This window comes from Phacochoerus africanus, chromosome 6 (genome assembly GCF_016906955.1).
Source record: "Phacochoerus africanus isolate WHEZ1 chromosome 6, ROS_Pafr_v1, whole genome shotgun sequence".
NCBI classification, from domain to species: domain Eukaryota; kingdom Metazoa; phylum Chordata; class Mammalia; order Artiodactyla; family Suidae; genus Phacochoerus; species Phacochoerus africanus.
The window spans coordinates 123,778,107-124,260,086 of record NC_062549.1 but is presented as its reverse complement, the minus strand read 5'-3'; the positions used below and the strand labels follow the sequence as shown (position 1 = coordinate 124,260,086).

General features: G+C 45.4%; 3 protein-coding genes and 1 non-coding gene across 10 annotated transcripts; 3 read left to right on the top strand and 1 right to left on the bottom strand.

Annotated features, from left to right (window-relative positions):
- Positions 1-57,937: 57,937 nt before the first annotated feature.
- On the top strand, positions 57,938-79,044 carry DR1 (down-regulator of transcription 1). Its single transcript, XM_047785279.1, has 3 exons — positions 57,938-58,876; positions 67,464-67,627; positions 76,643-79,044. Exons 1-3 carry the CDS (start codon positions 58,657-58,659, stop codon positions 76,787-76,789), a joined length of 531 nt encoding a protein of 176 aa, XP_047641235.1. The 5' UTR covers positions 57,938-58,656; the 3' UTR covers positions 76,790-79,044.
- Positions 79,045-114,234: 35,190 nt separating this feature from the next.
- On the top strand, positions 114,235-220,643 carry FNBP1L (formin binding protein 1 like). Of its 2 annotated transcripts, XM_047785278.1 has the most exons (15): positions 114,235-114,481; positions 164,305-164,420; positions 179,755-179,808; positions 181,059-181,206; positions 181,976-182,038; positions 190,962-191,066; positions 195,337-195,465; positions 197,264-197,410; positions 199,894-200,097; positions 209,330-209,439; positions 212,527-212,659; positions 213,048-213,142; positions 215,485-215,633; positions 217,022-217,180; positions 218,413-220,643. In XM_047785278.1, the coding sequence occupies exons 1-15, from the start codon at positions 114,458-114,460 to the stop codon at positions 218,418-218,420; spliced, it is 1,644 nt and encodes a 547-aa protein (XP_047641234.1). In that variant the 5' UTR covers positions 114,235-114,457; the 3' UTR covers positions 218,421-220,643. The 2 variants fall into 2 exon arrangements, with proteins under 2 accessions (XP_047641234.1, XP_047641233.1); XM_047785277.1 differs by having other exon boundaries at positions 217,022-220,643.
- Positions 220,644-229,367: 8,724 nt separating this feature from the next.
- Positions 229,368-368,297, bottom strand: BCAR3 (BCAR3 adaptor protein, NSP family member). Of its 6 annotated transcripts, none has more exons than XM_047785270.1 (12): positions 368,051-368,297; positions 337,677-338,004; positions 309,446-309,485; positions 256,993-257,121; positions 253,116-253,558; positions 249,491-249,594; positions 247,813-248,468; positions 243,812-243,927; positions 239,926-240,097; positions 237,099-237,210; positions 231,273-231,485; positions 229,368-229,984 (listed from the first exon to the last, which is right to left on the bottom strand). In XM_047785270.1, the coding sequence occupies exons 2-12, from the start codon at positions 337,991-337,993 to the stop codon at positions 229,806-229,808; spliced, it is 2,481 nt and encodes an 826-aa protein (XP_047641226.1). In that variant the 5' UTR covers positions 337,994-338,004; positions 368,051-368,297; the 3' UTR covers positions 229,368-229,805. The 6 variants fall into 6 exon arrangements, with proteins under 6 accessions (XP_047641226.1, XP_047641227.1, XP_047641228.1 ...); XM_047785271.1 differs by lacking the exon at positions 368,051-368,297 and adding an exon at positions 356,521-356,667; XM_047785272.1 differs by lacking the exon at positions 368,051-368,297 and adding an exon at positions 346,006-346,204.
- A 109,216-nt stretch (positions 368,298-477,513) lies between these two features.
- Positions 477,514-477,598, top strand: TRNAR-UCU (transfer RNA arginine (anticodon UCU)). The gene is given in 2 exon segments: positions 477,514-477,550; positions 477,563-477,598. It is a non-coding gene; the product is annotated as a tRNA-Arg (tRNA).
- Positions 477,599-481,980: the final 4,382 nt, after the last annotated feature.

Sequence of the window (481,980 nt, the reverse complement as noted above, 5' to 3'; positions counted from 1 at the left end):
TCACAGCTGTGGCTTGGATTCAGTCTCTGGCTCAGGGAAATTCCATATGCCACAGGTACAGCTATTAAAAAAAACAAAACAAAACCTGGGAGAAGGAAGCATGATGGCGCACAATTGAGTGGGAATTAAAGGAGAGATAAATGGATTTGACTGTAGAAGATACCATAAGCCATACCAACCACTCATGGGCATTTCTTTCTTAATGCTGATCAGGGAATTAGCACAAAGGCATGGTACAATAGTGATGAATGCTTTCAACTCTCCAGACAGCTAGTGGACATCCTGTTCTGCTAATAACAGAGAAATTGATTAGAAAGCAGACTGAATACCAGGGTAATGACGTAAATAATGTAGAGAACTGCTACTTTGGGTCTTATTCTGATTGACAAGTAATGGATGTGAAAATGGTGGATGTGAGCATGTCAGCTTGGAATTAGTAAAATCTGGGCTTGTTGGGCATGGCCAGAAATGTGCCTTCAGTTTTAGGAAAAAAACACTTCAGAAATTAGAAGAAAAACCTGGCATAATCTCATGAATCCACAATACAGTATAATCTTTGAGGCATGGAAAGCTCTAAATATTATGAGGACATAATAACAGAGTACTGTGAGACAATGCCAACACTTAAAAAAACTTATATACTTGGTGTCAACCTTTCTAGGGCAATTAGATGTAGGATATGAACTAACAGAATTACTGGAGACCCAAAATGCCATCACTAGCCCCTCAGTTAAAGTGGCTCCTGAAGGCCAGGTGATAAATGGATTCCTGGCCCAAGTGCACGTATAGTGGATCCAGAGATCTACAAACCCACCTGGAAGTCGTTTCTCTGCCCCCATGTAAAACAATTGGAATGCATATACCTGGCAGTTGGCCAAGAGCCATCATGGTATGAAAGTTCAAATAGAAGCCTCTGTACCTGTCCCCTGTCCCAACCAATAGAGTAAATCAGAAGCTATACTGCAACCTAGGTGGAATTACAACAGAGATTGGTGCCAAACTGAACAACTTAAAGGATGCACCATGCGTTACTTCACTTGAGTGGTTCCATATGGATTGTAGCAGATGACTTTCAAATAAAAAACAAATGGCTGCTATGCCATATGTTGTATCTTTACTTGACGACTGACATAGCCGGCACTTTATATTCAGCTCTTGATGTACAAAATCATTCAGTTCTCATAAGAAAAAAGAATCAAGGAGTTCCCACTCTGGCTGAGCGGGAATGAACCCAACTAGTATCCTTGAGGATAAGGGTTTGATCCCTAGCCATGTTCAGTAGGTTAAGGATCCGGTGTTGCTAATGAGCTGTGGCGTAGGTTGCAGACACAGCTTGGATCCCCATTGTTGTGGCTGTGGCGTAGGCTGGCAACTGCAGCTGTGATTTGATCCCTAGCCTGGGAACTTCCATATGCTGTGGGTGTGGCCCGAAAGAGACAAATAAATAAATAAAAGGATCAAAAATATTGCTTTTAAATAGTAGGGTCCATTTAATCGTATGAATGTTTCCTTAGAGTAGTTTCCCAAGGAGATAGAAATAAAAACAAAAACAAATGGGATCTACTCAAACTTATAAGCTTTCGCATTGCAAAAGAAATCATAAAATGAGGGACTTCCCTTCGTGGCTCAGTGGTCAGCAAACCCGACTGGGATCCATGGATGTGCGTTCCATCCCTGGCCTCACTGAGCAGGTTAAGGATCCGGCATTGCTGTGAACTGTGTTGTAGGTCACAGATGCGGATCAGATCCTGTGTGGCTGTGGCTGTGGCATAGGCCAGCACCTGCAGCTCTAATTTGACCCCTATCCTGGGAATTTCCGTATGCTGCAGGTGCAGCCCTAAAAAGTTAGAAAATGAACAGCAAAATAAATATAAAAAAGAAGAAAGACGAAAATGATAATGGTATGAGCAGAAATTAGTGGAATAGAAAACAAGTATAAAATAGAATTAACAAAGCCAAATGTTGGTTTTTTTCAAAAGACTGGTACAATTGAGAAACATCTGGTGGAACTAGTCAAGTAAAAAAGAAGCCAATAATTCTGTAGTTGTAATAAAAGAGCACATGCTCTGGTGGCTTCTTTGGATATACATACCTGGGATGGCCTGAGCAGTTTTGTGAGTGTTCTTAAAATGAGCCCAAAGTCTCAAACCTCATTTGCATGATTTTATGGAGTTTTCTGGCTCAAGTAAATAGTGAACCATTTTCAGAGATCACCTTAGGTTGCTTAAAGGAAAAGCATGAAATGACAGTTTTTAAGACATTGGACACTAGGTAACAATGGGCAATGATTCCTGAGAGGGAGAAAAAGACACAGTGAACCCTACATTTGCACCAGTTCATTACCTAGAGAATTTCCAGCATGGCACAAGAAGGAAGAATGCGAGCAGAGTCTAGCAGTTTCTTTGAGTTGAAGAATCAGAACAGGAATCCAGGGAAGACTTAAAAGCTTTCTATCCCCCTATCTGAAATAACTAGAAGACCAGACAAAATTTATGCAACAAGTTTTTTGTTGTTGTTTTTCTTATTATTTTTATTTGCATTTATTTTATTTTTATTTTATTTTATTTTATTTTCCTACTGTACAGCAAGGGGATCAAGTTATCCTTACATGTATACATTACATTTTTCCCCCCACCCTTTGTTCTGTTGCAACATGAGTATCTAGACATAGTTGTCAATGCTACTCAGCAGGATCTCCTTGTAAATCTATTCTAAGTTGTGTCTGATAAGCCCAAGCTCCCAATCCCTCCCACTCCCTCCCTCTCCCATCAGGCAGCCACAAGTCTGTTTTCCAAGTCCATAATTTTCTTTTCTGTGGAGATGTTCATTTGTGCTGGATATTAGATTCCAGTTATGTGATATCATATGGTATTTGTCTTTGTCTTTCTGGCTCATTTCACTCAGTATGAAATTCTCTAGTTCCATCCATGTTGCTGCAAATGGCATTATGCCATTCTTTTTTATGGCTGAGTAGTATTCCATTGTGTATATATACCACATCTTCCACAACAAAGCAAAGGAAACCAAAAAGAAAACAAAAAGACAACTTTCAGAATAGGAGAAAATAGTTTCAAATGATACAACCAACAAGGGCTTAACCTCTAGAATATATAAGCAACTTATACAACCCAACAGCAAAAAAGCCAATCAACCAATGGAAAAATGGGCAAAAGACCTGAATAGACTGTTCTCCAAGGAAGATATACAGATGGCCAGCAAACACATGAGAAAATGCTCAACATCGCTGATCATAAGAGAAATGCAAATCAAAACTACCATGAGATACCACCTCACACCAGTCAGAATGGCCATCATTCATAAGTCCACAAGGGGTTGTGGAGAAAAGGGAACCCTCCTGCACTGTTGGTGGGAATGTAAACTGGTACAGCCACTATGGAGAACAGTTTGGAGATACCTTAGAAATCTATACATAGAACTTCCATATGACCCCACGATCCCACTCTTGGGCATATATCCGGACAAAACTCTACTTAAAAGAGACGCATGCACCCGCATGTTCATTGCAGCCCTATTCGCAATAGCCAGGACATGGAAACAACCCAAATGTCCGTCAACAGATGATTGGATTCGGAAGATGTGGTATACATACATAATGGAATACTACTCAGCCATAAAAAAATAATGACATAATGCATTTATTTTATGTTGCATTTGTTCCCAGGAATTCACAGGACAGAAGAGTACTGAGAGGAGGGAACTGTGCCAGAGACAGCTCTTGAAATCTGCAAAGGATCCCTATCCGGTTTTCAGGTAAATAATGATCAGTGAATATATGTGAGGAAACTACACAAATACAGGGAAAGAACCACCTGAACTAAATGGAGGTAGCTCAGATAGCTCTGAAAATAATTTCTATCCCAACAAGTGAGTGAAAAATCTCATTTTCATGGCATCAGGTAGAATTCTCAAGAATTTTGTCTCAGTAATGGGGAAATAGATCCTAGACTAAATTCTGCCCTGGTACTAATTAAGATATTAAAAATGAGACCTGAAAGGATAAAAGAAAATGTTTCTGAGTAACTCAACCATGTTCAAAAATGAATCTCAAGAATAAATAATATTTATAGGAATAAACAATATTCAGCATCTGATAAGATAAAAAAGAACTAAACAGAGCTGGAACTGAAAAGTACAATGACAGACTGAAAAATTCAATATAGAGTTTCAACAACAGGTTTGATTATACAAAGGAATGATCAGCAGACTCCAAGACTGCTTGTTTGAAATTATCTAGTTATAGGAACAAACAGAAAAAAGAATGAAAAAGAGTGAAGAAAGCCTGCATGAATTATGCGGCAATCTCAAGCAAATGAAAATAAACATCATTGGGATTCCAGAAGGAGAAGAGAGACAGAAAGAGGCAGAAAGCTTATTTAAAATCTAATAGCAGAAAACTTCCCAAATCCTGAGAAAGATATGAACACCCAGGTACCTGAAGCTCAAAGGGTCCAAAGCAAGATCAACTCAAAGAAGATTACCCTGAGACACATTATGATCAAGCTGCTAAAAGTCATAGACAGTAGAATTTTGAAAGCAGCATCATGAGAAAACCAATTCATCCCATACCAGGGAACCCCAAAAGGATATGGGCAGATTTCTCAGAAGAAACCTATCAAGCCAGAAGGGAGTGGGATGATATATTCAGAGTACTGAAAGAAAAAAAACAAAAGCCAAATCAATACTATACTCAGTAAAACTTTCCTTCAGAAATGAGGGAGACATAAAGGTTTTCCTAAACAAAAGCTCAAAGAGTACATCACAAGTTTAGCACAAGAAATGCTGAAGGAAGTTCTTCAAGTTGAAACAAAAGGCTACTAATTAGCAACCAGAAAACTTGTGAAAATATAAGGTAAATATGTAGCCAAATTCAGAATACTCTAATGGTGGTGCCCAAGTCCCTTTTAACTCTAGCATAAACGTTAAAAGACAATAGTATTTAAAATAATTACAGCCAAAATAACTTGCTAACTGATGTACTATATTAAAAAATCTAGTGTGACATTAATGGCATAAAATATGAGAGGACACTATATGAGACTGAAGGTAAGTTGTTACTGCCTCACAATAGACTCTTACAACTATAGGATGTTTTATGTAACCCTTATGGTAAACCACAAGGAAAAAATCTTCTAGTAGATACACAAAAAAGAAAAAGAAAAAAGTAAAAGCATACCACCACACACACACACACACACACCAAACAGTAAAGGAAGATTAAAGAGGAAAACATGAAACACAAAACAGTCAGAAAGCAATTAACAAAATGGTAATACATTTTTTGCCTTTTTTTTTTTTTTTTGGTCTTTTTGCCATTTCTTTGGGCCGCTCCCGTGGCATATGGAAGTTCCCAGGCTAGGGGTCTAATTGGAGCTGTAGCCACCAGCCTATACCTGAGCCACAGCAACGCGGGATCCGAGCCTCGTCTGCGACCTACACCGCAGCTCACGGCAACGCCGGATTGTTAACCCACTGAGCAAGGGCAGGGATCGAACCCGCAACCTCATGGTTCCCACTCAGATTCATTAACCACTGCGCCATGACGGGAACTCCCATTTTTTGCCTTTTATTTTGTTTTCAAATCCAAATAATATAATAATTGCCAAGACCAGTGTCACAAAGCATTTCCCTATCTTGTCTTCTAGGAATTTTGTGGTTTCAAAGTTTTTCTTTAATCCATTTTGAGTTGATATTTATGTATGGTATAAGATAAGTTTTATCCTTTTTCATGTGATATCTAGTTTTCCCAACATTATTTATCAAAGAGCCTCTCTTTTCCCAATTGTGTATTTTTAATGCCTTTATTGAAAATTAATTGACCATATATGCATGGCTTTATTTCTGGACTCATTATTCTGTTCCAAAATTATTTGTCTATTTTTATGCCAGTCCTGTACTGTTTTGATTATGATAGCTTTGTGATGTAGTTTGAAATTGGGAAGTGAGATGCCTCCAACTTTGCTCTTCTTGCTCAAGATTGCTTTGACTATTTGGTGTCTTTTGTAGGTACATATAAATTTGAAGATTGTTTTTCCTATTTCTGTGAAAAATGCAATTGGAATTTTGGTAGGGACTGCATTGAAACTGTAGATCACTTTGGATGGTATGAACATTTTTCACAATATTAATTCTTCCAATCCATGAGCACTGAACATCTTTCCTTTTATTTGTGTCTTCTTCAATTTCTTCCATCAGTGTTTTGTAGTTTTCAGCATACAGATCTTGCACTTCCTTGGTTAAAATTATCGTTAAGTATTTTATTCTTTTTGGTGTTATTATAAATGAGTTTTTAAAATTAACTTTTGAGGAGTTCCCATCGTGGCGCAGTGGTTAACGAATCCGACTAGGAACCATGAGGTTGCAGGTTCGGTCCCTGCCCTTGCTTAGTGGGTTAAGGATCTGGCATTGCCGTGAGCTGTGGTGTAGGTTGCAGACACCGCTCGGATCCCTCGTTGCTGTGGCTCTGGCGTAGGCTGATGGCTACGGCTCCGATTAGACCCCTAGCCTGGGAATCTCCATATGCCGCAGGAGCGGCCCAAGAAATAGCAAAAAAAAAAAAAAAAGATAAATTAACTTTTGAGAGAATTTGTTTTTATTGCCTGCCTCTTCAGCTCCCCTAATGTAGGCTAATTGGAAGCCTGACCTTCAGGCTGCAGCTGAGAAATTTAGGATGTTAGATATGCATGCAGTCTAGCCTCTCTTGGGGCAAAATCAGGATCTGGTTGGTTTTGGTCTAACCAATCTGTGCTGAGCCAGGGGAATATCCCCTAGAAGTGTTTGTGCACCCATACAGAACCACCTCTTTCTTCCCTGTGGTCCCAAAGAACTTACAAATGCTGAGTCTCAACAAGTCCCACAGCTAGGTGATTTAGGAGCCATTTCCTTGGGTGGCAGCCATAGAATATAGGCTGCTAGATTTTTGTCCAAACTCTTTTAAGGGGAAGCTGTAGACTTGGTTTCATCACTGGGCTTAATGGGTGCAGGGTGGGGGGTGGGGGTGCGGGGTGGGGGAGATGCAGGAAGTTCCCACACACCCATTCAGGCTCCCAGGTGACTCCTGAGTGCATGCCCCATCAGCTCCCAGGTGCAAGCTAATTAGAAGCCCGATCCTTGGGAAGCATCTGGGAAAGTGCACAGTCCCACCCCTTGGGAACCTTGAGTTTTTGCCTATTCCCTCTCTGCTCAGCCTAGGGGTATAGACATGCTTGTGTGTCTGTGTAAAACTGCCTATTAGTTTAATGTGATTCCATGGAACTTGTGAATGCTGAGTCCTTTTGGCTTTCAGAGTGAGATCATTTGGGGGCCAATCCTTCAGGTGGCTGCCATAAAAGAAACCTTTGTGTAGAATGTGGTTTTGTGTAAAATTTGTTTTAAAACACTGCTTTAATTGTATAATTTGAGTTTAGCCAATTCTTCAAAACTATTCTATTCACTATCATTTTAAAAAATAAAGCAAACATGTTATTTGGGTTTATTCAGTTTAACAGTATTGACTTTTTTATTACTCAGTGAATTTATTACATTTATAGTTGTATAATGATCATCACAATCCAATCTTATAGGATTTCCATCCCACAATCCCCGTGCATAACAGTATTGACTGTTAAATCATAGTTTAACAGTTTAAAACAAACAAACAAACAAAAAAAAACCCTCTCTTTCCAATATGTAAAATAATTCTCTGTCTCAGTAAATTTGGGGTAAAGGGAATAAAAATCTGTAAAACAAAACTTACCCAACTGAGATCTAAAACCTGAGTCAAATCTCTCTTGATGCCACAGTTTTGCTGCAATGTAGGCATTTCAGTAGTTTCCTGTACAACATGCTAATGTTCTCTTCTTTAAACAGACTAAACAAATATTTCAACAACAGGATCATTTTAACCTAATAACCAAATCAGGTAAATACTTAATGCTTTAAATATATTTCTTAATAACATTTATGTACTCTGGCCATAATTCCATTTACTTCAATAAGTTTGAATATCCTCATACATTGTGACTCATTTGAGAAGTTAATAGCTTCAGCATTTTACAATAGATACTCTGTCTAAAGTAGTTAGGAAGGCACAAAGCTTTTCATTCAAGTCATTTTCCCTTTAATAGAGAGCTCAATAAGCCATTTCCTCTGTTGAAATGAAAGCTGTTTAATGAGAATACAGATCAAATTCTGTTACTAGAAAAATGTCTGTGAGTATGTAAAATGGGCTCATGCAAACAGTATTTGATATATTTAAATTCTAGGACAATAAAAATTTTTTGATGCGCTTTTAGGTTTTAACTGTATTGCATTACCTTAAATCAGTATTGTTTGCCTGTTTTTGAATGGAACTTGTTTTAACCTTTGAATTCATTGCACAACAGCTGTTACCGAAAGATCACTTTTAATATGTCGTTTTATGTCCTTCTAGTCTTTTTCTGAACATATTTTAAAAAATTATTATTGAAATATATGTGTACAAGGAGTTCCCATCGTGGCTCAGTGGTTAGCAAATCCAAGAACCATGAGGTTGCGGGTTCAATCCCTGGCCTTGCTCAGTGGGTTGAGGATATGGCATTGCTGTGAGCTGTGGTGTAGGTTGCAGACATGGCTTGGATCCTGCATTGCTGTGGCTCTGGCATAGGCCGGCAGCTACAGCTCCGATTAGACCCCTAGCCTGGGAACCTCCATATGCCGCAGAAGCGGCCCTAGAAAAGGCAAAAAAAGACACACACACACAAAAAAAAGAAGAAGAAGAAGAAGAAAGAAATATATGTGTACGATATTGCTAGTTTGAGGTGTACTCCATAGTGATTTGACATGCCACTCTTAAGTCACTGCACTCTGCCTGGGATCAAGCGGGCACCTCCCCAGAGATAAGCTGGATCATTAACCTGCTGCACCACAGGGAGAACTCTGGCTTATTTATTTTATAACTAGATGTTTGTACCTCTTACTCCAGTTCACCAGTTTCCTGCCACCCACTACTCATTCTCTGTATCTATAAGTCTGTTTTCATTTTTGTTGTTGTTGTTTGCTTTGTTTTTTAGATTCTACCTATATGTGAGAACATAGATATTTGTTTTTCTCTGAATTATTTCACTTAGCCTAATACACTCTAGATCCATCCACGTTGTCTAAAATAGCAAGATCTCACTTTGCTTATTTGTGTACTCGTATTTCATTGTACGTAAGATATTATGTATACCACGTTTTATACATTCATCTCTCACTAAGCATGTAGGTTACTTCCATATCTTGGCTATTGTAAAAAGTGCTTCAATGAATATTTTTTTTGTTGGCTTTTTTTTACATTTTTTAAAAAGATTTTTATTTTTTCTATTATAGTTGATTTGCAATGTTCTGTCAGTTTCTGCTGTATGACAAAGTGATCCAGTCATACATATATTTTTTCTAATTTGTGTTTTTGTATTCTGTGGGAAAAATCCAGAAATGAAATTCCTGGGTCATAGGGCAATTCTATTTTTAATTTTTTGAGAAACATCCATACTGTTTTCTATATTGGTTGCACCAATTTATAATCCCACTAACAGTATACAGGATTCCCTTTTCCCACATCCTCACATCCTGATAGGTGACAGGTGGTATCACATCATGATTTTGATTTGCGTTTCTCTAATGATTAGTGATGTTGACATGTTTTTATGTCTATTGGCCACCTGTATGTCTTATTTAGAAAAATGTCTATTCAGGTCTTCTGCCTATTTTTAAATCAGGTTTGTTTTTGTTTTTTTAAGATTTTTTTCTCCAGAAAGTGCAGCTGCTTGATGTGGGATCTCAGTTCCCAGACCAGGGATTGAACCCCGGCCACTGTGGTGAAAGTGCTAAGTCCTAACCCCTAGATCACCACAGAACTCCCAGGCTGGTTTTTTTTTTTTTTTTTTAATGTTGATTCATATGAGTTCTTTGTATATTTTCAATATTAACCCCTTATCAGATACATCATTTGCAAGTATTTTTGTTTTGTTGGTAATTTCCTTCTCTGTGCAAAAGATTTATAGTTGTATTTAGTCCCAATTGTTTATTTTTGCTTGTTTCCCTTGCCTGAGGAGATATATCCCTCTGCCTTCCCCCCATACTAAGAATGAAGTCAAAGTGTGTACTGCCTGTATTTTCTTCTAGGAATTTTATGGTTTCCGGTCTTACATTTAAGACTTTAGTCCATTTTGAGTTTATTTTTATATGTGGTGAGGAAAAGTAGTCCACTTTGAGTCTGTTGCATATAGCCATCCAGTTTCCCCAGCACCATTTATTGAAGAGACTGTCTTTTCCTCATTGTACATTCTTGCCTCCTTTGTCGTAGATTAACTGACCTTATAAGTGTGGGTTTATTTCTGGGCTTTTTATTCTGTTTCATTGATTTATATGTCTGTTTTTGTGCCATAAGATACTGTTTTGATAGTTTTAACTTTGTAGGATAGTTTGAAATCAAGAGGCATGATATCTCTAGCTTTGTTCTTTCTCAAGACTGCTTTGGCTATTTGAGATCTTTTGTGCTTCCATACCAATTTAAAAATTATTTCTTCTATTTAAATGAAAATTGCCATTGGTGTTTTAGTAGGGATTGCACTGAATTTGTAGATTGCAATGGATTGTTTAGTCATTTTAACAGTATTGATTCTTTCAATCCATGAGCATAGTATGTCTTTCCTTTTGTTTGTGTTGTCTTCAGTTTCTTTTATCAATGTCTTATAGTTTTCCAAGTACAGATCTTTTATCTCCTTGGTTAGGTTTATCCCTAGAGTATTTTACTCTTCTTGATTCAACCATAAATGGGGCTGTTTTCTTAATTTCTCTTTCTGATTGTTTTTTTAGTGTATAGCAACACAGCAGGTGTCTGTATATTAATATTGCATCCTATAACTATTGAATTCATAATTCTAAATAGTTTTTTGGTGGCATCTTTAAATTTTTCTATAAATATAGTATTATGTCATCTGCAAACAGTGACAGTTTTACTTCTTCCTTTCCAATTTGGATTGCTTTTATTTCTTTTTCTTGTCTGATTGCTGTGGCTAGGACTTCCAGTACTGTGTAGAATAAAAGTGGTAGGAGTGGGCATCCTTGCCTTGTTCCTGATCTTAGAGGAATGCTATTGAGTATGATGTTGGCTATGGATTTGTCATATATGGCTTTTATTATGTTGAGAAATATTCCTTCTATACTCAATTTGTTGAGAGTTTTTGTTGTTGTTGTTGTTTTTAACAGAAATGGATGTTAAATATTGCCAGGACTTTTCTGCATTGGTTGAGATAATCATATGATTTTTAATCTCAGATTTTATAGGATGGTGTATCACATTAATTGATTTGTGGATATCAATTCTTGCATCTTTGGAATAAATCCCAGTTGGTCATGGTGTGTGGTATATGATCTTTTTCATGTATTGTTGAGTTTGCTTTGCTAATATCTTGCTAAGCGTTTTTGCATCTGTGTTTATCAGTGATACTAGCCTATAGTTTCCTTTTTTCTTTTTTTTTGGTGTGTGGTGTCATTGTCTGGCTTTGATATCAAGGTGATGCTGGCCTCATAGAATGAGTTCACAAAAGTTCCTTCTTCTTCAATTTTTTGGAATAATTTGAGGAGAATAGGTATTAATTCTTCTTTAAATGTTTGGTAGAATCCAGCTGTGAAGCTGTCTGGTCCCAACCTTTGTTTGTTGGGAGTTAGAGTTCTTTTTTTTCTTTTCTTTTCTTTTTTTTGTCACATCTGCAGCTGCGGAAGTTCCCAGGCCAGGGATCAAACTTGAGCCACAGCAGTGACAATGCCAAATCCTAAACTGCTAGGCTACCGGAGGACTCCTGTTGGGAATTTTTTTTCTTTCTAGGACCAAACCTGAGACATATGGAGTTTCCCAGGCTAGGGGTCAAATCAGAACCATAGTCACTGGCCTACACCACAGCCACAGCAATGCCAGATCCTAGATGCATCTGAGACCTATGCCACAGCCCATGGCAACACTGGATCCTTAACCCACTGAGCAAGGTCAGGGATTGAAACTGTGTCCTCATGGATACTAGTCAGATTTGTTTCCACTGCATTACAATGGGAACTCTGGGAATTTTTTTTAAAAACTTTTGCAGATTAAGTTTCATTCCTGATCATCTGTCTGTTTGAATTTTTATTTCTTCCTGATTTAGTCTTGGGGGATTGTACATTTCTAGAGATTTATCCATTTCTTTCAGGTTTTCACTTTTATTGGCATATAATTATTCATAATAATCTCTTATGATCCTTTGTATTTCTGTGGTGTCAGTTGTAACTTCTCTTTTATTTCTGATTTTTTTTTGAGCCTTCTCTTTTTCTTGATTAGGCTAAAATTTTATCAATTTTATTTATCTTTTCAAAGGAAATCAGCTCTTAGTTCCATTGATCTTTTCTATTTTTTTAATCTCTAATCTCTTATTCTGTTCTGATCTTTATTATTTCTTTCTATTAACTTTGGATTTTCTTTGTTCTTCTTTTTCTAGTTCCTTTAGGTGTAAAATTAGATTGTTGACTTGAGTTTTTCTTGTTTCCTGAGGTTGGCTTCTATTGTTATAAAATTCCCTCTCAGAACTGCTTTTACTGCATACAAGATTCTGGAATTTTATGTTTCCACTTTCATTTAAATTGTTTGAGGAATTGTTTGAGTTCCTCCTTGATTATTTCCATGACCCACTGGTTTTCGAGTAGCATATTGTTTAGCCTCCATATGTTTGTGTTTTTTGCAGTTTTTTTTCTTGTAGTTGATTTCTAGTCTCATACCACTGTGGTCAGAATAGATGCTTGGTATGATTTCCATCTTCTTAAATTTACTATGGCTGTTTTGTGGCCTGGTACATGATCTCACTTCAAGAATGTTCCATGTGGACTCTGCTGGTTTGGGATGGAATGTCATATAAATATATTAATTCCATCTGGTGTAATGTGCCATTTAAAGCTAGTGTTGCCTTATTGCTTTTCTGTCTGGATGGTCTGCACATTCATGTAAGTAGTAGGGTGTTAATGTCCCCTAATGTTATTGTGTTACTGCCAATATCTCCTTTTATGTTTGTTAATATTTGTTTTATGCATTTAGGTATTCCTATGCTAATTGCATATAAACTTAAAATTGTTATATCATCTTGTTGGATTGATCCCTTGATCATTATGTAATGTTCTTCTTTATCTCTTCTTGTAGTCTTTGTTTTAAGGTTTATTTTGTCTAAGTATCGCTGCCACAACTCTATTTTTGTTTCTATTTGCATGAAATACTTTTATTCATCCCTTAACTTTCAGTGTATGTGTGTGTCTTTGATTCTGAAGTGAGCCTTTTTTTTGGTCCTTTGTCCTTTTAGGGCCACACCCATGGCACATGAAGATTCCCAGGCTAGGGGTGCATTCGGAGCTGCTGCTGCCGCCCCATGCCAGAGCCACAGCAATGCTAGATCCGAGTCGCATCTGCAACCTACACACAGCTCACAGCAGTGCCGGATCCTCAACCCACTGATTGAGGCCAGGGATTGAACCTGCAACCTCATGGTTCCCAGCCAGATTCATTTCTGCTGCCCCACGATGGAAACTTCTGGAGTGACTCTCTCATAGGCAGCATACTGCCTGTATCATTTTTTTGAAATCCATTTAGCTGCTCCATATTCAACCGCTCTTTTGATTTGATTTAATAGTCCATTTACTTTGTGGGTTTTTTTTTTTTTTCTGTCCTTTGTCTTCTAAAGGCCGCACCCACAGCATATGGAGGTTCCCAGGCTAAGGGTCTAATCAGAGCTGTTGCTGCTGGCCTACGCCAGAGCCACAGCAAGGCCAGATCTGAGCCATGTCTGTGAGCTACACCACAGCTCATGGCAATGCCAGATCCTTAACGCACTGAGCAAGGGCAGGGACTGAACCCGCAACCTCATGGTTCCTAGTCGGATTCGTTAACCACTGCGCCACGACGGGAACTCCGATCTTCTACTTTTATTTGATGTTGGCCTTTACCAATGAGATTTTTCCTTTCATAATTTTCCTATTTCTAACACGGTCTTTTCTGCTTAGAATAATCCCTTTAATATTTCTTATAAAGCTGGTTTAGTAGAGCTGAACTCAGCTAATCTTTGTCTGTAAAACTGTGTCTCTCGGAGTTCCCGTCGTGGCGCAGCGGTTAACGAATCCGACTAGGAACCATGAGGTTGTGGGTTCGGTCCCTGCCCTTGCTCAGTGGGTTAACGATCCGGCGTTGCCGTGAGCTGTGGTGTAGGTTGCAGACGCGGCTTGGATCCCGCGTTGCTGTGGCTCTGGCGTAGGCCGGTGGCTACAGCTCCGATTCAACCCCTAGCCTGGGGACCTCCATATGCCGCGGGATCGGCCCAAGAAATGGCAACAACAACAATAACAACGACAAAAAAAAAAACAAAAAAACTGTGTCTCTCCCTCAAATCTGAATAACCTTTCTGGGTAAAGTATTCTTGGTTGTACATTTTTCCCTTTCATTACTTTGGCTATATCATGCTGCTCCCTTCCAGCCTGCAAAGTCTCTGCTGAAAACTCAGCACATTATCTTATGTGAGTTCCCTTGAACGTACTGTTCACTTTTCTCTTGCTGCGTTTAAGATTCTTTTTTTTTTTTTTTTTCAGGGCCGCATCTGTGGCATATGGAGGTTCCCAGGCTAGGGGTCTAATTGGAGCAACAGCCTGCCTACACCACAGCCAACACCACATCCGAGCCATGTCTGCGATCTATACCACAGCTCATGGCAACACCGGATCCTTAACCCACTGAGTGAGGCCACAGATTGAACCTGCAACCTCATGGTAGCCAGTCGGGTTCGTTTCTGCTGTGCCATGACGGGAACTCCTCTATTTTTAATTTTTGCCATTTTAATTATAACGTGTCATTGTGCGGACCTCCTCGGGTTTGTCTTGTTTAGTGTTCTCTGTGGTTCCTGGATCTGGATGTCTGTTTCCTTCCTCAGGTTAGGGGCATTTTCAACTATTATGTCTTCAAATAAGTTCTCTGCCCCATCTCTTTCTCTCCTTCTGGGATCCCTATAGTGCAAGTGAGAGTATTCTTGACATACCTTCATTTTTTGGCTGTACCTATGGCATGCAGAAGTTCCCAGGCCAGGTATCAAACCCATGCTACAGCAGCAACCTAAGCCACAGCAGTGACAATGCCAAATCCTTAACCTGCTAGGCCACCAAGGAACTCCAAACTATCCTCAATTTTTAAAATCCTTTTTTCCTTCTTCTCTTCAGCTTGGGCAGTTTTCACTACTGTCATCCAGATTGTTGATCCTTCCCCCTGTATCATCTAATCTGATGTTGATTCCTCTTGGTGTATTTTTAATTTTAGTTATTGTATTATTCAGCTCTGTCTGATTCTTTTTTCTATTGTCTGATTCTTTGTTGAAATTCTCACTGTGCTCATCCATTCTTCTCATGAGGTATTTGAGCATCTTTATGATAATTACCTTGAATTCTTTATCAGGTATATTTCTTATCTTCACTTTATTTAGTTCTTATTCTGAGGTTGGTCTTGGTCCTTCATTTGGGACGTATCCCTCTCTCGCCTCATTTTGCCTAATTCCCTGCTTAATTCCATGTATGTCGTAGATCAAGTACTTTTCCTGATTTTGTAACTGTGGTCTTATGTGGGAGACATGTTTTGAGACACACTCAGAGCACACTCCCCTCTGATCACTAGAGGTACCCCCTATGTAGGATGCTTGTGCCCTTCTGGTGCAACAGGGCTAACTACTATGTCTGTGTTAGTAGGTGGGGCTGGCTTCTGGCCCATTTGGGACTGGCTCCTGGCCCATTTGGCTAAAGGTTCTGCCTCATGTGGTGGCTGTGGACCTGGTGGGGTTCAGTGTAGATTTCCTGCCTGTCTGGATCGAGCCTCATGGAGCTTTTGGTAGCTCACTGGACGGTGGGACAGGGTGCCTAAGTGGATGTATGCATAGCTTGGGGTAAGGCATGGGGCTAATTCTGGCGTGCCGGTGGGTGGGACCAGATCCCTGAGCACTGTCTTTGCAATCTGAGAGGGCACAAATCTGCTGCCAGCCTGCGGATGTGTGGGTAAGCCCCCAGTGCTAACAGGTTACAGGTGGTAGTCCATGGTGGTGTTTGTGAGCACCATTGTCCTCATGTTAGAATGAGCTCCCATCACTGGCTGCTGCCAGTGTATCCGTCCCCAGGCAGAGTCCCAGTGCCTCCCGTCTCTCTGGGAGGCTGTCCAAGATCAGCAAGTGGGTCTGACCTCATCTCCTCTCAAACTACTGCCTGTGTGCTGGGACTCAGCGCATGTGGGATTTCGCAGGCACCCTAGGAGAATAGAATCTCTGTTTCCCGTAATCCTCAGGCTTTCCCAAAGGTAAGACCTTCAAAGTCAGAGATTCGGAGGGCACACCTTCTTGGTACTTTACCCCCAGGTTGGGGGCCGTGAAGTAGGGCTCAGACTCCTGTCTCCTTGAGGAGGACTTCTGCAATTGTGACAGCCCTTCACTTTGTGGGTTGCTGACCTGAGGGTGCGGGTCCTGACTATACTGTGTCTGTGCCCCTCCTGCCCATCTTATCGTGGTTCCTTCTTAATATCTTCAGTTGTGCTTATCTTTCCTGCTCATCTTCAGGTCGTTCTCATAGGTAGTTGCCCTGTCAGTAGTTGTAATTGTGGTGTGCCCATGAGAGGAGTTGAGTTCAGGGGCTTCCTGCTTTGCCATTTGGGCCACATTCCCCACAATGGCTGTTTGTTGTTGTTTTAATTTTAAAAAGTTTTATTTAAGTATAGTTGACTTATGATGCTGCACAATGGCTGGGTTTCGTCGCAGTCAGCTTTACTTCTCTGTCCCATTTGACCGTGTTCACAACCATGGCTTGATGGTCTATCCTCTCTGACTGATCAAATACCATTGTCTGAGGTCTTCTTGTTTCTTGGGTAATTCTTCTTATCTTGGGTTCCCTCATTGCTTTAGAAGTTGTGATTTCCTTGAACCTCTCCTTTTCTTTCTGATGGGCTTATCTGAATGCCTCATCCATTCTCATGGCTTCATTTAAGATGTGTAGAAACTTTCTCCCCATAGACGAATTGCTATTGTTTTGTCCACCGCCATTTCATTTTGTCAAAGTCTTAGCTTATTTTCAATAATTTGTTTTATAGACAAATATTATCTTCCCCAGTTTAAAAAATTTACCTTTGGGAGTTCCTGTCGTGGCGCGGTGGTTAACAAATCTGACTAGGAACCATGAAGTTGCAGGTTCGATCCCTGGCCTTGCTCAGTGGGATAAGGATCTGGCGTTGCCGTGAGCTGTGGTGTAGGTCGCAGACGCGGCTCGGATCCCCGTGTTGCTGTGGCTCTGGTGTAGGCCGGCAGCTACAGCTCTGGTTAGACCCCTAGCCTGGGAACCTCCATATGCTGCGGGAGCGGCCCTAGAAAAGGCAAAAAGACAAAAAGACAAAAAAAAAAATTTACCTTTGCTGCCAGAGCACCCTGAAAGATCTTCTATGTTAGGATATTAAAATGAAGGTTTTTTCTTTTTCCTAAAATGTTTTCCCTAAATACTTCCTAAAATGTTTAGTTATTTTTTTCCTAAGATTCTCTCTTCCTCTAACAGGCATTTTAGGGTCCATATGCAGGGAATCAAAATAACCACTAGAGGGCGCCAGCAACTTACACAATGACTAAATAACACATCCCCTTCTGAACTATTTCTAAGTTGGAAAAGTCTTCTTGGCAAAAGTCTCACGTGATGTGTTCATAGTCTCTGTTCTTTGTGATTTGTACTGATGTATAAACATGAAGAATGATATAGTTATAGCCACACGTATATTTTCCCCAGCATAAAAATTGCTTCTGTGTTCCTCACTATGGGGCAAAAGGCCCCCCCCCCCCCGTTCAGATTTACATTTATCAGCTTTTTTGTTGTTGTTGTCTTTTTTGGCCAAGGATCGACCTTGCACCACAGCAGTGACCCAAGCCATTGCAGGGACCATGCCAGATCCTTAATCTGCTGGGCCATCAGTGAACTCCATTTTTCTCAGCTTTTCTTTGCCTGCTGTTTTGCAGTGTTTTCTTCCCTCCTCAGCTGTGAGGTTCATCACCTTTTCTCAGCTGAATGACTCTCAGTGTATTAACCGACTTCACAGTGATCAGCTTTCTTTCCCCCCTTTCTCTGTTTCCGTTTTTCTCCCTCCCCTCATATATTCTGAAGCATACTTTTCTCTTATTTTATTTTTTCTAATATTTTACCCCTGAAAGCAATGTTACAAGAAATAGTGAGGTCATGTCATACACGACTCTAGGACTAAGAAAAGCCTAACATAGGCATGAAGTGCAGCCAGAAACTTCCTGCTTGGTAGATACAGCTTCCTTTGAGGCCGGTCTCCCACAGCAGGCGCAGGTGAATGTGGTACCTCATTGTCCCAACAGAAAAGAAATTTCTCCAGGTCTTTCCAGAGGAGAAGAATAAGCAGATGGGTGGCTCTACGGCATCTGGGCATGCGCTTGACAATAATGCGCAGCATTAGCTAAGACAAAGCCATCACCGTCACGGAGGAAAAGACCAAAGGGTCTGTAACTCAGGCAAATATAAGAACTGCCACATTGGTGAGACCAAAAATCCATTTGCATTAGTTTTGGTGTTCCCTCTGTGTCTCAGTGGATTTAGAATCTGACTGCAGTGTGTCATGTTGCGACAGAGGTTCCGGTTCGATCCCCAGCCAGGTGCATTGGTTTGAAAAAGATCTGGTGTTGCCACAGCTGCAGCAAAGATTGCGGGGGTGGCTCAGATTCAATCCCTGGCCTGGGAACCTCCATATGCCATGGGTGTGGCCATTAAAAAAAAGATTATTTTTCATTCTTGAAATAATGTCACAAAGAAAGTCTTGTGGGAATGTATAGTTGCATACTGTGACTCTTTCGAAATGTCCCCAAAGCATCCATTGATCTTTAAAATCCATGATAGTTTTTTTTTGTTTGTTTCGTGTTTTGGTTTTTTGGTTTAGGGCTGCACCCTTGGCACTGTGAAAGTTCCCAGGCTAGGGATTGAATCGGAGCTGCAGCTGCTGACCTACACCACCGACATAGCGGCGCTGAATCCTTAACCTACTGAGTGGGGTCAGGGATCGAACATGAGTCCTCATGGATTCTCGTCGGGTTTGTTACCACTGAGCCACAACAGGATCTCCAAAATCCACTACAGCTTTTCATCCCTGAAGTATTAAAATTCTTTTGGCAAGTCTTCCATTTCAATTTACAAATCCTCTAGGGATTAGAAGCTCCTTGTGTTCATAGTCATTCATTTATTTTTAAAAATATTATTGTGCCCTTAATTCGTGCCAGGAATGGTTTTATATACATTCTGAGAATACAAAGATGAAAAGATAGAATCCCCTAACCTTGAAAAGATTAGCATAGTAGGAAATAAAGTATAAAATAATAATATTGTCCTAAATTACCTTTTGCAAGGATGCTTTCTTCCTCTAATATTCTAGAACCTACAGAATAAGTAAGCAGACTCTACACCATTTGTAAACCAAAGTAAGTCATCTACAAATACCGCACTCTTATTTCTGAGATATGTCTTTAATGCAGATAACCTTTCTTCCTTTCTTTTCTGATTCTAAGCTTCAGTCGCTTTTCAACGTGTCTGCAATGTGCCAGGCACTGTGCTAGGATGCAGATATGAATAGGATGTTGCCTCTGACTCTCCAGGTTGTTTATTTTACATCTCTCCTCTCCTTAAACTTCCCTCACGTCCTCTTCCCTCCCCCTCAGCTGGCGATCCCACTTTACACTTTGTCGAAGGAACAGAAACCATCAGGCAGCAATTACTTCATCTTCTCTCCGCCAAGTCTACCGACCTACCTAACGGGGACTGCTTGTGCTCCCTCCTCCCACCGTGAAGAACATACCCTCCCCACTCTCGGGCGCTGGATGGCATGCCTGCCTGGTGGAAGAGTCCCTCTTTTCTGCGTCATGCCTTAGCGTTGGCCTCGCGGAACTTCCCCTCACGTCCACATCCTCGCCAGCCCCCACCCTGTATCTCAGCGTCCTTCAGAGTGAAACTCCCCCACCAGTGCTTATACTTGATCTGTCCACTTTCTCACCTCTCTTCCTCTGTGCACCCCAATCAGATGTTCACTGCACTTGTGGAAATGACCATCACATCTGCCACCAATGACTTCGCCTTGCCAAGTACAGTATCTGTTCGCAGCGCTCTCTAATTTGACCTCTTGGCCGGATTTGGCAGAGGTGACCGTTTCTTCCTGCTTAAAACACAGTCTACTGTTAGCTTCAGCCACATGCTCAGTTTTCCTCCTGGATCGCCGCAACGGCTCCTTTATGCCACCTCTAAATACTAACCTGCGCCCAGTGTCTAGTCTGGGTCTTCTTTCCTTTTTCACTTGGGCTCCTTCCATAAGCAGTTGTATCTAGTCTCCGTGCTCTGAATACAGTCTGTGTGCTGATGACAGACCCATGTGTCCCACTCTGGTCTCTCCTAGGTCGCCGCACTTGAGCATCTGGCTGCCTTCTCACATCTCCACTTGCGTCTCTTAGTGTATCTGAACGAGAGCAGGAACAAAGCAGAATTGTTGGTCCCCCTCCAGGATGTTTTTCCTGTCTCGTCTCCCCCGCTCACCCCGGGGTTCTTCTCACCACCTCCAGGCCATCTGTCAGCAGGTCTTGTTAGCCCCATCTGCTCGTCGGAGCCTGAATCCACTTCTCACCACCATGGCTGCTGCCATCTTGATCCAGGCCACCCTCGTCTCTGGCCTAGGTGACTGCCCTGGCCATCTGACCTTTCTCCAGGTCTACCTTCTTGACCACCACTAGAGAAGCCAGAGAGACACTACAAGAAAATTCCTTCACTGCCCTACTGAAAACCCTCTGACAACTTCCCATTGCCATTAGAATAAACTGAAACGCCTTTCAAAAGCCTCCGAGACTTGCAAAGCTTTCTGGACTCATCTGCTACCCCTCTTACCTTGGCCACTGCATTCTGACCACATGGGCCTGCTGGATAGCCCTCGTTTGATGCCAAATGCATTTCTGTCTTGAGCTTTAGCTCTGATTGTTTCCTATGCCTGAACACTCTTCCCCCAGATCTCTTCCCGTGGCTGACTCCTTGTCATTCACTCCCCAGAGCCCTCACTGCAAATGCCGCCTCCTCAGAGCCCCTCATCACTCCATCCAAAGTATTCTGCCCACCCACTTCCTACCCCCAAAGTTATTCTCTACCCCATCACCCTGTTTTATTTTTTCATAAGGCTTACCACCACCTGAAAGTATTTATTTTCCACGCTTTTTGATCTCTCTCCTCACTAGACTATAAGGCACAAAGAAGGGCTCTCTGGTCTTTCACTCACCCCTGCATCCCCAGTATATAGCATATAGAGATGCTTAACACACAATTATTAAATAAAAAGTTGAATGAATGAATGGGAAGGCATGAAAACATATAACTACCCCCAGTGATATGAACTGTGGCAGGCAGGACCACTCAAGGAAAGATCCATGAAGACAAATAACTATGTAATTGCTACATACTGTGTATACATCTTGAAAATGTAAGATTGCGTTTATTGTCCAGATCTTTTTAAAAACTTTCCATTGAACGATTCTTTAAGTTGCACAGTGCTTTACAATTTTCAAAACTTCACACACGTAATTTCATGTATCCCATAATAACCCCTTTTTAAGGGGGATGTAGCCCTCCCCCTTCCATCTCCCCATTAGTAAACATAGGATCTGTTCTCTACTTCTGTGAGTCTGCTTCTTTTTTGTTGTATCCACTAGTTTGCTGTATTTTTTAGCCTTCACATATAAGTGATATCATACAGTATTTGTCCTTCTCTATCTGACTTATTTCACTTGGTATAATGCCTTCCAAGCCCATCTATGTTGCTGCAGATGACAAAATGTTATTCTTCTTTATGGCTCAGTAGTATTCACTGTATTTATACCACATCTTCTTTATCCATTCACCTGTTGATGGACATTTAGGTTGCTCCCATACCTTGGCAATTGTAAATAACACTGCTATAAACATTGGGGTGCATGCATCTTTTTGAATTAGTGTTTCTGTTTTTTTCAGACATACACCAGAGTGTATTATGGGTCATATGGTAGTCCTGTTTTTAGTTTTTTGAGAAATCTCCACACTGCTTTCCACAGGAGCTGAACCAATTGACATTCCCGCCAATGGCGTACAAGGGTTTTCTTTACATCCTTGCCAACACTTGCTGTTTGTGTCCTTTTGATACTAGCCATTCTGACAGGTATGAGATGTCATCTTACCGTGGTTTTGGTTTGCATTTCCCTGATGATTGGCAATGTTGAGCATCTTTTCACACGCCTGTTGGTCATCTGTATGTCTCCTTTGGGTAAATGTCTGTTCGGTTCTTCTGCCCACTTTTTAATCGAGTTTTTTGGCTTTTTTTGATGTTGAGTTGTATGAGCTGTTTATATATTTTGGATATTAACCCTTTATCAGTCATATTAGTTGAAAATATCTTCCCCCATTCCATAGGTTATCTTTTTGTTTTGTCAATAGTTTTCTTTGCTATGCAAAAGCTTTTAAGTTTAATTAGGCCCCATTGTTTATTTCTGCTTTTGTTCCCTTTGCTTTAGGAGATGGAGCAAAAAAAAATTGCTCCATATGGCATGGGTGCAGCCCTAAAAAGACAGAAAGACAAAAAAATATATTGCTGCAATTCTTGTTAGAAATGTTCTGCCTATGTTTTCCTCTAGGAATTTTATAGTATCCCATCTTACATTTAGGTCTTTTGTTCATTTTGAGTTTATTTTTGTATACGATGATAGAGAGTGTTCTAATTTCTTTTACAAGTAGCTGTCCAGTTTTCCAAGTACCTTTTATTGAAGAGATTGTTTTTTCTCTATTGTATTTTCAGATCTTGACTGTTTAAAGATAGTTAAAGCAAACACTTTTCATACAGGAAAAAAACTCCTTTCTACGTTTCAGCTCCGTGTGGTTTTTCCAAATTGAGGCTCATATCTCACTTCTCACCTCTGTTTCTGTCTTATACAACATGTTCTTCACAAAAACAATAACAAATGAATAGTTGGAATGATCTGTATCTTTGAGATGCTATAGTTACATGATGTTTTGTACTTTGTTAACTGCAAGACAATTGTTTTCAAGACTTCTGTGGATACCCTGATAGTCACCTCAAAATTAGTAAATGTATTTTAAGAAAATTATCAGAGAATATCATATAGTTTAGGTCTTCTTTTATTTTACAGTCAGGTTTACGAGGGCGTAATTTACACGTAGTAAAATGCACCCCTTTTATGTATACAGGTCCATGAATTTTGATGATACAGCCATGTAACCTCCACCACAGTCAAGTTATGGACCATTTCCGACACCTCAGAGTTCTCTCCTGTGTCTTGGTAATCAGCCGCCTTCCACCATCCCCTGTCTACCACTGATTTATTTTCTGTTCCTTTAGGTTTTTTTCTTTTCCAGAATGGAATCATATCGTATATATACTTCTGATGTTTTTGATAATGCTTTTGATATTCATTCGCACTGCATGCCTCAGTAGCTTGTTCCTTTTTATTGCTGAGTAGTATTTCATTACGTGACTGCAGTATGCTTTGTTTGCTCCTTTATATCTTTCTGTTCTGACTATATTTTGAGATATTTTATCCAGAAATAGGGTTTTCTGAAAGACAGCTCGGGTTCACTAAATAAATATTTATTGAGCTTCTTCGATGTGCTTATGGATTTTAAGGTGAATGAGATTCGGCTTTCTTTTGAAGGGGAAATAACAGGGCAGGTAAAAGAACGGAGTGTGAACTTTCTGTTATTTTTAGAAAGGCTCTGAGGGCAAGTTTACTGAAAGCTCTTTGAAACATAATTACATAGGCTCTCACAAATCTATTTTTTGGTTCTCTTCACACACTTTATTGTGTGTTCAATTTCTCAGTTAAAATCGCAAGATGGAATAATACGGTAATTCAGGACACAAACTTTAGACCCAGAGTAGCATGGATGAATTACAGTGTTCGCTGCTTCTTAGATGCTGTGGACTTTGCTGTTAGTTCTTCCCATAACAGCAGCCCCTATTCTTGTGGGAAATGTGCCCTCACACTCTGATTCTTGTGGAAGCCACCATCGTCAGGCACTGACCCCGTGTGTTCTAAACCTGCTTGATTTCCTTGCTTAGCTCTCCCTTCTCCTCCCACCACATTTGCACTCGGACGCCCGACCACTCCGTGTGTGTTTTGTGACTCAGAAATAATAGAGCCAGTGTTTTGAGTGTTTGCTCTATGCCAGGAACTTTGCTAAAGCTTTTTAATACCTTACCTTATATGATCGTGAGAGCCACAGGCAATCGCAATGCAGTTATTGCCATTATCCCCATTTCTCACCCTAGAAGTCAAGCGTTTAGAGATGTTTGTGAAGGCACACGGCTGGTACTTCCACATGGTAGTAGAGCCAGCTCCCTCCAAAGCTCTTGCTGTCAGAAGCCAAAATCCCACTAACAACGTAGACGTGTCCGGTGGGGCCTCCGGTCCCCTGCTCCGTGGGTGGGGATGGAGGTGGTATTCAACGTCCTGTTTTACCTCCACTGTGTTTTTGCTTTCCTGGCATCGTGGATTCTGAGTCTCGTTAAATACCGGGTAGTTTTCACTCCTATTTTTAGTGCTTTCGGCAGTGCACAGAGCGCCACAACCTTGTCATCATAGCCTTGAGGGCTTTGATATGATATTTATCTCTTTCAAAATAGACATGACCCATCTAATCTCACTGTCTGTGGTTTGAATGTCTCTTTTAAAAAAAATTATTGAAGTATAGTTGATTTACAACGTTGTGTTAATTTCTGCCATACAGCAAAATGACTCAGTTTTACATACATATATTCTTTTTTGTATGCTTTTCCATTATGTTTTATCATAGAATATTGAATATCGTTCCCTGCGCTATACAGTAGGACCTTGTTCATCCATCCTGTATGTAATAGTTTGCCTTTGCTAATCCCCCAAACTGCCAGTTCTCCCCTCCTCCATCCCCGCTTCCCCTTAGCAGCCACAAGTTGTTCTCACCATCTACGAGTCTGTTTTTGTTTCATAGCCATGGTGATATGTATCAGATTTTAGATTCCACACATAAGACCCCTTGACCTTTCTGCCATGTCAGGTTGCAGTGAAAAGAGGACTATCCATAGAGAGGGCCCCCTCACAAGAGACTGAATCTGCCAGTGCCTTGATCTTGGACTTTGAGAATTTTAGAAACACATTTCTATTGTTTATAAGCCACCCAGTTCATGTTATTTTGTTACAGCAGCCCAGACAGACTAAGACATACACTTGGAGCAGTGTTGTTCAAACTCAAGGACGCAACTCATTAGTGAGTTGTGAAATCAATGTGTTATGTTGTGACCAGCATTTTAAAAACAGGAGGAAAAAAAAAGAATGGAAAATATCAGAATGTATCATCTATATTAAGGATTAATATAGTTTTGTGAAACTTTTGTTTCAATTGTGTATGTATGTGTTGCAATGTAAAATATTTTCTGACTGTAAGTAAGGGTCAAAAAAGTTTGAAAGACCCTCCTAAAGGAGCCTCCTCTTTGGAATGTCTTCAGTTTTATCTCAAGGGAAGATGTTTTTCATTCTTCCTTCTGTGGCTCAACTAAACCACAAATACTGGCATTTGCTAGATTTCACAGTTGACTAATTATCTACAGAATTGAAGAAGAGCCTGTAAGTGTCCTAGATCTATGGTAATTTATGATATCAAAAAGCATTTCATCTCAGATGGAAAATTATTGACCAGCTTCTGCAAAGTGCTTAGAACATTTCTTATCCCCAAAGAAAATGTACTCCATTAGGTTTTTCCACCACTAACTCCATATTCCAGGGAGAGGGACTCTGATGGCCCAGCTTAGAAGCAGTGTTAGCCTGGGTCCAGTCAGTAATGGCAGAGGTGGGTGAGAGTTAAGGGCTCACACAGTCTAGTGCCAACAAGCTGGGGCTATAGATGGGGAGGACAGTTAAAAATATGCCTTCTACGAGAATGTGGAGGAAAAGGAATCTTTTCTTCTTTCTTTCTTTCTTTCTTTCTTCTTGGCCATGCTGTGCAATGGCCTTGATGTGCTTAAGTCCCAGACCAGGGATTGAACTGGCTTCAGCAGTGAAAGCACCGAGTTCTAACCACTAGACCACCAGGGAACTCCCCTCATACACTGTTCGTGGGAATGTAAATTTGTGCAGCCACTGTGGAAAACAGTGTGGTGGTTTCCCAAAAAACTAAAAATACAACTATAATATAATCCAGCAATTCCACTCCTGGATGTATATTAAAAAACAAACAAACCCCAAAACACTAATTTGAAAAAACACATGCACCCCAAGATTCATAACAAGGTTTATAATTGTCAAGGTAAGGAAATAACCTAAGTGAAAGACAAATACTGCATGATATCACTTGTATGTGGAATCTAAAACATAGCAACTAGTGACTATAACAAAAAAGAAGCAGATGCAGAGAACAAAGTTGTAGTTACCAGTGGGGAATGGGAATGGGGGAGGGGCAAGATAAGGGTAAGGGGCTGAGAGATACAAAGTATTATATATAAAATAAGCTATAAGAATATATTGTACAACTTGGGAACTATGGCTAATATTTTATAATAACCGTAAATGGAGTATGAGTTAAAAATTGTGACTCACATATTATACATCTGTAACATATAATATTGTACATCAATGATATTTCAGTTTTCAAAAAATAGAAAAAAGCCTCAAAACCGTGCCTACTAGGACTTCCTATTGTGGCCCAGTGGAAACGAATCTGCCTAGAATCGATTAGGACTTGGGTTTGATCCCTGGCCTTGCTCAGTGGGTGGGGGATCTGACATTGCCATGAGCTGTGGTGTAGGTCACAGACAAGGCCCGGATCCAGCATTGCTGTGGCTGTGGTGTAGGCCAGCAGCGGTAGCTTAAATTCACCCCCTAGCCTGGGAACCTGCCTATGCCACAGGTACAGCCCTAAAAAGAAAAAACAAAAAAACAAAAAACTATGCCTACGAAATTTAGCATCTGTGTAACTTTTTTCTCCGTTTGTTGAAGATACTCTATGTCAACATTTGGTCACTGGCCCAGTTATTAGGATCATTCTAATGCAGAAACCTCTGAGGCTAAAAGAATCACCCTACACTTGATTTAACTTGTTGTCAAGAGCATGAGTGATGATCATTGTACGACCATAAATGTAATAAGTTCATTGAGTAATAAAAAAAAAAAAAGAGCATGAGTAATTAGGGGCTTTCACAAACTGTCTGGTCCCACCTAGTCCCACAGGGGAAAGGTCCAAGAATCTCTAAATAAAAGGACTAGAGGCTAAACAGCAGGACCCCAGGGAGCTAACTCTAGAGCTCTGAGGCCCCAAATCAGATAACACCTGGGCCCTAACCTCTGCCCATAAATTCCATAAACCAAGGCTTATCCAGCTTCCCACTGATTAGGTCTTAAATCCTTCTGAAAAGACAGTTCCGCCTTATCATTCCCATCTTAGCCGTTTGTCTCGTCTGTGCCTTTTAAGTGACTACCAGACATTGAGCTGCTTCCTTGAGGACACGCTGAAGGATGCATAGACTTAGCCCCTCTCCTGATGTGACTGTCCATCTTCACTGTTGCCTGAGACTCTTACATGCGTCTCCTGCTTTTGTTCTCTACCCCAGTCCTCACTCATGGGCCTCCTTCTTCCTGAAATCCTTGCTGACTTAGTCCTCAACCACTCTGAAGAGTCACCCAGCAAGGGTGAAAAGAAGAATTATGCTGTGTCTTTCCTAAAAGAAGAAGCATTTTTCTTGCCTATCAGAAATGCAAAGGAAGTTCCTATTGTGGCTCAGCAGAAACAAACCCAACTACTATGCATGAGGATGCAGGTTTGACCCCTGGCCTCACTCAGTGGGTTAAGGATCAAGTGTTGCTGTGAGCTGCGATGTAGGTCACTGACGGGGCTTGGATCCCGCGTTGCTGTGGCTGTGGTGTAGGCCAGCAGCTGTAGCCCTGATTCAACCCCTAACCCAGGAACTTCCATATGCCATGAGTGAGGCCCTTAAAAAAAAAGTAGCCCTAGGAACTATATCTAGTCCCTCATGATGGAGCATGATAATGTGAGAAAAAAGCATGTATATATGAATGTGCCTGGTCACCTTGCTGTACAGTATAAAACTGATAGAACACTGTAAACCAGCTATAATGGGAAAAAAATAAAATCATTTTAAAAAATGCAAAAAAAAAACCCACCAACAAAAAAATGAAAACATTCTTAGGAGTAGCTGAAATACATATCAAGCTTTTTATTTGCTATAGGAGAGCACCAGATTAGTTTAAGGAAACTTAATCTCAGAAACTTCTTCCTTAACCTATTAATTATTTCATTCAATCCTTAATCTTCTCACCCAGGTCCTAACAAGACAGAAATATCTTGGGTCCAACAACAGCAGCTAGGAGAGTGGTGTTACCAGCCAGGGAGGTATTGAGTATACAAATATTTCGGTGTATGGTAAGGCTGCTGACTTACGAGATGTCTCTAAAGTAACTTATTATGGTCAATAACTAAGCCACATATACTTGAGAGTGATGTTTTAAATAAATTAGAGTGGGTTCATGGTTTTTTTCTGTAATCAAACATTCAAAATAATATATTTTTGAACCCTTCTTAAATATATGCCAGGTATTACGGTAGGCACTGAGCACACAGCACTGAGCAGTCAGACCGTTGAAAAGGTTGTCCGTATTCACCGTATATAATTCCTCTCCTTCTTTTCTAAACCTACTGTAATAAAGCTTTTCAGACACAATCCCTCTGACACTGGTTTTGTCAAGATCACCGGAAACTGATGTCTCCATGTTAAATCCCAGCGTCAATCCTCCATTACTTGATATACCAGCAGCATTTCACACAGTTGCTCACTCCCTGCTCCTTGAAATGTTTTCTTCGCTTGACTTCAGAGACATTGCACCCTCTTGGTGTTCTTTCTTCTGTCTTCTCAGTTCCCCTGAGGTCACTAGGCCAGATCAAAAAGTACATGCAAACCACTTGACTGAAGTGCTGGACAGCTTTAAAAGGGAGTTATAGAATCATTCCTTTAATGCCTTCCATCCTTCAGTAAGGTATAATTTGTAAACAGGAAAATGTGCATGTCTGATATTTAATACATGTATATACCAGTGTAAATAACACTCAGATCAAGATATCACCCCAGAAAGTCCCATTGTGCCCCTTTCTAGCCACCCCAATCCGAAGAAAACCAATTTTCTACATTCTGTCATCAAAGAGGAGTTTGCTTATACTTGAAATGCCATATAAAGGGAGTAATGCAGTTTGTACCGTTTGTGTCATGTTTGGTGTTTGGCTCTATCCATGTGGTTGCATGTATCGGTAGTTTGTCCTGCTTCATTGCCAAGTAGTATTCCACTGGATGACTGTGATACGGTTATTTCCTTGCTCTTATTGGCCAGGTAGGTTGTTTTCTGATTTGGGCTTCTGTAAATAAAGCTCCTATAAACAGTTGCCTTTTTGCTGATAGACACTTTTCTCTTGAGTGTCTGAAAGTGGTATTGCTGGGTTATAAGGTAGGTGTGTGTTTACCTTTATTTTAAAAACTGCCAAGCATGGAGTTCCCATTGTGGCACAGCGGAATGAATCTGACTAGGAACCATGAGGTTGCAGGTTTGATCCCTGGCCTTGCTCAGTGGGTTAAGGATCTGGCGTTGCTGTGGGCTGTGGTGTAGGTCATAGACGTGGCTCGGATCTGGCACTGCTGTGGCTGTGGTGTAGGCCAGCAGTTGCAGCTCCGATTGGACCCCTAGCCTGGGAACCTCCATATGCCGCAGGTGCAGCCCTAAAAAGACAAAAGACATAAATAAATAGTAAATAAAAACCGCCACACACTTTCCTCAAGCAGTTTGAACCACTTGACATTCCCGCCAGCATCACAAGGTAGTTGCAACTGTTCCCCCTTCTTGCCACCGTGTATTAATGGAGCGGGCAGGGCCTCCTTTCTGTCCCACCAGCCGGTCCCCTCAATCTCCCTGTGAACGACTGAGCTGAAGGGTAGACCACTTTCCAAGGGAGTTATGGAGTCAGTCTTTAAATCTGAGTCCTCCTGGTGGGTGTAGAGTGGGATTTCACTGTGGTTTTAATTTGAATTTTTCTGATGACGAGTGATGTTTGGCATTTTCAGGGTTTAGGGCCATTTCAATATCTTCTTCATGAAATGGTGGTTTAAAATCTTGCCTATGTTTATAGTTTTGTTTTCACTTTTTGGTGTTGAGTTGTAGGACTCTGAATATGAGTTTTCAGGTATATGCACACTGAATATTTCCTCCTGGTTTGCAGTTTGCCTTTTTACTTTTTTTTTTTTTTCCGGCCACACCCACAGCATGCAGAAATCTCCCTGGCCAGGGATGGAACCTGTACCACAGCAGCCATTCGAGCCACAGCTGTGACAACACTTCATCCTTAACCCACTGAACCACCATGGAACTCCCCTTTTTTACTTTCTTTTTTTTTTTGTCTTTTGTCTTTTTTGTTGTTGTTGCTATTTCTTGGGCCGCTCCCGAGGCATATTGGAGGTTCCCAGGCTAGGGGTCGAATCAGAGCTGTAGCCACCGGCCTACGCCAGAGCCACAGCGACGCGGGATCCGAGCCTCGTCTGCAACCTACACCACAGCTCACGGCAACGCCGGATCCTTAACCCACTGAGCAAGGGCAGGGACCGAACCCGCAACCTCATGGTTCCTAGTCGGATTCATTAACCACTGCGCCACGACGGGAACTCCCTTTTTTACTTTCTTAATGATATATTTTAACAAGCTGAAGTTTTAAATTTTGATAAAGTCTAACATCCGATTCTTCATTTATGGTTAATACCTTATGTGCTCTGCCAAGAATGCTTTGTCTATGCCAAGGGACTGTGTAGTTTTTCGCATGTGTTTTAGCTTAGAAGACTTAGTGTGTGGGTTTTCATGTTTAGTTCTACAATGCTGATTCAGGGACTGTCAGTGCCTCGGGTCACAGCAGCTGCTGCCTAACCTGTCCCCGGGCTTCCATCCTCACTCTTCCTCTTGTCCCTTCTCAACCAGCAACCAGAGTTCCCCTTTATAAACAGGATTCAGCTCAGTCATTCCTCTGACTGAAAACTCTAGTGACTCTCCATTTCATTCATGGTAAAAGCCAATTTTTTTTTTTTTTTTTTTGGTCTTGTTGTCTTTTTAGGGCTGCACCCGCGGCATATGGAGGTTTCCAGGCTAGGGGTTGAATCGGAGCTGTAGCCACCGGCCTACACCAGAGCCACAGCAACGCGGGATCTGAGCCATGTCTGCAACCTACACCATAGCTCACAGCAACGCCGGATCCTTAACCCACTGAGCAAGGCCTGGAATTGAACCCGCAACCTCATGGTTCCTAGTTGGATTCGTCGTTAACCACTGCTCCAGAATGGGAACTCCGAGCCAAATCTTTCTATTTGTTTATTTTTTATGTGTTTGTTGCTTGTCCTCCTTCACTAGAACATAAGCTCTGTGGGGGCGGTAGCACTGTCTGTCTCATGCGCAGCTGATTTTCTAGTAGGTAGAACAATAGAGGCCACAAAATAGATACACAATAAATGTTCATTTAAATTGGCTAGTTCTTTATTCTGCAAGTAGGTTGAGAGACGGTGGGGAGGGGAGGGGAAATCCTCTTTTCCTCTGTGGTATAGAGCATAAAGTGTTTGGCCACTAGAAACACATGGGACAGGAATTTCAGAAGGGTAATGAATCATTCTAGAGTCTTCTCTCATTGTTCAAATGGTGTGCTACTTTATTCTCTTTCTCTCTCTCTCTCTCTCTTTTTTTTTTTTTTTTTTTTGCTACACGCACAACATGTAGGAGTTCCTGGGCCAGAGATTGAACCTGTGCCACAGCAGTGACAATGCTGGATCTTTAACCTGCTGAGCCATCAGGGAACTCCAGGTGTGCTTTTTTCTTAAAAAATCAACAGTTGAAAGCTTTATCGAGTTTACCCTAATTTTTCTTTGACCCACCTTTCCTACTTTCATTTGGATTGATAAAGGTTTACAAATTCTCACAAAAAAAAAAAAGAAAGCTTTATCGTTTTGATGCTGATGAATGTTTCCTAAAAAGTAACTTTATGGAAGAAAGAATTTGATTGTTTACCTTGATAGATAGAACTGGCTTTCAAAAACACCAGTCTCACATCTTTTACAATTCTGGCCTAGAATTGATTTCCCTTAATTCACTGCTTTTGTTTTTTGTTTTCCTCCCTCTCTTTAAAGGATCTGCTCTATCTGGCCCTGAGAAAAACAGGACCAAACTCAGAAAAGCGTTAAGTATGAATGCTTGCTTTCCTTGTGGCCTCTCGCTACAGTGGCAAGTGAGTCCTCACATGTGCCCATGCCACATGCCTATCTCTGTTTCTCTTCACTGAAGCCTAGATGTTTCACAAGAATTAAATTCACGTTTTGGGAGTTCCCATCATGGCTCAGTGGTTAATGACTCCAACTAGAAACCATGAGGTTGTGAGTTCGATCCCTGGCCTTGCTCAATGGGTTAAGAATCCAGCATTGCTGTGGTTGTGGTGTAGGTCAGCGCCTACAGCTCTAATTAGACCCCTAGCCTGGGAACCTCCATATGCCACAGGAGTGGCCCTAGAAAAGGCAAAAAGACAAAAAAAAATCATGTTTTGGTATCCATGCTTCTCTCTCTTTTTCCCATGAGCAGTCTATGTCTTTTGCGAGGCATATGTCATTTTCTACACTTGAACAAAAAGCTCTATTCAAAGTATAGCTGGATTTTAAAATTTATTTTTTTGCTCAACTTTTTAAAATGATGTTTTCTTAAAATGACTCATAAACATTTTTCATTAATTCATTTTTATTGGCTCACATATATACCACTCCTCCACGATGTTGCTATGAACTAAATGTGAATTTATGAAGGTGATAAAAGGAGTTATTAAACCAAGAACAACTTCTGACAGATGAAAGCACTGTTAATTATTTTTCCTTAGAGAAATGCACACATATGCATAACAACACAGCTTTTGGAAACCAGATGAACGTGCTGGACATGCTGAACCAGTTCTAGTCTATTCCAAAAGTAGAAAGCAACATGTGTGAGTCATTTCTGAGGCATTTCAGAAAGCCAAATATGTTTCTGTGGAATATCACATGTTAATAACTTCATGCAGGCTTTTGTTTAGCCTTTTTGCAAAGACCTAAATGCCATTTACAAGTGTGACTAAAGAACCAAAATGGGAGGAGTTCCCATAGTGATACAGCGGAAACGAATCAGACCAGAAACCATGAGGTTGTGGGTTCGATCCCTGGCCTCGCTCAGTGGGTTACGGATCTGGCGTTGCTGAGAGCTGTGGTGTAAGTCGCAGACACGGCTCAGATCTGGTGTGGCTGTGGCTGTCACTGTGGCTACAGCTCCGACTGGAGCCCTAGCCTAGGAACCTCCACATGCCTCGGGTGTGGCCCTAAAAAAACAAAAAACAAAACAAAAAGAACCAGAATGGACCTGGACATGCAACCATAACTGGTCAGCAGCCAGATAAACTCCTATGGGGCCCTTGCACCTTGTCCACAGACTTTTAAGAACAAGCCTCTACTCATATGTGTGTTGACAGAGCAAAGGGCTCGAAGAAATTAAATGTTGCTCCAGCCTCTTGTAGCCTGCACCTGATCTGGAAACTTGATTAGGGAGTTTGCTTTCAGAGTTGTCTACATTGGGTGAACCACGTATGCCAGAGGAAGGGACACAGTATCTCTCTGTGTGTCTGTGATTATTTTCTTTTTGAAAAGCTGTTGCGGGACTGGGAGTTTTCCTGATCTATTTTCTCACCTCCAAGCAGATCTGGATATAAACTATTCCTAGACTAAATACTGGCTTAATTAATTGTGAATTTCCGGAGAAGATTCCACAGTTTGCTTTAGGATGCAGCAATGCTTACTCCACCCCGCTAAATGTAACCTTCATTTTCTCAGGCCATAATTGGAGGCTTTTAATTATGCACATGACAAAATCAGTGGTATCTGGCTCTAAGGTCCTACTCTGGTTTCTTCATAAGGCATCCAACTTCCTAAGTTTTTCTCATTTTCATGGGCCCCAGGTGGTGTCACAGGTTCTGGGAGTGTTTTTCTTGTTGCTCAGAATTAGCCTCCTGCTGGTGCTCCAGCCAGGGCTCTGTAGTTCATTGCTACTCCAATTTTGGGGCTCAAAACTGATGAGGTGGGGGATTCCCAAGCCCTTCCTTCTGGTGAATAATGCAGATCTTTTAGCTGAAAACTGGCTCTTGGGCTAAAGGGCTAACGCAGTTTAAGCCTCCAAGAGTCATCTTTTAAAATTCAGCATCACTGAATTGTTAAGAATTTAAAACAAGAATTTAAATTTTTGTTAAGAATTTAAAACAGGTGTTCTCAAAGACTAGGCCAGAAAAACAGTAATATGTATCATAATAAGTGATTGCTTATAAGCAGACAGGCGTGTCTCTTGGTCTTCTGCTACCTTAAGATGGATTTCCTGTCCTCCCAGGCAGCCCCATCCTTTTCCCCTGACGATTGTTAGGAAAAGTCTCTTATTGTTTGGTTTAGGAAATGGAATCACGGTATGCTAAGCGAGTGACCATCCGTCTCAAATTCTTACATCATTTCCTCCAGGATGCTTTGAGGCTTTGAGACCCTTGCACAAATAAGATGCTTCTATCTGATATCTTAGACTTTCCCAGGTGAATTTGAAGACTATACATCTTTCTTTTCCCTGTTTGACCAAGGTGGGCCTTGTATCTACAGCATCTTTAACACTTTCCCAGGCTTGATGGAATTCCCGAGGATCTATATGTGTGCTTCTGCCTTATTCCGCACACCCCTTGGCATCAGCCTCTACTTTCCACTAGTCTCAGGTCACTCCCATCTTGCCACTCTCTGGCCAACTCCCACACATCCATGATGACGAAGCCACCCTGGCATGTCAGAAACAGCCACCACCATTCCCCTGCATGCACACACAGACACACACGCACACACAGACAAACACACACACACGTTTAGGGCCCTTGGGTTTAAATTATTTAGCAAAGATGGAAAAATATTTGCTTTGGAGCCAAAATAAGGAACACTTTCAAATAAGCAGAACTACCTTCTTATTGTCGATTAATTGCAAATAAAACAGGATTTTAGAGTTTCCCACCACCGCAATCCAGGCCCATCGTCTCTTGCATGGGCTCCTAGAATGATCTCCCTATTTCCAACACATTCTCCATACAATAGCCCATGTTCTTTTATTTTATTTTTTTTGTCTTTGCTAGGGCCACACCCACGGTATATGGAGGTTCCCAGGTTAGGGATCTAATTGGAGCTGTAGCCACCGGCCTACACCACAGCCACAGCAACCCAGATCCGAGCTGCATCTGTGACCTACACCATAGCTCATGGCAATGCTGGGTCCTTAACCCACTGAGCAAGGCCAGGGATCAAACCCGAAACCTCATGGTTCCTAGTCGGAGTTTTTAACCACTGAGCCACGACAGGATTCCCAGTGTTCTTTTAAAATCTTACCATGTCACTTCCTCGCTTGAGGCCTTTTGATGGCTGCCCATTGACAGAGAATAAAATCCGAACTCCATATGCTGACCTCCCAGGCCCTCATCTTCCTACTTCCCCAAACTCATCTCATGCACTCTCCTCCTGCCCACTCTCCTCAAACATGCAGTCCTCTGTCAGTTGCCACGACCTGACAAGCTCTTTCCTGAATTAGCACCTTTGTACTTGCTGTTCCACTGCCCAGAAGGCTGTTCTCCTGCCTCATTCTTCAGGTTTCAGATTAAATGTCACCTTCCCCGGTGGGCCTTCCCTGACCACAATAATGATAATTACTACATTGCTGCTACCTGTAGTAACAGCCGTAGTATAATTAATAGTAACAGGTAAGAAGACCAGCAGGTCACCCCTAAGATTCTCCATCATGGATTGTTGTCATTTCCTTCATCGCTTAGCTATATCCTATCTATCTATCTGTTTATTATCTGTCTCCTCAGCTTGAATGTTAGTTTCTCCACAGCATCAGCATGCGTGTCTTATGCACTGCTGGGTCTCTATCTCCTGGTACAGTGCCTGGCATATATAGTAGGCAATTAGTCATTACTTGTTGAAGGAGTAAGGTCTTAGGAATAGAAAGTAATTTAGAAGTCACCTAATCTGTCTAGACCCTTACCCCAATCCAGGGCTCTATTTTCAGCCCCCTGTAATGCAGAGGTGGCATTCACACTGGTAGAGAACAAAAAAGATCAATAGGAAAGAGCTATTTCCCTTTCCCTAATTGAGTTTCCTTATTTGTTCTGATGTCGGCTTTGCTTTTTGCACACAAATAGTCATATGAGTCGTTTATTCTTAGCTAAGCAGTGAATCTTGTGGCCGCTCCCTTGGAGTTGGCGATAGCTGAATGGGTTCTAGATTAATATTCATATACTTGTTCATGAAATCTTAATGCTTTTGTCTACTCACATTCTAATTATCCCTTCATGAATTATTTTCCAAACATGGGCTTTGACTCATTAGTGAGTAATGAAATCTATTTATTATATCACTACCTGCATTTGGAAAACAGATTAGAAAATATAATAGCGCGTTGCTTTTTTTTTTTTTTTTTTGGTTGCATCTGCAGCACATGGAAATTCCGGGCCAGGGATCTAATTCGAGCCACAGCTGCAACCTACACCACAGCTGCAGCAATGTCAGATCCTTAACCTATTGCGTTGGGCTGGGGATTGAACCCATGCTGCCCAGAGACAACACTGGATCCTTAACCCACTGCACCACACTGGGAACTCCAGGAGTGCATCGTATATCGTAAAGATAAGTACTGTCTGTGAAACTTTGGTTTCAGTCATGTGTGTGACTGTGTGCGTATGTGGACCAAGTCTTGACGTAAAACACATTTCTTACGGTAGGAAATGACAAGAAGTCCGAAAGCCACAGTAGAAAGGAGAGCATCTCGTAGTCTTAGGATGACACTGGGTTTACCTCGGGGGCCCTGTCAGCCAGAGTCTGAGGCTGTTCGGAATTGAGGTGGATGCGAACGACGATTCAGCACTATTCACCTGTGGCCTGTAAACCGCGTTAGAAAAATCTCCCGGAAGCCTGGGGACCACACCAGCTGTTTGAAATAAACTACAAATATAACAAATGTGCTGTTATTTTCATAATTGTTCTTCACTGTTTTTCTTCTCTGTTCCTGTATCAGAATAATTTTGGTCCAACAGATTCAGGCCAAAGTGACCAGGAGTCTGGTCAGAGTGAAGGTGAAGGGGAAATGAGCAAAGAGTTTCAGGAATTAGGTCCAAAAAGAACATTGTAGGCTCTCCTTTTTGTGCCGGTTTTCTTCCGATGGCTTCTCCTTTTGCAGTGAAATAGGAAGCAAGGTCATCTGCTGAGAATGAGGCTGGGGAGGAGGTGCTGGAAGTTTGAGCAGAGGGGGAGCGTGCAGGAGCAGGAGAGTGAGGGGATTAAGGAAACATAGCATGGCTGTGGGCAGCACGAAGGGATATGTATTTAAAGTGGGTTCAGGAGTACCCCTTGTGGCCCAGTGGTTAATGAACCTGACTAGCATCCATGAGGACATGAGTTCCATCCCTGGCCTCGCTCTGTGGGTTAAGGACCAGCATTGCCGAGAGCTGTGGTGTAGGTCGCAGATGCAGCTTGGATCCCACGTTGCTGTGGCTGTGGCGTAGGCCAGCGGCTACAGCTCCGATTGGACCCCTAGCCTGGGAACCTCCATATGCCGGGGGTGCAGCCCTAAAAAGACAAAAATGAATAAAGTGGGTCCAGTGAGCGTGGTATGTGTTCAGCTGGGGATGAAGCATGCGGTAGTCAGAGTCGACTTTAACCACAGATGAAAGGAAGCGGGAACAACATAAACAAAGTCTGAGTGCTTGGAATTACATGATGTGTAAATATACTAAAGAAATCTTTGAGGAATCAGAAGCAATTCATTTGGCTCCAATGTTCACCCGGAAAGCTGAGAAACAGCCAGGCCCTTGCCTCTTGCAAGTGAAACGTGTAACACACCACACTGAACTGAAGAGGCTTGTTGTCAGCTGCTCCCCAAGTCTTCTGACTCAGAGCTGTGGGAATCCCAACCTCGAGACTCATTTAGGTGTGTTTGATGCAGCCTCCTCTATTCATGCAGCGCAACACCAGGAAGGCCTTTTTGTAGCAACAATGACCAGAAAACAGGCTGAATCCCTACTGTGGAATGAAAATTAGAAACCATTCACTAGACCATTGCAGCACAGTTCCAGAATATATCAACAAATCATAATTACTGTCCAGTGGGGGCTTTATATTTCTCCTCAGTGAGGAGGCAGTAAAGCCAGCGTCTTAATTTCCAGCCTAGTCTAATATGATATCTTCTTTTTTTGCCTTAATCAAATCCAGGTTCAGTTAATCCTCTTCTGCGTAACCTCAAGTTGTTCCACTTTGCTGTGTGTACCTTGACGAATCTGAGTCTTTAATAACCATTTACCGAAAACGCTCGCTCTCTACTTTGGATTCACATGCAGTATCTTTCTTTCACGGCGTGTGTCTTTATCTAACACCTGTTATTTGACCAGCACCACGTCTGGCCCTAGAGATGCAAAGTAAATCAGATAAAAAACAGTCCCTGCCCTTACAGTTACTCTTCTCTTCAAGAAGCAGTTACAGTGGAATTCGGTCAGTGCTCAAACAAGGCCAGATGGAATATAGGTAGAGTTGTCAAGTAAAATAGAGGACGCTCAGTGAAATTTGAATTTCAGATAAATTATAATGTATGCGTTTATCCCACGTTACCTGTAACTCTATGGAAGCTGAGAGCAGGCGTTTTTGATCTACTCTAAAGAAATGAGAAAAGACTTCCTGAAAGAAGGGATGTTTAAACCGGAAGGTGAGCTTTGCTTTATGCACCAAGTCCATACCAATGACATTACTCAGTAGGATCCAATTCTCTCTGGAAAACGCCTTCTTTCATTCTTGGGATGTGGCCATTGTCTCTTTCTCCAAAGTGTTCTTCTCATAGAGGGAAGTGCTTTTAAACTGTTTTATGGAAGAGTAACTTTCAAATGAGAGTTTAAGTCAGAAACACTTTTTCCCCATTTGACAGAAAACGGCCGCCAGGTAACTTTCTCGGTAATTTGATTAGTGTCCTTCCGATACAGTCCCCTTCTGGGTTAGAGCAGCTCAAGGTTTTAAGGTTTCGCTACGCACGCCCATATCCAGTTAGGCCCCGCAATGTGTTTATTGGTGGTATAATTTTCAGGATGAATTATTTATGTATATCCTCTAAGTCGAGTGCTTTCTGGATTAAAAAAGGGGCTTTTAAAAGGCTAGCCCACCTCTCTCCTGCATCTCTTCTGCCCTTCTCTGACTTTCTTCCAAAGCTATTTCTCCAATGCTATTTCTGACTAACGTGTATTGTGAGGATGCCAGCTGTTTGTTTTAACAAAAAAAAGAACCCAACCTTTACTACTTCTCATTGAGTAGTAATAAAAATGCCAGAATATACTTCTATAATTCTAGTAGATAGATTATTCTAATCAGCCCATTTCTAAGCATTCGAACTTGTTACCATCCATTCAGTTGGGCAAGATGTTAAGGTGGCGAAATCAATTGTTTTGAACAGACTCAATCATTGTCACTTGCAGAGAGAGAGAAATTGCTTATTTCTCGAGGGAATGTTGTCACAGATTTTAAAAAAATGCCCGCATGCCTCTCACCTTTCCTTTGCCTGACCTTCAAGGTTGAGTGATGCATCAAGAAGGTATGTCTGCGTCTCTAGACAGTCGCATCCCTGTCTGCCCCTCGGCTCATCTGCCTTCCCCAAGGGAGGAAGGTCATTCCTGCCAGGGTCCACGAGGGCGATAGCACGGCCCTTGCATAGTGGATGCACTTTGGAATATCTTGGTGGCTCAAAACAAACCTTTAATTGGCTGTGTACATGACCCAGGCCCTGGCCACAGAGGCTGGACTGGGGGTGGGCCAGAGTTCTCTCCCAGAGAATTCTGAAGTGGGGAAGAGAGAAGAGAGTGAGTCTTTCTTTCCGTGTGGCTGGAACTGTAAAAGTAAATTGAGGGCTGTGGCTGCCATCTGCCAGCTGCCATGTGGCTCGAATAACTGAGAAAGCCCGATGCTGAGGAAAACAACGAAGCGAGAAACAGTGAGTCTCTGGGCTCTGCTGACCTGTCTGTTCGCAGGTCAGTGCTCCTGACGCCTGGTGGCTTACACGCCTGCCCTCAGCTCAGTGAGACACCCCTACCTTCTCAGAGCTTCCTCTCTTTCTACTTAAAATCTTAGTTCAAGTTAGTTTCTTCTCTCCGTAAACAGTAACAGCCTGATGAATCCTGAGCGCTGTGTGTTCTGCCCCCACACACCTGGTGAGATGGTTTTCCTCTAGTGGCCTTGTGATGTTCGAGCCGCCCTAGCGGCTCAGTCCTGCTGGGCAGGTCGAGGAGAACACAGGTATGACGCAGAGTGGGGAGAACCACACAGCACTGAATTCAAATCTAACCACACCATTTTTTCTTCTTGTTCGAAGTCTTAAAAACTTGTTCTAAGTTTTAAAAAATTGAAGTAGAGGAGTTCCCGTCGTGGCGCAGTGGTTCACAAATCTGACTAGGAACCATGAGGTTGCGGTTCGATCCCTGCGCTTGCTCAGTGGGTTAAGGATCCGGCGTTGCCGTGAGCTGTGGTGTGGGTTGCAGACGTGGCTCGGATCCTGCGTTGCTGTGGCTCTGGCATAGGCCGGTGGCTACAGCTCCGATTGGACCCCTAGCCTGGGAACCTCCATATGCCGCAGGAGCAGCCCTAGAAAAGGCAAAAAGACAAAAAAAGAAAGAAAACAAAATTGAAGTAGAGTTGATGTATAATGCTGTATTAATTTCTGCTGCACAGCAAAATGATTCCGTGGTACACATAAAGACACTCTTTTACAATATTTTCCATTATGGTTTATCATCGGCCATTGAATACAGCTCTCTGTACTGAACGGTAGAATCTTGTGGATTTTCCGCTTCATGTACAATAGCGTCAGTCCGCTAACCCCAACCTGCACTCTACCCTTCCCCCAGCTCTTCCCCCCAGCGGCCACAAGTCTGTTTCCTACGACTGTGGGTCTGTTTTCTGTTCCGCAGATAGGTTCATTTGTGTCATATTTTAGATTCCACATATAAGTGATTTCATATGGTATTTGCCTTTCTCTTTCTGACTTACTTCATAGTATGATAAACTCTTAAGTCCACTGATGTTGCTGCAAATGGCATTATTTCACTTTTATGGCTGAGCAATATTTCTGAGATGTACATATATGTATGTACATCTCAGAAATATTTTTGCCTTTTTTTAGGGCCACACCCATGGCATATGGAGGTTCCCAGGCTAGGGGTCCAATCGGAGCTGTAGCTGCTGGCCTACACCACAGTCACAGCAATGCCAGATCTGAGCTGCATCTGTGACCTGCACCACAGCTCACGGCAATTCTGGATCCTTAACCCACTGAGCGAGGCTAGGGATCAAACCTGCGCCCTGGTGAGTACGAGTCAGATTTGTTTCCGCTGAGCCACAGCAGGAACTCCGTATGTATCACATCTTTATCCATTCCTCTGTCAGTGGACATTAAGTTGTTTCCAAGTCTTGGCTATTGTAAATAGTTTGCTATGAACATAGGGGTGCATGCACTTTTCAAATTATTGTTTTTGTCTGGATATATGCCCGTGAGTGGGATCGCTGGATCATATGGTAACTCTATCCCTAGTTTTCTGAGGAACCTCCATACTGCTTTCCATAGTGGCTGCACCAATTTACATTCCCACCAACAGTGTAGAAACATTCCCTGAATGCACAAAATAAATGCAAATACTAGTCTGTCCTTACATAGGCATAAGGTGAATGCTATCTACTATAAAATTAATAATGTGTAAGTTTTCTTATTGTTTTATAACTTTGATTTTAAAGAATACATCACCATACAGTATGCCTCTCTCTCTCTCATAATTGGAGAAACTGCATATGAGCCTATAATTATAGGTAAGTGGTTTTTTAAAAAAAATATACCCATGTTTCCACACTATATTATGAATATGACTGTAATACCATATGCCATAAAAATTTTATGACTATTCCTTCATTGGGAGTTCCCGTCATGACTCAGCAGAAACGAATCTGACTAGCATCTGTGAGGATGCAGGTTTGAGCCCTGTCCTCGCTCAGTAGGTTAAGGATCTGGCGTTGCCATGAGCTGTGGTGTAGGTTGCAGACGCTGCTCAGATCTGGCATTGCTGTGGCGTAGGCTCTCAGCTACAGCTCCGATTGGACCCCTAGCCTGGGAACCTCCATATGCCAGGGGTGCAGCCCTAAAAAAAAAGAAAAGAAAAGATTCCTTCATTGGGTATAGGCTAGGCTGAAGCAGTCGTATCAGTTATACTAGGCTACCATAAAGCAATACTGTGTTCTTTGTTCTCAATGCTAGTATCTTTATACCTATGAATACATATGAATTTCTTTTTCACACTGTCTTTTCATTTTTGGTGTCTGCTGTTAGCAATACATATAACATCTACAGTGCTTTGTATCGTGTAAGGCATTATTGATGTAGGTACTGACAAACAGACAATTCATCTTGTAAACACACAACAAACTTACCCTATCAATAAATACAGTATTGGAGTTCCTGTTATGTCTCAGTGGTTAGTGAATCCAACTAGGAACCATGAGGATGCCAGTTTGGTCGCTGGTGTTGATTGGTGGGTTAAGGACTGGGTGTTGCCATGAGCTGTGCTGTAGGTTGCAGACACAGCTCATATCCTGCGTTACTGTAGCTGTGGGGTAGGCTGGCAGCTGTACCAGCTGTGATTCAACCCTTAGCCTGGGAACTTCCATATGCCACACATGCAGTCCTAAAAACAAACAAACAAACAAAACAAATAAAGAGAGTACAAACTGTAAATGTATTTTCTCCTACTTATGAATTTCTTAATACATGTTCTTTCCCTACCTCACTTTATTGTAAGAATATAGTACATACAGTACATATAACATAAAATATATGTTAATCGACCATGTTATTGGTAAGGCTTTAGGTCAACAGTAGGCTCTTAGAAGTTAAGTTTTGGGAGAGTCAGAAATTATTCGTGGATTTTTGACTCCGTGGGAGTTAGCATCCCAATCCCTTTGTATTATGTATTCTGTCATGGCCAGACCAAAAATCTCTGTGAAATTTTGAATCCTATTTTTCCTCCCTTAATGCCATATAATAAGGATTGTCTTGTATTAAATAAGCTTTCAGGAATCAAGACAGCCCTAGGAGCTGGGTCACATCATTGGCTCTTCTTCAGTTGCATTTCACTGATCCTTTGCACTATTCTCTTCCTTTCTCCTCCCACATCTGCTGCTACCACTGACTCCCTCCCCATTGCCTCTGAATATACGCTGCAAGTCTTCTGCCTTCTCATCACTTTGTCCCACTGACGGCCTTTAATGGTCTCTCAGAATCTTTTCATCTTCAGTTTCTACTCCTAAATTACCAACCAGCCCACAGTACCTCTTGTTGGAACACTTTAAAAGACCAACCTCTACCATGTCTCTCTCTGGGTGAAAATTTAGGGGCTAAATCTCTTTTCCTAGCTATGGCAGGGAAAAACAGATGAAAAGGAGGGCATGTTGGTTATTCTCTGCAGCACATGGCCACCCAGGACTGTTCATTCATCAGGGGCCATGGCCAGAGTTTTGCTAGAAGGAGCAATGGACGTGGCCAGCTCTGAGATTTGCTTAGCTGGTGGTTTATTTACAAATTTCTCTCTCCTTCTCAGTGTGAGTTTTGGACAGTAGGAGGCATGTTTTAGGTATCCTTTAATGCTTAACGCCTTGCACATTGATTGGCATATAGTAGGTTCTCAATATGTTTTATCGAACAAATGAATGACCTGACAAATGGCTCTCTTGGCGCCTCAGCTAGACTCTTGGTTCCCTTGATTGGCCCCAAAGTTTAATACAGATCCTTAAAATTAACAAATACAAGATTATCTCAGGGATCATTTTAAGAAATGATTTTTTTAAAAAAATAATTGAAGTACTAAGAGAAGTGTTTTGTAATTTCACTTTAATGATTTTAATTATATCCATATCAATTTTTAATCTGTTACATAATGGTTCTGGAATGACCTGGGATAAAAATTTGTCTTCTCATACATCTTAAATACTCCCCAATTAGAATTTTTAAAATACTAATTTAGATTGAATCTCCTTGTTTGAATAGCATTTCAGAGCACTTCTCTGGGTAATGAAAATATTTCGTGCAGACCGTAGGTGTGCACTCAAGCATTTGTTGACGCCCCCGTGAGCCAGTGAGTCACTGACCCTGAAGCTGAGCGAGGGGTTTGTGCCACCCCCATGGTAACGCAGAGACTTCTTGCCTACCTTCTTCCCACATTTTTGTTATATTTAAAGGAGGAAATTATTATTTACTTCAGATTTTATATCCCAATATGTTTTGCAGGGCACAGATTCCTAACCGCAGCCATTCTTGTTATACAACATTGCCATGGGAACAATAAAAACTAGTGATTACAAGTGGCACCTTAGGAAATGAAGAACCGTCTGCCAATTCTACAGCATTTTAAGACTCAGAATTTTTTTCCTCAACGTTACATCACAATTATCAAGATGTTGGAATGAAAACATTCTTAACTAAGTGGCTAACTGACGATTCCTATGTGTTTTGAAAAGGCAACCACTAAGTAATGTTATGTTTAATTTTGAAATATTTTGGTTTATCAAAAAAAATAACTTCTGTTCATTGTTCATTGTAGCAAAGTTTAAAAATAATGACAGGCAAAAAGAAAAACATTTAACAATCCAGTAGTCCTCCCCCACAGTTTATTATATTTTTCTGGTAATTGTGTATCTAGGTATTCTGGTGGTGGAGTGGGAGACACACAGACACATGCACACAGAGACACACACACACACATGGACACACAGACACGGACACACACTCAGACACACACAGAGACACACAGACACGGACACACACACAGACAGAGACACAGACACACACACAGACACACACAGAAGACTCTTTCCCAATATATTTTGCTCTATATGCCCTCCCCTTTTTTTACTTAATGGTTTATTGTGAACATTTTTCAAATATTATACTATGGTGTCACTTTTATTGGTCGAATAATATACATGTTTTATTGAACAGATTTACTGTATTTTATGTAACAATCCCTCTTTTTGTGGGACATTTTAATTTTTTCAAATTTTCACCAACACCAAACACAGACCAAAAGGGAAAAAGGAGATGGCGAGTGGGAAAGGGGTGGGCAGAGGGAGAGCCCGAGGAAGAAACCACAACCGATACCTTGTGACACACATCGTTAGTGAGTCCCTTGGAGTGTATTTCATCATTATAGTGTCGTGAAATTTCTACTTTAAAAGTATCTATTTTTCAGATGTTTTGTCAAAGAGCAACTGAGAACAGGCGTAGTACCCTCTCTAACACTGGATTTGTCTTTGAAAATAATCCTTATCAATTAGGCAAAGAGGGCATTTTGATATTGTTTTAATTTGCATTTGTATGACTGATGAAAGCGAAAAATCCATCTTTATTGGCACTTTTTGTTCCTTCTTTTCTGACTCACCTGCAGAAGGCCTTTGCCCATTTTTCTATTTGGCTGTTTTTCTTTTTGTCTTTCTAAGGCCGCACCTTTGGCATATGGAGGTTCCCAGGCTAGGGATCGAACTGGAGCTACAGCTGCCAGCCTATACCACAGCTCACAGCAATGCCAGATCCTTAACCCACTGAGGGATCAAACCTGTGTCCTCATGGATACTGGTCAGGTTCATTTCCGCTGCACCACAATGGGAACGCCTGTCTTTTTCTTATTGATTTGTAAGACTTCATAACTCTTTGTCCCTTTTGTTCCCTTCCAATTTAGCATCTGCCCTTTAATTTTTGATGATTTCGAAAACATTTTTTAGTTTTTTATGTATTTTAAAAATCAATCTTGGCTTTACATTTCATGTGATATAATTCCCATTTTGAAAATTATATAATTATTTTTCTATATTTCCTTTTAGTAAGTTTATGGTTTCATTTTTATATTAAAATCTTTAATCCACCAGGAATTTAATTTGGCACATGGCATATTTTTTTTCCCTCCAATCAACTGGCCAGTGGCTCCCTCACTTATTGTATAATTTATAATTTACTTGCTGATTAGGTATGCCACTGTTATTATCTAGCTCCTTGGGTCTGAATAACATTGAATTTTAATGTGAAACTATAAAACTACTTGACAGATGTAACCATTTTTCTTTTCAATCGGCAGCTCTATGGAAAATGAAGAGATGTCAGTTCAAATGCCAGAAAGATATTGAATGAATCATTACCTTAAAAAAAAAATCAGGAGTTCCTGTCGTGGCGCAGTGGTTAACGAATCCAACTAGGAACCATGAGGTTGTGGGTTCGGTCCCTGCCCTTGCTCAGTGGGTTAACGATCCGGCGTTGCTGTGAGCTGTGGTGTAGGTTGCAGACGCGGCTCGGATCCTGCGTTGCTGTGGCTCTGGCGTAGGTCGGTGGCTACAGCTCCGATTCAATCCCTAGCCTGGGAACCTCCATATGCCGTGGGAGCGGCCCAAGAAATAGCAAAAAGACAAAAAAAAAAATCAAGAATGTTATACACATTTTATAATACTGTTATTGCTAATATACACTTGTTAGGTATTCTAAATTTTTCATTTCTATGTGTCTGGGATGTAATGACATATTTTATGATCACATTTTTCTCAACAAGCCAATAATCTTAATGCATTATGTGTAATATATGCATAAATATATATTATCACTATTCAGAAGCTAAATATTATTTATGAATTTATGATATACTTAAAAAATTTCATATACATGAGTAACTTACTGTAACAAGTTCACAGATCTTCAAGTTAAATATATTGGTTCATGTTTTTCCAATATAATCAAAATATTTACAGCACAGAAATTAAAATCAATTTTGCAATTCTTTAAATCAAAGCTGCAAACACATAGAAAAACATTTGTGTACAAAAATGGATTTATCTTTGTGCTTTAGATGTCCTTTTCACCTAAATACAAAAATCACAAAGATATATATTTCTAATCTAAGCAATAACACTACTTTTAGTAAAGATTAAAGGTTTGATGGTGAACTCTGTAAACAGGAACTTCTTGGGAACAAGGACTTTCTCAACCACTTTGCCTATAATTTAGCCACAAATTAAGCCACCTACCATTAGGTGCTCCTAAAAACACCATAGTTGGTTAGTTAATCCATTTCCTGTCTCATTGTGATGAATGCTGGCCTTAACCCAGATATATTTAGGTCGCATTACATAACCACAACCATAAGGGTAAATCTGCAGAATTTTATGTTAGGTCACTCCAAGGGTTGAGATACATAATTCACTTTTCTTCCCCTGCATATTTTCTAAGACACTTTTAGAGCTATTTTGGTACATCTGATAAATGTAAAAAATACTTGCTATCAAAAAACCAAGATTGGGAAGTTCCCATTGTGGCTCAGCGGATTATGAACCTGACTAGTATACATGAGGATGTGGGTTCGATCCCTGGCCTCGATCAGTGGGTTGGGGAATCGGCCTTACTCTGAGCTGTGGGGTAAGTTGCAGATGCGCTTCAGATCCTGTGTTGCTGTGGCTGTAGCGTAGGCCTGCAACTGTAGCTCAAATTCTACCCCTAGGCTGGAACTTCCCTATGCCTCAGGTGCAGCTCTGAAAAGCACAAATCAAGACAAAACAAAACCAAAAAACCCCAAGATTAAATCCTGTGTGTGAGCTTGACTGAAAAAAGATCTACATAGTTATTACCAAGAAATTGGTCTATGAATTGCTTGTGCAGAATCTCTAAAGCCTCTTCTTTTCCCAGTGCTCATTTACAATGAAAAAACAAGCCAGGTGACAAGGGAATTTAGCCTGTGAAAAAGGCTTATTTTATCCCCCTTGAGAGACAAATTTGATTTTCTCTCTTGACTCATGTTACAAAGTATGGCTGTTCTCCAAATCAAAGGAGATAATTTTTTTTTTAAATGTTTCTCACTTCCTTCTCTCTCTCTTTTTTTTTCTTTCTGTGCTTTTTAGGGCCGCACCCACAGCACATGGAGGTTCCCAGGCTAGGGGTCTCCAGAGCCACAGCTGCCAGCCACAGCCACAGCAACGCCAGATCTGAGCCTCATCTGTGACCTACACCACAGCTCATGGCAACACCAGATCCTTAACCCACTGAGCGAGGCCAGGGACGGAACCCACAACCTCATAGTTCCTAGTCGGATGCGTTTCCACTGCTCCCTGACGGAAACTCACTTCCTTCTCTTTAATCCCGAGTTCTCCAGTGTATAGAGAACATTTACCACTCCATCTCCACAGGTCGCTCCTAAATCATTCCACCTACTTCCTGTTCCATAAGAAACTCTTACTCTATTCCTGCATTATTTTTTTTGGTAAAATCCAGACCTCCGAGCTAGAAAAACAGGCACCACTCTTTCTCTCAGGAGTTTTCCTGATTTCACGCCCCATCCTTGTCTCGTTCCCTTTACTCTCGATTGTTCTGAGCTTGTTTGCTTTCCCGATCTGTCCTCTTCAGCTCACAAGCATCATCATTATTATTATCCCATGTCAGTCCTGGTGCTTTTAATCCAAGGCAAGGGAGGCAGTTGTGTGGGCCACACATGGCTACTTTCATTTTAGGGCTTAGTGCAGATCCTTTTAACTGGGAGATCCACGAGCACAGGAATTAAGTCCCTCTTGTGCACCAGTGTACACACAGTACCTACCACAGATTGCTCAGTATATTTTTCCTGAATTAACAATAATAGCCATCATTTAATAGCTCTACTTATCAAATGATAGGTATTGTGCCACGCACAAAGGATATGTCCATTTTCTTCAAGAAAACACTGAAACTTAGAAAAATAACATGTTCCTGATCACAAGGCTAGTTAAAATTGAAGAGCCAAAACATGACCTAATCCCGGGTTTGGAAAGGCCAGCGCCCACACGCGGTCTCCGCACTAACAGTGCAGAGGCAGTATAACATAACTATGCGGATGTGTTGATCAGGAGCCAGGTGGCATGGGTTTAAATCTGACTCTCGTCGCTATGAGCTAATAAACTCTGTGCTTCAGTTTCATTCTTGTAAAATAGTGGTCACTTCTTGGAAAGCATTCACTGGTTCCCAGATCCACCTCAGAGTTTCTCCGATCTGCTACACTGCCTTTGTTTTGCCTGCTACCATTGGCCTGAAGATCACCAGAGGCTTAGACCTCTGCAAATGAAGGCTTATATGACCCTCGTGGGCAAGCTTCTCAGCCAGCTGAGATGGCAGCTGCAAGCAAGGATGCTTATGACGGGCCTGTCACGCATACCAGTTATGGCTGCCACAGGAGCAGGAACGAGTAGTCTGCATATACTGGCCAATTTCTGAGGGCTGAAAAGGACCCTATTTTTTTCCCTCGTGAAATAACTATCGCTGTTTGCTTCTCCCTATCTTTCTTTCGTAGCCACCGCTGACACCCCCGGCCCCAGCAGTTATTTATAGAATGCACCGATGGTGATTATCCTCACCATCTAGTCCTTGGACGGCAAGACCACGAGGAACCACACCTGGATGAGACTGCGCCAGAACTGGAAGAACGGCCACTTGACAGCCAGAGGGCGGGACTGAGAGAACAATAACCAGGGGGGTGTAACTCTGGGCTTGGAAGGGGCGCACGCAGGGGCCGCATCGGATGGGCTGGAAGCAGCTTGTCATGTACGTGTGGAGAAAGGGAACCAAATCATAAAACACAGAGGCCAGCTCTTAGGCCACACACAGTGCACAGGGACGTCTCCCTGCCCTGCAGAGGGTCGAACAGCAGCAACATCCACACGCGTCACCTGGAGTCTAGCCATGGCTGTGGGACACAGGGGTAGAAATCTGACCCAAACCTGCCAAACAGACTTGCTCTCTTGGGAAACTGGCGTTTTGAACTGAGATGCATAGAGATGGGGCGTTGCCTCCAGCCCAGGAGGAGGACTAGTTATAGATTCCTACTGCTGCGTTTCCCTGATTATCCAACAGCTCCCAAGATGCTGTGAGATACACCAGTATCCTTCTGGTAAAGTCAGCTTAAGTGGCTAGCGTTGTTCATTGCAACCAGGAGAACCTTAGTATGATGCTTCTCTGAGTATCTTTCTCTCATGCTGGTCTTTCATAGGCTCCTTTCCCTCAGCCTCCACCAAAGTATCACAGCTCACCAAGAATGCCATCGTTCTGTCTCACTGAGCCTTTGCTGTGCCCCTTCTTCCTGAAAACTTCTTCAAGGATTACCTCCTCTCTAACACTTTCAATCAACATCCCATATTTACCTGCTTTGATTTGGAAGGTCCTCCACTCTGCCCTTAGGGCCCGTCATGCCACAATCATGGCACACACCACACTGCACAGTAGTCCTGGTTTATTTGCCTCATCTCTCATTAGATGGCAAGCTCCTTGATAGAAGGGGCAACGTCTTTTTTGACTTTATTTCTCCAGTTTCTTGTTACAGTGTCTGGCACATAGGAGAGCCATTAAGTAAATGGCTGAATGAATAAACAGCTTCTGCATCATGAGAACATGCTCAGACTTACCTGCTGGAAGAATGTGAGAGACGATGGAAAAAAGCCAAGGCCTTTCTAGACCTGATGACAGCTGGTCCCCAAACATTTGGGAGTCCAGCCAAAGTTGGAAGACTCACAGCTGACTCAGAAAGTGAGTAAACCCAGCTAATTCCAGAAGAATTGCCCAACTAACATAGAGGCTTCTAAAGAATAATAAATGGTTAGTGTTTTAATCCATTGACCTTTGGAGTAGCTTGTTAGGCAGAATTTTTTGTGGGAAATCTAATTGGCACAGTATCTGTAGGTTAGATTTCACCTGGGGATCACCGGCTTGAGAGCTTTGCTAGTTAAACAAAAGATTTAAAATATAAGGACAGGAGTTCCCGTCGTGGCGCAGTGGTTAACAAATCCGACTAGGAACCATGAGGTTGCGGGTTCGATCCCTGGCCTTGCTCAGTGGGCTGACGATCTGGCGTTGTCGTGAGCTGCGGTGTAGGTTGCAGACGCGGCTTGGATCCTGTGTTGCTGTGGCTCTGGTGTAGGCCAGTGGCTACAGCTCCGATTAGACCCCTAGCCTGGGAACCTCCATATGTCTCGGGAGCGGCCCAAAGAAATAGCAAAAAGACAAAAAATAAAATAAAATATAAGGACGACTTTTTCAAGTCCCATTGTGAATATGAAGAATGGATACATTTATAAGTCAGAAGAAAAAAAATTTCTTGCTACTTGCTAAGATAAGACGTTAAAAACGACATTAATTTAAAATTTTTTAAAAATTTAAAGGAGAAATCAAAAGTAGTCACCCATAATTTTTCTGTTCCAACACAACAATGTTAACTTCTGAATGTTTATATCCAGCATTTATCCGCATAATATATATTTTCATATAGTTCTAGTAACAGTAATGTATGTTGCTTTAATATGAAAGGGAAAGTACCATGTTCATACATAGTTATTTAAATAGTTACGTAATAATTCTTTAATCTGATAGATACATTATTTCTCTATTATTTTAGTTAGATTGCTTTTACTTTTTCCTATAAAGGTGGCAAAGTACAGCTTTTTTCTTTCTTTGATGTTATTGTTCTAGGGATGAAGGCCAGGATGGGTGTCTTTCTTGTTTGCCGCCATATCCCAAGTACCTAGCAAAGTATACGGTAGACACCCAACAAACATTTTCTGATGAATGCAATGCATGAATGGATAATGGGATTTACACAGACTTCCTAGTTCTTCTTCAAATGCTTTTTAAACTAGCTTAATTGAATTAGATGTAAAGGTCATATCATTTGAAGGAAAAATTTGCATCATATTTTAAATTTATCACCTATAGACAAAGGAATTTGCTATTCACCTTAAAATTGTTGAGCTAGTTACAAAGTTGACCCCTAGAGTAGACAGAAGAAGGAATCCCAAGGTTTTTATTCATGAAGTGCTTATACAAATATCACTAGATGAATATCATTTATTCCCAGGCCTTATTCCCTTCTCAGGAACACTTAGCCCCTCTGGCTACTTCTTTCTTAAACTCCATCATGTATCAGTTTATGTGATAGTGAATTTATACAACTTTCTTGCTGTTTCTCTGACCCCTCTTTTGCACTCACCAGTGGCTGTTCACCAGATATCCTTTGTCCTCTGTTCACCAACTTTTGCGATCACTGCCTATAATCACTCACAATCTTGTCTTCAGCCTCTCTTCTCTTCGAAACATGCACAGATCTGTGTATCAAATCCTGATCACTCCACTGTACTCATCCACCTCCATTACCTTAAGACCCTCTTGTGCTTGTATTTTCAACCTCTGCCTCTTTTCCTTGAACTACATGTCTCCTGGCCTTTGCAGTTCTTCCTTGACCCTGCTTCTTCCCCAAGCTGTCAGGCCACTGCCCCTTTCCCTTCCCCACTGAGCTTCTTCAAAGTGTGCTCTGTGCTCCTTGGCTCCAGTGCTTCCCTGCATTCCTCTCCTTAGCTCTTTGCACGCTGACGTCTGCCTTCGGCTGCTGACCTTTTACTTCAGGGCTGTTCAACCCCCTTCCAGCGATGCTCCCTGTGGCGTCTCACACTCTTCCAGGTCTCCCCTCAGGGTTCGCTTTGCTTGAGTTCTACCCAGTCTCCTCTGACAAACTTTCTTCTTTTTGCTTTTTGTCTTTGGGCTTCTTTTTGACTCTACTCTCCTTAAAGGTGCTCATTCGCTTCCAGAGTTAACAAGTATTTGCATGTGCCCGGAGCTGTGCAGGCCTGGGGCTACAAAATGAACAAGCCAGACACTCAATGGCTCTGTAATACTTCTCCTTTTTCACTTGCAGATGCAGCGAGAATTCTACATAAATTCTGTTTCTAAATAAGTGATTTGTTCCATCTTATTATCACTGAACACTCTTTGTTCAGGTCTACACCATTAACTTGTTTTTGCAGCAGCCTCATAACTAGCATCCTTGTCTCTATTCCAGTCCCATCTCACATGCTATCCCAGACTAAGCTTTTAAACATTTATATCATCCCCTTTCAAAAACATTCACTGGCTCTTCCCACCGCCTACAGAAGAGAGGCTAGACTCCTTAAGGATGTTGGAGAGACCTGAGATTTTGGAGTCAGAAAACTTGGATTATAGTCCCAATCTATCACTTACTCACTTGGTGACCTTAAATAATCTCGCCGTTTTGATTTTCCCATCTATAGGATGGGATTACTGACTGGTAATAAAGACTAAATACACATGAAAGTGTGTGTGTGTGTGTGTGTGTGTGTGTGTGTGTGTTTCGGTCATGCCTGTGCTCACAGACTTTCTCAGGCCAGGGATCAAACTCTTGCCACAGCCGCAGCAGTGACCTAAGCCACAGCAGGGACAATGCTGGATCCTTAACCACAAGGCCACCAGGAAACTCCTGAAAGTGCTTTCTATTTTTAAAGTGCTGGAATTAATATAACTCTTTTTTTCTTTATTTAGAAATAGTTACCATACTGAAAACAGACTGAGCTTCAGAGTTAAACAACATCCTGTTTTCAAATTCAGCTCTATTACTTATTATCTGTAAGACTTTCTCTTTTTCTTTCTTTTCTTTACGGCCGCACCTGCAGCATATGGAAATTCCCAGCCTAGGGGTTGAATCAGAGCTGCAGCTGCCAGCCTACACCACAGCCACAGCAACACGGGATCCAAGCCTCACCTGAGACCTATGCCACAGCTTGTGGTAATGCCAGATCCATAACCCACCAAGCAAGGCCAGGGATCAAACCTGCATGAACCCAAATCCTGACAGGCACTGTGTTGGGTTCTTAACCCAGTGAGCCACAATGAGAACTTCAATCTAATGAGACTTTGGACAAATCAGTACACCTCTCTAAAGCTGTTTTCCCACCTATCAAAATACCCATTTTGTATGGCTATCTGAAAATTCAATGAAATAGTGGATATGAAAACATCTAGCATAGCATATAATTTATCATAGGCACTGACTGACTATCCTTTGGGCCGAATTTACTTTTTCTACATCATATCCCACCCTACCTCTTCACAAACCCCTAAACCACCTCAGGCCTCCTGATTTTCTCAGTTCCTATGATGCACTGCATACTCTTTCCTTATTAAAATTCTACTCAGTCTTCAAGGCTCAGCTGAGATGGTGAGTCTTCTCTAAAGCCCTCTGTATCTCACAATCGCTCCTTCCTCTGCACACTCTTAGCTTGCATGTTTATCACAGTATTGTTTTTCAGTCTAGCTTACATCCTGATTCTCCCAACAGATTGTAGGGGCTTTGAAATCAAGAAGGCTGAGTATTTATTCCTCTTTATTTCTCTCAGTTCATAATTAGGACAGGAGACACTTGGTTGCTGAGTGAATGTCGGTGCTGCCTTTCTTTTTCTGCTGCCTGCCTGCGGGACATCGCTTCTTAAGGGCCTGCTGCTGCCTCAAACCCAAACGTGTGCAAAAGCAAGAACATCTCTAAACTGCTCCCTTTCCATTTCGCTGTATTTGATACTAACCGAATCCCTAATCTCAGTTTCTGAGGCTAAAAATCTTACAATTGTATTTGACTAATTTGTTTTCTTGACCACCAAGGAGGCAAACTATCAGGTTCTTCCAATTCTTTCTGTGAAACAGTTACTGGATCCACCTTTCTTTTCACTCCCATTATTCTATTCCAAGAATTAATAACCATCAGTGTGATGATGGTTATTTTTAACAACTATCACCATTTATTGAGCATTTATGTTCTGGGCTAAATACTTTGTATACATCATGTCATTCAATCTTTAACATCCCAGGGAGGCAAGGACTCTTATTTTATGGATGAGAAAAATCAGGACACAGCTGACATACTTTGCCCAAGGTTAGAGGCAATTAAGTGTCAGAGTGGGGATCAAATCCAGATCTGAAGCTAAAGCCCAGAGCTGAACTCTTTCAAATTGTATAGAACAAAAGGAGGATTTAGGAAGTAAACAAGCACAGGAAACTGTTGCATGGAAGCCCTCTGTCTTTTGCAAAAGCAGAATACACTGACACTCTAGCGATCCAGGTATTTGGGGGGCTCTCTGGCATGAGCATTTGAGGCTCTAGAGCTTCTCTGCTTATTTCCAAGGACCTTGTTCCAACTGACTGGCTTCTTTCTCCTCACCCTCTAGGCCTCTGTTCGTGAGTTCCACTGCCTCACCCATTTGGCGATCTCACTTTTCTTGAGCTGTTGTACAACACAAATGCTTTATGTCAATTACGGCCATCCCCTGTTTCCAGAACAATTTCTGCCTCCACAACTTCATGTTGTTACCTTGAAGACAATTTATTTTCTCTCCACCTTAAAATATAGTCAAAAGCCTGTATTTTAAAGCTCCTTCATTACTTCTCAACAGCGCCAACGGATTTTTGAGGCATAAGCATGTGGTAAGTCTTCTTGCTGACCCATGATGAACCCATTAACATAAACCTTTTGAGATTTGGGGGTTATTTGCTCTTGCAATATAATCCAGCCTATCCCCACTGTTATACTGAGTTCAGGGAAGTAATTTAGCTTTATCGTTTCACTTTCCTTATCTGTAGAGATTAAATCAGCACCTTAATCTGTAGAGATTAAAATACGGTTGCTCTTGAGGATTAAATGAGATAATACAGGTGAAAGTACTTGGGTACGATCAGGTTAGTAATAACAAATGAGCATAATGAGAAGTACTTGTTTGCTTTTTCAAACATTTAAGCTCCAAATTACAAATGGTATAAGATTATTGTCAGCAATTTTAGCTGAAAGCTTGGGCATCTACAAATTAACACATCTTAAGATAACTGCTACAGAGTTAGCCTAACTCATCCTAAGAAACAGCTCTATTTTGTTTCTGTTCATATCATGAATTTTGGGATACCATGAAAAACATGTTTCATATACAAGCATTCTAAAACCCTTAAAGCTTATTAAAGAGATGCTATCCTTGTCTTTTCAAAAGTCTATTTATAATAGGGATCTACTGTTCTATAGATGTTTAAATGTGGGCTCCAGATTAACATATTTCTCTGCTATTTATATTTAAAATTTCCCTCAGCCATACTACGTATGGGTTATCAGTGGCTGAAGACTACCCAGACCTGGTAAAGATGACAGCCATACCCCATCATTTATATAATAATTCATAATGTTAAAGGTGCTTTTACATACAGTCTCATTCGACTTTGCGTCTTCTGAGTTATATAATATTTCCATTTCTGGTTGAGGAAAAAGGAGACTTGGAAGGTGGCCTGCCTAAAGTAACAAAAAACTGGGACTGGAACCTAGGTTTCTTTACTACACATTTCTTGCTTCTTTTACCACAGAACTCTGTAGTAATAAATTACTGGAGTAACAACATGTGTGCTCTACTGCTTTATGTATCATAACCCTACAAGCCTATGTAGCACAAATGTTATATGAAAAGGCAAAATTATCATTATTACATTTTTTTCAAGAATATTAAGTTTTGGGTCAGTGACAATGTGATCATTTCGGGGGCCTTTTTTGCTAGCTAGCTTTTTCAGGCTTGCAAACTTGGTAAGCCCAAGATAAATTTAGGCAGTAAAACCCTTTAATGCAACAGTACCTTGACCTACAAAAATACTTAATAGCCAACATCTGAGCCAAGAGTTTCACATTCCCACTTTGAAGAAAAACTTTAAAAGTTTTATCAAATAAATTTTGTTTCGCCTAAACTTAGTAACACTGAGAAAAAGGGTCTAAACTCTAGAAATTAAAAAACCTGCAAGTGTACTGGCGAAAATGCTAAATGAAAAATTAAAAAAAAAATGTAATTAAGGTCTCCTAAAGTGCTACACCTAGGATCATACACCAAAAGGTTTTAAGAAAACATTTCAAACAAGCCAGTTGCTGTCCAATCTAAGAACCATTTAGCTGATTAAAGTGCCCAAACTGATGTAAATGGCATCTGGTTTGCCTTTTAGAAATTACACCTCCCTATTTATAATATAGTCTGCTTCTTCAAAATGACAGTATGGCAAACTTAGCTTTTAAAAATAATGCAATTTTTCTTAAGAACTTGATACACGTTTGCAAAAAAAAAAAAAAATCAGAGCCCACTCTTTTCCGCTTCATCAAAATCCAAAATGTCTAAATCGGAACCTTCTAATCTGGCTCATTGTAGACTAGGCGTTTCCACTTCGATGGATCTTATTTCTAGTTTCCAGTTTAGCTATTAGTAGAGACCGCGAGGGAAAGTCACTTTTCTGAATGTTTCCCATAAAACGAGAAAATGGGTGGGGCGCCCGAGTTTCCATCCGAATAACGTCTATTAGGTACTATCCAAAGCGTCTTCCTGTGGACGATACAGACACACCGGGTTCTACTTCCCCCATATTGCACGGCCGAGCCCAGGCCTCCTTCCTCTTCCTTTCAATCTCAATTCGGGCGCTTGAGGATTAGCAACTAGAATTCTTTTAACGAAATCCAGCACCCCTTTGTCTGCAAACTTGGCTAGGAATGGGTTCCGAGCCTCAGCGGGTTGAGAGGGTAGAGGCGGCTTTCCATCTTCGCCAGTCCACGCAGCCACCCCGGCCCGCGTCCGCCGCCTGCTCGGGGCGCTCCGGTACCGCGGGGCGCGCGCCCGGCCGCTACGGCCCCGGGAAGGGGCGGGACCCCAAGGCGCGTGCCGGGACCACGGCAAGCGGAAGCAGCTGGCGGAGAGGACGGGCGGTTCCCGCCGGCGCGGGTGGGGGAAGGGCTGCAGCCACACCCGGAAGTCGGGCTGGAAGGGGGGGGGAAACGTGTGGGGGCGAGACTTCCGGTAGCGCAAAGGGTATCGGGAGAGACTTCCAGCAAACCTTCTTCTGTGGCCTCTGGAGGGACCACCGTTACCGCGTCTTCGGCTTCCACGGTCTGCGTTCGGGCTGAACGGCCACAGCGGCCGCCCCTGCCGCTCGCCTGTGCCGGCTCTGTGCGTCTTCGTTCCCCGGCGGCCGCCCGGGTTCCAGCAGCGGCCGCGGCCGACATGTTGTGAGGCGGCGGCGCCGGTGTCTGAAGGATGGTTTGGCCGAGGCAGCGGCAGCGGCTGCTGGCGGCGGCAGCGGGGGCTCCGGCTCTGTAGAGCCCAGCCCGCTGGGTGTCCGCCCGGTACCGCGGCCAGGCCAGTGCCCCTGGACCTTGCCTCTGCTCCGGCGCCGTTGGGGACCGGTTAGGCGACAGCGCACGCCCCTCTGAGGAGGCACGAAGGTGGTTCTCCAGGCTTAGATTTCCGCACCACCTTGCTTTCCCTCGCTGACCTGGGCGGTGCTGTCCCCAGGATCCTCAGCCCCCAACTTTGTTCCCAGCCTCGCCCTGAATCTCACGCACGCGGGGGTTTCTTGCCCTCTTGACCCCCCCCCCCCTTAATCTGCACCCTATTCTCAGAGCGCCCCCGGGCTCACTCTCCGAGGCGCCCTTTTGAAAGAAGCTTCGTGGAGTGTGGACCAGAGCTGGGGAGTTTTTTACAAGTCGGGGCACGAGAGGTAGGAAGGTACGATGGCCTCCTCATCTGGCAACGACGATGATCTCACTATACCCAGAGCTGCTATTAATAAGATGATCAAAGAGACTCTGCCCAATGTCCGGGTGGCCAACGATGCCCGGGAGCTGGTGGTGAACTGCTGCACTGAATTCATTCACCTTATATCTTCTGAAGCCAATGAGATTTGCAACAAATCGGAAAAGAAGACCATCTCGCCAGAGCACGTCATACAAGGTAAGTGGTCTCGGTGGGGTTTTGCTTCCGAAGAGGGGCCGGCCGGGACGGCGTGCTCGTGGCGTGACGCCGTCATGTCACAGCCCTCAGGCTGGTCCTGGTGGCTTAGTGCTGGCCGCTGACAAGGCCCCGCGGGCGTGGGGGCAGCCGGCGCCTTCACCTCCCCGTGGCGGGTTCTCGCCCTTTTCAAGCAGCGGATGGTGGAAAAGCTGCCCCGCGGCGGGGCCAGCTAGCGTGTCCCCGACTGAAGCGGGAGGGGTGCTCTCAGTTTACAGCCGGGCCAGCCGAAGCGACAGGAGTTTTGCCTGCCTGCGGTGGAACCCGGACGTGAGGAGCGAGAAGGAGCCTGCCGAAAGGGGACCGAGGGCGTGACAACGGAGGGGAACCCAGGAGTTGTCCCGCGGAGGCTTTGAATGCAGACGGGACCTTCATCCCCACCCGAGCCCTGCCCCAGTGTAGAGGAAAAGACGCGTGCTGAGAACGCGGGGAGAGTGGGATGAACGTGGATGTTGAGCGCTGCCCGGTGGATTAGGGTTGGATGGGGAGAGTGTATGTGTTCTCTGCTTTGAAAATGGTCCTGCCGGCCAGCAACAAGTTGCCAGAGCTCTCAAGTTCTATTCTGTAAGAAGAGGCACCCTTTCCTCTCCCCTCCTCTCCTTTCCTTCCTTCTTTCCCTTCCTCCTTCCTTTTTCTTCTGCAACTTGCTTTGCTTTGTGGCGGTAGCTTTTCAAAGCTTGGATGGAAAGATTGTGAGATTTTTTTTCACGGAACATTCCGCTGTCCTTTCCTGCGGTCATCCCCATTTGGATGTATACACGTAACCTTTTCTTGAGCAGCGCTTCTGAAAGTGTAACAGTTTCTTCTTTCTTCTCTTGGAAAGGATTTAGTTCAGTAATAGAGAGTTGGGGAACTGTATTCTGATGGTTCGTTTCAAAAGTGAAGAGACATTAACTAATTATGTTTTAGGAATTACTTTCTGTGACGTACATATATTCTTTTTTTTTGTACATATATTCTTATGAAAAGACTGCATTCAATTTGAAGTGAGACTTTACCTTTTATAATAGTCTAATTAAAATTTTTAACAATTTCTTGATTGCTTTTGAAGTAAAAAATCATGGTTAATTTTGGTAGGCAGGTGGTTGTCTACCATTTTATTTTTATAATTCAACTTTTTGAATTATATACAGTTTTATATAAAACTCAACTTTTATATAAAATTCAACTTTTTTATAATTCGATTTTTTAAAAGGTGACTTTCTTGTTATTCTGAAGTAGAGGACACATCTCATACTTAACCATATGCAGTATTTTACTGTCAATATTGACAAAAGGATTAAATGAGTCACTTTTGATCCTTAATGATGTGTGGAAGGTAGGTTTAAAACATACTCTGCCATTTCCATTTCAGTACTTCCTTATGGAGGAAGGAAAATCCCTAGGGAAAAGTTTATTTGATTTTAAAGCTAGAATATTCTTCTACTTGTTTGGTGTACTCTGGCAAGTAAAATGAAAGCAAAAGTTGTCTGTTTTTCCTCTTGTGTTTTATTTTTACATTGTACGTGCAATTGTTGGCACAAATCTTTCACAAGATTATTCAACACAGATAGCTATAATTTCCTTTTACAGCTTATAAAAGAGAAAAAGGATCTTTGATCAACATTGCCTTTCCAATGAAAATTGCAAAAGATTTCCGAAGGATCTGCCTAAACACTTGTTTACACCACAGACGTGGTGATCATTCCAAAAATCTAATAACACATCACAATCTGTCTTCTTGGGTAGAGTTTATTCTTTTCTAGGATATATTTAGATTTCTGATTGACATGATGGAAGAAAAGTGCAGCTGTAGTTAGCAGTATGCTAAATAGCGCAACTCTGGAATATGCTAAATTCAGTTTAATGTATGAGTCAGAGAAAGTTCCAGTGAAAGCATTTTCCTTATGCACTAAAGATGATTTATTTTTTCAAAATCATGTATTGACCTGTTACAGTCCTACAGATTTTTTTTTTCCCCTTGTAACATTGCTGTTAAGTGGATAAGAATCTACGTTTTAACCCAGAATTTTCACCAGTTAGGGGAATATATTTTATACATTTATAATCTCTTTATTAATTTCATATTGCTTAATCATTTAAAGAAATTTTTGTCCTGAGTGATTAAAAGAAATCCTTAAGGTGTGTAATTTTTAAAACTTTTATTGGAGTATAGTTGACATAACAATGTTGTGTTAATATCAAGTGTACAGCAGAGTGAATTAGTTATACATATATCCATTCCTTTTCGGATTCCTTTCCCACATAGGTCATTATTCATTATTGAGTAGATTTCTCTGTGATATACAATAGGTCCTTGTTACTTAACTGCTTTATATATAGTAGTGTGTATTTGTTAATCCCAGCCTCCTAATTTATTGTTCCCCCAACATTTCCCCTGGTAACCATAAGTTTGGTGGATAAATTCTTTTGTATCACTTTTTGTCAGAGTCCACATATTAGTGATCTCATGTGATATTTGTGTTTCTCTGACTTGCTTCGGTTAGTAAGGTGTATTTTTTTTAGGTGTTTATAGTGTGTTTTTATAGACTAACTGGAAAGGTGGGTATGACATTTTTTTATGCTGTTTTGTCAGTGTTGATTATTTAGGAATGTAAGATATATCCAAGTGGAAAGGTAACGTACATTTTGAAGTGGTTTGATTCTCACATGTTGAAGTTTGGATTATTTTAGTTTAATAAACTATTTAATGAACTTGCTTTAGGAAGTTTCATTTATTCACTTGGCACTTTGTTTTACCTTGTCTCAGAGCAAATTAAGCATTTGAGGCAGTTCTGTAAAATGCAAGCTAAAGTTTTAACAATTTTATTGCTGGTAAATGTGAAATTATGTAACCTGGTTAAAATTAAAAAATTTTTTCTAAATGTTTTGCTTATTTTGATTTTAAGAACTTGGTATCAAAGATTACATATACACAAATAGAGTGACTTCTAAGCTATAAAAGATGTTCCTTTTATTTTGTTGCTGGGTTTCTGTGCACACATGTTCTTAAAATGAGTTCTCACATGTTCTGTTACATTAGGGAAAGAATTGACATTGAAAGTTGAGAGCTGCAGGTTCTGTACTGAGAAGTCTTTGGCCTTAGGCAAATCTGTTAACTAAGGTTTCCCTTTTTATGTATAAATAATACTTAATGGTTTCAGGTGTAATTAGCAATTATTGAGAATCAGAATTGAGAAACCTACCTGAAATATGCTACAATAAGTAATAATTTAAAACTTTATAGTGATCCTGTTTAAAATACAAAGCTGAAAGTTTATTTTTATTGTATTTTTTTTTTTTTTTGTCTTGCCATTTCTTGGGCCGCTCCTGTGGCATATGGAGGTTCCCAGGCTAGGGGTCGAATCGGAGCTGTAGCCACCGGCCTACGCCAGAGCCACAGCAACAGCAACTCGGAATCTGAGCCGCATCTGCGACCTACACCACAGCTCACGGCAACGCCAGATCCTTAACCTGCTGAGCAAGGCCAAGGACTGAACCTGCAACCTTATGGTTCCTAGTTGGATTTGTTAACCTCTGCGCCAGGACGGAAACTCCTGAAAGTTTATTTTTTATTTTTTTATTTTTTTTAATTTTTTTTTGTCTTTTGTTGTTGTTGTTATTGTTGTTGTTGTTGCCTGAAAGTTTATTTTTAACTTTACATCTTGATGCCATTTGTAAAGCCAAAGCGAAAATAAGAATATTTTAAGTGATAGTGTTAACTGAAAGTAGTGAAAGTTTAAAAGTCTTTGAAAGTTCAGTTCCTAAGCAGTTGTATTGCTCCAGGCTATCTATGTTGAAGGACTTTGAAACAAAATTCTGATCCCTCTCAAAGTGGTAACTTTGGTAAAATACAGTAAAAATGGATCACTGGAGAAAAGTAAAAATGAAAAATTTTGATATTAGATTCAACAGACATAAAATTATTCTGTCATATTGCTATGAAGTTTCTCCCCAGCTTTTGAAATGTAATTGACATACAACATTGTGTAAGTTAGTTTGCAATGTAATGATTTGATATATGAATATATTATGAAATGATAATAAAATTAGTTAACCTAGCCATCACATCACATAGTTAGTGTATTGCTGTGAAGGTTCTTAAGAATTTCTGTACTTAACTCATTGTGGACCATGACAAGTAGTTCTGGCACAAGTTCATGGACCACATTTTGAGTATCCTTGCTCTAAAGCTTAAAAACCACAGTCTGTTTTGGAAAGTGGATGTGAAGTAGTTTTGAAATCAGAGGATCTGAGTGATTGCAGAAAAGTTGTAATAATAATGAGAATGATGTTGTATCACGTAAATAATCATCCATACTGATGTTTTTTTCTGAAGGGACACATGTAGTGTGCATTGCACGGTTTATCACACAGTCAGATGCTTTTCAAGTTGGATTTTATTATTTTCTTTAAAATTGATATATCTTGTTTTTCTCTTCCTTCTGCCACCCGACAGTTACTTTTGAATACTACTATCTTCTATGTTCTTGGCATTGTGCTAGATACTGCTAGGGATAAATGAATGATAATTTGATTCTTGCTCTGCCATGCTTCTCTCATTGTTCCAGATTCCCAGGAGTAGTGATACAATAGAGGACATGGTTTTTAAGGGTCTTTGCCAAGCCAGTAAGCCAAGAAGTCAGTTTGGCCTACATCCTCTTAATGAATTTTAAGTGATCTATATCACCACCCTCCCCCGACGTGTAAACAAAAGAAAATAGATAAATTTGGGAATGCTCTTTTGTGTATTTTAGATTTTTAAGTGAAAAGCATGCATGATACATTTGAAGTATAAAGTAATTCACAAATTTATGTTACAACAAAACTTTTGAGGAGCAAATTATTATTTTGCAAAATATAAGATACACCTGTATTAAAGTTGTTAGATGTACATACTTTTTTTTTTTTTAAAGTGGCTGTCTTGTTAATATCTTTCAAGTTGAAAAAAATGTGCTAAGTATTTTTTCCCCTAATATGCCATACCCTTTTCTGGGTGCAAATCTTCTCTTCTCTTCTCTACCACACCTGCTGCATGCAGAAGTTTCCTGGCCAGAGATCGAACCCTGTCACAGCAGTGACAACACTGAATCCTTAATCACTAGGCCACCAGGGAAGTGCTAAGTACAGGGTTTCTTGTTTGTTTGTCTTTGCTTGGAGGGCGGCCCACACTCTCGGTACATGGAAGTTCCCAGGCTAGGGATTGAATTGGAGCTGCAGCTGCCAATCTACGCCTCAGCCACAGCAATGCTGGATCCTTTACCCACTGAGTGAGGCCAGGGATCAAACCCACGTCCTCATGGATACTAGTTAGGTTCGTTTCCGCTGAGCCACAATGGGAACTCCAGTTACAGTTTTAAGATAGATGACACAGAGTAGTGTAGATAGACCTCTGAAAAAGTGATGGGTATTTTACCCACAAAGTGTTTTTTTTAATTATTTTTTATTTCTTCAGCCTTTACTCTGAGATCCTTTGAGCCAGGGCTATCAGGAGTCCATAAAATCTGTTTATACAAATTAGAAAAAGGCAATCCTTCCTTAAAAATCTTTACTACCATCTGCCAGGAAAAGTGCCTGTAAAATAAACACACAAATCTCATGTTTATGGTATGAATGGCTCTCCTTGGATATGGTACTGGGGTGCACTGAGCAACCTGCACACCTGTTAACCGATGGCCATGACCATGCTTAGAAGCTGTTTCCCTTATCCTTTAATGTTCTCATTGGCGTAAGATGGAATATTACTACTGCATGAAAATAAACGATATGAGATGTTTCCACTCAGAAAATATTGTATCCAGTTATTCATATCTGTCAGCCAAAATATGTTTAAAATGAGGATTAAAGTCATTGCAGTTTTGAAATTAAATTTATGGCTGCTCTTGTTGAACCATTTTATTGAGAGTACAATATTTGTATATAGCAGCTCTTTGAATAATATTAAATATTAACCTTGGATTTACTTCCAAATTTTTTTAAAGCAGTGTTCTCAACCTTAGATGTCTTTAAAGGTGATGTCTTTTTTGGTTTTGTTTTGTTTTTTAAATTTTTATTTCATGCCCTCTGTGGTTTAAGGTAGATTGATGTTTCTTAATATCTAGTCTGGTAACTCTTGACATTTGAAGAGTTGTCTCTCCATGTATTGATTTGTTAATTTTGTAAATTTAATATACTTGTTCAGCTTGAATTTGATGGTGTGATAATGTGTTTATTTAGGTCCTATATGCTTAATAGAGTACTCTTTCAAATGTAAGAGAAAAAAGATGAATAATACGAAGTCCAAGTTAGTTATGTGACTCTTTGGTGTTAGATGCTGTGTTAAATGCTTTAAACTGCTTGTTGATTCCTACAACTCTTAAAGTAAAAAAAAAAAAAAATGTATAATAATATTTGGTCCTTCTATGGGCTGGCCTCTGTTCTTAGCTCATTGTTTATATTAATTAATTTATTCTTCACAGCAGCCTGATCTGATGAGATATAGATACAGTTGTTCTTGTTTTAAAGGAACAGAACTGAAGGAACTTATCCTGAGTCACACAGCTAATAGGAGGCAGAGCTAGGAGTCAGTCCCTGGCAGCCTAGGGGCTACATGCTTAACCACTTTAGTGCTTCTGGTTGTAGAAATATATTATGAAATAGATGCTATTCTCATTTTAGAGATGGAGGACTGAAGCTTAGAGATATTAAGCAACATATCCAAAGTTATGCAAATACAGTGACAAACAGGCTTCAAATTCTGTCTGATTTCAAAAGGAAAACATTACTTCTGTCTAGGAGGGTCAGGCAGACTTAATTTGAAGATGGAATTTGATGATCTGGGCCTTGAATGAATTGCTGTCAGCATGATTGTGGGAAGCTGGTACCTGTTGAAACATTGAAGAGTCAGGTTTAGCAGAGTATGTGGGGATTTAATGGCAGAAATAAAGCTGGAAAGGTAAGTGGGACTAGATCCTAGAGGACCTTATTGTTGTACTAAGGAAATGAGACTTAGAATGTGGCAGGACACTGTATGTAAGTCATTACTTGGTTTCTTTTGGTATGGTCTCCAGCCAGTATTATCGAAAATATGCTATTATGCTTGTTCCTTTAAAAAAGAAAAGATAACACAAAAACTTTGGCTTCTAACATTGACACTTAAAAAATGTCTGTCATTTCAACTAAAAAATGCAGGCTGCCTAATTTTCACTTAATCTTCTCTTGTACCCCAACCTTCTTGAGGCTGGGAATTATATGGTGGTGAATTTGGTAAACAGAACTCAGAATAATGTCTTAGAGTTTGGGGGGATGACAGAGGAGGGGTTGGTAAGCTAGTTAAAATTCAAATAATAGCACTCTGCTTTTTGGCATCAGATTATTCCTAAAGATGATTGATGAAAATAGCTTGACATGTGAAATAATTAAAGTTGTAAATCGTTCAAAATGTCTTAAAAACCACAGCCTACATGGGAATGTGAATTTTAAAGATACTTGGTATTCCCCCCAAAGAGCAAATTCCTGAAGTTAGAATTTAGGGTGTCTTTACTTGGTTTATCGTACTTGTTGAAAGACTGCAAGAACTGATGAACTAACTTAAGTTCATTTAATGTGTTTTTCACCACCTGTATTTCATCATTGGCTCAGAAAACAAAATGACTTAAGGGTATTAGCCAGTATATAGAAAACTATAAAATATAACTTTAAATACCATGAGCCAAAAGGAAATTTTATGCTTTGTCTTTTTGGATTGCAGAAGGCATTTGGAGCGTGCATTATTTTCTTATAAATTTTTCGTTCTAAATGTGAAAAGAAATAAAGGGAGATAATTTTTTGTTAATGTTTCTCCTATCCTCTAGTCTTCCTTTATCCCAGTTTTTTTGCCACATCACTTGAAATATTTTTATAGTGTTTTCCTCTTAAGTTTTATTTTCAAGGGAAGCTTTGGCTGAATATAAATGCTGAATTTCATAAGTTATTTCCACCAATATTTCTTAAGCTTGGCAGTTTGAGTGTCTTTTGCTAAAAATAGTTTCCTGTTGGTACTTTAGACAAAGGAACTTACCTATTCTTCCATCCTGTCTTACTGAAAATTAAAGCGTGTGTTACCAGCCTACTTCTTCTAAGCCAAATGGCACAAAATGTGTTATTAATAAGTATGTTCCAAATATTTGCTTTTTTGGTATCTTTCGAGAAAGTGACTGATTTGATGAGTGATTTATTATGAGTGGTATAGGGAAAATGTTTTCTTACTAAAACCATGTGTTCTTACATTGGAAACCCCCCCACACACACAGGAAATTCTTTGGTTTTTAAAAAATTAGAAAGAAAAGGAAAAATGAAGCCCTGTGCCTCGAAATGTTCCTTAAGTTTTAACTAATTTGCAATCTAGTATTAAGAAGGTTGATAAAATATATTGTCTTAGCAATAGAAATAATTGTTATACAGCTGTAAAATAGGTAAAATTATTAGAAAACAATGTTCACCTCCAAAAAACCCCCAAATAACCCCCACAAAACAATGATCCATAGATGAGGGAAAAGTGTTTTATCACTTTTTCAAATTTTCATTTCCCTAGCACTAGAAAGTTTGGGCTTTGGCTCTTATATCAGCGAAGTAAAAGAAGTCTTACAAGAGTGCAAGACAGTGGCGTTAAAAAGAAGAAAGGCCAGTTCCCGTTTGGAAAACCTTGGTATTCCTGAAGAAGAGTTATTGAGACAGCAACAGGAACTATTTGCAAAAGTAAGTAATGTGTTTTAAATTATTTTCATCTAAATCCAACCCTTTTTGCTAACTGTACTAGTTCCCGAAATCATTACCTAAGTTAACATATATACCCAGAGGACTTTCTTTCTGTGGGTGATTGTTTAATCATGTAATGTGATGTTAGATCTAGCCAGATTGATTCTGTTTGACCAGTTATTTACTTTATATAAAAGTAAATATTTGCAGCAACCTGTTTTCTGAGGAGAACAACTCCAAATAACTACTGAGATTTTACTTTGATGGTTTTTCGGACAGAATGGTCACATAAAAGCATGAAAAGTATACCTAAACGTTCTTAAGATTTTAAATGATGGTCTGGTGAGAAAATACTGTATCATACTTTTAGAGGAATAGCATGTAAGAAAAATCTGAGGTAGAAACATCTACTTTGTGGTTAAATTAGGTCTTTAAATACACCTTTTAAACACTCTAATCTTAAAAAACTTTGAAGGGCCAGTGGAGCAGAGAAAGGAAGAAAACTTTTCTCCTTTCTTACTTGTTACAGTTCTCATGCCTAGTCTGTGAAGGATGAGTGGTGAGTGCTAATATCCCTCTGTTTTATCCCTCTATTTAAAAAAAAAACGAAGGGACCACAGGGTGGGACTGAGTGGAGTTTGTGTTTAGCCTCTCAGAATTTCCCTGATGTTACTGCTGCCATCTTCTGGGCCTGCCTTAGCCCATCCTCAGAGTCCCGGATACCTTCTTCATTCCCTTCCAGGTCCCCTCAGTGGCAAAATAGAACAAGCTCTGTAACCCGTTTTGGAACCATGCTCTGGTTTTCCAAAGATGAATGCTATAGTGTCTCTCACTCCTTGGGTTCGCCCCAGTTCACTATCCCTTGGTGTTATAGCAGAGGCAACAAAGACACAGCATTCATTTACTTAATAAAAACACCAAGGGATGAAGATAAGGGGACGCAATAACCCACATGGCACGGCTTCCGCATGGAGTGGATAGACAGCACAACCAATATGCACACATACTCTGTGTTGAAGACAAAGACCAACACAAAAGGGCTCTCCATCACTCCTTTCTACTCATGCATGGCATGCCTTGGGCACAGAATACCCACACACATGTAGGGCAAGAACATGAGGGAGAAACTGAGAAAGATTGGCCTTCCCTTCTTTGCTTGGTTCCTTGAAGCTGGGCAGTAGATAATTGCAAAGTACAGTGATTCTCTCTCTCTCTTTTTTTTTTTGGTCTTTTTAGGACCTTACCCATGGCATATGGAAGTTCCTCAACTGGGGTCGAATTGGAGCTATAGCCACTGGCCTACCCCACAGCCACTCCAGATCTGAGTCTGAGTCACATCTGCAACCTACACCACAGCTCATGGCAACGCCAGATCATTAACCCACTGAGCGAGGCCAGGGATCAAACCTGAGACCTCATGGATGCTAGTCGGGTCTGTTACTGCTGAGCCACAACAGAACTCCAGAGTACAGTGATTCTTGAATGTTACTGAGTATTTATTCCACATAAGACTGATAGCTTAATAACCCAATTATTAAGAAGGCAAATCACGGTTCAAGGCTAAATTTATTAGCATGGGCTGAGATATCTTAATGGTATTTTGTACTTTCTCTTCTCTGTATCTTCTCCCCACCTACCCTGCAAAGACAGGGGCAAGGGTTTATGAACTTGAAAAATTATGATGACAGCTTAAAAAATAATCCATTTGGAGAGTTTCTGTTGTGGCTCATCAGATGCAAACCTGACTAGTGTCCATAAGGATGTGGGTTCAATTCCTGGCCTCTCTTAGTGGGTTAAGGATCCTGTGTTGCCTTCAGCTGTGGTGTAGGCTGGCAGCTGTAGCTCCCATTCGACCCCTAGCCTGAGAGCTTCCATATGCCATGGGTATGGCCCTAAAAAGCAAAAAAAAAAGAAAGAAAGAAAAAAAAAATCTACTCCATGTATGAAAATAGTTTTTTGAAATAAACCATTTGACTCACTTTCCAGTGGGAAGATCCTGAAAATTAGACCTAAATCATTGTGTTAGGGAAAAAGGAAATGAAATATGAAGTGTTTTGGTTCCAGAGAGATACTTATTTTATCATGAGAGTAGAGCTGTGTGGTCATTTATAAAATGTCTGTAAGCTCCTTGAGGGCAGGACTCATTGTAAATTGTATCTCTAGCATCTGCCTAACATGGTAACTAGCCCAGGGGGAGTATTTAGTAAATACTTGTTGAATGAGTTGATGAGAAAAGGAAGCACACAACTCTAGATGTAGAAGAGACTTTTGAAATCATTTAATTCAACCTTGATCTTTCAAATTATGATTCTGAGGTTTGAGGAGATTAAAGAACCTACTCACCATTAAAAAAAAAAAAAAAGGGCGGGGCGGGCAGGGAGGTGAGGCTAATTTTTCCATATAAAGTTCTGGCTTCTGGCTTACAATTTGAAATTGTAAGGCAGGGTTGGTTTGAATAGAAGAGGTGAGATTTGCTATGAGTTGTAATTACCATTAAAGTTAAGAAATATCATTTTAGAGCATCTCTTCCAGGTTAGCACCACAATTGATCTATTGCAGTTATAACAACCAGTTTGGTTTATATTAAAAAGCATTTGAATTTTAAATGTTATCAAGCACTAGACACCAGATAACATTTAATAAGGAAGGTAAAAGCTGACTAACATTTATTGAGTTCCAGCCATGTGTTAATCACGTTGCACGTAATTTACCAGTATTATTTCATTTAAAATCTACACAACAGCCTATGAGATAGGTGCTAAAAAAGGAAAAGCCATAGGTGGTAGAGGCAGGGATGAGCACATGAAAACAATGTTATATCCATGTGAAAATGAGGGATTGAAGGAGGAATGATAATTTTTTAAAAAAGTAAACAGCTATTGGAATTTTTGTTGTGGTAACGAACCTGACTAGTATCCATGAGGATGTGGGTTCGATCCCTGGCCTTGCTCAGTGGGTTAAGTTTTTGGCATTGCCATGAGCTGTGGTGTAGGTTGCAGATGCATCTCAGATCCTGTGTTGCTCTGGCTGTGGTGTAGGCTGGCTGCTGCAGCTCCGATTTGGCCCCTAGTCTGGGAACTTCCATATGCTAGGGTGCGGCCCATTTTAGCAAGGGAAAAAAGAAGGTAAATGGCTATTATTTATTGAATCTCTACTAGTACAGATCACCTGGAGAGTGCCAAAGTAGATACTTGGTGAAAAGAAAAAGATGCTCTGCTAAATACTTGACGTACTTTGCAAAGTTCTTATGAATAATATAGATTTTACTCTACCTATTTACACATTAAGAAACAGACTCAAAGATGGAGAAGCTTGCGTGAAATCATTTGTTTTACAGACAGTCATTGAACTCTTCACTAGTGCCAGGCCTATAATAGTATAAAAAGAGACATGGTTCCTGTCTTTATGTAGCTTAGTTTACTGGGAAGGATTGACTTAAACAACAATAAGTTCATACAGTTAGAAAGTGTTAGAGTCTAAATCCAAGCTCATCTTCTGACTATAAAACCTGTGTTCCTTCTACAATACCATGCAGATACTCTAGTCATTATTTTGTTTGCGTAAATTTATTTTGGAACTTTCAAATGGTACGAACATGCTTTATCCTTTCCAGGGCAAAAAGGCAAATGAAAGAAATAATTGATTCCCTGTCAAATCTGTCTTCACCTCTCTACCGTTGTCATCTGTTTTTCCCCCCTTTCCATATCTCCCTTTTTTGCCCCAAACTATAGATGAAAATACCCTATTATTTCTTTGCTCTTGTAAAAACCAGCAGACCAGTTTCTGCCGTGGCACAGTGGGTTAAGAATTCAACTATAGTGGTGTGGGTCACTGTGGAGGTATGGGTTCAAACCCTGGCCCCGCACGGTGGGTTTGAAGGATCTGGCATTGTCGCAAGCTCCACTCTGGACACAACTGTGGCTTGGATTCATTCCCTGGCTGGGTAACTTCCATATGCTGTGGGTGCAACCATTAAAAAAAAGGAAGTAAAATTCTAGCAGCTGCTTAGTACTTCCCCTAGAGAACAAAGTCCTAAATATAGAAGGAATTGATTAGTTATTATGACATCTTTTCCATCACTTTCATTTCACTTAATCATTTAGACTTTATTTTAAATACTAACACAATAACAGCCTTGGAATTCCCTGGTGGCAAAGTGGGCAAAGGATCTGACATTGTCACTGCTGTGGCCCAAGCCACAGCTATGGTGCGGGTTTGATCCCTGACCTGGCAACTTCCACATGCAGTAGACATGGCCAGAAAAAATGGCAGCCTCATTTGAAGCTGTCTTTTCACTGCTAAGCAGCAAATATTTGAAAAGGAGAAATCGCTAATACTTTGAGATTAAAGTTAACTGTACATTTAAATGATTAATTTTAGTATGTGGGAGTGGGAATCTTATGGGAACATTATGTTTCATTTCCCACGTAACGAAAATCTCCAGAAGTAATTAGAAAGTATATGCCTACTTACATCTTTTTCTCCCTTCCATTTTAGAAGGAAAATACCTGGGATGGGTGGGGTGAGAGGTAAGAGGGAAAAAAAAGAAATTAGAATGGATGCCACTGAAAATTTTAATTGGTTGAAATGAGTACAATACTGTTAACCAGTCAACCTTGATTTTAAAGTCATTGGGATGCTTTTAAGTTTAGAGAAAAAAGTATGAATGTTGATATGAGACCACGGCACCTGAAAGTCAATTAAATTTTAAATGTAACCAGTACAAGTCTTTGCAGATTTTTAAATAACCTGAGATAAGTAACTTTGCAGTAAAAACCTGGGTAGAGACTTGAAATTATTTGAATTATTATTATTTTTTCCCCTGGGCCATGATTTTTTTGTCTTTTTAAGGCCACACCTGTGGCATATGGAAGTTCTCAAGCTAGGGGTCGAATTGCAGCAATACCAGATCTGAGCCTCGTCTGTGACCTACAGCACAGCTTAGGTTAATACTGGATCCTTAACCCATTGAGTGAGGCCAAGGATCAAACCCATATCCTCAAGAATACTCGTCAGGTTCATTACCACTGAGGCACAATGGGAACTCCCCAGGCCATGAAATTATACCTACCTATAGTTGATTAGGCCACAGAGTAGGTTCTTAAGTTGATTAAATTGATATATTTGGTTTGTCCTATAATTTTCAAGTATTTCCTGTGAAACAGTCTGTTTTGAACTCCAGTATTCCAAAAGTAAATATGCTTGTGTGCTATGGAAAGGTTTTCCATATTTCTATATAAAAATGGGTGGAGGTAGTTATTAGAATACCCGGTTTTTAATTTCTTGACAAAACTTTTTTTTTGTCTGTAAGAGAGGGGAGGTATAGTACAGTGACATTAACTGCAGTGTGAGGCTAACTACTCTCACGAGGAAGATAAAAAGAGATCCTTGAGTACAGAGACATCACATTAGATTTTAGTGGTGTAGCCGTGTGCCAGTTACTAAGCAGTTATCCCAGCATGAAACTTCACTGTATGCCCTGCTTAGAGGTGGGCCCAGGCCTCTGCAAACCATGTTTCTATTTTTCTAGCTGGCTTCCCTTAGACTCCGCTGCCAGTAAGGGGCTCTAGAGGGAGATTAGAAGGCTGGGTGGAAGAAGGCACTTGTTCCTTTCTTTTACTTCCACTTGGCTTCAGGTTCCTTTGAGCAACCCAGCAGTGTTTCACCCTGGCTGCATCAGTTTTTTCCTGTAGCAGGAACTGAATTTGGTTTGCAGTTTCTCCAGTACTTACAGAACCAGACTGAACATGCATCCTTTTCCTCAGGGATGTGGGTCTCAATCCTTGGTGCCCTCCTCTAAGCTCAGAGATGCTAGTACCAGCTGGTCTGCGCCCCTCCTTCAGAAGTCTGAGTTTTAGTTCAATGGGTTGCTCACTTAAAGCTTCTAAGTTTTAGGAGTTCCCGTCGTGGCGCAGTGGTTAACGAATCCGACTAGGAACCATGAGGTTGCGGGTTCGGTCCCTGCCCTTGCTCAGTGGGTTAAGGATCTGGCGTTGCCGTGAGCTGTGGTGTAGGTTGCAGACGCGGCTCGGATCCCGAGTTGCTGTGGCTCTGGCGTAGGCCGGTGGCTACAGCTCCGATTCAACCCCTAGCCTGGGAATCTCCATATGCCGCGGGAGCGGCCCAAGAAATAGCAACAACAACAACAACAACAGACAAAAGACAAAAAAAAAAAAAAAAAAAGCTGCTAAGTTTTAAAAATTTAAACCTCTTCCCCTGTCCCCCCAGTTTTAGGGTTGGTGGCTGCTTCCTGTAGTTGCCACCCACATATTTTAGCATTCATTTCTTGCCTTTTCAGTTACCTAGTTACCAACTTTATACTGGGTTAATAATCTCTTAGATTACATTCTTTCTATTTTTGTAACTAGCATGACTTCTGTCTCCTAATTAGACCAGAATGATACTGAAAGGAATTAGTAACAAACTTAATGGAGAAAACAGTGTTTCAGTTTTACTTGAAGGAAGAGTAGAATTTCAGTAGATAAAAATCAGGTGAATTCAAATAGAATGACTATCAGCATGAGTAAAGGTAGTAAAATGGGGGGGTATGATGTATGTTTGGGAAACATTTTATGTTCTAGGTTTTTGTTTTTGGAGTGAAGATAAATGTTATGAAAGAAGATTAGGTAAATAGATTGGGACAGACAGTAATTTGAACACTAGGCTGAGAAATTTGGACTTAATTGGTAACAGATAATTTTTTAATTAAAATTTCTAAAAATGGACAGTAAATTCATGGCCGATTATTAAGAAAAGGTAGGAATGTTTGTAGTAAAATCCTAATCTTAAAATTATACTGAGCATGGTAGTTTTCCCACAAAACATTCATTCACTCAGAAACTACTGGGGTGCTTATATGTTGGAAAGGCAACGGTGAAGCAGTTTCTGTTCTCAAATCTAGTGGGGGAGTTCCCGTCGTGGCGCAGTGGTTAACGAATCCGACTAGGAACCATGAGGTTGTGGGTTCGGTCCCTGCCCTTGCTCAGTGGGTTAAGGATCTGGCGTTGCCATGAGCTGTGGTGTAGGTTGCAGACGCGGCTCGGATCCCGCGTTGCTGTGGCTCTGGTGTAGGCTGGTGGCTGCAGCTCCGATTCGACCCCTAGCCTGGGAACCTCCATATGCCGCGGGAGCAGCCCAAGAAATAGCAAAAAAAAAAAAAAAAAATCTAGTGGGGAAAAAAGATATATACTCAGAGAACAAAATGGATAGATTTGGGAATGCATAGAGAATTATGGAATATGCAGGTAAGCAGAGAATGTGACCTAGAAAGATAAACTGATTTGTGTTTGAAGTGATGACTAGCAATCGGCCATTCATAAAGGAGGGTATGAGCTAGGCTTAAATAATTCTGAGAAAAGGCCGAAATGGAGAAACAGATTCATTTTTCTCTTCTTTGTGTGGTTTTTCTGGTAATAGGTGAAATTAGCTCATTCAATAGGGCATGTGATCCAGATGTATGCATCTTGGCTTCTCAAATCCTGTGGTAGTTTTTATAGAGGATGTTTCAAATGAATGGATTTTAACTACACCACTTAAATTCAGTACTGTATGAGTATTCACAAGTGTGTATGGGGTAAGGATATGTTCTCTGTGTGCGCGTGCGTGCGTGCACAGATATATTTATAGAGATGGGAGAGAGGGATAGAGGAAGAGAGAAGTATAGGATACAGAACTGTGATAGAAACTTAAATAATCACGGTAGCTATTGCCTTTACATGCAGTACTTTTCCCCTAACAGTTAGAGGTAGAGTACTAGAGAACTTTCAAACTACAGAAATAATTTTTAGATGGAAAATGTTTATTTTATTTATTTATTTGCTTTTTAAGGTCCCACCTGCGGCATATGGAGATTCCCAGGCTAGGGGTCAGTTGGAGTATAGCTGCCGGTCTGCACCACAGCCACAGCAATGCTAGATCCAAGCCACATCTGCGACCTACACCACAGCTCACAGCAACGCCAGATCCGAGCCACATCTGCGACCTACACCACAGCTCACAGCAACGCCAGATCCTTAACCCAGTGAGCGAGGCCAGGGATCAAACCCACAACCTCATGGTTCCTAGTCAGATTCATTTCTACTGCACCACGATGGGAACTCCTAGATGGAAAATATTTATGTCAAAATTGTAGTTGTTCCTGTTGCGGCTCAGTGGAAACAAATCTGGCTAGTACCCATGAGGACGTGGGTTTGATCCTTGGCCTCGCTCATTGGGTTAAGGATCTGGTGTTGCCATGAGCTATGGTGTAGGCCAGCAGCTACAGCTTGGATTCGACTCCTAGCCTGGGAACGTCCATATGCTGTGGATGTGGCCCTAAAAAGAAAAAAAAAAAAAAAAGAATTGTAAATTAAGACAGAAGAATCAAGAGAAACACGTGAAAAAGGAATCAAAGGGAGAATATTGTTTTTCTGTAAACTTTTTTAAGTTCTTCAGTTGAACCATTATGTAGCATAAAAAGGAGCTTTTATGGAAACTTGGAAACTCTCCTTAAGAGAATTGACAGAGGAGTTCCCATTGTGGCTCAGTGGTAGCAAATCCAACTAATGTCCATGAGGATGCGGGTTCAATCCCTGGCCCTGCTCAGTGGGTTAAGGATGAGGCTTCCAATTTGACCCCTGGCTTGGCAACTTACATATGCTGCACAAGTGTGGCCCTAAAAGAAAAAAAAAAGTTGACAGGGAGGGATTTCTCCTCTGGCGCAGTGGGTAAGGATCTGGTGTGGTCACTGCAGTGGCTTCATTCGCTGGTGCGGAGTGGGTTTAATCCCTGACCCAGGAACTTCCATATGCCGCAGATGCAGCCAGATACCCATCCCCCCAAAAAAAAGAGTTGTCAGAGAAGCAATCTCTAATTATATTTTCTTGGAGAATTTATGTTGTCCTAATGTACAGCTGTGTAGTGTTTGGGAGGTATACACATTTGATAATGACTAAGTGTATGATTGGCTTAATACACAAAGTGTGCATGTTGTAGGTTTTTTTTAACTTTTTTGTGTGTGATGTTTTTGGTGTTTAGGCTAGACAGCAACAAGCAGAATTGGCCCAACAGGAATGGCTTCAAATGCAGCAAGCTGCCCAGCAAGCACAGATTGCTGCTGCCTCAGCAAGTGCATCCAACCAGGCAGGATCTTCTCAGGATGAAGAAGATGATGACGATATCTGAAATTCACCAGCTGAGTTTCTATTTCCTCTATAAATGTTTTTCCTTGCACAAGAAAACAGTGAACGAAATGCTTATCTGTAATTTTGTATGCTTCTTGGTGGACTTGCCATTGGTATTCTAGGGATGTCTGCCGTTAAGTTTCATCTGTTGTGTGCTGTTGATGTAAAAACTGTCTCTTTGAACTATTGAAAATTTAAGATTCAGTATAATATCAATTTTGAATTTTTAATAGTGTTTATGAAATTTTAGATAGCGGTGAGTCCTTTATTTGGTCAATAAAACAGTGTTACAGAAAACTTCAAGTTTATAAAAATACAGTGAAATTTATACAGAAATTCTAAATCTGCGTTTGCATTTCCTCTGCCCTTTTAGCTACACTGAAAATCTGTAGTTGTTCATGACTGAGGGTGGAGGTGCTTTGTGGTGCAGTAGACATCGGGTCAGGTTGGTGACAAAAGAGTTCGGTTCTGTAGTATCGGGATTTTTGGTCTTTAAAAGGAGTATATATGCAGGCAATAAACACTTCTGCTCGGATAAATATACTTGTTTAAAAGAAATCTCAAAACAAGGCATTCAAAAGCTGGGAAGGAGTATGTTTAATAGTAGTTGTAAAATTTGGTAGGTTATGTTTTTGACTTTGATTTTGTTTTATGGAGAAGTAAAAACTACAGTTTTACTATGGAATAATTCATCCTGAGCTACACTATTACATTTCATAGACTGCCCTATTTTGAGGACTGTCATGATTCTTAGTATTTCACTTCAATAATTATTAATAGTATTACTTGCTTAGCCCATCCATGTTTATTGGAACTCGTGAAACAGTTGCTTAGGTTCCGTTGGTTTAACTGAAGTTCATAAATATTCAAACATTTGCTGGGGGAAAGAAACGAAAGTTAATGAGCATGCTTGCTATAAAAGAGGGATTTTTTTTTTGTAATTAAACTTGTAGTTATAGTTTACTCGTTTGTTTTTAACATTACTTTTACGATTTCTTGACTAGATGACCTAGTGTGTCCAATGCTTCCTTTTGAAATGGCATCATTGTCTCCATCATAATTGAGTGATCCTTTAAAAATGATTGGTTTTGTTTTGTGTAAGGAAGTGTGTCCTAATTGATCAGCCCTAATTTTGAACTGCTTGTTAAAAGGGAAAAGCTTTAATTTGTTTCCAATAAATAAAGTATGGTAGTGATTTTTATAGAAATCCGGGGTGTTGAAGAAATGGCCTATTATTTGCATTTTGGAAACAGAATGGAAAAACCACTTAAGATAGTATGAAGTAATCAAAATTTCTATGTAACATTTGCCAAACATTTAAATTTCTATATTCACCAAGCCTAAAGATAGATTGAAGCTTCCAGGATTTCAATTTTAATTGAAGAGCTAATAAAATAAATTGAAGAGTTTACATGTATTAGATTTCTTAATCATATTTTACAGTTTTAGAAAAAGTGAAATATTGTCATATATGTATTAAATACACTTCTTCCATGCCACAGATAGGTGAATCTTGCTGAATGTTTTGAGTTGAAGTTGATATTGTATCCATGAAGTGCTTTTGGACAAGATAGAAGGGATTTTTTTTTTTTTTTAAAGTTTAAGTACCAAAGGTAGTCTAGTCTAAGAAATAAGTTAATAAGTGTTGACTTTTCTAATTTGTACTGTAACATCCTTATACTTTCTGTTTTAAGTATATCTGTTTCTTAAATAACTTAGGCAGTTTTCCATACTTTTTTTTTCCTGATGCAGAGTTCAGGTTAATTAATATTTTACTGCATCTGATAATGTATTATATGTTTGAATTCTAGTGACTTTTCATTTTGACATCCTTGTGATTTCATATGCTGTATTCTTCAAGCAATAAAATCTGATGTGTTTTATAAATTGTTTTTATATTTAATGATCTATACAGATTAATGGCATGAAATTTCTTTTATTACCATTTTTACTAGTTTCAAGAATTTTAGGTCCAAGAGACATTTTGATCATTTGGTATGTAGTATTTGACCTTCTCCTTTGTTTACCGTTACTTCAGAAAATGTGGTTTTACTTGTATTTTTGTAATTTACAGTTCTAGGATGCAGGCATAACAAAGCTAATTAAGCAGTGTTTTACTTTTAGCTTAATTTTTAGCAGTTAAAAGTCGCTATTATATTCTTTATGTTGTTGAATTTTTAAACTCTTTTGGAGAGAGAAACAAAATCTTTAGCGTTCTTGAGAAATAAAGTTATTGTTTAGTAAGTATTTTCCCCACTTCCTTGAATTTATGTCTTTTTTTCCAGCAGACTATCAGATTAATAAGTGTTGAAAAGCCATCAATTTTTTAAAATTACCCCATACATTTAGAAGAGTACACAAATAAAGGTTTCAGAAATTAAACATACTTATTTTGCCTGCCCTCAAATTAAGAAACAGTGTTATGAATATCCCAGAAACCCTCCTTTTTGCCCTGTCTTAATGCTGTTTTCTTCCTCCCCAGAAATAATTACTGTTCTGACTTCTAAAATCAATTTTGCTATTCTTTTATTTTATGTAAATGCTATCATTCGTAATGTACTCTCTTTTTGTTCATCATTGTGTTTGTGATTATGTTGACTTCCTGATGCCACTGTTATAAAATACCACACATTTTAAAACAACACAAATGTATTTTCTTGCAGTCCCGAAGATCAGAAGTCCAAAATCAGTTTCATTAGCCCAAAGTCAAGGTTGGGTCCTGAATCTGGAAATTGTGAGTGAAGAGTCTGTGTTTCCCTGTCTTTTTTTCAGTTTCCAGCAGTTGCCTCTAATCCTTGGCTCGTGGATTCTTCATCCATGTTCAGACTTCTGCTTTCATGATCATATCCTTTTCTCTGCATCTAGGTTTAGGGCCTACCTGAATAAACTAGGATGATCCCACATCCCAAGATCCTTAATTTAACCACATCCACAAAATCTCTTTGGCCGTTTTAGGTAATGTTTACAGGTTCCAAGCGTCAATCTTGGGTGTCTTAGGAGGCTATTATTCATCCTACCAGAGTGAAATTCTTCCATATTGTTGCATGTTTGTAATTCATTCATTCTCATTGCTAGATAGTCTTTCATTAATTTAACTGTTTTCATTATATACAGAATTTATCCATTCTACCATTCATGGGCATTTGAGTAATTTCTACTTCTAGCCTATTATGAATAATGCTACAAAGAACATTCTTATACATCTTTTGATGAGTGTATGTATGCATTTCTGTTGAATATATACCTAGGAGTGGAATTGCTGGGTCATGGAGTGTGCATATATTTGATGTTTAGTATGTATTGTCAGTCTTCCAAAATGTTTGTAAGAATGTACCATTTTACTCTGTGCCATAGTAATGAATTACCCTAATGGGCTAGTAGTCTGAGAATGTTAATGATTTTCTTGAAACACCTAAATTATACCAAATAAGTTATACTTGCTATAGAAGATTTGTTGTTTAATATCATACAAGAGGAAAATAAAAACAAAAGTATTTGTTCTTGTTGCTGACACAGTAGTATTATACACTTATTAGATTATTGCTTCTCAGAAGAAATGCAAGTTTTAGGTAATCATACATGTTATGTTATTTTGAGTTTAAAAATAGTATGTTTAGGAGTTCCCATCGTGGCTCGTTGGTAACGAACCCAACTAGCATCCTCATCTGGTATCCATGAGGACGCCTCCCTGGCCTCACTCAGTGGGTTAAAGATCTGGCGTTGCCATGAGCTTTGGCGTAGGTCACAGATGCAGCTCTGATCCCTCATTGCTGTGGCTATGGTGTAGGCCAGCAGCGGCAGTTCTGATTTGACCCCTAGCCTGGGAACCCCTAGCAGCTGCAGCCCTAAGGAAAAGTAGTGTGTGTAGGGAGTTCCTGCTGTGGTGCAGTGGGTTAAGGATCCATTGTTGCTGCAGCTGTGCTGTAGGTTGCAGGTGCACCTCAGATTTGATCCCTGGCCCAGGAATTTACATATGCCTCAGGTATAGCTGCCCCCCACCCCAATAGTATCTTTAGTTGTAGTAAAGTCCATGATTTAAATTTTTAATTGAGTTTAAAAATTTTTGTTATAACTTTATTTGGATACATAGATATCTCCTCATGTCCAAATGGCCACTGGGAAGAAGTATCCAATCCAGATAGGATAATCACTGCCTTCCACTGGCTTCACTTGGATCCCCCCCCCCTTTTTCTCTGTCCCTAACAGCTTGTTCCCATCTGTTTTGCACCTTGCCACATGGCATGGATTATCCCGTGGAGGATCGGCCAGAGTGAAGAGCCTCTTGTCACCTACCCCCACTCGTCATAAAAGCATCCATCACCACTTGTCCTATTTCCTCAAATAAAAGATCTATCCATAGCATATGTGCTTAGATTTGCTTTTTCCTATAAAAGATGTAAATGAAAAGAGGGAATCAAAGGAGAAATTTTTAATTTATGATCAATTTCTACCAGAGAATAAAGCCACTTAGTAAAACCTTCAAATAGGATCTTAGAATAGGATTCTCAGCCCAGCATTATTGGTATTTGGGGCCAGTTAATTGCTTGTTGTGAAAGACTGTCCTGTGTCTTATGGGAAGTTTAGCCGCATCCTGGGCTGCACCTACTGGATGCCATTAGCAACCATTGCCCTCTGCCCCATTGATACAACTTAAACATGTCTCCAGACATTGCCTGAAGTCTCTTGACATGCAGAATCACTCCCTGTTGAGAACCACTGCCTTAGAACATCCAGGTTTTTATTTTTAGGATAGGGTACTGGGGGAAAGACTGAAAGACAAAAAGAAACAGGGTGGTTTGGAGAGGATAGGCCCGGGATTAAAATAGATTGCCAGGGGTATTAAATGTGGCTCCTGACTTCACATCTGCTGACCCCCTTCACCTTCTAGGATCCCAAGTCCAGTTCTTAGAAACCTTCCTCCTTGCTGTTTTGCACTCAGAGATCCTAGCCACACCCAGTTTAAAATAGGTCAGATATGTCATCTCATTACCATGTACATCTTTTAATGAGAATGATTTAAAACCTTTTTTTTCTTTTTATGACTGTACCTGCAACATATGGGAAGTTGGGCTAGGGGTTGAATTGGAGCTGCGGCTGCTGGCCTACAGCACAGCCGCAACAATACTGGATCTAAGCTGCATCTGTGACCTACACCACAGCTTGCGGTAGCACCAGATCCTTAACCCACTGAGCAAGACCAGGAGGGATCAAACCCACATCCTTACAGAGACAACCCACTGAGCCACAACAGGAACTCCTAAGCATGATATTTTAAAAAAATGTTTTTATTGTGGTTAAATATACATTATAAAACGTACCATTTTAAGAATTTTTAAGTGGTCAGTGGCATTAAGTACATTGTTATTGTTGTACAACCATTACCACTATTTCCAGAACTTTTTCGTTACCCCCATCTGAAACACTGCACCTACTGAACAGTAACTACCTGTACTTTTCTCCATCCAATCTCTGGTAAGTATTCTACTTTGTATTTCAATGAATTTGACTATTCTAGATACTTCTGTATGGAGCTACAGTGTTTGTTCTTTTGTGTCTGACTTATTTCGCTTAGCATAACACTACCAAAGTTCATCCATGTTGTAGCATATGTCAAGATTCCATTCCTTTTTAAGGCTGAATAATATTCCATGGTATGCCATGTTTTGTTTATCTTTTGGTCCGTTAATGAATGGGTTGCTTCCACCTTTTGGCTACTGTGAATAATGCTGCCCTGACCGTGGTTACAAGTGTCTGTTTGGTCCCTAACTTTAAGCATGCTTTTTGGAGTGTACAGATCTATGTATATATTGAGAACTGAAACAAGGAAAGCAGTGCAATACGAATGCATATATAAAGGCGATTTTTAATATGGTAAGGGTGACATGAGCAGAGGGGATCAGCACTTTGGTACTAGATCTTTATATATGTTATCATTTTCCCATCACCTCTGCGAGGTCCTTGGTGATAGTCCAGAGAGGCACACTGGGCTTACAGCCATACCGTTAAATATGGTAGATGTGCGAGATGCAGTGTTTTATTTATGAGACTTCATATCTTATGCATAATGTGGTGAGTGTGAGTATGGGAAATAATTTAGTCCATGGCTATTTTCTTTCAATTTCATCTTATCTAGTAGTTTTCTTGCTTTTGTATACTTTATATGAAAAGCACTTGTTTGTCACTGACAGGGAATTAGTAGTGGAGCTAGAAGGAGATTTGTCAGAAAAAATTTTTTAGTGTGATTGAGAGGTTTTTGTTGCTGATTGGGGGTGGAGCGAGAGAATCGGAAAGGATATATCTATGCAAGAAGAACTGCTTGGTGTACAGGCAGCTCATGCTCCTCTGACTCATGGGGGAGGTATGGCAAGCCCAAAATTGTCTGGTTATGCACGTGTCTTCTAATAAGTTTGTTGCCTTCATTGTGCCTATGAAAGTACCATTTACTTCATATTGATGTCATTAAGTAAACTTCTAGAATCTGAGTAGTAGGATATAGTAGTATGTAGTATAGTTAAGATAAAAGGAGACAACAGTGGTATTTTTCTAGCAAGTGGAGGCATCAGAATTCGAGCCCCAGTCTAAGTAGTTCTGAGGCTTATATTAACTTACACGAGATCATTCTCCTTTTCCCCTAAGAGTATCTTGGGATACTGAGATGAATCTTTATGCTTTTATCTGAAGGTCATTTTAAAAACTACACATCTGCCTGAGGATAGGAAAATTGTGTGCTATTGCAAGGTAATTGTAGAGCTCACTCTACAGAATGTCTGGTAATATTTTCAGCATCTTTTTTTCTGCACACTGTTGTCCAAATGATTTAGTGCTACACAGAATATGAAATATTGTTACAGAAGCTGTTTTGTCAAGTTCATTTATTGTATAGGCTTTACATAGAACTTCTCTTTTGGTCAAAATACATGATAGCTTGTAGAAAAATGTGACCTGACATCAGGTTTCTAGAATTCCATCTTATCCAAAAACCAGTGCAAATTAAAATTTTTAATGGCAAGTCTGCTATCTCTTCATATCCTGATAACAGGCTTACCATTATACAAATAGGAAACAAGATCTGGTATCCGTGGCCCATTATTTAGAATTGTGAAGTTAGGAATTGTGTTCTTAATATCGCTGATAGGTCAGCAGCTGTTAATATAGAAGGAAGTGCTTGGAAAATGTGCTGCCTCTACCTTTAGTATAGTAATTATTTTACAGTATTCCAGTCTTGGTGCCTCTGAGGTTGAACAACTATAATTCTTCACTTTATGCCTTATGGCATTCTCACTTGAATTTTGTAGCAGCCCCTAACTGGCCTTGCTGCCAGTCCCTCTTTGTTCTGAACTATTCTTCACATTGCTACCCGTGTTATTTTCTAAAATACAAATGTGAGTTGAGAGGCCGCTCTTCTTGGTGTTCATGAAGTCCAGACTGCTGGGCATTACATCAGATGTCTTTCACATCATGATTCAGCTTTTTCTACACTTTCTCAATTGTCCTGAAATCTGAGCTGAATAAGAGTTTTTTACACTTTACTACCTTTGCATGTGCTTCTTACCCCTCTGGAATGACATTTTCACTTCTTCCCTTGGCAAACTTCTAACCATATATGGAATTTCTAACCATAGCTACATGATGCAGCTTAAATTTTAGCTCCTAAAAGTGTTCCCAGAAGCCTCCATGTGTAGTCATCCTTTATCTGTGCCTATGATACACATTGCCTTTTTTTTTTTTTTTTTTGCCTTTTGTCTTTTTAGGGCCGCACCCATGGCATATGGAGGTTCCCAGGCTAGGGGTCTAATTGAGGTGACAGCTGCCAGCCTCTGCCACAGCCACAGCAACACCAGATCCGAGCTTCACCGAGCTGCACCACAGCTCACCCCAAGCCAGATCCTTAACCCACTGAGTGAGGCCAGGAATCGAACCCGCGTCCTCATGGTTCCTAGTCAAATTCGTTTCCACTGCACCATGATGGGAACTCCCACATTGCTCTTTTTGAGTCCCTAGTTCCACATTATAGTTTGTTTACAAACCTCTTGGAGTGGGAGCTCCTGGAGGTCAGAGACCATATGTATCATCATCTCAGTATCCCTAGCAACTAACATGGTACAGATTTTCCAGTCGAAATTATGAATATCTGCTTGGTCAGCCCTCATTTCACCTGATGTTCCATAATGCACTCCTAGAGCTAGAATACAGTCCTCAGTAAGTGTAATGAAAATGGAAAAGAAGAAACAATTACATTTCATGTGCTGTGCTAAGAAGAAATGTTCGTGTCATAATTATTAAAGAAAATCTTTCGGGAAAATAGTGTTTTAATCCTGGAAGGGTGGAAATGATCAGAAGCCATTCCCCCCACTCCCACCTCAGCTCCCAGGGCATAGCAGTTCTCTGGTTCTAGGAATTCAAGATAACAAAATGTCATGCCACTGTCTGTGATTAACCAGAAAAACACAAGCCCCTCAAGTTATTTCAAACAAAGAGTGATTTAATGCAAGGAATTAGGTCACATAATTATTGGAACTGAAAGAGCCAAAAAGGGGCAGTATTGCCCAATGATGAAGAACTGTGAGAACCCTGGAGCTTCTGGTCATCTGCTGACTTTCACTATTACTCATAAGAAATCAGCTTAAAACAGATTGTATTACTTATTACAGTTCTGTGAATTGTCTGAGTTTGGCTGAGTAGTTCTGCTTCGCTTGATGTCTGAGGCTATGGTCATTTGAAAATGTTTATGGTTAAAAATTTTTAAAAACTTATATTTGAATTAATACACGACAAAAATATACCAAGAGATTGCAACATTTGGAGTTCCTGGTTGTGGCACAGTGGGTTAAGAATCCAGCTGCAGTGGCTTGGGTTCCTGCAGAGGCTCAGGTTCAGTCCCCCAGCCTCGTGCAGTGGGTTAAAGGATCCAGTATTGCTGCAGCTTCAGCTTGGATTCAGTCCCTGGCCCTGGAATTTCCACCTGCCATGAGTGTGGCCACAAAGAATAAAGGTGAGGTGCTGATCTCCAATGTCGTTCTCTCTACAAGCTCCTTGTCTAGATCACTGTCACCCATTTTCATGTTTTCTCTGTTTAATTGTCTCAGAATCTCAAGGGTTGCTTTTCAAGAGGCTGCTTTCTATTCCATTCCCTGACTACCCCATACTCGTATCTCTAACAGCATTTGTCATGCTGTCCTGGAATTATTGGTGAATTTATCTTTTTGTTCAACTCATCCAAGAGCTCCTTGAGGATGTGGATTGTGTCTTAATGATCTTGAGGCTGCCACTTCTATCACAGTACCCAGCACATAGTAGATATTACAGATATTGGTTGAATGAAGTGATGTAAATTGGTAGAAAAAAGGGATGGTGAGTTTTTTGGTTTTTGGTTTTTTTCCAGTAAGTGGTCTTCAGAAAACACATTTAGGAATTACAGCAAATGTTAGTTGTTACTCAGTAGCCATTTCCTTTCTTTTTTTTTTTTTTTTTGTAATCAAAACTCAAGTTGTGGCAGTGTACCCCAGAGCATGTATTGTGATAGATACAAAGCAGTCATGGCACCCCTGTTTTCCTCCGCAGATAACACGCCTGGGTTGAACATGATGGGGCATAGAGGGAAGCTGTGGAGCTTACAGGGACAGATCTTCCATAAAAGGAGAAAGTCACTTTTTTTTCTTTTCTCCCTTCCTGCTATGTTTACTGTTCTGTAAGAGCTGTGAAGCCTGGATCCGGGGCAGCTGTCCTATGCTATTAGGTGGCAGCTTGAAAACAAAAAATAACATGCTGAGAATTATGGAGACAGAGATGGAAAGTCTAGGTCTTTGATGCGATCATTGAGCCACATCAATCCTAGATCACCTGTTACATACAGACCTCTTTTTGTGTAAGATAATTAAACTGGCTTCATTGGTAAGCCGCTATGTAGTTAAAAAGATGTATCTATGTCCAAACCCTCAGAACCTGTAAATGTGGCCTTCTTTGGAAAAAGTGTCTTTGCAGATCTAATTAGTTAAGGATCATCCTGGATTATCTGAGTGGGCCCTAAATCCAATGACAAGTGTCCTGTAAGAGACACAGAGGAGAAAATGGGCACAGAGGTGAAAACCGAGGCAGAGATGAGAATTATGCAGGGACAATCCAAGGAGCACCTGGAACCACCAGAAATTGGAAGAGGCGAAGAGGAATTTTTTCTGTAGAGCCTGCAGAGAGAGGCCCTGCTAACAACTTGCTTGGGGCTTTTGACTGCTGAAACTGAGAAAATAATTTCTGTTGTTTTAAGCCACCCAGTTGGTGGTCATTTGTTACAGCAGACTTGAGAAATAATGTAAACTTGTAAGTCAATTCTTTTGTTGGTTGCAGATAAAGATCCTCGATTAATATAGGGATTTTTTAAAAATTTCAAATTAAAATAATTGGTATTGGTAGTAATTTAGGAAAAGATCCTAGAATCCCTGAAAATTCTTCCCATAGGACTTGAAACCAAGATTGATACTAATGTTCAGAGATCCCAGAGGTAGGGGGATAAGAAGACACCTTTAAATGATACTGTGGGGCATACCTGTTCACACCAAATAGAGCACAGCAATTCCAAAGAAGTAACCAGGTGCATAAGGATAGATAGATGTAGATATAGGTGCTACATTTAACATCTGTATAGTAAAAAGTTGGTGACCGCATTAATTCTTTTTTCTTTTTTTTCGGCCACACCTGCACCATGCAGAACATCCTCGGCCAGGGATCGAACCCATGCCATCGCAGTGACCCTAACCTCAACAGTGACAATGTCAGATCCTTAACCAGTAGGCCACCAGGGAACCCCAAGACCATCCTTCCTCAGCAGTCTTGGCATTCTTGTAAAAAATGATTTGACCACATATGCAAGGGCTTATTTCTCGGCTCTCTATTCATTCCATTGTTCTAGACGTCTGTCTTTATGTTACTACCACACTGTTTTGATTACTATCACTTTGTAATAACAGCCTGAGCCTCTGCAGTGACTGAGCCACAAGAGAACTCCACTAATTAATTACTTTTAATAGATGTTCTCTTTTCTAATTAACTATTAGTAGAAGACTTGGTAATAGTCTGGACCACAAAATACTATGTGTCTTTCATTTGTTTTCCAGCTTTATTGAGATATTGACGTAACATATGTAAGTTCAAGGTGTACAACATGATGATTTGATACATGTGTGTGTTGCAAAATGATTGCCATAGGAAGGTTAGTTAACACCTCCCTTCTCTTGCATAGTTATCTTTTGTCTCTGTGTGGTGATAACTTTTAAGACCTAATTTTTAAACTTCCAAGTTATATGATACAGTACTGTTAATTATAATCACCATGCTGTACATTAGGTCTCTCCAACTTACGGATCTTATAGCTGGAAGTTTGTATGCTTTGACCAACATCTCCCTGTTGCTTCCATTCTCAGCCCCGGCAACTATCATTTTACTCTATTGGCTTGAGTTTAGCTTTTTTAGATTCCACATATATGTGAGAATACACAGTGTTTGTCTTTCTTGGTCTGATTTATTTCACTTAGTGTAACTCCCTCAAGAATCATCCATGTTGTTCCAAAAGGCAAGATTCCTTTTTTTTATATGCCTGAATAATATTCTGTTGTATGTATGTGTAGTGTGTGTATCACATTTTCTTTGTCCATTCATCCATCAGTGGACACCTATTAGCTTGTTGTCCACTAATGGATGGAGAACGTTTTAAAAGTGGAAAATCGGTGTGGAAGTTACCTGTAATTTATTTTCAGGAAGGGAAAAAAGCAAGATGCAGAACAAGAATATACACCGTGACCTTCTATGTGTAAAAACAAAACCTAGGAGTTCCTGGTGGCCTAGTGGTTAAGGATCCAGTGGTGTCAGCGCTGCAGCTCGGGTCACTGCTGTGGCACAGGTTGAATCCCTGGCCTCAGAACTTGCACATGCCGTGCATGTGGCCAAAAAAAACCCCCAAAACAAAAGACCCACTAAAATTTATATAGGCACAGGATGAAAGGTCAAGAAGGCCTGATAAGATTGTTAACACTTCTAGAAAGTCGGAGTGCCAAAGAATACATACACTTCCCTTTCTACACTTTTGTATTTGCATTTTGCTTCTTTTAAAAAATAATTTGCATTGCCTTTATGATTAAGGGAAACTATTGAGTATTGGTACTTATTACGGATAACCCAATCTCCACATTAGGAAGGACGGGAGAGGGATTTGGGGTGGGGGGAAGCTATAGAATTAAAGCCTAGAGAAAAGCAATTAGAATAAAAGAACAAGAGAAACAGCTTTATGATGAACTATCTAAAGGCTTTCAGCCAGGAGGGATGTGAACACCATCTCAAATTTATGAACATGATGACAGTAAATATCAAATTTACTAAAGCCCAAAATATCATAGAAATAAGAGGAATGCTTTTTGAAGGGAAAACATAATATGGGTTCTGTTTTTTCACTTTTCTGTATCTGTGGAATTTTTCTAGTAAATGTTAATGATGAAAATGATAATACATAGAGTTATCACGCTGAAGGCCATACAGACCTGTATGATAGTTTTCTGCGGGTAAACAACATTAATAGTTATATAAGGTGTCACTGGTTGTGGCAGCGGCCTACCATTTGAGCTATACACATGAAAATGCCCAGATATCACATCTTCAATAGAGTACAGCCCAATCTGTGTTTTTTGAGTTGGTACAATAATGGAAAGAATGTTAGGCCGGGGGTAAGGAGCACAAGGTTTTCTAATCCTGGGCCTGTTACTGTTTATCAATGAGACCTTGAAAAAAACTGCTTTTCTATATCCCAGATTCCTTATTATTAGATACGGCCTCTTTAACCACAAGAATATACACTTCCTTAAAACTCAGGAAAGTTTTCACTCGCATAAAATGTTACACTAAAAAGAAATCTGGGCTTAATGGGAAACTTGGAGTAACATAATACTTTATAGTTAATCATAGCTGACACTTATATAGTACTTCCCAGCTTATCAAATGCTTTCATACATCTTATCTCAGAATCTACCTGACAGCTCAAACACTGATAATAAATGTCTTGGTATTACATGTAATTTGTGTATTTACATATTTTCCAGAATAGGATCAAGATCTGTAACCAACTGGAGAAAAGGGGGGAATATATCATATATGATAGAACAGCCTGGATCTCACTCCAGTGTGTATAGGAAAGCTTGTGAGTTGATTGATTCGTTAACACGGTAGCAGCCTGCAAGTGGAAACTTAAGTGGAAATAAAAATGATAAACCTAAAAGCTTTGATTCAGGTAGAAGCTACAGGTCAAGTAGTAGCCTTTGATGAGGGCATTTGCTAAAAGGCAGCGCAAAGCAGTAGTTAAGCACTTGGATTCTGAAGCCAAGCTTAACTGTATCTAAATCCCAATCTGTCATTCGTTGGCCAAATGACTTTGAGAAACTTACTTGACTTCTATGTGACTCACTTTACTAATTTGAAAAATGGGGATAAAAATACTACCTACCTCTTGGAGTTACTATACAGATTAAAAATATTTAATAATTTTACAATGTCTAGAATAGTAATCACACAAAATATAACTTAAGTTTGTTAAATAAAAACTTTAAATGTAAATACCTCCTCATTCAGCATCATATTAACAGGATTATCCACCATGATCAAGTGGGATTTATTCCTGGAATGCAGGAATGGTAAAACATATGCAAATTGAGCAGTATGCTATGTATGCCACATTAATGAAATGAAGAAAACCACAATTACCTTGATGCAGAAAAGCATTTGACAAAAGTGAACACCCTTTCATGATAAAACTAGGAATAGAAGGAAATTACCTCAATATAATGACAAGTCCACAGAGAACACATTCAATGATGAAAAACTGAAAACTTTTCCTCTAAGATCGGGTACAAGGGAAACATACCCCATTTCACCACTTCTGCTCAACATAGTACCAGATATCCTAGCCAGAGAAGTGTGAGAAGAAGTAAAAAAGAATCCAGGTTGGAAAGGAAGAAGTAAAATTTCCTCTTTGTGAAGACGATATGCTGTATAGGTAGAAATCCATAAATTTTCTACAAAGAAATCCAGAACTAATAAATTCAGCAAAGCAGCAGGATACAAAATCCACACAAAAAAATCAGCTGCATATCTTACATCAGTCTAAACAGAAAATTAAAACAATTTCATTTACAGTGGCATCAATGGGAATAAAATATTTAGGAATTAGCAAGGAGTTGAAAGGCTTGTACAATGAAAATTAGAAATCATTGCTAAAGTTTAAAGAAGACACCCCACGTTGATAGATTGAAAGACAATATTGTTTAGCTGTCTGTACTATCCAAAGTAATCTACTAAAGATTCAGTGCCATCCCTACTAAAATCTCAATGGTATTTTTGCAGATATAGAAAACCTATCCTAAAATTCATATGGAATCACATGGGACCCCAAATAGCCAAAAGAATCTTTTAAAAGAAGAACAAAGATGTATGACTCACACTTTCTGATTTCCAAACTTATTACAAAGCTATAGTAATCCAAACAGTGTGATCATAACATAAAGACAGAATATAGACCAATGGAATAGAATAGAGGCAAGAAATAAGCTCTTGTATATGTGGTCAAAATGTTTTTTATAAGAGTGTCAAAACTGTTGAAGAAAGATAGTGCGGTGGCCTAGTGGTTAAGGATCTGGCATTGTTACTGCTGTGGCTTGGGTCACTTCTGTGACATAGGTTCAATACCTGGCCTGGAAAACTTCTGCGTGCTGTGGGTGTGGCCAAAAAAAAAAAAATGCAAACCCAAACTACAGTGAGATACCACTTCGTACCATTAGGAGGGCTATCATCACAAGACAGAAAATAGCAACTGTTGGAGAGGATGTGAAAGAATTGGCACACTTAATCACTGTTGGTGGCATGTAAAATGGTCCAGCTGCTGTGGAAAATAGTTATAGTAATTCCTCAAAGAATTAAACATAGGAATACCATAGGATCCAGCAATTCCATTTCTAGTTATATACCCCAAAGAGTTGAAAGCAGGGGAAAATTCCCTTTGTGGGTTAACGACCCTGACTAGGATCCATGAGGATGAGGGTTTGATCCTGGCCTCCCTCAGTGGGTTAAGGATCCAGTATTGCCGTGAGCTTTGGTGTAGGTGTAGGTCACAGACACAGCTCAGATCCCGTGTGGCTGTGGCTGTGGCGTAGGCCAGCAGCTGTAGCTCCAATACAACCCTCAGCCTGGTAACTTCAGGCGTGGCCCGAAAAAGAAAGTTGAAAGCAGGGATTTGATCAGCTGTTTGTATACCCATGCTCATAGCAGCATCATTCACAATAGCTAAAATGTGCAACCCAAGTGCCCATCTACAAATAAGTGGAGAGGTAAAATGTGATATATACACACAATGAAATAGTATTCAGCCTTGAAAAGGAAGTTCTGCCACATGCTGCAACATGGATGAACCTTTAGGACATTATACTAAGTGAAATAAACCCATCACAAAAAGACAAGTATAATTCCACCTATATAAAGTACTTGGAGTTGTCAAAGTTGTAGAGACAGCAGAATGGAATGGGAGTTGTTTAATGGGTGTAGAATTTCTGTTTTTCAGGGTGAAAAGAGTTACAGAAATGAATTGTAATAATGTTTTCATGTTGTCAATGTATTTAATATCACTTATCTGTACACTTAAATGGTGAAGATGGTAAATGTATGTTATGTTTATTTTACCACGTTAAAAAAGATTGTGGCGCAGTGGGTTAAGGAACTGGCATTGTCACTGCTGTGGCTGTCGTTACTGCTGTGGCCCATGTTCGATCCCTGGCCTGGGAACCTCCAAAATCTTCCACTGAGGAACTCCAAGCTAAGAGAACATTTTCACATGTTGACTCTGACCTGTACAAAATGAAAGGAGCTGCTGCTTTTCCCCCAGGATGGGTAAAAGATTGGATTGCTTAACGTGTGGGTCCAGGAAGACAAAACTTCAACTCAGGAACTGATATAAATGTTTTAATTATTATTCTTCCTGTTTGTCTTCTTTAAAGTTATCCTATTGATGTAGCAAAAAATGCCTACTTCAAAAGCCTTGGAGATAGGAATGTTTTGACTATGTGTTTGCTTTATACAATTTTCTCTGTTTTATGTGTTTTTAGTTACATAGTAAAGGTGAGTATTCTGATAGTTTCACGGTCAGTTTTCTTTTCTGATTTTATGTGTTTAGCTTCTCTTTGCTGTCTTAGGATTTTTCCTTCTATACAAGTCCCTCAACTATTATTTCAGTTTATCTGACCTTTGAGGAAGTTTTTTACATTTACTAAGTTTCTACCCAACCGGAATTGTGGGTTTGGATTAGAACAAACAAATAAAAAAGATGGAACTGACAGGGACTTCTGCTTCATGCCAGGATGTGGTAAAGAGATTAGAATCACACAGTCACCTTAAACAAATAAAAAGCTGGACAAAATATATGAACAAAAAGATGCATCCCCCTTCTATTGGTGCTATAGCAAATTACCACAGATGTAGTAGCTTAAAATAACACACATGTATTATTTTGTATTTATGATGGTCAGAGTCTGAAATGAGTCTCGGCAGGCTAAAACCAAGGTGTTTGCAGGAGGAATGAGGGGAGAATCTGTGTCCTTGCTTTTTCCAGCTTGAGGCTGCAAAATTGTCTTATGCGTTCCTTGGCTCATGGCTCTCTTCTGTCTGCAGACAGCTCTGCTGCTGTCATCACATTTCCTTCTCTGACTCTTAACTCTCCTAAACCTTATTTGACTTATAAGGACCTCTGTTATGACCTTGTTAGATTAATATGGGCTAATTGGAACATAGGTTGCCCAATGGTGAGCTGCGGTTCAACAAAAGGCTACCAGAGAAGTTGAAAAAGAGTTTCTTACTCATAGGTCCTGGAGGAAGTACACAGCATGCCTGGAGGGCCCACATGTGGAGGTCAAGGTAGAGTGCAGGCAGAGAGCGCCACCGGGCCTGGGCCGCATTCCTCTGTGTTAAGGTCTGTGGGCGGAAGGCCTTGGGCTTGCAGGAGTGGTCGATTCAAACCAAAAACAATGGGGGTTTTGTAAGTTCCACAGAGGTTTTATCTAAGGAGCACACAAGGAGGAGGCCCCGAGAGGTCGGGAGAGGTTGGGGAAGTCCTGTCAAGAACCCGCATTTGCCTGTGTCCCCGCGGGCTGTTATCTAGGGCAGGCACTCGCATGAGAGGGGCCAGGGTCAGTTGAAGACCCTACAGCCACTCAGGCAAACGAGATGATGCCAAGTTATCGATACCATGGAGTAGTTTAACGAAACTTTTTTTCCGTCTCCCCTTAACTAAACTCTTGACAGTCCCTTTGAATACGTCGGGCTCACTTGGATAACCCAGGATAATCCTCCCATCTCAAATTCCTTAATTCCATATGCAAAGTCCCTTTTGCCATGTAAAGTAATACAGTCACAGGCTCTGGAATTAGAATATAGACACTTTGGGGGAGACCATTATTCTGCCTCCCACCTGGGGTCTTCAGACCTCAGACAGTACATGGTATGGAGGGAAACAAATGGGGTAAGACCTGCAACGGCTTTCGTTAGTAACTGGAGAGTGTTTCCAGGCTGCAGCACGAGGAGAGGGAGTTCAAGCAGATCCTGACCCTCTGGCTGAGCAGGGGAAGCTGTTGAGAATTCAGGGAGGGCCCCGAGGCAGGGGGCTGGTGAAGCAAGCGCTTCATGGAAAAGAGTGCGGCATAGAGACACCTGCAGATACCTTGAGTTCCTCGCGGGTCTTTAGCTGCGTACTGATCAACATGTGTGCGAAGAAAGTCCTGAAGGCAAAAGAATCCACAGAATGGAGCTGATAGAAAATCCCTGGAGTTCACACAGGGTTGGGAAACTTTTTTATTTCTACCAGCCAGATTGAAAAAGTCTCATAACACATGAGGCATGAAGTAGGATACAGAGAAGGATGTTGACTCAGTAGTGGTGCAAAATTAGCTCTAACCTAAAGGCTGTTCTTATCCTCAAAAAAAAAATTAAAAAAAAAACAACCTCAAAAGCAACAAACTATTTCCAAGTTACTTAACTGAACTCAAGAATATAAAAAGGAATACAAAACTATCTAGCACCAAAGCATAAACTCACAATGTTTAGAATCCAATGAAAAATTAGCAGGCATACAAAGAAGCCAAAGAACTATGTAAGAAGCAGAAAGATTGATCAATAGAAGTGGAAGCTGGATTGGCATAGATCATCATTTGTTATCAATCCTATCGATTATCAGTCTATTATTGGTCCTCATCTGTAGCGTCATCTGAGCAGACAGCCTAAAAGTTATCATGACTATGTATATTCAAGAAAATAAAGGGGAGCATAAGCATGTTAAAGAGAAACCAGGAAATATAAAAAGACTTAAATTCATCTAGAGATGAAAAATACAATTCTGAGATTAAAAAAAATATTGGATGAGATTAACAGCAGATCATATACTACGGAAGAACATATTAGTGAATATAAAACTATAAAACATGGAGCTCCTGTTGCAGCTCAGTGGGTTAAGAATCTGACAAGTATCCATGAGGACGTGGGTTCAATCCCTGGCCTTGCTCAGTGGGTTAAAGGATCTGGCGTTGCTGCGAGCTGTGGTGTGGGTTACAGGTGCGGTTCAGATCTGGCGTTGCCATTGGCTGTGGCATAGGCTGGCAGCTGCAGCTCCAATTTGAACCCTAGCCTAGAAACTTCCGTATGCCACAGGTGCGGCCCTCAAAAGACTACATGTATATAGAAACTACCCAAAATGAAACACACAAACACTGAACTTTGAGACAAATTCAAGTGGTCTAATGTATATGTAACTGGAATCCCTGAAAAAAGAGGAGTGCTAGGACAGAAAAAATATTTAATGAAATAAAGGGTGAAATTTTTCCAAATATGCTAAACACTACAAACCCACAGAAACAAGATCAGTGAACCCCCAACACAAGAAACGAAATGAAAACTACACCAAGGCGCATGATAACAAAATTGTAATAAAGAAAAAACCATGAAAACAGCCAGAGAAAAAAGATATATTACATACAGAACAAAAATGTAAAAATCCAGGCGTCTTCTTTTGGAAATTATGCAAAGTATAAGGTGGTGGAGTACTACTTGTAAAACACTGAAAGAGAGAAAACGATCCTGCCAAACTAGACTTCTAAATTCATTGAAAATATCTCGCAAAAAGGAAGGCAAGATATTTTGTACAAAACAAAGAATTTAATGCCTGCAGAATTGTGGTACAAGAAATACTAAAATAAATCCTCCAAGCACAAGGAAATTAATACAGGATGACAACCTAAACTGCATAAAGGAATGAAGAACATTGGAAATGATAAAATGTGGGTAAAGATAAATTTCCTTTCTTTCTTTTTTTTTTTTTTAAGGGCCACTGTTGTGCCAGGCTAGGAGTCGAGTCAGAGCTGCAGCTGCTGGCTTACACCACAGCTACAGCAACTCCAGATCTGAGCTGTGTCTGCAACCTACACCACAGGTCACAGCAATGCCAGATCTTTAACCCACTGAGTGAGGCCAGGGGTCAAATCCACAGCCTCATGAATAGGAGTCAGGTTCGTTACTGCTGAGTCACGGAGGAAACTCCCTCATTTTTATGTAACTGCCTGGCCAGTCTCAAAAGTCTACCTATGATAAGAGTCTATTTACCTGAAATGGCCAGATGGGGCAAATCTATAGACAGAAAGTGAATTAGTGGTTGTCAAAGCCTGGGGCATTGGGAGGAAATGGGTATGAGGTTTCTTTTTAGGGTGATTAAAATGTTCTAAAATTGACAGTAATGGTTGCACACCTGAATGCATATACTAAAAACCATTGAATTGTGTACTTTAAATTGGGTGAATTATGTGATTTGTGAATATATCTCAATAAAATTATTCAAAAAATTAAAGTAAAAATAATAACAATGCATTGTGTTTATAATATTTGAAGAAGTAAAATGTATGACAGTAGCACAAAGGCAGAAGGAAAATAGTTGTATATTGTAAGTTTCTTATATGTATAGTAGTATAATATTACAATAAATTAAAGATGTGTAATTCATATAAATGAAATTCACATCAAAACCACGGTGAGACGCTGCTTCATACCCACTAGGATGGCTGTAATTAAAAAGACAATAATAAGTGTTGGTGAGGCCATGGAAAAATTACAACATTCTTATGTTGCTGGTGGGAATGCAAAACAATGCAGCATCTTTGGAATATGGTCTGGCAGTTCCTCAAATGGTTAAATTTAGAGTTAACATGTGACCCAGAAATTCCACTTCTTGATATATAGCCAAGAGAAATGAAAACAAATGCTCACACAAAAACTTTACATGAATATTCATAGATAACAGCATTATTCACAGTAGCCCCAAGTGGAAATAACTTATGATGATGAATAGATAAATAAAATGAAGTCTATCCGTAAAATTGAATATTATTTGGTAATAAAAAGACCTGAAGTACTGATATAGCTGCAACATGGATGAACCCTGAAAACGTTATGTTGATTTAAAAAAATGCAGTCACAAATAAATACATATTATATGATTTTATTATACAAAATGTCCAGAATAGGCAAATTTATAGAGACAGGAATTATATTAGTGTTTGCCTAGTATTAGGGGTAGGGGTGGGGAACTGCAAGGCTAAGGGGTATGGTATCTTTTGGGGGGAGGTAATGAAAATGTTTTAAAACCAGTTAACATTATGGGTGCAAAATTCTGTGACTATACTAAAAGCTATTAAGATGTACACTTTAAATGGATAAATGATGATATGTAAATTATATCTCAACAAAATTACTTACAAATAAAATTAAAAAGATATACAGATCCTAAAGCAACTACTAAAGTAAAAACAGAATTTTATCTAATAGACCAAAGACTGGAGGTAAAACAAAATCATAAAAAATACTCAATCCAAATAAGTTTTTAAAAAATAAAAAGAGGTAACATAAAACAAATAGGATAAATAGAAAGCAGAAAACACAACAGTAGATTTAAACCCTACCATGTCATTAATTACATTAAATGTAAATGCCTTAAAATACCCTAAGAGATTATAGAGTTGGATTAAAAAAAAGGCTGCCTGCAATAAATTTGTTTTAAAAACAAAGACGCAAATAGCTCAAACTTAAGTAAAAAAGTGGAAAAAAATATACCAAGCTAACACTAATCAAAAGAATGCTAAAATTACAAAATTAATTTTGGACTAAAAGATTTTGGAGCAAAGATATTTCTGGAGTTAAAGAAGGTCATTTGATAATAACAAAGAGATCAATTGATCAAGAGGACAGGAATTCAAAATTTTAATGCACCTAATAATAAACAAGCTTCAAAGATGTGAAACAAAACCGATAGAGCTTCGAAGAGAAATACACAAATCCACAATTATGTTCAACCTCATTCTGTCACTAATAGAGCAGGCAGACAGAAAAGTAGTAAGGATACAGAAGACTTGAACACTATGAGCCAACTTGACCTAAATGACATTTATCCAACACACACCCAATAGCAATAAAGTACATGCTCAAGTATTTACAAGTCTCGATAAACTGGAAAGGATTCAAATGATACAAAAGATGACCAGAAGGAAATAAAATGGAAATCAATAAGAGAAAGATAGCTCAAAAATTCTCAAATATTATATATTTATATATTAAACAACACACGTCTAAAAAATCCATATTCAAAGAAGCAATCAAATAGACATTAGAAATTATTTTGAATTGAGTAAGAAGAAACATATGTGAATGATCATGAAGCAGTGCATAGGAGGAATTCTGTTGCATTCAGAAAAGAATGATTTGTTTTTAAAAAAATAGAATTGTTTCAAATCAATTACATCTGTGAATGATCATGAAGCAGTGCACAGGAGGAATTCCATTGTATTCAGAAAAGAATTTATTTGATTTAAAAAAATAGAATTGTTTCAAATCAATTACCCAATATTTTACCTTAAGGAACTGTAAAAGGAAGGGCAAATTAAGTCCAAATAAGCTAAAGAAAGGAAATAATAAAGATAAAAGCTGAAATCAATGAACTAGAAACCAAAAAAAAAAAAAGGATGAAGAAAATCAATGAAACCAAAAGCAAGTTCTTTGAGGAAAAAAATCAATAAAATTGATAAACGTCTAGCCTGATTGAGGAAGTAACAAAAAAAAGATGCAAATCATCAATATGGAGGTGAGAGGGACATCCCTCTTGAGTCTGCAAACATTACAAAGATAAAGGGGTGGAGTCCTGTGGCACAGCCGGTTAAGGATCTGTTGTTGTCACTGTGGCATCTTGGGTCGATGCCATGGAGCAGATTGAATCCTTGGCCCTGGAACTTCTGCATGCTGGGGATGTGGGGGCGGGGGCGGGGGGAGACAGTTAAGGAGGTATAATGAACAATTTTATACCAATCATTCAGCAATCTGGATGAAATATATAAACCACCAAAGCTTACTCATGAAGAAATAGGTCATATGAAAAGCTTTCTATTAAAGGAATCAAATTTTTAGTTAACTTTTTTGTAAAGAAAATTCCGGGCCCAATTTACTTCTCTGTTGAAGTCTACCAAAACATAAAAGAGAAGTAATGCAAATTGTATGAAAATTCTTTCAGAAAAATTGAAGAGGGGGGACTATTTCTTAATTCATTGGATGAAGCTTTCATTAACCAAGTACAAAAAACGAACAAAAGCAATCAAAACTGTATGTCAATATTTCTCATGAGTATGAAGGCAAAACTTCACAAAATTTTAGCAAAATAAATCCAATAATGTATAATAATACATTATGACTAAGTAGTTGTCCCAGGGAGGCAAGACTGGTGTAACATTTGAAAATCAATCAATATCATACACCATAATCTCACACACACATACAAATTCATGTCAATAGATGCAGGGAAAACATTTGGCAAATCTTGCGTTGTCCAACTATAAACAAGGAGGAAAAAGCTCATATATGAAAATTTTACAGCTAAATTTGTAATCATAAGATATTGCCTTCTCTCTTGGATTCCAAACAAGGCAAAAATGTCTGTGTTCACCCCTTTTATTCAACAGTGTATTCAGACAGTAAGAAGAAATGAAAAAACAGATTGTAGAAGAAGAAAGAAAACTTTATTTGTGGACAGCATTAACATCTGTGTAGAAAATCTTAAGAAACTGTATTTTAAAAGCTACTGTAGAAGTTCCCTCGTGGCTCAGCAAGTTAAGGATCTGTGTGGTCACTGCTGTGGGCTTACAGCTGTGGTTCAGTTCCTGGCCTGGGAACTTCTGCATGTATGCTCTCCCCCCCCCCCAAAAAGTGCTTATTTTCACTTAGAACTCTCTTTCATTTTTAGCTGTAGATTACGTCATTTCTCCTTTTGGATCTTCATGGTGACTGGAATATATACTATGTTGCTGCCTGACTTTTGCTGAACTAAGTGGGCTGTAATCTATAAGGACGGTAAAGTGTGGCCAAGAGAAAGAAGAAAAATTGTGATAGGGTCATTAACTTCTTACACAAAGAAATGGCAAATTCTGTGCTATTTCAGATTTAACAATCCTAAATTAATGTCGTATTTACATTATGTCCTAATGTTTATATATCCTAATATTACATTTAAGATTTACATAAAATCCAAATATTTACCTAACATTTGCAGATGATAAATTTTACAGCAGAGCAGTTCTGCAAATTGTATCAAAGTCAAGTTTCTTTTGCTCACTGCAGGGGAAGGTTGTTTGCCTCTGTGTAGTGCAGCATTCTTGTCAGTAGGTGGCAGTCAAAACTAAGGTAATGATTTACCCCACCCCCCCCACCTTCTGTTTAGTAATTATTTGCATAGGTGCCGTTTGTGTTATTTAGAGGACACGTTTCTGAAAAGTTCTTGAAACTTGAAAGACATTGTACATGATCCAACTCTTTTTGAAACCAGAGGGGTTTTTTTGTCTTTTTTTTTTTTTTTTTTAGGGCCGCACCCCTGGCATATGGAAGTTTCCAGGTTAGAGGTCGAATCAGAGCTATAGCCTCCTGCCTACACCACAGCCTCAGCAACACCAGATCTGAGCCGCGTCTGCAACGCCTGATTCTTAACCCACGCAAGGAGGCCAGGGATGGCACCTGCGTCCTCATGGATGCTAGTCAGATTCGTTTCCACTGAGCCAAGATGGGAACTCCTGAAACCAGAGTTATTTTACAAGACAAATAAACCCTAAGAGATAAGTTCTTTTTAAAAAAATAAATGTTCTCAATAAAGTGTCATATGTATACAAAATGCACAAATCTAAGTACTGTTTGAAGTATCCCTGCAAAGTGAAAACAGCTGTATGAGCATTACCCATAGAAAATGAAAGAACATCCACCAGCATCTCAGAAGACCCTCTTGTGCTTCCTTCTGCCAGTTCAGCACCCTCTTCCTTCTCCCCAGAGAGGAACATTATATCTGGACATTTAACGTTCTAAGATTTCACTATTTTGAGAAATGATATAAATGTAATTGTGTATTACATATTCTTTGTGTCTGGCTTCTTTCATTCAATATTTTTGTTACTTGTAAGTATATTTCATTCTTTTTCTTTGTGGTAATGTATTTTATTATGTAAATGTACCTGTATTTATCCATTCTACTACTGAAGGAAATTTGGGTTGTTTCCAATATTTAGTATTGCAGATAATTGCTGCTATGTACATACTCGTTCATGACTTTTGGTGTACATAAAAACGTATTACTTTTTTTTTTTTTTTTATGGCCGCACTTGTGGCATATGAAAGTTCTGGGCGTGCCTCTGCAGCGACCTGAGTCACTGCAGTCGGATTTTTAACCCATTGTGCCACAGTGGGAATTCCCAAGAATGTATTACTTTTGAGTATATATCTAGAAGTAAGATTGCTGGGTCACATAGTATGTGATATTCTCAAACAGTTCTTCAAAGTTGTAGCAATTCACACTTCCACCAGCAATATGTGCAAATTCCACTGTTCCACATTTTCACCAACACTTGGTATTGTCAGTTTTTTAATTTTCGCCATCCTGATAGACATGTAGCAATATTTCACTGGGGGGGGGGTTAATGGGCATCTCTCTATGTCTAGTAAGGTTACATACCTTTAATGTATTTGTAAACTATTTGAACACTTTCTTATGTGAAGTGCTGATTCAGGTATTTTGGCAAATTTCTATCTTGAGGTCTATTTTATCTTTTTGTAGTTCTTTACATAGTCTAGTGAGGAATCTTTTGTCAAGTGTATGTATTGCTAATATATTGCCTCATTCTGGGTTTGCCTTTTATTGTCTAAAATAACTTTTTGATAAATTTTAATGTACCCTCAGTTTTTCCTTTATGGTTAGTGCTTTTTGTATCCTGCTTAAACGATTTCCACCGACACCAAGTCGTGAAGATAATCTCAAAAGGTATGTTCTAGAAGCTTCAGTGTATTCATTTTCGCAGATCTAAAGTCTACCTGGAGTTGAATTTTGTTTTTTATGTAAGATAGGGTCAGATTCATTTTTTTCCATATGGGTATTTAATGGATGCTACACCATTTGTGAAAGAGGCTATAACTTTTGTATTCTGCAGTGCCAATGTGGGTGTTTTATGTTTAGATTTTTTTTAAAGGATAAATGAACAATTTTCTTGACGTGAGACAGATTATATAGGCTTAGAGATGATTCTATTGACACTTCAAAATCAATTAATCAACTTCAAAGCTTATACTAAACTACCTTGTTACTGATCTGATCCAAACCTTTGAAGATGTTACCCTCAAGCTGGGGAAACATGAACATTTGAGCATTAAAAGACAAACACAATATTATAATATAAATAATGTAAAAGCAATAATAGAAATTCAAATGGGAGTTCCCGTTGGGGCGCAGTGGAAATGAATCCGACTATTATACATAAGGATTCGGGTTCGATCCCTGGCCTTGATCAGTGGGTCAGGAATTTGGCAGTTGCCGTGAACTGTGGTGTGGGTCACAGTTGCAGCTCGGGTCCTGTGTGGCTGTGGCTGTGGTGTAGTCTGGCAGCTGTAGCTCGGATTCCACCCCTAGCCTGTGAACTTTCATATGCCCACGGTGCATCCCTAAAAAGCAAAAAAATAAATAAAATTTTAAAAAAATAAATAAAAATAAAATAATTAAAAGTAAGTAAATAAAATGGTAACAAACTGATGTCATTTTACATACAATTTCAAAAAACTTTCAAGTTTGAGGGGATTTGTTGTTTTAAAAAATCTACAAAAATTTCTGTGAATTTTGATCAGCTCCTTCCAATACTTTTCCTTGCTAAAAAAAAGAGTGCAGTTAAGAACATTATTTCATAAATAATTTTCACATTCAGGTTTCCTTTAAATCATTTTAATTCTAGTTTATTGGTAATTTGAGAGCAAATAAAAATAAGAGGTATTTGCCTTAAAAGAATCTGAAAATCTGGAGATATGACTTACCTATATCTATAGTCAACTTTAAAGCTATGTAGACCATGAATTTATATTTATTACCTGAGAAACTTCGATATTCATTTCTTATGTTAATTGAGTACCTATTCTATGCCAAGAATACATCTGTCCTCAAAGGACAGAGACAAGTAAAAAGATGGATGGCGAGTTTGGGGTGAATAGATGCAAACTATTACATTTAGAATGGGTAACCAATAAGGCCCTACTGTACAGCACAGGGAACTATGTCCAGTCACCTAGGATAGACCAGGATGGAAAATAATATAAAAAAAGAATGTGGGAGTTCCTGTCGTGGCTCAGTGGTTAACGAATCCGACTAGGAACCATGAGGTTGCGGGTTCGATCCCTGGCCTTGCTCAGTGGGTTAATGATCCGGCGTTGCCGTGAGCTGTGGTGTAGGTTGCAGACGCGGCTCAGATCCCCAGTTGCTGTGGCTCTGGCATAGGCTGGCGGCTGCGGCTCCGATTGGACCCCTAGCCTGGGAACCTCCCTATGCCGTGGGAGCAGGCCTAGAAAAGGCAAAAAGACCAAAAAAAAAGAAAAAAAAAAGAATGTGTTTGTGTGTGTATCCACATACATGTGGTTGAGTCACTTTGCTATACAACAGAAATTGTCATAACATTGTAAATCAGTGATACTTTAATTTAAAAAAGACTATTTGAATTATCTGCTTAGAGGACCATAAGAATGTAAAAAGGAATATCAAGTTCAAAGTAGGAGAGGAAAGAAGAGGAAAAGGAAGATGCACGGAAGACTTCTGAGTCATAGCATGTGAGGTTTGCCCTTCAGTACTGGTGAGAGTTAACCAGATGGCGGGGGACCCCTGCACAGAGGTGCGTGGGAACCCAGGCACTCGTGGAATTCACTGGGTAGTTATGGCTGGAGTTTAGGAACAAGGGCAGGGAAAAGCAGGACATGGGTGGAGGGTAGTTAAGAGGCCATATGTAGTATGAAAGTTCATGGATGTTAACATCTGAGAGAAAATACAAAATCCACCGTTCCGTAAGGTTTCTTTTTCTTTCTTCCCCCTCCAAGGCATGTGGAAGTTCCCAGCCCAGGGATTGAACCTGCACCATAGCAGCAATCTCAGCTGCTGCAGTGACAATCCCAGACCCTTTAACCCACTGCGCCACAAGAGAACTCCCTAATGTTTCGTTTTCTTAAAAATGCCAACTTGAGGCTTTTAGGGTGACCATCCTATATTCTTTTAATCAACAAAATATTTAGGATTGTCAAGGGAAATTTTGGACCACTATCTTCCAAAGAATAAATGAACGATTACCCATAATGACCTCAGACATTTTGGAGGCTGAAGAAGGATTTCCAGGACCGTCCAGGACTACTGTCCCCAGAAGAATACCAGGCTCGATTTTCTAGGACACAGGCTTATAATAACCTCCAGAATTGTTTTTGTAAATGAAATCAAATGCAGTGCATAAATTGTGGTGCAGTCATGTAATTTGTGGCACTCCTTTCTCTGGACACAGTGGGCCAGAAATAGAACACTAAGAAAATGTACTAAAAATTATTATTTTTTTTTCTCAGACTTTGTGCCAATTTTGCTGAAACAGAGAGAAGCACAGGTAAAGAAGAGATACCATTTCCTCAGGCTGCATGACCTTTCATTTCAGGAGAATTTCAGGAGAATGACCCAAGGATTGCTCTAGCACACTCAGCTGGGGGCAGTTTTCTTTGCAGATCTAATCCTGAAAATTATAGTTATTCCTTGAACACCGAAGGACGTCTGCTGGAGAGGGTGTAGGATGAGGTGGTCAAGGGTTCAGAAATAGCCAAAGTGGAATTCCCGTCGTGGCACAGTGGGAAACGAATCCGACTAGAAACATGAGGTTGCGGGTTCGATCCCTGGCCTTGATCAGTGGGTTAAGGATCCAGTGTTGCCATGAGCTGTGGTGTAGGTCGCAGATGCGGCTTGGATCCCGAATTGCTGTGGCTCTGGCGTAGGCTGGCGGCTACAGCTCCAATCCAACCCCTAGCCTGGGAACCTCCATATGCCTCCGGTGCGGCCCTAAAAAAGACCCCCCCCCCAAAAAAAAGAAAGAAATAGCCAAAGCAAATCAGTGCAGCACCGAAGTGGTAATTAGTAAATATTTGCTGTGCACCCACCAAAAAGACAGCTCGCCAACTGGGAGTTCTCAGTCCAAAGCCTGGAACAAGTCTCAGGGGTATATCTTGTTATAAAGCAGCTTCTTTGTGAGCGAACAGGACCATTTAATTCTTCACAGTGTTCGCTTATAATGTTAGAATTTTCAGGGCTCATGTTATATCAACCTTGGGAAATAGTTCAAGTTTTGCTTCTGATTTCCAGAGGCCTAAGCAAGAAATGACCCAGTTCAGGTTAGTTTCCCAAAATAAACTACATTAAACTTTATTTCTATGTCTAAACTGGTTTTGTCTGCTCAGGGAATTTGCAAGGCTGGTCTCCTATTGTTTGTAACAAGGTAAATTGTGAACAGGTGAGGCCGTCTGTGGATCCAGGCTGAGGGAATTCCTATGATTCCAGAACATGAGGAAGTTTCCAGAAGAGGCAGAGTCTTGCTAATCCTGGCCCCATGCACTGAAGTGCAGAAAAGGCAGGTTACTTAACAGAGCAAATGGTAAGCAGCCACTCAGTTATTCCATGTGGACTTAGTGGCCAAAAACATTAATTCGGCGTCTGCTCTCTGGAACCTTTGATTTAAACACCCTGGAGTGTGGACTCTGCCCCCGTCAGTTCTGCATAGATACCCTCCAGCGCAGCTAAACGGAGTCATTCATTTTCCTGGTCTTTCCTGGGAACTACCGGGCATAGTTTGTGTGTGGGATGGAGTGTCCATATTTGCATTCATTGCTTTTTTGCCAAGTGCCATAGGACAGTTTGTGAGTTCCATGCATGATCAAAATACACTATGGAGTTAAAATTTAGAAAAAAGGAGTCCCCTTGTCCCTTGTGGTGTAGCTGTTAAGGATCTGGCTCAGGCTGCTGCTGTGGCTTGGGTTTGATCCCGGCCTGGGAACTTCCACATGCGGCGGGCCCAGCCAAAAACCAACCAAACAAACCATAGACACACAAACCCTTGGCCCAACCTCTGGAAATTTAGAAATTCTGACTGAATAGGCTGAGAGTGAGGCCTGGGCACCGTTGTTATTTTTCTAGTTTTAAATCAATAACACGCGGATGATACAATAAAATTAAATAGTACAAAAGAGTTATAAAGACAGTGAAAAGAAAGACTTCTTTTCACCCCAGTCTCTTAGTTCTCCTCTCTAGAGGGAACCAGTACTTTCAGCTTCTTCTGTGTCCTTCCAGAAGTATTCTGTGCCTAGAAATGTGTATTTAAAAGTTCCTCTCTTTAAACAAGGAGGATGGCAAACTCTACCTTCTTATCAGGGGCTTTTTTTTTTTTTTTTTTTTTTTTAGCGAACACTGCAAGACATTTTGAAGCAAACTTCTTATTAAAAGACTGATGAAAGCTATGCCCTGGAGTTCCCGTCGTGGCTCAGTGGTTGAGGAATCCGCCTAGGAACCATGAGATTGAGGGTTTGATCCCTGGCCTTGCTCAGTGGGTTAGGGATCTGGTGTGGCCGTGAGCTGTGGTGTAGGTTGCACATGCGGCTTGGATCCTGCATTGCTGTGGCTCTGGTGTAGGTCGGCAGCTGCAGCTCCGATTCGACCCCTCGCCTGGGAACCTGCATATGTCGAGGGAGCGGCCCAAGAAATGGCAAAAAGACAAAAAATAAAATAAATAAATAAAAGCTATGCCCTTCTTCCTCCAAAAAAAGCTGTAGAGACATTTATTAAAAATCTTTTATATCCAAAGTCAAGTGTTTGCCAGCGCCCTCAAACCCATGGTCTAAATTTGTCTGATTAAGAGTCCCTGACCTAGGGTGTTTAATCTACGATCAGCCTGAGTACTTAGTGTTGTCAGATAAAATACAGGATGCCCAGTTAAAATTAAATTTCAAGTAGACAACAAATAATTTTTTCCCTATAAGTATGTGCTTGTAATAGCTGCAATATCTGAAATTCAAAATTTAACTGGGAGTCCTGTATTTTTATTTGCTAAATATGGGCAACTCTACAGAAAATTTTGATTCATTGCAAGCTATTTCAACTAATTCTTTTTTTTTAATTAAAAATTTTTGTTAAGGTTTAATTTTTAAATTTTATTTGCTTTTTAGGGCCGCACCTTTTGCATATGGAAGTTCCCAGGCTAAGGGTCAAATCAGAGGTACAGCTGCCTGCCTACCCCACAGCCATGCAGGATCCAAGCCTATCTGCCACCTACACCTTGCTGGATCCTTAACCCACTGAGTGAGGCCAGCGATCAAACCTGTATCCTCATGGATACTGGTCAGATTCGTTTCTGCTGAGCCATGAGGGGAACTCCAATTCCAACTAATTATAGAAGCAGGCTCTTCAGGCAGAAGCCAAATACTCAGAGTTTAATGAGAAATTTGCTGTCTGTTGGCTCACTTCAAAATAAGTGGCTTTACGGAGGAAGTGGGATGGACTGGGAGTTGGGGTTGGTAGATGCAAACTATTACATTTAGAATGGATGAGCAAGGAGGTCGTACTGTGCAGCACAGGGTATTGGGATAGAACATGATGGAAGATAGCATGAGAAAAAGAATGTATATATATATATATATATATATATATATATATATATATATATATGGATAGTTAGGTCACATGCTGTACAGCAAAAATTGACACAACACTGTAAATCAACCAGATTCTAATAAAATTTTTAAAAAGTGGCTTTAGCTTGCCGTTTTATCTTATGGGATAAAACTGTATTGTACAATAAAGTGGTCGCTAAAATAAAAAATACATTGAGTTTATACATAGTAGATTATTTTACTTTTAAGGAACTTAAAATATCTAAATTCTGAGCTATGTTGGTCCTTAAACTGAGCATTAAAATCTTAGCTAGCTGGGTTTGGACAAGGATGAAGAGAACCAGCCTAGAGGTAAGATTTTTTTTTTTTAAAGTATAATTGACATACAACATCATATTAGTTTCAGGTGTACAACATAACAATTTGACACGTGTTATATATACATTGCAAAATGATCACCACTGTGAACCACTAAAGGTAAGTTTTCATTACTGATTATTTAAATCACCTTTGTTATCAGCTAAACAATTATTAAGCACTGATTTATAGGTAGTGTAAAATCCTTACATTGAGGATGCAAAATTGTGATTTGTGACTTTTAAAGTAAATCAATAACGTGTTATAATAAATATCAAATGACAAAGACTTATAAATGTTAGGATCCTAACATGAAGACGGTGGAAACCAAGATTACCACAATGGGTATGATTCTGCTGCACAGGAAATGAGGGGAAAAAATTATAATCTGGTGAGATCCTGAATATCCCCAATATATCCGAATGGACTCAGTAAAATTAACTTTTATTCCATTTTGGAATTGTCCTCACTTAGTCGCTAACGGTACATTTTCCTTTCCTTCATTGTTAATCTGCATAGCATTTAAACAGTGGTGTTCTGATGTTTAGTGATTTGTTCTCCAAGGGACAAAGCAACCCTGATTTGTAGCATGTGCCAATTTCCATGGTGTTAACACTCTCACTACGGCTGATACGAATCTAACATTTTTTTTTTTTGTCTTTTTGCCATTTCTTGGGCTGCTCCTGCGGCATATGGAGGTTCCCAGGCTAGAGGTCGAATCGGAGCTGCAGCTGCCAGCCTACGCCAGAGCCACAGCAACGCAGGATCCGAGCCGCGTCTGCGACCTACACCACAGCTCAGGGCAACGCCGGAACCCTGACCCACTGAGCAAGGGCAGGGATCGAACCTGCAACCTCATGGTTCCTAGTCGGATTCGTTAACCACTGTGCCACGACGGGAACTCCCGAATCTAACATTTTTAACAACCTGTTTCAACATTCCTAAAACTTAACAACTGGCTCTTAGGAGCCTGTAAAAGCTGGTTTTATTTCTGTAAGTGCGTGTGATACACCTGACTGGACTCCATGACCAAACAGAGAACTAGGTGGTCTTTTGGTTCATTGATATGCACATTTTGAAATTTTGTCAACAAGCCTAAATTAAAAAAAAAAAAAAAAAGCTAACAACAACAAAGGATTACTTTAAGAATTTTGAGTGTGTTTGGAAGGTTTAATTAACACCTGAAGAAATCTGTTCCCTTTGTTCTACCAGGTCTCCTGGCTATAAAGAGAATTTAAACTAAGTAAATACCTAAATGCTTTTAAAGTAGCACAGCTCTGTAATACCCAGTGGGAATGAACCAGTCATCATAGGAAAGTGGAAATGAGCTACCTCTTTAAGTAAATCTATTCCGTTTGATTTATGTAGAATTTTCTTTTACTTTATTTTTGCCAAGTTTCATTTGTTATATGAAATGCTTTAGCTGGATTTAATGATGGAGAGCAGAATCCCTCAAGATAGAATGGTAGGTGGTTTTCTTTCTTTTTTTCTCTTCACTGAGCCACCTTAAACTATGCTATTGATGTTTTGAATTTCTTCCAATTCTTGGTTAGGAAAGCTGTCAGTTCGGAAAGTAGTCATGACTATTAACTAGCCAGGACCATTCTTCACTGGGCTGGCGTGGATCAGTATTCCCGTGTGATCCCATTTCTGGTGTGGTGCTCCATTTGAAGCATTAAAACAGAGGTGCCAAGGATGCTGATACTCTTGATAGGCTTCCTTATGTAGTTCTACTTTGATTGATTGTTCTGGCCATCTTACTAGGTAGTAATTCTATTTGTGGCACGGCCGCTGTAGTCAATTTTAAGACATAGTCTTAAGATATTTGAATGACAGGAAAGGAATTGCTATTGTTTATGCTAGAGAGTGTTTCCTTTCAAGGGTGGAAATTTTGTATGCGTGGTCACCTTTATGGACAGGATGTTGATATGCACATGCATAGAGAAGTTTTCTATGCTTCAAATATTAAGTTGATCTAAAGCTTCATCTTTCCTTGACAAATACTTTTCAAAAAGTGTTTAAGACATTAACAACTTTAGACATGGAACGAACTTTTGCAAAAATGTAAAGACGAGACTGATTTATGGTTGGAGGCTGATGTATTCAGACTAGTAAATTATTCTACATTCCAGAATGTGGCAGTGAACAACTATGTTTCACAATCTGACTTTATAAGAAAATTCACGCTGGGAATTATTTTTATTGAGTTATAGCTGAGGTACAACATTATATGTTTCAGGTGTACAACTTAGTGATTTGTAATTTTAAAATGTTATACTGCATTTATAATTAATATAAAATATTAGCTATATTACCTGTGTTGTAATATAGATCCTTGTAGCTTATTTATTTTATATCTAGTAGTTTTTATCTCTTAAGCCCCTACCCCTGCTTTGTCTCTCTCTCTTCCCTCTCTCCACTGGTAACCTCTAGTTTGTTCTCTATATCTGTAAATTTTTCTTTTTTGTTCTATTCACTAGGTTGTTTTATTTTTTAATTTCCACATATAAGGGATATCTCATTGAATTTGTCTCTCTCTGTGTGCTTTATTTCACTTAATGTAATACCCTCCAAGTCCATTCTTGTTGTTGCACATGGCAAGATTTCATTCTTTTTTATGGCTGAGTAGTATTCCATATATATATGTATGTACACATACATGTACATACATATGTATGTGTATACACACACACACACACACACATCTTTATCCATTCATGTGTTGATGGACAGTTAGTTTGCTTCCATATCTTGGCAATGTTAAATAATGTTGTTATGAACATTAAGGTGCGTGTACCTTTAAATTAGTGGGCTTTTTTTTTTTTTTTTCAGATTTATATGCAGAGGTGGAATTGCTTGGTCATAAGGTAATTGTATTTTTGGTTTTTTGAGAAACCTCCATACCGTTTTCCACAGTGGTTGCACCAATTTACATTCCCACCAACAGTGTAAGAGGATTCCCTTTCCTCCGCATCCACCAACATTTGTTATTTGTGTTCTTAATGATGGCCATTCTGATAGGTGTGAGGTGATATCTCGCTGTAGTTTTAATTTGCATTTCTCTGATGATTAACGATGCTGAGCACCTTTTTCATGCACCTGTTGGCATCTGTATACCTTTCAGGCCAGGAAAATTTGAAACAAAAGAGCATTAATTACATGTTTATAACATAAAGAATTATAAAGAAACTTACAATTGGAGTTTCTGTTGTGGCTCACTGGTTAACGAATCCGACTAGGAACCATGAGATTGTGGGTTCGATCCCTGGCCTTGCTCAGTGGGTTAAGGATCTGGCGTTGCCGTGAGCTGTGGTGTAGGTTGCAGACGTGGCTTGGATCCCGAGTTGCCGTGGCTGTGGCGTAGGCCAGCAGCAGTAGCTCCGATTAGACCCCTAGCCTGGGAACCTCCATGTGCCAAAGGAGCAGCCCTAGGAAAGGCAAAAAGACAAAACAAACAAACAAACCTCACATTTGAATTAATACATGATAAAAATATGAAATATTGCAATGAAAATGCAACATTTTAGTGGCTTATCAGGGAGCATAGTTCAAACATATGCCTGAAGAGAAAATGCATTAAATGAACATTATTTTTCATAACTAATAAAGATGGTATAGTAATTTTTAAAATTGCTAATAAGCCTGTGCAATTTGAGCTCCTTCAAGTTTACTTAGTAGAGTGTGGCTCCATTGTAAAAATATATAGAGGAAGTTAGAATATTATTTCCTTGATTCCTTCATGGTGTTCATTACCTTATAAAATGTGTAATATGAAACAGAAACTATGTGGTGATGGATTGCCAAAATAGGTCAAGTAGCTAAAAGGTATAATTGTTTTGACAGAATTGTATCACTTACTGATCAAAATATGATTTCGCGGGTAGCATGTGGAATAAATTAATAATAGATTGCTCTTACACCAAAGAGATTTTGCTTTCAAGACGCTAAAAGTTATGTTTTACCTTTTTTAGAGATGAAAATGATGTGTTAAACTGTTCACAAAATGCCTTGTCATGAGTCCATAGAAAATAAATCTTACACATAAATGGATTCTGATTATGTTAAAAATCAACAGCCTTATAAACCGCCAGGCCGATAATATGTATTTGTGTATGTGACTATATATGTTTGTAAAACACCTCTGGATGGTTGTTAGCTAAGATGCCCCTGTGTATACTATTTTAGGGATTTTTTTTTTCTATAAAAAAGTAACACTCTGAAATCCGATTGATCTTTATTGTTTTCATAGCAAAGTATAGCACATTAATTCCTTTGTTGTGATAGTTTTCACTTTTTAATAATTCTTGCTTAAAGAGTTTGAAGTAAATTTTAATATCATGAAATAATTTTGTAAATTGATTATTTGAGGATTATCAGTTTAAGTTGATTATATCAATTTAAATTTTATGAAAACATAGGCTAATGTAATTTTTCTCTGAATCTGATGCCCTCAAATCTAACTTTTGGAAGAGAAATTAATTGTTCTGAGTGTGGAATTCTGTTCAGAAATTTCAAAAGAAGAAAACTGCTCATCTAAGAGATAAGACTTTATGTTCTGTTGGGGAATTGTGGGTAGTATGGTGGAGGAGAGGGTAATCTTTACGGTGAATGGTAGATTACTTTTAAAGGGAAAGCATGTAATTTTTTTTTTTTTTAAAGGAAGAGGCGATGTGGATCGCAGGGTTAGGTGATATAAATACCCTCGAAGGAAACAGGAAAATGCTGGAAAGAGAAAGTGTTCAGTCCATGCTTAACAGCCTTATCACTGCATGGCACACTTAAGCATTTAACTATGGGCCACAACCCTCTTGGAGGAGGGTAATTGTATGCTGGAGCTGGAGTCACAGAAGGGCAGCAAACAATTTAGCAAGAGTTTTGTCTGGACGGTCAGGAAGGATGAGGATATTTGGCCAACGCCAAGAGGGAGCACAGCCAGGCAGGGACAAGGATATAGGTGGGAGAGACTGGGGCATCTGAGCAGGCCCTATAGGGAGGTGTTTCAAAGGCTGACTAGCCCTGGGAGAACTTAAGACCCTCAGCTGTCAAAACACACCGAGGAGCACTCTACTAGTGATTGCATTGGACTGTGTGGGCGCGTGTGCGTGTGTGTTTTTAGGAGACAAGCAATTAATGCTAAAGCGTATGTTAGGGAGTTGCTAAGCATACTTGATACCTAAAACCAACGAGTCAAACTTGCTGACCGCAGTTAATGATTACTCAGAAAGGCTGGGAAGTAACTCCACGGAGAAAAAAGGAAATGGCTCCGATATTCTAAATGAGAAATATCTGAGGTCCGAATAGGCTCTTTGCTCTGCCGACTAGGAATCTGCCTTCCATGCAATTCCGCAGGCGCGAGGTCACCATTCCAGACGAGGGGCAAGCTCAGTTCTCCTTTCCTGCAGGTGACAGCCTGGCTCCCCTTTGTCCATGTGTTCCATCTCCTCTCATGGCAGCATCCCCAAATGAAAGCTGAAAGGTCTACCTTCTTTAATGAGTTCCCGACAGGACTCAAACAATTAAAATGTTCTATTAAAAAAAATCAGGGGCACGCTGCATTCACATTTGATGCTCTACACATTCAAGGGATTCCCGAGCTCACCCTTTCCATTAAGATTTTTTCTTATAAATAAAACATATCTCTCCACAGTCTAAACCCAAGGATTTGGATGAGTTTTCCTTGTCTGGGTTTCTCCCAAGTGGAGGCGGCAAAAGGCAGGAAGGAGCCGCCTCATTTAAGGGGGCTCAGGGCAGAGAAGGGCGGTGGGCTGGGCGTCTTTTCCGTCTCTCCCTTTCCTTCTAGGTGACAGCGATTCAAGTGGCCGCGGCGGTGGGACAGTCCCAGCCCAGAGAGACGAAAAGCGAGAGCCTGGGCGGGATGAGCAAGCACGGCGGCCGGGGGACCTGGGGCGAGGAGACCCAGCCGGCCTCGGCCGGGCGCGCGCGGTCCGCCCCGATCCCAGGGTGCATCGCGCCCCGCCCCCTCCCCTCTCCGCGTCCCGCCTCCCCCCAGCCCAGGCCCCCTCCCGCCCGGCTCCGGGAGGCGGGGACGCGGCGGCGGCGGCGGCGCGGCGGCTTCTCCAGTCGCGTCTTTCTCACTCACTGGGGAACTCGGCGGTGGCGGCACCTTCCGAGGCTGAGCAGCCGAGCCGCGAGCCCGCCAGTGGGAGGTCGGACAGACTGACGGCAGAGCCGACGGACATTCGGACAGCAGGGCGGCCAGACGGCTCGAGGGGCCTCGAGTTCCGCCATGAGCTGGGGCACGGAGCTGTGGGTGAGTCGAGGAGAGGGGCGCCCCGCGCGCGCCGGGGCCCGGAGGGGCTGCGGCTGGGCAGACGCCCGGACCGTCGGGGGCCCCAGCACGTCGGGCCGTCGCCGCCCCTGGCGCGGGCGGAGAGGGGGGGTGGTCCCGCTCGTCTTTGTGTGCAGACCCCTGCCCTCTCGGCCGGGCGTGAGAGGCTGCTGGCCCTCGCTCCCGCCCCGCCGCCGCGGTGCGGCTGAGGGCAGCGGCTTGGACGGCTGGGGAGCCGCCCCGGGCTGCCGCGTCCGCCGCCATCCTCTCCCGGCCCCTCTCCCTCCTCCGCCTTCACTTTCCGGACGCCTGGCTCCGGGCCGGGCCGCGCTTCCCAGCCTTTGTATCTCCCCTCCCCGGGGCGGGGGAGGGGGCCCATTGTCCCGAAGGGGCGCTGTTCGCGGGCGGGGAGGGGGCTCGCCGCGGCCCCGGGTCCGGCCAGGGTCCCCGGGGCGAGGGCGTCGCCGGGCTGGGGCGGCGCGGGGACCCGCGAGGCACCGCCCGCCGCCCTCGCCCCAGGTAGGGGGAGCCGGGCGGCTTTGTTCGGAGCCCGGCCTCCGGCCAGCCAGGCCCAGCCCACACGCCCATTTCCCTCTTCTTGTGTCCGTGCTCCGACCGCGGTAGCTTCGCGGACTCCGGGCTGGGCCACCCCTGGCTGCCGCCCAGGGCCGGGGGCTTGGCTTTGGGGACCTGAATTAAATGGAGTGATCGATAGGGAAGCCGATGGTGCCGAAGGAGCGTACGGCTTTCCAATTGCTCTTCTTGCCCTTCCGTCGTTCTTTCTCCCGCTTTTCTCTCCCATGCCTCCTTGTCTTTCATGGGCGCTGAAGGCTGCAGACAATGCCGGTGTCTGGCCAGGTGCGGCGGGGACTGGAACAGGTCGGAGAATCCGCCCGCGACGCCGCCGCGGAAGGGTGGCGGTGTGGAGGGCAGTGATTTCTCAGGTGCTGCGGGGGGACGGGAGCGTGGGGGCGCTGTCCCGGGAGCCGCCGGCCTTCAGCCACTCCCCGGTCCATCCCACCTGTGCCTGTTTTCCTGCCTTTTGTTACCTGGGCTCTCGTGAAATCGCTGCAGAGAAAGAGCAGAAAGAACTTTTTTGTCTCCAGACGTTCAGTTAGGAGGGGAATGAAGGCAGATCGGTTCATGGAAGGGTACAGTGTTTTCTGTTATTTTTCACATTTTACTCACAGACGGGGAATTTTAGAGTTGAAAGAGACTTTAGAGCTCATCGAGTCGAACACCTGCTTAGCCAGCCCAGGAATCTGCAACATTCTGGGCAAGTGTTTGCCCAGGGTGTAAACACACCACCCAAGAGAACATACCTCTGGAGCCTCTCCATTACGTTCCTAGATAGTAGATGCAATTGTTCTTGTATTGAGGAGGATTATATAGTCAATTAGGTAAACTTTCATCTTTTTCTTTGGTTAGATTCTCAGGCATTATAAGTCTCTTTCCTTGGACTTAGTACGTTCTGTAGTTAATTATAGTATGTTCTTAAAGGAGATGGATACAGTTTTATTTTCCATTTTTATAATTAGAAAATATTTTGATCTTTATGTACTTCAGCAGTCCACATTTCAGAGGAAGCAAAAATTAAGCGGAATACTTTTAAAAAGGACAAAGAGTAAAACAGTGGAGGAGTATGACTGAGATTTAACTCTTAATTTAGACTGAAAACAATTGCTTTATATCACACTATAGAAAAGCAGTTTTAAGGAAAAAAATATTTTAGTGAAGACTAAGAAGAGATTTTTAAAGTTTTAACAACTTTTAAGAATATAGTACTTTCAGAAGCAGTGTCGTCCCCCCCATGCCCCGGTCTCCTAGTTTGGTTATTTACTTTGAGCGTTTGAGTAGTTTCTCAGACATTTAGATAGGTAAACCATAGAAGAGATGGGAATTTTTGTTCTGACTAAAAATTTTTCTGTATCCTTTTGGAAATTGTGAAAAATTAAAAAAAATTTTCTCTTAATATTTTAATGTTATTTAATATCTCTTAATATTTTATTTTATTTAATATATCTCCATGTTTTAAGCTTTTCTTAGTAGTGAGAGGATTTGAGGGAAACATTTATTAGGAACTAAATAATGTGGAATCAACTGATATCAACTGGATGCTTAAATCATAGATGAGTAGAAGTTGGTGTAGAGCACTATTTTTGGGACCAGAAGAGATCTTAGAAAAATTTGCTTAGACTTCCTGTTTTTTGTGTTTTTTAAAAACTCTTCTCAGCTTTGAATAAGGATATTGTGCTTCCAGTAGATTGTAACAAACACCTGAACTGCTCTTGCCATTGAGGAATTTGAGGTTGCGAAAGTACTCCTGGAATTTTGAATTTAGAAACCAGTTCTCATTTTACTTACATGTTTAGAGCATATTACTCCAGAGTTAAACCTTATTGAGAACATGTCGCTACAGTGAAATGACGGTAGTGCTGTTACGCACTCAAACTTGTTTATTTCTTATAACATTGACTCGAGTTTTTTTTGCTATCTTAAGTCTTATGTTAAACTTGAGAATAAAGTAATAAAATTAAAACCACTCATACTCTGGGGGACAGAGCTAATAGTGATAGACTAAGGTGGTTGTGTCAGACTTCTGTTGTGTAGTTGTGAGGAGATAAAATTAACTGGTAATAAATTTGAACTATGCTTTAAGGGATTGCTCCTGCTCAGAATGAGCATTTAGGTAAGGTAGTGAATATATGCTAGAGACTCAGTTCTGGGTGACATCACACAGAGATGAGAGCATCTTCATTTCTTCAGGAGTCATTGTTTATTATGTTGATTTCGTTATTATAGGAAGAATGGTTGGATCAGAAAGTCTAAGTATGAATTAATGATTTTGCAAAGCACGCATTTTGTAATTATTAGCTTTTTTTAACAAATAAGGAAATCAGAGATTGGAGAAGTCCTGTGTTTAGGCAATATGTTTTATTTATTAGGAGATAGATTTTTGGTTTTTGAGGAGCCAGTTAAAGTTCAATGGGAAAAAAACTATGTGTGGGTTATGAGTGTGTATATAGATACACAAAAAATTTGGTTGAGCACATCACATTGATATTATGATTTATTTAAAAAAATTGTTCCCCCGGGAGAATGAGATGACTAGTGTGGAAATTAGGAAGTAGGTTCAAATATCTGATTTAATTTATAGGAACGTATAAAACTTTTTTATGTCTTAGTTTTCTCGTCTGTGATTTTCGGCCCTTAGTTTTAAGGGTGTGTAATTTAGAAGACATTGTTGTTTTCATCATATTAGCCAGGTGCATTTAACAAAGCACATGATATCTTTTTGGAAGAAATGGAAAAATGTGCATTGGATGATAGATTCAGTGAGTTCTTTATTTTGCACTCCTAGTCTTAACCTTTTAATTTAATGCTCCCTTTGTTCTATAGCATTTTTCTTTTAACCTTTATATTGTAAATGTATTAGATTTTTGAGTCCTTGAGGGTAGGGACTGGGTTAGTCTTTTTGTTTCCACTAATACAGTGCTTGTTTCTGATCATACTTATTTGGTCCAGCTCAGTAGCTCATTGCATTACCCAGAGTACTGATTTCTGATTAATAATTGCATCCTAAAGGAAGTTTTTATGGTTCTGAAGATCTTTGTAGGTGATGATAAATTAGGTGGTCCGGATAACAAATTCAAGAAGGTCTAAGCAATCTGAAGCCACATGATTAAGTTTTAGTGTTGGGTTGAATTTTTTTACAGATTGAGGAAGAATTGACCTCTGAAGGTGGTTCTGATGAATTTACCTTGAGAGCCTGATAATAGCTGATGAAATGGTAACTAGAATTGATGTGGCTATCATTATGAAGTGTATAGAAATACCCAGTCACTATGTTGTGTAACAGGAACTGCTAGTGTTATAAAAACCAACTCCCTCGTGTGAAGATCAGCTGTGTGGAGGAAAAGTGAGGCAGGGGAAGTGGATGAAGGCAGTCCAAAGGTGTAAACCTCTAGCTGCAGGATAGTAAGTGCCAGGGCTGTAACGTGCAATGTGATAGGTGTAGTGAACACTGCTGTGTGTTACATGTGAAAGTTGTTATGAGAGTAAATACTAAGACTTTGCATTCCAAAGAAGAAAATTTTTTTCTTTTTCTTTAATTTTGCATATATATGAGATGGAGAGTCACTAAACTCCTTGTGGTAATCATTTTGTAATGCACGTAAGCCAAGTCATTATGCCGTGCACCTTAAGCTCAGACGGTGCTGCGTGTTAGTTACATCTCAATAAAACTGGAAGGGGGCGGGGAACCCAAATCGCTGATGAACTCTTAGGCCATGTCTATAGACTTATCTAAAACAAAGGAACTTGTCCCATTGTAGTCTATACTGGCTGGACCAAATCGTTAACTTCAGATTTTTGGAAAGCGTTTATCTAGAGGAGGTGACAAAGGAAACTCCTTATAAATGTGATCTGTATTGTTTCTTCAAAGCCCATGAAACTACTGTGGGAATTTAGTTTAAAAGATGAAAAAATTATTGGGTGTCTGTTATAGGGAAGCACTGGTGATGTATGATAGACTTTATTAAGGCTTATAATAAACTTTCCCTGCCTTGCGAAAACTTAGTCATTTTGAGGTGATCCTACTTTCCCAGCTCTAGAGTAGTCCCCTGTATTGATTGATATCACTGGAGGGACTCTCTGTTGACCAGTTCCTCAACCCCTTCCCTCCAGAGTGCCTAGTCTGGATATCCTTATGTTTATTTCTGGTATATTCAAATCTTTGGAGAATAGTCATGGCCTAAATATTTATAGCTTACGTTCCTTTTTGTTGGCAGAAACTGTCTTTTTTTGTTGGTAGAAACTGTCGTTTTAAACATCATAGGTATGGTTGTAACTAGTTAAAGAGGGTGGCAGTTAATCAAGAAGCCCATTTATGCCACTGTTCTGTACTGACAGTAAGAAGGTGGAACCTGGAGAGCTGCCTCTAACCAGTATCTCCCCTGCATTGCTACTTCCTTAAACCACTCACGTCCACTCCCCTTCCCCGCCTTTATCTTAAAAACTCACACTCTCTTTTTCCCCAATCTATAAAATATGGGTTTGGCTGGAAACTTAAAAACCTCTTCTACCTACTTTTCCTTAATAACCCCTGTTTGCAGGCAGAAAATAGGACAAGGGAATGGTAATGGTTTGTAATTATGGAGCATTTTCTGTTGTACCTAGAGTCATATCTTAGTAATCTTCAGTCTTTAGACATTTTCATCTCAATATCAAAAAACAAATTCTGTTTTGGGGTACATAGTTGTATCTGCAGTGTATTTAAAATTGGTAGGAGTATATATTATACAAAGGTTTCGTTTTACAGGAAGCAAAAACTGTTCCATATATTTTTCCATAAGTTCTTGGACTAATCATCAGGCTTTTAACAATACCTTGTGAAATATGTGAAATGTTAATATGTATTTATTATATGTTGAAAAACATAAATGTATGTGAATCAGATTTTCCAATTTTTGGGACACTATTGTTTGGTTCTTTTTAGAGTGTGAAAGTTGTCAGTGTTGTTCCGTTTGTATCCTTGCTCTACATTCACCTAATTAGTAGAAAAGGAATAGGCATAAAATTAGCACTAAAATATTTGTCGAATGAGGGAACCAATGAATTGCTAAAACTGTCATCAAATTATGTTTTGAAAACTAAGGTTATTTAGTTTTTTATCCCCAACATGTATATTTCTCATATCTTTGTTTAATCTTAGGGATTTTTTTATAATATGAAATATAACTCCCTCCTTCCTCCCCCTCTCCCTTCCTTCCTTTCTTTCCACACTTGCAGCATCTGTAAGTTCCTAGGCTAGGGGGTCCAATCAGAGCTGCAGCTGGGGCCTTTGCCACAGCAGCACCGGATCCAAGCCGCATCTGCAGCCTGTGCTCCAGTTTGCTGCAGTGCCGGAGCCTTAATGCACTGAGTGAGGCCAGGGATCAAACCCGAATCCTCAGGGACGTTATGTCAGGTTCTTAACCCACTGAGCCACAGCAGGAGCTCCTTTTTTTTTTCTCCCCCAATGACTGCACCTGTGGCATATGAAAGTTCCCAGGCCAGGGATTGAATCCGGGTCACAGCTGTGACCTATGCCAGCAGCTGTGGCAACACCTGATCCTTTAACCCACTGCTGCTGATTGAACCCATGCCTCTCAGTGACCTGAACTGCTGTAGTCAAATTTTTAGCCCACTGCACCACAGTGGAACCTCTTCAGCCAAGATTTTTATCTTAAATATAATGATAGAAAAAGATGTTAACCTATATTCATTCTATAAATTTCTTGGTGTACTTGATGCTATAAAGCTCTTCTAGTTCTTAGTAGACCGTTAAGTATTCTTAATACAAAGATACAGTACAAAGTTATTATTTCTTCTTGGATATGGGAATAGAGGAAAAATGCTCTAAATATAAACATAAGTGAATTTAAAGGAAGAGATTGCTCATTGTAAAACTGAGAATCATAGCCTTCCTGAGCAATATAGGCAGATTGGGCAGAAAGAAATACTTTGGTCTAGTTTAAAAAATCCTTGTTTCTGTTTCAGACATCCAGCTGTACCCATATCCTGCATTAATGCATTTTATGCATAAAAGATTTTTATCCTAGAGAGCTGGAAGGTGTAATAAGACATTAACTTCTATTTTTAAATATTCTACCTTTTGTTTCTTTATTTTAATCCTTTCTAAGTACCATATAGACACAGGCTCTCTAATTGTGAGAAACTTTTTACAGTGTCTGGCTGGAACACACCCAAATTCACTTTAGTTCTAGAATAAGCAGACTACATGAATTAAGAATCATTTCATTTAGGGATAAGTAGGGAACTGATAGTTGGGGGATATAATCTGAGGTGAATGGCAGGATCTTTCCTTTCTCCTTTCTACCTTCTAAGCAACTCAGGTGAGGCTGAGCAAGGTTGATTTTTCTCACAGGGTTGGAAGCTCTGATGGTCTGGAGCAGGGCATCAGACTGTCTGAGGAGGGCTGGTTTGCTGGAGGGTGACCTGTGCTGTTAAGGCAGAACCTCGGTGGGGTGAAGAAAGCCTCCACATCAGGAGGGGGTGTGCTCAGTGTGAGAGATCAGAGCATCTCAGAGGAGGAGGAGGAGGACCGTGGAGGGTTGGGAGAGTGATGGCTATAACCCATTGCAGGAATTGGAACCCAGGTAGAAGGCACCCACACAGGAGGGCAGCCAGGCTCAGGGTAGTGGAGCCCAGGTGGAATGTGGGGGCGGGGGCGTCCATTCAGAAGAGTAAGCAGAGGGGCATCAGCCCAATGCAGTGTCAGCGAATGGGATGGTGTGGCCGCAGCCCAACAAGGATACGGAAGGCTGAGCACAGCCAGCGAGGTACCATGGCGGTGAGTAGTGGAAGTAACAAAGGGAGATGGGTTACATATTGAGGATCATTTGAATGAGTACATTAACATCTTAAGGCTAAAGAGACTCAGGTTTTTCCCCTTGAAGAAGGGGATTACAAATATTGAAAGGCTCTCGGTGGTTAGATTGGAATTGGAAATAGTGCTGTGAACTCAAGGTTTTCAATATGTTATACCGATGAAAAGATAAATGTCTGTCTGTGTGTGTGTTCATGTCCTCCAGGTTGTTCTTTGAGAGGGCCTTGGATAAGGATAAACCTGTAGCAATGAGAGTACCTTGTGTCCGGCTCTTGGCTTCTGAATATCTTTCTCCACTAAAAGAAACTAGAGTTCCTTGGAGAAATAGCTGATTCCAAGACTGGGGCTGGTAAAGTAAAAGATGAGCCTGAAGTAGTTTTTTTTTTTGGCCGTGCCCATGGCATACAGAAGTTCCCGGCATGTAGAAGTTCCTGGGCCAGGGATTGAACCTGAGCCACAGCAGTGAGTGACAGCGCTGAATCCTTAACCTCCTGCATCACCAGGAGAACTCTGAACCTGAAATATCTTGTTAGAGATTGAGGATGTGTTCAAAGAATGATGAGGATATGTCAGAAACAGTTTAAAGGGGTTCCCACTGGCCAGATGTGGGACAATTTGAGCATGAAAACAAATACTGATGATTGTGAATGATAATCTGTGGAATAAAATAGGAACCCATGAATCTATACTGATACAAATAAATTAATACATTGATAGTCGATGAGGAAAAATATTTCATAGTTTTAAAGTTAATTGTAAAGGGAAAATAACACTGGAAAGGCCTGGCATTTATCCCCTTAATCAAGTCATCCATTAGCATCACCAGTAATGGGGCTAATTGAAGTCATTTGCCACCTGATACAGTGGGATGCCATGAGAAAGATATTGCATCATTACCAGCCAAAGATGCATAATCTGAATAATGGGGAAATATCAGACAAAATCAAATCAGTGATCATTCAACAAAATAACTGGCTCAAAACCATCCAAAGTGTCACAGTCATGAAAGTTAAGGAAAGACTGAGGAACTGTTGTAGATAGAAGGAGGTGAAAGCAACATGACAACAGCTATAACATCATTCTTCATCTAGTCCTGTTGTTGTAAAGGACATGGTTGGATCAATTGAGAAAACTTGAATGGGGTCTGAGAATCAGGTGGTGGTATTGTATTAGTGTTAATTGTCTGATTTTGATGGTTACATTTTTGTTATGTTGGAGAATGTTTTTGTTTGTAGAAAGTACACACTAAAACATTTGGGGGTGAGGAAAAGTAAATGGGAATTGCGAGAAGTAGAAACAGCAAGTATTCAAAACCGCTATTTGGGAGATTTTGCTAAGAAAGGAAGCAGAGGAACGGAGCCAGATAAAGGTGTGGAATAAGGGATTTTCTTGGTTTTTGTCTTTTTTTTCCCCCCACGGATGATATCACAGGATGTATGTTTATGAGTTAGCTTGGTGTAGGTGGCAGACATGGCTCAGATCCTCTCTTGCTGTGGCTATGGTGCAGGCCAGCAGCTGCAGCTCTGATTCGACCCCTAGCCTGGGAACTTCTGTATGCTGTAGGTGTGGCCCTAAAAAGCAAAAAAAAAAAAAAAAAAAAAAAGGAAAGAAAAAGAGAAATCTTATTGGGTTAATTTAACAATTCATGAATCAGGAGTTCCCGTTGTGGCACAGTGGTTAACGAATCCGACTAGGAACCATGACGTTGCGGGTTCGATCCCTGCCCTTGCTCAGTGTGTTAAGGATCTGGCGTTGCCATGAGCTGTGGTGTAGGTCGCAGACACGGCTTGGATCCCATGTTGCTGTGGCTCTGGCATAGGCTGGCAGCTACAGCTCCGATTAGACCTCTAGCCTGGGAACCTCCGTATGCCGCAGGAGCAGCCCAAGAAATGGCAAAGAACAAACAAACAAAACAATTCATGAATCAGGCAGCATTTAATCTAGCAGTTAGAAAGGAGCTCCAAGGAGCTGTATGAAATGAGACTATTATAGGTAGATGGGAGTAGAAACAAGTTATACGAGGCAAAAAAGTGGATTGGTTATTGCAAAGTTACTTTCCTTTAGGAGATGTCAGGGTTCTCTCAGGCAGGTTGTCTAACTGCTGCTGATCAGGCAATTCCTGATTGACTGGTATAAGATTCATTTCTGGGACAGCTGAAAAGTTAAGTCTTAGTTTGGAGACTTGGGCCCTAGCATAAGCAACTCCATTTTGGGCTTGTTGTCTTGTTTTTTTTAATTTTTATTTTATTTTATTTTTTGTCTTTTGTCTTTTGTTGTTGTTGTTGTTGTTGCTATTTCTTGGGCCGCTCCTGCGGCATATGGAGGTTCCCAGGCTAGGGGTTGAATTGGAGCTGTAGCCACCGGCCTACACCAGGGCCACAGCAACACGGGATCCGAGCCGCGTCTGCAACCCACACCACAGCTCACGGCAACGCCGGATCGTTAACCCACTGAGCAAGGGCAGGGACCGAACCCGAAACCTCATGGTTCCTAGTCGGATTCGTTAACCACTGCGCCACGACGGGAACTCCTGTTGTCTTGTTTTTAACACTCCACCCCCGTAGCTTTTATTTTGAGGCAGAAACATTAAATAGTATCTCTTGAGTATGTTATGTTTTTAAAATTATGTAATTCTAAGATCCTGTTTTCTTGTACTAAAAACATTATGGATGTCAAGTGTCTCCCTCATTAATGCTTCTCAACATTCAGTGCTGAGGTTTTGGCTGCTGTCATCGCTTTTTTAGCATCTTACCTAGTATCTCATCACCTCCATTTTCATCCCCTTTTTTCTTTCTTTTTTTGGCTGCCCCATGGTATATGGAATTCTTAGGCCGGGATCAGATCCAGGCCTCAGTAGTGGCTGTGCTGAATCCTTAACCTGCTGTGCCAGGCCAGGGACTGAACCTGTGTCCTGACGTTGCAGAGACACTGCTGATCCTGTTGTGCTACAGTGGGAACTCCCTCATTTTCATCCTTTAATGAGTCTAACTTAAAGCTATTGGCTTCATCTTGATTATGTGTCTTGTAAGTCTGTGAGTACTCATAGAAGGCACACCTGGCTTCTCTTACCTTCTTTTCCCACCCAGGTCAGTTCTTCAAAGCATTACTGTTCTTTTAAGAAGTTTAAAAATTTTTTAGAGTTCCCGTTGTGACTCAGTGGGTTAAGGACCCGACCATATCTCTTTGAGGATGCAGATTTAATCCCTGACCTTGCTCAGTGGGTTAAGGAACTGATGTTGGTGCAAGCTGCAGTGTAGGTTTTAGATGCAGCATGGACCCAGTGTTGCCATGGCTGTGGCGTGGGGTGCATCTGCAGCTCTACTTTGACCCCTGGCCTGGGAACGTCCATATGCTGCAGGTATGGCCATAAAAAGGGAAATAAAGATTTCTGGGCTTCTAGTCTCTGGATTACCATTGTATCTTCTGGAGGAAGTGTAGACCAGGGTTTCTTAATCTTGGCCCTCTGGACATTCGGGGTTGGCTAATTCTTTGTTGAGGCGGAGGGGTTGTTGTGTATTGTAAGAGGTTTAGCAGTATCCTTGGCCACTATGCACTAGATACCAGTAGCAATCCCCCCCCCCATAGTTGTGATATCAAAAAATGTCTTCAGACATTGCCAAATGTCTCTTGGGTGGGGAGGGGTCAAAATTGGCCCCATTAAGAACCATGTTGTAGATCGATTGTTTTTTAACTGGTAAAAGCTATGTATCTATCTTCAAGTCTGGCATATGTCTATCTGTATATCAACAGATTTATCTTTAAATTGTCATGAAAGTTTGGATACATGCTTAATTTTTTGTAAATGTAAGCCATTTTAAGTGAACTGATGAATACACCTCTAATATGGTATTAGGCCCTTGATAGATTTTTTACTGACTTGAAATCAGTGAAAACAGCATATTCTCAAGGAAATCTGATAGTGAATTTCTTCTTGAAGCAATTAACTTGTCTGTTTAGTTTTGTAATTAAAAAATCTGCATTTCTTCAAAGAAAGAAATATGTAATGACTGAGCAATAGTCTTTCTTAACTACCCTGAATGCATCTTTTCTGTGCTCAGTATAAAGCCACAAGATTGGTCAGCATCTGCTAATAACATATTTGCCATTAGGAGATGAAGTTTCTCTGTGGTTTCTAAACTTATATCAGCATGAACAAAAGTAGATGTTAAAAAAAAGATCACTAAATGTTCTAATTTATGATCTGTATCTGTATTCTCAAGGAAGGATAATCATTCTTCCTTATAATTTATACCATGGAACAGCACAAAACTACTTTGAAGAGTTAAACATCAAAATGTTCTCAGACTAGTCAAGGCTTTGCATTTTAGCATATCCAGTAAAAACTTGTACAGATGTTTAAGGCCAAGGCAGCTTGCATTTCCTACCATTATTCTTAGCTGGTAGCATGTTTAATTTGACTTAGAATTGGGGTACATGCCACCTTAAAAAAATAATCTTTCAAAGTTTAAGATAAGATCAGGATTTTTAATCTCCAAAATTTATAAGCACATTCTGCAGCTCAATACCCAAAAAACGAAGAACCCCATAAAAAAATTGGCAGAAGATCTAAACAGATAATTCTCCAAAGAAGACATATAGATGGGCAAAAAACAAATGAAAAGATGTTCAACATCACTCGTTATTAGAGAAAGGCAAATCAAAAGCACTATGAGGTACCAACTTACACTGGCCAGAATGGCCATCATCAAAAAGTCTACAAACAAGTGCTGGAGAGAGTGTGGAGAAAAAAGAACCTTATTGCGCTATTGGTGGGAATGTAAATTGGTGCAACCACTGTGGAAAACAGTATGGAGATTCCTCAGAAAACCAAAAATAGAATTACCATTTGATCCAGCAATCCCACTCCTGGGCATCTATCCATAGAAAACTATGACTCAAAAAGACCCTTGTACTCCAATGTTCACTGCAGCACTGTATACAATAGCCAAGACATGGAAACAGGAGTGGATCAAGAAGATGTGGTACATATACACAATGGAATATGACTCAGCCATTAAAAGGAAAGAAATAATGGTATTTGTAGCAACATGGTTGGACCTCGAAATCATGCTAGGTGAAGTCAGGCAGACACTGAGACACCAACATCAAATGCTGTCACTTACATGTGGAATCTAAAAGAAGGACACAGTGAACCTCTTTGCAGAGCAGATACTGACTCACAGACTTTGAAAAACGGTTTCCAAATGAGACAGGTTGGAGGGTGGGGGGATGCACTGAGGGTTTGGAATGGAAATGCTATAAAATTTGGTTGTGATGATCGTTGTACAACTATAAATGTAATAAAATTCATTGAGTAATTAAAATATACATATATAAAACTGGGTCACTTTGCTGTATAGCAGAAATTGACAGAGCCTTGTAAGTCAACTTTAACAAATATTTTATAAAGGAAAACAGGAAAAAAGATAAGATCAGGATTTTTGATGTATTGAAAGTTTGACACTACTTCATTGTATCATTGTATATGTGATATGTTCATGGGAATTAAAAAAATACTCAGATAAAAAAGTCAAAAGGGGAGTTCCCGTCGTGGCGCAGTGGTTAACGAATCCGACTAGGAACCATGAGGTTGCGGGTTCGGTCCCTGCCCTTGCTCAGTGGGTTAACGATCCGGCGTTGCCGTGAGCTGTGGTGTGGGTTGCAGACGCGGCTCGGATCCCACGTTGCTGTGGCTCTGGCGTAGGCCGGTGGCTCCAGCTCCGATTCAACCCCTAGCCTGGGAACCTCCATATGCCGCGGGAGCAGCCCAAGAAATAGCAACAACAACAACAAAAAGACAAAAAGACAAAAAAAAAGTCAAAAGGTTCTGTAAAAGTAAAAACTGACTCTGCTCAACACATACTGAGTATTTACTATGCATAAACACTGTGTCAAACACTTGCTTAGCTAATCCTTATAGACCTTTAAAATCACAGGGCTTAAAATAAATCACATTCTCCAAACCTGGGACTCACTACAGTAGTAACTCTTTTTTTGTTTGTTTGTTTTTTTAGGGCTGCACCCACAACATATGGAGGCTCCCACGCTGGGGGTCCAATCAGAGCTGCAGCCGTCGGCCTACGCCACAGGGTCAGCAATGCAGCGGGATCCTAGCCGCGTCTGCGATCTACACCACAGCTCACAGCAACGCCGGATCCGTAACCCACTGAGCGAGGAGGCCAGGGATTGAACCTACAACCTCATGGTTCCTAGTCGGATTCGTTAACCACTGAGCCATGACGGGAACTCCTACAGCAGTAACTCTTAAGTATCAACACTCTGTATACCATAGTGGTTCCAATTAAAATTCTAGGTTTTTGCCTTAGTTTTGTAGCAATATCTTCATTGTGTTTAATATTTTAATCACCCTGGAGAACTATGGCCTTACTACCCTTTCCTGCCAACATTCCAGCTCCTGGCATATTTTTGTTTTTTAGTATGCCTCACTCATGAAAGTGAGATGCACTATTTTTCGTAAATCGGCCAAATAAATGGGATCTTAAACCTCGAGCACCACTCTACGTGATTTCACCAAAGGATTTCTATCTGGACCTTTTTTGTTTTTTGCCCAGATGGACTAGATTGTATATTCCTGTTACCAAGAATGCCTGAATCATACTTAAGTTTACATATACTCTGGACCATTGTCCCCAAACCCATCTATACCTCAAAATTCTTAGGCACCTAACCCCAGAGATTGATTCAGTAGGTCTGGGATGAGGCCTAGAATTCATTACTGTAAAGCACCCTATGTGCTTCTTATCTGAGCGTCTGTGTTTGGGAATCTTTGCTTTAGACTGTTGATTCTGAAATGCTCATCCCATAACAAATGCAAATATGGCAAAACAATGAAAAAAATACCATATGGTGATTAAAAAAATAAGCTATTAATTGTACTGATTTAACAATTGTCTTATTCTGAGATTATATCTTCTCTTGGGAGGTGTTAAATTGTTTCTTTTGTAACATGATGAAGAGTATAGGTAGTAATTTATGTGTTTTATTTGTTAAAGTAAAGATGTTAAGACAGACGCAAGGTTGACAATCTTTGTCAGCTTCCAAAGTCCAATTCAAACTTCTTCTGGTCCATGAAATTCAAAAGTACAGGAACTCCATGCCTTAGACTGCTCACTGTCTGGTCAGGAAACAAACTCAGGCAGCTTTCCCAAGGGTCCGTTTCCCCAGTTTCACTTAGCTGTTCACTCCACCTGCTTTCCATTCTAGGTAGCCTCAGAATTATGCTGTGTAATTTGTAAGCTGGACACTTGGTAAGTGTCTCTACTGCAGGACATTCAAAATCTTCCAACTGTGGGAACCTCATGTTAAAAAATTAATGTTATACAGGTCATTAATTTTTTATTGATCACAGTGGTGAACATTAGACTATAAGTTCAATGAATTTTTAGTAATTTTAAAAAGCAACAAGAATGCAGTCAACTATATGCATAGAAAAGTGAGAGACTCAATACTTTTCTTAGGTTTAACTATTTATTATTAAGAATTACATGGAGTTTTCCTGTGGCAGAGTGGGTTAGGGATCTGGCATTGTCACTGTAGCAGCTTGGGTGATTGCTGTGGCATGGGTGTGAGCCTTGGCTTGGGAACTTCCATGTGTCATGAATGTGGCCAAAAAAAAAAAAAAGAGAGAGAAAAGAATTACAATATTATGTTGAGGGCCCAAATGCATTGTAAGGTTTAGATATTGGCAAAAACATAAATCATCCAGTTAAAAAAAAGAAGAAGAAAGGGATAAGGAAGAAACAGAATCAACTGTAATACAGGGTTTAAAGTGGCAACTAATCCAGGGAGTTCCCATCATGGCTCAATGGAAACAAATCCGACTAGTATCCATGAAGATGTGGGTTTGATCCTTGGCCCTGCTCAGTGGGTTAAGGATCCTGTTTGCTGTGAGCTGTGGTGCAGGTCGCAGACATGGCTCGGATCCCATGTTGCTTTGGCTGTGGTGTAGGCTGGTAGTTGTAACTCCAACTTAACCCCTAGCATGGGCACTTCCATATGCTGTGAGTGCGGCCCTAAAAAGCAAAAAAAAAAAAGGCAGTAAATACGTGTTTAATTACCCTAACTGTCAACAGACTGAATACTGCAATCAAAAGACATAGAGAGGCTGACTGGATTTAAAAAAAAAGAAGAGCCTACAATATGCTGCCTACAAGAGACCATCTTGGGGCAAAGGACACATGAATCGAAAGCAAGGGGCTGGAAAAAGATATTTCATGTGAATGGAAATGACAGGAAAGTGGTAATCACAGAACTCATATCAGGCAAAATAGACTTTAAAACAAAGCCCATAAAGAAAAAGGACACTATTTAATGACAAAAGTATCAATTCAGGAAGAAGATATTTTACTTGTCAACATATATGCCCCTAATATGAGCACCCAAATACATATGGCAAATACTGACAGACATAAAAGGAGAAATCGATGGGAATAAAATAATAGTAGTAGACTTTAACACCCCACTCTCACATTAATGATAGAACTTTTAGACAGAAAATCAGTAAGGCAACAGAGATCCTAAATGACAGAATAGCTTGACTTAATATTTTCAGGACATTACATTAAAAAAAAAACCAATATACATTCTTTTCAAGTGAAAATGGAACAGTCTCTTAAGATTGACCACATAGTGGGCCACAAAACTAACCTCAACAAATTTGAGTATAGAAATTAATATCAGGCTTCTCTGACCACAGTGGTATGAAACTAGAAATCAACCACAGAAAAAGAAGTGAGAAAAAAGCCGACTACATGGAGGCGTTCCCATCGTGGTGCAGTGGTTGGCGAATCTGACTAGGAACCATGAGGTTGTGGGTTCAATTCCTGGCCTTGCTCAGTGGGTTAAGGATCTGGCATTGCTGTGAGCTGTGGTGTAGGTCACAGACGTGGCTTGGATCCTGCATTGCTGTGGCTCTGGTTTAGGCCAATGGCTACAGCTCCAATTGGACCCCTAGCCTGGGAACCTCCATATGCTGTGGGGGTGGCCCTAGAAAAGGCAAAAAGACAAAAAAAAAAAAGAAAAAAAAAGCCGACTACATGGAGACTAAATGTGCTACTGAAAAACCAATGGATCAACAAGGAAATCAAAAAATGCCTTGAGGAGTTCCCATTGTGGTCCAATAGGTTAAGAACTTGACATCTCTGAGGTTGTAGGTTTGATTCCTGGCTTGGCTCAGTGGGTTAAGGAACTGGCATTGCTGCAGCTGCAGTGTAGGTTGCAGATGTGGCTTGGATTGCACATTGCTGTGGCTGTGGCCCCAGCTGCAGCTCCAATTCAATCCTAGCCCAGGAACTTCCATGTGCCACAGCTAAAGCCGTAAAAATAAAAAATAAAAACCAAAAAACCTTGAGACAAGCAACAATAAAAGCACAACCATGTGAAATCAGTGGGATGCTGCAAAAGCAGTTCTTAGAGGGATGTTCATAGCAATACAGGCCTTCCTCAGAAAACAAGAAAATTCTCAAATAACCTAACCTACCACCTAAAAGAATGAGAAAAAGAAGAAACAAAACCTGAAGGCAGCAGAAGGAAGGAAATTATAAAGATCAGAGAGGAAATCAATAAAATAAGATTTAAACAATTGAAAAAAATTAATAAAACCAAGAGCTGGTTCTTTGAAAGGGTAAACAAAATTGACAAGACTCTGGCCAGACTCACCAAGAAGAAGAAAGAGAGAACCCAAATAAGCAAAAGAAATGAAAAATCTCAATGGATAGTTCGGAAATACAAAAAACCATAAGAGAAATGCTATGAATGATTATATGCCAACCAATTTGACAATGTAGAAGAAATGGACAACTGTCTAGAACACATAGCCCACCAAAACTGAAAAAAAAAGCTATATAGAACTACCATACAATCCAGCAATCCCACTCCTGGACATATATCTGGACAAAATTATAATTCAAAAAGATCCGTGCACCCCTATGTTCATTGCAGCATTGTTCATAATAGCTAAAGCATGGAAACAACCTAAGTGTCCATGGGCAGATGAATGGATTAAGAGGATATGGTACAGGAGTTCCCCCTGTGACACAACAGGATTGGCAGCATCTTGGGAGCGCTGGGACACAGGTTTGATTCCTGGCATGGCACAGTGGGTTAAGGAACTGACATTGCTGCTGCTGTGGCTTAGGTCACAACTGTTGGTTAGATTTGATTCCTGGCCTGGGAACCCCATATGCTGTGGGGTGGCCAAAAGAGGAGGAAAAAAAAAAGATGTGGTACATATGTACAATGGAATACTACTCCGACATAAAAAAGAATGAAATAATGCCATTTGCAGCAACAGGGATGCAACTAGAGATTCTCATGCTAAGTGAAGTACATCAGAAAGAAAATGACAACTACCATATGATATCACTTATATGTGGAATCTAAACTGTGGCACAAATGAACCCATCTATAAAACAGAGACACAGAGGACAGACTTGTGGTTGCCAAGGGGGAGGGGTAAGGAGTGGAGTGGTTTGGGCGTTTGGGGTGAGTAGTTGCAAACTATTTAGAATGGACAGACAGTGAGGTCCTACCCTATAGGAGAGGGAACTCTATCCAGTCTCTTTGGATAGACTGTGATGGAAGATAACAGAAAGAAAGTGTATACTACACACACACACACACACACACACACACACACACACACACACACACGACTGGTTTATTTTGCTGTACAGAAGAAATTGGCACAATATTGTAAACCAACTATACTTCAATAAAAATTTTTAAAAAACTTTCAGATATTGCATCTTTCAGCTTTTATTTTAGCAATTTTATGAAAGAGAATGCACTTTCCAAGCGAGGTAGACACAAATATTACACAAAATTTAGCCATTTAGGAGTTCCTGGGGAGTGCTGAGATTTATATAGCTATTTCCCCAAATCTCAGAAATATATTTCTTCCCAAACTCCAGAGAATTGGAAGTTTAATTTTAACTAGGGTTTTCTTTAATTCATATAGTCACAGTGACAGGAAAGAAGGATACATGGTGATTCAGACAAATTCTGAGGTTTGTTTTCCAAAAGGTAGCCATTGAATCATAACTCAAAATTTGTAACTTTTCTAAATCTTTTTATTTTCCCTCCAGTACACTGCAGTTCTGCATAGTTTATGATTTTACTGAACTCTGGACAGTTTACCTTGGAGAATTGAGTAAACCTCTGGTAGCCACTTGCTCCATGCATACACCAGACGGAGTCTAAATACCTTGGACAAATCAATACTGCTTTTGTTTTTTTCTAACAGTATCAAATGGAAACTCCCAACTCTATACCACTCATATATCATTTAACTTCTGAGAACTCATTTCTTTCTATATAAAATAAGGATAATACCACCAGTTTCATGGAATTGTGGGTAAAGATTGATTATATGAAGGATATGCATATAGTGTTCTTCACACTTTAGACTGGAGTGTGCTTCCCTTAGATGTCTTTGCTTTCTTACTGATGACCCTGGGAACACTACAAGTTGAGTCTCTCAGGGTCTTTTAATTCTAAAACCTCCTAATTTAAGGAAGCAGGTTATTAAATCTTTTCAACAAGTTCCCCATGTCATAAAGTTTCCAGACTGTATTTCAGATCTTCCAGTTAGGACAAGAGCAAATAATTCTTGTGGTAGAATTGTGGAAAAAAAAAAAAATCCATAATCCTCATCACTTCCTCTAATGCATGATATTAGTCTTACTTGTGTTACCATGGAAACCCTTTAGCTAATGCTGCAGTATAAGAGGTGCATAACCTGTAAGCAGCTGAAACTCCCCTCCTTTTATTGTAGATGTCCCTCCATATTTGAAACAGACTTGTTGTTGTTGTTGTTGCTATTTCTTGGGCCGCTCCCGCGGCATATGGAGGTTCCCAGGCTAGGGGTCGAATCGGAGCTGCAGCCACCAGCCTACGCCAGAGCCACAGCAACGCGGGATCCGAGCCGCGTCTGCAACCTACACCACAGCTCACGGCAACGCCGGACCGTTAACCCACTGAGCAAGAGCAGGGACCGAACCCGCAACCTCATGGTTCCTAGTCGGATTTGTTAACCACTGCGCCACGACGGGAACTCCTGAAACAGACTTCTTAATTTCTTTACAAGCAGTTAGGCCTCAGAGGTCTATGTATACTAACTCTTTTTTTTTTTCTTTTTCTTTTGGCTAAAAATCTCAGGGAGTCATTTGCTGGATACTACTCCCTGAATATTTTAAAAACATACTTCGGACTCAGTCTTTATTACCACTACCAGCCTGTCAATAGTGATTTGGTATTAACACCATTAGGAAGGAAAACTGTATTTATATTTGAAATGTTTAAGAATATTTAAGAGGAAAAATTAAGGAAGCTTGTAGCTCATTAATTGGAGGATAAAACGCCAGTGGTCAAAAATTTAAAGCAATTTATAAAGTCACACTTATAAGCATGTGATTAATTTAATTCCTGTGCTAAAGTGAAAGCATAGTAAAATTCAAGAGAAATTGAGATTCAGAGCAGATTTTACTTCTTTTTTTAACTTATTTTTTATTGCAGTAACACTGATTTCTAACATTATATGTTTCATGTGAGTAACATTATGCTTCTACTTTTGCATACCCTGCATTGTGCTCACTACCAAAAATTTATTGTCTATTGTCACCATTCAGTTGACATCCTTTACTCATTTCACCCTCCCCTTCCCCTCTGGTAACTACTATTATGTTCTCTCTATATATTTGGTTTTGTTTGGTTCAGTTATTTATTTTTTGCTTATTTTTTATATTTCACACATGAGTGAAATCATAGTATTTGTCTTTGACTTACTTCATTTAGCATAATACCTCAAGGTCCATCCATGTTGTCACAGATGGCAAGATTGCACCTTTTTATGGTTGAGTAGTCTTCCATTGCATGTATATACCACATCTTCTTTATCTGTTCATCCACTAATGGGCAGTTAGGTTGTTGCCATATCTTGGTTATTTTAAATAATGCTGCAGTAAACTTGGGGTGCAGATATCTTTTTGGAGTAGTGCTTTTATATTCTTTGGACAATGCCCAGAAATGGGATAGCTGGATCATATGGTAGCTCTATCCTTAATTTCTTGAGACATCTCCCTACTGTGTCTTCCATAGTACCTACACCAGTTTACTTCTCACCAGCTTTGTATGAAGCTTCCCTTTTCTCCATATCCTCACCAGCACTTGTTATTTCTTGTCTTTTTGATAATAGCCATTCTGATGTGGGTGAGGTGATATCTCATTGTAGTTTTGATTTGCATTTCCCTAATAATTAATGATGTTGAACATCTTTTTATATGCCTGTTGGTCATCTGTATGTCTTTGGAAAAGTGTCTGTTTAGCTCCTCTGCGCATTTTGTGGTGGTGGTGGTGTTGAGTGTATAAGTTCTTCACATATTTTGGATATTAACCCCTTATTGGATATATCATTTGCAAATATCATTTCTCATTTTGTAGGTTATCTTTTCCTACGAAATTTATTGATGGTTTTCCTTTGCTGTTCCGATCCTTTTTAGTTTGCCGTTTGTTTATTTTTGCTCCTCTCCTTGTCTGAGGAGACATAACCTAGAAAGATATTGTTAAGACCAATGCCAGAAAGCATACTGCTTATGTTTTCTTTAGAAATTTTATGGTTTCAGGTCTTACAGTCAAATCTTTAATCCATTTTGAGTTAATTTTTGTGTATGGGTGAGGCGGTGGCCTGGTTTCAGTTTTTTGCATGTGGCTATTCAGTCTTCCTAATACCATTTATTGAAGAGACTATCCTTTCTCCATTGTATATTCTTTGCTCCTTTGTTATAATAAATTTATATATCTTTGGGTTTATTTCTGGGCTTTCAGTTCTATTTCATTGATCTATGTATTTGTTTTTCTGTCAGTATCATACTGTTTTGATTATCATGACGAGGTAGTGTAGTTTGAAAGCAGAAAGTGTGATACCTCTGGCTTGGTTTTTGTTTCTTAGGTTTGTTTTGGCTATTTGGGGTCTTTTGTGGTTCCACATAAATTTAAGAATGTTTTGTCTTATTTCTGTGAAAAATTACCTTGGGATTTTAATAAGGATTGTAGATTGCTTTAAATAATAATGTTTGGACAAGGTCCATTCTTCCAACCCATGAGCACAGACTGTTTTTCCATTTATTTGTGTCTCCTTCAAATTCTTTCAACAATGTCTTACAGTTTTTTTAGTGGATAAGTCTTTTACCTCCTTGGTTAAACTTATTTCTAGGTATTTTATTCATTTATTTTTTTGTGGTGGATTATAAATGGAATTTCCTAATTTCTCTTTCTGCTAGTTCATTGTTAGCATATAGAAATACAACAGATTTTTTATATTGGTTATATATTCTGCAGTGTTACTGAATTAAATTTATTATCTCTAATAGTTTTTTCTGTGGAGTTTTTAAGGGTGTTCTCTATATAAAATCATGTTATCTGTACATAGTGACAGTTTTACTTCTTCCTTTCCAGTTTGGATGGCTTTTATTTCTTTTTTTATTTTTTTATTTTTTTGGTCTTTTTTTTTTGTTGTTGTTGTTGTTGCTATTTCTTGGGCCGCTCCCACGGCATATGGAGGTTCCCAGGCTAGGGGTCTAATCAGAGCTGCAGCCACCGGCCTATGCCAGAGCCACAGCAATGCGGGATCCGAGCCGCGTCTGCAGCCTACACCACAGCTCACGGCAACGCCGGATCGTTAACCCACTGAGCAAGGGCAGGGACCGAACCCGCAACCTCATGGTTCCTAGTCGGATTTGTTAACCACTGCGCCACGACGGGAACTCCCATGGATGGCTTTTATTTCTTTTTCTTGTCTAATTGCTCTGGCTAGAACTTCTGATATGCTTGTGTAGGAGTGGGAAGAGTGGGCATCCTTGTCTTGTTCTTTATTTTAGAGGGATCGCTTTTGATTTTTTACCATTGAATATGATGTTAGATGTAGGTTTGTCATATATGACCTTTATTATGTTGAGGCACGTCCCTTTTTTACATATTTTATTGAGAATTTTAATAATAAATAAGTGTTAAATCTAGTCAGATGATTCCTGTATCTCTTGAGGTGATCATGTGGCTTTTATATTTCATTTTCTTCATGTGTCAACAATTGATTTGTGAATGTGGGACCATCCTTAACATCCCTAGAATAAATCCCTCTTAGTCATGATGTTTGATCCTTTTAATGCATTGTTGAATTGTTTGCTAATATTTTGTTCAGGATTTTTACATTGATATACATAGGGATATTGGCCTGTAATTTTCTTTTTTTTGTTTTGTTTTGTTTTGTCTTTTGTTGTTGTTGTTGTTGTTGCTATTTCTTGGGCCGCTCCCGCGGCATATGGAGGTTCCCAGGCTAGGGGTCGAATCGGAGCTGTAGCCACCGGCCTACGCCAGAGCTACAGCAATGCGGGATCCGAGCCGCGTCTGCAACCTACACCGCAGCTCACGGCAACGCTGGATCGTTAACCCACTGAGCAGGGGCAGGGATCGAACCCGCAACCTCATGGTTCCTAGTCGGATTCGTTAACCACTGCGCCACGATGGGAACTCCTGTAATTTTCTTTTCCTCACTGGTTTTGGTATCATAATAATGCTGGGCTCATTAAATGAGTTTAGAAGTGTTTCCTTCTCTTTAATTTTTTGGAATAGTTTGAGAAGGATAGGTATTAGATCTTCTTAGAATGTTCGATAGAATTCACTTGTGAAGCTGACTGGAACTGGGCTTTTTTTGGGGGGAGGCTTTTTGACTACTCTTTCGATCTTTGTACTAGTGATTGATCTATTCAGATTTTCTAGTTCTTCCTGATTCAGTCTTGGAAAATTGTATGATTCTGAGGATTTGTCTGTTTCTTCTATGTTATTTGATTTGTTGGTGTCAGATTTTACTTTTGGGCTGGGAATACAACTAAAAGGTAACGGACTACTGTCTAGTTATAATACCTTTGTAGCACCTTCTTATATTTTCCGGCCTAATTCTATGTAAATATTGATCATTCTCCTCAGTCCTTTTTGGAAGTAGACAAGGAAATTAATTTAAGAAAGACATAAAAGGAAAGTGTTGGTTTATATGTAAGATTTCAGTTTATTCCATTTTAGTACAAATCTAGAAAAATGTTAACATGAAAATGTTAACATGAAAATGTTAACATGAAAATTTTAACATGAAAATTTAAATTTAGTACAAATCTAGAAAATTTAAATTTTAGTACAAATCTAGAAAAATGTTAACATGAAAATGTTAACATGAAAATTTTTGTACAAATCTAGAAAATTTAGTACAAATCTAGAAAATTTAAATTTTAGTACAAATCTAGAAAAATGTTAACATGAAAATGTTAACATGAAAATTTTTTGTCTAATGTCTTTTCATAGTTGCTAAACCTCCTCCATGTGTGTAGTTTTCTCCTAGTTTATCTGTTACTCCAAACATGTGATTTATTTCACATTAGCAAATAGAAGCCATTCTTTTTCTATTGACAATCATTTTGCTGTAGACATTAAAGGTCTAGTAAGAATTTTAAGTCTCTATTTAAAACTTATTTCATCGGTAATAATACTTTTAAATACATTTTTATGTAGTATAATTTATTCTAGTGCTGTTTTAGGAGTGAAAAAGAATCAATCCTAACATGAATTTCTTTTAAAGGCCTGAAATAATGTATTCATGCAAGGTACTATGTGCAGTAACGATATATGGAAATGAAAGCTAATAGTAGCTTCCCTACCCGCCCACAAGCTAGTTTTGAGGTTGCATAAGAATCACATAGAATTGCTATGAAAAGGACAAAGTGGCCATGTCAATTTAAAGTAGTAGTATTTTCCTTAGTAGTATAAGGCCTAGTTTATGTGACTGTGCAGGAGAATTCATTTACTTGACCATTTCCCTTTACTCGGGACAGCTAAGTTACTTATAAGTTTTCTGAATATTCTTGCTTTTGCATTTTAGAGACTCTTCTGATTAGATTAATGTACAGTATTTTCCTGTCATATAAAAGTCTACTTTAATACTAACATTAATTATAATTTCTTGATTCTAAATATTAAGATTTTCCAATTTTACTTATGAAAATAAACCATAAAAGTTCTTTGGGTCAGTTCTGCTTCTTCTGAAATATAATAGAACATATAGAGGTATAACTAAATTATGTCAGTATTTAGACCATAGTTATACTAAAAGCAGTATGAAGTAACTCTTTGGAGTTTCTCCTATGAATATACCAGCAGCTAAGTATCTCTTCAGATTAGATTAAAAGTCAGGAAGTCCATTTGCTGTCTAAATAATAAATATAGTCTGAGAGCATTTACTTAACTAAGTGAACTGATTTGAAGGAGCATAACAGGAAAAAGTAATTAAGACATTTGGATCCTTGATTCAGCTCTGTTACCTTGGGCAAATAGTTTAATCTCTAGGCTTCAGTTTCCTCATCTGTAAATAAAGATGCTGATCCTTTGAAGTCCCTTCTGGCTGTAAAGGCCTATGGTTAGATTTTATACTTACATTGCATTCCTGGAGTAGATAAAGAGTCTCAAACACAGGAAAGGGAAAGAGACTAGAGTCAAAAGGAAATCAAGCCTGGGGCAGGGGCAGAAAGCCAAGAAATCAAAAAGAGACTATGCAAAGGGATGCTTAGCACCATGCTCGACCTACCGTTTCGATGGTAAAGATACGGAAGCATGTACATAGAGACCTTCTCTGTTGGTGACTGTTTTGCTAATCATACTCTCTGGTCTCAGGACAAAGGATAAAATGTTGGCTTCGGGGGAATGATGCCACATGGTTGGTTTGAGGGCAGAGGAAAAGTAACAGGGAGTCATCTAGGATAGTAGGTAGCAAAGACAACGGTGAAAGGAGATGACTAGAGAATCTGAGCCAGGGCAAAAGAGTATGACATAAAGAAAACTAGTTTTGTTATCCCAAACTGTAGTCCCTGCTTTACCCTTAAGTATCCACTAAATTACCCTAGGCTCAAGTTTGGGATCTGAGAAGTAGTACTGAACAATAGAGAGGCTAATGTGAAACAGAAATGAAAATCTGTAGGATTCCAAAATTACAAAGAACTGTGAAATGGGACAGGTAGGGACAGGTAGGAGTTGACTCATCAATATGGATGCTGTTGTGTTTTCAGAAACAGTATAATTAAACAACAAAGGTGTTAGATAATATATAGGTATAAAGCTTACATCAGACCAGGCTTCCCCCAACAGGTAGTATGTAAATTTCTTTTGGATCAATAAAATCAGTTTAGCTGTCCTAGGAATGCATATTTTTTTAAAGGACTCCTCACAGAGAACAGTTACACTGTAATTTAATTTTTAAAATAAATATAGCATTCTTTATTAAGTCTGCTTGAAGATATAAAACCTGTATGTTGATCCAAGTTCAGATACATGAATCTGACCACAGTCGTTAACATCATTACTGCATTTATTTATTTATTTGTTTGTTTGTTTATTTTTGTCTTTTTGCCTTTTCTAGGGCCGCACCTGCGGCACATGGAGTTCCCAGGCTAGGGGTCCAATTGGAGCTGCAGCTGCCAGCCTACGCCAGAGCCACAGCAACTTGGGATCCGAGCCATGTCTTTGACCTACACCGCAGCTCACGGCAACGCCAGATCCTTAACCCACTGAGCAAGGCCAGGGATCGAACCTGAAACCTCATGGTTCCTAGTCAGATTTGTTAACCACTGAGCCACAACAGGAACTCATTACTGTATTTAATATTATTCAGGGAGTACTAGCCAATAAAAGCAAAGATAAATTGTGATTTTGTTTTTTTGGCTCTTTTTAGTATTGCACTCACGGCATATGAGAGTTCCCAGGCTAGGGGTCAAATCGGAGCTGTAGCTGCCTATGCCTCAGCCATAGCAACGTGGGATCCAAGCCGAGTCTGCTACCTACACCACATTTCATGGCAATGCCAGATCCCCTACCCACTGAGCAAGGCCAGGGATCGAACCCACGTCCTCATGGATGCTAGTTGGGTTCATAACCTGCTGAGCCACAACGGGAACTCCCAAGTTGTGATGATTTGATTAATAACTCTTCTTCCCAGTAAGTATATTTTTATTCACATTATTTCCCTAGTACCAAGCTCAACACTCATTCAGTTGTTGAATTAAATGAATGAATAATAATAGCCACCTACCAATTCTAAGCACTGTGTTGAATGTTTACATTTCATTTAATGTTCTCACTTTAGAGTCCTGTAATTACTCCAGTTTTGCAGCTGTGGCTCAGAGATTAAGAGCTAGTAAATGATACTGGGCTAGGTGGGAGATAACCAAGAATTATAAATAGATCCTGCACTTCGTGCATATAATCTACTAAAAGCTGAATAAATGCTCTGAGTGAACATAGAAAACATTGACATACTATTTGTGCATAGTTATTGCAGTATTGATGTTCGGTCTGATATATCATATGCTGTTTTAATGCACTGATGTAGCACTATTTTGGTATACTTCAGTTATTTGGAATTTAAAAAATCTGAGAAGTTCCTGGTGGCTCAGCGGGTTAAGGATCTGGCATTGTTACTACATGGCATGGGTTGGATCCTGGCCTAGGAACTTCTGCCTTGGGTCCTGCCAAAAAAATAAATAAATTAAAAAGCCAAATCATTCATATCTTGAGATGTGTCCAGCTAGTTACATACTCCACATTAATTTCGATTAAGCAAGGGTCACTTTTCTATAACTCCATGATTTTCAAGAGGAAGAAGAAGAAAATAATTGATAAAGTATAGCTCTGTGGCAAGAATAGTTGGAATTTAATTCAAAGACTTTCTGAATAAGGATATAAACATGAAAGTACTGAAAATGATATGGTAACTGTTCGCACCTCCATCTGTACATGATGAAACTAAAACAAAGATGCTTTTTTGATGTAAAAGCTATAGCTCTCTATCAGCATGAAAGATTTTGGTCCCTTAACAAAATAACCCGAAAGACTGTTCAAAAGATTTTTTCCAAAATTATGCAAGAGATGAGATTATTTGAAATATAAAGCATCAGAGGAAAATACATAGTGTTAGCTTGTAGCTCTCTCCTCACTGCTCTCTTCGGATAGAAAATGTTTTAAGCAGCTGGGAAACTTTGCATAAGAATATGCACAGTAAAAATGATTCTAATGGATCTTATTGTCATCATAAAAACGATGTTAAAGTTCAAATGAACTTTCATTTTCAGGTTTTATAAATTAGTGTATGAACTGTTCATTTTAGAATTTTTTTTTTTTTTTTTGTCTTTTTAGGGTTGCACTCGCGGCATGTGGAAGTTCCCAGGCTAGGAGTTTAATTGGATCTGTAGCCTCCAGCCTACACCACGGCCACAGCACTGCCAGATCCTTAACCCACTGAGTGAGGCCAGGGATTGAACCTGTGTCCTCATGGATGCTAGGTGGGTTTGTTTCTACTGAGCCATTAACCAGAACTCCCAAATGAGTTTCTCTACACTAACAATGAACACTTTGAAAGGAGATTAAGAAAATAATTCCGGAGTTCCCGTCGTGGCGCAGTGGTTAACGAATCCGACTGGGAACCATGAGGTTGTGGGTTCGGTCCCTGCCCTTGGCTCAGCGGGTTAACGATCCGGCGTTGCCGTGAGCTGTGGTATAGGTTGCAGACGCGGCTCGGATCCCGCGTTGCTGTGGCTCTGGCGTAGGCCGGTGGCTACAGCTCCGATTCGACCCCTAGCCTGGGAACCTACATATGCCATGGGAGCGGCCCAAAGAAATAGCAAAAAGACAAAAAAAAAAAAAAGAAAAGAATTCCACTTATATACCTAGGAATATATAACCAAGGAGGTGAAAGAGTTATTCACTGAAAACTACAAAACATTGCTGAAAGAAATTAAAGAAGATAGAAATAAATAGAAAGATATCCATATGCATGGACTAGAAGACTTAATATTGTTAAGATGTCAGTACTACCCAAAGCATTTTATAGATTCAAGGCAATCTTTATCAAAATCCCCATGAAATTTTTTACAGAAGAGAAAAATCCTAATAGTCCTATGAGGCTTTCCCTGGTGGCACAGTGGGTTAAGGATCCGGCATTGTCACTGCTGTGGCTCAGGCTGCAGCTGTGGTGAGGGTTTGATCCCTGGCCCAGGAACTTTAGCATGTGGACATAGCCAAAAAATTCATGTGAGTTCTCAAGGGACATCAAGTAGCCCAAATAATCTTGAAAAAGAACATAGTTGGAGAACTCACATATGCTGATTTCAGAACTTATTACAAGGCTGCAGTATGGTACTGGAATAGACAGACATAAAGACAGATGTAATAGGAAACTCAAAGTAAACCCTCACATGCATGTTTAAATGATTTTCAGCAAAGGCGCCAACCCCATTCAGTGGAGTCTTTTCTGCCAGGAAAATTTAATATCCATGTGCAAAAAAATGAAGGTGAACCCTTACCTTACAACATGTACAGAAATTAGCTCAGAATGAACCTGAATCAATATCTAAATGTAGAAGCTAGAATTATAAAAGTCTTAGATAAAACATAGAGGGAACGTTCCATGACATTGGATTTGTCAGTGATTTCTTGGATGTGGCACCAAAAGTACAGGTAACAAAAGAGAAAGTAGATAAAGTGAACTTCATAATTGCACTTCATAAAATTTAAAATTTTTGTGCATTAAAGAACACCATCTAGTGAAAAAGCAACCCACAGAGTGGGAGAAAATATTTGCTAATCATATATATGAATAGGGATTAATATCCAGGATATATAACTAACTCTTACAAATTAACAACCACACAACAAAAAACAACCCTCCAAACAACTCTAAGAGATGAGCAAAGGACTTGAATAGACATTTCTTCAAAGGAGATCCACAAATGGACAGTAAGCACATGGTAAGATATTCAAGATCACTAATCGTTAGGGAAGTAGAAATCAAAACCACAGTGAGACGTCACTTTACACCCATAAGGATGGCTGTATTAAAAAAAACAAACAGAAGACCACAAGTGTTGGCAAGGATGTAGAGAAATGGAAACCTTTGCGCATTCTGGATGGGAGTGTAAAATATTCCAGCCGCTAGGGAAAAAATAGTATGGCAGTTCCTCAAAAATTAACCATAGAATTACTGCATGATTCAGCAATTTCATTTGTTATAGAACTGAAAGAATTGAAAGCAGGGTCTAGAAGAGATATTTATACATCCATGTTCACAGCAGCATTATTCACAATAGCTGGAAGGTGGAAGCAGCACAAGTGTCCATTGACAGATGAGTAGATCAGCAAGAGGTACAAGAGAATATTATTTAGCCTTAAAAAGGACGGATGTTCTGATTTGTGCCACCATTTGGAAGAACCTTGAGGACATTATGCTAAGTGGGATAACCCAGTTACAAGAAGACAATTATCTGTATGGTTACACTCATATGGGGTACCCAGAGTAGTCAGAATCATAGAGACTCTCAGAAAGTATAGAATAGTGGTTGCCAGGGGAGGGGAGAATGGGGAATTACTGTTTAACGGGTACAGTTTTGGTTTTGCAAGTTGAGAAGAGTTCTGGAGATCCATAGCAGTGATGGTTGCACAACAATGCGAATGTACTTAATGCCGCTGAACTGTACACTTAAGAATAGCTAAGATGGCGAACTTAATATTATGCATATTTTTTTTACAGTCTAAAAATTTATATTGTAGTGAATCAGTGACACTTCTTCAGTGTAAACTTTTTTTGAAAAAAGAAAAATGTCTTGGGCATCTGTTGACCTAATCAACCTAACCAATCAACTAACTAATCAACCGCAGTAACTATTTACCACTCTGTATAGAAACATCTTTGTACCTTCATATTTGGAGTTGTGTCCATTTAGTAATTATTTCTACTTTATAGAAGAGCAGATAACTTTGAATAGCAAGTTTAATTTTTTTGATGTCAAGTTTTAGCTTATTTTTAGTGAATTAAAAGATAAATTTACACACATGTAAATAGAATTCTAGCCTTGACTTCAGATTCTTTTATAGCATGTTCAATAAAATTCTGCCGTAACGTGACAAGTGAGATCCAAAACTTTAATCACATAAAAGACAGTGTCAGTTTTGTGAAAAGGAACTGAACTTGTGAAAATTGTACTCAAATGACTTTTCACTCAGGTGAGAAGGTTCCAAATGATCTTGTGTTCATTTTGTACCTTACTCTCTGAAGCCCTTTAAGCTTGCTTCGTTTTGAGAACAAGAGCAGGGCAGAGGGCAGAAAATTACATTATGTTCAAATTTGTATAACCTCTCTCTAGAGGCTTTCCTTTTTTTTTTTTTTTTTTGTCTTTTTGCCTTTTCTAGGGCCATACCCGTGGCATATGGAGATTCCCAGGCTAGGGGTCTAATCGGAGCCACTGACCTACACCAGAGCCACAGCAATGTGGGATCCAAGCCGCATCTGCAACCTACACCACAGCTCACGGCAACGCCAGATCCTTAACCCACTGATCGAGGCCAGGGACTGAACCTGAAACCTCATGGTTCCTAGTCAGACTTGTTAACCACTGTGCCACGACGGGCTTTGCTTTTTATTCAGTGACTTTATGTTTGTTAGCCTTATTAGAAATATAAAAGTACCGTTTTGATTTTCCAAGACTAGCATTTTGTTCCCAAAGATTTAGTTTAAACTTGTTGCATTGAAAGAAATTTCAGCTATATTAATTTGGGTTCTCTGAGCAGCAACCATCCAAGTGGGATTAAACTTGCAGGAGTTGCCTGTGAGGGGAAATGCAGAGGAAGCCACTTGAGGCTGAGAGCGCCCTAAGACCACCATGCAAATCTGACTCTGAAGGAGGAAGAGAAGGAGGAGGAAGAAGAGAAGATGGCAGAGAAGCGTCCTAGGCTGCAGTGAAGTTCTGAGGAGAGTTTGACAAGGTTGTGAGGAGTTCTTGAGCCAAATTCATCTGTCAGAAGAATGCTTGGTCTCCCTCGACTAGATCTATCTTTGCATCCCGGCCTTTTTCAGTCATTGTGTGGGTGCAGCTGGCGAGAAGCCTGGCAGCTGGGCCCTGGTCACCTGTGCTCCCTGTGGTTAAAAATCGGAGAGGCCCATTCTCATAACCTCACCACTCTTTTTATGTTACCTTTTACCCTTCATGTAGAGTCTGGTGTGCCCTGCTAAATCATTGCCTTTGGAAGACATGGCTGTATTAATTAAGTGCTTCTGGGATTCATTTTATAAACCACACCTGGAGAAGTTGAAGATTTATAGTATTATTGTGTTGTTATATATATTTATGTATGATATAAATATATATGTTTGATGCCTATCGATTTAAATTATGAATGCAAAAGACGAGGTGCTCTTTTTCTCCCTTCAAATTTCTATAACACCCGCTATATCCTTATGTTCAACTAATGACCTCGCTTCCTATTTCACTGAAAAGAAGTGATCGCAAGAGAATTTTCCGCAAGCTCCTACCACCAAGCTGCCTAAACCTATGCCCGTTTACCCTGCCTTTTCTCCTGTTCTTAGAGCCGAACAGCTAATGCTTTTAGCAAAGTTTAGCCCTTCCACTTCCACTTGCAGCTCCTCTTTCCTACTCAGTGCTCATTGCTCTAGTTCTTTCCTTTCATCTATGTTATTAATGTTTCTTCTATATTATCAGTGTTTTCCTTTCTTTTGCATTGTTTCCATTAGCATATAATCGTGTTTCTTTCACCTAAAAACCACCCACACTTGACCCCACTTCTTTCTTTAGCTACCATCCCATCATCCTGTATCTCTTTTCTCCTTAAAAGTAGAATTCCTTGAAAGTGGTGTCTCTACTCAACTCTCTGATTTCTTTCTTCCTTATCTTTTTTGAACTCATTTTTTTTGTCAGGCTTTGCCCTCGTCTCTTCAGTAAGACTCCTTTTGTTAAAGTGGTCAGTGATGTGCGCGTTGCTAAATCCTCATGGTCAGTTTTCAGGCCTCATCTTATTGTGAGTAGATCACTTCCTCCTCCTTGAAATAACACAGTGCTCCTTTGGCTTGCAAGATAGTAAACTTTGCTGGTTTTACTCTTAGCCCAGTGGTCAGTCCTCCATGTTCTCTGCTGGTTCCTCCTCCGTTCCTTGACCTCCAACTGTTGGTGTGCAATAGAGCTTCATTGAGATTGCATCCAGGATCATGTTTTACCGTATATCTTTGGGGTTGTGGGGGGGGGGCGCTTCTTTTTTTTTAATTTTTATTTTTTTGTCTTTATAGGGTCGTATCCATGGCATATGGACGTTCCAAGCTAGGGGTCCAATCGGAGCTTCAGCTGCTGGCCTACGCCCCAGCCACAGCAACGCCAGATCTGAGCTATGTCTGGGACCTACATCACAGCTCACTGCAATACTGGATCCTTGACCCACTGAGTGAGGCCAGGGATTGAACCTGTGTCCTCATGGATGCTAGTCAGATATGTTTCCACTGAGCCACTCCAAGGGGTGGCCACTTTTGTTGAATTCCAGGCATGTATTTAACTGTCTGCTGAGTATATCCACTTGGTTGTCTAAGGATATCGCAAATGTAACTGTCTAAAACCAAAACTTTTGTTTTTCCCTTGAGCAGACTTGTTCACTTTTTTTCCTTCCTTTTTCAGTTACACCTGCGGCATATGGATGTTCCCGGGACAGAGACTGAATCTGAGCCGCAACTGTGACCTACACTGCCACAGCTGTGGCAGCGCTGGATCTTAACCCATTGCACTGAGCCAGGGTTTGAACTGGAGCTGTCACAGTGAAAGCTGGATCATTAACCCACTATACCACAGCCTGAACTCCCCAAACTTGTTCACTTAAATCGCCCCAGTATAGTTTGAAGCACTTTATCCTTTTAGTTCATAGTGCTTAAAACTGATGTCTCTCTTTATAAATCACATGCAAAACATCAGAAAATTTTGTTGACACTGCCTTCGAATATATCCAAAATCGTACCACTTTATACCACTCTGCAGCTTCTACCCTGTGCCAGGCCCGCTTGATCTCTGGTTTGGATTATTGCAGTATCCTTCCTCCAGAGTGTCCCTTGCCTTGAAGTAATTTTTATCAACATTGAAGCCAGAGTTATCTGGTTAAAAACCTGAGTCAGGTCAAGTCAGGCTTATATTTAAGACTGTGCAGTGTGCTTTCATCTCATGGTGGGCTGAGACACTAAAGCCAAGTCCTCAGGGTGAAAGATAAGACGTGTGTGACCTGCGTTCTGACTCCCCAGACTCCTTCACCTGTCTCTACTCTTCCTTTTGCTCATTCAGCAGAGCTTGCTTATTCAGCTTCTTGTTCTTCCTGGAATACATCACGCATTTGCAGGCCCAGGATTTTAAACCTTTTAATAACTAAACTTGAAACTGAACTACTTGTTTAGGTAAGCAGAAACACTAGGGATGTGGACTGTTAACCAAACTAATAGGCAGGAAGGCAGAATAAAAACACATAAGTATTGGAGTTCCCTGGTAGCCTAGAGGTTAAAAAATTCAGGGTTGTCACTGCTGTGGCTAAGGTTCCGTCACTGGCACTGGGAACGTCCACGTGCCATGGGCATGGCCAAAGAAACCTACATTGTTTGTGATAAAAATAGTAGTGGAGTATGAGGAAATATCTTTTGATTGCTTCTCTTTAGTGAGGTAGGAAGCAAGATTATTAGTTGAGAGTGAGATGGATAGGAGATGATATAAGTTTAAAGTGAAAGAACAAGGTTTAAGATAGTTATTTAGGATAATGGCATAGTGAATGGAATTAAGTAGCATTAAAGCCTATGGTTAATAAGCACAGATTTCAAAGTATGACCGGTCAGCATGGTTCTTTCTTTTTTTTTTTCCACCTTTTTTTAGTGGCATGGAGAAGGGTTGGTGAAGAGTTGAATATAAAATTAAGGTTGCAATTTGACAGAAATTTGCTGGGGCGGGCAAGGACAGGGAAGCTCTTTGTAAGGAGTCATTATAATCATGGCTCATAGAATCTAAGCCGTGTAAAGATGGAAATGAAGATAGGAGGCGGGTGAGGAATAGCAGTAATGTGTCAGGATCAATGGGCTGAGGTGCGGGGGGGGGGGGGGGGTTGTCAAAAATTATAGGTACTGGGGTACTGGAGATACTGAGTTGACGTACAGGGCGGCTAAATATCTGAAATGGAGATTCCTGAAATTGTCTGGGAGGAGAGGGGCATAGCTAATGGCAATGAGGCTGCCCACTGGTGTGAGTTCCTGAGGTGGCAGAGGTAAAAGTCCTGTGAAGAGAAGTAAAAAATATGCAGAAGGATGTTGGAAGGATTAACTGATTAGATTTTGAAGTAAGAGCTTACTTTAAAATTTTAAGTAAAAACTAAAAAGATACCATGTGAGTTTCCCAAATATACAAGTGTGCACCTATATTTTAAAAAACAAAGCAAAACCACAAGAAAATAAATCTAAACAATTAAGTTGATTTTTAAAAACTTATAATATTCCTCAGTTTGTTTTGGGGGTAAATGTTGTTGACTCTAAATTGTAAATTGGTTTCTCAGGTCTATGACACTTAAAAAAAAGAAGTTTCTCAGTCTCATATGAATCAAAGAATGAGAAAAGTCAGTTGTGCTAGGTCTTAAAAAATGCTTTTGGTATTTGGTACTTGGTATTCAGGAGAAACTTTGGCCGAAAATTAGAGCCATAGAGTAAGCCCAAACTAGGACAGCAGAGCCATTATTCTGCTTTTTAGTGAAGAAGGTCTTTTTTAAAACAGTTGTGACCTTTGGTGCTTTACCAGAAGCATTTTACTAGGACTTCATTTGGATGCAAGGCTATCTCAAAGTAATTAGAAAAACGAAGATTGAATATTAAGTAGTGACTTCTTTAAAAAAGTACAGTATTTCATGATACATAAAGTAGTTCTTTTTATTTAAGTTACATTAAGAAGATTGAAGAAATATAGTATTTATTGCCATCTTTATTACTATAAAGTAGAATCTTGGAATTATTCATTTGATTTATGCTCAGTAGTATGGACATTTAAGTTGGTGTTGATACCAGCTTTAATTTAGAATGTTTTCCTTGTGTTCCCAAATGAATAAGGTAAAATAACTAAACATTTTACAAAATTGAAAAGAAAACCAATGCCTGAGGGAAATAAGAGCTTTTTTGAGTTTAACTATGAGATGGTAAGATTTAATCATGGCACACTGCTGATGGAGAGATACATTTCACAGAAGCTGTGGTAAGAATAAATGTGTTGGGAGAGGAAGTAAGGGGATGATTAAGGCGAGGAAGGGGAACAAGTTGGCCTAGGCTAGCCCTGGAAATAAGAGCAGTGCTAAAAGTGGGAAGAATGGGGAAGTGAGGATAAGTCGCCTATTTCAATGACCTACTTATTTCTAATCCATAGATGGTTTCACAATACTGCTTAGTTTCACTTCTTTAGTTTGTCTTTTCCCAACATTTTTTGCAGTCCACGGTATTTGCTGGCATGGAGCTCAGGCTTTGAAACAAGTCATTGGAAGATGTTACATTTGAAGGCCTAAATTTAGCTTTAGAATTCTGCTTATTTTTTTTTGTTTAAGAGCTTTCTATTTTATTTTGTGGTAGTAGAACTCATTTCTTGATCTCCAGCCCTCTTCGCTCATGATTCTCCAGTTTTGCTCACTAATGGTAAAACCACTAAAGAGAGGCTGAACGACTTATCAGAAATGTAGAGAGTGTTACACATTCAGTGTGTGTGTTTGTGTTAGGCAGTTTCTAACTTTGAGAGTTTGAATTCTTCATCAGAACTCTCCAGTTTTTTTTTTTCAGCCCTATATTTCTCTTCTAGTGAAATAAATGCATCATTTAAAATACTGTTCATAACAATTATTCATTTATGGTTTTAATATTTATTAAGTCACTGTGAGCAAGTGAGGCTCTTTGATTGGAAACTGGTATGTAAAAATGAAAAATAACCTTGTACTTTGTTTTCTAATGATGTGTATTGGTTTCAGAGTAACAAGACCAACTTTATTTTTTTAAATTAATTAATTTATTTATTAAAAAATATTACTCAAATGAATTTATCACATCTGTAGTTGTATAATGATCATAACAATCTGATTTCACAGGATTTCCATCCCACAGCCCAGGCACATCCCCCCATCCCCCAAACTGTCTCCTCTAGAGACCATAAGTTTTTCAATGTCTGTGAGTCAGCATCTGTTCTGCAAAGAAGTTCCATCTGTCTTTTTTCAGATTCCACATGTCAGTGAAAGCATTGGATGTTGGTGTCTCATTGTACGGCTGACTTCACTTAGCATGATAGTTTCTAGGTCCATCCATGTTGCAAAAAATGCCGGTATTTCATTCTTTTTAATGGCTGAGTAATAGTCCATTGTGTATATGTACCACATCTTCTGGATCCACTCCTCTGTCGATGGACATTTAGGTTGTTTCCATGTCTTGGCTGTTGTAAATAGTGCTGCAATGAACATTGGAGTACATGTGTCTTTGTGAGTCGTGGTTTTCTCTGGATCGACGCCCAGGAGTGGGATTGCTGGATCAAATGGTAGTTCTATGTTTAGTTTTCTGAGGAATCTCCATACTGCTTTCCACAGTGGTTGCACCAATTTACAATCCCACCCATAGTGTCATAGGGTTCCTTTTTCTCCACACCCTCTCCAGCACTTATAGTTTGTAGACTTTTGGAGGATGGCCGTTCTGGCCAGTGTAAGGTGGTACCTCATAGTGGTTTTGATTTGCATCTCTCTAATTATGAATGATGCTAACATCTTTTCATGTGTTTCTTGGCCGTCTGTATGTCTTCTTTGGAGAACTGTCTGTCTAGATCTTCTGCCTATTTTTGGATGGGGTTGTTTGTTTTTTTGGTATGGAGCTGCAGAAGTTGTTTATAAATTTTGGAGATGAATCCCTTGTCAGTTGATTCACTTGCAAAGATTTTCTCCCATTCTGTGGGTTGTCTTTTCGTGTTGTTTAGGGTTTCCTTTGCTGTGCAGAAACTTTGAAGTTTGAGTAGGTCCCATTTGTTTATTTTTGTTTTTGTTGTCAATCCTCTGAGAGGTGGATCTGAGAAGATGTTGCTGTCATTTATGTCAGAGAGTGTTTGGCCTATGCTTTCCTCTAGGAGTTTGATAGTGTCTGGTCTTATATCTAGGTCTTTAATCCATTTGGAGTTTATTTTTGTGTGTGGTGTTAGGGAGTGTTCTAATTTCATTCTTTTCCATGTGGCTGTCCAGTTTTCCCAGCACCACTTATTGAACAAGCTGTCCTTTCTCCATTGTATATTCTTGCCTCCTTTGTCATAGATGAGTTGGCTGTAGGTGTGTGGGTTTAATTCTGGGCTTTCTATCCTGTTCCTCTCATCTATATTTCTGTCTTTGTGCCAGTACCATACGGTTTCGATGACTGTTGCTTTGTAGTATATACTGAGGCCCGGGAGCCTGATTCCTCCAACTCCATTGTTCTTTTTCAGGATGTCTTTGGCTATTCTGGGTCTTTTGTGCTTCCAAACACACTTTAGAATATTTTGTTCAAGTTCTGTGAAAAATGTCCTTGCTAATTTGATAGGGATTGCATTGAATCTGTAGATTGCCTTGGGTAGTATAGTCATTTTGATAATATTAACTCTTCCAATCCACGATCATGGTATATCTTTCCATCTATTTGTGTCAGCTTTGATGTCTTTCATCAGTGGCTTGTAGTTTTCAGAGTACAGGTCTTTTGTTTCTTTAGGTAGGTTTACTCCTAGGTATTTTATTCTTTTGGATGCGATGGTAAACGGAATTGCTTCCCTAATTTCCTTTTCTGCTCTTTCATTGTTAGTATATAGAAATGCGGTTGATTTCTGTGTAATGATTTTGTATCCTGCGACTTTGCCAAATTTGTGGATGAGCTCTAACAGTTTTCTGATAGAATCTTACAGATTCTCTCGGTATAGTATCATGTCATCTGCAAATAGGGATAGTTTTCCTTCTTCCTTTTCAATTTGGATTCCTTTTATTTCTTTTACTTCTCTGATTGCTGTGGCTAGGACTTCCAAAACTATGTTGAAGAGTAGTGGCGGGAGCGGACATCCTTGTCTTAACAAGATCAACTTTAGAGAGAAGGTTTTTTTGTTTTTGTTTTTGTTTCACTATTTCAGAATTAGTCTGTTTTGAGTCTTGTTTAGAAAAAAGTAAAATATCTAGTAAAATTACAGAATTTAAAACGAACATTTTTTTATCAAATAGTTTAACATTTCAAGCATGATTCTTGCTAGGATCTCTTTTTGTTTACTTTGCCTTTTCATTATTTATATGAATAGTGTTAAATTAACTTTTCTCCTCATTTTAAGATTTAAAGCACTCACTTTTTTTTTTTTTTGGTCATGTGGAAGTTCCTGGGCTAGGGATCAAACCTGAGCCACAACAGTGACAACAGTTCTCAACTGTTAGACCACCAGGGAACTCTCAAATTACCCACTTTTGAATGTTTAGGGTTTGTTATGTTTATATTGTTTCTTAGTGTATTGTAATTAAAACGTCCAGTTAAAAACCCAGATAAGTTCAATGGATTAGATAAAATTTATCTTAAAAAATGTTTCTTCTATATTGAATAACATTATATATTTAACATAAACTCTTTTGTCATTTTTTAAAGTTTTATTGAAGTAAAGTTGATTTACAATGTTGTGATAAATTTCTGCTGAACCAGGTGATTCAGTTATACACATAGACATACCCATTCTTTTTCAGATTCTTTTCCCATGTAGGTTATCACAGAATGATGGGTAAAGTTCCCTGTGCTATGTGCTGTATAACAGGTCTGACCACCCATTCCACATACAGTAGTGTGCATATGCCAGACCCGGACACTCAATCCATTCCTTCTCCCTACCTGTCCCCTCACCATAGCCAAAGCTGGTGAGTCTGTTTCTGTTTTGTAAATAAGTTCATTTGTTTCATTTTTAAAAATTAGATTCCACATGTAGGTGATATTTTGTGATGTTTGTCTTTCTTTGACTAACTTCACATAGTATGATAATCTCTAGTTGCATCCATGTTGCTGCAAATAGCATTATTTTGTTCTTTTTTATGATTGAGTATTCTTCCTTTGTAGTATTGCAGATTCTTTTCCCATGTAGTATTGCATTGTATTTGTATGTGCCACATCTTCTTTATCCAGTCCTCTGTCAGTGGACATTTAGGTTGCTTCCATAGCTTGGCTGTTGTAAATACTGCTACAATGAACATTGGGGCACATGGATATTTTTGAATTATGGTTTTATTTGAGTATGTGCCCTGGGTGGCATTGCTGGATTATATGGTAGTTCTATTTTTTTTTTTTTTTGGCTTTTTGCCATTTCTTGGGCCGCTCCTGCGGCATCTGAAGGTTCCAGGCTAGGGGTCTAATCGGAACTGTAGCTGCCAGCCTACGCCAGAGCCACAGCAACGGGGGATCCGAGCCGTGTCTGCAACCCACACCACAGTTCACGGCAACACCGGATTGTTAACCCACTGAGCAAGGGCAGGGGTCAAACCTTCAACCTCATGGTTCCTAGTCGGATTCCTTAACCATTGAGCCACGACGGGAACTCCACGGTAGTTCTATTTTTAGTTTTTCGATCAACCTCTGGACTGTTTTCCTTGGCGGATGTACCAATTTACATTCCCACCAACAGTGTAGGAGGGTTCTCTTCTCCATACCCTCTCCAGCACTTATTGTGTGTAGACTTTTTGATGATGGCCATTTTGACTGGTGTGAGGTGATACGTTATTGTAGTTTTTATTTACTCATAGACATATCCATTCTTTTTCAGATTCTTCTTAAATGGGTTATCACAGAATACTGGGTTAAGTTCCCTGTGCTACGTAACAGGTCTGTGTCGACCATCCATTCCACATAAAATAGTGCGCATATGCCAAACCCATACACTTAGTGAAGCATCTTTTCATGTGCTTTTTGGCCATCTGTATGTCTTCTTTGGAGAAATGTGTATTTCCTTTTTTTTTTTTTTTTTGTCTTTTTGCCTTTCCTAGGGCCGCTCCTGCGGCATATGGAGGTTCCCAGGCTGGGGGTCTAATTGGAGCTGTAGCCACAGCAACGTGGGATCCCAGCCGCATCTGCAACCTACACCACAGCTCAGGGCAACGCCAGATCCTTAACCCCCTGATCGAGGCCAGGGATCGAACCCGAAACCTCATGGTTCCTAGTCAGACTCGTTAACCACTGAGCCATGATGGGAACTCCTGGAGAAATGTATATTTAAATCTTTGGCCCATGTTTTTGATTGGGTTGTTTGTTTCTTTTTGATGTGGAGCTTCATGAGTTGTTTATATATTTTGGAGATTAATCTCTTGTCAGTTGCTTTTTTTTTGCAAATATTTCTCTCATTCTGGGAGTTACGGTTTTGTTTATGGCTTCCTTTGGTATGCAAAAGATTTTAAGTTTTTTTTTTGTTTGTTTTTAGTTTTCTTTTTAGGGCCACACCTGTGGCATATGGAAGTTCCCAGGCTGGGGGTCAAATTGGAGCTATGGCTGCTGGCCTACACCACAGCCACAGCAGTGCGGGATCCAAGCCACATCTGTGACCTACACCACTGCTCACGGCAATGCCGGATTCTTAACCCATTGAGCAAGGCCAGGAATTGAATCCACAACCTCATGGATCCTAGTCAGGTTCGTTAACCACTGAGCTATGAAAGGAATTCCAGATTTTAAGTTTTAATTGGGTCCCAGTTGTTTATTTTTGTGTTTGTTTTCATTACTCTAGGAGGTGGATCTGAAAAGATAACTGCTGTGGTTTATGTCAAAGAGTGTATTCCCTGTGTTTTCCCCTAAGAGTTTTAGATTATCTTGTCTTACGTTTAGGTCTTTAATCCATTTTGAGTTTATTTTTGTGTGTAATGTTAGAGTGTTCTAATTTCATTCTTTTACATGCAGCTGTCCAGTTTTCCCAGCCATTTATTGAACAGACTGTCTATTCTCCATTATGTATTCTTGCCTCTGTTATCATAGATTAGTCGACCGTAGGTGTGTGGGTTTATTTTAGGACTTTCTATCCTATTCCATTGATCTATATTTCTGTTTTTGTGCCAGTAACATACTGTTTTGATGGTAGCTTTGTGGTATAGTCTGAAGTCAGAGAGCCCGATTCCTCTAGCTCCATTTTTCTTTCTCAGGAGGGCTTTGGCTATTCTGGGTCTTTTGTGCTTCCAAACAAACTTTAAAGTATTTTGTTCTAGTTCTGTTAAGAAAGTCCTCAGTAATTTGATAGGGATTGCATTGAATCTGTAGATTGACTTGGGTAGTATAAGTCGGTTTGTACAATATTGATTCTTTGAATCCAAGAGCATGGCATATCTTTTCATCTGTGTCATCTTTGGTATCTTTCATCAGCATCTTACAGTTTTCAGAGTACTGGTCTTTTGTCTCTAGGTAGATTTATTCCTAGGGATTTTATTCTTTTTGATGTGATGGTAAATGGAATTGTTTCCCTATCTTCTCTTTCTGATCTTTCATTGTTAGTATATAGAAATGCAGTTGATTTCTGTGTATTAATTTTATATCCTGCATCTTTACCAAATTCATTGATGAGCACTAACAGTTTTCTGGTAGCATCTTTAGGTTTTTCTAGGTTATAGTATCATGTCATCTGCAAACAGTGATAGTTTTACTTTTTCCTTTTCCAATTTGGATTCCTTTTATTTCTTTTTCTTCTCTGATTGCTGTGGCACAGACTGCCAAAACTATGTTTCACAGTAGTGGCAAGAGTGGACATCCTTGTCTTGTTCTTGATTTTAGCAGGAATTCTTTCAGCTTTCTTCACCATTACGAATGATGTTAGCTGTGGTGTTGTCATATATGGCATTTATTATGTTGAGGTAGGTTCCTTCTGTGGCCTACTTTCTGGAGGGTTTTTTATCAGAAATGTTGTATTTTGTCAGAAGCTTTTTCTGCTTCTATTGAGAGGATTGTGTGGTTTTTATTTATCAGTTTGTGTGATCGATGTATCACACTGATTGAGTTGTGGATACTGAAGAGTCCTTGCATCCCTGGGCTAAATCCCGCATGGTCATGGTTTATGACCCCTTTAATGGATTGTTGAATTTGGTTTGCTAGAATTTTGTTTAGGATTTTTGTGTTTATATTCGTCAATGATATTGATCTGTAATTTTCATTTTTTGTGGTATATTTGTCTGGTTTTGATATCACAGTGATGGTGGCCTCATAGAATGAGTTTGGGAGTGTTTCTTCCTCTGAAGTATTTTTGGAAGGATAGGTATTAACTCTTCTCTAATTGTTTGATAGAATTTGTGAAACCATCTGGTCCTGAACTTTTGTTTTTTAAAAGGTTTTAATTCACAGTTTCAATTTCAGTACTTGTGAATTTCAGTTTCAATCTGCTGATGTCCTATTTCTTCCTTATTCAGTCATGGAAGATTGTACCTTTCTAAGAATTTATCCATTTCTTCTAAATTATTCATTTTAATGGCATGTAGTTTTTTGTAGTAGTCTCTTACGATCCTAAAATTTCTGTGGTGTCAGTTGTAACCTCTTTTTCATTTCTAATTTTTTGATTTAAGCCCTCTCCCTTTTTTGCTTGATGAGTCTGGCTAAAGGTTTATCAATTTTGTGATCTTTTCAGAGAACCAGCTCTTAGTTTCATTAATCTTTTCTCTTGTTTTCTTTGTCTCTATTTTGTTTATTTCTGCTCACATCTTTATGATTTCTTTCCTTCTTCTCACTTTGGGTTTTGTTTGTTCTTTTTTCTCTAGGTGCTTTAGGTGTAAGGCTAGGTTGCTCATTTGAGATTTTTCTTGATTCCTGAGGTAAGCTTGTGTTACTCTAAACTTCCCTCTTAGAACTGCTTTTACTGCTTCCCATAAGTTTTAGGTTGTTACGTTTTCATTTTCATTTGTCTTTAGGTGTTTTTTGATTTCTACTTTGATTTTTTTTCAGTGAGCCATTGGTTGTTCAGTAGCATATTGTTTAGCCTCCATGTGTTTTTTTTTTTTTTTTTTACAGTTTTTTCTTGTGGTTGATTTCTAGTCTCATAGTGTGTGGTCCGAAAAAACATGCTTGATGTGATTTCAGTTTTCTTAAATTTAGTGAGACTTGATTTGTGGTCCGAGATAAGATGTATCCTGGAGAGTGTTCTGTGTGCACTGCTGTTTATTCTGCTGCTTTCAGATGGAATGTTCTACAAATATCCATTAAGTCTGTGTGGTCTAATGTGTCATTTAAGTCCTTTGTTTCTTTACTGATTTTCTGTCTGGAAGATCTGTCTATAGATGTAAGTGGGGTGTTAAAGTCTCTTACTGTTATCGTGTTACAGTTGATTTCTCCTTTTATGGATATTAGCAGTTGCTTTATATAATGTGGTGCTCCTATGTTGGAGTGTATATATTTATGATTGTTATATGTTCATCTTGGATCGATCCCTTGATCATTTGGGTAGTGTCCTTTGTTTCTTATAAACTTCTTTATTTTGAAGTCTATTTTGTCTGATAGGGGTATTGCTACTGCAGCTTTGTTTTGATTTCCATTTGCCTGGAATACATTTTTCCATCCTCTCACTTTCAGTCTGTAGGTGTCCCTAGATCTGAAGTGGGTCTCTTGTAGCTGGCATATATAAAGTTCTTGTTTTTGTATCCATTCAACCAGTTTGTGTCTTTTAGTTGGGGCATTTAATCCTTTTACATTTAAGGTAATTATTGATATATATGTTCTTATTGCTATTTTGTTAATTATTTTGGTTTTGTTTTTGTTGTCCTTTTTAAGTTGCTGATCTCTTAATTTCAAGTGCCTTTCCAATATCCTGCAGTCATACTCTCCTCTTCTCACAGTTGCTGATTTTGCCATCATGTTTGTTTGTGGATAATTTCCTACCTTTACTGTATGTTTGCCTTTACTGGTGAGCCTTCTCACTTGTAATTTTTATTGTTTCTAGTTGTGGCCTTTTCAGTCTAGAGAAGTTCCTTTAGTATTTTTTGTAAAGCTGGTTTGGTGGTGCTGAACTCTTAACTTCTCCTTGTCTGTAAAGCTTTTGATTTCTCTGTTAAATCTGAATGAGAGCCTTGTTGGCTAGAGTATTCTAGTTTATAGATTGTTCTTTTTCATCACTTTAAATATATTGTGCCTCTCCCTTCTGGCATGCAGAATTTCTTCTGAAAAATCAGCTGATAACCTTCTCAGGGTTCCACCTTGTATGTTTTTTGTTGCTTTTCCCTAGTTGCTTTTAATATTTTCTCTTTGTCTTTAATTTTGGTCAGTTTGATTAATATGTGTGTCAGGCTGTTCCTCCTTGGGTTTATCCTATATGGGACTTGCTGTGCTTCCTGGACTTGAAAATTAGGGTTTTCTTTCCCTTGTTAGGGAAGTTTTTGGCTATTATCTTTTAAAATTTTTTCTCTGGTCCTTTCTCTGTCCGTGTAAGTATTGGTACGTTTATTGTTGTCTTATAGGTCTCTTAGACTGTTCTCATTTCTTTACTCTGTTCTGGGTGATTTCCACCAGTCTGTCTTCCATGTCACTTATTCATTCCTCTGCTTCATGTATTCTGCTGTTGATTCCTTCTAGGGTATTTTTCATTTCAGTTACTGTATTGTTCACCTCTGTTTTTTAAATCATCTATCTTTGTTAAACATTTCTTGTAATTTTTCTTTCAATCTTTGTCTCCATTTTTTTCCCCTGAGATCTTGAATCATCCTTACTATCATTACTCTAAAGTCTTTTTCATGTAGGTTGCCCATTTCCACTTCATTTAGTTGTTCTTCTGGAGTTTTGTCTTGTTCCTTTCTATGGAGTATTTTTCTGCCATTTCATTTTGTATGGCTTTTTGTGTTTTTGTTCTTCTTTCTGTAGCCTGCAGGGTTGAGCACCTCTTGCATCTGTTGGCTGACACCTGGTAGGTGACATTGGTCGAGGGACTTGTGCTGGCTTCCTGACGGGTGGAGCTGCATCTTGTCCCTCTGGTGAGCAGGGACATGTCTAAGGGTGGAATTAGAGGTGGCTATATGCTTAGGAGGACCTTAGGTAGCTCTTCTGTTGATGGGTAGGTCTGTGTTGGTCATTTGGCCTGGGGCTTCTCAGCTCTGGTGCTTGTAGGCTGTTTGTGGGGCCAGATTTTTCCAAAATGGAAACCTCTAAAGGGGCTCATGCCAGTAATTATTCCCTGGGACCATCATGTCCAGTGTCCTGCCCCCACAGTAAGACACAGCTGGCCCCTGCCTCTCCAGGAGACCCTCCAAGACCCGCAGGCCCAGATTATTACAGAGTCCCTGCTTTGCCCTGGTATCCAGGGCATGTGAAACCTTGTGCGTGCCCTCCAAGGATGTAGTCTATTTCCTCCGGTCCTGTAGAGCTCCTGTGCTAAAGCCCCACTGACCTTTGCCACTGAATGCTCTGGGGGCTCCTCTTCCCCATACCAACCCCCAGGCTAGGGGACCTGATAGGGGTACTGGAACTGTCACTCCTGTTGTACTCTCACTCCCATTGCACTACCCCGGGAACTCCCCTTACTGTGCTTCTGTACATTTGTTATGGTGACCAACTCTAAACATACCTTTCAGAGGGTTTATGTATAGACATAGCCTGAGATTCCGGCGGAGTTAGAGTAGGCGTGTTTTCAGTATTGGAGAAAATAGGAATGACATTAAAGGTTTTTTTAACAGTCTGACACAGATCTCTGATACAACATTCTTTAGATGCTTTAGTTTTTCTTTGAGAAACCTGAAAGAGCTGGAAATATTCCTAGGGGAATATATAAATTTAAAGCAAAGTATTCTAAATTTAATCTAGAAGGTGATTAACTTAAATTGGTGTTAATTCATCTTTAAATGTTTGGTAGAATTCATCTGTAAAGCCGTCTAGTCCTCGACTTTGTTTTTTGGGAATATTAAAATTCATTTTCATTACTGGTAATTGATATGTTGATATTTTTATTTCTTCTTGGTTCAGTCTTGAGAGAGTGTACATTTCTAGGAATTTGTTCATCATTTCTGATTTTATTGCTTTGGGTCCTCTCTCTCTTTCTTACTAGGTCTGGTTAAAGGTTTATCAGTTCTGTTTTTCTTTTCAAAGAACCAGCTCTTAGTTTCATCTATCGTTTCTATTTTTTTTTAAACCTCTTTCATTTATTTCTGTTTTGATCTTTATGATTTCTTTCCATGAACTTTGGGTTGTATTTGTTCTTATTTTTCTAGTTCCTTTAGGTATAAGGTTAGGCTGTTTATTTGAGATTTTTCTTGTTTCCTGAGGTAGGCCTGTATCACTATAAACTTCCCTCTTACAACTATTTTGCTGTGTCCTATGGATGTGGGGTTGTGCTTTCATTTTCACTTTTCTCATTTTCTTATTTTTAAAAATTTCTTATTTTATTTCTTCAGTGGTCTATTGGTTTTTAGTAGCATATTGTTTAGCCTCTGTGGTTTTTTTTGCAGGTTTTTTTTTTTCTTGTAGTTCATGTCTTGTCACATAGTGTTGTAGTTGGGAAAGATTCTTGATATGATTTTAATCTTAAATTTATTGAGAATTATTATCATTATTATTTTTGGCCTTTTTGCCATTTCTTGGGCCATTTCTGCGGCATATGGAGGTTCCCAGGCTAGGGGTCCAATTAGCTGTAGCCGCCGGCCTACGCCACAGCCACAGCAACACGGGATCTGAGCTGCATCTGCAACTTACACCACAGCTCACGGCAATGCCGGATCCTTAACCCACTGAACCAAGGCCTCATGGTTCCTAGTTGGATTCGTTAACCACTTGAGCCACGATAGGAACTCCCATTGAGAATTATTTTGAAGCTTAACATGGGATCTCTCCTGGAGAATGTTCCATGTGTACCAGACAAGAATGTGTATTCTGCTGCTTCACATGGAATGCTGTATATATGTACATGAATTAAACCTGTCTGTTCTAATGTATTATTTAAGGCTGGTGTTTCCTTACTGATTTTTCTGTCTAGATGATCTTCCTTTGATGTGGGTGTTAAAGTTCCCTACTCTTACTGTTACCATCAATTTCTCCCTTTTTATCTGTTAATATTTGATTTCTGTATTTAGATACTCCTGTGTTAGCTCCATATATATATTTACAATTGTTATATCTTCTTGGATTGATCTCTTGGCTATTAAATAGTGTCCTTCTTTGTCTCTTGTTATAGTCAGTTTTAAAGTCTATTTTCTCTGCTAAAATATCTGCGGCTGTGAGTGCTGAGTCCAAGGTGTCTCAAAGCTGGTGTCAGCCTGCCGACAGGTGGGCCTGTATCCCTGCCTGGCTGGCTGCTTGGCCTGAGGCATCCAAGTACTGGCACTGAGAGGGTGTTGGGTGGGGCCTCGTTCTGGTGCTGCTAAGCATCAGGGAGGAGAATGGCACTTGCCAGCGCCAGTGTTCTCATGGTGGAATGAGCTCCCCCTAATGGCTGCTGCCATTGTCTGTGTCTCTTGGATGAGCTCCAGTTGCCACCTGCATCTCTGGGAGGCTCACCAACTTTAGAACAGGTTATGACCTAGGCTTCTTTCAAATTACTGCTTATGCCTTGGGTCCTGGAATGTGTGCATGTTTGTGTGTGCCCTTTAAGTGTGGATTCGCTCAACCCTTTGGCCTTCTGAAAGTGAGCCCCACTGGCCTTCAAAGCAGAATTTTCTGAGTGCTCATCTTTCTGGAAAAGGAACCCTGGGCTGGAGATCCCAACATGGGGCTCAGATTCCTTGCACCTTGGCCAGAACATCTGCAGGGAAAGAGATGAAAGGCAAAGATTTGTGTGTGTGTGTGTGTGTGTGTGTTTGCTATTTCTTGGGCCGCTCCCTTGGCATATGGAGGTTCCCAGGCTAGGGGTCAAATCGGAGCTATAGCCGCTGGCCTATGCCAGAGCCATAGCAACGCGGGATCCAAGCCACGTCTGCAACCTACACCATAGCTCACGGCAACACAGGATTGTCAACTCACTGAGCAAGGCCAGGGACCGAACCCGCAACCTCATGGTTCCTAGTCGGATTCATTAACCACTGCGCCATGACGGGAACTCTGAAAGGCAAAGATTTTGAGATGATTCATTTGCACATAACACATCTGATCAAACCATGGATAATTTGGAAAGGGATAGCTAGAGGTATAGAAAGGGATGATATTTGAATATTTTGATATTTTGAATATTACAGATTTTTGCTCTGAGAGGGAGAACATCAAGTTGTTAGCCAATTTGGAGATTGTTATTATTATTATTATTATTTTGGTCTTTTTAGGGCTGCAACCTCGGCATGTGGAAGTTCCCAGGCTAGGGGTCAAATTAGAGTTGAAGCTGCTGGCCTACACCACAGCCATAGCAATGCTGGATCTGAGCCGCATCTGTGACCTACACCACAGCTCACAGCAATGCTGGACCCTTAACCTACTGAGCGAGGCCAGGAATCAAACCTGCCTCCTCATGGTTCCTAGTCAGGTTCTTTACCACTGTGTCATCGTGGGAACTCCAAAATTATTCTTCCTCCTTTTTTTTTTTTTTTGGTCTCTTTAGGGCTGCACCCATGGCATATGGAGGTTCCCAGGCTAGGGGGTCAAATCGGAGCTGTAGCCACTGGCCTATGCCATAGCCACAGCAATGCCAGATCCGAGCTGTATCTGTGACGAACACCACAGCTCACAGCAACGCTGGTTCCTTAACCCACTGAGCAAGTCTAGGGATTGAACCTGTGTCCTCATGGATTTGTTTCCACTGAGCCACAACAGGAACTTCTCCAAGATTATTCTCGAAGGATAGGAAATGATGATTTTTCAGGCAACAGGTAGAAGGCAATATCTTTTGAAGAGTGAAAGAGGCTTGCAAGACAGTGATCTTTGTTGTGTGTTAATATCATGTTTACTGCGTTGCATAGCACTTTATGCCATCACCATAATCCTATTGAGGTGGATGATGGAACTTGCATTTTAAGATGGGAAAAGTTTAAAGATCCATGCTATCTTGCCCAAGGGCAAAAAACATGGTAAATGGAGAGCTCAGAATTTGAACTTAGGTTTATTTGATTCTATTCAAACAATTGAGAGCTTGCTGTAGTGACAGGCACAGTGTTTGCTCCTTAAGAGTTCAGAGTAGAATAAGGCATAGCTTCTGCCCTCAATATTATATAGCAGGTGAATGAGATAGTAATTTATAGAGAACCTTAGTGAGCCAGAGAAAGACTGCTTAGCCCAGTCTGAGAATGTAAGGGCCATTTTCTGCAGGACATAGTGCCTGCACTGCATCTTAAGGGAGGAAGAAGAGTTAATTACAAAGAAGTGACCTGGGGAGGATGTTGTGGCCAGGGGAACCACATGTGTCAAGGCATTCAGGCATGAAATAGAATGATTTATGTTGAACCTATTTCTGTCTAGTCCTTAAAGGATGAGATTGGTGGGAACCAGCAGAAGAGCCTGAGTTGTTGTTGTTTTCATACCTCCTTTCCTTTCTGGACAAATACTAGAGCTGGTTAAAATGTTTGTGGATAAAATGTTAGACTTTTCATTGTGGGTTTTGTCTTCCTTTTCTAGGATCAGTTCGACAGTTTAGACAAGCATACACAGTGGGGAATTGACTTCTTGGAAAGATATGCCAAATTTGTTAAGGAGAGAATAGAAATTGAACAGAACTATGCGAAACAATTGAGGTAAGTTACATTTTTTTTTCAGTCCTCAGAAATGAAGTTATATGTTCAAGTAGTTGAATATTAGATAAATGTGATATACTAGAGGTTAAAGTCTATGTTATTAATCAGAATTAGATTGAATTAGGTAACTGGCTTGTTTTACTGACTGATGTAATTAAATCATTGCCTAGAACCACAAGGAATATTGGCTAGGTAGATCATGAGTGGCTTTCATTCCAGAAAGATACTTGAAATCATAAAGTCAGGAAATGAAATGCCAGGAAAAAGAAATACATCTGTATTAATTCCATGCTTTACAGTTTTATTCTTCAACAGCTCTTTGCCCTTGCAGTCTTTCTAAAGTATTGAAGAGTTCTCCAGTTTCTCATTTCTTCAGAGTTTCTAAGGCTTAGAAATTGAGCATGCTGAGCTGAGTTTCTTCCTGTTAAAAATTTGTTACTGGTGAAAGTGATTTGGGGCTGTATTTTAGAAGATAAAAGTTTTGAAGGGAAAAATTTAATTTTGAACCAGTGAACTATATCTTAAGATTTTGTATAAGCAGAAAATCATTGTTAGACCACACCTTGACAGGTAGTTTTGCTCTAACTTACTCAATAAAATGGTGCTTGAAGTCTGAAGACTGGACAACAATATAAGGTTCTAGCTTTAGGGGTAAGGATTCTCTATATTGGATAGTGACAGAAAAATCCAACCTACAACGGCAAACATGAGTAAAAAGTCCAGGCGTATTTTGACTCATGGGTCAGATGTGCCCAGACTGCATTTCTTGGCTCTGCTTCCCCTCGTTGCCTTCATCTTCAGGTTCCACTCAGTACCGTCCTTTCCACACCCGTAGCGCTAGATTTCACATCTTCACACCTCTGCACCCCGGGGAAGAACCATGATCTTCTCTGTTGTGCATTTGGGGGAGGAGAGCAGACAGAAAAGGAGAGAAGAAAATAAAGGGAGAAGAGGAAGAAGGGAGAGTGCAAGCTTGTATCAGCTTTTTTCCTCCAGAAATCCCAGTGGAAGTCTCCCTTTGTCTTGCTGACCCTGGTCCAGTTATACACTTAGCCTGAACAGTTCACTGAAATGAGAATATTTGATTTATAGCTAAAGGTAGGGAGGGATAATTGCCCAAAAGAAATTTAACTTAGTGGGTCACAGAAGGAAGGGGGATGTTTTGAGTGATAAACCACATGTGTCTACTAGTAGTAGTGGTTTATGTCACCAGTTGACGGGGTGTAGGGATGAAATAGACTAATATGATGAATAGATTCTTATAATATTTTTATAATGAAATACATACTACTACTATGACATTTATCAAAATAGCATCATTCTAATTTCCTGATCTTCTTTGCTTCCTCTGTTTTTTTGTTTTGTTTTGTTTTGTTTTTGCTTTTTTTTTGGCTTTTTGCTATTTCTTGGGCCGCTCCCACGGCATATGGAGATTCCCAGGCTAGGGGTCGAATCGGAGCTGTAGCCACCAGCCTACGCCAGAGCCACAGCAGCGCGGGATCGAGCCGCGTCTGCAACCTACACCACAGCTCTCGGCAACGCCGGATCGTTAACCCACTGAGCAAGGGCAGGGACCGAACCCGCAACCTCATGGTTCCTAGTCGGATTTGTTAACCACTGCGCCACAACGGGAACTCCCCTCTATTTTTTTTTAATAAAGTATTTTCCATATGAAAATAAGAACTGGGAACCTGCTGGTATATGAATAATAATTGTGATGGTATTTTGCCCATCCAAAACTTAAGATTTGGGAACTTTACCATTCAGGAATCTGGAAGCATTAAGGACCTCCGAAAAGTTAAAATAGCAATCAGAAAATGTTTTCATGGAGTTCCTCGGTGGTTCAGTGGTTTAAATATCTGGCATTGTCCTTGCTGTGGCATGGGTTCAATCACTGGTCCAGGAACTTACGCATGCCACATGCTTGGCCAAAAAATATGTATTCCTGTGTGAACAATGAACAATTTCCCTCATTTAATTTTTAATTTGGTCTCAACTCTAGCTTATTAAGTTTTCTGGTTTCTAAGTTTTCCAGTAGAAGTGAAGAGAAGAAATGCTATTGAGATTACAGTGATGTGATGGCAGTGTGAAGTAACCAACAGTAAAGAAAAGATTAAAATACTGCAAAAAAAAAAAAGAGAGAAAACTGTTTCCAGCCTCAAAGTACCTGTCAGTAAGGGAACGATGACAAATTCTGTGGAACATGCAGTTTAAATAAATCAGTAGCACATTTAAACTTTAAAAAGGCCGTTGATACTCAGTCTGTAGGTATAAAAAGCAAGTTACGGAATTGAAGGTACAGCAAGATCTCCGTCTTGCTTACGTGAGCTTGAGTACACACCATGTGTGCAATGTGTCTGTGTTCTGAAGAGGGCTGAAAGGATATACCCCAAATTGTTTTAGAGTGGTTACCCCTGGAGAATGAGAGTGAGGAAATGAGAAGGGAAGAAACTTAACACTCTTTACTTATCCTTGTGAATTTTTTGTCTTTTCAGTGATCGGGTAATCTTAATGGTATATTTCAAAAGAATCCTATCACAAACTATAAAGTAAAATTGGGAAGTTATAAGGTACAACTTCAGCAATCCTCAACATTTAATTCTCCAGAATAACTTGGGCCTCAAGCATTTCAGGATGGCCAAGGTTTTACCCCAGTAACAGGACTAATCAAATGGAGACTTGCTTGCCTTTCTGTTTTGTGATGGATAATAACCATTACAATTTCCACTTACTTGTTAAAAGAGATTTTAACAACACTTCTTTGAAGCAGGAGTGGTATTAGAACCCACAATTACATGACATGAAAAATACGATTTTATAGTGACCAATAGGTTTTATTATGCGCACATGCTCTAGTTCAGTGATGGACATCTTTTTTTCTGTTCCAGCACACGAAAGAAATTCAGCACATGTTCATCCTAACAGTGGCTCTCTCTTGCAGTGATTCTCAACAAGGGCAGGATTTTTGGAAGGTGTTATGGACTCTAGAAGGAAAGAGCTGGGAGGAGGCAAGTGTAACTTGAAAACCACCAGCTCTCTTCCCTTCCTCTACACCGAGTTGCTGCTTTGGATGAATACTTAGTAAATGATTGAAATATCAGCTGCTCTTTATGGTACCTGTTTTGTCCAAAGGGAAGCGGTGTGCATTGTTTATTCCCTCTTCTTTAATGGAAAAAATTCTTTTGGTTAACTCCCTCTTGTTTTTGCTACTGAAGTGGACAATGTTTTTTCATAGTTGAGCAGCTGTTTTTTCTTCTATAATAACTATATTCAGAATGTTAAACATTTAAATTTCAGATATATTGTAGGATTAAATTTGTGGTATATTTTTTGTAAATATATTTTTATAAATTTGTATTTGCACAAACTTAATTTGCAGTATAACTTTGGCAGTCCTAGTTTATTTTCTTCTCTGTCCTTTTTTCTGTTTTGATGGCTTTGGTTTAACTTTAATATTAATGTTTAAGTTTAATATTAATATTCATTTTTGGTAATAGTTTGAGGATGAGAATAAATAGAAAATAAGACATCTAATCATGTTTGGAGACAGTTATAAACAATTGAACCATGTCCATTTTGATGGATAATAAGTGATGACTTTGAATCACTTGGTAGAACATTTTTTTGTTTGTGGACATAAAAAACTAATACGTTTATACTATTGTATTTGTATGGCAGAAACTAAATTTTCTTCAGTTAAAAAAAAGAAGCTGTCTATAGATGATAGCTTGTATCTTTTTTTTTCCCTGTAGCAGAAATAATCAGAGCATTAAGTTCTATCATAGAAATTGCTATCTAAAATTATATTCCCCTACTTCCACCCCAGATCATTCCTTTTTGGCTCAGATGTGACTGTGTGGTACTGCAAGAGAAATAGAGTGAATGACAGAAAGCCTAAAAACTATTCTTACCTTAACTAGAACAGAAATCTCTCCAAATTTCTTTGATCTTATTTTTATTTCTGTATCCTTGCCAAGCCTGGCAACATAGCTGGTTCCTCTTGAACTAAGTGAGTATAAATTGAATGCATAAATAATTGAATGGTCTGTGTTTCAGTTTAGTTTAGAAATTAGGGTCTCTAACCATATGATGAACCTTTAACCATATACTGCTTTCTCTCCATGCTAGAGTTTATGTCATGTATCAGTGTGAGGAGTTTGTTCTTCTAAGAGCTCCCCGAATATTTAGGATATGTTTAGATACAGGATAATGGAAATGAAACCATTTTGTATTTTCTGTTTAATCTTTATTTGCTCATGCCTCTGTATCAGAATTTTCTGTTTTTCTGCCCCTGTTTAGTCTCAGAAGAACCTAGGGAGCCTGTCTTTGTACTGACTTGTGGAAAGTGGAGATTGCTTTTATTCTCTGGTTGGTTATTGTTTTGCTCTTGACTCGTGGGCCGCCCTTGAGTTTTGATCAACTGCTTAATGTCGTAAACCCTAATAATCTCATTTAGATTGTAGGCAGGAGGAACTGTTCCCTGTATCTTGGGGTTTAGATTAACTTTTTTTTTCCTTGTCTTTTTGTCTTTTTTAGGGCCACACCCACAGCACATAGAGGTTCCCACGTTAGGGGTCTGATAGGGGCTGTAGCCACTGGCCTACGCCAGAGCCACAGAAACACCAGATCGGAGCTGCATCTGTGACCTATACCACAGCTCACGGCAACACTGGATCCTTAACCCCCTGATCGAGGCCAGGGATCAAACCCGAAACCTCATGGTTCCTAGTCAGATTCGTTAACCACTGAGCCACAACAGGAACTCCTTAGGTTAACTTTCTTTGAATTGGATCCTTTGGAAACTCTTTCGTTATTGTGAGTCCCCTGTAGTTCTTGAGTCTGCCTGGTATGTACCTAGCTGTCTATATCCAGATGACTTATTGGCTAAATAATTTTTACGTCTTGATTCTAGAACTTGATCTCCCTATAAAATGTGAAGTCCACACAGGGAAGAGATTTTTGTTTGTTCTGTGCAGTGTGTATTCCTAACTTTTAGAACAGTCCTTGTAGAGAGCAATCACTTTTCTTGGTATTTATTTAATACTGATGTAGCATTTAATGTGTTGGCACTATCCTGAGTGCTTTTGCACATACTAATACATCTCCTATTCATAAAGACCCAATGAGATCTTGGTATTATATTACATATTGGGAGATGGAGTTACAGAGAGGTGAAGAAAGAGCTAGCTGGATTCAAATCTGGCTGCAGAATCTGAGCACATGGTTCTACCTCTCAGCATGGGAGAATGACTAATTCTCTATGGAAGAAGTTTTTTTTTTCTGTCACCAGTACTTAAGTACCATTGAGACACCTTTGGGTTTCTAAGGTATTTTACTATAGCCAATAATAAATTATCTGAAAACTACATAACATACTCATTCCAACCAACACATCTGATTATAATGTAACAATTATAGAAATTCAATTAAATATAAATTAAATCATGTATTTCATAAATTTAGGTCTAGTTGTATCTTTTTCCATAAAGATAAGGACAGGTTAAAAAAAAAAAGGTTAACACACTTTAGAAGTCCTTCCTTTTAAGAAAATGTATTTGTCACTAAGGAAAATTAAAAACTAACCTTTCAAAGAGCCCTGTTTATTTTTATTTCCTTAAGAGGCATTAAGAATATTTCTGGATATTTTTTAAACCTCCTTTTGAAAGTGTTAATTCCTTTAATTATGAGAATTTAGGTAAATACTTTCTATTTTGTTCTTCTCATAACCTGTTATAAATTGGAATTAGGAGTAGCATAGTGTTACTTAAATTCTCTAATTCTTGCCTTTAATAGTCTCCCTAACTATTAGCTATTTTCTTCTAATGATTTATCAGGAAACAGTAGCATGACAGTTGGAGAACTTTAATATAGCTAACTATATTTTCCTTATATGTTTGATTTAGGCTTCTTGCAGTTATCGTTAGAATATTTTTGCTGTGTATTTTTTGGTTTTGTTTTTTTTAAGATTTTTTAAAGGTTTTTTTTTTTGGTCTTTTTGCCTTTTCTAGGGCCGCTCCTGCGGCATATAGATGTTCCCAGGCAAGGGGTCTAATCAGAGCTGTTGCTGCTGGCCTAACGCCACAGCCACAGCAATGTGGGATCTGAGCCGCATCTGCGACCTACACCACAGATCACGGCAACGCCGGATCCTTAACCCACTGAGCAAGGCCAGGGATCGAACCCATAACCTCATGATTCCTAGGCAGATTTGTTAAGCACTGCGCCACAACGGGAACTTCTAAAGTTTTTTTTGTTGTTGTTCTTTTAGTTTTCTAGTCACCCCCCCCTTTTTTTTTGTCTTTTGTGTTTTCTAGGGCGACACCTGAGGCATATGGAGGTTCCCAGGCTAGGGGTCTACACCAGAGCCACAGCAACTTGGGATCCGAGCCACATCTGTGACCTACACCACAGCTTGCATCAATGCCGGATCCTCAACCCACTGAGCAAGGCCAGGGATCAAACCCACAACCTCATCGTACCTAGTCGAATTTGTTAACTACTGAGCCACGATAGGAACTCTGTTTTTTTTCCTTTTTGACCGTCAGCATTTTTCTGCTCCAATCATTGTACTTTTTGTGCGCCATAGTACACGATTTTTGTCTAATTTATTCTGTCAAAAAAGTTGCTCCCCAACTTAATTATCCACCTTACTGCTAACCTACATTTGCAACAGCAGTTCACTTGAGAGTCATTTTCAGTTTTTATATGCTGCTGTCTCATTTAATCTTCACCAGAACTTGTTGGTCTTTGCCGCTGTTACATTTCTATGACCTTAAGAGTACTGGCCCTGTAGTAAGTATACAGCAGTGAACTTCTGTGGAATGTTTCAATCAGCGAACTCTCCCACTTTACTCATCAAGGAACTCAGGCTTATCACCTAACAAGAATCACAAAGACTATTCCTGGTTTTTATATTAAAATGTTTTCTTAGATTTTTTGGGTCTTTTTTGTCTTTTTAGGGCCGCACCTGTGGCATATGGAGCCTCCCAGGCTAGGGGTCTAATCAGAGCTGTAGCTGCCAGCCTATGCCACAGCCGTAATACCAGATCCGAGCCGTGTCTGTGACCTACACCCAGCTCATGGCAACGCCAGATCCTTAACCCACTGAGCGAGGCCAGGGATCGAACCCGAAACCTCATGGTTCCTAGTTGGATTCATTTCCGCTGCGCCATGATGGGAACTCTGTTTTTTTAGACTAAATGATGAAGCAGAACCTAACAAATAAAGCATAAAGCTCTTAAGAATGAAAATAAGTTCAAAGCAGTTGTGTTAAACATTTTGATAGTGAGATTTCCAATGAAAAGGATTTAAAGACCTTGTTTAAACAACTATAAAGAAATAAGATTATTAATGATATTGGCTATGTGGATCACTTAATTAACCTCTTTGTGCTTTCATGATGCCTTGAATAGTTTTATTTCCAAGTTATCTCTTTATAGCCATTTGAATTGTGTAACATGTCTAAAATGAGATAAAATGTTTATTTCATCATCCTAGATGTTTAAAGTATAGGCAAATCTGACAGATTTTGCTGCTTCTTTGAACCTAGTACTTTGTTATATAGTTGACCTTTAAGAACCTAATATTTAGAAGGAAAACAGAAATCATCAATGTGCAGAAGAAAATTTCTCTGAGAAATATAATACTTAAATCTGTGGTGGCAGTCTGCTTCTTTCTCAGTCTAAATTGAGCAGATAAATTTTCTCTTTTTGGTCTTGAACATACCTGAAAATACTCTTGTGAAAGATTTGCAGTTGCCTAGAAACCATGTTGTTATGCCTATCACATTTTAAACAGCAGGGAATTATTGCGTAAGTTCTTTGGGTAGACTATGAAGCTGATCCTATGTAAGCATTGCCCCATTAACAGTTTTAGGACTGAGTATCCTTGACATACTCAAGATGAAGCAAAAGAAGTAACTGGCATTTTAAAGAAATTAGAACAGATACTGACTTTACCTTCACACTCGCTGAAGTTTGGTTTTCTTCTCTTAGGTATTTCAGGCGTAAATACTTAAGTCTTATTTCTTCTTGTCGTCAATCTATTTTACTATCTGCCGCCAGTAGAGGTATAAAAATTTAGAGTGAAGCATGTCCTTTTAAAAAACATATACAATATTCAGAGGTTGTCTAATAGCACTTCTCGTAACCCCTTTTTTCACATTCAGCTTTTAAACATTGTAGTAATATGTACTTAGTGTCAAATTTACTCTCAATCATTTTTTTTTTTCCTCTTAATCGTTTTTAAGTGTATATTTCAGGTCTGTTAAAAGTGTATTCATACCTCTCAGTGACCAGTCCCTAGAACCTACTCATCTTGGAAAACTGAACATCTACCTATTAAACAGCAACTCTCCATTTTCCCTTTCTCCAGGCCCCAGTAATTCTCCTTTCTGTTTCTATGAATTGAAGCAGTAACTCTAGCTACTGCATAAGTGAAATCATACAATATGTATATTTTTTGTGTGTGTGACTGGCTTATTTCACTTATTATAATGTCTTAAGGGTTTATCCATGTTGGGGCATGTATCAGATTTCTTTCTTTTTTAAGTCAGACTGTTATTCCATTGTATGGATAATACCACCTTTTTGTATATCCATTCATCTATTGATGGACATTTCGGTTTTTCCCACCTTTTGGGTAGAGTGAATAATGACGCTATGAATATGGTGTCCAGATAACCTTGTTTGAATCCCTACTTTCAATCTTTGGGCATATACATAGAAGAGGAATGCTAAATCTTGTGGTCATTCTGTATTTAATTTTTTGAGGACTGCCATACTGTTTTCTACAATGGCTGATCTGTTTTACATTCCTAACAGCAACGCACAAGAATTCCAATTTCTCCACATCCTTGCCAACACTGGCTGTTTCTTTATAGTAGCCATCCTAATGGGTTATAAGAGATCTCACTGTGGCTCTAGATATGCATTTCCCTAATGATTACATTTTTCCCTAGAGTTACATTGAGGCCCTCCCGTTGTGTCCTTGGCATGCAGAAGTTCTCAGGCCAGGGACTGAACATAAGCTATAGCTATGGCAACACCAAGTTCTTAACCAGTAGGCCACCAGGGAACTCTGAGCGTTTTTTCGTATACTTGCTGGTCACTCGTATCTCTTTGGAGAAATGTTATTCAAGTTCTGTGTTCATTTTTTAATTGGATTATTTGTCTTTATTATTGAGTTTTAAGTGTTCTCTATATGTTCTGGATTGTAATCTTTTATAAGATAGATATATGATTTACAGATCCTTTTTCCCATCCCATAGTTGCCTTTTCACTCTGTCAATTGTAGCCTTTGAAGTACAAAACATTTATTTTATTTTTTATTTTTTTTTAGGGCCGCACCTGCAGCATATAAGGTTCCCATGCTAGGGGTTGAATTGGAGCTGCAACTGCCGGCCTACAACACAGCCATAGCAACTCAGGATCCAAGCCGTGCCTGCCACCTACACCACAGCTCACAGATCCTTGAACCCATTAAGTGAAGTCAGGGATCAAAACCGCATCCTCATGGATGTAAATCAGATTCTTTTTTTGTTGTTGTTGTTGTTGTTGTTGTTGTTGTTGCTATTTCTTGGGCCGCTCCCGCGGCACATGGAGGTTCCCAGGCTAGGGGTCGAATCGGAGCTGTAGCCACCGGCCTACGCCAGAGCCACAGCAACGCGGGATCTGAGCTGCGTCTGCAACCTACACCACAGCTCACGGCAACGCCGGATCATTAACCCACTGAGCAAGGGAAGGGACCTAACCCGCAACCTCATGGTTCCTAGTCGGATTCGTTAACCACTGCGCCACGACGGGAACTCCTGTAAGTCAGGTTCTTAACCCGCAGAGCCACAACAGAAACACCACAAAATATTTTATTATTATTTTTGGCCACGCCCACAGCATGTGTAAATCGAGGCCATGCCATAGCAGTGGCCCAAGCTGCGGCAGTGACAACACCAGATCTAACCCGCTGCGCCACAGAGAACTCTGAAGCACAAAGGTTTTAAATCTTGATGTTTATTTTTTCTTTTGTTATCTGTACTTTTGGTGTCATATCCAAGAAATCATTGCCAAATCCAGTGCTATGAAACTTTCCCCTTATTCTGAGAGTTTTATGGTTTTACCTGTTATGTTTAGATCTTGATCTCTTTTGAGTTAATCTTTGTATCGGATTTAAGAGAGGGTTACAGCTTCATTCTTTGGCATGTGGGTATCTTTTACGTTTAATTTTTCTACCATGGGAGAACATACTTGTGGCTCTAAGTGATGAAAAACCCAGTTTGAGCTAGTTTAAGTTTAATGATAAGTTTATTGAGAAATTTATTCATTTATTTACTGATATCTTTTATTGATTTGATTTTTAAATCTGAGTTCAAGAAGAGGTGAACAGTCCGGCTGCCAGAAGGCCTAGGATGCAGCTAGGTCACAGGGAAAAAAAAGTATCTGAAACACAGCCTGATAGCCAGAGCCGACGTTGTCATCTTTGCTTCTTCCCTCCTTAGCTTGCTTCCTTCCTTCTTTGGGAGAGAGGGGGCTTTTTGTGTGTTGGCTTCATTCTTTCAGTGCAGATTGGCTTTTTTTCTCCACATGCTCACCAACTGTGCCAGTTTTATGTCTTGGAGATTCAGCTCTCATACTGGCCTCAACGCTGCATCAGGTCCACACACTTAAAAATTCCAGTAAGAGAACTCTTTGGCCCAGCTGGATTCAGTTTTCTATCTCTGATCACTTAATTGAGGCCCACAAATAGGGCTGTTTGTATTAATCTGGCAACTCCTAAGCATATTAACAGTTAGATAAAGAGAGGACAATTAAGAAAAGAGATACCAGTCAGTCTCAGATACTAATACTAACCTGTCAGAAGAAATAGCATTTGTGTTCCATTTTACAAATAAATATGGTATTGATCACCTGTTAAACAATAATTAGAACTCAGAGCCTGTCAAATGTTGAAAGGTTGAAAATGTATAAAGATGGTTTTTTTGCCTTAAATTTTTTTTGAGGTACCTTGTACTTCATCACTTAACTGTAAAATGTAGTTTGAATAAAACAGAATTAAAGTTTTGAGAACTTATTTAGAATATAATTTTCACTAAAACACCTAATGTAAACATGGCAAAACTAGAATGGATAAAAAGATTGAATCAGCTATTTAAATATAAATTAAGTAATACATTAAGTACATTTAATATCACATATGCTTAGTATATATAGAGAAAGAATACTATAATTTTTGGAGAAGCTCATTAAATTTAGAAGCCTTCACGCTACTGAAGGAGCAGTGTTAATTCCTCTGTGTATGATTCTAATGTAATTAGAAAACATGGATCCCATGTGAAAACAGAGTATCAGCTGATCTTTGACATATGTTGTCATTTCTGTAGTATGTATTATATGTGTATAAAACTGTTTCAGTTAATTCCTGATTTTACAGCAGGCTACTCAGAACTTGTCTTACATATAAAATCTCCTGTCATAACTGGTTACTTGGAGAATCTGTGGACTCAGGAGAGAGGAAAATTTTCTTAAAAATAATAGTCTAAGGAAGCTGACATTAAGGGCAGATTTTTTTTGAGAGAGATGAATTGCCTAAAATATTCTTACTTTAGGAGCAACCTGTGTGCTTTACATTTAAATGTTTAAGACAAGCCAGTCTGAGATTTATTCGACCTAATAAAAATTCAGAGCAAGGATTTGTGGGGCCTTAATAACCATTCATACCTTGTTGTGAATTTTTGCTGACTTTGGATTATTTTCTTAGAATGCCCAACTGAGATCCTCTTCTTTGAAGGGATAAACTAATTCTTTTGGTATGCTTTTATCATTAATTTTTTAAAAAAATCACAAAAGCAGTATATGTGATCATTGTAACACATTTAAATTTGAGTCACTTCCCAGTCCCTTTCCCTAGAAGTGAGTACTATTAATAATTTGTTGTGTTGTCTTCCCAGAGCATGTTTTCCTAGAATAGAAGTTTTGATTTGGTGGAATACGAGAACATTTTGGACCACAGTGTCATTTTAGTGGCAGGGTTTTCTTCAGTGGCTCGTACATGGTTTCTGAGGGCCTTATGGGGGTTTGGGAAGAGTTGCCCATAGATGAGCAACTTTTAAATAAGAGAGGCAAAAGCAATTTTAAAAAATTGCTGAGTATTGACCCTGCATGTTCAAAGGGTAAAAGTAATATTACTTTCTTTTTCTTCCCCTTTCCTCTTGCGATATATGTACTCTTCCTTCCAGGAGTTAGGGTTCAAATTACTGTTGTTTATGCTGTGTTTGAACTATGAGCTGTGTTAAGACTTTTGTGTTAACCTCTGTGATAATAGTTGTAATTCTTTCAAATGTCAGAAGTCCAACTGAGATTGGTTTAAGCAAAGAAAAGAATTTATTGGCTTCTGTGACTGAAAAATTCAGGGATCCAGGTACTCAAAAAAGTAAGAATTTCTCTTCTCATCTTGGTTTTGCTTTCCTCTCTGTTGGTTTAATTCCCAAATAGGCTCTTTCCGGATGGTGGCTCCAGGATTATGTCTTATTTTAACTTCAGCATAAAGAGAACATATCTGGAGTTCCCGTCGTGGCGCAGTGGTTAACGAATCTGACTAGGAACCACGAGGTTGCGGGTTCGGTCCCTGCCCTTGCTCAGTGGGTTAATGATCCGGCGTTGCTGTGAGCTGTGGTGTAGGTTGCAGACGCGGCTCGGATCCCGAGTTGCTGTGGCTCTGGCGTAGGCCGGTGGCTACAGCTCCGATTCAACCCCTAGCCTGGGAAACTCCATATGCCACGGGAGCGGCCCAAGAAATAGCAACAACAACAACAACAAAAAGACAAAAAAAAAAAAAAGAACATATCTTGGAGTTCCTGTTGTGGCTCAGTGGAAATGAGCCTGACTAGCATCCATGAGGATGCAGGTTCAATCCCTGGCCTTGCTCAGTGGGTTAAGGATCTGGTGTTGCCGTGAGCTGTGGTGTAGGTTGAGACTTGGATCTGGTGTTGCTGTGACTATGGCATAGGCCAGCGATTACAGCTCTGATTCGACCCTTAGCCTGGGAACCTCCATATACCATGGGTGCACCCTAAAAAGACCAAAAAAAAAAAAAAAAAGAGAGAAAACATTTCTTACCAATAATTTCAACAGAAATTTTAGGATTGGAGTTCCCGTCCTAAAATCTGACTAGGAACCGTTAGGTTGAGGGTTCGATTCCCTGGCCTTGCTCAGTGGGTTAAGGATCCAGCATTGCCATGCGCTGTGGTGTAGGTTGCAGACTCGACTCGGATCCCCAGTTGCTGTGGCTGTGGCATAGGCCAGCAGCTACAGCTCTCATTAGACCCCTAGCCTGGGAACCCCCATGTGCTGTGGGAGCGGCCCTAGAAAAGGCAAAAAGACCAAAAAAAAAAAAAAAAATTTTGGATTGACTTTGGCCTCAGAGGTGGGCCTGAATCAAATAAGTATACTTGGGCTGTTTTATGTGGCTGGCCCACCATGACTACCTAGACATGACAGTAGAGAAGCTGTAGTTTAGGATATGCTAGGTTATACCAGCAGAGTAACTCCCAAATCTCAGGGGCTTTGCAGAGTAAAAGCTTTTTTCTTGCTCATGCAAAGTCAGGCACAAGGCTGGGGAATAACTCTAGGGCAGTCCATACTGTTTTCGTCTTGATCACAACCTGAAACCTCCATAGCTGTTTCAGCAGAAGCCGAAGAAGCCCCAGAAGGTTATCCATGCGCTCTAATGCTTCAGCCTGGTACTTACATTATACAAAGCTATTGTATGATACATATACAGTAGATGTATATACACTATGTATCCAATATAACGTGGCTTATTATACAGAATTAGTCACATCGTCCTGCCCAATTGCAAATGGACTAGGAAATGTGTAAAATAACATCGGTTTTTGATGAGCAGAAATGTGCCTGTCACAAACTGTTACAGAAGAAAAAAGGGTAGTGAGTGATACAAGTAGGCATAAACAACAAATGTCCGCTATAGCCTTGAACTCTAAACAATGCTTAAAATGCTGATATAAAAACATGTTCAGAATTAGAAACTACTCGCTTTTTTGAAATGTTCTTTGCCCAAGTTTGACTTGATTTTGTTTAAAGTAATTCATGGTTTCATGGTTGGAATTCACTGACTCTAAGTTATTTCTAGAATACAACCCATTTATAGGTTGGAGACTGTGGTTGTAGCGTCATAAGTTAATCCATTACCTCATAATTGCCAAAACTATGGATATAATTAAACTGTAAGTGCACAAGCTAGTCCATTTGTGATGATGGACTAGTTTCTTTTAAAGTTTCTGCTGGTGCTTTTATAAAATACAGTAAAAATTTAATGCTAGAAAAAATGACATAAAAAGAGACATGAAATACAGGCCTTATTTTTTTGACTGTTAGATTCAACAGACATGAAATTACTCTTAACTTTTGTACTTAGCTTGTTATGGATAGGTAACAAAGTCTGTGCACCTTTACTGGTCCTTGGATTAGACTTTGAGGAGCATGATACAAAATACTGGCAAATGCTTTGCAAATACTGTCTACTTTAATTCTTATTACTCTGTAGGGTAGTGGTATTATTATTATTATCATTTATGGAAAACTGGGCACAGAGAGGGTGAGTAAATTGTTTAAAGCCACACATATGCCACACAAAACCTATGCAGTCCAGTTTGACTCCAGGGTCCACATTGCTAGTCCACCTCTGATTTTGCAGAGATGAAATGAGATAGCATTCTAGTCCGAGACTGTCAAGAATGGACATCGATGCAGGCTAAGAAAGTTATAGATTAGAATGTAATTCTAAAAAGAAGTTTAAGGATCATGTAATGATTTTCATATAAAAGTAGAGTTATGGAGGTATTGACCAGCTGTTCTTTTATCCTGAGGCTGCATCTGTTTACATTTTATCTTAGTATTAAAATCTTTAATTTGCAAAACAAAATGATGATATTTCTTTAAAATATGTGTCTTTTTGCCGTGACTTAGTTTCATATACTGAGTACTTTGTTTCTTTTATTCTTCCTCTTCTTTTGTTTGATGGCATAATCAATCAAATTTTTATGATTACAATCATATAAACATAGAAATAACATTTCTTTCTTCAGGTAGTAGTATTTTAAGAAAAATATAAATGATGAGCATATATTATGTTAATGGTAATTGATCATGTTTTTGTCTTATTTGTTTTATATCAAATTCTTGATTTAGTGGAATTGGAAAAGGTGAAAGATTTATACAATCTGAAGAGAAAGAGGATGATTTAGTGAAATTGGAAAGTTTTAGAATATTAGATTTTAACAACAGTATTTTTAATAAATGTTTAAAAAATCTTCTTCCTATAGAAATCTGGTTAAGAAGTACTGTCCCAAACGTTCCTCCAAAGATGAAGAGCCACGGTAAATTTTATACCTATTTATTATTATGTATTAAAAATTAAAAGAATACCTACATTTTTGTTATTTGGTAAATATTATGCTGTTAGTTTTTTAATAAATATTTTTACAAGTTTATATAAGGAAAAATTTATGTTTATAAAAGGGGAAACTATTATTATTATTAGGATGCTTATACTTCACTGGGGATAGTTTTCTGGAATGTTATAGATAAAGTATGGGTTCTAAGTAGTGTGGACAGGGCTTCCACTTGAATGATGTAATTTCCAGAAGAAAAGGATATTTTTTCCAAAACTTTATTTTGTAGTCGTCAGCTTTTGAGATTCTTGCTTTGATTTTTTACGGGTAGTAAGACAGCTCGGCTGGTTGGTTTAAAGGGGCAATGAAAAGGAATAAGTTGTCATGATAATTTTGGAACTCTGAATAAAAGGTTAGGAATTGCCTATGAGCTTTTTGTTGTCATTCTTAAAAAGGGGGATTCGTGAATGGTTGTAAAATGCAGTACCAGAGAGAGATGAGACTTAAAACAGATTTGAGTTTCATTGTCGGTTGTCAGAGGATCCTCAGGTTTAGCGTTCATGGAGTTCTGGCTGAGCTCTCCTCCTTCAGCTTATGGAAGAGTGTTCCATCACTGTATTCAAGTAGATCCATACATTTTAATACAGCGATTCTCTTTGTTTCTTCCTTCCCTCCACACACATATTTTTATCCTTATTTTTGCCCCTTCTTACCCCTCTATGGTGTCAACCATAGTGGTACTTTACTTCCATTCAGGATGTGGGCAGGCTTACAGGCAGCTGTGAACAGAGCTGATAGCCAGTTGTTCTGTAGATCACCTTCAAGATGCATTTGAGTGGTACGACTGGCAGGTTCTGTCCTCCAGAGCAAGCACATCATGTCTGCAACAGGTTCGGCTACCAAGCCTAGGAATCCAGGTTCATTCCCAAGCTCAGGCCAGTCATTTGGCAACTTAAGAGATTCCAGTATGCCAAAAGAGCCCACAGGTAGTATTCTTAATATTTTTTGACCCCCATATATCCCTTTACTTTTAAATTAAGACTACTCGAATACGGACATGTGCAACTAGAGCTTAATGCAGGATTCTTTTCATACAAAGTTAATTTAGAGCTAGTAGCTGAGATTTAGGTTGAGTTTGTTAAAATTTGTCAAGTGCCAGGCTTAATCTATACCTCACAAAAAGCATTTGTAATGAGAATAAAAATAAATTTCACCATTTTTAATGTTTTTGTCAGGTTTACTTCGTGTATAGCCTTTTTTAACATCCTTAATGAGTTAAATGACTATGCAGGACAGCGAGAAGTAGTAGCAGAAGAAATGGCGCACAGAGTTTATGGTGAATTAATGAGATATGCTCATGATCTGAAAACTGAAAGAAAAATGGTAATTCTTATGTTTTTATATAATTATAGTAGTATATGAAATATTTTCACAGAAATAAAGTAATTGCTTTTTAATTTTACTTTTTAAAATAATGTTCAGCATAAACTGGTTTTCTACTTAACTTTCTTCTAGCTGAAATTATCTCAAGACACTCTTGCTAATTTGTGATCCTTTTGGTTTTAAGACCAATGTTTGGTCAGCTCCAGCTAGTGGGCCAAATCTAGCTTAGTGCTTGTTTTTTTCCCTTAGTTCTCATGACTTGAAAAATGGATTTTACATTTATAGGTAGTTGAAAGGAAAATGGGGAAAAAAAGACTATTTCATGATATGTGAAAATGATACAAAATTCAACTTTTAGTGACCATAAAGTTTTATTGGAACCGACACCCACTCATTCACTTCTGTACTGTGTGTGGCTGCTTTCGCATTGCATTAGCAGAATTGGATATTCATAGCAGGGACCGGGTGGCTTGCAAAGCCTAAAATATTTACCTGACACTTTATAGAGAGCATTGCCAACCCCTCTTCAAGATAATCATGTATTTTTTGAGAGTTTTTTTTAATCTATTTTAAGGGTAGTGTTTAAAGTATTTAATCTATAAAATGCGTTTTAGAGAGGTTTTGCTTTACTAATAACCTCTTCCTAGGTCTTGATAAAGTTATGTAATTAGTATCTTGGAACAAAATTACATGAAAAGCCTTTTTGGGACTTTAGACTTTAATTAATATTTAAATATATTTTAAAATTTGTTTTGTTTATGATCTTTAGCATCTTCAGGAGGGGCGGAAAGCTCAGCAGTACCTTGATATGTGCTGGAAACAGATGGATAACGTAAGTTATAGTGTTTTCATGTTTAGCATAGACTAGTTTAGCCCTGGATTCTCTTACGCTTCACATCTATTTGAGTTTAATGTTTCTCAGTGTAGTATTATTCATAATTTGAAATTGGTATACATAGAGAATGGGAGGTCGTTTTGTCTGTTTTCCTTTTTTCTGTATGGTTCTATGCTAGTACCAACTCTGTAATCTTCAGATAATTGTAAACGTTTAAGAAGATTATTTTTGACTTTGCCGTTGTTATTATAAAATATTGATAGAGGATGAAAGTAATAAGGAAATAGTGATAGACCTTAGAAGATAATTTGAGACTAAGAGAACCTAGATTCTAGTTCTGCCTTTTCCTTGGCACCTGATTTTTTCTTGACTTCATTTTTAGCGTATTAAAAATGAAAACAGTGGACTAGATTGTATAAAATGTTTCTTCTAGTTCATTGATTCTGTGGTAATGTGAATGTTTCCAGTACTCAGATGCTGGTTGTAGTCTATCCCACCGTAGGAAATAAAGTCATTTATAGGGTAGCATTATAAAAGCATAATAACTGCTTATCGTAAAACAACTATACATTAATTAAAAAAAAAGATAATTGGCACACACCCAAAAAAAATTTAACTTTATAAACGTTCCAAAGGCAACTCGCTAATGTAGTTTTTCTTAAATATCCTGACATACGTATAGTCTTTTGAGAACCATGATGTCTACATGGAACGCCGTCTTTACGTAAAATGCTCTGCCAGATGGTGCGCTGTAGTCTAAGGTCACCATTCTTTCTGAACCCTCATGTTAGCAAGCAGTTTACTCTTTGCCTGATTTTTATGGTGGACACTTTTATGCTGAAGGGAGTTTTTCATGTTAAATTAATCAGTTTGGTTTGTGTTGATTGGAAAAAGGACTTTTGAGATTAAAAGAAAGCTACTCATGCATATACATGTACGGTTTACAGCTTTTTCCTTTCCTTTTTAAAAGCATGTGCTCGAAGCTTAGATTAAACTTCTACTATGTGACTGTTGTTGATGTTAGATTCTAACACCAGTACTGATTAAGAATTCCTAGGTATATTAATAATCTGTTTTCATTTTTGTTTTGATTTTCTAATTGGTTTCAGCAAGACTTTTAGGGAGTGTTTACATTTATTAAAATTTAAATTGCCTTAGCAGGCATCCTTAGTATCTGCCACCTAATGAGTGTGTGTGTATGTGTGTCTTTCATTTGCACAAAACAACAGGCTCCTGCATTCATGAGTCATTGGTCTCTTTAAAAACTGGGGTTGGCACAGATCATTCCTATTGATATAGGCTGACTTATTTGGAACAATTGGTGGTTATTAAGCAAAAGTTTTAAGGGTCATAAGAAAGAAGCATCAAAAACATTACATTAACAGTATCATGAAATAAAGGTGAGTTGCACTCGACTCTTGTTTATCGAAGGCATCCATACTATGTTCTCAGTCTGGTACAAAAGCAAATATGATATGAATCTTGTTTTTGTGGAGCCTGCAGTCTAGTGAGGGAGGCAGACAAATATGATTTCTGTATAATATATAGAAATGTGTGTAGGATGCCTTTCCTAGTTCCATATCTTCATGTTTAATCAAGAAAATGAAATTGTAAAATTCCTAACGTGTTTGAAATAATTGAGAGGAGATTTAAAGAACTAGGAGAGACAGATTGAATTAGTGACAGAGTATTGAATATTGAAAACAAAATTTTCCGAGACAGCCATTAGCCCCAGGCATTTAAGATGAGGGCACAAGACAGTAGCCTACGAAGATTTTGAAGGAGCGGTCAGAGATGGAGAAGGTAGAAGCATCAGAGATGGTAGGTCTGTCAGACAGGTGTCTGTGTAAGAGAGCATATGAGTTCCTAAGAGCCGGGCTCAGAAACAGATCAGTTCTAGAGGTGGTCAATAGCTCAGTAACGTCACCAAGGCTGCTTTGTCTGTCTGTCCATGTTGCTGTCTAGACCATGTTGGCTTTTTGCCACAGGCTTGTCCCTTTATGGTCAGTGGTTGACCTAAGCAGCCAAGCATCATGTCCTCATTCAGCTGCATGCAGAAGCAGGAAAGAGGAAGCATTTATCGTCTGTTTCCTCTTACTGGGGAAGGAAAGCTTTCCCAGGAAACCCCCAGCAGACCTCCTCGCGGCTGCCTCTGACAGAATTAGATTATTTGATCATGCCCCAGCTGTGGAGAGGCTGGCGAAGCAAGTATCATGCTGGGAGGTGGGCTCTTGTTGGAAAGAACGAGGGAGTAGAAGTGGCTACTGATGAGTGTGCGGTACAGAGGATGGAGGAGAAAGAAGAGTCTTTTCTGGAGTATATCCCTGCGTTGCATAATGACAGCTTTCAGGGAAGGAGTCGTTTTAATATTATTGTACTCAGGAGTCTTTTGTTGTTGCAAGGAAATTATTAGGTAGGTTTTTTCCCCACAAACAGTATGACACTTGATATAAAAATACTTTTGTATATGAGTTGCCTCAAATTATACCAAAATTAGTAGCTATAGCTATTCAATTTGAAAACAACTCTGAACTGAGTTCTAGAGATTTGCATGTGGAAATTTAATTTTTAATCTTCATAGGAAAGTCACATTATGTGTATTCAGGTATATTTATGCTTTGAGTATATTGTATGTATTTCATTTGATGTCTTATATAATGAAAATAGTACATTTTAAAAATTTTATAAGAACTATCTGAGTACATTTAATTGATACAAGTTACAGATGTGTCTGGTTCTAGCTTATAAGGCAAACTGAGCTAACTCAGAAACCTTTTGTCTGCAAATACCTATATATAACAGCTAAAATATTTCTTTAATTGTATTTTAAGCCCTTAGCAGAGCTACCTGAAAGAAAGGGAAATCTCTAACTGCTGGAAACTAAGGGTAAATTAAAAGCCAGAGAAGTAGGTGTATGAGCTGATACAGTGGCATTTGAAAGTGGTTTCAGAGGCTTGGGGTGTGGTTTACTGGACCTTGCTAAAGCCTCGGGTTTTCTTATCACACAGGGAGAGAGCTTAGATTTTAGCTCTGTATGTTTGGAAAGTTGGAACTGAAGTCCCTGTATAATGTTGAACCTTTAAAGGATTAAACCTTTAGTGAAAGGTGGCAGGAACTCTGCCCACTGGCCAGGAGAGGCAGCAAATAAACTTGTCTGTATCTGAAGGTCAAGGAGTAGCAGGTAATCCTGTGAGAAATTTAAACCTTTTGACCTTGTAGTTTTGAGGTTTGCACTATCTGTATAGTTTTGTAATCCCCAAGACAAGAAATTGAAGTTGAAACTGGTTAAGTAAATAGAAAATGTAGGCGTCTGCTGCTTTCTTCTGAGTAATTCTCAAAATATGGGTAGCAAGGCATGTATTTTACAGGCAAGAAGTTGAAAGAGTCTCTCTGTGGAATCTAATTAGCTTGAGAGGAAAGACTTGAAGATAGAGGTACCACAGTTTCTATAACAATGTAGAACAAAAGGCCATAATCCAATTAGCTTTTTAAATAAGGGCAAATAGTTAGGAATCCCCAGACATTTAAAGAAAACATCTAATGTAAACACCAGAGACTAAAACTAGTATGCAGGGGGAAAAGAGCAACTTTGAAGAAACAAAGACTATGAAAGGAAATGGAAATTAAAAAGCAAAAACAAATAAGCAAAATATCCCAAACTAGTATTTTCATAGGGAATAGAGAAGCTATTACATTCATGAAGTAGGAACAAGATACTAGTAAGAAGGGAACATATAAAGAACAAAAAAGAACTTGATGGATAGCTCACTAAAAAAAATGAAATTGAAGCAATCCCTCAAAGTACAGCAAAATGACAGAGACTGAAAATACGAGAAAAAAATGTAAGAGAATTAGAGGACTCATTTTCAAAATAATCATGTTGAAAAACAGAAGACATAGAAAATGGATAGGCAAAGTTTTCTTATTGAAGTATAGTTTATCTACAGTGTTTCCTCAAGTTCTGTTGTACAGCAATGTAACCCAGTCACACACAGTTCCCTGTGCTGTACAGTAGGGCCTCATTGCCCATCCTTTGCAGTAAGAGTTTGCTTCCAAAACCCCACACTGCTCGTCCATCCCACTCCCTCTCCACTTCCCCTTGGGGACCACAAGTCTGTTCTCCTTGGCTATGATCTGTTTCTGCTTTGTTGATAGGCTCATCTGTGCCATATTTTAGATTCCACAAGTAAGTGATATCGTGTGGTGTTTGTTTTTTTCTTTCTGGCTTACCTCACTCAATATGAAAATCTCTAGTTCCATCCATGTTGCTGCAAATGGCATTACTTTATCTTTTTTATGGCTGAGTAGTATTCCATTGTGTATATGCACCACATCTTCTTAATCCATTCATCTGTTGATGGACATTTAGGTTGTTTCCATGTCTTGGCTATTGCAGATAGTGCTGCAGTGAACATATGGGTGCATGTATCTTTTTCAGTGAGAGTTCTGTCTGGATATATACCCAGGAGTGGGATTGCTGGGTCATACGGTAGTTCTATATTTAGTTTTCTGAGGTACCTCCATACTGTTTTCCATAGTGGTTGTACCAGTTTATTCTCCCACCAACAGTGCAGGAGGATTCCCTTTTTGCCACACCCCCTCCAGCATTTATTATTTGTTGACTTGTTAACAATGGCCATTCTGACTGGTGTGAGGTGGTACCTCATTGTAGTTTTGATTTGCATTTCTCTAATAATCAATGATGTTGAGCACTTTTTCATGTGCCCATTGGCCATCCCTGTGTCATCTTTAGAGAATTGTCTATTTAGGTCTTCTACCCATTTTTCAGTTGGGTTGTTTGTTTTTATGTTGTTGAGTTGTATGAGTTGTTTTTATATTTTGGATACTAGGCTCTTGTCTGTTGCATCATTTGCAAAGATTTTCTCCCATTCTGTGTGGCTTGTCTTTTTTTTTTTCCTAGTTTCTTTTGCTGTGCAAAAGCTTTTGAGTTTAATTAGGTGTCCCACTGGTTTATTTGTCTTTATTGTCATTATTCTAGGAAGTGGATCAAACAAGATGTTGCTGTGATTTAAGTCAAAGAGCTTTCTGCCTGTGTTTTCCTCTAGGAGTTTTGTAGTATTTGGCCTTATATTTAGGTCTTTAATAGAGAGGCAAAATTAATTTAATACAATTTTCCCAGAATGGAAAGACAAGAGTTTCCATATGGAAAGGATTTTCCAGGGGCTGAGCACAGTGGATTCACAGCAAAACCTATCTTCACGAAATTTCAGAACAGTTAGGAAAGAGAAAAAAACAAGACAGAAAATAAACACGTTTTATGCAAAGGGTCAGGGATCAGGAAGGGATCTGAAAGCCAAAAGGTAGTGGAGTGGTACTCTTCTGAAGGAAGACAATTTCCTACTCAAAGTTTCATACCTAGCCAGACTTTATCAATTGAAATAGATGGAAAGGCATTCTCAGTCATGGAGACTCAAAACAATTTTATCTCCCACAAGTTTTCTTTGAGTAACCCACTCCTGAATGTGTACCAGCAAAATAAGGACATGAACCAAGAAAGGGGAAGTTTCCTGTGGAACTGGAAAATAGGAGATTCAAATCAAGGGGGAGGTGAAAGGAGTCCCCAGGAAATGGTGAAGGAAAATCCCAAAGTGACAGTTATGCAGAGGCCTAGTTTGGTAACCAGTCCCAATTTCAACAGGCCAAAAACCTCTGGGCCCTTGATTTCATTAAGAAAATAAAATTGGTAAAATTCTGAGTGTGGTTGAATTAACTGAAGAGAGGTATAAAGAATGGGAATTCTAGGGTTGAATTAGAGAAAAGTTCATTGAAAACTAAGCAGAGTATTTAGAAAAAAGACATTAACTTCAGGATAAAAAATTATGCAGGATAGTAAATATATCACACACTCAATTGTGAATAGCTTTTGCAAAGTCATATAATTTTTTTTTTTTTTTTAGGTTTAGGGCCACACCTGTGGCCTTTGGAAGTTCCTGGGCTAGGTGTCAACTTGGAGCTACAGCTACTGACCTACACCTCAGCCATGACAATGCTGGATCCGTAACCCACTGAGTCTGGCCAGGAATCAAACTTGCATCCTCATGGACACTATGTTCACTATGTTGGTTTTTTTTTTTTGTCTTTTTGCCTTTTCTAGGGCCACACCCACAGCATATGGAGGTTCCCAGGCTAGGGGTTGAATCGGAGCTTTAGCCACCGGCCTACGCCAGAGCCACAGCAACACCAGATCTGAGCCGCATCTGTGACCTACACCACAGCTGATGGCAATGCCAGACCCTTAACCCACTGAGCAAGGCTGGGGATCGAACCCACAACCTCATGGTTCCTAGTCGGATTCGTTAACCATTGAGCCACGATGGGAACTCCTATGTTGGGTTCTTGACCAACTGGGCCACAATGGGAACTCCGCCAAGCCATAGTAATTTGAACTAAAATTTTCAAAATGTTGAAGGCCTGGTTCTGGGCTGATGATATTCCTGGGACACCTAGAAGAAACGAGACCAAACCGCTTTGGACGGATGTTTCCACATTCCAAGCTACATGGAGATCCCACCAAAAAATGGAAACAAGGAAAATCAATCAACCAACATACAAAACCAACCAAAAAAGACCTGCTGAAGATGAGCTTAAAATAAAAAATTATAAACTACATAAGATTTGTTTTCTTATTGGGAAGAGATGAGATATATAGTAAATACTAACTCAGTCATGCCTATGATTTTTTTTTTTTTCCTTCACCACCTTGTGACATCTGATATTTAAAGAACGTGTTTTTTTCCTTTTTTCTCCTAAGCCATGTGGAAATTCCCAGGCCAGGGATTGAACCTGGGCTTCAGTTCCAACTTGTGCCACAGCTGCAGCAATGCAGGATCCTTAACCTGCTGAGCCACAGGGGAACTTCTAAAGCTTTGATTGTAATAGTAAAATTTACTTTCTAGATTATAAAGATTGTGTGCAATTTCAATTTTACACAGTACATAGTGGCAACATCTTACAGTTACTTTTTTTAAAAAAACCTCAAGTATGGTTGATTTATAATGTGTTAGTTTCAGGTTTATAGCACAGTGATTCAGTTATATATATATTTTCATATTATTTTCCATTATAAGTTATTACAAGGTATTGATTATAGAGCCTTGTGCTATAAGTAAATCCCTTGTTGCTTATCTATTGTTTGTATAGTAATTTGTGTCTCTTACTCCCAAACTCCTAATTTATCCCTCCCCCCTTCCTTTGGTGACCATAAGTTTGTTTTTTGTTTGTGAGTCTGCTTCTATTTTGTATATAGATTCATTTGTATTATTTTTTAGATTTTACATATAAGTGAAATCATATAATAACTATCCGACTTACTCTGCTTAATATAATATTCTCTTAAGCCCATCCATGTGGCTGCATATGGTAACATTTCACTCTTTTTTATGGCTAAGTAATACTCCATTGTACGTATGCGCACACACACACACACACACATCACATCTTAAACTAGGTGTCTGTTGATGGGCGCTTGGATTGTTCGCATGTCTTAGCTATTGTAAATGGTGCTGCTTTGAACATTGGGGTGCGTGTATCTATTCAAATTAGAGTTTTCATCTTTTCTGGATGTGTTCCCAGGAGTGGGATTGCTTGATCATATGGTAGTTTTATTTTTAATTTCTGGAGAAACTTGTATACTGTTTTCCACAGTGGCTGCATCAGTTCACATTGCTACCCAGTGGTGTAGGAGGGTTCCCTTTTCTCCACACCTTCTCTAGGATTTATTACTTGTAAACTTTTTGATGATAGTCATTCTTACTGGTGTGAGGGGATACCTTATTGTGGTTTTGATTTGCATTTCTTTAATAATTAGTCATGTTGAGCATCTTTTTTGTGTGCCTGTTGGCCATCTGTATATCTTTTTTGGAGAAATGTCTAGATCTTTTGCTTCCTCCACCCCCCCTTTTTTGATACTGAGTTGTATGAGCTGTTGGTGTATTTTGGATATTAACCCCTTGTCAGTCACATTGTCTGCAAACATTTTCCTGCATTCCATAGGTTGTTTTTTTCATTTTGTTGATGACTTCCTTTGCTGTGCAAAAAGATTGTAAGTTTGGCTAGGTCCCATTTAAAAAATTTTTGCTTTATTTTTATTTTTATGGCTGCACCTGAGGCATATGGAAGATCCAAGGTCAGGTGTCAAATCAGAGCTACAGCTGCAGGCCTGTTCCATAGCCACAGTAACACTGGATCCAAGCCACATCTGTGACCTACACTGTAGCTCATGGCAATGCTGATCATTAACCCACTGATCAAGGCCAGCAGTCAAACCCGTATCTGCACAGAGACAACATTCGGTCCCTAACCCACTGAGCTACAACAGCTCTTTTTGCTTTTATTTCTTTTGTGTTATAGGAAACTTATCTAAGAAAATATTGCTGTGATTTATGTCCAAGAATGTTTTGCTTATATTCTCTTCCAGGAATTTAACAGTGTCCTGTTTCGTTTAGGTCTTTAACACATTTTGAATTTGTTTTTGTAAATGGCATGAGAGTGTTCTAATTTCATTGATTTACATGGAGCTGTATAGCTTTCCCAGCGCTACTTGCTGAAAAGACTTTTCTCTATGGTACATTCTTGCCTCCTTTGTTACAGACATGTGTCGTAGGTGTGTGGGTTTGTTTCTCTTCTCTTGTGTTCCATTGACATATATGTCTGTTCCACATAGGCTCTCTATTATGTTCCATTGATCTATATGTCTGGGTTTGTGCCATGCTATTTTGATGACTGCTCTTTGTCATACTGCCTAAAGGCTTGGAGGGTTATGCTTCCAGCTTTGTTCTTTTTCCTCAGGATTGCTTTGGCAATTCTGGGTCTCTTGTGGTTCCACATAAATTTTAGTATTGTTACTTTTTAATGAGATAAATCTAATTTTACTTCTCAGCATTTTAATTTTTTTTAACAGAGTAAAAAGAAATTTGAAAGAGAATGCAAGGAGGCAGAAAAGGCACAACAAAGTTATGAAAGATTGGACAATGATACCAATGCAACCAAGGCAGATGTTGAAAAGGTAAGAAATAATCCAAATGGCTTTAATGTCAAAATATTATTAGTCACATATGGAGAGTGGTTACAATATGTGTATTGGTATTAGAGTTTCTCTGAGAGATACACTGCATCTAAATCTAAAATACACAAATATTTGCATACTTTAAATTACACATACTGGTCTGGGAAAGTAAATAAATTAACATATTAATGTCTTATTTGCATGCAAAGTGCATAGGAAAGACATAGTTGCTATTAGGTATCTTTTTTTTTTCCTTCTTCTTTTTACAGCCACACCTGGAGCATATGGAAGTTCCTGGGCTAGGGGTTGAATCAGAGTTGCAGTTGCTGGTCTACACCACAGCCACAGCCACAGCAAGAGCAACACAGAATCCAAGTTGCATCTGCAGCCTACACCATAGCTTGCAACAATGCCAGATCCTTAACCCACTGAGTGAGGCCAGAGATCAAACCTGTGTCCTCTTGGACACTGTGTCAGGTTCTTAACCTGCTGAGCCACAACGGGAACTCCCATAGTTGCTGTTAGGAATGAGCTTCTATCTTATTCCAAAATAAGACGAAAGTCTAAGGTATGTTGATGGGGTGTGCAAATAGAGGTTGGCTGGTATGTGTCCCAACTTTACAGAGGGGAAAACTTGATAAAACTGTCAGAAATGCATTACCAACTATTTGCTTATTAATTAGTTAATTCAGTTATTCATTTATTTTGGGAAACTGAATTCTCTGTCGTCATTCACTGACTGACTCTGGGCCAGATGTTCTGTAACATAACTATTGGTAGGAGTAGTCCTGTAACTGTTGCTGCTCAGCTTTTCCTTCTCCCCTGCCTGGTATGTGCTCTTTATCTTAGAACTTTTGACACAGTGGTAGTGCTGAAATGTTGCAGTTTTGAAGCATAGATGGACCTTATGCCATGTTTTTATGTATACAAATGACTACCATTAGTATGTTTTTTCCTTAGAGTTTTATAATTTGCTATATGATTTGAACAAGAAAAAAGTTTAAAAAGTGGATCAGTTCATTTTCTACCTTACATTTTTTTTACTGATTTTTTTTTTTTTTCTTTTTTGGCTGTTCCACTGTATATGGAATTCCTGGGCCGGGATCAGATCCAAGCTGCAGTTTTGACCTATGCCACAGCTGCAGCAACGTCAGATCCTTTAACCCACTGTGCCAGGGCTGGGGATTGAACCTGTGTCCTGCTGCTCCAGAGATGCTGCTGATCCCATTGCACCATAGCAGGAACTCCTTTACCGATTTTTTGTGTGTGTGTGTCTTTTTTTTTTTTTTTTTTTGCCATTTCTTGGGCCACTTCCACAGCATATGGAGGTTCCCAGGCTAGGGGTCTAATCGGAGCTGTAGCCACCAGCCTACGCCAGAGCCACAGCAACCGCAGGATCCCAGCCGCGTCTGCAACCTACACCACAGCTCACGGCAACACCGGATCGTTAACCCACTGGGCGAGGCCAGGGATCGAACCCGCAACCTCATGGTTCCTGGTCAGATTCGTTAACCACTGCGCCATGACAGGAACTCCCCACCTGTACCGATTTTTTAAAAAAACCCTAAAATCATATATATTCCAGCTTACAATTACCTTAAAAATCTCCTAGTATAATTTATGATGCTTTTATTTTATGTATTCTCTTTTGAATAACTTAGACTGCTAATGATAGTAAGTTCCTTGTCATTGGAAATATACAGTCTTAAGACTGTTCCTTTTTAGAATAAACTTTAACATTTTCTATCAACCCCACTTGTTTCCCTTTTCAATATTAGTTTCTTTGAGGTACCAGCAAAATACAAAATCAGTTTTTTTCTCATAATAGGTTTTTAGATATTTGTAGATTCTCTGCCCCTAGATAACTTGTTTCTTCAACTATTCCATATGTGAAACAGCTTCAGGTTACCTTTCATTGTGACTACTTTCCTTTGGAAACCATCTAATTCATCAATATCCCACTTACTGTAGGTTACCTCAAATAGGATATAGTTCAGTCTGATCAGTTTTGAGGGTGATTAATTCCCTTATTTGAACACTAAATTTATATTATTTGTAGCCTAAATATATTGACTTTTGGGGCAACCACGTTGTTTGGATGGACTCTCCTTGAGTTTATGGCTAACTGAAATCCCTGTATCTTTTGACGTATGGTGTGGTATGAGCCACATGTGTCTTGGAGAGAACATGTACTCCTAGTATTTAAAGTGCATATAGTACATCTGTATCAATTATTAGATTTTTGGATCCTGATTTTGATCATCCGCTGTATTAATTTCCTTCTAGGCATCATGCTAATACACATAATGTGTTACATCATCACTCGATAAAAACGTGGATCACAGCATTTGGAAACAGTACTATTTTGTATATGGGAGACTTCCTTTACTGGCTGACATTGATTCCTTAAGAGCATTATCAAACATAAATTGAATACATTGTTTACCCACTAAGGAAGTTAAGGAAACTCTTAACCAGACTCGCGTTTTTAACTTATTTCTTTATTTAGTCTACAAAAATATCTTCAGAGACGGGTCAGACATCTTGAAACCTAGATTTAATATATTCACTCATTAGTTTGACCTGTTTCAGAATTGTAATGATTACATCTTCCTTTTTTATTCTTACTCGTTTGCAATCCCTTTAATTATCAGAGAATTGGGAAAACTTTGAGGATTTGCTTTAGGAACCAGAGAATAAAGGAATTCTGTTTTAAGTGACCAGGGAGAGAAGGGGACATAATTTCAACCAAATATTCATAAAAGTTAAAAAAAAAAAGGGGGGGGGGAGAGGGAATAGGCTGATTACTGGATCTTCCTAAAGAAAAGGAAGGCAGTTGTATAGCATCGTGAATGTACATAGGACGTGCTCAACCGTGACACTTAAAAATGATTGATGGTAAATCTTCTGTTATGTGTCTTGTGTACTTTACCACAATTAAAATTTTCAAAGGTTTTTAATGAAATATAAAGAGAGGAAGAAAGGAAGGAGGGAGGGAAGGAAGGAGGAGAGGGAGGAAGGAAAGACAGAAGAAGTGAACCCCAGAATGTGCCAGGGAAGGTGTCACTTTTAGTTTCTAGCCTTATGCTCTGCTGGAGCCTTTGTCCCAGACTTGGGAATCACAGCTAGTGATTGGAAACAGGAGGAGCTTCCCCAGACAGAACCATTCTGGGTAGGGAATACTTGGGCATCCTTTATTCAGTCATCATTTGTGGGAGGAGGGAGAAAAGGGGAGGAGTGATTGAATGTGTATTTAGGGTCCCAGGTTAGAACTTGAAGTGGATGTTTCTGTAGAAATACTCTGGGCCATAGTGTTTGGCCTCCATAGTACTTATTTATTTTAATCTTCAAATACACCGTGGATTAAGTGGATTTTCGTGGATTTATCTGCGATCTTGGCTACTATGTATTTCTGTATGTCAGTTTGTTTCTGAGTTCAGAACCAATTTGTGAAACTATTTTTTGAAGGTTAAGGACTATAATTATAAAAACTGGAACTAGAATAATGAAGTGTATTCAGAATGTGCTTAACAGTTTTCAAAGCACTCACATATAACGTAATCTATAGCTTGAAACACTGAAAAGTTGGTTCATTTTTTATTTTGGTGTTTTCTCTTACTTTAGAACATTTCAGAAAGTTGTTTAGATTCACTTGTAGTAAATCTAGAATTGATTTGTGTTGCTTGTATTCTATTGTTCTCACCAGTGTAGATGGTACTAACGTGACTCATTTGAAAAGCATTTCTGCAAGAGCTGGGATGAACAGAACTCTGTTCTTAAATAAGCATTCCTTAAGGTAGTTGTGGTTTTGTATAGAGTGAAAATTATTGTTAAACAATACTTTTTCCCCACGTCACATTTTTATTATTTGGTTGCTCTGTGGTTCTGAGTTGGATATAACTGGGTCATGTTTAAAAAATGTTTTACTGCTAACTTTATGACTGTCTAAATTATTCCTTATGCTTTTTTTCCTCTTCTGATTAAAAGCTTACTGTTTCAACCCATAATATTATCATTTATTTAATTTCAAAATATCTGGATTTATTAAGGAGAAACAATTTGTATGGATTATTACAAGGGGAAGAGTTACTATTACAGTAAAAGAAAGGGAATATTGCATAAGATCTCTAAGCATCTCCTTTAATTTAAACAATATCAATAATTAGAAAAAGTCCAGTTTTAGTGTAGCTTCTAGAAAAGTGAATTAGCTGTGATTTTTTTTTTTTGCTCGTGTTCTCATTGTTAATGATTTCGACCCATTTGTGTCTAGGCTAAACAGCAGTTGAATCTGCGTACACATATGGCTGATGAAAATAAGAATGAATATGCTGCACAGTTACAGAACTTTAATGGAGAGCAGCACAAACATTTCTACGTAGTGATTCCTCAGATTTACAAGGTAAAATATAAAGATATGAAATTAACCTAATTTTAGATATTGAGCTAGTCTTTAAATGTAAAACTTTAAAATTTCAGGCATCAATCCAAATGTTTCTGGATTCACTAGTCATCAAGATTGGTGATGAGAAATTTCTTTATGATTATAGATGTGAAAAGTAAACTTTTTCTAACTTTGAAATCACAAATTTTTCTACAGATTTATTATTAGTGTATTAAACAGTTCACTAAACCATGACATTTTCTGCATAAATTTTCATACTATATCATTAATTACTAGAAGATGGGACAGTTCATTGGAATTGTAGATGGTAGTCTGCACATCTAGAGGTGGTGTGTAGCTTTTTGACACCATAATGTAGAATCATTGGCATTAGTCCAGATGGCAGAAGTAAATCTTAAATGCATTTGCTAGCCTGGTTTTTGCCTGCCCATCTTCCTAGCTGCCAGATCATAACTGTAACTGGGCCTTATAAATCCCATCTGTCGTCATTTGATGAAAGCATGTGCCAAACAGCTCTCAGGTAAAGATCCCAGAATTTACATGAGGGTTAAAATATGTTACTGCTTATTCTAGAAAGAAGAGAAATTAGAGAAAAGGGATTTAGTGAAACAGTGTTGAAAGCAGTAGTACCTGCGAGACCAGAGCTTATGTGAAAAGTGTCAGTCCAAATCCGCCCGCCCCGCCCCCGTAAGGCACATTAGAAGTACAAAGGAAGCCTAATGAAAGGTGGTGGACCAGAGAGGGCCTCAGATTTCAGTCCTTTAATCCAGAGACTCTAGTCTGCCTGTGCTCAATCTCTGGTGCCCTTCTCAGCTTACTCCCTGGCCTTCATATTTGGAAGGGACGTTAACACAACAGCCCGCTGCTTTTGTGTTTTGGAGCTTCATGCTTTTGTTTGGACCTCGCTTTGGAGCAGTCCTGCCACTTTGTAATGCTGGGAGCAACTATTTTATGAAAATGCAGGTCTGAAGATAAATTCTCAGGCTTTGGGAAGTAATTAAAGGGGAAAACATATGAAGTGAATGGGAATTAGGTGACCTGAACAGACACTTGCTTCCGAGAAGAAAGATCATTGTTGACAAGTAGGAAATGTCAAAAAATGCCTCTAAGTTATTTGACTTCATGTGTCCTGGCATAATTTTGAGTGGCATGTGCCAATGAATGTTTGAATTGTGGGGCTTCCATACATGTGCCACGTTGGCCTTGTGGCTCCTACTTTTGCTCTTGTGTCCCCAGCCTTTTGTTAGTCACTCCGAGCTGTAGACTGCCGTAGGTCTGGGTCTTTTGGTACGCGGTCAACTGATTCTTGGTCCAGTCAGATCTTAACAATGTTATGAACTAACTCAAGGATTTAGAAGTCTTGTACTTGTGTGTGTGGTAGTCCACTAAGTCCAGATGCTTAGGAAGGGGAAAAAGTGTCAGAATTCTGTTTTCAAATGAAACTTTTCCTGGAAGCATAAAGAACAGTAGCTGCTCTGCCTGAAAACATAGAAGGGGAGGTTGAGGCGGAGAGCTGGCAGCCCACAGGAGGTCCCTTAGAGGGCTCGAAAACTGCTGTCACCTCAGTTTAGGCTATACTCACAGCCTGGATTTTTGTTTGTTTATTCTTTTTTTTTTTTTTTGCTATTTAACAGGCCTCAAGTTTTAAGTACTTTAAGTCTGTAGCACTTGTTAAAAGGTATTTACAACAAGGTAAATAATTAGGGTAGAATGTGGGGTTTTTTTTTCCTAAAGGAGTTTGTTTCAAAATGAAAAGAAAATTCAGTTTTCCTTTTTTTTAATTCCTAATTATTAGCAACTACAAGAAATGGATGAACGAAGGACTATTAAACTCAGTGAGTGTTACAGAGGATTTGCAGACTCAGAACGCAAAGTTATTCCTATCATATCAAAGTGTTTGGAAGGAATGATTCTTGCGGCAAAATCAGTTGATGAAAGAAGAGTAAGTGCTTTATAATCATATTTGAATAATATATTTTGCTTTAAGTTAGTGAAATGATTTGGAAAAGGGGGCGTAATTGATGGATAGTTGATTCTAAGTTATATTATTTAAGTCTGGCAATGGATTACTTCTTTGGGCTCTAAGGGTTTCAGTATTTAGAATGATGCTAATTAACCTGTCTCTTTCCTTTCCCCACTAATTTTCAGTTCTACTCTAAGAGTATAACTAACCTGTGAACTGTACGTTGCAAATTATGTTAGACCATTTGTCTGGTGAAAGTTTACAGAAGGAAATGGTTGTATTTAGAGTTGTATGAGTTCCTTGTAACACAGGAGGTAGCACTTGAGTTGGATTTTGGAGCATGGATAGTATATGGAATGATGGCGCATGAGAAGAGAGTGTTATAAATTATGAGTAGAAGGAACAGCACAGTCTTGCTCCTCTTGAGAAAATCAGCCTCATCACGTTATATCTTCATTAAAGTCTAGGAAAGTTCTTACCGGTCATTTCTCAATAAATGTGGTTTTTTTTCCTGACTTGTTTTTGTTTTTTTGTTTTTTGTTTGTTTGTTTGCTTTTTTAGGGCTGCACCTGCAGCACATGGAGGTTCCCAGGCTAGGGTTTGAATCAGAGCTGCAGCTGCTGGCCTATGTCACAGCCACAGCAACTCAGGATCTGAGCCACATCTGTGACCTGCACCACAGCTCATGGCAATTCTGGATCCTTAACCCACTGAGTGAGGCCAGGGAAAGCCACATCCTTATGGATACTAGTCAGGTTTGTAACTCTCTGAGCCACAAGGAAACTCATCAGTAAATGTTGATTTAATGATCAAGAAACTGAAGTTAACGGAAACTGAGACTCTGAGGGAAGAGCACGAGAAGAGAGAACCAGTATTTAGGGAGTGCCAGATATGTACTACATATTTTAGTCTTCATGGCAAGGTGGATTTGTGTTGGTGAGGATCTTACCTGTAACAGAAATCTGACTTAAATTTAAAAAAGAAAAGAGGATTCGGGGGGTTCTTTAGTTGGGAATTCAAACATACACTTATATTTTATTATGGCTGGATCCCAGCTTACCACTGTAGTCAGGTCCCGCCTCCTCTCTCACTCTTACTACCCTTCGATTGGTGTGTGTGTGTTGGGGAGGGGGCAGTTAGTGACAAAAAAAGTAAGATATGACTTAAGGGTGACTTTTGACTAAATGATAGGCAAAATGTACTGTTAATAGAAATAGGGAATAAAAGAGGAGAGGTGGTTGGGGTGGGGGGAAGAGTTTATAGAAATAAAGTACTCTGAAAGTAATGCGTTTAAGGTGTCAGTAGGACATTCAGGTAGAGGTGTGTATGTCTGAAACCAATACATAATGCTTAGGTGAGTTGTAACGTTTTGAGTGGTACTGAACTTAGTTTTTGCACTCAGTACTATTAGAATTTTCTTCGTTGCCTTATTCACATTCCCAAGAATGTCTTTAGTACATGATACTTATGCTTTCCCTGCTCGTCTCTTACTCTTTTACAGTCACATGCACTTTCCTCTGTTTCAGGGTCACCTTTGTAGACATTCTGTAAAGCAGAAAAGGTTTTTCCTTTAAAACTTAGAATTTCTACATGAGAATAACCTCTTCCTATATTCTTTTTGTCAGATCTTTTTTTTTGTCTTTTTGCTATTTCTTTGGGCCACTCCCGTGGCATATGGAGGTTCCCAGGCTAGGGGTCAAATTGGAGCTGTAGCCACTGGCCTACACCAGAGCCACAGCAACACGGGATCTGAGCCGCGTCTGCAACCTACACCACAGCTCACGGCAATGCCAGATTGTTAACCCACTGAGCAAGGGCAGGGACCGAATCCGCAACCTCATGGTTCCTAGTCAGATTCGTTAACCACTGCGCCACGATGGGAACTCCTTAGTTAGATCTTACATATCAGCAAACTAGTCTGAAGATGAATTTCGGTGGGTTAAACCTATGGTGTGAATAAATTCACGAATACTATGAATTAATAAACATAATTTGTAAACAAGTGTTTTTCTAGGGAGATTAAAATATTTAGGGTTGGAGTTTCCTTTTGGCACAACGAGTTAAGGGTCTGGTGTTGTCACTGCCATGGCTTGAGTCACTGCTGTCGTGTAAGTTCTCTTGCTGGCCTGGAATCTTTCACATGTTGTGCATGTGGCCAAAAAAAAAAAAAGGGTTTATTGCATATTCACAGGAAGAAATTATTCACTTTAAGCCTTTAAGAATTATTGTAGCATTATTTCTTTAAATTTTTACTTGTTTTCTTGCAGCAGGTTGCAGTTTTGTTTTGTTTTCTTTTAATTATTTTTTTTTATTACTCAGTGAATTTATCACACCTGTAGTTGTACAATGATCATACAATCCAGTTTCACAGGAATTTCCATCCCACAACCCAACAGGTTGCAGTTTTGAAAGCTAATATGGTATTATGAGCAAATGGTTTTAAAAATGTTTCTTGTGTATAGGACTCTCAGATGGTAGTGGACTCCTTCAAGTCTGGATTTGAGCCTCCAGGAGACTTTCCGTTTGAAGATTACAGTCAGCACATTTACAGAACCATTTCTGATGGGACTATCAGTGCGTCCAAGCAGGAAAGTGGGAAGGTGGATGCCAAAACCACAGTAGGAAAGGCCAAGGGCAAGTTGTGGCTCTTTGGAAAGAAGCCAAAGGTAAAATTATGCTGATAATTTGTTTTAGTATGTCATTTCAAGTGGCATAGGTATTGATATACTATTAGCAGAGAATAAATATTTTGACTTGAATGATTCAGTTAACTTTTCACTTAGTAGAAACATAGAATTTTGTACCTTAATAGTAAAAATTATTTCTGGATTTAACATTTGACTGCCACTTAATTATGAGTAAAAATATTAAATAAGTTGTTAATAAATTGTATGCTTTTGAAATTTCATTTCTTTGTAGTTTCAACTTAAATTTTTAAGGAAGCATTGTGATCTGATTATAAGATCACTAAAACTCCAATTTTCAATTGGAATAATTGACCACAGCAATAATGAATGTCAAATTAGCTCTTATAGATCATGCTAATAAAGTTATTTTTATTGTCTATGTAAATATTTAAAGGGAAGGGCTCGCTGTGTGTGATTATTTGATGTTTAAAAAATGTCTAGTATACTAAGATAATCTCTCTTAAATTTTGTTGAAACCCATCTTTTGATGTGCTTTTATTTTAAATAGATAAATTTAGCTCAGCAGATGAACAAATAGAATAGATGGGTGCTTAATCTTATGATCAGTTTAGTGATTATAATAGCGTCCTTTCAGTAGGAGACTAGATATGTACTTTAAATCTGGTGGTGCTGTCTTTGTTAAAGTATGCATGATTATTATAATTAATTTTTTTGATCCTGACATATGAATGTAGATAAACTTTAACTCATTATAATATACCTATAAACATCTTTTAAAGCACAGTTATAATTAGCCCAAGCTTTATTCATGCTTTTCATAATATTGTCCAGTTGAGAAGTTGAGAGGTGAGACTGTTTTAAGTCAGATCAAAGTAGCTAGGAAAGCTTAGGAGAACAAGGAATACTGATTTTTTTTTTTTTTTTGAAGGAGATGTAATAAAGATGAACTAGAAACAGTCCAAGAGAAAAGCCACAAATGTAGTGAAAATATTTTGCCTATTCGTGATAATAATCAGTTACAGTTTTAATATTTTATTTTAACAGACATTGCCTATTTAGATAACTTTAACTGTAGATGCCGCCTTTGTCTTTGACAAGTATAGCTTAAATATAACTAGGTGGAGCTAATATTCTAGAAATCAGAAGAGAACATTTTTATTTAGGTCATATTGCTCTAACATTATAATTTGTATACTCTAATCTGTTAGCTTGTAAAAAAAGTGATCAAATGAAATGGTACATTTTTAAAAGTAAATGTGACTTTTTAAAATGACAGTTTTAGCAAAACTATGTTAACTTTCTTATAATATTTTTGTAGAAAACTGAAATATATTTTGTGAAAAGTATATTGCCAAAAGTAGAATTTTCATTTAGGAAAAAAAGCTATGCACATTTGGCTTATTGATTCCTTTCTTTATTTCCGTATTAGCCACAGTCCCCACCCTTAACCCCTACTAGTTTATTCACATCCAGTACTCCTAATGGGTCCCAGTTTCTCACATTCTCCATTGAGCCCGTGCATTATTGTATGAATGAAATAAAAACAGGGAAGCCCAGAATTCCTTCTTTCAGAAGTCTCAAAAGAGGGGTAAGTTTAATACTGGGTTAAAATGCATGATGGCCTATTGTGTGTGTAGTGTGGCTTTTAATACTCTCCACCCTCATTATAAGGCTCTCTCCTCTAAACATGTAGTTGAAAACACCACAGAATTAAGTATAGCTGCCCACAAGTTAAAACAACTCCTCTTTATAGCATTTGCAATGCTCAACCATAAAAGAATAATGGTATTATAAAGAGGGTGCTGGGTACAGTCATACGAGCTATTTTTTTTGTTTATGTGAAGTCATATGTCCACCATTGTCTTGTAATGTATTTACATTTTTAAGACTTTCAGTAATTTGTCACTGGAGTTACTCATGTAATAATTTGTCACTAATGATGACTTCTGCAAATTTATAAAGTATTATTTTATTGGCAAAAAAAATCAAATTCAATTTCAATTTGAATTACCCTACTTTCAGAAGCATAAAACAATTTCCAATAGTTAAATTAAAAAACTCAATGATAAGCATGTTAAACATCAAGATTATAGATCAAATTAAGATAATATATTAGAAAGTATTTTGTAAATTGTAAAGCCTATGAAAATATTAGATATCATTGAGTAGTTGTTACATGGAATTTGTTTTCTTAAAGTATTTTTTTATCATATTTTTCTTTAGTTTTTTCAATAGGCTAATCTTCGGCATTTACTTTAACGATACCCTGCAAATGAAAAGTTTTAGAATAGTAAAAAGGAAATATAAAGCTTTTTTTTTTTTTTTAAGCAACAACTGTTAATACTACTGATAAATTATTGTTACTTCATTGTTAGGCTAATTTCTCTTGTTTATGATCTGATTTTAAGGGCATGTTTGTAATATTCATAGCCCATAATTTAGATACATTTAGGAGATCTATATGAGCATTTGTTTGGGTATATGAAAAACATACAGATGTAATGACCCACAGATAGAACTCAGAGTCTGTGATTGTCATAGGCAGTCTTGTCATTAACAGCAGTACATACACTCCTGGACTCACACTTCCTCGCAGTCCCCCTCTTTTCCTCCCTCTCCGGCTTCTCCCCCATTTCTCTGTTCCTTTCCCTCTTCTCTCCCTTTCATTTATTTCTTCTCTTCTCTTTCCTTCTCTGTCTAGCCTGCATGTTTTTCTTTTTGTAGCCCTTTCTGTCTTCACATTGCTTGAGTTGGGTTTCTCTTTTGACCACATGTGCAAGATATATTAATTCAGGGCAAGGTTACGTTATTATTTACATTTCCATTAAAACAATACGACAGACTTGATGTAAGCAGCGCAGCAGAAATGTCCTAGTGTATTACATTCCTTCCGGGGCTTCGTTTTTCCCTGACACAAACTTCTTTGCATCTCCCTTACTTAATTCTGTATGTGGGTGATATTATAGGTTAATTCAGGATGTTTTGAAAAGTCCCTGTGAATGAATCAGTATTATACCTACAGGCACTACAGACTCACCTTTAAAAGCTTTTATCATTTGTTTGAAAGACTTTATTTAAGAAATCATATTTGGGGTTCTGTTGCCTAAGTTGTGAGGGTAGAATGAATTCCTATCTTTCTTCTCTGTGATGATTTAGACTTGATTAAATATTATGCTGTAAGATAAATCATGAGAAATTACTATTTAGTAGCCATATTTTTTGTAATCACTCAGGCCCGGTGACAGTACCCTATACAGCGTAGTCATGGAGCTAAGAAGTAAATTTAATTCTGTGAAAAAAGTTTGGGCAGTTAGAACTGTGAGCCCTGGAGAGAGAAGCTTAGATGTGTGACATCTTCATTCTTATTGAATAAATCCCTAGGTAGAATTTGATATTTATAGAGCCTAAGAGTATCTGTGTAGTCATGTCATTATTTATTGTATTTCCACACACTGCTTTAATTTTAAATATTAGTACACTGGGCGGGGGTCCAGTTCCAGAAGGCGAGAATGATCCCATTTTTATTATTAGTTATCATGCAAAGGAAAAAAGCAACATGCAAGGTAGAAAATGTGACAGAGAAACCTCCTAGATACTGGAGAATAGAGCCGGAAGTAAAGTTTTACCCTGGCAATGAGAAGTTTCTATTTTAATTGGTTTTTGGTAATTTAAAGCTACCTTTTCTTTACACATAAGAATTTTCTCAATATAGAAACATCCAGAAAGAAGAAGATAAGCTTTAAGAAGCCAGTTTATGTGTTTTTTCATGGATTTACATGTAGGTCCATTAAACTTGCGAAGTATCAAGGTTTCTTGAAGCTGGTGAGTTGTACCATTCAAATCACAAACTCTTGAACTAGATTTGTCATTTTTTTCCAAAACCCTCATTAGGCTTTTCTAAAAAATTGTAATTATTTTTCTTTCATTCTTAAGAAAACCTAGTGTATATAGTTCCCAGTATCTTTAAGGATATGAGAAATGCTATTTTGGACCAATGTCTTTGAATTTGATGCTGGTACTGGTAGATCCTTTCCGAGGAATGAGGGTCTATACTTTGCTTTTGTGACATCAACATCTAACCATTAATAGATATTTGATGCACATTCACACTTAACTTCCTAATAGAGAAATGGATAATTTTAACTCTCTCACTACTTTATTGGAGCATACTGCGTACGCCTCTTTTTGGGGAAGTGTATTTATCTAGCAGTAACAAGTCTGTTTTCTGTCTAAGTTATTCACGAGCCTAGAGACTCCTGGAGTAATTTTTGTAAGCTTTTATTTATCCAGGATATAGTTCTCAGGATTTTCCTATTTTAAAATTAAATATACCTAATAATTTTAATTGCCTGATTTCTTTTTTAGCTTCCTGGTATATTTATTAAGATCCAATAGTTATGTGAAATTTTCCAGTTATAGAGATATGAAAATTGCCATTGATGGTATAGTATTTCTCTTTTGGACCTGGATTACCTAAAAAAAGACACAATATATTTTCTAATATATTACAAAGAACTTGAGTTTTTATATCCCCAAATCTAAGAATGATGAACTGTAAATTTATTTTCTAATTGGTAGTAAAACTAGGTTAGCTAAAAACTGAAACATTTGTATTTCAGTTATAGTTATCTTAATGTTTTCTCTAAAACATATTGATACAGAAACTGAAAAAATAATTTGTATGACTAAGAATTTAGCTCGTGGAAATTATCATAAAAGATAAATTCAAATACTTTACATATTTTGTTTCTTGTCCCCTATATGATTTTGTTTTAATAATACTTACAGAAAACCATAAATATCTTTTTAAAATTTAAACCTAATCTTATCAGGAATTTTGTCATAGCAAAATAAGTTGTGGTTTTTGTGCCTGGAAACTACTGACAGTCTAAAGAATGTTAAGCTTAATTTTGGAAGAAAATGGATAGCAAATGTCACCTTTTCTTATCATCATAACCATTAATATATATGGCAAATTCATCAGAGATAAGGGGTAGATATTTTTGTCAGCTATTTATTATGATCTATATATTTTTTGTGAAATTCTGCCTGTTGTCCTCCACATTCTCTAAAACATGAGTTAGAAAACAGACAATTAAAATTTTTAGGGACTCCTAAACAAATGTAATGAATGTAAAGATTAATTTTGTAAAGCTCTACTGCGTGTTATGGCTCACAATGTGTTTGTGTGTGTAGGCTTGTGTGCATATCACGTGTACACATGTGTTTAGTTGCTTAGTTGCGATGCTAGATAAATGCAATGCCAGTTGCAGGACCCTAGTGGCCCACGGAACGGAATGTGGGTCATATATACCTATGCATATATAAATGTACACAGTATAAGAGCACTCTTTGGCTATGCCATTCCATATTTTCAGAAAGAATACATTTTAACCAACTTTCTAAATATTGAAGTTATGTGCTTTAGTGTTGCTTTTCAAGCATATGGATTTCAGAATGAAAACTGAAAAATAGAAGCTATGTCTTCAAAGCAAAATTCAACCCATATATTTGTGTGTATCGGAAGTATGTATGGGAAACTCGAATCTGTGTGACTCATTATTTTGATAACAATGTGTTTTCTAATGTGTCCGTACATTAAAAATAGTACCTTAAGATGAAAGTAGAAATGTTACCCTTACCTACCCCATGACATGTTTAAATTCATACATTTTTTGAATATAAAAATCCAGAAAATGGTGTTTTGTTTAATGCTTTGGGAAGAGTGTTCCATTCTTTTATACCACGTATGAGATTTCTTTTAAAATAGCCAATGTTAGGTCTTTTATATTCAGCTTTTCAAATATTGTATTTAGGGAATGAAGAGCTGTCTAAGTGAAATCCACTTATATAACATTCTCTTTGAAAGGAGAAAACACTTGATTACTGACAGAATGATTGCTATTTACTTTTGAGTTTTAGTTGTACTTAGAAAATATCTGCCCATTATCATCAGTGTATTTTTTTTTTTTTTTTGCGAGTAATTTACTTTCCCAAAAATGTAGTTAAAATTTTTTTTCTGGCATAATTGTTTGGATTGTGAAATGTACTTGATTTAATATTTATTGTTAAAAAAGTATAACTTATTGCATCTTCTGTACTATGGTTTCATGTGAATAATATACCATTTCTTTCTGTTTTCCGTTGAACTATTCAGTGGTCGGTGAAGATGGTAAGCCTTATGTGGTGATCTATATACTGTGCCAACATTAAATGATCACAAAACATTGTTTTGTTTAATTCAAAACAAGTGGTAAGGTTCATCCCCACATGTTAACTTTGTATTTGTCTTTTCTTTTTATAATTTAATCCATAGTCCACCACATGCCAGTACCTCTCTGATATCATAAAATTTAAAAATAATGTGGTTAACTGTAACTCATCAAGTTCTTAAGTGTTGTTGGGATTAGGTGGAGTCTTTGTCATGTTACAGAGAATAAAATTAGAGTTAAACATCATTTTAGAAGTTAACATGGTAAAACAAAAGTTTGTTTTTACGAGGGAAATTAAACAAAAATGATTTTTCTGAGTTTTGATTGTGGCTCAGCAGTAACAAATCCGACTAGTATCCGTGAGGATGTGGGTTTGATCCCTGGCCTTGCTCAGTGGGTTAAGGGTCCGGAGCTGCAGTTTAAGTTGCAGATGCAGCTCAGATTTGGGGTTTTTGTGGCTGTGGCGTAGGCCAGCTGCTGCAGCTTCAATTGGACCCCTGCCTGGAAACTTCCATGTGCCACAGATATGGCCCTAAAAGACGAAAACCAACCAAACAAAACCATTTAAAAATGTTTTTTTCCAAATATTCTTTAAAAAGATCATATAAATTTTATTGGTAGTTTATCACAAAAATCATTAGATTTTCCAAAAAATTAAAAAAAAAAAAGATTTCATGCTAGTTTCATTAGAGTCAGTGCTTTCTTATTCTGTACTACCAAATAGGAATAAAAGCATAAATCTAAATACTGTGTATGTGCATGGGTGGGTATGGGTGTATGTGATACGCCTTTATACACATGTTTCAAACAAATTAATGGAACTATATTGTAAAAACCTAACATAAAAAATTGTTGGGTGCTTGCATAGATTCTCATTTTTGGAAAATAGAGCAGTCTTTTTCAGAGTCGTAACAGTTTGGCCTTTTATGAATTCCCGTGTAATTAGAGATGCTTTTCAATGTCTGAGTCTTTTTTACAGCCATAGGAAATAGAGTTTAGTTCTCATATTCTATTAAGGACTAGGGTTTAATGTCAGAATGGGATATCTGAACTGGAAGTCTCTAGCTATCTACTGTTAATAAATTTGAGAACAAAGTTTGATTAAGGATAAGTAGAAATCTGAAGGATTTACTTGCATGATTGTGAGTTTGTTATAAGACTACCAAAAAGCCATATTGGATTGTATTTTTTCATTTCATTAAATACTTTTTTCAACAATTTCAGAAATATTTTTAAAAATGTAAATTAGAAAGTTTTGTCTTTGGCACAGACAGTACAATGGTTTTCAAACTGTTATACTTGTACCCCCAATTAGATTGAATCTGACAACTTATATTGATAACTGACAACTAAATTTAAAGGTGTCTTATAGGAAATTTTGCCATTTGTTTATTTAGGTCAGATTTGGTTGACTGACAGATTATTTCTGGTGACTGGTAGATTAAAAAAACAAAAGCCATTTAGACAAGATATCCTCTTTTTTTAAGGCAGGCTTGTTGAATGTAATGCTCTCAGGCCATTTGCAGAAACTTTTGTCATCAATTAAATGTTACATTTGATTATGGCTTATCTGAAAAATGAGTTTTATCTCTTTTGAAAGTAGGGGAAGCATTCTTAAAGATAGTGAAATAAAGCTATTTAGATATGTTTTAGGTAGGCATAAATGGTTCAAGGTGTTGGGATGCATTTGTTTTGGGAGCTCATTTCAGCCACACTTAAAAAAATTGAACTTGCAAATTCTTAAAATCCCCTTTTTAAAAAGAAAGGAGTTCCCATTGTGGCTTAGCAGTAACAAACCCGACTAGTATCCATGAGGACACGGGTTTCTCTGGCCCTGCTCAGTGGGTTAAGGATCCAGCGTTTTACTGTGAGCTGTGGTGCTGGTGGCAGACATGGCTCAGATTTGGCATTGCTGTGGCTGTGGTGCAGTTCTGATTTGACCCCTAGCCTGGCAGCTTCCATGTGCCACAGGTGCGGCCCCAAAAGAAAAAAAAATGAAGAATGATAGTTTTCATCATTTTTTAGTATATAAAATCATACATAATATGTGCTCATGTTAATTGGAATCAGTTGCTAATATTGGCTTGGTTGTGTAATCTCTAATAAGATCTAATAAGATAACAAAATCTCTAATAAGATAACTAAGGTAACAGTGTCATGATTAACATTTAAGAGGAGAAGAACATCATTTAAATTAGAAGTTTACATCTAAATACTAGGACTTTTTCTTAAATGGTATAGGTTTTTGAATATCAAAACATTAAAAAATGTTAGACATCAAGCATCCTTCTTAAAGACAGATTATATCTTTCTTTGGATTATATCTTTATTTCAGGAACAACTGAGATGTGTTACTTGGTTGTAAATAAAGGGTAATTGAAACTAAATTTCTCTGGAATGTAATTTCTACTTAGATTTTCACTCAGTGGTTAGTTCTACCTTTTATTTTTTAATGATCAAGTGTGTTTTGGTTCTAATGAATGGTTTAATAAATATAATCATTCAGAGACTGTGTGACATTAAAATATATTTCATTAATTAGATTTTCTTATGAGGTAAGTTACTTAAATATATAAACTTTTCATATTTTCAGTCTGAACATTTGTAATATCCTGTCACAGCAGTGGATTTGATTTGGGAATGTGGTGTAATATGTTATATATAAAATAGTACTTTGTATAGGTGAGAAATGTTATGTGTTTCCATTTTGTTGTTGTGGCTGTAAGAAGGTTCATTTGTATTTATTGTAACTCTGCCAAGGCCTGAATATAATGTGATACTGGTAGTTACCAGTTATCTGTATCTGGAGATATTTTGACTTAATTCTATTTCATGATTTTATAAACTGACTGGACTGTGAGCTCTTTCTTCAGTACAATTGTTTTAATTAATATACAGTCTGTAGTTTTCCTTTTCTTAAAGGAAAACTTTGAAGTTAAAATTTCAAATTGAGATATATTCTTACTTTATATTGGATATATATTAGAAATAAAATTCTGTGAAAATGTCTTTTATAATGATTTAGATTCTCTTTGCAGGGCCCAGCACTAGAAGATTTCAGTCATCTGCCACCAGAACAGAGACGTAAAAAACTACAGCAGCGCATTGATGAACTTAACAGAGAGCTACAAAAAGAATCAGACCAAAAGTACTTTCCCATTAAGTCCTCTCTACCATTATTATTCCTTTAGGGACTACTTTGAATGATGTGTTTCAATCTAATGCTTAAAAGGCTTAATAATTACACATCCAAATTGAAATACTTTTGAGGGAAAAATATATTCTTAATCTTTGGAAAATTGTGTGGTTGCTCTTTCACATTTTTTTTTTCTTCGCTTTTTGCCTTTTCTAGGACTGCACCTGAGGCATATGGAGGTTCCCAGGCTAGGGGTCGAATCAGAGCTATGGCTGCCGGCCTACGCCAGGACCACAGCAACTTGGGATCCGAGCCACAACTGCAACCTACACCACAGCTACGGCAACGCCGGATCCCTGGCCCACTGAGCGAGGCCAGGGGCTGAACCCGCAACCTCGTGGTTCCTAGTGGGATTTGTTAACCACTGAGCCATGATGGAACTCCTCTCTCACATTTTTTTAAATGAAGTGTTAGAGAGTTTCTTTTACTTATTGGATGCTAATAGTATATATATGTGCCTTCCATAATTTGCAAAATAGTTGGATGACACACTATCAAGGGTAGTTTCACCAACACTCAACTACCTCGTGTACTTTGATATATTTTTATTTTGCTTTGGTGTATAAATTGAGCTCAGTAGAAACCTGAGGCTAAATTATTTTTTTTCACTCATGGCTTTAATTTTTTTCTTTCCTTTTTTTTTTTTTGGTCTTTTTAGGTTTGCACTGGCGGCATGTGGAGGTTCCCAGGCTAGGGGTCCAATCAGAGCTGTAGCTGCCGGCCTGCACCAGAGCCACAGCAACGCCAGATCCAAGCCGCCTCTGTGCACTACACCACAGCTCTCCACAATGCCAGATCCTTAACCCACCAAGTGAGGCCAGGGATTGAACCTGCAACCCCATGGTTCCTAATCAGATTTGTTTCTGCTGTGCCACGGTGGGAACTCCTTTTTTTTTTTTTTTTTTCTCGATTTTATGAAATAAATGTTTCTTTTAGTTCAATTTTGTTTTAATGAATATAAAGATTTATATATGATGAATCACTGATTATTTTAGTGGATTGGTGAGCTACTGTCTGTAGTTACACTGAGGATAAAATTGGAGCTTAAACTCTGACATGAATGATAGCAGGTTTTGTTTTTTGTTTTTTTAATTATAGTTGATTTGTGTACAGCAGAGTGGTTCATATTTCATATATACATACACTTTTTCATATTTTCATATTCTTTTCCATTATGGTTTATTATAGGATATTGAATGTAGTTCCCTGTGCTATACAGTAGGACCTTGTTGTTTATCTGTTTATGTGTAGTAGTTTATATCTGCTAATCCCAAACTCCTAATTTATCCCTCCCTCTTCCCTTTTGGTAACCCTAAGTTTTTTTTCCATGTCTGTGAGTTGGTTTCTGTTTTGTAAATAAGTTCATTTGTATCATATTTTAGATTCCACATGTAACTGATGCATGATGTTTGTCTTTCTCTGTCTGGCTTACTTTACTTAGTATGATAATCTAGGTCCATCCAGAGTGATTGAAGTTTTTTTGTTAATAATTGTACGTCAAGTGTGATGGGGTGTTTAACCATAAGTGAAATACTGCAATCCAGCCGATTCTCATTATTTGCAGTAGTTATGTTCTATAATGTCACTGTGAACACTGAATTGGTGAATACTGAAATGGGAAATAAAGGTTTAGGTTCCCGTTGCCGCTGTATACAACATTTTTGTTAACTGATTTATATCTAACCTTGTCTTAAATTTTGTATTTAAGGACACATTATTTAATATTATCATTGGTTCATCAACTTTGAACTCAGGGCCAATAGCACTAAAATTTGTGCCTGAGCAAAGCTCACCTGGCACATGTATTTTCTCCATAAGGCACCTCACAGTTTTCTTGCACTTAGGAACTCTAGAGAGTAGCACTTTAAGCACCATTGCTTAGTAGCTATTTTAAACAGAAAAATCACCCAAAAAGACCACAAAAATGAAGACAAACAACCTCCCCCCCCCCCCCCCAAAAAAAACATGGCCCTAAATAGACCACAAAAAGACACTTCTTCAGAGTATCTGGAACTTTGAAAGAAAGAGGACTGGAGTTTCAGATTTGAGAATCATCTGAAGATAGAGGATATTATAACAGTCAATTATGTATTAATAGAACTGGAAAAAACAGAGTTCCTGCAGTGGCACAGTGGGTTAAGAATCCCACTGCAGTGGCTTGGGTCACTGCAGAGGTGTGGGTTTGATCCCCAGCCCTGCACAGCGGGTTAAAGCAGCTGGTGTTGCCACACCTGTGGCTTGAATTCAGTTCCTGGCCTAAGAACTTCCGTATGCTGCAGACATGGCCATAAAATAGAAAAAACAAACAAACAAAAACAGACAAAACAAAGCCATAAGAGAGCCATCCTTAAGAAGAAGAACTATAGGATAGGATAAGAAATCTGTCAATTTATGTAACACACTGAACAAAAGAAGAAGGAGCCAGTGAGGGAGATAATGAGACAGTAGAGGTGAAGGGAAGGGAAAGGAAAATGTAACCTCAAGGAGATCAAGAAAGAAAAACGTGTTAAGGAGTGTTAGTAATGTCAAGTGTTAGGAGAAAGGAGAACTTACTGAGGCATCCGAATCTGTAGTGATATCAGAGGAGTGAAAAGGACTTGAATTTAGAGGGAGATGGGCAAGTTAACGATGGCCTAGAGGAGCCGGGGAGGCCGGTGATGCTGTAAACGTGGGTGAAGCAACACCAGGAGAATAGTGTGTCTAGATGGGATATAATGAGTTTGCTCTGGGATATGGTGAGAATATTGAGGAATATTCTTCCAGCTTTGATTAAATCTATGTAATCTCATTGAGGAAGCAAGACATTAGGAAATCTTTTTTAAAAATTCTGAATGTTTTAAAAGACTGTCTCCATAAATTACTAAACATACACATTATCGACTTTGTGCAGGTGGGCTTTAATCAGGCCATGTTTGCTTAAACTCAGATAGGACTCTTTTAAGAGTAGGGTGCATATAAGTCCCCAGAATCAAATGAAACTCTTTTATCTGGAACATGTGAAGTGAATATTTAATTTCGTGGTTACTTTCTTACTTTCAGAGAAGCACTCAACAAAATGAAAGATGTGTATGAGAAAAATCCGCAAATGGGGGATCCAGGGAGTTTGCAGCCTAAATTAGCAGAGACCATGAATAACATTGACCGCCTGCGAATGGAAATCCACAAAAATGAGGTAGATTTGTTATTTAGCAGTTGTCTAAGATAAATTCCTTTTTATAAACTTCACTATGATAGGTTGGTTTTTGCTAGAATTTATCTTCAAATATTTATTTAATGTTACGGTTTATGATCTGAAAGTAAGTTGTCATTTGGTATATAATCATTAGAATTAGTCCTTCATTGACTTTTTTCTCCTTATTTAAAATTTTACGTAAAACTCAATATTTATACTATTTTCAAAATCAGATGTAAAGTTGATCATTGACCAGATTGGAATAAAGGTTTCCCTTCTCTTAAGAATTACATAATCATGAAGACTCAAAGCACATTTTAAATGTGGAGCATCTTAGGAGCTTTCAAATATATTTATTGAGCTCAGTTTTACTTATTTTCTCCCGAAGGCTTGGCTCTCTGAAGTTGAAGGCAAAACAGGCGGAAGAGGAGACAGAAGGCATAGCAGTGACATAAATCACCTTGTAACGCAGGGACGAGAAAGGTTATTTTTTTTGCATTTTATTTGTATTTCTTCTTTTCCACACTTTTCTTGCTTTGTGTTCTAACGTCTCTGTTTTCCTGATTTAACAAGCTTGGCTTTTAATAACTCAATCTTTGAACCTAAATTTTCTGTTTCTTTACAGTAGCCACTGGTGAAGTGTGAGATTTCACATTGCTGCTCAGTTCTAGTTTGTCATACATCTAAAAACAGAAGTAGGAATTTGGAAGATTCTTGAAGTTTTAGTCTGGAAACATAGGCTCCTCAGGCCTGCAAAGATTTCCTTAAGATTTAGATGAAGTTGGGTAGTTAGTGCCAAAACCAAACACAAACAAACAAAAACCTGTCAAATTGCTCAGAGTTTTGCAAAGGAAAAAAATGCGTATTTTTAGATTGAATTGGAGCTTCCAAAAGGCATTTTGTAAGTTGCCATACTTTCATACCATTTGTGACATTTTCTCCCTTTGAGCAGTATTTTGCCCCCTCATCATAAAATGCAACAAATGAGAATTCATGTTAAAGAGGAATTTGAGAGATCTAGTATCAAATCTTGGTTTACTACCTAATTACATTGTAATTTGAGCAACTTCTTTTTTTTTTCCTTTTTATGACTACACTTGTGGCTTATCGAAGTTCCTGGGCTAGGGGTCGAACTGAAGTCGAATCTGTGACCTATGCCGCGGTTTGCAGCAACGCTGGATCCTTAACCCACTGAGTGAGGTCAGGAATCGAACCCTCATTCTCATGGACACTATGTCCAGTTCCTAATCTGCTGAGCCACAACAAGAACTCTGCAAATTCATTTTTGATGCTCCCTGAATTTTAGTTTCTTAAAATATAAAATAAAGCTTAAAATACCTACTATACAGACTTGTTATTGATAAATGAAATAATGTACATAAAGTACTTTAATAAAATAACCTGGTAATAGTATGTGCCTTAAAATATTAATTCTGGAGTTCCCATCGTGGCGCAGTGGTTAACGAATCCGACTAGGAAGCATGAGGTTGCAGGTTCGGTCCCTGCCCTTGCTCAGTGGGTTAAGGATCCAGCGTTGCCATGAGCTGTGGTGTAGGTTGCAGACGAGGCTCGGATCCCGCGTTGCTGTGGCTCTGGCGTAGGCCGGTGGCTGCAGCTCCGATAAGACCCCTAGCCTGGGAACCTACATATGCCGTGGGAGCGGCCCAAAGAAATAGCCAAAAAAAAAAAAAAGTTAATTTTTCCTTCTCCTCTTCTCTTTCTCTTGATTATCACTTTTTGAATGAGTATATACCCGTAATATATCAAGAGATACTCAAAGATACAGTGGTTTTTGTTAGGAGGTAAAATCTAGATTAAAATAATCTGTCTGGTTTGTGTTATTGAGAACTTGGCTTCCAGGCATCCTGAAAGTGCTGCTGAGTCTAACTGTATGAATTTTCCTGTTATTAAAATCTTATTAGTGATTTGATTCTTTAGCAAAATTATTAACGTTTTTCTCTGTTTGAATTAAGAAGTTTTAAAGAAAAAAAAACACCTTTGGATTTTCTTAGTAATTTCCCTGTTAACATGATTAATTGGAAATTAATTTTATTAGGAGTCTTTTGGTCTTCAGTGACAGAATGAATACTTATCCTGGCTTAAACTGAAAAGGAATTTTATTGGCTGCCTTCAGGGAGAGCTTGATCCAGAAACTCAGATGATATCTTCAGGACTCCATTTTTCTCCCCCTCAAAGTTCTGCCTTCTGCTTCGTTGGCTTCATTTAAGGCTCTATGGTGATCTTCCAAAGCTCTAGACTCATAGTTCTCCAGGTTTAAGTCCAGGGGAAGAGGAAGGGAACTTCACTTTCAGCAATCCCAAGCACACATCTCTGTGCATCTCTTCTGTCTTACTGGGTTACGTGCCTACTAGTGACTGTTCACTCTGGTCATACAAGTTCTCTGCTGTGGTGGACCTCTGGATCCAGGACAGAGGGACTCCACCTGAAGCCTGTGAGCTGAGCAGGCTCCAAGAAATTTTAGGGTTCTTTTCCAAAAAGAGGGGTGATGAATCTGGGATGGTAAAAGCCAGTGTCCATGGCATTTTTCCATTTTATATTTGGATCTAGTGATAATGAGACATACTTACTGAATAGATGCTAGGAGCCTAGAACACTGTAATCTTTTAATTTTAGGAAATTCAACAAAGAAGCATTTCAAATTAGAAGATTATATATATATATCAACATTGAAGAAACAAAAGGCTTAATTTGAAACTGTCATTGATATTGGACTCTCTGATTGATCCTGAGGAGGTCAGCGTGTAGATAATTTCGAAAGGTTCTCATGTTTGTAATACTTGATCAGAGATGGTTTTGTTTTACAGTCCTGAGGGAAGTTACACTGACGATGCAAACCAAGAGGTCCGTGGGCCCCCCCAGCAGCACGGCCACCACAGTGAGTTTGATGACGAATTTGAAGATGATGACCCCTTGCCTGCTATTGGACACTGCAAAGCTATCTACCCTTTTGATGGTATGATTTTCTTAAGATATTTGACAAAGTTGGTTCCTTAGAGGCTGCGTACACCGAGTCATGCACGTGTGTCTTTATAGCTAAATAAGAAAACCATGATTCCCAGAAAGTTATAATCTCAGTTTCTCAGCATGAATGTTTTTAACTGTACTACATAGAGATTTTTCTTCCATACCTGACATTGAAAGAAAATGACCTATGTGATCAGCATCCTAATAAAGAGGATTATTTAATTATCAACTTCAGTTGATAGAGGATTTCCCACAGAGACCTTACTCATGTGCTTAGCAGCATTGAGGCCGCTTGAGCATGTAGCTCAGCCCACAAAGCGGAAGGCTGGTAGCTGTCACCTCGTGCTCTTCCTTGTGACTGCTGACATTAAGAGATGAGGCAGCTGGCATAGCTGAGTGGCACCACCCTATCCTGACTCAGGAGGTCGTACTTTGAGTAGCGGGAAGGAGAGCATGTGGTAGCTCCTGATTACGCCAGCCCTTCCCCTGTGACAGCTGGAGAACGAAGCCTGTGAGGTGGGAAGCCGTCGTGGCCCCCTCTCTCAGGTTTTTCGTCATCCTTTCCTCTCTTTGACTTTGAAAAATTCTTCCCTTCGTTTCCCAGAGGAGCAGAGTGACATCTTCACAGAGTTGGTATAAAATGGCACTTGGTTGAAGGTCCTGCCCCACCCATCCATTGCACTGATTTTTAACTTGAGTAGTTACTCTTCATTCCGAGAAAAAGAATTTTAAATCAGATCGTGCTGTGTTGTACTACAGAGAGTAAGGGAGCAGTTGAGCCTGTGTTAAATGAAGAGTCATTTGTGAGCATCCTTACTGCTCAGTAGGTTGGGTGTGGTTGAGGGACTGGGAGGAAAGAGCCGTGAGGCTGATGAGGAAGTTGTGCTTTGTGGCTCTGATCATTCTGCTTCTGTTCCTCCCATCACCAGAGGTGAACCTGTACCCTCCTCTGCTCTCTCTTCCGCGTATGTTCTTGCCTTCTTTCTTCCAGTCCTCTTCACTGTCTTGTTACTGCTTTCCTGATCTAAACTTCATGAATTTTCTAGATAGCAATGCCACTCCAATTTGGGCAGGGAGTTGGAGTCAGCATGCCCTGTCAAATCATACAGTGTGGCTGTAGCTCAGACACTTGCTGTGTTCCGTGTGCCGATGTTAATACCAGCCCCACGGGGTTGGTGTGCAGTCAGGTGAGATGCGTGTCGGAAGGTGTTGGGTAAACTCCAGAGCATCATGGGGGCATTGGTAGTGAGAGTCAGTGAGCTTGTAGTTCATTGAATTCAGGTAGCGTTTCGGGTTGTTTTGTGTTATATTTGTAACTTTTATTCAGAATTATTGCTGTCCTTCAATTATGCTTGTGCTGTGGAAACTCTCGTTTAGGACATAATGAAGGTACTCTGGCAATGAAAGAAGGCGAAGTTCTGTACATTATTGAGGAGGACAAAGGTGATGGATGGACAAGAGCCCGGAGACAGAACGGCGAAGAGGGCTACGTGCCCACGTCATACATAGACGTAACTCTAGAGAGAAACAGTAAAGGTGCAGTAACTTACATCTAAACTAACCAGGCAGCCTGTAGCATGTATGGCGTAGGAACGAGAACATAAAGTGAAAACACATCCAGTGGGTGGGAAAACGTGAGACACCTTAAAGAGCATCCAAGCTTTGTTGTCGACTCTGAGCTGAGTGTAGGCTCGATCTTAGAGATGTGAACATTACCGCAAGAAGCTGTTCTCGTGATGCTTTACCGTTTGAGTGATGTTGCTGTGAAGCTTTTAATTGATGCCTTTTGCTTTATGTCCTGCTTAAGTCTGTGTGAAGGGTTTGTGTTTTTCTGCCTTATAGGTCAGATTATTTGATCTATTGGGCAGGAATCCATAGACAGAAAGCTCCCCACCCCACACTCTGCTTCAGGAAACACTGTGATGTAGTGAATTCAGATAAAGTAAAACTGCTCTGAAATGCCTGCACGAAAAAGCAGCTGCGCAGAAGAGTGATGTGGTCCAAGGAGTTTGAATTTGCAGCTGTGGGTTCTAGGCAAAAAAAAAAGTAATAATGGTTGGCTAATCAGATAAAAATAGAGTCATTTTCATCTTAGGAAGAGAACAGGCACCTAGCACATAATCTGTTCTAGAAGAAGTGCAGGCTCATCAAGAGACATGCAAAATAAACCAGCCTGGTCTAGCTCTGAAGTGAAGGAAATGACTCTTTTTTAAAGATCTGAGAGTATTTTCAGGTTTTCTAGTAATTTTCAGTAATGTACAAGCTTTCTTCCAAGTTAATGCTTGTGTTTTTCCTTGAGAAATACCGCTTTAGTGACACTAGCCTCTGGCAATTAGATGTAGAAAAGTGGATTCTAAATAAAGATAGAGGGAATCTTTCATGGAGGGGAAGTACTGGCACATTTTACTTTGAAAGGAAAATGACTTTTTTTGACTCACTGGGTTGGAGGAATGTATCTGTACCATCACTGAGGGAGGGCCTTTGCTAGTTTTAGCTGAATCACCGGTCATTAGCATAGTTTTTGTTCCCAGTTAATTTTAATATGCATTTGTTGGAAACCCCGAGCCATCCAGAATTGTGCAGGCTAGTTGTGCAAAGGGAGGACGCCGTTAGAGACGGGTCCTTAATTTTGCTCGTGTTCCAACATTTTCCGGTGCTTTTAATAGCTGGCTATGAAATGATTTTAGAGACATGTGCGCTGGACGCCTCTTTTGGCCTTACCAAAGGTCTTCAGTAATTGTTCTTTTCTTTTTCCTCCTGGACTGCAGGTTCCTGAAGAGGGTTTCTGAGGAAGTGGGCCAGATGTGGAAGGAGGTTACATGCAGCTGCTTTGGGGGAGGGAGGAGAGGTGTCAGGCGTGGAGAGAGAGAGAAGCAAGTTGCATGAGTGCATGCAGACATGATTATTTTTTACTAACTTCATTAGCATTTCCATACGTTGTTAAAAACAATCATTATAATGCCAACCCTTAAATTCGTCATTTACAGTTGCTCACGTAAAAGGAAAAAAGACACCTTTTTTTCCCCGTTTATTTTTCTGATGTCCAAATCAGAAAGAGTGCAGAGCTGTCATTCAGTCTGTCTTAACAGCTGGCTGTCCCAACAGGACCGCCTCCGTCCCAGCTCTCTCTCGATTGGCTTCTCGACCCATTGTCTGTTAGAGTCCTTGCCATTTGTCAGCGTCTGCCCGTGCCACCTCTGTGCTTGCTAACACCCCCCTGCATGTCTAGAGGGATGGAGTTTAGATTTTTCAGGCATGCCTTTAAGATCCCTTGTTCCTGTCGAAGCTTTTGTTTTGTTTTACACTTGTAGCACTCATCACTCTGTCAGACACCTCCAGCACGAATGTTCCCATCGTAGTGTTTGTGTGCGCTGCTGTAACTTCCCCACTGCAGAACATTCCAGTTTGGGCATTGTGAAGACGTAGTTGTGAACCCGAAGTGTTTATGACCGGAAAAAGAACCATCTCTGCTCTAGCCTACAGCCCGGTTGAAGGAGCTCTTTGAAACGTGATACACCTTTGGCACCTCAGTCTGGGAAGACTCTGTAGTTAGCACTGAAATCCTGGCATGATAAACCCAGAGGATCCGCACCCCTCAAGACCGAGGACTGGCGTCAGAAGTCAGCTGCTTCCATTCAAACGCTGCCTTAAACTAGAGTGCCTGCATCTGTTGATGGCCAACACTACCGCTCAGTATCCCACAAAGGGCTTCGTGTGTCAGCTCAGTGCGACCTCCTTGAACTCGGCAGAGCTGCCGCGGCTGCCGACCCAACCTCGGTAGGTGGCTCTTAGAGCTCTACCGTGTTTGATGGTGCATCTTCAAATTTCTGCATCAAACTAAAGATGTGTCCAAGTCCATTTTACTCAGTGTTTTCATGAGTTTTGTGGTCCTCTCCCCCCACTGTTTTTTAATTTGGGGTTACCCTGTTCTCATTTAATTATTATAGTGATAGTCTGCTTCCAAGTGATGATTTTGTTTGAACCAGATAAAATTTAGTGAAACTTTGTAATGATCTATGTGCACTTTTACTTGTAAAATGGGAATTTCTGTATGTTTATACTTGTAAATATAATCGTCCTTAGTGCTCCTATTGCTCCTGTTGTCCCGGCTCGCATTTGTGCTTCTGTTCATGACTTGTATCCTAACTGGTTTCTTAGTGGTGGTTAATGAGGAGGGGTTGGGGGCGGGGGGATATTTGTAACATGGAAGCTTCATTAATTTGGTTCTTTACTGTTCTGAAGGAAGAAAGAGAACGTGAAATGGTCTGTGTATTGTTGGATTTTAAGCAATATTTTAGAAGCTGTGTGACTGCTTTAATAATGTTCCCCAGTGTTGTTTGAATCGTACTGCCAGTTATACTAAAGACGAATGACGTTGCGTGGAAGGTGACGCCTTCGTAAGATCAAGTTCGCCCCGTTACACAGCCGACATAGAGTGTATGACCCTTAAGGCTAGTAAGCTAGGACGTTTTAGATTTTAATTCTCGTTACAGGGTTATTTATATAATGTGACATTATTCAATACTGACAGACTACGTACGGTAGTTTTAAAATCCAGTGCTGTTTTTATTTTAAAGGTTAGCAGTGAAGAGGAAATGTGACCTGACCGTGCAGGCGTCTGTACAAAGCGTGCAGGGCTTGTGGGTCTGTGGTCTGACAGCCACAGAGGGCAAAGTTTAAGGCTTTCTTGTGAGGACTGACTGTTCTTCTCAAGCTACTGTTTGTTTTCCTTGAAGCAGGATTTGCTTCCGTAGGAGGCAGTTCCTTCATGTGGGATAGTGCAACCTGTTTATCACGTAGGAAAGACATTTGTACTTGCACAGTTTAAATCATTCTTAAATTTTGAACATGTGAATTGTCCAAAAGAAATCTTTAGTTTTTCAGTAATTTTTACTCTTTGTGCCCACATTGATTTCCTAATGTAAATGCTCTGTTTGAGATAGTGTTCTCTGTTGAGAATATTTTCATGGAATAAAACAATCTTTTCATGGTCGGTTAAGCTGTGTAGAGTTATCTCTTACTGCCGTGTGAACGAAAGAGATGTGATGGTTTTGTTCCTGAATGTGCTCATCCTAAGTCCCGGGTCACGCAAAGCAGGTGACCGGGTCCCCTCCGTGCTTGGGCATCTGTGTTGGGCCACCGTTTTGCAAAGGAGTTTCAAAATTTTTCTTCTGGTTTTAATTTCTCTCAAGCTTTCCTGAAGGGAAAAAAATAACTTTCTTTAGAGCGAGTTTAAATCGAGGTAAGAGTTGGGACTTTGTAGAATGTTTCTTCTACAGTTGCTGGGTCACACGTGCTTCGATTTTACACTGTCCTACCCTGCGCATCCATCAGAATCGTCCCTTTACTGCATAGCTCCCTCTAGCCTCTGGCTGGTCGGCGTTTCCTGTGCTGCTGCTTGGGTTCCCGATCGGTCAGAGAGTGTCTCCGTGCCATCTCGAAACACGGAGAAGGAAGATGGCCACAGTTAATGTCACAGCTGTGACTTGAGGAAATCAGTTCCAGGAGATTCATCTTTTTAAAATGGCAAGTATGGAACTTTGACTAGTCTTCTAGAAACACTAAAAGGGAAGAAAACTTAGGGTCGATCCCAAACAAGATGGGTTCCAAGTGTTGGTACGAAAATTTAGAGATCCATCCAAGACTGGAACTAGGGACACACACAAGGGGAAATAGCAGGAAAACAGTGTCAGCCAAAAAACTCAACAATGAAAAGGACTTTTACTGTCTGAACTGAGATCAGGGGCGTCAAATCCCACGTGGCAGGGAAAGATAACATCCTCATAACAATGTGAAGAGGAAAGGGATCTTCAGACTCGGTGAAAAGGATAGATTTTTTTCTTTGTGAAGAAGCTGTTAATTAGTTCCGGTGAGAAGATACTGCAAAAAACACCAAACTTACTTCATTGAGCTCATATACCTGGGATCAAATATGTCTCTTAGTCACTGTCTGTAATCTAAGAAACTGTAGAAAATAGAGATGCCAAAAGATTGGGGTATGGGAAATACAAATTTCGAAGAGTAAATTCTGGGACGTTTGACGCCTCTTGAGAGTACTTGATAATCTTGTCAGCCTTTTAAAGGAGGTTTAGGAGAAAGTGTAGTGGGCGACTGACCTAAAAATAATTCACATCAAACTCGCCTCCTTTCTTTTTTTAAAGTACAAACGGGGAACTATGTATGCATTATTGTCTTGATTTCAGCACAGTTGCGGTAACTGACAGGGGCTCTTACTCATTTTTGGGAGACCGTGATGGCATTGTTGTGGAGGATGGGAGCTCGTGGTGAGCTGACTCGGTAAACCCCAAGCAGAACCCCGGAGGAGCGCTCTAGTGGAAGATGTGAACGTTAGGAACTGTGGTGAAATAAACAGACGCCTATCAACTTAAAAAATAGGAAATTATCGCCTTCAAAGATAATCAAGATCCTGATTTTATTTTATTTATTTAATTTTTTTTTTTACGGCTGCACCTACAGCATATGGAAGTTCCCAGGCAGGGGCCAAATTGGAGCTGTAGCTGCTGGCCTGCACCACAGCCACAGCAATGTCTAATCCAAGCCATATCTGCCACCTCCCCTGCAGCTTGCGGGAATGTCAGATCCTTAACCCACTGAGCAAGGCCAAGGATTGAACCAGCATCCTCACGGAGACGCTGTTGGGTTCGTAACTTGCTGAGCCTTAATGGGACCTCCTATCCTGAATTTTATATGTATTGTTGCTTTTTTTTTTTCTTTGCCATTTTGCCACATGAATATTTTTTCTAAACCGATGAGCTTTCCATGTTTTTTTGTTGGTTTTGGCTGCACCTGCAACATGTGAAAGATCCTGAGTTAGGGATTGAACCCCTCCCCACAGCAGCTATCCGAGCCACTGCAGTGAATATGCTAGATCCTAACCTTTAGCACAATAGAAGAACTCCATCCATGGTCTTGAGCTCTGGAAAGATGGTGTCATACTCTGTTATGAGCAGGGCTGTTACCACCACAACTTTAAAAAAAAATTTTTTTTCTGTCTTTTTTAGGGCTGCACCCACAGCGTATGGAACTTCCCAGGCTAGGGGTTGAATCAGAGCTACAGCTCCCGGCCTATACCACAGTCACAGCAACGCCAGATCCAAGCGGCACCTGCGACCTACACCACAGCTCACGGCAATGCCATATCCTTAACCTGCTGAGCGAGGCGAGGGATCAAACCCACATCCTCATGGATGCCAGTCAGATTCGTTTCTGCTGAGCCATGATGGGAACGGCTGATCCTGCTACAATTAATGCTATATATTGAGGTATTTCCTTACTGGTTGGTAAAAAAATCTGAAAAGTAGTAGAACAAGTTAATTAAGTTTCAGCATATGTGATACATCTCAGAAATGACACATGACACTTCTGTTTGAGCTCTGGGAACAAAGCTGCAGTGCTTGTTACTGTAAACGTACTGTTATTTCAGGCCTTGGGGGATTTATTGAACCGGAGAGTGACCTGGCCAACTAAGCTGAGGAAGACCTGTTTAATCCTCCAAAGAAATGCCTCTCCATCCTGCTCTGGGATGGAGAGAAGACACGTCTCAGTTCTGGTGGCACTACCAGCCTTTGTTTAATCCCCAGAGAGTGTGTATGCTAAGTGACAGCATGACCCCTGCTCTACAGGTCCCCCTGTCCTCTCACTTCCTGGGCACGTGAAGCTCCTTGGTCTCAGGGCCCTTGGAAGCGCCAGTAGACCTGCTCAGTGTTTACTCTCTTCGCCTTCTCCTTTGTCCTGCCCTGTAACCAGCGCTAGTCATTCATTGCTGCTTTCCTGGTTGGCCAGTGTTGGTGACACAGTCTTGGGTGTGGAATGAGACAGACGTGAAACACAAGGTCCCAGTGCTGACAACCAAGAGCATCAATCCCCACCCACCTTCCTCCCTCTTCCCCACTTTCTCCGCTGTCTTTCCTCTAACTGGGAGCTCCTGCCACTGGCTCTTGGCATGTAGCCCACGTCCAGATGGTACTGTTCTGTCCAGTGAGGTGAGACGGGTCAGCTGCGTGTCCTAGCTCTTCAGGTGCCAGACAGCACATTAGCAAATTAATAACTAGCAACTGATGGGGAAATCCCCGAGTTTGCAGCCCTGTATTAACTCATGGAGGGATTGTTTAGCTGGTGACAGCCACGTCAAAAAAATAATACCAACCCAGGTATTTAATCAAGTTATTTGGAAGTTCTTAGGGATTGGTGACATGTGCTTTTTTTTTTTTTTTTTTTTCCCCATTGCATTGCCACACCCATGGCATATGTAAGTGCTCAGGCTAGGGGTTGAATCAAAGCTGCAACTGCTGGCTTATGCCACCAGCAACAGCAACGTGAAATCTGAACTGAATCTGTGACCTATGGCCACAGCTTGTGGCAGTGCCGGATCCTTAACCCACTGAGCGAGGCCAGGGATCCAACCCGAATCCTCATGGATACCAATCGGGTTCCTTTTTTTTTTTTTTGTCTTTTTAGTGCAGCATATGGAGGTTAGCAGGCTAGGGGTTGACTTGGAGCAGTAGCCTCTGGGCTATGCCACAGCCATAGCCACGTGGGATCTGAGCTGCATCTGCAACTTATACCGCAGCTTACGGCAAGCCCGGATCCTTAACCCACTGAGCGAGGCCAGGGATGGAACCCGAATCCTCATGGATACTAGTCAGATTCGTTTCCACTGCTCCACAACGGGAAATCCCACTGGCCGGGTTTTAATGCTGAGCCACGACGGGAACTCCTGATTTGTGTTACTTTTATCACTTGATAAGCTGTTTAATTATGTAATTTATTTAAAGAATAAAGGGGACTGTTTTACACATTGGTTTATGTATTATTAACATCCCACTGTTAAATATTTAGAATATTACATGGTATCTTCCAAGATTTCTTTTTCACTCATCAGTATTCTCAGATTTATCCAGGTTAAGGCATAGTTCATTTTGCTGTGTAGGGTGCTCCATTACATCAAGACACAGAATTCATCCCTTCTCCTGTTGGACACTTGGACTATTTCCTGAACTTCGCTGGTGTAAACAGTGTTCTTATGCACATCCATGTGCGCATTCACTGATGGTTCTTTAAGATCTATACCTAGGGATGAGCTAACGGGTTAGAACTACCTTCGGTTTAATTCAGTTTTTCGATTTCCCCTTAAAAATGCAACATTTTTCCACACCTCCAAGTTGTGTAGAGCATTATTTATGTTCCATGTCCCGGTCAACAATTTAGGAGCAAAAGTTCAAAAAAAATTTTGTTTACAGTTTAATGGTTATAAAGTAGCATTTCACTGTAGTCTTAATTTTTCTTTTTTTTTGTCCTTTTGACTCTTAGGGCTGCACTGGCGGCATATGGAGGTTCCCAGGCTAGGGGTCGAATCGGAGCTGTAGCTGCCGGCCTACACCACAGCCACAGCAACGCCAGATCCTTAACCCACTGAGTGAGGCCAGGGATTGAACCTGCATCCTCATGGATGCTTGTCAGGTTCGTTAACCACTGAGCCACAACGGGAACTCTTTAATTTGCTTTTTCTTGATTATTGATGAAGTTGAACATCTTATTTCCTGTATATGTTTCCTCTTGTGTGAAAAGCCTATTTATGTCTTTTGCCCATTTTTTTCCTCTGGCTGGTTGTCTTTCTATATCTATTCGTGGGTGTTCTTTTTGTAGGAAGGGTGTAATGGTTATCGCTTGCTGTGGAACACAGCAGGTGACTCTGGCTTGGAGTTTCTCAGGAGATTGCAGTCAAGCTCTTGACCAGGGTTGCAACCGTCTCAAAGCTTTGACTCGGGCCAGAGAGGGTCCACGTCCACCATCACTCACGTGGTGCGGGGCCTCAGGTCCCTGCCGCGTGGCCCTCTTCACACCGTGGCCTCTTGCTTTTCCCAGTGACTGATTCAAGAGAGGAGAACTCCAGACGGAATCTGCAGCGTCTTCTGACCTCATCTCAGATGAGTACCAGCACCTCCTCCCACTCGGGGATGCACACCAACCGTGGTGCACGTGGGAGGGCACAGCACGGGGTGCGAGCGTCACGGCAGGGGCAGCTGGGGTCTGCTGGGAGGCTGCTTGTCACCCCTTTGTGTGTTGCTAATAGCTTTCAGTCCTTTCCCTTTGTGTTCTCTTTTGGAGAATAGAAGTTCCTTTTAATGTGGAGTGATCAGCCTTTCATATTTAACGCTTACCTGTCTAGTTTAAGAAATTCCCCTTTGATTCAAAGTAAGAAAGATCCTCTCCTGTATTTTCTTCTGAAAGTGTTATGATTTTGCCTTCCACAGGTAGGTCCTTTTTTTTTTTTTCTTTGTCTTTTCTAGGGCCGCTCCTGCAGCACATGGAGGTTCCCAGGCTAGGGGTCTAATCGGAGCTGCAGCTGCCGGCCTACACCACAGCCACAGCAACACCAGATCCTTTACCCGCTGAGCAAGGCCAGGGACCGAACCCACAACCTCATGGTTCCTAGTCGGATTCGTTAACCACTGCGCCACCACGGTAACTCCCACAGGTAGGTTCTTAATTCATCTAGATTTTATTTTGGTGTCTGATAGGCGGTAAGGAGCCATTCTCCTCCGTCTTTCGTTTGCTTAACCAGTTCAAAAATTATTTTTAAAAAAGAACAAGAATTATCTATTTTAAAAAATCCTTCCCCCCACTGATAGGCAGTGTTAACTCTTGTCACATGTCAGAATTTTAACGACAGTCTCTTGATTACCGTGACTTGATAATGAGCTTTTTATATAGAAGAGATTTCCTCCCTCCCTGTCCCCACCCACCCCGTTATTCTCCTAGGATGGTCTTGACTTCCTCGCCGTAGGCAAGTTTTAAGAAAAGCTTATCAAGTTACCTTGAAAAGTTCTGTGGTGTTTTTCAGTGGGATTGCATTGAACATATAGATTGTTTGAATAACTAGTATTTCTAATAGCACACCTTCTCACTTATGAGCATGGTGTCTTGGTTTACTTTTTTTCCACTGGTTTTCAGACTTTGAGAATAAAGTTTAAAAATGCCTTCACCACGTTCTTATTGTTGGAAATATTCCTAAGTATCACATATTTTAAAAAATGTTTTTAACATGTTAATATATTAGCTAATCAGGAAATGCATATCACGTAAAGGTACAGCTCAAGTTCCTAGAAAGTCAGTACTTGAGTGGGCACATCACCAGCACCTCGGAAACCACCACATCCCCCTCACAAGTCACACCCTGTTCCCTCTCTCGTAATTGCTGGGTTTTTTTGTTTGTTTGTTTTTAAGGCTGCATCTGCAGCACATGTAAGTTCCCAGACTAGGGGTTGAATCCGAGCCACAGCCACAGCAACACGGGATCCAAGCTGTGTCTGCGACCTACACCACAGCTCGTGGCAACACCAGATCCTTAACCCCCTGAGCAAGGCCAGGGAAAAGACCTGCATCCTCGTGGATACTGGTCAGGTTCTCAACCCTCTGAACCACAGTGGGAACTCCCTCAACTGTCTTAACCTCACAGGGTGGGCACTATTTTTAGGGTTTGTTTCGATATACCTATAAGCTTTACAGTTTCTCTGCTTACCAGTCCTTAAATCTCAGACCTTTCTCTGGATGAATTCCTTCCTCCCACTTCTCTTGCCTTCTCAATCTCTGATGAGATGCCTTGAGTCATTCTATTTCAAATCCTTTAAGCCTCTCTTCTGTTTTTCCTCTTCTTGTCTCTGCTGTATCCCTGGCATGGTCTTCAGATATGTCTTCTAGCTCATTAAAGCATCAATTGGATCTGATTTTCTGTTTAATATTAGTACCTATTGAGTTTTTCATTTCATTATTAATACATTTCTAAAGGGTCTACATAATTTCTTAATGTATGATCTTTTTTAAATATTCATTTCCTGTTTGAGTTCATGTTTTCTTTAGTCACATTCATATATGATTTGCTTTGGATCCAAACTATAATTCCAGTATCAGACGGTATTGGGGTTATAAATCTTTGTTTTCTCCCAGCATTTTGCTTTTCACACGCTGCTTCTACTTGTCCTATGTATGTATGTTTGTATTGTTTTACTTTAATCTGTGGAGACACTAGACACTTTCCTCCTGATGGGGTGGGTTTATGTCTGCCAGGCCCGAGGCTGCCACCCACCTGAGACCATGGCAAACCCATTTCTTGAGTTAAGTAAACTTTAGACCTGTTTGAGGACAGGCTTGTAGGTGCAAATCCTCAACAAAGTCCATGATCATTGCACTTATTTTTCTTCCTGTAGCTGTGCCTGAAGGCCAGGACTGCTTTCTGGTAACCTCTCTCCTGGCAGATGGATTTTTTTTTTTTCCAGCTTATTAGCCAGGACTCTTTAAGGCTCCCTACTTAGCGGAGGCATTTCATGGTCTGCTCCCCTGAGACACTGCCTCCTATTCTCTGAATCAGTGTATCTGCTTTCTAGAGCTACCCCAGCTTTTAAGTTCTCTTACCAAGTTGATTTAAATTTGTTATTCCTGGAAGTTCCCTGGCGACTCAGTGGGTTAAGGATCTGGCATTGTCACTTCTGTGGCTCAGTTTGGTGTTGTGGTGTGGTCCTGGTCCCAGGACTTTTGTATGCCATGGATGCAAACAAAAAAACAAGAAAAAAAAGTGTTGCTCATTTTGGAGGGTGAGGCGAGGGGAGAGGATTGTTCCTTGGGGATTTTCCTCGCATTCTCTCAAGCTTAACGGTGCATTAAAGGTATGAAAATGTAGTCATAGAAAGCGTTCTAGGAGCCACTATATTGTCAAAAGCAGAAGTGTGCTTTGGATTTTTTCAGCAAATGAAAAAAGCGATGGTTCCTGTTAAAAACGGGGAGAAGGGCTTCATGATTCTAGGCCCTATTAATGATAATATAGTGTCCCAGGATTTGAAACTGTCATTTCCATTGTATTCAACAGATGACAATGTACTTGGTTCCAGTAGGCCTCTTTTCGGATGGTGGTGAAATTATCTGGAGCCAATAAATCATCTTTCAAAGGCTATTTAACACCACGGAGAAATTTTTGCAACTTATTTGAGAAAAGCTGGATATGAAACTATTCTCTATGGTCCCCAAATTATTTAGACAATAGGAATAAAAACCAAATTGCTATGTATAGTTGGTGGCAGAGTGATAGAAGTTTATTAAAGTCTTGTAATTCAAATTTTCTACAACAGAAAAAAATTGAGGTGGATACTGGTGAACGAGAAAGTATCCACTTTGCGAAGTCAAAACCTAGAAAACAAACTTAGAAAACGCATTCTTATCAGCTAGAAGAAAAAAGTCAATTATTTAGAAATATGTGAATGTTATGAACTGTACTAGCATATGCTACTCTTTATTTTTCTACGGCCGCACCTGTGGCATATGGAGGTTCCCAGACTAGGGGTCAAATTGGAGCTGCAGCTGCCGGCCTACACCACAGCCGCAGCCGTGCTGGATCCGAGCTGATCCTTAACCCACTGAGTGAGTCCAGGGCTCGAACCCATATCCTCACGGACACTATTTCAGGTTGTTAACCTGCCGAGCCACAGCGGGAACTCCTGGTACTCACTTTGCACCAGGTGTTCTAAACGTGTATCACTATTCTCTCTGCCCCTGAAGCCAGAAACCTTCAATTTTCCAGGCCACTGTCACTGATTTTGGCTTGCTTACCATCAGGACCTAGTGGCAAAGGAAGAGGCACCCAGGGAAGGCGGGAGGTAGAATTATTGTCCTGCAATGAATTGTTTAATATTAAAGAGACCGGATACAGTTGTTCACAAAAAGATATATTTGCATATGACTATGTACATTTTTCATATTTAAAGAATATCATACAACTGATACCTTCTGAAATGTTTCGTGCTTTTAAAACTCTTCTATTTACAGTTAGCTGACATGGCAATAAAACGAAAATGGTGAAATATCTCAGTAACAGGGAGCAACCAGCCAACAGAGCTGGGTCTTAGATTTGCTGATGACAACATTAGCAATAGTTACTTTAATAAATTATCATTCATTTTAAAATCAGTAGTAATTTTAAACAATTCATAAATAAGTGTGCTCTGTGCAATTTACATGTTTAATATCCTGTGGATACTAAAAGCTTGTATATTGTCAGATTCGCACATGATTACTTCATCAAATGATAAGCTTTCCCAAAGGAGAAACTGGAGAAGCTTGACATTCGATCCTGACGTTCTCTGGCGCGTTATCAAAGCTCTGCCTGCTTCATAGGAGGAGGTTCCAGTTTACGTGAGAGGGCAGTTAAAATTTGGTTGAACTTCTCGTATCTCTCCGTCTGATTGACCTGCGCCCCTTTGCTGCCCCAGAGCAATCGCATTTGGAATTCGGTCTTGAAGATTTCACTCATTTCTTCATCTGGTTGAAAACCTAATCGAAACAAGACAAAAAACTTCGGTTCTGCCTGAAACACAGTGTTGAAAATAGACTGAACTTTCGAGTTGAAAGGAGGATCAAAACGAACCTCTCTCTACACGGGGCAGGGCAGGGCCTCCCCAAGGACTCAGCGCCTTCCGAGAAGGGTAACAGGTGAACTCACTGGACGTGATAGGTAAAATTTGGGTCTCACAAGCCACTCTGGGTTGCAGTGTGATGAGCAAAGGACCTTTTGTTTAAAAAAACCAACTGCTGTATTGATGTATAATTTGCCTGTCATGATTCACCCCTTTTCGCTGCAGAGTTGCACAACCAGCACGACCTGCCATCACCCTCAAAAATCCCCCAGAACCTCTTTCCAGTCAGCCAACCACGAAGCTGCTTTCTGTCGCTATTGTCTTGCCTTTTCTAGAAACGGGATGTAAACGGAATTCCGTAACATGGCCTCGCCTGCCCCATCTGGGTCTGAACCCTGTGGCTCCAACCGCGGGGCCCTTGGAGAGTGTTAAGAATTCTAGAGGGAGCCGGAGAAAAGAGTCATCCCTGACCTCGGCATGGGTAAAGCCCTGGTTCTTGCACTTGCTTCCTAGGTGGTCTCTTTGCCTCAAAGCTTCAGCCCTCCGCCCTTCCTCCACACAGTTGCCAGAGTTAAAACGTCGATCTGACCATGTGACGACAGCATCCCATGTTTCAAACCTTCCCACGGGCTCCTCCTCAGCTGCCGGCCCCCACGACAGCTCTGCCCATCTGTCTCCAGCGCCCCCTTAGCCTGGGTGGCCGCTCCTTACGACGCCTTTTACACTAATCCAAAGCCAAGTACTTGGGGTTCATGCTTTCCCCCCAGCTCCCTCGGGGCCTTTGCTTATGCTGGACCCTCTGGTGCCAAGAGCAGGGGAGCTTCCTTCCCAGGGTGTCTGGGAAGAAACAGGAACACAGACAAGTCAGACAGACTCCATCTCCTCATGCGGGTCCAGCTTTTCTGATGGTGATGCTTTAGAGGTACTCGCGATAGACAGGCTGACCAATTCTTTCTGGACCCTTTCTGTCTGTGTATACCCCAGACACAACAGAATACGAAGACGGAAGGGAGAAACAGATCCCCAAGTCACAGAGGCATTAAGAGAATGAAGAGTAGGTCATGCTCAGTCATACAGGAAATGGAGTTCCCGCGCCTTCCTCTCCCCCATTGGTCTTTTTCTAGCTGAGAGCACCCATGCTCTTTCATTCCCTCTTTCCAGTTACTGGGCACAGCAGACAGCACTCGACCAGAAGCAGCTCTCACCTGCCAAGTTCCTCTCGGCGTTGGTCCGGTAACTGTCGGCAGCTTCAGCCATGAGTCGGGCCGTTGCCAAGTGGTTCAGCAGAATCTCACAGCTTTCGTCGTTTTTTTCCCACATGTCAGTTCCTTCAAAAGTGACAGCCTCACGCTCCATTAAGGTAACGAGGGGCATCAGCAGTGGGACTGATACACTGTTCGGGGGAATACACGTAGACTCTGAAAAACAAGGGGTCGAGTGCTTCACCTCGAATTCTTTTTTTCAAATTGAGGGCAGAGAGTTCCAGCTGAAGAAGGCAACGTAGGAGGATCCTGGGCTCACCTCCTTCTGCAGACACACTGATTCTGCAGCTAAATATGGAACAGCGGCCTCTGGAAAAACCTGAACACTGTCTGGATAACTCCTATGCAGTGGGCATGAGAGAAGGCCCACATCAGAGCAGGCAGGAGCAGCTCAGACACAACCTCACCACAAGCCCCACCTCTAGCGCAGGGGCCCACAATAGGGAACTCAAAAGCTGGAGCTTCTTCAGGAGCGAAGGGCTTGAACCCCACATGGGGCACCCCAATTTTTAAGACTAGATTCTCAGAGGTAAACCCCCAGAACATCTAACTGAAAACCGACAATGTGAACTGGGACTCACCTGCCCCAGGGTTCAGTGCAGAGTCAGCCAGTTGAGAGGGGCCTGGACATTATGCAAATGAGGCTCATTAGCTAATCTTTAAGCTTTGGCCTGAGGGGCAGGCTTCTGGCCTGGTGTACAGCTAGGGGCCTCAGAGGGCCTCTCGGCAAATGGAGGCCGACGGCCGAGGCGTCTTTGTGCTCTCCCTCTGCCTCGCTCCAGCTCACTGGTGTCTCCCTGAAAGCAGCTCGCACCCTTGTCTGGCGTCCAGTTTTCCGGCTGCCTCCAGAGGACACCTCTACACTGCTTAGCTCTGACGGCCAGCGGGGCTTATGCCTCAGGGTCTCATAGGACTATAACCTGCGTAACACCACAAGATAAGACAATCATGGGCCAATATCCCTAATAAACATAGATCCAAAAATCCTGAACAAAATATTAGCAAACTGATTTCAACAATGTATTTATAAAGATCATACACTGTGATCAAGTGAGATTTATTCCAAGGGTGCAAGGACAGTTCAACATGCAGAAACCGACATGAGGAGTTCCTGTTGTAGATCACAGGGTTAAGGACCCAGTGTTGTCTCTGACGATATGGGTTTGATCCCTGGCCTTGCTCAGTGGGTTAAGGATCCAGCATTGGTGCAAGCTACAGCATAGGTCACAGATGTGGCTTGGATCTGGTGTTGCCACGGCTGTGGTCTATGGTGTAGGCCTCAGCTCCAATTTGACCCCTAGCTTGTGAACTTACATATGCCACAGGTGTGGCCATCAGAAAAAAAAAAAAAATTCAACAACCATTTATAATAAGAACTCTCAACAAAGTAGGTACAGAGGGAATGTATAACATAACCAAAGACATATACCAAGCCCACAGCTGACACAACACTCGATGAAAAGCTAAAATTCTTCCTTCTAAGATCAGGAATAAACAGATGCCTATTCACCACTTCTGTTCAACATAGCAATGAAAGTCCTAACCAGAGCAGTTAGGCAAGAAAAAGAAAGAAAACCCATCCACACTGGAAAGGAAAAAGTAAAACTGTTACTATTTATAGGTGACATGATATTATACATAGAAAATGCTCAAGACTTCCATGAAAAACTGTTAAAACTAATAAACAAATTCAGTAAAGTTGCAAGATACAGAATAAACATAAAAACCTGCTCCATTTCTATATACTAATAACAAACTATCAGAAAGAAATTAAGACAATAATTCCATTTATAATTGCATCAAAAAGAATAAAATACCTAGGAATAAATTTAACCAAGGAGATGAAACACCTGCATATTGAAAACTCTAAGATACTGATGAAAGAAACTGACAAAGACACAAGTAAATGGAAAGATATTCTGTGCTCATGGAATGGAAGAATTCATACTGTTAAATGTCCATATTACCCAAGGCAATCTGCTGACCAAATGCAATCCTTATAAAATTCCAATAGCATTTTTCACAAAAATAAAGCAATCCTAAAATTGATGTGGAACCACAAAAGATCCTGGATAGCTAAAGCAATCTTGAGGGGGAAAAAAAAAAAAAAAAAAAAAAGACCAAAGCTAGAAGCATCATAATCCATAATCCTTGATTCTAAACTATATAACAAAGCTATAGTAATTAAAACATCATGGAACTAGCATAAAAACAGCCCCATGTATCAGGGAAACAGAAGAGGGAGCCCTGAAACAAAACCACACACATATGGTCAATTAATTTGTGACAAAGTGGCCAAGAATATACAATGAGAAAAGAACAATCTCTCCAATAAATGGTGCTGGGGAAACTGGGCAGCTACATGCTAAAGAATGAAACTGAACCACTATCTTACACCATACACAGAAATCAACTCTACATAGATTAAAAACAAGTTTAAGACCCAAAATCATAAAATTCCTAGAGAAAAACATGGGCAGTAAGCTATTTGACTTGGGTCCTGGTACAATTTATATTTTTGGATTTGACCCCAAAAGCAAAAATAAACATGTGCACAAAACTAAAAAGCTTCTCAACAGCAAAGGAAACCATCAAAAAATGAAAAGGCCACCTACTGAATGGGAGAAAATATTTTTTAATCATGTATCTCATAAGGGGTTAATTATATAAAAAATATAAAGAACTCACAGGAGTTCCCATCGTTGCTCAGTGGTTAATGAACCCAACTAGGAACCATGAGGTTGTGGGTGTGATCCCTGGCCTCACTTAGTGGGTTAAGGATCCGGCATTGCCATGAGCTGTGGTGCAGGACACAGGTGCAGCTCGGATCCCATGTTGCTGTGGCTGTGATGTAGGCTGGTGGCTACAGCTCTGATTTGACCCCTAGCCTGGGAACCTCCATATGGGCATGGGTTCGGCCCTAAAAAGCAGAAATGAATAAATAAATAGACAACCAAACCCAAAATGTCTTAAAGACTTAAATATAAGACATTAAACTCTAAAATTCCTAGAAGAGAACACAAAACATTCTCTGACATAAACCACAGCAATGTTTTCTTAGGTCAGTCTCCCAAAGCAATAGAAATAAAAACAAAAATAAACAAATGGGACCTAATCAAACTTACAAACTTTTGCACAGCAAAGGGAACCATAAACAAAATGAAAGAACAACCTATGGGCTGGGAAAAAACATTTCAAATGATGTGATTGACAAGGACTTAATTTCCAAAATATATAAACACATACGGATGCCCAAATTTAAAATACTCAACATTTAAAAATACTCAACATCACGAATTATTAGGGAAATGTAAATCAAAAGTAAATGAGGTGTCACCTCACACTGGTCAGAATGACCATCATTAAATTGTCCACAAACAATAAATACTGGAGATGGTGTGGGGAAAAGGAACCCTCCTGCACTGTTGGTGGGAATGTAAACTGGCATAGCCACTATGGAAAGCAGGATAAAGATTCCTTAAAAAACTAAAAACAGAGTTACCATATGAACCTGCAATCCCACTCCTGGGCAGATATCTGGAGAAAACTCTAGTTTGAAAAGATAACCTGCACCCCAGTGTTCATAGCAGCACTATTTACAATAGCCAAGATATATAAGTCATCTAAATGTCCACTGACAGATAAATGGATAAAGAAGATGTGGGGGGTGTGTGGTAGTGGAATATTACTTAGCCATTAAAAAGAATCAAATAATGCTGTTTGCAGCAATATGGATAGATCTAGAGATTATCACAGTAAGTCAGAGAAAGACAAATATCATTTATATGTGGAATCTAAAATATGATACAAATGGACTTATTTACAAAACAGAAACCAACTCCCAACATATAAAAACAAAGGCGGAAAGTAGGGGAGGGATAAAATAGGAGTTTGGTAATAGTAGATGCAAACTACTATGTATAAAATCGATAAGCAACAAGGTCCTACTGTATAGCACAAGGAATGATATTCAATATTTTGTAATAACCTATAAGGAAAATGAATATGAAAAAAGAATACATATATGTATAACTGAACCACCTTACTGTAACCAGAATCTAACACATTATAAATCAACTACACTTCAATTTAAAAAATGTGGCATGTGCATATACATATATATACACACATATATACATAGATACATAATTATTCAGCCATTGAAAAAGAAGGCTGCCATTTTGACACCACAAATGAAACTTCAAGGCATTATGCTAAGTGAAATAAGTCAGACAGAAAAAGATACCTATCGTATGAGCTTACTTACATGTGGAATCTAAGAAAAACAAAAACAAAAACCAATGATAAAGACACCCCTTGAGCTCATGGATCTAGAGACTAGATTGGTGGTTGCCTGGGATGGGCAGAGGCAGAAGTGAAATGGGTGAAGGGATCAAAAGGTGCAAACCTCCAGTTTTAAAATGAGCTGGTCCTGGGGGTGTGATATACAGCATAGTGACTACACTTAATACTGTCTTGCACGTTTGCACCTAGCAGGATGGATGGTGAAAGCTCCTATCATGAGAAGAGCTTTCAACACGAGGGAAAAAGAACTATGTTTGGTGGTGGATGTTAACTGGACTCATTGTGATCATTTTGCAACAAATAAATATCAAATCCTTATTATACACCTGAAACTAAAATCAGGTTATGTCAATTATACCTCACCGTATGAAGTTAAGCACAGAATGAGGTGACTAGTAGCCCACGTCTTGTTTTAGCAACTGCAAACCTACAAGTCACGCTGTCATCTGATGAAAGCCTTGTATGACCCATCAAAAATCCTGCAGATCTACCTATGGCCAACAAGCACATGAAAAAATGTTCAACATCCCCGATTATTAGAGAAATGCAAATCAAAACTACCATGAGATACCACCTCACACCAGTCAGAATGGCCATCATTAATAAGTCCACAAATAACAAATGCTGGAGGGGGTGTGGAGAAAAGGGAACCCTCCTGCACTATTGGGAATGTAAGCTGGTACAGCCACTATGGAGAACAGTATGGAGATACCTTAGAAGTCTATACATAGAACTACCATATGACCCAGCAATCCCACTCTTGGGCATATATCCAGACAAAACTTTCCTTAAAAAAGACACATGCACCCACATGTTCATTGCAGCTCTATTCACAAGAGCCAAGAGATGGAAACAACCCAAATGTCCATTAACAGATGACTGGACTAGGAAGATGTGGTATATATACACAATGGAATACTACTCAGCCATAAAAAAGAATGACATAATGCCATTTGTAGCAACATGGATGGAACTAGAGACTTTCATCCTGAGTGAAATAAGTCAGAAAGAGAAAGACAAATACCATATGATATCACTCATATCTGGTATCTAATATACCACACAAATGAACCTTTCCACAGAAAAGAAAATCATGGACTTGGAGAATAGACTTGTGGTTGCCTGGAGGGAGGGGGAAGGAGGGGGAGGGATTGGGAACTTGAGGTTAACCGATGCAAACTATTGCTCTTGGAATGGATTTACAATGAGATCCTGCTGTGCAGCACGACAATGGGAGAAAAAATTATGTATACATGTATGTGTAACTGGGTCCCCATGCTGTACAGTGGGGAAAGAAAAAAAGCGTGCTGGGGAAATAACAATAAAAAATAAAGTAAAAAAAAAAATCCTGCCGATCGCTTGGAGCTCCGTAACATGCCCCACTAAGTGCTTTGATCAAACCAGACCAGAGGTGACACTGCCAGGGCAGCCACCCAGGCCCGCTCGCACTGACGCCGAGCTCACCTCTGCCTTCGTGCAGGATTTTGCTAAAAGGCTTCAGCTGTTTCTCGTAGAGGATGGCGGTTTGGGTGTACTGGTGCCTCAGGGCCGTCCACGTTTTTTCTAGCCTCGTGATCTGTAAGAAAGAAGGGGGTTGCCGTTTTTGGAAAAGGCTCTTTTTAAAATCACCCTTTTGCTTAAGTTTTGGAATGGGTCATAGATGTCCATGGTAAGAACTCAAAGCAGTTGAAAGGAAAAAGCTAATCCCCAACCCCTCCGCACACCAAGTTGCCATAACGGCCCAACAGACCCACGCAGCTTTCCAAATAAATAAATGCATAGCATACCACACGTATTTTCCTGTTCTTGTTTGGAAATTATTCCATGTAAGTACATACGAAACAGCACAGAACAACCTGGTCTTGTTAAACTTCTGCCTAATGGTCCATTTCGGGCATAAACTGTAATTTTAGTCTCTTATAGAAGAAGCTTTAAACATATTTTCCCCCTAAATTATCTCAAAGATATTACAGATGTGCACCGCTCTAAAAACATCTGGAGGATAACTTTTGAGAAGTAGAACTACTGGGTCAAAAAACATACATATTTTAAATTTTGATAAGAGCCGCAAACTGCCCGGCATAGAGTTTACCTGGTGTGAGGACACAGGAACGCGGTGTGCACAGCCTGTTAACGTGACTTGTAAGTAATAGCGTCGGAGACATGTGAAAAGGTGCCTAGAGCACATGATGCCAACTACTCATCCCTTTTCATTTCTTTGGGAACAATTTCGTCAACACGAACATAGGCCACGGACTCTGGCTGCCCTTAGACAAAGGGTCCCCCACTCACAGCCTAAAACCAGCAAGCCCGTGTGTGACATTTTCTACATGAAACCGGGGGAGGGGAGGCACAGCTATTTAGGAAATGAGAGCCAACTGTCAGGTATTTGAGGAATTTCATTTCATCCTCGCAGTGCCCTGTGAGGCAGGGGTTTTGGCCTCATTACACTGGTCAGAAAACAGAAGAGATTAGGTAACTTGTTCAAGACTTCACAGCTGCTAAATGGCAGCGCTGAGGTTCATTGCCTTGGCCTCCGAGAGCGGAGGTGGGAATGGATCACCGTCAGCAGATTCCCTGGGAAGGAAAGGACGTGGCTGGTCTTCCTCTGGCCCCGCCGTGCCCCGCCGTCCTCTCGGGACCCCTTCTCCTCCCCCTCCCCACTGAGCCGCCCTCTCCTGTCATGATCCCTCCCCTCCCCTCCCCTCCCCTCCCCAAGCATCCGCCTTGCGGAAAGGAGCCCCTGTCTCAGCTACAGGCCCATCTGTCTCTGGATGCTCTCTCTGTACCAGAAGCTGAGCAGAGAAGGCAGCACATGTGGCTGCAGAACCGGGGCAGGTGGACCTGATGACACACAGCATATGACCTGACTCCTGGGTTTTCCAGGGTCTGCCCCCCCCACACCACCCCAAGCTCACCCCAGGGCCCTGAAAACCCTGGAGGACTCTGTCCCCTCCCTGCTGAAGGGCTCCAGAAGGGACGCGTCTGATGCGGCTGCATGTTTAGGTGCTTTGGGGTACGTCCCCCGTTGCTGAGTCATGTCCTGGACAGCAACCACGTTCATGCCACAAAACAGCCCCTCCGCTACTCTCGGAGGAAGCCCTGGGCTGGAGGGCCATGCACACAGCTAACCTGTGAGCTCAGCCTTCGGGATTATAGGTGGGTTTAGATAAGGGGAAATAAATGATGTAAATTAAAAACACCTGCATGAAAAAACCCTCCTGTTAATATAGAAGTCTGCATATCCTGCAGATATGGCTGAACTCTTATTTCAAATATCGACCCTATAAAATTCCACTGCATCTAAGGATTTTGAAAGCTCTTGGAATATTATAACTGGAGTCGGCCCCTCTCAGAATTTCCTGGTGAAGGCATGAAGTTGTTCCACTTCTTGTTTGAAAGGTGACCTTGCTTTCAGGCAAGGCCGCTCTGCTCCTGACGTGCCCTGACTCGTGAGACACGGCTGTGGCTGTCTTTGCGGGCAGATCTCCAGTGAGCACCGGCAGGATTTCAGAGATAATCTCTGGCTCTGAAACAGCCAAGCTAAGTGGCCAGGGGGCTTGGTGTAACCGGCTGCAAGACGGGGCATGCGGGACTGTGACCGGGCACTTGAAGTGGTCCCAGCTCCGGGCCTTGGCACGGCAGAAATGGGAGTGCTGACTCAGAGCCGTCAAGGCCACGGGATGGCTCTCCTCCACGAGGGCCCTCCCATCACAGACAGGCTTCAGTTTTGACACTCATCCTCAAGACGGTCTGTCAGGGCAGGTAAATTCCAAGGGCCCAACCTCAGAAACTCTGCCTGGGGGTTACATGGCAGATGGGCCGGGAACCTGAATTCTGTAACAGGAGATCGGAGGAACATACTTCGAGATAACCTAGGGATTCTCGGGAATCAGCTCCCAACGCGTCCCCGTTTCCGAGTCATCATCCCACACTGCCCGTGACCGAGAGAGGAGACGACTTTCTTACACAACACACTTGGGCCAGACGCATCCTCCTAACTGGTGCTTCGGGAACACTGGCTGCTCTTGAGGGTGACTCTTGTTATTGTTCATCAAAGACAGAGTGGAGGCTGTCAGCGTGTGGCTGATGTTTTTAAAAACGGAGCCAGAACACCCAGGACTCTGCTCTTGGGTGCCCCCCCCATCAAAGCAGCGTTCGCTAAGATTCCTGTACCTTTCAGACGGACTCAAATAGGCTGGGATGTGCTGAGCACGGGCTTGCAGACCTCTCTGCAGAACACTGAGTGCCCGCAGGCCCGCGGGGCTGCCCCAAGCGAGTAGCAATTTACCTGCGGCATTTCCAAGGCCTTCATGACGGCCGAGAAGGCGTAGAGGTCCCCCATGGAGTTTTTCAGCTCCACCGCCACCTGGATGACCCTGTGGAGGGTGGCCGCTCTGTCCTCCAAAGTGCCCGTGCAGCCCAGGATGTCCACTGCGATGCCAATGGCCATCGTGTTGTGCCTGGGAGGGAGGAGACCACGGTCAGGCCCAGGCCAGAGGGACGAGGGGGAAATGGAGCCAGACTGCCGTTCACCCTTTGCTGCTGTCACCCCGAGACGTGCTGGCAGCCCAGACGATTTGGTTGCCAACTTCAAGAGAGGCCACAGCCACCAGGCTGATGCGGCAGGGCCGGGCGGGGCCTCAGCGGGTGTCCTGAGTGGCATCACAAGGGACAGGCGAACCAGGATGGGGCACGCTCCACCCTGGTCCAGGGGTGGCCCTGTTGGGGTGAAGCTGCTCAGAAGTGCATGTGGCTCCTTGCACCTTGAACCGTGTGAGGTCCAGGGCGACCCCAGGTCCCCAGCACACTGTGGGAGCCCTTCCTGGGGGGAGCCCCGGGCCACCTCCCCCCAGCCTCCTGGACAGGGATGGAAGGGACAGAGACCATGCTGGATCCAGGAAGACGATACGGGTGTCAGAACAAAGGGAGGAATGGGGAGCTAAGAATAGAGTGTCTGGGGGTCAAGAGGCCAGAGAATAAATGGAGACGCGGACAAAGGCGGGCCAGTGGACGGGCGGGATTGCCCTGCAAGGCCAGGCCCTAAGAAAATTGAAAACTTGCGTCTGCCAACAATCCTCCCTTTTCTCAGCCCGAGCTGCACAGGTCAACCTTGCAGGCCCAGAGCAGGAAGCAGGGGAGCCCTTTCTCTATGGACAATGGGGCCAATGTGAACGGGGTCGCAGCGCCGTCTCCTTCCTGGTGGCAGGGGCACAGCCTGTAGGCTGCCTCTCCTTCCTGCCACCGTCCAGGGTCGAGGGTTCCTGCCTGGGGCCAGAACCGCCTCAGGTAAACAAATTCCAGGCTGCGGTTGGAGTGTTGGAGGCGAAGCCGCAATACTGCTGTGGCTGCTCCAGTGCAACTTGCTTTCAAACTCGGGCCACCTGGTTGTGAAAGTTCACGGCTCAGGACGCTCCTCCAAGGAGCTGCTCCTCTCCGGCCCAGGCGTGCTGGCCTGTCGCTGTTCTGGAGCAGAGGCCTGATTCCTCCCGCGTGAGCACCGCTAGTGTCTCTCGCGACTGCTGCATCCGGGTGGGCTCTGCTGTCTCTCTTTGCACGTGTGCGTCCAGAGGGTGCTTCTGGAGGTGGGACCTCAGGCTGTTACCTGACGGCCCCCCTCCCCATCTCCTCGTCTCCAAAACGGGGACAAGGTTGTTGTGAGAAGGGCCATGTGTGTATGTATGTATGTATGTATGTATGTGTGTGTGTGTGTCTCTGAAGGTCATCACAGCCCCAGCGCCGCAACGCGGAACAAGCCGTTGTTCCCGAACCGTCTGCATGGCCCTCTGTCCCTCTCCATCCTGGTCTCTTTTGCCTGTTTCCTCCTTCTCTCTCTCCTTTTCCTAATTTCTCGTCTTTCTGAAGTAATTAATGGATCCTAACATAGACTAAAAGTGTATTCTTATCATCCATCTGCTCTGCTTTCTGAGTTTTGTTGCCCGTTTGCCGGGTTAAGCTTACGTGGAACATTTTAGATGTTTCTTTTAGCTAATAGTCAACTAACTTCCCAGGTCCCTTCAACTGATTCTTTACCCAGTGGTTTTTCTTCCTGTGTCTTAACGGCCCTTCGTAAAAAACAAGTTCTCTACTTAAGACCTGGCGCCACATCAGCGATTAACTCGGTGATGTCATCCACGCATTCTGCAAACATTTGCCTGGAAGCTGCTGCGCACACGGCGGAGGGAGAACAGCCCAGCGCCGTGGGTCCGCAGCAGAAGCTCCTGAGGTTGGCGGGAGACGCTGAGGGAAGGACATTCCAGGCGTAGACTGGGAATGGGTGAGGGTGAGTTTAAAAGCAAGGGTGGTTTGTGTCTGATGCCCCAGGACGACCGCCTTGACCTTCATTTAGCAAACACGTGGTAAAGAGGGAAACCCCGCCCCTGCCCGCGCAAGGAGGTCCCATCGGTCAGCCCTGGACGGGAAGCCCAGGAGCCAGAGCCCAGGCAGGCGGCAAGCGGAGACCACAGCGAGGTCAGGAAAGGGCCCAGAGAGAAGCCCCAGGCCTGCTGACCCCAGCCCGCACCCAGAAGGCACGTCCCACACACCTAATGGCACCGATGAATCCAGGGAGATTTCCGGCTGAAATGGATCTCACGTGCAAGAAGAGATACTCGGAAGTCGGACCTACAGCTGCCCAGAGCATTAACCAGCAGGGGGCCTGCAGAAAGTGGCATGGCCACCGCCCACCCTCCTGCCTCCGGGAGTCCTCCATCTGCCTTGTGCATGTGTCCACGGATGCTCCGCGGCCAGGAAGCCACAGCAACCACAGCACTGGATCCATTTTATCTGCTTCTCTCTTGTCTCTTTGCTTTTTAGGGCTGCACCTGCAGCATATGGAAGTTCCCTCCGAATCGAAGCTGCAGAGGCGTGACACCAGGTCACAGCAACGCGGGACCCAAGTGGTGGCTGCGACCTACACCACAGCTCACGGCAACGCTGGATCCTTAACCCACTGAGCAGGGCCAGGGATCAAACCTGCATCCTCATGGATACGAGTCAGGCTCCTTGCTGCTGAGCCCCAACAGGAACTCCTTTAGCTGCTTTGTGGTCAGGTAACCTTGGACCTTGGACACAGCTGCTGTCCACCCTCCCCGGGTGCGGGGGTAGGGGTGGGGGTGGTGGCTGTGTGAAATACCACGTTTACTTTCTAGGGCCTGACAGCTGCACCGCCCAGTAGCCGCATGTGGCTCTTTACACTTAAACCCTAAGCATGAAATAAAACGGCTCGTCCTTCAGATCATTGCTGGTGGTCAGTAGCCACATGTGACAAGTGGCCACTGGAATGAGACTTCAGCCACCGTGGAGTCGTAGTACACAGCACCGTGAACCAGACCAGCATGGAAAGCTGGGGTGGGGCGGGTGGCCTGTGGGTTCCCCGGCCTCTAAAGCATCACTACCCTTTTCTCAAGACCTGCCAAGGCCCGGCTGTCCCTGAAAGACCATACGTGTGTCACGGCGACTGGGAAACTGGTTGCAAAACAGAAAACAAGATAGTCTTGCCCGAATCAGCTCCTTAAAAATGTGTTCAAAAGGCCAACTTACTATGAAAATCTAGCCTAGTGCTTCTTTTCTTAAAAATGTGCCTTTGCTCCTCGTTTCTCATTTCTAAACATCCAGCCTTCACATGAGTGAGTTTTAGTGGGCAGCCGGGTCCTGGCTTTTCCTGAGCAGAGGGCAGTGATGCTTCAGAGGCTGGGCCCCAAGTGCCATCACCACTGACCTCTGATCCCCCCATTTGTCCATCCCTCAAAGAAAACCGTGTTGAGACTCTGCTCTTCCGACTTCCCCACAAACCCCCTCTGAGTTCCTAAAGCAGTGGTGAGCTCTGGAGACAAAGGGCTACAGCTGAGGGAGGCAGCCCGGGGGTGGCACAGTGTCCGCGTTCTGCCCCCCACCATGCTGCCCCCTCCCAGGCTGGCAGAAGCAGTGACCTGTGCCGCGGTCGATCTCTGCCTGAGCAGGGACGGGGACAGGTGGGGCCCCCTGACCCGCTCTGGGCTGTCTCTCTGAGCTTCTCCAGGAATTCTCTGTCCAGGGCTTCTGGGAAAGGCCTTTCGGGCCTCATGCCCTCGAGTGAGATGGCCCCGGGGGGAGCCTGGCCTCGGCCCAGCCCCGACACCTGCTGCTCCAACCGCCTGGGAGTTGAAAGGGCCACTCCTGCAGAGCAACCTGCTCACCTTTCAATGATGTCCAGGCGCAGCTGGTGGCCGTACGGCAAGGTGACGAGCTCCAGCCCCGAGTTCACGCCCATGCTCTTCCTCATCTCCTCAGAGACGTCAAGTATCCTGGCCACCTGTCAAGGACACACGCTGAGAAGAACTGGACCAGGAAGGGGGCTCGCGGCGAGCGCACACTTAGCACGTGGGAGGAAATGCCCTGAACGGGGCCGTGTGCACACGCCTGACTTGCTGCTCGTTGTTTTGAGCAGCGGCATCTGAAAACAGAGTTTTCATCTGGAGTTTGGAGGGTTTGACGACACCTACTGGAGGAAGGCACTTAGGTTGGGCTGCAGAAGCTACAGATGGGGCGTTTCCGCCCAGCCCGAGGGCGGTATTGTTCCTGGAGCTTTTGTCTGACACAGGCCGGATCCTGCTGCGAGGTTTGCTGCCCACAGCAGGGCTGTGTGTGCGGTGCAGCCCCATCCCCTGCGGTGGAAAAGCCGAGCTGCGGCCAAGGGCTGCCCTGCTGCGGGGTCTGCCGCCCACGATCTCCCGTAACGGCAGGGCTGGCTCCTATTACCCTTAAAGACGCCTCTCCTGGGCTCAGGAAATGCACTATACGTCTGGAAACCATTAGAAACGTGCACAGCGACTTGAAACCTGAGGTCTCAAGCACCGCCCCCCGCCCCAAGAGGCCTTCCTTAAAGGAAATCTTGGTTTGTCCCAGCAGCTCCCGCACCTCAGTGCCAGCGTGTGACCACAGCTTACTGGCATCGGCTGTTGAGACCACTTACAGGTATCACCCGTGATCTCCAGATGCGACCACGGAGTCGGGGTGTCTCTGAGAGGGGCTGAGGACACTCACAGCGCCCTGAGCTACTAGTGGGTCTAACCCAGCCTGGACACCCAGGAGGCATGGGTCAATTCCTCTCCTTGATCTCTCTGGGGGAGCTGTCCTCAACCATAATTGCCCCGTGTGTATGCACAGTTCAGATGTCTTCTTAACAGACCACAAAAAAGCCTTTGGAAGTTTAGCTGACATTGTTAAGCTTAACTTCTGTGGCTGAGCCCAGGAACCACTCTCAGCCCTGGAGAAGGAGCCCCGGAGAGGGAGCCCTGGAGAGGCCGATTACAGAACAGGACGCAGAACTCACACTCGGCTGTGTGACCCACAGATTCTGCTTCCCTGACACCACTGGTAAGGCACCTTCCTCAAGGGCTTTGCCAAGATCAAATGACCTTAAAACCCCCAAAGCTATCTGAAAAGTCAAGTTTCGAATCACTGACCCTGTGGAAGGAGGAAGAATTCTGGCCCAATCTCTGGAAAGAGATTTACGCCCTGACTGTGGCGAGGCAGCCCAGGTGCACACCCCAGCCCCCCGTGATCACACACCTTCTGCTTACTCGTTTAGACACCTGCCCGACAGAGGCTCCAACCCAACACACCTAGGGGGCGTCCTCCAATCCACGCATGCTCTGCGTAATGAGAGTCCAAGGCCTGTCGCTGACACATTTTATTCTGGAAGCACAAGTATCCAGAGTGTTCCCTTCTCCACCAGAGAAACCTCCAGTCTGCTCTCCTTTGTATAAACATGCAGTCCAGTCACTTTCCAGGGGTGTGACCAGGAAATGCCGACACCTGCCTGTCCCCAGGCTCAGCTCTGGGGCAAAGGGCTCCTGTGCTCAGTGCAGAGCCTGGATTAGGTCTCCTGGGAAAGCCCAGGGCCACGCAGCTCACAGGTGCAGAGGCGGGACGAACACCTCTAGAGCATTGACTCTGAGCTGGGCAGTGACAGTGGTGCCCCATGATGAGCCATTCCAGCCACCCCCTGCTCTTCTCATGGGGGCCTGCAGGCAGGCGGGGGAGTGATCCCCCACCAGGAGGACAAAATGCAAACAGAGCAGCAGAACGAGGAGGAGGGCAGGCTGCCCAGTCCTTCATTTGAGAACAGACTTGGCTCTAGCTTCACGGCTGCCAGTGGGAAGATTCTAGACTGTCCTGAAAAGAGTGGTCAGGCGTCTCACGTCCTCCGAGACTCCCACCAAGCCCACCTGAGGCCCCAGGGGAGAGGGAGTCACCCTCTGCTGAGAATTGGGATGTTCTGTGAACGCAGACTCCGCTCCCACAAGGAGCTTCCTCCCTGGAGAACCAGACGGGTTCCTGGCCGGTGAGTGTGGTTCTGCTCTCAGATCCAGGGCCCATCATGAACTTACTACAACAGGACCTAAATCCTCTTCCTGCCCAAACAGGTTGAGCTTGCTTTACAATGCGGTAAGGTCTTGACAAGGCAAATGATCTGACCGCGTGGGCAGTGCCCAAGGATACCCAGCCAAACACGCAGGACAGCCCTGGTCCTGGCAGCCCCTCTACACTCACACGGACCACGACCCAGCCTCAGTCCTGTTTCAAGGAAGGGGGTTTGTTCACCCCAGAGCAGCCAGTACCTGCTTAACATTCCCCGGAGGGGTTTGGGGAGGCCCCCTGTGCTGCTGTGAGCCTCGCCAACTGAGGGACTCTAGGGTGTGGGGGTGGAAAGTGCTCTGACACCACATTTCCTGCCGTGATTCATGACCCAGGAAATTGAGTTAGGAAAACCCAGTTCCTCAACAAGCCCTGACCTTTGAAGCTAATTTTCTTTACTGAACTACAAGCCATGGCACTAAGGCCTTATCTGTTGCTCAAATGTAGGGATCCGCCTCTTTACACCGAGCACGCTGTAGCCTTAAACACCTGCTCTCTAGAAATCGCTCTCTCAAAAAAAAGCAGCAAAAGCCACCATGGCTAAAAGAAACGCTTCCTCTCCAAAGTGATGATGTAAGCGTGGCTTTATGTGGTCCCTGGACAGATAATCATGATATGCTCTTCAATCAAAGACAACAAGGGTTTGGAACGGCAGGTATGGCCTGTGCCAGCTCTATGTACGCATGCAATCATTTCCATGTTATCTGTTACCAAGGAGGATCACCAGGAACCTGGATTGAGTGTGATTTTTTTCTCTTTTTTAATCTGCGCTGTATATGTTTTCTAAAATTCTATCTTACAATTGTATTCTATTATTTTTCTAAATTGAGCAAGCAAGTTTAAAAATGATCATCCTAGGAGTTCCTGTCATGGCGCAGTGGTTAACGAATCCGACTAGGAACCATGAGGTTGCAGGTTCGATCGCTGGCCTTGCTCAGTGGGTGAAGGATCCGGCGTTGCCGTGAGCTGTGGTGTAGGTTGCAGACGTGGCTCGGATCCCACGTTGCTGTGGCTGTGGTGTAGACCAGTGACTACAGCTCCAATTAGACCCCTAACCTGGGAACCTCCATATGCCACAGGTGCAGCCCTAGAAAAGGCAAAAAAAAAAAAAAAAAGTTCATCCTGGGAGCTCCTGCTGTGGCGTAATGGGATCAGTGGCGTCCTGGGAGCACTGTGGCGAGGGTTTGATCCCCAGCCTGGCACAGTGGTTTAAGGATCCAGCCTTGCCGCACCTGCAGCTTAGGTCACGATGGCCACTCAGATTTCGATCCCTGGCCCAGGAGCGCCATGTGCCATGGGGTGGCCAAAAATAAAACAAAAAAAAGTTTATCCTAAAGACTATTTTCATAACGACGACACATGCAGGAATAGAATGTATACATGGACCGCGCATCGGGAAATAAAGGTATAACCAAGGCTCTGTTACTCCAGAAACTACACTTTTGTCTCCTTTGGACTCGATTTTACCTGTTCTGATGGAGTTGAGGCGCGGGGAGACCTGAACAGCAGCAGAGAGAAGGACACAGCAGGGGTGGGGACGGAGAAGAGGCACGACCTGGGCCACCACCCTCTGTCCCAAGTGAACTTCACCAGCGTCCCGCCTGGACAAGGGTTGTCCAGCCTGCAGTTCCCACCCCTTAAATAAACCCCACGCCTGGGTTATCACCTGAGCTTTCCTGTGAGCAAAAAGCATGTCCAAGCTAAGGCGGACCGAGGACCAGGCAGAGGCTCTTTCCAAACGTTTGCAAATCCGACCACAGCCGCCGCGCGCACCTACCTTGCAGTCCACGCTCAGCATGTGCTGGGCGATGACCCTGGGGTCGTGGCTGGCGAACAGCTCCTTGGCCCGCTTCAGCAGGGCCGTTTCCAGGGGCTTGTTTTCGGGAGGAAGGAGCTGTGACTCAAAGTCGTTGGGCTTGAAGGAGGAGGCCGTCTCCAGCAGGGGCCGCACAAACGCGCCCTCGTCCTCCGGCCCCTGGTCCCTGTGGGCCGGCGGCGGCGGCCCCCACGGCCGTGCCCCGTCGTCGTCATCGAGGATCAGGTAGCTGGTGTCGGAGGTCCGGGGCCCCGGCGCCCCATTCTGCTTGGCCGTCAGCAACTCCACGTAGCTGTCCTGGGCACACAGGGGCGGCCGGGCGGCCCCGTCGCAGCCCGCGGCCAAGGCCAGGTTCAGTTCGCAGTAGTTGGCCTCCGAGGGGGGCCAGACGGCTGGAGACGGGGGCGCCTTGAGGCCGGGCGCCTTGCAGGGCTTGGGGGGCGGCTTGGGGCACAGCTGGCTGTCCGAGCCCCTCAGCGCCTCCCCTGCCCGGGTGTCCGAGGAGACCCTCCGAACCACTGCCGGGCTCAGGGTGGGCTCGCTGCCGGTCCTGAAAACAGGTGAGCCGGGGCTGGGGCTTGTGCCCACGCCTGGGGACTGGGGGGGCAGCTTCCCGCCTGCAGAGGGAAAGAGAGGCTCAGAAAAGGCTCAGCTGCGTGGAGAACACGAAATGGACAAAGCCAGGGTGACGGCTGCTGGTCCTCAATTTGGGCCCTGGGGTTTCAACGTCCACCCTCAAGAGAGAAGTGAGCAGGACGGCTGCAGGCCGGTCTGGAGCAGGTCAAAGGCTCGGGGCCCCGCCCGACCTCCCCCAGTGACGACTGACAGCTGGGCTGCAATGTCACTTTATGGTCTCAGAAGGTTCGTACCCTCAGAACAGGGAAATAGTTGAGCTTGGAGGGCAGTGAGTAACCTAACCTGGCCCAGGAAGCAGCCTCTTTAACCACACAGCGTGGGGGAGGGGGCTGAGTCACCCTCAGAGCCAGGGTGGATCCCGAGCTGGCGACACTGGGGAAGGAGGCGAAGACCCCGAGAAAAGGCGCACTCAGGTGGTTTACGAAGGGCAGCAGGAAGATCTCGGCTCGCAAGGAAGGCCGGCTACCAAAACTACAAGGACCGACCCGGCGGCCTATTAACCGGCCCCTACCTCCTCCGGGTCCCCACATCCCGACCGTCTCATGTGACAGGAGAACAGAGGGGACGAGGGCCTGTCTGGAAAGCTGTTCCACCGGGAGCCCTGGGACCCGGCCAGCTGCCCTCTGCCCGGGGAGGGGACGAAGGGAGGCTGGCCCGTCATGAGCAGCCCCGGGGAGCAACTGGGCTCAGAGTCAGGAAACCCGAGTTCCGGTCCCGGCTTGGCCACTTAGAAGAAAGATGACTGGAGACAAGCCCCTTCCTATCCGTGCCTCAGTTTCCGCAGCCACGGAGACGATCACGCCACCTTAGGGCGCGTTATGCGGCTTAAAAGCTAGCACGTTACATGCTCGCATCTGGATAGGGTTCTACAAACCCTCAACCTACAGCCTGCAGGTGCGAAGGCTCCGTCCCTGCACATCAGCCGGCCAGATGGGGCAGGGGACGGCCTGAGGGCCACCAGGGGACACCGTCGCCCTCCTCCCCCACACTCCCCGACACCTACCAATCGGCAGGTAACTTTCCGACTGGTGGGCTTTGAGGGCCAAGGCTCTGCGGTCCTGCATGTGATCCAGGCAGGCAGGCTGGCTCCCGCTCTTCTCCTTATTTCTGAAGCAAAAGACAAGTGGGGCAGGAACATGTCATTAAACCATAAAGCCTTTAGGCAACGTCATGGAAAGTTTAAAAAAAAAGAAAAAAAGATTACTCAGAACGAGAGTGCTCGGGCCGGCCCCGAGAGGACCGGAATGTCTGCTGGAGGAGGAAATCACTGATGGGACCATCGGGCTGGGGGCCCCCTACCCAAGTCCCCACGGCCATCCAGTTCGGTCCTCGGCTCCCTCCTCTGAGTCCTCCTGTCCCACCGAGCAGAGCGGGGGTAAAAGTTTCATGATACACACAGAAGAATCTGATGAACCGGAATGTGCACTTTTAACAACGCCTAAAATTACTCGCAGACCCGGGAGGGCTGACCGGGGTACCTAACAGCGTTTTGAACCGGACCTCATAGTGTCACAATTCAGGAGGACGCTGTGGGACAGTTTGCATTTCAGCACAAATCTCCGCCTCCCCCAATTAATCCCCAGGATCGCCCGGGGACGGGGGGGCGGGGTGTCATACCCATCCAGGGGGACCCTGCTGGGGACCCCAGAGCCAGCCTCCTCCTGCTGAGTCAGGAAAAGGGAGGGGGGGGTGGGGGGTCACCAGGCGGCATCCGGGAGGCACAGTGCCCGGGAGAGACAGACGGTGATGACACAACCTGCCTGCACTGCTCTGGCACCTGCCGACTCCCACTGGGAATTTCTCTCATTAGCACCAAACAACAGAAGCTCCCTTTTGGTAAAAGAGAAAGCACGGCGCCCGCTGAGGGGTCGAGACCGGTCATCGGCCCTCCCACAAGCTTCTGTTACATAAATCCCGACGTTCTTTCCTACCTTTGCAAGCGCCAAAGGCAAAAACCCAAACCCAAACCCCCGAACGCCCAGCAGCAGAGAAATTCCAGCGACACCTCAGAGATAAGGCGGGGCAGAGGGCAAATTCCAAACGGCAGTGGCTTCTGCGAAGTGGGGCTTCCGCAGGGACCAGCGCCCGTGGTCAGACGCCGCTGCCCGGCTCATTGGCCTGGAATGCAGCCTGGCCGAGCGCACCGCCGCCGGGCGGGCCAGCAGCAGGCCTGACGTCAGGGAAGGTGCGGGCAGGCGGAGGGCAGGGCTCCGGGCCAGGTGCCCCTCCCCGTGGAGCCCACCTCACCCCCACTTTTAGGTCCACTTGCAGCCTCTGCCAAGAGGTGACAAGGTTTAGGGAGCTCTGCTTGTAAAGGACAATCCGAGGGTGGCTCTCTTAGGCTTGTCTTGTGACTTAGAGACGCTCTGTCTTTCTTTCCTTTTTTTTTTTTTTTTTTTGTCTTTTTAGGGCCACACCCACGGCATAGGGAGGTTTCCAGGCCAGGGGTCGAATCCGAGCTGCAGCTGCCGGCCTACACCACAGCCACAGCAACACGGGATCCGAGCTGCGTCTGCAGCCTAGCCCACAGTCCACGGCAGCAGTGGATCCTTAACCCACTGAGTGAGGCCAAGGATCGAGCCCGCAACCTCATGGTCCCTAGTCGGGTTCATTAACCGCTGAGCCACAATGGGAACTCCTTTCTTTCCATGTCTTATCCTTAAAAAAAGTTGTATTTTAAGTCTGGGTCACTGAGGGTGGGTGGACCAGGAGGCCTTCCTTCCCAGCACTGTTCCTGGGGTGGGGAGGTGGGGGGCTCTGTGCTTCACCTTATCTCCCGGCTCATTGGTTCAGCAGCCAACCCCCCCTCCCAAAAGAAACAGAAGAAAGGTCCCCTTAATACTTTCAGGGATCTCACTCTAACCTTCTCACTACGAAAGGGAGACTCTTTACATATCATTCTTGCCTCCCTCCCTGCAAGTGCCCCGAATCCTGTATTCTATTGCCTTCTAGAACCTGGAGTTCCCATGAAGCTCAGCAGAGACGAAGCCGACTAGTGTCCAAGAGGATTGGGTTTGATCCCTGGCCTCGCTCATTGGGATGAGGCTCTGGCATTGCCGTGTGCTGTGGTGTAGGTCGCAGACATGGCTCAGATCTAGCATTGCTGTGGCTGTGGGGCAGGTTGGCAGTGATAGCTCCTATTTGACCCCTAGCCTAGGAACTTCCATATGCCTCAGGTGTGGCCCCAAAAAGCAAAAAAAAAAAAAAAAATTAATAATAATTATTATTCGGATTATGAACACTCACCCAGCACTTCCTGTGTGCCCACACTGTTCTAAGCATTTTGCACACCTTAAACCATTTACCCTTTAAGCACCCAATCTTTGCAAAACTGAGGCCCAGAGAAGGTAAGCAGCTGGTCCAGGGTTGGCCAGGCCAGTGGTGGACCTGCCTCCAAGGCCGGGCGGCAGGTCCACAGCCGGATGCTGACTAACAGCCACCAGAGCTTCCTAGTGACACAGGACCATCACGACACTGCTCACAGAGCCCTGTGTTTTGTTCTGAATTTTTGCAGTTGAGAAATGATAGTTTATGACATTTCCTCCTGCTTCAGAAAGAGGACCAGTGAGTGGAATAAAATACGTTGCATAAGCTCAGGTGCCGGCAGCTGGAGGAGGGGCCCTGCCCCCGGGGCCTGGGGCTGGGGCTGGTCTTGGCTCGACCACGCCTGCCTCTTGCGTGCGCCTTTCGGGCCGTGGGCTGACATGCACACAGACTCGAGCTCCATGAGAATCGGGTCCTGCAGGAACTGAGGGTGGGCGGCGGGGTTCAGACAGCAGCCCCCAGGTGTTCGGCATCTGCTGCCTTGGGAATCTCATCTGTTCTGACCTAGTCCATTCCCCTTTCCCTCTGGGCCGAGCCCCCATCCGAGCCCTCAGACCTAACTTCCCTCCCGACCCCAGCACCGCTGCTGGACCCTGGCCCTCAGTGGGCCTGCGATCGCATCCCAGACGGAGCGACTCGATTTTCCTCCAAGTCCCCCCACCCCCCGCCACCTCCCCGGTCCCTGCTGTGGTGTCTGGCCCGCTTTCTCCATCCTCCCTGCCGTCTCCATCTTCTGCACACACAGAAGAGTCCCGGGAAGCCAGTTCTTCCTCTGCTTCGCCTGCACAGCCCGGTCCCCGCTCACTGGCTCTTCTCGCCTGGGCCTCCTGCACGTGGCTGTCCTGCTCCGGCCTCAGGACATCCACTTCACCACATGGAGTCCTTGAGGTGCCCTCGTGCCCCTCAGCCTGGCAGTACCTCTGTGATCTGGCTGCGGTCACCTCCCTAAACCTCCCCCCGCATCGCCCCCTGCCCTGCGCCCCAGCTCCACCAATGCTTGTGCTCCTCTCACTCTGCATCCGGGCTCCCTCCTGGGGACACCTGCCCTTTGCAGCTTCTATCCCACCCTCCCTCCTCCGCGAGCTCCCGGTCAGCCGTCCTCCTTCCTCAGCAGCTGCATCATTTCATCGTGGCACCAGCTCAGTGGGGAACTGGTCCTGCGCTGTCCCGCGACAGCCACGCCAATCCCGCCTGGCGTTGTGTTAGCATCTGTCATTGTTCCTCTGCTTCCGCGTGAGGCTGTTTGCCCAGCCCCGGCCAGAGTGCTGCCACCACCCAGCCCCACCGGCGGGGCCCTGACCCACCTGAGGAGGTTGCCCCTGGGCAGGCTCTGCTCTCGGGCGTGGGTGCCACTCACGGTGAGGCTCAGCCTCTTGGCAGCGTCGGGCCGGCGCTGGGCCAGGCTGCCCTCCCGGGCCGGGCCGGGGTTGGGGCCGTAGCGCTCCTCCAGGCAGCGCAGGGGCACCGTCCTGTTGACGGGCTGGAAGATGATAGCTCCGCTCTGCTGGGAGACGGGCCGCCGGTTGCCCACGTAGCAGCGCACCAGGCCGGGGATGGAGTCGAAGCTCTCCATCTCCAGCTGGTACTGCACCCTGCTGTAGGCCTCGCTGAGCCGCAGGACCGTCTGGCGGATCTTGAAGTGCTGGGGGAGGTTCTTCCACTGACAGGTCAGGACAAAGTTTCCCGGGCTGGACAGAGAGTCACGCACCAGGAAGTCACCATCCCGCTGCACCAGGTTTTCTGACACCTTGGGGACAAGACAGTGGGTGAGGAGCGGACAAGGCAACTTAGCTGCGGGGTCCCCACCCTCTTGGGCCAATGGAAGACAACGCTAGTATGTCTCTTTCCCCGGATGGCTCTTTATTTTGTCAAATGTCAAGTGCTTAGAAGACTCACTCATTCATTTAGGAAGTATTTGCTAATCACCTACTATGTGCTGGTAGGTATCTACCTACTATGTGCTGGTAGGTGTCCACCTACTATTGCAGGCACTGTGTTCACAGCTGTGAATGAAGCTGCCTAGGGTCCCTGCTGTCTCGAAAGTTCTACTTTAGTGCACAGAGTGCTTCTATTTTACTGAGGACAAACAAGGTATGGTACATCAGTTGTTATAGACTTAAGGAAAAAGCAAATTGGGAAGGGAGGACAGACGTGCTTGGGAAGGGATGAGGGCTGTCCTTTTAAATACGGAGCCCAGGAGGCTGCAGGAGAGGGTGACGTTTATGCAGACCTGAAGGATGTGAAGAAATAGAAAGGAAGCAAGGAAGTCTGTGTCTGGGGAGCAACCGTCGTGGCTCAGAGGTAACAAACCTGGCTAGAAACCATGAGGTTGCGGGTTCGACCCCTGGCCTTGCTCAGTGGGTTAAGGATCTGGCGTTGCCACGAGCTGTGGTCTAGGTCGCAGTCGAGGCTCAAATCTGGCATTGCCGTGGCTATGGTGTGGGCCGGCAGCTGCAGCTCCAATTCGACTCCTAGCCTGGGAACCTCCATATTGTGGGTATGGCCCTAAAAAGACAAAAAAATAAAATAAAAAGAAAATCTGTATCTGGTGAGTCTGATTCTTCCCTTCCCCTCCACAGCTGGAGGAGGGTGTCTGCTGTCACCTAGGAGTCCTCCTCAGAGCCTCCTCTGGCCTGGTCGATGGGGAGGAGGGGCCACAGGCAGGGGGTGGCCAGGCCCTTGATCAGACCCTTGAGTGTGGTTCTGGGGACACCGATTACTCTGGAGGGCCTGGAACAAAGTGGGCCAGGTCTCTCATCTCACAACGTTATTGAGAATATTATATATTTGCATATATAATATATGCAAAGCACTAGTACAGTGCCTGGAACACAGTAGATGCTAAAAAAAATAATCACTAACTATAAGGATGCTAATGTTTAGAACAAAAGGAGAACTTGTATTGTGTTGCTGAATGGTTGTTCCTGTAGTTAATCTGCCTGGATTGACATTCTAGTTCTGCTGGGTGACAAGTTATTCGGGCAAGTTGTGTTCATTACATCATCTGTAAAATGGAGATATTACCTACAGAGTAGCTAAAGGGATTTAAAGGAGTAGAGTGTCAGCCAGAACTACCTTTTTTTTTTTTTTGGTCTTTTTGCCTTTTCTAGGGCCGCTCCCATGGCATATGGAGGTTCCCAGGCTAGGGGTCTAATTGGAGCTGTAGCCGCCGGCCTACACCAGAGCCACAGCAACGCGGGATCTGAACCACGTCTGCGACCTACACCACGGCTCACAGCAACACCGGATCCTTAACCCACCGAGCAAGGCCAGGGATCGAACCTGCAACCTCATGGTTCCTAGTCAGATTTGTGAACCACTGAGCCATGACGGGAACTCCGTAGCCATAACTATCATTATTATTGCTACTGTCTTTAGTTGTACAATCTGGAATGATGTATAGCTGAAAATTTACCCTCCTGGCAAGTGGGAAACAAATTTGATGATCACAAGAACAACAGTGGGGACAGTTTTATAAACTTTGACAATTTCACAAACTTTGGCAGGTTTTGTTTTGTTTAGCCTAGTTCCCAGGCTAGGGGTCGAACTGGAGCCACAGCTGCTGGCCGACACCACAGCCCCAGCAATGCCAGATCTTTAACCCACTGATCAAGGCCGGGAATTGAACCTGCATCTCATGGATACTAGCCGAGTTTGTTATCACTGAGCCACGACAGGAAGTCCAAAACTTTGACCGTTTTTCTGGGACATACCAACATTTGATCAGTTAGCTTAGAATGGTTGCTTTAAAATTGCTTCTTTGCCTGCAAAATGTTTTCACACAGAAATTCCATTGCTTGGAATTGAGCCTGAAGAAAAAAATGACAGTCATGAGCACAACTGCTCCTCAAAGGATGCTGGCAAGAGTGTCCAATCCATCGCAAGCATACACGGACACATACACTGGAGACTGGTGTACAGGAACATTCCAGAGAGGAGGAAATTCCCAGGATGTATCATTAAGGGAAGAAAGTGGGCTGCAAAGAAGTCATGTGCAGTATGAGCTCGTGCTCGATTTCAAAGAATCTGGCAGGATTTCTATCAAAATGTTCGGGGGGGGGGGAGCTCCCATCGTGGCTCAGCAGTTAACAAACCTGACTAGGATCCATGAGAAGGTGGGCTCGATCCCTGGCCTCACTCCGTGGGTTAAGGATCCGGCGTTGCCATGAGCTGTGGTGTAGGTCACAGACGCGGCTCGGATCTGGCATGGCTGTGGCTGGGGTGTAGGCCGGCGGCTACAGCTCTGACCTGACCTCTAGCCTGGGAACCTCCATATGCCAAGGGCGCGGCCCTAAAAAGCAAATAAAATAAAAAAGTAAAAAGTCCCTAGTGGTTATCTCCAGGAGGGAGAATTATGGGTGAGTTTAATTTTCTTCTTTTAAACTGTTTGCTACAATCAATTTTAAAATTAGAAAAAAGTTAGAACTAGTCTCTGATGCTGAGAAATCAGATCCATTAAAAAAAAAAAAACCAACCCATTCACAACCTGAAGCCCGTCCCCCAGCCCCAGCCCCAGCCCCAGCCCCTCCTTCCTGTCTTGTTGTCCAGGGTGACAGACTGGCCAGATCGGGTTGTAGTAAAAACTCAGAGGAAATTCTATACCGTAATTGTGCACTTAATTTTATTTTTCAATTTCTATACTATTAAAGAAAAAAAAACATTATTCTTGGCTCTCGCCCAAAGGACAATCACACAAAGCTCAGTCTGGCCATGAGCCTGTGGGCGGTGGTGACATTTCTCTTCTCTCCCACCTCTGGGCTGGGCCAGGACGGAGAGTGAATCATTGCCGGTCCCACCAGGGACCTTGCTGCTCTGGGCCACCTGCCCTGAGATCCCCTCTTTCCACCTGAAATTAAACCACTGCCTGAAGCAGGAAGCAGGTGCCTAAGGGCAGGAGGCTGTAGGCAGCAGGCCAAGGGTTCAATTACCCGAACCACAGCCTGGCCTTGTTCTGCCTCAGGTCCCTCCCCGCACGGCTGCCTCCTGCGGGCTCCGTGTTTACAGATCACAGAACACCTGCTTCTCCTCGCCCACTCGCTGGCCACGGGGACAGGCACCCTGGATTCCTGACCTCAGCGCCTCCCAAGGTCTCCCTGTGCAGTGTTTGGTGTGGGCTGGATCGGGGCGCACCCCTCGTGGCCTTGGCGGGTGACCCTGCGGGGTGGTGGGTCTGGGCGGTACCTGGCGGGGGATGCGGCCGTGGTACCAGGCGTGGCTGCGCAGGTCCTCGCCGCTCAGCAGCAGCTCCTCCTCCAGTTCCTTCTTCAGCCTCTCGGGCGTCCTGTCCATGACGTGCCTCTCCTTGGAGAACTGCAACACAGGGTCACCAGTGACCTGCTGCCCGGCCCGGGCCAGCCCGGCTGGGCCAGCCAGCTGGGGACCCTGGCCTTGCTGCTGGCGGCCTTGCTAAGCAAAGCAAACCAGGGTCTGCTTAAAGCCTGGGCAGCTCGGGGAGCCTGGATAATGATTACAATTAGCTGTGACCTCTCATTTCTCCGGCTGCAAGTGTGGAGTAGAAGTTTCACCTGCACGCAGGGACGATGGCAGGGAAGTCGGCCAAGCTGTTCTTTTAATCTATTCAGATAGCTGAGGCGTTGGGGAGCAGGGCAGGGGGCGTCAGGGGGAGATGTGCGGGGCTCGGGGCCCATCGAGGCTGGGCCTAACACAGAGCTGGGAAGGACAGAGCCCCCAACCAGCCCGGGGCCCTGGGTCTACAGGACAGAGCTGCCTGAAGTGCAGTCCCCGGACTGGGAGGGAGGGCTCTGAATTCTTTTTTGGGGGGCCATATCTGCGGCATGTGGAAGTTCCTGGGCCAGGGGTTGAACCTGCACCACGGCAGTAACCAGAGCCACAGCAACGACAGCGCTGGATCCTTGACCTGCTGAGCCACCAGGGAACTCCTGAATTCTTTGCTACGGACAAACTCTGTCCAGTTCAGGCCGGAGCTGACCTTTAAAAACATTTAGAGCAATTGGACAGAGGCATTTTATGTCTCTTGAATCTAATCATAGAAATCGAAGTTTGTATTCTGTATGTCTTTTTCATTTCGTTTTTCTAATATTTCATTTGTTATGACAGATTAGAAATTGAAACTGCAAACAAAGAACCGGCCCTTCCCTCCGTGTCAGCATCACTGATCTGGGCCATGGCTCAGCAGCTGGGCAGGAGCCCGGGGCGGGCAGCACACGCTCCCGGTTGTATTTAGAACCCACGCCCACTTGCAATATGTGAACTGAATGTGGACACCTGCCCGGTTCCCAGCAAACCCAGGCTCAGGGACCGTGGCTGAAGGTCATGTGCACAGGAAAAGGCTGGGTCCCCGTGTTCTCTCAACTCCCCCAGCTTGGCCTCAAAAGCCCGTAGGAATCACAAAACTGTCCTCGTCACACCGGCCCCTGCACCCGAGCTAGGAAAGAGCTCCCAAGCTCCTCGGCTCAGGCAAAGACAAAGTCTTGGTGCTTTGGAGCCGGATGCTTAGCCTCCGCCTGTGCGGGGGGGGCCGGCCGCTTTCAAGGCGGGGCTCCGGCTTCCTAATTAATTTCTTCTCCCTCCTCCTGCTCCCATCCCTCTTCTCACTGGGGAGTGTCTGATGGATGAGCTGAACTCCCATCCAAGAGATGCTGATGTTGGCTGCCCCCCAGCGCCCGCAGGCACGAGCAGTGAGGTCTGACAACGCTGGCTTCGACCACTCATGAGGTACAGGTGCATCTGAAGCCGGCTCGTTGGGAAGACTTGAGTACAGAATGCAGGGAGTCAATGCCTCCTGCTAGGTAGTAAGCTTCCCACGACCGGAGGCCCATCTGCTTCCCCCCACCCCGATCCCTGCCCTCGAGTGACGCCTGGGCCGGTGGGCACTCTCTAGTCACCAAAGGAACAAATACCCCAAGAGGAGGGATGTCTCGGACTTTTCTCAGCTACACAGGGTCTCCTGTTCCACCTCGAGTTAGGTGAAGCCCTGTTTTAGCCGAGCGTGTTCTCACACAGCCCAAGGGTGACAGGGCTTCACTTTCCTCCTCTCACAGGGAGATGGGGCTGCACGACCAAGTTCTGGCCAGCGAAGGGCCACCTGCCAGGTTGGTCGGACTTCCCAGCTGAGATGTGATGGCTGGAGCGGCAACACCATCCTGGGACCACCAGGAAGCAGCCACGCTATAGGAATAGGGGAACAGGAGGCCAGCACAGGCCCAGGCCCCTCACAACCGGGCGGCTGACCCATTGGCTCTGGATTGCCCGCCTCCGGGTCTTCCGTGCACCCGTCTGTCTTTTTTAAGCCTGTTATTTTGGGTGTTCCTGTCACTGGCAGCTGAACTAAATCCTAACCGATACTGTGATCCTGGCCTCTATTTAGCCACTCTGACAGTCAAAGCCTTTGTGCCAAGCCCTGGGCCTACTTTTTTTTGGTCTGAGCTCTAAAAACCCGCCATCAGCAGGTTCTATCCTCCGCGTAACCCTCCACTGAACCTGTAGGCCCCAGACCCCAAAAGCTATTCCCCTTCCCCCTGCTCCCTGGTGCCCGACACCCAAGTCGTGTGCTCCCCCCCTTTCGGAGCATCTCATAAACCGTAAGGTCGTTTAGCATTTTTCATGGGACAATCTCCTACTGCAGGTTTTGAGATAATGTTATTTCACACTTGTAACCAGAAATAAAACATTAGCTACCTTGTTACTCTGTCCTAACTCCTTGGCGGGAAATCCACAGTTCAGGGTCTCCCCCTGCCCCAGCCTGGAGAGATGGGGGACCCGAGGGAAGCACCCAGAGAAGAGAGGGAAGGCCAGGAAGACGGACCCTCTCGGATAATTGGGGGAGAAGACCAGACTTCAGAAAATAGGCCCTTAAAGCTCTTGCATAATTTCTGAATGGCTGGGAGGTTACAGAGTTGTCTAGACTTGCACAAGGGGGGAGGGGAGGGGACAGACAGAAATGAGCCAGAGGGAGCAACAGTCGCAAAGGGCTCATTTCAAGCCCAAGAGGGCTGGTTCTGCTGCACTGAAAGGAACTGAGTTGGCCCCTGGGACCCTCTGCTGATGGGGGAGTGGGGGGCAATGTCTCCCAAACAACTGCAGAGGTGAATCAAAGCTCACCCCCCTATGGCTACCTCATGATTAAATAGTGCTTATTTGGTGTGGATGCCTCTAGAACATCTGCTTACTGCTTTTTTTTGGTTTGTTTTGGTTTTGGCTTTTTTTTTTTGGCTACATCCAGAGCATGTGTAAGTTCCCAGGCCAGGGATCGAATCTGAGCCATAGCTGTGACCTACACCAAAGCTGTGGCAGTGCTGGATCTTCAACCCACTGCGCCACCAGGGAACTCCTTCACATACTGTGTGTGTTTGTTTGTCTTTTTAGGGCCATGCCTGTGGCATATGGAGGTTCCCAGGCTAGGGGTCAAATTGGAGCTGTAGCTGCCAGCCTACACCACAGCCACAGCCACAGCAGTGCCAGATCTGGGCTATATCTGAGACCTACACTGCAGCTTGCTGCAATGCTGGATCCTTAACCCGCTGAGCGAGGCCAGGGATCGAACCCACATCCTCATGGATACTAGTCAGGTTCTTAACCCACTGAGCCATAACAGGAACTCCCTCACCGACTGTTGTAATCAGGTATTAATGCAACTTTTATTTTCCCCTAATACCTGTATTTGATGAGATCTGATCCTGCTGACTCTGAGTTTGCTGCTGTAGGTGAGAACTTTGATGGGCGGTCAATCCCACAGTTCGCGATGGGTGACCATATAAGAAAATTTGGTAAAATTCATTTGTGTCCCTGAGAGCACTATGAGGGCACTCATGCACCTGGGGCCAGGAACGAAATTCCAGCTCGCAGCATGTGTCACATGTGTCTGTTCCATTTGGCAGAATTCTGCTGGCTCCCCCTAAACAACGGGAATTTTGCTGTGTGTGTGTGTGTTTGGGAGGAAAGCAGTTAAGGAAGGCTGCCTGGCACTAGTTTCAGGGTCCACTGGCTACCTCGATCTCAAGACACCTTGCTGCCCACCTGCCCCAGGCCCTGCGGTCTGGTTACTCAGCCAGGGCCAGTCCTAGCTTGCTGAGGTCGGCTCCGAAAATCTTGCATATCACCCTAATCTGGGATGAACATCTCTGCAGCCCCGCGCCACAGGCAAGTCTGGTCTTGACAGGCCGAAATAGCTGGAGCCCAGGAGATGGCTGGAAAGCACATTCTGGAGGCACAGAGCCAGCGCCACCGACGTGCTGGGAACCACGATTAACAAGGAAACGCGCATTTCAAAGCAATCGCGCGCAGGGTCGGTCTTGCAAGGGCTGTGCAATGCGAGATCCTGCGTGTGAAATCAGGCGCTGCCACGGGACCCAGGCTCTCAGGAGGACCGCGTCCCTGAGTCGGGATGAGGGAGGTGGGCCCTGTGCTGGCGAGAGAGCCCCAGGGCGCCCGGGCTGCTCATTTGCATGTAGGAGGCAGTTGAGAGGATTAGAAAAAAATGGCATCTGCATTATAATTAATATTTATTTTACTCTCTCCCTGCCTGTAAGAAAAGCTTCCCAGGGCTCACAGAACTTTAAATGGTGCCAATCACCAGGAAAGCCCTCGTCCCCAGGCTGGGGGCTGGGGGTGGAGAAGACCGCGGAGGCGCCATCTGGGGACGCCAACAAGGATGGCCAAGCAGCTGGCCGCCGGCAGGGCCCCCAGCCTGCCCTCCCCTCCGAGGGCACAGTCTTCTGGAGGCCCAACAGGACCAGGGAGCCCATCCTGAGCTGTGGAGACAGAAGGCTGGGATCTCCTCCCTGCCCCTCTGGCTGCCCAGCCCCAGCAAGTTATGCCACCTTGTCCTTTGCTTTTCCCGAGTCAGAAAGGCCCCAAGGGAGTGGAGAGGAGGAGGCACGAGCTGGCCCTGAGGATGAAGCCTGAGAACAGCAAGGGCGTCCTGGGCATCGGCGCTAAGAGCAGCTAGGCTGGGGTGGATGAAGGTTCTAGGTGGGGAGAAGAGGGCTGAAGCAGGCAGAAGCACGCATGTGTGCACACACACATGGCCACACATACACACACAGAGACACATGCACACGCGCACACACAGACGCAGGCACACACGTCTCCTTAGCATCCCCTTCTCCTCCGAAGGGAGCTGTATCTTTTCTCCAAGCATGTGGTTCAGACCCACCTCTCTGGCCATCACTGGCTGACTCGGGTAAGGTCCCTGAGCCAAGCTGGCCCATCAGAGCTCTTCCCGGGATCTTTCTAAGTGACTTGAGTGAGAGACACCCTGTCTGCTGTGAAAACATCATGGGACTGGAAGTAAGGAGGCTGCTTCACCTCATGTTGAGCCGCCATGTGGATCCGATGGGCCGAGAGAATGACCTCAGGATGGGAAGAGGAGCAAGCCAGGAAAGGTCCCGAAGGCAGGCACAGCCCTGATCCACTGATTATGCCAACAAGCAGACGGGCCCATGACCTGGTCAGTTTGCAATGGGCTCTGGTCACTTGTGGCACTTGGAACCAGAGGAGTCCTGATCCAGGGATCAGACAGAGGGGAGCCCAGCCCTGCAGCCCAGCCTCACTACCTGCCAGACAGTGAGGGTCACTGCCCGTCTCTGCCCACGAAGGCCACAGGGACAAAAAAAGATGTTTTTAGACGGATCGATCTGGCTGCAGCGAGCAGAAGGGGCTGGACAGGGGCAAGAGGCTAGCTCAGAGTCTTTTAAAAAATGCGGACCACGCCCAGATCCCCAACTGCAGCCTTTAGGGCTCCTGCCGTGACAGAGAGAGTTACCAGCATCCACCCCGGAGCTCAGACGTCCACAGGGACCAATCAGGCCTCGTGTCATCGGCCAAGCTGGCTCTTGTCCCCTTTCCCAGTCATTGGCACCTCCTCTGCCCTCATCACTAGAGCCCTCACACTGGCCTCCTCTGGTGGAGCAATTCCTGATTTGCCTCTCACCCAGGCCATTCTAACCCCACAGAGGTGACCCTGTCCTCTTCTCCAAGAACTTCCGCAACAGCCTCCTGACAACTTCCCTACAAGCCACCACTGACGAAGCCACGCAGCTGGAGTTCCCGCTGTGGCGCAGCGGAAACAAATCCAATTAGTATCCACGAGGACGCAGGTTTGATCCCTGGCCTCGCTCGGTGGGTCAGGGATCTGGCGTCCCCGTGAGCTGTGGTGTAGGTCACAGTTGTGGCTCGGATCCCGCATTGCTGTGGCTGTGGTGTAGGCCGACAGCTGCAGCTCCAATTCAACCCCTAGCCTGGGAGCGTCCATATGCTGCAGGTGTAGCCTCAAAAAGGAAAAAACAAACAAAAAAACACTTGTCACTCCTGCTCAGAGACTACAGTCAAGGGGGGCCCAGCTAGGGGTGACATGAGATAGAGGGTCTCCTCCAGCCCCTCTTCCTCCCTAAATGGATGGACTTCTCATGCCTAGTTTTTTTTTTTCACTCTCGCAGGGCTTAGACCTGGCCCGTGAGGAACTCAGGCCCCCGTTCTGACCTCTCCTTCCAGAGGCCTGAGCTCGGAACATATTTGATCCTTGCAGCCGGTGCGCTAAGCACGCCCCTTGCCACACTGACGCCTCACACAGGAATCCAGGTCTGAACTCCCCAGGGGGCGCCTGTCACCAGGGGGCTGTGGATGCCTATGTGAGGCAGCTTTGTGGGTCTCCAGAAACAACTGGCAGAGGCTTGTCTGATGGGGGAGACAGGCGGGTTACTGCTGCTAGGCGGTGGGGTCCATGAGTCAGCAGACTGGGTGCATTAAGGGTTTTTGGGCCTCATTTAAAGTGACGGCGGGTTCTAAAGGGCTCATGGTCACTGACAAATGCAACCCAAAGCTTCATAAGGCAGGCTGTGCCCTCCTCCATCTGGGCCTGAGCTCCCTTTCTTTTTTTTTTTGTTTTTAATCTCTTAATTCCTAGGGCTGCAAGTGCGTTATACGGAAGTTCCCAGGCTAGGGGATCGAATCAGCCGCCAGCCTACACCACAGCCACAGCCACGCCAGATCCGAGCCACATCTGTGAACCACACCGCAGTTTGCAGCAATGCTGGATCCTTAACCCACTGAACGAGGCCAGGGATCGAAGCTATGTCCTCACGGACGCCAGTCTGGTTTGTTTCCACTGAGCCACAATGTGAAACGCCCTTAGCACAGGGCCCGGGCACAGCTCCTGGAACACACAGTCCCTTATGTCCCTCCTCCATGCCCTCATCTCGTGGTCCAGGGACAGTGACCCATCTGTAGAGGTGCCACTCTGCAGCCCGGCTGGAGCCCGGGCAGGGGAGTGGGATGGGGAGAGGCCGGAGCGGAGGTGGACGAGGCAGGCTGGGCCTTGAAGGCCATACGGAATTAGTTTGATTTTATCGAAGGGGGAGGGACTCTACTAACACCCTCCCCGTAGCGGGGGCAATGCAGTCTGCCAGGCACGAGCTCCACCAGGGCAGAAGCCGCATCTTATCTGCCTTTGGCTGCCAGAGCCTCGCCTGGTGACTGGCACACAGCAGGTGTCCAGTAAACACTTCATGGCTAGAACCATGCTTGCCTTCTCCCCTCCATGTGGCAGCCTCCTTGTCACTGGGTAGGGAGAAAGAGACAGCGTTTGGAGGTTGGTTAAGAACAAGTGACCAAAAAGAGGCATCGGTCAATGGAACAGCACAGAGAGTCCAGAAATGAACCCGCACTTGCATGGGGATTAACCTGTGGCGAAGGAGGCAAGAAACCACAATAGGGAAAAAGAAGACAATCTCGCCAATGAATGGTGTTAGGGAAACTGGATGGCTACACGCAAGAGAGCCAAACTGGACCACTTTCTCACACATACATAAACTAAACTCAAAACGGATGAAAGACTAAAACCATAAAACGGATGAGACCTAAAACCATAAAACTTCCCGAAGGAAAGATCGGCAGTACCCGCCTTGACATTAGCCTTCATGATATTTTCGGGGAACTGCCTCCTTGGCAAGAAAACAAAAGCAAAAACAAAATAAACGAAAAACCCAAATGGGACTGCATCAAACTAAAAAGCTTCTGCACAAGGGACACTATCAACAAATAAAAAGGCCGCCTACTGAAAAAGAGAAGATCTTGGCAAACGATCTATCCAATAAGGGGTCCAATATCCAAAATATACAGAGAATGCATACAATTCAAGCGGAAAAAAAACAAACAGCCTGATTTTCAAAAACGGGCAGAGGCTCTGGATGAACATTTTTCCAAAGAAGCCTTACAGATGGCCAACAGGTACATGAAAAGATGCTCAACATCACTAACCATCAGGGAAAAACCACAATGAGAGATCACCTCGCACCTGTCAGAACGGCTATTATCCCCAAGACGGTAAATTATAAGCGTTGCTGAGGAGGGAGAAGAGTGACTGCTCATGCACCGTTGGTGGGGATGTGAGCTGGTGCAGCCACTGTGGAAAACAATATGGAAGTTCCTCAAAAAATTGAAAACAGAACTGCCATGTGATCCAACATTTTCACTCCTGGGTATTTATCGGAAGAAAACAAAACCACTAATTAGAAAAGACATATGACCACTATGTTCACTGCAGCTTTATTTATTCTTTACAAGAGCCAAGATATGGAAGCAACCTAAGTGCCCATCAATAGATGAATGGATAAAGAAGCCTGGACACAGACACACAACGGAGTATTACTCAGCCCTAAAAAGAATGAGCTCTTGCCATGTGCCACAATATGGATGGACCGAGAGGGTATCATGCTGAGTGAGAGCCAGACAGGAAAAGACAAATGCTGTGGAATTTCCCGTATGTGTGGACTCTAAAAAACAACACAACACACAAATATGACAAAACAGAAACAGACTCACAGACGCAGGGTGACACCGACCACTTGTAAACAGGTGGTTGCCAGACGGGGGGGGGGGGGGGGGGGGGGGGGGGGGGGGGGGGGGGGGGTGGGGGGGGGGGGGGGGGGGGGGGGCAAGAGAAAAGTGGATGAGGAAGATCAAGAGGTAGAAACATCCAATTGCAAAATAAACAGTCAAGGCGTGAAATGTACAGGGTGGGGAACACCGTCAATCAACATGGTGACAGATGGTAAATAAACTTACGGTAGCCGCTGTGAGTGTGCAGAAATTTCACATTCTTATGTGGCATAACAAGAATTAACACATAGCGGTGTGGATCAATTATACTTCCCAAACTAACCGACAAAGAAACTCACAGAAGAAGAGACCAGCATCACGGTTACCAGAGGCAGGGGGGTGGGGAGGACCCCCCCCCCGGGGGGGAAGGTGGTTAAAAAGCACAGACTTCCAGTTATAAGAGGAATAAGTACCAGGGATGAAATGGATGAAATGTACCACAGGGTAAGCATCATTAACACGCTGCATGTCACACAGGAAAGTTAAGAGAGTAAATCCTAAGCGTTCTCATCACAAGGAAAACCACCTTGTTTTCTCTTTCGGCTTTTTAATATATACGTGTTTAAAGTAGAGTTGGTTTACAGTGTTGTGCCAATGGCTGCTGTGCAGCAACGTGACCTGGTCACGCAGATACACACACTCCGTTTCTTATATTCCTTTCCGTCATCTCCGATCCCTAGAGACTGGATATGGACAATTACGGTTGTCCCAGAAACTGGCACAACGTTGTAAATCAACCATACTCTAATTTAAAACAGAAAAAGGCCCTGACACGGTAGCTGGCACACAGTAGGTGCGCATGTGGAACACAGAACTTGAACCCCCTTTAAAGATGCCTCTTAGCTAAAAAATACATTTACTAAATTTTTTTTTTTTTTTTAAAGAATTAGGAGTTCCCATCATGGCTCAGTGGAAACGAATCTGACTAGCATCCACCAGAATGTAGGTTCGATCCCTGGCCTTGCTTGGTGGGTTAAGGATCTGGCATTGCCAGGCACTGTGGTGTAGGTTGCAGACGTGGCTCAGATCCTGCGTTGCTGTGGCAGCGGCTATAGCTCCGATTCTAACCCTAACCTAGGAACCTCCATATGCTGCTGGTGTGGCCCTAGAAAGATAAAATAATAATAATAAATTAAAATTTAAAAAAAAAGGAATTATACAACCCATTAGAAGGTTTTAGAGCTATCTGGTCTTTGAGAACTTAGTTCTGATGGAGTAAGAAAGTGAGGCATTGGAACTGCCAATTTCTACTTCGGCTGGGGTTCGTTTCCTCTGTTTATTTCAGTTCAGCGTCAACAGCTAAGGTCTTGAGCAGCACGGCCGGGTTCCATCCGTGCAGGGTGACACCGACCACCTGTAAGAAGCACCATCCTGTGGCGACACGGATCTCAGGATTAACACTACACACAGGCAGCTCCATCCGGTCACACGTCCAGTCCACACGGGACAGGGTGGCGGTGTGAGCGTGCAGGAAAGTTGTGTGTTTTGCATACGGGCCGGAAGGTCCTGGGACAGAGATTACGTGTCCTTCGGGGCCTGGGCGGCTTCGCCCTTGCTCATGTTTTGTGGTTGCTGAATTTATAAACCTGGGATGGTTTTCTAGTCATTCATTCTATGTGCACATTCTATTCCTTGACGTCAAAAAAGGACAGGAATGTGTGTCTGAAAGAGGAAGAGGGAGGAAGAGGGACGGAGCCGGCTTCTGGGCTGTTCCATCCTAGCTCAGCCCGTCGGGGCCACAACACCCACAAAGCTGTCAGGCTCTCGCACAAAAGCTGCTTTCTTCTACTCGGGGCCGGGCACGGAGGGCAGGCTCCACGACAGGCCAGGCTGCGCGTCAGGCTGAACCCGATATACGCCACAGCTCACATGTCCCCAGAAAGCTCATCCAGAAATCACGCTCACAAAGTTGCCTGCAACTGGTCTAATTTCTGAGAGCAGACTGTGTCCTCTGCGAGCTGGTGGGAAAGCCCTCTGGGTCTGTCGTGAACAGTCCCCAGGTAGCCTGACCTGGGTGTCGCAAGAATCCAGAAAAGACAGACCCTTGTCTCAGATCCACTGACCTCGGGCAAGACGGGTGGTGACGTGAGATCCCCGACAAACGCTGTAAACACGAGAAGAGGTGGCGCTCCCGTGCCCCGGAAAAAAAGGACACTTTTGATCACCCTTTCATGAGCATCCTGACGCCTCGCCAAGGTTGCCACGTCTAGGATTGTCTTACAAGTAAATCTGACTAAAAATGAGATGCTTGGGAGGTTTCAGAAACTCAGCCCCTTTGAACCACTGCCTTGTGTTGCATTTCAAGCAGGGGACCAGTTTATAGCCAAATTCCAAAGTATATCAAGGGCTTTCAGAGATCCAACTGGCATCTTTACCCTGGAAAACCTGCATAAATTGATCACGAAGCTGCAGAAGGAATACGCCCCAAGGACTGCTGTACCTTTCACCCAGCCCACGGGCTGAATAACAAAATGCCACTTCTCCATCAGTTTCAGGCCCACCAATTTTTAGCACAGACCCTCAAGATTTTAATCTGAGGTAGGGCAGAAGGAAAGGGGATGCCATTTACGGCGATCCTAAGGCCCTGAAATGACACAATTCGTCCAGTGGGTTCTGTGCCACCTTTGATGGACACTCGCTGGCTTTATGGCTTGCCTAAAGTATTTCATTATAACACAAAGATAGGTGAAGAAAGCCTTGACTTTCCTAATCCAACTTTTCCCACGGAAGTGCCAGGCTAGACATGCATAGCGACTCATGCGAACAGCGGTGATAAAAGCCTAAGTTTTTATTTGAGTAAACCATAAATTGTGCAAATAAAAGTCCAAAGAGAAAAGATGTCAAATTCAAATTTTCTATCTCCTATTTGGTTGACCAAAGCAAATGGTGGCATGGGCCCCAGCCCACCAGGTGGGCACACAGCAACCTGGCCCTTGGCTCTGGGCCGTGTGCAGCACAGGGGACTCTATCTCTAGGGAGGTGCCCTGATGCTCAGCCATTGAGCATTTGTACGTAACCGTTGCCCGGCAGGTGGCAACAGAGCATCTTAAGGAAAGGCTGCCTTCTTCTGATTCACACAAAGGAACTCCATGGGCTAGCATGAGTGTGTCTGGGGGCCTCTTTGCCTGTTAGGCATTGGGCTCTGGACCCATGAGAACCTCTGGTCCCACTTGGGCCCCTTGCCTCTAAGCCTGCTCCTTTTAATCTTGAGATTAAAGCACAGTGAAGCAGTCTTGGTGGGCGGCTTCCTAGCCCCTACACACTTCATTCTGTTGGCCAAAGTTCTGCAGAAACCATCCGGTAGTCAGTCTGAAATCAAGAGCTTGATAGTCACTGTGCCTTTGATGAAACACAAGGATTTGCAGAGCGCCCACTCCGCCCCTGAGCCTCCAGCCTAGATGTGAGGGAGATGCAGGTGTGAGCAAGAAATTCTCCAAGTCCTGGCAGGGGTTACAGCCTCTTTGAGGAGACAAGACGTCGGAAGGGAATGGACAGCAATAAATCTCCAGCTGTTTTGCTGACATCCTCAGTGCTCTCTATCTTATTCGAGGTCAGAGAGGGATTCTGGCTCCTTCTGAGAAAGGAATCAGTAGCAAAGAGACTTCATAATATCTCGGTAGGCTTCGGCATTCTGAAACACTTCAATTCATTTGATGTTAAGGTTTAAGCTCCTTGACGATACAAATTTCTCTTTCCTACATCCTAGAAGGACTCTCATCTTCAGCAGAGATTCTGCAGATGGGTTTTGATGCCATTTTACCATTTTATAATTAAACCTGAGGAATTCATCACACTTCACATCAGATTCTCACTCCAGTGCCATTAAAAACTGATTTGCAATTTGCTGTTAAATTAAGATGCTTCGTTTTCCTACTATATGTGATTTTCCCTTCCACAGGCGAATGATGATTCAGAGGGAGGCCCTCGGACCCCAGCACAGACAGGAAAATGCCATCGACTCCCTCCCCCCCCCCCCCCCACTGCCGAGAGCCCAAGTCCAAGAGATTTCATTTTATTACCAAACCTTATCAAATGCTTATCAAAAGAGGCTCAGAAGCCATGAATAAGAAACATGAAGAGGCTATCGGACGAACTCCTTGCTTATCAAGGTTCTGAGACATTCCCATTAAAATTCTGCTTTCTGTGTGTGTGTAAATGAAAAAGACTAATTTAATTTTAATTTGTGCAGCCTGGAGCCTTAAAGCCGCGTACCCTCTAAGCAGGCAGCAGTAACTTAATCCTCCACTCCAAACTAATTACAGTAGAATCATTCTGACTGGTACCCACACTCTCTTTGATGTCAAACTCCTACTGCCTTGTATCCCCAGTCATTCTCTGGGCAAGGTCTCCCCACACCTTCCCATCCTGCTAGATCATGCAGCTACTGCCTTTGAAGTTCAATTTTATTTTGATGGAACACCAAGGGATTGAAAATTATTTTTCACTGAAGGAGACTGATTTGGGTCTGCAAACTGCAGGAGCAATTCTAAGTGTGACAGAAGGCAGGCCATCCAACACCAAGAATGGCTTTTTCCCTTCCCAGAGATTATCCACGTGTGAAAGAAATAGCTCAAGGCACTTGTTAGACTCTAAGTGCGCTTCCCTCCTGCCACCTGCCCCCGTGGGTGTGCCCATCACGTTTCTTACCCTTCTGACAAAGCATTATTTACCCATGGGCTCGTTTGGGGCTCAGCTCTAAGGGGGGCTCACCTTTCTTGGGTAATAGATAAACTGAAACACGATGAGATTTTCAACAGGTCATTTGTCAATGTCTTGCCCTGCTGAGAGCTGCAGCGGAGACCCTCCGCTCTAGATCCAGTTTAGATGGTGATGTCCCAGAGCAGGCATCCAAATCAGTCCCGTGAGGCAGCCCTGTATCCTGATTCTGCCCGGAGAGGAGTCGGATGCACCACCCTCAAGGTGAAGGCTGAAGGTCACTGACTGCACGGAATCACTTATTGGGTCCGTGCAATGAAGGGCTTCGAAGAAAAGCCAAGCACCCATCTGACCTATGGAAGCCGCCTCTAAACTGCTTTCTTCCTTTAACCACGTCCTCAAGTGACTCCTCATCATGCTCCCCCCCACCTCCATCCCTCCCTCCCTCCCTCTCTGAGTTGGCCCACAGGCTAAATAAGACAATGCAAGTGAAATATTAATTGCTCGGTCTGGCAGTGAGATTCCATTCAGTCAAAGTAGTGCTTTGTGAACATCTCTGGAGAAGGAACAAAAACAGGCTGCCCAGGCTAAAGCATCTTTGAAGACCAAAGCTCAGAACGCAAAGGGAGCCCAGCCCCAACCTTCGCCACTGGTCCTTCAAGCTTGTTAAGTCAGCATCTTAATTCAGATTAGGAGTGACTTGGAACAGAGCTGGCCACCACATGGGTGCTCCATTTTTCCTTCAATAAGAATATCAGAAAACCCACATCAGCTTAATTCATCTACTATCCGTTCCTCGATTCACCTCAAATGAAGGAGGCATTGCTGAATAAACAGAATACACTGTGATGGAAAGACAGGAGGAGATGCAGTTGGAAGGAAAAATCAGCTATGCCAAAGGTTCAGAAAGCCTTTTAGGGTGTGGGATAAACGACTTTCCAAAGTCTCGCTCTCCAAAACAGGACCATGACTAACAAGTGTCTCAGAAATCTGCTTGGGGACACAGTGCATTTTACATCAGAGCCAGGGACGTGGTAGGTTCTCAGTAAAATTACGTGATTTATCATAAAACAGGTTTTGGCCAAGCATCAACTCCGCTGCATCCAATATACAACGCACAAGCATGTCCCTTCAAAGGTATCTATTTCTTCCAGAGGAGTCCAAATACCTCAATAAAGGTTTAATAAAATAAAATAAACATCATGCTAGAGGTCATGGGCAGAATCAAGAAAACAGCAGCTGTACTCACAGGGACAAGATGCCCCACTCCACTCCGATCTCATGAATCATAGGATCCCCCTGGAGTTAAACAGGTAGTGAGACTACATATCTCTCACAAGAGACAACACGACCATGGCCTTGAATTTTCACGATCTGCTCGGACTTAATGGAGTAAAGGATTGCCAGAAAACTAGAACCCAAGTCTCCCAAAGTATGTCAAGAACCAGCCATGTGTAGTCTGTACATGACCTGGGGGGACATGCAGGCTGTGCTGAGATACATGAACCCTTGCAATACTGTCATTCCAAGATGACACGACAAGTAGTCTCGGTTCAACTCCCTAGGGATGAATCAGAATCCGTTCTGCATTTCCAGGTGTCTGCTCATTCTGACTAATTTAGCCTCGAAATAGATGTGCTCATGATATGGAGGCAAAAAAACACACATCTAAAGGGTTATTATTATTATTATTCTGTCTTTAGAGACGCACCCGCAGCATATGGAGGTTCCCAGGCTACAGGGTTGAATCAGAGCTACAGCTGCCGGCCTAGACCACAGCCACAGCAACTTGGGATCCAAGCCACATCTGCAACCTACACCACAGCTCGCAGCAATGCCAGATCCTTAACCCACTGAGTGAGGCCAGGGATCGAACCTGCATCCTCATGGATACTAGTCAAGTTCATTAACTGCTGAGCCACAACAGGAATTCCCTAAAGGGTCATTCTAACCATTTAACTGCAAAATCAGGTAGACAGGGCCGGGCACAGATTTTGACTCGATCCAAGAGGAGCTTTCCAGCAATCAGGGTTGTTCGAATGCAGGAATGCATGGCCTTCAGGGTACAGCACACCTCCCACTTCTAGAAAAGTCAAGCAGAAGCGTAATGTAATGACCTCCCGTGAAGATTTAGGGCAGGTCGATCAAGCAGGACGTTTCTGCAGGATTCCAAGTACGAGGTGCTGAGGCCTGACCTAGTTCAGAGCCGGTGCAGAGACAGCAGGAAGGGGAAGCTGGGAGAGGTGTTTGGGAGTAAAATCATGGACATGTCTAACTGATCCGACCTGGAAGATGAATCGGGGGAAGAGGCATGGGAGCTCCTGGAAGACGGCTGAGCCACACGCTTCCAGGACAGGAAGCGGGAGAGGGGAGCACATCTGTGGAAGGAGAGCCTGCGGTGCCTCCGGCCGACCGGACGGAGTGGCCCTCTAGGCCCTGGGGTCCAGGGGCTGTGAGAAGGGCTGGACGGGAGACACAGCTTGGGAATCCTCAGCAGAGAGAGGGTATTTGTCCCAAATACCACCTAGGAGATGGGTTACAGAGGGAATTTGAGACTACAAGAGGCGGGCAAGAAACGGAGGACAGGTGTCTTATTCCATGAAAGCTCCCCTGAGAAAAATACCATAGAGTCTCAGACAACGTAGTGGCTTAGACAACGTTTATCTCCCACGGTTCTGTTGACTGGAAAGTTCAAGTCAAGGTGCCGGGCGGATGCGGCATTTGGTAAAGACCCGCTTCCTGGCTCACAGGTGACCCTCTTCTGGCGCTGTCCTCACACAGTGGAAGGGACAAGAGCGCTCGCCCGTCCCTTTCATAAGGGCACTGATCTCACTCACCAGGGCTCCGCCGTCAGGAGCGCATGACACACCCCAGAGAGTCCACCTGCTAATGCCACGCCCGGAGGTTAGGATTTCAACATGAGTATTGAGGGGACCCGAATACTCAGCCCATATCAACACAGCAGGACTGGTCAGGAAGGATCCAGGAGAACAATTGGAGAGCAGTGTCCTAGAGGCGGAGAGCAAACTTCCAGGAAAGGCATGGCCTCCAGCGCCAAGTGCAGCCGTTCTGAGCGCATCCAAACTGGACAGCAGCCACTGGACTCGGCCAGGACAGGGTGCGGGTCGGGTCGAGGGGACCGAGAGCCCAGTGGGAAGTGAGGAAGCAGAGATGGGTGAGCCAGCTCAGGGGGTGGAGGAAGGAAGCCATGGAAATGATGCTTATTTTTAGAATGGGGAAGACCGCAGCGCATCTATAAGCCGAGAGCACAGGGCTGGAGGCGACAAACTGAAGGTCCCCGCAAAGTCTCCGGGGAGGGGGGTGGACTTGGGCACAGGCGGCAGAGCTGGCCTTGGTCAGAGAGCAGGACACGTTATCCTCGGAGGCTGGAGGAAGGAAGCGAGGATGAACAGTGACAAGGATGGAGCTGGAGCTTGTGGGGGCAGCCGTGGGGACGGAAAGGGGTCGTGCCTGACGCTCCCAACTGCTGCGGGGAAGAAACCAGATCTCATGAGTGTTGAAAACAGGCTTAAAGGGCGGAGGGAAGAAAACAGGAGTGAGCCGGGCAGGGACAGGCAGAGCGTACACGAGGCTCCAAGGACGCCGGCACGAGCGAGGGGAGACACAGGTTACCCGCCCTCTGCCCCCTCCTCAGATGCTTCAGCCTGAAGTCCCACATGTGATGCACTTTTTCTCCCCAGGGGCCTCGTCTACCTACTGCTTCCTTAGGAGTTGCCCAGTGTCACCTCCTCCAGGAAGGTCCCAGACGCAGAACTGGGCCCAGTGTCTAGCTATGTGCAGTGGTTCTCCACGCCCAGGCAGCACCTGTCGGAGGGGGCTGCCCGCCTGTCCATCTCCACAGCTGGACACGGAGTTGCTCCTTTAGGGTAAAGGCTTTCACTGTTTCACCATCACCCAGTGGGCCCTGGGCATGAGGAGATGAAGCCTCAGTGGGAGACTGGATCTTGGGTCCCTCAAATCCCGTCTTACTAAGAAGCTAGGGTTCTAGCTTGTGGGTCCTTTGTGCATAACTGCTGTTGTAAAAGCACACGTGTATTAGATGGACACTGGGGACTCTTCCACAAGCTAGAAAAATAGGCCGTGACTTTCCCACGGCCGGAGCCAAATCCCAATAGTAGCTCCCGGGGCTGTGGACCCGCACTGAAAATCCAGATGAGGGCAGAGACGCTGTAGTGGGCTCCAATCCGGGGAGTCCCTCCTCCCTCCCCTTCCCTGTCCTCCCTCCCCTCCCCCGACCAGGAGAGCCTGAGTGCCCTCTGCTGCCCTGGGCACACCCAGTATGTACATCGGCTAAAAGGCCACGCAGCAACAGAGGCCCAAACCTGACTGGCGCTGCTGCCCTCTTATATGTGGTGCAGGAGGGCCTTCCCAGGCCCAGCCCCCATCCGCCAGCATCCTCCGCCGTGTCTGCAGTGCTGGAGGTGCTGGCCCACTGACAGAGTTTTCCCAGGATCCCAGTCTTGTCTCTGCGTCCCACCCACATCTCACCAACAAAAACAAGTTCTCGGCCAGGATCCAAACTCTGGCATCTGGGGCGAAGGGGGCGCTGGGACCCAGACTTTGTCAGGCACATCCTTCTCCTGATGCTGAAACCAGACTCCCAAGGCCCCCAGATGCAAATGAATGCATTTAGGTGTCTTTTAAAAAGCTGTGCCAGGCTTTTTTTTTTTTTTTTCTTGGGGGGAAGGATACACGCATAGCTACCAACCACCACAAGGAGAGGCCGAGTCACTTAGAAAGTCATTTCCCCAATGGCTTTTTCCACCTCGAGCAGCTTGTGCTGATGGTGCACCAGCCCCACCGACAGAGGCGACTCAGGCCGTTGTCAGCATGGGGATGGATCACCAGTACCCAAACTATCGCAATGACAGACCGACCAAGGGACCCGCCATGGGGAAGACAAGTGGGACCTTCACCCCATCACATTCACTCCAACATAGAAAGGCAGTGTCCACTGACAGCAAACTCTAAGGTGCCCACCCTCCATAGATGGGACACCTTAGGCTATAATGTGCATTCAGAGAGGCTCCAAATATATATATATTTTTTGTCTTTTTTGTCTTTTGTTGTTGTTGTTGCTATTTCTTGGGCCGCTCCCGCGGCACATGGAGGTTCCCAGGCTAGGGGTTGAATCGGAGCTGTAGCCACCGGCCTATGCCAGAGCCACAGCAACGCGGGATCCGAGCTGCGTCTGCACCACAGCTCACGGCAACGCCAGATCATTAACCCACTGAGCAAGGGCAGGGACCGAACCCGCAATCTCATGGTTCCCAGTCGGATTTGTTAACCGCTGCGCCACGACGGGAACTCCTCCAAATATTTTTTTTTCAGGTGCAAGGGAAAGGATTTAAAGCAAAACAAAACACAACAGCAGCAAGAGTAGGATTTAAGCTCTTCCTGTTGTAGAACACTTCGTGGCTGCAAAGACGTGTCTCTATATGGAAATGAAAATGCTTAAAATCAACTGCTTCTGACAACCACTGCTCATTGACAAGAGCAGAGCCACTCGGTGCACTGAATGACGGGTTAACCAAGACTCACCGATTCATTTATCCATCAACCCCCAAGTCCAGCCTCCCTGCTGGTGTCCCTTCAGAAAGGTGGCCATTCTGTCCCTTGCAAGGCCACCCCTGTCTTTTCGGTTCCCCTGAAGTTTCCTGACACCACCTTCCTCGGGAGCAGCCACTGATAAGGTGGCACGTCTCAGCCCCTGTTCCCCCTGCCCCCTCCCCAGGGAGAATCAGAGACACGAGGGGACAGAAGAAGTGGGCCTTTGTCCCCATGGCCAGTTGCAGAAGTGGGATCTCTTGTGCTTCTCCCAGATTCCTCCTGGAGTTCTCTCAGGACCAGAAGGTGGCCCTGCCACTGCCGTAGGAAGGAGACCTAGTCGATAAAAACCCGTTCTGCGGCCTCCCCTGAAGTCTGTCCTCAAGCTGAGGTTTGTGCTACTCGTTCCCAACTGAACTGCTAACTGAAGTGACACTATGTCATCTTGTCCCACTACGGTTCAGTAGTCTCACTGGGGTATCGGAGACAGGTCACTGAGCTTGAGGTCCCCAAACCTGGTTTCTACCCACTAGTCGATTCTGGGGCAGAGAGCTTCTCTGAGCCTCGGCTTCTCCTCTGCGGATAAGGGCCCGCTCTTGCCCTGCCCGACTCAGCCTGACCCCAGACTCCAGGGAGACAGCTCTCAAGGGGACTCAGAGGTGGGCAGTCTTTTGCAGATGTAATGAAATGACACTACGGGCCGATGCTCCTGTGGGACGTCCTTCCAATGCCCCCGCTGTCATTAGTCACCCCCACCCTGCCTAGCAGAGTGCTGCCCTGGACAGGCTACTACATTCACAGTCAGGGCTTTTCAAGCTTGGAGGAGTTCCACTAATGCCATGGATCCGGAAGACCTTCAGGCCAGACATGTTTCCACTGGGTGGACGCAAAAATGTCCTTTCCTTTTCTTACTCAAGATCCAGCGGTCATTTGTGAAATGAGTGCCTGCGTGAACCCTTCTGAGATGCAGAAGTCACGACCTTCAACCAGTGGCTGACATGTCATCTCCGGCCTCAGCTTTGTGCAGATCAGCAGTGACTGCAAGTCCTTGAACTTCCTCTGTATTCTTAGCCTCCCGGTTCATTCCTCTCCAGGGCCTTGGTACCCAAGGCCACACGAGGCCCTTAAACACACGCTAAATTCTGCACAGTCTCGGCAAATAAGATCTTATAACCTGAACGTGCCTGTGTGATTGGTCCCCTACGTAACGCAGGAGCTCTTACATTTTTAGTTTTCTTCCCATACAACATCACTATTAATAACATTCCACTTTCTCCAGAGATGATATGGATTAGACCAAATGGAAAGTTACCATGGCTACCACAGTGTTATTTTTGGTAGGAGAAATTCATGCCAAGGGAAGCAGCACCCATGGTCAAGAACTGGAGCTTTATTTCCGCTTTGCTATCAGGCAATCGATCCCAATTTCATTTTGAAACTCTAATTGCAACAGAAACTAATTATGAGCGGCAAGACCTGAAACCCCCAGTTAAAGTAGGAGTCAATAAAGCGATGGAGCCTGATCACTGGGGCAACTCTGGCAGGAGGCGGGCGTGAGCACAGGTGCGTTTTCTTTCCCTGCTAACGATCTAAGCAAAACAAGACAGAGAAACACACCCCAGGGCTCAGTGGGAAACCCTGAGCTGGGTCCGAGGGCTTCAGGTTCTGGTGTGTGAGCGGGCCAGACGATGCAACACGCCAGGGTGGGGTGGGAAGGTCGCGTGGAAAGAAGGGCCTTCCCACCAACAGTCAACCACCAAGAGCGGCCGTGGGCAGGAGGCCGAAGGGTGGCTATTCAGACGCAGCCCACAGGCTGCAGTGGCCTTTCTGGGCGGCCCGTGGAGGAGGTAACTGCAGAGGGACAGGGGTATCCAGACAGAATGGCAGCACTCAGACCCAGATATTTATGGGCTGTTTTCTCCCGTACCAAACGCTGAGCTGCACTTTTCTGAATTAGCAGAGGTCGGCTTGGGGAAGGACTTCTATTAGAGTGCAAACCACGGCCAATCCCGGACGTGCACGGCTCCCTCCGGGACCTCCCGCTCTCTCTCTGACAGCTTCAAAATACCGTTAATAGCATGACTTCATCGGCTGCACACCAGGAGGATCCATATTTAGGCCAGAAATGAAACATCACCCCACCGGCTCCAGGGTAGAAAGGGCTCTTAAATCGGGGAGGAAAAGACTTTCACCTCTCACTATGCTCCTCCCAACTCCTTGACAGAGAGACAAAAACCAACTTTGCTGAATGGTTAGAAAGCTACCCCGAACACTCCGACAGGGCAGGAAAAGCGGAAGTCTCTCCTCTACAAAGGGGTCTTTTTCTCCCCTTAACGGGGCTTCCTGTGAAATTTTCCTGTGGCAGTGTTTGCAGTGACACTGAACGAGTCAGTCCCCAGGAGAAGGAGCACCGCTGCCAGGGTAGGAAGGATTCCTTGAGAACGTTCGGATTTCTCTTTCCCATGAATAAATGAGGCCCGCAGTCACGCCGGGGCCGCCCAGACGTTTCCAAGACAGCCAAGCCCCCAGCTCAATGACAGCCTCCTCTAAGCGGAATTCTTAGTGTTGTCACAGGTGGGCAACAGAACAGAAGCCTCATCTTGAATTGGCCAAAGGAGGATCTTTGAATATTTTCATCAAAATAAACAGTGTATCGACATGTCACCCGAGACCTTTGCTATTGATGTCTCGTAACAAATGTTCCCAACAGGAGCCGTGGGGGAAAAGGGAGACAGTTCTGAATACCAGGATGTTTGGAACGTGGCTGCCATTGGAAAGGAGCTAGTTGGTGGTTTCTGTACTTAAGTATATAGTATTGACATCACGAAGCAGCAGGGCGAGTGGAGCGAGGGGCTCAGCCATCTCACACCGATGACGAACCAGGGAGGAGAGACAGACACAGAGAGAGAAGGAAGAAAAGAGGCATCAAGCTACTTCGGTAGAACACTGCAGCCCAGGGAGACTCAAAGTCTCCTGAAAAACAGGGTTTTGCCCCAAAAGGAGCCCCTTCCGTGTGGCCAGATTCTGCCCCCAGGCGAGAAAAACACCACTGGGGGCTTATGAGGATGCGTCCATCAAAGAAAGCGACTCTTTTTCCAGCCAGTGCGCTGCACACCTTTCCTAGTGCTTTTAAGACCCCGGACCCCTGCAAAGAATTTTAGACGTGCCTTAGCTCAAACCACACCTACCTTGACGCCGAGGAAAGACCTGCGGTGATAGAAGCAGCACAGAGCGGCCGAGAAGGCATGGAAAGCCTTGCACTCCTTAGGCATCTTGCAGTTTTCAGTCTCTGGACCACACGCTTCCTTTAGGGTTAAAAGCAAGGGGGTCCCAGGCCTGAAAGCCCCAGTCCCGCTGCCACTGCTGCTGTGCTGCTCCCGCCCAAGGGCTGCGGCTGGAGGAGGAGTGAGCAGCGGCTCCTTCTCGGGGCCAGCCTGGGACTTTCCCTCTTTGCTCAAGCCAATACAATCCACTCGCTCAATTCTGGCAGGCTGGTGTCCAGCCTGCCCTGCACACGGTGCCAGAAATCCTCATGTGACCAGGCTCGCCTTCTGATGAAACTCTAACCTCTCCTGGAAGAGGCTTTGGGCTTTCGCTGTCCCCTCAACTTAGAGACCGGGCAGAAGTCGTTATCCACCCCCTGCTGCACCAGGCAGCCCTTCCTCCCTAGGGCTGAAGGCACCCTGCGACCTGCTCCCACAGGCTTTGTCTGTTTGCTTGTCAGCCCAGCACCTCTGAGTTCAAGAAGCCCACATGACACCACCTTGTAATGAGACAGAGGCTCCTTTGAGACAAGGACCCAAAGGCCACCTGGGTGTGACTTTCCCCTGGGAGCAATCCTGCAAGTCCTGAGACACCCGGCAGCATCTCCATCCTACTCTCCCAGCCCACCCGCACAACTGTTGACTTGTAATTAGGATGCTCCCGGCAGCCAGTGTGCAGCTGATAACGTGGGCACAGCCATCACTATTGGCAAAGCAATATTGCCTTTTGGTGTTTAATTAGCATGTCAGTCAGCAAACACCCTGAGCGGCCCGTGCCTCCCCACCCAGCCCCACCGGGCCGTTGCAGTCTGTTGGGAGGACAGGGGACAGCTGTGTACCCTCTTCTGACCTAGCTGTTTGTCTCGCTCCCCGCCTTCCCTTTAAACACTTTGCGGTAATTGCTCAGCCCACCTAACCCAGACCTGGCTCACGAACCTCGCATCCAGCCAAGCGAGCCTCCACGCTGAAGCCTTAGCCCCACCAAGACCCTCCCAACACCTTCAAGGGAAAGTAATTGTTTTCCTTCTTTCATTCCAGGCACAGTGGATTCCCAACAATTCTGGGGTTTTGGTTATTTTTTTATATCAAACCCAGGTTTCTGCCTATAGTGCTTCCTCTCCTACTGTTCCAAATATTAACTTTCTGGGGCTTCGGCTGCTCAGAAAAGGAATGTGTCCTGAAACTTTCTAAAACTTCACGCAGGCAGAAACTTGCAATGAGGAAGAGACAGAACCGATTCAGTCCAGAAAGGAACACCACTGATGAAGCAGGAGGGAGGTATGAGAAATAGCCAGCGGGATTAGTGCAAAATCCTCAGGAGGCCTCGGCCTTTGGACTAAGTCAAGTCGGCCTGTAAAAATAGAGAATTGTTTGTTCAAGGCCTGGTGAGCAGCTTCTGTGCTTGAATGAGGCTCTGCAGAGCCCCAGATCTCACGCTTGCCTGCAGGGAGAGGCACAACGTAATCAACACCCCTACTGGGGATGCAGTGACAAGGGCCTGTGGTCACACGGACAACTGGGGGTCACTTCCTTTCTGCTCCCTTGACTGGCTTCCTGCACCCCCTCCTCCTTCATGATTCCGGGGCTCAGATTGCAGCTCAGATTGCAGTCCTGGGAAATCCACCTGGGATGCTGGAAGCAGGCACCAAGGCGGGTCCAACTCACGAGAATTCTGAGCTGGAGGGGTCCCGAGAGATGGCTCAGTTGGGGGGCTCAGTACTGTCCCCAGTGTCCATGAACTGGACCCATGAGGAAGTGGTCTCTCTGCCTGCCCTCATTTCCATTAGACGGAGTTCAGGGCAGGTCCAGGTGAGCAGCCAGGGCCCAAGGCCCCTGCAGTTCTGGGGGGAGGACTCACCAATCAGGCCAACTACCACCAGGTAAGGGACTCAGTTTGTACCTGCTGTTCCCCTTTGACAGGAAATGACAGGCTCTGTCAGAATAACAAACTCCCTACAAGGCTAGGAAGGCACCAGCCCCAGGTCAGGAAAAGGAGAAAAGCTTCTTAAATCTCACAGAGAAACTCAGTGAGATTAGTCAGCCAGAGCCTCTGAATTCCCATACCTTGCCCCCAGAAAGTGAATGAAATGCATGCCTGAAAAAAAAATACTAAAAAAAAAAAAAAAACTCAGACAGGTAAATCACATAGACTTAAGGAGTCAAATACTCCAGGCCCAGAGTAAAAGCAAAACAAAAGACACTCAGGTCACTGGAGAATCACAGCTCTTGTCACCTGAGGCTTTCTCGGTTTACTCTAAAAAAAAGTTTCCAAAATGCACAAAGGATTGGTTCCATCAAGATTAAAGAATGAGTTACTCTTATTAGGTAACTGTTTCCTAAGCACTTTCTTTTTTTTTGTTGTTGCACACCAAAAATAATCTCTAAAGCAGCACTCAAAGATTTTAATCAATTTTCTCCTGAAACGCCCAAGGAGAGAGACGAAAATAACACGTTGTTACTGCAACTAAAGATGATAATTGCATGCATTCGCAAAGTGCCCTTCACTGATTTGTTATGCTTTTAAATGCCTCCCATCCGCACGGATCAATTCCCCCCCATTCTGCCCGCAATGATGATTCTATTCTAGTTACAAAGAAACAGAACCAGAACGGCGTGTCACTTGCAGAGACAAATAAAGGACCGGGGACTCTAGCCTGTGCTTTTGTTAGAGCCTGCTATCTGATTACCAAATATGAGATTTTTGTAATGTCTTCGAATTAAACCTGTCACTTGCACAGCCCCATGAAAAAAGGTTACGACCTGAGGCAGGGGTGACATCACTCTGGTGATGCGGTACGTGTGACTGAGCACCCAACTTGTATTCAGGACTTTCTAAACACCATGCCCTTCTGGGGACAGGGGTCAGCATCTCTAATGCGACCCTGGGGACTGATGGAGAGGGTCGCTGGGCAGGTGGCATCGAGCTCTGGGCAAGCGCTGTGTCCTCTAGCGCCCCCTCTGGCGTCCTGGGAGGCTCATTCCTCTGCACCAAGAAAAACACCTGTGAAAAAAGCCAAGGCTGCGCAGCCAGGTGGATCCTTGAAGGAAAGCCCCGTGATCTCAGGTCAAATGTTGCCCACCCCATCTGGGCACGGGGAGAGCAAGCCAGAGGAAGGCCCTGCACAGGCGTAGTCGTCAATGCCGTTTTCCTCTTGAGCAGCCCTAATGCTAACCTGCCTTATTTGGTAACCATGGAAACAGGAGTGGCCTGCCAGTCATATTCCACAGACAAGTGCTTCTTGTCAGCAGCAGCCCCTGGGCTGCGAGGCATAGCATCCCCTTCCCGAAGGGCCACAGCTCCCCTAGAAGATCAGGACCCCACCCCCCGTAAGGGAGACCCTCTCTCTGACTTGGCGGCTGGGGGTGGGGGGAGGGAGGTGTGCCTCCCAGGTACCTGCTTTTCCCTGTTTCAGGGCAACTGAGCAAAGAGGCTGCCCACACCCCCATCCCCCTCCCAGGGCCAGCCCAGAATCAAGGCCTCAGGTCGCTGTCAAGGAGCCCTGCAGACAGTGACACTGGACAAGGTGGGAGCAGGCTGTGACCACAGGGCCCTGGTCCAAGGCCACAAGGCCCAGCCGGTTGACCTCTAGGCAACCGCTGAGCTCCTCATCCTCCTGGCTTTTTATCTCCACTCAACCCCAGCGACCTGGCTCTGGGTAAACAAGGCAGCTTTAACGAGCTAGGGAGAAAGGGGTTCCTCCTGGTGTCCTAGCCATGAGGACAATTAACCTGCACCGGCCCAGCCCTAAGAATCTGAGGCCACCTGCTGCAGGCCCGGCTCCCTGAAGAGCATCCAGCACATGCCTGGGAGGAAGGGGGTGCGTTTATCAGCAGCCCTGCTTCCTCCGCAATCCTCAGAGCACCTGCCTCCTGTAAAAGCCACGGGGTTGGAGAATGGCTGGGAAACCACTGAGGAGGGAGGGGGCCCTCGGGGACGGGGTCAGCTCCTCCTGACTCCAGCCTCAGCAGCCACACAGCCGCCCCAAACAGCTCAACCCATTTTCCTATGTGCCAACGAGATTTGTGTCCTGCTCCAACAGGGAGAAGGGCGGGAAGCGCCTACCCCACGCTTAGGGCGGCTTTGTGTGTTGCTCGCGAACACAGAGGGAGCATTTACAAGTGTCTCACTCTGACGGTTCCCCCAGATTCCTCAAGGGGATGAAAGCCTAAGGCTGTCAAACAGTCTCTGTGCAGGAGCGGCATTGACCTGCTTAAGCGTGTGAACAAGAGACAAAGCACAGTATCCACAGGCAGATTTCTCTCTACAGAGCCCTTGGCAACTTTGTTTCTCTCACTGGCTCTTGAAATCCTATCACTGGAAATGCGAAGCAAAATTAAGGTGAGCACCCAACCCTAACTCTGCTTTCTCGCGCCATTGCGTAGGATCTTGGCCCATCCGCCCCTCCCCCGCCACCACCGATTTCCGGATGTCACCCCAGAAATCCTATACATGCAAGCGCCCTTTCTATTTTTAGCATTAAGGCAAAATGAAAAGAACAAGCATGGGCATGAGGCCAACCTTGCAAACAGCAGCTCAGACTTCCTGGCCGTCTCAGCCTTTTTTGAGAGTTTCTGAAAGCCATGGAGCCTCCTCTCAGAACAAAGGGCACACACTGCGATGTTTTACATATCATTTCAGGGCACTCCGGGGGCCCCTGAAACCCATCCTTACGCTCCGGGGAGTCCTACTCAAACTCCCCCCTCCCATCCCTCCCCCCCCCCCCCCCCCCCCCCCCGCCGCGCGCCTCCCAAGCTTTCCTCTGTTCTACACTCGCTGTGCAGGCTTCACGTCCAGGGCACGCATTTGTTTCTCCTGCCAGCGTAGCTCCTAGGCTTTCTCTGCTGTATACTTTTTTCTTTCCTCTTCCAGCAACTGAAAGCGACCGCAAAAGCCCCTCAGAGTCGCCTCCCATGCAGAGCACTGCAGCAAGGGCACTGCAGGCTAGGATGTGCGAAGCCTCCACGACCAGGACCAGCCACAGGGGCTCCCACCTCCACTGACACCAGAAAGCACTTCCGCAAAATGACACCTATCCAGACTGAGCTTCGAGACACATGTTTGCACACCTGGAAAGTGATGCTGGGGGCTGGCAGGGTAGAGGGAGAGCCAGGGTGCATTCGTGTCTTCACTGTACCACTAGCAAGCTGGGTGACCTTGGGAAATTTCTTAACCTCTCTGAGCCCCAGTTTCCTCTCCAACTTACTGGGATCTTGTGAGGGTCAAGTGAGATCACATATAAGGAGCCTGGCCCACAACACAGAGCAAGCACTTGGCCAACGGGAGCTTCCATCCTCTCCGAAGGAAAGGACCACAGAACCTGTCTCCCGAGTCTGTTCCTGCTTCGGGGCACACGCCAGCCACACCGCAGTCTCACCAACAAGAGCCACACGCCACAGGGAGAGGGTGGACAGAGCTGCCCTGAGCAACGGACCCCCCCCCCCGACACTGGCACTGAGATGAAAGCCAGCGAACAGTGAGGAGGAGTTTCAGAATTTCTTTAGCTTTAAAATATTTTTAGCCTTCAAATTTTAAGATTGCCTATTAAAACTGCACATGTGATTCAAATCACACTTGCTCAGCAACCTCAGATGATTTTCCAGGCAGGTGTCATCAGGGGAGTTACCAGGCAGCAGGTGTGTCCACAGCACCTGCCCATGTGGCCCTCCCCCTGGGGACTCCTGGGTCCATCTGCAACCACCAAGCTCTCCCTGTCTCACCACTCATCCCAGTCCCTCTGACTGGGGATCCTGGGGCCTCCTCCTTGCCTGCTGTCCCCACGACAAGTTGACTGCAGAGCCGGGCTTGAGGCCAGGCCCTGTCTGGATGCCCTGCCTGAGGCTCCTCCAACCTCGCCCCTTGCCCCCCGCCCGGCCCTCCAGCTTCTCACTGGGACTAGATCTACCATGAGTGTCTGGTCCCCAGAGGGCCACCACCCACGTGCCAGACTCCTTCATACTTCGCCAGCCCACATTACCGAGTACTCTGATGCCAACAGTTCTAGAACGAGGTCTGGGCCTGGGGGAGCCCCTGGGTGCTGTGCCTGCCTCGCCCAGCTCCCCTGTCTAGACTCTGGTCACTCCAATCGTGTTTTCTGCCTGTACGTCCTCCTCTCCAGCCCCCAGGGGCAGGACCGCCAGAGTTCCAGTGCGTTCTTCCAAGGCCACTGCACATCCGTCTCCCACCCACTCCCATCCAACGTGTGAGTGGAGGAAGCCGCCTGTGAGGGTCGCCTGAGGAGGCAGGTGCCCTGGGCAGAGGAGAGCCGGAGCCAGGTCTTCCTCGACCCGCTCCCGCCTTGAAAGCTGGCCAAGGCAAACAGAAAATGATCTTATTAATCCCCTTCTTTGAGTCCAAGCAAACCCCAGCCCCCTGAACACAGTACTTTGGTGGGAAATAGAATGTTTTCATGGTCATAAACTGATCACGGGCCTCACGTGAGGGCGTTCCGGGTAGTTACGCATCCCGCCCAAAGAGCCGTGAGACCCCGTCAGTGTAGACCAGGAGTGCTTCACCACCGGAAATGGTACAAACTGCTGTGTGAGTGCCTGTTCACAGAGGTGAGGGGGTCCATGGCGGTCACGTGACCTAAAAATCCCCACTGATCCAGAAAGATTTTCAAGGACTCATAAAGATGTAGCATCTGAAGGTCTCACTGGATCTTTTTTTTTTTTTGTCTTTTAGGGCCATATGGAAGTTCCCAGGCTAGGGGTCCAATTGGAGCTGAAGCTGCCGGCCTACACCACAGCTCACAGCAACGATGGATCCTTAACCCACCGAGCGAGGCCAGGGATCGAACCCACATCCTCATGGATTCTAGTGTGGTTTGGTACCCCTGAGCCACAACAGAAACTCCTTGATCTTCTTTCTAATGGAGCAGGAAGTGCAGAGGAGAGCCTGGTGGTCGAGGACCTGAGCCAGGACACAGCCCCCTTTCCTGAGTCATCTCGGACACGGTCAGGTCTTGGCACAGCTGTGCCTGGTAAGAGGAGGAGATAGAAAGCTCTGAAGCAGGCAGTGCCGCTTCCCCCTCTGCCGCTGGAGTAGCTTAAAACACCTGCGGGCGGAGCAGGACCCTTTCACCAGCTGTGGGAGGGGCCCGTCTGCATGCCATCTTTCATAAATGCAGACTAGCTACCAGCGTGACCCCCAGCAGCCCCTCCCCTGGGGCTGTGGCCATCTCTCCACCTCTCGGCCAGGCTCCTCAAAGGAGCTCTCACACCCCAAGGGCAAGGTCCCCAAGAGCCAGCTTTATGCAGGGAACTTTTACCAGCGTGTCGACGTAATACTCAGGCTAGGACATATGTATTATTATCTCCATTCCATACATGAGATCAAACAGTTCTTAGAGTTAATAATTACAATGACCATGAGTCAGAATGGCTGGCTCTATCGGCTGCGATCACGGAGGCTTGGATACCACCTGGTTGCCGGGAGTCCCTTATCTTGTGCAAATCCCAAAGGCAGAATTACGGCTGCTGCAACAACCCCCACCCCCACCCCCAGGGAGAGATACTCTTGGGAACGCAGACAGCAGGTCTCATCTGAAATGTCCCCGGTCAGAGAGCCTCGTCATTATTGAAAGGGCAGGATATGCGCAGACAGACGCTAAGGCTGAATCTGAGCAAAGCCAGGAGGCAGCCATGCCCCATCGCACAGGTGGTGCTGGAGGGCTGAGGGGCTGACCATCTTTGTTGTAGGTGGAGATGCCAACTGGGCCCGTTTTTCTCCAGGAAAAGGCCAGCTCGGAGGGTGAGCTGCACAGGAAGGGCCATACTGATAACCAGCTCTTCATTTCCTAAGGCAGTCAGCTGCCAGCACAATACCACCTGTGGAAGGGACATCCAGCCCACTTCCACCCATATAAGTCAACATTCGTGGGGACCATCCATTCCTTTGTTCGTGGCTCAAAGGACAATACAACCCCTGGCCTTGCTGGAGCGTGTTCAGAGGAGGTGGGGGCGGGGAGGGAGTGTTTCCCGGGAGAACAGCAGGAGCCCACACCTGGATCTGAGAACAGCACACCAGCCTTGGGGTCAGGCCACTTGTGACAACAGATGCAGAAATTTCTCCAGGATCAAACTGCAAATCCCAGCGGACTCCATGTGCCCTCAGCGCCACCTCTCCCCCTGACCCCATAATTTCTCTGTAACAGCAGCGGATCTGACAATTTACCTGGGAGGTAATAGAGAGCCAGAACATACAGAAACTGGGAGGGAGAGTATAAAACTTGAAAAGATCAAAAAGAAGTTATCTCTGTAAAACCTAGCATTCATACGCCAACACACACACACACACACACACACACATATATATATATATATACCCTGAGTAGACAGAGACAGAAAGAGCCTAATATACTCTGATCCTAAAAATTCACTGGGAAAATGATGTAAATAGCCAACAGCAGTTATTATATTTAAAAGCTTTACCCCATGGCATGTGTTTTCATACCTGACATGAGTTGTGAGAGCCAATCAGAATACTGGATACTGAATGTGGTCATGTGACCTAAGATAGACCAATCAGAGTCCTTCCCTGGGATTTTTTTTCAAATCAGAGCAGAGGAAGAGGTCCCCTTTTCCCTTTGGACCATGAACTTTAAGATTGTCAGCTTAAAACAGCCACCAGCCATGTGTCACCCATTCTACAGGGAGAAGCTGATCTGAGACAATGCAGCCTACACGCTGAGAGAAGCAGCAGCAAGGCCTGAGCATCCAGACCTGTTTTCCTCTCTCAGAACAGTCACCGACCCAGACCACCCCGCCCCTGCCCTGCCCGGTGGTAAATCTCCCAGCTCACATCATCAGTTTGGGTTTACAGGTTCACCTTCTCCGTGTGAGATTAGGTAAAACCGGAGAGCGACAGAACACGCTGCCTTGGGCTCTGCGGAGTTCCTGTGTATCGGACGTGACCCCTAAATCTGGAGACACTAAACGGAGCCAACATACGCTGAGGTTACACACAAACATGGATGACGAATGCCCATCATCAACAGAGTGATGCCCCCATGTTTCCATGATGGGTGGAAATGAATGGTGCTTCACAGCCCACTTCAAAGACATCCTATTACAGAGCTGAGATGCCTTGCGTTCTCAAGGATAAAGCAGATATGAATGTGCCTGTGGGAAAAGGGAGAGGGATTCACGGCGTTGGCATGTTTCATGCCCATGAGCATGGGTGTGAGTTTTGCTCCTACACCCAGCCTCCCACCCAGATGGGGGAGAGCGCTAACTCAGCCCTGCTTATACAGACAGCAGCACTGCCTGGAGTTCCTGGAGAGCGTTTCCAAAGGCTATTCTGATTTGTGAGAAGCCAGAGGACCTGATGCAGAGGAGCTGGCTCAGACGTTCCCTTCCGAAGGCCAGGAGAAGTTTACCAGGTACGGTGCATTACCTAGGAGGCAACCCTCATGACTTCAAGGTCAAAGGAAAGGCAATCTGCACCATCCCCCAATTACCTTCAGATCTCCCCAACTCTGTTCCTTATGAGTCCTTGGGTGGACATGACCTGGGAGGAGCCACGAAGCCCCGGTTCTCAGTCTGTGTAGCTGGATGGGGCTTCCTTCCCCCACTGCTACGGTTCGGTTTATCCCAGTGAGGAGCCCCAGCTCCAGGCCTGTCTTCCAGCATCCGGCTGCTGAAACACTCATTTAAAGAGCTCCCTGGTGGCTCAGCAGGTTAAGGATCCAGCATCGTCACTGTGGTGCGGGTTTGATCCTTGGCCTGGGAACTTCTGCATGTTGTGGGTAAGGCCAAAAAAAAAAAAAAAAAAGATCTGTGTCCTTGTCTGGTGGCCTCAGGAACCAGGTCTGAGACATCGCAACCCCTGCAAAGACTGGCACGATGCTGGAACACTTGGAGTTAGCACAAGGGTGGTCCAGTCTGGATCCACAAACACTGGGAAGTAAGATGCACAGTAAGTGTGTATGCATTGTTTGTAGACACAGGGTTCTTATTCATCTATTGCAAAAAGATAGGGGACCCCCACGCAGTGGAGAGGCACAGGGGTATGAAGACATGACTTGCTGCGCAGCAGTCACGGTCCCCCCTGGCGAACCCGCATTTCCGTCCCTGCAGCTGGATTAGGGCTGGTTCCCATCCCGCCTTCAGAGGCACCTGACTCTCTCAGACCATGACCCACCCGGGTTCTCAAACAAGAAGAGGCTCCAGAACCAGTAATTCCAACTCCCACCCCCGGTGCTCTGCCGGAGCGAACCTGGAATGTTTGCTGATCAGGAAATAGGAGGCGACCCGATTCCACTCAGGCCCTTTCCAGTGAAGACTCTGGGAGGGCGGAGGGGAAGCGCCTGGGCCACGATGGCCACAGCTGGACTGCACGGCCCCCTGGAAAAGCACCCACCTGGGCCTGGGAAAAGTCAGGATCCAACTGGAGACTGGGGGCCACAGGAAACAGCCCATTGGCTTCATCATTTCTTCTGCACAAAAAGCTCTTTTGAGAGTGTGAATGGGGGCTTTATGCAGTAAGTTCTCATCCACAAGCTGGTAAGTCTGTGAAACGGCCTCTCAGACCAGGTTCCTGCGGCCTGGACACTGAGGTCATTCAAGGAACAATTAGCTGCCATCTGGAGGGAGCTGCGACTTGAAGGGCCAGGCGGCAAGTCCCGGTTCCCAGGGTCTGACACGGCCTTATCCTCACGGACAGAGAGGATGAATGGAGCCAGCCAGCCAACCGCGCTGGGAGCAGGGAACGGGCGAATGCGAGGCAATTAATAAATGCTTAAGGATCAGCAGAGCGTTCGTGTTCAGCCTGCCCCGAGGAAAGGCATCCCTTCGACTCGCTCACACATCCCAGCTGAGCATCCTTGACATAAACCAGGCCTTGACCTCAACAAGCCCTGGGCTTGCATGGTTTGAATATAAAGCAATTAGAGCAGAACAGCAACTGCTCTGGCCCCGCTCTTTACAGCATATAATGAGCAATGACGACTAGACTGGGCGAGAGTATTTCCTGAGGCTTTGCAATCCACTCACTTGTAGAGGACAGGCCAACAACTGCCAAGCCTTATTGCGGTGGAGCCTTAATTGGTTAATAAGCTGTATTTTAAATGTAAATGCAATTGTTGAGCAAGCTGAATTTTAAAACTTAGGGAAAAAATATGGATTTAGACCCACAGACATATAGCTATCGTTTGTATTCTAAGTGTTTCTGCAGCTTTATGACAGCTCTTGAGTAGCAGGGGACCCTCTAGGACTGAGGCGGGGCTCAGTGTGGTCTGCGGGCCCAGGGGGGCCTACCAGGGAGTCCATCAGGGCAACACTCTTTTCATAATAATAGACCATTTTTGCTTTTTTCACTGGGTTGATGTTTACACCGATAGTGCAAAAGCAAGGAGGGGTAAAAGTGCTGGGACTGTAGCAGTAAACACTGGCGAGGCACTAAACTGGATAAGCAGCCATTGCATCTCTGGGCCACCATATTTAAAAAAATTTTTTATCTTTTATTTTTTTAATTATGTTTTTTAGGGCCACACCTGTTGGCATATGGAAGTTTCCAGGCTAGGGGTCAAACTGGAGCTGCAGTTGCCAGCCTGTGCCACAGCCATGGCAATGAAGGATCTGAGTTATGCCTGCGACTTACACTGCAGCTTGTGGCAGTGCTTGATCCTTAACCCACTGAGCGAGGCCAGTGATTGAACCTGTCTCCTCATGGACACTACCCTGGGTTCTTGACCTGCTGAGCCACAACGGGGACTCCCAAATTTCTTTTTTAAATATTAAAAATGTAAAAATACATTTCTTTTAAAAATAGCCATTTCAGGAGTTCCCGTCGTGGTGCAGTGGAAACGAATCTGACTAGGAACCATGGGGTTGTGGGTTCAATCCCTGGCCTCAGTGGGTTAGGGATCTGGCGTTGCTATGAGCTGTGGTGTAGACTGGTCTGATTAGACCCCTAGCCTGGGAACCTCCATATGCCAGGGGTTCAGCCCTGAAAAGACAAAAAGAGACAAAAAAAAAAACAAAAAACAAAACCATTTCAGCTGAAGAACTCTTTGATGAAGCAGTAAGAATTACAGTAGTTCCCCTTTATACACAGGCCACACAGTCTAAGACCCCCCTTCATGGATGCCTGAAACTGTAGATGACACTGAACTCTGCATATTCCATGTTTTTCCTACACATACATGCCCATGACAGAGTTTAATTTGTAAACGAGGCACAGGAACAGAATATCTGATTTGCCAACATCATTACTCTTGGGCTTTGGGGCCCTCATTAAGTAAAAGAAGGGTGACTTGAGCAAGCACTGCAATACTTTGGTAGTCAATCTGATAACAACTGGCTACAAGTGACTAAAGGACGGGGAATATTGGTCAAAGGGATGATTCATGGGTGAGATGGGAAGGGGTGGGAGGGCACAAGATTTCATCATGCTATGCAGAATGGGGCATGATTTAAAACTTATGAATGGTCCAAAAAAGACAAAAACCCTCATATGAAAAGACACACATGCCCCAATGTTCAGAGCAGCATTATTTACAATAGCCAAGATACAGACGCAACCTAAGTGTCCATCAACACATGAATAGATAAAGATGTGCTGTATATACACAATGGAATACTACTCAGCCATAAAAAAGAATGACATTTTGACATTTGTAACAACACAGATGGACTTGGGCGGTATAATGCTAAATGAAATAAGACAGAGAAAGACAATACTGTGCAATCAAAAAAATCAACAAACTAGTGACTATAAAAAAAAGAAGCAGACTTACAGATATAGAGAACAAATTAGTGGTTACCTGTGGGGTGAGGTGATACAGGGGTTCCGGAAGTATAAACTATTATGTATAAAATAAGCTAGAAAGACATATTATACAACATGGGAAATAAAGCCAATATTTTGATAATAACTCAGTGGAGTATAACTTTTAAAAATTGTGAATCACTAGATTTATACCTGTAAGGTATATAATACTGCACATCAACTATATTTCAATAAGAAAATATTATACCACCACCTTAAAAAAAAAAAAAAAACACCAAAAAACCTGGAGTTCCCATCATGCTCAGTGATTAACAAATCTGACTAGCATCCATGAGGATACAGGTTCAATCCCTGACCCTGCTCAGTGGGTTAAGGATCCGGCATTGCCGTGAGCTGTGGTGTAGGCTGGTAGGTACAACTCCAATTAGACCCTGGCCTGAGAAAAAAAAAAAAAAAAAAAAAGAAGACAACGACCAAAAACCTATGAGGAGTTCAATGGCACAGTGGGTTAGGAATCCAACTGCAGGCATGAGTTCGATTCCCAGCCTGGGAACTTCCATGTGCCATGGGTACAGCCAAAAAAATTAAAAACAAACAAAAATCCCTACACTTATGAACTGCTGATATCTGGAATTTTCCACGTAATCTTCTCAGACCATGGCTGACTTTGGGGGACTGAAGCTGCAGATCAGAGGGACTACTGCACTCACTTCACTACCTCCTGGCCCTTGAGTCCAAGTCTTGAACATTCTGTGTGACAAGGCAGGAGGCAGACATGCAGCGTTTCTCCTGCACACCCAGCACAATGGTTGTCTTGAGGAGAAGCAATCGTGCCACTGAACTGTGGGCTGCGCTAGCTGCTTTTTCTTGGAACACCATTTTTACTTCAAAGAATGTCTGAAAAACAATGGTTATTCAGACGTGGGTATTTATTTGGCAGACGTTTTCTAGAAAATGAACAAAGTGTGCCTGTCACTTCCAGGAAAACAAGCAACAGAATTTGTTGCCAATGCTAACGCTTGAGCTTTCAGCTGAGAATCAGAATGATGGGAAACTTGTATGGACCACCAAGGGTGGTGAATACTTTAATGATTTTCCTGATGAGTGATGCTAATACTGAATGTGAGTTTTTGGCACTGTAGAGTGAAATATGTTAACACATGGAAGGTCGGCCTAACTCAGCAAAGCAACATTTTTAAATAACCTGTGCACGATGGTATAAAATCACACATGGGTAAAATCCATTCCTCTTGACAGAAAGACCAATGGGTTTTAAGGGAACAGAGTTTTTTAAAAAGTTCACGGATGTGCTTTCAGATTCCGCACTGTGATTAACCTTTATGGAAGTACAACTTCAAGGTTCAGTGTAATATCAAGAATATCTCTAATTATCCAAAAAGGCTATTAAAATATTCTTTCTAGGGAATGAGGGGTGGGGGAAACAGGTGAAGGGGATCGAAAGGTACATATTTCCAGTTACAAAATGAGAAAGTCTGGGGATAGGATGTACAGGTGATGACTGCAGTTAATAACACCATCTTCTACTTTGGCAGGTTTTTTTCTTGTCGCTGATTCCCAGTCATACAGTGTTGTTGTCAGAAAAGATGCTTGATATGATTTCAACTTTCTTAAAGTTACTGAGGCTTGATTTGTGGCCCAGAATGTGATCAATCCTAGAGAATGTTCCATGTGCACTTGAGAAGAATGTGTACTCTGCTGCCTTGGGGTGGAATGTTCTATGCATATCTATTAAGTCCCTCTGGTCTAATGCTTCGTTTAGAGCCTGTGTTTCCTTGCTGATTTTCTGTCTGGATGATCTGTCCATTGTTCTAAGTGGGGTGTTAAAGTCCCCCACTATTATTGTGTTATTGTCAATTTCTCCTTTTAAGGTTGTTAGCAGTTGCCTTATATATTGAGGTGATCCTATGTTGGGTGCATATATATTTACAGTTGTTATACCTTCTTTGATCCTTTGGTCATTATGTAATGTCCTTCTTTGTCTCTTGTAATATTCTTTCTTTTCAGGTCTACTTTGTCTGATATGAGTATTGCTACTCCAGCTTTCTTTTGATTCCTGTTTGCATGGAATATTTTCTTCCATCCTCTCACTTTCAATTTGTATGTGTCCCTAGAAGTGAAGTGGGTCTCTTTTTTTTTTTATTTTTTTAAATTTTTTTATTTCTTGTCTTTTTGTTGTTGTTGTTGTTGCTATTTCTTGGGCCGCTCCCGCGGCATATGGAGGTTCCCAGGCTAGGGGTCCAATCGGAGCTGCAGTCACCGGCCTACGCCGGAGCCACAGCAACACGGGATCCAAGCCGCGTCTGCAACCTACACCACAGCTCACAGCAACGCCGGATCATTAACCCACTGAGCAAGGGCAGGGACCGAACCCGCAACCTCATGGTTCCTAGTCGGATTCGTTAACCACTGCGCCACGACGGGAACTCCTGAAGTGGGTCTCTTGAAGGCAGCATGTATATGGGTCTTGTTTTTGTATCCATGCAGCCAGTCTATGCCTTTTGGTTGGGGCATTTAGTTCACTTACATTTAAGGTAATTATTGATGTGTGTGTTCTCATTGCCATTTTATTAACTGATTTGCATTTGGTTTTGTTGCTCTTTTTTCTTCCCTTCTTCTCTTGTTCTCTTCTCTTGTGGTTTGATGACTGTCTTTAGGGTTGTATTTGAATTGCTTTTTCTTATCTGTGTGTGTATCAATCATAGATTTTTGGTTTGCAGTTACCCTGAAGTTTTGATATAGGAGTCTAAATATATATGAGATTGTTTTTAAGTTGTTGGTCTCTTAGTTGCAAGTGCATCTCCAGTGTCCTACATTTGTACCTTCCTCTTCTCATGATTTCTGATTTTGGTAGCATATTTGTGTGTGGATAATTTCCTACCCTTACCATGTGTATACCTTTATTGGTGAGCCTTGCCATTTGTAATATTTTTGTTTCTAGTTGTGGCCTCTTCTTTTCTGCCTAGAGAAGTTCCTTTAGTATTGTTGTTAAGCTGGTTTAGTGGTGCTGAATTCTCTTAGCTTTTGCTTGTCTGTAAAGCTTTTGATTTCTCCTTCAAATCTGAGTGAGAGCCTTGATGGGTAACGTAATCTTGGTTGGAGGTTTTTTCCTTTCATCACTTTGGTAAGTATATCATGCCACTACCTCTGGCCTGAAGTTTCTGCTGAAAAATCTGATAACCCTATGGTGAGTTATCAGTTATGTTATTTGTTTCTTTTCAAATAAGAATACTGGCTGCTCTCAGTATTTTCTCTTTGTCTTTAATTTTGGTCAGTTTGATTAATATGTGTCTCAGGGTGTTCCTCCTTGGGTTTATTTTATATGGTACTGGTTGTGCTTCCTGGATTTGAGTGAAAACTTTCCCATGGAAGTTTTTGGCTATTATCTCTTCAAGTATTTTTTCTGGCTCTTTCTCTCTTTTCCTTCTGGCACCCCTAAAATATGGATGTGGGTATATTTAACATTGTCCCAGAGTTCTCTTAGACTGTCTTCATTTCTTTTCAATCATTTTTCTATTTTCTGTTCCACATCAGTGATTTCAGCTCATTTATTTGTTCTTCTGCCTCCCGTATTCTGTGGTTGGTTGCTTCTAAGGAATTTTATTTTTTTATTTTTTGCTGTTTAGGGCTGCACCCGCAGCATATGGAGGTTCCCAGGCTAGGAGTCAAATCGGAGCTACACCTGCTGGCCTACACCACAGCTACAGCAACATCAGATCCGAGCCACGCCTGCAACCTACACCACAGCTCATGGCAATGCTGGATCCCTAACCCACTGAGCAAGGCCAGGGATCAAACCTACAACCTCATGGTCGGATTTGTTTCTGCTGTGCCACTACAGGACCTCCATGAGTTTTTTATTTCAGTTACTATATTTTGCATCTCTGCTTGCTTAATCCTTAAATCTTGTATTTCTTCGCTCAATGTTTTTTGTAATTTATTAATCTTTGCGTCTGGTTTATTTCTAAGATCTTGACTCATCTTCACTATCATCAGTCTAGTCTTGGAGGTTGATAATTTCCAGATTACTTACCTGTTTTTCTGTTTGTTTTGTTTTTTCTTGCAACCTTATTTGAGTCATAATTCTCTGCCTTTCATTTTGTATAGATTTTTGGTGTGGTCTCCTTTTCGCAGACAATAGAGTTGTAGCCTCTCTCGATTAGGTTGTCTGCCCCCCCTTGGGGCTGAAGTTGGTAGGGGGCTTGCTGTAGGCTTCCTGATGGGAGGGACTTGTGCCTGCCCGCTCGTAGGTGGAGGTGATTCTTATCCCTATGGTGGGTGGGGCTTTGTCTCTGGGTGAGATGGCTGTGTGCTTGGGGGGATTTTGGGCAGCCTTGTTTGCTGATGGGTGGGGCTGTGATCCCACCAGGATTACTGTTTGGCTTGTGGCTTCTCAGCCCTGATGGGTGGGGCCAGATTTCCCCAAAATGGCCACCTCTATAGGAGCACATGCAGATGAGTATTCCCGAGACCTATGCCTCCAAAGTCCTTCCCCCACGACAAGCCACAGTCACCCCCTGTTTTCTTAGGGGATCCTCCAAGAACTACAGTCAGGTCTGACCCAGATTCCTATGGAGTCTCTGCTTTGCCCTGGGACCCAGTGCATATGAAAGCTTGTGTGTGCCTTTCAAGAATGGGGTCTCCATTTCCCCCAATCCTGTGGAGCTCCTGCACACAAGTCCCACTGGCCTTCAATGCCAGATGTTCCATGGGCTCCTTCTCCCAATGCAAGATGCCCAGGCTTGCAAACCTGACGTGGGGCTCAGAACTCTCACTCCTGTAAGTGAGTCTCTGTGATAAAGTTACTTTCCAGTCTGTGGGCTGCCCACCCAGTGGGTATGCTATTGCTTATATCACATAATTTTTCCTTCTATTGTCTTGATGTGGCCTCCTCTTTGTCTTCTGGAGCAGGATATCTTTTTTGATAGTTTTCAGCTTATTTGGTTGAAGGTTCAGCAGTTGGTTGTAATTTTGTTCCTTTTATGAGAAGGTGAGCTCTAGTCTTTCTACTCTGCCGTCTTAGTCCTGTCTCCCCATCTTGTATAGTTGAAAGGAGACAGCAGAGTGGATCTTGAAAGTTGTCATCAGAAGAAAAAAGAATTTTTGTAACTGTGTATGGTGATGGATCTTATTGTGAGCATCTTGCAATATATACAAATGTCAAATCATTATGTTGTACACCTGATGCTAATATAATGTCAGTTATACTCCAATTTTTAAAAAACACCATTCCTCCACTTTTGAATTACCTATCTGTGTAAGGCCAGATTTCCTTCAGACTTCAACCAAAACAATGTAACACAACAGACGGAAGGCTGAAGCAGATATGAGACTCAAGCCTGTTCCATGAGACCAGACACAAAAGAGGTTTGCAAAAACGTAAGCCAATGCCATGCTTTCCATTAAATTTTGTTTTGGAAAATGATTATTTTTCATAAAAATATGTTACTTATGTTCATGTAAGGGGTTTAATATTGCTATTTTATTTTATTTTATTTTTGGTTTTCTTTAGGGCTACACCTGCGGCACATGGAAGTTCCCAGGCTAGGGGTCGAATTGGAGCTGCAGTGGCCGGCCTACACTACAGCCACAGCAACATGGGATCCAAGCCACAACTGCAACCTATGCTGTAGCTTATGACAACACTGGATGCCTAACCCACTGAGTGGGGCCAGCGATAGAACCCACATCCTCATGGACACTAGTCAGGTTCGTTACCTGCTGAGCCACAATGGGAACCCCAATATTGTTATTTTAAATTATTTAAATCAACATAAAAACTTCCTGTATTTTAATTTCTAATACAATAAACCAATCGCTAAAACCCACATAATGAAAGCTCTTTGGGGTCCTCAGTAATTTGTAAAAATGAAGATGGGCCTTGAGACCAAAGAGTTTGAGAATTTCTGCTCTAATACATTTAACACACTTGTTTGACTTAATTTTGATTAAACCGTAAGTTTTCTGCATCAAATCTATGGAGCCGACTAAGGTATACAAATAGGGGAGTGTTTATCATAGAAGCGGTAATGCTTATTAGAGGAAATTTGGGAGCAGAGAGAAAGGTGGAAAACAAAAGTCTTCAGTTGCAGGGAAGTTAATTTTGCCTTCTTACCCAACCCCCAGTCATCCTGCTCCGAGGTGTTAATCTGACAGAAATTCTCCAACAAGTGTACACGGACTCATGCAGCTTGCAGGCAGCGCCAGCCCTCCAGGAGTACATTTCACTCCTCCGCTCCCACCTACACCCAATCCCTCAGGACATCCTGAGGCTCAGCTCTCATGTTATATATCAAGAATCTCCCTCCCTGGAGTTCCCATGTGGCCCAGCGGGTTAAGGATCCAGCCCTGTCCCTGCCATGGCATGGGTTCGATCCCTGGCCTGGGAATTTTTATATGCTATGGGGGAAGCCAAAAAAAAAAAAGAATCCCCCTTCTTCACCACCCCTTTTGCCCTGCAGATCCAACCCATCACTATGGCTCACCCGAACAGCCACGCCGCCCCCCGACGGAGCCCCTGCTCCTGCCCTCGCCCATCTGTCTGTGGCAACACAAACCACCGCCACCCTGAGAGCCCCCCATTCCATTCTGTGCAAGTTAACATCCTTACTGGGACATCCAGGCCCCAGGCCACCTGCCTCGTCCCCCTTCTTCACTCTCTGGCATCTGCTCTCGCTGCCCTTCCTTGAGGCCACCCTGCCCTGCCAGCCCCGCTGGCCTCACAGCTGCCCCTCGATGGACAAGGTCACCTCCAGCTCCACGGCCTTGCCCCTTGCTACGTCCTCCCCCAGCAGACATCACTCCACGTGCCCCGCCATGCGCAAGTCACCTTCTGGGTGAGGCCCTTCCTGGTCCCCCTATTAAACGTAACGTCCCTGTCACTCCGACATGTCAAAGGTCCTTCCTCTGAAGAGCCATTTCTGCTGAGCATTTATCGCTGCTGAACATGGTGCACTGGTGTCCCCTGTCTTCTCACTTTCCCACCCATAACGTAAGCGCCACAGAGGAAGGGACTTTGTTTTGCTGGCTGCTGGAGCCTCAGCCCCCGAAGCAGTGACCAGCAGAGGGCAGATACTCAATAGCTATTTGCTAAATTGACGCTGACACATGGGACGAATATGACTATATTTTTAAATAACCGCAAAACCGTCTTTAACAAGAACACAGTAACAAGAACCCAAATGTCAGTAGGAAATTGGTCACATGTAATCACATTTCGTGCCACGAAATACTGGATAACTGTTCAAAAGAAGGAGGGAGACCCAAATATTTAACATGGAATGATGTCCAATGAAAAAAACGAATTGTAAAGCAGTATGTAATTACACATGATTTTGGACGATCAATCAAGCAAGTAGCTCGGCCTTCTTGCTCTCTCAATAGTTTGGGATTGTAGCATCTTAGAGCTTTTGGTCCAATCATGTTAGACAATGCAAATAATAAAATGCCTTGAAATTTTAACCTGTCTTATAGGCCAGACGATGAAAATGACTTGCCTTTTTGCATACTTTAAACACAGCCCTTAGTTCTGAGGTTGTAAAAATAGTGTTATGACACACTATTAGACTTAATACTAAAAGCGCTCAGAATATTCAGAAACTGAATGGCAGCCAAATGCTGTGCTGGTATGACACGTGACGACCACTAGAGGGCAGAGTTTAACAGCAAACAATTCCAATCCTGGCAGGCCTGGCGGGGGTTGAAGCGTCCGTGGGATTCCAGAGCTGATAAGCCCAGAGGCTGCCAGAACTACGCTTTTTAAATGTGAACACTTCTGCCTAAATGTGGGGGTCGTGACGGTGCCAACAGTGACCCCAAAGTGTTTCTCCTCTACCAGGCTGGCAAGAGAAGACAGACGGCGGTCAGATGTGGGAACCTCCTTGCCCTCCTAAAATAAAGTCACTGAAGAATTTCTGCCAAATGTTTAGAGAGATGCACGCCACTTACTTTGGGAAACTCAAAGATCTTTAGAACCACCTCGTTCCCTCTTTCTTCTGCTTTACCGTCCTTCCTGCCGGGCAGTCACTCAAGATTTACTAAGAGGACAAGCAAAGGTCCTTGCCCTCAGGACGCACCTTCCACGGAGGAGGTGGCTGTGGCTGTTGTTTTTAACCACGCAAGCAGACGTTGGGACGAGGGCTCTGAGGACAGTACTCGGAGTCGTGAGAAGGGACTGGGGAGCCTGCTGGTAGCAGGGGGTCAGGAACAGTCTGTGGGTTGGGATGCACCCGCCTCACAGACAGCTAGGGTGACAGTTACACAACCAGCATGTCCAAGGTGCTAGCTACCCTCCAGGCCCTGTGCTAACAACGTCTCGTGTCTTAGGTCACTTAAGCCCCACGTTCTCCCATATTCACTGTTAAGGAAACGGAGCGCCAAAGAACTTCAGAAACTTGCCCACATCACCCTATGAGCAAGAGCTACGATGGGGCGGTGCCTCAGAACTGGTTGCCTAGGGCTGCTCTGGCAAGTAAACCACACACTTGGGACCTCGAAAGAGAAACGGGTTCTTCCACAGTTCGGGAGGCTAGGAGATCAAAATCAAGGGGTTGCTCCTTCCGAAGGTTCAAAGGTGGCAACCTCCCTTGCCTCTTCCTCCCTTGGGGTGGCTGCAGGCAACCCTCGCCCGTGCACACGCCACCCCAATCTCTGCCTCTGTGGTCATGGGGCGTTCTCCCCGTGTGTCCCAATTCCTCTCTTCTTAGGGGACACCCGTCGTTGGGTTAGGGCCCCCCTGACCCAGCAGGACCCCACCTCTGCCAAGATCTCATTTCCAAATACGGTTACGTTCACAGATATCAGGGGTTAGGGCTCCCCCACATCTCTGGGGAGAACACAGTTCAGCGCACCGGCAGCCTCTTCAAACTGTTCTACCTTGAAAGAACCTTCCAGGCTGAGGGAAAGCCAAAGACCCAGGGGCAGAAGGACAAGCGTGTAAGGCGGGTGGCAGGTGTTGGGGGAGAGGGGGGCAGGCCACACGTGAGGGCTCTGAAGTTCAATGACAAAGCTGAGTCTGGTCAGAAGCCCGTCTCAGGTCCGGCTCCCACGTTTGTCCTCCAGTCTCGTTATCACGTCTCACACTGAGACCTCATCCTGAGCATCTTGGAAGAGTCCTCTCTCCTCTGCCAGGAGTGAAGCCTGCAGCACAGAACACACATGGGAATCTGCCCTGATTCTACTCGCAGGCTCCTGGGAGCACCTCCAGAGGGAAGCTTCAAGGTTTGACCAGATTCAAACCATCAAGTTCAGGAGCCCAAGCAGAATTCGCTTCTGCCTTGGGACACTCAGAAATCGCACCTCAGGCTGAGCACTATCTGGCTCGCAGAGTTTTCCAGACAAGCCCCAGGAAGAGCAGTCAGGACTCAAGCTGTTTCCACACACCTGTTCACCCAGCAGAACTGAAGATGCTCAAGGTGCTGGGAGCTAAAGGCCGCTCAGAGCAGACGGTCTCCCAGGAGATGCTGAGATGTGTCCACAGCCTCCCTGGGATGGTGCAAGATCACACCGCTTGCCTGAGAACTCACTGCTGTGTCATCAGGCAAGGTCAGGTGATGCGGGTGACCCACGGCTGCACCACCCAAGTGTCAGCGTGGAAAAGTGAGATTTTGTTGAAATCATACCTTGTTCGGAGGCAAAACCAAGACTGTGTATGTGCCTACAGCCCATAGCAGGGGTGCCCAGAGCAGGGGTCTGCAAACCTTTTCCGTAAAGGGCCAGGTGGTGAGCAGTTCAGGCTTTGCCACCTGTTCTGTCACAACTACCCACCATGACGGCGAGAAAGTGGCAACAGTCAGTGAACGGGCGTGGCTGTGTTCATGCAGCCTCCAACTGGAACTCGACAATGCTCACATTCTTCTTTTCATCTTTTAAAAAAGTAACACATTTAAAAGCAAAATCTAGGGAGTTCCCGTCATGGCGCAGCAGAAATGAAGTATCTGTGAGGATGCAGGTTCGATCCCTGGCCTCGCTCAGTGGGTTAAGGATCTGGCGTGGCCATGAGCTGTGGTGTAGGTTGCAGACGAGGCTCGGATCCAGCACTGCTGTGACTGTGGTGTAGGCTGGCAGCTGCAGTTCCCCTAGCCTGGGAACCTCCACATGCCATGGGTATGGCCCTAAAAAGACGAAACAAAAACAACAACAACAACAACAAAACCCCAAACCACTTTCAGCTTGTGGTGGTTCAACAACAGAGAGGAGGCCAGAGCCAGATTTGGTCTGTTCCCCCCCCCAACCACCACCCCCACCGGCCAGCCCCCCATACCTCCCCTCAGGCGCTAATGCTGTTCCTGGATGCTCATGAATTAATGTCATGGTCGCAGAACAAGGTCTCGCTTGGAAATCTCCTTTCCTCCCCTAGAATATTTACCGGCTTTTGGCAGGATGCCAAGCCCTGGGTGACCCCGGGAATGGCCCGGCTTCCTCTCCCTCACTGCCTCCATTTAAATCCTGCCAGGACCTGTCAACTCACCTCAGAGAATGGCTCTCAATGCTGTGTCTAAAATGCCTCCAGCAGCACCTGCCCGGCCTTTCCGGTCCTCCTGCCACTGTCTTCGCTTGGGCTCTTGGTGACACTCTCTGCCGACCCGGCCTGACCCCACTGAACAGTAACACACAGACTCTGCCCCCAGCTCTCTGCTGCATGAACCAAAGCAGCAGACAATCCACAAGCTGAGCACTTTGTCCACGGGCTCAGCGCTACTGACCGGCCCGCTCTCAAAACCAAACCCTTCCCCAAGGGAGGTGGTAGCACTTAAGAGCTAAAATACGATGAGGGATTAGCTTGCTTTTTATTTTTTTTTTATTTTATTATTTTATTTTTTTTTTTGTCTTTTGTCTTTTTTGTTGTTGTTGTTGCTATTTCTTGGGCCGCTCCCGCGGCATATGGAGGTTCCCAGGCTAGGGGTCCAATCGGAGCTGTAGCCACCGGCCTACGCCAGAGCCACAGCAACGCGGGATCCGAGCCGCATCTGCAACCTACACCACAGCTCATGGCAACGCCGGATCGTTAACCCACTGAGCAAGGGCAGGGACCGAACCCGCAACCTCATGGTTCCTAGTTGGATTCGTTAACCACTGTGCCACGACGGGAACTCCTAGCTTGCTTTTTAAAAGTCAGGCTCACGGGGGTCTAAGTTCCAAATTAACTTTAAAAAAACAGTAAAAGGCAGCCTTTTTAGGACAGTTCTCTGAGCTCTGCCACAAGCCCAATCAAAGCATTTCTATCCCTCCCGCAGCGTTCTCCTGTTCCCTTGTGGAGGTGACTTTGCCCCTCTGTCCCTGTCACCCCGCCCCCACCTGATTTCTGTAAGTTTTTATCTGTATCCAACCTCCACCTCTTTCCATGGATGAAGCAGATGTCGCCATGCCAGTCTGCAGCTGATTGCTCACCCACTGAAGGACATTTGCGTTGTGTCCCATTTTTGTCAATTTCAAATACTGTCACTACAAACCTTCACATACAGGAGTTCCCATCGTGGCGCAGTGGTTAATGAATCCGACTCAGAACCATGAGGTTGCAGGATGGATCCCTGGCCTCGCTCAGTGGGTTAAGGATCTGGCGTTGCCGTGAGCTGTGGTGTAGGTTGCAGATGCGGCTCAGATCTGGCGTGGCTACCGCTGTGGTGTAGGTCGGCGGCTATAGCTCCGATTCGACCCCTAGCCTGGGAACCTCCATGTGCTGCAGGAGCGGCCCTGAAAAGACAAAAGAGAATAAATAAAAATAAATAAAAGAAAAAATAAAACCTTCACGTACAGATCTGTAAAATGGGCCGGTTCTCAGGATGAGGTTTTCCTTTTTAGCAAGGGCCACACTTCCCAGACCTGCAGGACAGGGGGTCCCCTGAAGGAGGGGCTGTGCTCCATCACGCTCTTCCTGCTCCTCGCCAGCCTCAGCAACCGTCCCCAAGTGTGGTAACATTAAGCCTCCCGAGACTATCTGCCCAGAACGTTTTTGTTTTTGGGGGGGCGGGGGGTGGAGAGGGAGGAGCTGGATGGGAGCTCTGAATGTGAGCCCCAGGGCTGTTTGCCATTCCCGGCTGGCAGTGTTTGATCTTCTGGTCCCACCGGGGACGGTGCTGGCTCTGTGGATGTGCGCACTCAGGAAAAAAAACCTGCAGAGCCAGCCAATCGGGCCATTATTTGGTTCATAGAACTTGTTAAAATCTCACAGAATGTACAGCGCGCCATTGTTTTTGTAAGTCCCTTTCATGACTTTGTGAGCTGGCTAATTCAGAGCAGACTGGCCTGTTTTCCCTGCTGGAAGAAAAGACTTTCCTCACAGAGGGCTATTTAACCGTGACCGTGGCTGTGGCCATCGCGGGCACAAAGGGGGAGGGGCAGCCCCCACCGCCCCCGCCCCCACGAGGCTCCCACAGCCCCGGCACTTATTCTTGGCGCTGGAATTCGCATAATTACTCCTCTTTTAATCTGCTGGGTGACCTAACGTAGGAACCGTAGGAACCGTAGGCCTTGCTGGGATGGGAGCCTGGGGCAGTCTGTCAAGGGCTAGACGCTCTTAGAAGGCGCCTTTCGGAGCATTAACCCTAGAAAGGACCCATCTCCAAGTCACGGCTGTGCTCCCGGGAGGATGGAGGCGTCCAAGGGCACCGGTCCCCTCCTGGATAATGGCTCCGCTCCCATCCCTGCCTCTCCTAACCCACAAAGCAAGCTCAGAAACTGCAAAGCATCTTCTAAAAGCTCACAAGTGGTTCCAGCAAGAGTCCCACCAGGGCTGGTGACAAAAGAAAGGATATTCATTTGCTAGGGAGCTCTCGGGAACAAAAGGCTGCATTCCAGCCCACCCTTGCATCTGCGGAGGGAGCGGGCACCGGGCTGTTGACAGCCTGGGCACGAAAATGGCCTCTGCCTACACCTTGGCTAATTTGAAAACACACTCACCCCAAGCTTGTTTTCTACTTTGCTCTTGCTGTGTTTCCCAAGGTGTCTTCCTTCAGGACAGTTTTATTTTATTTTATTTTACTTATTTATTTATTTATTTTGTCTTTTTGCCATTCTTAGGGCCGCTCCCTCGGCATATGGAGGTTCCCAGGCTAGGGGGTCTAATCCAAGCTGTAACTGCAGGCCTACACCAGAGCCACCGCAATGCCAGATCCGAGCCGCATCTGCGACCTACACCACAGCTCACGGCACTGCCAGATCCTTAACCCACTGAGCAAGGCCAGGAATCGAACCCGCAACCTCATGGTTCCCAGTCTGATTCATTAACCACGGAGCCATGACGGGAACTCCAGGACAGTTTATTTTAAAATGAAAAAGCTATAAGAAACATTTCTTCTAAAAGAAAAATCACCAATCTATAATAAATGTTTCTTTAAAAACTAAACAAAACCACCCAGCTCTGCTAGAGCTAATCCCCTAAAAATTATACTTTTCAACCACTCTCAGAAAAGAAACTCTATTAATATAACTGTACGGCTTGTCTGTGAAGAAGCTAGAATTAGACTCTTTAGGCTCAAAGGGAGATCGGTATAAAGGGGAAGAAAATAGGAAATAATATAAATTTATAAAATGAATCCGTGTGTAGGGGAGCAGGAGGGGCGACTCCTGAAGGTGAAAGAGGAAGAAGCCCCAGGAGAAAAGGATGGAAGAGCGAAAATGAAAGTTGGTTTCAGAAGTTCAAGAAGGGGTTACAAAAGCGAAAGCATAATGGATTATAATAGCAACTGCAGGAGCTCAGGGTACGACTCCAGGCTTTTGAGGTCATGTGATGGATGGGCAATTATTATCTGTCACATCCTAGGTCTTAATGTCTGGGACACAACATGAAGTGCCACCTTGGTTCCAATTAGTGTGGCAGTTTTATGATCAACCGTGATGAATTAAGAACCCCTTACCACTCACGAAACCCTTCCCCCTCCAGACTGTCACAGGCACAGAGGATCCTAAGTGTTAAACTAGAAAGGACACGGGCCCACCCCCTCGTTTCCAGCTGTAGGGAAGATGGAACCCATTGACAGGAGCTAGTAAGTCGAAGGTTATGCTGCTCATTAGACCAGAGCTCAGACCAGGCTCCCTCCCCTCCCGGGAGTCTTAGGGGCTGTAACTTGGAATATTCTATTGGAATGCTAGCCGGGAAGGGTAACACACTGAGCTGTTACCACGTGGTCACATTTTAGAACAATTATTTCATTACATCAAAGGTTCTAAGCAGTCACCCGACGCAGGTCTAAGAAAGTAGATGCGGGGTAAATATATTTTAAAGGCGGTAAAAATAGGCGAAAACCAAACGGGGGCAGTAAGCAGGTAAAGCAGCCCAGAAGAAAACGCTACCGCACAAATTTGCCTAGGGCTATTTCCTCTGTTTAAAAAAAAAAAAAAAGTTGGTTTTATATCTAGGGTAAGGTTTGCTAGGTACGCAGAGGAAAACTCCAGAGCTGTACACGGCTACCAAAGTCACTACTTTGAGCAGGCGGAAGGTACAGCTGCGTGGAATTTTCTGCTTTCCAGGCTGGAAGAAGTAGTCTTGCCCAGATACAGGCGGAGAGAATCAACTATACTTGATTACAGCAAAGGACTTCAGGGTTCTATAAAACAGTGAAGACCAGACTTTCCAGATCATGTTTTAAGCTACTGTGGGCTTAGAAAAGCATGGAGGGAGGAGAGGGCTAGGGACACAAAGAAAAGTCAGAAAAAAAAGAAGACCCCAAACGCCCCTCTCTAACAGTCAGAATTGAAGAGACAGAAAGAGTGGAGAAGAAGCTCGGAAATTCCAGGTTCCCTGGACCTGCTCAAAGGTTCTCATCACATTCAGCAGGGTGCTGCAGGGAGGCCCCCAAAGGAGGCGAGCCTGTGCGCAAGTGAAAGAACTACTAAACAGCCCGAGGGCTTCCCCAGCCTGCTCCCCTCCGGTCCTCACTCCTAGTAGCCTAGCAACCGCATCCCGGGTCCCCGTCAGGCCTACTGATGCGCAGCCATGCCAACCGCGGGGGGGTGTCGGGAGCACACAGTGCAGACTGGACTGTGGATTCGTTCTCTACCCAGCTCCCTCTGCTGTGACACACAGCCCCATCACCCCGGGGGTTCGGGGCTCAGCCTCCCTGCCTCCTCTCCGCCAGAGCCGAGGATGCACGAGTGGTCCCAGATTCCTCTCCATCTGGGCACTGGGAAAACCAGGTGGAGATGACTAGAAGGCTCCCCTGCAGGAAGGGACGGGGCATCGAGGCTCCAACAGGATACAAACGAACGCTGCCTGCTGGCCACAGCCTCTGCTTCTGCCGCCCAGACGAGACTCGGTCAGAGATCCAACTGCCCCCACTCTGAAGTCACAATGAATGACTAAAACTCTGACTTCGCCACAAAGGGCCCTAGAAAGTGCAAAAGACCTTACACAGGTCCTCTACTTTTCTCCACGCCCGAGAGGCATTACGTGTGCAATTATCTTCAGCCACCCTCCTCCACGCTCTAGGCACCAGCTGGCACCCATTTCCAAGACCTCCACAGCACGGACAGGTCAGCAGGGCTAAGTCAGACATTCTAGGATGGCCTGAGCTGGCCCAAGACAACTGACATGTGTCCTAGACCCATGACTGGGTCCGCTCAGACCTGGAGCCCCAGGGTCCCTATGGCTGTGGTTTCAGAGCTTTAGTGCCCGCGGAGGCAAATGAAAATATCCTACATTCAGTCAACGAATCCCCAAGCCACTGCTCCAAACCAAGGGCAAAGCGAGAAAGGAAAAAAAAAAAAAAATAGAATGGATTTAGGAGGAAGACAGAGATTTCATCTATAAAGTTCTGACCAGATTCGGATGAGGTTGGGAGCAGAGAGTCCCCTTCAGCACAGGGGGAGGCCCTGAAAAGAAGCGCCCCCACCCTGAGCCACTAAGAGCATTTCTATCACTGCCAGGGAAGGCAGGGAGCCCGGCCACCGACAACAGCACCCCTTCTTCTCAGCTGGCCTGACAGCTCACAATGACCGATATTCATGAGTGAGAGGCACTAGCCGAAAAGATATGAAAATGAGTCCTTCCAAGCCCCTGCTCAGCTTTAGAGGGCCTCACTGGATTTCCTTAGGAGGCGTGGGCTTTAATAAAAGAAAAAACTGAGTTATGGAGTCAGGGGCAGGGGCTGCCAGTTTCTGGAACGTGGCATGGAGTCAGTTCTAAAGAGTGGCTATAATTTATACACTGTATAATGCTAGGGCACAATCTTAATGTTATGGTCAAGTTGAATCACAGTCTAGTGAACAGCATCCCCTAATGCTTCGCAGGGCACAACCTGCACAAAAACATACATGGCATATCAGGAGGGAGGTACCCACATCGCTTGTCAGTCTCTGACCGGGTTCTGCCCCGGCGCCACAGCTGCCTTCCGACGACACACTTGCTGCAAACTCAAACTACAGTTCAGACAGAGCCTGGGAAGAAGGGAAAAAATAAAACCCGCCTCCATTCCAACAGACTTTATCATGACTGTCTCAAGAGACCACGTGAGTCTACTAGAGGTTTCTCCTCTAGTACAAGCTTGAGACCTTCCATTCTTTGATCTAATGGGAAGAAGTGCCAGAACCCTGGGCGGGCAGCGTCCCGGGCACACGAACAAGCAATAGGTCTGAATACTCTGAAACCAAGATGCTGAACTTGGAATAACGAGGACAAAGGGTGGCTGCTAGGAGGCAAGCACCTTAAACCCTCACTTGTGCCATGATGTCCCCTAAAAACTAATGATGTATTTTGCCATAACAAATCAGAGTTCTCCTGTAGTAGGTACCGGACGTCACTACAGTTCTCAAAAATAAATAAAAAAGTAAAAAAAAAATACACCTGAAAAATGGGAGGGGGGACAGAAGGAAGAAAGGAAAAGCATCTTTTCTTTCTACGCAGAAGGAAAACCTTGTTTAGAAGCGTGGAGTATTTAGACGCACAGAATTATCAGCCCCACTGGAAAGCATATCATTACCTGGTCAGGGTTCCACACTAGCCACTGGAAGCGTGTGGCTGTTGAAATGGGAAGGATGGCTCGGAACACCTCAGGGATCCTTCGGTCCTCCACTGAGGGTAAACACAAGTGCACAACCCCTCGCCCGCCCTTCCAACATCCAAAAGCTCAGAAAACTGAACATTGTAACTCATTTGGCCGCAGAACAAATTTGAGCTCCTTTGGGTGGCAAACCATGGACCTGACCTCCATAAAATCATCTGTCGTCTATTTATTCCACCCTGGGTGATGGTGTTTACATGTCGCTGCTGAAATACTGAAGTGGATGATGGGAGGTTGATCCTAGACCCCTTTGGGGGTATGCTGTCTATGTACCATATTACCTTCCTAAAAAAAGTCTGAATTTTTAAAACACATCTGGCCCCCAGGGTTTCCGATAAGGGTAAAACGTTTGTAAACTTATGACAGGGTGACAGAAGAGCCCTGCAAAGAGCACTAGAGGCCCAAGAGAATTAAATTACATCCTGGTTGTTTGAATCTAACCCGTTTCCTCCGCAAGTCAGACCATAACATTATTTGGGAATGCCGTGCCAGAAATGGGCAATCTGTTCCCACAGGACCTGGCCGCAGGGTACATTCTGGCTTCCTACCTTCACGTATTCCAGAGTTGGGTCCAGAAGATGCTGGTCCCTGAAAAGAGAAAATGCGAATATGAGCACAGCTGGGAACGATGCAGTCCTACACTAAGATGCGTCCGAGGTCATTTCACCCGATGCACCCACATTGTCAAGAGGGACCCCCTCCCAGACAATCCCACAGCAGACAGATAAGGAAGTTAGATTCCTATGGCCTGTGTGTTGGGGGGGAGGGGGGGACACTGCCATGTGCTCAGTCTGGCAGCTCCACATCTTTTCCGGTCAAGTTCAAGCTCCTACTGTTAGGCTCTATGCGGTAATTCTAAATTCACTTGACCATAAAAATTACCCTAAACGTCTGAAGCAAAGAGCCCTGAGGGAGACAGAGATGGGCAGGACGCAGGGCTGGATGCCCAAACGTGCAGGCTTTTGGACCAGGCCGCTGGGTCCCGCCCACTCTGAGGTTCGGGTAGGTAGAGCCGCTGCCCAAGGTCACCCAGCAGGCGGCCGAGGGAGTTTTGAACCCAGCTCTGCTTCTAAACCATCTTTCTCTTCTGTTGTCAGGCTGAGGAATTCATCCTAATTTCCTCTGGTGCAGTGTTTTCCTCTCCCCATCAAATGTCTGCTCATGTCGATCACGCCCCTATGTTAGGATTAAGCAGACAACTCAAAGGAAAGAGCAGCCGTGGCACTGAGGAGGCTGGCTTATTACGGCGGAGGAGGATCTAGGGCAGAGCGGGTGGAGGGGGGACGTGAGAGCAGTTTTCAGGGCTGGCGGAGGTACAGCGAGGTGCTCCCTCCGTGAGGACGAGGACGTGAAAAGCCAGCTGCCTTCAGAGACTTAAACTTCCCTGAAATCAACACATCCCGTGCAGAGACAAGATCATTTTTTAAAGGACAGAATGGCTCTGAAGCCTGTAGGAGCAGGATTCTCAAGGAGGAGGGGGGTCAGTACCTCTACAGAAAGGACAGGTCCCTCAAGAGGGGGGGCATCCGGACCCCTCCCCAATAAGCAGCCAGCTCTGCAAGGGGGAGCTCAATCCCAGACTGGGGCGGGGGAGGGGGGCTTGGACGCTTCCTTCCATGGGGAGACCCCCACCACCACCAGAGACCACAGCCCGTCTCCCCTGAACAGGGCCACCAAGACCCCTGGCTAGGGTGGAAGGAATAGACCAAGCCGCTCAGGAACAGGACCGCTGGGGGTGAAACGGATCCCACCCCCAAGGAAGTTCTTGGACTGGTCTGACTGTCCACTTAGGGCTGCACACGGCGCATGCGCGCGGAGGACGCCTCGCCTCCCTGACGCTCTTCTGCGATGTGCAAACAGATCGGGTTCTGATATGAGTCCCTTTGTAAGGCCAGAGGATCCGAGAAGGGCTTAGGCTCACAGTCCCCGTGCATTCGCATCAAAGAGGGGTGTAAATCAGTCTTTCAGAGTCTTAAAAGCGGGCACACTCTGCCTGTAAGCTGGTGTTTGTTCCCCAAAGGCATCTTTTCCCAAAGCTGTGCGGGTTCACCAGCTCTCTCCTACAGTCTGGGCAGCGTGCTGACGCCATCAGCCTTTCGACCATGGCACCACCTGGCTAGTGATGAAAACTTTGTCGGCCAGCCTTTGGCCCTGCTCCCCTTGAAGTTCGCAAACTCCTGGTTTTCTGCTGAATTGACATTTCAGGTTTACAGGCATCTGTCCTTACGCTAATCACCTTGGCCTCGTGGTCTGGCCCCCAGATGCAGAAAGACTTGAGAACCACTGAAATGCTGTTTCTCATCTTCAGATTTCTACTCCTACGTAGGTTCCAAAATGCGCATCATATATGTTCATATACATATGTCTTCATGCGTGGATACAGTGTAAGCGTGTGCTGTTTAAATCAATGATTTGGTGTCGGAAGCTCCTTCTATTCTAAATAATTGAGGACCCTAAGGAATTTGTCCGTGTGGGTTATAACTACTGATTACGGATATTAGAATTTACAACAGCTGTTTAAAACATTAATTCATATTTTAAAAGTAAACCTGTCATGTTTACATAAACATTTTTATTAAAAAAAGGTACGTTTTTCATAGCACGAATTTAGTAAGGAGACTGACATTGTCTCACATTTTTTCAAATCTTTTTACTGTCAGGCTTCATAGAAAACAGGTAAACCCTCATACCTACCTATGCCTTCGGTATGTGATGTGTCTTGATTGCAGTAAAAGAATAAAATCCATCCTTACAGAGTTGTGTAATTGGAAAGTGAGGGGTATTTTAACAGACTTTTCAAATAATTATGGGCGTTCTACTTTGATAACACACCCAGACTCGACTAGTGGTAGTTTCTTTAAGGGTAGCTGGGATGTGGACTCTGAAGCCATCTCTCTTACTCTTGCATCTGTCTTGTTCTTTGAATGGACTTTCTGTCCATGTGCGATTCCATGATTCCATAACCACTATTCTGGAAAATGCTGGTTCACAGAGTTATGCAGATCTGCCAAATATTGACCCATTTCCTTATAATGCGAAAAACACATTTGTTAATAACATCACTGATCTCATCAGAAATTACTAGGTCTTGGGAACTGTCAAGCTCACGGTAGAGGATGCAAATCTTTTAAAATTTTAACTTCACAGTAACGTGGATGGACCTAGAATCTATCATGCTAAGTGAAGTTAGACAGTGAAAGACAAACACGTGATATCACCTACATGTGGAATCTTAAAAAAAAAAGAAAAAAAGAAAGAAAAAAAAAAGGTTGCAAATGCAGAACAGAAGCAGACTCACAGACTTTGAAAAATTTATGGTTACCAAAGGGGACAGGTTGGGGGTGGGGAGGAATGGACTGGGGGTTTGGGGACTGGCAGATGCACACGGAGGTATTCCGTAATGATTGGCCAACAGGGACCCTCTGTATAGCACAGAAAACTCTCCCCAGTATGCTGTCATCATCTACATGGGAAAAGAGTCAGAGAGAATGGATGTGTGTATGTGTGTGCCTGGGTCACTTTGTGGTACAGCAGACATTATCACCACCTTGTAAGTTATACATCCATAAAACTTAAAAAAAAAAAAATCCAACTTTCACTTAAAAGTTGGAATTTTTTCATTGGCAACTAAGGTTGTGTCAAATATTTTCCTGAAGCTTTATTTCATTCATTTTGGAGGAAGTATCTGCCAAATACCAAGACGGCATCGTCATGATCGACAATTTTAACTCAAATTTCATTCTTTTGGGACATTCTTTTTAGAGGTTTGTCCAGGATCTGCTCTTCTCACCAGACTGAGCTGTAAAGGTCCTTTCCCGATTCCCTTTTGAAAGCTGAGACCTTCCGCTCCCTGGTTGTTCTCTCAGGGTCGACCCCACAACTCTCCTGGGAAGGGGGTGGGATAACCAAGCCGGATCCGGCCAGACACTGTGCCTGGGGGGGTCCCTGAGGCAGGGTCCTCACTCAGAGATGAGGTCACCTCAAGGCGGGGTGGCCTGTGTGAGACAGGCAGGGATCTGGGACCCTTTCCTGCCGCACTTGCTAAACAAACATCTCCAGCAACAGAATGCAAAGAAACCATAAAGGACCAAAAATAACCACACACAGGCGCAGTTGGGGCAAATTATGAACAACCAGATACAAAAGGGCCAAAATCATGGCCATGGAGAACAGACTTGTGGTTGCCCAGGGGAAGGGGAGGGAGGGGGAGGGGCTGGGAACTGGGGTTAATAGATGCGAACTATTGCCTTTGGAGTGGATAAGCAATGGGATCCTGCTGTATAGCACTGGGAACTATATCCAGTCAGTTGCGATGGAGCCTGATAATGTGAGAAAAAGAATGTACACATGTATGTGTGACTGGGTCGCCTTGCTGCACAGTAGAAAATTGACAGAACACTGAAAACCACGTTATAATGAAAAAACATAAAAATTATAAAAAAAGAAAAAAAAAAGGTCAAAACTGGAGTTCCCGCTGTGGCCCAGTGGGCTAAGGATCCAACTGCCGTACCTCGAGTTGCTGCGGAAGCAAGGGTATGATCCCTGGCCAGAGAGCTTCCATGTGCTGCGGGTGCAGCCAACTTAAAAAAAAAAAAAAAAGAAGCCACAACTCAACTGCCACTTCTGAGGTGCCAGGGGCAAAAGCACATGATCCCTGCACAACAGCAGCACCAAGGGGGCAGGCAGATCACTTAGGGTGCCCCTCTGGCCTGACCCACTGATCTGCCCCAACCCTCACCCCTTCTAGGGACCAGCTCACCTCCACCGGCGGAGCAAAAGCAAGGGCACCTGTCTGGTTTAGGTCCCCACCCTGCAGCACCAGTTCCAATAAAGCCTTGCCTGAATTCCTCCCCCAGCATCCTCTATCCATTCCTATCGATTAAAGAGTCCAAGGAGCCAGGTTGGGAGCACCCATGCGCTCCCCCTCATCCTGCTCCCCAGAGAGCACCTGAGAGCCGGGAGTGTTTTCCCAAACGTCCCCCAGCCTGATGAACAGGCGCCCGTGTTCCTTTTTGATCCTTCGCTGCACACAATTTTGCTGGCAGAAGAGAAGGAAAGCAGGAATTGCTGTTTAGGGATAAAAGTGAAGTCCCCTCTCTGTTCAACCCCTCAGCGAACTCTGCTAAGGGCCCTGTTCATTCTGTCCCCAGAGCACAGAGAAATCCAAGTTCTTTTTTTCTTTTTTTCTTCTTTTTGCCTTTTCTAGGGCCGATCCCGCGGCATATGGAGGTTCCCAGGCTAGGGGTCCAATCGGAGCTGTAGCCACGGGCCTACGCCAGAGCCACAGCAACTCGGGATCCGAGACGTGTCTGCAACCTACACCACAGCTCATGGCAACACCAGATCCTTAACCCACTGAGCAAGGCCAGGGATCGAATCTGCAACCTCATGGTTCTTAGTCAGATTCGTTAACCACTGCACCACGACCGGAACTCCTGAAATCCAAGTTCTTGTTCAGCGCTCCAAGGGGCACCCCAGTGGATCCCTGTATCCTTCTGCACATCCTTTTTAGAGACGCACGGGAGAAAGGACAGGGAGAGTGAGATGAAACTGAGCAAGTTACAAATCCCAAACCTGTAAGAACCATTGCCTTGAACCAAATTAAAATTATATGTAAATGCAGAAGTGTTATGTGTCTTTTCTCAGCCAGCTTAACCCTAACCCATCTAACTAGAAAGAAGACATGAACTAGAAAACAGCAGTTGGCCCTGTAGCCCAAGCCTCTAAATTGAGCTAGAATATCCAATTATTCAAACAAGACTGTGCAGCAAACGCTCCTTAAGCCATATCTTTATATTCTCCAACCGAGATCACTAGAAAACAAACAGAGAAACTTGGCAATATAGATGAAACGTTTTTAAATTATTTTTCCCTTTTTTTGCATAGGCCAATTATGAATCTCCACCCATTCATGGGTTCATAGCACCGTGACCCCACAGGGCTGTGTGCAACTCTCTTTACCATTGGAAGGCCTGGCAGGCACCACGGCCCCTCTGCCGGGCACGCTGCCCTGCAGAGCATCGTCCACAGACCGCAGGAAAGCAGCAGGATGAAACCGGACCCTCTTGTTATTCTGCTCTTAAGTGTATTAAGGTTTAAATAACATCTCTGTGTTTACTCCAGTTCGATCATTCTTTCCGGCGTCCTGCTTTCTTAAGTTGACTCTGAGGGATGTCGAGCTGGAAGTCATGGAAATGACACACACATTTACTCCTTTAGTTTGCTTCTCATCCGTAACCAGGTTAATCATTTCCTCCCTCTTAAAAAGACACTTGATCCGTAAGAGTTTTGCCATGTTGGGTTAAGAGGTTCTCCGTCTTGAATACAGAAATAAAATTTCACTAACACAGATCTTTTCTGAGCAGTTCTGAAGACAGAAGGGGGTGGAAGCACCCTCTGTCTGCCTTAAATTAGAGGCTGTTTTAAGCGAACAGATGTTTACTTATTTAAATATCGTACAATACATTAATGGCTGGCGCTGTTGCCGCACAAATGTCCTTTGGGCTCTAACATAAAAAGGGATCATTTGCAACTAACACGATTCGTTCATACAAGGCGGGGATATGGCAGAAACTGGATGCAGCTATTCCAGACTGAGGAGGATGGAAGCTGCCGAGAAGCCTCACGCCCCTAGTGATGTGCAGAGTTGGTACTCTTCCGCTGTGTTTGCCTGCCGGTTCACTGGCTGTGTATTTATTTTCACGGGGTCTCTCCCTCTGCAGGGTGAGCGACCCCAGCAGTGGTGCGTCTGCTTCACGCCCAGGACCTCCCACAGTTCCTACATTCATCCCACAAGCATTATCAAGCATCTACCGTGTGCTGTGCAGTTGGCCAGACAACGGAAATACAGGAGCCAAAGACAAAGGCCCTGCTTCTAGGGAGGCCGCAGGCAGGTGGCGAAGACAGATGCCCAGGCCCAGTGCCACTCGAGTGAGAGTGTCCCTGGGAGGCAAACTCCATGGAGGGGCCTTCAGGTAACATCTGAGCTAACGTTTGAGGGATGAGCAGGGACTTGGCCGGATGAAGAAGCTGGGAGGCAGGGGGTGCTGAGACGTGCCCAGGCTGTGAGAGAAGCGTGTGATGATAGGGCACATGTGGGGACCACAGCGCTGAGGAGTTAATGCCACATGGTCCAGCTGCCATCATCTCTCACCTGGACCCCGCCCAGCCCTGCACCATCTCGACAGTCTCTACACGGCAGCCAGAGGGGTCCTTACTCAGGTCATTCTTCTGCTCCAGATCCTGCAACAGCTCCCATCCAGTCCCAATAAAACCTTTGGAGGCCCTGGCTGATGTGACGCCAGCCAGCTCTCCAACCCCCACAATGTCAGGCAGGCTTTGAGATCCCTGTCCTCTGGAGAGGCAATCGAACGCTCATCTAGGTACTGCTGTGAAGGGATTCTGCAAATGGTATTAAAGTCCCAAGTCAGCTGACGTTACGATATGGCAATTATCTGAAGGGACCTGGCTTGAAAAGCGAGGGGGGAGTTCCCACTGTGGCTTAGCAGTTAACTGAGCTCGACTAGGATCCGAGAGGATACGGGGTCGATCCCTGGCCTCGCTCAGTGGGTCAAGGATCCAGCGTTGCCATAAGCTGTGGTGTAGGTTGCAGACGAGGCTTGGATCTGGTGTTGCTGTGGCTGTGGTGTAGGCCGGCAGCTGTAGCTCCGATTCGACCCCTAGCCTGGGAATCTCCATATGCCGTGGGTGCCAGCCCTAAAAAAGCAAAAAAAGAACAAGAGAAAAGCAAAGGCGCTTTGCGGGCCTGTGACGAGGCCCAAGGCACAGAACCTCAAGCACCTTCTAGGAGATGGGAGCTGCCTCTGACAGGCGGCCGGGACCGGAGACCACAGTCCTACAACCGCAAGGAACTGAATTCTGAATGAGCATGGAAGCAGATTCCTCCACAGAGCCTCAGGTGAGAACACAGCCACTGACATCCTGAGTGAGACCCTGAACTGAGAACTCAGCTGAGCCACGTGGGATTCTGGGCCTACAGAAACCGCAAGGTAGCAAATGGGGGTTAAGCCACTACGTCTGTGGTCCCTTGTTCCTCAGCAAAAAATCTGCTCATTGTCTGGTCCATCCAAGCCCTACTGACTTTTCTTTCTGTTGCTCAAATACGTCAAGCCAGCTCCTGCTTGGCATTTACAGCTCCTCTGCCTGGAAGAGTCTCCCCTCGGATGCTGGAAGGTCACCCCCTTAACCATGGTACCTAAATAAGCAACCCCCCCACCCATCCCCTTGTCTGGCTTCCTTTCTTCCCATATTATCTGATATTATACAAAACGTTTCTTTGCTCATGGCCAGTCTGTTCCCTGGAATATAATCCTGCAGGAGTGGGGCTTTTCTCTTTGTTTTCCCCCCATGCTTTGCACATAGCAGTTGCCCAGAATCCATTTGCTGAATTGATGAATAAAAGAACAACTAACAGAAGCACAGGGTTGGGGGAGGCAGCAGGCCTGGTGGGGGCAGTGGGAGCTCAGGAAGAAGACAGAGCCACATTGCAGGGGGCTTGGAGGCCGTGTAAACACGCTTAGACTTTATCTTGAAAGCCGGGGGATTTGCTGAAGGATCTTAAGCTGGAGAATAACCCAAGATTTGTGTTTCAGAAAATTGCCCTGCAGCAGCAGTGTGGAACACAGCTTAGTGGGGGGGCAAAGTGGAGTCAGGAAGACCAGAGGAGATGATGCTGGAGGGGTCTGGCTAAGAGATGACGAGGCCTGGATTAGAGTGATGTGGGTAGGGGATGGTGTCCGGATTTGGGAGATTTTTAGACATGACAAGAGACAGATCTTGGTACGTGGGCTGGATTTGGTGGGTAAAGGGGAAGAAAGAGGTAAAGACACTCACTGAATTCGTCCAGAGGGCACTGGGTGGGTGGTGCTAGCACTCACTCGGCAGGGACTCCCTACATTTGTTAAGCATGAACTAGCAAACATCTTTGCCTCACTATCTTATCCGAACTTTTAAGACTACCAGGATTGGAGTTAATAAGACTTCACTTGGGAGTTCTCGTCGTGGCGCAGTAGTTAACAAATCCGACTAGGAACCATGAGGTTGTGGGTTTGATCCCTGGCCTTGCTCAGTGGGTTAAGGATCTGGTGTTGCCGTGAGCTATGGTGTAGGTTTCAGACATGGCTCGGATCCCGTGTTGCTGTGGCTGTGGCATAGGCTGGTGGCTACAGCTCCAACTAGACCCCTAGCCTGGGAACCTCCATATGCCACAGGAAGCGGCCCTAGAAAAGGCAAAAATCCAAAAAAAAAAAAAGACTTCATCACAAGCCGTGTTCCCTGGTCAGCAGTGCACACACGGTTACAGGCATTCAGCTACTGAATGCCTCAAATAAGCTTTCCTTCCGTCTCAACAAATACATTATTCTCGGGGGTCTTTCACATCCCTAGAATTATGACGCATCAATCTTTCCCCTAAAGTGTGATGAAATAATGATCCCTTCACACCAGCAAAGAGAGTTAACCTCCTGGAGGGAAATCACAAATTCTGATGGAAAAAAATAATAGTAATAACAGTCTCCCTAAGAATTTGCAGCCACAGGTCACAGCCTTTGGGATTCAAATTTATATGACCTGCTTTGACAACATCCACAACCGGGAAAAAACTCAAGTGTCTGGGTTGGTGGCGCCATTAGGAAGGGAACAATGTAAATCCTTTCTGGAGGAAAAGTTTATCAACAGAAGCCACTCAGGATATCCCCACATTTGGTTAAATATAAATTTCCTTTCAGAAATATGCATATACCATATACACGGGAAAACAGGCCCCCATGGCTGAAAGTAAACAGAAGTAACAATAGATCAAGATTCCCCGAAGACTCCAGACACTGGAATTTCAGATGTAAGCAATAAAATAATGATATATGATAGTTTTTAAAAAGATGGAATCAAAGAGTAAGAATAAACAGGCAGATATAAAACTAATCTACTCTAACTCTTAGAAATAAAAATCACATTGATCAAAATACCTAGACATAAATAAATATAAAATATAAAAATATTCTAAATGTGTTAGACACGACCACAGAAAATATTTATGAATGAAAACAAATACATAAAGAAATGATACAAAAAAGAGCACAGGGAGAAAGATGAAGGAAAATACAAAAGAGACACTGAAAGTAGAACGAGAAGGCTTAATTACCTACAACCCGAACTCTAGAAGCAGAGAATTAAGAGAAAGGCAAAGGAGTTCCCGTGGTGGCGCAGTGGATAACGAATCCAACTAGGAACCATGAGGTTGCGGGTTCGGTCCCTGTCCTTGCTTAGTGGGTTAATGATCTGGCATTGCTGTGGCTGTGGTGTGGGCCGGTGGCTACAGCTCCGATTGGACCCCTAGCCTGGGAACCTCCATATGCCTCGGGAGCGGCCCAAGAAATAGCAAAAAGACAAAAAAAAAAAAGAGAGAGAGAGAGAGAAAGGCAAAAAGCAATAGTCAAAGAAATCATGATGGGGAATCGTCATTAATCCAAATACTAAGTGAAGTCAGGCAGAAAGAGAAAGACAAATACCATATGATGTCACTTATATGTGGAATCTAAAATATGGCACAGGGACCTGCCGTGTAGCTGAGAACCATGTCTAGTCACTTATGATGGAGCAAGATAATGGGAGAAAAAAGAATGTATGCATGTATGTGTAACTGGGTCACCACGCTGTACAGTAGAAAAAAAGTCGTATTGGGGAAATAACAATAAAAAATTTTAAAAAAATATGGCATAGGGAGTTCCCATTGCAGCTCAGCAGTAACAAGCCCAACTAGTATCCATGAAGATGCGGGTTTGATCCCTGGCCTCGCTCAGTGGGTTAAGGATCTGGTGTTGCTGTGAGCTGTGGTATAGGTCACAGATGCAGCCTGGAACCCGGGTTGCTGTGGCTGTGGTGTAGGCCAGCACCTGCAGCTCCAACTGGACCCTTCGCCCAGGAATTTCCATATGCTGCAGGTGTGGTCCTAAAAAAGCAAAAAAAAAATGAACTCAATAAAATAAAATATTGTGCAAATGAAGCTATCTACAAAACAGAAACAGATTCACAGGCATAGACTTGTGGTAGCCAAGAGGGAGGGGAGAGGGAGTAGGATGGACAGGGAGTTTGGGGTTGGTAGATGCAAACTATTACATTTAGAATGAGGTCCTACTGTACAGAATACAGGGAACTCTATCCAGTCTCTTAGGATAGACCAGGATGGAAGATAGTATGAGAAAAAGAATGTATATATATGTGCGTATGTATATATATATACACACATGTATGACTGGGTCACTATGCTATACAGCAGAAAAGGACTCAACACTATAAATCGACTATACTCTAATAAAAAATAAATTTAATTTAAAACCTAATGAAAGATACTTTAATGATCATATTCAGGCATCCCATGAGTCCTAAGCAGTACAAACAAAAATATATGCATTGCAATGAAACTAGAGACCACCCAAACCAAAAAGAAGGTCTGAAAGCAGCACAAGAGCAAAGGCTGCCCTGAGAGCAACGACAATTAGACCAACAGCAGATTTTCATCAGCCAAAAGGGCAAGTGAGGAGCACAAGATGTCTTGCCCAGCAAACTACTGAGAATGAGGGTGAATAAAGACAATCTGAGTCTCTAAAAATAGAGGGGACCCTTCAGGAAGCAGGAACAGAAAGCCAGAAGGACAGCTTGGGATCTAAGACTGAATGATACACAAAGAAACTGGTGGACATGTCGGCAGCTATAAACCAGAATTGATGGTGTGAAATAAGACGCATGTCTAATCCGTGGAGTTGAAGCAGACAGTCAAGTGTTGCCAAGGACGTGCAGAAATTAGGACCCTTGTGCACCGTTCATGGGAACATGAAATGGGACAGCTGCTGCGGGAAACGGTATGGAGGGTCTTCAAAAAATTAAAACTAGAGTTACCATCTGATCCAAGAATTCTCCTTCTAAATATATGCCCCTCTAAAGGTGAAGAAGATTTTGAAAAGATATTGTGCACACCTGTTCACAGCAGAATTACCGACAGAATCCGAAAGGTGGACGTAACCCCAACGTCCAGGGATAGAAGAATGGATCGACTACATGCGGTATATACTCAACGTGGAATATATACCATGGAATAGTATTTGGCCTTAAAAAGCAAGAGGATTCTGACACATGCTGCAATATAGAGGAATCCTGAGGACATTATGGTAAGTGAAATATGAGTTCACCTCTCGGAGGCACCCAGCGTGTCAAAATCATAGAGACAGTAGAACGGTGGTTGCCGGAGGCGGCAGAGGAAGGAACGAGGAGCTGTTGTTTAACGGGTGTGGCGTTTCAGTTTTGCAAGATGAAAGGTGCTCCGGAGACTGGTTGTACAACAGTGCGAATATATGTAACGTTATTGAACCGTGCCCTTAAATACGGTTAAGATGGTAAATTTTATCGTATGGGTATGTTACCACAATTTAAAAACAAAAAGACAAAGTAAACCACAGGACAACAACGACACACGAGCCAAGTGGAAACTGTCCAAAGCTCATGTCCGACGTCCTGCCCGGCGCAGGAAGAAGGAGAGGTATTGTTCTACTCGACGACGTTGTACGAAGTCACACAAAAGTCGTTTTTAAATAACCCCTAGATGAAGGGACTATTTTTAAAAAGACAATTCAAAATAAGGCAATGAACAAAACCCATAGGTTTAAAAAATGTACAAATAATATAGACATACAGAATCAGAGGCAGCTGTAGACCCAGATGCATCACTAAGCGCTGTAGTAACTGTTAACCAGATTAAACTCACAAGGCAGATTTGCACAACGTCAGACACAGGGCATGTAGGGTACAGTTAAAGTGGGATTTTGGAGGAAACGAAGAGCCTCCAACGCTTACTTTTAGAAAAGAAATGTTGAAATTCATTGTGTAGCTTAAGTTAAGAGAACAGGATCAACATTAAAAAGAGAGAGAGAATAGAGGCGTTCCTGCCATGGCGCAGGGTTAAGAATCTGATTGCAGCAGTTCAGGTGGCTCTGGAGGTATGGGTTCGATCCCCGGCCTGGTGCAGTGGGTTAAAAGGACCCAGCACTGCCACAGCTGCCGTGGAGGTCGCAGCTGTGGCTTGGATTCAACCCCTGGCCTGGGAACTTCTATAATTTCTACATGCTGGGGGTGGGGCCATAAAATTAAAAATTAATGATAATAAAATGGAATAGAGATAAAAGAGCAGAGATTTTTTTTTTTTTTTTTAGTGATACGATTAAGGGAGCAACAAAAGAAAACTGGTTTTTCAGAAGCCTAATAAAATAAACCTCTGGCAGACATGATGGGGGGAGAGGGAAAGAAGACACAAAAGAAGAGAAACGAAGAGGACACGCTCGTAAACACAGGGAAGAGGAAGAGAATCCTATGAATATCTTCACACAGTGACTTTGAAAGCTTAGGAGCAAATGCATAAACTCCTGGAAAAAGAACCCTCCAACAGACTCGATGTCTGAATAGTCCTACAACAATTTTACAAATTGAATCAGTTGTTCAGTATCCCCCAACAGACCTTGCTGGTTTCTCTACCCAGCAAGTTCTGCCAAACTTTGGAATTTTATTTATTTCTTTATATTTATTTATTTATTTACGGTCTTTTTGCTTTTTCTAGGGCCGCTCCCACGGCATATGGAGGTTCCCAGGCTAGGGGTCGAATGGGAGCTGTAGCCACCGGCCTACGCCAGAGCCACAGAAACACCAGATCCGAACCACATCTGTGACCTACACCACAGCTCACGGCAACGCCAGATCCCCAACCCACTGAGCAAGGCCAGGGATCAAACCCACAACCTCATGGTTCCTATAGGATTCATGAATCAACGAGCCACGACGGGAACTCCACACTTTGGAATTTTTTATTTGAAAATTCCATAAGCACTTCAAGAGGCCTGAAAAAGAGGATATTATAACTTTGATACCAAGAGCACACACAATAACAGAAAAAAAGTATAGGCTAATCTCACACATGAATAGATATGAAAAAATCCTAAACAAAACAACTGACAAACCAAATCCAAGAATGTATAAAAATACATCATAATCAAATTAGGTTGACTCCAGGATACATGGTCAGTTTAACATGAGAAAATCTATTATACAATTCACCACATTCACATTGAAGGATTAAAGGAGAGAAATCTTTCTGGGCAACTAATTGACGGGCAGGGGAGGTATTTTTTAAAATATCATCTTTTCATGATCTCAGCAGGGAAAGAGCTAACTCTTCACGAACTAGAAATAAAAAAGGAGAAGCACAGCTACCACAAAACCTCATTCTTAATGGAGAAGTATTAGAATCATGACTAAAATCAATCCATCAAAAACAAGACAAGGATGCTCGCTATTATTGCTTCTGTGCGTGACTGACCTGGAGGGACCAGTCAGCACAGTTAAACACGCAAAAGAAAGAAAATGTATATGAATTGGATAAGGGAGATCAAAATGATCATGATTCATAAATGATGATTGCATAACACCCAAAGAATCTATACGGAGCTTTTACGTACTGCGAGTTCCCTGGATACGAAAGCGCTGTGGAAAATAACCTTCAACTGCAAACTTACTGAGGTCAGGGGCTAGAAGGCTTCTGTGTCTGGGAAGGAATTCTTGCTTGTGAGTGTTTATCCACCACAAATGAACTCATTCCTAGAACCCTTAACCGAAATGCGATCCCAAAAGACTCAAGACACGTGGCACCAGTAGGTGCCTCTCTGTTTAGGTGTAGCAGTGAAGCCAAGGAGGACCAACACTGCAGCCTTGGGATGGGTTAGTTTACCGTTCTTAACCAACTCGTGTCCCAGGGCATGTCAACAATCTGGAAACACGAACCCAAGCGCCGGGAGGTTGGCCCTTCACTGGCCACCTCAGCCTCCTTGCCTGCGGACGCGGTCTCGGATCCTAGAGCCGTCAACCCCACTTTGTTCTCCAGCACAGGGCTCTACCGCCCCCTCAACATCTTGGGGAGATTCGGGGATGGAGGGATGGGAGGAGGAAGAGATAGCAACAGGCTTTGATTCTACAAAGACTCTGCTTCCACTGGATGGGACGCCTGACTAGACCACGTGTTCTTTTGGGCCAGAACACATAGGAAAGTCTAGCATTCTCAGTTTATAATTTAGTAGAAGATACCCAGGATTCTAAAGCCTTACCCATCTCCCCAGCCTCATCTCCTCACTTTGCTCCTATCATTCCAACACATCCAGACTGTCTGGAACTCCCTGCACCAAGAAGCCCAGAGTCCTCATCAGCTTCCTACTGATTCCCTCCTTCTCCCCCTTTCCCCCTCCCCTCACTCCGCTAAACTTAGAGCATCAATCACATCTGCTCAGCACTCATTGTCCACGCCTTCTAAAACTTTAGTATAACAAATAATTAGAAGTCAACGTGGTATGTGTAGTCCTGTCAATCTCCCTGCAAACAGGGACCACATTTGATTTTATTCACCTCTGTATCCCCAAAGCACGGCTGCCCAGTCAACGCTGGTTTGAAAGAATGAATGGGGGTGTGTGCGTGTGTATGCGTTCTCTCAGCTGCACAAAAGATCCAAACTCTAACCCTCCCTCCCACGACACTGCACGGGTTCCCGGAGGGAAGAAGAGCATCGCGCGGGAGGCGGGCACGAGGGAAATGCCATTCTTGGACGGATGGGCCTCCCCACGAAGGAGAGAGTGTGGCTCCAGGCCTGCGAGTGACCCGTGATGGCCTCAGACAGAACTCCCTCAGCAACGGGACGTCGCTGCGGCCAGGGCAGCGCCTGGCTTCCCTGCCCCGCCCAGACTAGCTGGTTTCAAAGTGGTCCTGAGGGGTTGGCTGTTCCAGCTGAAAACGCATCTCTCTGGACACTTCGAAATGTCAGGGAGGAAGTTCACCAGGGAGATCGCCAAGAGGACACAGAGGGTACCCACAGCGCCATTTCCAGCTGTTCATGAGAAAATGAAGAAAGAGACGCTGGAAACGGGGCTGGCCTGGTGAGTGGAGAAATGACACCGCTTGGGAAAATACCAGCTAGTGAGAAGAAGATGGACAGCTTCTCTACTGATACTGGGAATCACATGAAAGTCCCAATAAAAAGCTATTTTCTCACGCTAGGTGGGGGCATATTATGTGCATAGCCTTTGCTAACTAAACAAGTGTTAGCTTGTGAACACTGTAAATCTTCAAAAAAAAAAAAAAGCCAAAGAGAAAAAAAAACCCATCACCTAAAAAGCCAATTATGGTATTAACTATAAATTAAAATATGCACATACTTGTGCTTAAAAAGGGGATGTAGCTTTAAAAATAGAGACTGCCTCTAAATGTACACTTAGGAAGATGTATTCTGTTTCATCATCTTGCAAAAAATAAGAAATTTACTTTCCCAAATCTCACGACCTATATTTCTTAACTTAATGTGTCCAAATGGGCACCCCAGTCGTTGGCAGGATTAAGATTGGTGCTTATTTTAGATTCTCCTCCCAGGGTTAAGACATGATGTAACGAGTTCCTTTTCACTAACACAAAGCACCACAGGAGTATTCCTTAGTGATTAAACCCACAGATCCGCTTTAGAGCAGAGAAGTGGTGTGGACAGAAGCTCGCCCCTGTGCAGTGGGGGAATTCCTCTTCCATTTCTGATGTCTAGACCTAAAAACAAGTCACCAGATGGCACCTGGGCGGCCAAGTGTGACCCCCTCCCTCGGCCTGGTTATCAAACTTCCGTGAACGCTGCTAAAATCACATTAGCTTCGTGGACAATCAGAGCACGCTGCTGACTCACTCTGAGGCTGCAGTTACCTACATCCCGGAATAGGTTTTCACATGTGGCTCTTTAGCCAAACCTCAGACTTTGACTTGGTTTTTGGACGCGAGGGTCAGTCTTTTTCTCTCGCCATAGTTTTTTCCAGTTCGCTTTGGTCTGTTGTTTTGAAATGTCCCGATCTTTTTTTTGGATCTCACATCTATCATTTTGACGTATTAATTATTCCTCCAAGATTCCTACCATCCACCAACATGATCTTTCTGTCCACATGATTGTCTGAAAGCTATTTGAAAGCTGGCTAGAATGGGGCTAAGGACCCAGCCTACGGCGTGCGTCCTGCACGGTCACCTAACCTGAATCTCTCTCGCACCAAGGACGTCAGGGATGACACAGTCATTTGCACACACACCTTCTCAGCTCTCCTCTCGCCTCCCAGGAAGGGAAGCTCATCTAGTGAGACCTGCTCATTACTAATGGTTGCTGCTTCCTTCACCAAGTATTCGAAACTCACTGTCCTAATAATCCTTTTGAGAAGATTTCCTGAGAGAGAGGTCAATCTTACCATTTTACAGATGAATTTTACCTCCCTAGATCCATTTTTGAAATTAAAATACTTCTCAGGAGTTCCTGTTGTGGCTCAGCGGGTTACAAACCGGATTAGCATCCATGAGGACGTGGGTCTGATCCCTGGCCTCACTCAGTGGGTTAAGGATCAAGCGGCAGTGTAGGTCCCAGACGAGGCTCAGATCTGGCGTGGCTGTGGCATAGGCGGGTGGCTGCAGCTCCCATTCGACCCCTAGCCTGGGAATTTCCTATGCCGCAGGTGCAGCCCTTAAAAAAAAAAAAAAAAAAAAAAAACCACACACCAAAAAAAACCCCGAAAAACAAAACTTCTCTAATAACATCACTTCTGCAGCTCTTGGTAATACCATCGCTTCCTCAAAGACATGCTGCTTTGATGGTCTCAGCCTCAGGCTCCTGCTGGCCTCCTGGGCCCTGGGGCTTCCCCTCACTTGGTGGCATTAGAGCGTCTTGTCGCGGACTCGTCTTCTCTCTTCCGTCCCCTCTCTCCTACCCATTCCAATCAGAGAAGTCATTTCCTGGACAGAAAAACAGCAAGCTGAACAGAAGCTCAGCCCTTTGGCTTCTTGCACTCCCCCGCTTTGGTTTTATTATTCCAAACATAAATGCTGAAAGCGCTTTTTGTTACCCGCAGCATTTTTCACAAGCCTATGCTCACCCTGCACCCCAGTGCTTTCTCAGCCCAGAGCCATCCTCTCCATGGGCTTCGGGTGCACGGCCGAAGTTTCCTGGGTCTGGGTCTGAGGCCAGAGCAGCATGGAGGAGGTGGCGGCACAGAGAAGGCAGGCCCGGAGGGAAGGGTTACCTGGAAAGCACAACCCGCCATCACTTGGTCCAGGAGAAAAAGTAACTCGACACCTGGGAAGATGTTAAGGTCAGAGGTCAAGGAAAGCCGAATCCCTTAGGGAACTGGCGGAGTGATGGAGGGGCCGACGGCGAGGGGAAGCCGGCAGCAAAGAGGAAACAGGCAGCCAAGAGGAAACAGGCACAGGTGAGCTCAGATGGTTCACAACCCGCAGCCCCTTCTCCCAGGGCCATGGCTTCGCAACCACACAAACGCCCCAGGCTGTCTGCGTCTCCGGCCACACAGATGCTCAATGTACTTGAGACTAAATTCATCAGATGGGCCCCAGCACCTCACACCACACCTGGGCGATGCTGCGGATGGGTCCGTCCAGGTGGAGACCACCTTGCTACACATCCTTAACCACGGGCTACCTGGAGGGCCACTGACCTGTTCCTCCTTCCAAGTGTGGTCGGCCTGTTGCTGTCAGTTGGCCTGAACTGTGTGGCCCCTTCAAAGCCTCAAGCCCTGCGCTTCTCTGTATCATCCCCCTCAGCCTGGGGGCTCCTTCCTCCGACCGCCCAGGGGAGACTCTAGCTGAGGACACAACCCCCTCCTTGGCTCTCAGAGGGCCCAAGGCCCAGCTGCCTCTCAAACTCCTGTTTCCTTTCCCGCTTCCATGAGTCAGTTTCTATCTCATCTGCAACGACAGCAATGCCTGATGAATGTGCCCATGACACGTACTGAAAGAATGGCAATTAAACCACCGCCTTGGGCAGATCCTCTCCTCCTGTGAAAACCGCACCGCTTACGTATGCTACACATTACACCGCGGTGAGGCCCCACCGAGCTGACACCGAGGGGTACTGCTGGATAAAGACCTGCTTCGGTCCTGGGTTAACTGGTACTCAGCTGAATGCTGGGACCGCGCGACGTGAAAAGCTACTGTTGAAACATTCACTCGGCAGCCGTCCGTCAAAGAGAACAGAGTAACAGCGAAAAAATCCGTAGCGAGGCCAGTATGTCTCTTGGCAGGCGCAGAGGGTCTGGCATCAGGGCATCGTCAGGCTTCAGGCTGGCTCAGCCCAAACACAGAGCTTTTGATAACAGCAGATGCTTTGTTTGGCTGGTATCTATCTATGCTTCCTCCACTCCCACCCTCCCCATCCGCCCCACCCCCAGCCATTCCCCCCGCTTTAAATTTTTTAATTATAGTTGACTTACAGTGTTCTGTCAATTTCTGCTGTACAGCCAAGCGACGCAGTTACATATTATATACACACACATTCTTTTTCTCATATTATCTTCCATCATGTTCTCTCAGAAGTGATTAGACACAGTTCCCTGTGCGACACAGCAGGATCTCACTGCTTATCCAGTCCAAATGCAATTGTTTGCATCTACGAACCCCAAACTCCCAGTCCATCCCCTTCTAAAGGAGAGTGTTTGTTTTTTGTTAAGGTTTCATCTCAGCGAGCTCAAAGGCAGGATAAAAATGCACTGGTTTTGAGCTAATGTCCTCAGGGCCTCTGAAAGGACAGACTTCACTCAGCTGAACACACACAGGCTCACACGCCCTGCACCCCTTTACCGGGGCAGGCACCTTGGAAAAGCAGCCACCACTGCTCCACCAAGAGTCTGAACGCCAACCACAGTCCCCCGTGTACCTTCTCTGTCCGCAGAGCTGCAGGCGGACGCCTGGACCCTCAGGGGAAGGACTACGGGCAAAATCACCAGGCTGCTGGCAGAGGCCCACGGGGAGGGCGGCCCAAGGAACACGTCTGCTTTAATCAAATCAGAAGCGTTTTATAAAAGGAATCAAGGAATGAAAAAATGTGCTTTGTTTTACTGCATGCTTAAAAGATTAGACCTTTTCCTATTGAATTTTGTCTCATCAAAAAAAAAAAAAAACCCACCTTCCTGGCAGCCTGCCCCTGCATCATTTCTCTGCTGCCCATCAAAGGCTCAGCCTCCTCTACTGACGCCCAGGAACGGGGGGATCGTGCTGGGATTCCTCTCCGCTCGGTCCTCGAGGCCCTGCCCGTTAGGCTTCACACAGCTCTCTCCTGCCAACCGGCATCCACTCCATTTCCACCCAGACTCCTAACTTTCAGCCCTGACTTCTCTCCACAGCTCCAGGCTCGGAACATCAGCGGGCTGCCTAACACCTCCACGGAGACATGGATCCATCGCAGAGTGAGCGCGTGCCAAGCGAAGTCTCCTTCCTCTGTGACCTACCGTCACCTCCTCCTCCCAGGAAAAGGCAAACCCAACACACACACACACACACACAGCCTTGCTCCTCTCCAACCTTCCCGCCTCCGTGAATGGCCCCACGCACACACTCAGCTACTCGAGCCTGCATGACTGTCTCTCTCCCTCATCCCACTCTTTCTAACCCTCAGTGAGTCCAGCAGATTCCACCTCCAAAAGAGACCTCGAATCCATCCACCCGCTTTCATCTCCTGCGAGGTCCTAGAGCAGACCCCAGCTGCTCACTGTCCTTCTGCAGCCGCCTCCGGCCCTCCCTTCAGCTCCTTTTCCCGATCAATCACTCCTCCCCCAAATCTGCTAAAAACTGGATCAGATCATGCTATTCCTTGGCTGAAAACCCTTTGAGGACTTCCCTTTGCCCTATGGAGAAAATCTAAACCCCTTAGCAAGGTCTAGACCAGTATTGCCCAATAGAAATACAATGTGAGAAACATGTAATTTAAAATTTTCTAGGATTCCCATTGTAGCTCAGCGGTAATGAACCCGACTGATGTCCATAAAGACGCAGGTTCGATCCCTGGCCTCGCTCCGTGGGTTAAGAATCTGGCGTTGCCATGAGCTGGGGTGTAGATTGTAGGCATGGATCAGATACCACCTTGCAGTGGCTGTGGCGTAGGGCTGCAGCTACAGCTCTGATTCAGCCTCTAGCTTGGGACCTTCCATATGCCAAAGGTGTGGCCCTTAAAAGCAAAAAAAAAAAAAAAAAAAAAAATCCTAGAGGCTAGTTGTATGGAAACAAGCGTTACTTAACTTTAATAATATTTTTAACCTAATATTTCAAAAACATTATCAATACATAGCAACCTAAAAATATTAATCAAGTATTTTACATTTTCGTTTTATATTCAATCTTCAAAATGTTGCCTCCTGCAGAGGGGCCTCCCCTCCCCCCATCCAAGGAACTCAGGGCTCCCTACGTCCCCTTCTTTGCCTTTTCCGCATTGATGCCTTTGTCTGCATGCCCCCTAACCTGGGCACTCCCGTTTTAATCCCCACTGAGCACCTGGTACCCAGCAGAATCCTTGGCACGAAACAATCTCAATACATGTGCATCGAAGAATAAACAGCGAAGACACTGACATTAAGCACGGGGACAAGCGGACATGGGCTGGACCAGCCCCCCAAAGACAGCCCTGTTTGGGGTCTCAGGACCATGGCACGTTGATCCTTCAATGCACGGTAGGGTTGAAAGACCTGTAAGCGAGCGCGGCAGCCACGACGCGCTGCTGTGGGGCGGCTTAGAGCGCATCCAGGCAGAGGGATTCCAGCCAGGCGCCAGCAACACGTGGGAAACTTTCTCCCACAGAAGCTGCAGGCGCTGAACGTCATCTCAGGTTACACACGAGGGTCAGGGAGCCTCCCAGGAGGAAGGAAGGGCGGAAACCAGCCTCTGAGCCCCTGTTCCACGCCAGGCCCTGGGCTAGGTGCCCTCACGTGCTATTACATTTGCGCCCCAAGCCACCCTGTGGAGGGCGTGGAGGTTCAGAAAGGCCGAGGAACTTAGCAAGGTCACCAAGCTCCCCGGTCTGGGGGCTGACATCAGCTCCAAGGGCACCAGCAGCTTTCTTTGATAATCCATGGCTCCATTCACATCCTGGCACAAGTGCCAAGGGCCTTCAGGGTCAGGCGTCACGCCGCAGAGTTGGCACGAGAAGAATAAATGGCCATGATCAGGTGGAAGCTGCTCCCCCCAGACTCCTAAGGGTGGCGCCGGATCAAGAGTGAAAGTCAGAACATGACCCTCAGTGCGGCCTCCACCTTCAGTGACAGAGCCTCCACGGCCCGCCTCAGAGGGGCCATTTCCACCGCATTTGATCCTTTACAACTTGCCCTGAGTCCTAATAGGGATCTCCCTGGAGACCGCTGTTATGGGACTCGTTCTCTCCTCCTCTCACCTCTTAATAAATGTGCGAGTCATTCTGGAAGCAGACACTCAGGGCTGCACGAAGGCTGGGCAACACGGAGGCATCCTGGGACTTGGATCATTTGTAAATAACAGCACAATCCGGAAGCAGGAATACCTTCAGAGCTGGTGTTTGGGCCCCACAGGAGAGAAAGCCTGAAATCCTGCCTGTCCTCCTGCGGCCAGTCTCTCAGGGCCAGACTGGGTGGTGACAGTATTACAAAGCTGTGAACAGCAGGGTGGCCGCGGCCTGAGGGCTTATCAGCCCTGTGGCTCCAGTCCAGGCCCCAGGATGGCCTCTCTTTCCCATCAACAAGAGCAGCACAGCTTCTCAGCTCCCATCTTCCAGCCAGGCTGGGATGGCTCCAAATCCATATGTGATAAGAGCCTGAGTAATTTGTAACTGCAGGGCCTCTTGGGCTTACACTAGGCCGTACCCTTTGTGGAGGGGTGTGAAACACTCAGAGTTTCTGCCTCTTGGGAGGCTGAAAAACCTGACTTTTTTTCCCCAACAGCATGCAGAAGGCCTGGAAAAATAGGCTTGAGAGCAGGCCTGTCCCGGGTTGGGTGGAGAAGACCCAACCATTCAACAAGGACCACATTGAGCAATTCTCGCATCATCTTCTTGGTTGCGGTTTGCAATCAGTGGGGGAAAAAAAAAAAAAAAAAAGGCCCTTTAGTTTCCCAAGAACAGCTGAGAATTCACAGATCCCAGCCTTCCGGCTGAAATCATCACTGTGAGGGGAGCATTTGGGACGACTGTCCGGCAGCTGAGGGACCTGCAGGCACCTCCTATTCTCTGGGCTCCTCCAACCCTGGAGACTGGTACCAGGTGCCCAGTGGGGGCTGAGCTCATCTCTGACCCAGCTACCCCTGGCCTCGGCACAGCAGAGGCCACCGGGGCCCGGATGGGCACCGTTCCTCGCAGTTTACTAATGCGTCCGCGACAGCGGCACGCAAACACTGGGGACAAGATGTAAACCTCAACTTGAAATGTTAAAAGTAAAAATTCAATGCATGGGCTACTACTTATTAGGCACATTCTTGGCTGTGAAGCCACTGTCCTTCTGCTAACTCAATAAATATACCTGCTATGAAAAATAATTAAATGGATTTTTTTCAGTGCTAAACCCAGACAGTAGACGTGTCCGTGCGTAAATAAAACTCCGATGTTTGCGTGTGTTCTTCCATGTTGCAGATCGTTCAGATGAACATCGAGCTAAGGGCCGATTTCTCTGCATGGCGGGGGTGGGGGGGAACCACCTTGCTTTGCTAAGGAGCAATCCATCACTCAGAAAGAGGAACACACCAAACCATGTTTCAGGTGATGCCACCGACCCAGCCCAGAGTGAGTGAGAGCTTTAAGTCAGAGCTTAGAGTCTGCATCGCTCTGTGCTTTTCCGCTTCTGCTTCAACTTTCACGCGCTGACACTGGGACATGGTAGGTTCCTTCCTGCCTGGGAAAGGACACGGGGTTTTAACTCGGGATCATGCTGCAGACGTTCTGGCCCCCATCAGTTAAAACACTTGTGACGAGTCAGTCAGCTCCACTCAGGCACATGCATGAAACACGGCATTGTCCAGCCACATGTTCCCACCGCACAAGGGGCAGAAGGAATGAGGCTGCTGGCAGCTGTTCCCAGGAATGCGTGCCTCCCTGTACCATGGGCAGGAAAAGGACCCGCGGGGACTCCGAGGGCCGATCCTGCAGCTATCCAGTCACAGGACGTCTCAACAAGAACTCACCCCCTCAGCCCAAGGAAGGTCCGCGGTGCAAACAGAAAGGCATCCTTGAAGATGGATGAAGCAAAGGGACGCCACCCCAACAGGGCTCGTGTCAAGAGGAAATCCCGTCTGCAGAACAAAGGCTCCTTCTGTGACATGGAGCCGCAGGTTGAGGAGTGCCCAGCTCTGGCTGCCTTTCAAAACCGCAGGACATCCAAGGGCAGCCAGGAGATGCGGGTCTCGGAACAAGGAGACCAACTCCCCTTCCGGGCCTGCCTCCTGCCGGCTCTCGGTGGCCCAGGTTCTGTCCTCCTCAAGGCAGGGTGCCCGAGACGCTACAGGGGACTCCGGGGACTGAAGCTTTCCACGTGAGAAGAATGCACTGAGGATGCCCAGCTGGGCCGCCCTGGGAGGAGCAGTGACTGGGGAGGCCCCACGGGGGTGTCTGGGTCCTGACCCCAGCTCAGCCACCCACCAGGGTCTGATCCTAGGTGCACAACACCCCCCAACCATCTTCTCGGCTGTCACGTTGACAACACGCTGCCGCTACTAAGGGTGAAATCTATGTCCCTCCCACAGGCTGCGATGCTCAAACAAGACTTTTGTCTTTTCTAGGGCCGCTCCTGTGGCATATGGAGGTTCCCAGGCTAGGGGTCCCATCGGAGCTGTAGCTGCTGGCCTACACCACAGCCACAGCAACACGGGATCCAAGCCGTGTCTGTGACCCACAGCACAGCTCATGGCAACACCGGATCCTTAACCCACTGAGCAAGGCCAGGGATCGAACCTGTAACCTCAAGGTTCCTAGTCGGATTCATTAACCACTGCGCCACAACGGGAACTCCCAACAAGATAATTTATGAACATCATTTGTTTTAAACCCATAAAATGTAAGAGGTAATAAATCACATGGACATGACTCACATTTTCGGTGTTTTCTTTTTTTTTTTTTTTGGCCACTCCCGTGGCATGCGAAAGTTCCCAGGCCAGGAATTGAACCTGCGCCACAGCAGCAAACTGAGCCACAACAATGACAATGCCGGATCCTTAACCCACTGAACCACCAGGGAACTCAGATATGACACATGTTTATATGGCAGCTTAGGAGTGCACATTTTTAGGTCCAAGGTGAGACTTCCTCTGCTGTGCCTGGGACCTCCTGCAGCATGGATATTCAATAAATATTCTATCATATTAAGGTGATTTTTTAATGATTAAAAAGGTAAACATATTTGTTGGGAAAATAGTGAACTTGCAACTTATCAGAGTATTTCACAAGACCAGGAGTGTCCTCTGAGTGTAGGTGGGGTGCAGGTAGAGAGCGGCTTGGGCCCCCCCATCATCACGCCAACACCAAGTGTGACGAAATGCAAGATTTTCAGACTTGACATCTGGCCAAGTCGCTATTAATTGAAGTCACTCCCTGAATTCATTGTGAAATGGAACACGGAAGGCCAAAAGAGTACCTGAAACAAGCCAAAAAACAAAGAAAGAAAGAAAGAAGAAGAAGAAGAAAAAAATCAAATCTTGCTAAAGGTAGATCTAACTGGTCTTATGTCCCCGGAGTCAGAAGTCCGGAATTCTTAACTTTAAAACACCCATGGCTCCCAGCGTCCAGGGGTGCGTGAGCTGGCGCGGTGGGTGGTGGGTGTTTTCACGGCTCCCCCGAGCTGTCAGGGCAGAGGGAGGAACAGAGACACTGATTCTCAGTCCGGGCACCTCAGTCACACTCCCCGCCCCAGAGCCTCAAGTTCTCCTTCATACCACTTGTCCTCCGCTTTTCACGGTCGCCCACGTTATTTGTTGACACTGTGGCTTCTTCCAAAAGAACTGAGACAGCTCATGATCCCCTTGAGAATACTTACAAGGATTTTAAAAAACAAAAAGAATATAAGGTACTTTGAACTCCTCAGAATTGGGAACACCTCAGGATACCTTTTTATCTATTTATCAGGAAAATAAAATAGAATAACAGTAAGCCTGTGGAGTGGGGAGGGTGGGACCTGAGGGTCCTTTGACACACAGCCGCACACCTGCTCATGCAGCGTGATTTTGAAGGATGTGCATTCGTTACTTCCTGTACTGATCTTTAACAATGAGATATTTTAAGTTGAGGAAAAAGATGTGGATCTGGAGGAACGCAATATTGAATCAGAAACAAACTTAAACCAGAAGAGCTTGTTATGGTTATGTCTTCCAGAGCCTGAACTTGAAACTTGGGACTTACGTCCACCTCCGATAAGATCATTTACTGAGATCAGATCTATGTCCAAGTCAGCTTCCAAGTCAAAAAGCTTTGAACTCCTGGCAGGTTGACAGCCTGAACCCTGGGTGTTTATCAAGAACTTCCTTGAGATAGAAAGGGTGACTCTATGACCAGCTCCAGCCCCCTGGAGTTTGCCCTTTTAGGAGCTGGCACCCGGCCTGGACCTTAGACTCCAAAGAGTGAGTTTATGAACCCTCTACGCCATACATTGCAGATATCCAGGTCAATGTCAAGTTTAACTTCATAAATAAAAAGTAGCTACAGGAAGCCAAGCAACAGCTGGTTCTGACTCCACACACAGCATGCAGCCTGGCATCTGCGTGTAATTTGGCTGCCTGGAAGTTATTTTGCTTTGCTGCTTCCCAGCCTTCCTGAGCAGGGTCACTGATGGCTCTGCTTCCGCACCCAGCCTGTTCGGTACCAGTGACGCGATACCGGTAATACTGTGCACAGGTTTGCACCTCCGCATGTACCTGCCAGCCACCTGCCTAGATGCGGCAGAGCAGAACCTTCTGATGCCCAGAACACCCGGGGGAACCCTGCGGTCAGATGTCAGAAACACTGCCCACTCCAATGCTTCTGCAGAGGATGCCTGGGCCTCCACTTACCTTCTTCCTGGGCCACCGCGATCGTGCAGTTAAGCTCATCTGGAGCTCCTGCCTGCCTAGCTATTGCCCCACATGCTTGCTCTTCGCCGCTCGATGTGCCGCCTCTGGCAGCTCAGGTCACCCCAGCCTCGTTGTGGGTGTTTTCAAACATGCCAAACTTGCCCCACCCCCGGTTCCGTGCACATGCTCTCCCTACACCCGAACAGCCTTCCCCTGGTTCCTCTCCTTGGAGACCTGTCCAGCCTATAAAAAAGGATCCAACCCCAGTGAATCTCCAGCGTAGCACCGTTTCCTCTCTAGCACCAACTATGCTCTGCAGGTGTCTTGTTTATTTACTAGGTATTGAACAAATAAGGGAGTGCGGATCAAAGCGGCTTTCCTTGTCACAGGGCTGCACCTAAAGAGAGACACCAGGAGATACAGCAGAAGACAGCACCCCTTTTTTTAAGTGGGAGCATCATGGGTTGCGGGTCTTCCTCCACAGGAAAAGGGATGCAGGTTCTAAACCAGCTCCAACAGAGAAGAAGTTTTACAACCACGAGGCATCTTTACCCAGGTCCCTGGTGGACAGAAGGAGAATCAGTTCTCATTCTAAAGTACTCTGAAGCTGACCTGCTGATGCAGCCACATGAAATATTATTTCAGCATGTTGACAACTAAGCACAGGTATGCCCGCTTTTTGGAAGCTGGCTTTACACCACACGGCTTTTATAAAAAGACCTACATCAGTAGCTGATGTCACTCATCAAAAGAAATCTGAAGAGTGTTTTCGCTTTTGTGAGAAAAGGTGAGGAGTCCCTGTTGCGGCACAGCAGAAAAAAATCTGACTAGGAACCATGAGGTTGCGGGTTCGATCCCTGGCCTCGCTCAGTGGGTTAAGGATCTGGCGTTGCCGTGAGCTGTGGTGTAGGCAGGCAGCAACAGCTCTGATTCGACCCCTAACCTGGGAACCTCCATATGCCGCAGGCGCAGCCCTAAAAGGACAAAAGACCAAAAAAAAAAAAAAAAAGGTGAAAATAGTGTTTAGTGTTTGCTCTCAGGGAGCTGGTAGTTACAGAGGCAGCAGCCCCATAGCAGCGAGAGCTTCCCACCAGATGCCTTCCCTGGACTTCAAAACAGCATCCCAGCGGCCAGCTGCCCCAGCTTTGAACCATCCGTGCTTTATCTCCATTTGTGCTGGGCATCTGCTAACACAATGTGTCCCAAGTAATTCTTCTTCACATCACACCATTGCGGCTTATGGAAGGTCACCTAGGAAGACCCTGGAGAGTGGGGACAACTGTACAAGGAGAGGCAGGTCCTAACTTACAGACCTCCTGGCATCTCTACAGACCTGATGGGCAGAGTTCAAATCTGACGCTATGATTTAAAGAATTCTCTGGTTCCTTTTGAGGGACTTGATGATATGGGAAGTTGGCCTTAAAGTTACTCTCAAATATTGGATGATATTAAGAAATGATTCTTTTTTAGATGTTCTAGTTTCTTATATTGTGGCTATATATTTTTTCTTTTATTATGTATTTTTTATCTCCCCAATACGTTATTATTTTTTTTCTACAGTACAGCAGTGGTGACCCAGTCACACATACATGTATACCTCCTAAGAGTCTTTGTCTTTGAGAGACACCAAAATATCTACAAACCAAATGAGGTCTGAGATGCGCTTCAAAACAACACCAGAGGGAGGAAAGCGGGTGGGAGGAGAGACAGGCCGGGCCGTGCGAGGACAGCGCTGGACGCAGGGTGGCGCGTCCATGGAAGTTGATGAAACACTCTGCTCTACCCGGCGCATGTTTGGGCATTTTTCCCAAAACAGGACATTTGAAAAAAACCCAAAAAACCAACCCTTTAAAGCAAGTCACTTTCAACTTGAGACGTGAAAGAAGCTACCTGAAGGTGAAGGCCTCGTCTTTCCAGTCTGGCCATGGGTGCTCCTGGATGACGCCCTGGTGCAGAGGTGAGACCTGCCGCGGGGATTTGGGGCGGGGGAGGGTCCCCATGTGACTGAAGTTATCACAGGACCTCACGGGAGGAGGGCCTTTCTTCTTCCGCGGGAGGGTGCCGTGTATAGACACGTCTGGATAGGCATCCGGGCGCCGCTCAGCGAGAGGGGACTTGCTGCTCAGGAGGTCCATGGACGAGGCCAGCGGGAACGGGTGATTCGCTGGCATGTTTCTGGGAAGGCTGGCGAATTTTCCCGCTGCCATGATTCTCACCTCTAAGGGGGAGAGAAGAGTGAAGACATAAACCTAAGAAACTCATAGGAACTCACTTCCTGCTTCAAAGGGACAAACGAAAATGTCCCCGAGAGTTAAAGGACCAACGTGCGATGGCATCACTCGTGACATTTAATAGGATGGCAAGTTCACTCATCCCCTCTTCTCACCCCACAGCGCAATGTTCCTGGGTTGGCAGCAGATCCGCCAACAGAAAAGGGCAAAACCAGAGCCTTGAGAGGCCCAGGAGCCGTTTTATGATGTCAGACGGCTGAAGCTGATGAAAAATCAGGACCAAAAAAAAAAAAAAAAAAAAACGATATTGACGAAAGACTGGGGATTTCAGTCGTACATGCCCTAGAGAAAAACATTATAAATACGCTAGATCATTAGCTCACATATTCCCACCACCCTGTGAATGATGATAAGAACAGGCAGAGATGTTTGGAATTCCTGAGCTGCTCGAACGCCTTTGCTGCCAGACCAGCCCCTCAGTTGTGCTGCCCAGAGAGATGGGATGGACTTTTTCTGGCAAAGACCTGGTGCTTATAAATAAGTCAATGTGCACTAATTAATGAAGACGGCCAGGGGCAGGGGTCAGGAGGGGGGCCACTCCTCCATACATCAGTGGGCTCAGCCAGAGAGGAAGGCCACTGGGGTGGGGGCTCCACTGGCACTGTCCCGCACAGGGGTCAGAGACCCTCCTGCCGCCACCAGGGCGAAGCAATGTGCATGGGTTTCTGTACAGTCAGGGAAGAGTGAGGGTAGAGAAGAAAGAAGAGGAAAAGGGGCAGGGGGAGAAAAGGAAAATGCCACGGACAAAAGTAGCCCCGGAGCTCCCGTTGTGGCTCAGCAGGTTAAGAACCCAACTAGTACCCATGAGGATGCGGGTTCCATCCCTGGCCTCGCTCAGTGGGTTAAGGATCCAGCGTTACTGTGAGCAGTGGTGTAGGTTGCAGATGCGGCTCAGGTCTGGCGTGGCTGTAGCTGTGCTGTAGGCCAGCAACTGCAGCTCTGATTTGACCCCTAGCCCGGGAACCTCCACATGCCATGGGTGCGGCCCTAGAAAGCAAAAAAAAAAAAAAAAAAAAAGTAGCCCTGACAACAATTGTTCCCAGCTACAAAACGTTCTCCCAGAGCAAGGCCAGCACCTCCACCCCCAACAAACTACTATGGTTTTGATCTAAGCCAAATTGCGTGACGTTTCTAAGGCCAATACATAGAGACCAAGAACTCAAGCCTGAATAAAATGAGGGCTAGTCCCTGGAGACCTAAGGAGCCAGAATCTGCGCTCTCACAGCTGCAGCGCTGAGCCCAAAGCACTGGAGGTCCCCAGGCTGGTGAAACAAACATCTCTTTGCTCTGTGGTCTGTTCTCAAGCCTTGCAGCCCCCACTCCTCAGAGCCCACCCTTCCCACGGCACAGGGAACAGCTTGGGGTGACAGTCACCTCTCACAGGCACCACAGCAATGAGGCAGTGCTGCAAAGGAGCTGGGGACTTGGGAGGTGGCTTGGAGACAATCAAGAAGAACAGAGCCTTCCAGAAGCTCCAAGTGTGAGAGGTGGACCCCAGATAAAGACAGCAGAGTGAGGCCAGGGAACAAAGGACAATAATCAGCCATCCCGCCTCCACAGGAGGTAGAGAGACACCTGCGCTCTCGGGGGGTGGTGGGGGGGGGTGATGCCTCACTCAAGGCATCTAATCCGAGCCCTGTCCTTAGGCCTTGGTCAGCCCTGGTCATTCCGGGGCCTGTGTGCTCCACGTCTAACTGGCACCCCACAGATGGCCTGGCCCCCAGCGGATGCAGAACCACGACCGCGTCCCCGCGAGGGCCCACCTGCGCCTGGCCCGGACCTGGCACACTGTCAGCACTTGCTCCATGTTAATTACTGTTATTAGAAAAGAAAGCAAACGCCCTGCCCTCTCGGCCTGACCGCAGGTGATGCCCTCACCTGCACGCACACCCTCACGGCCACGAACTCTCACCTGCTCAGGCTCTCAGCCCCTCCCGTCACCAGAGACAGGCCTGGATCACGTCCAAGAATCCAGTGGCGAGGCCAGAAGCCCGCAGAGAATCTCTTTATGTACAAGGGCCCACCCTGTTGCTCACGTCTATTCCCAGGCTAGGATGACGGGCGAGCATTCCGGGGAGGTGGCCTGTTTCCTCTCCGCTTATCCAGGGTCTCTTTCAAGGCTGAGCCAAAGTGCTTTAGAAAGCCCTTCGGCAAGTTATCCACACCTCAGCGTGGTCCCTGGGGATGGTAACACCTGCCCTTCCTCCTTTGGATTCAGTGAACGTTGAAGTGCCTACTCCAGATAAGACACTCAGAGAACCAAAGAGGCATAAACCCCAGTCCCCGACTGTGAACTCAGAGAATACGGCTGACCCCTGAATAATGCAAGTAAATCCACAAATAATTTATAGTCGGACCCCTGTATCGTGGTTCTCTCCATCCAGAGTCGACCAACCACAGACTGTGTAGTATTTACTACGGAAAAATATCTGCATATAATAAGGCAGTTTGAACCAAGCTGTCCAAGGGTCAACGGTCATACAGCTCGCCAGCTGGACCCTTAATGTGCCCGGCGGAAGAGCAAGTGATTTTGACAAAAGGGCTCAAGGAGGAGCTCAGGGGGGTGAAGGTGTGGAAAGGCTGAAAGCCGCAGGGAAACGCCCTCCAAAGGGTGCAGTCCCAGGAGACAGGTAAGGGCTGGGAGGCGACCCACGGGCTCAGGAAACTGAGTCGCAGTGCGGCTCAAGTCAAGTCCAGAAGCATTTCCTGGACACACACACAGCTTCGGGGCAGATCATGAAGTCCCAAAGGCTGTGTGTGTTGAGGTGTCTGAACTGGACCGCTAGTGCTAGGGAACCTCTGGAAGAGACGGACGGGATCCAGTCTGCGCGTGGAGGGGCCAGAAGGGAGGTCGGTCAGGCTGCCAGCAACGAGCAGGCAAGGAGGGAGGGAGAGCTCGGACCTGGGACAGGGGCCAGGGGCAGGCAGGGCAGAGCGAGGGGCCAGGCACTCGAGGCCTCTGGCTGGAAGAAGGAGCCACAGCCGTGGGAGGACAGGTCCACGCTGTCACAGGCTGAGGAGCCCAAGAGGGGACCTCTGCAGGCAGGACTGTAACAAGCTCACAGCTGGGGCTGCTGGGTGCGAGGGAGCAGCAGCACAATGGGTCAAGCAGGTGAGGTACTGGTACGTGCAGCTTGGAGGCAGGACAAGGTGTAGATTTTTAAGAGTCATCAACGTAAAGGGACTATTTAAACCAGAGAGCAGGTCCCTGAGCTTGTTATTATCAGATGGGAGAGCAGGCGGGAACACACCTCTGGAGCCGCTGGGAACCGTGCAATATTCCTGAATTATAACCCTGCCCTCTCTCACCTGGGCTGCTGCAAGGGTTTAAAGATCAACACAGGTGAGTTCCGAAAACTTAAAGCGGCGGTTCTCAACCCGGCTGCGCGTGAGACCCCAGGAGATGCTTTGAAACTCCTGCCGCTCAAGCCGTGAGCCAGACCAAGGAAATGACAATCTCAGTGGGAAGGACCCTGGCACCAGTCCCTCTGAAGCGCCGTGGTATTTATTGCTCAGTGTGGAGCCAGGTTTGAGCATCACGGGGCTAAGTGGGCCTCTTTGGTACAGAGCAACTAACACTGAGATTAGCTCCTGGGGCACAGAAGAGAATGACAGTAACAAAATACCACTCAGTCCAAATTAGAATCCACTCATTCTTCCATTCAACACACATCGAAGGAGGGCCTTCCATGTGGCGGGCACTGTGCTGGGTGTTGGGGACAGAAACAGCAGAAAAAAGAGAGGTTCCTCCCCTAAGGAGGAAGCAGACAGCAAGGACGACTGTACGTGCTGGCAATTCCCAGTGCCGCGGAGCACGCGGAGTGGGGACGGGGGTCTCGATTAAATCTAGCAGCCAGGAAAGGCCTCCCTGAGGAAGGCTGGGAAGCAGAGGTTAATAACTGGAGGGCGAGCATGCGAGCTGAGGTTTCCCGAGAGCTCTTAACTGCACTGCAATTGGAAATCCACAGGCCGGCTCTCCTTTAGCTTCCGCCCCTGACGGGCTCCTCCCCATTCAAACACAGCCTTGCCCTGTGTCTTGTCACTTGGAAAGACTGGCTCCAGCCTGGGCTCTGTGTCAAGCTTGAATCCATCCAACAGTGGGGGAGGACATACCTTTAAAAAACAAACAAAACCCAAAAAACCCAAACGTGGGGCAGGGGATGCAAGCGTGAACCACAGGTGGCAGAATCTCATTTGCAGTCTGTTGGTCGCTCTGTTTCCTACTTGAGTTTTATTTACTGTTAATTTTTCCAGTCTCTAGGAACCTGGGGGCAATCCAGGGGCAGAAGGGCATGGAATCTAGGTTCAAGGTACATACTTTCCATGTGACAGAGAAGCCCCTCAACCACTTTTGCCTACTAGGCAACATGTGATAGGCAGACGGAAGCTCAGAAAATCAAGTGCCTTCCTTTTTCTAGAGAAGGCAAATGAAGTCCATCCAGGCAATACGCGTTCTGAGGATGGGCAGTGTGTGAGAGCTGAGGATGTAACAGCCCAAAGTCCTGCTCTCATAGAGCCAGCGCCGTGCTGGGAGCAATCCAGTGCAGACAAGAAAACAAGCTAGGTAACAGCCCTGTCAGAAGTGCCCTAAAGAACGTGAAATGGGGAGTTCCTGTTGTGGCGTAGCAGCAACAAATCTGACTAGGAAACACGAGGTCGCGGGTTCGATCCCTGGCCTCGCTCAGTGGGTTAAAGATCCGGCATTGCCGTGAGCTATGGTGTAGGTCGCAGACGCGGCTCGGATCTGGTGTTGCTATGGATCTGATGTAGGCCGGCAGCTGCAGCTCCAATTCGACCCCTAGCTTGGGAACCTCTATATGCCACGGGCTCGGCCAGAAAAAGACCAAAAAAAAAAAAAAAAAGAATGTGAAATGGGATAAAATGATAGGATATACTTGTTGGGGATTCGGGGCTACTTGAGACTAGGGGGTCTGGGAAGGCCTCTCTGAAGAGGTATCAATGGCATGAGACCCGGAAAAGGAGAAGGAACCAGCCAAGAGAGGATCGAAGGGCGTTCCAGGCGGGGGTCGGCAACCATGAGGGTCTTGAGGTGGGGACACGTGACTGGGAGGCGCAGGGACACCCAAGGCCAGTGTCCAGCTCCCACGTTTTCTTTACTCGCTCAGAGAAGTTTCTACTTCAATGCTCCTAGTCATCATGGACATCTGACGTATTATTTCATTTTTGAAAATCGAATACGGCATGACTCAGGACGTAGGCTTTGAAGTAAGACATTCACGGGTTCAAATCCCTACCCCAGCCTTGACTCACTGTGTAGCCTGAGACAAGTGACTCGACCTCTCTGACAGTTTCTCATTTGTAGAATACCCATTTCATGGGGTTGTTGTGAAAAGAAAATGCACTTGTGAATGGAAAGCCCTCAGGGTACAGCAAGGATTCAAACAATGGCAGCTCTCCTCTAAGCAGGGCTGGGACCATGTCTGTCTGGCGTCATTGTCTCCCTACCACAATAAGAGTTCACAAGTGAAGTCACTGCTTCTGGGGAAGGCTGTAGCCAGGAAGGATGACGAGGGACATGTTTTAACCTAGAGCAACAGACGCATCCACACCAAACCAAGAAGGAAGGGAGCCCACGCGCAGTCTTTTTTTTTTTTTTTAATGCTTTTTAGGGCCGAGCCTGCGGCATAAGGAAGCTCCCAGGCTAGGGGTCAAATCAGAGCTGTAGCTGCTAGCCTACACCACAGCCATAGCAATGCTGGATCTGAGCCACATCTGTGACCCACACCACAGTTCAGGGCAATGCCGGATCCTTAACCCACTGAGCGAGGCCAGGAATTGAACCCAGGACCTCGTGTTTCCTAGTCGAATTCATTTCCGCTGCACCACAATGGGAACTCCCCCCCTCCCCCCCTCAATGCAGTCTTTAAAAGAAAAGCCCAAAGGAGACTGGGCATCTGACCTCACCTCTCTCTGCTGTGCAGGTCAACAGACACAGCGTCCTGACTCGGTCTAAGGCCAGACCTTGAAACACACACACAGGTCAAAGACTCTACATCTTGATATGAAAATGAGACCCATGTGAGTGTTCAAAGAGCTGAAATCTCGATAGGGAGAAGAGGGAGCTTGACAAACTCCCGACCTATGTGCTACCTTCCTGCCCCTGGGCGGAGGCTGTGCTCACAAATGTCTGTATAAAGACATTGCTTATAAATACGTCTCAGAGAAACTGATGAGCACATGCGTGTCGGGGCAGAGATAAGCAGCCCACTTGTTTGGATTGTTCTAGTTGACTTCTGAAAGGAGAGATTTTTTTCAAGTTAATTTCACAGCTGGTCCCCTGATGCGGGCTTAAGACTTTCTATCATATTTTAAACTCGGAAATACAAGCACCTCTGCTGCCCCAGGATGACCATGACAGAGAGTTGCCAATCCAGATCTGTAGTTTTTAATATCTTCCCTGCAAAGTCAGACAGGGAGAGGGGATGAGAAAACCATCCATATAAAATTGGCTTATCCAGTTAGAAGGGAGTTTTGCCTGGGCTGAGGAATTAAGGGTATCCCTTTATTTGGAGGTAAGTGATGAAGTCTAGCCAAATGACTGAAGTATGAATAATTCTTCCACGGATTGCATGTCAAGCCACCCAGCACAGGATCTACATGATAAGGTTCTTAAAATTAGCATCCATCTGACAAGCGCTCCTTACTATAGAGGAGGAGACTGCGAGCTTGGTTAGTCAGTCTGCAAAGGTCAGGCTTCTCAGAGGCAGTTTAGGGAAAATTGGAGTCAGGGCATCAGGGAACCATTGCCTAGCTGTTTAAGTTAAATTCCATATGTCTCCTTGCACACTCCTGTGCAACCGCGCTTGGCCTGTGGCTTCCCATTATTAACTGGGCAGCCCCTTCCCTCTTAAGACTCTCACCCTGGCTCTGAGGAGGCTGCCCCCAGCACCGAGGCCTCCCTCCCCCCCTCCCTCCCCGTTCTTGCATGCTACTTGGCTACACCCTCGGAGATAATCCGCTCTCAAAATGACCTTCCCTCTCATTTTTTGTGTAGCCTTGGTAGATAAGAGTCAAGGTTTAAAAGAAACTCTGAATGCATGGCTCTATTTTCTATCTCAGCTAACGGCTTTAGGTGAAAGCAGACACGAGGTTAGGCGAGGGATCTTTCACCTACGCACCTTGCTCAGCGAGTTAGTTAATACTCAAACCGGAGTTTTCCACCCCCTGGAACCCCAGCCACGACCCTCCGTACTTCCCCACGAAACACAGCGCCTCGTCAGCTGCTCTGGCGCCCACTCGAATTCTCCCCAAGGGTCTACACCTGATCAAACTCAGCGGATCAGGAAGGACTGGCTGAGCTCGGAACCCCGTTCCTGTTGCGCCCACCGCCCCTCCTTCCCGGCCTTCGCCCCCCCCCCCCCTTCCCTCCCCTCTCCGACGCAGAGGGAGCGACACAACCAACTATTCATTCTTTCTCAACAAAGGCGGAGAGGGAGGGAGATGTCAACAGTTACCGGGCGGGCTCCTTCGCTTTCTTTGCAAACTTTCCAAGAGATTAGTGGAGAGACGCGTCTCCTCCAAGCCCCGGGCTTCCAGCGGAGCCCCTGGGCCCTCACGCCCCCCCGACCCCCGCCCGCCTCCGGAGCAGGAAGAGACGCGACGGGAGGCGCAGCGGGTCGGGAGAGGCCAGCGCCCGGGAAGATGCCGCTCAAGAGCAAGAGCAGAGATGCTCGCTGCAAGACGCCGCCCGCCTCCCGCCGCGGCCCGGGTCTGGGATAGCCCAGCCGCTTCACGGGCCCCTAGGGGCGCAGTCGCGTCCCCCTTTCCAGCCACTAGGGTCCCCGAGTTGGCGAGGGGCTGGGGGCCGCCGGCTCTATTCTCCCGGTGAGCCTAACGATCGCGCACAAACTTCCCAGGCGGTCCTCCAAGGGGATCGGGAGGCCGAGGAGGCCCGGGCGGAGACTCACCTCCCTGCGCAGCGCCCGGGCTCTCCGGCTGGGCTCAGAAGCGCCGCGCGCTCCGCCCGACGCCGCGGCGGCTCCCGGACCCGGAGCCCCTCATGATCGGTGGGGAGCGCCCGCCGAGAAGCCCGCGCGCAGCTCGCCTGTGCGCCCGGCCGCTCCGGCTCCGGCTCCGGCGACCGCCCGGCCCGGGTCCCGGCAGCTGCAGGCGCGGCTCCGAGCGGGCGGCGCGCACTCCGGCCCTCAACTGGTGATTTGCGGCTCGGCGGCCCCACCCCGGCGAGCCTATTCGCGCAGCCCCGCCGACCCCCCCGCGACATTTACATGCGCTGACCTCGCCCTGCCCTCCTCTGCCCCAACGGCAGAGTGTGGCTGTCGTCGTACCTCCCCCCGAGAAGCCCGTCCTCCGGTGCAGGGCGACCACTGCCTCACTGTGCCGCACAAGAGAGCCAACCCAGCTCATCTACCCCTCTGCCTTCCCCGGGGGGATTTAATTGCCCAGCAGATCTACTTCACTTGTCTGCCGACACCTGGCCGGCTTTCAGTTTAAAGGGGCTTAATGGGACAAAGACCCGGGTATCCACAAATGACCAAGCCGTGGGAACAAGCAAATCAATCACACCCACCTGGACATATTAAAAGCCAAGTGGGAGGTGGAAGTGGTACTTCAGTAAAAGTGGCTCGGTGGGGTTTAAAAAAATAAAATAAAGGAGCCTAGTGAGTATCATATCCAGACCGATTATAAAGCTGCAGAAATAGTCACTGATAACAAGGACAGAAGCAGAGGTCTATCATCTGGTCACCTGATTTACATCAAAGATGCTGATGCGATGCCTTGGCAAAAGGGTAGTCTGTCTTTTCAGGAAATGATGCTGGATTAACTGAACGCCCACATGGAGAAGACCCCCTATCTTGCCCCTTACCAAAAAATGGATTCCTAAAGATTATCCATGTCAAGTAAATATCCAGAAAGATCCTCGTGATTTTAAAGTAGGCAAAGATTTCTTAAACATATACATCACTAACCATAAAGGAAAAACTGATCATAGAATGCAGTTAAAATTAAGAACTCCTGGAAGTTCCCCTCTGATGCTGGGGATTAAGGCTCCCAAGTTGGTGCAGCTGTGGTGCAGGTTGCAGCTACCGCAGGGGTTTTTCATCCCCCGCCTGGGAACTTCCACAGGCCAAAAAAAAAGCCCCCAAATTAAGAACTCCTGTTCATCCCCAAGATATTATTAGTGAAAAAGCAAGCCGCAGAGTGAGAAAAGATCATTGCAACACACATATCCAAAAAAAGGATTTTTATATAGAATATGCAAAGAACACTCACAAATCAACAAGGGAATGGGCAGAAAAAAAACCGACTGAAAGTAGGCAGAGTGTTTCAATAGGCATTTCTCAAGAGGGGACAAGCAGATGTTTCTCGAAAAAAAATTCAAAAAATGTATAAAAAGGTTCTCAACTTTTTTTTTTGCTTTTTGCTTTTTAGGGCCACACCCAGGGCATATGGAGTTTCCCAGGCTAGGGGTCTAATCGGAGCTGTAGCTGCCAGCCTACACCACAACCACAGCAACACTGGATCCGAGCCTCATCTGTGACGTACACCACAGCTCACCGCAATGCCGGATCCTTAACCCACTGAGCGAGGCCAGGGATCGAACACACAACCTCATGGTTCCTAGTCGGATTCGTTAACCACTGCACCACGACGGGAACTCCCGGTACTCAACTTATTAATCATCCCAGAAATTGCAATTGCAATGTGATCTCGCCTCACTGCCACCAGAAGAGCTAAATTAGAGAATGTTTACAACACTAGAGAAAACTGTTTGGCTTTATCTACTTTTTTAACATAGAATCTGTGACTTAGCAATTCCATCTGCGGTTACATACACAACAGCGCCCTGTTCACATGGTCACCAAAAGACTTATTCAAAAATATGGCCTGTGTGGACCACTGTAAGAAGGCAAGCCCTGTGTCTACACACAACAAGATGCAAGACCCTCATAAATATGGTGTGGAGTGAAAGAAAAAAACTAGACACAAATGGGTACATACTACAGAATTCCATTGATGTGAAATTCAAAAAGTGAAAACAGACGTCTGATGGTCAAGGTGAAAACAGTGGTTACCTTGAGGGGTGGGTGGTGAGGGACAAGGACCCCAGAGGAGGCTCTAGGTGCTGGTAATAGTCTATTTCTTGATCCAGGGGCTGGTTACATAGATGTATCCTATTTATTTTTATTTCTACTTTTTTACTTTTTAGGGCCACACCCTTGGCTTCTGGAGGCTCCCAGGCTAAGGGTTGAATCAGAGCTACAGCAGCCAGCCTACGCCACAGCCACGCAGGATCTGAACCGAGTCTGCAACCTACACCACAGCTCATGGCAACACCAGATCCCCCACCCTGAGTGAGGCCAGGGATCGAACCTGCATCCTCATGGATCCTAGTTGGATTCGTTGCCGCTGCGCCACAATGAGACCTCCTAGATGTCTCCTATTTGATAAAAAGTAACTATCCCTCATTTTATAAAAAACCGATTGGTCAGGCACTGCTCTGCATATATGTTTTACTCCAATAAAGATGTTTTCTAAATTGTGTCATTTTGTATATTTTATGTACTTTTCATTCCCCTAAGAAAGCACCATCAGCAAGTCTGCAAGATTCTAAGGGCAGCTTCCTCAAGAATGTTTCTTTTTTTTTTTTTTTTGGTCTTTTTTAGGGCTTCACCCATGGCATATGGAGGGGTTCCCAGGCTAGAGGTCTAATCGGGGCTGTAGTTGCCAGCCTATACCACAGCCACAGCAACGCGGGATCCAAGCCTCGTCTGCGACCTACACCATAGCTCACGGCAACACTGGATCCTTAACCTGCTGAGCAAGACCAGAGATCGAACTCTCAACCTCATGGTTCCTAGTCAGATTCGTGAACCACTGAGCCATGATGGGAACTCCAAGAATCAGTTTCTATCTTTTCCTTTTCGGTGTTTTCGTGGCTTAGTCATTATCTTCCCTACCTCATTAGGAGCACCAACTTTTAATTTTGGTTAGATTTTCCCAAAATATTTAGTGCAATGAATGCTAAACATACCAGCTGGTATATTTCTAAACTGAATTATTTAGAAACTAGTTTACTGACTTTCTGCTGCTCTGAAGTGTCACTGAGAACAGTGGTAAACGGTGGTTTTTCTAGATTTTCAAAATTCCCTGAGCACCTGCTGAGTGACACATCATGTCAGGGTAGCAACGAAGACAAGAAAACAACTCATACCCACACAGACTTTGGGCAAGTCACTGCTCCCCCAGTGCCTGCACTTCCTTATCCGTGAGTAAGTAAATAAACATTAGGAGTCAAGGAAATAATATAATAGATGTGAAAGTGCCTAGCATGTAACAGTTCTCATTAACTATAACTAGAACTGAAACCACATTCTGTCATTGTCCTCACAACAGCTGGGTGGGGTAGGAGGCGTCTCTATCCCTATTTTTATGGGAGGAAACAGACTCAGAAAGGTTAAGTAATTTCCACCATAAATTCATTCAACAAACTGTGTGCCAAGATCCATCGTGAGTGAGAAGCAGCGTTAGAATTTGAATCAGATATCCGCACTGCAAGTTCAACAGTCTTCCCACCACACCCCAACAATTTTCACATGTGTATCTCCAGTGCCTAGCATAGAGCAGGTGCTCAGGACATTAGTAGATGAGTAATAGGATTATTTTTCATATGACTTTTGATTAGGTCATATGGTTTATATATCACACATGGTTCACAAATTAAATAGATTGTATATTATATATATATATACATGTACACATACATACATACACCCCATTATATGTATATGAAATGCGATACAGTGAAAAGTCTCAACTCTCTCGCACCTGCCAGTCGCCTTCCCACCACTGGTAACAACTGCTCTTAATATGCGTGCCTGCCAGGGTTTCTTGAAGTGTGTGTGTGTGTGTGTGTGTGTGTGTGTTATTCTCCACGCCCCCCATAGAAAGTAACATCCGACACCCATAGGTCTACACTTTGTTTTATTTCACTTAATATATCTTGTTAATTTCCCCCACACGAGTGCATGACGTTCCTTTGAAGAGATGCACCATAATTTATTCCTTCAGTGAGCTATCAAAGGACATTTAGGTGGTTTCCAACTCTTTCCTGTTACAAACTATTACAAACAATACTGCAAAGAGTACTCCTGTACACTGGTATGTGTACGTACACCTGTAAGATAAGTTTCTAGAGGTAAAATTGCTGAGTGAAAGGGCATATGCTTTTGTAATTTTGATAAATGCCAAATTGCCTTCCATGGAGAGTGTACCAATATATACACCCCAGTAACATAAGAAAATGTCTATTTCCCCACATTCTTTTCAGAAAGTATTAAACTTTTGAATTTTTTCCACCCTGATGAGTAAAATATGAATTGTAGTGCAATTTTGATTTGCAGTTCTCCTATAATAAGTGAAGCTGCTCTTTTCATGTTTAGTAGCTATTTGTTTCTCCTTTTTTTGGAATTTTCCCTTCCTTTTTTCTATCCATTTGTCAGTCTTTTTATGATCTCTTTTTAGGACCTCTCTCCGCATTAGGAAGCTCAGCTCTTTGTGCTATGAACTGCAGCTATTTTTTCAGTGATATTATTAAAAAAAAGAAATGACATATGTAAAACTCTGTTATTTTAGGAAGCTCATTCAGAAGCCTTGTGGAATGAACAAGAGAAATGAGAGCCAGCATAGGACCCTGATTAGAAGGCTATGGCAATGGCCTTACTGTCACATAACGAGGATGGTGGCAATGGAAATGGAAGTGAAGGGCCAAAGTTATTACCAAGAAATAATTGGCAAGCGTTAGTAATTAGCAAAGGGAACAATGACAATAACAGCAGCTACAGTTGGTCTAGGAGTAACTACAACCCAAGTACGATGCTAAGTGCTCCACAAGCTTTAAGCCGTGAGCTGGGACTACTGGTGCCCCCATCTCACCCATGAGAAAAGTGAGTCTCAGCAGCTAAGTAATGACCCCAAATTCAGAGTCGATGTGAGTGGCAGAACCAAAGCTAAGCCGGGGTCTGTCTGACCCAGCTGCCTGGCAGAGTGGAGGAGAATGATCCAAGGTCAGCGGGCTGAGTGCCTGCATAACGCCCGGCTGGATGACGGATGCAAAAGCCGGCTAGAGAGGAACACGCGGACTCTTGGGGACATCAAGCTTTTTTTGTAAAGCCTTTCTTTCATGTGTGTGACTGCCCTTCCCACAGGGTCTCTGTGAGTCAAGGGGGTGGGGTTATCCCTATCTTACTGGTAAGAAGACTGAGGCACTGTGAAATTAAATAACCAATCCCAGCTCAGGTGTCCTATTCTCTGGGAAACCTTCCCTGAAACCCAGAACAGGGCAGATTCCTTGGTTACACATTCTTATAATCTGCTTTCCTTCCCAGAATTTGCCGCAGTTCACAATTACATATATATTTGTTACTTTTTCTTTAATCTGTTGCTCTGTGTTCTCTAAGATCCATGTGTGGTTTTGCTTTTGCTTTGTTCCTAGTTGGGAGGATATATCCTTGGCAGGCAGCACATATTTTTTGAATGAATCAACCCCAGGCCTCTAGACCCTTTGTTTTTCATCTTCATACTACACCATAAAGCTCCCCATAGGCTACATAATTTAGTGCCGAGGATGTGGGCTTTGCTATAAACAATTTTAGAATTCAAATTTCTTTATGTCTACAGCCAGCTTCCACAGGCCTGTTCAGACAGCCAAACCCTAGGCCTCTTCCACCAAGACACAGAGGAAAGGACCACATAACCAGTGAGAAGGAGCCGATGACTTCTGGGCAGTGCATGAGGCTTCGTCAGGGAGTACTCACCCTGGAGTTGGTCCCCTCCTGCCACAAAGTCATTTGCTGGGACTCACCCCACAGCATCATTAGTGAACATGGAGCTGGGGCACACATTAGACAAAATGCCCTTTCAGGAAGAACTCCTAAAATGCCAGCTTTGCACAGTAACAGGTGAGGAACAATGGATGCCTGATCTCTCATCGATAAAGACCAAACAGAAAATCGGAACTTGAACAATTCCCTGAGGTTACGACACAGTAAACCTCTGACCCAAAGAAGGGCCAGCTCTAACCTGGAGCAGAGCAGCAAATGTTGTGGTATTTTCTGAAGCCTTAAGCTCTAAGTTCCAGGCTCATGAGGGGCTATCCATGGACCTGGTGTCATGGGATTCCCAGTCCATCAAGCAGGAAAGTTAACTCAGCTTCCAAAGGGCCTCTGTGATGGCTGCCAACTCCCTGCCATATTGGCTAGAAAAATCATTACAGAAGGGCTGCTGTTGGACAGATCCTCAATACCTACTTGCTGAATGAATGAGTGCAAAATTGACAAAGAGATGGAGTTCTTCGCAACACAGGCCCATCTTCTATGCAAGGTGCACATTTTAACCACCTATTCGCCAAACCCTGAAGCCTTGTCTTCAGTGCCTGCAGTAACTTCAGTTACTTCAATTCTTTAATCTGATGACCAGTTTTGCCTGAATTGGCTTCTCAGGTTACTCAAAAATTGAAAGGAAAAGCTCTAAAATGCCTCTGGGTAATTATGGAATTCCAGACGATTCTACTTATTTGCACAGCCTCCGTTTTTGTCTTTCTCCAGTAAGCATGTATTACTTTTATTATTAAGGATGTCACTTAGAAAAACCAATTCATTGAACCTACCATAGGGAAATCATCATTAGCGCAGAGAGACACGAAGGGGAGTGTATCTACAGGAACATCTGTCCTCGCGGGGAACACAGCACAGGTACGGAGGGAAGGACTGGCTGCAGCAGAGGTTCCCTGTGCTGTGGGAAGGCAGAGAAGGGACACATGAAAAGTACTGGGGGACAGACCCTTGATGTTGGTGAAAATAAAGGAGAGCAGTTTTGGGGGATAAAATGCTTTACTATGGAAATGAAGAAAGAGGAGATAAATGCATGTAAAAGCTAGTGCAACAGCCACCTGCCTGCCATCTTGCATTCTAATGGGAAAAGGCTCGGTTTAGATGCTGCAGAAGGCTCAGTGACAGGTGGGGGTGACCTCATGCACAAGAGGGAACTGGTTAGAGAAAGCGAAGGGAACATGAAGCCTACCAGCTACCCTATACAGGAGGAACCAGGCTGACCGAAAAACTTGACTTGCCTGGATGTTGGCACTCAATCTCTGAGAGCAAAGCTGGCCTTCCAGATGAGTGGGCTTCAGCCTAAGAGAATGGTTTGTGAGATGTGGCTAAGACTCTTCCACCTACCATCTTGAAAGAAAGAAAGAAAGAAAGAAAGAAAGAAAGAAGAAAGAAAGAAGAAAGAAAGAAAGAAAGAAAGAAAGAAAGAAAGAAAGGAAGGAAGGAAGGAAGGAAGGAAGGAAGGAAGGAAGGAAGGAAGGAAGGAAAAGAAAGAAAGAAAAAGAAAAGAAAAGAAATCTTCCTAGCAATCTTATCACCTAAAACTCTTCATTCCTTTGTGTTAGGCACTCACCTCTCTCTCTACATCCTCCTTTTCGTAAAACAAGGTTCATTCTTTTTTTTCTTTCTTTCTTTTTGTCTTTTTGTCTTTTTATGGCCACATCCATGGCATATGGAGGTTCCCAGGCTAGCGGTTGAATTGGAGTTGTAGCTGCCAACCTACACCACAGCCACAGACAGGCCAGATCCGAGCCACACCTGTGACCTACACCACAGCTTACAGCAATGCTGGATCCTTAACCCACTGAGCAAAGCCAGAGATTGAACACCCAACCTCATGGTTCCTCGTCTGATTCATTTCCACTGCGCCACGATGGAAACTCCACAAGGTTCATTCTTAATGGACAACTTAACAGAATGCTGGCTCTGAATGTGCCCTTTGCCCAGGCACTCTACTTCTAGAAATTTGTCCTGCAGAAATGCTCACTCACCTGTACCTAAGAAGATATTCGTTGCAGCATTATTTGCAGGTTTAAAAAAACCCCAAAACCCTGTTTAATCTGCAGAGGGATGACTAAGTTACAGCACACCTATATTACACAGCTGAGAAGAAGGAGGTTATCCCCTAAGTGCTGACAAGGCAGGAGACCTGTGAAATATTGGTGAAAAAAGCAAGCTGCCCCCGCTAATGTAAAAATAACAAACGTGTGTTTGTGTGGGACTATATGTCTACATGCATAAATGTCTGGAAGAATTTCTTCGCATCAAACCGAGGGGTGAAATTGACAGGAGAGTGAGAGGGGACTTTGCTTCTTCCTTCCCCTTATTCTAAACTGTTTCACCTTTTTCCCACAGGCACTAATTACTTTTATTACATAATTAAAAATAATTTATATGACAGTTACTATGTTCCAGGTACTAAGAGCCCTAGGTATATTTGCTCATTCAATTCTGGCATAGTCCTGCGAGGTGGTACTATTCTTATCCTTTTTTATAGATAAGGATGCGGTCCCTGCCCAGGTGACCAAGAGAGACATAAAGGTGCTGAGCTTTGAACCCATGCCATCTGGCTCAGACTTCGTGCTCCTAATCAGTTGATTTCAGTGCCTCAAAGAGATGACAAAAATAGACAAATAAATAGCACTGCTTTTAGAGTCAGACACATCTGCATTTGAATCCCAATCTTTGCTGAGCAGCTGTGCAATTCTTAGCAAGTATCTGACTTCTAGGGCAGTGTCTCCATCTGTTAGGAGAGGATGAGGGTCACATAACTCATGAGACTGTGTCTTCAGAGAACGATACCAGCGATGATCAGTGCCAGGCACTTAGGGAGGACCTGATAAATACAGACTATTGCCTCTATTAAGAGTAAATTACTGGCCCTTTAATACATGTTAATTTAATTGGCTGTTTTCTTGATTGGCTGCCCAGCAGCATCTGGCGCTTCAAAGGCAAGCCGAGAAGAGGTACTTGGGAATGAGGGGGACGTGGCTCAGGCTGAGGATGCAAAAGTGCTGAATCAACACTTTGCTACTTTCAGTTTTGCCTACAGTCAGTCCAGTCAAGAAAAACAAAATTAATAATATTTATGCGAGTTTTTAAATCACTCTGGGGTCAAACATCACCATTCCATTTTTTAGAATGAGGGTATGAAGGTTTAGGATTCTGTCCCAAGTCACGGAGCCAGTTAAATACCAGAGCCAGGAATGAAACAGATCTTTCTAATTCCACAGTCATCCTCTTCTCACAAATCCCCGTGTCTGCGTTGGTGCTGGATCCCACGGTTGGGGAGTGGGACCGCGGGCTCTCAGAAAGAAGGTGCTGTCCACGTGATGAGAGCGTGGTGGTAACAGTGCCACCGGGGGAACTTTGGACCAGGGCATGGGGGGCTGTTCCTGAGGATGGACAAAGGCTGCGCGACACTTCAGAGCTGACAAGTGTGACAGACCCCCTCCCTGGGGGGCTCCACACAGCCCAGGGTCAGACTGCGGTGTCCCTTTCTCTCTGCTCTTTATGGTCCTTATCTTAACAGCAGCCATCAGTCCACAGAACAAGACGCACAGGCAGGTGCAGAGGTGACAGGGGCGGCGGGCACGTGGCCGCAGGGGGCGGGGCCAGAGCGCAGACCTGTTCCCCGCGGGGGGGGGGGGCCTCCCCCGCGGCCTCCCGCCTCCCACTCATCTTCCCTTAGTTTCGACCCCAAAGCACCCAAGGTCAGGCAGGGGCTGGGGAGGGGCTGTTCTCGACTTCTGTGAGGCCCCGACCCTGCCACCCATTTTTCAGGCTCACCCGGTCCCTGCGAGGTCCGGGTCATTGGGTTCTCCAGAGAGAAGAGATGGCGACCAGAAAGGGATCAGGACCCGGGGCCCTACCTTCCTTCCAGCCAGACCCGAACTGCACAACTCACTCCCCTGTTGAGTCCACGGGTGTGCGAGCCCAGGGCGAGAGGTGTGACCCCACCACTTTCGCTTTCACCCAAAGACTTTGCTAAAACAGGCATCATTATTAAAGCTGGGGGTTGTTAAGCTATTCACCCTACTTTTTTTTTTTTTTCTCCTTTTTTAGGGCCGCACCTGAGGCATATGGAGGTTCCCAGGCTACGGGTCCAATTGGAGCTACAGCTGCCGGCCTACGCCATAGCCACAGCAATACGGGATCCAAGCCGTGTCTGCCCTACACCACAGCTCAGGGCAATGCCAGATCCTTAACCCACTGAGTGAGGCCAGAAATGGAACCTGAGTCCTCATGGATACTAGTTGGGTTCACTACCGCTGAGCCACAACGAGAACTCCTCCACACACCTTGAATTTCCCCCGCGGCAGGAAGCCATGTAGACAGGTCACAGGTGGAAGCCAAGAAGTTCCAGCCTTCTGGCCTTGAGCCTTTCTGACAAGCCCCCAGTGGTCTGGGTGTGGCAGCCTTGCCACCCTGGGGGCTTGTCAGAAATGCCGAATCTTGGCTCCACCCCAGACCCACTGACTCAGAACCCGAGTTTAACGGTGACACGTGCAGAGGCGCCGCCCTGGCTCTGCAACCCTCTGGCAGGGGGACTGCCAGCCTTCATCCTCGCCTTACCTGGGCAGCCTGGGGAAAACTCCTTTGCTCTGCTCTAGGCTTGGGGAGGGGGGGCGGCTAAGACCGTGTCCTGCCCTAACCTCCTCCTGCTGGAAGGACCCAGCCTGGTGGGAGTGGGAGGCAGACCTCCCGCTGTCAGCATTTCCAGGAAGTTCTAGCCCCTGAGTGCTCCCCATGTGACCCGGTCTGTCTCGGGGGTCATGAACAGGGAGGGTGTGACAGGAGCGCTTCCTCACAGCGTGACCAGGCAGTGACAAACGCGCCACACGGAAGGAAACCAGTGAATAATCCTTGTGTATTCGGCCCTGAGTCACGCTGGCCTTCCTTGGGGAGTGCGCTCCAGATGATTAGACTCGGGGTTTCTGCTCCCTGGTTGAGAGCGTACTGTTAGCAAACACCTAGAGTGTGTCCCCCAGAAGGCAAGGTGCCGGGGACAGCAGATCAGGTGGTTCCTGCCCTTGAGGGCCTCTCTCAGAGGTAGTATTATACTGCTCCCGCCTTTGGTAACAGAGGCAAAACAACGGACAGGTAAGATGCTTCTGTCAACACAGACTGCGATGATCTGGGAACTACTGGGGCCAGAAACTAGTCAGCAGGAACTCGAAGGGTCCCCCTGCACCACCACTCCTCTGCCCCTACCCCATACGGTCCTCTCCCACTTGCTCTGGGTTCTCAGTGCCCATTCTGGTCTACAGTGACCCGTGGTGACCAGCCCTGCCCGCTGCCTGAGCACCTGTTATTGGCATCTCTGCCTGGTTTGCCTGTCCAGTCCTCATGGCAGTGCCCTGAGCAAGCGTTAGTATCCCCACTTTACAAATGAGGACACCGAAGTGAGGCTGCCCAAGGACACAGGCTAGAAAGTATCGGAGGAACAGACTCGGCAGGGTTTCTAAAGCCCAGCTCTTCCCTCCACACCAGGCTCCTCGGGGAGTTTCAGGTGAGGGATGTGCACAGGGTGCCATGACACTAGTGGCTGTCCCCTCCACCTACGTGTCTGCCTCGTGCCAGATCCAGGATTCTAGGTACCTGGCATGCATCACCGAGGGTGAAAAAAGGACCCCCCTTCCCAGTTCTGGGAGGATCATCTGAGCCCACAAAGTTTGGGGAATGGTGTAAACGCCTCCTTAGAATGGGCTCTTGACTGGCTCTGTTTGGAAACAGGAATGAGGTAACTTAATAAAACTTTTGCATTTGAAACCCAGGTGACAAGCACTTGGCCATTTGCTCCTGGAAGTGGAGAGCTAGACAATCAGGGCACAGAGAGATGGGCAGGACGGCCAGTCAAAGGAAGAGAGGCAGGAGTTCCCGCTGTGGCCCAGTGGGTGAAGGATCTGGCGTTGTTGTAACTGTGGCGCAGGTCCCATCTGCGGCTTGGATTCAGTCCCTGGCCTGGGAACTTCCATATGCTTCGGCAAAGGAAGAGAGGCAGACAGGCTGGTCCCAGTTTCAATCGCCCTATTTGTAGCTGAGACAACTCCTCAGAGGAGTTGGGTTCCAGCTTGGTCATCCAGTGGGAGAAAAGTACCATCTTGACATATGAAAACACAGAAGAGAAGTGCCTGGCTTTTCAGCTAGTTAGGTTTAGGGCGTGCTGATTTTGAACTGTCTGTGCCATAATCAACATCTAGCAGACCATTTGGATATAAAACTGAAGCACGAGAAGCAAGTTGCATTAAAACTACAGAAGTGAGGCATTCCCACGGTGGCTCAGTAGGTTAGCAACCTGACATAGTCTCTGTGAGGATGCGGGTTCAATCCCTGGCCTCACTCAGTGGGTTAAGGGGCTCATGAACTCAGACCTACAAATGTTTCGGCTCCTCGGGTTCCAGAGCGTGCTATTTCCCCACCACCACCACCGACCGGGACGCCAGATATTGAGTCCATTACGGTTCCTCAACAGCAGAGCTTTCTCCTTCACCCTCTCAACGACCCCCTCCTACCTGGACTGTCTCTCCTGCTCTCTTCCCAAGGGGTCTTCCAAACCTCCCCTCCATCCAATCTTCTCGAAAACCCTCTCCTCTCTCCACCCTGAGGTCAAGGTTCTCAGGTTCGCCTGACCGTAAGAACCACCTGAGATGTTTGACCCGGCAGATCCCCGGGCTCCTCCCCAAGGGGTCTGGCCTGGAAAGATCAGTCTACGTTTAACAAGTTCCCATGTGTCCTTGTGATCAGACACATCTGGGAAACCTGGACTGTTCCCTGCTTACGCTGGAGCTGGCTGTGGTCCTCAGAGCCACTCACTCCTGACCTGTGACAAGACCTCCAGGGTTCCAGCCTCAGACCCCCCCGGCTCCAGTGACCTGCACCTGGGCTCCCCTTCCCCCACCATCTACCACCTCATCCCTCTTCTTTCTTTCACCAAAGGCTCTGCTGTTCTGCAGCTGCCTCTGCCCCAGGCTCTCCCTGAGGTTGACAACGACTTGCAAAGTAGAGGATCCAGTGGACACGATTCAGGCATTGTGCTACTGACCTTCCTGCTACGTTTGAATTGGTGACACCTCCTCCGTCAGTCTTTCTATTCCGTTGACTTCTGAGGCATCGTCTTCCCCTGACTCTTTTCCCACCTCTTCCAGTTTCCATTCTGTCTTCCTTGTGGGTCCAGGTCCTGAACACAGCCTATCCTTCCATAGGTTTGGGGGTTTTTTCCTTTTTAGGGCCACACCTGCAGCATATGGAAGTTCCCAGGGCTACGTGTCCAACGGGAGCTACAGCTGCAGGCCTACGCCACAGCCACAGCCACAGCCACGCCAGATCTGAGCCACATTTGTGATTTATGCCACAGCTTGTGGCAGTGCTGGATCCTTAACCCACTGAGTGAGGCCAGGGATTGAACCCGCATCCTCACAGAGACTATGTCAGGTTGCTAACCTACTGAGCCACCGTGGGAATGCCTCACTTCTGTAGTTTTAATGCAACTTGCTTCTCGTGCTTCAGTTTTATATCCAAATGGTCTGCTAGATGTTGATTATGGCACAGACAGTTCAAAATCAGCACGCCCTAAAAAGCCAGGCACTTCTCTTCTGTGTTTTCATATGTCAAGATAGTACTTCTCTCCCACTGGATGACCAAGCTGGAACCCAGGAAGCCATCCTGGACCCTTGTCCCTCTCTGTCACCACCGCATACAAATAGCCACAGAGCCACCCATTCGCCACATCCTGAGGACTTTATGCCTAAATAGTCCTCAAGTTCATGTCCTCCTCCCCCTGTCCCCTCCACCTTGCCCGCCACGCTCTTCACCCTCTCTCCCCGGGACACAGCCTCCCAGCTGGTTTCTCCCATCCCGCCCTCCTCCAGTCAGTATCCCACTCAGGCACCTGAGTGACGCTCCTAAAATGCAAGCCTGATCCCATCTCTCCATCATTAAAACCCTTAGGTGCTTCTTTCTACCTAGAAGTTGATGCTCAAACTATGCAGGGTGGCTCCCTCAAGCTCTTCACTTTATTCCACGCCTCCACGTCAATTCTCCTTCTTTCATCTAACCAGCTTCCACCCCTCCTCCCTCCCTCGGCCCAGGCATCGTGTCCCCAACAACTTCTTTCCTGGCTCTGAACGGCAGGGTTAGTGACCTTCAAAAGCGTCCCTATAACACCCTCCTAGATTGTACTGGCAAATTCAGCTGCTACCTGTAGAAAGCGGGCGAGTTGGAGGATTGTTCTGCAGGTGTACAGCCTCCTGCCAGCCCCCGCTGTTACCATGGTGATGGGGAGCTGGCTCTTCCTTGCACCTAAGAATGTGTCTGAAGCCAACCCTTCCCTCCCACTGCCTCTCAGAGCCAAGCAGGAGGACCACCCAGGGATCAGCTCACCTCTCTCTCTGCTCCTCAAAGGGAGTGGCCTCTCCTGGCTATTGGCAAGGCTTCCAGCAACTTGGCTTTGAACCGTTCACGTCTAATAGGTGGTCCAGACATTCTGGCAGAGACCGTGAGTTTAAAGAGGGGGAAGATGGCGTCACAAAATACCTTGGTTTTGGACCATCTTAAACCCTAAGGGCCGGGTCACTGGTGAGGGAATGCTGTAGTGTGGGTGCCCAAGTGGGAGGGAGGGAGTAAAATCCACGTACTGCCCCCCTCGGGAATCCTGAGACATCAGAGCAGGCCTTTCAGGGGGCTGTTTACAAGCCATCTGCCTGCCCTTCTAGGAGGGAAAATGGAGAGGCTGAGAGTGATGCTGGAACCCCCAGAACTCCAGGGTTCTCTCTATGAACACATGGAAGCAGACGCTGCCCTTGGCCTCTGTAGAAGCTCCCAGGGTAAGCAGGGGAGTCACGCTATTATAGGAGATGGGCTAGACCTTCACCTGGGCCTGGAGTGCTGAATACTGTTGAACTGGAGTCTGAGGAGCCCTTCAAATGTCCTCTGACCTGTCCCTAGTGTGTATGGATTGCAATTTCCTTCAAAGAGGAGGCTAGAAAACCTGACACTGCCAGGCTCTCTTTTGTAACTTATCAAAAGCTGGCCATGCTATAGGAAGGGCCACAGTGAAGTCAGAAGCAATGAGTTCGGAGGAGGCAACAGAAGCAGCACGGCCAATCCAAATCATGAAAGTAGAAAATGGAAAACAGGGCTGTCACGTACAGTTGTGCAGGTTGCTCACTGCACAAGGTTGCTCAGTTGAAGTGGCAAGTGAAGGCTGAAATCCAGCCCTGGGCACCCATTTGCCAAGCTGTGTGTCCTGGTAGAATCACATTTTCTGGGGAAAGGAGGTGATGTTTTTAATTTGCAAAAAGACATCAGTTGGGATTGTCACAGCCTTCATGGAGAAGACGTGGACAGAGCAGTGAGAAAGCTTAGGTGATGGCAAGAGAAACCCAGAACCTGGCAGAAGATGACGAGGGATTGGGGAGCCCCAGGGACCCCACTAGGTGGGGACTCAGAACTTCAGCCTATAGAGATGCTGCCCAGGCCTCAGGATTGCGCCCTCCTCCTCCCTGTCAACCTTTCACCATCATCCTGCTCCCTCCTGCCCACCCCCAGCCATCCAAGGCCACCAATGGCTGGACGAAAGAAGGCCAATATGTTTATGACTGTGGCCCCAGCCACCTAAAGCCCAATGACCCATTCCTGAATAGGCTGGAGGACACCTGGCAGGGAGAGGTGGTCTCCCCAACTCCACCCTGTGACCCCCCACTGCTCTCAGCTGTTAACAGAGGCCTCAGCTGGAGAATGAGGCCACCAGCTCGCAGCTGAATGCCAAGCGAGAAAGGGCTGTTGAATTTTCCCACTTTGTTCCTTTCCTATTTATAGCTTCACCATAACAGCATCCACTCCTGGTTCTGACTCCACAGGTTCTAACCTGCCGGGGGAACTCCTAGGAGGATTATAGCCTGGCTCGGAAAACTAACAGTACACAATATAAGGGAACCTGGGGACTGCCTCCTGCCTTGTTTCCTTGGGGCAGAAGGTGGACCTGCCACGGGAGGAGCCTCTCAGATGGGGAGAGGAGGCCCAAGGAGGGGAACTAGCTTTTCTGAACCCTTGTCTGTGTTGTGTGTACACGGCCATATTTAATTCTCCAACGACCTTGTAAAATATCATTACCACCATTTTACAGAGGAAGAAACTGAACGTCAGAGAAGAAATCATCCCAGCCAGCTAGTAGGCTCGAGGGCTCTGATTTGAATTTCTTGGTCTGTCTGGCTCTAACACATGGGGTTTTTTGTTTTGTTTTTTAAAACCCACAGTGTATCACCTGCAAAGATTTTTCCCTTGAAGAGAAACTCAAAATAGTGAAAAGGAACTGAAAACACCTGAAGAGTTTTGCTTTAGCAACTGAAGCCAAGCTCCCTACAAGTTCCCTTCCTGTTCATACTTCCAGAACATTCTCAGGGGGAAATTTCACTCCTTGCCCCTCCCACCAGGCCCCCAAGGATTTTTATACAGATGACATGGTTGCATTAAAGCTGCACCTTGTGAAGGGAAGGAGGGGTGGGGAGAAGAACCCTTGAGCTGATTACACAGGAGCCAGCAAGGAACACCTTTCCTTCCAGCCGGCTTCCAACCCTCTGCTCCGCCAGAGCGTCAGCTCTCAGGGGCCAAGACCCATGGTTTAGTTAATCAAATGTGACAGCAAGAAGGGGTCGTAAACAGTCACATGGATGTGTCCTGAGAGCTTATGTCACAGACAAAGAACTGTTCCAGGGATCCTGTGAAGAGACCCATTTAGTCCACACACACGCACGCACGCACACACAGGCACACGCACGTGCCCTCACTTACACTTGTGCACGCACACAAAGGAGGAAACGGAGACCCAGAGAGGTGACAGCGCTTCTCCAAAGTCTCGCAGCTCTTAGGATGAGGGCTTGGACTCAAGGTCACAGCCGGGCTCCTGGAGGCTGCCCCGCCCCGCGACGGTCTCTCCTCGTCGCCCTGACCCCATTTGAGGGGTGAGGAAGCAGGCCCAAGGGCAGAGCCGGGCAAGATGCGGACCTTCCGAGGCCCGGGACCCCGGGGCCGAGCCACCGCCCCGGGCCTCCGCACACCCGAGGCGCCGGGAGCGCATCCAGGAGCGCACTTCCCTGAGCTCAGACTTCGGACCCCAGCTCATGCGTCCAACCAGAACATTCTTAACTAGTCCCCATCCATCGGACACCTGTGCGGGACTGGAGCAGCCCGATGGGCTCGGCTCGGGAAGGCTAAATATAGCTCCCCTCCCCCTCCTGAGCCACCGGATGCCAAGAGAAGCCGCGGAGGGAGGCTGGCACCTCCCCGGTCCCGCGGTGCTGCAACCGCTCTGAGCGCCTCCTGCAAGGCCAGCAAATATTTTGACAATCTTTCCCCCACAGGAGCCTCCTGTGGAGAACAAATGGACACGGTCCAGAGTGATCTTTCAGCAAATTCCACAGGAAGTTACATCAGTGGAGGGGGTTTTGATTCTCAGGACTCTGGGGAAGGGAGGCAGGCCTGGAGGCGGGGTGCCCCGGGCAGGGTTGAGCAGGGGAGGCAGGCAGGGTGGTCAGTAAAGGCGCAGCCTCCAGAGTCAGCCTGGGCTTGAGGACTGTGCCGCTGCTGGAGGCTGTGTGACCTCACCACCTGCTACCCCTCTCTGGTTCTTAGTTGCTCCCCTGGGGTGCCAGCCGCGGAGTTTTCCTGCTGTAGAGCGGAGGTGATGAGAGTACTCACCTCCTAGACTGGCCCCTGAGAAGGAGACATACGAACATTAGGGAAGCATCCAGCACAGGGCCTGGCACTTGCAGGGGCTGAATCACTGTAAATACAGTGGTCCCCATGAGAGCCCTCCCTTTGCTTGAAAGAAGCTCGGGGGGGGGGGGGTGCTCCCCGCTGTCACTGGGGCCCTTGATTGAGCTTCCTTGTGGTGGGGGGCGCTAACCAATATGTGCCTTCCCGAGATGGGACCCTGAGTGATGGGGGCCCCCAGCCACAAGTTCCTGCCTCTGGAACAGAAGCAGCCTGAGGACCAGTGTCTGCTGAGCACATCTCCCCACACACGTCAGGTGAGCCGGGCAGTGAGAACAGCCCCAGGGCTTCCAGCCATGGGACATTTCTTCAGAGAGGCATAGTATTTTTTTTTTTTTTTTGCTTTTGCTTTTCAGGGCTGCACCTGTGGCATATGGAGGTTCCCAGGCTAGGGGTGGAATTGGAGCTGGAGCTGCTGGCCTACACCACAGCCACAGCCACGTCAAGTCCTTACCCACTGAGTGAGGCCAGGGATCAAACCTACATCTGATGGATACTAGTCAGGTTCATAACCCACTGATCCACAGCAGGAACTCCCAGGCATAGTACTTTGAAAAAGATAAAACAAAATTAACAAACATTTATAAAAAGCTAAATAATATAAAGCCATTGAGACAAAAAAAAAAAGACGCCGTGTAGACTGAGCAGCACGGCGTGGAGTGTGGAGACAGGACCACAGGGCACCTGTATGACCCTGGAGGACTTTTTGCCCCCATCATGCCCACTTTCTGAGCCTGCCCCCAGGGCCTCTCCACAGGTGAATATGCTCTGTTTTCTGTGTCTCTAGGCCCTGCAGGACCAGAAAATGAGGGCTGCCTTGGGGCTCCAGGTTCTCCCAGCAACTCACTGACCAGGCAGGGGGTGCCTGAGGCAGAGGAACCCCGTCCTGCGTCCTGAGCCCCAAGTCTTCCAACCCCTATGTGCCACCTTCTCTGAGAGCACCTGGGTCACTCCCGAGCGGGGCAGGACCTGGCCCAGGGGAGGGACTGGGTGAAGAACCCAGGCCAGGCACAAGCCTGTGGCTGCGGCTGCGCGGTGGACACATGGCTTCATCCACAAAAGACACCTCACTGCCCTTAAGCTATTGACCCGTCGCACCTGAACCTGAGGAGGGACATGGTCACGCTAGAAAAGCTTGGGGCCAACACACATGCCCTTGTACACATGCCAGCCCGTGGCCCCCGGGAGCCAATCCCTGCTGATGCTCCCTTTACGTGGTCCGAGAATCCCGGTTGCTGCTCAATGTCTAAGGTGCAGCAGTGTGCGTGGGGGGTAGGCGATGGGCGGGTTTATGTAGGCAGGGAGGATGTGGATAGGAACTTCCTGGCCCAAGCCCACGGGCCAGAAAAATTCTGAAAAACTGGCACAGCCCAACTACCTTCTCTCTGTGCCCTCTGCTTATCAGCGCAGGTCCAGGGTCAGGGGAGGTCCATGGCCCTGGTTCTTGGACCCAGCACCTGGCTTTGAGCAATGGAAGTAGGTGCCGGGGCCACCAGGTCCTGCACGAGTCCGTGGAGTCCCTGGGCTCAGGCGCAGATCCCGCCTGGCGGGGAAGCCTTGAGCCCTGTCCCTGCTTTGACTCTGCCGCGCCACCACTGTGCTCCCTCGGTGACCGTGAGCCACGACACTTATGAAGACGGAGGTCAGGTAACAGACCTGATGCTCTTTGGAACCTGCACACCAGCCGGGGCGGAACTGACCAGGTCCCAGCCCTCCTCCCAGGAGCCTCGGGCATCGCATTTCACAGCTCACCGGCCTCAGGTCCTCCCACGGGAAGGAGAGGGTCTGCTCCCACCTGGATTTGTTTTTTGAGACCTGGACCCGCGGCATATGGAAGTTCCCAGGCTAGGGGTCAAATTGGAGCTACAGCTGCCAGCCTACACCACAGCCTCTGCAACGCCAGATCTGAGCTGCGTCTGTGACCTACACCACAGCTCACGGCAACGCTGGATCCTTAACCCACTGATTGAGGCCAGGGATCGAACCCGCATCCTCATGGATGCTAGTTCTCAACCCATTGAGCCATGTCGGGAACTCCTCCCACCTTGTTTTGAATTTCAAAAACACTGCAGTCCCTTTGGGAATACTCGTGTTTTCCTTACAGTCAGAGTGGCAGCTGCCCGTGTACCTCAGAGGCTTCAGGCCTGACCCTGGTCGAACCCAGGGCTGTGTCTCTGGGACACAGCCAAACAGGCCTGGAGACCCTCGAAGCATCCTGCTTTCTGTGGTCCAGGGTTGGCTGCCGAGGCGTCAGACAGGAGAGCTTGCAGGTGGGCCTGCCACAGCGCACAGGTGGCTGCTCAGAAGTGACAGGGAAATGGAATTCTGGGCAGTCAAGCCCTCCTCTGGTTGTTAGAGCGGAGGTACAGTCTTGTGGCGAGGGATCTTACTTGGAGGGATAAGAACACAGTCATAAACTAAGAAGGCTGCTTTGTTTGTTTTTCCTCTTTGGCTGCCCTTCAGCTCATGGAGATCAGATCCAAGTCTTAGTCACCACTTGAGATGCAGCTAAGCCGGATCCGTAACCGCCTGTGCCGGGCCTGGGGATCGAACCTGCATCCCAGCACTCCCAAGACGCCGTCGATCCCATTGCGCCACAGTGAGAATGCCACAAAAACTTTTTTTAAAACATCATTGGCTTTTTAAAGATCAGCTTTGTGTGTGTGTGTGTACGTGCTGTGTGCAAGCGTGCGGATGGAGCCCTCAGCCTGTGTGTGGCACTGCCTCTCTAAAGAGACAGAGGCTGGTTGTGAGCCCTGCAAGGGTTGGACCTCTGTCCGGGTCTGATGGAGAGTCACTGCAAGTTCTTAGGCAGGACAGTGACCCGATCTTTTGCCCTTTCAAGGGCTCGACCTACTCAGAGTGGGGAGAGCATCGGAAAAGGGGTTGCCTCATTAATCCAAGAACAACCTCGCCGACGCTCCGACTAGGATAGCAACAATTCACTGTATTTTTAAAAGACTAGTGAACACTGCACTTTTTTTGGGGGGGGGTTATCTTCAAGGACTTCACAGAAACAATATATCTTTCCTTAAAAAAAAAAAAAAAAAAGGAGTTCCCTCAGTGGGTTAAGTATCCATGAGGATGTGGGTTCGATCCTTGGACTTCTTTGGTGGGTTAAGGATCCTGCATTGCCATGAGCTGTGGTGTAGGTTGCAGACACAGCCCAGATCTGGCGTTGCTGTGGCTGTGGTGTAGGCCGGCAGCTATAGCTCTAATGTGACCCCTAGCCTGGGAACTTCCATAGGCTGTGGGTGTGGCCCTAAAAACCAAAAAAAAAAAAAAAACCCAAAAAACAAACAAACAAACAAAAAACAAAAAAAAGACACAACCACAACAAACTCCAAAATGCAATAGCCATACCCCAACAATCATTTTTCAATAGGAAAGCTCATTTTTCCCAGTCTTGCCTAATCCCACTTAAAAAGTCTTTTCTCTGTTCTTTAGATTGTGATCAAATTAAGCCTCGAATGACCTTCCCAAACTGGGAAGTTGGTTCGGGCTCCACCCGAGTTGCTGCTCAGCCAGGAGGAGAGGCCGGAGTCTTGACTCAGTGAGAGCCCAGGGGGTGGGGCTCATGTGGAAGAGGAGGACCCCGTGGGCTGTCCAGCATCTAAACCTCCTGATCTGGAGCCTTCAGAGGGGCAGGTGCTAGGACTGCAGCGATAATCACGGCTCCTCAGACCAATCCTTCCCCTGACCTTGACTTTGGAGGGGGGGTCTGTATTTCCCAGGTTCTCTTGTAACAGAAGGAAGAAAGGCAGTCTGACAGGCTTCCCAGGAGAGACGCACGCAGGTTATTTCTTATAAATCTCTGAGCTCCTGCGCACCATTGCCTGAGGTGCTTGTGCAAAATGCAACCTCTCAACCCCCCCAGCCCTGACCTCTCCCTCATCAAATTCCTATTGCTTCTTGACCTTGTCTTCCCACAGGGGGTGGGGTTAAGGGGAGCAAGACGAGTCAGCCAGCGTTTCCCTATCAGCCACGGCTGCTGCCTAAAGCCCAGGGAGCGGTGGCCTGTCTGGGGTTGGGGTTCAAGTTCAGGTAAAGGTCACAGCCCGCACCTGACACCCTTTCCCCTGTGTCAGGCTGTCTGAGTTCTCTGGGGTTCCCTTTCTTCATCCCTAAAACGCGAATCATTATGGTTAACTATTGTTCTATCTCACAGTGTCGTTGTGAGAACTAAATAAATTAGAATTAAATAAGTAAAACAAAACAATTATCGTTAGTGATGACGTCAGATTATCGTTCCCGGATGGGACAGGATAGGAGAAAAGGTGGCCAAACCTAAAGCCCCGTCTCCAGGTGACGGTGCATAAGGACCCAAACTCACCCAGGTCAGTCTGGGGATTCTCCTAAGCTCTCAGGACGGCCCCAGAAGTCACTCGCTAGGCTGGATCAGCACCACCCTGCAGCCTGAGCCTCAGCTTCCCTGGCTCAGCATTGCCTTTGGGGCAAAGCGACAGCCAGCCAGGCTGCTTCCTGCTGTGCCCGCTCCGCCCAGGCTGGCCTTGGTTGGATGCAGCAGCTCCTACAGCCTGGTCACTTTGGTGTGAGGAAGTCAAGGCAGCACACGCAAGGCTGAGGCTACTTTCCATGGTTCTGCGGGAGGGTGAGTGACCCGGACCTCAGGCTCATTGGACCTGGGCCAGCAGCCTCTCCCGGGACGAGCTTGCCCAGCCACTGAGCTAACACCACCCATGCTGCCGAGATGCCTCTTTGCCTGTGGTCTGAACAGCTGACAGTATCATTCTAAGTAACAGTGACTCACAGGATCGCAGTTCCGTTTTTGCCAGAGCAGCCTGTTTTTTGCTTCTTAGGGCTGCACCCGCATATGGAGGTTCCCAGGCAAGGGGTCCAAATGGAGCTGTAGCTGCCGGTCTACACCACAGCCCCAGCAAGGCCAGATCCGAGCCGCGTCTGTGACCTACACCCCAGCTCATGGCAATGCCGATCCCTAACCCACTGATCGAGGCCAGGGATAGAACCAGCATCCTCATGGATGCTAATCAGAATCGTTTCTGCTGAGCCACAAAGGGAACTCCCAACCAGAGCAGTCTTGTGTAGACTTAGTCTTCTCCCAGGTAGAGAAGGTCCTTACTTTTCAGTGGCAGTAGAGGAAGCAAGCCAGATGTTGTGACCAGGAGCAAAACTGTCTGCGTCTGGATCTGGCTCTGCCACCTTTGAAACGGTGTGACTAGTGTGACCTCAGATGAATTATTTAACCTCAGGTTCCTCATCTTCGAAATGGGTATAACAATAGTACTTGCTCCATAGGATTATGATGAGAGGTAAATGAGTTAATATCTATACAGGGCTTAAAGCTGTGCCTGGCACATAGCAAGCACTTATATAAGGATTTGAAAAATAAATGTTCAATAAGGGGATTGGGGATATAAAAATCTAAATAAAAGAATCTACACAGCCATTAAAATCTCTATTATGAAATAATAAGAATATGGAAATATATTCATGACCTATTTCTAAGTGAACTGAGATGCTAAAACAAACCAGAGTATTCCATTATTGTTGAAAAGATATTGAATCTATATACATTGAAAAATATACAATATACACCGAACATTGAAAAATATACAATATACACCGAAAGGGTATTTTTTTAAATCATAACAAAATGTCTGTGTGCTCTGCGTCACTTCAGTAATAAAAAAAAGAAACCAACAAAAATGATTCGGTGATAAAAGCCCGTAACAGTTATTCGAACGCAGTGGGTGTACATAATCCAGAATAAGGGATCATGCTTTAAGGTGATGATGACAGTAAAGAGTCTCACGGCTCCAAGCCTAGATCATCGGAAGCTCAGGCTGACGGGCCACCCCCACTGCATGCTTTTAATGATGAGCCAGAGGTCCTCGTCGAAAAGAGAACATAGAAATAGCGCATGCTTACGTGGCTATGACATACTATTTTCCTTCTGGGAATAGTCAAAAACTGAAAATCCAGCACAGCCAGTTTTAAATCTTATCGAAGCAACAGGTGACGAACCTGCGTCAAATCAAGAAGGAGAAGGCAACGTGTGGAAGCAGTGACTCCGTGTGCTTTGCTCTGTGGGGAGGGAAGGAGGAGCCAGAGTTGCAGGAGGAGACAGGATGGGGTGGGGTTGGGGCGCATTCCTCCAGCCACTGAGTCAGAGGTTTCAAGAAGGAAACGGAACTTCAGGGGCTGCTAAAATAAAGGAAGGAGATAAGCATCTCCTCTCACTGCTCACTTGGGCAGAACTTGAGTGGAGAACGTCCTGACCCATGACCTGCAGTAATGAGCAGACTTTGCAGTGTGGTCCGAAAGCCACTCCTCACTCCAGGGGCTGACAGAGCAATTAAAACCCCAGACACGCTGCATCTGGGCTCTGACGGGTGGGACAAAGGTTGATGTGAACACTCTGTGTGTCAACAAGCAGGATGAACCCCGCAAACCAACCTCCCCTCCCAGGTTCCAAGACCTGGCTGTGCCTGGTCCTCCCAGTAACTCCCAGCTTCACACACCCCCTTCCCCAGTCCAACCAGCAGTGCGCTCTGGGCAAGGTGTCATGATCTTTTCATCTCTAAGTGTTTAGCTCGTACATTTTCTCTCCAGCATCCTCTTACCCTCAGAAGATGTGAAGAGCTTTGGGGAAAAAGAAAAAAACAAAAGCATAAATACTCATTGAAAATGCTGAAATTGTGTGGGCTGAGTGGAACTTCTGTCTGACCAAACATGCTTTCAGTTCCCCCTGCTATCTTTGCAATGTTACAACCATAAACTCCCTCACATGAGGTACCCTATTCACAAACTCTGAAATCCACACGAAAAAGATCATTGCAATAACCCCCAGACACCTGAACTGGCTGGAACTGCTTCTTTCTTTCCATAGAACCGCAGGGTCTGGGGCTGTCCTGCCCCCCGTGCCCGGGGCTGTGCCCAGCACACAGGCAGGAGGCTGGCAGGCTCCTCTTCTTTTCAGCAAGTGCCAGCATGAGGAGAATACCCAGAGGCTCCCTGCTGATGCTGGTGGGGGGATCAGCTTCTAAGCATATTAAAACAGGGGTCACACGACTTGTCACAGGAGAGCTGGTTGTGCCTGTGAAGATGGTGAGGAAAGCAGCGCTAGGAGAAGAGCCACAGTCACCTGGAAAAAGTCCTTCTTGTGTTTGGGAAGGGAGGGCGGGGGGCGCCGGGTGAAGGCAGAGCTTTTTTTCCTTCCAAGAGTATCTGTTCCAAGCCAGGGAGCAGAAAGGGACAAGGGCTGTCACAGGCTTCCCCAGGTGATTTCCTTGTCCTTTCCGCAGGACCGGCTTCACCCTGATCTACAGCCTCCTTCCGCCCTCCCTCCCTCCTTTCCTTCCTTCCTTCTTTTTTGCTTTTTAGGGGCGCACCCACAGCACATGGAGGTTCCCAGGCTAGGGGTCCAATCGGAGCTGTAGCCGCCAGCCTACACCAGAGCCACAGCAACGTGGGATCCGAGCCACGGCTGCAACCCACACCACAGCTCACGGCAACGCCGGATCCTTAACCCACTGAGCGAGGCCAGGGACCAAAGCCTCATCCTCATGGATCCTGGTTGGGCCGGTTTCTGCTGAGCCACAACGGGAACTCCTGGGCCTCGTTTCTTTTCCCTTCTTTCTGATCCTCCTGGTCTGCAATCTGTTCAAACACACTCAGGGGAAAGGGTGGCCGGGGCGGGCCTCGGCCTCGCCAGGAAGTGATTTGGAGCACGAACACTGACACACGCTTTGTCCTAAAGTGGTCCCCTGCACTTCAGTGGAGCATGGCTGAAAAAATATGTTAATCTCTTCATAATTAAGTCACAAGATAAATAAGTCTGCTCAATGCTGTGTCTGCTTTGCTTTCCCTCTTCAAAGCTATTTTGGGGAACGCTTCTATCTTTAGATTCTTTTCCACTAGACAAAAAAAGCTTAGGCCAGCTTGACCAAAGCCGCAAGGGAATGGTATGAGAGTCCAGCAGTCCCGGGAGTTTCAAAACAGTACAAATCCATTCCCAATGGGACAGGCCGTGGGAGAGTGAGAGGCTGGCCAGGAGGTGGCTTTTTTCCCTGCGTATCTTTGCACCTGCTGGGAGGCCATCCGGGAAGGTGGGAGCAGAGCTATGCCTGGCCCAGCCGGGCCTAGAGAAGGCTTCGCCTTCATGATTCAGGTTTTGGCCACCTCTTCCTTTGCCCCTTGAAGGGGATTTCTGAGCAGGGAGAACTAAGACCCCAAAGTCACTAATTTGGAGAGAGCTTATCCTAGCGGGACTCTTTGGAGAAACTGGCTCAGAGCCTAAGAGCCCCCTGGGCTCTGCCCCCTCCCACCTCCAAGCTGCAAATCTCATCACTCTTCCCTAAAGGAGGGCTGGTCTGGCTGAGAACAGCTCCCCAGCCCCTAGTGATGGCTGAGAATTCAAATCCCTGAACCGGTCCAGCTCAGCATCAGCTGCTCCCCGGTCGCACTCCCCTCCCCCTACTCTCTGTTTACAGCAGTGACCGTTCCAGTCCTTGAGCCCTTAACACCCATTGTCTCATGGCTGAGTTTTCCATGTTTCTGGACGCCAGTGTCTCTAAGAGCCTCCTACTCTCCATTATGTTTATCTCTCTTTTTTATTTTACGTTACCTTTTTTTTGCTTTTTAGGGCCGTGCCTGCAGCATATGGATGTTCCCAGGTGAGGGGTTGAATTGGAGCCACAGCTGTGGGCCTGCACCACAGCCACAGCCACACGGGATTCCCAAGCAAGGAGGCCAGGGATCGAACCTGCGTCTTCACGGATACTAGTTGGATTGTTTCTGCTGCGCCACAACAGGAACTCCCATGTTCCTCTCTTTAAGCGACCGTTTCACCTACTCCCTGGGCTTCTCCCTCTCTCCCTTTCAATCCTTGCCCTTCTCTCCAAGCCCGCATGGATACTAGTCGGGTTCTTAACCCGCTGAGCCACATGGGAACTCCTCTTGTTGCTCTTAGAGGGAACGTCTGATTAAGACCTGCTAGGTCACCCCTGATGGCGCTGGTCTCCTCTGACCCGTCAGCCTCCTCGAGTGTCACGCTGTCCACTCTCCTACCAGAGGACTTGGGCCATAGGACTCCCTCTGCCTGGAACATTCCATCCCCTCCCCCACCACCTTGTCTAGTTAGCGCCTCTTGTTAGTTATCTGCAGCTGTGTTACAAATCGCCCCCAAACCTGCCAGCTTAAAACAACAAACATTTGTTATCTCACAGTCTCTTTATGTCAGGAATCTGGGAGCAGTGTAGCTGGATGGTCCTGGGTCAAGGTCACTGAGGAGGTTACATTTGAGGGTCGGCCTGGGCTGGTCTAGACCTGCTCCCCAGCTTCCTCGCTCAGTGCTCTGTAGGCACGAGCACCTCTCGGGCTGTGGATGGAGACCTGGTTCCTTGTCGTTCGGCATCTCCATGGGCTGCCTGAACGTCCTTAGGACATGGAAGCTGGCTTCTCCCAAAATGAATGAGCAGAAAGAGAGAGAAAAAGCCCAAGACAGTGGCCGTGGTCTTTTGTGACCTAATCTCCTAGGAGACACGCCATGCCTTCTGCTTGACGCTACTGGTCAAGCAGAGTGACCTGGAGTGTGGAGGACACTGCACGTGGTCTGAGCACCAGAAGGTGGGAGTCACTGGAACTGTTGCAGGAGGCTGGCTTCATTATCACACCGCAAAGGGGCTTGGATGATGGAAGGGGGTATGCCCACATGTCCTTTCCCTTAGCATATATTTGTAGGATTTTGTGGTTAAAGTTGATGGTCCACTGGATCATAAGTTTCTTGAGCATGGGTATCTGTTTTGCTTATCAATTCGCTTTTGCTGTAAAACGAACCAGCTGAAAACTTAGCGGTCTTTCAAAAGGGTTCACCTATTATTTCCCAAGTGCCTATGGCCACTGGCATTCTGCTGACCTGGACCAAGCTCTGCTGATCCAGCTGGGCTCCCTTGTGCATCTGGCATCAGCTCCTGGGCTAGCTGGGGCCGCTGGGGCTAGGATGGCCTCCTTCCTCTGTTTGGCAGGTGGCTGGTCACTGGCTGGGACAGTGACAGCACATGGGCCTTGTGTCTCATTATACAGCAGGCTAGGCGGGGTGTGCTTACATGGCATCTATAGGGTTTCAAGAATAAGAACAGAAAGGCGGGGAGTCCCCACTGAGACTTAGCAGGTTAAGGACCAGACATAGTCTCCGTGAGGATGTGGGTTCAATCCCTGAGCTCACTCAGTAGGTTAAGGATCTGGCATTGCTGCAAGTTGCAGCATAGGTTGTAGATACAGCTTGTATCCAGTGTTGCTGTGGCTGTGGTGTAGGCCTCAACTATGGCTCTGACGTGACCCCCAGCCTGGGAACTTCCACATGCTGAGGGCATGGCCCTAAAAAGGAAAAGGAAAAAAAAAAAAAATGGAAAGGCGCAAGACCTCTTGAAAGATTTGGAAAATGTATGGCATGTCATCTACCACTTTCTATGGGCTGGCACGTCACAAGCCCAGCCCAGAGTCAGAAGTGGAGAAAGAGACCCAAACTTTTAAGAGGGGGGCTGAAGAGTCACACCGCAAAGGGGCTTGGATGATGGAAGGGGGTATGCCCGCATGCTCTAAACAACTTTCCACAGTTTCCCCAGAGCCTGGCAGTGCCTGGCACAAAGAGGCACTCAACAATGAACCTTTTACCTTTGTTGTCCTTGCTTTGCTCTGGCTCGTCTCCCTCACGGCCAGGCCAGCACCTCGGAGTCAGGAACCTGTCTTATTCACACTTGCGGCCCCATGACATTGACAGGCACAGGACATCATAGCAATGAATAAAGGTATCACCGACTCTCTTCAAACTCTCTCTGAGCATCTCTATTGCTTTGCCTTCCTCAGAGTTTCAAGGCTGCCCTGGCAGATGCCCGTAGGCTTTGATCTGACAGATCACGGCTTGGATCCTGAATCCATCCTCTACCTGCTATGTGACCCCTGACAAGTTCCTTCACCCAAGGAAGGAAGGAGGGAAGGAGGGAGGGAGGGAGGGAAGGAAGGAGGGAAGGAAGGAGGGAAGGAAGGAAGGAGGGAAGGAGGGAGGGAAGGAGGGAAGGAAGGAGGGAGGGAAGGAAGGAGGGAGGGAAGGAAGGAGGGAGGGAGGGAAGGAAGGAGGGAAGGAAGGAAGGAGGGAAGGAGGGAGGGAAGGAGGGAAGGAAGGAGGGAGGGAAGGAAGGAGGGAGGGAAGGAAGGAGGGAGGGAAGGAAGGAGGGAAGGAAGGAGGGAGGGAAGGAAGGAAGGAGGGAAGGAGGGAAGGAAGGAGGGAAGGAGGGAAGGAGGGAAGGAAGGAGGAAGGAAGGAAGGAAGGAAGGAAGGAAGGAAGGAAGGAAGGAAGGAAGGAAGGAATGATCCTATTTGCGATCACAGTTCTTAGTAAATTTCTTATCTCTAAACACGGGATGCTGAAAATAGAACTAGGGCAGGGAGGGATTCAATGAGTTCGTGGGAGGTTGATCTCAGCGCAAGTTACTTTAGATTCCTTTGGGATTTTGGCTTCCACATGGGAGACAGAGCTCTGGCTACGTGGATCGCAGATCCAGCCAAAGTCATGTTTCTATGGTTTGATCTTCTTTCCTTCCTTCCATCCATCCTTCCTTTTCGTGCAGATGTTCTAAAACTTCACTAAGTTCCGAGGTTGTCCTCTATCAACTTCTAGCAACATAGTATTTGGTGAAGATTTAGAGATTGTAATAGACTCTTCCATGACTCAGAGTCTTCCATAGTCTGACACAGCCATTTTTGACTTGTGCCTTTTCAGACCAGAACGTGTTCCTGAGAGAAGCCATTTTTGAATACAAAAGTCACCCGTTCTGCCTATTTCTCATTTCTGTGTACTCTTTTACTCTTTCATAAAGCTCAGTGATAAAAAAAACTGTATAGGATGCTTATTCATTTATTTGAACACTCATTCAACAAACGTTTATTGCAAGCCTACTATGTGCCAGGCGTTGCAATTCCATATTGGGTGAAGGCAATAAAATTACCAACCGGAAGTGCCTTCTTGTTCTTCCCTCCTTGCTACGGATGCTCCCCTGCTCAGCTTCCAGAACAAACATTATGTTGCCTGTCTTGCACTAAACTGCCTTCCCCCCAGTTCAGATGTTGAAGCCCTAACCCCCCCAATACTTCGGAATGTGGCTCTCTTTGGAGACAGGGCCTTTACAGAAGCAATTAAGGTGAAGAGAGTCATACGGGTGGATGCTACCCTGTTGTGACAGGTGTTTTTATGAGAAGAGGAGATTAGGGCCCAGACGTGTGTGGAAGGGAGACCAGGGGAGGGCCCAGGCAGAAGATGGCCATCTAGAAACCAAAGAGATGGACCTCAGGAGGAATCAACCTCCAGCCTCCAGAACTGTGAGGAAAACACATTTCTGCTGTTTAAGCCACTTGGCCTGAGGTACTTTGTTACTGCAGCCCAGTAGACAAATGCATTTGGCAGTTCATCACCCAATGTATAGCTTTTCTTTTTTATTCTTTTGTCTTCATTTCTCTTGTCTTCTCCCCCCCCTTCCTTTTTTCATTTTGAACTTTATTTTTTTTCTTCCTTTTTAGGGCTGCACCCACAGCATATGGATGGTTCCCAGGCTAGGGGTCCAGTCGGAGCTACAGCTGCCGGCCTACACCACAGCCACAGCAATGCTAGATCTGAGCCGCGTCTGGAATCTACACCACAGCTCATGGCAATGCTGGATCCTTAACCCACTGAGGGAGGCCAGGGATCGAACCCACATCCTCATGGATCCTAGTTTCATTCATTAACTGCTGAGCCATGACAGGAACTCCTATTTTGAACTTTAGATGATCTCTCTTAGAGATGTTTTCTTTATTTTCCATTTGTGTCTTCTTTCCCTGGCTGGGTTGTAAGTTCCTCGAGGGGAAAGCAAGGGAACAAAGCCCTCACTGTCTTTGGGATTTTCACCTACCCCTGTGCAACAATCAGGACCATTTTAAAGGTAAGAGAGCAAAGGTCCTGGGGACATACTTTGCCCAAGATCTCTCACCTGGTGGGTGGTGGGGCTGGGGTTCTCAGTGGACCTACCAGGTTCCAAAAGCTGCTAGACCTGCCACCCCCGAGTCAGCCCCCTTGTGTACCTGGGCTGCTGGCTCACAACTACTTGAACCCCCAAGAGAGTGGAGCTCAGGGCTGGCACACAACAGACACTCAAAAACTACTTATGCCCTTGACTTAAATCAATGCAGACGGCGTGGCTGATCCCGGGCAATTAACCCTGAGAGCACTCCTTCTCTCGTGAGGGAGAGATGGCACCCCTTTGGGAGAAATTTAAAGACCTGAGGTGTTATGAATCATGGCCTCTTCCTCTCCCAGCTTACAGATAAAAGCTGCAGCCTTGAACTCACTATACACTTTTTAGATTTGCTGTCAGAACAAGCCACAGACCTTAATGCATTTGAGTAGCGCTCAGCCAACTTGCAATTATTTGAGGTGACGGGGAGCAAAGATGGCCTCCGCCAAGGAGGGTGCCACCTGCCAACACTGCCAGGTTCCCTTTGGACCAAGCATGCCCGCATTCTCCTCCAGCGGGAGGACAGCCATCTCACCCGGAGCAGGGAGGCCTGCAGGAGGTGGACGCTGCAGGAGCCCGGCCAGGCTGCAGGAGCAGGATGGGCAAGAGGCAGGCTGGGAGCAGCCGCCGAAGGAACCAAGCTGTGGCTTAATACACTCTGCAAACAATGGCTATTGAAATGCCCCCTTGGGCAGGGAAAATGGTTATAAAAATAGATCTGACTTTTTGTGCTTTTCTAATTTTGCATCATGTGTATTTATTATTGTTTCAAAAATCAATGAATTTTTTTTGGAAAAAAGATCCGCATACTCTTACAGCCAAAGCCGGAGTCAGCCTTGAGAGCACTGGCCCAGAAGTCAGCCAAAGCGGGTCTTCGTTCCTACACAGCCACTAATTTTGTTCCCCAAACAACGAAATTCACCTGCTTAAAACCCTCAGAAGCCCAGTCGTTTACAGAATACATTCCAACTCATCAGCTTGGCCTATGAGATCAGGGGTGATCCAGCTGCTGCTGACCTAGGATAGGTTTCCCCAGAAGCAGACCCTTAGACAGGGTTCGGGGGCAAGTTGTACAGGCTCCTTGGAAGGAGGAGATCCCCAGAGCAAGGCAAGGCAGTGGGGGTGCGAGAGGCCCGGAAGAGAGGAGCGCCGGAAAAGGGCGCTTTAGGAGCCGGTGGCCACCTGGGAACCTGGGTTCAGTCTCCCCCGGTCCCTCTGGGAGACTGTGTAGACGCACATTAGCGTTGTCTGACCAAGGGCTAGGAAGCTGGGGAATTTGCTCCTCAGCTCCCCTCCTCGCTGGTTGACCTGAGGGCATCAACTCCTCAGCCCTTCTGGTCTGCTTCATACGAGGGCTGCTCCCACGACCAGAGATCGCACTCAGGTGGGGGGATGCAGGTGATGGCACTAGGAAGGTGTAGGTGGGCTGGACAGAGCGCGAAGGTGGCCCCAATACTGCACAGTGCTTTCCATCCAGAGGCAGAATCTGGGAGGGATCGATTAAGAGGCTGGGATTAACACAGACCCGCTGCTATACATGAAATAGATAACCAGCAAGGACCTATTGTAGAGCACAGGGAAATTTACCCAATACTCTGCAATAAACTATACAGGAAAAGAAGCTGAGAAAGAATGGATATATGTTTTTGTATGACTGAATCCCTTTGCTGTCCACCTGCACTAGCACAACATTGTAAGTCAATTATATGCCAATATAAAAATTTTTAAAAGAGGTGAAATCTATTTCTTTACCCCTTGAACCCGGACGGGCCTTTGGGGGAATAGAATGCAGAGGTCGCAAGGTCATAGGTCTTGACCTGGGCCTCAGGAGCCGTTCCATCCTGCTCTCTTCTCTGAGAACTGTGCTGCCACCCACTCTGTGCTAAGGCCAGGCTGCTGGAGGGTGACAGACCCCAGGGAGCAGAGCGGAGTCATCCAGCCCAGCACCCCCAGATCAACCAGCCCCAGGCAACTGGCCAGCTAACCGGAGACACACGAGGGAGCCCAGCCCAGCCCAGAAGGATGACTCAGGGGAACCCCGCCTACATTGCTGAGCTCGTCATCAGAAACTACATTAAACTGTCATTTATTCACTCCGCTGAATTTGGGGTGGTGTGTTATGCAGCCAAAGCTAATTAATATAGCCTTTCAGGGAATTGTCCCAAGCTACAGGTAGGCTCTGAAGTTGGCGGAGGGGCACCAACCACGTTTCCTACACCACCTGCATTGGCTATGATGGCACAACAAATCGCCCGGAAACACTGCAGCTCAAAACAGCCAACATTTCACGTAGTTTCGGGAGGTCAGATTTTGAGGGGGGCTGAGCTGGGCGATTCTGGCTCAGAGTGCCTCCTTACAATCAGGTTGTTGGCTAGGGCTTCAGTCTTGTTAAGAAGATCTGCTTCCAAGCTCCCTCGGGTGGCTGGTGACACGATGAGCTCCTTCCTGGCTGTTGGCTGGAGGCCTCAGTTTTTTGCCGCGTGGGCCTTTCCAGAGCATGGCTCACAGCACAACTCTGTTCCACTGGCCACAACAGATCAACCGTGGCACAGGGCAGGTGAGGGCTACTCAAGATGCAGTACCGGGGGGAGGGGGTCGCTGGGAGCCACTCGAGGGCTGCCCACACCCTCGCTCTTTTCTGCCGTCTATACCCTCCCCTTCAAATGACTCATTCATTCCCCGAGCACATAAAAAGGAGAACGATATCATTGTTTTTGCAAGCCCGCTAGGTGCCAGGCACTGGGGTCTTTGGATAAAAGCCACATCCTCTCTTGATTTGTGAGCCCTTGTCCTCTGGGAAAAGATCTCCTGCGATACAGTGACACGATAAAAAATACCTATATTTGGTTTTGTCCCCAGGTCCTGGCACAGAGCTCTGAAAACGCGTGGAAGTTCCAAGGGATGGGGTAAGAGGGGTCCTCTGCTATTCACAATGAGCCCCTTTCAACCACACCTGCCTTCCCTGGGGGGCGGTGCCCACACACTGCCACTCCCCTCCCGGCTGCGGCGCCCGGTGGGGAACCGGTCCGGGCGGATGCTGACGGGCTGCTCCTCCGCAGGTGAGCTCCACAGTGAGGAGCTAGACTCCTGCCTGCCTTTGCTTCTCTCTGATTAAAGGAACGTGGATTCACTTTACTCGCATGTACAACAGCAACAAGCAGAAAAGACAAGGACGTCCTGAGATGCAAAGGGAGCACGGCCCACCTCTCCCACACACCTGGTCCTGGGGGCCTGGTCCTTAGCCTCTTTCTTGCTTAAGGAGAAGAAAGAAGCCTGCTGGAACAACACCCCCTCCATACACACAGCACCCCCTCCACCGCCCCCTGTGCTCTGGGCTCTGCGCCCGCTGGCCGGCTGGGGATGCGGCGCCCAGCGCAAGCGGCTGGACTGGTGGCCCTGGACCACTTAGAAGGTCAGGGATGCCTCAGGCAGGAAACATCTCAGAGGCATTTCGGCAGGGCAGGAAGGAAGGCTGGGGACTCCTCTGAAGTCAGCAGAGCAAGAGCCAGTGGCAAGGGGGAAGGGGGATGTCACTTGTTTCCCGGCCTTGGCTCAGAACTCTCAGAGCATCTTGAATCTGGAGGGTACAGCAGTGTCTCCCTAGAAAGTCCATCTTCACCATGTCTGCCCAGAAGAATCCCACCACCTTTTAAGAGCCAACCTGAAAGTCCCCTCCCCCGGGAAGCCCTCCCTGACTGCACGTAGGAAGCATTCCTCCACAAGAGCACACCTGGCCTTGGACTGTGGTTCTCCCTTTCATGCCATCGAACTTTCCATAGAGAGCCACTGGCTGGTGGCGCAGAGAAGCAGGTGGCTCGGGAACAGAGTGGGACCCTGGTCAGTGTGCTGATCTGGGTGTGGTGGAGAATATTCTATGTGCTCACACCACTCATGGGCCCCTTCTCCTCCGCCAGCAAACCGAGTGCATCCCTCCCAGAGTCCAGCGGGGGCTGTCTGTGAGCCTGTGAGGACGTGACCACTCACCTCCTGAGAGGCTGTGTGGTAAAGCAGGGAGGGGGTGAGCCCTGCGGCCAGAATTCCTTTGTTTCAAATTCCGTCTCTACCACCCACCACCTCGGGGCAGGATGGAATATGGCAACGAAGGAGCTTGGGGATGCTTGCTGAGCTGAGGGAGGTATTCCTGGGGCGGGGGATGGGGTGTATCTGGAACAGCACAGGCAGCCTGCAGTGTCAGCTACTATTATCATTGTCCTGCTTTCCCAGAGGCTAAAAGCAGACTCCAAACTCTCAGGATGGCCCCTAAGGTGTCCAGGGACAAAGAGCGTGCTGGGCACTGGCCGTCACTGCTGTCCCCACAGGCTCAGGCCAGGTCCAGCGAGGCAGCGGGCAGCCCCAGGTCAGGGCGAAAGGTGGGCAGCCACCAGGGTGGGTGGGGGGTGACCTGATCCCACCCAGCCGTGAGCCCCCGCAAACTCCGCACCCTGCTTTGGGGCTCCGCCCAAGGCCTGCTTGGAGCTCAGGCCTGCCTTTTTGTTTCTGGCCTCTTGGCCTTTGCTGCTGTCCCCAGGGACAGGCTATTTTAGGTGGCCATCAAAATAAAGCTGAGATTAACCCAGAAGTCCTGGCAGGGAAACAATGCCATAATTATGTGCTTTTTAACTTCAGAAATCAGGCAGCCGAAGCTGACCCGTGGGGGTCTGCGGGAGCCTTGAAGACAAGTGTCACCTTGGCACACCCTTCCCTGCGGGCGGCCACCTGAGGACCAGGTGGCTCTCAGGGACACAGTTTCTCCTCTCTTGTCCCAACAGCAACACAACCTGCTGTTACACTAGACACTGGGCGACTTCCTACTTTCTATAGCATGAATCGCTCTGGCACAAACCCAGTCCCTGGGGCTGGGGGCCGCGAGGGGACAGAGGATGCTTGTCTTCCGGGGCTGGTTTTCAGGCAGGAAATCACCCACAGGAATGTGTCTGGGCTTTGACTACCAACAAGGGACGCAGACCCCCTAGCTGGGCCAACAAGGCCCCTTCCTCTTGGCCGGGGGCCGAGGGGGAGGGGAGGGAATCAGTCACCCATCGGAGCGACAGGATTAGGCCCTCCCTCGGCCCAGAAAGGGGAGAAAGAATAGATGGGGATTCAAGTTGTGGGGGTGGGGGTGAGATGATGTCATAGGGTCACAGCCCGAAGAACAAAGAGGCAGCGGTGATCAGAGGCGGGGACGGGCAGATCTCTAAGCTCCCGGCAGGACTGGGAGCTCCTGGGAGGGAGTAGGAGCCGCCAGCCCCGCCCAGAGCAGCCCCCAAGGGCGGCTGGAAAAAAACACGGTTCTCCCCCAACACTGATTTGGCCCTGGGAACAAGGTGCTTCTGGAAACTTGAGGCTCCGAAGTGTGCGAGGTCTTAGCCAGGAAGGCCAAGCTTGCAGTGAGATCGGAAATAGACATACGCCAGGCCTTTCTGGCCCAGCCGCCCTGCTGGCAGAGGGGCAAAGAGACAGGGTGCCTCTGCACGGCTATGGGTGCTGTGTCCGGGGGGGCCCCAAGCGCTGCTCTGCCCCCCAGGAGTGCCCGCAGCTCCACTGTCACTGTCCTTGAGGGCTGTGCCCCTTCCATGGCTTCCTGCCCTGCCTGCTGCCCCCGGGAGGTAACCCCAGACATTGCCCACTGCCCCCGGGAGGTGCCCCCAGACACTGCCTGTCTTTACCGACGGTACCAGCTTCCCGCCGGGTGTCAGCCTCTTTGATTTTTATTTTTGTCTTGAAAGCCCAACACGCCTGTCTTCCTCTGCCACACAAACCGCAAGAACAACAAGCCCTGGGAGGCTGATCCTGGGGACCAGACATGCCCCGAGAATGACGCTCGTCTCAAGCGGGACCTTGCGTCTGGTCTGGGGGAGACACGGGAGAGAGAGGTCGGGTGGCCCTGGGGACAGGGGCCGGGGGCTAAACAGGTGAGACTAGAATGCTGGGCCTCCAGCCCGCCCTCGCTGCTGCTAAAGGCTGATGAGTTTTCACGCTCGGAGAACCAGGCTGCCTGCTCCATCCTGTGTGGTCTCTAATTACAAAGGAAGTCACATTCCAGTGAGAGAGAAGCTGAGGCCACTTCCCTCTGCGGACGGCATGGCAGCGCCTCTGTCCTCAGATCTGGACAGACCCTCTGTCCCAGCTGGAACGGGCTTTGGACAGACAGGGTGGGGGCAATACAGTGATGACCAAGCGCTGGGGACTGATCCCACGGGGCCTGGGCCAGAGCCTGGGGCTCAGCTAAGGCAGACACAGGCAGCCTAGAGAGACAGAGGCCCTGGAGGGGGGACACCTGCTACTGGTGGACGGGGCTCCTGTCCGGCCCGCCCCGGGTGGGGACATTTACAGAGAAAGGCCACCATCCCACAGGTCCTGTGGCAAACATTCAGCATGGTCACCTGCTGTGGCTTGGGTTCGATCCCTGGCCAAGGAGCAGTCACATGGTGAAGGCACGGCCAAAACAAAGAAACATGGGCCCTGTTGCAAAAGGGACCCTGAGGGCTGCGTCCTGGAGCCTGTGGAAGGAGGGGCCCTGCTGACTTCTAGCCTCAACTGAGAGAGGATATTCTGCTGTGTTTTTTTTGTTTTTTTTTTGCTTTTTTGGTATTTCTTGGGCTGCTCCCGTGGCATATGGAGGTTCCCAGGCTAGGGGTCGAATCGGAGCTGTAGCCGCCGGCCTTTGCCAGAGCCACAGCAACGCGAGATCCAAGCCGCGTCTGTGAACTACACCACAGCTCATGGCAACACCGGATCCTTAACCCATGGATCGAGGCCAGGGACTGAACCTGTGTTCTCATGGATACTAGCTGGGCTGTTACCCCTGAGCCTCAATGGGAACTCCCTATATCTGTATTTCTAACACAGGAAATAGACTCTGGGACAGAGTGGGTGTCAGGTATTTGTTGGAGAGTGAGCTCAGAAACAATGCCCTGCAAGGCTGGGGGCAGGGGGCTGGGGCAGAGGGGGCAGCTGAGCTGTGACAGGGGCCTCAGCTGTCCTGGAGCTGTGAGGCTGGGCCGGCCCTCCAGAGCTGTCTCCACTGGAGGCTCAGGCCAGGCCTTGGAAACTCTGCGTCCCTGAACCATCGGATGCGAGCAGCCCCATGGGAGGGGGTACAGCCTTGGGTGGGCAACTCTCTTGCGAGGAGAGCAAAGCCTGGGAGATGTCAGCAGCCACGGCCCCCGGCATCTGGGAAAACGGGAGCCTCGGTCCTGAAATGGGGAAGCAGGGACACATCCGCATGCCCTAAAATACCCTCTGGGCTCTTTTAGCCTCTCTAATCCGCATTTTCAGGTTTAGCATTTAATGTCTGAAACACCTGAACTTTCGGTATGTTTGTACAGAAATTTAGCAGAATATTTAAAGTATAAACCTATTGTTAACACCTCACTGAGTTTTCTGTGATAAAGTCCATAGAACGAGCTCATTCTAAGGAAGGAGAACTGGTGCCTATGACTGAATTATCATCTGATTTTTCAGGACACGGGGTTTTGTTTCTATATACACCTCTCGGTTCCACACACTGGCTACCTTTCAGTTCCTCCAGATGTCCTCTGGCGCTAGTCTTTGATGCGTGCTGTATCTCTGGCTGGTGGCCTTTTCTCCCCGGGGCCCCATGCTGCCCCTGTACACCTGGTCCTTCCTGCACATCCTTCATATCTCAGCCAGAACCCCACTCTCACAGAGGGGCCTTTGCTGACGCCCCAGCCCCCCAAATAGATTCCGCAACAGCACCTTGAACTTTCCTATTTCTCATCAGACTTGCAACTGCTGCTTCATCAGCTCCTGGCACAGAGCCGGCAGTGGGAGCGCAGAGATGTTTGTTGAATTGCATGCAATCTCAGTGTGCCCAGGGTCAAGGCTGAATCTTATGTGCTGCCCTCTGCCTTAAGGGCCCGGCACAGGGCTGCGGACTCGTGCACACCTGCTAAATGTTTCTGAATGACTCAGCACTTCTAAAGAGAATTGAAAACACACACGGTATGGCCCCATGAGACGCTCTCCTTGGGTCTGTGTGACAAGCCCTGCAGCATCCATGCATCCAGCACCCCTGGCTTTCTTGTCGGTGCAAAAGGGAATTTCTGGCTTGCTTTAAAAACATACCTGGGATCTTTCCTACGGAAGAGTCAAATAATATATGTGCCACTCCCCCCTCCAGGGGGTGTGGCTTGACTCCTTCCCCCTTCCCCTTCGCGTGTGGCCAGTTTCCCAAAAGTACAGGATGGAAAGGCAGGGATAACGGGGATAACTTTACAGCGGAGACACGATCACTGAGTCAGGCGATCCAGGTTAACATGAGCGACAAGTCATGTTGAAATCGGGTTCCCTTGGTTTATTTATTTTTTTGCTTTTTAGGGCCGAACCTGTAGCATACAGAAGTTCCCAGGCTGGGGGTCGAATTGGAGCTGCAGCTGCCTCCCTACACCGCAGCCACAGCCACGCGGGATCCCAGCCGCATCTGTGACCTACACCAGAGCTCATGGCAACGCCAGATCCTTAACCCACTGAGCGAGGCCAGGGATCGAACCTGCGTCCTCATGGAGGCTAGTGGGGTTTGTTTCTGCTGCGCCACGACGGGAACGCCCAGCCCGGGTTGACTGTGGAGGAGGTACTTCGCCTCAGCGGGCTTCCTCCCCAAACTCATGAGCTTAGTCAAACCACAAGAAAAGCACTAAATTATACAAAATATCTGCCACTGCTCCCCCACACTGCCTCGGTCGTCCGAACCAGGAGACTGGAGCTGGCAGAGGCCAGGGGAGAAGAAGGAGGCGTAGACGCAACGGGGAATTTGCATGGGATCCTGGAGCAGGAAAGAACGCTGGGGAAGATGAGTGAAATCTGCATAAAGGGTGATGCTTAGTTGTTCCTAACATGCCCTGGTGGCTTCTCAGGGTGACGAACATTCCACGTAATGTCAGATGTTCACAACAGGCGAAGCTGGGGGAGGGCAGGCAGGACTTCGGCACCGTCTCTGCAGCTTTTCTGTAAATCCGAATCAATTCCTTTTTTTTTTTTTTTGGTCTTTTTGCCATTTCTTGGGCCGCTCCTGCGGCATATGGAGGTTCCCAGGGGCTAGGGGTCCAATCAGAGCTGTAGCTGCCAGCCTACACCACAGCCACAGCAACATGGGATCTGAGCCGTGTCTGCAACCTATACCACAGCTCACTGCAACACTGGATCGTCAACCCACTGAGCAAGGGCAGGGATGGAACCCGAAACCTCATGATTCCTAGTCGGATTTGTTAACCACTGCGCCACGACAGGAACTCCAAACAAACACTTTTTTTTTTTTTTTGGTCTTTTTGCCTTTTTCTAGGGCCGCTTCCCTCGGCCTATGGAGGTTCCCAGGCTAGGGGTCTAATCGGAGCTGTAGCCACCGGCCTACGCCTGAGCCGCAGCAATGTGGGATCCAAGTCACATCTGCAATCTATACCACACTCACGGCAACGCTGGATCCTTAACCCCCTGAGCGAGGCCAGGGATCGAACCCGCAACCTCATGGTTCCTAGTCGGATTTGTTAACCACTGAGCCACGACAGGAACTCTGCGAATCAATTCTATTTTCTAAAAAATCTGGGTGAACTCCAACACCAGGGGAAAGCCATGCGGCCCACTCAGCCCTCTGGGGAACCCTTTTATTGGGTGGGGAGTAGGTTAGAAAGGAGAGGGGTGCAGAGTCAGGGGCTCAGCTAGGCAGACACGTCCTAAATGCGATGAAAACATCGGCAGGAGGCCTGTGTCCTATGTAAATAAATAATAGACATTAAAACCTATCTACGGGAGTTCCCGTCATGGCGCAGTGGTTAACAAATCCGACTAGGAACCATGAGGTTGCGGGTTCGGTCCCTGCCCTTGCTCAGTGGGTTAACGATCCGGCGTTGCCATGAGCTGTGGTGTAGGTTGCAGACGAGGCTCGGATCCCGCGTTGCTGTGGCTCTGGCGTAGGCCGGTGGCTACAGCTCCGATTCAACCCCTAGCCTGGGAACCTCCATATGCCACGGGAGCGGCCCAAGAAATAGCAATAACAGCAACAAAAAAAGAGACAAAAGACAAAAAAAAAAAAAAAAAACCTATCTACGGCAGGGCCACCTTAATCCAAGCAAGGGTCTCTGCCTTTGACACAGTGCGTGGCTGACAGATTCCACAATGAGGTTCAAAAACCCACACGCCAGTCCTTCTCTAGCTCAGGTCAGGTGCGGACAGCTTGACACCCAGCATGTCCTTGCAAACTGTCCCATCAGGAGTCAGTGATGCCCGGCCCAGGGTCGGGGGTGGGGGTGCAGAGACCAGCGCTCTGAGGCGCTGTGTGCTGACAGCCTTCTCCTCGCGAGGCTCTGATGCTGGATCCCTGAACCCGCGGAAGCCGAGGCTCTGGGTGGGGGTGGGCGTTCAGCGGGGGCCTGGCAGGCCCAGCTGGGAAACCGGGCTGAGAAGAGCAAGCCTCCCAGGCTGGTGACTTCTCGGCAGGAAAAGTGAAAAAGCGAAAAGAGAAAGAAAAAATTAGCAGAGGTAGGAAAAGGAGAGAGGGTCACAGACCCAGCCTCATGGTGTGGAGCCCAAATCAGCAGGCTGGTGGCACAGGTCAGGCCCTGGCCAAAACCTGCGCCTAGACAATGCGCTGGATGCCACAGGGGCTTTGTGAGGCCAGTGAAGCCCTGGGGATAGAGGGAGAAGCGGCCCTGGGGGACGGCGGGGGGTGAGAATGAAAGAGGATTGGAAAAGAAAATCTGATTAAAAAGACCTGAGCTTTTGAAAAATGACTTCAGCAGTTGCCATGGAGCTAGAACAGCGTTTCCTAAGCCCCTGTGATGTGGCCAGGCCACTCTTGCACCCGCCGGGATCATGGCCAATGGCTCCCCATGGCCCTCTCCTGCCCCAGGGACCCCCCCACTGGCCTTCAGTCACCTCACCTACTCCAAAACATCACAGGGAAATAAAGATGCCTCCTCCTTCTCCGCCCATCTGACTTCTCTCCTGGCAGCACCCCCAGAATCCATCCCCCACCCCGACACCAACCAATCCTTGCCTAACGGGGTCTCTCCTGTCCCAACCTGCAGCAGTGGTCATTTCTAAACAGACAGTTCCCTGTGCTAGACCATTGTGATGGAGCATCACGGAGGATAATGTGAAAAAAGAATATATGTGTGCGTAGGACTGGGTCATTTTGCTGTACCGTAGAAATTGACAGAGCACTGTAAATCAACTATAGTGGAAAAAATTAAAATCCAGAAAAAAACAAACAGATAGCAGCCTTATGCAAACATAGCTGCAGAGAGAGAAGCATTTGCCCTGCACCCAAACCCTCTGTCGGTGGGGTTAGTATCTGAAACCTCCGCGATGCAGCAACACAAAATACAAAATTGAGGCCAAAGCAGCCTTTTGCCAGGTCTCTGTGGGAAAGGAGTCTGGGAACATGAATCCTCATTAGACCCTAGGTTGTCGGCTGCTTTCAAAAATCCCCAAGGATCCAAGCAGCAGATGAGACACTTCCCCCTGCCACCTGCTGTGGCCCTGGCAGGTCCACTCCAGCCCAGTTAGCCCCACTCATGGGGTCCTGTTTGGAGGAGGGACTAAGAGGAGATGAACAGCACAGGTTCTCCGAGTTTATAAAGCTTCAGAAAGAGCTTCCTACCGGAAGGGAGAAGGACACAGTTCATCAAAGGCTTATTTTGTCCCCGAAGCATCTCTGATTCACTGAGGGTTAAATAACACGACGGTGTGATCCTTAGAAAATAGAATTTTTTTCAGGAAAACCATCTGTGGATCTAAAGGATCCGGAATGGAGATGTTGGAAGGGACTTGTGACATCAAAGCCCCGTCTTCAGATTCATTCACGAATGTAAAACACAACGTGAGAAAAGATTTGTTTTCTCCCCTCTAGTGCATGGGTCTCTGGTCATTTATCCTCAGACTGGTTATCCAGAAAGAACATGTAACTTCTTCCTAACTGGAATATGCGGTTTATTAAAGTATCTTGGATGTCTCTTTTGCTTTTGAGAGCACTGAATCTATACGCGGACAGTAAAGAAGCAGAGGTGTCTCGGGACAAAGGAATTGTCTACACCACGTGCGTGCGAGGTTGGAAGTGGAACCAAGAATGTGGAGAAAACGATCCACGTCGGTCTGCTCCCATGACCTGGTTTGGACCTGCGAACCCAACTGGACCGAGGCTGAGGCAAATACAGATGATATGAACAGGAAGGGGATGTGTGAAGAGAACTCCCGAGAAAGACCAGCTCTTAACTTTCTCCTCCCGTCAAGACCCAGCTCCTGGTCTCCCTGCGAAAATGACAGGCTGGACGTCAGCTGGCAGACAGGAGGGAGGCAGCAAATCCTTCACACCTGTAATCACGTGGCATCTTCCGGTGCGTTCACCGTGGTCCGCACACACCTCCCCACCTGATGTTTACAACATCCGGGAGGTACTGGGAGGGGGGCCATGTGAACCCATTGCTGAGATGGGAAAGCCTGAGGTCCAGAAAGATGGGGTGTTCTCAATACTTTAAGGCCGTAAGTTCCCAAAGGGGTCTGCAAGGCCCAAGAACGCATTCTACGGCAACCACGAGCATTCTCCATAAGAATTATTAATTTTTCATTCTAATCTAAAAAATAAACATTTTGCCATACGTGTGACTTCCTGGTAGCAGAGCATTGGCATGGTTTCAGGAGTTCCCGCTATGTCACAACATAGTCAGTGCATCTTGGATGCACTGGGACTTGGGTTCGATCCCCACACCGGCACAGTGGGTTAAGGATCCAGTGTTGCTGCAGCTGCGGCTTAGGTCAAAATGGCGGCTCGGATCTGATCCCTGGCCCAAGAGCACCACATGCCATGGGCAGCCAAAAAAGAAAAGAAAGAAAACAAACAACCCCCCCCACACACAGTCCCCCCCGGAGCATTGGCGTGGTTTCAAGGCACACATCCGAGTTTGCACATATAGGCCAGTCATCTCAAAGTGCCTGCATTTCTCTCCTGGTGTGGTGTTCCTCAAACTGGGGTGCATGGATATGTCTGGGGTGCATGGATATGTCTGGGGTTCACTGGATGCCCTCCTTTGGGAAATCCTGCTCTGTGGCACCAAGCACTCCTGCAGGATCCGCCCGCTCTGGCTGAATCTTAGGCGTGAGCCAGACGGAAATGGCGGGGCCACAGAGGAGGCTCCCAGAGTCGCAGAGACCAAAGGGACAGCTGTGAGGTTGGGATGTGGCCTGGGCTGACCTCTGGGAGGGTCCGATGGGCAGGTGGGGGCATAGTGTGCCAGGCGGCGGTGATGCTTGTAAACAGGTGGTGGTGGCCTTAGGGCTTTGCATGGGCCACCCAGGGGCCCGCCACCGTGGGCAGTCGCTGGACATCCCGGCAGGCAGGGTCCCAGCAAAAAAGGCAGAGCTAGCTTTGCTCCAGCAGAAGTCAAGGCAAGCCAGGAAACCACGGCAGGGGCCAGGGTTATGACGGGGCTGGCCTGGGGTGGGGAGGACTCAGAATGGTGGGCACAAGGGGGACACCCATCCCTGGCCACCCATCGCAGGTTTAAGGAAGGCAGCGCCAGGCCTCCTGTGGGAGACATTCCCCCCTCCCACCCCGCAGCGAGCGCCTGCTCACCCGGCACTTACATTAAGAGTCACTTCCTCCAGGACATCCTCCCTGACCCCTGGCCTAGGTGACCTCTGTGCCAAGCACACTGCCCTTCTCTCTTCCGCCGCTGATCGCTGCTCAACATCTGTTCTCTTAGCTGGACTGCAAGCTCTGCGGCCGGGGCTGTGCGCGTCCTGTTCACAGCTGGATTCCCTGCACGTGGCAGGGCTCCGTCAATACTGCTGATGAACTAAAAGCAACGGGGGTACCAGGTCTTTCTGGCCTGAGCCTTTGGGGCGCCCTGGCTTGGTCAGAAGCGGTCCAGACTGGGCCGCACGGGGCCTGAGGCCGCAGAGTCAGAGGTGGAAAGCTGAGACGCAGCATTCTGCAGAAACGTGCTCACGAGCCCGTGCCAGAAGCCCGAACTGTGGGGTAACTCTGCTGTCATCCACGTGACGCTCTCGGTCCGATGGCCCAGACCCCCAGGCCCACGGGCCAGCTGCGACCTCCAGCACGGCAGACGGCACGGCGCCACTTTGAGACTGCCCTCAGCGTCCGGCACTTTGGCTTTGGGAGACCACGTGTCACACCAAAAAAACTCTAAAACACTCTTTCATCTCACACGAAATACATGTTTAACCATGTAAGAGGTAAGATCCGACACAGCTGGAATCCTATTACATTTTGTAGACATTTCCTTAAACATTTTTTTAAATTTTTCATTTCAGTGTCTTAATTTCCAAATTTTGCAGGTATTTTCAAGTCTCAAAATTGTTGACAAGCCCGTGAAACGCTCATTTACCCAATTATTGGACAGCAAAGTCCTAGGACCAGATAGGCGTGTTCCACGCCTAAACCACCAAAGAGGCTCCTAGCATCTTCCTGCAGGAGCCAAGCTTCCTCAGGAGGCTGAGACATGCAGACCAGAGCGTTCCTATGGCTCCTGCAGGCAGAGCAGAGGGAGGACACCCCTGCCGTCAGAATTAAGGGCCTGTTTATGAGAGTGGAGAGCACTCATTTGTAAATCAGGCATTTGGGATGCACAGCAGTCCAGCCAGGGTCCTCACTGCACACTGACCGCAGTGCCAGAACCCGGAGCATCTGGGAGAGAACGGGGGTGTAGGTGCAAGAGGTGAGAAGACAGAGGAGCTCATTTGATAGTGCAATTAGTCAAGTACATTAAGAAAAAGCTCTCAAATTCACTCTTAAAATAACAGATCAAGGAGTTCCCATTGTGGCTCAGTGGTAACAAACCCCACCAGTAGCCATGAGGTTGCGGGTTCCATCCCTGGCCCTGCTTAGTGGGTTAAGGATCTGGGGTTGCCGTGAGTTGTGGCGTAGGTTGCAGATGTGGCTCGGATCTGGTGTCACTGTGGCTGTGGCGTGGGCCGGCAGCTGTAGCTCTGCTTCAACCCTTAGCCTGGGAACCTTCATATGCCCTAAACAAACAAACAAAAAAATAGATTGAACACCCAATTTTATGGAATGAGGAGTGTTGATGAGTTTAATTATAAACCATGCCAGGCAGTATATACCAAGTCCTCAGAAAGTCAGGGGCCCGCAAGGTGGGGAGGGGTGTAGACGGAGCAGGTGTGATGACCAAGGACAATGTGACAGTGTGACATGACGGGCACATGAGTGAGGAGACAGTCACTGCAGGGACCCCAGGAGGCTCAGGAAGACCTTACGGAGATGACGGCTTCTTAACCGGACACCGAAGGATGAAAGGAATTTTTCCAGGTGGTAACGGAGGGAAAGAGAATCCCAGGAAGAGGAGGCACAAGGAGTAAAGCTGGAGAAATAAAACAGAAGCATGGCTCGCTTTCACCGAGGGCTTCCTAAGGGCCGGGCTCTGCTCCCCGCCCTTCACCGTTAGCAATTCTCCTCCCAGCCCTGGACGGCAACACGGTGGCTCCACTTTGCGGGGCTGAGGCGCCCGCAGCACGGTCAAGCTCCAGAGTCCCTCCTGCCTTGACCCTGCAGGTCTGGGGGTGGGGAGAGGAGGAGGAGAGTCCACTCGGCTGCATACAGGCGTCTGGGCTGGGGCTGGAGAACGGGATGATGAGACTGAAAGTAGACGCTGGACCAGATGGGGAGGATTCTTTGTTTTTTTGTTTTTGTTTTTAATCTTTGGCATTTCTAGGGCCGCTCACGCAGCATATGGAGGTTCTCAGGTTAGGGGTCGAATCAGAGCTGTAGCTGCCGGCCTACGCCACAGCCACAGCAATGCCAGATCTGAGCCGCATCTTCAACCTACACCACAGCTCACAGCAACGCCAGATCCTTAACCCACTGAGCGAGGCCAGGGATCAAACCCGCAACCTCATGGTTCCTGGTCGGATTCGTTAACCGCTGAGCCACGACGGGAACTCCAAGATGGGGAGGATTCTTAAAGGCCACGCTAGGATTTTCGGTTTTACCCGGCAGACCTTTCTCAGAACGGAGCCTTTGGGTCACCTCCGTGAGAACCACGTCGAGCTTGCTAAAATGCAGACTCCTGGGCCTGGCCCCAGACGTACTGAATCCGAAGCCCTGGGGTGGGGTCTGGTAATCCGAATTTTTTTAAAGCTCTTCAGGCGATTCTCCTGCATCCTCAAGTTTGAGAACCACAGCTGTGGGCCCTGTGGACAGGCGGTCCCTTTAAGCTGGGGAGGATATGAAGGTCAGATATGCTTTTTGGAAAGCAAGGTTTTGAGCAATGCATGAGTTGAGGGGGGAAAGCCTCGGAGCAGAAGGTCAACCAGAAGCACCCATCCCCCGCCACGGCCACAGCCTGGACGAGAGAAAGAGCAGAATGGAGGAGGCTTGCAGTGGCAGAATGAGAGTGACACGGGGATCCTACCGGAGGGAGAGGGAGGTGTGGACCATTGTTTTAAAGTTTCTGCTGGGGGGGCCGATGATGAAGTTGGGCAGTAATAGGACACAGAGGGATAGGAGGCACCAATTCAGATTCCAGCTCTGACACCTGCCGACAGTAAGACAGCGGCACCTCAAGTTTCTCAGCTGCAAAGTGGGGGCAATGTCACCCATCCCAGAGTACGATTGTGAGGATTCAGTGTTGTCCTGTAAGGACCTATGTCATTCCTGACACATGAATGCTTTCCGTGCCTATTTCCAAAAAGGAAGATTACAAATAAAACCCAATTGAAGAGAGTGTGTCTAACAAGAATCCCCAAGCCACAATCACAGTCGGATCCCCCTCAAACCCACCTTGCAGGTGGGTGACGGAGCTGGGCTTAGCCCTTCCCCGCTGCCGGTCTCGGCGCCAAGGATGAGCTGAGCTGGGAAGGAACGTGCCGAGGGCAAGCAGAGCTGGCGGCAGGGCAGCAACGAGCCTCTGCCTGGCATGGGCATCTTCTGCGGTGGGTAACCGCTTCTCCAACAGCAACTGTGACGTCCATCACCAGAAGGCTGGGTGGGCCACGGAGGACCAGCGGCCAGGTCTAGGAAAGCCTGCTGGGAGAAGCATCTATAGCCACAGGGAAGCTAACCTGAGTCAGGTGAGGAGGGGTCCAGGGTCAGGACTAGGGTTGCCGGAGAAGGTACAGGTCGTCCAGTTCAATCTGAATTTCTGATAAACAACGAGTCATGCCAAAGCCCAAGTATGTCCCGTGCAATATTCATACTAAAACATTACTCACCGTTTACCTGAAATGAAACCTTAACTAAGCGTCCTGTATTTTTGCTGCTAAAGCTGGCAACCGTAGGACCTGTTTCCCCCTGGAGCCAGGACCAGAGTCTAGGAACCCGGGGAAACGGGGAGATCGGGGGCCTTTGCAGGAGGTCTCTGGGGAAGACACAGTTCCTGGACCCCATTCAGGAGACTGGAGGGCCTGGCCCCGGCTCTGCCTCTCACCTGGAAAGCCAACCGGAGGCGCCCATCAAAGACAGGCCTTCTTCCTTCCTCCCACATCCTGTCCTCGGGTTTCCAGCTGTGCAGCTGCGAGGTGAACGTCCCTCCCTTGGGCCCGGTCCTTCCTGACTGGCATGGCTTTGTGGCGGCTGCTACATCTTAGGTGACCCCACTCTGGGGAGGGGAGGCACTTCAGGGCTACAGAGAAGCCCATGAGATGGGACATGCAGCGCCACCAAAGTTGGGAGCAAGTTAGGTTTATGTTAAGTAAGGGATCAAAAACAGTGACATGTTCATGAGTGACAGACCTAGAGGTTCCCACCTCCTGAAGCGAAGGCCCTGTGCATTTTTATAAATCCGGTAATGACTGGTTAAAGTCGTTATGTTTTGATCTTTTAATAAAGTGTATACTCTTCTAAAAATAAAAAATGGCGAAAGATGTGTACTGTATCATCTTTGGCTCAGTGAACCTTACCTACAGAAATTTAGCCTCTTAGGCCCTGAGGCAGGGCCAGCTTCATGGCTGTGTGACCCGTGCAGGACCCCGAGCTCAGAAGGGTCCCATGTGTGGCTTAATACTCTGCTGCCACCACCTTGTCCTTCTTAATATTTGAACAAGGGGCCCTACATTTGCATTCTGTACCGAGCCGCATGAAGAATGTTCCTAGCCCTGCCCTTAGGGGCTGGAAATGATTTTTGATTTAGGACCTGGACGAAGAAAACAGTTTCTGAAATTCCAGCCTGGAAAACCCTGAACTGGTGATGCGGTGGCACAACATTGTCACCAGGAAGGCGAGTCAACGCAGGCAGGTGTCCTGCCATGCAGAAAGATGCTCACGGTGACACAAAACGCTGACAGCATCCAGGTGTGGGAAGTCAGGCCTGGCAACGTGGGCACATAAAGATGCCATTCCCGCAGATCCAGGCGCACACAGCCCACTAAGTGGCTGCCTGGAGCCGGAGCCTTCCCGCCTCGGCCACAAGCAGGGCCACCTGTTTAATCCCACAGAGCCCTGGCTCCAGATCCTCAGCCAGAATCTCCGACCCCCACCAGCCGTCAGGGCTGGCAGCGGCCCTCAGCTGGTGGACTCAGTCAGGCGACTTCCGACGAGCTGCAGGGGACAGGGGACCTGGCCTTGTCCCTTCTGCTCACTCAACATTCCTTCCCTTCCTTTGTCTTCCTATTCAGCCTGTCCCGGTCCTCTGTCCCCTTCCTGCCCCCCAAAGCCTGATGCCGATGGATTCCCACAGCGGAGCAGGGGTCACGGAGGGAAAGCCCTGCCCATCCTCTGCTCTAGTCCAGGGACCCAGCCTAAGATCTTTGCCGTCTTAGGAGAGAGGCCTTCGGGACGGGCTGCTGAGCCGAGAAGCAAGTGGGAACTTCAGCAGCGTGGTTTTGTTTATTGCTACTAGGAAGTTAGGAATTACCCCAGAGCACCAGCTGTGTTTTCAGCTGACTGCCTTGTGTTCAGCCTTGGATAAAAGCGCTCCTGCTGATGGCCACATCCTCGGCCACCAGCCTCACTGATAACAGCTGCAGATGACCAGGGCAGAGGTTGGCTTTCTACCTGCTCACCTCTGTTCTTGAGTCCTGGCTTGGCTGACATCAAGTGACCAGCGCCCAGATCTGCCAGATGGCATCAGAAAATATGCTCGGCAGAGTCAGATGAAATTCAAGATGCTGGTCCTTGGAGGACGTTCGAAGCCCTTCAGTTGGGGGGGGGGGAGGTTGGTGGCTGGGCTGCAGAGTCCCCCCAACCTCCTAATGACAGCAGTGGCAGCAAGGCCCAGAGGAAGACAGCAGCTGGCAACTTGGGGAAAACATGCCCAAGAACAACACCTGGTATGATTCTCGACACCTGATGCCCATGGAGACATTACAGGGCAGTATTAAAACCACCAGCTCAGGTCAAACTGTCTGGAGTTGAAGCCTCACTCGGACACTTGTTAACGCCATGACCGGGGAAGGTATCTGCTCTGTGCCTCAGTTTCCTCCTCAGTTAAATGGGTAACGAAAGTGCCTACTTCCTTGTTGTCGTGAGGATCAAGTGTGTCAATATCCATGAAACACTTCGAACAATGCCTGGCACATAGTAAGCGCTCAGTAACTGTCTGGTGTTATTACCAAAAATCTTCACGATGACGCTGCCAGGAATCTGCATGTTGACAGGTTAAAAACTCGTTTCAGGAGTTCCCGTCGTTTCAGGTGGCTCGGCTCAGTGGTGAATGAATCTCCCTAGGAACCATGAGGTTGCAGGTTCGATCCCGGGCCTTGCCCAGTGGGTGAAGGATCCGGCGTTGCCGTGAGCTGTGGTGTAGGTCGCAGACGTGGCTTGGATCCCGCATTGCTGAGGCTGTGGTGTAGGCCGGTGGCTCCAGCTCCGATTGGACCCCTAGCCTGGGAACCTCCATAAGCCGCAGAAGCAGCCCTAGAAAAGGCAAAAAGACAAAACAAACAAGCAAACAAACAAAAAAACCCACAAAATTGGTTTCAAAGAGGTTAGGTAACTTGTCCAAGTACCACATGGTGAGTGATGGACTCCGAGTCCGCGGACCCGCTTCTGCACCGCGATGCCTCGATGTAGAGAGAGGAGGGGAGAGGTGTCAGGGTCTGGCATCTCTAACCAGCCCTGCCATCCCGAAGATGTCCCTGTGACCTTCCCGGGGCACTGGAGAACAGGGGGTGGGTGGCGCAGGCTGCCAGAGCGAAGACCTCGCTTGGAAGACGAGATGGCCAACAGGAAGATGGTAGGACGGGAAGACTCGGGGGGAGGGGGTCAGACTTGCTCTATGCATCCTTCCTGTTATGATCCAAGAAGCGCCTTACCGTGAAATTTCAGGAGCAGGCTTGCTCCGCGTAGCTACCAAAACCTGGTCTCTCACAATCTTAAGGAAAAGAGGGAAGGCCACGGTTTACAGTTGAAAGCAAAACGCACTCCGACTGCTGTGGCCGACAACGTGCTAATCGTTTCTAATAATCTCCCGAATCTCCATTAAGTGCTCTTCTCCGGCTGTGATTAAAACCCCTGCTCCCGGGGGACCCTGGCAAGCATCTCTCCATCTGTCAGGTTCCGCTTCCTCTAACTGGCCTGAGCACCTGGGCCTGCTTATGTGGAATTTACACCTGTTAGAAGCAGTTTTCCATATGCGACGCAGATTCCAGCCTTGCCGTCTCCTTTCGGTGAAAGAAACTCTTCCGCAAACTGAATTAGACTGAGAATTTAAATCCCTAGGACTAAAAATCTCTTGTGTTTAAAAACACGGACAAAACCATTCTAGGTTTCTGCTGAAGTTCATTGTTTGACAAATTGAAACAGGGAGCTATTTTGGTAAACCTACTGTTTAGAAGACAGACAAACAAACAAACAAAAGAAACCCACATGAAACTATTTCAGAAATGCTACCACACAGAGAAGAAATCCTCTTGCCAAAATGCCCCATATAAAGAAGACAATTGAAGTAAAGGGCACTTGCTGAAATGCCACCAACACAATCATACTGAATAGAATTGGAAAGAAAATGAAGGCCCTGCTGGACACCATAAAGCTTTTTTTTCAAACACTCCTTACTTTTAAAATGCAAATTTTTTCAAAATGCAACCTGTGTTATTAAATCATATTTATCGAGTGTCCACTTCCTTTGTGTAAGGATAATAAAAATTATTTGATCAGTTTTGGGCACCAGAAAAAAATTGGGGTGCTAAATTGAAAGCAGTCCAGAGATTACTGGGTTGGGCAAGAGAGACCTATGTTTATAACACAGGTGCCCCCCTCACCCTCTGCTGCCCCAGGAATCAAGAGACTGAGGTGAAAGCCCCAGTGCCATCTGTGATGCCACCATGCCTTCTATCAGACTCTACTGTCACCCAGGCTGGCCCTGATTCGGTATGGGAGGAGGCGAAACCAGCAGACAAGAACCACAGAGCCACCTCGGAGACTGGCCGCTGTGGGTGCCTCCAACACCAACCAGTTCCAAGAAGCCTTCGGTGGGCGCCAAGTACTCCTCGCTCATCTCCCATAACACCCAGTTCCACGCATCGCCCCACTGAAGGCGTCTGCGTTCAGTTACGGGTAGACATTTAGAGCTGAATAGCACTGTAGCTATATCACCCGTCAGTTCCAAACGCCTCTTGGGATTAAACATAAAATGATAGGTTCACGTGCTCCTCTACTATGGACTAAGCTCCTTGAGAACAGGGTCGGTGCCTTATTTTTCCGTATCCCCGGAACCGAGCATAAATGCAGAGGTGCCCCGAGAATGGCTGTTGAAGTGTTTTACTTGTCTTGGGTGAATCAGTTTCATTTTCTGGACCTCAATTTTCTCGTTAGTATTAGACTGGATGATTTCGAAGCCACCTGCCACTTTATTCGGCAAAGAGCTTTTTTCCTGGTGACGTGTGGTCACGTAGCATGATAGTTTTTCACCAGTTTCTAGAAGCATCTCCTTTGGGTGTGGGATGGAGAGAGTCCACTGGCTATTGTGCTGTGGAAGCAAAGACCCTCAAAAGATAACAGTGCAGTAAATCAACATCCAGGGGTTTGGTTTTTGAGCCAAGACTAGTGAAGAACATGTCCCAGGACTTCCCATCATGGCTCAGCGGTTGACGAACCCAACGAATACCCATGAGGTTGCGGGTTCAACCCCTGGCGTCACTCTGTGGGTTAAGGATCCGGCATTGCCATGAGCTGCGGTGTAGGTCACAGACGCGGCTCAGATCCCACACTGCTGTGGCTGTGGTGCAGGCTGGCAGCTACAGCTCCGATTCAACCTCTAGTCTGGGAACCTCCATATGCTGCAGGTGTGGCCCTAAAAAGACCAAAAAAAAAAAAAAAGAAAGAAAGAAAAACCAAAAAAAGAATATGTCCCATGTGTTTTGTGGAAAGGGGACGACAATTCCAAACAAAGAGACCCCCTTACTTTGTGAATTAACCTGATTGTTGATTGCCACTCCCCTCCTAGAAACCCCTCTGGTTCCCAACTGCCAGCAGAGCAAAACCCAGATTCCTTCGTCTGCGCTCATGGCTGCAAACTGCCTTCCTTCTCATGGACCCCTTGCTCTGGGCGTGCTGCCCGCTGGCAGTGCCCTGTCTAAAGCTGTGGTTTCTTTATCTGTGGTGATCCTTTACCCACGAGGCCTCTGCCAAGCTTTCTCCAAAGATCCCTCAAATGGAGCATAATTGTCTTGGACATTGTGGTCCCAAGAGACACCTGAAATTAAAACTACACTAAGATGCATTTTTAAAAATTCACGCTGTGTAGTTTTCCCTAAAACATTTCATCTAACAGGGAATGGAAACTAGACCGTAGATGAATGAGTGGTGCCTTCTCAGGGTCTTCATTTCATGTACCAAATCCTGCTAGGGAGACATTGGGGCCCAGGAAAAAGAAAGAGCTGGAAGTGACCTTCCTTCACGTGGGGGCTAGTGACCCAGACAGAGGCTGGTGGCCGTGTAACGAGCCCCAACTGCACCATACAGCTCACATATCGGTCCCCACCACTCTGGGGCACACCATCCCTGCATCGTAAAATAAATTCACTTAAATTTTCCCAATAAACCCCTCTCATCGTTAAAAGGCGCCCACGGTGACCCGGCTCTCCCTCCAGGCACTCGTCTACTCACTTTCAAGCAGGTGGGACTCTCCCAGGTTCTCCCCTTTGGAAGACACGGTGAGGACCTGGCTGAGAGCAGGTGATCAGCCAGGCAGTACGGACAAGCCCTTACTCACCGAGTTCCCCCTGAGTACACTGACCTCATTATTTGCTCATAACGTGAGCAGGTATTTATTCAACATGTCTCCGTGTATAGACATAATCCACTGGTCTGTGGGCCTGTCATCTCTCTGTCTACATTATTGTTGTCTGTTTCTTAAAAAGGAGGGTCATAGCCTAAGGGTGGAAACAAAACAAGGTCACACAAGACGGTGCTGGGGAAGGGCAGGGGGACGCGGAGAGGGGGGTGACCCAAAGGGCAGGGACAAGCCGGGGAGCTGGCCTCGCCAGGTCTGGGTTAACCCGCATCCTGCGAGGCAGTGGGCTGGAAGCAGCAGCCCCATCGCCTCTGCATGTCTCAGTTCCCCAGAGCTTTCGAGGCATCCATCTCGGTTGTTAGACAGGCGCGATGACCCCCACGTTACAGCCTGGAAGCGTATGAGGAGGGCATCGGTCGCAGTAGAACAGAGCGGCCCACCGCGGATCCCCAGTGGCGCTCGACTGCAGCGCCAGCGCGAAAGTACCAAGTCGGCCAGGCTGGGGGGTCAGGCCCAGTCTCTAGCCCTCGGGGCAGACACGAACCGGGTAAACATCCCTGTGCCTGGCTTATCTCAGCCTGAGGCATGTGGAGAGGCGCACGGGCTTCCCATGAGCAACCAGGGAGACAGACGTGGGCCCCTCCTCCACTGGGATGTCTCAGATGGCAGCCCAAGGCCACCCACCTGCAGACAGGGTGGCCCCTCTGCACACAGGGAACAGGGATTCGAAAGAGTCCCCGGGAGAAGTCAAGCAGCCTGCTGGGGCTTTGCGCCAGCCTCTCTCTTGGGCAGTTTCCCTTGAAACCTTGTTTTTCCCACCGTTCTGTTGATGCTAGAGGGAGTGGGGCGTGGGCAAAGGCTGCCCACCGCTTCCAGGGCGCCCTCCTTGCGGGCTCTCCCCAGCCTCCCTCGCTGACATGATTTACTGCCCTCATCAAACAGGATGCAGGGCCAAATTCAGGGAGCTTCCTGTGTTCCCCACGAGGAAATGCCCTCAGGAAGCAGGCAGTCTGAAAGAAGAAAGAAACTGCCAGTGAGAGGTCTTTGCCCAGGGAGCATCTCCGCAGCTCCTCTCTCGCCTTCCAGGCCTTCTTCAACTTGACTTTGCGCTGGGCCAAGACCCAAGGGCATTGCTGCTTAATCTCATCATCTCTGGGGAACCATGGCTAGAAGTCAGGCTACACACACACACACAGACACACACACACACATCTGCCTGACGCGGCAGCTACACACTTGTCGTGGGATGGCTGGGCCTTCAGGAGGTCCAGGGTCTTGTGGGGGACAGCGACCCTCTGCCCACAAAGACACCCTCTCAGAAAGCCAGGGTGACAGATCTCCCAGGTGGGGCAGAAGCTGACTCTCACGTAACCTGCTGGCTCTGTCAGGAAAAGGGGAGAGGGTACCGTCGGCCAGGTGCAGCCAACAGGGGGTGGCAGTGGATTCAGCCACTGCCCACCTGCCCGGAGGTGGCAACTGGATGACAGATGATTTCACCTGCAGCAAATGAGCAGCACTTTTGTCAACAGCGCCTGTGGGGGAGCTGGCCGCCCAGCTGCTTCCAGCACCTCCTTGCCACACAGACTTTCCTTGTCATTCAGAATTTACCAGACATTCGATTCTGGGGCTAAAATATTTCTTGACAGGTGGGTGACAAAAATGCATTTCTTTCCTCCTGCCGTGTACTATCAGTTTTTTTTTTTTTTTAATCTTTTTAGGGCCATATATGGAGGTTCCCAGGCTAGGGGTCGAATCTGAGCAGCAGCTGCCGGCCTACTCCAGAGCCACAGCAACACAGGATCCGAGCTGCATCTGCAACCTTCACCATGGCTCAGGGCAACGCTGGATCCTTAACCCACTGAGCGAGACCAGGGATCGAACCCACATCCTCATGGATGCTAGTTGGGTTCATTAGCTGCTGAGCCACAACAGGAGCTCCCCACCCCAACTTCTTTTTCTGACTCTCTCCGTCTATCCCAGCACAATCAAATAAACACGCCACAGTCTCATGACTAGTTAATCAGAAAAAGGGTCCTGGATCCTCGTGCTGTCTCTTGCTGGTGCATAATTGTGAGTGTAGGTGGGGATGCCTTCTGCACTCGTTCCTTGGTTTTCTCTGCTAAAATGTGAGGCTATTCACAAATTTTAGTCCTGGGCCCATTTCTGAGGGTGTGATAATATGACGGAAGGTACTCAGGGCTCTTTGGAAGATAAGATGCTTTTATTCACTCATACATAGATTTTGTGTGGTTTAGAGGTTAGTTAGATGTCTGGAGAAATAGAAGGCTGCAACTTTTTTTTTTTTCTTTTTGGGGCCACACCCGAAGCATATGGAAGTTCCCAGGCTAAGGTTCAAATTGGAGCTGCAGCTGTCGCCTACACCACAGCTCACGGCAACGCCAGATCCTTAACACCCTGAGAGAGGCCAGGGATCGAACCCACATCCTCATGGATCCTAGTAGGGTTTGTTAGCCGCTGAGCCAGGAAGAGGAACTCCAAAGGCTGCAACTTTAATAAAGAATTCATCAGAGGTCTGAGCTGTCCTTGGCTTGTCTGTGGGCAGAGGTAGCTGCCCGGGAATCAGCTCTCAGATTTGTACGCATGCAGGGCAGGAAGATGCTGAGAGCATCCCAGGACAGGTGCAGGAGGAAGTGGGCAGCCGTGGCCACCAGCCCAGGTTCCAGAGGAGCTGGAGCTGGGTGTCCTGACTGTCCCAGTGCTGGAAAGGATGCTCCAAACACCTGCTTCGAGGTCATGCTGAGTCCCAGAGTCACCCTCCCAACCCAGGCACCCCCTCTACCCTCTCAGGATGCCTTCTGCAATGCACATTTGCAAACACTAAGAACATAGGTGTTCTCTGTTCTTAATCCTTAAAGAAGGAGAGCTTCATGGGTAGTTTAGAATCTTAGAAAGAACCTTAATACCTTTTGCTGAGCAGGGCAACTTTCTCAGAGCAGCAGAAAGGGAGAGGCTGTTACTAAATTGGTTCTCCCCACAGCCCGTGGGCATCCTTGGGGAACACAGGGCTGGCCCAGCACGTACTCCTATAAACATGCTCCAGGCTCAGAATCCCCAAGCCACACCCTCCCACTGCCTGCCACTCCTTAGTTTCGACTTTCTCTTGCTCGGTGCCCCCTTCCCAGCCCGGCTCTCTGAAGAGAGGTCTGCCTGATGTGCTCTCCAACAGGGCTTGCTCCCCATCCTTCTAGACCCTGGCTCTCACGCTCACTTGCCCCTGAAAATGCCTTCCCACAGGATCACGGTCCGCTCCGAACAGTCCTTCTCTGGCCCCCCTCCCCGCAGCTCCGGCATCCCTGCCTCCCCTCACTCTTCTGAGTCTCCTCTGAGCTTCTGGTTTTCCCTTCCCGGTCAGCCTGTACCCTCTCCCCCTCAAATACTGGCGTTTCCTTGGGGTTCTGGTCTTGATCTTCTGTGTTTTCCTCATTCTTCTTCTTTTAGTGAATATTGGTCATTTTTTAAATGATTGACCGACCCCTCAGAATGGCCTTGCTTTTATTTCCCTTTCTGTTTAGGGCTGCACTCTAGGCATATGGACGTTCCCAGGCCTGGGGTGGAATCAGAGCTACAGCTGCTGGTCTGCGCCATAGCCACAGCAACACCAGATCTGAGCCACATCTGAGACCTACACCACAGCTCACGGCAACGCTGGATACCGAACCCACTGAGCAAGGCCAGGGATCAAACCCGCGTCCCCATGGTTCCTAGTCAGGTTCTTAACCTGCTGAGCCACAACGGGAGCTCCTGAACAGCCTTCTTCAGTCCGAGAATGCTGTACCTTAAGAGGTTAGGTGGGAAGCAGAGCATCTAGGGACTCACTCTCCCAGCTTTCCTTGAAGTACATGGACTGGGCTCTGGCAAATAGGTACCCCTGAAACCTGCCTTTGGGGGTGGGGGGAGCCACTCTCAGAAAGGCATCCACTGAGGGGCTCCGTTCTGGCGAGGAGAGATGCTGCCATGCCCGGGTTTTAGACGTAACGTCCAGCGTGTGTAGCTCAAGCAGTGCACACCCTGCGTGCTCGCTCAGGGTGAAGCCACCCGGTGCCTCCCGCCAGGGCCCCTCCCTTGGGGGCGGCATTGCATCATCTCCTTTGCAGGACTTGCTGTCTTTACCCCGAGTCGCTGACTGAACCTCCTACGTGTCTCTCGATGCTGTCTCCTCCTGCATCCCAGCAGCACTGCACGTGTTAAGAATCTCACCTGCACTATTGAAACAGCCCCCAATGAGTCTCTCTGCCTCGTGCCTCCCGCCTTCCAGTTTGATTCTCGCACTGCCGGAGTGATCTTTCCCCAGCATCAAACCAATCTTGCTGCTCCTACATTTAAAACCTTCCAGGAGCTCCCCGTTGCCTTCAGGATAAAATCTGAATCCATTTAACGTGACACTTGGGTTCCATCTCCCCAGTGCTCCAGCCAAACCTGACTGCTTGTGTTCCCTGCACAGGCCACCCACTGTTGCTCACCACGACCCTGGAGATCCCTGCCAGCTCGCCCACCCGCCAGCAGCAATAACTCATCGAGCGCCTCTGATTCTTTGTCTTTTGTCTTTTTTTTAGGGCCACACCCACAGCATATGGAGGTTCCCAGGCTAGGGGTCGAATCGGAGCTGTAGCCACCAGCCTATGCCAGAGCCACAGCAACGCAGGATCTAAGCAGCATCTGTGACCTACACCACAGCTCATGGCAACGCCGGATCCTTAACCCACTGAGCGAGGCCAGGGATTGAACCCACATCCTCATGGATGCTAGTCGGGTTTGTTAACCGTTGAGCCACAATGGGAACTTGAGCACCTCTGATTCTGAGAGCCAAGCCTGCTGGTTCACTGGAAGGTTCTCACCTCAAGAAGATGGAGATGCTTACATCCCTGTGTCCTGTGTCCCTGGAGTAAACAGAACCCGAGGAGAACAACAAATAAACAGAATCCCCATTCATTTATTTCTCCAGCACATATTTTTTTTTGGCCACGGTGTGCAGTGGCTTGATGTGGGATCTCAGTTCCCAGACCAGAGACTGAACCTGGGCTGCAGTGGTGAAAGTGGCAAATCCTAACCACGAGACCACCAGGGAACTCCTTCCAGCACGAGTTTATTGAATGACCACTCAATGTTAGGTCCTGAGCTAGGAGTTGGACTTTATTTTTATTTTACTTATTTATTTATTTATTTTAATTACTCAAATGAATTTATCACATCCGTAGTTGTATAATGATCATAACAATCTGATTTCACAGGATTTCCATCCCACAGCCCAGGCACATCCCCCCACCCCCCAAACTGTCTCCTCCGGAGACCGTAAGTTTTTCAATGTCTGTGAGTCAGCATCTGTTCTGCAAAGAAGTTGTCTGTCCTTTTTTAGGAGGTGGACTTTAGCAATAGACAGACCTTCTCCATCTTCACGGAGCCCAGGACCAGCTGAACTCCCACGGAGCCCAGGACCAGCTGAACTCCCACGGAGCCCAGGACCAGCTGAACTCCCACGGAGCCCAGGACCAGCTGAACCCCCACCATCTGAGGCTGGCCTGCTTATCTAAGCTTCTGCACCATCCTGTGAATTCCGCTCCAGGTCTCAGCTCCCCGACGTCCCCCACTGAAAGCTCCCACCTCTTTCTCTCCTCTCCGCATCCTAAACACAGTATCCTTTCCTCCAGCCAGCTTGATCTCCTCAATGACCTCCACTCATCCCCAAGAACCGCTTCCTCCTGGAAGCCCTTGGCACTGTGCCTGACTCTATGCCTAGAATCTGATGCCAGTTAATCCAGTTAACACCGGTCCAGGCTGGACTTGAGTTGGCCACACCTGATAACCTTGTGAATTTAACCGTGAGCTCTTCCGCAGAGGAAAGCAGCCCCTTTGGTCACCATCGTTCTCAACCTCCCATCCACACACCACTGTTCACTTCTTTCCTCTCTCCCCACTGGGTCACGGCAAGCCTTTGCTTTGTCCTTTTCCCCCAAGACGTTCCGGGTCTGGCAAATATGTGTGCTTCCTTCAGACTCTGCAAAGGTCATCTCCTCTGGGAGGTCCTCACCCCACGCCCACTGTTTCCACACGTTATCTTTGTGAGATGCTTGCATCTTTGTTTGCACATCCCCAATTCTACACTAGTTCTATCTTCCCCAAGAAGCTGAGATTACATCTTAAAGCAATATTGTATTCCTTGTTCCCGACCCACGATGCGACAGAAAGTAGAATATAACATACATTTAAATACATTAAATGCAAGGAGAAAAATCCAAATCTCACGCTGAATGCAAAGTTCTAAAACTAGATCACCTTCCCAACATTGCCATTTCTGCTAATGACACGTAGTGTTTAATGTAAGGAGCGACATGAGTAAGCGGCAAAGTTAGTCTTCTAGTCCTCGATTCTACACAGAGTCCATCTTTCATTTCTCCTTCTCCCTCTACTTAGTCGCAAAGGTTTAACAACTGACTCTCTGGGAGAAAGCCCTGTTTTGTCGTGTTTGCCCATTTCCAGGGTATAAATACTCTTACCATGACTAATTTCAGAACAGCAGCATGAGGCTTCTGAATGTGGAGTCGGGGAAGATGTGCCCAGGGACTCTTGTGAGCCAGGAAGGGCCAGCTCCTCTGCACCCCCGCCTCACTCTTCCCAGCGAATGAGTCCAGGTCCAGCTCATCCTTTCTTCATTTTCAGCTCTTCCTCAGCACTGCATATGCCTGATCACACCTGCCCTTCCTTCCACACCTCACTTTTTTCCAGAGGAATCTGCCTTTCCAGTGGTATCGTTTTTCACTACATTAGTTTCCCATGGCTGCTATAAGAAAACGGTCACAGACTTGGGGGCTTAAAACAACACAAATGCATCCTCTCATGTTCAAGAGGCCAGATGTCTGAAGTCAATGCATTGGCAGGGCCATGCTCCCAGGATCCGTTCCTTGCCTTTTGCGGCTTCTGGTGACGGCCAGCATTCCTTGGCTTGTGGCTGCTTCGCCCCAATCACTGTCCCTATGGCCACACGGCCTTCTCCTCTTTTGTCTGTGTCACATCACCCCCTGCCTCTCACTGGGACACTCGTGTTTGCATTTAGGGCCCTCCTAGATAATCCAGGATAATGGTGCATCTCAGGACCCCTAACTTAAACACATCTACAAAGACCCTTTTTCCTGTAAGGTGGCCTTCAGGGGTTCCAGAGATCTTCGGGGGCCATTATTCAGCCTACAACCTTCAATATTCTAAAAAGAATGGCCTTTTCTCATCAGTGCTTCCACCGAGCTGGCAGAGCCCCAGGGGAGGGGGATCAGCATCTTCTGCCCTCACCAGCGTGCTGGTGTGCCCTCCCGTGCTTGTCTCCACTTGCCCGGCCTTTTCCGGACTGTTTGGTTTACCCCTGGTGATCTTTCAGCCATTCATAATCCTAATTTCCCGCTGACAGTCCTCTGACTCATAGTAAATATAAGGTTTGTTTTCCAAAGAAAAACACACATGGGATTATTTTAATGGTTAAATAGCCCACTGGATATTAGCCTGTGTGTTCTGTGCTCTAAAGTGGTGCGTGTGCGTGTGTGTGTGCGCGTGCACGCGCGCGCGCGTGTGTGTGTGTGTGTGTGTGCGTGCACTGATTGTGTCCTTCATCAGAACAGTTCTACAGGATGAGGAGAAGATAGAGACATGGGCCAATCAACCCCAAGAGAATGCTGGGAATAAACGGGTAATAAATTATGTCAGGAACTTATCTCCCTGGGGACTAGTTATAATGATCCCTCCCATAGGGACCATTTATTCATAAATGTTTGTTTAGGAAGCACATTCCTATCTCCAAATGTAGAAAACTTGGAAAATACGAGAATTAAAAAAAAAAAACAAACACCCAAAAAAACCATAGCCTGACATAACCATTATCGGCGTGTTGGTGCCCATAGAGCTTTGATGACTGTCTTTCTGCAAATTGTTTTCCCATATTTAAGGTTATGTCCTTACATCCATGAATTCCCAGGATGACTGAGTCCAACCGAACAGTACTTTTTAAAAAACAAAAAAACTTCCTATCTCTTCTAGGTTTTGGCAGCTCTACCATTTTCAGCCCAGAGGTCCAGGCCTCTTGAGATCAGCCTCCCTCTACCCATCCAAGCTCCCTCCTGGGGTCCCCATAAGGACGAGGCTCTCCAGCCAGGGTGCTCTCCTACGGCCTCCTACCTGCTGCGTGTCTGTCCTCTGGCTCTGGTCCAGCCCCCCAGGTGCCTCGAATGCCCGGTCTTCTCAATTGCCCTTCCCTCGCCTCTCCTTCAAGGCCAGGTTCAAGGCCCCTCTTAGGAAAACCCTTCTTTAAAAAGGCCCCCTGTGGGGTCAGTGTCATGCAGGGAAAAGGGTATCTGACTCGGAGTCAGAGTCTCTGGGTTCCTGCCCGCGAGATCCCTGAGATAAAAGTCATTCATCTTCCGGGGCCTCAGTTTTCTCCATTCATGAAACAGGTGTTACGATCCTGGCTCAGACAGCCTCCAAAGGAGTCAGAAATAAATAAAATAACGAGTAGGAAAACGTTTTGAAAGCTCCATAGATAGAGAGCCATAATGAGATTGCTTCCTTTACCAGTTCTCCTCTGGTCCTTACTGTCTGTGCTACAGAATTCACAGATATCAGTAATAATTGATAGACTGACCTATTTACTCTCTGATAGCATCACACACCTGGACCTGTCCGAGGATTGGGCTGTCCCGGGGCAGGATGTCTTATGCCTCTTCTGTCCCCCTCGACGCCCAGCACAACGCCAGAAGCAGCAGAGGTACCGAATAAACACTTGACGGGGTGCCCACATGGCCTTACCACAAAGCCACTTCAGCCGAACTTCCTTCTTCAAAAGCCTGACTTGGCAACCACAAGTCTGTGCTCCACGTCTGAGTCTGTTTCTCTTCTGTAGATGGGTTCCTCCGTGCCTTACTGTAGCTGCCACACACAAGCGATTTCATATGGGGGGGGGGGAGTGGGATGGACGGGGAGCTTGGGGTTGGTTGGTATGTGCAAACTATGACATTCGGATGGATAAGCAATGAGGTCCTTCTGTACAGCACAGGGAACCATATCCAGTCTCTTGGGGTCTCATGATGGAAGACAATATGAGAAAAAGAACGCATTTATATATATATTAAACTGGGTCATTTTGCTGTACGGCAGAAATCAACTGAATACTGCAAATAAACTGCAATTTAAAAAATTTTTTAAAAAGCTTAACTTATCGTTGTTTCAAATTACAAGGTGAACCGTGAGAGCCGCAGGGCATTGTGTATGTCTCAGACACGTGTTACTGGGTCCTTCAACAAAAGCGGGGTGAGGCAGGGGGTGGTCCGTCTCCCTCTGGCTTCTGGAAGTCACGGGAAAGGAAGAGGCTTGGATCAAGTTTTGGTCAATGTTCCTTCATGAGTCTCCTCTTTATCACCCATCCTCCAGTATTTTTCCAAAAAAATATAAATCCGGAATAAAGTAAAAGGAAATGAATGAGGTTAATGCCATTTTCAAGATGGACATTTCGACAGCGAGGAGATCCCCAGTTTCTCAAACCAGATTCTTTAACAGTGACTAGGAAATTAGGTGGTACAGGTGGAGCACAGTTTAAGAAAATCCAATTTCTACCAACTCAAATTTATAAAGTCAAAACCAGGAGGCAAATTTTCACAGAAGTCTTTACCAGGAAATTCCTGGTCCTTGTACCACTCCTGAGTCCATTAAAACGGACTTAATGTAAAAATGTCTAATTTTCACTCACCAACTCGAGACCATAAGTCCTGAGTAAAACTGCATCTGTGTAAATATAATAATTTTATGTTCATCAAAATCTTCATTCTTGGTATTTACTTGCTCAGTGAGTCATTTACTTAAAGGTGATCTTGACTTTTTTTTTTTTTTTTTTGCTTTTCCTGCTTTGGCTGAAATGTTTCAGCTTAAAGTTATGTGACAAATGGGAGTTTTCTTATCTTAAGATGAGGCACCAGAATTGATCTCAGTTGAAGGAATGTGTACTCCCATTGAGCAGAGATTATTCTTTCAACGTTCCTTCGATACTTGGCGCTGAACCAAGAAACCTAAAATTGGCTGCCTTGAGAATCCAGGTGTGGGTTAGGTGGAAGCACTTCAGTTTGCCCCAGGAAGGCCCAGAAATTGTTGAAACAGTAAAGAGAGATCTGGCCAAATGGCTTCCTTCACTAAAACTGATTGTTCAGGACTGCTTCTTTCTGCAAGGAACACAAAGCCACCGTAATTCGGAGCCAAAAGGGACCGGAGAGGGGGACTGGCATAAGCTCTTCATCCTGCATCTCAGGGGAATGAAGTGACCAGTGTCCCTGAGCACTGCTGCCACCCTGCAAAATAGGGTCGTACTCCTTGCCTGCCCACCTCTCAAAGGCACTGTGACGATGAAGCGAAGGGGCTTTTTAAACTCTAAGCCTAAGGCGTTCTTCTCCTCTGCATCCGTGGTGGCCATTCTAAGGTACGTCTACACCTTTAACCCTCCTCCCTTTAACTGCAGGCAGCCAGGCTTAGAGACGTGCTTGAACCAATGAATGCAGCCACCTTCTGAGGCCAGGTCGGAAAAGAGCATCCAGCCTCTGCCTGGTTCTCCTGGGACACTCGCTCAGGAAGAAGCTGGGCACCGCGTTAGGGTTCAACCACCCCGAGATGCCACGCTGTACGGAAGCCGCCTGGAGAGGCCACGTGCGGGCCCGCGGGGCGGCAGTCCTCATCGCCACGTCCCTCCCAGGCCAGGCACCGGACATGTGAGTGAAGGAGCCTCCGGAAGGGCTGGCCCCCAACCCCTGAGATGTCTCAGATGTTGCGCCTTCCCGGGACTGTCCCAGACATCACGGGACAGAGAGGAACCCTCCCTGCTGTGTCCTTTCTGAGTCCCTGACTCTAGAATCCACGAGCATGACAAAATGGTTGTTTCTTGGCCGCTAAGTGGGTGCTGTTTGTTACGCAGCACTGGGAACAGGAACACACTGTGACCCCAGGAGCAACACCAGTGCTGTGCTTGCTCTGCGCCAGGTGCAGCAGCGAGCCCCTCGCACACTGACCTGCCTCACCCTGAGGACACCTCAGTGAGGCAGCCGTGGTTTCCATCTCACGGTAAGGATGGTCAGAGGGGCTGATGGTCCCCTCAGGTTCCACAGGGACGAGGGGCAGTGCCAGGGCTGACACCTGGGTTGGGCCTGACCGCAGAGCCCACCCCCTGTGTAGTGAGTGGCAGCTGGACTGGGCCTCCCGGGCCAGGACCTTTCCCTGACGGTTTCCCTGGCTCCTCTCTTTCCACTTGCCACCTACGACCCCTTTCTTTCAAAAGCTTGAATGAAACCTTCACTTTTCTGACGGGTCCAGTGTCAAGCTGGCCTGGTACGGCCAGGGAGGGTTCAGGCTGTGACAGCCACTTTGCCCATCAGAGCTAGTTTTTCTCAAGAATTCACAGAGCAACTCGTTCGAACATCCTAATCTCAAAAACATGTTCTCTGGTGCATCCACCCTGGCCCCCCAGAGACATCTGCACACATGTGACAAGTTTTCTAGAAGATTCTCCACACGCTGGTGATCTCAACCTGCGCTGTGGGCCACCAGCCTCCCAACTGCTCCTATGCCAGGGTGTGTGGCTCAGGCGGCAGCCCTGGCAAGGTCTTCCCCACCTGGGAGGGAAGATCGGTGCCAGCGTTGGCCCGGACACCCACGCGTCCCCTGGAGCTGCAGATCCACCCAAGGACCCAAGTAAAAGCACGTGCCTTAGCGTGGCTTCAGGGACAGCGCTCAGAACGCACCTCTGTGCCTTGCACCTAAAGATCTACCTTGGCTGCTCACGTGTATTCCTGGAGCAGGAGCACCTGCACGCTCAGTTCATCCAGCCCTCACCAAGCCCAGACCTCAGGCTCCTCTCGCTGGCAGGAGGCCACCTCTTCAAAGGCACACATGAGAGAAGGTAGGTACTAACGCTGCCACTGAAAACCCTCACTGCCAGAGTATGCAGGGAGCTGGCTCCTCATCCTAGCAGCGAAATCCCCTATCACGTGACTGCAATGCTCCAGAAAGGCCTGTGACTCAGCAGCCAGCACCTCTGAGCTTGGAATGGCCTCACGGCTCACCTGTGGGGAGCCAGGGGGCTTCTCCTTCCAATTTGGGTCAGCGCTGAGCTGCGACCATGTGCCTGTATCCCAGAAACACTAAGATGTACTAGGCACACTGGACCTCACTCGCAGGTGAAGACATCTCTTCTCTTGCCTGACTCCCAGGTATATCACCAGGTGCCATGCCGTGGCGACAAGTCACTGGTAATCGATATCGGGATGTGCCAGAAATCTGAAGTAAGAGCAGATGCATGACTACATCCGCACTGTGGCCTGGTGAGCGGGACTTTCCCACTTCATGGCGAGGAAATTTGGTCCTGACACAGGAAAAGGGGCAGGGGAGGCACAGCCTGAGCTCTGCGGGCAACATGTGGCGAATGTCCCACTTGGGGTGTCATCATGTGGCACCTGGAGGGAAAGGCTAAGAACTGCTGTGAGCCCAGTGAGGGCCGGGTGTGGGCCACACCCAGGACCGTGCTCCCTGCCCCAGCCAAGGAGCTCCCTCTCCCCTTCCTCACAGAGGAGGGACCAGCGGCAGCAGGTGCCTCTTGAGAAGCCGACAGAGCAGAACGACAGCTGTCCTGTGATGTGTCACATGGTGCATGAACCATGCTAAGTTAGTCTCTTCAATAATAATGTTATTTATTTATTTTCTTTTTCTTTCTTTCTTTCTTTCTTTTTTTTTTTTTTTTTTTTTTTTTGCTTTTTAGGGCCATACCCGAGGCATGTGGAGGTCCCCAAGCTAGGGGTCCAATCAGAGCTACAGCTGCCGACCTATGTCACAGCCACAGAAACACAGGATCCAAGCCTCTTCTGTGACCTACACCACGGCTCACGGCAATGCCAGATCCTTAACCCACTGGGCAAGGCCAGGGATCCAACCTGCATCCTCATGGACCCTAGTCGGGTTCATTAACCGCTGAGCCACGATGGGAAGTCCACCCTGTTCATTGCTATAGTTCTGGAAGCGTATGGAATGCTTTCACCTTCACTGGCTGTGGCGGGTTCACCTTGAAGGCCCAGCAGAGGGGGTCTTAGCGTCATCTCCACGTGAGGAAATAATCTCCAAGGGGTCCTGTCTGGTCCACGGCAGGCGAAGTGACAGAGCTGGGATTCAAGTCCAGACCTTCTGTTTCCTGTATCACACCCAGGTCGTCTTACACCAGCCTCATGGAGGGGAGGGGTGAAGATGCAGCTGTGTCTTCAGTGGTGACATCTAAAGGGAAAGGGGGCTGCTTTCACGTTGCTGGACAGACGTCCCACTGGCTCACGGAAGCCTGGTCCTTGGCAGCGGCGATACGGCACTCTCTCTCTCTGCTTCATCTGTCTTCCTGGCTTTGTCCCTACAGCCCTTCTGCAGAATCTCTTCTGCTGTAAATACACACACACCTCCCGGCCACACACACGCACACCCAGGACCATTCCAGAGCCGGCAGTGGGGGGATATTTCCACTCAGAGCTTCAATAAGCAGCCCAAACCAGTGACTGCCTGAGAACCCACAGGTCTTACTTCCTGCTATGGAAGAACAGGACACCTACCAGCTGCCAGGGCCGCCACAGAGCCAGCATTCGGGCTCTTTTGAATGTGGACTTAAGGGTACATCCCTGTGACTTAAATTACAAGAAATATTGCAGAGAAGAGAGTAAAAAATACTCCCCTACCTACCTCCCCACATACACACTCACACACACACGTGCACACACACACCCTTCTCACACCCGTCCTGTACACCAGATCAGGCACTGGCTCTGTGACAAAGATACTCCACCCAGGGGAGAAGGTGGCACTCAGACTGTGACAAGGGCACTGCTCATCAAGCACCCTTTAAAGCCCAGGACTTCTCACCCCTCGGTCAAAGCGTTTCTCAGTCAAAGCGCTTGTTGAACTTCAAACTGAAAAGCCATTTAAAGGGTAAGTGCAGCCCTCCCACAGTCAAAGAAATGGAACTTTCGGCTCTGTTGATGCTGAGTCCTGGCTCAAGGTTTGAAGGCTGCATGGAATTCTGCCCCGTCCTTGCAAACATTTGGAGAACTGCTCAGTCAGCCTTCCGGGAAAAACACGCCCGCATCCTACTGGATTCCTTCAGCTTTGGTCTTGTCAGCACACGGATATTGAGAGCCTGACTCTAAAGCTTGGCCCCCTTTGTTCTCTGAACATGAAGGGCAAGATGCAGAGGAATCAGATAACAAATGACGAAACCATGGTTCTCCGTGGGGACCCTTCCCTTTTTATGGTATTTCATCTTTCTGGAGGCTGTGCATGGCATTCGACCCACATAACACATCTCAGAGGTGAAACCGAGCCAGACTTTTTACCTCCACTTGGATGAAGAAGCAGAAATTTATAAATACATAAAGAGATACGGGGGAGTGTGTGTGTGTGCATATGTACATGTACACACTCAGAAAGGAGGAAACATTTCATCATTTAAAATTACCTAAGATGACATCTGATGATAGGGGCTTTTGGAGCGTTTTAATTTTTTATTATTCCATATCAGGGTTGTCTGGAGTCACGCTGACTCCAGGGCTCAGGCCAAACAGAGCGGGAAACCCCACGGGCAGGAGCCAGCCTGCAGCTGAAGCTCACCTGCTCCGGATAAGTAAGAGCGGGCAGAACACCTCCCCTGTCACATGCACTGCCTGCTCTCCCATCTAGAGCCTCTGACGGTTTGAGTCGGGGGTGAAGAACCATCAGCGGCACAAAATGCGTAGAACAGATAATCAGAATCGTAGAGCCGTGTGTGACCTTAAAGCACCAAGTTCAGCTGCCTTTTGCTCGCATGTAGGGTCCAGAACTGGGTTTTTCCCCTTTGTGGGTTCAAGCCCTTGACAGCATGAATTGTGCCTACTCTAGAAAACAATGGCGGGTCCAGAGTTGCCCCACAGGCTATTCTTGGGGTGCTCCCTCTTCGCCCCCTCCCCTCTGCCCTGGCTCTGCAACGCCAGCCACTGGTCTGATCACCAACCCACCACCTCCAGCTAGTCCAGAGCCCTCCTGCTCCGCGTGCTAGCAATAGCCCGGGCTGGAGAGCCCATCCCCCTCTCTCTGCTACACAAGTTCTCACACACTTTGCGTCTGACTTGTCCTTCTCCCTGGGGCTCTGGGAGTTGGGTAAAAAAAGCTGATGAGGCAAGTTAGTACCTTGTGCTTCTTTTCCCATGTCATCTAAAATTCTTATGAAATCCATTTTAAAAAATTATTTTAAACAAAAACGTTAACCCGAAGGGGCCTCTCTCAGTTCCTAAGAGATGGACCTCATGGGGACGGATGCGTGTCTGTGCCCACTGTCCCCCCCGCATTGGTCCCCCGCATTAAGCCCCCCTGGAGAATGCCCAGATACAGCCTCTGGAAAGGGCTGGAACGACTCCGGGCACCGACAGCCCCAGAGAGTCCCAGGGCTTTCATAACTGCCCCCTCGCATCCTCACGGCTGCGATCTCAGGCACCGTGTAAAGTTAGCCTCTAATGCGGGGGTTCCCGGCCTTACCAAAGGTGCTCCCTAGGCTTCTAGAGTCGCCTGGAATGAAGAGGGGAACGCTGAGCTGTCCTGGGCTCTTCGGGTTTGGGGCAGGGGGGCCTGGGGCGTCTGCTGGGAGCAGCTGGGGCCGGGCCTAGGGCCCTCCCTCCTGCCCGCCTCTTCCCCGGGGTTCCATGCAGCACCCCCACCCAGCTTCTCTTCCCTCGTATCTTTTCTCCCATCTTCTGCACGTGCATCTCACTCTGGTGTGGAGTAGCCGCCACTAAGGCGAGCTGCATCATCTCCCAGGTGACTTCGGATGGGGCGAAGAAAGGCCTCTGCGAGGCGAATGCGCCCAGGTGGTCAGGAGGGAGACTGTTACTGCAGCAGGTGTTCCATCAGCTGCAGGACAAATTGCTGACCCTCTCGGAGCACGTCGGGACCCCCCCTTTTCCATCAGCGGGGCCTGACGGTCCCCTGTGGGCTGCAGAGGGCAAGGCGGACATCTCCTTCTCCCCTGGGACATTCCTTCAGCAACCTCCCCACCTCCCAGCCCCCTGCAGGCACCATGCCTGGACCTCAGCACCCACTGTCCTGCTGTCCAGTAGCTCGAAGGGTCACGGGTGGGTTTCCGTGGGGAAGAGACCTGGGACAGAAACGTGCAAGTGTTAACTGGGGAGTGTTCTTGGGAATGACACGCTGGGGGAGCTCGCACACAGGATGTGCCGTCCACACAGAGCCCGCAGTCCGTCCCAGAGGGCGCCCGAGGCTCAGCTGGCCCCTCAGCGAGGTGCTGAATGGGAGCAAAGGGCCAGGGCTGGTACCCCTGTGCCGTCCAGTCACTGGATGCGGCTATCCCTGGGGGCAGTGGGAGGGAGGAGGAAGCTGAGCCTCGGCTCCCACTGCCCCAGATTAAGCCCTGGGGCTGACTGCTCAGGAGACAGGGCTGAGAGGAGGCTTCCCAGGAAGCTCCCATGCATGGCTGGGAAAGAACACGCATTGGCCGTGAGTGTCAGGGCAGGCCTGGCTGCAGAAAGCGAATCAGCTGCCATCCTGAGTGCTGAGTCCGGATGACCCACCTTAAGCCCAAGTGGGTGTAACACAGCCAAATAATGCGTCTGAGACAAGCCCTGCTTGGGAACCAGCTCTAGGATGTCTAAATCTGTGCCACCCCCCAGATCCCCACTGTAACAAGGGACTGGCTCTCTGCTGTGAGCTTCCTTGTCCACGTCCTCTTTAGAGCTGGGCAGACTCTTGGGAGCCCCGGAGGAGGAGATTAAGACGCCCCCTCTGAGAAACACGGGCCAAAGCCAGCAGCGATGCCCGCCTAACTTTTTACCTTTCTTAAATGTATTCATCGTCTCCCTCCAAACAACATGTGCCCCCGGGCCCCTTCAGCAGGTCCTGCACGGTCTCTGCTGCCTGTTCACCCCTCGGCATCACTGCCACATCTCTATCTTTCCGTCTCTTTGCGGAGGAGGGACAGCAGCTGGGGAGAAGCTGTCGGGGGAAACCGAAGGAGGGAAAATTCCCGGAGTGGGAATTTTCCAGGCTGGGTGAGAGGGGGTTGGTTGAAGCAGGTGAAGGATGGAAGGTTCCAGGCCCCCGACAGCACTCATCTGCACAACAGCCGGCACCCCGCCACCCCTCACCCTGCACGCCCCTCTCCTCACACAACTCTGCAGAAGTGGATGTGCCGCCAGCTTGTCACCCGCCCCCCGTGAACCTCAGAGTGTGGGCTGATGCAACCGCAGCCTGTGACACAGTTCGCCAGGCTCTTGCACCAGTGATCCAAGTGTGGCAAGGGTGAAATAGGGGCTCGATGGTGCAGAAGGGCCTGCGCCACCAACAAAGAACCATGATGACAACAGGAAGGCGCCGAAAGCCAGGCCTCGTGTAAACAGGAAAGATGGCCCTTCCTCTCCTCTCCAGGGAAGACAGGGATTTTAACCTTCCAGTGCCTGGCCAATCTCCTTAGCACCCTGGGCAGGGCCCCTGCAGCACCCCCCGACACCCCCATTGGACCCTGGAGGGTCGGGAGCGGCTCTGGGCTGGAAGGCTGCCTTCCTGGCCAGGTCACAGGTGGCAATGGCCCTGTCACCAGGTGGCGTCTGCTGGTGCTGGGGAGGTGGCAGGTAGAGCCGGGGGCACTGCAGAAACCTTATGCAGGGGGTTGGGATTTGTTCTTTCAAACCTACTGTTTTTCATTCCAGCTGCATCAATCAAACACTGAAACACTCACATGAACCCCAAGCCTGGCTGGGAAGCCCTGGTTCTCCCCTCACTGCTCCCCTTACCCCTAAGGTCCTCTTTCCTCTTCTCTGCAGAGACACCACCTCAGGACCCAGGCCCAGGCCACCTCTCCTGGGCCCCGCCTGCTCACCTCTGCCCGCAGCTGTGCACTCTCGGCCCCCAGCGCCACCTGCCCAGCCAGCCTCTCCGCCACACCTCGAGATCCGCAGACCCACTTCCTTCTCTCCAGCCTGGTTCAGGCTCCACCATCTGGTCCTCTTCCCACCTCTTGTCTCCCCCCCACCACCCGGAATCTAGTCTCCTGGCTGCAGTGTTCATTCCAAAAGGCATTGACCACATCATCGAATGGTAGAAACACTTCTATAAAACTAACACTTACTGAATGCTTACTGCACGCTGGCCTCTGCTCTAAGTGCTCTCCATGTACAACTTGTCTAGATCTCACAATAACCTACAAAACAGGCATCATGTCTTCCGTTTCGCAGATGAGGACACAAAGGCACAGAGAGGGTGGGGAACCTGGCCAAGGTCACACAGCTAGGAAGAGGTAGAACAAGCATTGGGAACCTAGGCAAACAGGCTTCACAGACCACCCTCCCAAGCCACATCCTGTCATTATACTGCTGTGCCATGGCTCGTCACAGCTCTCAGGATAAAGTCCAGACTCCTCAGCACTCGAGGTCCCTCATTTCAGCCTCATCCCTTCTCCCTTGCTGATGGTACCCTTCACTCCCCTACCCCTGAGCGGTGTGCTGGTAAGGGTTTAACAATCGGCTCTCCGGACAAGAAAGTCCTGATACAGCCTCCACCCATCCCCTTGGCATCAGTGCTTCCGCCACGGCGACTTCATGCTGGACTCTGATGTCATTGCTGGGGGAGCTGGGAAGTGATGCTCGTGACCAGCTGGCAGGTGCAGGCTCCCGGCTCAGGCACACCGCAGACTCCACCCTCCTCTGCCACCTACCACGGCCCCACCCAGCAGGGACCGGGGACCTTGGACCACACCCCCCCCCATCCTGATCGCTGACCCACGGTTCGTGTGTGGGTCTGGAAAGCTCCAGGCCAAGTCCACATTCCCCTCGCGTTCATCACCCACCTCTGGCAGCCTGAGGGCGGGCCGAGAACACCAACCGGGCCATGAAGGCCAATGCCCAGCCTTCAGATAGGCACCTGTCCCCTGCTGGCCACAGCCCCCGTGCTCCACCCAAAAACCCCATGCCCAGCAGTTACGTCTTCACCCCACTTCAACACCCCCCCCCATTTCCTGTGATGCTGGCCCTTTGTGCAGATGTCCTGCGGGCACCTCCCACTCAGCCGCTCTCAGGCCCCGCTGGCCCCCCTTATCCATAGACCCAGTCCTGACTCTACAGTCTCAGCCTCGTGACCCAAGCCCCAGGCCCTGTCCCCTCCTGGCTGTGGCACAGGTGTGAGATCTGCAGGCAGGAAGTCACCCATAAGCTAAGCAGCCCCAGGATGTCTGTTCCTGCTCACAGGCTGGAGAACCTTCCAGGCAGGTGTGAGCTAGAATGGACATCCTGACAGCGATTCCTAGGGAAAGGGGTTATAGGGGTTTTCTCCCAGTGCCTGATTAAAGACCAGGTGATTCACCCAAAGCAAAAACTTGCTCTCCCTCCATTTGTCCCTGGTGCAAACTGCACTATCCCATGGGACACTGGGTGTGGCTTGGGAGTGACATTTTTTTGTTAATTAAATATCGAACATGGTATCACTACATAAATCAAATACACAGTATGAGAATGCCCGTTTCACATGCTTATGGGGAGGGTGAGTACTTCCTACTGGGACAGCAAACGTCCCCATTCTTGCGAGTCTGAGTCCTGTGGCACCTGGGGCCATTTCCACGGTCACCAGTGAGCATCCTGCACTGCAGTGCCAGTGCCCAGAGAGATGTGGGCAGCAGGGCAAACCCAGAGAAGGTTTATTCAGGGGAAGTCCTTGCTTCACAGCTGAGCCTTCATATAGCACTGCTGACCCCTCCAGACCAATCCAGAACCACTTGAGTCAGCAGACTAAAAGCAGTTTAAGAAGTGAAGATTTGGGACAGATGTATTGGGCGGCCCGAAGTGTGAGTGAGTGTGGGGGTGTGGGTGTGTGTGTGTGTGTGTGTGTTGGAAGGGTGACTGTCCTGGACAGTTTCAGAGACAGTGCTGATAATGGCCAGGCTGCCAGATGCCTTTCCAGCCAGATGCAGAGGTGACACTGCCCAGGAGGTAAGCTGCCAGAACTCTCCAAAGATCCACCTGCCCAGGCGCGTGTTCTTTCCGTGGGTACCTCTGTTGCCTGGGCCTCTGAGCTCTGCAGGAGAGAGTCCAGGCTTCAGGGCACACCAGCCTGGGGCCGAGCTCAGCTGCCTGTCCGCCCTTCACTCCTGGCTCCTCTCTCCTCCTCAGAACCCTCTTCATGTTGCTTAGATAATCACAGGGTCTCCTCCATTGGGATGGTATCAGCTGTAATCTTGTTGTGATAAACGGATCGTGCTGGATCCTTCTAAGTCTATCTGTTGGAGGTTTCCACAGAATTTTTCTAGTGCTTATCTGATTAGCTGGGGCCAATTCGCTAAGCTCCCAAGTAAAGGAATCTGCCTAAGCTTTGAGAGTTGAAACAAAGACACGTAGACAAAGATGGTTGAGATAAAAATTCCTAGTACAACAAAGGCTACATTGTAGGGACAGAGAAAGAGAAAGACCTTAGGACAGAATTTATAGCCAGAGGGCTGGGGTAGGAGCAGGTACCTCAATCCTGAATGGCCATTGCGTGATGAGTGAGAAGGCCCCCTTTTCTATCTAATGAGCTGGCATGTCATTGTTTTTGAAGCAGTCAACCCATCTTGAATCTGGTACAAGAATACCCAGAGCTATATCAGAGCTAAGAAAGACCCACACGGTGCCTACCCACACGGAGTGGAGGAGGCTGAGGTGGGGAGAAAGAATTTTTGCTGTATGAGAGTTTATACTTTTTGAGTTTTGAACCAAGTAAACGTATTAGCCCTTTAAAAATTAAAATTTAGGTGCCTCGTTAGCACAGTAGGTAGCATGTCAGTCTCATAAAAATTAAAATTTAAAAAATCCACATGACGTTTCATTTATTCTGCTACTTTCAAAAAATAAATAAAACATCCAATACCATGTTTACATTAGGTGGCTTTCCTGAAATTAGAGTACAATGCAAAGTACATCTTTCTTGGTGCAGAAAACAGCATTCGCCGAGGAGCTCCAAGCCCGGTTTTTTGTGCTCTGCCTGAGTGTAGGGACAGGGACCTTGTGGGGCTGGTCCCCTTCGGCTTGGCTGAGGTCACACTCAGTGACAATCAACATGATGAGCGGGACTAGGGGGCCAGCAGGTGGCTACCTGCAAGGCTGGAATGTCAGAGTCAATCCTGGGCAGTGATTAATGAACAACCCCGCTTGCAAAGAGGATGATCCCTGGAGAAGCCAAGCGCTGAGGACGGCAGCCCTGCCCAAAGGCGAGTGAGGCAGGAGGGATGCGAAAAAAAGCAGATGTGCAGATGGGAGGAAACCAGGAGTGGACCCCATGCCAAAGCACGAGACAAGTGATGAAAGAAAATTGCACCCTGGTGGATTTCAGCTGAAAAGCACCGTGCAGAAACCTACACAGCCCCGGCGAGCACATCGCACATCGCCAAGGTGCTGGCCCCACAGGCAGAGGAGAAGCCAGGGAAAACCCCATCACCCTCCTCCGGGGGAAGGAAAGGAAGTGCTGAGGCTTGGTGACATGGAGGAGTTAAAACAGAGCCGAATGTGCCTCTGGACGCCCGGAGACAGGATGCGCAAACAAACAAGGGGCGACTGAGCAGGAGAGAAAAGTTCACACTGAAAAATCAGCAGCGGTGAGATCTGATTGTAGCAACTCCAGGGCTCCTATGGGGACATAGAGAGAGGGCGGCTCCGAGGAAGGAGGGCCAGGAGGGTTCTTGGAGGTTAAGGTATCTTCACGGGGTTAAGGTACCTGGCAGCCTCTAGAACAGGCCACATGGGAGACAAATAGGTTTCCCTCGGGTCATAAAATCCCTCCTTGGAGTCCCCAGAGGCACTGCTTCTGCAGGAGCTTTTGCGTAGGGGACGGAGGAAAAACCATCCCTTTTAGGCCAAAGGCCATCCTCTCTCTCCTTGCTCAAGGACAGCCGGCTGCAAGACCTGAGATCTGAGTGTCGCCACTCCAGTCCCCAGGGGCCTTTGAGTCCTGGCTCAGAAAGTCCCCAGAGTGCCCGTGGCTCCATGGGTAAGGTCAGTGCACACGCTTCCAAGACAAGCCGTGAGCCAGCGCTCTCATTTCCTCACCCGGAGGGAGGAGGCAGAAGGCGCGGGTGGACCAGATCACTTCCCGAAAAGCACAGCTGGCCCCCACTGTGAGGTCGCAGCTCCCTGAGCTAATTAAAAGGCAGAGCAGTGAGAATGTCTGGCTTGCTGCATAAGCATCTCTTGGGGAAAGTACGTTTATGGTGCTGCACACCCAGGGCTCCCCGCTCACGTTCAGGAGCCAAGTCAGACACAGGTGATTACCGTCTAGTGGCAAAGACGCTGGCCTGACTGGAACCAGGAGTCTGGTGGCACATGGGGCTTTGTCACCTATGGTGGACCCAGGAACCCCTCAGATGGCGCCTCTGTGCCTTTGTCACCCTCCTCCTCCAAAACTGAACTGTGCCTCCCTCCCCGATCCAGAGGGCGGCTGGAGGGAGTACAGCATATGTGTGCAAAGGAGCGAGCAGGCTGAGCCTGGGGCCTCATGTTCCAGAGACAAGGAAGGTGGGCCAGACAAAGGGGAGGGAATGCCTGAGATGGGCTGGGGTCCTTAAAAAGCCTCTGCCGCATTTTGCATCATTCATTTTCCAGTACTCTTTGACAATTTTTAAAGGATATGAAAAAAAATGCCAGGATAACATTTTTTTTCTTTGCATTTAAGGGCTGCACCGAAGGCATATGGAAGTTTCCAGGATAGAAGTTCAATTGGAGCTGCAGCTGCCGGCCCACACCCCTGCCACAGCAACGTGGGGTCCGAGCCACCTGCAACCTACACCAGCTCATGGGCAATGCCGGATCCTTCACCCACTGAAGGGACCAGGGATCAAACCCACATCCTCATGGATACTAGTCGGGTTCATTTCTGCGCCACAACGGGAATTGCATGGACATAAAATGTGAAATGAATAAAACAAATGCTAGAACAGTTTAGAGCTAAATACATGTGTAGGGTTGTGTGAGAGTGTGTGTGTGTGAGTGTGTGTGTGTGTGCATGTGAGAGCGAGTGTGTGAGAGAGTTGTGAGTGTGTATAAGAGTGTGTATATGCGGTGGGTGGATAAGAACCCAGGCAGAGAGGATCATACTGTGTGTGATGGGAGGCAGCCAGGACGGGCTTCCAGCTTTACCTCTGATCCCCTGGAAGGCAGAGCCACAGGCAAAGGGCTCACACTGAACCATGAAGGAACTGGTGTGGCCATTGCAGGGGGAACCATCCAACTTATAAGGGGATATTTTAGCATTTCGGTCTCTGGGAGGTGTTTTTCCCTCCTTTTTTTTTTTTTTTTTTTCCCTAAGTTTAATCACTTATTGCTTGCGTTTACCCTTGCTTGGAGCCAGAATGGGCCAAATCAACAGTAAGAGTCTTTTCTGCTTTGTAAACCTATGAAAAGGATAATTCTTTCTTTCTTTGTAATAACGTTCTGTGAGGTTTGGAAAGCTCCCCTGGTGCTGAAGCATTTTCATATCTGTGGACTGAGGGTCCCCCAGGGAGCACAGTTGGCAGAGTCCCTTCCGGAGCTCTGCCCACCTTGGGGGCCACCAGGAGAGTTATTTAATGAGGGTGCTGGGATTGGAACGTGGCTGAGCTGCAGGATGCCACACTAAACTCTGACACCAAGGAAGAGAACAGAGGCAGCGTGGCCCCCGTCTCTTCCCTGGGGAGGGCCCTGGTGCAGGCTGGGCTTTTTCCTGGGACAGTGATGGATTGCGTTCTCCAGGCTTATAAGAAACAAAGAAGAAGGCTTTGGAGCCAGATTCTGGGAGGTGTCTTAACTGTTCCTTGGCCCAGACTCCACTGGGAATCGATCCCAAGTCTTTGGCAGAGAAGATTCTAATTTGAAACAGCAAGAGAGCCCTCTCTGAGGCTTCTAGCAGAAGAGCTGTGACCTTGGGGGGAGAGAGCTGGTCCCATTCTCCGTGGGGACAAGGAAGCAGGTACAGCATCTGTCGTGGCAGAGGCGGTGATAGTTGCTGCAGGCCCTCCAAAAACAGAGTGGGGCTTTGATCCCTGCCTCAGGATAACTTGAATTGTTGCTAAAAACCCTATGAGGCTCCAAGGACCCAGTCAGGTGAAAGCTGGGCTGTGCCTCCAGTGGGCTTGGAATGTCAGTGCTTCTACTCAGAGGGAGCTTAGAGTCAAAGCTAATTTTGTTGCCACCCTGTTGCCTTTCCTGACTGTGTCCCTCTCAGGCTGGCATAGACTGGGGATGGCATGTAACCCTTCAAGATCCCCAGGACCCTATCCCAGAGGGTGTGAATTACCTGCCCTCAGAGAAAAAGAAACTAATGATTCAAAGATTATCAACAATGTATCCAAACTCCCTTTCTTGGGAAGACTCTCCAAAGGCAGGGGATTCTTGGAGAGGGAGCAAGGACATGGTGCTGTGGCTGCAAACCCCACTGCACCCTCATCTTTTTAGAGAATTAACAAATTGTTTCAGGACCACAGACAGCAGCAGAGGGAGTGCCAGCCGGGTGCTCACATCCCCCTTAGGCTCCTCTCTGCCAGCGGTTGTCATTTCTGGTCCTTCACACACACCCAGCCCAGACTTTCAGTGGAAGCTCCGAGGAACTTCTGAGGCTGTGCAGAGAACGGCTAAAAACCACTGCCCTCTGCCTTCGGCACGGGAATAAGAAATCAGTTGTGTTTATTGCCATGCCCTGTCCCCAACCAGTACTAATGACACTAGGTAATGTCTATTATGTACTTACTAGATCCGTGTTCTGTATTCTCATTTTATCCTTGCCACCCTGTAAGGTTGATTCTAGCATTATACCCCTTTTATAGATGAAGAAGCTGAGTTAGTCACAGAAAGATTAAGTGCTTTGTCTGAGATCATTCAGGCAGAGTTCCAGAGCCCAGCCCCACAGCCACTCTGCCATGGATATATTCTTAAACTTCCGGCATGGAATGAAGGCAAAATGATAAGAAGCATGAGACTTCATGGCCGTCTTGGCTCCTGAAGTCATCAGGGACCTGGAAAAGCCATCTGCTTTCACACTTTGGACTTGGGAGTTCTGTTTCCTATTCCGGTTATGCCTCTTTTTATCCTGCAAAAACTAGGGCAGGTTACATAACTTCTCCATGTACGTATTTCCTTCCCCCATGGAAGAACAATGTGGACAGGCATCATGGGTGGGTTTGGAATAGACAAAATATGCCGAAGCTGCTAAGGAAGAGAAGTCAGGAATTAGCATGTCTGTTCAGTTTTCTAAACAGCGTGGTGTTCTGGCCTGGATGAGAGAATCACAGGCTTTCAGAACTTCCAGAGTGCACAGATCTTAGAATCTATGGTCTGCAGGACCTTCAATATTATTGGGGTGACTGCCTCACCCCAACACAAGAATCCTGCTAACCATTACCAAAGGGGACAGGTTGGGGGAGGGATGGACTGAGGCTTTGGGACTGGCACATGCACACTGAGGTGTAGGAAATGATTGGCCAATGGGCACAGAGACCACCACCCAATATTCTGTGATCATCTATGTGGGAAGAGAGTCTGAAAGAGAAAGGGTGTGTGTGCATATGCATAACTGAACCACGTTGTTGTACGACCGAAATTACAGCCTCTTGTAAATCAACTATACTTCAACAAAACTTTTCAAAATGAAAAAAAAAATGCAATAATTGTATATACTGATAAATGTCATGGAAAAGATAAAATACATTAATGTATTAATAGAACAAAAAGAATCCTTCTAACCACATTCCTGAGTCAGTGCCAGGGGCTCCTTAGGTCACGAGGAAGCCATCCTTTGTCTGCAAGGCATCCTTCTTCTGCCAGATATACCCAAACATAGCATGTCCATTGAGTGTTCTCCAAGGCTGCTTCTTTCTTTTTTTGTCTTTTCAGGGCCGAACCCGTGGCATACGGAGGCTCCCGGACTAGGGGTCTAATCAGAGCTACAGCTGCCAGCTTATGCCACAGCCACAGCAATTCTAGGACCAAGCCGCATCTGTAACCTACACCACAACTCACGGCAACACCGGATCCTTAACCCACTGAGCGAGGCCAGGGATCAAACCCGCATCCTCATGGATACCAGTCAGGTTCGCTTCTGCTGAGCCATGATGGAAACTCCCAAGCTGCTTCTTATACTGTACCGTGTCTGCCTCCCTCCCACCAGAGTCCAGCCCTGCCCTCTGGAGAGGCTGGCATAAAGCACACCCCACCACCCCACGGCAGCCCTTGGCATGAAGGGGAGCTGTGGTGCCTCTCCTGGTGCTCTTTTCAGGCTAACATGTCTCAGCTTCTTCAGTTGTCATTCAACCTCATTTCTACTGCCCTCAACAGCCTTATTAGTCTGCTCTGAACTCACCTGGGCTTGCCAGTTGTTCCTGAGCCTTCCATCGGTTCTACAGATATTTACTGGGGGCCTTCCAGGAAGATAGCAGATGCTGAGAATGCCTAGAAAAAGCACAGTCTCTGTCTTGAGGGGCTCACTGTCTTGGAGCCCCTCAAGCAATTGCAGTATGGTCTGGAAGTGCTGTGAGAGGGGCAAGCCAGGGGCCTTGAAAGTACAGAGGATGGGGAAGCTGACAGGTGCAGAGGAATGCATGTGTGTGTGTGTGTGTGTGCGTGCGTGCGTGCGTGCATGCGTGCGTGCATGAGCACGCTGGGAATGCACTCAGGAGGGGAGGGAGAGACGACCCAGTTCTAGGGGCTGCCTGTGGTTTGGAAGCTCCAGAGTCAGGGTCATAGGTGAGTGGAGGATAAAAGACAGGCTTGAGAGGCCCAGAGGGGCCAGATCATGGAGGAGATTGTGTGAGACTCTTCTGAGAGCAGTAGGGAGCTACTGAAGGCTTGTAAGCAGGAGAGAAACACAATCAACTTTGGATTTTAAGAACAACTCCGCCGATTTCCCAGCTGGAAGGGAGTACTGGAGGCAGCTGTGAGGCTGGAGGTGGGCGACGCCCCTGCCAGACAGAAGAGAGCACAGCAGGACTCCAACCTTATCCTGGAGGCTGAGCATCTACGGATGCTGCCAGCAACTGTGAGCTGGACTGGGGGGAACAGCTCACTCTCGTTTCACATTCAGGGGTAACTCAACCTTTTCTAAAGGAATAGCAACATTAGCTCTTTCTCAGCAACTATCCAGTCGTTTTCAACATTATCCCATCAGTTTCAGCCCCTCCTTTCAGGTTATTGAGATCTTTGTGCCTCTTGATTCAGCTCCTTTTCTACTTATGGGGAATAAGGAAAGATCTGCCACAGGACACGTGGGGAAGTGAAGCTCAACCCAGGCTTCCTGACCCTTAAACCAGGTGCCCTGTTATTCTGCCTCCCTAGGGAATTGATCTGTTTAGAGGAGCCAGAATCGAGACTGACTCGCAGCAGCTTAAGCTTACTTGGAGGAACAGGTCTTAGCTTACAGACGCCCAAGGCAGGAAGGGAGGACCCTCTACTCCTGTCTTGTCGACTGAAAAGGTCCCTGAGTTTGAATCGACAATCAACAGGGATGGCATTACAGGCCTTCAGGCAGCTGAAGGTCACAGTCATTCAAACTCAACCCGTGAGGCACCTGACAATGTCAGAGGGCTCGAAAGAATTTCATAGGGTGCAACAGAAAGTCTTACAAGCTGGTGAATGCTTACCAAAAGCTTCTCTATGGGACTGAACTAGTTCAGGGCATAAAAGTGGTTCAGAGAGACCAGACAGGTGGCGGGAAAGGGGACACCCCTGGGGTAGGGTTGGGAAGGGGGGCGGCAAGCAGAAAGCCTCCCCGGATGAATGCCCAGAGAACTGGGCTCCTTCTCAATTAGAACCCAGTTCACCTGGTCTCTGACGGAATTTCTTTTCGTAGCTCCGTGAAACTCATACACTGCTTTCCCCTTGGCCCCGCTCATTAAAGTCCTGGGAATCGGCAGAGACTGTGTGCCAAGCCCTGGGCCCAGGCTGGCCAGCGTCTCCTAGATCAGTCCGTCCCCACCCCCAGCACCACATCTTCATTAGCTCTTTTCCTCTTTCCTTACTTTTGCTTGATATTAACGTTTTGCTTAAAAACCAAACCAAACTGAAACAGACCCAACCTCTGCTTCTAACCAGCTCGCCCGGCATCTCCTCTGCATCACCTCCTTTCTGACTTAAATCCCCACCTCAGCTTCCACGAATGCAATGCTTCCCATGTGTCCTCTCTTCTGAAGCCCAAATGCCATGATGGAAACATCTGACTTGTCAGATGAGCAAGAACTTCTTTTTTTAGGATCACACCCATGTCATATGGAAGCTTCCAGGCTAGTGGTCACATTGGAGCTGCAGCCACAGCAACACAGGTCCAAACCATGTCTGCAACCTACACCACTGCTCATGGCAGTGCTGGATCCTTAACCCACCGAGTGAGGCCAGGGATCGAACCCTCATCCGCATGGATACTGGTCAGGTTCATAACCTACCAAGCCATAGCGGGAACTCTCCAGATGAGCAAAAATGTTATTGATCCCTTTACAATGAGCAGATGCTGGTCTCCGAATAACTGGGGACTGGCCAAATCTCACAAAGGGAGTTAAGAGCAATGAGGAACAGTTCTAGAATATACTCTTCAGGGAGAGAATGCAAATCAACCTTCATGTGCTTCTCAAGTAACAGGCACCATGAGCACTTTTTTTTTTAAAGAGGAGAAACAAATCAAGTCCTTCCACTCTGAGCCCCGACCCTTCCTGTCCAGGCTGGAAAGGAAGCCCCCACCGCCTGGACGGCGACATTGACCATGTAGCTCTGTGCCCCTTTCCCCAGGTCAACAAAACCTGCCTGAACTTCTCTGGCTGGAGATCGGATGGTGAGAGCGTCACTACAGCCATGAACCAGAGACTAGGTCTTTAAAGAGCACGTTCTATAGCCTTCTATCCGGTTTCTCGCACGTCTGCAATGACACCTGAAAAGCTCTGCTGAGATGAACCGTATCTGTCTGTGTCCGGGTGACTCAAATTGCCTCTCTTTCTTGCCAGGAAATTCCCATTTCTGGCAAGAGCCGCCCATAGAAAGTCCCACACGGCAGAGAAGAAAGGCCTCGCTGACAGAGGATGTCCAGAGGATTAAACACAAACCACAGGCTTCTTTCTTTTTTTATAAAAAGGCTAAACTAAAAGAAAAGCTTAGCTTCCCCACTCAGCAGGCCGCCTTTCAGAGAGGACGTTCAGCACTGACCGCTCCTGGTCACGTTTGCATTTCAGTCTCTTAACTTTATTACTTTTATTTTTTTTTTATTTTATTTTTGCTTTTTAGGGCTGCACTCAAGGCATATGGAGGTTCCCAGGCTAGGGTTCCAACGGGAGCTGCAGCTGCCAGCCTACACCACAGCCACAGCAACGCCAGATCCCAGCCGCATCTGCAACCGACACCACAGCGCATGACAACGCTGAGATCCTTAACCACTGAGAGAGGCCAGGGATCGAACCCCCAACCTCATGGTTCCTAGTCAGATTCGGTTCCGCTGTGCCACCAGGGGAACTCCTCAGTGTCTTAACTTTAAACACACCACCCGCTGAACAACTGCTGGGTCCAGGTGAGTCTAACAGCCTCAGCCCCAGACGGTTCAGAGCCAGTGCACTTACCTAAATGGTGCAGTGCTGATGTTTTCTCTCTCCTGGGCTGAGGCTGGAGCATCTTGCACGAGGGGACTCCGGGCACGCGCCACACTCGGCCGGGGCATCTGTCCCCACTTCCAGCTGCAGAGCCGGGGGATGGGTGGAGGGGCGGCGCTGGCCTCTCCCCGACTCGTGAGCGAGCTGGGCAGGCGCGCTCCTGACTGCTGGCCTCCAGCTGCCCTGCAGCTGGGGAATCACAAGGTGATCGGTCAGGTCCTCAGGTCCGGGAGGCTGGCCTCGTGATTGCTTCATACCACAGGCTGCTTCCTGCCCCGAGCTAAAAGAAGGAAGGAGGGGCTTTCTTAGAAATGCAGATTTTCAACAAAATTCCTTTTCTCTGTGTGTACCAGAAGGTGCATTGCAGCATTATCTGTATGAGGAAATCACTGGGGAAAAAATGCTCGCCAACTGGGGACTCAAATAAATGATGGTCCTTCCAAATAGTGGGAGGGGGAAGGGAGAAGGGGGGTCTATATTTGCTAAGGTCTCTATATTTTGAGGTGAAAAATCCCCAGCACGTTGCAGATCGTCCTATTTGCCATAAGGTCCAAATCTCAGGGTCTGGGTATATGCTTAGAAAAAAATGGATAGAGCCATTCCCAAGAAGCTTGGAATAGTGGAGACCTGAGACTCTGGGGAGCACAGCTGGGGCAGGAGGAGGGATCCCACGTTTTGGCTCATTTTAGGTTTCCTTTGTTACCTTGTGTATGTACATAGCACTTTTATAATAAAAGGAGTTTTTAGAAATGCCTTTCTTGGAGTTTCTGTTGTGGCTCAGCAGGTTAAGGCCTTGGGAATGTGGTTCCATGCCTGGCCTGGCTCAGTGGGCTAAGGATCCAGCATTGCTGCAAGTTGCTACGGTCACAGATGTGGCTGGGATCCAGCTGTAGCTCCCATTCGACCCTTGGCCTGGGTACTTCCATATGCCGCAGGTGTGGGAGTAAAAATAAATAAATAATTCCTTTCTTAATGAAATTTTTTCTTTTTTTTTTTCTTCTTTTTTTTTTTTAGAGCCACACTCACAGCATATGGAGGTTCCCAGGCTAGGGGTCTAATCAGAGCTGCAGCTGCTGGCCTACACCACAGCCACAGCAATGCCAGCGTCCGAGCCGTGTCTGCGACCTACACCACAGCTCAGGGCAATGCCAGATCCTTAACCCACTGAGCGAGGCCAGGGATCAAACCTGCAACCTCATGGTTCCTAGTTGGATTCATGTCCACTGTGCCATGACAGGAACTTCCCTTTTTTTTTTTTTTTTTAATATTTTTGTCAGTTAGACAGGAGCTTCCAACAGACAAAACTTCTCCACCCTGTGGTGGATGATTTGAAAAGAGAAACTCCATATCCCAGAAGTATATTGAACAGTAACTCTTGGTGAGTTTGGGGAAGGGAGACGTCTTCAGAAAACAGCTTCTGATACTGTCCCAAGTTGAGCAATACTGAATTAACATACTGCATTTTGTGTTTATAATTTTGTATAATAGAAAACGTTAGTGTATAAAGTAAAGCATATAAGGAACTCCCATGTACCCAGTACCAAGCTTCGTTAATGAACAGGGCTAATCCTAGTTCACGCCTAACCCATCCCCCACTCCCCTGCCACCTGCCAAACATCATGTCATTTCATCTGAGGGTCTGTATTCTTATAAGGTAAGAACACCCTCTTTTTAAACATTACCACCATTAAGATAGGTTTTGAAAACTTGTAAATAACCCTTCTATAATTTTAAATAGCTAGTAAGTATTCAAATGTCCAAATAAGAACTCTACATTGTATCTGGCTGCTCTACCATATCCATCTTAATGTGTAGGTTTCTCTGTGTGTGTGTTTTCCCTGCAATTCATTAGCTGAGGAAACCAAGTCATTTGCCCTGTAGAATTTCCTGCCCTCGGGACTTTAATGACAGTATTGCTGTGGAGCTTTTCGGCATGTTCTCCATCTCTTCTGTCTCCTGAAAATTGGTAGCTAGACTTCCTTTGAGTTGGGTCTAAATCTTTGGCAAGAATCGATACTATCCTGTGTCTCTCGGTGACACTAGCTGCCCTTGATGATTATGACTGATCGAATTGTGCCCCCCACCCCCGAAGATTTCCTGACATCCTAAACTTCATGCCCCATGGGTGAAATCAGGTTAAAGTGAGACCCACCCTAATCCAGCCCTTACCAAAGGAGAAACATTTGAACAGAGACACTCAGGGAGAAGATGGTCATGGGACCACAAGGCAGAAATCAGAGCGCTGTGTCTACCACGCAAGTAACGCCAAGGCTGGCTGACAGACACCAGAAGCTGGAAGGGGAAAGCAAGGAGGCTCTGCTCATTTCAGAGGGGGCATGGCCCCGCCCTCACCTTGATCTCAGGTCTGGACTCCAGGACTGCAAGGTGTCAAGGTTTTCTGTGTTACGGCAGCCCTAGGAAACGAATGCCATCACCCTCCCCCAGAACCATCATTTCTTGAAGGACTTGTCAAATGGTGCTATACCTTAATTCCTGGCTGGGATACTTCTACCAACAGAAACATCCCCTCTTCTGCCATTCCGTTACCCTACAGTTAGTTCACATGCCAAAGGGAGAGTCTTTCTCTTGCCTGTTTTAGAACAATAAGTTGGTTTCCCAGTATCATCCAATGGTAGTTTGGGTTGGGGGTTTTTGTGGCTTTTTTTGAGCATCATTATGAACTTGTGAATTTTCAACATGAATCACGTGTTTCAAGGCTTTTCAGCTATTCATATGCATATTTCAATTGTTCCATTTGTTGGCTCTCGATCCTTCGGCCATGACACCAGGAATTTCAGTTATCTCTTGCTGTTCCAGGCTTATTGAGGGCATTTCCTGCCTCAGACCAGAAGCATCCATTTCCCAATGAAGCTCTGGTTCCATGTAGTGGGTGACAGGATTAAGAACCTATAAACTGCCACCAGGAGCGCACATTCCAACTGACTGGTCCTTATTTCTAGGCCTTTTCAGTGGACAGAACTAGGGAATAGATTTTAAAAATGAGAAAACATGCCAACCATTCATACTAATATTTTCTATTCAGACTAAAGGTTGTAAAACGTTTACTACCTTGGTAAATTCTATATTTGCATCTCTTTGTCTCTTATAGTAAAATTCTTGGTTTCTATTAACATTATTAAATAAATACTAATTTGCTTATTTTATGTATAGCTAATAATTTCAGAATAATAATACCAGTATTATTATTAACAACACGAACATTAAAAGTTTAAGACTATTTTGGACTTCTTGCTGATTTCTCCCACTAGGATTTCTTACTCTGCTAAAAATCTTTTGAAATAATTCCTCTCTGTGTGGTTGGCCACCAATTCAATATAGAGTTAAAAATATTTTATTTTGATTTTGGGGAACTGCTTTTTTTCAATTTTAGTGTAATTTAGTGTGTGTGTGTGTGTGTGTGTGTATACACTAAATTTTTTTTCTTTGCTTTTTAAGGCTGCAGCCGTGGCATATGGAAATCCTCAGGCTAGGGGTCAAATCGGAGCTGTAGCTGCCAGCCTACCCCACAGCCATAGCAACTCGGGATCCGAGCCTCGTCTGCAACCTACACCACAGCTCACGGCAACGCCAGATCCTTAACCCACTGAGTGAGCCCAGGGATCAAACCCACATCCTCATGGATCCTTGTGGGGTTCATTAACCGCTGAGCCAGGAAGGAAACTCCGAATAGTATGTCATTGTTGAATACTCCTTGCATCTGTTGGTAGCCCCCTGGATTGTGTCTAGTTTTTGTCCGGTAATGAGTAAAACTCTCAAGGCAAAGAGAGCTATTTGTGGCTCTCTGGATTGGGTGTGTGCCTAGAATGGCTCTGCAGGTCACAGGCAGTGGTGGTCTGGGGTAGCTGGTGCAGATGCGGCCAGTTATGCGCATTTCTTCCCAAATCTCCTTCCGGTGACTTCCCGTTAGTAGCTTGAAATCAGCCAAGGGCGGAAATAATTTAAGTCTTGGAAATAGGCAAATGCTATAAATCAGGACTTCCTTCTCCGCTACCCCCAAAGCTAATTGTTAAACATTTACAAGCACACGTGTAGCTACAAGGAAGTTATATATCCAAGTTTATTAGAAATTACCAATTTCCGGAGTTCCCGTCGTGGCGCAGTGGTTAACGAATCCGACTAGGAACCATGAGGTTGCGGGTTCGGTCCCTGCCCTTGCTCAGTGGGTTAACGATCCGGCGTTGCCGTGAGCTGTGGTGTAGGTTGCAGATGCGGCTCGGATCCCGAGTTGCTGTGGCTCTGGCGTAGGCCGGTGGCTACAGCTCCGATTCAATCCCTAGCCTGGGAACCTCTATATGCCGCGGGAGCGGCCCAAGAAATAGCAACAACAACAACAACAACAACAATAACAACAGCAACAACAAAAAGACAAAAGACAAAAATAAATAACTAGGAGTAAATAAATACACACACACACACACACACACAAAAGGAAATTACCAATTTCCCAAACTGGCTGTACCATTTTATATTCCTACCAGAAGTGCATAAGGGCTCCCATTGTGCCTCAGCTTTACCAGCAATTGGTATCTTACTTGGTCTTTTTAATTTTAGCCATTCTGATGGCTGGATGGTGTTTTCCTATTGTAACTTTAATTTTCTTGATGACTAATGATGTTTGTTACCTTCTCATATGCTTATTGGCCTTTTGATGTTTTGGCGTATTGATCCTTTGTCTTCTGACTTGATTAAATTTACTTATAAGTTCTAGTAGTTTATTTGGAGCCTCCTTTAGGCAAAGGACCAAATGTCCTTGAACACAATCACATTATATGTGAAGCGTTTTCTTCCTTTCCAATCTTTGTGCCTTTTCTCTTGCCTTATTGCACTTAATTTTTATTTGTTCATTTGTTTATTTATCTTTTTAGAGCCGCACCCACAGCATATAGAGTTTCCCAGGCTAGGGGTAGAATCAGAGCTGCAGCTGCCAGCCAACACCATAGCCACAGCCACTCGGAATCTGAGCTGAGTCTGCAACCTACACCACAGCTCACAGCACTGCTGGAACCTTAACCCACTGAGCAGGGCCAGGGATCGAACCCACATCCTCATGGAAGCTAGTCAGGTTCATTAACCACTGTGCCACAACGGGACCTTTCTTTTTTCTTTACTTACTTTTTAATAAGCACTGCTTACATTTTCTTAAACTGCAGTATACTATACATGCCCTAATTCACCTTGCCTTCCCCTTAACAGTACGTCTTTGAGCATTCAATACCAGCAGAGAGAGAGAATATTGCTTTCTGTAAAATTATTTTCCCACTTTGAAAAGATATGGCAACACCCCAAGGAATTTACAAAAATTGTGTTATATGGAGATGCATCTATAAGACCACAGAAATTTATTTCTTGGGCCTTCCCTCTTCTGGCTGGCTGGTTTTCTTCAAGTACATTATTGTTGACGACTTGGCAAGGTCTAGTGATGGGGGATTAATGATCCCTCAGTCCTGATGGGGGGGGGTTCAGAAATTTACATAAGCACCTCCTCCTCCCCCATAGTCACATCAGCCCACCCAAGTCCCCAGGCTCTCCTCGGCAACCCTTCCACGCATCTAGCTCCATTGCACTGTTGCAGTACTGACACCACAAGCGTGATCCTCCAACTCTTAAAGCAAAGCAGACAATAGATAACTTCATCCGGTTCTTACACCCATTCCCAAAAATGCACCTGTGAACCCAGTTTGGCCTGTTTCTTGGACTCAGCATGCACACATGTAAGCACACATGCACACACACACACACACACACACTCATTTGTGGGAACAATTTTCAATCTAGACTGCTGTAATCCTGCTGAAAAACACAGGGTATTACATTTGGACTCCAATCTTGGTTGCTTGGATGTTACTCAGAAAGGATTTTGTGTCTAGCACTGCAGCCCAGCTCCTCCTGTGAATCCTGAAAGAGGATGGAGCCATGAAGCTGTCCAAGTTTTAAATGCAAACACCTTTCAGCCCATCAGCTTTACCTATATAAGTTTACCATGTACCAAAAATAGAGGCTGTGTCTGTTCAAGGACGTTTATTACAACATTCCTTGTAACAGAAAAAGGAAACCTGGAAATAACCTAAATGTCAATCAGTAGAAGGCTGGGGAAATTATGGTACATCCATAAAATGTCAAACTATGCAGATTTAAAAAAAAAAAACTATCTGAATGTATTGTTGTGGCACATCCTTTAAGATTAATTAAAAAGCAAGGTGAGAAAAACTGTTATAACACAATCACATGGGTATAAGATTTAAAGGGAGCTCGATTATGGAAAAACAGATCTCTCTATAGCTATACATGCAGGTAAAGGCATTTATTTTCTGGAAGCACGCACTGTTAACTGCTACCACTATGTACTTTTAGGGCAACGGCCTGGTGGGCAGAAGGAAATGGAGAATTTTATCTCTCTCTAAGGTCCTGAAATTGTTTCACTCTGCACATACTACCATCATTTTTTAAGGAAACAAATAATTTTTTAAAAAAATATTGGTTACTGGAATCTACTCATGAGAACACAGTCAGATCTTAAAAGTGGGACATTCTATGAAACAAGCAAATAAAAAAAATCAGTGTCATGAAAAACAAAGAAAGGTAAGAGATTGCATGAGATCAAATAGACTAAGAAGACACAAGCAAATGCCATGTAGGTACCAAAATTATATTTGGGGTTGAAAACAACAGCTATAAAAGGCATTTTGGGACAAGTCAAAAATGTAAATAGGATCTGAATTTTACATGATATTATTGAATTATTTATTTTCTCGGTGTGACGGCAAGGTTGTGGTTATGTCATGGGAACATCTTCATTCTTAGGTAACATCTGCTGAAAACTTTAGGGTAAGATGCCATTGTGTCTGCAACATGCCATCAGCAAAAGAAATTACCCAGCAACGGATTTCCCCTCATGGCTCAGCGGAAATGAATCTGACTAGCATTCATGAGGATGCAGGTTCAATCCCTGGCCTTGCTCAGTGGGTTAAGGATCTGGTGTTGCTGTGAGCTATCGTGTAGGTCGCAGACTTGGCTCAGATCTGACGTTGCTGTGGCTGTGCTACTGCTCCGATTCGACCCCTAGCCTGGGAACCTGCATATGCCGCAGGTGTTGCCCTAAAAAAAAAAAAATTACCCAGCAAAATAAATTAGAAAAAGTGCAAATATGGCAAAATGCTAACAATGAATCTAAATGAAGGATTACCTACGTTCGTTATATTATGAACCTACAGAAAACCTTCAACTTTGCTGTAGTTTGAATTTTTTTTCCTTGGAAAACATTCAGGGAAAAAGTAATGGTTACCATGGGATGTATAAATTACTGTACTCGTTATTATGAGCTTATCTTAGCCTGAATTAAACCACAAAACAAAACTGTGGAGCCACCAAAACTCTGGAGCGTGCCTGGACTTGCCTCGGGTCCTGGAAGGGCTCTCCCTCCAGACGCCATGTCCCCTCGCATCCGTCACCCTTCTTCCTCCACCCAGATCTGCCCTCAGCCTGTGAAGTTTGGTTGGAAATGACCTGACCTGTCCATTTCACAGCCACATACTAGGCTTCTACCTCTTTCCTAAAGTAGCAGGTCAGCCTGCCCAGTAGGAAGCAAGTCCTCTCCTGGTTTGGGGACCCAGGAAAGGACCAAGCCTCTAGCAAGAGGTGTGGGTTCCTTGGTGAAGGTGGCTGGAGAGAGAACTGCTGCCCCTGGGAGGCATCGGTGCTTTCACGCCTGTGCCGGGCATTGCACTGCTAGTGCAGTACTGTTAGCACATGAATGCAGCAGAGTGGGAGTTTGCCGAGCATCTTCCCCCTGCATTGCCTCAGCCTCCAAGCTACCCTGGAGATGACTGCTCTCCTTCATAATAAGGAAACTGATCATCACATGGGATCATTGGAATTCCCGTTGTGGCTCAGCGATAACAAATCCGGTCAGGAACCATGAGGACGTGGGTTGGACCCCTGGCCCCGCTCAGTGGGTCAAGGACCTGGGGTTGCCACGAGCTGTGGTGTAGGCCGGCAGCTGCAGCTCTGATTCGACCCTTAGTCTGGGAACTTCCATATGCTGCAGGTGCGGTCCTAAAAAGAAAAACAAAAGACATGGGATCGTTAACTTGCCCAGGGCCTCACAGCTAGTGGTGTGGGAGCTGGGACTCCAACCTGCTTGTCAGATCGCAGCTCTGATGTTACCACAACGCCCACCTCCTGCTTGGTTTCCAGGCTCCCAGCCCTTCTGGTTCCTCCAATGGGCCCCTCGACTCTAGTCCCTGCAACTTGTCTGAGAGACGCTTTTACCCAACCCTCCCACTCAGTTAGGTCCCCCACCACCACCGGCCAGCTTACTACTCAGAGGCGATGCCCCAAAGGAAGCCTCCCTGAAGGTGGTGCTGCCCTGTTGTCCTGTGCATGCCGTCCTAGCATCACGTGTGCCCTCTCCCATCCTCCCTCAGCCTGAGCTCTTGGGAAAGGGCAGGGGTCTGGAAAACCTCAAGCCTTGGTAACAGGTCATGGTAGGTCCCAACTTTCTGACTCCCACCTGTCTCTTGGGCAACATCAGAAAAAGAAGTTAAGGGGGGATGGGCGAGATGGAGGAAAGAGCAGTCAAAGGCAGCAGCTGAGTTTCTAGCAGGTGGATTTAACTGCATAAAACTTGGAGAGAGACACTGTGCTGAATTTTAGGCAGTTCCCTTTTGTGCAGGAGGTGGGTGCAGAGAGAGGATCCCGGGGTTAATAGAATCATTGACATGGCAACAACTTCTAATTGAGAGATGAAATCCCTCAGGGCCTGTACGTGATCAGCAGGCCCTCTGCCTGTGCTCACTATCCCCATCCATCCATCCATCCACCCACTCATCCGTCATCCACCCATCCACCCACTCATCCATCATCCATCCATCCATCCACCCATCCATCCACTCATCCATCCATCCATCCATCCATCCACCCATCCATCCATCCATCTGTTCAGGTATATACTGAGCTCTGCTCTAAGCGCTGGGCTAGAGGGCAGAGAACAACAGAAAGCCCTTGACCTCATGGGGTTTCCATTCTACTGGGGACCACAGTTAATAACTACTAAGCAGATATAGGTGTCAGGCAGACCTAAGTGAATGAAGACAATAAAGCCGGGTAAGATGATTAACAAGTGATGTGAAGGGCGGTTTTGGGCACAAAGGTCAGAGAAGGTCCCTCTTCTGGAGAATCTGCGTGAAAAAGAAAGGGAGCTGCACACAAAGCGAGGAGAAAGGCGGTCCAGGGCAGCGTCATGGTGTGGACAGAGCGTCATTCGAAACCAAGCCTCTTCTGGCCTCTGAAGTAGCTGCTTAGTATTTAAGTCATCCAGGAAGTGAGGACCCGGTCACCAACACCTACTCTCCTGCGCAAAGGCACGTTGCTAAAGCATTCTCAACGGGGCAACTGCCTGTGGCAGCTACAGCATCTGCCGCCCCCCCAGCCCCCACCACTGCAGGGGCATCAGGCCTCTTGTGCCCGCCCCTCCCCCTCCCCTCCTGCCTGGGGGAAGGGAACAACCTTACCCCAGCGTTTGCCCTTGAATTTGGGGCCAGCTAATCCTGGGGTGACGGACGATCCTGTGGCCCTTGACCTCCACCTGCAAGGCAACCCCCTCAGGATGTGTCTCCTCAACCCCACCCCGTCTCACGGTCCTTCCCGCTGACCTCACCCCCCACCGCTCTCCCCATCCTCCCCCAGTACATGCTCTGGGGCCCCTGACAGCGCCCAAGAACCCAGCCTTTTCTCCGGGATGGCTCCTCCGCCTTCCTCTAGCACCTTCTCCAGGAAAGGCCACTTGCCCTCTGACACCTGTTCTCATCCCTCTGCCCTTTGCCTGTCCCCTCCTTTACAGAGACGTCCTTTGACTCTCCGGCCATCCCCCTTTTCTCCCTCTGCTTTCTTCATCAAAGCCCCTCCCTCATCTCCCATGATAGCTCCCGGGGCTTTGGCTCAGAATTCCTTCCACTCCTGCACTCACCCTCACCTGGGCAAATGTCAAAACCTGGCTGATGGGTCTCTTAAAACCCTGGTCTCACAACTCCTTGGCTTTTTCCATTGCAATGATTTGTATCTGCTCTACTCAGTCACTCAGAGCCATCAAGTGGTCCAAACACAAGCGCAGAGACAGGCGAGCAGGGAGCAAAACTGCGATGGTGGGAGCTGGGATTTTCTTTAGAAACATGGCTGGGAAGCACAACTTGCTCCTTGAGTGATTTCATTTGGCTTAAAAACTTACTTGGTCTGGTCAGAAATGAGAGCATTCTGGTTAATAAAACATTTTTGTTTTAAAGATACATATTATTCACCCTACAAAGAAGAATGAAATGCCTTGCAACCTCACTGAAGAGCACTTAACCATGTGTGATTTTTACACATCACAAAATGTTACTTTTCTTCTGATTTTACGGAATGATAACCTCCATCTATTTTTCAGAGCACATTTGCACATTTTATTTCATTTTGATCTCAAGGCAGTCCTGTCCTGGCTCGCGGGTATGACCCGGCAGTGAATCAGGCCCACTGCTTAGAAATCTAGACATCAGTGCATTGGATCAACTGAGGCTGGCTTCACCAAAAGCTACTCTGGGGCTCCAGGGAAGCGCTGGTGGGAAAAGCAGCCAAACAGGTGCAAGCCGTGGAGCGAAGATTTCCCAGTTTTGCAAGGTCCAGCCGACTAGGTAATTTTCTCCTATTCTGGTGGGTCTACACCAGGGGTCAACAAACTTTCTGTAAAGAGGGAGACAGTAAGATAATACAAAAGAAACGGCATGGCTATGCTCCCGTAAAACTATTGATAGGCACAAATTTGAATTTCATTTGATTTTTACACATCACAAAATATTACTTTTCTTCTGATTTTTTTTCATTCATTTACAAATGAAAATTCATTCTTAGCTCAGGGGCCATTCAGAAACATCCAGTGAGTGGGACTTGGCCTGTGGGCCACCGTTTGCTGAGCCCTGCTGTGTGCAGAACACTCACAAAGGAAACTGGAAGCTGGTGTTCTGTTCCCGGACTGCTAGTGGTAACAACAGCTGCCGTTCTGAACACGGGCTCGGTGTCAAATCCAGGGACGTGGTTTATGTATTTATTATCATTTAATCTTCATAAAGTCATGCAAAAGTTATGCCCTCCCCACTTGATGAAAACAGGGCTCTGTGAGGATAATCTGCCTGAGGTCACACAAAGAGTAAGGCTGGGAGATCCCGCATCTGTGTGCAATGACCGTGCTCAGAACTCCGATTCGAGAGGGCCCCGGGCCAGCTCTCCACCGCACACACGTCTGGCTCTCAAGCCCTCTCCCTGGAGCTATCCACCCTCCTACGTCTTCCTGCAGTTTGGCTGTTTTGACTCTTGCTTTTTCACCTTCTTTGTGTCCCACCTTAAGATCCACCTTCTCCCTGACCTGGTAATTGATCAGGCTGGACGCCAGGAATCCTGTCCTTTCAATGTCATCCAAATCCCTGGGTTTGAGTCAGGGAAGCTTGAGCCAGGATAAGGTGCTTTTCCTGGGGCAGCCGGGAGCTGTAGGAGCCAAAAGATGAGTTTCATCCAAAGCCTTTTCAAGGTACCAAGGATCAAGCCAGAGAAACCCAGACCAATGTGACGTCAAAGGTGGGAGGACCTCGGAGGGGAGGGCACTGGAAAGTCAGGTCACCAGTGGAGCTGGAAGGCGAAGGAAGAACAGCTGAGTCCAAAATGGACAGGTGGGTGGACGGAGCAGAGAGCTCCAAGGCCATCCTTCAACTGTGGTCACCTTGGAGGGGACACTGGGGCAGGCAGGCCCGGCTCAGTGGTGCCTGGTCAGAGCAGATGGGCTCATCTTGGATCTCCCCTCGTGGGCCCCGCTCTACATCTTCAGCTCCACCCTGATTGATCCAGCCCATATAGGAGCGTGACCCAGAGGGGTCCAGAGGAAACGGTCCCTGCGCTATGGAAAACTGGGGCTCCATCCTCGCAAGGCTGACTCTAAGGGGCACTGTGATTGCAGACAGGTCGGTGCAGTTGGAGGCTACTCCTCACACAGCAGAGTCCAGTCCTGGGTGGACGGGCATAGAAGGGATGCAAAGAGTCCAGTCGCAGCAGAGGAAGCGCCGTCTGCCAGGAACTGTGCTGAGGGCCAGGACTCCTAAGCAGATGTCAATCACGCCAGAAGATGAGGGACAGCCACCTCTGGGGACAGCAAGAGGAACGCCACTGTCACCAATTCCAAGAGTGAGACTCTAATGGGCTCCCAGGCTTGGAAAACAGTGAGAACCTCAGAGTAGGCCGGCCTTTCCTTGTTTTGCTTTTAGGGCCACACCTGCAGCATATGGACCTTCCCAGGCTATGGGTCTAATTAGAGCTGCAGTTGCTGGTCTATACCACAGCCACAGCAATGCCAGATCCAAGTCAAATCCAAAACCGACCCTGGAGCTTGCAGCAACGCCAGATCCTTAACCCACTGAGCGACACTAGGGATCAAATCCACATCCTCATGGATACTAGTCAGGTTCTTAACTCATTCAGCCACAATGGGATGTCTAGGACAGGCTTTCTTAAATTTAATCCCCCAAAATATATCAAACCTAAAGGCTAGTACAATATTAGTCAATTCAACTATAAACTTGAAGCCCTTCTGTTCATCCAAAGAACCATGGAAAATGCAAGAAGACGAGCCACAAAGTGGGGGAACCTGCCACACAAAGCCAACTGAGGGCTGGTGTCCAGAATATGTAAAGAATTCCGACAAATCAATTCTATTGAAAAAGGGCAACACACATGAATCGGCAAAAATTAAGTTGATTGCCCAGAGCAAAGGATATGGAACACTCCACGCTGTCAGTTGGTTCAACACCTGAGAACCCGATTTAATATTATAAAGTTGAAACTACCAACACCTGATCCCCTAGGAATTCCCCTCCTCCACTAAGGTAGAGTTTCTCAACCTCGGCATGATTGACATCTTGGACCACATGATTCTTTGTCGGGGGGGGGGGTGCTGGACCGTGCATCTCAGGATGTTTAGCAGCATCCCTGGCCCCCACGCCCATGGAAACCAAGAATGTCTATGACATTTGCTGAATGTTCCTGACATTGCTAAAAATTACCCCTGGTTGAAAACCACTGCCCTTGGCTCTGGTGCCCCAACAGAGTTCCATAAGGACATTCCCAGTGGCCCTGTACAAAATAGCCAAAGGCACAGACACACAAGGAAAAAAAAAAAAAAAGACAGGAAAAAACATTAATAGCCAACAAAAGAATGGCCAGCCAAATTGTGGTAGATAAATACAATGGAATAGTAGACAGTTCTAAAAATGAATAACCTGCTCCCAACAATAAACGACTCTCATAAATCTTGGGCAAACAAAGTTATAGGATCTATTTAGCATGGCTATTTCTATAAAATTTAAAACATGCCAAAATAACCAGCAGAGCATCTGGGGTGCCTATTTAGGTGGCATGGGAGACTGCATTTCCCCTCAATGGCTTCAATGGCATTTCTCGTCCCACCTGTTCTTCCAGAGCCTGGCCGCTCCCTCGCCAAGAGGTGGAATCGGTGACCCCTCCCCCTGAACCAGTTGGGACGTTGTGACCTGACCACTTCAACTGACATTATGTGACTTCTGAGGCCAGGTCACGAAAGACCACACAGCTTCCACCTGGTGTTCTCTCTTGAGGCGCTCATCCTGGGAACACAGCCACCACATGGTGATGAAGCCCGGGTCACACGGAGAGGTGACATGGAGAAGACCCCCCAGCTCCAACAGTCAGCTGGTGCGTGGGTCGTCTCGGAAGCATGCAGATCCAAAAGCCCCAGCTCAGCTGCCGCCGTGTGAGGCAGAATCCTGCCCAAATTGCAGACGCGAGAAGATAAAAATGATGGGTACTATTTTGCACGACCAGCTGGTGAGGTGATTTGTTAAACAGCAATAGATTTCTGCAAGAGACGGAAAAAACTAGAACGCATAACAAGTGAATGATAACGTAACGCATAGGGTCTCGGTTCCTGATGAGGAGCAGCCTGGGCAAAGTGATGGATCAGGGGCTGTGGGGAGCGCTCCAGCCAGGAGGCTACGCCTACTCTGATGGACGGTAAAACCACAGCCCTCCCTGCTCTTCGGCATCTGTGGTGCTGAGGAGGAGCAGTGCTTCCCAGCATCAAGAGGGGCAGGTGTCCTGATCGCACGACGAGGGCGCAGCAGAGCCCACCCGCCCGCTGCCCTTTGCGGGGCCGGCCCAGCTCCTCCGACGGGAGAGCAAAGCCGTGCAGGGTCCGCTCTCCTTGGGCCACGCTCTTCCGGTTGATTAATCAACACTTCATTTATCTGTTGACATTTTGGAAACAAAACCAAGTGCCCTTGACAAGACCAAGTGAGCACTGAGCCCTGAGGAATATTCAGAGCGGTTCTGAACAGCAGTGTGAACACTGGGCACTCATCTTCAGAGAGGAGGCCTTTGTGTGCCGACGTGGCTCTGGGTGAGGCTGTGGAGCCGGGAGACTCTGGTGCTGATGCTCCTAGGATGAGTGTCCTTTTTCCCCTGCTGAGAATGTTACGTGGATCCAGCGCTCATCAGGCAGCACGGATGGCAAACGCGAGAATTCTGCTCCCTTGCAGGCGTTCCCCAGAGGGCCAGGCTGGGTGGGCGGGCGTCGGAACTGCGCAGCCAGACTGTTCTGGGAACCAGGTCGGATCCCTCAGTTCTGTCCTTCAAACGAGCCGAGCCACAGATGCCCTTCTGCCCTTCAAATAAGAAACAGTGACCTGCTGGCTTCTCCCAAAGAGTTGGACCAGATTTAAAAAGAAAGAACCCCCCCTGAGGAGCTTTCTATAGAAAGTGCTTTGACCCCTCAAAAGGCAAAACCAAACAAAAAACAACACTATTGCTATTATTTGCTATTTCTCTATGGTACAATCTGAGTCTATTTTTTTTCTGAAGCAGAAAGCCTCAGAGTTAGAGGCTTGTGAGACACAAATGTAATGGGTGAAGGGTAACAGGGAGTGGTGGGGACTGCGGCAAATGGACGGAGGACAGGCCTCTTCTAAGGGGGCCACCATGTCTTAGCCCCAGCCTTTTGCTGAGAGGAGGAAAGCCTGGTCTAGATGTATTCAATCTTCTGATTGTGAAGAAAATCTAGAAATTCAGAAGTTTATATAGATCTTTTCTTACAGAATTGATCACAATTTGAAAAATAATGCGTCAGTTAAACCTAATATATATAGAAGTAGTATCTGGATGTGCAAAAAGGGGTGTAACTGCCTTGCAGGGTTGTGAAGATGATAAAAGGAGAAAAAAATAGATGTAACAACAATTAGCGAATATGCTTCAGAAAAACCTACATAAATAACAGAAATAGGCCACGGTCAACTGACAGACGGTATTTTCCAAAGATGATTGCAAGATCTCCTGTGGCACCTGCTACTTTTATTATGTAACGTAGACACTCCTTTTATCAAGGGATGGGGCCTCTTTCCTCCCCTTGAACCTGAGCAGGACTTTACGATTCCCTGAAGCACTGTGGAAGTGACACTATGTGACTTGCAATGGCCATTCTGCCTTGCCCTCTGCGGTGCTGACCTCCTGTTGCCCAGCCCCCACGCTATGAGGGAGCTCAAGCCGCCCATGGAGAAATCCACATTGCGAGGAACCAGCCCACACACCCAGCTGGGCTCCTGCCAGAGCCGCCCCAGCTAGCGGGCAAGGCGAGGGGACTGAGCAGCCCCAGTGGAGAACACGTCCAGCAGAGACACCATCCCTGACCAGGCCTGCCTGAGCACAGGTCCATATGCAAAAGCAATTAACGTTTTAGGTCACTAAGCTTTGGGTGATCTTTTATGCAGCAAGTGATAACTGGACCAGGATCAAAAATTAACTGTTGGGAGTCCCTGGTGGCCCAGCAGGTTAAGGATCCAATGTTGTTACTGCTGTGGCTTGGATCATTGCTGTGGCACAGGTTTGATCCCCGGCCTGGGAACTTCTGCATGCCACGGGCACAGCAATAACAACAAAAAAAAAATAATAAAGCCAGAGACACTCCTGAAAGGGTGAGGAAAGTGACCCAAGGCCAACTTAGGGCCTCCTAAAGCACAGGAATACAATTTGTTTGTTTGTTTTTGTTTTTGCCATTTCTTGGGCCGCTCCCGCGGCATATGGAGGTTCCCAGGCTAGGGGTCGAATCGGAGCTGTTGCCGCCGGCCTACGCCAGAGCCACAGCAACTCGTGATCCGAGCCGTGTCTGCAACCTACACCACAGCTCACGGCAACGCCGGATCCTTAACCCACTGAGCAAGCACAGGGATCGAACCCGCAACCTCATGGTTCCTAGTCGGATTCGTTAACCACTGCGCCACGACAGGAACTCCTGTAATTTTTGTAGATGAAAAGGAAGAGGTATTTTTCTTCCAGATCGCCAAGGCTGAGACAGAACCCACTGAGACAGGGACTGGGGGGAATGGACCACCTGAGTTTTAATTCAGCCCCAAGTTATGCAGAGGAGGCACATGTCACTCCTCCACCTCTGAGCGTGGAATGAGTCCACATTCTTTCTGAGTTTGAAGACTGAGCATTTTACCCTCTAGGCCTGTGTTCCTCCAAGTAGGATTCTCACAGACCTCCTACATCCAGCTCTTGTAGAAGGGGGTCTGGGAAGCTGCATTTTTCTACCACTCACTAGATGATTCTTGTACCAATTGAGAAGCCTATACTCCATTCATCTCCCATGTAACCCTTACAGGCATGTTCTTGGGGGTTATTTCTTGCTCATGGTTTAACATTTAAGCAGCCCGTGGCTGTATCAGGGGAAGAAACAGGTGTTTCAGGCAGAGGCCCAGCAATCCTCAGCAACTAGACATAGTGGGCTTGGCCTTGAGCTTGAAGAGATGGAGGGAATCTGGCATCCTAGGCAGGGGGTGGGCGAAAACTTAAAATGAAATAAAGTCAGGAGTTCCCGTCGTGGCGCAGTGGTTAACGAATCCGACTAGGAACCATGAGGTTGGGGGTTCGGTCCCTGCCCTTGCTCAGTGGGTTAACGATCCGGCGTTGCCGTGAGCTGTGGTGTAGGTTGCAGACGCGGCTCGGATCACGAGTTGCTGTGGCTCTGGCGTAGGCCGGTGGCTACAGCTCTGATTCAACCCCTAGCCTTGGAACCTCCATATGCCGCGGGAGCGGCCCAAGAAATAGCAACAACAACAACAACAACAAAAAAGACAAAAGACAAAAAAAAATGAAATAAAGTCAGAGATGGCTGTGTGGCCCAGTGCCCCTTCTGGCTGGCAGAGACCTCCACTCGCCCCACGCCACCCCCCGGCCACCAGCCCAGCTACTCGCCCCCCTGGGGCTTTCACCTCCCTTAAGCCACTGTCTCTTGCTCAGTCCAGACAGACCACGACCCAGAACCCCGCCTAGAAGGGCCTTTCCTTCCGTGGAAAGAAGTGAGGCTGCAAGAACCTCAGCTAAAAGTTAGAGACCATGCGATGTTAGCAACAGAGACAGCTGGAAGTGCTGTTAAAATATTTTCTCTCGAAGCAAAGGGGAAATGCTCGCCCGCAGAGGAAGATGCAAAATCTAGCACGTAAAAGCCGGTTACCTGCAGGGAGCTTTCTAGTCACCACAGGGGAAACAGCTGGGCCCTTTGCACAAGACGAAAGCTGGAAAATGTTACCCGCAAGCCTCAAGGCTATGCATATAGTATTATCCTACGTCTATAAAAAGTGTCCCTGTAGATCTGCTGGTAGACGTGTTAGGTAAACTGGAAGAACCAAGACACAATGGATCGTTGTGGTTGTAACTCTGGAGTAGAAGTGAAAGAAGTGTGAGATTATTATTAAATTTCACTTTCTAAAATAAATAGCTCACATACCTATGGCCGAAAAGCACATGAAAAGATGCTCAACATCACTAATTATTAGAGAGATGTAAATCAAAACTACAATGAGGTACCACCTCACACTGGTCAGATGGCCATCATCAAAAAGTTTACAGGAGTTCCCGTCATGGCGCAGTGGTTAACGAATCCGACTAGGAACCGTGAGGTTACAGGTTCGATCCCTGGCCTTGCTCAATGGGCTAAGGACCTGGCATTGCTGTGAGCTGTGGTGTAGGTTGCAGACTCAGCTCAGATCTGACATTGCTGTGGCTCTGGCGTAGGCTGGCAGCTACAGCTCCGATTCGACCCCTAGCCTGGGAACCCCCATATGCCTCAGGAGCAGCCCTAGAAAAAGCAGAAAGACAAAAAAAAAAAAAAGTTTACTAACAGGAGTTCCCTTCATGCCTCAGCAGTTAACAAATCCCACTAGGATCTATGAGGATGCGGGTTTGATCCCTGGCCTCGCTCAGTGGGTTGAGGATCTGGCGTTGCTGTGAACTGTGGTGTAGGTTGCAAACATGGCTTGGATCCCGAATTGCTGTGGCTGTGGCATAGGCCGGCGGCTGAAACTCCAATTCGACCCCTAGCCTGGGAACTTCTATATACTGCAGGTGTGCCCCCCCCACCAAAAAGAGCCAAAAAAAAAAAAAAGTTTACTAGCAATAAATGCTGGGGAGGGTGTGGAGAAAGGGAACCCTCATAACTGTTGGTGGGAATGTAAATTGCTACAACCGCTAAGGAGAACAGTATGCAGGTTCCTTACAAAACGAAGTAATAGAACTACCATACGGAAGTTCCTGTTGTGGCTCAGCAGGAACGGATGTGGGTTTGATCGCTGGTCTCTGTGGGTTAAAGATCTGGCGTTGAGGTGAGCTGTGACGCAGGTTGCAGACGCAGCTCAGATCCTGCATTGCTGAGCCTGTGGTGTAGGCCAGCTGCTACAGCTCCAATTCAGCCCTTAGCTTGGGAACTTCCATATGCCATGGGTGCAGCCCAAAAAGATTAAAAAAAAAAAAAGGTTAAAAAAAAGAACTATCATATAATGCAAAGTGATTCAGTTATATGTATATCCATTCTTTTTCAGATTCTTTTCCCATTTAGGTTATTATTCAATATCAACTAGACTTTCCTGTGCTGTACAATTGATCCTTGTTGATCATCTATTTTATATCTTTTCTCTATTTTACATTTTATTTACACTTATATTTATTATAAATAAAAATGCACTTATGTTAAGCATATACTTTGGTGAGTTTTGATAAAAATATACAACCTCCACATTCCACCTTCATCAAGAGATGCACATTTAAATCACCCAAAAAAGACCTCTTGCCCTCTGCCCCTGCCCCAGGCAACCAGTAATCTGCTTTCTACCATTACAGATGATTTTGCCTGTTCTAGGAATCATAAATTAGAAGAATAACACATTATTTTCTCTTTCATGTCTTGCTTCTTTCATGCAGCATGTTTCTAAATTCATTCATGTTTTTATGGTATCAAGAGTGTGTTCCCTTTCATTAATGAAGAGCATCCTATTATACAAATATATAACAATTTGTCCATCCCTTCAGTGGTTGATGCACATCTGGGCTGCTTCCAGTTTTCTACCATCTTCCACAGAATACAGGTGTAACGAACACTGGCACACAAGTCTGTGTGTGGGAATATGTCTTCATTTCTTCTGGGTAAATACCTAGGAGCGGGATTGCTGAACTCGAAGGTAAGTGGATGTTTAATTTTATTTTATTTTTTATGTAGGTGCTTCCATTTTGATAAAGTCATTCTTCTCATCATTTATTCTAAATAAATAATCATCAACGTACAGGAAGATTTAGCTACCTGGATCTTCATCACAACATTTGCGACAATTTACGTTACAACCATGTTACAGAGAACCACGTGGCCATTTAAATGGCTATTTCAAGATTCCAGTTCTGGTTAAGGACTTGTCGTACATAGCTATCTTCCGAGACTCCAAGATTAAATTAACAATGAAAGGATTAAAATGGCATAAACCAACAATAAAGAAGAAAGCAGGAGCTCCCTTCTAGAGAGAAGAAAAAACAGATTCCACTTTGGGGAATGTGATATCCGACCTAGAATTTTATACAGCCAACTTAAGAATCAAGTGAAACACAGAATAAAGGCATTGCAGGATACAAGTACGTTAAATTTTCCCTTCTGTATAGTTTATCCTCGAGATTGACCCAAGGACATGTTCCAGCAAAACGAGAGGAAGCTATCAGGGTCTTGAAAAGAGTGATTGATCATTGAAAACAGCAAAGGGCAACTGCTGCGATGGCAACACTACTGCAGACGCAGGGCAGCAAGCCCGCTGCAACAAGAGGCTTCTTGTTTGTTTGTTTTGCTTTTAGGGAGGCGGTGAAACGCAGAGAAACAGAATTAATAGAAAAAATGGCATAATGGTGGGAAGCTTGAAAAACATGATATGAGGCTAAGAAAAAGGAGATTGGTGGAACTAAAAAAAAAAGAAAAGAAAAGAAAAGAAATTTGTCCCAGAAACATTGAGTAGGGACATTGGGTCTATAAAGAAAGATAAGTCCTAGCTCACCACTGCTCTGCTGGGAACTGTGTTTACCATCCAAACAAAATAAACACTATTTTCTGGTCTTCTACTCTTAGACTCCACTTTAGACAAACATGGACAAGAACAAGGATGTCAGAACGACCCGTCAAAGGACAGGCTGACAGGCTGGGAGGTGGAGGGAGGGAAGGAAAGAGAGCCACTTGGTCCTCAGTCCTCAAAGACCAGCGGAATCAAGAGATCCCATCTAGAGCTGATGGAGCAGGAAATGGGGGCTTAATTGTGTTCTTTGAAGTTGAAGAGGAGATGCCATTAAGCTCAGAAAATAGTCATTCAACTATATTTAGAAGAGTGTGTGGGGGGGAGAAGCATGGGATATTAATGAACTGACGTCTTGTCTGCTACAGAAGACAGTCCTCAGAAAGCACCAAAGTGGCTCAATTAATAAACAGCATCTTATTTAGAACTCTGGAGGGAGCCCCCCCATCACCTCTAAGCAAAAATTTGTCTCCAGGGAGCAGGACTGAGTGGGAAATGACGGGCAGGTGCCTTGTTTCCCATGATAAGGTCTCTGGTATTCTTTGATCTTCAATCATCTGCATATATTACTAATTAAAATCTTTAATGAGGAACTTCTGAGATAAGCAGTTTTATAAGGCTATGCAGTAAGTGATGGCATGGAAAGGTGAGGGGGCGGTAAGCCAAACAGGTGTCAGACGTCGTCTCTTTTTTTTTTTTTTGTCTTTTTGCTATTTCTTTGGGCCGCTCCTGCGGCATATGGAGGTTCCCAGGCTAGGGGTCCAATCGGAGCTGTAGCCACCGGCCTACGCCAGAGCCACAGCAACGCGGATCCAAGCCGCATCTGCAACCTACACCACAGCTCACGGCAACGCCGGATCGTTAACCCACTGAGCAAGGGCAGGGACCGAACCTGCAACCTCATGGTTCCTAGTCGGATTCGTTAACCACTGCGCCACGACGGGAACTCCCGTCGTCTCTTTATAATTGCTACATATCTACATCTTCCCTATGAATTAGTTTTTTTACGCATAATTTGAAAAATAACTTGAAGAATAACCCCTTAAGTTAGGCCACAGGGCACACTGTCTCCAAGCAGGAATATTCAAGGTGGATATGCCTGATTTGGAAATACATTTATAAAGGTCTCCCCTACCTGCAGCGGCAGCCTTCCACATGCCAGCGCCACTGTCAGTGGCGCTCCACAGTCCTGCACAAGTCCAAGGACCCTCTACAATCATACATCTGAGCTGGCTTAGCTCCCTCTCACTAGTCTCTTGTGCCCAGCCTGTATTCGCTAGGGAGTCACTCAACTCCCTGCAATTGGGACGATCTCTGCTCTTCAAACTCATTTGTGAAGAATGAAATTGAGTGGGCATTTCGCGATAACACACCTCTATTTGGATAAAGATACATACAACAGGAGTTCCCATCGTGGCTCAGTGGTTAACGAATCCAACTAGAAACCATGAGATTGCGGGTTCGATCCCTGGCCTTGCTCAGTGGGTTAAGGATCCGGCGTTGCTGTGAGCTGTGGTGTAGATCGCAGACACAGCTCGGATTAGACTACAGCTCCGATTAGACCCCTAGCCTGGGAACCTTCGTATGCCGCAGGAGCGGCCCTAGAAAAGGCAAAAAAGACAAAAAAAAAAAAAGATATATACAACAGAGCTGTACCTGAGAGCTGGGATTCACCCCATTCCTTTCCTTTATTTGTTCCTTTTATAGATGAGAAACTGAGAGCCAGGAGCTTAAGTCATTTGCCTGAGGTCAAAATCCCATCAGATTCCCAGCCTTTTGTCTACACCCGATTTTTAAAGGAAAGATAGTCAGGGTGTCTCAGGTCTTTGGGTCACAGGTAACAGAATCTCAGGTTCAAGCCGAAGGAAAAAATGATCAGAAAAATACAGGAATCCAAGGGTAGGCGGGGCAGTGAGGGACCGAGGCCGGGTGAGAAAGCCCACGGGACCAGAGGCAGCCTCCCTCCCTCCTTCTCTCTGTGGCCCATTGACAAACGTGGCCTCCAGACTCCACCCAGCATGTGTGGGAGAGTCTCGAGACACGGAAGGACGGTCCTGCGGCCAGCAGGAACCCACGGTGAGGTTGGGGGACGCTGCTGATGCTTTAGCATGAGACGGCAAGAAGCGGAGCGGGGGGGGGGGGGGCCGAAGCTCTGACAAGCGGCGACTGCTTCTGGGCTCTGCGTGTCTCTGGGGACACGATTAATATTTTCAAGGCGACAGACCGGGCTTGGGCAGGTAAGCACAGGGATGCCAAGTAGCCGAGACTCATAACTGGCGGTCCTCCCTCTTGGTATGAGGCTCGTTCATTCCTTTAAGCTTCTCCTCTGTCACAAGCAATGATCATCCAGCACTGGCGGCCCTGGAACAAGCCCCACCTCTCCCACGGGCCTTTCTCTGGGAAGAGCGCTGGTCTCCCGGCAGCTGCTCAAAGCCATCAGCACCCTGGGCTTCGGGCTGGGTCCTGGGACCAGTGCTGTGTGGGGACTTACTCGCTTCTTGCCGAATGGCTCCATCCACCTCCTGGCATTCGGCCTCTTTTCAGGAGTGCACCAGGGCCAGCTCACCCCGCTGCCCAGAGCCAACTGGTGCATTCTTTGGAAATGTGCAAGCTGCTTGACATCTTGTTGGCAGCTTGAAATCAGACCTCGAGGGAGGACTTGAAAGCTTGGAGATGGACAAGCTACCCATCGGGGCCCTCCTCCACGCCCAGCCTGTTGTTAACTACTCGTCAGCACATCCGGGACTCATCTGCCCCTTCCTGCCCAGAAAGCTATGCAAAGGGTTCACACGGAGGCTCACGCTTGATTTTCAGTTGTCTACATCTTTTCATGTATCTAGTATAGCTTTAAAAAAAAAAAAATTCTTTGCAATTGTAAATGCTTCAAATCCATTGCAGTGCTAACTTCAGGCCAACCGCTTAAGAGAACAAATGGATTCTTTGTGTAACTCAACCCCTCAGCTTAGCTAGAGCATTTAAACTCCCTTGTTTTCCACACGCTCCATGCCCTCACCGGCCCTTATCTCTCTCGGAGCCTCTAGCTGAGACCTCCTCTCTGGTTTCAGGGCTCTAGATTTCCCCTGTTGGCCCTCCGTATCTCTGCCCAATCTTTTGAAAGCATCGCGTCTGGTCACGTCTCGGTCAGAGCCTCCGCATTGGCTCCAAACACGGTTCAAATTCCTGACCTAGCTCTCAGCTCCCCTCCCCACCCCCACTCCGTCTTTGGGCCCTTTATTCCCCAGGGACCCCACGGATGGGCAGCTCCTTCCCCCGGGAGGCCCTCCTCCAGCCCGTCTCCTCTGGAACCAATCCATGTGGCATTTCATCCACACTACGCTCTCACCCCAATCCCTGTCGCCCAGCCAGAGGCGACCGTGGTGGCTTTGGACCACTTAGGATACCTTGCTTGAAGCCGTCACGTGTCTGTCACCGCCGCGACTCCTCTAGGGGTGCAGGACGCGGGGATTCACTACCTGACTGCAACTCAAAGGTGTGGTCCAGGCAGTGCCTGGTGCCCGTGAGCGCTGCCAGCTCTCCATCCCCATTCCAGGCCTAAACGAATCAGAATCCTGGGGTGGTGGGAGAGGGAGCCTCCCGGTGATCCCAACAACACAGGGCTACCTCGTGCCCACGGGCTCTTTCTAGATGTCCTCTGTGTGGCTGCTCCCTACTGTATTTGAATTGTATTTATTAACAATAATCTCACTGTATTCTTGTTATACTTTTCCCTGCTCCCTCGGATTCTCACCCTCTGGAAGGATCCCCTCACAAGACTCCAGGTGGCGGTTCCTCCACTGACATTCTGCTGCTTCTCTGTGCTGCACAGGCCCGGCGTGCCCCCCACCCCACCCCCGGGGGTCCCCAGCCTCTACTGAGATGCGGGCCCGCAGCTTCATTTGGCGCTCAGCTGGGTCCACTGCGCTTCTCTCTAGAGGTGCCAATTACGATCACTCTCCTCAAAACATCGACTGCAAAGGCTAGCTTGAGCCATCGACGGTTGGCAGTTCCGTTAGCAAGGAAGCTTTGTACGGGGCCACTCTGGCCAGCCCAGGGCAAAGGTCAGGGCTTCACAGTGGCTGAAGCCACTATCACTGAGAAAAGGCCTCCCCCCAGTGAGGGAGGGCTCTGCCAGGAATCAGATGTGGCTACCCCAAGGCCCAACTCCTGGAGAACTAGGACCACCTCTTGTTGTTGTTAACTTTTAATTTAGATATAATTTCAAAGTTACAGAAAAATTGCAAGTGTAGCATAAGAGGTTCCATACATCTTTTACCCAGATTCCCCTATCACTTATACTTTGCTCCATTTCTTTTATTGTAATATTCTATTGGTGTGTTTTTTTCTTAAGTTTTTTTTTTTTTCTGCTTTTTAGGGTGGCACGTGTGGCATATGGAGGTTTCCAGGCTAGGAGTTGAATTGGAGCTGTAGCCACCGGCCCACACCACAGCCACAGCAACACAGGATCCAAGCAGCGTCTGCAACCTACACCACAGCTCACGGCAATGCCAGATCCTTAACCCGCTGAGCGGAGCCAGGGATGGAACCCGAAAACTTGTGATTACTAGCAAACTTATGGTTAGTAGTCGGGTTTGTTAACCGCTGAGCCACGACGGGAACTCCATGCCTCTAAATATTTCTATGAACAAGGAGATTCTCTTATACAAAGAGAGCACAATGACCAACTTTAGGAAACTCAACATCGACAGAATACTATCATCTAAACCGGTCCAAATCCAAATTTCATCAATTGTCCCAAGAACGTTCTTCACATGGATTACTTTCTTCTCTGCGCAGAATCCCATCAAAGGTCAGTCACGTGTTCATTTAGCTGTCATGTCTATTTAGGCTCCTTTAATTTGGAACAGGTCTTCAGCCAGCCTTTCTTGACCTTGACATTTTTGAAGGGCGCTAGCCAGCTTTTTGGTAGTCCGTTCCTGGAATTTATGTGTATCTGGTGTTTCAGGTTTAGATTTAGGGAAGCTTTCGTGGGGCAGGAAAATCACAGGAGAGGAGGTTGTATCTTTCTCAGCCTGAGGGGATCCACGATGCGGGTCTGTCCCAAGAGCCGGGACCCTTTGATGGCTCTCGGGATAGGGCCACAGCCTTTGTGAAGACTGCCCTCTGCTGGTCATTTTCAACATTGCCGCTGCCGTGCCTCCGCTGCTATGATTGACAAAGGGCCAGAGGCCCTGAAGTCTAAACCCTGAGCATTTATTGTGAGACCTTGGAAGTTTTTCAGCCTTACTGAATCCCGACTGCCTCTTCTATAAAAAAAAAAAGATGACAGTCCCTGCCCTGCTTCCCTTATAGATGGTTTCGTGTGAAACGGTCCTACAAAGGCAGTCATGCGGTGTTTTAAGCTAATGCCTAAACGTGCTTCTACGACCCCTCTGCGGGCCCAGCCCCCAGGTCCCTGAGTGCCAAAACTGCCCTTCGGGACTCGCGGCCGCACCCTGCCAAGCCTCGCGTGGGTACCCCCTGTGTGCCTGCCGTGGCAGAGCTCCCTCCTTACCTGAGGTTTCCAAGAGCAGCAGGTTCCCATGAGCCACGCCGTGAAGGCACACGGGGAGGTCTGGCCTTCAGTGTTCCTGCCCTGGGGGTCCAGCTGCTGGGGCGGCGGGTGGGGGGGGGGGAATCTCCGCTGCTCTGGGCACCGATGGTTACGCAGCATCCACTGGGGTTGCCTGCGCTCCACTGCTCAGCCGGCTGGCGGCTGGTGGTGGAATTGACCTCTGCCCTTCCGCCCACGTCTCCCATTCCCCGAAACCCAGGGACACGTGTGTTTTCAGCAACTTAGGCGTAGGGTTTTCACCTGCGCCAACCCCGGGACTTGGGCAAACCCTGCTCTTACCCAGACCTTAGCTCTCTCGCCACATTTTCTTTGTGTCCTTCTCAGAAGCTTAGGTGCCCCCCCCAACTTCTTTCCATCTACCTGCCTTCTTTCCTACTTTCAATAAACATTTATTGAGCACCAACTATACGCCAGGCTCCTCACTGGAGCTTCATGGAGAGCAGAATGCCCAGTTGCCCCGCAGGGCTTATCTTTCATTGAGTGATAAGCAGAGCAGCGATTACATCAGAAATGAGATCCCCGTGCCTTCCCAGGCAGGCTTTTCTTGTTCCATGTGACTCGACCCCACTCTGCCTCCCACGTGGCCCGGAGCCTCCTCTTTATAGCTTTATGGTTACTGAGTGCTCTCCCAGGACCAGGGAGCTTCGTTGTGCAGGCCCAAAGGAGAAGCTCAGAGAAGGAGAATTACGAGAACTAAGTGGCTCAAGCAGAGAACTATTTGTCAGCATGAAATAGTTGTTTCTTTTCTTACTGGAATTTACTCTTGAGCAGAGGCATCTGTAGTATATTCAGCTGGAGCCATTCCCGGAAGCATCTGTGGGGTTTTCTTACTTGGGGGCATCTCGGGGTTCTTGAGAAACCAGTGATGGGGTTCTGCACCTGCTCAGAGAAAGAAGCGTCAGTCACACCGACGCGGGCTCGGTGCGGGCTGAGGTCCAAGGGCACAGACTCTGTAAAGCTAGTGCCGGGGTTAGTGTGGGACTCAGGCCGGAAGGCACTGGTGGGGGTGGGGCTGGGGGCGGGGCGGGGGCAGGCCTGGGCCGGAGTGAACGACCAGCCTGCCAGCTTCCCCTCATCCGCAGGACTGGAGGAGCCCACTTCTCACCCGTGTGAGAGACTCCGCTGCTGGACTCATCTGCTTCACGGTGCTTTGGAGTGGAAAATGGCATAAAAGCATATGCACCGTTTGTGTAGTGGTGTACCAGCAGATGTATACGAAACATGTTTGGATCAGAAACATGAATAAGGAGGCACTTGATTTGGGGGCGGGGGGTGGCGTGCCTGCAGTGTGTGGAAGCTCCCAGGCTAAGGGTCAAGTGGGAGCTACAGCTGCCGACCTGCGCCACAGCCACACCAGATCCCAGCCTCATCTGCAACCTGCAGCACCCCCTCACGGCCACCCTGGACCCTTAACCCACTGAGAGAGGCCAGGGATTGAACCCGCATCCTCATGGATACTAGTTGGGTTTGCTACCGCTGCGCCACGACGGGAACTCCTAAGGCGGCACTTTAGAATGCAATTTGACAGGGGTCGGTTAGGGAGCTTGTCTCCGGCTGGTTAGGCGTGGGTAAGAACAGAACCGATTAAGGAGCCGTGGTCGGGACCGTGTTGGGTTTACACTGGTCTGATTCACACCTGCTCCTCTTCCTCATTCTTGCAGACATTCCACACACGAAAGCTGCCCGGGAAGAATGTGACTAGAACATATGCATAAATTCATTGCTACTTCTCAAGAACAAGTGGATCAATAATGAAGTCAGCCTGCTGTGCAAAAGGCTGAATGCTCTCTGGGAAAGTGTACTAGAAAATTCCACGAGTGTAGGGACTAGGATGTCTTATTCACCACTTTATACCCAGAACCTAATGCCACACCTGGCACTTGGTAAGCAAGTGCTGTAAAAAATTAGCTGTAGCGGGGGCATAGTCTTTAAGGCATTAGCCTGCTATGGCCCTCTTTGCCTGGCAAAGCAATAAAGCTATTTTTTTCTCATTTTTTACAAAAATAGCTATAGTGGAAGTACACCAAGACCTAATTTACACCATTACTCTACCATAATTGACAGGAAAATTCTTCATGTGTTCTGTGTCCATATCCCCAAAGCCCTACTTTGAAACGATGCTGCAATTTCTAGCTTTGCTTTAATTGGCGACTGATTAATAAAATCCTTTAGAAATTAAAACTCTATTTAAAAATCCAGCAACCGACAGCAATAGTGAAGGCATTAAGCTGTTGCCCACTGAACTCTTGATTGACAATCTCAAAACAACCATCATAACTAAGGCGGAAGCATTCGGGAATGCAACCAAAAAAAATCAAGGCGGAAGAAAACAAAATCTCCAAAACTATCTTAGCCATAATTATTAAAACAGGTACTAACTTGTATTTTGCTGAAGTCCTGAAACTGCCTTCAGGGGCAGGCAAGCAAACAGTACATTAAGAAACCAAAAAAAAAAAAAAAAAAAAAGAAGCAGCAGCAGAAGCAGCAGCAGCTATAATAATAGCACTAGTTTGTCTGTCCTGAGCCTGGGAGAGCAATGCCTTCCTGTACTATATTCCCTAACGTTGACTTCTCAGCCATCTGTTTCCCTGGACTCTCCACAGCCTGTGAAACCAACACGATCCTGGTAACAGGATCCCTGCTGACTTACAGCTCTTCAGCTTCCTGCCCTGTTTCTGTAAGAGATTTATTTAGCCTTGCATACAAGGGTGCACTCGCATATGCGAGGGAAGAGTGAGCACCAGGCCCCAGAGCAGGGGCCATAAAGGGTCACCCCAGACGAGGCCAGCATGGTCTGGCCTTGCTTTCCAGGCCTTGGGGCTGAGAGCCAAGCATTCCTGGTGGATCTCTTCCATGGCTCTTGAAAGCAGCCCCTTACGGAGCACTGTGCTAAAGGCTTAATATTTGTCATCATATTATCTCATTAGTTTAACCTCCCAGCTACCTAATGAAAGGTTTTGTCGTCATGGTTTTCTCATGGTACAAATGAGGAAATAAGTCGGAAGAAAGGTTGAGTGAGTTGGCCTTTCACGTGGCTCAGAATCAGCAGAGGTGGAACTTGAACTCAGGCCGACTCTAAAGCCTATGCCCTTAGCCATTAGGGTCTTCAGGCATTCCTTGGTCCCCACCTCCTTTCTGGCAGGATGCCCGTTTTTCACTTCCCTCCTATTTCTCCTCCTTGTCTTTGGGTTGCTTCGCAGTTCAAGATGATCATCTATCCATAAGTTCTCTGTTACATTTTTCATCCTGGCTTTCAAAGCCCACCCCAAGTTGACTCTACTCCACCCTTCGGCTCCATCCTCCACCACTCCCAGGTCCAGGTACTGTTCTGTAGCTAATAATCAGCTCTGTGTACCCTCCTTCCACGTCCCAGTCCAGCACCTCTGCAGCACTTTGCTTCACCGCACTTTCTGCTTGAGCAGGTCTCCTGTCCCAGCCTCCTGCTGTGTCTTAACCTCCTGGTTCACCTACACAGCTCTCCCACTCTGCCAGGACCAGTGAAGGCTTGCTCCCTGCACCAAGCTTCCCCATCCACCCCAAGTCTCAGAGACCCCTCCCTCCTTTAGGGTGAAGCACTTGTTCTTTGGGCCCCTGCTTTGCCTGATAACCACGTGCCACTTTATGATACGCTCAATACTACTGACCTCACTATTTAATTTTTCATGTGCTATTGCTTTGTCTCCGCAATAGCATATAAGTTCCTTGTGCACCTTTCCAGGGCACCCCCCACTCTGTTACTGAGGCCCGGCAGCTTTTAACTAGTATAATATTGGACATAGGTTGCTTCCTACTCTTGGCTCTTTTCTGGTCATTAACTACTTCCTGCTGCTGGATGCAAGTATCTTTTCACCCACCACAGATGCCATGACTTCACTAGGTCTTTTGAGAGTCGACCCCAAACCCAGAACAGACACACACACACACAGAGCTGAAGAAGACACTCAAGTTCTCAGAATTCAGCAAGGCCTCAGTCTCTGCAGAAACCAGTAAGCGGCCTGACAGCCTGAATGAAGCTTCATTTCCCTCCTGGAGAGTTTTCCTCCAGGGCTGAAGGGTTTGGACTGAGGGATTCTGTCCCCTCCCTGAAGCCTCCCCCAGATCTTCTTGTATCAGAATCTCTTGATGTCAGAGAGGAGAGGTGGGGTCTCCCGCAGCCTCCTCCCACCTCACCTAGGAGATGAGCAGGAAGGGCAGGGCCAGGAAATGGCTCTGTGAAATCCTGGGGGTGGCGGGCAGCAGGTGCCTTGAATTCCTCTTGACAGACAATTCTCAAGATGCAGAGTCAGAGCGGTGATAAAGGAGGCTGGAAAACACCTGTTAGAGTTCCCACTGTGGCCCAGGGGGTTAAGGATCCAGCACTGCTGCAGCTGTGGCTCAGATTTGATCCCTGGCCCAAGGACTTCCATATGGTGTGGGGCGGCAAGAAAACAAAACAAAACAAACCCACCTGCACTACCCACCACGCTGTCTGCCTGCACTAAGGCCCACCTGGAAGACTCCAGGCCTACCTCTCACAGTGTAGAGTCTGGGTGGTGAACTGTTAGGGGCTTTTGCAGCATGATCAAGTATCTCAGAATCACCTTTCACCCAACTGTCAGATGGCCAGACTCTCCATGAGGGACCTGATAATAATCATCACCAAATGACAAGAATGAGCATTTACCGGGCACTTCCGATGCGCTGGTTATCACGCTAAGCACATTACACACCTGGTAATCTTTACAACAACCCAAAGACGTACTATTACTAGACCCATTTTCCCCATTATCACGCCCCCTTATAGAAGAATCCAGCAGACTCCGAGAGTTTAAATATTGTGCCCGCTCTCAGAGCCTGGCTCTATCACTATAACTGAGCCACTTGCAAGGGAGCAGCTTCTAATTCACCCTGGAGGCGGGGGGCTGAGGAAGGCTGGGAATCTGCGCTCAAGGGGAGAGGTGATGGAGGAAGAGTGGTCTGGAGGAAAAGGCAGGAATGTGGGCAAGGGCACTGAGGCCTTAGAGAAGGATGAGGTTCAGACCATGGTGATGCTCTGATGTGGCTGCGATAGACTTGCAGCCTCCTCGGTTCCCAATCCCCGCCCGCGCAGCAGCGCACTGAAATGGGGGGTGTGTTACAGACAAGTTTATTAAAGCAAAAAGTACATTTCCAGAGAGAGGAGGGGAGAGAGGGAGAGAACCCTCCCATGAGTAAGGTGCACTCCCCACCCCCACGTTACAACTGGGTTTTTAGAGCCCCTTGCTGCAGAGCTGCGTGGGGATCTGATTCTTCCCGCCCCTGCCCCCCGTGTATGCATAAGGGCTGAGTGTTGGTTGGTCGCTGTATGGGGCATCTTTGAGCTGATTGGTCACAGGCAGGATGCCTTATTTGCATGGCGAACAAGTTATATAGAGGCTGGGTGAGGCGTGGGTGTAGTCCTTCCCTCGTAGGGAGTAGGAAAAAGCAGGTCAGGTTGCTCAGCGTGGGAGAAGGGGCGTTACGATGAGAGGGTGGGGCGATGATAAAGGGTCTGGGAAACCTTGTTTCGCCAGAGGTCTTGGGTTTAATCTTCTTGGAGGGGACTTGAAACCTGTAACAGCAGGAGAAAGGGACGGGGATGGGGGCGGGGGGGGGGGGAGGGTGTTGACAAAGATGAGTCCAGAAGAGCCGGTAGGGACCCACTCATGAAGGCTTTTGATGCCTGCTGCCCAGTTTTCTCCTGAAAGTGGGAGAAAGTGCTCTGAGACAGACACCTGGTCAGGCCCACCCGCCAGTCAGCCATCGCTGGCTGGGCCTCCCTGACAAACAGGACACTCCGTTGATCGGGACATCTAACCCCCACGTGGCCCTGGGCTTTTCAGAGGCCACTCCGGAGGAGGATCCGCTCAGTCGAGGCCCTGAGTCCTGGGGGCGTCTGCTGGGGACCCCCAGAAGCTCTCCTCCCCGGGGGCAGACGCGGGAAGAGGGCTCAGGGCGATGCCCTCTGGCTGTGGATAAGATTGGTGTCCGTGTTGGGGGACCACAGACCCGGAACCGGCAGCTACCCCCGCCCCCCTCCTGCCGGCCCAGGCGTTAGAGTCACCGCCTCTCCCCGCTTTGCTCTTGGCCAACTGCTGGCCGGCTCCTCCCTTCTCTGTGGCCCCTGTCCCTCCTACTCCCTCTCCTGCTTTATTCCTCCCACGCTTCCTGTCACACTAATCTCTTTGTCCCTTCTCCCCATTCCTTAGACGACATTTTTGTGTGTGTGTGCCCTGTCAGCCCCCAAAGCTGCCTGCCAGGGCCTCTCCCCTCATTTCTTCTGTCCCATCAAAAATGGCACTTAATCCGTTTTGATGGGGCACTTGGTTCTGCGTGCCCAGGGGCCCGGGGCACTCCTGCTCCAGGGAGGACGCTGCCTCCTGAGGAAGGGGCTCCGGGAAGAGCGGCTTTGTCGGCTTGGCTGCGAGCTACATGCCTGGGTTTTGTTCCAAACCACACCCTTGGCTCCCAGGTAAGCCACCGAAACACAAAACCACTGACTGAGATACTTCGGCGGGCTCAGTCAACCCTGGGATGGCTTCTCTGGATGACACTAGTGGGTGACATTATCTCAACACCCAAGGCCAAGTTAAGGGAGCCGGTACCCACGAAACCCCGCTCAATAATACAAGATAAAATATTTGAGCATCACACCTAGGTCCCCAAGTCAACCTCAGAGCCACAGGCTCATTTCCAGGACTGTCACCTCTGCGCCTCCACGGTAGCTGGCAGTGGCCCGGGCACACGCCCGCCTGGTGTGCACCCACCCTGGGCAGCCCGGCCTTCAGAACCCAGCCCACCCAGGTCCGCTTGCTCTTGGCAGTGTCCTCTGCAGATTCTCCCTCCCCCCACAGGGAGGGGGTGCATTTTGCAAGTTTAAGCTTCTGTCCCGGAGAAAAAAGCAACCAAGGCATTTGAGATAAAGGTCTCTTCAGAGAGAAACCAGCGGTCACCCTGGCAGGCAAAGCAGACCAGGCTCCTTGCCTCTCGCAGGCTCTGCGCGCCCCTCCAGCGCAGGCTCCGGATGCCCCCTTGCTCCAGCCTGAGCTCAGGGCCAAAGCTTTGGAGCCTGTTCTGCTCCCTGTGCCCATTTCTTTGCTGGCAGCTCTGCTCACCTGGCCCAAGTCTGTGCCTGCCTGGGGATCCAGCCAGAGCAGGATCCTGTGGCCCCTGTGTGCCCGCAGGTCAGGCCTCCTCTGTGCCCCTGACCACAGTTCCAGCCCAGCGGAGCTGTTGCTGGATTCTGGCTGGATGCGTTTTTCAAAGCTCTCAAAGAGAATGAGAAGAAAATTCCCTCTCCAACTTTCGATGCATAAAAGGAGCTCGGTAAATATGAGTTGAATTTGGTGAAGGAAGATGGGGGGGTGGGGGGGGAGGAGGTTCTGCTCTCTGGAAGGCCCTGCCTTGCTAAGGACTCCAGAACTGCAGATTCTGGAAGCTCCTAAGCAAGGTGTCTGGGTGGGGCGAGGCAGAGCAGTGGGGAGGCGCTGGCCGCTGCCCAAGGGGAGGCAGGCCCCGGCTGGGACCCCGCAGCCCCTCCTGTCCGCCCACGGCTCCCGGGCTCTGGGCAGTCAGGGGCTCAGTGCTGTCTCATCCCGGCCAATTCTTCTGCCTGGCAGCTCTTTCCACTCTTCCTCACCTGTCTCCTCCTGCTCCTTGGAGCCCAGGTGAAATTCCCCACAAGGCCGGCCCACCCGTCCCCTCCGCTCCCCGCAGTCAGGGCTCTTTCCTCTCCACCAGCCTCTGTCACATTCCTGGGGTAGCTCTTTTTTTTTTTTTTTTTTTATTTAGTTGTTGTTGTTGTTGCTATTTCTTGGGCCGCTCCCGCGGCATATGGAGGTTCCCAGGCTAGGGGTTGAATCGGAGCTGTAGCCACCGGCCTACGCCAGAGCCACAGCAACGCAAGATCCGAGCCACGTCTGCAACCTACACCACAGCTCACGGCAACGCCGGATCGTTAACCCACTGAGCAAGGGCAGGGACCGAACCCGCAACCTCATGGTTCCTAGTCGGATTCGTTAACCACTGCGCCACGACGGGAACTCCGTGGGGTAGCTCTTGATGGCGCACGGTTGTCTGCATGTCTGTCCTTGTCACAGCTGCATCCACACATGTGTTCACACGTGCGGCATCGCAGAGGCCCCCGTGGGCCAGTGGGGACAGAGAGCAAGCAGCTCCCCTGTGCCCCCAGGCTGGTCACGTCCAGTGAGGGAGAAGACTTTGGAGAAGTCACCAGGGGGTGAATGTTTGCAAAGAAAAGTCAGGGCGCCTCGGGGATGGGGAGGAGGCGGGGTGGAAGGTCTCCCTAAAGAGGGACATTGGAGCTGAAAGCTGCAAGCGAGGAAGGCATGGTGGGAGGGGGCGGGGTGTGGGCATGTGTGCATGAGTGTGTGTGAATGTGTGTGACAGTGTGCATGAGTGTATGTGAATTGTGTGATAAGTGTATATGAGTGTGTATTTATGTGTGTGTGTGTGCGTGAGTGTATGTGAATGTCTGTGACAGTGTATGGGGTGTATGAGTGTGCGGGTATGTCAGTGTGTGTGATTGAGTGTGTATGTGCGTGAGTGCATGTCAATGTGTATGACTGAGTGTATATGAGTATGTGTTTGTGAACGTGTGTGAGTGGGTGTATATGAGGGTGTGTGATGAGTGTATATGAGTGGGGGGGGCAGGCTGAGCACGTGCATGTGCAAAATCCTCACAGGGAAAGAGCCATGTTTCAGGCCAGGGGAACCCAAGCAGAGCCCTGACCCCGGTGGAGAGAAACAGCTGGAGAGTCAGGTGGGGCAAGACGGTGGAACACCGGGAGGTGGCGGTCAAGGCCAGCTCCGGAAAGCGAGGGGCTGTGACTTTGATGATGTTTTCGGGGGGGGGGGGGCACAGAATCACAGGTGCTCAAGAAGTGTTTATCGAACACTTTGGCTAGAGAGTCAGAATCTAACTGGGACGTGGGGATCTGACAGATGAAACCAAACCACATCTCAAGGCCAGCTGTGCCACCGCAAGGGCCGCTTCGGCCTTCGCCGGGAGCCGGGAAGCACCACATCCATCTGACCAGCACAAGGACGGGTCTGTCGTGAGCCCACATGGCACGGCTTGAGTTGTTTGCATTTAACAAGACAAGGGTGCCGTTTGTCCAAAGCAGCTCCTCTCTGGAGCCCATGGAGGGAATGGAAGTGCCATCTGCCAGGCTGGGACTTCACCCACCAGGGGGGTCTGACAGGCAGAGACCGCTCATGAGAGAAGGGCTTTCTCTGCTTTCTTCTGCCTGCAATCTTGTGGACTCCGGAAGGGCCACCAGTTCGGCGGGAGGGAGGACTCCAGGGATCGTGTGGTCAGCTTCGGTTCAGAGGACACTGAAGCCAGAGAGGTCGAGCGTCGCAACCTGAGTTAGTGACAGGAGGAAGCTAGGTCTCAGCTCGCCTGATGCTACATCCTGTCCTTCGGAGAAGAAAGGAGGGAGAGAGAGAAGGGAAGGAGGGAGGGAGGGAACCACATCAGGGCTGTCCCGTGAGAACCAAGACAAAAGCGGATCCCCACGGTCAGGTGCGACTGGGAGCTCTACGCCTTGTAACACACTCAGAACCTGAGTTCAGGCCCCGCGTTGAAAGGCACCTTTCTCAGCTACGGCTCAGCCTCTGGGAGGAGAGGTTCCACCTTGTAGATGTAAGATGCCACTGGTGCACTTGGGACCACACATCATCCTACTTTAGGGTGTTTTGTCTCTAAACAGCAGCTAAAAGCTGGAATCCGGGATGAAAGAGACAAAGTTCACCTGAGTTCCTACACTTGAATAATCTCCCAATACCTCTTCTCACCTTCTTTCTTGTAATTAAGCTCCTGGGTTTTAGCTGGCATAGGGCTGCCTAGAATAAAGATTATATTTCCTGGATCCTTGTGGCTAAGAGTTGCCTCTGCACCCAGAGGACACTGGGCAATGTCTGTCTGTTTGTCAAACTTGAGAAGGAGGAAGTTACACTGGCATCTGGGGGTAGAGGCAAGGGATGCTGCTTAACACCCTCAAGGCACAGGACCGCCCCCTCTAACAGAGACTTGTCTGACCCCAAAAGAATGAGAAATCCCTGCCTTCCAGGGAGGAGGTGCACTTGTGTTCCTTCTCCCTCTAGACCACTGACTGGAGCGTGGATGTAAAGGCTGGCATCCAAGCTGCCATCTTTGTCCATGAGGTTGAAGCCACATGTCGAGGACAGTGAAGTAGTAAGATAGAAGCAATCCAGACCCCTGCTGATCCTGAAATTGCCATTTCAGATATGGATGGTGCACTTGCAAACTTGTTACTAAAACAGAATGAAGTTCTAGTTCACTGAAGTCTCTGCTGTTTCAGCCTTTCTGTCACCTCCAGCTGGACTTCACTGAGAAACCTTCCCCCTCTTGCTCCTTTTCCAACCTCCTCGACTTCACAGGGCCTCTGCCCATCCAGCCCTTGCTGCTGGTCCTTTCTCCCTCTGTATCCCTTTGTGGCTCCCACCCAGGTTTCACCAGATTTACTCAAGAACTATATCCATTCTCACTGAGATCTGCTTTGAATTCTGATAACTGCTCCATCCATCCTGCTGCAGCTCTGAAACTATCAGGTCTCACTCCTTTCCGATTCCCAGCCAGTCAGGCTCTAACCAGTCCTATGACTACGCCCTATCGATTGGGTTCTAAACATTTGTTTGTCACGGAGGTTGCAAGGTGATAGCACACTCTCCCAGACTAGGTTCTGTCAGTAATGACTTGTACAGTGTGGGTGCCAGCACTTCAGAGCAGAGGCGTGACCAATGGTAATGAACCTTGGCCCTCAACTGAGACCCTACCAGCTGGGTGTTTTTTGGTTTTTGTTTTGTTTTGTTTTTTGTCTTTTTGCCTTTTCTAGGGCTGCTCTTGCAGCATATGGAGGTTCCCAGGCTAGGGGTCGAATTGGAGCTGTAGCCACCGGCCTACGCCAGAGCCACAGCAACGCGGGATCCGAGCGGAGTCTGCAACCTACACCACGGCTCACGGCAACGCCAGATCCTTAACCAGCTGGGTGTTTTTGTTTATACCCATAGCCATGTTGTATCTAAAGAATCCATCCATCCATCAGTTCATTCAACACCTACATGACTCATGTTCAAGGCTTTAGCATGGCATCTACTGTGACAATACCCTGGAGGTCTTTCCACTTACCATTGTTATTTATCACAGGCTGAAAAATGGCAAACCCTTGGCCATCAAGAAGGATCACTCAGAGAAACAGACTGGAAGGGCCAGCCCTCTCTTTCCTTCTTTATGCCTCCCCATTGCTAGGGTTGGAGAACTTGAAGTCAACTAGCCTTTCCTTTCTGGGGTTTTAAGTCTGCTACTGGAGAGCTGAGATAAAAGTCAGGGTGCCCCCACTATTAGACACATGAGCTCACAGATACACAATCATATTGCCGGGGATCCCAAAGTAAACCCTTTGAATTCAAGGGCAGAGATTCCTGAACAAGGAAGGCGACTGCAGCCGCATATTTGACAGTGCTTGAGCCTGACGTCTACCTGACGTCTTGAGGATACAACAAAATGCACAGAAGGGATGCTTTCAAGGGGACAGAGGACAAGGATCAAAGAATAGCAACACAAGGAGCTTCCCAGTGTCCTTCAGATGGACTGGGATACATTCTGAGTCTAGTCCCAAATGTCCCAGAGTCATGACTATAAGCGTAGTGGGAGGATGGAAGCTTCCAATTCAAAGCAATTTAGTGTGAGAAGAACAACTGAATCACTATCTTCCCTTTCAGAATTTTTGTTACTTGGCATGGAGGAGGAAGCTTACGGGTGCCATGTCAAGAGGGGGCCCGAACCAACATAGATGGTACGGAAGCCAGCTCCCAGGTGGACCTCAAGAGTCCCACCTCCTGTTACTCACACCCCGTGTAGCCCCTCCCACAATGTATTAGAGTCCATCTGTGTGACCAATAGAACACAGAAGTCATGGTGTGTGACTTCTGAAGCTAGGTCACAAAGCCACATAGCTTCCGCCCCCTCTCCCTCTCTCTCTCTCTCTCATTGTTCACTCTTCAGTTCGCAGCCGTGCAGAGAGGTCCGTGGCGAGGCCCTGAGCCCCCCTGCTGACAGCCACATGGGTCATCTGGGCAGCAGACCCTCCAGCCCCAGCCAACCCTCAGGTAATCACAGCCCCCAACAGCCTCAAGACAGACCGTGAGTAAGCCACTCAGCGAAGTGGCTCCCTGACCCACAGAACTGTGAGTTAATACACTTTTCCTGTTTTGAGCTGCTAAGGTCTGGGATAATGCAACACAGGCTAGAGGTAACAAAACTCTCACCCCCTTACTGTCAGACAGTGTGTGGCAACCACTCAGTTAATCCTCAAGACAATCGGCGAGCCAGAAATGACTGTCTCCATCTCAGAGGTGTGAGAATAGGTTCAGAGAGGTTGAGAAATTTCCCAGGGTCATATGACCACCCCCAAGTCCCCTGAAACCCCGCTGCCCCATGCAGTCTCCCTGAGACTTTCTCCCCCTCCCACAGACCTACAGAGATGACAGTGTGGGGGGCCTCAGGTTCAGTGATGAGATTATCTGATCATAGGATGGGGAGGAGATGAGGCTTTGCAAACTTCCATTGCCTGCAAAAATCTCATGCTTACCTTGTGAAGCAGCTTCAAGCACTTGGTAGAGACCAGTGAGACAGCGCACCCTAAAATGATGGCCAAAAAAACCAAAGAACTAAAAACTGGATGGTGCTTCTGGTTAGTCAGAAAGCTGATGACAAGTAACAAGACCTCCACTGGGACAAAGGATCATCCCTGTCGTCTGTGGGGCGGTGACACAGACTCGCCACGGAGAAACAGAGGAACCCTGAACGCCTGGACACCTCCGGCTGGAGGTTTTTCTTTATCAGTCACCTTGGGAGCCCAGGGGTGGTCATCACCTCGCTGTGGCCCTGAGTCCATCATCCCAGAAGGAGGAAGACAGCTGCAGTGATTCCTCCGCCTGTTCTGGAATGGACTCTGCTGAGGTTCTGCTGGGCATCACTAGTGATAGAACTTTCCTTCCCCACTCCCCACACAGTGGGAAATAAGAGGGCACAGCTTCCTCTGAGGTCATGTTTTGGAGCCAACAAATCAGATTGAGTCTGAGCTTTTTTTTTTTTTTTTTTTTTTGCTTTTTTAAGGGGTCTTACCTTTAGCATGTGGAAATTCCCAGGCTAGGGGTCAAACTGGAGATGCAGCTGCCTGCCTGCACCACAACCAGAGCAACACAGGATGTTTGACCCACTGAGTGAGACCACGGATGGAACCCACATCCTCATGGATACCAGTCAGGTTCTTAACCCACTGAACCACAACAGGAACTCTGAGTCTGAGATTTTTGATGGGATTGAGATCTGCTTATCAAGGGCTTGAATTTATGCTAATAACAGAAGCCCCATGGATGAATGAGAGTTTGAATACCAAGCCCTAAATTTCCCAAACTTTTAATGCAAATGAGTCACCTGGGGATCCTATTGAAAAGCAGATTCAGATTCAATGGGGTGGAGGCGTGGAGGGGGGCCTGAAATCATGCATTTCTCTAACAGGGGTGTGGGGGGGAGGTGATGCCGAGACTCCTGGGCCAGGTCAGCATTTTAGCAGGAAGGGCTGAAAGCACTTGTTCTCCAGTTTGGCTGCTTATGAAAGTCACCTGGGGAGGGAGTTAAAAAAAACACTGACGCCAGGGCCCCACCCCCAGAAAGTCTGCTTTAATTGGTCTCAAGTGCACCCTGGGCATCAGGAATCTAGGGTGTAAGGTCATCTGCAGATTTTTTCAGCAGAAACTCTGCAGGCCAGAAGGGAGTGGCTTGATTTACTTAAAGTGATGAAAGGAAAAAACCTCCAACCAAGATTACTTTACCCAACAACACTTTCATTCATATTTGAAGGAGAAATCAAAAGCTTTACAGACAAACAAAAGCTAAGAGAATTTAGCACCACTAAACCAGCTTAACAACAAATACTAAAGGAACTTCTCTAGGCAGAAAAGAGGCCACAACTAGAAACAAAAATATTACAAATGACAAGGCTCACCAGTAAAGGCATATATACAGTAAAGGTAGGAAATCATCCATGCACAAATATGCTACCAAAATCAGAAATCATGAGAAGAGAAAGGTACAAATGCAGGACACTGGAGATGCACTTGCAATTAAGAGACCAACAACTTAGAACAATCTATATATTTAGACTCCTATATCAAAACTTCAGTGTAACTGCAAGCCAAAAATCCACAATAGATACACAAATAAGAAAAATCAACTCAAATACAACACTAAAGATAGTCATCAAATATCAAGAGGAGAGAACAAGAGAAGGGAAGAAAAAAGACCAACAAAAGCAAATCCAAAACAGTTAATAAAATGGCAATAAGAACATATCAATAATCACCTTAAATGTAAATGGACTAAAATGCTGCAACCAAAAAGCATAGACTGGCTGCATGGATACAAAATCAAGACCCATATATGTGCTGCCTTCAAGAGACCCACTTCACTTCTAGGGACACATACAAATTGAAAGTGAGAGGATGGAAGAAAATATTCCATGCAAACAGGAATCAAAAGAAAGCTGGAATAGCAATACTCATATCAGACAAAGTAGACCTTAAAAGAAAGAATATTGCAAGAGACAAAGAAGGACATTGCATAATGATTAAAGGATCAAAGAAGTATAACAACTGTAAATATATATATACACCCAACATAGGATCACCTCAGTATATAAGGCAACTGCTAACAACCTTAAAAGGAGAAATAGACAATAACACAATAATAGTGGGGGACTTTAACACCCCACTTACAGCAGTGGACAGATCATCCAGACAGAAAATCAGCAAGGAAACACAGGCTCTAAACGAAGCATTAGACCAGAGGGACTTAATAGATATGCATAGAACATTCCACCCCAAGGCAGCAGAGTACACATTCTTCTCAAGTGCACATGGAACATTCTCTAGGATTGATCACATTCTGGGCCACAAATCAAGCCTCAGTAACTTTAAGAAAATTGAAATCATATCAAGCATCTTTTCTGACAACAACACTGTATGACTGGAAATCAGCAAGAAAATAACTGCAAAAAAAACACAAACACATGGAGACTAAACAACATGCTACTAAACAACCAATGGATCGCTGAAGTAATCTAGGGTGTGGCAGAGCTGGAGGACACTGGTCTGAGAACCAGTTGCTTGCAGGATCCCTCCAGACCCCTTTCCTGGGAGAAGAGCTGCAGTGCAGGGTAACTGGGAACCTGGGGACACGTGCCTGGATGCATCCTGCTGCTCTCTCTGTGGTCTGCCATTCCATCTGGGGACGGGGCAACAACTCTGCTCCCTTCAAAGGTGCACAGTGGACAAAGAACATGCACATATATGTGGAGAATTCAGGTGAGGGCCTGGCGTGCTGCGCTATCACTTCATGATCACTTTCAACTGCTAAAGGCTTTCAAAACCCACTCCCACAAGCAGGGTCACCGAAAGCAGAACTAGGACACTGAAGATGCACTTCAGCTTCCATGAGGTCATTTGGCCCATGTTTCTGGAGGGCCCACCGTGTACAGGGCACCATGCTAAGCCTTGCGGAGAATTCCCTACAATTAGAAAGCAAGGATGTTTAGCTTTTACGGGCTTACAGTTTAAAAAGAAGACAGGCTAGGAACATGGTCCACTAGCTTCCTGACTGACTACAGGACTCATCCGTTTGCTCAACTAGAATTTTTTTTTTTTTTTTTGGCCATGTCCATGGCATGTTAAAGTTCCTGTGCCAGGGATAGAACCCACGCCACAGCAGCTACCCGAGCCACAGTAGTGACAATGCCAGATCCTTAACCTGCTGAGCCATGAAGGAATTCCTCCCCAGTCAATATTTAAAGGAGCTTGCTGTGAGCTAGCCACAAGAAGGCAAGCTTCCTCCCCCTGCAAGATGCTTACCATCTTGGAGAGGAGACAGAAAACCAAACAGAAAATTCTATGGCTCCCAAAGTGCTTTGGGAACCCAGAAGTGAAACCCCTCCCCAGGAGCAGACCAGGCTGAAGAAGAATGTCTGGGAAAGTCCTTGGAGGAGGTAACATGGGCTGATCAACTTCAGGTCCCGGAGATCTCTGGTGGCTCAGCAGGTTGAGGATCCAGTGTTGTCACTGCTGTGGCACAGATTTGATCCCTGGCGCAGAAACTTGGTATGCTGTGGGCGCAGCCAAAAGAATAAATACATAATTGCTGCAGGATCTTTGGTGCACTGACTTTCTCAGCTGTATCTCCTGACAAGTCAAGCTCACTTCCTGGCCCCATTCACACTCTCTGGTCTGACTTGGCTCCAGATTGCAACGTACATGGGAACAAAGAAAGCACTTGTCTTCCTCATCACGGTGTCCCCAGAGCCCAGTGGAAAGCCCAGCATTTAGTGGTGCTCAATGCTTAAATGAATAAATGTGGTTTTGCCGGTTCAAAGTCTGTGCAGCTCTGAAGATCTGGGTCTGGCTTGGTCTTTGTCTAACCACCTCCACCACAGACAGTGACTGCCACCTGCAGGGCAGTCCTACATCCTTCCTGAGCTCTTACAGTCTTGGGAGCCTGGGCAGTGGCCCTCGTGAACCAGCCATGAGGTCTGGAACCACTGGTGCTGCCCGTCCCAGACGCAGTGTACCTGCTTTTGCCTCGGCTTTGGGACGGACCCCCTCTCCGAACACCAGCCCTCCTGGTCCCAAGACTCTCAAATCCTTCCCTTCGGGAGCCGGAGCGTGTTCCATTTATCCTCAGCTGGGATATCCTCTTGTGAATGGGCTGATGGCACAGAACCAGGGAACTGATCCAAGCTGGATGTTGTCGCCAGCGTCCCAAGCTGCAGTGACCTCCTCCACCAGCACCTGCTGCCGTCAAGGCCAAGTGAGCTTGACCCACTTAGGCACCACGCACTGCTCAGCCTCTACCACTTTCCCAGCTTCGTCCTGTCTTTTTCCTCCACGCCCGGTCTGTCTGCTAACCTCTGCCCGGAATTCCTTGCATGCAGGTTGGCTCTGTGTTAGGCGACCCATTCCCAGGGTAGCCTTCCTCCCTCCTCCAGCCTCTCAGCATGTAATCTCTGTCTCTTTTCCTGAAGTCCCAAAGCACGGCACTGACCTCACGTGGAGGCCTTTTTACCTTGCATTGTAGTTGTTTGTGTACCTGTCATCATTTCTAGCAGGCAGTAAGGCAGGCACATGTCTTTTTTTTTTTTTTTTTGTATGTCAACCAGACCCTCAACCCCTACTTGCTGAAGAGATGGAGTCATAAGACAACACCGAGCACAAACAGAATGGGATGTAATGGTCTCCCCACCCCTCGAGCCCCATTCCATTCAGCCTGGTATCATCCCCTAACTGAATCATTCTCACGCACAGCCATTCTCACGCCAAAAGGAACCACAGCTCCGCATTGCCTAGTGCATGCAATCCACATCCCTCATCCTGAATCAAGCGTGTCCCCGGTCCCTTTGCTACATGTGGCCTCAATCCTACTTGCCCGACCCCCTGACCCTGCAACCTCTCACCCCAGCCGTCCTCTATGAGGACCCATCTGCCCTCTTTTCTAGGTTAATGTCTACATTGCTTCATCCTGGCATTTTTTCTTTTTCTTCGCCTGTTCCCACCTCACTTCCTGGTATAATGAGGTTATTGGCCTCGCTGAAACTCAGCATTGATTTTTAGGATGAAAAAGGCCATCGTTTCAATGCTGTGAGCAGATTTCATCTGGCAAGAGAAGAGTCTTTGTGAGTCCTTTAGGAATGGATTGTTTTTCCCTTGTTTTGGGAAACCCTTGTGGTTGAACACATAAAATAAGAATCCACCCAAGATTCTTGGGAGAGAAGGGTAAGGAAACCATGAAGCTTAAAGTAGTTGTTTTCAGTCTGAGAAGCTGAGTGCTGAGTTTGGTACCTCATGCAGACATGTCTACAGCTGTGTAGGAATCGGGTGGGGAGATGAGACTGTTTCTTGGGTTGTAACAAATTTAGCTGACGCTGCATCTGAACTTTGGTTTGGTCCAGCAGGATGTGCGCTTTCTTTGCTGAGCATTGCTCGCTAATAACAGCAAATAGTTGCTACATACCTAGCACGTGCCAGGACTGAGAGAAACTCTTGCAAGGACAGACTCCAATAATTCTCACAACAACTTCAGGATTTTCCAGATGAGGAAGAGAATGCTCAGAAAAGTTAAAGATCATGTCTTACAAACTAGAGGCAGAACCAAGATGTGAACACAGGAGTCTGACTCCACAGCCCGTGCTCCAAACCTCTACTCTCAGAATCCTTGTTTTTTAAAAAATCTCACCCTTTAAATTTTCCTTTTTTTAATAATTAGTATAGCACATGCTTATTACTTGGGAGTGTGAACTCAAAAACATTTTATTGGTATGGATGGACGCCCAGTCGCATTTTGCCACTTTTTCATATGCCATCTTGCATTGTTTTGCTTATTGCTTCATATTTAAAGGTTGTATTTCTCCAAAGGAATTTGAAGTGTCCTTGAAGGTAGGGATTTATTTTTTTTGTCTATTTAGGGCTGCACCTGCGGCATATAGAGGTTCCCAGGCTAAGGGTTGAATTGGAGCTGTAGTTGCCGGCCTACACCACAGCCACAGCAATGGGGATCAGAGCGTGTGGGATCCTTAACCCACTGAGCAAGGCTAGGGGTCGAACCCGAGTCCTCACGGATACTAGTCGGGTTCGTTAACTGCTGCACCACGACGGGAACTCCGGGGTTGTGTCTTACACGTCCACTTTATCTCCCCTGGTAGAGGCCCAACTGGATCCTCTCTAAATACTCATTGAACTGAATTAAACTGGTACCCAAATGACCTCCTCTCTTTGGAGCAAAGCAAAGCTAGTGAAAAATATATAGAGAAATATAGTAGATTTCTAGAGCTTCTGGGGAAGGATGAAGCTGCTTTCCAGCACAGCAAATAGAACACAGTAACTAAAACTAATCCCTCTGTACAAACACAAAGTGTTATTGAAGACTCCCAGAGCATGGATAAATCATACATGTTGTATGACAGATTTGAACTTTAAAACAGAAAGTGAAGTGCTTAATTTAGAATTTTGCTGTCCTGGGAACTGAAGTTGCAGCTGGGCTTCGATCAGCAGGCTCGCAGGTTTTATAGTCCGTGCTTTGGCTCCCTCTGTCGGCAGAAAAGAAGAGGGTTTTTTTTGTTGTTGGGTTTTACTTGCAAGAATTCTTGGTTCAGGTTGTATGACCGCTGCTGTTCATTGCATGGACTGCCTGAGAAAAATCAGCTCTTAGATTTAGGAAAGGGGAAGACAAAAAACTACTGGAGCTTTCTCCTTGGATGCCAACTAAACACACACTTTCATTCCTTTTACAGGCTAACAGTGCTGCCTCTAAAGCCAGACTCACTACAAACCACTTACTGTCAGAGAACAGAGCTTCCCCAGGCCTTAATTGCAGGTGTGAAAAGTACACCTCTCTTGCTCACAGAGTTGGTCCCACAAGCCTCGTTTTGCCACACTGCCTGCTAATCCTGTATCTTGGTAATGTTTTCCATGACACCGACAAGGGGTTTTGGTCTCAATTAGTGAAAGGCATCACATATCTAAAAATTCTTTATGATTCATTAGGTGGAGTTAAAGACACACGCATCTTTCCTTAGCACGTGGTTTCTAGTCCCTCTTCCCGGGACTTTTATACATGAGTTTAAATGGCCACTTAATCACGTCTGTGACACATCATTTGACATATGGCCCCAGTGCCCCAGCAGAATTCATGGGCATGGTATTCCAAGGAGGCACCGTGCATCTCTCATCCCCTGTTGAGCCATGTGCAATTCCAAGGGCCAGTGAAGACTCTGAGATGCCACCAGCGCCTGGCACATTGCAGAATTCAGTAAGAATTGTTTAAATCAATACAATCTGAGGTTATTCTTCTATTTGAAGGGCTGTTTTGGACATGTCAGAATTCCTCTTTCCTGCGTGTGAGGCCATTTCTAATACAGTAGAATGAAACGGACAGGTCTGGCATCAGTTATGGCTCTGCCACTTACTGTTTGGAGAGGACAACGAACAGAGGTCCTCAGCTTCCTTGCGCGTTCTTGCTGAATGTGCTAAGAAGGAGAGCCTGCTCACCTGCGCCATCTCTCGGGGTTGTGTTTGCAGTGAGCGATCTTGAGGGATGCGGGAATGACGCTCTAGGACAAAGCAGGCTTGCTTACTGCTGGCTATAAAACAGTAGGTTCCCCAGGCTCAGCATTCCTCTCCTACAATGCAACCCATTTTGTGTGCAAGAATCCATCTGGGCCATTTGCTTCTCTCCCGTGAGAACTGGGATTCAGGGAACTGACAGTCATGCTGACTGTGGCTACTGCTTTTGCTCTGACCCAAGAGTCCTGTGTATCTTGTCAACATCCATGCAATTGTGACGAGCTGCCGCGTTAGCCTTCAAGTAGGGTAAAAATCTGATTCTTCACCGTTCTTGGCTCTTAACAGTGGGGTGTTCCTACCAAAGCTATTTAACCTCTTTTAGCTGCAGTTTCCCCTCTTTAGAAAGAGGATGACAGTACCCGGCTCGTGGCATTGCTGTGAGGTAAGTTCAGTCGGAATGCACAGATCCCTACTCCTCCAGTCCCTCCCTGGGGATGCCCTTCTTCTCTTTAGAACACGGACAGAGGCCACTTAGCCTTGACGCCTGCCCCGGTGTGCACGGTGGAACCCCGCGGACCACAAAGCGGGCTGCAGACCAGCCGAAGAGCGCGCGCAGCGGCAGCTCCGCAATTTCCACGTGGGCGGGGCTCTGAAACCAGCAAGCTGATTGGAGCCCCGGCGGAGGGTTTTGTCTGGCAGCTGCGGTTGCATGGCAACCACGCGGTTTTTAAGGAGCGCTTCTATTTCAAGTGGCTTAGGGGCCGGGGGGCGGGGAATTATGGGGGCACTGAGGGACCCCCCCACCTCCGTCCAAGCCTTTGATGCGCGGCGACCGCACCCTTTCGAGCAGCCGGCGCTCGGCCGGACTCCGGCCGCGCCGCCTCCCTCCGCCGCCGGGCACCCCTGCGGCCGCCTCGGGCACGCGCCCCCGGCCGCCCGCGCCCGCACGCTCCCGGCGCCCCCACGCGCGCGGGCCCCTCGCCACCGCCCACGCAGCCGCGTGCTCCCGGCGCGCGGGGCCGGCGGCTGCGGCGCTGGGACCAGCTCTCGGAGGATGCTGCGGCGCGGGGCGCGTCGCCCCCCTCAGTCCACCAGAGCCCGGATGCCTCAGAAATTCGGCTCTGGGTCTGTGGGGAGCGAAATGCAACCCAAACCCCATTTTACCGAACCCCCCCGCAAATAAACACGCACAAGCACTCACACGGACGTGGCCGCGGCCCGCGCTCGCAGCGGCGGATCCCGGCCGCGGGCGGCCAGGGAAGAGCCCCGGACCGGGGAGGGGCCACTGCCGACGCCTCGCAGCCCGAGGGGCCGCTGCTCCGGACCGGCCGCTAAAGGTGCGACGTAAGTGCCCAGCGTTCCCGGCCCAGGTCAACGGCGCCACGGCCGGCCCGGGGCCTGCATCGCTGGGGCGGGGCGGGGCCGGGCCGGGCGGAACCGGCCGCGGGAGAGGGCGAGTAGGCGGGGGCGCTGGGGCGGGAAGGGAGCCTGGGAGGAAGAGTCCGGGCGTGATTTGCCCCGCACGGCCAGGTACGGCGGCACCCGGGGCGGGCGGGAGGCCGGGCTGCGGCGGCCCTCAGACGCATCAGCCGGCACCCGGCGGGCTCGCGGCCGCCTTTCGCTTACAGGGCTCGCCGACCTCGTTGAGCAGCGGTCGCCGGGTGAGGACAGGCGCCTTCAGCCCGTGTCTGGCAGTGCCCCGGCCCCGGCGACACAGAGCGACGGTAAAGGGGGCTGTGGGAAGGGCGCGGGGACGTCGCCTCTAGCTTAACACAGCAGATGCGCGGAGACTCCAACAGGTGGCTCCGTGGCGCAATGGATAGCGCATTGGACTTCTAGAGGTTGAAGGCATTCAAAGGTTCCGGGTTCGAGTCCCGGCGGAGTCGCGGCTGTTTTTTCCTCCCTTTGGAGGTCATATTTTCTCCACCTGTTGTGTCTCTCCTTTTCCTAAAGGGTTTAACTTGCTTCCCATTCTCCGCACTCTCCCCGTTGCTTTGGATTCTGCGGCTCTTTCACCTCCCGCCTCTCGCACTTGTTCCTCTCTCCGCCAACTTCCCGGGTTCCGCGGCTCGGAGCCCGGGCCCAGGAATCCGATCCGGGACCTGGAAAGGGCGGCCGCGGCGGTGGCGGAGCGGGGCCAGGCGGTTTCGGCCGATGCCGAGCGCGGGGCAGGCCGGGGAGGCTCCCCCGGGCCGGCAGCGCGAGCGTGGCTGCTCGGGAGGGGCGAGCGGGGGAGTAGAAAACGCGCCCACGCGCCGAGCGGCCTCTCCAGCCAGAAGGCCTCCAAATTGTCACACACCGGCCTCCCCGGGGGCATCCTGGCAGAAATGCAGATTTCTGGGCGTCACCCCGGACCCGAAATTAACTCGATCAAGGTGGGGCCCTGATTTCAAAATAAAAATAAAACCACTACCACCAATAGTTGGACATTTAGTGTCCAGTATGTTATTACAAACGGTGTTTTAGTGACCGCCCTCATTCTTACATTATTGTAGGCCAGTGCAAGCATATCTGCAGGATAGATTCCTAGGAAGTTGAATTGCTGGGTCAAAGGTTTGTTTGTGCATTCTTTGATAGATACGGCCACACTGCTGTCTTGGAGATTGTATCCATTTTATTCTGACTAGCAGGATAAAAGTGTCCAAGAGGAGGAACGGTCATTATTAGTGATTCTGGGACAAAATTCCCACTTCACTCTTTATACAGAAGTAGATGCTGGATGAAGAAAAGACAGGCTTAAAAATAAAACCATGAAAAGCACTAAATAAAACATGATGAAGTTATTTAATAATCTGAGTGCAGTATAACCCCAAACCCAGAAGTCGTTAAAAAAATTGATAAATCTAAATATATGGATTTCTGAAAGTCAAAAAAGAAACTACCATAAATCAAAAGACAAACTGGCAAAGACTTTTTATAATACATATTGCAAACAAAAGGGTGGTTTCCTTAGTATGTAAAGAAATGCCACATTTTAAAAAAATGATGCAGTAGAAAAATGACCAAATCCAAGAACAGGTAAATTATCAAAAAGCAATATTCTGTGTATGAAAAGATGCTCAGCTGTGGTGCAGGCCCACTGCTCAGATCTGGTGCTGCTGTGGCTGTGGTGTAGGCCGGCAGTTCTAGCTCAGATTAGATCCCTAGCTGGAAACCTCCCCAGCCCTAAAAAGCAAAAAAACAAAAAGAGAAAAGATGCTCAGCTTCACTCATAATGAAAGAAATGAATTGAAACTACAGTTAGAAACCATTTTCCATTAGCATTGAGATCCTGCTGTGTAGCCCTGGGAACTATATCTAGTCGCTTATGATGGAGCATGATGATGTGGGAAATAGAATGTGTACATGTATGTGTAACTGGGTCACCATGCTGTACAGTAGAAAACAAAATTGTATTGGGGAAATACCAAAAAACAAACAAACCGTTTTTCACCTGTTTGATAACATGTAGGCTCTGTTGGAAAGATTGGTCTTTAATTATCTGCCATAAATGCAGTATTGTTTAGAATGGTCCCAGCTGGAAATAACCTAGACATCTATCAATAATACACTGTTTGCAGAAAGTATGGTAGAGGCATGTAATTGAATTGAATACCGTGCAGACCTTTAAAAAAGGAGGAAGACCTGTATATACTGCTGTGGGAAAATGTCTGGGATTATATGAAAAAAGCTGATATGCAAATGAGTGTGCTTAATATTCTTTTGTGTTAAATAATGTTAATAATAATAGTGGTAATAACATGTATAGTATGATTATATGTGCATAGAAAATTTCTGGAAGGATAGGTGAACCATTAGCAGTGCTGGGGCAGGAGGTATGAAGAAGGCTGGGGGACCTCCCTTTTACTATATGCCTCTTTGTAATGTTTGAGTCTTTTTCATAAGAAGCCTATCTTATCCTTGTAATAAAGTTAATTTTTAAAAAGATAAAGCAAAAAAAAAAATTCCTAAGATAATGAGGAAGGAATAAAAAACATTCTGTGCTCGTTTTTAGATCACTTTCACAGTCACCCTGATACTACGTATCCATAAAAGATTTTCTGAACTTAAATATCTGTTCACTCCTTATATGCTACAGTGTGTGGGATCTCAGCTTTTAAAGAAATGCTTTAGGCGCTCCTCCTGAGAGTGGGTAAATATGTAAACAAGATGTCTCTTGGAGTTCCCATTCCTGGTGCAGTGGTTAACGAATCTGACTAGGAACCATAAGGTTGCGGGTTTGATCCCTGACCTTGCTCAGTGGGTTAAGGATCCCGCATTGCTGTGGCTGTGGTGTAGGCAGGTGGCTACAGCTCCTATTAGACCCCTAGCCTGAGAACCCCCATGTGCCTCGGGAGCAGCCCTAGAAAAAGCAAAAAGACAAAAAAAAAAAAAAAAGACATGTCTTTACAGGGTGGTCCTTCAGGATCCTGAAGATCTTGTCCATCATGTTAAGGAGTGTGGACTTGTCCCTAAAGGCAATGGGAAACCACTGCGTAGCTTTAATTTTTAATTTTTTTATTTTATTTTTAAAATTGAAGTAGAGTTGCTTTACCATGTTTCAGGTGTACAGCAAAGTGATTCAGGTGTGTGTGTGTGTGTGTGTGTGTATATATATATATATATACATATATATATATATATGTATGTATTTTTTTCATTCTTTTCTGTTACAGGTGATAACAAGCTATTGAATACAGTTCCCTGTGTGTGATATATAGTAGGTTCTTGTTGTTTATCTATTTTATTGCGGTAGTCTGTACCTGTTAATCCCCAGTTCATCCCTCCCCGTTTCCCCTTTGGGAAAGTTTGTTTCCTATGTTTGTGAGTCTATTTGTGTGTTGTAAATAAGTTCATTTGCATAATATTTTAGATTCCACGTATAAGTGATATATTTGTCTTTCTTGATCTGACTTATGTCACCTAGTATCCTAGCACCTAGGTCCATCCATGCTGCTGCAGTTGTCATTATCTCATTCTTTTTTATGGCTGAGTAATATTCCTGTGTGGAATATCCATTCATCTTTTGATGAACATTGAGTTTGTTTCCATGTCTTGGCTGGTGTAAATAGTGCTGCTGTGAACATTGGGGTGCATGTATCTTTTCGAGTTGGCATTTTCTCTGAATATATGCCCAGGGGTGGGATTGCTGGGTCATATGGTGACTCTAGTTTTTTGAGGAACCTCCATACTGTTCTCCATAATGGCTGTACCAGTTTACATTCCTACCCACAGTGTGAAAGGGCTCACTTTTCTCCACACCCTCTCCACTATTTGTCATTTATATACTTTAAGGTGATGACCATTCTGGCTGGTGTGAGGTGATACCTCATTGTAGTTTTGACTTTCATTTCTCTAATAATTAGCAGTGTTGAGCATCTTTTCGTGTGCCTGTTGTTCATCTGTACGTCTTCTAAGAAATGTCTTTTTAGGTTTTCTGCCCATATTTTGATTAGATTTTTTTGTCTTTCTGATATTGAGCTGTATGAGTTTGTATATTTTGGAAATTAATCCCTTGTTGGTCGCATCATTTGCAAATATTTTCTCTGATTCTGTAGGTTGTCTTTTTACTTTGTTTATGGCTTCCTTTGCTGTTCAAAAGCTTTTAAGTTTAATCAGGTCCCACTTGTTTTTGTTTCCATTACTTTAGGAGACAGGTCAAAAAAAATTCCTGCAATTTATGTCAAAGAGTATCCTGCCTGTATTTTCCTCAGGAGTTTTACAGAAACCAGTCTTATCTTTTGATCTTTAATCCATTTTGCGGTTGTTTTTGTAGGTGGTGCTAGAGAATGTTCCGATTTCATTCTTTTACGTGTAGCTGGCCGTTGTTTCCAGCACCACTTATTGAAGAGACTGTCTTTTCTCCATTGTACGTTCTTGCCTCCTTTGTCATAGATTAATTAACCATAAGTGCATGAGTTTATTTCTGAGCTCTCTATCCTGTTCTCATGAGCTACGTGTCTACTTTTGTGCCAGTACCACACAGTTTTGATTACTATAGCTTTGTGGTATAGTCTGAGGACAGGGAGCCTGGTCCTCCAGCTCTGTTCTTCTTTCTCAAGATTGTTTTGGTTATTTGGGATCTTTTGTGTTTCTATAAAAATTTCAAAGATTTTTGTTCTAGTTCTGTGGAGAATGCCACTGGCAATTTGATAGGGATTTCATTGAATCTGTAGATTGCCTTGGGCAGTATGATCATTTTACCAATATTGATTCTTGCAATCCAAGAACAAGATATGTCTTTCCAGCTGTGTGTGTGGTCTTCCATATCCTTCATCAGCATTTTACA

Excerpts from the sequence above, each read along its gene's own strand:
- DR1 (XM_047785279.1), top strand. The coding sequence starts at position 58,657 with ATGGCCTCCTCATCTGGCAACGACGATGATCTCACTATACCCAGAGCT. Across the intron at positions 58,877-67,463 it reads GCCAGAGCACGTCATACAAG|CACTAGAAAGTTTGGGCTTT; the intron begins GTAAGTGGTCTC and ends TCATTTCCCTAG. Across the intron at positions 67,628-76,642 it reads AACAGGAACTATTTGCAAAA|GCTAGACAGCAACAAGCAGA; the intron begins GTAAGTAATGTG and ends TTTGGTGTTTAG.
- FNBP1L (XM_047785277.1), top strand. The coding sequence starts at position 114,458 with ATGAGCTGGGGCACGGAGCTGTGG. Across the intron at positions 114,482-164,304 it reads GCTGGGGCACGGAGCTGTGG|GATCAGTTCGACAGTTTAGA; the intron begins GTGAGTCGAGGA and ends TTCCTTTTCTAG. Across the intron at positions 197,411-199,893 it reads AATCAGTTGATGAAAGAAGA|GACTCTCAGATGGTAGTGGA; the intron begins GTAAGTGCTTTA and ends TCTTGTGTATAG.
- BCAR3 (XM_047785270.1), bottom strand. The coding sequence starts at position 337,993 with ATGGCAGCGGGAAAATTCGCCAGCCTTCCCAGAAACATGCCAGCGAAT. Across the intron at positions 257,122-309,445 it reads CAACTCTGGAATACGTGAAG|TTCTCCAAGGAGAGGCACGT; the intron begins GTAGGAAGCCAG and ends CCTGTGTTGCAG. Across the intron at positions 231,486-237,098 it reads AATCCTGCACGAAGGCAGAG|AGTCTACGTGTATTCCCCCG; the intron begins GTGAGCTCGGCG and ends CTTGTTTTTCAG.